This window comes from Natator depressus, chromosome 2, assembly GCF_965152275.1.
Source record: "Natator depressus isolate rNatDep1 chromosome 2, rNatDep2.hap1, whole genome shotgun sequence".
Lineage (NCBI taxonomy): Eukaryota > Metazoa > Chordata > Testudines > Cheloniidae > Natator > Natator depressus.
In genome coordinates, this window is record NC_134235.1 from 140,415,966 (window position 1) to 140,953,864 (window position 537,899).

The 537,899-nt window shown below is 43.9% G+C and overlaps 5 protein-coding genes and 1 long non-coding RNA gene across 13 annotated transcripts; 3 read left to right on the plus strand and 3 right to left on the minus strand.

Moving 5' to 3' along the window:
• Positions 1 to 126,028: 126,028 nt before the first annotated feature.
• Positions 126,029 to 228,188, minus strand: TENT4A (terminal nucleotidyltransferase 4A). 4 transcript variants are annotated; one of them, XM_074945067.1, is made up of 13 exons: positions 227,419 to 228,188; positions 209,010 to 209,133; positions 206,188 to 206,234; positions 204,965 to 205,085; positions 202,026 to 202,133; positions 175,784 to 175,912; positions 173,824 to 174,037; positions 167,427 to 167,553; positions 159,117 to 159,217; positions 158,364 to 158,533; positions 145,418 to 145,576; positions 138,516 to 138,680; positions 126,029 to 128,484 (listed from the first exon to the last, which is right to left on the minus strand). In XM_074945067.1, exons 1-13 carry the CDS (start codon positions 228,186 to 228,188, stop codon positions 128,302 to 128,304), a joined length of 2,418 nt encoding a protein of 805 aa, XP_074801168.1. In that variant the 3' UTR covers positions 126,029 to 128,301. The 4 variants fall into 4 exon arrangements, with proteins under 4 accessions (XP_074801168.1, XP_074801167.1, XP_074801169.1 ...); XM_074945066.1 differs by having other exon boundaries at positions 126,029 to 128,487; XM_074945068.1 differs by lacking the exon at positions 138,516 to 138,680 and having other exon boundaries at positions 126,029 to 128,487.
• A 329-nt stretch (positions 228,189 to 228,517) lies between these two features.
• LOC141982739 (uncharacterized) lies at positions 228,518 to 321,786 on the plus strand. The gene is made up of 4 exons (XM_074945073.1): positions 228,518 to 229,012; positions 229,880 to 230,024; positions 319,350 to 319,953; positions 320,543 to 321,786. Exons 1-4 carry the CDS (start codon positions 228,840 to 228,842, stop codon positions 320,692 to 320,694), a joined length of 1,074 nt encoding a protein of 357 aa, XP_074801174.1. The 5' UTR covers positions 228,518 to 228,839; the 3' UTR covers positions 320,695 to 321,786.
• Positions 321,045 to 383,297, minus strand: SRD5A1 (steroid 5 alpha-reductase 1). Of its 3 annotated transcripts, XR_012638206.1 has the most exons (7): positions 382,128 to 383,292; positions 364,128 to 364,294; positions 359,556 to 359,657; positions 353,376 to 353,526; positions 329,080 to 329,229; positions 323,866 to 324,049; positions 321,045 to 322,702 (listed from the first exon to the last, which is right to left on the minus strand). XR_012638206.1 is itself a non-coding variant. In XM_074945075.1 (6 exons), the coding sequence occupies exons 1-6, from the start codon at positions 382,439 to 382,441 to the stop codon at positions 329,163 to 329,165; spliced, it is 894 nt and encodes a 297-aa protein (XP_074801176.1). In that variant the 5' UTR covers positions 382,442 to 383,297; the 3' UTR covers positions 327,828 to 329,162. The 3 variants fall into 3 exon arrangements, 2 of the variants coding, with proteins under 2 accessions (XP_074801176.1, XP_074801175.1); XM_074945075.1 differs by lacking the exons at positions 321,045 to 322,702; positions 323,866 to 324,049 and adding an exon at positions 371,265 to 371,357 and having other exon boundaries at positions 327,828 to 329,229; positions 382,128 to 383,297; XM_074945074.1 differs by lacking the exons at positions 321,045 to 322,702; positions 323,866 to 324,049 and having other exon boundaries at positions 327,828 to 329,229.
• Positions 382,602 to 431,461, plus strand: NSUN2 (NOP2/Sun RNA methyltransferase 2). Of its 3 annotated transcripts, none has more exons than XM_074945072.1 (19): positions 382,602 to 382,623; positions 383,640 to 383,797; positions 384,464 to 384,568; positions 386,136 to 386,241; positions 389,473 to 389,544; positions 392,485 to 392,569; positions 393,196 to 393,388; positions 398,251 to 398,325; positions 400,149 to 400,279; positions 402,294 to 402,367; positions 408,319 to 408,449; positions 409,173 to 409,269; positions 412,580 to 412,755; positions 418,046 to 418,138; positions 418,639 to 418,774; positions 426,087 to 426,167; positions 427,481 to 427,619; positions 428,867 to 428,906; positions 430,956 to 431,461. In XM_074945072.1, the coding sequence occupies exons 2-19, from the start codon at positions 383,742 to 383,744 to the stop codon at positions 431,338 to 431,340; spliced, it is 2,175 nt and encodes a 724-aa protein (XP_074801173.1). In that variant the 5' UTR covers positions 382,602 to 382,623; positions 383,640 to 383,741; the 3' UTR covers positions 431,341 to 431,461. The 3 variants fall into 3 exon arrangements, with proteins under 3 accessions (XP_074801173.1, XP_074801171.1, XP_074801172.1); XM_074945070.1 differs by lacking the exon at positions 382,602 to 382,623 and adding an exon at positions 383,251 to 383,371; XM_074945071.1 differs by lacking the exon at positions 382,602 to 382,623 and adding an exon at positions 383,251 to 383,371 and having other exon boundaries at positions 386,136 to 386,223.
• Positions 431,462 to 489,448: 57,987 nt separating this feature from the next.
• LOC141981561 (uncharacterized) lies at positions 489,449 to 534,408 on the plus strand. Its single transcript, XM_074943202.1, has 2 exons — positions 489,449 to 489,941; positions 534,269 to 534,408. Exons 1-2 carry the CDS (start codon positions 489,449 to 489,451, stop codon positions 534,406 to 534,408), a joined length of 633 nt encoding a protein of 210 aa, XP_074799303.1.
• On the minus strand, positions 492,294 to 517,454 carry LOC141981562 (uncharacterized). The gene is made up of 4 exons (XR_012637828.1): positions 517,252 to 517,454; positions 498,862 to 499,057; positions 494,471 to 494,841; positions 492,294 to 493,050 (listed from the first exon to the last, which is right to left on the minus strand). It is a non-coding gene; the product is annotated as an uncharacterized LOC141981562 (long non-coding RNA).
• Positions 534,409 to 537,899: the final 3,491 nt, after the last annotated feature.

The following is a 537,899-nucleotide window of genomic DNA, read 5'->3' on the forward strand; positions in this document are numbered from 1 at the left end:
CCAGTATCCTGTCTTCTGACAATGGCCAGTGCCAGGTGTCCCAGGGGGAATGAACACAACAGGTAATCATCAAGTGGTCCATCCCCTCTCGCTCATTCCCAGCTTCTGGCAAACAGAGGCTAGGGACACCATTCCTGCCCATTCTGGCTAATCGCCATTGATGGACCTAACGTTCATGAATATGAAATGTTTGTTAGTATTTACCTAGACTTACTGTACATTATTCTATTAATTTATTATCATTGTTTTTCTTTCTATTTTGTTGTGATGGCTCGTGCCACTGTGATGATTCTTGGGGAACCCAGGGCTGTGAGTCATCTTGTTACCCTCTACCTCCAGTGTGAAGGGCTCTTGCTTGTATTTCACTGGATGTCAGCTCCCTAACACCACCAGCCTGTTAGCCACCCAAACATTCTCCTCTGGGCTATGCCAGCCTTTACTTTGCCTTGCAGGTTACAATAGGTACACCACAGTCCCTGAGTCCTTTTGAAGTGTTCCTCTGTAGTGTCCCTTTATTCACTGAGTACTCACAAATACCAAGTCTACTGTCCTTCAGGAACAGTATATATACACCAGCTTTTATGATTCATCTCAAGATCAGCACCTTGTTTAATATTGCAGAATTTTGATATATTTATAGTGAAAATAATTTATTATCAAAACTTAATAGTTAAGTGATAGAGTGTAATGAATGGTTACATATAAAACAAAATCATAACATCCTTTCTAGAGACTAAACTTAACCAACAGGTTAGCCTCCTGCCTAAAGAAGTTTTATCTCACCCAATGGCTTCTGCAGTTTTTAAACCAAGGTTGGCTGAGATCTTGTTTTCAAGAATATTAATGCACTGCCTATTTACTTCCTAGCAAAATTAAGGGGGTGTCTTCTGTGCATTCTACCAAACTTCATTGTCTGTACCTAGAGACAGTAAGACCAAAGTGGCTTGTTTTACCTGTGTGCGCCTCCCCTCTTGATATCATAGAAGATTAGGGTTGAAGAGGTCATCTAGTCCAATCCCCTGCTCAATGCAGGACCAACATACCATCTTTGTTCCATTGTGTGTAAATGGGCATCCATTGTGTGTTTACAATGCTTAATTTATATCTTCTCAGAGAGAAGTGAATAAACATCTCTTGTCTGACAGAACCTGTTTCTTCACCACTGTTAACTAATACCTTGATACAGACTTTAAGAACATGTTTTCAATATATATACATAGAATCTGTTCATACATTTCACAATTATATTTATAATGTGTGTGACCCTGGCTTTCATTTAAGACCCCACATGACATTTTTGGTGAACTAGAAGACATAAAATGATGGGGTCTAAATTAGCCATTATCACTCAAGAAAGATCTTGGAGTCACTGTGGATAATTCTCTGAAAACATCCACTCGATGTGCAGCGGCAGTTAAAAAGTCAACAGAATGCTGGGAATATTTAAAAGGGATAGAAAATAGGACAGAAAATATCATGTTGCCTCTATATAAATCCATGGTACTCCCACATTTTGAATACTCTGTGCAGATGTGGTTGCCCCATCTCAAAAAACATATATTGGAACTGGAAAAGGTTCAGAAAAGGACAACAAAAATTATTAGGGGTATGGAACACCTTCCGTATGAGGAGAGATTAATAAGACTGGGACTTTTCAGCTTGGAAAAGAGACTGCTAAGGGGAGATATGATTGAGGTCTATAAAATCATGACTGGTGTAGAGAAAGTAGATAAGTGTTTACTGCTTCTCATAACACAAGAACTAGGGGGTCACCAAATGAAATTAATAGGCAGCAGGTTTAAAACAAATAAAAGGAAGTATTTCTTCAAACAATGCAGTCAACCTGTGGAACTGCTTGACAGAGGATGTTGTGAAGGCAAAGAACATAATAGGGTTCAAAAAAGAACCAGATAAATTAATGGAGGATAGGTCCATCAATGGCTATTAGCCAGGATGGGCAGGAATGGTTTCGCTAGCCTCTGTTTGCCAGAAGCAGGGAATGAGCAACAGGGGATGGATCATTTGATGATTACATGTTCTGTTCATTCCCTCTGGGGCACCTGGCACTGGCCACTGTCGGAAGACAGGATACAGGGCTGGATGGACCTTTGGTCTGACCCAGTAGGGCCGTTTTTATGTTCTATTGATGGAAATATTATTGAAGGGATACAGTCAGGTACATAACTATCATGCTTCATTTTATCACCTTTCCTAGGCATTCTGTGAGTTTGGACTAATATTGGAGTCTATGTATAATCGGCACAGGAGTCAGCAAACAGAGCTGTAAACAGGGGAGTTTGAATGGGAGCTCTGTTGGAGGAGAAGGTATTTGTATTTGGTTTTGTATTTGTCGTAATTGTATGTGTAGAGGCTTGTAGGGGCTTTGTGCTGGGAGAGAAGGTGAGCCCTGATTAGGGGTCCTAAAAGGTAGCCAGCCAGTCAGGCAGCGGCACAGACAGCTGCAGCGGCACAGGAGCCAGCAAACAAAGCTGTAAACAGGGGAGTTTGTCTTGTGGTGCTTGTTTGGGGTTTGTTTTTGCTGTGGGTGGTGGTGTTTTGGTGTGGTTTGTGTTTCCCAGATTAACAGGATTTAGGTGGGAAGGTTACGACAGATAGAGAGACAGCGGTGGGAGTGACTCATGTAATGGAAGACACAATGAAGATGACTGGCTGTGGAAGCTGCGGTATGTACATGATCCTGGAGGGGATACCTGGTAAGAGTTTTGTCTGCATGAAATTCCGTCTGCTAGAGCTGATGGAGGAAAAGATCCGAGGCTTGGAGATGCAGGTGGAAAGTCTGAGTTTAGGAAGGGGTTTGAGCAGATTATAGAGCAAAGACATGAGGTATCTGAAGGGAAAAGCTCAGACTTGCAGATGGAAGCAGGGCTGGGGAATTGAGAGGAGACTGGGTGAGGAAAGTGGTCAGTGGAAGCATGTGACTAAAAGAATCAGGCAGAGGAAAAGATGGGCTAGTGAAGGAGAAATAGAGCTTAAGAACAGGTTTGCAGAGTTGGAAAATGAAGGGGCTCAGCAGGTGGTCACTGAAGGTGGAAGGGCAAGGAAGAAGAGAAGAGCGGCTACTCCTACAGGAAAAGGGGAAGAGTCAATGGAGACTACACCAAATGTGAGCCCCAGGAGGATACAGGATGGGTTGAAGAGGATTACAAGGGAGAATAGGAATGGAAAGAACTTGCAGCCAGAGCGAACAGGGGATAGACTGGAGAATAGCACCATCATCAGGAAAAGGCAGGTCTATGTGATCGGGGACTCTTTACTGAGAAGAATAGACAGGCCTGTAACCAGAGCTGATCCAGAGAATAGAAGGGTGTGCTGTCTTCCAGGTGCTAAGATACGGGATGTAGACCTGAGGTTGAAAATGATCCCAAAGGGAACAGGAAAGAATCCCCTAATTATCCTTCATGTGGGAACAAATGATACGGCTAGATTCTCACTGAAAAGTATTAAGGGAGACTATGCTAGGCTGGGGAAGACGCTTAAGGAAATTGAGGCTCAGGTAATCTTTAGTGGGATTCTGCCTCTTCCGAGAGAAGAGCAACAAAGGTGTGACAAGATTATGACCATCAACAGATGGCTTAGGCAGTGGTGCTATAAGGAGGGCTTTGGGATATATGGCCATTGGGAGGCATTCATGGACAGAGGACAGTTCTCTTGGGATGGACTTCATCTGAGTAGGGAAGGAAATAGACTTCTAGGATGGAGGCTGGCACAACTGATTAAGACAGCTTTAAACTAGGAATTTGGGGGAGATGGTTGGGAGATTCCAGGTAATCTCCACACCAGATTTTAGCATTGAGAGGGAAGAAAACGAAGTAAGAAAGGATACAGCCATGGGTAGGAGGAAGGGCAGTGTGGATACCAGTCTAATAGGTTATACTGGCTGCAGAATGACAGTGCCTAATAGGGTACAGAATGTGAGTGAGGCCAAACAGCAAAAATTAAGATGTTTGTACACCAATGCGAGGAGCCTAGATAACAAAATGGAGGAACTAGAGCAACTGGTGCAGGAAGTGAAACCAGGTATTATAGGGATAACGGAAACATGGTGGAGTAGTAGTCATGACTGGACTACAGGTATTGAAGGGTATGTGCTGTTTAGGAAAGACAGAAATAAAGGTAAAGGTGGTGGAGTAGCATTGTATATGAATGATGAGGTAGAATGTAAAGAAATAAGAAGCAATAGAATGGATAAGACACAGTCCATCTGGGTAAAAATTACATTGGGAAAGAAAACTATTAGAGCCTCCCCTGGGATAGTGCTTGGGGTGTGCTATAGACTGCGGGATCTAATCTGGATATGGATAGAGCCCTCTCTAATGTTTTTAATAAAGTAAATACTAATGGAAACTGTGTGATTATGGGAGACTTTAACTTCTCAGATATAGGCTGGAGGACGAGTGCTAGTAATAATAGGGTTCAGATTTTCCTAGATACGATAGCTGATGGATTCCTTCATCAAGTAGTTGCTGAACCGACTAGAGGGGATGCCATTTTAGATTTGGTTTTGGTGAGTAGTGAGGACCTCATAGAAGAAATGGTTGTTGGGGATAATCTTGGCTGATCATGAGCTAATTCAGTTCAAACTGAACGGAACAATTAACAAAATTCTGCAACTAGGGTTTTTGATTTCAGAAGGGCTGACTTTCAAAAATTAAGGAAATTAGTTGGGGAAGTGGATTGGACTGAAGAACTTATGGATCTAAAGGCAGAGGAGGCCTGAGATTACTTTAAATCAAAGCTGCAGAAGCTATCGGAAGCCTGCATCCCAAGAAAGGGGGGAAAATTCATAGGCAGGAGTTGTAGACCAAGCTGGATGAGCAAGCACCTCAAAGGTGATTAAGAAAAAACAGAAAGCACATAGGGAGCAGAAGATGGGAGGGATCAGCAAGGAAAGCTACCTTATTGAGGTTAGAACATGTAGGGATAAAGTGAGACAGGCTAAAAGCCAAGTAGAGTTGGACCTTGCAAAGGGAATTAAAACCAATAATAAAAGGTTCTATAGCCATATAAATAAGAAAACAAAGAAAGAAGTGGGACCGCTAAACACTGAGGATGGAGTAGAGGTCAACGATAATCTAGGCATAGCCCAATATCTAAACAAATACTTTGCCTCAGTCTTTAATAAGGCTAAAGAGGATCTTAGGGATAATGGTAGCATGACAAATGGGAATGAGGATATGGAGGTAGATATTACCATATCTGAGGTAGAAGCGAAACTCGAACAGCTTAATGGGACTAAATCGGGGGGGCCAGATAATCTTCATCCCAGAATATTAAAGGAATTGGCACCCGAAATTGCAAGCCCATTAGCAAAAAATTTTTAATGAATCTGTAAACTCGGGGGTTGTACTGTATGATTGGAGAATTACTAACATAGTCCCTATTTTTAAGAAACGGGGGGGGGGGGGAAAGTGATCTGGGTAACTACAGGCCTGTTAGTTTGACATCTGTAGCGTGCAAGGTCTTGGAAAAAATTTTGAAGGAAAAGGTAGTTAAGGACTTTGAAGTCAATGGTAAATGGGACAAAATACAACATGGTTTTACGAAAGTCAGATCGTGCCAAACCAACCTGATATCCTTCTTTGAGAAAGTAACAGATTTTTTAAGCAAAGGAAACACAGTGGATCTAATTTACCTAGATTTCAGTAAGGCGTTTGATACCGTGCCACATGGGGAATTATTAGTTAAATTGGAGAAGATGGGGATCAATATGAACATTGAAAGGTGGATAAGGAATTGGTTACAGGGGAGACTACGATGGGTCCTGCTGAAAGGTGAGCTGTCAGGCTGGAGGGAGGTTACCAGTGGAGTTCCTCAAGGATCATTTTTGGGACCAATCTTATTTAATCTTTTTATTACTCACCTCGGCACAAAGTGGGAGTGCGCTAATAAAGTTTGCGGATGATACAAAGCTGGGAGGTATTACCAATTTAGAGAAGGACTGGGATATCATACAGGAGGATCTGGATCACCTTGTAAACTGGAGTAATAGTAATAGGATGAAATTTAATAGTGAGAAGTGTAAGGTCATGCATTTAGGGATTAATAACAAGAATTTTAGTTATAAGCTGGGGACGCATCAATTAGAAGTAACGGAGGAGGAGAAGAACCTTGGAGTATTGGTTGATCATAGGATGACTATGAGATATGTGAGAGATTTTTTCACAGCCAATGTGATATGGCTGTGAAAAAAGCTAATGCGGTCTTGCGATGCATCAGGAGCGGCATTTCCAGAAGGGATAAGGAGGTTTTAGTACTGTTATACAAGGCACTGGTGAGACCTCACCTGGAATACTGTGTGCAGTTCTGGTCTCCCATGTTTAAGAAGGATGAATTCAAACTGGAACAGGTACAGAAAAGGGCTACTAGGATGATCCAAGGAATGGAAAACCTGTCTTATGAAAGAGTCCAGGAGCTTGGCTTGTTTAGCCTAACTAAAAGAAGGTTGAGGGGAGATATGATTGCTCTCTCTAAATATATCAGAGGGAGAGGAATTAAGCTCAGTACCAATGTGGACACAAGAACATATGGATATAAACTGGTCATTGGGAAGTTTAGACTTGAAATTAGACGAAGGTGTCTAACCATCAGAGGAGTGAAGTTTTGGAATAGCCTTCCAAGGGACGCAGTGGGGGCAAAAGACTTATCTGGCTTTAAGATTAAACTCGATATGTTTATGGAGGAGATGGTATGATGGGATAACATGGTTTTGGTAATTAAATATTCATGGTAAATAGGCCCAATGGCCTGTGATGGGATATTAGATGGGGTGGGATCTGAGTTTTCTGAATTTTCTGTAGTATCTGGCTGATGAATCTTGCCCATATGCTCAGGGTTTAGCTGATTGCCATATATGGGGTCGGGAAGGAATATTCCTCCAGGGCAGATTCATAGAATCATAGAATATCAGGGTTGGAAGGGACCTCAGGAGGTCATCTAGTCCAACCCCCTGCTCAAAGCAGGACCGATCTCCAGTTAAATCATCCCAGCCAGGGCTTTGTCAAGCCTGACCTTAAAAACTTCTAAGGAAGGAGATTCCACCACCTCCCTAGGTAATGCATTCCAGTGTTTTTTCCACCCTCCTAGTGGAAAGTTTTTCCTAATATCCAACCTAAACTTCCCCACTGCAACTTGAGACCATTACTCCTTGTCCTGTCATCCGCTACCACTGAGAATAGTCTAGATACATCCTCTTTGGATCCACCTTTCAGGTAGCTGAAAGCAGCTATCAAATCCCCCCTCATTCTTCTCTTCCGCAGACTAAACATCCCCGGTTCTCTCAGCCTCTCCTCGTAAGTCATGTGTTCCTGTCCCCTAATCATTTTTGTTGCCCTCCGCTGGACTCTTTCCAATTTTTCCACATCCTTCTTGTAGTGTGGGGCCCAAAACTGGACACAGTACTCCAGATGAGGCCTCACCAATGTCGAATAGAGAGGAACAATCATGTCCCTCGATCTGCTGGCAATGCCCCTACTTATACATCCCAAAATGCCATTAGCCGTCTTGGCAACAAGGGCACACTGACTCATATCCAGCTTCTCGTCCACTGTCACCCCTAGGTCCTTTTCTGCAGAACTGCTGCCAAGCCATTCGGTCCCTAGTCTGTAGCGGTGCATGGGATTCTTCCGTCCTAAGTGCAGGACTCTGCACTTGTCCTTGTTGAACCTCATCGGATTTCTTTTGGCCCAATCCTCTAATTTGTCTAGGTCCCTCTGTATCCTATCCCTACGCTCCAGCGTATCTACCTCTCCTCCTAGTTTAGTGTCATCTGCAAACTTGCTGAGGGTGCAATCCACACCATCCTCCAGATCATTAATGAAGATATTGACCAAAATCGGCCCCAGGACCAACCCTTGGGGCACTCCACTTGATACTGGCTGCCAACTAGACATGGAGCCATTGATCACTACCCGTTGAGCCCAACAATCTAGCCAACTTTCTACCCACCTTATAGTGCATTCATCCAGCCCATACTTCTTTAACTTGCTGACAAGAATACTGTGGGAGACAGTGTCAAAAGCTTTGCTAAAGTCAAGGAACAACACGTCCACTGCTTTCCCTTCATCCACAGAACCAGTTATCTCATCATGGAAGGCAATTAGATTAGTCAGGCATGACTTGCCCTTGGTGAATCCATGCTGACTGTTCCTGATCACTTTCCTCTCCTCTAAGTGCTTCAGAATTGATTCCTTGAGGACCTGCTCCAAGATTTTTCCAGGGACTGAGATGAGGCTGACTGGCCTGTAGTTCCCAGGATCCTCCTTCTTCCCCTTTTTAAAGATGGGCATTACATTAGCCTTTTTCCAGTCGTCCGGGACTTCCCCGGATCGCCATGAGTTTTCGAAGATAATGGACAATGGCTCCACAATCACATCTGCCAACTCCTTTAGCACTCTCGGATGCAACACATCCGGCCCCATGGACTTGTGCATGTCCAGCTTTTCTAAATAGTCCCGAACGACTTCTTTCTCCACAGAGGGCTGGTCACCTCCTCCCCATGCTGGAAGAGGCCCTGAAGGTTTTTCGCCTTCCTGTGTAGCATGGGGCACGGGTCACTTGCTGGAGGATTCTCTGCTCCTTGAATCTGCTCCACGATTTGAAGACTTCAATAGCTCAGACATAGGTGAGAGATTTTTCGCACGAGTGGTTGGGTGAAATTCTGTGGCCTGCGTGGTGCAGGAGGTCAGACTAGATGATCATAATGGTCCCTTCTGACCTTAGTATCTATGAATCTGTAATGTGTGGGAATAGTCAGTTTCCCATTTCCACAATGGACCTAGTTTGTTGCAGGATTGGTTTAGGAGTTGTCAGTCTTTGAATTTTAGTGTTACTTTAAAAACAGTTTTTTCTTTCTTTTTTTACACTTTAATATAAATGGACTGCAGCCATCTGTACAGAAAATCATATGGTACAATATTTAACTTTTTAGCTTAGTTTTTGTTGGCTGTTTGGGGATTTATGGGCAGCTCTTCACTTTTTTTTTCAATAGTCTTTCATTGTGTATTTCTCCTGGTTCTTTTTGCTACAGGACATGTACTGTTTTATTTCCTTGTCTGTTAATCTCTTTTACTTCATTTCAACAGTATTTAAATATTGCACATACTGATCATACTGTTTTTTACCAAGAACTCCTACTTGTATACTTGTGTATATGCCCTCAAAGTTTATGAAGACATGTCACTCCACTAAAACCAGGATAGTCCTTATAATAGGAGACAAACAAGGGATATGTGCAGCTTATATCTTCAGTTCTGAAGGAAGACTTATAGGTAAACACGGTGATGAATAATATGGATGGTCTGTGCATTTGGTTTAGGAATCTGAGGCAACAGCAAGTGAAAGAAGCCACTTTGTAAGCATCCATGGTTACGCTGAGTATCCTCTCAGCTTTCCCTTTTATGATTTGCCTTCTCCCCTTTTCATATCTTATACGTTGTACCTACTCCTCTATTGCCTTCAGAGCTTTCTGTTGTACAGCATTAATAAGGGGATGATGCAGAACAGACAGTGGCTCATGCTTGTGCACAATTTTTAGAAGAAACTCAGCTATTAGGTGCTTGATTATGTGCATTGAGATAATCAGGTCTTGTTCTTCAACCCCCAGAAAATTCTCCTGTCTATTCTCCAATTCTAACTGCAAACCTAATTAGATTATACACATTGTTGCTAAGATGTTTCGCACTTAGGCTATTTCTACACTACACAGCTTTTAGTGACAGGGCTGTGCTGCTAAAAGGCACACAGTGTAGCTGCTGTTAGCAGGAGAGAGCTCTCCTGTTGACCAAAAAATTCCACCTCCAATGAGCAGAGGACAGGCTCAGCTCTGGCAGCTTTTCACTGTTTACAGCCGTTTTGTGTAACGGAAGCAGCGCAAACCATTAAGGCCATACCAAAGAATCTGGCCCAAGCCCTGGTTTCCTAATGTATAGTGGGTGTGGTTGTGTGATTTATCTAGTGCTAATATACATTGCCTGAAACATGTTAATTAATCACCTGTACACTTCCACTCATGCTCACTGCACTACTCAAAGTCAAGTGAGAAATTGTTTCATTTCTAGTTCTCTCATGTCTCGTAGGACAAAAGAAACAGTCTTATGTTATGCCTGGTAAGGCAAAGTGGATCTGCTGTAAATTATCTCTGATTAATGTAATTTCTACTGCCTCCCTCAAGTGTTACTCTGGGTAGTATATAAAGGACAGAGGAGAAAGGAAAAGTGGTAAGCTTAATTACAAATCAATAATAACCTCTGCTTATTTCTGATATGAACACATTAGATTAGAACTTCTCTTCCATTTAAGCAGTAAAAAATGAGTTACTTTACATATTTCAGTAATTTGGGAAGAGATGGAGATAGCAAAACATGAACCACAGGGAAGAGCATTAATCTTCTCAACTGTTTTCAGATGAAACATCCCATAGAGTAATAGCCTCTTCATTGTTAGAACAGAATATTCTTAGGGAGGCTCCTTTATATTCAAATCAAGGTACTATTTTACTATTGGCCTCTAGGAGACTGTTGGTTCAGGGACAGACTTAAGTTGTCAAGGTTTGAGTTAAATGAGTTGGGTATATCAATTTATACAGAAGGCTGTGGGAATATGGGTACATCTTATCTGATCTCAATTCTTGCTTCACTGAACATGAGATGACAAGTGAAACTTAAGAACATAAGAACAGCCATACTGGGACAGACCAAAGGTCCATCTAGCCCAATATCAGTGTTCAATGCCAGGTTCCCCAGAAGGAATGAACAGAACAGATAATAAAGTGATACATCCCCTGTAGCCCATTCCCAGCTTCTGGCAAGCACAGGTTAGGGACACCATCCCTGCCCATCCTTGCTAATAGCCATTGATGGAGCTATCCTCCATGAATTTATCTAGTTCTTTTTTGAACCCTCTTATAGTCTTGGCCTTCACAACATCCTCTGGCAAGGAGTTCCACAGGTTGACTGTGTGTGGGGAAAAAATACTTCCTTTTGTTTGTTAATTTCATTTGGTGGCCCCTAGTTCTTGTGTTAAGAAGGAGTAAATAACACTTCCTTATTTACTTTCTCCATGCCAGTCATGATTTTATAGACCTCTATCATCTCCCCCTTAGTCATCTCTTTTCCAAGCTGAAAAGTCCCAGTCTTATTAATCTCTCCTCATATGGCATCCATTCCATACCCCTGATCATTTTTTGTTGCCCTTTTCAGAACCTTTTCCAACTCCAATATATCTTTGTTTGAGATGGGGCGACCATGTCTGCATGCAGTATTCAAGATGTGGGCTTACCATGGATTTATAACTTATAGAGTTTTGTCATCTTACTTCAGACAAGACCAAATTCTCATCTGATAAGAAACTTCCACTTTCAATCATTTTTTTTTCTCCCAAAATAAACTAAAAGTATCAGCTCATTCTTAATAGAGGAGCTTTAATACCAACTTTGCATAGTGCATATCTCAAAAGTCACTTTAAAAATCAGACCATAGTAACCAAACTGTCGCTTTTTCTTCAAATCATGCTTCGAAACCTCCCTCTTCCCTTTCACCTACAATTAACAATAAACCTTACTCACCTTTCCCTTCCCCGCATACATTTTTCCTTCCATTCTCCTCATTACTCTGCCCAAACCTTGCTCCTTTGAAATTTTAGTTCCTTTTATTTTTAATTTGCACCATCTTTTAAAGCATCTCATTTCTTTTTGCCTCCATGAGATTCATTATGCCTAGCTCTGCAAATCCCTATCTGCCTATATTCTATTTGACACTATAATAAATTCTGAGATGATTCATATGACCAGTGCTGTCTAAAAGCAAATTGCATTATAATCTAAACATTTCCTAGTGTATATGGATAGTTTAAAATGGTTGTAGTTTGTGTTAGTAAGGTTAATGAGAAGCAATGACACAGAATTACATTTGTATGATTTAGCGTACACAATTCTACATATATGGCATCAAATGCAAGATAGATCTCTGGTTTGGATCTTTGTCTTATGGTGATTCATGATTACAGTATCATTATAACTATGGTAAATTCTAGTGTCTTGCAAATGGTGCTTCTATTTAACCTGCATAGCACAGGTGCTTCCAAATGAGCACGGTGAATGGTAAACTTCTTTGGTAGACCAAATACATATACATGTACTTGTTACTGTTCAATATATTTCAATATCTTTAATATGTATGTTTTCTATTTTAAAAACCTTTACTTTTTTCAAAAAACTCTTTGTAGCTTTTTACTAATTGCTTTTCATTATAAAATATTTCAGACTTTCTAAAAGTGCAGAACCAGCAATAAAAGTCCTCAGTGATCTCTAGATTATAATTTAAAGCAATTTGCTGTTTTTGTTGCTTTGATCAAATTATTCTTTAGCATTCTTTTTTTAACTTGACTTTAAATTCAGTTCACTAGTCATTCAGGCAGCTGTCCTGCAGCTAAAGTTGTATTTAGCTGTTGCTTTAGAACTCAAAGAAAACAGCTCCCATATGGTTCAAACTGTGCCCTATGGTTCATAAACTGTACAAAGCGATAGTTTAGTTTCTCCTCTAAAACAGAACTCTCACAGAGAAAACAATTCTTGGAATCTTCTCTGAATGACCAGTATACAGATAATTAAATGTGTTGCAACAACTGAATATTTTTATTCTATTGTAATACCCTCTTTAAACAGAAAATTAAAATATGGAATGGAAAAAAGACAGTAGGACTTCAAGTTGTCTTTAAAATGCATTCTTGCTTCTTCCTTCCTCTTCTGGGCCTTGATCTTAAGTTAAAAATGCTAAAGAATAACTTGATCAAAGCAACAAAGACAGCAAATGCTTGATCTTATAAACAGTTATGCATGTGCTTCACTTTAAGTAGAGGAGTAGTCACAATGATCTCCTGCTCTGCTTAGGGCTTGTGGCAAAGCCATGATTTTGCCCTTCATCTGCATGTAGTCTGTTTAGACAGTAAACTCAAGGAAAGTGATCTTGTCTTACTATCTTTCAGTAAGGTTCCTACCACAATTTCAGTACCAGTCTGAAGCTGAAATTAATGGAGGTGGTACTTTTAATCAAACCTGCAGTATCACTGCAGATTGCCACTATATCTGAATTTACCAGTATGTAAATGTGAGGCAGCAGCAGTTCTGCCCTCTGTGGGTTTTTGCAAAGGACTGTCAAAGCAGAGCAGAGACTCCTGTGAGAATGTTGATAGATATGGCTATTAAAATCAAAATAATCATGTTTTCCTTTTACAAAACCAAGAAATAGTACACTCAGGCATGAAAGAAAGATATTCACATTTTTCTTGCATTACTTTTGAATATACAGCATGTTTCCTTTAACTTTTTGCAGCCAATAAAAAGGCACCACAAATAAAAATAAACTCAAACACAAATGCAAATACTTACTTTAATCCATGAGGGCATTTCATATTAGACCTACATATGGGATGTAAAAATACAAAAAAGAAATACATTCTACTGAATGGAGGATTCTAAATATGACCCAAGTCTAAGAGCGCTAAACTAGGATGTTTGTATAGCAACACTGAAATTCTATCCTTTACGCCAGTAAAAAGTTGGACTTATGAAAAAAGAAAATCATTAACTCTTTCTAAATAGGGGTTGGTTTGTACTGACCCATGTGGTTGTGTAACAACATGTCTAAAGCCAACAGAACATTTTTCTGAAGAATAATTGAAGAGAAATTCCATCTTTTTCAGAATATCATAACACCATAACTGGGTCAGACCAAAGGTCAATCTAGCCTAGTATCCTGTCTTCCCGTAATGGCCAATGCCCGGTGCCCAAGAGGGAATGAACAGAACAGATAATCATCAAGCTATCAGTCCATTGTCTCTCATTCCCAGCTTCTGGCAAACAGAGGTTAGGGACACCATCCCTGTCCATCCTGGCTAATAGCCATTGATGGACCTATCCTGCATGAACTTATCTAGTTCTTTTTTGAACTCTGTTATAGTCTTGGCCTTTGCAACATCCTTGGCAAGGAGTTCCTTAGGTTGGTTATGTGTTGTGTGGGGGAAAAAATACTTCCTCTTTTTCTTTTTTTAATTTTAAACCTGATGCCTATTAATGTCATTTGACCTCTCCTTCTTGTGTTATGAGAAGGAGTAAGTAATGCATCCTTATTTACTTTCTCCATACCAGTCATGATTTTAGAGACACTTTTTTCTAATGGTCTCTAAGGTGGAAGTCATTCCTGGTTTAGTTCAGATATCTGCAAACTTCTGTGTCTGCAAGGCTAGTTGAAAAAGTTTTAAAATGTTGTTCAAGATCAAATAGCTATTTCAATGCTTTTCATAGTGGATTCTCTGTTCCCGCACACACACATTCTTGGTGTTCAACATTATCTCTCCACCTTTTAGGCGGACTGCTGTACAGATCTACATCTCTTTATGTATGTTTCTGTTTGCTGAGGGATTAAACTTTGGCTGATGGACCACATTGCACTGACTAGTCATATGATACTGGTTCCCACTCCTTTTTTTCTATTAGCTAAATCACATTAACAGTACTTTCATTATATTTTCCATAAGCAACTGATACAATTGTGATATCATTGTCACAGGGATGTTATTTACAGGGAAGTCATCCATATGATCACCAATGTGATGAGAAGTATCCAACAGACACTCTATCATGTGGTCTGCACTATGAAAATGTTTTAGAAGCCATATTGTACAAAACTGGCAAACCATAAGAAATCTAAAATGGATTTCTACCATGGGACAAATGAATACAAGCCTTGTTTATAGGAACATAGGATTGGAAAGAATCTCCTAGATCATCAAGTCCAGTCCCCTTCTATCACAGGTAACCACATCATATAATCCCTTTCATAAATTTATGAAGTTCAATCTTAAAGTAATTAGTTTGTTTCCCCCATTACCCCATGTGATGGGGTGGACTAGGCCCAGAGGCCCCTTTCCCCAAAAGGAGCAGAAGAGAAGTCCCCCGGGCTGCCTAAAGTGGCTACAGAGGAAGCAGCCAATAAGAGAAGATGGAGGGAGCAGCCAATCAGAGACCAGCAGGCTCACATAAAAGGAGATGCAGGGCCAAGTCACTCAGGTGCTGGCTGGAGCTGGAGGAGTGAGTACAGTATTCCTGGCTGACTGAAGGAGCAGCAGGACCCTGGAGAAATCAGTTGTTGGCAGAGACCAGGGGAGCAAGAAAGAGCTCCTGGCTGGCTGCTGGAACTGAGCCCAAGACAGTTGCTGGCAGGGACAGGGGAAGCAAGAGGCAACTCCTGACTGGCTGCTGGGACTGAAAATAGAAGAACTGATGCCAGAAAGGGTGAAGAGTCTCCAAGGAGGAAGCCGTAAGTGCACAGAGCCATACCAGGGTCAAGTAACTATTTGAAGGCTAGTCTAAAAGGGGCTGTGGGACTGTTTAAAGGTTGAGCCTGGGGAGGGCTGCAGAGATACCAACAGAAGGGTACTAGGATAGGCCCCTGTTGGACTGTATACCCCAGAAGGGTTCTGTTTGTTTCACATACAGACTGTGTGTGTCACTGAAATCCCACCTGAGAGACAACCAACAGCAGTCACCACAGACTAAGAGGCGCACACATTCAACCAGTGGGTGCTTGCAAGAGGTGGGTGGCACCCCGTTACATTTGGTACTGAAGTGGGGTCTTCCAGATGACCTCTGATCGATAAGGGGCAATGGAGTAAGTGATCCACCTGTTTGTGGCAGCCCAACAGCAGCTAGCTGCAATGCAGCCGCAGCACCTCACCCAGGCTCTGCTGATGCAGCTGTTAGTGAGCCAACAAACAGCAGAAGGCCTAATTTGTGGGACAACATTGGGAACAAGATAATGTAGCAGGGGGCTAGCAGGAGTCCTGAAGCCCAGCCATGGAGATGTTGTGGGTGCAGAGAGTTGAGGCATTTAATAAGGGCTTGCCCTGGCAGGAACCAGGGAGGAAGGGCAAGATTTAACTGCTTTTGTGGTGAACTTGGCCACATAAAAAGGTTTTTTTCCCTTTAAAGAGCTGGTCTCACGGCAAGGGGAAAGGCAAGGGCCCCAAGGATAGACCAGATGAGAAGAGGATGCCAGGCACAAATCACTATGATGTATGGGTAGGTGCACCAGAGTTGACAGGGGAACCAGGTGAAGGTTACGCTGGGTAGCAAGACAGTAGACTATTGCAAGTGCCCTGAGAAATAAGCAGCCCCTGGCCAAAGCAAGGGCAGAGGTGGTATGTTTTGCCTGCAGCGCATTTGAGGAGATGTTGCCCTCTCAGAGAAAGGAGCGTCAATATGAGAAGACAAAGACCCTAGGTCTAGGGTAGCCTGGGACAGTCAAAAGAGACTGGGTGGGTTTCTTGGCCCTCATTCAGGAAAGATAAAGACAACGCTCAGGACCATGAGGGTCTGGGACCAACTAGGTAAGGAGGCAGAGGGGCTGGCAACCAGAGGAAGGGTAGCAAAAAGGGGCCAGATGCAGCCCCGAGCACAGAAGGATAATGTGGGGACCCAGACAGAATCCCAGGAATAACAAGATACAGTTGACAGCCAGACAGATTTTCAAGGCTGGCAGGTTACAGTGGGAACCCAAGCTAGACCTCCCAGTAAACAGGTTAACAAAGGGACTCAGAAAGGATCGTCTCAAGGGAAAGAGGTAGAGCAGGCCAGTTCTGAGTTCCCTCCTGAGTGAGTTCCACTGTGTGAAAGATGGGTGCCACCCCATTACACCCCAACAGAAGGCTTTTCCAGAATCTCACTCCTGCTTTGTTGTCTTTCCTCTTCAGAGAGAGGTAAGAAAAAATTAAGAGCTCAAAGAAGAGAGATATTGATTTTAACTGAAAAATTGCACTTTGGAGAAGGAGATTTCTAGTTTTATTGAGTTCCACAAAATTCCACTAAATGAAGCTGCAGCCTGGTATCAAGTTCCAACAAAAGCTTTCTGTTCTCAGAACAATATCTCATTTGGTAGTTTAACTTGTGGCATGACACTGACACCATCTGCTTGACACCAATAGCCTTCTGCAAATTAACCATTTCATGGATATCACATGCCCTCTTTGGTTTCACACACATTAGAGCTGTTTCACTGTTTCCAGAAATAATGGAAAAATCAAAATGACCACCAGATCCAAACTGTTTAAAATAGGAATTGTATTCCTTTTATTTCTTTTTCTCCCACTAATTTCCCACTTCATTTCCAAAAGCCCCCAATACAAAGACAAACAGCATGTTAGCCCATGTTACTCTGACACTGACAGCTGGATTCTTCATCAGGTGCTAATGAACAGAGGCTAGTTCTTATGGGATGATAACAGTAAGAAAAAAAGGCCGCCTCCTCCCAGAGACTCAGTGAATCTGCATTGGGAGCCAGCATCTTGGAACTGAGCCTCTGGATTCCAGATGTCAGTAACAAAGAGATGGCTTTGCCATTTCAGTTGACTTGGGAAATTGGTCATCTTTCCCACTAAAAGTTATTGCAAAATGTGCAGTGTTCTTAAAGGGGAGTTATCTTTTTACAATCAAAATTACACTAAGTATATTTCTAAAACTTTTGTGGAATTTGAACTCTCCCCTCTCACATTATCATGAAATATTAGATCTTATTCAGCTTTATTTCATAAAATCATTAAAAATTAGCTCTGAATGATTAATTTTCTGGTGTCTACCTCATACGTAATGAGCAATGAAATATCTCCTTTTTAATTTTCTCTGACAGACTACACTGAGCAAACAGAATTCTGGGATTAATTTAATTGATAGTTTCCAGGACAGCAGCACAATCTCCTCAAGGGCTAGGGAGATGATGAAATATGAGATTAATTTTCCATCTCTGTGGTGCTCCCAAGGACCTCCACATCCCCTTGTTTGAAGTGTGACACCTTCTGCAAACAAGTCTGTTTATACTGAAGTGATGTGAAAGCATGTTTTTTTTCCTCAATGAGTGTGGTTTCCTTTAGTAGAGAAAGGAACACTATTGCTTAAAGCAACTGTGAGTAATGAATACAAAAGTAATTGGTAAATCATAAGACAGCCATGTACATCTAGCTAAATATTGTTTGTACTTCATTAATCGTGCTACATTTGATAAATTAACCCCATGGCAATCAATTTGAGACTAAAAAAACAAATGCATCTAATGCTCAGTCATATTATGCTGTCATATTGTTTTATTCTGCTGTACCATGAAATTACTTTTCTCTGCAGTTTTTAAACACTTTTATAAGTTCAAGTTATTAAACATTTTTATATTCTTTTTGTATAAGAACAGAATAGATTGAGACTTATTTTGGCCTATGAAAGAGTGGGTGCTTAATTAACTACACTATATGCTTCATAAGGTTGGAGGAAGACAAGTGCTCCTAAAGGAAGCCTTTGATGGCATAGGGGAGGGTGGAGTTGAGTCAAAAGGTTTCCAATAGCATGAACAAATCTACTAGCTTTCTCTTTGTACGGTGAGGCCTCAACTTAAATATTGTGTTTTGGGCACCACACGTTAAGAAAAATTTAGACAAATTGGACACATTCTAGAGGAGAGCAATAAACATGATAAAAGGTCTAGAAACCATGATCTATGAGAGAGTTAAAATAACTGGGTATGTTTAGTCTTGAGAGGAAAAAAAAGTAAAGAGAACCTGATAACAGTTTTCAAGTATATATAAAGGCTGTTATAAAGAGAATGCTACTCAGTTGTTTTCCATGTCCGCTGAAGTTCAGACAAGAAGAAATCTGATTAATCTGCAGCAAAGGGGAGATAGGTTAAATATGTAGTAAAACTTTCTAACTACAAGCAGAGTTAAGTTCTGGCTCAGGTTATCCAGAGAAATTGTGGAATCCCTGTCACTGGAGGTTTTTAAGAACAAGCTAGACAAACAGCTGTCGGGGTGGTCAAGGTATATCTGGCCTGCCTCAGTGCAGGGGATAGATTAGATGACCACTCATGATCCCTTCCAGCTTTATACTAATCTCTTTTCATTTCATGGTACTGATACCATATGATACTGGGGTATTGCTGAATGATTATAAGAGAACCTGTACGGATTCATCTTTTCTAACCTCATTCCCTGGGCAAACAGAAGTATGAAAGAATCAAAGCTCAGTATTTTAAGGAAACCCTTGTCTCATTCCAAAATAAGCCAGAAGGACTGTACCATCATGGGGCAGCCTTGGATGTTCCCTATTGGTTCAAATTACATCACTTGGGCAAGCACTGCATAGACACCTTGTTACAGCAGCTGTGACATTCCTGATGATTTGGATATGAAAGAAAGATGGTGAAGTCTGCCAATGACACACAACAATTTACAATAGTAATGAATAATAAAACATACTAGAAGGATCAAAATCAAATGAAAGAGGACATCACAAAACTGGAGTAAAAGTTAAGAAAATATTGGTAACTTGAAGTGAACACATTTGTAAAAGCTCATTGCAATTTTAAATCCCCAAGCCTTAATAAGCCAAGAATTTCTAAGTAATGGCCAAATCTCTTAAAAAAAAAAAAAACACAAAACCTTTCTTTGGAAATATAGACATTCTCATTTCAGGTTAACAACTTGAACTCTGACTTGTCTCTCTCTGCCCTTTTCTCCCTTAGCCCAAACCCATCTCAGCTGATGTTCAGGTACCAGTTTAAATCAATGGAAGATAGAGTATGTCTCTGCCACAGCTGCTACAGTGGCACAGCTACGCTGATGTAGTGCCTTAGCATAGATACTTCCTACGTCAACAGAAAGGGGTTTTCCATCAACTTACTTAATCCACTTTTCTGAGAGGTGGTAGCTAGCTTGATGGAAGTATTCTTCTGTCAACCTAGCTGCATCTATAGTGACCTAACTATGGTGCTCAGGGTGTAAATGTTTACAGCCCTGAGCAGCATAGCTAGGTTGATCTAATTTTTAAGTGTAGACCAAGCCAGAATGGAGGGAAGTGCAATGTCCTCCCTTTTATTCCAAGAGGGCTCCACCTCCAGTGCTTCTACTGATCTCAGAAGCAGCAATATCACTGAGGAACAGAGTCAATCTCTGGTCAAAGCTGCTATTTGGTCATCTAAAAGCAATTTAATTGTGTGTGTGTGTGTGTGTGTGTGTGTTGGAAGCACTGTATACCTGTATCTATTTGTGCATGCTTTCAGGGGTGTGTTGAGAGAACTGTGTGAGTGCTTGTATGTATGTAAGGGAGAGGAATGTTGGAAGGAGTGGTTTTGTGCACTCACGCAAAGGTATCCACAAGCGCACAACTGTAGCGGAGAGGCTGTTGTCTGTTGTATAAGAGAGTTTGTGTGTGAGTGCAATCTGTGTGTCTCTCTGTTTCTGTATGTATGCATGCATGTAGGGCACAATTGTGTGTGTGTCTATGGTGGGGAAGAAGGCTGAAGGAAAGAGTTTGTGTCGGAATGGGTGTAGAGAAGGAGGATTATGTTTGTGTGTTTGGCAAGGGGAGAGCTGTGCTGGAACATGGATAGAGTTTCCAAATCTTCACAAATCACTAATGAATAGTTCCAAAGATAAATGTCCAGCCCTCCCAAACTAGTCTTGGGCAGTAGATTCTATCAAGATATGTAAACAAAATATATTTGAAGTTTCTAGGACAAGCAATTTTTGAGATCTGACATGACAATGCAGTGTTTAGAAAAATATTCAAAAAACAAATATTTATTTTTTTCTAAGTTTCCTAGCTCAGAAGGGGCTGCATCAGAATCACCGCTAAAGACATCACACGCAATATTTCACACAAACAGAATTTTTTTAAAGGAATTCAGAGGTGGAGGTGAGGCCAGGGGCAAAATGAGGAAAATAATCAAAAATTTGTTGCAAGCTTTACTGTAGAGATATTTATCACTCCCTAACACGTATGACATAGTTGGCGTGACAGAGACCTGGTAGGATAATATGCATGACTGGAATATTGGTAAAGAAGGGTACGGCTTGCTCAGGAAGAACAGGAAAGGTAAAAGACAGGAGGTGTTGCCTTGGTAAGGCTAAAAGTAAGTAAGGATAAAAGTGATTAAAAAACAAGGGTGATGTCATGGTAGGGGTCTACTACAAACCACCTAACCAGGAATAAGAGGTGGATGAGGATTTTTTTAAAAAAACGATTAACAAAATCATCCAAAGCACAGGATTTAGTGGTGATGGGGGACTTCAGCTATACAGACATCTATTAGGAAAACAACACAGCAGGGCACAGATTATCCAACAATTTTTTGGAGTGTATTGGAGACTATTTTTTATTTCAGAAGATGCAGAAAGCCACTGGGGAGAGGTTGTTCTAGATTTGATTTTGACAAATAGGGAGGAACTGGTTGAGAATCTGAAAGTAATCACGAAATGATAGACTTCATGATTCTAAGGAATGACAGATGGGAAAACAGCAGAATAAAGATAATGGATTTCAAGAAGACAGACTTTAGCAAACTCAGGGAGTTGATAGGTAAGATCCCTATCAACTCTGATTGGAAGTAAATCTGAGGGGGGAAACAGTTCAAAAGAGCTGGCGATTTTTCAGGGAGATATTGATGAAGGGCACAAGAGGAAAGTATCCCACTGTGTAGGGAAAATAGGATGTATGGCAAGAGACCACCCTGGCTTAATAAGGAGATATTCAATGATCTGAAACTCAAAAAAGAGTCCTACAAAAAGTGGAAACTAGGTCAATTTACAAAGGATGAATATAAACAAATAACACATATGTATGGATAAAATTAGAAAGACCAAGTCACAAAACAAGATTAAACTAGCTAGAGACATAAAGGGTAACAAGAAAGCATTCTACAAATACATTGGAAGCAAGAGGAAGACCAAGGACAGGGTAGGCACATTACTCAGTGGAGAACAAGAATAGAAAATGTGAAAATGGCAGAATTGCTAAGTTATTTTTTCTTTGTTTTCATCAGAAAGTTTAGCAGTGATTGGACATCTAACATAGCGAATGCCAGAGAAAAATGAGGTAGGAACCGAGGCTAAAATAGGAAAAGAACAATTTAAAAATTACTCAGACAGGTTAGATGTCTTTAAGTCACCAGGGCCTGATGAAATACATGCTAGAATACTCAAGGACGTGACTGAAGAGGTACTGAACCATTAGTGACTGTCTTCGAAAAGTCATGGAAGACAGAAGAGATTCCAGAAGACCGAAAAAGGACAAATATAGTGCCAATCTATAAAAAGGAAATAAGGGCAACCTAGGGAATTACAGACCAGTCTGCTTAATTATTTTCTCCATTATCTTTCTGGGTACTGAAGTTAAGCTGTCAGTTTGCAAACACCTAGAAGATAATAAGGTGATAAGTAACAGTCAGTATCGATTTGTCAAGAACATAGCACGTCAAACCAATCTAATAGCTTTCTTCGACAGAGTAACAAGCCTTGTGGGTATGGGGGAAGTGGTAGATGTGATATATCTTGACTTTAGTGAGGCTTTTGATACTGTCTTGTATGACCATCTCATAAACAAACTAGGAAAATAAACCTAGGTGGAGCTAATGTAAGGTGGATGCATAACTGGTTGGAAAACCATTCCCATAGAATAGCTATCAGTGATTCACAGACCAGCTAAAAGGGCATATCAAGTGAGGTCTCTCAGGGATTGGTCCTGAGTCCAGTTCTGTTCAATATGTTCATCAGTGATTTAGATAATGTCATAGAGAGTACATTTATAAAGTTTGCAGACAGTACCAATCTGGGAGGGGTTGCAAGTGCTTTGGAGTATAGAATTAAAATAGGAGTATAGGACAAACTGGAGAAATGGTCTGAAGGACATAGGATGAAATTCAATAAGGACAAATGGAAAGTACTCCACTTAGGAAGGAACAATCAGTTGCACACATACAAAATGGGAAATGACTGCCTGGGAATGGGAAATTACTGTTCTCAGTGGTACCACATGACAGAACAAGCAGTAATGGTCTCAAGTTGCAGTGCGGGAGGTTTAGGTTCGATATTAGGAAAAACTTTTTCAGTAGGAGGTGGTGAAGCATTAGAATGGGTTACCTAGGGAGGTGGTGGAATCTCCTTCCTTAGAGGTTTTTAAGGTCAGGCTTGACAAAGCCCTGGCTGGGATGATTTAGTTGAGGATTGGTCCTGCTTTGAGCAGGGTGTTGGACTAGATGACCTCCTGAGGCCCTTCCAACCCTGATATTCTATGATTAGGAAGGAGTCCTGCAGAAAGTGATCTGGTGGTCATAGTGGATCATAAACTAAATATGAGTCAACAGTGTAACACTGTTGCAAAAAAAAAAGCATGTATCATTCTGGGATGTATTAGCAGGAATGTTGTAAGAAAGACACGAGAAATAATTCTTCCACTCTGTGCTGATATGGCCTCAACTGCAGTATTGTGTCCAGTTCTGGGCACCACATTTCAGGAAAGACGTGGACAAATTGGAGAAAGTCCAGAGGAGAGCAACAAAATTTGTAAAGGTCTAGCAAACATGACTTACAAGGAAAGATTGAAAAAAATGGGTTTGTTTAGCCTGGAGAAGAGAAGACTGAGGGGAGATGGTAACAGTTTTCAAATACATAAAAAGTTGTTACAAGGAGGAGGGAGAAAAATTGTTCTTGTTAATCCCTTAGAATCATAGAATATTAGGATTGGAAGGGACCTCAGGAGGTCATCTTGTCCAACCCCCTGCTCAAATCAGGACCTAATCCCCAACTAAATCATCCCAGCAGGGCTTTGTCAAGCATGATGTTAAAAACCTCTAAGGAAGGAGATTTCACCACCTACCTAGGTAACCCATTCCAGTGCTTCACCACCCTCCAAGTGAAAAAGGTTTTCCTAATATCCAACCTTAATCTTCCCCACTGCAACTTGAGACCATTACTCCTTCTTCTGTCATCTGCTACCACTGAGAACAATCTAGATCCATCCTCTTTGGAACCCCCTTTCAGGTAGTTGAAAGCAGCTATCAAATCCCCACTCATTCTTCTCTTCTGAAGACTAAATAATCCTAGTTCCTTCAGCTTCTCCTCATAAATCATGTGCTCCAACCCCCTAATCATTTTTGTTGCCCTACGCTGGACTCTTTCCAATTTTTCCACATCCTTTTTGTACTGTGGAGCCCAAAACTGGACACAGCACTCCAGATGAGGCCTCCCCAATGCCGAATAGAGGGGAGTGATCACGTCCCTTGATCTGCTGGTAATGCTCCTACTTATAAAGCCCAAAATGCCATTAGCCTTTTTGGCAACAAGGGCACACTGTTGATTCGTATCCAGCTTCTCGTCCACTGTAACCCCTAGGTCCTTTTCTGCAGGACTGCTGCCTAGCCACTCGGTCCCTCGTCTGTAGCTGTGCATGGGATTCTTCCTTCCTAAGTGCAGGACTCTGCACTTGTCCTTGTTGAACCTCATCAGATTTCTTTTGGCCCAATCTTAGGATAGTACAAGGAGCAATGGGCATAAATTTCAGCAATGGTGGTTTAGGTTGGACATTAGGAAAAACTTGCTAACTGTCAGAGTGGTTAAACACTTGAATACATTGGCTAAGGAGGTTATGGAATCTCCATCATTGGAGGTTTTTAAGATCAGGTTAGACAATCACATGTCAGGAATAGTCTAGATAATACTTAGTCCTTCCATGAGTTCAGGGGACTAGACTAGAAGGCTTCTCATGGCCCCTTCCAGTCCTAAAATTCTATGATTCTATGTACACCCACCTATATGTGGCTGATTTACACCTGTTGTGGACTCCAGATCATTTCATTGAATACAACGTTTTCTTGTTTTCCTTCTCATGTTCTCTCAAAATAAATGAGTGAAACAATTTTATGTGTTTGAAAACTAAGTGGTTTCACCTTCTATACCATATTCATTATTATTTTCCCACACATCTTATGTAATAGTTCAAGTTTATGAACATATTTAAAAGTCCATGGTTAGAGGATCTGAAAATTTGTAACTGTTCTGGTGTGATCATCATCCTATAAACAGCCTTGGTTTAATGACTGAGCCTAGATACAATTCATGCCTTGAACATGAATGAGGGGAATTCATATTCAGGGATCATTCAACTACAGAAAATTCCACACAGATATCCCTAGGCAGTTTGTCAAAGAAAGAAAGAAGGAGTCATATAGCCTCAGCTCAAATTCTCACCTCAAGTAAAAACTGGTTACCTAGTGTAACTGCTGCTCTTCTTTTTTCTTCCTCCTGGGTCAAAAAATATATATATTTCCAAATGTGATGACCCAGGTGATGTGTGCAAGGAGGGTTGGTGAGTTGCAGCCTTTGATGGCAGAGCCCTTTGCATGCAATTTTCTAAAGACAAAATAACCCTGTGGCCGCACCCTAAGTTGTAAGGTCCATTATGGAGGCTGTAATGTCGCTAAACCTCTTTACAAACCTCAGGTAATAATTGGCCAGACAGATAAAGGATTGGTCCAGCCTCTTGGTCTATGAGGCAGGCCAGTTCTGAATGGCTTCTATTTTAAAAGGAACAGGGAGACAAACCCACTGCCCACCCTGTATCCTAAATAAGGTACCTCTCTGCCTCCCGTCTTCCATTTGGACAACTTGACAATGAGGGTAGCTTCTCCTAACCTCTGCAATATAATTCCCACACGGTTCAGGTGGTCTTGCCAGGAGTCACTAAAAATAGCTCAGTTGTCTACCTACACCCTGACAAAGGTCTGTAAACCCTGCAGCACCTCACTGACAAGTCTTTAAAAGGTAGCCCCCACATTAATTAATCCAAAAGGCATAAACCTTCAACTCATACAGGCCAGATTCCACTATGAAAGCTGATTTTTCCTGGGCATCAGCTTCTATAGGAATTTGCCAATATCTTCAAATCAAATCCAAAGAATTTAAGAATTCTGTATCCCCCAATAGATCCAGTAGGTCTTCTATCTGAGGTGTGGGGTAAGGATCAGGTGATGTCATTTACCCTTCTACAATTCATACAAAATCTCATGGTTTTATCCCTTTTAGGTACCATCATAACTGGAGGTGCCCAGGGGCTTTTTGATTTAGTAATCACCCCCCATACCTAGCTTGCCTTTCCACCTCATCCTGAATCTGCCTTTACATTTTCCCTTAGCACAGTATGCTCTGCTAGGGGCAGGGCATGGCCCTGTAGTTTCAATATCGTTACCTATTAAAACATCAGTGGGGAGTAGATTCCTAATGCCCACAACAATATGTCCTTTAAAATCCTCTCATTCAAGGTAGATCTTGACCAAAGATGCAGTTACAAAGAAGTCAGCCAAAGCTAATATATTTAAACTTTTACGATGACGTCTGTCTTCCTCCCTTACCAAACTTTCCTTGACCAAAGTGACTTGGGATGTGGTGTCCCTCTAGTCTTTACAATCTATGCCATTTACCTTGGCATTTTAAATATTTTTTTCACTACACTCCCAAGGCTAAGTCGTAGTATAGTTCACTATGATTTTCTCCTGCTCTGCTGCTGCCTCTGGAGCAATGGTAGTAGCATTCACTATGGTAGTAGGTGGGAGGGTGGATCATGGAGTTACCTTAATTTGGGGGCAATTAGTACTTGCCTTCCCTTTTGGTATGGGGCTTTAAATCCTGGGCTCCCTTGGTTCTTTGGTTGGTTTGTTTGTTTGATTGTTTTTTTTAATGAAAGTTGGGGTTAGGCTTATTTCCAGTCCCCTCTTCCCTCTTAATTTGGGTGACATGGAGATTTCCATTCCCCTGAGATTTGCACCACTCCATGGGCCCTTGATTCGACATATTTTTCATCAATTACTGCAGCCTCTCAAACTTTGGATTGTTGTTGGTTTTTGTCACAGATGGCTGCCTTTGCCTCATTTGTAAGTACTCATAACAACTGTTCCTGGGCCATCAGATCAAACAGTTTTCCCTAATCATCCTCAGCCCCTGTCCCTGTTATCCATTTTCTCATAAAATCACACATTTTATATTCAACATGAGTGACATTGCCAAATATTCTGAGGTTTCTCTACTTTAATCATTAGGTCTCAGGGATAATCTTAAGTCTTTCCATATGTTTTCTTTAAATTTCTTATACAGTTTAGCATCATCTTCCTCCTTATCATTAAAAGCTTGTCTGGCATTCCCAGTTAATCTGATTAAGATAATAGGAATCTGTTTATCTGCTGGGATATTGTGAATCCCACATAGTCTCTCAAAGTTGGACAGGTACTCTTCTATAGAGTCACTTTCTTTATAAATTGGGCAGACTTTTTCCCTCTCCCTTGTGTTGCAGGGGGTATACTTACTGGATAGGGAAGCTCCTTTAGTAGTTCCAGTCATTTGAGCTTCCATCTATCTGCTGCATGCCTTCTCCTTAGCTTCTTCGTTGGCTTTGACTGCTGCTATTTGCTTCATGTGTCTTTCACTGGCTTTCTCCTCATCTGCCTCGGCTGCTTCAGTCTCCCTGATCCACGGTTCTGCCATCAGTATCTGGTGCTCACATTCTTCTAGGCTCTCAGGTGATGCAATCAGTCCAGTTCCACTGTGGTTATCTCCTCTGAGGTGTCTGGTGCAGAAGGGTCCTCTCTCTACATTGGGTTCCACCTGGTCAGAACTTAGGAGCAAAGCTCTCAGCTCCTGAACTGGGGCTTTCTTTTTATAAGATATTCCCCACTGGAAACATAACTGCATGAGGTCTTTTCTCATAAGACCATCATGTGACTCTGGTGCACTCTTTGTGTCTACTCTTTAACCTTTAAAACTCTCTATATCAAGTTTAAACTTTAACAGCACTGGGGTTATGACCTATAAACCTTATTGACCTGCGTATGTGAATCTTGCTGAGACTACACCAGTATCGAGCTGTCCTGCAGTCACTCAAGAACATTAGCACCAACCACAGCGCAGACTGTTAAAAACCAGGACACAAACTCCAAATTGGTTGTGAGTTCTATACTTAGATTTCACTAACCAATTGTTAAGTGTAAACTCCTCAGGCATCAGAATAGCCTTATCATGGAGTCACATACAGTTCCCTTGGGTACTCTGATCTGTCTCACCACCCAAGTAAGTCTAGCTTTGTGATAGATGGTCCCTTACACCAAGAACCACAGCAATATTCAGGTTACTCCCCAGTTCCAAAGGACCCGTCACTTACCCCAGGTCAATTGCACCTTAGATCTCACACCAAAGACAGCCCTTGTGACCAATCCTATAATACACTGTCTAAAGATTTATTAATTAGGAAAAGGAAATAAAAGAGTTATTTTACAAGGTTAAGCAGGTACACAAATGAGTTCCAATCTTACATTTCAAAAAATAATAGAAGCTTCTCTAATAAGTATCTTTTAGACTAACATACGCTAAGCAACTGGGGATCCCTTGCTTTTGTCTCGAAATCTTGCCCCCCAGAGACCAAGCAGCATATAGATACAGTTTCTTCTTGTTAGGGCTTTTTATTCCCTTCCACTCATGTGCTCTGAGCAGGACTTGCATTACCCATCTTCATGTGTGTGGTGGGGAAGGGGAGGAGAGGGAGGAACAGCAGAACAACAGAGTGTTTTGTTCTCTTTAATGTTCCACAACAGTCCATCTGGTGTCAGTGGGCCTTCCGTGTTGTCCAGGACATAACACCTGCCATTGGAGACCAACACTTTACACTAGTTAATGTCTCTCCTGTCTAGTGATTTACAATGTCATAGAGGCTTACAATACAAATGTTTAAATATTACCTTGCATTAAATATTACCTTGCATTATGGGATACAGAAGCTATAAGTGAGATTAATGCATGCAACAATTCACATAAACAGGGAACTCTCAAGTAGAAGAATGAGATTATTTTTCCTCCATCGCTACTGAAATACTGTGTCCAGTTCTGGTGTCCACAGTTCAAAAAGGCTGTTGATAAATTGGAGAGGGTTCAGAAAAGAGCCACAAGAATGATTAAAAGATTGGTTTATAGTGAGAGACTCCAGGAATTCAATCTATTTAGATTATCAAAGAGAAAGTTATGGAGTGACTTGATCATAATCTATAAGTACCAATATAAAGAACAAATATTTGATAATGGACTCTTAAATCTAGCAGATAGGTATAATAAGATCCAATGGCTGGAAAATGAAGCTAAACAAATTCAGACTGGAAATGTGGTGCAAAGTTCTAACATGAGGATTATTTACTGTTGAACAATAATAGCAAGGGTTGTGGTAGATTCCTCATCACTGGTAATTTTTAAATCAAAGTTGGATATTTTTTTCTAAAAATTATGCTCTAGTTTAAACAAGAATTATTTTGGGGAAGTATTGTATTCTGCAGGAGGTCAAATAAAATCATCCAGATGTCCCTTCTGTCATTATAATCTATGAATCTATATATATACAAGCCTTTTTTTCATAGTATCCCAAGATCTACCAGGTACTTTTACATTATACTGTGCATATAAACCCCAGTCCTTTAGAGTTATGAGTAGTGTCTCAAGCTTTACTAGTTACTTCTAGTTGAAATGGTAGAGGTCTGGGCTGTGTATGTGAAGATTTTGGGTTCAAAATGTCTGATCATGTTAGGGATGTAAAATGTATGTCAGGTAGTTTGAGGATACTGGAATATTCAAAGTTATAATAGATAATGCTAACAACAATTTTGGGAGGGATATAAAATCTCCTGCTGCAGGATTTAAACCAATATCTAGTTGGCAGCCGGAATCAAGTGGAGTGCCCCAAGGGTTGGTCCTGGGGCCGGTTTTGTTCAATATCTTCATAAATGATCTGGAGGATGGTGTGGATTGCACTCTCAGCAAATTTGCAGATGATACTAAACTAGGAGGAGTGGTAGATACACTGGAGGGCAGGGATAGGATACAGAGGGACCTAGACAAATTGGAAGATTGGGCCAAAAGAAATCTGATGAGGTTCAACAAGGATAAGTGCAGAGTCCTGCACTTAGGACGGAAGAACCCAATGCACCACTGCAGACTAGGGACCGAATGGCTAGGCAGCAGTTCTGCGGAAAAGGACCTAGGGGTGACAGTGGACAAGAAGCTGGATATGAGTCAACAGTGTGCCCTTGTTGCCAAGAAGGCCAATGGCATTTTGGGATGTATAAGTAGGGGCATAGTCAGCAGATCGAGGGACGTGATCGTTCCTCTCTATTCGACATTGGTGAGGCCTTACCTGGAGTACTGTGTCCAGTTTTGGGCCCCACACTACAAGAAGGATGTGTAAAAATTGGAAAGAGTCCAGCGGAGGGCAACAAAAATGATTAGGGGACAGGAACACACGACTTACGAGGAGAGGCTGAGGGAACTGGGATTGTTTAGTCTGCAGAAGAGAAGAATGAGGGGGGATTTAATAGCTGCTTTCAACTACCTGAGAGGTGGTTCTAAAGAGGATGGTTCTAGACTATTCTCAGTGGTAGAAGAGGACAGGACAAGGAGTAATGGACTCAAGTTGCAGTGGGGGAGATTTAGGTTGGATATTAGGAAAAACTTTTTCACTAGGAGGGTGGTGAAACACTGGAATGCGTTACCTAGGGAGGTGGTAGAATCTCCTTTCTTAGAGGTTTTTAAGGTCAAGCTTGACAGAGCCCTGGCTGGGATGACTTAGTTGGGGATTGGTCCTTCTTTGAGCAGGGGGTTGGACTAGATGACCTCCTGAGGTCCCTTCCAACCCTGATATTCTGTGATTCTATGATTCTATGATCTAATTATAAGGTGCAAACATGGATCAGCTTCAAACTTCCACTTCTTAAGTGTAAACAGCTAAATGGGGATTTGGGTGTCTAATGAGCATTTAAGTACTGACACACTCCCGATGGGTTCCCAGGGTTGTGATGCACCTCACCACTACCCGCCCTGAGTATGAAGGAGTCTTGTCTGTGCTTGCTAGGATCAGCTCCCTGAAACCACCAGCCTCTGGCAATACAAGCACTTATTTCCGGCCAGACCTAGCTCTTTCTATACAGGTAGCAACAGGCACACACCAACAACCAAAATTTAAGTGTTCACCCACGGGTGATATGATGTTTTTTGTCTCTTACACATTTCTGTGTGCATTCATTCGAGAGTATGTGGGTGAAACAAGATAATCACTATACTCTCAAATGAACTCACACACAAAAATGTGGGTGAATACTTTTCACAAAGTGATCACTCTATATTTGACCACTCAGCCCTCATTCTCAAAGGAAACCCGCACAAAACTTTCAAAAGACAAGCCTGGGAGCTTAAATTCATAACTTTGCTAGACACAAACAGTCATGGACTGAATAGTGACACTGGATTTATAGCTTACTACAAGAATCTATAACCCACTACACATGTGTCTCGTCCCCCCATTTCCAGTTTTTTCCCTTATGACTGGAGAAGTTAACAGGCTGAGTCACCTGGAATTGTCCCTTGAAATTTAGTTGTGACACTCTGAGTACATTTCCCAGACCTGAAGAAAAGGTTTGTGAAAGCTTGACAGCTTGTCTCTATAACCAACAGAAGTTGGTCCAAGAAAAGATATTACCTTGCCCACTGTCTTGCTAAAAAGTTTATCTCATTGTGATACAGACTCTAAGGACATATTTGTATATACAGCTAACTCCTTTCATAGTATCTGTACATACATTTCATGATGATATTAGTAACTTGTGTGACCCCAGCTTTATTTGAGAGCTCACATGACATTCTTTGGTGAGCTAGAATGTACATACCAGCATCAGATTATTCCCCTAACCCCCTTGCCAGTTGGCATTAAGAGGATTGTGGGTCAAAAGTACCTATAAGAAGTACCTAAGTCCCTAACATTAATTTGAAATGTTGGCCCATTAGGGCTCCCCTGAACCCTCCAGAATCTAACTGATCCACACTAGAGAAGCCATAATTTGGCTCCTGGTCTCAGACATTAAAAAAATTCAGATCCAATTTTATTAACTCACAGGTAGTAAAAAGATCTACAGCCCAGACTTCAGAAAGCTGGCTCCCAAGCATGACCTCCACTGACGCTAACATACCTAAAAAGACAGGTTCAGTTATTCTTTTCCTAGAGCCCATTGTCTTTAAAAAGAAGACCCCAAATATTAAGATTCAGTAAATACAGTTACAGTATTAGACACAGATATCAGAGTAATGGGTGCGATATAAAAACCTGAACAAAATAGGATAACAGTGGACATATTTTGTTGAAAGGATTCTCTCCCATTCTCTGGTGTTTGAAACAAAAGTAGATAATCTGAAAGAGATGCAGATGCATTAAAGAAAGTCAGTTTGACAGTGCAGTTCAAATCACATTTTGTTCTCATAATAGTTGTTCAGAGGCAAATTTGTTTCTAACTTCCACTTTACAATCACAGTTGAGCTCTTTCTTCAAATATTGCAGTATATTGCATGCCATGGCATCAGATTGGCATATGCTGCTAAGAAACAGACAAAGCCAGACTTTAAATAGATCCTGAAGAATAAGTGAAGAGGGAACCAGCACACTATTATAAGCTCTGAGTAGAGATATTCTCCTCAGATAAGGAAATGCAGAAAACAATAAATCTTTCAGAGACTGGTCCTTTTGTTTTCTGAAAATATTCTAACAGGAAGATTTGCAGCCCTATCAAAAAGCCACAGAAGAGACCCTTCTTTCCTATCTTTCTCCCTCTCTTCCTCCCATCCCTGCCTTCCCCGGAGGCCATGGGGATTTTGAGAAGAAACTCTGTTATATTTTTGGTCCCATTTGAAGCAGAAGGTCCACTGTTATTGCAACAGAGCTTATGTTCTCCAGACCTGTTGTCAAGACAAGGCAAGGAAGGCATTCCTACAAATTAGTATTTGGGCTGGCAAAGTGTTTCCAAATAGGAGTAGGATATTCTCCTTCCCCATGAGGCAAAGTTAAGTGAAGTTATGTTGTGAGGTATATCTTAAAGCTACATTCTATAACATTATCTTTCTCCTATATTATACAAATAGTGACAACAGCAAAGCATATTCAGAGAGGTGCAACAAGTTCTGTTGCTGTTACCAAACAGACACCCTTGGCATATGGTACCTCAATGAGGAAGGTAGGTGCAGTTGCAAAGTCTGTTACTATCCCTATGCTACGCCCCAGGGACATCCTTCTGTGGATAAGGCAGGTGCTGTCCTAATTTCCACAATAAAAAGAGAAGTTTCATATGAAATCATGGGGGCAACAAGCCAGAATTCATAAATGAACTATCACATTGAAAACAGCTTGGCACTTGTATAAACTAGAGAGGAAAGAGCCATGACATTTGGATCCAGAATCATATTAGAATTCCAACTTGGAAGGAGCGGGGAGAGATTGTATGAGCCCATTACAGTGAAAGGCCTGAACCATGAAGTCAATTTCATATCCAGGTGTGAATTTCCCGAAGTTCGATTTCCGAAGATCAGATCCTGGGTCCAATTCAGGACTTTCAACCCCACTCTTACCAGGCTAACTCAAACCACATGAAACCATATTAGAAAACCAAATGTTCCCAATTTAAAAAAAATGCAAGCTGCTTTCCAAAGGGAAAATTCTTCAGGCTAGCATGGCATTTCTTCAAATTCTGAAGAAAACCCTTAATATATTATTTATTAATTATTATTATTATTATTATTATTATTGTTATTATTATGGTTGTGCTAGTGCCCCCCATTATAGCCCAGGGGCCCACTATGCTAAGGGCTGTACAAAATAGAGCTAATGTGTATATAAAATGAGTCAGGCACACAAATACATGAACTTCATAGGTAGAGGTGGTGTTCTGATAATAAACTGCACATCCATGGGATCAATGATATTATTCACCTCTGACAGCCTTCCTTCTCTCTGCCTTTTCACCTTCCCAAGAAATTATATTCTAACATCCCAAACCCAGAAGCAGGTTCAGGCAGACACCATTTTAAAAAATCAACCTGCTAGAAAAATGTTTCCTACTTTCTCCCCAAATATGGAATTTTTCCTCCAAAATTACACCAGCCTGGGGTCCAGGAGAGGTAAGATTCAGTTAAGGACTATAAGAGTTTTTCTGTACATAAAAATGTACTGACTTTAAAGTCCATTATCCTGAGTCTCTGCAGGGCCAGCATGTGGAATTTTCATGCAGGAATATTACACTAGTGGAAAGGGATAATCCCAACTTTTCAGTGAGACATACAGCACTTCCTCCTAGCCCGGGGAGTTCCTGAGATGACAGACTTTAAATTTGTGACATTGTTATATATAGAAAGGATATTTTAAGTCATTCATGGAGGTATTTATTACCTTCAGCATGCCCTGAACATTTGGACTTGGTAATGCAGCAAAAGACGTCTGTTTAAGAGGGGTTTTCGAGGACTGAGGTGTGCTGCCCACAACAATGAAGGGGCATAAAGGTGTTTTTGTGGCAGGCTCACTGGCTGAGTTCCTGCTGAATTATTATTTTAATGTTGCTGAGACTTAATTCGCGTGTTAAGGTACCTAGAGCCTTCGGTACACAGCTTTTTATTTATTTAAAATTGAAATAAATTAAATAAACAAACAAGCAAACACAAACTAAGTCATCTGGTTTTCCAGGAGAGTTGCAAAAATGATTCATTATATATCAATCTCTAAAACATTCGTGACAGAGAGGTTAAGTGACTAGCCCATGATCATACAGAAGGTCAATGGAAAAGCCATGAGTCCTAGCTGCTAGTGCAGCATCTGATCTACTAGAGCATAATGCAGAAAAGCTTCCCCCAAGCATCTCCCCTCTCCGAGTGAAGGGGAGAATAAAAGATGGGAGATCCCAGCCCGACCAACATCTCACTCACCTAGGGAGGAGAAGTAGGAAGACATCTCCTGTTTCAGGAACCCAATGAGCCAGATAAAAGAAAAGAGAGGAGAAGCCTGTGTATGTGGGTACAGGAGGCAGATTCTTACCCAGGAAGCCTGATTTAAGAGGAAAGGAGAAAATGAATAATTCACCATAGAGGGTAAAGTCCTTCATTCTGTACATATCTCTATACCTTCTTCCCCTAGAAACCATGTGTGACGTTATTGACATGAACTGGGACCATGTATATCATTGTTGCAACCACTGTTATATATTTGCAGCAAATACTATACAAAGGTTGCCGTGTGAGGTGTCTATGGGAAGGTTATGATTTGCTGGTTATAATTATGCTATCTGTACATGTGTATCATTTTTGTAGTTGAAGTTATGAATATTGGCTCTATACTTTCTGTATTACAAACTTAGGCTATGCTTCTGGGTGACACCCCAGACAAGTTGGTGTCAGCTCTGCCTAGCCCACTTGATGGTCCATTAAGGACCATCAGCTATACAACTGACCCATTGAGATAAAGCAGACACACCTTGTGACTCAGCAAGGTATGCAGGGACCTGCCTATGGACAGAACTCTAAGGTTTTTCTATGCCATGTGCTGGATAGCATGTCCTTGGGACAAAGAAAGCAAAGACCACATGGCAAGAGACTATAAAAGGCTGATGCCTCACCTCCATCTGGTCTTCAATTTTGTTTCTTGCTTCTGGAGGAACTTTGCTACAAACTGAAGCTCTGAACAAAGGACTGAATGACCCATCCCGGCTGTGGATGTACTCCAGAGACTTGATTTGTGCCTGCAGTTTATTCCATCACTGCTACAATCCTGAACCAAGAATTTTGCCATTACTGTATGTAATTGATTCCGTTTAACCAATTCTAGCTCTCATCTATATCTTTTTCCTTTTATGAATAAACCTTTAGATTTTAGATTCTAAAGGATTGGCAACAGCGTGATTTGTGGGTAAGATCTAATTTGTATATTGACCTGGGGCTTGGTCCTTTGGGATCAGAAGAACCTTTTTTCTTTTACTGGGGTATTGGTTTTCATAACCAAACATCCACATAACAAGTGGCACTGGTGGTGATACTGGGAAACTGGAGTGTCTAAGGGAATTGCTTGTGTGACTTATGGTTAGCCAGTGGGGTAAAACCAAAGTCTTTTCTGTCTGGCTGGTTTGGTTTGCTGTGGTGTGCAAAGGAACCTCAGCCTTGGGCTGTAACTGCCCAGCTTTAAGTGATTTGTCCTGAATTGGCACTCTCAGAAGTGTCCCACCAAAGACAGCGTTGTTACACCATGATCTGGAAATCAGGACTCCTGAGTTCTAATTCTGGCTGTTTTCATTGACCTTCTGTATGACCTTGGGTAAATTCCTCAACCTCTGTGTCTTTTTCCTCATCTGTAAATTCATATGCATATAGAAGCCACCTCATTTAAACTGAAGGTATCAGCCTTTCTGATGAATTTGGGAAGTGGAAGGCTTAAACTAGAGAAAACTTTTAGAGAAAAAGAATTTTCTAGTATATTAAAATAATAAGTCACAAAGTTTAATTACCTTTTTTTCAAAAGTTTTCAATGTATTTATAGGCAGATCTGCACCTAATTTCTCAGTGTAACTGCATCTTATGTAACTGTTGGCTATAATTTAATCTTTCCAACTGTCCTCCTGCTTGCTCTTAACTGGCAGATTTTAATTCAGATCCATAACCAACTGCAGCAGGCAGCCTCAAATCTTCCCAGCAGACTCTTCTGGAGGTTAGTTCTTTAGTGGGAGTTAATTGAATGACGTGATATTGAAATATTCAGAGCCCATTGAAGAATAGCTGTGGGAATAGTCTTCCTGCAGCCAAAAAGAGTAAACATGCATAGGCTAAGATGTCCAGAATGGTCAGTTGAAGGAGTGGCACTGCATTTTTAAAGGGAATGAAAATATACTGAATTTACGTTCAGCACAAAGAGTTAATAGAGCATTTTCGCATACAAAGATCTTAAGCCATTTTATAATCAGAAGGGAAAAAAAACCCACAGCCCTGGTCACATTACTAATCTGAACATCATGCTAGAGCAAAAAGTCTTATCCTTAGTCTTAGAAATAGTGAGACAAAGAGCTTCCCTCAGAGTCTGTAGCAGTGGTTCCCAACACTGAGCCATACCACAAGTAGACCAGTCACAAGGTCAGCATCTTGCCTTAGAAAATAAGAGAGTAGTTGAGTCAGCAGATCTTGAATATCTGGCTGAGATGTACAGTTTGGGAAGTTCAGAGGAGATGTGGGTACCCAGCCTGTGTATATAAAAAGTAGGGATTTAAAGTCAGTTTGGAGGCATACACAGAGGCTCCTAAAATCTGGGTGTGAACTGGCAGGTTCCCAGCTCAGCAGATAGTGAGCAGGTGCAAGGAATGAATGGAAGTTTTCACTTTCAGGTGTTGGCTGTCAGAGTCCTGTACATTTCTCCTTCAGTGTAAATATAGGTCACGTATTAGGAACACAGGGATTGCCCTACAGGATCAGACCAGTGATCTATCTAGTTTGGTGTTCTGACTCTGACATTAGCCTCTAATGGATGCTTCGGAGGAAGTTGCAAAAAAACCCATAATAGGTCATTGTGAAATAACCATAAAGGAAGATTCTTCATAAAGAATTTTCTGTAGTATTTGGCTGTGTATCTTGCCCATATGCTCAGGGTTTAGCTGATCGCCATATTTGGGGTCGGGAAGGAATTTTCCTCCAGAGCAGATTGGAAGAGGCCCTGGAGGTTTTTCGCCTTCCTCTGTAGCATGGGGCACTGGTCACTTGCTGGAGGATTCTCTGCTCCTTGAAGTCTTTAAACCCCAATTTGAGGACTTCAATAGCTCAGACATAGGTGAGAGGTTTTTTCACAGGAGTGGGTGGGTGAGATTCTGTGGCCTGCGTTGTGCAGGAGGTCGGACTAGATGATCATAATGGTCCCTTCTGACCTTAGTATCTATGAATCTATGAATCTATAACACAAGGTAGCAGTTAACACATGCCCAAAAGCACACAGGTTTATATCCCTTATAAGAACATAAGAACAGCCATACTGGGTCAGACCCATGGTCCATCTAGCTCAGTATTCTGTCATCTGACAGTGGACGGTACCAGATGCTTCAGAGAGAATGAACAGAACAGGGCAATTTCAGCTGATCCCCCTGTCATCCAATCCCAGCTTCTGGCAATTTCTATAGCATAAAAAAATGTACCATGTAACTGTATATATCGTCTTTCTGCATATAAAACCAGTTTCTGAATCAGAGATTATGAGGTATCATAAGTGAGAGTTCTTTTAAAATCATCATTTGAAAGAAGGAGATTTTGTTTTGTTTTGTGTTCCCACCCCCTACCCCCAACTTACTGATCCAATGTTCTTGTCCTTAGAACAAGGATAGAAGAGCAGCTAGCACCTATGAGCATGGCCGCAGGAAGCAATAAAAGTCTGATGTAGCTACCATGGGAGAGAGCACTATAACTTCAATCCGACTGTTTGAGAAATAAGACCAAACATTAAGAGGGATAGATAGTCCAATTAAGGCTTAGCTCCTTATGTCTTTGCCCATGAGTAAGTACTTTTATTTGTCTCTCACTGGACTCTCATCAGCAGCCAACTCATCAGTGAAGTGCCAATTTCCATAGCATTGCCTGGACATGAACTGCCCTTGGCTCCTAACATCTCTCAAGCTTTAATTTAAAATAAAATAAAATAAAATAACAAGGTGTCGTTACACCAAAACTGCTTGTAAATAAAGCAGATCACCTTTGATTTTAAGAACAAGTCATTCTGGGTTTTTTGCTGCTATTTATTTTATGTATATATTTACAACTAATCAGTAACAAATACATTAATAAATAAATGGCTCAGTACTATTTAAGGTCCTGATCCTGCAAAGACAAATATATCTGCTTAACTTTAGCACCATGAGTACTCAATTTGGAGTCTTATTGTTCATAGACCCAGTCTATGTAACCTTTTGTTCCTTGCACTAACACTCTCGTCTACCCTCCCATTTCCTCTGATTTCTTTTTTAAAAAGCCACTTGTTTCTTGTCTTTAATTAAATTGTAAACTCGTCAGGGCAGGGATTCTGCATAATGGTCTTGTCTGTAGCCTTTGGAAGCCATGGTAATATAAATGTTAAATTTAATAATGATGATAATGGTAATACTTTGAAGGGAATAAAGGCACAATATTTTTCTATAAATTGTTATTCACCTACATCACTAACATGGCACCAGGACAGACCCAAAGAAATGCTTGCAAATAAAGTTTGAACTTCCGTTCTTTATATAAAGAACTTCTGGGATGATTGTGCATCAAGTGTATGTACAAAAGAAGACTAAGTGCTTGTCTTCACTGGTTGCACTGGCTTAACTTAAATTGATTTAGTTAAACTGGTGCAAATGTAACACCAACAGGCCCAGTCATCGGTGGGTGGGATTGAACCTGGGACCTTAGTTCATGAGCCTCTACTGCATGAGCTAAAAGCCAATTGTCTGTTAGCTAAGGCTGTAGAGCAGAGTCATTTATCTCTCTCTCTAAGTGATCTTGGTGCCACTAGATGGGACAGAACACCATACCCAGAAGGTGTGTGGGTTACACAAACTCCTACAGGGACACTCTTGAATCAAGCTGAGCTTGGCTTATATAGATTTAGCACAAATCAGCAAGGCTAAGTCTTTGGTTTAAATTTAATTAAGGGTGTTCACACAGGATTTTGCACTAATTTAACACTTTGTATTAGTTTCCCAGACCTGAAAAAGACCTCTGTGTGGCTTGAAAGCTTGTCTCTCTCACCAACAGAAGTTGTTTCAATAAAAGATATCACCTCAGCCACCTCATCTCTCTAATATCCTGGGATTAACACGGCTCCAACACACCACGAATTTAAACTAATATCGCTGTAAAAATAGTTTTAGTTCATGTGGTGCAACTTGGTGTGCAGATCTTCAAAACACAAATTACATATATATCTCAATAATGAGAGAGAAGGATGGTCAGTGGGATGTAATCAGTTAGCACCATGTCTAAGAGGACATTCTGGCAGGCTCCAACCTGGGCAGTACTAATGTGGTCTTTGCCTCTAATGCATTCCCTAGGCTATGTTGCCAAGTGTTGTAGGCGGAAATGGAGTCACCGTTGTATCTAGGAAAAACTCTAAAGTGAATAAAGCCAACAGTCAATGCCACTGGCAAGGTGTGTATAAGGGGTGGAAGTATACTTTGGTATAACTGTGCATTCCAAAAAGTATGGCATGAATAGAGGTAGGCCATATCCAGATTTACTGGTTCCTTCTGGCCTTGGAATCTTTGTGATCATCTAGTCTGACGTCCTGTATAGCTCAGGCCATAGAACTTCCCCACAATAATTCCTAGAGCAGACCTCTTAGACGAACAGCCAGTCTTGATTTAAAAAATTATCAGTGATGGTGAAGCCACCACAACCCTTGGTAAGTTGTCCCAAAGGTTAATTACTCTCATGGTTAAAAATTTACACCTTATTTCCAGTCTGAATTTCTCTATCTTCAACTTCCTGTCATTGGATTGTGTTATACCTTTCTCTGCTAGCTTGAAAAACTAGTAATTAAACATTTGTTCCTCCTGTAGATACTTATTGATTATAATCAAGTCACCACTGAACCTTCTCTTTGTTGAGCTAAATAGACTCAGAAAACTCAATCTATAAGACATATTTTATAATCCTTTAATCATTCTCATGACTCTTCTTTGAATCCTCTCCAATTTATCAACATCTAGGGGACAAAGAAGTGCAAACTTCTGGTATGAAGGACCCTTTAGACATTCTGTGGCATCACCCTAAATGTGTATATTATAACTCTTGTGCCAAAGTTCTGTGCAGTGTGAAGTATTTAGGGCTTTTATTTAAAATTGTTTAATATATTGTTGTAAACCCAGGACAAACAGCTACAAAAGGGGGGTAGTAATTAGTCCCAGGGGTTTAAAAGGCTCCTTCCTATCCACTGAGGGGAGAGAACCATGGGGAAATAAGGTTCAGCTGGAAGATGGGTTGCTAGGGAACCAATTAGGTTCAGCTGACTCCAACTACTTGGGACCTTTTTAAACCCTCCCCTGGGTGGTAGGGGTAGGGAAGTTGCTAGTAGGCTGTTTGCAGTAAGACACCAAACCTTCCCAGTAGGGAAGCTGCACTTGCTCCCCAGAAGGGAAGGAAAATAAGCACAAGGGACTGACTGAGGAGAGGAGTAGCAGGACCCTGTGCTGCCTATAAGGATTTGCCTTGCCCCAAACCTGAGTCTCCAAGGCTAAAAGAGACTGAGCCTACTGAGGCGAACAAGGTATTTTGCCACAATATATTTTATAAATGCTCACTTCACGTAGTGTGGTATGCTGGGCACTGGCAATTCAGGAGGTTGAAGAGACCCAACGCTTAGGCTTATGCCTCAGAAATGTGCACCTGAAAAATCAGGCCCCAAATTTCTCTCTGCTGCACTCTGTTTTCCTTCTTACTGTCTCTCCTTTCAGCCATTATTTTTCTCTTCTCTGCTAAAGCACATGTACCAAAATTAAGTAGCTAGCTGGATGAATGTCTACTGTAACAAAGGGCAGTGATGTGTCTAGACTCAGTGCAACACTTCCTTACATGAAGGCTATGTCTACACTTGGAGCTAGGGGTGTGATTCCCAGCTCATCTAAACATACTCCATACCTGTTTGCTAGCAGACATTGAGAGAGCAACATTCCTTCCCCTTCAGTCCCCCGCTCCTTTACCAAAAGACATAAGACTTTAGGAACCTTGCCCTCGACCACAGCCCTTTTCCCTTCCTCATCCTTTGTAAACTGTGCATTGCCTGAGGCCTCTCCACTACCATGTGAGGATTACCTTTCTGCTCTACCTTCCTCTCCTTCTGCTGGAAAGGTGCTTTCTGTAGCATCTTGCACCTATCCTCTACCACCTTTGCCCATGTGCCACCACCCACCCCTAGAAAAGGAGCATCTTTGGCAAGTTCTTTCTACCTCCTCTAACTGCAACTGGGGAGGGGGCAGTGTATCATTGCAATATCACGTTTCCCCTTCCCCTTTTCATCTGTCTCTCAGGCATCGTATTTTGCCTACTACTTGCTTCTAGAGGCAGACTGCCATCCCCATTACTCTGCTTCTTTCTAATACAATCCTACCCACCCCTGTGTGCTCCCTTGGCACATATTTCCTCCCTGTGCCCCCAGTTCCCACATCATCCACATCTGGTGCAATGTGGACACACAACTACTAAGTGGCTCTGCTGCCTATAGCAGTAACTTTATGCCAGATGGCAAGAGACAACAAAGTAATCAGAAGCCTCACAGTTGTGGGGCTGCCCCATATAACTAACATACTCCCATTAGTCTGCTATCATAAAGGAGCTGGATAAGTACAGAATTTGGTAGTTGTACAAGAGTCAGGACAAAAACATTATGAATGTGTATTCCCCTGTCCGAATCCCCAGTCAACTCAGGACTTTTTCTCTGGGGACCAAAAGAATCATCCGTCTATTTAGCCAGTTCACAATCAACCAACAGAGCACTAGATGGTTACAAAACTTTATGCTCTGGGGATGAATCAGGGTTGTGTTTCAATAGTAGGCAGTGAATAAGACCAGGCCATACATTCAACAGTAAGGAGAAAGCAAAATATTGAATACCTGCTCATTAATTGCATACTGCCCATTCTGTGCACAGAATGAAGCAGGGGTTCTAAGGAAAAAATAGCATGTGATTAAAGAGTATGTCATAATGCGTATGCACAAGAGCACAATTTAATGGTTAAGGTAATCTTAATTCTGCCGTATCCTAACTTTTAAATGCTTGACTTTGAAAATTTAACAGTCTTTCAATGTAGTTTTTGTATGTGACATTTCATATACAGTTCTTTGGAAACATAATCCCTACCCCAACTCCACACACATGTCCCAGTAATCTGGCTAATTTATACTTTTTGTGGTGAGTGTTTTTCTATGTTTGCTTGTTTCTCTGTGACAGATCGGTAAACTCCATAATCTTCCTGCGATGGTGATCAATTGTGTCCATTTTTATTGCACAGATGCTTAGGACTTTCTTTGAGCAGAGTGAAAGCTTTATCAGGTATTGAAAAATCATTTTTCTACTCCCTATAAATATCAGACATTGTACTTTTGTCAGTGACAAGAGTACATGCACAAAAATAAAAGTAACTGAAATCATAGTAACAAAGATAATGTTAAAGATTAATAACAGGTCACTTTCAATCCTACACAAACTCCTTCATTGGATAAATCAAAACAGAAGAGATATCACAAATGGCTGTCTTATTTACAGTAAAATTACTAATATTTGCAGTGTACTTGTACTTTGAAAAATAACTGTAGTTTACATGGCAAAGGAGAGCTTTCCTAAGTGCTAGCCCAGTAAATTCAATATAGGAGGAATAGCTCAGTGGTTTGAGCATTGGCCTGTTAAACCCAGGGTTGTGAGTTCAATTTTTGAGGAGGCCATTTAGGGATCTGGGGCAAAAATCAGAGATTGGTCTTGCTTTGAGCAGGGGGTTGGACTAGATGACCTCCTGAAGTCCCTTCCAACTCTAAGATCAAACTGTTTTTTCTTCTTGCATCATCATCAGTTATAAAGATTCTGGAGATAGAATTTAGCTGATAATTTTGACCATAATACAGCACCCCTCTCACTTTGCTCCACTCTGAAAAGCTGGAAAGTGGAGCAATTTAGGGTTGAGCAGCTGCTGGGAAGGGAGAAAGGCTCAGCAGGAGCAAGATAGTGGCAGGATGATCAACAGGAGAAGGAGAAGGAAAACAACAATAGATGAAAAGAAGAAACAAACTGATTGCAGTATTGAAAGAAAAAACAGTTGGGAACATAAGTGGAGGGAAGCAGCCAGAGACAGGAAGGGGATCAGGGAGGGAAAAATGGAAGAAATAAATGAGAATAAAGGAGACAGAAAAAGGAGTAAATATCAGAAAACGGCAATCAGGAAAGAAAAGAGAGAAAAAATAGCAAAAGAAAAATTAGCGACAAAGGAGACAAATTGTGCTAGGAGAACAGGAAAGGACAATGTGAATAGAGAAAGGCAATGGGGAAGCACACAGCATGTATGAGGAGAAAGAATTAATTGGTAAAAGGGATATATGGATGTGTAAGCAGGGCCAGATTTACACCTTATGCAACCCTACGCACAGAAACTTCAGAGCCACCACCCCCACCCAACCCCTGCCGCCCCATGTGGCCCTGCCCAGATCCCTCCTCACCCCCCCACCCTGCATCCCCATGTGGCCCTGTGGCTCCCCAGCAGCCATGTGTGGCCCACTCTGTCTCCTGACTCGAAGAAGGCTGCTGTGACTTTTCACTTGAGGAAAAAATGCACCCGCCACACGCCTGTTAGCTGTTTGCCGACGCCCGCCAGACCAGTCAGCTCCGGCTGTTCTGGCACAACAGCAGCCTCTGGTGGGTGAAAGGCAGAACTGCAGCACATTTTCTGCAGAAAAAAAATTCTGCCTCCCTTGGACACGATTTCTGCTCATACTGCAAGCATCACCTAAAGGGAGGGGGCACGGCGTGAGACAAGTGGCATGTGGGGCATTTTCACAGGAGGCAGGACAGATCAGGAGGCTCCCTCTCTCCTGAGAACTCCAAGCAGTGTGGCCACCAGCAGCAGGGCAGAAAAATATCCCAAAATACCACAACTCACAACTGCCCAATTGAGCTAGAAAATCACATACTTGGCAACCCGCTACTGTGCCTAATTGGAAACCCAGCCCTGTGTGTAAGCGTGTGTGTATTTGTTTCCCCTTCTTCCAACATCCTTGTCCCATTCTGACACCAGTGTTGCCCTTCTCTTGAGTGATGGTAGGTGTCCAAGACCTTGTAGATTGGTTTCCCAGTCAGTGATACAGACTCTGAGTACATTCAAAGTATAACTTGCTTTATTTAGACATATACACCAGTCCTGAAACAGAGATGGTCAAACAACATGCAGGCAATCCCTTCTTTTTGGAAACTCAGACCCACATCAGTGCTCAGTTCCCAGAGATCAACTCTGCCATAAGAATTGACTCTAATCAGACCTTAATGAAGAAAGCAATTTCTTGGTTCTTCTCTTGCAGATTGCACAACTTCTTTTATCCCTTGTACACAGCAGGTTGCAAGACTTACTAACAGGTCAGGCTTCTGTGCCAGGTATGGACTGGCTACAGAGATGAAGTTCCTACCCAGATTGAACACTGATGTATTTCTATACATTCATAGAATATCAGGGTTGGAAGGGACCTCAGGAGGTCATCTCATCCAACCCCCTGCTCAAAGCAGGACCAATCCCCAACTAAATCATCCCAGCCAGGGCTTTGTCAAGCCTGACCTTAAAAACTTCTAAGGAAGGAGATTCCACCTCCTCCCTAGGTAACCCATTTCAGTGCTTCACCACCCTCCTAGTGGAAAAGTTTTTCCTAATATCCAACCTAAACGTCCCCCACTGCAACTTGAGACCATTACTCCTCGTTCTGTCACCTGTTACCACTGAGAACAGTCTAGATCCATTCTCTTTGGAACCCCCTTTCAGGTAGTTGAAAGCAGCTATCAAATCCCCCCTCATTCTTCTCTTCTGTAGACTAAACAATCCCAGTTCCCTCAGCCTCTTCTCATAAGTCATGTGCTCTAGCCCCCTAATCATTTTTGTTGCCCTCCGCTGGACTCTTTCCAATTTTTCCACATCCTTCTTGTAGTGTGGGGCCCAAAATTAGACACAGTACTCCAGATGAGGCCTCACCAATGCCAAATAGAGGGGAATGATCACATCCCTTGATCCGCTGGCAATGCTCCTCCTTATACAGCCTAAAATTCCGTTAGCCTTCTTGGCAACAAGGGCATACTGTTGACTCATATCCAGCTTCTCGTCCACTGTAACCCCTAGGTCCTTTTCTACAGAACTGCTGCCTAGCCACATGGTCCCTAATCTGTAGCAGTGCATGGGATTCTTCCATCCTAAGTGCAGGACTCTGCACTTGTCCTTGTTGAACCTCATCAGATTTCTTTTGGACCAATCCTCTAATTTGTCTAGGTTCCTCTGTATCCTATCCCTACCTTCCAGGGTATCTACCAATCCTTATCTTCCAGGGTATCTACCACTCCTTTCAGTTTAGTGCCATCTGCAAACTTGCTGAGAGTGCAATCCACGCCATCCTCCAGATCGTTAATGAAGATATTGAACAAAACCGGCCCCGGGACCAACCCATGAGGCACTCCTCTTGATACCGGCTGCCAACTAGACATGGAGCCATTGATCACTACCCGTTGAGCCCGATGATCTAGCCAGCTTTCTATCTACCTCATAGTCCATTCATCCAGCCCATACTTCTTTAACTTGCTTGCAAGAATACTGTGGGAGACTGTATGAAAAGCTTTCCTAAAGTAAAGGAATATTCCCCCCCAGTCAAGGATTATTCCCCCCCATTCTTTTGGCCCCATTCCTTTAATGCACTGTGAAAATGACTGAAGTATGTTACACATTGCACCACATCGTGGCTGAACAGTATAATATAATTTAGCATTTCATTACTTCTCCCCCTTGAAGTTTTACATTCCTACCATTTACAAAATTTACACTACCTTTAAAGTTCAATATGCATCAGTCTGTTACGTGTCTCTGAATCACATTGGTTTTCTAATTACACCTCAAAGTGTACCAATTTGGCCTTCATGGTCCATTAGTTGCAACTGTCCCTGGTCGGTTTGGAATCTTTTAGTCGTCTTGTTCTGCATCTGCCATCTGTAGAGTTTCCTCTGTTAATTGGTCATTCTGAGGAACAAACTGAAAATGTCTACAGTTTCTGTTGAATGTTCCAGTGTCAGGCTCAATCACATTTGATATGGACAATTAATACTTTTTCTTTAAAACAGCTGGAGTTGTCCATCCTTTTTCTCCAGCCAGTTTGAGACAAACAGAGTCACCAGGTTCTAGGCATAGAAGATCTTGAACTATTGTAGAATTGTTTGTAAATTATTTTTGCCTCTTAATCCAATCTGGCTACTCTCCAAGTCTGGCCACTTTGGAGAAAGGTTCTTTTCCAAAGTTGGAACAGTCATTCTCAGTTGTTTTCCCATCAGGAGATGTGCTGGACTATATCCAGTAGCTGCTAATGATGTTGATCTGTAGCTCAGAAGAGCTAGGAATGGATCTTTCTGCTGTAAGATTTTCAAGATTTCTGTACAGTTCTGTCAGCTTCTTCATTTGCTGGTGGATAATGTGGGCTGCTAGTAATATGATCAAAATTCTATTTTGTTCAAAATTATTTACATTCTGCTACAGTGAATTGTGGTCTGTTGTCTGCCACGACTTGTTCAGGAATACGGAAATGAGCAAAAGTGCACTTCAGTTTCTCAATAGCACTAGACATGTAATTTCTTTCAAGTACATTATTTCTATGTACCTAGAAAAATAGTCCACTATGACCAGGTAATGATGGCCTCTGACTTTGCATAAATCTGCATCTAGTCTCTTCCAAGGGCTGTGTGGGAGAGGTGTTTTTACACTATATAGTTCAATATTGGTTTTTGAAGTTATTTGTTCTGAATCTTGCTTCAAAAGTCCAATATCACCAACTTCTGCTAGTTCTTCCACCTTCCTTACTAGACCCATTATGGCTGCCATGCTGCACTGAGAAGGTTGTTGGTCTTTGATCACATGCACTCTGTATGCAAAGCTTTTATCTTTGTAAGTTGTTTCTGTGGTGAACTGGCCCATACAGTTCAGAATATCTCCACGGCTACTCAAGGCTGTGTCAGGTGATTTCAGCTCTGGCAGGGGATGAAGATGATTGTAAGTCCCCTCTGAGATGATGATCACTGCTCCTGAGTCAATTTTAAAGTCAATAGTCTTTCCATTAATATTTCATTTTCCAGGCAGGCTGCGTCATCACACATGGTAGATCTCAGGAACAATGGCTTTTGACTGTCTGTAGTACTCACTTCCCTGACTGAATGTCCATGTTTTGCTCATTTAATACATCTTGCACCTTTATGTGGTCACACATCTTGAGCTATGAAATTTTCTACATTTTGTGCATTTAGTCTGAAAAGTTGTGTAGTTACCCTGGGTCTCCCCCATAGCCTCAGGACTTTTACAGTAATGACTTTCAGCAATCATGCTGTGTCTGTTTACAACTTCTAAGATAGTTTCAGGTTTTTCAAGTTACTCCTGTCTTTTGTTCTGCTGTTTGGCTAGTCCAGACTGCTTTTCTATCTGTATAGCTGTAGATGGATTTAAGTGTGCCTTTAATTGTAATTGCTGTGAGAGATTTTTGTCTGTTAATCCAATAACCACACGGTCTCTGATATCTTCATGTTTTGCAGTTCCAAAATCGCTTTTCAGCCAATGCATGCAGAGTCCTTATAAAAGACTCAACATTTTCTCCTGCTTCCTGAATTCTCTGGTGAAAACGTGCTCTTTAATAATCCACATGTCTTGGTGGTATATAGTATGCCTCAAACAGAGCCAGAACCATTTCATAGTCATCTTTGTGACTATCTTCAGTAAAATCAAAGGATTTAAAAATATAATATTACAATTATGGAAACAGTTACCTATTAGTTGTTCTTGTTGTTGACAATTATATGGGGTCCATCACTGTGGTGGCGGCGACGGTGCTTTTATTATTTATATTAATATAGTGTCTAACAGCCCTCGTCATGCACCTGGAGACCACTATGCTGGGTGATGTACAAACACAGAACAAAAAGACAGTCTGTGAGTGTGACCCAGGACTGCTTGGTGCCAGCTGGCAGTGGGTACAAGGGTTGTACAGGGTTTTACAGGGATTGCTTGTGTCAGATGTATATATTAATTCACCAAAGGGTAGCACATGCGGTCTCTACTGAGAGCCAGTGTCCACTAGATATCATAATCCATTGCATAATGTATGTACAGAAAATATTTAAGGAGGTAAGTATCTATGCAAAAAATTATGTTCTTAGAGTCTTGAAAGTAAGGCAGGTCACCAGGAGGTGATTTGCCTCTGACAGGCTGCTTTTGGATAGAATGTAGCAGATGCTTATTTCCCAGTAAGATGGCTTGGTCATTCTGGAGGAACCAGTCCCTGTAGAGCATGTTCTGTCCACACACTGTCTACATATGACTGACCTGTTACCTTATTTTACATTCTAGGCTTATCTGATCAAGGAGAGTGCACAAGTGGGGACAAGCAGGGTCACAGCCCTCCCCTCCATCCCAATTGGCTGGGGCACAGAGCACTTCTGTCCCCAGGGAAGCAGAGTGGGCAGCAAGCTCCTCTGGCCAAGGAGCCACAGCAAGGGCAACAAGCTTCTCTGGCCCAGGGGCTGCAGTGGGAGCTGACAGCTCCTCCAGCCCAGGGCCACAGTGTGGGCATGGAACGTGCCCCTCCAAAAGCAGTGAAATTTGAATTCCTGAGCACACCTCTGATGCATTGTTATCTTGTCCATTGTGAATGGTTCCTTGGTGTTCCCTCTGACCTTAGCTAATAAAGACATTCTGTTTCCAGCCTGCTTACTCCTGTCCTGCAAGAAATGAGGCCTCATACGTGTCCAATTCCTTATATCAAGTCAGCCCTACATTCCACTGCTTTTGTTTTTCTTTTTTGTATTATCATTTGTTTCATTTACGTCATATTCCTGTCTTTCTGAGCTTTCTTTCTAAATTCACTACCCAGCAACACATTCCCAAAACCAAGGTAGTTGTAATCATTTGAACCACCATTAATACTAGGCTCAAATTATGAACAAGGAAGTGCAAGATCACCTCCTATAGTATAGCCTACCAGGGTATAATTCCACATTATAAGCTTGCTCTGTCTTTAAAGCATCCTTTGTAATTTTAACTTTGCTTTTATTACTTATAAAAAAAACTAGTACAAAATATAAAAATCTTTCCACAGAAAAGATCTTTTATCACCACAGGAAATTTAGATGTGAAACAGAACATAGTCCAATTATAATAACATTACCTGTGTCCAAACCAGAGGTTGTACTTTTCAGCCACTGCACAATACTTGCTATCACCAGCATAGGCAGCTTTTAGTTTACCAACATCCTAGTGTCTCAACGGTTCTCCGCAATTTGGAGACTGTTCCCCCAAAGTAAACCCACATGCCGACTACTCTTTCTCTAAAACATTACACCTGCACATGTAAGTGTCCCCCAGGTGCAAACAGCAGTAGAAGTCTGGGGCCTTGCATTGTCTTGGAACAGTATGTCATGCTGTCATGTCTCTTGTACCAAATGTTTAACTTTTTCTGTGGTGATAGAAGAAGGCAAGTTTTCTTGCTCCATATCACTTAAGGTTCCTTTTACTTTGCATAACATGTATCCTGCACATACTACACATGCTGTTGTTATTAGAATACATTGACTTAATTCCATATTTCGTTAAAAGCAATCACAACATTATGTATATTATATACAGTTAACAAAGCTTCATTCATGAGTCTGTGGTTTTTCCCATTCAATGGATGCAGTACTTCTGCTGTTATCGTCTGTTGAAATGCTTGGTCATATTCCCACAGTATCTCTATGTCAGCAACGTATCAATTTTAAAAGTCTAGTTCCTGTGCCAGTCCTACTAAGTTTCTTTCGGTGTAGTTGCCCCCTGCACTGGAAGTCTTACACCTTCTAAAGTATACTTTTTTGTTCAGAACACACTGATTCACGGTGGTGATTCAGGCCCTTGAATAATATAATATAATAAAATAGGCATTAATGGACAAATTCTAATCTGAGACATATGCATGGGTTTTTTACTACATTCAGTGGGAGTTTCATGCACACATCTTTGGCCCTATTTTAATAATCAGTTTATGAAACTCTGACTCTACCAATATCCAGCATAACCCCAGTCAGGGAAAAGTGACTTTACATCAAAACACCTGGGAGGTTTAGGTTGGATGTGGGAGGTTTAGGTTGGATGTTAGGAAAAACTTTTTCACTAGGAGGGTGGTGAAGCACTGGAATGGGTTACCTAGGGAGGTGGCAGAATCTCCTTCCTTACAGGTTTTTAAGGCCAGGCTTGACAAAGCCCTGGCTGGGATGATTTACTTGGGGATTGGTCCTGCTTTGAGCAGGGGGTTGGACTAGATGATGTCCAACCCTGATATTCTATGATTCTATGAACCAGAGGCTGGGACTCCATTAACTGCATTAAAAAATTGAAAAGCCCATTACATTAAAGAAAACGTCAATAAGTTTACTTATCATCCACACTTTGTGACTCGGGGCCTTCTCCTTTGTGCTTTAATCTACTCCATATTAGAGCTGCTCAGAAAATTGCCATCAGATTATTTTTCCCGGTGAAAAATGAATTAGAGGAGGGTGAGAAAAATCATTAAATGGTTACCAAATATTCTCCAATTTCTAATAATCCAGGAACAACTTACTTGAATCTTTGTACTGGAACAGGCCGATGGTCCATCTGGTCCAATATCCCATCTCTGACAGTAGCAAGTATCCAGATGCTTCAGAGGAAGGTGCAAGAAACACTCAACTAGGCAATTATGGGCTAAGTTGCCCATAGGGGAGGTCTCTTCCTAACCCCTTCTCTTAGAGGTTGGCTCATGTCCTGAGACCTGATGGTGTGTCCTGCCCAAGCTTTTGTTTAGATGCATTTTCACAATCTTATATAATGTTACTGTAGATTTCTTAATACCTATATATTCAATCCTTTTTTGGACTCTGCCTCAAGATATCATTGAAGTCAAGAACTTAAAGATTTTCACAGGCTAATTGTATATTGTGCATAAAAGTATTTCTAAGCCTCTGTATGGCTGGCCAGAAAAATTTAGTCAACGTAAAAAAAATCAAGACTTCCTTGCAAAGTTTTTGCCCTGTTTTTTGACAAGTTGTACCCAGAACAACCATGTATCTATTCCTATTACACTACAAAAATCACAGTAGTGCAGGAGAACAGAATATAGTAAATCCACACCACCTAAGAGTGTTCAAAGCACTGTGACAGGGTCACAAAGAAAGGAGATGGCCCAAAACAGGAAGCCAGGACTAATAGCTCAGACTTTTTCAGGTTCAAGTGTAGCAAAATGGAGTCCCCAGCCCTAAACAAGGTAATGTACAACTGCAGGTCAGTACCCAATTTCCTTCATTTTGTATTTTGGGAGGCATATATTTATCTGATCAATACTGTAGAGAAAAGCCTGCTCCTTCAGAGCTCATCCAGTAATTGCTGAACACTCCTGTCAGGTGAGTGACTACTGAAGTTGGGGAAGTTCAGGGAACTCAATACTTCACAGGAGTGCACAAGCCCCTTGCAGACTTTTGAAGAACTAATAGTAAGACAGAGGTGACTTTCTGCTTTAATTTCTCATGTAAAAAGTCCACATTCCCTTGCCTTCAGCTAGTATGAGTCAGAAAGGCATTCATGAATTGATAACCGTGATACCCCCAATCCTGTAGAGGCCTTGTCCTGTTGATAAGGGACAGATTATGCTTTTAGTTCGGAGTGAACCAAAGAAAATTATTTTGTTTGTAGGCTATGTAATTAAATCGAATAAATTTGAATCCCAAGCTTTATATTGCAGTGTTCCGTTTAAAAGATTGCTTCTGCATTTGCATGACAATGATTACATCTGCCCATTGTTCCACACCTGGAGTGAGAAGCAAACACAAAGGCCTGCTTGATGAGTTTTATTCAACAGTGCCCAACTCAATCCAAGTCATTTCTGTGTGACCCTTTCGGAGAGAAAATAAGTGGTTTTCAGCTTTTAGTTATAAAAATAACTTTTGCTAGCTGCACAGAATAAAAATCCAAACCAAAGTAGCTTGAACTATTTCCAGTAGATGATTTGACAAAATATACATTAGTTATTTCTGCTTAATTAGCATCCTGTGTTTGGACGTTTCATATTCTGGGACTTCCCATGGTGAACTATAATTTTTAGACTAAAGTATCATAGAGCTGACTAGCTGACAGCCTCAGCAGCAGCAGGATTTAAATTAGGAAGCTACACAGAACATCCCTGTGGTGACAATTGAGAGTGAACCACATTTGATCAAAATCTTATCTACTTTCAAATCTTGATATTTGTCAGAGTCACAGACATGAAGAACTGCGGCTCAGTGGGTTGTAAGACTGAGAGCACACTCAAGAGATCTGCCAGTGTTTTCTAACACAGTATGTTTTTAAATATTGACTTTGTCCCATTTGCTTTTGGATGTGGTCATGTTTCTCGTAGTGGGACATCAACAGTTAGTATAGAACAGGGGTTCTCAAACCAGGGGTTGGGACCCATCAGGGGGCTGTGAGTTTATTACATGGGGGGGGGTGCAAGCTGTCAGCCTCAACCCCAAGCCCTGCTTTGCATCCAGCATTTATAAATGGTATTAAATATATAAAGAAGTGTTTTTAATTTATAAGGGGGGTCGCACTCAGAAGCTTGCTATGTGAAAGGGGTCACCAATACAAAGGTTTGAGAACCACTGGCAAATGTGTCGCTCTGCCACAACTGGGTATGCAGTAACACATTCATCACACACTTCTTGTATATATTGTATATTTGGGAGCTAATAAAGAGGCCACTGAAGACTTCCATTGACTTTGGTGGCCTCTTGATAATGTCTCAGATGCTTGCACTAGCAACCTATTAATGCCAAAATTGAGTTGCCCTTTTGTTGTTAGAGTATAGCAACTTTAAAATACATTTCTTTCAAAAATCCTTTTAACAACCAGTGTGGTGAAGGTGATGGAAGGCTGTTATGTTCAAAACACTTTCCCTACACTTTTGAATACATGTTAATATTTATCACCATTTTTTATGGTTTGCTAGACTCTCTTCAGGTGTCTTATTCCTTCTCTGCCCAATGTGCCTGGCTGCTCTTTCAGCAGAGATTTGTGGCTTCTTGTTGTTATTTATTTTTTGTAATACAGTAGCGGCTAGTGGCTAGAGCTGCAGCCAAGATTCCATTCCAGTAGGCATTACACAAACACCTTGTCAAGGTTCCTTCCCCACTCTGAACTCTAGGGTACAGATGTGGGGACCTGCATGAAAGACCCCCTAAGCTTATTCTTACCAGCTTAGGTTAAAAACTTCCCCAAGGTACAAACTTTGCCTTGTCCTTGAACCCTATGCTGTCACCACCAAGCGTGTTAAACAAAGAACAGGGAAAGAGCCCACTTGTAGACGTCTTTCCCCCAAAATATCCCCCCAAGCCCTATACCCCCTTTCCTGGGGAAGGTTTGATAAAAATCCTCACCAATTTGTACAGGTGAACACAGACCCAAACCCTTGGATCTTAAGAACAATGAAAAAGCAAGCAGGATCTTAAAAGAAGAATTTTAATTAAAGAAAATGTAAAAGAATCACCTCTGTAAAATCAGGATGGTAAATACCTTACAGGGTAATCAGATTCAAAACATAGAGAATCCCTCTAGGCAAAACCTTAAGTTACAAAAAGACACAAAAACAGTAATATACATTCCATTCACCACAGATTATTTACCACCCATTTAAACAAAAGGAAATCTAATGCATTTCTAGCTAGATTACTTACTAACAAGTTCTAATACTCCATTCCTGTTCTGTTCCCGGCAAAAGCATCACACAGACAGACAGACTCTTTGTTCCCAACCCCCCCCCCCCCCAGCTTTGAAAGTATCTTGTCTCCTCATTGGTCATTTTGGTCAGGTGCCAATAAGGTTATCTTAGCTTCTTAGCCCTTTACAGGTGAAAGGGTTTTGTCTCTGGCCAGGAGGGATTTTTTAGTTCTGTATACAGAAAGGTGGTTACCCTTCCCTTTATATTTATGACACACCTAGTGAAAGACAGTCCTCATCCAAAGAGTTTACAGTCTAAATAGATAAAGGGTGGCAAGGGAAACACAGGCTTGGAGAGGCAAAATGACTTGCTCAAGATCTTACATCAAGTCATTGGCACAACCAGGAATACAACCCCACACTAAATAGTCACTTTCAAATAATTTTGGATTGGGAGTTTTTAAAAGTTTTGGGGTTCTTTTAATGGAGAATTGAAAATGCCTGGAGACCACAAACTGATACACAAGGCAGTCAGGCCACATGGGGGCCACTGCTTTTCTTTTGCATGGCTCCAATCAGGAGGTGAATGGGAAATAAGGACAATTAATGATGGCTGAAAATATGATCACCTATTTAAAAGATGCAAAAGGAAAAAGGAAAACACATGATGATCAGAATCATAGAAATTAATTACTAGATGAGTCACCTACTCTCTTTGTACCTTGGTTTTCACAGTTGTAAAACGAGTGTTGTAAAATCCAGATCCTCAGCTGGTGTAAATTGGTTTGGCTGCATCTTCTTCATATTGGGGATCTAGTACTAAATTTTTATATTGTGCTCATCTGCTATGGTCTCTAAGCACCACACAATATTTCTTTACAAACAACTTAATTTTCTCTGTCCCATACAGATTTTAAATATATTAATAACTTTAATTATCTATTTATTGTAGGAAATGTATGTCAAAGAGGTGAGTTGTGCAGTTTTTCTGACTGTGGTAAGATTTGCAGCCTTTAAGAATACCTACCTCTTAGATTTTTTGTGAGACTTATTAATGTTTGTAAAATGCCTTGAAAATGTAAAATACTAAATATTAATTACTGTATTTTAAAATAGCTGGTTTAAATCAATGGAGCTACATTGATTTCATTAATGCATGTTGCTTTACATCAGCTGAGGAACTTCCCCAATTTTGAATACTTCATAGAAAAGTAAATGATTATTAATTACAGCTAAGAGCAACAGAATTATTGTACTGCATCAGAAAATCAAGTTGATCTGTTTTTTCCTTCCATATGGAAACATACTGCATATTTTTATAATGAAGCTATAATAGTCACCTAGACTCCATTTCTCAAAGTTCATGTAGAAATAGGATCATTACTATTCCAAGCATGTGAAATCAGACATTTTGTGAAGAAAAATCTTTAGTCATAACCTTGATAAGCATATGAATTAATAAGTCTTTTAACAATTCAAATCCATGTTAATAATTTGACTCTGCACAGCAGTTTGCTATAGCACTTTCTCTCAGAATAGCTACTAATTTCCTACCATTCAGTGGGGAAAAAATCATGCCCACATTACCACACTGCACATAATAATAAACTGAAATGCTGGTACAAGGTTTCATTGAAAAAATCTTTATTTTTTGTAAACTTCAAACTGTATGATTGCCACCTAGTAAATACCATTGCACCAATTTTCAAAATGATGAGTGTATGGTATCATGTGTGCCCAGTGAATTATAGGCCTTCTTTCAGTTATGTGCTACAAAGAGTTCAGCAAAGGGTGTCCCACAAAAATGTTCCCACTTTTCTTTAGTAACCACTATAGACTAGATCCACAATGGAGACTTAGGCTCAGTGTTGTAGTACCTAATGTTTAGTGCCCTGCTGCCTAGTGGAATGCACAGCCCCAAGTATGGGGAGAGCTAGGCCTATAGGAATAGAAGCCAGAAACCTGAGCAGGAAGTCACCTAAGGTAGCCAGTAGAAAATGCCAAGAAGAGGGATGGGGCCTAAGACCTGTCCTACAAAGGGAGTTTGATAGATTCATAGATTCCAAGTCCAGAAGGGAACACTGTGATTACCTAGTCTGACCTCGTGTATAGGCCATACATTACCTAGTCTGACCTCGTGTACAGGCCATAGAAATCCCACACAATAATTCCTAGAGTGCAGCTTTAAGAAAAACATCCAATCTTGATTTTAAAGTGGTGAGTGATGGAGAATTCACCACAGCCCTTGGTAAATTGTTCCAATGGTTAATTACCTTCACTGTTAGAAGTTTTTCCTTATTTCTAGTTTGAATTTGCCTAGTTTCAACTTCTAGCCATTGAATCGTGTTATACCTTTATTCTCCTAGATTGAAGAGCCCACTATTAAATATTTGTTCCCCAGGTAGTTACTTATAGACTGTAATCAAATCACCCCTTAATCTAAATAAATTCATCTCTTTGACTCTATAGCTATAAGGTATGTGTTCCAATCCCTTCATCATTCTCATAGCTCTTCTCTGAACCCTCTTCAATTTATCTATATCCTTCTTGAATTGTGGACACCAGAAATGGACACAGTATTTCATTAGCAGTTGCACCAGTGCGAAATACAGATATAAAATAACCTATTTACTCCTATTCGAGATTCCCTTGTGTATGAATCCTAGGATTGCATTAGCTCTTTTGGCCACAGAGTTACACTGCGAGATCATGTTCAGCTGGTTATCCACCACAGACCTCAAATCTTTTTCAGAGTCACTGCTTCCCAGGATAGATTCCCCCATCCTGTAAGTACGGCCTACATTCTTTGTCCCAAGATATATACATTTATGCATATTGTTTGCTTAAGCCTCGCTTTCCAAATGATCCAGATCTTTCTAAATTTGTAACTTGTCCTATTGATTATTTACCACTCCCCCGATGTTTGTGTCATCTGCAAACTTCATCAGTGATGTTTTTGTGTTTTCTTCCAGGTCATTGATAAAAATGTTAAATAGCATAGAGACAAGAACCGTTCTCTATGGTACCCCACTGGAAATAGACCTGCTGTATGGTAATTTCCCATTTACAATTACATTTTGAGACCTATAAGTTAATCAGTTTTTAATCCCTTTAGAATGTGCCTTGTTTACTGTATATCATTCTAGTGTTTTAATCAAAATATTGTGCAGTGCAAAGTCAAACATCTTACAGAAGTCTAAGTATATTGCATGAAGACTTTTACCTTTATCAGCCAAATTTGTAATTTTATCAAAAAAAGATATCAAATTAGTCTGATAGGATTAATTTTCCATAAACCCATGTTGATTTGCACTAATTACATTACCCTCCTTTAGTTCACTATTAATCGAGTCTGCAATCAGCTGCTCCACTATCTTGCCTGGGATCAATGTCAGACTGTTAGCCTTATAATGACCTGGGTCATCTTGTTTACCTTTTTTTAAAATTGGCAGAACATTAGCTTTCTTCTAGTCTTCTGGAACTTCCCCAGTGCACCGAGACTTATTGGAAATCAACATTAATGGTCGAGTGAGCTCCTCAGCCAGCTCTTTTAAAATCTTGAATGCAAGTTATCAGGACCTGCTGGTTTTAAAATGTCTGACTTTAGTAGCTTCTGCTTTAACCAGAGCAACTAGTGGAATGGAAAGAGTGTTATCACAATATCATAAGACTGTATCATCTGTTTCTTACCTGAATACAGAACAGAAATATTTATTGAATACCATTTCTGTATTTTCTGAATTATTATTGATAATTCTACTATTTTCATCTAGTAATGGACCAATACCATTGTCAGGTTTCTTTTGGGTATCTGACAGGAAGTGACTCCCTCTGTTTGGAGTTCACGACTATAAAAACTCTCCTGGAGTTAAGCACCTAAGCCATAGAATCATAGAATCATAGAATATCAGGGTTGGAAGGGACCCCAGAAGGTCATCTAGTCCAACCCCCTGCTCGAAGCAGGACCAATTCCCAGTTAAATCATCCCAGCCAGGGCTTTGTCAAGCCTGACCTTAAAAACCTCTAAGGAAGGAGATTCTACCACCTCCCTAGGTAACGCATTCCAGTGTTTCACCACCCTCTTAGTGAAAAAGTTTTTCCTAATATCCAATCTAAACCTCCCCCATTGCAACTTGAGACCATTACTCCTCGTTCTGTCATCTGCTACCATTGAGAACAGTCTAGAGCCATCCTCTTTGGAACCCCCTTTCAGGTAGTTGAAAGCAGCTATCAAATCCCCCCTCATTCTTCTCTTCCGCAGACTAAACAATCCCAGTTCCCTCAGCCTCTCCTCATAAGTCATGTGTTCCAGACCCCTAGTCATTTTTGTTGCCCTTCGCTGGACTCTCTCCAATTTATCCACATCCTTCTTGTAGTGTGGGGCCCAAAACTGGACACAGTACTCCAGATGAGGCCTCACCAGTGTTGAATAGAGGGGAACGATCACGTCCCTCGATCTGCTCGCTATGCCCCTACTTATACATCCCAAAATGCCATTGGCCTTCTTGGCAACAAGGGCACACTGCTGACTCATATCCAGCTTCTCGTCCACTGTCACCCCTAGGTCTTTTTCCGCAGAACTGCTGCCTAGCCATTCGGTCCCTAGTCTGTAGCGGTGCATTGGATTCTTCTGTCCTAAGTGTAGGACCCTGCACTTATCCTTATTGAACCTCATCAGATTTCTTTTGGCCCAATCCTCCAATCTGTCTAGGTCCTTCTGTATCCTATCCCTCCCCTCTAGCGTATCTACCACTCCTCCCAGTTTAGTATCATCCGCAAATTTGCTGAGAGTGCAATCCACACCATCCTCCAGATCATTTATGAAGATATTGAACAAAACCGGCCCCAGGACTGACCCCTGGGGTACTCCACTTGACACCAGCTGCCAACTAGACATGGAGCCATTGATCACTACCCGTTGAGCCCGACAATCTAGCCAGCTTTCTACCCACCTTATAGTGCATTCATCCAGCCCATACTTCCTTAACTTGCTGACAAGAATACTGTGGGAGACCGTGTCAAAAGCTTTGCTAAAGTCAAGAAACAATACATCCACTGCTTTCCCTTCATCCACAGAACCAGTAATCTCATCATAAAAGGCGATTAGATTAGTCAGGCATGACCTTCCCTTGGTGAATCCATGCTGACTGTTCCTGATCACTTTCCTCTCATGTAAGTGCTTCATCTTTTTGTGAGATGGGCTTCCGCCTATGACCTGATATGAAGTTAGCTTATGGACCATGGGTTTGATTCTGCAAGATGCTGAACACGCTCGCCTGATTCAACAAAGCACTTAAGCACATATATAACTTTAAGCAAGTGAGTAGTTGCATGGACTTTAATGGGCTCAAGACCTGTCCATAAGGTTGAGCTATGTCTTAATACCTGTCATGAAGCTGATGTTTATGCATTTCTTCCACTTAATTCAATTATTCCTGCCAATATTTGGAACAAGTGACATTCATATATTTGTTCTGGTGGGATAACTTTTCACTTCCTAATAATTTCAGGGCTATGTAAAATTGGCTCATTGATGACAGATTTATGCAGTTTGTTGTGGCTGACAAGAAAAATATTAAATCCCATATTAATTCAGACCCCTCATAGGCACTGAACAGTATGCCAGGACAATTTCATTTGATATTTGCTATCTCTACTCATGAGCTATTGCTTATTGTAACTCTTAGCCTACACTCTATTATTTTCACTGTACTATGTAAAATAATGTAGAGGAAAAAAAAGGATTTTTAAATAAAATTAAAATTAACAACATTTTCATTTGAAAAATCATTGTGCCTGCATCAGTTCCAAAAATATCATTCCATACTCAGAGAGAGGAAAAAGGGACTCTGGCACAATATTTTACAGTTTCATAATTAGAGGCAAGATTGTACAACCAAGTTAGCAATTGCCATGAATAACAAGATTTGTTTTTTGATCAGATAAAGCACCCTTTGAACATTTCCTGGAGGATGAAAGTCATCCTTAATCTGAAATTTATTTTCCATCTGAGCCCTTTTAAGTAACTGTGTCAAGGAAGTACATCTTAAAAATGCTGCACAATAGAAAGCAGTTAGAAACTAATTCAGAGGTATGCTATGCAACACCTAATAGTCTTGAGAAGCCCTTGAACTGAGATTGTATTACTCTAAAATGTGATCATTGATGGAATGTGCCATCCGCAGTTCACTGCTGAAGTACTCAGAAATGTACAAAGTCCTCAGCCCTACCCACACAGTGTATGGTAATGACAAATGTAATGAAATCAAATATGGATAATGAAAATGTGCTTCAAAGGTTAATTGCCAAAAAAAGACTTTATCCCTTCAAATATAAAACAGCAACGAAAAATCACACACCCAAGAGTAAGAAAAGGCGATATAATATGAAATTCTCTGGCTTGATGGACAAATTCATGTTGCCCTCTGTTATCATCCTCCTTATCTTAAAAGAAAAATGCCTGGAGCATATTTTATGCTAGTTTTAGTTTATATAACAGGGATTTCATAAAAAGAATTCATAACATTACAAGCCTCTGTGCAAATAATCAAGTGATTATTAAAGTGTTATTAAAGTGTTCTAACTTATTAAAATGTTCTAACAATAAGGTCATTTTACAGCCAACTTCTCCATAAAAGCTAATAGACTATCCACAGGCTACCATTTTTTCTACTGTGAGGAAACCTTTGACTGGTTGGTTGGTTATTACTACTGCTATTAGTGCTTTTACTTGACTGTATTGTGCTTTCCTCAATTAATAGCATCTATGCATAGCATAACACATATATTCCCAGCACGTGTGTTCCCATATGGTCCCAGAAAAATTTAACCTGTTTAAATGAAATGTTTCTGTCTGGTTTGCCTTTCCCAGAGGAGTTTGGACAAGACATGGCAGCGAAAAGGGGAGTAGCCTTGGAGGAAACACAGGATAGATCACCCACAGCAAATGTGATAGCAATATGCAGGCATTTCTATCTGAGCAATACATTCTTGTAAAAGTGATTAAAAATAAAAATCTAACTTCTTTATAATGACAGGTTTCAGAGTAACGGCCGTGTTAGTCTGTATTCGCAAAAAGAAAAGGAGTACTTGTGGCACCTTAGAGACTAAACTGGTTAGTTAACCAATTTAGTCTCTAAGGTGCCACAAGTACTCCTTTTCTTTTTGCTTCTTTGTAATGTAAACAAGGAACAACATTCTCCCTAGTCAAGATCATAGGCAAAGATATTGAATGAACAAAAGTCAAATAAAACAAGGCCAGGCCTTTTAGATTGAAAATCAGGTATTCTGTATATTTCTTTCTATGCATGATAAAGAATGCGTAAAATGTAAAGAAGAACATTCTCCCTGATTATCTAGAAATTTTGATTTCACTGTAAACATTCCACTTTCAGGGACTGAAATTCTCTCCATAAAGCACATTACCCTCCTATTCTCAACCTCATTGATGAACCAAAATAACTTTACAGTCATTAAGGCCGATATGTTTTGTTCCCATGTTACTAACTGGAAATTGTTTTCAGATGAAAGGAGATAGGACAAAGCAAATAACCACAATAATCAGAAACTTTGAAAAGGAAAAACATGGTATCTATATCAAATAGTGAAAACAGTGTTACCTGCCAACATTTGGAAAATCTAAGGATATTTATTTTATTTGCTATTAAATATATAAAATCTTCACAACTAGCATATTTACAAAACTGGGATAGCCTTTAAATCCCAACAGAATACTTCAAACTAGGGTCACGTTGCAGGAGACTATAGTCTGAAAATGGTAAATATTCACTTTTAAAAGAGAAAACAATGAGGAGTCCTTGTGGCACCTTAGAGACTAACCGATTTATTTGGGCATAAGCTTTCGTGGGCTATAACCGACTTCATCAGATGCATGGAGTGAAAAATACAGTAGGCAAGTATAAATATATAGCACATGAAAAGATGGGAGTTGATTTACCAAGTAGGGGATCAATGCTAACAAAGCCAATTCAATCAGGGAGGATGTGGCCCATTCCCAACAGTTGACAGGAAGGTGTGAGTATCAACAGAGGGAAAATTACTTTTTGTAGTGACCCAGCCACTCCCAGTCTCTATTCAGGCCTAATTTGATGGTGTCAAGTTTGCAAATTAATTCCAGTTCTGCAATTTCTCGTTGAAGTCTGTTTAAAAAAAAAAAATTGTTGAAGAGCGGCCACTTTTAAGTCTGTTATTGAGTATCCAGGGAGGTTGAAGGGCTCTCCTCCTGGTTTTTGAACATTACAATTCTTGATGTCGGATTTGTGTCCATTTATTCTTTTGTGTAGAGAACGTCCAGTTTGGCCAATGTACATGGCAAAGGGGCATCGCTGGCACATAATGGCATATATCACATTGGTAAATGTGCAGGTGAACAAGCCCCTGATGGTGTGGCCGATGTGGTTAAGTCCTATGATGGTATCCCTTGAATAGATATGTGTTCAGAGTTGGCAATGGGGTTTGTTGGAGGGATTGGTTCCTGGGTTAGTGTATCTGTTGTGTGGTGTGTAGTTGGTGGTGAGTATTTGCTTCAGGTTGGGGGGCTGTCTGTAAGCGAGGACTGGCCTGTCTCCCAAGGTCTATGAGAGTGAGGGATCATCCTCCAGGATAAGTTGCCAAGAAGGCCAATGGCATTTTGGGATGTATAAGTAGGGGCATAGCGAGCAGATCGAGGGACGTGATCGTTCCCCTCTATTCGACATTGGTGAGGCCTCATCTGGAGTACTGTGTCCAGTTTTGGGCCCCACACTACAAGAAGGATGTGGATAAATTGGAGAGAGTCCAGCGAAGGGCAACAAAAATGACTAGGGGTCTGGAACACATGACTTATGAGGAGAGGCTGAGGGAACTGGGATTGTTTAGTCTGCGGAAGAGAAGAATGAGGGGGGATTTGATAGCTGCTTTCAACTACCTGAGAGGTGGTTCCAAAGAGGATGGTTCTAGACTATTCTCAGTGGTAGAAGATGACAAGACAAGGAGTAATGGTCTCAAGTTGCAGTGGGGGAGGTTTAGGTTGGATATTAGGAAAAACTTTTTCACTAAGAGGGTGGTGAAACACTGGAATGCGTTACCTAGGGAGGTGGTAGAATCTCCTTCCTTAGAAGTTTTTAAGGTCAGGCTTGACAAAGCCCTGGCTGGGATGATTTAATTGGGGATTGGTCCTGCTTTGAGCAGGGGGTTGGACTAGATGACCTCCTGAGGTCCCTTCCAACCCTGATATTCTATGATTCTATGATTCTAAGTTGTAGATCCTTGATGATGCGCTGGAGAGGTTTTAGTTGGGGGCTGTAAGTGATGGCTAGTGGTGTTCTGTTACTTTCTTTGCTGGGCCTGTCCTGTAGCAGGTGACTTCTTTAAAAAGAGATTCTTCCTTATTAGTAAATACAGTGTATGCCAGGAAAGACATTAAATTGTGACCAGAGAAATAGTAATACTTTGTATTGCCTACTTTCAAGGTTCTTTCCCCACTCTGAACTCTAGGGTACAGATGTGGGGACCTGCATGAAAGACCCCGTAAGCTTATTTCTACCAGCTTAGGTTAAAACTTCCCCAAGGCACAAAGTCTTTGCCCTTGGATTAGGTAAAACACTGCCACCACCAAGTGTTTTAGACAAAGAACAGGGAAAGGACCACTTCCTATTTCCCCAAAATATCCCCCCAAACCCTTACACCTCCTTTCCTGAGGAGGCTTGAGAATAAACAAGATGAGCACAAACCCCTTGGATTTTTAAGACCCAAAAAACCCAATCAGATTCTTAAAAATCAGAACTTTATTAGAAGAACACAAAAAAAGATAAAGGAACAACTCGGTAAGATCAGAATGGAAGATAATCTTACAGGCAGTCAGATTCAAAACATAGAGAATCCCTCTAGGCAAAACCTTAAGTTACAAAAAGACACAAAAACAGGAATACACATTTCCTCCAGCACAGAGAATTTACAAGCCAAAAAACAAAGAAAACCTAGCATTTTCTAGCTAGATTACTTACTAACTTTACAGGAGTTGGAAGACTTGCATCCTTGATCTGTTCCCGGCAAAGGTATCACATAGACAGACAGACAAAAGCCTTTTCCCCCCCTCCAGATTTGAAAGTATCTTGTCCCCTCATTGGTCATTTTGGGTCAGGTGCCAGCGAGGTTACCTTAGCTTCTTAACCCTTTACAGGTGAAAGGATTTTGCCTCTGGCCAGGAGGGATTTTATAGCACTGTATACAGAAAGGTGGTTACCCTTCCTTTTATATTTATGACACCTACTGTCAAAGATCTCTGCGTGTTTACAAAACTTTAATTGATCCTCACATCGTGGTGATAAAGTATTAACTAACTGATTGACAGATCACTATCCGAAGACACAGAGGGCGCAACTAGCTCCCAGTCACACAACATGGTAGCAGAGTCATAAATGCAGGAATCCTGATCCCAGCCCCATGTTCCATCCACCAGGCCATATACCTGCTCAGGATGTGCCTGAATCTTCAAGCTTTGTAAAGGTGAGAAAAGCACAAGATGCTGTAGGTAATGCTGATGGGAAAGCTGAAGGAGAGAGGTGCAAAACAATTCCTGAGTGAATAAACCAGTTTGTCCCTTTCCATTTCTCTTCCCCCGTTAGAATGCTGCATTCCTGACTTGGCTTCTGTGTCACCCTGTGACCAGGGGTATGAGAAGATGCATTGCGAATTCTGGAGAACAGACCTTGGGTGTCATTCCAGTTACTGAGTCATTCTGGCAAGTGCCAGACCAAATCTAAAATAATCTCCAATTAGTAGGTACATATAAATATATATATCCAGAGAGAAGTAGGGGTTAAAATATAGGTATACCAGATTACAGAAATTTGAAGGCAGGACAAATTTCAGATTAAAAAAATGGATCTCCCAACAATGGAGATGGGTCAAGCTCCAGTGAGTTAAATAGATTTTGCTACCAAAAAGAAATTAGCCAAATTCAGGAGATTATAACCCATATTTTGTATAGATGGCAAATTGCTGGGCTAATCTAAATTGAGCCATTGAGGTGGAGGAAATAGCTGCTGGGGAGTGAGGGGATGTGCAGGTGGCAGCTGGACTGACCTGCTGGAAGCTGTTTGGTAGGATAGCTTTTCACTTTCGTATATCTTTCTCAAATTACTTTGTCTAATTTGTATTATTGTATTGATTTCATTATAAAAATATTGTACCATAAACAGGCAGACACTAAAAAATTATAGCACACCTTATAGACATAAAGCAAAAGGCTTCCTGCTATGTTCTGTTAATCCATATGTTTTATTGGGAGGAACAGTTGACATATGGCCTGGAGAAGAGATGAAAGCAGGATCAGACTTGGGAACTTCCATTAAGATCTGGGATGTTGCTTTGGATAAGGAGTAACAGATGGTGAGCAGAATGGATGCCCCCTCTACTCCAGGGTAGTAAACTCCAACCTCTGGAATTGAGAGGCAGGAAATGCAAGAGTGAAGCAGCATTCTGCTCTCATGCCAATAAATAAAAAAAAAACCAATATAAAGTTTCTATATGCTTTTGGAATGAGTGTCCTCCGACTTACACCAGTGTAAACCAGATATCACTTCACTAAAGTCAACAGAGTTACATCAGCATAAAACTGGTGCAAGTGAGATCAGATACAGGATATTTATCTTTTGGCTCTTTTCTGCTACAGTAATGAAGAAAAAAGGTAAGTTTGTTTCAATCAAGAAATTAAAAGTTACAAAAGCGTGGCAGAGAACAATGTAGGTAAAGGGCTAATTCCAAAAACTTCCAAATAGAAGCAGCTGGAAGGCATCCTGATTTCTGAAAGGCAAAAAGAAAGAGAAGCCCAGTTCTGCCTCTTATGGACAAAAAGGAATAAACCTAGTTGTATTTCAAAGTGTTCCATGAATTGCCCACTAAATTACATTTGTATTTTCATTTTGTATTTCTTCCTGTAACACATTCCTCCAGATTACATTTTGATACTCAGCATTTATATAGTGCTTGACATTCTTGCCAGCAAGTTAAAGAAGTATGGATTGGATGAATGGATTATAAGGTGGATAGAAAGCTGGCTAGATCATCAGGCTCAACAGGTAGTGATCGATGTCTAGTTGGCAGCTGGTATCAAGCAGAGTGCCCCAGGGGTCAGTCTTGGGGCTGGTTTTATTCAACATCTTTATTAATGATCTGCATGATGGAATGAATTGCACCCTCAGCAAGTTTGCAGATGACACTAAGCTGGAGGGAGAGGCAGATACGCTGGAGGGTAGGGATAGGGTCCAGAGTGACCTAGACAAGTTAGAGGATTGGGCCAAAAGAAATCTGATGAGGTTCAACAAGGACAAGTGCAGAGTTCTGCACTTAGGAAGGAAGAATCCCATGCACTGCTACAGGCTGGGGACCAACTGGCTAAGCAGCAGTTCTTCAGAAAAGGACTTGGGGATTACTGTGAACAAGAAGCTGGATATGAGTCAGTAGTGTGCCCTTGTTGCTAAGAAGGCTAATGGCATATTGGGCTTCATTAGTAGGAGCATTGCCAGCAGATCAAGGGAAGTGATTATTCCCCTCTACTCGGCACTGGTGAGACATTGTGTCCAGTTTTGGCCCCCCCACTTCAGAAGGGATGTGGACAAATTGGGGAGAGTCCAGAGGAGGACAATGAAAATGATTAGGGGGCTGGGGCACATGACTTATGAGGAGAGGCTGAGGGAACTGGGGTTATTTAGTCTGCAGGAGAGAAGAGTGAGGGGAGATTTGATAGCAGCCTTCAACTACCTGAAGGGGGGTTCCAAAGAGGATGGAGCTCAGCTGTTCTCAGTGGTGGCAAATGACAGAACAAGAAGCAATGGTCTCAAGTTGCAGCGGGGGAGGTCTAGGTTGGATATTAGGAAACACTATTTCACTAGGAGGGTGGTGAAGCACTGGAATGGTTTACATAGGGAGCTGGTGGAATCTCCATCCTTAGCAGTTTTTAAGGCTCAGCTTGACAACGCCCTGGCTGGGATGATTTAGTTGGTGTTGGTCCTGCTTTGAGCAGGGGATTGGACTAGATGACCTCCTGAGGTCTCTTCCAACCCTAATCTTCTATGATTCAAGGAGTTCAGTGCACTTTACTAAAGATGGGAAGGTATCGTTATCCTAATTTTATAGACAGTGTTAGCTACATGTACATGATCATATCATGATTTATTGCCTGAAGTAGGACTAGAACTCTGCCCTTCTGATGTCTATGTCAGTACGTTTTAGCAACTGGCCTACATCCTCCAGTCTCACAAAATCTTCTCCACAGCGTCTATAGTTTAGTGGCAAGAGTGGCAAGTCGAACTACAAGCCCAAACTACAAATAAAGATTGTAACTATGAAATGTAGGTCAATAACTTTTTTAAAAAAAACCTAGGAGTAATATTAAAGATCTTATGTTCTTGGAACAAAAATGTTACAGATCATTTGCTGGATCCAAATGATAAACACTTATTGAAAGGAAGTTTGGGATAAATGAGCACCCTTTGGTCACTGCACCCTTTGGGAACTATAGCCAATGGGAGCTGTGGGGGCAGTGCCTGCGGGCGGGGCAGCACGCAGAGCCGCCTGTCCACATCTCCACATAGGAGCCACAGGGGGGACATGCCGCTACTTCTGGGAGCTGATTGAGGTAAGCGCCACCCAGAGCGTGCACCCTGGATCCCGTCCCGTGCCCCAGCCCTGATCCCCGTCCCACCCTCTGAACCCCTGGGTCTCAACCTGGAGTCCCCTCCTGCATCCCAAACCCCTCATCCCTGGCCCCACCCCAGAGCCCACACCCCCATGCAGAGCCCTCACCTCCCCGGTGCCCCAACCCTCTGCCCCATCCTGGAGCCCCCTCCCACCCTCTTAATCCCTCAATCCCAGCCCAGAGCACCCCCCTGCACCCCAAACCTCTCATCCCCATCCCCACCCCAGTCTGCACCCCCAGACAGAGCCCTCACTCCCCTGCACCTCAACACCCTGCCCCAGCCCAGAGCCTCCTCCTGTACCCCAAATCCCTCACGCCCAGACAGAGCCCTTACTCCCCGGCACCCCAACCACCTGCCTCAGCCTGGAGCCCCCTTCTGCACCCCAAACCTCTCATCCCTGGCTCCACCCCAGAGCCCACAACCCCAGACAGAGCCCTCACCCCCTTCCACAATCCAACCCACTGCCTCAGCCCAGAGTCCCCTCCTGCACCCTGAACTCCTCATTTCTGACCCCACCCCATGGCCCCAACTGGAGCCCGCACCCCCTCCAGCACCCAAGCCCCCTGAGCCAGCCAGGTAAAAATGAGTGAGTGAGAGGGAGCGTGAGCAACAGAGGGAGTGGGGGATGGAATGAGGAGGAAGGAATGAGTGGGGGGCGGGGCCTTCAAGAAGGGGTGAGGCAGGGCCTCAGAGGAGGGGCAGGTCAAGGGGCAGATCAAGGGTGTTTGGTTTTGTGCTAGTAGAAAGTTGGCAACCCTACTTGGGAACACCTCTCTAAGGTTATCTAGTTATCAAAAACAAAACTGGAAATTTCTGGACAACCACCATGTATCAGAATGAGCATCTAACATTTGGGGTGTTTATCTGCATGGAACCTTTTGAGGTTCATCCATCACTAGTTCAGCTAAATCCTGTTCTCTCTCTTGTGGAAGGGAAGAAATAGTACTTGCTTACAGGGAATATAAAGGACATTCTTAATTGAGGCTTCCACATATAGCCTTAAGCTCCTAAGATCCTGGGAACTACAGGCCAGTCAGCCTCACCTCAGTCCCTGGAAAAATCATGGAGCAGGTCCTCAAAGAATCAATCCTGAAGCACTTACATGAGAGGAAAGTGATCAGGAACAGTCAGCATGGATTCACCAAGGGAAGGTCATGCCTGACTAATCTAATCGCCTTTTATGATGAGATTACTGGTTCTGTGGATGAAGGGAAAGCAGTGGATGTATTGTTTCTTGACTTTAGCAAAGCTTTTGACACGGTCTCCCACAGTATTCTTGTCAGCAAGTTAAGGAAGTATGGGCTGGATGAATGCACTATAAGGTGGGTAGAAAGCTGGCTAGATTGTCAGGCTCAACGGGTAGTGATCAATGGCTCCATGTCTAGTTGGCAGCCGGTGTCAAGTGGAGTGCCCCAGGGGTCGGTCCTGGGGCCGGTTTTGTTCAATATCTTCATAAATGATCTGGAGGATGGTGTGGATTGCACTCTCAGCAAATTTGCGGATGATACTAAACTGGGAGGAGTGGTAGATACGCTGGAGGGGAGGGATAGGATACAGAAGGACCTAGACAAATTGGAGGATTGGGCCAAAAGAAATCTGATGAGGTTCAATAAGGATAAGTGCAGGGTCCTACACTTAGGATGGAAGAATCCAATGCACCGCTACAGACTAGGGACCGAATGGCTAGGCAGCAGTTCTGCGGAAAAAGACCTAGGGGTGACAGTGGACGAGAAGCTGGATATGAGTCAGCAGTGTGCCCTTGTTGCCAAGAAGGCCAATGGCATTTTGGGATGTATAAGTAGGGGCATAGCGAGCAGATCGAGGGACGTGATCGTTCCCCTCTATTCAACACTGGTGAGGCCTCATCTGGAGTACTGTGTCCAGTTTTGGGCCCCACACTACAAGAAGGATGTGGATAAATTGGAGAGAGTCCAGCGAAGGGCAACAAAAATGATTAGGGGTCTAGAGCACATGACTTATGAGGAGAGGCTGAGGGAGCTGGGATTGTTTAGTCTGCAGAAGAGAAGAATGAGGGGGGATTTGATAGCTGCTTTCAACTACCTGAAAGGGGGTTCCAAAGAGGATGGCTCTAGACTGTTCTCAATGGTAGCAGATGACAGAACGAGGAGTAATGGTCTCAAGTTGCAATGGGGGAGGTTTAGATTGGATATTAGGAAAAACTTTTTCACTAAGAGGGTGGTGAAACACTGGAATGCATTACCTAGGGAGGTGGTAGAATCTCCTTCCTTAGAGGTTTTTAAGGTCAGGCTTGACAAAGCCCTGGCTGGGATGATTTAACTGGGAATTGGTCCTGCTTCGAGCAGGGGGTTGGACTAGATGACCTTCTGGGGTCCCTTCCAACCCTGATATTCTATGATTCTATGATTCTAAGTGACTTACACATCCTAGCAAATCTCCCTGTGTCCTGGCCTGGACTGAGAGAAAGGATTGACTGCTGTCTACATGACCGCTTCCTACATTTTCCATTGATTCATGATAGGCCACCATTCCCCCCTTTAAAACGCCAGACCTGCCCATTCTTATTCTAGACTCTCAGTGGATAGATATATGCTAATTATTACTATTTATGTTACAGTAGTGCCTGGAGGCCCAAACCAGAGGTCAGAGTCCCATTGTGTACTTTACCTTTGTATTTATCCTGTAGAACATTAATATTTTAATAGTGAATTTAATAGAGCGGGATCATGCAAAATTGTTAGTACGTGGTTGCAAAAGCAGTGGACCCTAATGGTTGAGAGGCATTAAGGGCTGTTTTCAAGAGAGTCCTTTACATTCCAATGTTAGTGTATTATAATATTTTCTGCTGACAACATTCTCAAGTTTGGACAAAACAGCTATTTCTCATTAGCTAGCAAAGCTGTCAGTATCACACAGTACTTTTCACAAGGGTAACAAAAATAATCTTCACTGGATGCTAACATAATTATGAATCTGAGCACCTGAACTGCATTTATGTAGTTAATCGACTCAGGGATGCCCAAGAAGGAAGCAATATTTTGGTATCTGTAACTATAAAATGTTATGATTATCAGCATATTACGAATCAAAGGTAAGGCTTCACAGATGCCCCCTCAAAATGAAAAAAAATTGCTTCAGTCACTTCGCCATTAGAGTGGTTACTATAAATAAAATGTTCTCTACATATTCAAACATTAATTTAAGTTATAAAATGAAAGTACTTTGAAAGCTACCCCCTGCCTCAGAAAAGAATATTCAACATGCTTCACATGACCAACATGAATAGAAATGGGCATTTTGTATTTATTTTGTGGTAGGGATAAAACTCTGATGCAAGAGTGCCCCCTATCTACAGCAAGACAGCTCAGCAAGAGTAGAATTTCCTCTAGCAACTGATGTAGAAATGCTTTTAAAGCCAGTGCAGAGATAACTAAAAACAAACCAAGTAACAAACCACTCCAACTCAGGCAAATTAAAAATATTGCAATTAACAAAATTATCGTTATGTGCAATGTTCCATTTTTTAAATGCTGATTTTGTATGTAGAGGGGAAAGTTCCTTTGCAAATCCAACAATTGCCTAAATGGAGACTAAGCAGCAAAAGTAATTGTAAACTGTAAAAGTAGATTTCAGTCATCCCATCGTTACTCATAGATATTAAGGTCAGAAGGGACCATTATGATCATCTAGTCTGACCTCCTGCATAATGCAGGCCACAGAATCTCACCCACCCACTCCTGCAATAAACCTCTCACCTATGTCTGAGCTATTGAAGTCCTCAAATCATGGTTTAAAGACTTCAAGGTGCAGAGAATCCTCCAGCAAGTGACCTGTGCCCCATGCTACAGAGGAAGGCAAACCCCCCCCCCCAGGGCCTCTTCCAATCTGCCCTGGAGGAAAATTCCTTCCTGACCCCAAATATGGTGATCAGCTGAACCCTGAGCATGTGGGCAAGATTCACCAGCCAGATACCCAGGAAAGAATTCTCTGTAGCAACTCAGATCCCACCCCATCTAACATCCTACTTACTAACATCCTAACGTCCATCTTACTATAAGACTGTGGCATATTGTGCACTGACTATTGTAAACACAACAGAAGCAGAACATCCAGTAAAGCCCTTTTCCTTAAAAAAAACTACTTGAGACATATTAAATTAAAAGGCTAAAAGATATTTGAGATGTCACAATATTATGATGCACTTAGAATTGAGGTGAGATTTATATTTTAAGCATCCATTTACAGGAATTTACAGTGTATTGTAACTTTCCTAAAATTATTATTTTGGGGTAAAATTTCTCAGCGTTGTTTTTAGACTAGAAGTTAAAAGTTTGTTTGGGATTTTGTTTCTGAAGGTGATGTTTTTAGTGATTATTTAATTGTGAGCAGATGTGTGCCTCAAAAGTTTATGTAAAATTAATTTCACTGTTCTGGAGTTATCCAGCAGTGATAAACCAAACCTTACAACTGAAGAATCCAGTAAAGCCCTTTTCTTTAATAAAACATATATGAAACATATTAAACACTGGAAGCTCATGTTCAGGTGATTATCCTCGATGACTCCCAAATCTTTTTCAGAGTCACTGCTTCCCAAGACAGAGTCTCCCAACCTGAAAATATCATAGAATCATAGAAGATTAGGGTTGGAAGAGACCTCAGGAGGTCATCTAGTCCAACCCCCTGCTCAAAGCAGGAACACCACCAACTAAATCATCCCAGCCAGGGCTTTGTCAAGCTGGGCCTTAAAAACCGCTAAGGATGGAGATTCCACCAGCTCCCTATGTAAACCATTCCAGTGCTTCACCACCCTCCTAGTGAAATAGTGTTTCCTAATATCCAACCTAGACCTCCCCCACTGCAACTTGAGACCATTGCTTCTTGTTCTGTCATTTGCCACCACTGAGAACAGCTAAGCTCCATCCTCTTTGGAACTCCCCTTCAGGTAGTTAAAGGCTGCTATCAAACCCCCTTTACTCTTCTCTTCTGCAGACTAAACAAGCCCAGTTCCCTCAGCCTCTCTTCGTAAGTCATCTGTGCCAGCCCCTTGATCATTTTTGGTGCCCTTTGCTGGACTCTCTCCAATTTGTCCACAACCTTTCTCTGGGGGGGACCCAAAACTGGACACAATACTCCAGATGTGGTCTCACCAGTGCCGAATAGAGGGGAATAATCACTTCCCTCAATCTGCTGGCAATGCTCCTACTAATGCAGCCCAATATGCCATTGGCCTTCTTAGTAACAAGGGCACACTGCTGACTCATATGCTGACTGCTGACTCATATGCAGCGTCTCGTCCACTGTGATCCCCAAGTCCTTTTCTGAAGAACTGCTGCTTAGCCAGCCGGTCCCCAGCCTGTAGCGGTGCATGGGATTCTTCCTTCCTAAGTGCAGGACTCTGCACTTGTCCTTGTTGAACCTCATCAGATTTCTTTTGGCCCAATCCTCCAATTTGTCAAGATCACTCTGGACTCTATCCCTACTCTCCAACGTATCTACCTCTCCCTCCAGCTTAGTGTCGTCTGTGAACTTGCTGAGGTTCCCATCATGATGATCCCATCATCCAGATCATTAATAAAGATGTTGAACAAAACCAGCCCCAAGACTGACCCCTGGGGCACTATGCTTGATACCAGCTGCCAACTAGACATCAAGCTGTTGATCACTACCCGTTGAGCCCGACAATTTAGCCAGCTTTCTATCCACCTTATAGTCCATTCATCCAGTCCATACTTTTTTTAATTTGCTGGCAAGAATACTGTGGGAGGCCATATCAAAAGCTTTGCTAAAGTCAAGAATTATCACATCCACCACTTTCCCCATATTCACAGAGTCCATTATCTTGTCATAGAAGACAATCAGGTTGGTCAGGCATGACTTTCCCTTGGTGAATCCATGTTGACTGTTCCTGATCACCTTCCTCTCCTCCAAGTGCTTCAAAATGGATTCCTTGAGAACGTGCACCATGATTTTTCCAGGGACTGATGTGATGCTGACAGGTCTGTAGTTCCCTGGATTCTCCTTCCCTCTTTTAAAAATGGGCACTATATTTACCTTTTTCCAGTCATCCGGGACCTGTCCCGATTGCCACAAGTTTTCAAAAATAATGGCCAATGGGTCTGCAGTCACACCAGCCAATTCCCTCAGCATCCTCGGATGCATTAGATCTGGCCCCATGGACTTGTGCATGTCCAGTTTTTCTAAATAGTCCTTAACCTGTCCTTTCACCACTGAGGGCTCCCCATACTGTGTTGCCCAGGACAGCAGTGTGGGAGCTGACCTTGTCTGTGAAGACCGAAGCAAAAAAAGCATTGAGTACTTCAGCTTTTTCCACATCATCTGTCACTAGGTTGCCTCCCCCATTCATTAAGGGTCCCACACTTTCCCTGACCTTTCTCTTGTTACTAACATACCTGTTAGCAACAAGAAAAATATTAGCAATATGACCTACATTCTTTTTCTTAGATGTATATGTGATGCTGTATGAAAAGGAAAATGACCATTTATATCACTGTTGCTCAGCTGCACTAAATCAGAAACAAAATATGTCATTTCAGGTATCAATGGACAAGCTGTAATCTGCTAAGTATGATTATCCTGTTTATATGTATGTATCATCTTTGTATCTGAAGTTATCAATGTTTGCTAATTGGGCTTTGGATCAGGACTCCATACTATTAAAAAGTTTAAAAGTTTATATTCAGAGTTGTAAGGGTTAAAAAATTCTGACAATGGATGAAGCTCTGTCATATGCAGATTAAGCTTCTTTGAGCCACAAACAATTATGTAAAGAAAGAAAAATAACCCTTAAAAAGGGGATATCTCAGATCAGAAAATGAGAGATTTGCTCCTGGACTATGATCAAAGAGCAGAAGCCAATGAAGCTGTCAGAGTTCCTTCCCCACTCTGAACTCTAGGGTACAGATGTGGGGACCCGCATGAAAGACCCCCTAAGCTCATTTTTACCAGCTTAGGTTAAAAACTTTCCCAACGCACAAACTTTGCCTTGTCTTTGAACAGTATGCTGCCACCACCAAAGAACATAGAAAGAACCACTTGGAGTTTCCATTTCCCCAAAATATCCCCCCCAAGCCCTTACACCCCCTTTCCTGGGAAGGCTTGAGAATAAACAAGATGAACACAGACCAGCCTTGGATTTTTAACACCCAAAAAACCCGATCAGATTCTTAAAAAAACAGAACTTTATGAGAAGAACAAAAAAAGATAAGAGAACAACTCTGTAAGATCAGAATGGAAGATAATCTTGCAGGCCGTCAGATTCAAAACATAGAGAATCCCTCTAGGCAAAACCTTAAGTTACAAAAAGACACAAAAACAGGAATACACATTTCCTCCAGCACAGAGAATTTCACAAGCCAAAACAAAGAAAAACCTAATGCATTTTCTAGCTAGATTACTTACTAATTTTACAGGAGTTGGAGGGTTTGCATCCTTGATCTGTTCCTGACAAAGGTATCACACAGACAAACAGACAAAAGTGTTTTTCCCCCCTTCCAGATTTGGAAGTATCTTGTCCCCTCATTGGTCATTTTGGTTCAGGTGCCAGTCAGGTTACCCGAGCTTCTTAACCCTTTACAGATAAAAGGACTTTGCCTCTGGCCAGGAGGGATTTTATAGCACTGTATACAGAAAGGTGGTTACCCTTCCCTTTATATTTATGACAGAAGTGGATAGGATCCTGTTATAAATTATGGCAGATGAGAAGAGACTTCGCTATAAAGCAAAGGTGGTTCACATTTGGTTAACAGAGAAAAAAGCATTAGCTGAGATAGAAAAAGAAGCAGAGGAAAGCTGCTCAGGAAGAAGCTGCTCATCAGAGGGGAATGGAACTGCTGCAAGCTGAGAAAGAAGCCTATCAAAAGCAGGTGGAAGCTGCCACACACCAACTCCAAATATTGGGAGAGCAAAAGAGTCTGCCACAGCCGGGAATGCCATCTCCTCTCAACAATAGAGACTGAGATAGAATCTGCCGTATTTATAAAGAATCTGAAGATATGGGGGGAATTTTGTCTCTCTTTGAACATCTGCATGATATTCACAAGATTCCTGACAGCCAACAGATGCCTGTCCAATTAACCAAATTGACTGGAGAGGCCAGAGAGGTATTTAATGAGATGGGGATGGAGAAGGATTTTGTAAAAATTAAGGAAACTATATTGAAATGGCTTAGGGCCACTCCTGAGTCATAGATTGAAATTTAGAAATCTCAAAATGTCTAATGACTTTACTTGTGTAGTGTGTTCATAAACTGTTGGGTTATGTAAAAAGTGGGTTATGGGGGCAAAAGCTTATGATAACTTTGATAAGATGCTAGATTTGATTATGTTGGAGCAACTGCTAAAAATAGCTCCAGAAGATATCAAAGCTGCAATGTGTGATAGGGAACCAGATTCAGTTTTACAGGCTGCAGAAATAGCCGATAAATATGTGGAAAACAGGGCTCTTAGTAAGCATCCCCCAGTTTAAAAGGGATGAAGGGTTCAAGGGTAAGTCTAGCCCCAACTTTGTTAGAAAGTCTCAGGAAAACCCAGAGTATAAAAACTCTTATCCTAAGGCATAGGTGCCGGCTTCCTCATTTCCCCAGGAGTGCTCGACCTCTGCTCCACTCCAGGCCCCGCCCCCACCCCCCCTCCACCCTTAATGCCCATCCTGCCCCTCATCTTCCCGCCCCCTCCCCCAAGCATATGCCACCCTCATTCCTCCCCTGCCTGCTACTGTCTTTTCAAGAAATAAATGCAAGGAAGCAGATTTTTTTATATCAAAACAATTTTAATGTTGAATCTGTGCAGTTCTTATCAGCAAAGTGAAGGTACTAGTCTTTTCTATTAATTTTTCTTTGACAAAATCCCTGCACAAGCAGACTACTCCCTTCCACTTTCCCCTACATACAGTCACAAATACCTGTATTCTGTGAGGCTGCTTCAAACATCCTTTTCATTGAAACGAGAAGGGAAAACCATGTGTAATTAACATATTTGGTGATAATCATCCAATTTAGAGTGGATGCCTCACATCAGATATTGACTTGTTTTCAGCCAAGTTGAAGATTTATTGGCTTCATCTTGATTAGTATCAATGTCTTGGGACATCAGCTTTTGATGTTACCCTCAATAGAAGACAGTTTCTTCTGACTACAGTATTATGACCTAGAATTTGCAGGTACATTTTAATAAGCCTGAGATAAAGAAAAAAGTGCATCAACAATAAACTCTTCCTGCCTTATGTTTGCCTCTTTAAGATGTAAATGCTTCACAAATTAAATAAAAATGGAATTACAGCAAAGGAAACAGTGACACATAATTTTAATGGCTCGTCACAATAAATGTGTGTGTGATGCTTCCCAGATGTACCCTTGGCTGTGAGGCACCTCACTACCACCTATCCTTAGTGCAAGGAGGCCTTGTCTGTGCCTGTCAGGAGTCAGCTCCCTGACTCCGCCCACCATAGGCAATTCGAGCACTCTCCTCTAGGCCTATGCAGGACCTGCTGTCTCTCTGCAGGTTAGAGATAGGAGCACTCCAACCCCAGAGCCTAACAAGCATCTCCATGGAGTGTCCAGCCCTGATCTGCTGGACACTTGCAGTATTCACAGATCTGCAGCTTCCAAACTAGCAGTACACCTCAGCTTACTAATGCCACCTCAGATCACTACTCCGCTTAACTCACAGCAATTAGATATTACAGAGACACAGTAGGTGAGGTAATATCTTTTATGGGACCAAATTCTGTTGGTGAGAAAGACAAATATCCTAACATCTCTAATATCCTGAGATCAATATGGCTATAACAACACTGCATATAGCACTTAGATAAATGTTTATAATGAAATCAAGAGTAAGCTTATTTAGCAAAGCATAGGGTTTCAATTAATCACAAGAAGCACTGGAAATGAACAATTATACATAAAAAGTATAATGTGCATTCCAGAGCCTAGACTTAATTAACAGGATATTCTCATATCTAATAAACTATTGCTCAACAGTGCTTTGTAGCCAGGCTGGCTTTGACCCCTTTTTCAAAAGACAACCTATGCTTTCAGCTGTCTCCTCAGTGACCTACAAGACTAATCCTTTGATTTTAGGCATAAACAGGACACCATCCAACTAATTGGTTTTCCCTGTAGATTTTCTCTTGCCGTCTTTTGCAGACTTTCTGGTACATGGCTCAGTCTGCAAATAGTCCTTCTTTGTGAGAGAGACAGTACACAATACTACTGTGGCCAGACAGAGAAACTACCTGAAAGGAACACATCCTGAGGTACATCACCTCCTCATAACCTCTCTTAATCCCAAATTCATAAGAACATAATTATCAGTTTAGATCCACAACTCCTCAGTTACTATCTTTACCCTCATGTTCCAATGGCTATGATGACGAGGAGGCTACTGGCTCTTGGTAGAGATCTCACATGCCACCCTTCGGGAAACTATTATGGATATATCTGCCAGTTGGTACGAAGGGGCCAATAGGTCACAGTATGGTTAAGCCAACAGGAAATACTTCTAGGCACTACCAATTCTGAGCCAAAACTCATCTGAGTCAAAGAAGGAAGTTTTGTTTGCTGTCCATACAGAAAGATGAAAATGAGTCTGCATGAGAAGTACAATACCAGAGCATGGGTGATGATCCTCTATAGGTTTTCATTCAGATTCTCCCCCAGTCACCAGCCTTCCATCAGGCTGCCTCGACAAAAGAGCCATTGCTGCTGTCTCTCCAGAGGACGAAGATATGAGATTTTACTCCCAGCTTTTCATGATTTGGAAACAAATGAGGGGTTCCAGAACATTCTTGATATGCACCTCCTCAACAAGATCTGCAATGTCATGATTCTGTCTGAGAAAACCAGATCCATTCTCCTTTCTCTATTCCTAGGTGACTTTCTTTGTTCTGTGGATTTGAAAGATGCCTGTTTCTACTGTGTTATTTAAACAAGCTCCGTTTGTCACCCCAGAACATCAGGTTACATTAAAAGGGAAGTGACCTTCCAAACCCCACTTTTTACCCTGAAATGCCTTCCCAGATCCATAATCTTTCAGATCAAGGAAAAGCATGTCACTTCAGTGTCACATGGCCAGCTGGGCAGCATTTAGTTTATATTCACACTTAAAATCTTCACTAGGTGCTCCATGAAGACTTAAGAAGTCATTCTTTATTTTCCCCATGGTCTCAGTGTGAAACCTCTCTGTACTTTCATCAAATTATTCATTTTGTTCCATTAGTTCATAAGAACTAAGTGCCTTTGAGGGATGGTCACTAAAAGAACAAAGGACATTTGAACTCTGGCTGCAAACTCTGGGGTGACAGTATCTGAGAAAATGTGTTTACATCTCAAAGAGACAACTATAGATTAAATACAACTCACTTCGTAGTTTTTCCAAATGAATTTTATTGATCCAAACTCATCATTACAAAATTCAAATCAGGCCAATTATCCTGTAAAATCTGGAGTCTCCAGGACACTACATTGCTTTCAGGCACAGATAGAAACAGGAAGGACCTATGTGTCCCCAATGTGGGAGGCCCCTGCAAAGACAGGAAATAGCTGTGTGAGACAGGCCCAGATGATCCAAGCAAATGAACCCTGCTCAGTGCTGCAGAGGAAGGCAAAAAAAATAACAAAACCCCAATGATTCTGCATGACCTGCAGACCAATCTGACCTGGAGTGAAATTCCTTCCCAACCCCAAATCTGATGATCAGTTTAACCCTGAGCACATGAGCAAGAGTCATATTGCAAAGCACTTAGGACCACAGGATTTGCTGCACCACATCAGGCCTTTGTGCATCTAGTCTGCCCTTCTGTCTCCACCTGTGGCAAATATCTGATGTTTCCAAGGAAGGAGGGAAAATCCCATAATCCCCCTTATAATGATAGTAAGAACTTTGGAGTAGAAACCAAAGTTACCTATCATGTTGTATGAAGGGAATCATTATGTTGTGAGCCTAATCAACTGAAGCAGGTTGCTTGCACTTGGAGCCAGGCAGACAAGCCAGCAACATGCTTTTGTACAGTTCTCAACAAGAAGCTAAGTAGAGTGTTTACTGTTTCTTTAAAAAAGACTTCAATATCTTTTTGTATGTTATAATAGCAAGTTGGAAACAACTATTACACTCCTGGCCAGTTATGAATGGAGAAGGAGGAAGTCCTTCCAGTGCTCGTGATCAGCTGAAAGCCTGAAGCATTTCTTGTTATCTCACACACACAATACAGACACTAAATTGAGGCAGCAAATCAGACCTTTGTTTTCTTTGCAAGGACCGGAAGTGAGGGATGTGGGACGTTGGAGGGGAGGAATTAGAAATGAAATAGGGCCATGTTTCATCCTCTTTCCTCACTCTTAGTACCTTACTCTCCAAGCAGCCCCTTTTATTCCAGTGGCCCTTCTTGCAGAGTAAGGGATTCCTCAGCCTGAGGGAGGCTGACAGAATCTGACCCTGATGTAGCACCATAAATATACACACCACTTTACCAAGCACACAGATATGGTATGTCCCTGCCCCAAATTACTTTCAGACAAAGGGCTGGTTGGTGAAGCCCGCCCTCACCCAGCTGAGCACTGACTGAGTTAGTTCCACTGAAGTCAATGGGACTATATGTGTGAGTAACTGCTCCCCAACAGGAGTGAGGGGTTCACAGTCCAGCCCTAAACATGACACACACAAAATTCACTCTCCGCTGCTGGAGCAGGTGTGGGTGCAAGGCAGAGTGTGAACTTTCTCCAGAGGCTCCTGGGCTTTGCTGATGGTCTCTGATCTCTCTGGCTGTCACACTTGTAGCTCTCTCTCTCTCTCTTACCCTCTATGTATGGGTTTTAGTGCTTGTGAACTGTTAGACCTGTGGAAAGAAATTCCATTATTATAGCAACAATGGTAAACTGACCCTGACTGTACCTGTGCCTGCACCTCTCCCTGCAAAACCAGTTTACCTTGATATTACACTGGACCACCCTTTGATTTACCACAACCATCTAAAAATGCTGCCAAAGTCAAGACCAGGAATAATCTAATCAGCAAATTAGCTGGTTTGACGTAGGACACAGACACACAGACATATTTCACATCAGCCCTAGCACTGTTTTATTCCTCAGTGGAATACTGTGCCCATGTGGTGTCATTCACCTCACACTAAATTGGTTGACATCAAATTGAATTCGAGCATGCACACAGGGCCGGCCCACAACAATTTGGCACCTGAGGCAGGGAGCTCCCCATTCCCCCTTGCTTGGGCTAAAACTTTGAAAGGTCTCAATTCTGCCTTCTTCCTGTTCTAATCCTCTCATGGTCCTGCTCTGCTACCTACCGCAATAAAGGAGAACTAACAACTTAAAATGCCTTGTTCAAAAATTTTAAGTAACACTCAACTTTCAAATGCCTGAACAGCAAATGTAACTTTTCTTGTCTGCATAGTAAACACTGGCATTTTTATCTGTTTGAATAATCAAAGTGGTGCTTTCTGTGCCTTCTTGGTTGTAAAGATTTGAACTGCTTCCTGAAGGACCACAGTCTGGCCCAGCTCATGCTCTACTGAGATGGTTGTAAGGCCGACCAACCTTTCCTGTGTCATTGTGGAGCATAGATGTGTTTTTATTAACTTCAGCTTGGAGAAGAATGCACAGAGCAACAAAAGCATTTGGAAAGAGGATGGTCATCTTATTTGTGCACATATATTCCAGAACAGCCTTTGGAGTTGATCCTGTTGAAATGTATCTTGAAAGGGCTTTCAGTTCATCACCTAAATCACTCGCATCAATATCACGCATGTCATCATGTGTCAGCACTGTCTCTAGTGCCCTGCATTGCTGGTATAGGTCTTCTTCAGGTACAGTGAGGAGTTTTGGAATATCATACTACATCCCAAATATACTGCTGTGTTCCCTGAGCTGCATGAAACGTTCTTCAACTGACTGTATTGCACAATCTAGGACCTGGTTAAAGAATTCAACTTGGAATTGTTTGGGGATCTCTTATGGGATTATCCCATGCCTCGTAATCAAAATGTCTTCTTCTTCAGTGACTCGTGTATTCTTGAATGGGTGGGAAAATAGCTTCAGTGTGAAGTTCCTTTGCCAACTTCACTCTTCAGAACATTTTGAAATCCCTCATCTGACCGGTAAGACTGTAGGTCTGACTTTGCTTGGTCCAGTTGTTCCATTGCTCCAGATATATCAGGGTCAACACCTTGGAGTCTCTTGCTTACAACATTTATTTCAAACAGTACGTCATGCCCCAACACTAAGCCCCACAGAAATCTGAAGTTATGTATGTGTCTGGTGATTCCATTCCCCTCTGCCACTGTTCTCTCCATGAACAGTTCCTGTCATAGCACTATCCTCCATAATGGCAACTGTGGCATCATCTGTCTTCCCAATTTGGTGTGTGTTTGGCTTTATCACCTCCACTCGACTTTCCCATCGTGTGGCACTCTGTGGTTTCGGTGTCAGACAGGATGTTCCCAGATGTTGCTTCAAAATTTGCCATCAATGAGTTGATGCAAAGAAAAATACATAGCTGCTTTGAATTACATTAAAAAATTCAGCAGCCTCACTAGAAGCTGATGCTGCATCACTGACCACCAAGTTCAATGAATGAGAACTGCATGGGACAAAAAAAGCTCAAGGGTTTAACTCTCGGATCCATGTCTGCACTCCTCTGTTCTTTCCTCTCATGTTGGCACCATTATCGTAGCTCTGACCTCTCATGCCAGCTATTGCAATTCCGATATCTTCCAGCTTTTTAAGAAGCACATTTGTCATACCAGCTCCTGTAGTATCATCAATGTCAATACATTCTAGAAAATGCTCTCTGACCGTCACCATTGCAGGGACGTTTTCACTAGGTTCTGTTGTTGTTACAAAACACACCATTGAAGTCATTTGTTCCATATTGCTGATGTCAGGTGTGCAGTCCAGAATAACAGAGTCATATCTTGCTGACTTCAGATCTGCCACAATCTTCTGTTTGACTTTTGTTGCCAGTAACTGCATGATCTCATTTTGAATTGTTATTCCAAGATAGTGGTGTGTGGTGGTGACTCTTCTTAGGTGCTCCTAGAGTACAGCATCGAACTCAGCCATCAGCTCCACAATTTTAAGGAAGTTTCCATTGTTTGGCACATGCAGCTGATCTGAAGTGTCATGCAGTGCTAGGTTTTGGGTAGCAAGCATTCTCACAATGGCAATGAGCCTTTTCAGAACATTTTGCCAGTAAAGAGACTCTGATGCAAACTTCTCTTGATGCTGATCATCTATGGTGGCCTTTAACCTTAGTCTCATCTCAAGCTCTTTCCACCTATGGAATGCTCTCTGGTGATTTGCTGCCTTCTCACAGCATGCCAGATTTCTAGCCATATTTTTCCAGTCCTTTGTTCCTTTAGAACCCAATGTGGCTGGAACATTAGACTGAAAGAGTCTGCAACAAAAACAGTATGCAGCATTCTGGGGTTTTGAGTACATAAGCCATGGCCTCTCCACTTTGTCACCATTGGGATTTCACACCAGTAATGTGTGGGATGTAAACTTCTATTTTCACTGTCTTTGGGGAACATGAAGTTTTTCACTTGCTGTGGCCCATGCAGCACAAGGAAGTCCCACAGGCTACTGCTCAAGTGGGTCCACAGTCCTGGATCATTTAGACTTAAGGAACTAAACTCAGCAGCAGCTGTTTCTTGCGCCTCCACCACACTCTTCTCTGATCTACACTTTTCTTCAGGAATGTGCATGGTTACATCCATTTGAGATGGAGATATGGATGCTGCAGTAGCTGCCAGGTCACGTGCACTCTGACTAAATGGAAGATCAGGCATCTCCTCACCACTCACATCCTCACTGGGGCCGGAAGGCTCACCGTGAACATTTGTGTCTCTGTATCTCAGGAGAGCTCCTTCCTGCTTAGATAGAAAAGCTTCCTTTGCTTTCTTTCTTTTTCTGAATGCTGCCCCAGAGGAGCGTTTTCTTCTTTCACTCATGACTGCTGTTCTGTGCCAGCTATAGTGACTCTCAACAATCATTTGAAGGGGACAAATAAGCAGGCTGGTAGCAGGGCCTGAGTGAGGGAAGATATCAGTGTCTTAAGGGCCTAACTGGCTCCTACTACTTCAGTTGACTGCCTGTTCTCCTCAAGTGGGTTCAGAGAAGCAGCAGGAAACAGGAAGCTCACTGAGAAGCCGGTGTTAATCAGTCCAGGCTCCTGGGGGTGCATAGTTAGGTACATAAGAGGCTCCTCCTCCTCTGTCTCCCTGCAGGTCCTGCTGCTTCCTGTTATTCCCCCTCACCTTTTCTCCTGCCTGCCTGTTATGTTTCTTGTGCCCTCCTTCCTTGAGCACAGCACTCCACCATCTCTGTGCATCTAGAGCAGAGAGAATACATATGCACCAGCAGCAGACACAATTTTCTACACTCTGAGTCCTAGTGGTGCCCCCCCACAGTCTGGCACTGAGACGGCTGCCTCAGTTCGCCTCATGGTAAGGCCAGCCCTGCATGCACATCATCACAGCACCCTGTACCCCACTCCTATTCAATGGCTATTAGTTCTAAGCAACATAGGCCCTCCACACATTCATCGCAGAGAGTCTACAGCCAGAGAGGTAGAAAAGCTACATGCCAATCTCAGTCTCCCACTGCACACAGACATCTTCAATCACCCCAGAGCACATGCTTTTCCATGCTGCTGATGGGTTCTCTTCAATAATTGATGCATGCTCATTTTTATCACCTGAGTCAGATACCACCAGCAGAAGGTTGATTTTCTTTTCTGGTGGTTCGGGTGCTATAGTTTCCATACTGGAGTGTTACTCTTTTAAAAATTTTGAAAGCATGCTCCACACCTGATCCATGCTTTTTGTCCGTGGTCCACACCTCATCAATCTGCATTTGTAAGTTACACTTACACAATGAAGAGATTGCACTACAGTACTTGTATGAGGTGAATTGAAAAATACTATTTCTTTTATCATTTTTACAGTGCAAATATTTGTAATAAAAATAATGTGAGCACCATATACTTTGTATTCTGTGTTTTAATAGAAATCAATATATTTGAAAGTGTAGAAAAAAATCCAAAATATTTACTAAATTTCAATTGGTATTCTATTGTTTAACAGTGCTATTAAAACTGTGATTAATCACGATTTTTTTAGTTAATCGCATGAATTAACTGCGATTAATCGACAGCCCTATTCTTAAGGTAAATGTAATAAAAAGTAATACATACAATAAAGTGGGCCAATAACTTAGCAATTTTATCAGTTCTTATTAAACATTTTAAATAAAACAGTAACAACTGACATGCCTAATTAAATGTTTAATTTTTTTAACTTTTGTTTTCTAAAATGCATTTCCTTAATAACTTTAAGCTCTTATTGCCTTTTGTTACAATATAATATAATTTTGGTAACATTCATCTTTGATTGTAAGTTTTTCCTATATGTTTTGTCCTATGTTGTCGCATGTTATGGGACACGCCTAATTTTTGGTTTAATTTTGTTCCAACAAAAGCTAATTTTACACTCAATTATAAATCCTTTCTTAACATAAATGGTATCACACTATTTTCTTATGGTTCAGTCATAACAATCATAACACTAAATTTAATTTGTTTGCACAGTTCGAAAACATTTGTTATAAATATACGTACATATCTTTCTGCTTTAATAAGTAACACAAATGAAAATATTTTTTCCTTTGATTTAATAAAATACTTTTCGTTCAAAGGAAAAAACTTTATGGGAAAACCCTCAACATTAGTGCAAAGGTAATATTGATAAACTCGTAACTTTTTTTAGTTGTTTATAAACTTGGTTTTGCCTTTATCAAATGTTAAAATATAGTTATAAGTATGTTATAACCAAAATATTTAAAAACAACAATATATATTATGTCTGGTTATGTTACAAAAGTTTAAAGTTAACTGAACAAATCTAAATGGGTTTCTACCTTTGTCTCCAAGCACAAGTAAATTAACTCTAAAAAGCTTGGATAAAAATTCTGTTGCTAACTTTCTTGCTAAAACAGAGTACTCAGTGGGGGGGAGCAATACATCTTTTGAAAGAAGATTGTGAATGACTGTTTGAACAGTCAAGTGCTATATTTATTATGAAAAATAGTAACATGTTAAGGAAGTAAAAATAATGGCTACACAAAAACTGGAAAAGCATTTAAAATAGGTCTATTTATGCTAAAGAGTTGGGAAAAACAACAGCAAAAGCATATCTTGTGCTAAAGATGATTTGGCCCCATTACATTTTAAATACATTACGTTTTTAAATAAATGAAGTTCATCTGTGTATAAATTAGGGTTACTAAAAACAAGAGAAATTTAAAAAACAAAAATGTTTTATCATCATGTTAGCCAACTGTTTAAGTACACTGATGTCTTCTGGGATCTCCAGTCTGTGGGATGCACCTTTAACTTAGGGTACATCTACAGTATGAAATTATTTCGAAATTATTCTATTCGAATATTCGAAAGCTATTTTATACATTGTCTTCTGTGTCCCCACTAAAGAGCATGAATTCAGCGGAGTGCGTCCACAGTAACAAGGCTAGCATCGAATGTCGGAGTGGTGCACTGTGAGTAGCTATCCCACAGTTTCCGCCGCCCACTGGAATTCTGGGTTAAGCTCCCAGTGCATGATAGGGCAAAAAACATTCTCATGGGTGCTTCTGGGTGTGTGTCGTCAGAAAGCTACGGCAGACAATCTTTTCGTGCCTTTTTGGCGTGCAGACACCATACTGCTTTCAGCAGACGGTGCACCGCTGCTATCCTGCTACCATGAATCCACCTCTCATTTCCTCTCATCTTCCTATGTAATCTTTACTATCTACTCTCTCTCTCCTTCATCGAACGCTTATGCTGCCAACTCTGCTCGGCCATTGTGAACCGAGAAGCACAGCTTCCGCCGCCAGCTCTGCTCTCCTGCTATTGCCACACTTCCAAGCTTCTCCATGTTGTCTGTCCTGGGCTCCCACCTCCGTGAAAGCTACAGAAGACAACCATTTCCTGCTTTTGTTTGGCTACTGTGAACCAAACAGCACAGCTTCCGCTGCCACTCTGCTCTCCTACATTTCGCGCCCTTTTTCCAGGATTACTCACGCAGGCGCCATAGCCATGGAGCCTGCTCAGATCTCCGCTGCAGTTTTGACCATTGTAAATACCTTGCACTTTATCCAGCAGTATGTGCAGTACCTGCAAAACCAGGCAAGGACGCGACAACAGCCGATTATGATAGTCATGAGACATGGACACAGACGTTCCTAGAAGCACGGCATGCGGCAATTGGGAGATCATGGTGGTGTTGGGCCAGGTTCATGCCGTGGAACACCAATTCTGGCCCCAGGAGACAAGCACAGATTGATGGGACCACATAGTGTTGCAGGTATGGGATGATTCCCAGTGGCTGAGAAACTTTTGTATGCGTAGGGCCACTTTCATGGAACTTTGTGACTTGCTGTCCCCTGCCCTGAAGCGCAAAGACACCAAAATGAGAGCAGCCCTCACAGTTGAGAAGCGAGTGGCCATAGCCCTGTGGAAGCGTGCAACGCCCGACAGCTACGGGTCAGTCAGGAATCAGTTTGGAGTGGGCAAATCTACTGTGGGAGCTGCTGTGCTGCAAGTAGCCAACGCAATCATTCACCAGCTGCTATCAAGGGTAGTGACTTTGGGAAATGTGCAGACCATTGTGGATGGCTTTAATGCCCTGGGGTTCCCTAACTGCAGCAGGGCAATAGACAGAACGCATATCCCTATCTTGGCCCCGGAACACCGGGGTGGCCAGTACATAAACCGCAAGGGGTGCTTTTCCATAGTGCTGCAAGCACTGATGGATCAGAAGGGACGTTTCACCGACATCAGCGTGGGATGGTTGGGAAAGGTGCATGACGCTCGCATCTTCAGGAACTCTGGTCTGTTTGAACAGCTGCAGGAAGGAACTTACTTCCCAGACCAGAAAATTACCATTGGGGATGTTGAAATGCCTATAGTTATCCTTGGATACCCAGCCTACCCCTTAATGCCATGGCTCATGAAGCCGTACACAGGCACCTTGGACAGTAGTAAGGTGCAGTTCACCTACAGGCTGAGCAAGTGCAGAATGGTGGTAGAATGTGCTTTTGGACATTTGAAAGCGCGCTGGCAGAGTTTACTGATTCTGTTAGATCTCCGCACAACCAATATTCCAATTGTAATTGCTGCTTGTTGTGTGCTCCACAATATCTGTGAGAGAGTAAGAGGGAGATATTTATGGAGGGGTGGGAGGTTGAGGCAACTTGCCTGGCGGCCAGTTTCGCACAGCCAGACAACAGGGCCATTAGAAGAGTGCAACAGAGTGCGCTGCACATCAGAGAAACTTTGAAGGCCAGTTTCATGACTGACCAGGGTACGGTGTGAGAGTTGTGTTTGTTTCTCTTAAAGTTACCCGCCCCCTATATACATATATGAAAGGAAATAAAGTCACAATTGTCACAAAAACCATTCTTTATTATTTGTTGCACAACACATTGAGAAAAATCAGAAGCTAGACGGGGGAGGGGGGTATTATGTTAGGGGGTGGAGGAGGAGGGAAGGACAAGTCCAGACACCAAATCAAAATTTAGGATATGTCAGCTTTCTGCTGCTTGTGCAGTCCTCTGGGGTTGACTGTGTGGGTCCCCATAGCCTCTCCCCCCCCACCCCACCCCCGTGTTCTTGGGCGTCTGGGTGAGGAGGCTATGGAACTTGGGGAGGAGGGAGGGCGGTTATACAGGGGCTACAGCGGCAGTCTGTGGTCTTGCTGCCTTTCCCGCATTAGAGCCACCATACAGCAGAGCATGTCAGTTTGCTCCCCCATGAGCTTGACCATAGCATCCTGCCTGCTCTCATCACACACGTCTCTCCTCTCTTCGTATTCATGTAATGTTTTATGCGACCCCGCAATTGTTTGCCACCACACATTCAGCTGGGCCCTATCAGTGTGGGAGGACTACATGAGCTCAGCAAACATGTCGTCCCGAGTTCGTTTTTTCTGCCTTCTAATCTGGACCAGCCTCTGGCACGGAGTAGATAGGAGCCATGTTGAAACATTTGCACCTGCTGTGGGAGGAGAAAAAGGGAGGGTAGTATTTTAAAAGATACATTTTAGAGAACAAAGGGGACACTCTTTCTCAGTGAAACAGGCAATTCATAGTACACAGCACATGTTCTTTCTGTACAAGGTCTCTTTTTGCCTCTTATACTGAAGTGCCTGCCACTTTGGTGTGAGTAAGCCATCACATGCAGCCGGGCAACAGAATTCAGCTTGCAGGCAACGGCCAGGCAACAGAATTCAGCTTGCAGGTAGTCTGTGGGCTCTCTGGGATGATTGCTTCACACAACACCTTCCCCCACCACACATACCCCCCACAGGGCTCCGATGAGGCTCTGAGCAGGGATGAGCCCTTTAAACTAAATGCTAACAGCCCAGTGCAGCTGGGTTTCCCCCCACCCTGCACCACATGGCTCCAATCAAGCTCTCACTCACCAGAAGTGCCTTCTCCAGGGTCATGGTCTGGGAGCATGCTTTGGGAGTGGGGGGAGGCGATTGGCTCCAGCGTTAAGAATAGTTCCTGGCTAGGGAGGAAAACAGATTCCCCACTTGCCACCTGTGCACTGTCTTCCTCCTCCTCCTCCTCTTCGTCCTCCAAAAACTCATCCTCCTCACTCCATGCTACTCCCTCCTTGTAGGTGTCCACGGACAGTGGTGGGGTAGTGGTGGCGTCACCCCCCATAATTGCATGCAGCTCACAGTAGAAGCGGCCTGTATGAGGCTGTGACCCAGAGTGCCTGTATGCCTCCCTGGCTTTTTGATATGCTTGCCTGAGCTCCTTGATTTTTGTACGACACTGCTCTGTGTCCCTGGAGTAGCCTCTCTCCGTCATGGCCCTGGAGACTTTAGCGTACGTATTTGTGTTTCTTTTTTTTGGAATGTAGTTCTGCCATAACAGATTCGTCTCCCCAACATGCGATGAGATCCAGTACCTCCCGTTTGAACCATCCTGGAGCTTGTCTGCAAATCTGGGACTGCACGGTCGCCTGTGATGGTGGACTCTGCATGGTCACCTGTGATGGTGGACTGTTCTGATGGTCACCTGTGCTGATGGTGACCAAACAGGAAATTTAAAAGTTCCCCGGGGCTTTTACTGCCTACCTGGCTAGTGCATCGGAGTTCAGAGTGTTGACCAGAGCAGTCACAAGGGAGCATTCTGGGATAGTTCCCAGAGGCCAATATCATCGAACTGCAGCCGCAGTACCTGTAACCCAGAACTGCGATCTCGATTTTAGCACTACTCCACTTGCAGAGGTAGAGTACAGAAATTAGAGTAAAGAGCCCTTTAATACGAAAAAACTGGTTTGGTCATATGGACGGAATCAGTTTTCTTTCAAGGTAACTCGGCTAATTCCGACATAACCGGCTACTATAGACCAGGCCTTGGTGCATTCCACAGATGGGAGATACCAGAAGATATCAGTGCACAGTGACAAAATCACCAGGTGTCCAAATAAGAAAATCTATGTGCATTATAAAATGGACTGGTCAACTACACTTCAGTCTACCATATATAGACAACTGAATATGCAATCAACTATTACTGTTGAACCTCAGAGTTACAAACACCTCAGGAACGGAGGTTGTTCATAACTCTGAAATGTTCAGAATGCTGAACAAAATGTTACAGTTGTTCTTTCAAAAGTTTACAACTGAACATTGACTTAATACAGCTTTGAAACTTTACCATGCAGAAGAAAAATGCTGCTTTTCCTTTAGTTTATAGTAGTTTATGTTTAACACAGTATTGTACTGTATTTGCTTTTTTTTTTTTAGAGCTGTAGTGCCATTAAAAAAAGGAATAGCGTGATTAATCGTACTGTTAAACAATAATAGAATAATATATATTTAAATATTTTTGGATGTTTCTACGTTTTCAAATATATTGATTTCAATTACAAAACAGAATATATACAAAGTGTATAGTGCTCCCTTTATATTTATTTTTTTATTAGAATTATTTGCCCTGTGGGAAAAAAAAAGAAATGGTATTTTTCAAGTCACCTAATACTAGTACTGTAGTGCACTCTCTTTATCATGAAAGTTGAACTTACAACTGTAGAATTATGTTTAAAAAAAAGCCCTGCATTCAAAAATAAAACAATGTAAAATTTTAGAGCCTGCAAGTCCACTCAGTCTCCAGTAAATCGCTCAGACAAACAAGTTTGTTTATACTTGCAGGAGATAATGCTGCCCGCTTCTTGTTTACAACGTCATCTGAAAGTCAGAACAGGCATTCGCATTGCCAGCTACAACAGATATTTACGTGCCAGATGCGCTAAAGATTCATAAGTCCCTTCATGCTTCAACCACCGTTCTAGGGGACATGTGTCCATGCTGATGACACATGTTCATTTTCATTCTCTGAGTCAGATGCCACCAGCAGAAGGTTGATTTTCTTTTATGGTGGTTCAGGTTCTGTAGTTTCCACATTGGAGTGTTACTCTTTTAAAACTTCTGAAAACATGCTCTACACCTCATTCCTCTCAGATTTTGGAAGGCACTTCAGATTCTTAAACCTTGGGTTGAGTGCTGTAGCTATCTTTAGAAACCTCACATTGGTACCTTCTTTGAGTTCGAGAAATCTGCGGTGAAAGTGTTCTTGAAATAAACAGCATGTGCTAGATCATCATCTGACACTGCTATAACATGAAATATATGGCAGAATGAGGGTAAAACAGAGCAGGGGACATACAATTCTCCCCCAAGAAGTTCAGTCACAAATGTAATTAATGCATTATTTTTTTAACAAATGCCTTCAGCATGGAAGCATGTCCTGTGGAAGGGTTGCCGAAGCATGAAGGCGCATACGAATGTTTAGCATATCTAGCATGGAAATACCTTGCAATGCTGGCTACAAAAATGCCATGCAAATGCCTGTTCTCACTTTCTGGTGACATTGTAAATAAGAAGGGGGTAGCATTATCTCCTGTAAATGTAAACAAGCTTGTTTGTCTTAGCGATTGGCTGAACAATAAGTAGAACTGAGTGGACTTGTAGGCTCTGAAGTTTCACATTGTTTTGTTTTTGAGTGCAGCTACATAACAAAACAAAAAAATCTACATCTTCCAGTTCCACTTTCACAACAAAGAAATTGCATTACAGTACTTGTATAAGGTGAATTAAACAAAAGAAATTATATTTTTCATCATTTTTACGGTGCAGATATTTGTAATAAAAATAATATACACTGATTTCAATTACAGCACAGAATACAATATATATGAAAATATAGAAAAACATCCAACATATTTGATAAATTTCAATTGTTATTCTATTGTTTAACAGTGCGATTAAAACTGATCAATCACAATTAATTCTTTTAATCGCGATTAATTTTTTTGAGTTAATCGTGTGAGTTAACTGTGGTTAAATCAACAGCCCTACTTTTGGGTGTCCGGGGGAGAGGGGGGGAAGAGAGAGGATCTCTGCTGCTGCCAGATTGCATATTTCTGGTTCCAAATGAGGTGTGTGGTTGACTGGTCAGTTTGTAACTCTGGTTCATAAATCTGAGGTTTTACTGTATAAAGACCATTATCTGGGCCAGATCTAACTGTTATTTAAACTGTATATTATTAAGCAAAATGAGTTTATTCATTTACTTGAGGTTTTAAATCTCTCTTTGGAATATGGCTGAATTTGGTTATCATGTAAAGCAAATGTATCATTACTGTATACTTCGTTAATTAATATAATAGCATCTTATCAGGAATGTGCACAAAACTCTATGGCTAGTCAAAAGACCATTCCACAATCTGGTATCTCTCAAAATAGGAGACTCCAAAGTCTAGATGGAATTATTTGTTACATTTCAGGATTATTTGAACCTGGGAAGTATATTTAGAACAGGAGTAATATTAAAAATATATTTAAATTTAAAAAATTATTTTGAGCATCTCTAAAGCCAGAATTCATGGCATTTGTTACCTATCAGCTCTGTTTTTGGGGAACCAGGGCACAGTACCCAGCCTGTGTGATTCACAAAAGACCTCTGCCACACACACACACCCTCTGCTTGAACCAAATTCAATCAGAAGAAAGACTTACAAAAAGCAATGAAAAGGCGGTGGAAGACATACCTAAGCCCCTCCAGACAAGGGTGTCAGGATTAAGGAAACTCCCCTAGCCTCATTTGCATCAAAGATGGGACAGGGAGGCATCTCTATTAGCATACAGAATGGAGAACAGAGATCCCAAGGCAAGAACTGCAGTGAACTCTGGGACCAGAAAAGCAGGAAAGCAATGCATGATGGGTAATCTCTGCTCCAGTTGTTAATGAACTCACACCTACATTCACCCAGCTCAGTAGTTATCAGACCAACTCTAGTAATAAATCTTTTATTGGTATCCGAAATCCTGAAGCTACCTAAATGCATTGTGAGCTCCCTGAAAGGAACACCGCCCATAGCCAGGAATGATCAGTTCCTATTGTCTAGCCTGAACAAAACAACTTTGGTATACTCCCTTCAGCCATCAGTTTACCCATAAACAAATCTAGTGTTCTCCCTTGATCCACTGTTCTTTCCCTACAAAAACCCCTACTCGCGCTCAAGTGCTCTGATGCCTGGATCAAAAATCTGCATCAGTTCCATTTAAAAAGGGAGTACTAATAAATTTGTTAGTCTCTAAGGTGCCACAAGTACTCCTTTTCTTTTTGCGAATACAGACTAACACTATAGGCTACTACTCTGAAACCTACCAGTTCCATTGGGACTTCATCTTCTCCTGACTGATCGTGCTGGGGGATCTGCCTGTCTCCAGTACTACGGACCCTCAGCTACCACCACCACTTGGGACCCCTGATCGATTCAAGCTTCGCGGAGTGGTGAGAACCCAGCTATCTCTCTAGGTATAGCATTCTGACCCTGACTTGTGTGATCAGTTTTAGTTTTCTAAACCTGACTTTTATAATCAAATTTAAGTTAGATTTAATATTATAACTTTTGTTTGTTGGGCTTCCCTGGTATGGTTATTACCTGGCAATGAATAACTTTCATGATTAAACTGGTAGCTTCTCTCTCTTCTCCCTCTCCCTCTCCCTCCCCCTTCCCCCCCGTCCCCGTGTGGGTGTTTTTTGGCTTCCCCATTCACTCTGCAGCAACGCTCCTCACACCTAAGCTAAAGATCCCTGCAGTACCCAAAAATCTTGTGGGGTTTGCTCATCAAGTGGGTTACTACCAGAACAATTGTAATGTGAAAGTGGGGATAGGGATGTACTGAACCTGGGGCATATGAGGGCGGCAGCTTGGAGGTGCTGTTCAACCCAGCCTGCTGAGTCCAGGGACATAGAAGGGGTCAGCTTGGGAGTGCTGATTAACCCGCTCCTCTCAAACGCTCTCTGTTAATGTGTGTGTGCACATGTTCCTCTGATTCTGGGGCTGGAAAAACCAGCCCTGGGGAACCTAGGTCCTGCACGATAGCTCCATTGGGAGGGAACTTGCAGCAGGGAGAAGTAGAGCTCTGTATGAGAACATAAGTGACACAATCAGTACACTGATAGAAGTACAGAACTCCACCCGAGAAGAGTAACCTTAAAAAATGACCATACCCCAAAGCAATGGGCAAATCTGGTAACACATTGTGGACTAGCTACTAAAAATAGTATACGGTGTATAATATGCCTAACATTGCTAAACTGTTGAACCAAAAACAAGCAAAACTTAATAAACTAATCACAACAAATAATAAAAAGGTAAACGAAAATCAGGAAGATAAAGAAATTATTTGTGCTGCTTATAGGAGTTACATGTCAACTACCATAACCAGCTCTCTGGGGAAAAGGGAAAATTACTTAACTGTATAAGTGAGAAATAGTTAGCTAAATGGTATTGTCCTCCTTATATAATAGAAACAGTGGTAAATTGGTAATGTATTAAATTGTGTAGACAGATCCCCTTTGGTGCCATTTGTAATGTGTGGTCAGTGACACCACATCCTAAATCGAGGCACATGTTATTTATTCAAAACAATCATGCTCAATGTCTGGTTTCAGGTATACCAACATTGGATCCTGACACAATAATATTTGACAAATTAACACTGAGTGGACAGTAGCTATGTGAAAGGCAGCATCTGGCAAGGAACAACTGGACCTACTTCAATCACTGGTTCATCATGCAGCAATGCAAATCTGAAAAACACTGCATGAGGCTTCTTGTGCCAGGAATGTTTCTGACATCACAACTCCACTGTGTAGCCACAATGGCTTAAACAAATACAATGGGACAGAGAAGCTAGCAGCTCCTGTCTCCTGATGAATGAAGTGTACTAGATGTAACAACCAGCAGTAAGGGTGGCCTATAATGTGGATGGACTGTACTAGTGCCATCATATGCCAGCAATGCCCCTCTGCCATGTACATTGGCCAAACTGGACGGTCCCTACGCAAAAGAATAAATGGACACAAATCAGACAAATAATTGTAACATTCAAAAACCAGTAGGAGAACACTTCAATCTTCCTGGTCACTCAATAACAGACTTAAAAGTGGCCATCTTCAACAAAAAAACTTCAAAAACAGACTTCAATGAGAAACTGCAGAATTGGAATTAATTTCCAAACTGAACACCATCAAATTAGGCCTGAATAAAAACTAGGAGTGGATGGGTCACTACAAAACATAATTTTCCCTCTGCTAATACTCACACCTTCTTGTCAACTGTTGGAAATGGGAGACATCAACCTTCATTGCATTGGCCTCGTTAGCACTGACCCCTCACTTGGTAAGGCAACTCCCATCTTTTCATGTGCTGTGATATATATACTGCTTACTGTATTTTTCACTCCATGCATCTGATGAAGTGGGTTTAGCCTACGAAAGCTTATGCCCAAATACATTTGTTAGTCTCTAAGATGCCACAAGGACTCCTTGTTGTTTTTGCCGATACAGACTAACAAGGCAACCACTCTGAAACGTGTACTGGTGCAGTGACTGATTACAAGGAATTTATATATGGTGGCCTCACCTGTAATGTCACTACTCCAAATTTCTGTTTTATTCCTCATGTACTTTGTGCTGTGGGGCATGCTATAATAATGCCTAGCCCAGTTTTTCAAAATGAATCTATTATCCAAAGAGAGCCTCAATACCAGCTGTGACAGGGTCAGGCCAGATGGCTACAGGAGAGTGATCTTATTGGGATCCAGGAAGTGGGTGGGCAAAGCCCACCCACTGCTAAAGGATCCCCCCCCCGAGCCTAACAGGGGGGTCCACAGGACCTGGAAAACCAAATAATTACGGGGGACAACTAATGAACAACAGTGACAGGAGTGCGGTAAAAAGGGTCAAACGAAGGGAACCAGACAGGGACACCGAGCAGAGAACCCCGGACAGCGCCCACTGCTCCTCAAAGGCGTCAAGGAAGTCAGTGGACGCCTCCCAGAGGAACTCTGCCCGGAGGCGTGAACGGACCAAGGATCGGAAATATGCCCCACAGTCACAGGAGACTCCATCGGCCAACCTCCTCACTCTGGTTTTATAGATGGCCACTTTAGCCAGGGCCAGGAGGAAGCTGACCAGGAGGTCCGGTGACTTAGTGGGGCCACGGACAGGGAATGCATAGATAAGGAGGTGAGGGGAAAAGTGCAACCAAAATCTTAACAAAATATTCGTGAGGAGCCAGAATAGGGGCAGCAGCCTGGCGCACTCCAGATAGACGTGTGCCAGGGTTTCCCTCATGCTGCAAAAGGGGCAGGTGTCTGGGATGGGAGTGAACCACGCCAAGTACACACCCATGCTCACGGCTCCGTGAAGGAGCCGCCAACTGATATCCCCGGTGGGCCTCGGGACCAGGGTAGAATATAGGCTGCCCACCGGGGAGGTCCCGTCACTTTGTGTCGGGGCAGGACGTGAGGGTGAGGACATGAAGGGTGTGGAGCACGAGTCTGTATAGATGTTTCCTTGGCATAGTCTGGAAACAGACTGGCTGCAGCTCGTTTAGCCGGCTCACGGTGAAGGGGCAGGGGGGTCGGTCGGGTCCACGGGGCAGGGGGCCAATGAAAAGGTCAGGAGGGTCTGGGGTGGAGGGTGGGCGGGGTATGCCCTCCCTTAGGGACCAGTCGAGGTAAACCCAAGAAGCAGGCAGCAAAGCGGCCTTCACCTCCTGAAGTACGCGCAGGGGAGTTCAAGGTCTGGAGAGCCCCATACGCTGAGCGAGCGTCAGGGGATCCAGCCAGTCTCCCCGGTCGTAGTCCAGGAGGTCTCCGACTCTTGTCACTTCTGCCAGGACCAACCTCTGGTGCACCGAGGGGGACTCTGCCACCTGCACAAGGAGCTGGGGGTTGTGTAGCAGGGGCTCCGCAAGGAGATCTGCCCCCTTGGTGGCCGCCACGGACCTGGTCATTGAAAACAGTTTCCAGGTCCGGAGAAGGTCCTGGTAGAAGACCGGCAGCCCAGAGAGGTCTCGCAGAAGACCCCTCAGATGGAGATAAAGGAGCTGCTGGTCATATCTGAGCCCTCGGAAGCGGCGCAGGAAGGCATGCGCCAGTACACTCCACACCAGACTACCTGCACCATAAAGGAGCCTCTGCAGGGCCTGGAGGCAGAAGATATGGACCTGAGTATGCAGACACTTCAGGCCCTACCCTCTCTCCTCCAGGGGTAGATGGAGAACCCCTGCAGAGATCCAGTGCAGTCCTGACCAAAAGAACTCCAGAATCGATGTCCGGAGGTTGTCCAGGAAACCCAGGGCCGGGACCAGGGTGTTGAGCCAGTACCAGAGCATGGACAGGACTAGTTGATTAAGCACCAGTGCCCTCCCTCGAAGGAATAGACACCGGAGTAGTCCTGTCCATCTCCAGAGCTGCTCTACCACCCTGCCCTCTAAACCGTGCCAGTTCTCCGGCGGAGACGGATGCGTGGCAGAAAGGTAAACGCTGAGATAGAGCAGCAGACCCGTGCTCCACCGGATGGCCTGAAGCGCGGGTGGGAGGGAGCTCGCCTGCCACCAGTCCCAGACTACCAAGCCAGAGCTCTTCACCCAGTTGACCCGGGCGGAGGAGGCTGCCGAGTAAATGGCCTGGCAAGCCTCCACCCACGCCAAGTCGCCCAGGTCCTGGACCACGAGGAGCACATCATCAGCATACGCCAACAGGACCAGCCGCAGCTCTGGCTCCCGCAGCGCCAACCCCGTCAACCTCCTACAGAAGAGACAGAGGAAGGGCTCAATCGCCAGAGCATACAGCTGGCCCGAGATGGGTCACCCCTGCCATACTCCTCGCCCGAAGCTGACCGGTTCGGTCATGGTCCAGTTGAGCCTGACCAGATACTCTGCGGAGGCATACAGCACCTGGAGAAAACCCACAAACTGGGGTCCAAAGCCAAACGCTCACAGAGTGCTCAGGAGATACCCACGACCTACCCTATCAAACTCCTTCTGCTGATCCAGGGACAGGAGGGCGAATGACAGACCGTCCCTACACCCGAGTTCCAAGAGATCCCAGACCAGATATAGGTTATCAAAGATGCTGTGGCCCAGGATGGTGTAGGTCTGGTCTGGGTGGACCACGCCTGCCACCACAGACCCTAGCTGCAGAGAGATGGCTTTCGCTACGACCTTGTAGTCCATGCTGAGGAGTGAGATGGGACACCAATTTCGTAAATCGCGGAGGTCCCCCTTCTTTGGCAATAAGGTGAGCATGGCTCGCCTGCACGAAAGAGGGAGGACCCCGCTCTGCAAAGACTTGGCCCAGATGGTGACTAGATCTGGGCCGAGGACGTCCCAGAACACGCGATAGAACTCCACGGTCAGCCCGTCCATGCCCAGAGATTTATTGGTGGGCATGCGGCGAAAGGCTTCAGAGAACTCAGCCAGAGTGAGAGGCAGCTCTAGCCGGTCTCGGTCGCCCGTGCTGACCGTCAGAAGTTCGTCCCAGAGCACTCTGAAAGAGTTAGGATCGGTTGGATCAGGGGAGAAAAGGCCTGCGTAGAAGGCCCTGGCCCTCCCGCAAATCTCCGTCGGATCCTTGAAGGGGGTGCCGTCCTCTCCTAGGAGGCAGGTGACACGCTTCTTGGCCCCCCTCCTTTACTCCAAGGCATAGAAGAAGCGGGAGCCATGATCCATCTCCCGAAGGAGGAGGATGTGGGATCGAACAAAGGCACCCCGGGCCTGATGGTCCTTGAGGGCCCGGAGCTCCTCCCACTTCTCCCGGCACACCCCGCAGAGGGATGGATCCTCAGGGCTGACGGCCAGACGCCTCTCCAGCTCTAAGACCTCCCGTTCCAACTGCCCTATCACCACATCCCCCCCATCGGCTGGCGCCCCGGGTGTAGTCACGACAGAAGAGCTGGGAGCGCACCTTCCCCAGGTCCCACCACCACCGCGCCGAGGGAAAGGCATGCTGCTGCCCTCGCCAGGCCAGCCAGAACTCCTGGAAGGACGCCAGGAAGCCCACATCCTCCAACAAGCTGTTGTTAAAATGCCAATAGGCCAGCCCCGGCCTCTCTGCACAGAGAGAGGCCGTCACGGTGGCTAAGTGATGATCGGAGAATAGATGCTCAAGGAGTGGGCCTGTGAACAGTGGAAACATGATAAGTAGATGCAGTCCAACCAGGAGTGGTGCGACCGATGGGTCTCCACCCAGACAAAGGTGAACGTCGAGACGTCATCCGGGTGGTGGTCGCGCCAGACGTCCACTGCGGCCGGGCACTGCTTGGTCCCCAAGCAGTCCCGCTCCTCAAGGGTAGTATTAAAGTCCCCACCCATGACCAGGCACTCGTGAGGATCCAAGGTGCCAAGGAAGGTGGACGCCTGTTGATAGAATTGCAGCCTCTCCGGGCCCGATGTCGGGGCATAGACATTAACAAAGTTGACCACGAGCCCCTCCATATGGACCCAGAGGTGCAGCAGGCGGCCCGGCACAGCCTCAGCGACCCCCAGCACCTCGGGCCATAGGTTGGGGAGAACAGGGTCGCCACTCCAGCCGTACGAACTGTGAGATGGCTAAAGTTGACCCTGTCCCCCCAGTCCAGCCGCCAGCTGTCTTTGGCGGTCGGATCCGTATGGGTCTCCTGCAGGAAAATCACAGAGTACCCCCCCTCCCGAAGGAAGGGGAGCACCTAGGACCTGCGGAAACCCATCCTACAGCCCCAGGTGTTCAATGTTGCGATGGTGAGAGGTGCCATGAGGTAGGCTGGGGGGGATCCTCGCCGGCAGGGACGCTTGCGGCTCCTGACGGGCCACGCAACAGTCCGTGACCTACCCCGTAAGTGAGTAAGGAGTCACGGAAGATGCGGACCCGCCGGTAGGCCACGGCGCCTTGCTTCCCGGTCCTCTTACCCTCCCCCATGAGGGCCCTCACAGACCAGAGGATTTGATGAAAGTCTCCCCATCGCTGGAGAGCAAGCTGTACCTTGTTGCGGGAGCCACGGACGTCTTCTAAAAACTCCCGCAACTCCTCTCGCAGCGCATGGGGGGCCGGGGTTACGGTCTCCTGCTTATCCCGACAGGGCCCTTCATACAGCCCCGTGGCCCACCGAGACGGGAAGACAGGGTGTGGACACCCGACGGGGCGTCTGATGGGCTGGCACCACTAGGCCCGCCTCGAATCCTGGGGCAGTAGGGGGCGGCAGAGGGAGGATAAAAGCCCCTCATGGGTCAGGACAGGGAAACACAAAGGCCACTCCCTGGGGGTCATCTATTGGAAAAAGGAAGGAGACAGCCCCAGGGGCGACAATAACATCACAGGAGGTGGACGGGATGGGGCAGGGGCAGAGATGAGATTCTGGGCTTCAGAGGCCAAGCAGCAGCATGGTGGCACCTCCTGATCAGGCTCAAGGGTTGAGGGGATGGGGAGGGGGCTCTCAGCGATGCAGGGTGCAGGCTCTATGGTGGATTTGGCAGCCACGGCATCAGGAGGTGGACTATCTTCTGTAGGGCCCCTGCCCGGGAAGGAAGTCGATTGCTCCACACCAACGGGGGGTGCCCCTGGTGGCTCGGGTCCCGGCCGCGTGGCACTGGCTGTCGCCTGAACAGGCTCGGTGGCTGTCAGCGGGGTGCCTTCTGCGGCCGGGTTGATGGAGGAGTCCAGGGGCTCCTCGGAGGTGGGAGTGGAAGCAACGGTTAGGGGAAGGGAGCATGGGAAAAGGGGGGCTGGAGTGAGGTTGCCCAGATCGAGGCCCACTGGCATAGGGTCATCCTCCCCCTGGGTGACCGGGGTCAGACCCAGGGCCTCGATCTCCTCGTATATGGAGGGGAGATCGCTTTCTGCCACCACGGGGTTCTCCCCACTGGCACCCGATGCGACGGTCGCCTCGGGGCTTACAGAGGTTTTAGATGGTACCAGGGCAGAAGGGGCTCCCTCAGGGGTCTTGGAGGGGAGGGACTCCCACGGAGGGGAGATACTGCCTTCCGGTGCTGCCACATCTTCCCCAGCTGGCACCGGTGGATGGAATACACCCGTGGGCAAAGTGGAAGGCTCGGCATCGGTGCCCCCCTTCCTGGTCTTCCGGGGGGCCTCCGCATCGGATGGGAGGAGCGGAGCTCGAGCCTTTCGCTTGCCCCACTTCCCCTGGACTAGGGCCCAGCCCTCCATGGCATCATCCGGGGGCTGGCTAGCAGGGGTCATGTCAGGGGGCAGAGGCGATGGCTCAGGGACTTGGGGGGGTAACGGTAGGGCATGAGGGAGAGAGGATTCCCCCTGAGGCGGGCCTTCTCCCATACCCAGCGGTATCCCTGCCACACCCTCCTCCACAGGCCCTGCCAGATTCCAAGCAGCGGGGGCGGGGCTCTCCCGCTCTTCTGGGCCTGCCACTTGGGCCCAAGCGGGTCCAGTGGTGGACTGGGAAGAAGGAGGGGTGGCTTCGGGGGCCGGGCAGCCAGGGGCGACGGCGATGACGGGGCCGGTGCCCTGCTGGGGCTCGGGGGTCCCGGATGCCCTTTCTTGCCGGACCAAGGGGCAATCCCTCCGGACGTGCCCCATTGCCCGGCAGAGGTAGCACCGGGCCTCCCCCGTAGAGTAATGCACCCGGTAATGGGACCCATGGTAGGGGACCAAGAAGGACCCCTCGAGTGCCTCTCTGTCACACGCCAGCGGCAGCGGCAGTTGAAGCTGCACTTGCCGGCGGAATGAGAGGATGTGATGGAGGGCGGGGTCTTTGCAGTCCAATGGGAGAGGGATGATGGCAGAGATGGGTTTCCCCAGGGTGGAGAGGGCGGGTAACGGGGCGGCATTGGGAAAAAAGGGAGGGATGGAGGTCAGGACCAGGCGGACGCCGAGGTCCTCTAGTGGCTCCAGGGGGATGAACACCCCCCCCACTGCCAGGCCCTTTTCCACTGCCTCCTGGGCGGCGGCCTCCGATGCTAAGAAAAAGACAACCTTGCCATACATTTTGGAGGCCGCCACAATAGAATATCAGGGTTGTAAGGGACCACAGGAGGTCATCTAGTCCAACCCCCTGCTCAAAGCAGGACCAATCCTCAACTAAATCATCCCAGCCAAGGCTTTCTCAAGCCTGACCTTAAAAACTTCTAAAGAAGGAGATTCCACCACCTCCCTAGGTAACGCATTCCAGTGTTTCACCACCCTCCTAAAAAGTGAAAAAGTTTTTCCTAATATCCAACCTAAACCTCCCCCGCTGCAACTTGAGACCATTACTTCTTGTTCTGTCATCTGCTACCCCTGAGAACAGTCTAGATCCATCCTCTTTTGAACCCCCTTTCAGGTAGTTGAAAGCAGCTATCAAATCCCCCCTCATTCTTCTCTTCCGCAGACTAAACAATCCCACTTCCCTCAGCCTCTCCTCATAAGTCATGTGTTCCAGTCCCCTAATCATTTTTATTGCCCTCCACTGGACGCTTTCCAATTTTTCCACATCCTTCTTGTAGTGTGGGGCCCAAAACTGGACACAGTACTCCAGATGAGGCCTCACCAGTGTCGACTAAAGAGGAACGATCACGTCCCTCGATCTGCTGGCAATGCCCCTACATATACATCCCAAAATGCCATTGGCCTTCTTGGAAACAAGGGCACACTGTTGACTCATATCCAACTTCTCGTCCACTGTCACCCCTAGGTCCTTTTCTGCATAACTGCTGTCGAGCCATTCAGTCCCTAGTCTGTAGCGGTGCATTGGATTCTTCTGTCCTAAGAGCAGGACTCTGCATTTGTCCTTGTTGAACCTCATCAGATTTCTTTTGGCCCAATCCTCCAATCTGTCTACGTCCCTCTGTATCATATCCCTACCCTCCAGCGTATCTACTACTCCTCCCGGTTTAGTGTCATCTGCAGACTTGCTGAGGGTGCAATCCACACCATCCTCCAGATCCTTTATGAAGATATTGAACAAAACCGGCCCCAGGACCGACTCCTGGGGCACTCCACTTGATACCGGCTGCCAACTAGACATGGAGCCATTGATCACTACCCATTGTGCCCGACAATCTAGCCAGCTTTCTATCCACCTTATAGTCCATTCATCCAGCCCATACTACTTTATCTTGTTGGCAAGGATACTGTGGGAGACTGTGTCAAAAGCTTTGCTAAAGTCAAGGAACAACATGTCCACTGCTTTCCCTTCATCCACAGAGCCAGTTATCTCATCATAGAAGGCAATCAGGTTGGTCAGGCATGACTTGCCCTTGGTGAATCTGTGCTGACGGTTCCTGATCACTTTCCTGTCCTCTAAGTGCTTCAGAATTGATTCCTTGAGGACCTGCTCCATGATTTTTCCAGGGACTGAGGTGAGGCTGACTGGCCTGTAGTTCCCAGGATCTTCCTTCTTCCCTTTTTTAAAGATGGGCACTACATTAGCCTTTTTCCTGTCATCTGGGACCTCCCCCGATCGCCATGAGTTTTCAAAGATAATGGCCAATGGCTCTGCAATCACATCCGCCAACTCCTTTAGCACTCTCGGATGCAACGCATCCAGCCCCATGGACTTGTGCACATCCAGCTTTTCTAAATAGTCCCGAACCACTTCTTTCTCCACAGAGGGCTGGTCACCTCCTCCCCATGCTGTGCTGCCCAGTGCAGTAGTCTGGGAGCTGACCTTGTTTGTGAAGACAGAGGCAAAAAAAGCATTGAGTACATTAGCTTTTTCCACATCCTCTGTCACGAGGTTGCCTCCCTCATTCAGTAAGGGGCCCACACTTTCCTTGACTTTCTTCTTGTTGCTAACATACCTGAAGAAACCCTTCTTGTTATTCTTAACATCTCTTGCTAGCTGCAACTCCAGGTGTGATTTGGCCTTCCTGATTTCACTCCTGCAAGCCCGAGCAATATTTTTATACTCATCCATGGTCATTTGTCCAATCTTCCACTTCTTGTAAGCTTCTTTTTTGTATTTAAGAGCAGCAAGGATTTCACTGTTAAGCCAAGCTGGTCGCCTGCCATATTTACTATTCTTTCTACACATCAGGATGGTTTGTCCCTGTAACCTCAATAAGGATTCTTGAAAATACAGCCAGCTCTCCTGGACTCCTTTCCCCCTCATGTTATTCTCCCAGGGGATCTTGCCCATCAGTTCCCTGAGGGAATCAAAGTCTGCTTTTCTGAAGTCCAGGGTCCGTATTCTGCTGCTCTCCTTTCTTCCTTGTGTTAGGATCCTGAACTCGACCATTTCATGGTCACTGCCTCCCAGGTTCCCATCCACTTTTGCTTTCCCTACTAATTCTTCCCGGTTTGTGAGCAGCAGGTCAAGAAGAGCTCTGCCCCTAGTTGGTTCCTCCAGCACTTGCACCAGGAAATTGTCCCCTACATTTTCCAAAAACTTCCTGGATTGCCTGTGCATCGCTGTATTGCTCTCCCAGCAGATATCAGGGTGAATGAACTCTCCCATGAGAACCAGGGCCTGCGATCTAGTAACTTCTGCGAGTTGCCAGAAGAAAGCCTAGTCCACCTCATCCCCTGGTCCAGTGGTCTATAGTAGACTCCCACCACGACATCACCCTTGATACTCACACTTCTAAACTTAATCCAGAGACTCTCAGGTTTTTCTGCAGTTTCATACTTGAGCTCTGAGCAGTCATACTGCTCCGTTACATACAGTAAAAAGAAAAGGAGTACTTGTGGCACCTTAGAGACTAACCAATTTATTTGAGCATAAGCTTTCGTGAGCTACAGCTCACTTCATCGGATGCATACTGTGGAAAATACAGAAGATGTTTGTTTTTATACACACAAGTCATGAAAAAAATGGGTGTTTACCACTACAAAAGGTTTTCTCTCCCCCCACCCCACTCTCCTGCTGGTAATAGCTTATGTAAAGTGATCACTCTCCTTACAATGTGTATGATAATCAAGTTGGGCCATTTCCAGCACAAATCCAGGTTTTCTCCCCCCACACACACACACCCCCCAAACAAACCCACTTTTCTGTTGGTAATAGCTTATCTAAAGTGATCACTCTCCTTACAATGTGTATGATAATCAAGGTGGGCCATTTCCAGCACAAATCCAGGGTTTAACAAGAACGTCTGAGGAAGGGGGGGTGGTTAGGAAAACAAGGGGAAATAGCTTTACTTTGTATAATGACTCAACCACTCCCAGTCTCTATTCAAGCCTAAGTTAATTGTATCCAATTTGCAAATGAATTCCAATTCAGCAGTCTCTCGCTGGAGTTTGGATTTGAAGTTTTTCTGTTGTAATATCGCAACTTTCATGTCTGTAATCGCGTGACCAGAGAGATTGAAGTGTTCTCCGACTGGTTTATGAATGTTATAATTCTTAACATCTGATTTGTGTCCATTTATTCTTTTACGTAGAGACTGTCCACTTTGACCAATGTGCATGGCAGAGGGGTATTGCTGGCACATGATGGCATATATCACATTGGTAGATGTGCAGGTGAACGAGCCTCTGATAGTGTGGCTGATGTTATTAGGCCCTATGATGGTGTCCCCTGAATATATGGGCACAGTTGGCAACGAGCTTTGTTGCAAGGATAGGTTCCTGGGTTAGTGGTTCTGTTGTGTGGTATGTGGTTGCTGGTGAGTATTTGCTTCAGGTTGGAGGGCTGTATGTAGGCAAGGACTGGCCTGTTTCCCAAGATCTGTGAGAGTGTTGGGTCAACTCCCCCACCTTTTCTGTCCTTCCTGAACAGCTTATATCCATCCATGACAGTACTCCAGTCATGTGAGTTATCCCACCAAGTCTCTGTTATTCCAATCACATCATAATTCCTTGACTGTACCAGGACTTCCAGTTCTCCCTGCTTGTTTCCCAGACTTCGTGCATTTCTATATTGGCACTTGAGGTAACCTGCTGATCGCCCCTCTTTCTCAGTATGAGGCAGGAGCTCTCCCCTCTCACGCGCTCCTGCTCGTGCCTCCTCCCGGTATCCCACTTCCCCACTTACCTCAGGGCTTTGGTCTCCTTCCCCAGTGAACCTAGTTTAAAGCCCTCCTCACTAGGTTAGCCAGCCTGCTTGCAAAGATGCTCTTCCCTCTCTTCGTTAGGTGGAGCCCATCTCTGCCTAGCACTCCTTCTTGGAACGCCGTCCCAACACCTTTACTCTCCCTCATCTTCAAAAAACCAAAAACCACCCTTGATCCCACTTGCCTCTCTAATTATCACCCCTTCGCCCCTCTCTTTCATTTCTAAACTCATTGACTCTGCTGTCAACACTCACTTTCCGGAGTTCCTCTCCTTCAGTTTCATCCCTGGACCCTCTCCAATCTAGCTTCCACCCCTTGCATTCCAGTGAAAAATCTCTTGCCAAAGACTCTATTGATTCATTCCAGGCCAATACTCAAAACCAGAGCTTCATCCTCATTGACCTGTCAGCAAGCTTTTGACATAGTTTTTTATACTCGTCTTGAAGCCTTGCCCTTTGGATTCCATGACACTCTCCTCCCTCTCTAATCACTCCCACACTGTCTCCTTTTGAGAATCCTCCTCCTCCCTGCTCCAGTTTCTGTGGTGGTTCCCTTTCTTTTCTCCCTCTACACCTTATCTCTGGACAATCTCACCCACAAACACAAATGTAACTTCTGTCTCTAGGCGGCTGACTCACAGATCAACTTCCTTCTGTCCAAACTAAGATCTCAGCCTGCCTCTCTGATATCTCCTTGCGGATGTCCAGCTGTCATCTTCACATCAACATGACCAAATCAGAGCTCTTAATCGCCACCTCCTCTCTGTCACCAGGGACCTCTCAGACCTGTATAGTGGGCTTCACCTTCAACTCTGTCCTCGGTCTAGAGCCTCACATTTAAACTGCCCCTAAATGTTGCTGCATAACATCTCCAAAATGTGGCCTTTCCTCTCCATCCACACAGCTAAAACTCTTGCCCAGGTTCTCATCCCTTGTTTCAAATCCTGCAACATCCTTTTCACCGGCATTGGCAAATGCCGTCTTGCCCCATTTAGATCCATTTAAAACACTGCCACCCTGAAAATGTTCCTGGCTCAAGCAGATTGCTGGCTTTAATACCATCCCCCTCTCTTTGTATCCCTCCATTGACTACCCCTTCTCAGTTGCCTCAAATAGAAATGTAGTCACTTTCAAGACCCTTTGTGGCCTGTCCTCACCCTATCATCTCTCATACACTAGCAAGTTGTCAGCTCCCACTTCTGCTCTGCCAATAATGCTAGACTTCTTCCCCTACTCGTAAAAATTTCAAATAAGCTTTTGTGTTTTCTCCTTTGCTTTCCCATAAACCTCTGCAAAGCCACTTCATTGCCTTTTTTCAAATGGTCAAAAAAAACAATAATAATTAGGCTGCCCATGTGCTGAGTCCACTGCCTATCAAGCTGGCATCGTCGGTTTTATTATTTCCTTGTACTCTCCCATCAGTGTGTATCCACTGTCATCTCTTTTTTCTGTAAGCCCTTTGGGGCTGGGACTAGTTTTGTTCTGTATTTGTACAGGGCCTAGACTAATTGGATCCTCTCCATGACTAATCTTCCTGGGTGCTATCAGAAAACAACTAATAAATAGCTTCTAACCAAGGCATCCTCTGTGCATAAGCTCTAGCTATCTGGGTCAGTAGCTAGAAGCCCTAATACTTAAAGAAATACTGTGAAATACTCAAAGAAATACTTGATATTTTGCTTGGGTGGTAACAGGGAGCTTAAGGTTACTGTGTCCCAGTGTGAATCTTAGTAAAGGCTACATGTGCACAAGTGATGCATCAATTGGTGTCATCCTTCACACTGAAAAGAAGAAAGTGTCTGTTTCTTGCATGCTGGCTCTCTTGCGCTTAAGAATACAGAGTAAAACGTGGATTGGGTTAGGCTGAAGAAAAGGTTTGTAGGGGGCACACCCATAAGAACCATCCTCAACTATACATTCCTCTCTTGTTTCACTTCTAAACCTAATTGGCAGTAGCAGCTCATGAGCAATAAAACAGCATAATAATTAAGCAGGATAGAGTTCTCCCCAGCACCCTAGCTACCTCTTTCCTTGTTAACTCCTGCTTAAGGACTGAGGATTCTAGCCCTCTGTTGTGCAGGAACAAACCCTAAATATGTTTTGAGAAGCATCCTCGGGCACAAAACATGAGCAGCCATTCATTCTGCTCCCCCTTTGTCAGGATAGTGAAAGACCTAGAAAGATCTTCTATTGTATCTTTAGAGAACAAAGCCAGTTCATCAATATGTGAACATAAAACATGTCCTCCTTTAGAATTCCTTTGCAGAGCTGGGCACATTTTTTTGGACAAATAATTTGTGCTGAAAAATGGAGTTTCAATTGACCTAAAACTATTTGTGAATTTGATACAAGTTCACAAATTAATTTTTTTAAAATTGGAACAGTCACAAAATAGCAAGAGTAGGAGGTGTCTCCCTCATAACTGATAGCCCAGTGGTTAGCATACACTCCTGGGATGGGGTAGACCCAGGTTCAGACCCTCTAGCTGATCTGCAGAAGTGATTTGAATTTGGGTCTCCTACTCTTAGGTGAGTACCCTGACCACGGGGCGATGGGTTGCTCTAAGACAGGTCTCAATCTCTCTGGTTGAAGCTATTTGAGTATATATATAATGTCATTGGAGCAGGGGGACTGGAACCTGGGTCTCTTACACTTCAGCTGAAAAATAACTGGGCAATAGTCATTTTAGTTCCATCTCTAGCCCAGTGAATATACCCAGTGCAACAGGTTTAATAGAATTGAGACAATCCCCACACCAGTATACCCTATAGCCTGGTGGTTATGGCATTCTCCTGCAACATGGGAGACCAAGAACACATTATGTCCCCCAAAAAACCTGAATTTCATCAGGGGAAACAAGAACTTTCAGCCCCAACAGTTTTACTGCTTTTAATTTTGGCATTTCAGTCACTAAACTATTTACATGACCATACTTGAAAGTTTTCAAATATTTGACTAACTACAGCTTCTCAACATTTTAAAGTGATGAGAAGATAAAGCTTCTTACTAGGCCTACTAAGCAACAAGAAGCTTCGTGCTATCTGGCAGCCTAGTTGGTAAGGGAAACGGGTGGAATGATTGATGATTGGAATGGGACATGGCAATTGGTGGGAATCAATTGCCATTGGATGCTGGAGAGGGGAGCAGACAATGCTTTGAACTGTTAGCAAAGCTTGGATTGCTAGATTCTAGCTTTTGAAAGGTGAGACACCTGAACACATGATATTTTTCATTCTTCATGGTGTTATATTTACTAAGGGCTTGTCTACATGAACACTTAGTTTGTGGCAAGCTGGAGTGTTAATATACCCCGCACTAGCCTGCAATGAACAGTCCATCTGGACTCTGCTGATATGCATTAATGTGCTTTGGTCTAGTCTAGTCATCTTTGAATCTCTCATACCAGATTGCTGCATACTAAATGTTCATAGAGCTGAGTCTTAACTGGTTTTTCATTCTTGCTCTATTTAGTGAAAGTTTTTATTATGACTGCAAAGAGGTGTTTAGTGATTACTTAATGTCTCTTGAAAAAATTCGTAGGGAATTAGTAACTAAAAACTAACATTTCTAAAGTAAGATGTGTAGAGTTCATGATGACCTACTACTTAACCCATAATATTTACATGTCAAAATGTGCAAAAAGTTTTCTTCAGATTGTGATGGGTAACAGCTCATTTCATCTCAAATGTGAAGAGCATGACACAGTAGAAATTGTTTTCCTGGACAGGAGGAGATGAACAAAAAAACAAAACAAAAAAGCCCTTCCACTTCTCAGTTTAATATATCCTAATATTTCTGGATTTTTGCACTCTGAAGTTTTGTAAATGTAACTAAGGAATTTTCTAAATGAAATATAAAGCCAAAATAGCAAAATGACAAAGTCAGTGCGATTGCTCACACTACTGTCAGTATCCAAGAGGACCACAGGAGCAATAGACTAACAATATTTCAGTAGAACGGTGCACTAATCAGGCAAGACAATTGAGGAACTTGCTTGTGGTAGATACATTGTAATAAAGTGGTACTATTGTGTTAAAAGTCTATAGGCCAGGAACCTTGCTAAAACTGAAATCGGGAATCTTTTTACCAAACTTATGAAATAGTTACTGTTTATAAAAAAGTCAACCGTAGTTGAAGACAGAAGTGATGGAAAAAAAGTTTGCTAACCTTCCATAACTGTTCTTCGATATGTGTTCCTCGTGTCCATTCCATGTTAGGTGTGTGCGCTCACCACATGCACTGGTATTGGAAGTTTTTTCCCTCAGTGGTATTTGTAGGGGATCGGCTCTGGTGCCCTCTAGAATGGTACATATATGCGCTCATATAAGGGGTGCCGCTGCCCACACCAGTTCCTTCTTGCCAGAACTCCGACAGAGGGGAAGGAAGGCAGGCAGGTCATGGAATGGACTTGAACAACAATTATGGAAGGTTATTAACAGTCTTTTCTTCTTTGAGTGCTTGCTCGTGTTCATTCCATGTTAGGTGATTCCCAAGCAGTATCTGGAGCCGGGTAGGAGTTCATGGACATGTCAATTCCAACACAGCTCTGCCAAAGCCAGTCTCAGCTCTGGCCTTCTGGGTGATGGCTTAGTGGGTCATGAAGGTGTGTACTGACAACCATGTTGCAGCCCTGTAGATGTCCTGGATAGGGACTTGTGTTAGGAAGGCTTCTGTCAACACCTGAGCTCTAGTTAAATGGGCCATCACTATCGGTAGAGGTAAGACCTGCGTCAACTCATAGCAAGTACGGATGCAGGAAGCAATCCAAGATGAAAGCCTTTGAGAAGATATCCTGTCAGCCACCACGACGATCAGTTGAATTGATCTACAGAAGGACTTACTATGCTCTATGTAGAAAACCAGAGCCCGTGGGACATGTAGGGTGTGCAAAGCACCTCTCCTCATTGGACGCATGAGGCGTTGGGCAGAATACCAGGAGGAAAATGTCCTAGTTAATATGAAAAGACACCACCACCTTTGGCAGGAAAGCAGGATAGGGACGCAACTGAACTTTGTCCTTGTAGAACACTGTATATGGGGGTTCCGAAATAAGGTCTTAAATCTCGGAGACTCACCTTGCTGAAGTGATAGCCACAAGGAAAACAACTTTCCACAACAGATGGGAAAGAGAACAGGAGGCTAGAGGTTCAAAGGGAGGGCCAGTGAGCCTAGAGAAAAAATGGTTATTTACTTTGTCGTAACTGTTGTTCTTCAAGATGTGGTGTTCATGTCCATTCCACATCAGGTGTGCATGCGCTGTGTGCACGAGCATCGGAAACTTTTTCCATTAGCGACTCCTGGCAGGCCCACCGAGTGGCGCCACTGCGCCCCACATATATACCCCTGCTGGCCCAACCCCCTCCAGTTCCTTCTTGCTGGCAACTCCAGCAGAGGGGTAGGAGGGTGGGTGGTGGAATGGATGTGAACAACACATCTCGAAGAGCAACAGTTACAAGAAAATAAGTAACCGTTTTTTCTTCTTCGAATGCTTGTTCATGTCCATTCCACATTAGGTGAATTACAAGCTTACCTCTAGAGGAGGGTAAGAGTCACAGAACAACTGCTCGGAGGTCCACTCTGCCAACTGCCGCGTACTCTCTGGCCTGCTGGTTGACCACATAGTGGGTCATGAAGGTGTGCACCGAGGACCAGATGGCTGATCTGCAGATCTCCTGGATTGGGACCTGTGCCAGGAATGCCGTGGAAGTCGCCTGCGCCCTGGTCGAGTGGGCTGTGACCGCCGGGGCCGGAACACCTGCGAGCTCATAGCACTCCTGGATGCAGCTTGTAATCCAAGACGAAATCTGCTCTGCGGACACTGGGAGGCCTTCTAACCTCTCGGCCACAGACATAAACAGCTGCACGGATTTTCAAAAGGGCTTGGTGCGCTCCAAATAGAATGCCAGCACTCGACGCACATCCAAGATGTGCAAGCTGCCGTGACTCGGGTCCGTATGGGGTTTCAGGAAGAACACCGGCAGACAAATGTCCTGGCCACCTTAGGGAGGAACTTGGGGTGCAGCTGGAGCTGCACCTTGTCCTTGTGAAATACTGTGTATGGTGGCTCAGAGGTGAGGGCCCTCAGTTCGGACACCCTTCTGGCTGAGGTAATGGCAACCAGAAACGCCACCTTCCAGGAAAGGTGGAGGAGAGAACAGGTAGTGAGGGGCTCGAAAGGGGGTCCCATGAGTTTAGAAAGGACCAGGTTAAGGTTCCATGGAGGGACTGGGGGCGGGAGTATGGAAACACCCTCTCCAACCCTTTAAGGAACAGCCCCACTATTGGGTGGGAAAACACCGAGCCCCCTGAGAACCCCGGATGGAAGGCGGAGATGGCTGCCAGGTGCACTCCGAGTGAGAACGGGGCTAGCCCTTGCTGCTTGAGGTGCAGGAGGTTCTCCAGAATCGCCTGGCCCAGCTGCACCTGTCAGGGTTCACACCAACACGAGAACCTTTTCCACTTGGCCATATAGGCCGCCCTGGTAGAGGGCTTTCTACTGCCAAGCAGAATCTGCTGCACAGGAAGGGAGCATTGGCTCTCCTGGGCATTTAGCCACAAAGCCTCCACACTGTCAGGTGCAGTGACTGCAGGTCAGGGTGGAGAAGCCACCCACCATCCTGTGTAATGAGGTCCCGGTGTAGGGGCAGGACTACTGGGGTGTCCACCAACAGCTCTAGGAGTGATGTGTACCAGTGTTGGCAGGCCTAGGCTGGGGCGATGAGGATCACTGCCGCCCTGTCCCTGCGCACCTTGAGCAGGACCTTGTGCACCAAGGAGAGCGGGGGGAAGGCATACATCAAGCCCCCTCTCCACGGGATCGCAAATGCGTCCGTGAGTGAGCTAGGGCTGCAGCCCTGGAACAAGCAGAACCACGGGCACTTGGTGTTGGCCCTGGTGGCAAACAGATCTACCCGGGGAAACCCCCACCTGCGGAAGAGCGAAAGCAAGACGTCCATCCTGAGCGTCCACTCGTGCATGCGGTACGATCTGCTGAGGGAGTCTGCCAGCTCGTTCCGCACCCCCGGGAGATAGGACGCCTCAAGGTGAATCGCATGGGCTACGCAAAGGTCCCAGAGGAGGAGAGCCTCGTGACGGAGTGGCAAGGAATGGGCCCCTCCCTGCTTGTTTATATAAAACATGGCAGTAGGGTTGTCTGGAAGAACTGTCATGCTGTGACCACTCAGAGTGGCATGAAAGGTCTGGCAGGCGAGACAAACTGCCCTGAGCTCCTTCACGTTGATATGGAATGACCGTTCTGCCTCGGACCACAACCCCTGTGTCATGAGGTTCCCCAGGTGAGCCCCTCATCCGTGGTCTAACGCATCCGTCACCAGCGTCAGGTCTGGAAGTGGGGCAGCAAAGGGGATGCCTTCACAAACCACAGGCTGGGACTGCCACCACAGCAGGGAGTCTAGCACGTCCCTTGGGGCTGTCACTACCAAGTCCAGGGGGTCCCTGCCTAAGCGGTACACCTGAGTGAGCCACACCTGCAGAGTTCTGAGTGTCAGTCTGGCATGCCTGACTACGTGCATGCATGTTGCCATGTGGCCCAGCAGCTGCAGGCAGCACCTGGCCATTGTTGGAAAATGGCACAGAGAGGCCACTGCTTGTTGGATAGCCTGGAATCGGGATACCGGAAGGCTTGCCCTGGCCTGCACCGCATCCAGGACCGCCCCTATGAATTCCACTGTCTGTGTGGGTACGAGCGTGGACTTGGGGATGTTGACCAGGAGCCCCAGCTCGCGGAACAATCTCAGGGCCATGTGGTGGTGGCCCTGAGATTGTTCCACACCTCCGCCTCGGATCAGCCCACCAGGAACCAGTCATTGAGGTACGGGTACACCCGGATTCTCTGCCTCCATAAGAAGGCCGCCACCACCGCCATTCACTTCGTGAACAACCTTGGGGCCATGGCTAGACCAAACAGGAGAACTGCAAACTGATAATATTCTCGGCCCATGGTGAAGCGAAGGAATCGCCGATGTGCTGGGAAAATGGCGATATGAAAGTACGCGTCCTTTATGTCGAGGGCGGCATACCAGTCCCCTGGATCCAGGGAAGGGATGATGGTGCCCAGAGAGACCAAGTGGAACCGGGCCTTGACCAGGAATTTGTTGAGCCTGTGCAGGTCTAGGATTGGGCGAAGGCCCCCTTTGGCCTTGGGGATGAGGAAGTACCCGGAGTAGAACCCTTTTCCCCTTAGGCCGTGAGGCACTGCCTCTGCTGCCCCCACCCGTAGCAGTGAGCGGACTTCCTCCTCTAGGAGATGCTCGTGAGAGGGGTCCTTGAAGAGGGAAGGGGGGGGTGGAGGCAAACTGCAGCGAGTACCTGTTCCGCACCGTGCGTAAGACCCAACGGTACGACATAATGGTGGACCACGCACAGGAGAAACGGGACAGGTGGTTCAGGAAACAAAGGGATGGATCCAGTGACTGGTCTGGTATGCTGTCCCCAAGTGCATCTTCAAAAGCCTGACTTAGTGCCCGGATGGGGTTTGTGCTGGCCTTGGTTCTGGCCCGGCACATTATTGCTATTGTTGTTGCCCTGTCGCCTGTTATCCCTGCCTCACCTATGGTAAGGCTCATGCCTATGGCGAGGCTGGTACTGGCGTTGAGGGGGAGGCTGCAGCTTAAAGGGCTTCCTCTGGGTCGCTGGGGTGTGCACACCCAGCGACTTGAGCATAGCCCGCGAGTCTTTGAGGCTATGCAGCCTCATGTCTGTCTGATCTGAGAAGAGTGCGGACCCTTCGAAGGGGAGGTCCTGGAGCGTATTCTGGACCTCGGGGGGCAGGCCTGACTCCTGGAGCCACGCCAAGCACCTCATGACCACCCCGACACGATTGTTCTAGCTGCCGCATCTGCCGAATCCAAGGAGGCCTGGAGAGAGGTCTTGGCTACTGCCTTGCCCTCGTCCACCAGGGCCGTGAACTCCTGTTGGGAACCTTGCGGGAGGTTGTCCTTAAACTTCCCCACCGCTGCCCAGGAGTTGAAATTGTGCCTGTTGAGGATGGCCTGCTGGTTAGCAATCCTCAACTGAAGGCCCCCAGATGAGTACACCTTTCTACCAAAAAGGTCTAGGCGTTTTGCCTCCTTGGCCTGCGGGGCCGGGGCCTGCTGTCCATGGTGCTCCCTTTCGTTCACCGCCGAAACCACTAGGAAGCATGGACTCAGGTGGCAGAATAGGAACTCATAGCCCTTAGATGGGGCAAAGTATTTACGCTCCAATGGCTAAAGGAGTGGAGCGTTGGAGGCCGGGGTCTGCCATATAGTCTTATAGTTAGACTGAATAGTCTTAATGAGGGGGAGCGCTATTCTGGATGGCCCTTCGGGGCTCAAAATGTCCACCATGGGGTCCTCCTGCTCAACAGTCTCCTCAGCCTGCAACCCCAAATTTTGGGCAACTCTGAACAGCAGTTCCTGGTGGGCTCTATGGTCTATTGGCAAAGGGCCGGATACCTCTGTACCCGCCACCGCCTCATCGGGGGAAGAGAAGGAGGTTAGCTGCTGCTCGACCCCCTCTGGTTGGTCCTCCTGCTCCCCATCTCCCGTGGCAGGGGCCCCCGGCTCACACCGGGGCGGGAGTCCATGGGATAGCATCGGACTCGGTGCCGGACTCTCCAGTCTAAGCTGGAGAGATCCTGGAGGCCTGAATACTGTTGCCTCTGGCACTATCTGGCGTTGGTGCAGGGACCGGGACCGCTGCACCGAGTAACTTGCTCTGGATGGGGCCCCTTGGCGCTCCTGATAGGCCCAGAGGGTCCAGAAGGGCCAATGGCCAGGCAGCTCCCCTGAAGGTCCCTACTGTCCAGGCCCCGGTGCGGGTAGCTATAGCGGCCGGAGCTGGCGCCGGACTGTGGCCAAGCCGATCACGAAGGCTATGGCAGTGCCAATGATCTGCGCTGGCGGGAGAATGAGCGGCTCCTAGCTGAGTGGGACCAGGAGCGGTACCGGAACCCCCGGGACTGGGACCGGGATCAGCTTTCCCTGGACCGGGACCGTCTGCGGGAGACCTCTGGTGAGGGCAGTCTCAACTCCTCCTGGTGCCGGTCTCTGGGCAGTGCCAGAGAGGGGTGTGCCCTTCCTGGCGCTTACCCGCTGCTGGTGCCGCAACCTCCCTCTGGGCCGCTGGCAAGTGCGAGTCTGCGGAGTCGGAGCTCGAACGGGACCAACTCTGGGAGCGGTGCCGGGACGGTGTCTTCAAGCAGCACACCATTGCCGGCTTACCCATTGACGGCACCCAAGGCATGGGTGCCGGAGGGCTCTCCCCATACGGGAGGGGGCTTGCCGCCGACAGCTCAATGAGGTCCTTTGCGGCCTCAAATGTGCCAGGTGTAGAGGGCTGATCTGTTATGCCCTCAAGCCCATCGTCCGCACTGAGCTCACTTAGGTCTGGGCTCCGTGGGGCTCGTGCTGCCGGGACCGCCTGTGTCAGCACCGGTACCATGGCCTTCCCGCTCTTGTCGTTGCTCGGTGCCTTGGGAGGCGCCAGCCTCCTGTGTGGGGAACGACCACGCCTTCCCTTAGGCTGAGCCGGGGGCCGCACTGGGGAGGACGATTGGTGCCGGGGCCTCGCCTAGCGCTCCGGGGCCAACAGTTTACAGTGCTTCGCCAGTGCTGGGTCTCCCGACGGCTCCAGGGAACTACGCACCGAGGTAATCTGAGCTGGCATCGGACGCTCCGGGCCCGGCGGCTGCAATGCGGCCTCCATCAACTGTTGCTTTAGGTAAAAGTCTCTTTCTCTCGTTGTCCTTGGCTTGAACACCTTGCAAATCCTACACCTTTCAGTTTGATGTCCATCCCCCAGGCAACGTAGACACGAGTCGTGGGAGTCACTAACTGGCATAGGTTTGTGGCACAAGCCTTGAAGCTGTGGGCCTGCAGCATGCCCCGCGGCCCGGGGCCAGTGCTGGAGGCCTCCAAGGACTTAATCACTTAAGTGTTCACAATCTATATGTAAACAAACTGATAACAGCTACTCTAAGGCTAAGGGACTGATCTTCTACGAGAGAGAGAGAGAGAGAGGTTGTTCCAACGCTGCCACGGACGGTAAGAAGAAACTAGAGTGGGTCAGGCCGGTGGGGGTATATATGTAGGGCGCAGTGGCGCCACTCGGGGGGCCCGCCAGGAAGTGCTAAGGGAAAAAGTTTCCGACACTCGTGCACATGGCGCGCACACACCTAAAGTGGAATGGACGTGAACAAGCACTCAAAGAAGAAAACTAGGTTGAGGTCCAACTGGGGAACCAGATCCCAGACCAGTGGAAAAAGCCTTTCAAGGCCCTTAAGAAACCAGATAGTCATGTCATGCGAGAATGGCATTGTCTGATGGCAAACAGGTCCACTTGAGGAGTATCCCACCTCTTGAAGATCATTCTGACGACGTCCAAGTGAAGGGACTACTTGTGGTGAAAAAAGAATGACCTGCTGAGGCAATCTACCACCGTGTTTCGGATGCTGGGGAGATGTAGGGCTTCGATGTGTATGGCGTGCTGGACACTGAAGTCCCACAGTCAGAAGGCTTTTTGACAGAGGGCTGAGGACTGTGCTCCTCATCTGTTCAAATGAAACATGGAGGTTGTACAGTCCAACACCTGTACCACCTGATGGGATAGTTGCAGAAGGAACACTACGCAGGCCAAATGAATGGCCCTGTGCTCCCTGACGTTGATGTGCAGTGCCAGCTCTTTCTGGGACCACAGCCCCTGGGTCTTGAGTGATCAGAGCTGGGCTCCCCATCCCAGGTCAGACATGTGACATTAGAACCATTGTGGGTTTTGGGATCACAGAAGGTATTCCTTTGAGCATATTTACTGGGTTGGACCACCATTCCAGAGCGATAAGTACTTGCGGCAGAATTGTGAGGACTCTGTGCCTGGCTAGGGTATAGACCGACACCAGCCACATCTGTAGGGGCCTGAGATGTAGTCATGCATATTGAACTACATAAGTGCACACCGCCATATGCCCTAGCAGCCTGAAGTATACTCTGGCTGTGGTGACAGAATGGTGGGTGAGTTGGGCAATGAGACCTGCCATTGCTTTGAATCTGGGTCCTGGGAAAAAGGCCCTAGCTCAAGTAGAGTCCAGAACTGCCCCGATGAACTCTGCTGGGACCAACGTGGATTTTTGTTCGTTTATCAAAAAACCCAGTGCTTGACATGTAGTTTGCACCAACCGGATACTGCACGGGACTTGTGTCCACAAACGACTCGATGAGCCAAATGTCTAGGTCTAGTTAGATTTGAACACCCTGACACTTCAGGCAGGCTGCAACCACTGCCATGCATTTCATGAATACCCTTGGCGCTGTAGCCAAGCCGAATGGAAGCACTGCGAACTGGAAGTGGGTTTGTCCCACTACAAATGCAGGAACTGTGTGTGTCTATGGAAAATGGAAATATTAAAATATGCGTCCTTCTACTTGAGGACGGCATACCAGTATCCAGGGAAGGGATAATGGAGGCCTGGGAGACCATGCGGGACTTCAACTTCTTGAGATATTTGTTGAAGCCTCACAGATCCAATATGGGGTGCAGACCACTCTTGCTATTCGGTATCAAAGTACCGAGCGTAAAATCCTTTTCCCTTTAGATAGAATCATAGAACTGGAAGGAACCTCGAAAGGTCATCTTGTTCAGTCCCCTGCACTCAAGACAGGACTAAGTATGATCTGGAGCATCCCTTGCAGGTGTTTGTCCAACCGGCTCTTAAAAATCCCCAATGATGGAGATTCCACAACCTCTCTAAGCAATTTATTCCAGTGCTTAACCACTCTGACATTTAGGAAGTTTTTCCTAATGTCCAATCTAAACTGCCCTTGCTGCAACATAAGCCCATTGCTTCTTGTCCTATCATCAGAGGTTAAGAAGCACAATTTATCTTCCTCCTCCTTGCAACAACCTTTTATGTACTTAAACAGTTATGTCCCCTCTCAGTCTTCTCTTCTCCAGACTAAACAAACCCTTTTTTTTTTCAAATCTTTCTTCATAGGCCATGTTTTTTAGACCGCTAATCATTTTTGTTGCTCTTCTCTGGACTTTCTCCAATTTGTCCACATCTTTCCTGAAATATGGCACCCAGAACTGGACACAATACTTCAGCTGAGGCCTAATCAGCATGGAGTAGAGCAGAAGAATTACTTCTCATGCTGTCTTACAATACTCCTGCTAATACATCCCAGAATGTTTGCTTTTTTGCAAGTGTTACGCTGTTGACTCATATTTAGCTTGTGATCCACTATGATCCTCAGTTCCCTTTCCACAGTACTCCTTCATAGGCAGCCATTTCCCATTTTGAATGTGTGCAACTGATTGTTCCTTCCTAAGTGGAGTACTTTGTATTTGTCCTTATTTAATTTCATCCTATGTCCTTCAGGCCATTTCTCCAGTTTGTCCAGATCATTCAGAATTCTAATCCTGTCCTCCGAAGCACTTGAAACCCCTCCCAGCTTGGTATCGTCCGCAAACTTTATAAGTGTACTCTCTATGCCATTATCTAATGTATGGGGGACTTCCTGTATGGCCCCTACTCTCAGGAGGGCTTGCACCTGTTGGGTGAGAAGTTGCTTGTGAGAAGGGTCCCTGTAGAGCAGAAGTATGTAGAAAATGTAGGGATAAAGTGAGACAGGCTAAAAGCCAAGTAGAGTTGGACCTTGCAAAGGGAATTAAAACCAATAGTAAAGGCTTCTATAGCCATATAATTAAGAAGAAAACAAAGAAAGAAGTGGGACCGCTAAACACTGAGGATGGAGTGGAGGTTAAGGATAATCTAGGCATGGCCCAACATCTAAACAAATACTTTGCCTCAGTCTTTAATAAGGCTAATGAGGATCTTAGGGATAATGGTAGCATGACAAATGGGAATGAGGATATGGAGGTAGATATTACCATATCTGAGGTAGAAGCGAAACTCAAACAGCTTAATGGGACTAAATCGGGGGGGGGGGGGGAGTTAATCTTCATCCAAGAATATTAAAGGAATTGGCACATGAAATTGCAAGCCCATCAGCAAGAATTTTTAGTGAATCAGTGAACTCAGGGATTGTACCGTATGACTGGAGAATTGCTAACATAGTTCCTATTTTTAAGAAACGGAAAAAAAGTGATCCGGGTAACTACAGGCCTGTTAGTTTGACATCTGTATTATGCAAGGTCTTGGAAAAAATTTTGAAGGAGAAGGTAGTGAAGGACACCGAGGTCAATGGTAAATGGGATAAAATACAACATGGTTTTACAAAAGGTAGATCATGCCAAACCAACCTGATCTCCTTCTTTGAGAAAGTAACAGATTTTTTAGACAAAGGAAACGCAGTGGATCTAGTTTACCTAGATTTCAGTAAGGCGTTTGATACCATGCCACACGGGGAACTATTAGTTAAGTTGGAAAAGATGGGGATCAATATGAAAATTGAAAGGTGGATAAGGAACTGGTTAAAGGGGAGACTACAGGAGGTCATACTGAAAGGTGAACTGTCAGGCTGGAAGGAGGTTACCAGTGGAGTTCCTCAGGGATCGGTTTGGGGACCACTCTTATTTATTCTTTTTATTACTGACCTTGGCACAAAAAGTGGGAATGCACTAATAAAGTTTGCAGATGATACAAAGCTGGGAGGTATTGCCAATTTAGAGAAGGACTGGGATATCATACAGGAGGATCTGGATGACCTTGTAAACTGGAGTAATAGTAATAGGATGAAATTTAATAGTGAGAAGTGCAAGGTCATGCATTTAGGGATTAAAAACAAGAATTTTAGTTATAAACTGGGGACGCATCAATTAGAAGTAACAGAGGAGGAGAAGGACCTTGGAGTATTGGTTGACCACAGGATGACTATGAGCCACCAATGTGATATGGCTGTGAAAAAAGCTAATCAGGCAAGGTATTTTCAGTTGAGAAAAGGAGGTGTTAGTACCGTTATACAAGGCACTGGTGAGACCTCACCTGGAATACTGTGTGCAGTTCTGGTCCCCCATGTTTAAGAAGGATGAATTCAAACTGGAACAGGTACAGAGAAGGGCTACTAGGATGATCCGAGGAATGGAAAACCTGTCTTATGAAAGGAGAGTCCAGGAGCTTGGCTTGTTTAGCCTAACCAAAAGAAGGTTGAGGGGAGATAGGATTGCTCTCTATAAATATATCAGAGGGATAAATACCAGAGAGGGAGAGGAATTATTTAAGCTCAGTACCAATGTGGACACAAGAACAAATGGATATAAACTGGCCATTGGGAAGTTTAGACTTGAAATTAGATGAAGGTTTCTAACCATCAGAGGAGTAAAGTTCTGGAATAGCCTTCCAAGGGAAGCAGTGGGGGCAAAAGACTTATCTGGCTTCAAGATTAAACTCAGTAAGTTTATGGAAATGGTATGATGGGATAATATGATTTTGGCAATTAATTGATCTTTAAATATTCATGGTAAATAGGCCCGATGGCCTGTGATGGGATGTTAGATGGGGTGGGATCTGAGTTACTACAGAGAATTCTTTCCTGGGTATCTGGCTGGTGACTCTTGCCCACATGCTCAAGGTTCAGCTGATTGCCATATTTGGGGTTGGGAAGGAATTTTCCTCCAGGGCAGATTGGAAGAGGCCCTGGGGGTTTTTCACCTTCCTCTGTAGCATGGGGCACAGGTCACTTACTGGAGGATTCTCTGCACCTTGATGTCTTTAAACCATGATTTGAGGACTTCGGTAGCTCAGACTAGGTGATAGGTTTATTGCAGGAGTGGATGGGTGAGATTCTGTGGCCTGCATTGTGCATGAGGTCAGACTAGATGATCATAATGGTCCCTTCTGACCTTAATATCTATGAATCTAGGTAGGCAAACTACAGTCCGTGGGCCCCATCTGGCCCATGGGACCGTCCTGTCCAGCCCTTGAGCTCCCGACCGGGGAGGCTAGCCCCCGGCCCCTCCCCTACTGTCCCTCCTCCCCTGCAGCCTCAGCTTGCCTTGCCGACAGCGCTCTGGGTAGCACGGCTCTGTCCTGCTGCTCTGAGCGGCATGGTAAGAGGCAAGGGAGCGGGGGTGGGGCGGTTGGATAAGGGGCAGGGAGTCCCAGGGGGCAGTCAGGGGTGGTTGGATGGGGCAGAGGTTTGGGGGGACGCGGTCTGGGGATAGGGAACAGGGGATGTTGGATAGGCGTGGGAGTCACGGGGGGCCTGTTGGGGAGCAGTGGTGTGGATGGGGTCAGGGGGGTTTGGATAGGGGGTGGGGTCCTGGAGGAGGCAGTTAGGAGCGGGGTTTCCTGGGAAGGGGTGGTCAGGGGACAAGGAGTAGGGGGTGGTGTCCCATTAGGGGGCAGTCAGGGGACAAGGAGCGGGGGGGAGGGAGGTTTTTTTTTTTTTTTTTTGATAGGTTCGGAGTTCTGAGAGGGGCAGTCGGGGGCAGGGGGCAGGCTGTTTGGGGAGGCACAGCCTTCCCTACCCAGCCCTCCATATAGTTTGGGAACCCTGATGTGGCCCTCAGGCCAAAAAGTTTGCCCACCCCTGCTGTAGAGGGACAGGGAAGGCGGGGTTGGGGGGGGGGCATAGAAATAAACTGCAGGATATAGCGGCCCAAGTGGGGAGAAAAGCAAAAAGGCGGTTTGAAAACAAGAGGCGTGCAGGATCCTGGCTGCAGATTGGGAGGTCACCCTTTGGTGCGTCCTCAAAATGCCCAGTTGTTCCCAGGAGGGTAGTGAGAAGAGCCCAAGTGGGAAGCAGGGGCTGGTTGTTGGTCTTTATGGTGCTTATAGCCCTTGCCCTTCTTGTGGTAGGGCTTTGGTCACACATGACTGCTTGGTCTTTGAGGTTGCTGCAGCTTGACCCTCCTTCTAGCAGGCGCTGGTGTATAGAGACCCAAGGACTGTGAGTCCTTAAGCCCATGTAACCTTGTGTACGTTTGTTCTGCAAACAGGGCTGGGTCATCGAAGGGGAGGACCTGGATTGATTGTTGAGCCTCTGACAGCCAGAAAGTCAGCAGCCACAATGCTCGCCTCATTGACACGGCCGTAGCAATGGATCTGGTTGCTGAGTCTGCTGTGTTGGAGGCGGCCTGAAGGGAGGCCCTTGCCACGTTTGTCCTTTCATCTAAAACAGCCAGGAACTCTTGCCTGGAATCCTCCGTCAGCGAGTCCACGAACTTGCCCACAGACTGCCACACGTTGAAATCATACCTCTTGAGTAAGGCCTGATGGTTTGCCACTCAATAGTTGGAGGCTGTCAGATGAATAAATTGACAAATCAACTTTTTTGCTAAATAAATCTAGTCTCTTTCCATCTTTGTTTTTGGGAGTTGGGCTGGGTGGCCCCTGCCCATCCCTCTCGTTGGTCACAGAGGCCACTGAAGAGTTTGTGGCTGGGTGGGAATATAAATATTCAAACCCCTTCGCCAGAATGTAATACTTCCTCTCTGCCCACTTGGAAACAGGTGGGAGAGAGGACAGTGTCTGCCATAAGGCTTTCACCAGCTTTACTAATCCTTAGTGTACCGGGAGCGCCACTCTAGATGGGGCCACTGTGGCCAGAATGTCAAATAGCGTCAGAGGATTCTACCAACTCCAATCCTAGGTGTGCCGCCACCCACTTTAGCAGCTCCTGGTGTGCCTTAGCATCGTCCTGTGGCACTGTCTGGGACGGTCCCACTACTGCCTCATTAGGTGAGGACGACGAGGAGATGAGGGCAGGGGGAGGGTCTGGCTCAGCATCCCCCACATATGGGAGACCTCCACTGAGGCCGGAGGGTACTCTTGGGCACCTTGCTCAGACCCCTCCTCTGAGTCCGGAGCGGGGTGGGAGACTGTTGCCTGATGACCCTGACACTAAACACTGCATCTGGCTCTTCAATACCTGGGGGAACCCCCATGGGTTCCAAAAGTGCCATGAGGTAGGCCACTGGCCCTGGGGCCATGCTCTGCCTGGTGGCCCTGGAGGAGCCCCTCCAGATCTGGTTGGGTGTGACCGACCTGCGGGACCCACTATCTCCTCAGCCTCAGAGACCGAGGAGGAAAATTCCTGCCTTGAGGACCACTGTGGTGCCAATGTTACGTCCATATCCCCTCCACGCCTACCATCCCGGCGTCTGCGGCTTGGCTCGGCTGGGGCTCGGGGTCCTGGTGCTGCCTGTCCAGGGACTGGGGGTGGAGCTCAGCGGATCAGCGACAGTACACCAGCGATTGACACCTAGAGCTCTGGGAATGGTGCTGGAACTCTGGCAACTGAATGAGATGGCAGAGAACACTGCCTCGACCCTGGGGATCGGTGCTGTGAGTCCAGCAATCTACATCTTGGCATTAGGGACCGACCGGTCTCAAAGTCCTCAGGATCAGCACTGTCCCGGTGAACCCCATTGCCCCGAGGAGCGATGCCTGCATTGACAACCGGTGCTACGATTCTGGAGACTGGTGGTGTACTATGGCTTTGCGCTGACCATTGGGTGAGTGATGCCATGCCACAGGGGACCAGTGCTAAGAGTCCGGCGAACGGTGCTGGGAACTCTGGTTGGTATGGGCAGGTTGGAAGCGCATCCCTGGAGATCACTGCTTCGACATTGACCACCGCGGTTCGAGGGAGCAGTGCCGCACAGACGGAGAGCACTGCATGGGCCCCAGTGCCGGCTTCCCTCTGGAGATGACTACGTCTTGATGGTGCATCGGTGGATAGCCTAGCGATGCAGGTGCCTGGCTGGGCTCCAGAGACATGCTGCCCAGCATGGGCCTATGCTCCTCTTTGGACTTTCCTTTTCCAATATGGGATGTCAGGGAACGCCCTTTCCTGGTGTGGTTCCTCTGCTTCTTAGCAGGTACCAGGGACCAGGACCAGCATCAGGAGGGCAGTGCTGGCAGCGCACTTTGCACCAATGCTGCTGTGCTCCTTGCGTAGTCTGATCTCAGCGGCTCGGAGACTGGTGGGAGGGCCAACTCCATGAGGATCACTCTTAGTCTTATGTCCAGCTCCTTTTCTATTTCTTGGCTTTAAGCTCTTGCAGATGCGACACATATAGCTAACATGGGTTTCCCCCAAACACTTCAAGCAGCTTTGATGAGGGTTGCTGATCAGCATAGGCTTTTTGCAGCAATCACAATGCTTGAAGCCCAAGGATCGGGGCATGCCCCACCCCGGGCTAAATCTCTTAGGAGACTATCTACAGTACTATTAGAAAACTATTAAGAGAACAGAAAAGCAATGTCCAAGAAGAACTGACAACTTACTCAGAAAAGAGTGCATGGCAACAAACTGACATATGGCAGGAAGAATGAACTCGAACTGCCATCATAGCTATCACTGATGCTACCACCACAAGATGGGTTGATGAGATTTACTATTACATTGTTTTCCTGCTCTCAAAAAGCATTTTCATCTGAACAGGTGATGTGATAAACTACAGCAACACCATCTCCATTAGGTCAGTGGAATCTTAAGTAACACTTTAAATGAGAAACCAAAATACCTGCCATACTCCTTCCCTAGGTGTTTCATCCTTACCTTAAGCATGCAACCTCTCTGACATTTATTTTAGCCTGCCAGGACAACCCTACCCTTGCACCAGTTGTTGAGAGCAAAATGGCAAGCTAAAAAAAACCTATATGTTAGCAAGATATTTTTCCTTCAAAATAATTCTATGCAAATGAAGTGGGACAAAGAAAACAGAGCTGAAATTTAACTGAAGATTTACTGAACAGTTTGCCAAAGTTATAATATATGGTTGCTTTAATGAAAAACCATTGTCACTACAGACACTGAAATACAACTAAGTGTTCAATGCTGTAACACACCTGTGCTAGTACATTTCAGCACCTTTGAGCCAGATCTTCCCTTCCTACTGTTCTCAGAAGGTGTATGACTTTTAAGAGACATTTAAAAGACAATAGATGTATTGTTTTATAGGAGCATTTTGAAGCAGATGTTTGAAATAAAGGTTAAAATGTGGGGTTAAGAGTGAATTAAACCCTTCCATTAGATTTCTTGTGAATATCTATCTAGCTATACACACACACACACCCCAACAACAACTGGTCTCCAAAGTTTATTAAAAATCAAAGAATAGAAAATTTTACATAAAAATATGTCAATTTTAGCTTCCACATTGTTGTCCACACAAAAAAAATCTAAACATGATTTTTTTAAACCTGTAGCACATAACCACAGCAGTAGCCAGGCCAATTTATTTGGTACACCATGACTGACATGGAACATGATACCTGTTTCCTTTTAAATGAATTTTGCTTTAAAACGAACGCTAGTTAAGACACCAACTAAAGCCTCTGAAGTTTCCGTAATGTAGGTTTATGCTCAATATTGCTAGTGTGTAAAGATTAGTAGTACAGGCCTACGTATCAGCCCTTAAATATTGGTTAATGAATATGTTCACAATTTTTTAAAAATAATTTGTGGTAAATCTGGATCATTAAGTACTGCAGACAAATGTGCTACTCTACTTTGGAATGTTGCCCCCTCTCGTCTCAAGGAGATCTGTTTGCAACTGACAGATGTAGTAACAATATGGTTTAGTCCTGCTTCAAAGGCAAATTGCACTTTATAAAGCTTCATCATGTTAGACGCCTCATTTTTATCTTAACATTCAGATATCAGTTTTAAAATATTCCATTTCTATACATTTAGATGTCATGGTAATAGAATTTTTTCAGCTTTCTCCACTAACTAGACTTCAGATAACTAACCTGTAGTGTTCAGCAGGATTAAGAACCCTCATTTTAAAAATGGGAAGTCAGAGGGCACGTGAGATGCAACTAACCCCCAGGACAACTGTGGTGCTCTAAAAACTCAGGGTCAGGCAGGATGCATATTTCCTTGTCCAAAAAAGTTAACAAAGACAGTGGTTGTCATGGCAATACACACTTGCATAGTATACCTGTATGCATCTGTAAATTAAGTGCCAGCCACAGATTGTGTCCAACACTGGGCTGTGCTCTCCTCCAATACATTAAAAGATGCTTCTTGCAATGCTTAGAGCAGCTGAAGTACTTTATATATTTGCTCTTAACAGAACGAATGCATACTGCTATACAGATTCCTTAATGGAATCAACATATTTCCTTTCTCCACATTCTTCAAGCTGGGTACCTTTGTTTAATAATGATGTTCAGCCCCAACCATTAATGGGTTACACATTACTAAATCCAACAGAAGCATATAGTTCACAATTCTTAAATTTCATGTCAGGACTTAACCCCTTTTCAACCTCAAGAGGTTACATTTCTGGCACTTTAAATGCTGGATTTGTTGTCTATTACAAGGAATAAATTAAAACCCACTGGTCAGAGCAAGACAACTGATAGAGGCCAGACAATGAGCTAAAATGCATGGTCAAAACACTTTGGAGCTTAATACCTTCATAAAACCATATGCCAAATCAGCACTTTCATTGTGAATCAAGAAGCCTCAAACAGTACCAGAAATGATGTCATGTTCGCAACACTGCTCAGACAAACTGCCAAACTATGAACCCAACTTAGATAATACAACCTGGGAAAGGATCTGTAAATTAAACAAAAAAAAAACCCACCTCCTCCCTTTAGATACAACTTATGTGACAAAATGAAATTAAATTAAAAATTCTGAGTTATTGCACAAATTATACTTTTTCAATATTTACAGAGCAAAAAAGTTCTGAAATTTGAAATAAAAACAGGAGGGGCAGCAAAACTATTTTATCATCAATAAAAAAAATGTCAAGGACTGAAGCTCCTTTGCTCCTCAAACAAAAGAGCAAAACAAAATCCCCACAAAGGAACAGATGTAGCTACAGAAAAAACGCTACAGTATTTATAATGTCCTTGCAGTTCTAAGGCCAGAGCTGCTTCAGCACTGTATGAGTAATAATGGGAAGGCAAAAAAACAAAAAACAAAAACAAAAAACCCCTTCCACATTTAATAAGGCTTCACAAATAAGCACAACTACTTTAAGATGGACTTCACCACCACATGAAGAAACATGCAAAAAGTCAGTTGCAGATATTTGGCAACACCCACAAACTGATGTGCTGAATGCTGGTCTCCATTCCCTCGTCTAGTATCGTTCACTCAGCTTCAGTTTGTAAAATGGGGGAAGATCATCCTGGCATTAGCCATTATCTGCTGAGACTAATAGGCAAACTGTCTTTGTGTTTTTTTCTTCGCCAGATGTTACGATTATATTGGTGGTGTCCTCTGTTGCCAACTGGCTGCCTCACACCTCCACTGCTGACTGGACTGTAGCCATTCCCTTGGTTAGGATTATGAGCTCCTTTCATAGAGAATTTCATTCCACTGTGCTGCTAAAAATACAGAAGTGTTCAGTTTAGTACTATAGTCAGCTGAAACAAAGTGCATCAATTCTCTAACCAGCTTTACTTTCTCAATGTGCTACTCATTGTCAGAACATGTATCAAAACAAGTAACAATATCTTTCCACATTTGACTAAAATATACAAGAAACACCCCATTTGAGAAACTAGCTTGCACTACCACCGTTATGGAAGGGAGTGTATTCTGAAGTATACTCCTCAAATGTAAAGGTACTAGGTCAAAGGCAAGTGTCCTAAGCACCCTTTAGTTTTGCATTAAATATACAGTTCATCTAAATATATTGACTAGAGATGTGATTAATTTGTTTCACATTTAGTTAATTTTTTGTAGAGACTTAGTACGAATACAAGTAAATGTTAAATATAGGATCAGTTACTGCTGGTGAAATGTTTACTTTTTACTAGCAGTTACCACACTGGTATCTGAGATACCACACAAAGTCATTGTGCTTGGGATAGGTGTTAACTATGTTCTCAGATACCATGGCATGGTAACTGCTGGCAAAAGTTTTAATGGCAGCCAGTGTAAATCTGCTACCACCTCGGGTGACATGGGTATATTCTATTCACCTATAGTAAGTTGACAGTGAACAGGTGTCCACGTTAAGTGAGATATTGCTTGAATAAGGAGGCCCTGAAACAAAAAAAAAGGTATTACTTTTGATAATACCGTCAGTTCATCACAAGGCCTTGGAAATAAGTATGCTATGAAGCATGACCAGAGGCTCCTTTTCATGCAGACAAATAATTTTATAGTGCATTTAAATATCTTCAAAAGGAGGACACTATCAATCTAAGTTATCAAATCTATTCATTACCTTTTATCACCACCTATTTTAGTTTAAGAAAATCTTCACAACAGGCTTTCATAATTGCAGAGAATTTTAACTACCAGTATAAATCACCTGCATACATGTGTGTACAGGATCTACAAGACTTAGTCCATTACTTTCTTAGAATAATAAAGTTTCTTCAACTAATTGACGACACATTTCCACATCAGTCCGAAGTAACAGCAATTGTGTAAATCTTAGAAACGGTGTCTATTTGTACAACTAAGCCTGCATCAAGTTTATCTAGCTCATATTTTATTATTCAAACAACATATTAAAATAGATGAGAGGCCAACATGACTGCATCAAGTAGAGAAAGATGAAAAAAGTGAACTTAGAAACCTAAGAGGAAATTAACGAGCTGCAGTTTAAAATGAGCTGCAGGGTGGCAAGAAAGCAACTGTAGCAGGAAGTACAGAGCTCATTCCATCTCCTGTTGAGGTCAATAGTAAATGGGAAGACTCCTTCAATGAGTGCACGATAGGGCTCATTAATAATGCCAACAGAAAACACATTTTTATCTAAATTAACTCATTTGGAACTAGTGTAGGACTATGGTGCAGCACGTATATTCCTGCTTTTATCCAGAAGTAGTCATTCAGACCACCGGCCCAGGTGCTATGATAATACAAATAATAAGTCTGTGTGTCATGAAAAATTCAGGATATAAAAAAAGCGAGTCAACCTAATCAGGCACCTAGAAAGCTTTGTTCTTGGATTTGAGACTTGGTGCTTGATATTACCATATTAGTCTCAGCCTAAATTAGTCAAATTAAGCCTGAACTTGATAATACACCCATTATTATTTGCACAAGACATCCTGGCAATCCAGAGACTAGAAACGGTTACACTTTATTTAAAAAAAATCAGGAAAGACAGGGAGATGAGACGGAACTCCTGAAGCACCAACTCTGGAGAAGACTGGAGTGTCCAAATGTTTACCCAAATATACGATCACCAAAAGATCAAGCATTTGCCAAAAGTATTACTTCATCAATCTAAGGACTGTGGCTCAAACACTGAACATTACTAACGTACCATGTGGATTTTAGGTTTTTTTTTTTTTTTTTAAAAACAGACAACTTCTGAGACACTAAATTTTTAGTGGTTTGCTTTTGAAGCAAGAAGTCATGCTGTTCAGTGGTGTTCTCATTAGCAGAAAACTCAAAGTAATGTTTATTAGGAATTAAGCCAAGGCTCTTGGCTCCTACACAGTAAATTTTCTGTTCTAAACAAGTTTGTAAATAAATGAATCCGTTTCTTTTGTTAGTAAACTTGCCCTCTAGACAGAACCTCAAGAAGAGAGCAGAAAGTTCATCCTGGCTCTATAGGAAATACTTCTGGTAATGAAGCACCAAGACTTGAGGCTGAAGGAAAAACCCAAAGTATATACCATAAACATAGCAATTCTGTTAGCTGGAGAGTGGAAAAATCCTACAAAAAGTTAAGACGACAACTTCTAGCTGCACTTCTTGGCCTCACTTGTACAAAGTTTGCTGCATTTACATAATGAGCTATAGATGCAGACAGATTAAAAATAGCACTGTTTGGAGAGATCCAAGGCAGGCACAATTGTCCTTCTCACAGCATTTCCAAGATGTATATAACACACTAGAAATCTTATCATGGATAGATGCAAAGTTAATCTAGATTTTCTGTCATAAAGAGTGATTGTATTGGGCTCTTAATCACAAACAGCTTGCTGTCTTCAGTGAGCCTGAAGAGTAGCTCCTTACCCCTAAAAAGCAAGCCTCCTAGTGTCACAAGAGGGGCTGAAAAGTGATGGAAAACGTAAGACTCATGTGATTAGGTACTGGCTACAGAGTGACCAGAAGTCAGGAAGTAAGTCCCTTCTTTGTAGCTTGATAAAGACAAAATATCAATTTTATCTGTAATTTTGGCATCTTTAGATTCACTGCCCTGGACAGAAATATTAATTTATGTTCACTTATCTAGTCTAATTGAGTGGAAGCAGAGTTCCTCTTCTTTTAAATTAAAAGCCTGTTGGCAATATGCATGAACTGGCCACTCTCTTCCCCAGACTAATACAGCCAAAACTAAAGAGAAAACTAGAACACAGTTTGAGACATTATGATAGTGCGGCATTTTAACTTCAGGCTCCATCCCCTCTTGCCACAGCTGGAAGACAATCAAATCCCATGTTAAACCAAACTTAGTATTTCATATCCTGTATGCATACATATGTCTGTCTAGCACAGTAGATTCATATGGGAGTAATCAAAATTACAGGCAAACTGTTTGTTGTTCTCCCATGATAAACTCACTGCTCTGTACAGAAGTTCATACTCATGGGAAATAGTAAACAGTAACCACAGCACACTAATCATTTAGGGAAGGTAACAGTGAACATATATGGTCATTACAAACAAAACAAACACCATGCATCTGACAAAGTGGGTATTCACCCACGAAAGCTTATGCTCCAATACATCTGTTAGTCTATAAGGTGCCATAGGACTCTTTGCCGCAACAACAATGGCATTTATCACCAAGAAAGTTGCTATCCAGTTTCCACCAAAGAGAAACTGCAAATCGAGGAAGTGAATATAAGGCATGAATGAATGCATCAGGTCGGACTAAGGCCCGGTCTACAGTACGTGGTAATTTTGGAATTAGCCGAGTTACTTCAAAATAAAACGGATTCCGTCCACATAACCAAACCAGTTTTTTCGATTTAAAGGGCTCTTTACTCTGATTTCTGTATTCCACCTCGACAAGTGGAGTAGCTCTAAAATAAAGATCACAGTTCCGGATTACAGGTACTGTGGACGCAATTAGACGTAATTGGCCTCCGGGAGCTCTCCCAGAATACTCCTCTGTGACTGCTCTGGACAACACTCTCAAACAACCAACCAACCATGCACTAGCCAGGTAGGTAGTAAAAGCCCCGGGAACTTTTGAATTTCCTGTTTGGTCACCATCAGCACAGGCGACCATGCAGAGTCCACCATCACAGGCGACCACGCAGTCCCAGATTCGCAGATGAGCTCCAGCATGGTCCGAGCGGGAGGTACTGGATTTCATTGCATGTGGGACAGATGAATCTGTTATGGCAGAACTACGTTCCAAAAAAGAAACGCAAATACGTACGCTAAAGTCTCCAGGGCCATGACGGAAAGAGGCTACTCCAGAGACACAGAGCAGTGTCGTACAAAAATCAAAGAGCTCAGGCAAGCGTACCAAAAAGCCAGGGAGGCGGATGGGCTCTCTGGGTCACAGCCTCATACAGGCCGTTTCTACCATGAGCTGCATGCAATTATGGGGGATGACACCACCACTACCCCACCACTGTCCGTGAACACCTGCAATGGGGGAGTAGCACGGAGAGAGGATGATGAGTTTTTGGAGGAGGAGGACGATGACAGTGCACAGGTGGCAAGTGGGGAAGCTGTTTCCCGCCCTAGCCAGGAACTATGCTTAACATTGGAGCCAATAGCCTCCCCCCACTCCCAAGGCATACTCCCGGACCATGACCCGGGGGAAGGCACTTCTGGTGAGTGATAGCTTAATCGGAGGCATGCGGTGGGGGCAAACCCAGACGCACTGCGCTGTTCGTGTTTAGTTTAAAGGACTCATCCCTGCTCAGAGCCTCATCGGAGCCATGTGGTGGGTGTGTGTGTGTGTTTGGGGGGGGGGGAGGGACAGGAGGGTGTTGTGTGAAGTGATCATCCCAGAGAGCCCACGGGCCCTCCTTTTATATGGCAAACCCACCAGGCATTGCTTGCTATGGGAAAGGGGCTGGGCAGTTTGAAAGCACTGAAATGAATGTGGAAGAAGCAGAACCCCGCGTGCCCCTAGGGCTTACCATAGCTGCCTGCAAGCTGAATTCTGTTGCCTGGCTGCATGTGACGGCTTACTCACACCAAAGTGGCAGGCACTTCAGTATAAGAGGCAAAATGAGACCTTGTACAGAAAGAACATGTGCTGTGTACTACGAATTGCCTGTTTCACTGAGAAAGAGTGTCCCCTTTGTTCTCTAAAACGTATCTTTTAAAATACTACCCTCCCTTTTTCTCCTCCCGCAGCAGGTGCAAATGTTTCAACGCGGCTCCTATCTACTCTGTGCCAGAGGCTGGTCCAGATTAGAAGGCAGAAAAAATGAACTGGGGACGACATGTTTGCTGAGCTCATGTAGTCCTCCCACACTGATAGGGCCCAGCTGAATGTGTGGTGGCAAACAATTGCGGGGTCGCGTAAACCATTACATGAATACGAAGAGAGGAGAGACGTGTGTGATGAGAGCAGGCAGGATGCTATGGTCAAGCTCATGGGGGAGCAAACTGACATGCTCCGCTGTATGGTGGATCTAATGAGGGAAAAGCAGCAAGACCACAGACTGCCGCTGCAGCCCCTGTATAACCGCCCTCCCTCCTCCCCAAGTTCCATAGCCTCCTCACCCAGACGCCCAAGAACACGGGGGTGGGGTGGGGGGAGAGGCTACGGGGACGCACACAGTCAACCCCAGAGGATTGCACAAGCAGCAGAAAGCTGACATATCCTAAATTTTGATTTGGTTTCTGGACTTGTCCTTCCCTCCTCCTCCACCCCCTAACACAATACCCCCCCTCCCCCGTCTAGCTTCTGATTTTTCTCAATGTTTTGTGCAACAAATAATAAAGAACGGTTTTTGTGACAATTGTGACTTTATTTCCTTCCATATATGTATATAGGGGGCGGGTAACTTTAAGAGAAACAAACAACTCTCACACCGTACCCTGGTCAGTCATGAAACTGGCCTTCAAAGTTACTCTGATGTGCAGCGCACTCTGTTGCACTCTTCTAATGGCCCTGTTGTCTGGCTGTGCGAAACTGGCCGCCAGGCGAGTTGCCTCAACCTCCCACCCCGCCATAAATGTCTCCCCCTTACTTTCACAGATATTGTGGAGCACACAACAAGCAGCAATTACAATTGGAATATTGGTTGTGCGGAGATCTAACCAAGTCGGTAAACTGCGCCAGTGCGCTTTCAAACATCCAAAAGCACATTTTACCACCATTCTGCACTTGCTCAACCTATAGGTGAACTGCTCCTTACTACTGTCCAGGGTGCCTGCGTACGGCTTCATGAGTCATGGCATTAAGGGGTAGGCTGGGTCCCCGAGGATAACTATAGGCATTTCAGCATCCCCAATGGTAATTTTCTGGTCTGGGAAGTAAGTTCCTTCCTGCAGCTGTTCAAACAGACCAGACTTCCTGAAGATGCCAGCGTCATGCACCTTTCCCAACCATCCCACGTTGATGTCGGTGAAATGTCCCTTCTGATTCATCAGTGCTTGCAGCACTATGGAAAAGTACCCCTTGCAGTTTATGTACTGGCCACCCCGGTGTTCCGGGGCCAAGATAGGGATATGCGTTCTATTGCCCTGCCGCAGTTAGGGAACCCCAGGGCATTAAAGCCATCCACAATGGTCTGCACATTTCCCAAAGTCACTACCCTTGATAGCAGCTGGTGAATGATTGCATTGGCTACTTGCAGCACAGCAGCCCCCACAGTAGATTTGCCCACTCCAAACTGATTCCCGACTGATCGGTAGCTGTCGGGCGTTGCAAGCTTCCACAGGGCTATGGCCACTCGCTTCTCAACTGTGAGGGCTGCTCTCATTTTGGTGTCTTTGTGCTTCAGGGCAGGGGATAGCAAGTCACAAAGTTCCATGAAAGTGGCCCTACGCATATGAAAGTTTCTCAGCCACTGGGAATTATCCCATACCTGCAACACTACGCAGTCCCACCAATCTGTGCTTGTTTCCCGGGGCCAGAATCGGCATTCCACGGCATGAACCTGGCCCAACACCACCATCTGCACGCCAAAAAGGCTTCCGAAAATTCAAATAGAATAATTTCTAAATAATTTCGCACTGTAGACGTACCCTAAGATTATGACATATTACAGTGTTTTTCAAACTGGGGTCTGCAGACCCGCAGGAGTACACTCAGTTCCCTAACATGCAGGAGGTGCTGGGAAGGAGCGGGAGGAGTGGGGACAGGGTGCGCTCGGGGGAGGGAAAGGACAGGGGTGGGAAGAGTTGGGGTGGGGCCTTGGGGGAAGGGGTGGAATGGGGGCTTGGGGATCTGCGAAAAATTTAAAATCAAAGTGGGGGTCCTCGAGTTGCTGAAGTTTGAGAACTGCTGCCATATTAGACACTGGATGCCATATTAGACATTTTAGACACTGGATATTAGACACTACCATATTAGACACTGGATTAGACACTGCTGCCATTTAAGACACTGGATGCCCTTGAAACTCTGATATGTTTTTACATCTTTTCCCCTTCCCTTCTGTTCTCCATGTCAGCAAAATGTAAAAGCTACTATATTAGAGTATTTGGAAAGCACCTGTCTGAAGAGGGAGAAAGACTCAGAATTAGCGTTTAAAAAAATGACTTAGGGAATCCCAAACCAGAAGATTCACCTTGCATTTAACAAGGTCGCCTATCAATTCAGAGTCTTTTGTAGGTCAAAGTGAAACCCTGCATTCACATGAACAAGGTGGCTGAAGGACATTGTCCTGACAAGGTATAGGAAAGTAAAGGAAACTCTAAATACTGTATAGAGGCATTTCATCCCAGATGGATGAGTGGACTACGTTAGAAATCATATACATCTTGGAGGGCTCTGAGAGGTCTGTCTTTGCCCAACAACTTAATACCCTTGAAGAAAGAAACAGGAGTACTTCTTGACTGATGTTCACTTATTTATAAATATGAATTCTGAAGTACTGCATGCTTTTCCAACATCTTTAAGGAAAGGTATGGCCTCAACTCTCTTGGTCTTTTCAAAGGTGATGTTTTGTACAGTAGCCCACAAAACAGTCTTGACAAACATTTAACTTGTCTACACCATTTGAAGAGAACGTTTTTACATGTATTCAATCCTAACCCAGATTTTAGGCCCCAATTCAAACCTATCTTCTCTGGTATCTTTGTAGGACTTTTTTTTTTTTTTTTTTAAACTCTTGTTGGGAGAAGCCCAAGAAAGACTGATGGCAATGTCCACTAAAACCTGCCTTAAGAATGGAAGAGATTGGTAAAAGTAATTCTTCTCATCCGCTTCAGACTCTACTCTATTGAACTGTTCCAGAATCATTTTATTTTATTTGGTCAGTCCTGATTTTTACTGCCACAGTCTATCCTAGGAAAAAGCAGCAATATCACTGCTGGGCTGATGGTATGAGTAACTAGCACAATGAAGCACTGGCAAATGCCAGACAAGGCCAGAATAAATTATATGAAGAAATCAATCTGTAGTTGGTCTGCAATTATAAAAACAGTTCAATTCATTACTTCAGAATCAAGCTTAACGTATCAATTCCTCTCCCATTTTCCTTTCTTAGAGGAGGGCTCAATCAAAAGACATACTAGCAAAGTCCTTTCAAGTTTGTCTTTTCACATCATTGTATTTGGAAAGACTGAGGCAGGCCAGATGTGAATATGACAAAAATTAAGAGTTAGAGTTTTCTAATAGTCCTGCTTCCTTTCACGGTACTTTGAGTCTAAGATTTAGAAGGGACTTGTTGCTTTAAGGAAACCATGGAATCCTAGCTCACATCCAAGCACAGTCAGACAGACTCCTCCCATCTCCTCTCCTGACTAGATTAAAACTAGTCAGTGAGCTGTTGATTCAGGACAGAGCACAAGGAAGGGAAGTGTATCTTGCCCTGGGGAGAGAAGGGAAATGGGCAGGAGCTGGGAATATGAGTTCTAGTTGTCATTGTGGTGACAACTGAAGGATATTTCCTCCCCTGATCTGAACATGCTTGCAGGATTTTTGCTCTGATACATATTCCATCAGTGATCAGAAAGACAATGTTGGTTCAGAGGCCAGTCTGCTGCTGTCCCCAACTGCACTTCCAAACTGTTTTCCAGCGAAGTGGAAGAATTACTTGCAATAGAGGAATGACTGTGTTCCTGACAGTGAGGTAGCCCTATGTCAGGAATAAAGTTGCCTTACTAAATCCTTGGCATGACTCCAATCTACAAACAGCAAAGCAGGAGCAGTTATGCCCCTGGTTATAAGAGGAAGTGCACCAAAGTTTTTCCAAGAGGGGGTAAATGAGACGAAAGCTTTGGTGCCAAGAAAATCTGCCCCAAGAGCAGCTGTCTTCCATTCCAAGTGCGAAGTTTCTTTTGAGTACAGGAACAGTAAACCTTTGCTGCTGCTGGAGCTTATCTACTGACAAGAGCCGGGAATCTACCCTGGGGCTTCAGTGAAGACCCTCTCCTCTACAGATGGAGGCCAAGCTATACTGAGTGGGAGAAAACTGCTGGGGGGACCCCCAAAAAATAAAGGAGTCATTTTCCACAGGAAGTATCCTTTAAAAAAAGACTCATAGAACACGAGCAAACATCTGTAGAGACATTCCCAAGTTAGTCAGTCTATATAGCTCTGAGTATCTGCTATTAATAGTCCTTGGTCACAGGTGAAAAACTGTGAATGCAAATTATTGCAGGAAATCCTTCAGATCTCAACAGAATCCAGGTAACAAATGCCCTCAAACTTCTCAATAAAGAAAAAAAAAGGCACAAAAAGTAGTCTCAGGATTTTATTGTCTGAACTGTTTCCTTATAATTAAGGCCCAAGGAGAAATTACAGATGGTTTTGAGGGGATAGCCTCATGAATACCTGAATTACTGGAAGACACTGAGGTAACTATTTATAAAATTTACAATTGTTCTTTGCAGTCTTGCACAAAATACTCCAAGTATTTGGTAACTGAAAGATGAACTCTTGTACCCACATTTATATCACTAACTGCTCCTTTGGAAACTGGATTCAGATTTATATCCTCTGCTGGCAAGGTTAAGATGTTAAACTACCTTTATCAAAAAGAATGGTTAGGAAAAAGGCCGGTTGGATTGCAGTTTATGTATTAACCAGAATGGGCTACTAAAAATAACTCATTTTATTTTTTTTTTATAAATAATTTAGTTGATATGATCACAGGTCTTACTTTGCAGTATGGGTTATCAATTATATAGTCTAATTAAAAAGCAAAATACTTATTACATTCTTGTTAAAATATGAAGAATTGACCATTAGGAAAGCTGTTTACACAGGCTAGGACCAACACCAGATACAGCGGAGGATAGTTTAAGGAAAGAATGCATGGAATCAAATTAAAATTAAAGTAAAATAAAAACGTACCTTCTGATACAAGTGGGGGCTTGGCAGAGGATTGGGGGATGCAGAGGGAACAGCAGGAGAGGGCATGTGGTGAACAGCTTTCAGAGATGGTGCCCCTTCACTGTCAACCTGTCTGCAGGGAAGTGGAGGACCAGCGATGGTAGGTGGAGGGACAGTAAACCTTGTCTAAGTGAAAGAGGGGTGAAAAATACGTCAGTGAAGTGGCCAGAATACACTATACAGGAACTCAATACACAGATTCTATTTAAAAAAGTATGGCATACTATATGTAATTACCCAATACTACTACTAACTACATCTTGCATGTAAACAAACATCTTGCATTTAAACTACATCTTTGCATTTCTTGGCATTCATTCGCAATTTCCTTTAAGGTTTCCAGTGTCTAAAGCAGGGGTAGGCAACCTATAGCACGCGTGCCAAAGGCGGAATGCGAGCTGATTTTCAGGGACACTCACACTGCCTGGGTCCTGGCCATCGGTCCAAGGGGCTCTGCATTTTAATTTAATTTTAAATGAAGCTTCTTAAACATTTTAAAAACCTTATTTACTTTACATACAACAATAGTTTAGTTATATATTAAAGACTTATAGAAAGAGACCTTCTAAAAACATTAAAATGTATTACTGGCATGCGAAACCTTAAATTAGAGTGAATAAATGAAGACTCGGCACACCACTTCTGAAAGGTTGCCAACACCTGGTCTAAAGGGTTGTATGTTTCTATTTTTCAATTTGCAGAAGAGTGGACATTAGAGTTTCTGGACACATTACTAGTGAGCTTTATAACAGTCAAATTGACAGAAACAAACCTGAAAAGAGAGTTGTCCCTTTAGCTAAATACAAAACCAAAATACTCAAGCAGTCCTCCTCAAACTGAAACCAAAACAAGCCTTGCATCACACTCAGAAAATGGAGGTTACTCACCTTACACAGTAACTGTCTTTCTTCAAGATACATGTGAATCTCAAGCCCTTGATTGGAGATTTTACACTAGCAGTGTCCATTTGGCCTGTGCATGCACTCTATACAACCTCATGATGTGCACCGAAGCTACAGGTGGTTGCATGGGCAAATTGCCTTCAGATCCTTTATCTGAATATGCAACAAAAAGCAATTCAAAGCAGAAGGCAAGGAGGGCAGGTAGTGGAGCATCCACAGGCGGACACATCTTAAAGAATCACAGTTCCTGCACAAAAGGAGTAACCTCCTCTTCTTTGCAGCTTCCCAATGGGTGCTCTACGTCAAGTAGCTCCCAAGCAGTACCCCAACAGGGAGGAGGGAGCTTCGGAATCATGTCCAAGATTGAGTAAGCAGAACCAAGTGCTGCATAAGATCTGATAGCATGAACCAAGGTATAGTGCTTTAGAAAAAGTATGCACTATGGGCCACGTAGCAACTCTGCATCTCTTAGATATTGGAATGTTTTTGAACAAAGATGTGGAAGTGTGCTATTATCCTTTGGGAAGGTAAAACACTAGCTGCATTGTAGCAAGGAAATAATACACCCAGAGATCCCCCTCAAAAATCTCTGAATAAATTGTGGACCCATTGGATCTTTCTGTGATGGAGACAAGCAATCAGGCTTATTTCTGAAACTGTTGAGTTCTATCCAGATAAAAGGTCAACGCCTGTCTCACATCTAATTTATGAAAGGAGGTCTCATGCTGAGATTTATGTGGTTTAGGGAAAAATACCAGTAGATGAACAGACTGGTTAAGATGGAAATCTAACAACACTTTAGCTAGGAATTTTGGGTGAAGCCATAAGAAGACCTTGTCCTTGAAAAATACCATAAACAGGGAGTCTGCCATCAAGACACCAACCTTTCCAACCCTGTGGGCAGACATAATAGCTACTAGAAAGGCCATCTTCACAGATAAGTGAAGCAAGGAGCAGGTTGCCACAGGCTCAAATGGTAGTCCCATTTAAGTACAAGGTTGAAATCCCAAGTTGGAGTAAGATCCTCAACCTGGGGAAAAAGGTTCCCAAATTTAATTAATAAATCTAGATGACACAAGATAAGCAAATATAGAAAACCCCTCTAAAGGGGAATTAATTGCAGATATTGCTGCCAGATGAACCTTGATGAAATTCAGAGCTATCAGATAGCTCTGAATTTCATCAAGTTCAGCAGATAACCCAAGATATCCGAGAATGGAGACTGTTCAGGCACAAGGCAATGACAAATGACGACACCAGTGGTTGAACCTTTTCCATTTCTGAAGGTAAGCAATTAGAGCCGACTCCCTTCTACTGTTTAGTAATACCTGTTGTAAACCTGCCAAGCAGGCAGAATCTAATCCCATGAACCATCAAGGAGCCATGCTTGGAGGCAGAAGATCCCTAGGTTGCGGTGAGGCACACAATCTGCATCCTGGGAGAGGAGATGAGGGATGGTTGGAAGCTTGAATGCTGACTGAACACTCAGGTGAAACAGGTAAGGATACCAAGCTTGCCCCAGCCAGGTTGATACTACAAGGATAACCCTGGCCTTGCTCTGTCTGATCTTGTTCATCACTCTTACAGTTAGTGGTGTTGGAAGGAATACGTAGAACAGGCTCTTCATCTAAGGAAAGAAGAAAGCATCTCCCAAAGAGTGATGACCTATGCTTTCTGTTGATCAGAATAAGGGATATTTCTTGTTGCTGAATGTGGCAAATAGGTCCACCTCTGGAAGTCCTCACCTTTGGAGCATCCCGTGAAAAATTTGACAGTCCAAATCCTATTTGTTGTCCTGGGAGAAGCACCTGCTGAGCATATCAGATGAGACATTCTGGACTCCAGGAAGGTAAACAGCTGAGATCTGAATCTGATGGGCTATACGCCAGTCCCACAACTTCATAGCTTCACCACACAGGAAGGGGTATCTTGGTTCTCCCTGTTTGATGATATAAAACATGCAAGTCATATTGTCCGTCATGATCTTGATTGATTTGCCCCTGCTAAGTGACAGGAACTGAAGGCATGTGTTCCTGACTGCCCTGAATTCCAACAGGGTAACATGGAAACAGACTTCCTGAGGTGACCATATGCCCTGAGTTGTGAGGGTTTTTGAGGTGTGCGCCACACCCCAACAGTGACACATCCATTCTTACAGATATTTTTGGAACTAGATAGATGAAATCAACACCTGCACGCAGAGTTGATTTTTACACCAATCTAAGGAGCTCTTCATCAAAAAGGGAACTGTTCGTCCAAACTCTCTCTGGTTGAGAAACAGATCCTTCTGAACCAGTGGAGGTAGAGTGGTTGCATGCTTGGTCATGAAGATGTAAGCTGCCATATGAACCAGGAGCTGCAATCACTTCCTTACTGAAGTATGAGGGATTCCCTTTAATTGTCCCCCACCAGGTTCACTGAAGTTATGAATCTGTCTGTGGAAAGGAATGAAGGTCCTGGCTGCCAATTAATCCATTTATGCCCCCATTAATTGTATTCTCCGTACAAGGGACAGTGAAATCTGGTCTCCCCCCATTAAATCTGGTCTTTTGTGTGATTTTACCCTATACTATACAGATTTCACAGGGGACACCAACGTTTCTCAAATTGGGGGTCCTGACCCAAAAGGAAGGGGTGTGTGTGTGTGTGTGTGGGGGGGGGTTTGCAAGGTTATTTTAGGCAATTGCGATATTGCCACCTTTATTTCTGCGCTGCCTTAAGAGCTGGGTGGCTGGAGAGTGGTGGCTGTTGGCTGGTCGCCCAGCTCAGAAGGAGATGCCCTACCAGCAGCAGCACAGAAGTAAGGGTAACAATCCCATACCATGACATTCTTACTTCCGTGCTGCTGCTGGCGGTGGCGCTGTCTTCAGATCTGGGATCCCAGGCAGCAGGCACTGCTCTCCAGCTGCCCAGCTCTGAAGGCAGCGCCGCTGTCAGCAGCAGTGCAGAAGTAAGGGTAGCAGTATCGCAAACCCCCGCTACAAATCCTTTTTGGGTCAGGACCCCTACAATTACAACACTGAGACATTTCAGATTTAAATAGCTGAAAACATGAAATTTACAATTTCTTAAATCCTAGGACTGTGAAAGTAACAAAAATGGACTGTGAATTTGGTAGAGCCCTACTCATCTCACATGGAAGTGTCTCTGGAGTTGCGGAATTCCTGCGGTACTAAGCAGGTTGATACTAACTCAGCAGTTGAAGTGAATGGTACTACTGATCTGGAGTGCGTATGTGCCAGGTATGAAGGTATCTGGCACTTCAATTTTGCTGGTATTGACGGAGACAAGTGCAAGCAAAGGCACTGATAAGTCTGATTTAGATGTTGCCTTTCTAGAGGAGTGTATGTCCTAGGCTTTCCTGTCCTTCACAGACATCACTGGGGGTCTGCTGGAACTGTGCTTCTCTGAAATACTCTGGGATCTTTGCTGGTACCGGAAGAAGAGTCCTTCATCTCCATGGTAGCAAGTTGCCAGATCGAGGCCTCCAACATCATAGACTTGGAGGGAGATCAGGATCTTTTTGGAGGCGGTTCCTTGTGGTAGGAGACTGAGCTCTTCTTCTCTGGAGCCTTCTGAAGTCCTCCCCATCTTAAGGGAGACCTTTGCTGAGGTCGAAAGGGCACTGGATCAGCCAACAGCCAGATGTACTGACGGGTCTCCTAATCTAGCTGGTCAAAGTGAGCACTCCATCATCAGAAGCTTCAATTTGGTCTCCTGATTCTTCCATGCCCTAGATTTGAGAGCCAGGCAAAAAAAGTTACACTTTTGGGAGATATGGGCCCTCCCAAGCAACAGATACACAGTGTGTCCGCTGCTGACCAGGTTAGCCTTCTGAAAAAAGAGGCAGCATTTGAAAATTGGCAAGCCAGGCATGCCCAGCCAGGCCAAATAAGCTCCCTAGGAAAAAGGAAGAAGGAAAAATCCCAAACCTCTCACTACTAATTCTATACTAACAACCAACACTAACTAAAAACACTGAACTAATTACAGAACAACTGCAAAACATGCTAAGGGATGTACAAGGCTGACATGATAGAGCTCCACCTCAGGCGAAGGTGGTAGAGAAGGAACAGAGCGATTTGCCCTAACAGCCCTCTACACACTCGGTGTGCGGCACAAGGTTGTACAGAGCACATGCACGAACCGAACTGACACTGCTAATGGAAAGTCTCTGATCAAGGGCTAGAGAGGTGAATGCACACATGAAGTGGAGCGCCTACAGGGACACCACTCGAAGAATGTGATCTAATTACTGCCACGTGAGACCAAAAAGCAAAAGTCATTTAATTGAGAATGCCTTGACTCTGGAATGCCCAAGAGTTAAAGTCTAGGGACTGCCAGCAGAATCTTTCAAGAAACTGACAAAAACAGGCTCAAGAAAAGATGGTAGTTTGGCAGTTGTTCAATCTGGAACGTGTTTGAGAGAAACTGGATCACTGCATTTACTTTGGGAAATGTGCAGCTATGCACAACTCTCACATTTGAGCTATGAGGGCAATGATTCATTTCACAAAGATATCTACAGCGGTCTAATCTACAGAGTACTTTCTATAGACATCACTGCCAAGCAGGTGTACTCATTAGGTCACCCGCCATTTGAAGGAAATGGTTTCAGTGTAGTTACTACAGACTCGTTATGCTCCTTCATATCTCCAAGCGACCACAGTGATGTCAGCCCTGTCACCATGTCATTGCCACTGAAGAGCCATAAACATCACATAACATGTGGCATAACTGGGTGCACAAGTAGACTTGAAAGCATAACACATAGGCCATCTTCCCACCCGAGTCATACCAGACCAAGATATATCACACACCAGGGCCATGAAATACAAACCTGAACTGTCAAGATGAACCCAATTAATGTCCTCAACCCTGATAAAGTTATCCTCCGACCATAAAAATCCCACAGACAGCAGACCTCTCATCCCTGCTAGAGAGTCAAGAAACACTATCTGATGTGGCCCTGTAACTGGGACCAGGCTTCAGAGTCTAACAAAAACGAAGGGGAAAAAAACCACAAAAGCCCTTCTTCCCTGAAAAGATAACTACACAGCCAAATATACTACCCCTGAAGTTCACCACTCTGCAACAGTTTCAGATTCCTCTCTCTCAACCACTCAACCAGCTTTCAATACAACCCATAAAACTGTAAAATGTCAACTAGCCCATAACTGCAAGCATTAGAAGGGCAGTCTTCATTTCAGTTTATTAGCTCTTACTCCTTACTAGAGGGCACTGGGCTGAAGGGGAGACATAGTATGTTTTCACATATTGTGATCGTCTGCTTGTCAGTACAACACCTACAACATTTTTGGCATAGATTTAATACAAACAAGAAACAGATAAGGGTTCTACCCAGAATGTGTTTTACAAATAACCCTCTGAAGAAAGAACAGTTGACAAGCATACAACTTTGCAGTCATCTTCCAAAACTTAGTACAGAAAACATGAAGTTTTTGTAGTGACCCAAAATTCTCAGGAACACCACTCAAGTCCTGGATAGAACAACCCTCCAAGACTTATAGTTCTTAAGATAAGCCAAATACTAGTTTAGAAAGGTGGTATGGAGGAAGAATTGCAATTTTTAAAAATAGGAAGTTAATAAGCCTTGAAAATTTGGAGAGCTCACAGGTAATCCCAGATCTTGCAAAAAGCAATAAAAAGTTTGACATTTTCCATGTTAGTCTTATTCTTATGAGAGTCAAAGAGCATGTTGTAAGATGGGCCACAAGTATTGGGATGCATCTTAAAATAATTAATTTCTTTTCATTTTGCTGTTAGAAATGCACTTTTTTGTTAACAGCTTCAGCAAGCCCAACGACTCTTTTTATGAAATGCTTCTACAGTGTTCAGAGTTCTTTAAAATCAGACTAGTACAGCACAGTGCAAATGGCCTATACTTGTGGTTTGAATACTACCTCATTAAAAAAGTTACTCCAATTAGTTGGCTCATACCTGATTACTGGCGGCCATTATCAAGGTTCTCGTAGGTGCAGACTGAGGTTTACCACTTGGCATAGGCAATGCTGGTGGTAAACTGGCCATAAGCTGAGTCGGTGCTTGCAGATTGAACTGGTAAACATTAGGAGCTGTGCAAGGTGGCGTATCAGAATCCTTTTGGCAAAGAAAAAGGGGAAAAGAAAAGCAACTTTACAGAAAGTACAGTATACACAGACTATGCATCTGTAAATGCAATGATTCAATAACTGATAGTGTAAATACTGTAAGATCTGGGTTAAAGCCAGTGTGAAATTAAATACACACTGGCACTATATTTACTTTATGTAGCAGTTTTAAGAGTTAACTCTAAAAACCTGCATTGAGAAAAACAGTTTAACAATATCAGTGGTGATCTCAGATCAATTTCCTCTCAGCTCAGACTACAGCCATATGTGAAATTAAATTCTCCACTCTCCCAAGTTAAAAGTCAGGGGGACAAAGGTAGGAAAGAAGAAAACAAGGAGAGTAGCACTGGTAGATACACAGGGCCTGGAATTTTAATCGTTGGTATAGGATCAGAACTTTGAGCAGTTTGCTGGTAATTGAAGTTATTTGTACTTATCTGTACAGAGAAGTTACTCACTGGTAATTGTTATAGTCTTCTCCCATCCTACCCAGCAACAGCAAAGTTAGGGCTCCACCTACCAAGAAACAAGGAGACAGACGACCTGCCAGTCATGACTAAAATACAAGAACCAAATCATCCACTTCCTTTCTGGTTAAAGTTCTCTAATCTTATCTACTACTTTCCTTTGGAAGACAATGACACTGCACCAGGGGAAGAGAGAAGCATTAAGGTTGATAGAAAGGAATACTATGACAATTACCTGTCAGTAATTTGCTTTCCATATGCCCTCTTCTCCCATCATGACCAACATCAATTACAGACAAGTGGTGAGCCAGAGGCGGTGGTCTTACTACTATGGTGCTTGGAGCACTTAACTGCCAACAAAATAAGCAGACAAGCACAGTTCCACCTATTAATATCAGATGAAGATGTAAGGAGACAGCCAGGTAGCTGTCTCAAATATTAATGATTGATTCTTCTACTTTGAGTCCAAGAAACTGTCATGCATCTTACAGAAGATTTTAGTCATTTAGACATAAAAGACTATCTTTAATCCACTGATGTCTTGACAAATGTTAAAAAGAATGAACAGGTAGTTTTTCTAAAATTGTTAATGTAAGATGGTTTAATTCAGGGCTTACTTGACATCCAGGGGGAAAAAAATCTTCCTCCATTTCAAAAGAGAAAACAAATATAGGTGCATTAGATACACCAGACTAAGTGAACAAGGCAGTGGACTCCCTCTTAACATGGGTCACTATCCAGCTGTAAGCTCACATGGATGTTGTAAGAACTGAAAGGTTCCCAGACTGAAGAATCAGTCTTATAACCAGATGCTTCAGGAGTATAATGCTAACATTTTTCTTGGAGCGAGGAGATGATTAGCCAGAGACTCTTGGCTGACAGACATGCTTACTAAAGTGAAGACTGGTGTGTGATGATTTGCTAGGAGGCAAAAATTCCCCAGTAGTCTGTTTAAAAAGAATTCCCAACTGGAAAGTTATCAAGCGGGTCAGAGATGTATCTTCTCCAAATGATGAGAATTCCATAATCCAGATAGTGACGAATCCTCTCCTTTGATTTCTGCAGTAGAGAGGTCTGAATGACAATGCTGTCCACATAAGAATTAAGCAGTATGCTGATCCCCTTCTGACAGAGAATGGAACAAAGTTTACAGAACTAAGTCAAGCATATCCCAGGGCAATATAAAGTAGTGCCAATGAGCTGGGTGGACTGGGATATAAAACCAGACCTTCAAAACCCAATGTTGGGTGACATGGAAATAAAGATGAGAAGCCTATCAACATCCAGAACAAGAGTACAGTCATCTCTTTATGAGAATGTATTGAACAAAGCACTTATCTACAAGAATGGGCTGCCACAGAAAAAGGAGTGGAAAATAGAGACACTCCCCAAGCACCTCTGAGCAGTGGGAAGAAGTTACTGTTGCAGACTTCTGAAGGCACAGAAAACCGCTATATCTTCAGGTCTGTTTGCATCTTGTGGCAAAGTGGCAGAAGGAATTCACTCATTGAAGAAAGATCTTTGCATTCCACAGGGAGATAGTTTAGTGATAAGTCAGTGCACAGATGGCTATGTACCAGATCACAGACATGGTAATGGATACCTGCCATGCAACAAATGCAGTCTGAAATTCTCAGGCAGTTTCGAACATGCAACCTATGTGATGTAGCACTATAATCCTAACGGGTAAAACAGCTAGACTATATGGATGGGTAGATGAAATTTCACACTCCCCTCTCCCCCACAATGCAGAGCTTTGGTGTTGCGTTAGAGGCGGTGTGTGTGTGTTGGGGAGTGGGAGAATTTCAATGGACAATAAGTCCAAGCAAGGACCAGAAGCTACCATAAATCACACTAATTTAGGTAGGGAGGCAGAAGCAGCAGGGGCGAGGATGGATACTGTTGGACCTGCAGCCCTTAAAAGATATGCAGAGTTTGAACTCTGTGCTATTGCAGGTTCTAGCTGCAGTCAGTGCCAGATCATTCCAAAGGGAGGACCTGAAACAAAACTCCAGGGCAGTCAACCCATCAAGTAGGAATAGTGGTGGACAGAAATAGCAGCCTGTCTCAGGACTAGAACACTCCTTTGAAATCCTTTTGAAGTCAGACAACCTCTGAGGGATGAGAGAGAGCGAGCGCCAGTAGCAATGCAGGAATGTGTACTAAAAGGATATGTAGTTCCATGGCCAAAAGGGGAGTTTCCCAAATTTTGGCAGCTGTTTGGCTTACAGGAATCCAAAAAGACTGCCCCATTCTCCTGGGAGAGGCAAAAGAGACTGCAGACAACATACAGAAGAGAAGGAATATATGGAAACACAAAGCCACTACAGTAGGTCTTACTGGTGGCTAATGGTGGCCAAGACTGAAATCTATAGGCTCCAGAGGGGTCTAGCCAGATGAAGAGCTCTCAAGCTATCATAGCATGTTACATAGACAGAGAAACCAGACAATGCAGAAAGATGAGGCCAAGACTCTGGAACAGTACCTCATGAATGAGAGAAGACTGATTCTGAGCAGTCAGTTTAGAGCCCAACAGGGGTTGGGGGAAGGGGAAAATAAGTATTTCCCCTTTGGTATTTGCAGGAAGGCACAGACCAAGTGTTTCAAATTGGAGGAGAGATCAGTTCAGAGGCCATTCAGAATTATCCATGGGATTCTGGGACCTGCTCACATCACTTTCAAACTCTGTGCTGAAAATAGTTATTCCAAAGCTGTATGGAAATTGTTTTAAAAGACACTGGCAACTTAACTAGATACATGGGCTGAGATCTGTAAGTTTCCTGAAGCACTTAATCTGGGTAAGACAGACTGGAGGAGAGACTGGTTCCAGGAATGAAAGTTTGTCATCCCGTTTTCTTTGATCCTGACTTATCTCCCAAACCAACATATTTGGGATGTAATAAAAGAAAGATTAGTAGGCAGAGAGAGACCAGGAGGTAAAAAGTACCCAACCAACAAATCATCAGGCTTTAGTCATGACCACTGCTTAAAGCACCTTACTGCTCAGGATGCTTCTTCAAGGAATTAAAGTAAAGTCTGTAGCACTTTATTAGGGATTAGTGGATGACCATATAGTAGTTTAATAGATTTCCACTATGGTGTCCAGGCCCTTTCTGCTCAGAAGGCTGCAGTTAAGTTTGTTGAATGAGGTCTTATGCCATTTGGAATCAGTTTATCTGCAGCTGAAAAGGCTTGTGACACAGCACTTGACTCAGCGAGCTATGGAAGACTGGATATTTTCAAGCCCAGATACGCTGAACGGAAATAAAGATGTTTTAATAAAATATAGCTCTCTCATAAGGTATATTTTCACTGCTTCTCATATATAGCAAGTAACATAACAGTGTGGATGTTAATTTGAACAAAAACAAGAATATTCCACATTAAGTATAGAAGAAAGAGAATCTACCTTTCACAAAGGATTCTGAAGAAGAACTACCCTGTGCTCATGAAAGATGTAGTAGGGCTTAAGTCTTCTATTGTCTAAAAAGACTGTCTTCACCTTAAGATGCTAGAGTTACTCTTGAGATTCCCTTCTGGCCTTATTCTGAGATCTGGGTTCAATTCCCAGCTTTGTCAGACTTCCTGTGTGACCTTGGGCAAGTCACTTTGCTTAAGCTCCTCATCTGTAAAATGGGACTATACTAAAGCTCACATAGTTGTGAAGATAAACCCATTAGTGTCAGAAGCACTCAGACATTAGGATGAAGGGCAAGAACCTAGACTGGAAGCAGAAATTTTGGGAATTCTTGCTAAAACAACTGTGACCAGGAACCACATCCTTATGCAAAGGAAGTACAGGGAGTTAGTTGACCAATTTGAAGGGAAGAGTTCTCAAACTTGTAGCACTATAGGCAGATCCAAACCAACACACTACCCTACCAGAGGCTACCACCACATGACCTACAAGACACCTAAACAGGCCTGCACTTTTGACTCGGTTTAACAAAGGGACATAAAAAGTAGTTGTGACGTGTTGCAATCCCAAGATTAGGTGATTCAGTAAGAATCTATGCTAAGAATCTAGAAGAGCTGGAGCACCTGGCTTCTGATCAATGAGCTTTTTATCTTTAAGCAGAAGATGAGAAAAACCAAGCAGCAGAGAGACATGTGAGCCAAAGCATCTGTTCCTTGGGGAAAAAGAATCTCACTTTTGTGGATGCAAGAAAATCTGAGGTAGCCTAGCTCCCCAGGTATCTGCTAAAACAGTTAATCTTTCAAGGGCCGCTTCAAGTTTTCAGCTAAATGCAAGAAGAGTCTGGCCAAACAATGTCCCCATCCTTATATGATTGTGTTGACTATCAGCCCATGAGAAAAAAAACTCTATTGGTTCAATGTTTAAATTTCAACTTCTTGTGACCCCTTGGTGATTTATGTAAGACATGATCATATTGTGTGATTGAATTCCCTCTCAGTTGATCCTGAGTGCCAACCTGACTACTCATTTCTAACAGAAGCTGGTCCAATGAAAGATATTACCTCACCCACCTTGTCTCTGTACTCATCACTACGAAGTTGATGTGCTGGATCCTAGAGCACTGACTGCATTCCCTGGGTACTGTGTTACTTCAATTGTCTTCCTCAATCTGAAAGGCTGACATTTGTGGTCAGACTACTGGGAACTGGATTGTAGAGGGAGGATCCTATTGCATGGGCTGTCACCATCAGTTGAGGGATTGAAGCTCTGAATGGTATATTCCCTTTTGTTTTACAACTCCAGCTGGGAACAGGTTTCAGAGTAACAGCCGTGTTAGTCTGTATTCGCAAAAAGAAAAGGAGTACTTGTGGCACCTTAGAGACTAACCAATTTATTTGAGCATGAGCTTTCGTGAGCTACAGAACAGTTCTAGACATAAGCAAAATCCCTGAAGCTTTCATGTGCCATCTTGACTTGACACTAGACTAGTGTAAATAGCCTATGAGCTGCAGGTAAAGATATATGGATAATATTGTGTTGACACGTCAAATCAATGCCTAGATCTTGTCAAACCATTCCTGTGCCTGGAAGACTCTGGCTCTCAAACTTAAGTGGAGAAAAAACCTGAGGAACTCAGTCTAACACAACTTATGTTCCTGAAGCATGGAGAGGAGCCTTTTAAGTTGCTACTTGCAAATTTTTTCTTGCACATCATTTGCTGTGATGAATGCAGTGTAAAAACAAGTGTATATATATGAGTCCCTAAACCCTCAGTCAGTTTATTAAAAAATAACACATTTATGAACACTGGTAGTCCAGAAAGTATAAAACACTACTATTTAGTCTGAGTTTTTTTTGTTTGTTGGTGAACAGAAGTTGCCAGGGACTGGGCCTGACCAGAATAGATGGATAAAACTTCTGTCAGATGGTCTACTGCAATATTAGAGTAGTTTCAGCCTGAATTTCACCTTTTATCAACCAGTTCAGCCACTTATGACTAAGCACAGGGCCCTAAGCACCTATCATCTGGAGGGACAAGTTCTATTTTGCTCTTGGCTCAAGGAAGTGTGATCTCTGATTTTTATTACTCTTGCAGTTGGAGGAGAGATCATGGAGCTCCAGAATGTATTTATTCTTAAAATGTGGGATCACTTGTCCTTGTGTCTGGACAAAGGCAAACCCTTTGTTATAGTCATACTAACTACTTTGACTAGATGGAGGGCTGAACCCTTTCCATGACAGACTTCCCTCATGTTCCAGATCTTGCCTTTACGGAAAGAGTCCCTTATCTGTAACCAGGAACAAAAAAGGAGCATCTACCCTTAAAAAAGAGTAGGGAAGACAATCTGGCTTGTCTTATCTGATACGACTGTGTCAAACTTCTTCCAGACAGGCTCCCACCTGAATTCTGAGGCACATCGGATTTTCTGGAACTGGTGCCTGGCTACTGAGTTAGCTAACAGGTCTTGCAGCCAGCCTCAGGAGTCCTCCTTTGACTGGCAGAAAAAGGTTTTCAATTATATTAGTTTTTCAATTGTGTTAAAGCTCTTGATGTTTAAGATGTAGGCTAACATGATTTTTAAAAAAGCACACTTTTCTGCCTGGTGAGATGTGATCATGTAGTCCATAGATTTGTCCTCCACCAACACAGTAATTAGGAAAAAAGTTTGTCCTGGTTTTGGGAGTGTAGGCATTTTAGTTTTTTTTACTGGGACCTTGCAGCTGCACAAGTACACTGGCAGACCAAAGCAGCTTTAAAGTCCCTTCTCAGGTGCTTTTTGCATACAGCCTTCTGGGAAGGAATGCCCTCAACGGGAATTACCATGTCTCTGAAAGGGATACCACTACTGCAACCACCTTGGGTAGGACAAGAAAGTTATTTGACCTAGTACCCTATAAGACTTATGGGCTTGAGTAAGCCATCTTCTTTGGTGGGAGTGTCTCACCCTCCTGAGTAAATTCTTCAAAAGATAAATGAAGGGAGGATGGCAACTTTCGCTTCAATTTTGGATGATAGATATTTGCCTTTTGTGTTAGTCTGTTCAGCCATTCCCATCTTCTGCCAGGCTCTCAATGGCAATCATCCACTTCCTCTCCATGGTTTGAAACAGAGAAATAGTGTCTCCTGTTTCCTTGTCTCAGTATTATGATCCAAATTTGAATGGTTTAATTTTTTCAGTGTAGCCGCTAGAACTTGGTGAAATTTTTAGCTTTTGGAGATCTTTATTCCCTTGTCTTTCAAGGGGGGGGGCTGTCTTCAGCAGAAGACTAACTTACTATCTAAAATGTGCTTTTGGGTTTTAGCCAATAGCCTAGTGAAGGGGTCCTGAATCCCAGCATTCCTCATCTAATATTTGGAGAAAAAGTTAAGAAAAACACCTGTTAAGAACTTCAGAGGTCTTCCTGTTGAGAATGAGAGAAAGAAAGGATGCTTGAGTACTTGAAACATGATTAGAATACCCACTTAAGCCTGGAATGAGATGCTCGACCTTATCTTTAAAAGATAGACTAGACAAATAGTTTTGAACCCAATCCTGAGAAGTCTTCAAATTGTCACGGAAAACTCTGTTTGTTGAGTCCCAAAAGGTGAGGATAAATTACCATCTTGTGAAGTCTCGGATGGTGTAGAAGAATACAAAATCCCCAGGAAGCTATGCAGACCAAACCTGTTCCCCTCAATATTGTGGATTTTTGTGGTCAAGAAGTTATAGCAACACTCCCCACTTCCACAGTTCCTGAAAGGGACTCCTTGCAGGTGAACTGACCTTTAGCTTGCTTCATTTCCCAAAAGGACTAAGATCTGTAAATTTTGGTCACTTAAAAGGAACTGGAGATTTCATGTGTTGCTGCTCCAAAAAAAATCAGCTGTAAGAGCTAACACTGCAATGTATAAAACCAGGAGTGCTGAACTGCCAAGCTGCTTGTGCTGCCAGAGGAAAATAATCTGGTCTGAGGGTAAAAGGAGTATGGTCAAGCCCTTGAGTCCTGTGGACTAGACGGGACTGCCTGTTTTCAGGAAAAGGGTACAGCTCATGTGTGCACTTCAGGGAGAAGTCAGGATCCAGAAAAGAAGATATACTGGAGAAAATGGAATTTTCCTATTGATTCCCTGTAGGCCCTCTTTAGTGGCTGAATAGGTAGGAGGTCTCTGTACCAAAGGATTTTTCCTTGTTGCCATTCTCCATTCTTTCCCCATTGCCCACATTACCCTGTGAACTGGAATTTTTCCCTCCCTCCCTCTTCCCTTATTTACAGGAGTGATAAGTAGCCAGAGAGGCCAAGTGGGAGCTAATTGAGGCATAGGGCTGCACTTCATGCTACCAGCCCAGAAAGGGGGAAAAAAAAAAAAAAAAAAAAAAAAAAAATGGAAAGAAAGCAAGCACACTGGTGTTTATATGTTAATACTTGGTTATTACATAGCATTTTTCATATCAAGAGCTCAGAGTGCTTGATAGAGTAAGGTAAGTATTACAAGGCAGCAATGTGCAGTTTTGGGCAATTTACTTCACAAGAGTTCACTGACAAGCAGGAATAGAACCTTGGCGGCCTCACTCCTAGTTCAGTGCACTAGCCTCTGCATTGGATTTCTCCTTCAGATATGCTTTGAGGGATTATTTCTATGAGATATACAAGATCATCATGTCTCTTTCCTTCTTGGTAAGTGGAGCCATAACACTGTCTAATCACCACTGGAGCAAAGTGGGAAGGAGAGATACCCAAGAAAGCTTTTCTATCCACAGAAAGTTATGAGGTATGGATTTTATGAACATGTGCTATCATTAATGTTGTATGGTTTTCATTATAAATGCTTTTTAAAAAAATAAAAACAAAAACAACCACCCCCCGATTTTACAAAGCCTTCATATTTAGGACTGCAACTGGCCATTTTCTCTGCCTGGAAGTAAATTTCTGACAAATGGACAAGATTTTGGTCATTTTTTAAATTATGGGAAGGACCATTGTAAGAAAAAAGTACTTTGAAAAGTAGCAGGGCTGGAGCAAGAGTTGGGGACTGAAACTGGTCAGTCATTGAGGATTAGTGCCTTTACTTTGTTTTTCGGTGTTTTTTTGTTTTTTTTTTTGGGGGGGGGGGGGGGGGGGTTATTAAGAAGACTAAACTGAAAGCTTACTGAATATACCAAGTTGGCCATTACTAAGATTTTAAAAATATGCATAATACTCCTTTAATTTCACTGCACATTCTTCTGTCAGTTCTGAATGTGGGCTGTTAAGCTCATCTGCTGTTTTGTTGACATTCAACATATGTGAACAACCTTAATATTAGGAAAAGGAAAGATTTGCAGGCATGGAAAACAGTGCACCTCAATTTAAGGATTTCTGCAATTTGTTGCATTACACAATATTCTGTAAATATTATGCTTTAATTCAAGTAAGTTATGTTTCATTGTGAAGACAGAGCCCAGAACAAACCAACAGAAAATGAATAAAGATGCCATATTCCAATATCACAGCTGTACAACTGAACTCAATTTGTTAAGTTTACAACAGATGTTGCATGTATCACATTCTCCTTTTTCCATTCAAGTGTTAACTTCTCAGACTCTAAGGTCAGAAGGGACCATCGTGTTCATCTAGTATCACTCTCCTGCAAATTGCAGGCCACTGAACCTTACCCACTCCTGAAATAGATCCCTAACTTCTGGCTGAGTTAATGAAGTTCTCAGATCATGGTTTAAAGACTTCAAGTTACAGAGAATTCTCCTCTATTTTCTACCTCCTGAATGCAAGCTTAATATTGTTTTAATATAAATGTATTTAGGTGTACATTTAGTGCAGATGCTTGCCCACCCTGAAATGGATGGTGTCCTTCTCATGTGTCCTTGATACAGGGTGGAAATGAAGGTAGCTTTGGCATTCAGATTACCTCAAAGACACGAAGACTTCTTATAAATTAGTGAGCTCTTCACTGCAATGGTGTTGCAATAGCCCAGGATAATTCTGCTTGTTGATTAACATCCCCAGACGACAAGAGTGGTTCCCCCAACCCCTCTCCAAACCATGACTATTATTGAGTACTCAAGGTGGTTATTAGCTCAACTCCTATGGCCAGCCACATTCTTGATCTATAGTGATTGGGATGGGATTGAGGTGAGGCACTTGGATTTCTTCCATAGCCTGAAGTGGTCACTACTTTTTATTTTGAAGCTAGGTCACATCTGTGTCAGGGCAGTAAACCTATTGGAGAGTCTGCCCTCAGAGCACTCTAAAATTGCTATGGTTTAATCACCAACAGGGAGAGAGAGTTCTTTTGACAATCAATTATTTGGGTGGGCTTATAAAAAAACCCTTTTGTTCTCCATCCCCAGGAGCGCTCTTCTCAGGCTCAGTCATCACAGGTCATCTTGGATGACAAGTTAATCTGCAACCAAGGAAGCTGAAGGGAAGGTGGGTGGAGCCAGGGTAGCAGAACTGTTTGAATCTGATCACAGACTTGCAGATAAGGCCAGAGATGACTGATCATACAGGAGGTCAGACTACATAAGAGGCTACAGGACTTCCCCCAAGTTAATTCCTGTGCAAAACAGAGCATGTATTTTAGAAAAACATCCAATTTTGATTTGAAAATATCCAGTGATCAATTGTTTAAAAGTTCTTTAAAATTCCTGTGGTTTTTTGGAAGACAAGGAGAGATATTTTGCCTTTCACCACAGCTTCTGTCAGATCTTAAAACAGATATATCTCAGGTGAACAGCTTGGTTCATTGTCGATGCCCCTGCTCATTAGCAGATTACATTACCTCCTATTTTCAAGAAAATACCTATTATTTTGCAGAGAAAAAAACTGATTGGGTTCAACCAGACTGTCCATGAGAAGACGAAACAAATTCTTCATCGATTTTAGTTCCAGCCAGCAGTGCTCCACAGGGTTGAGGAAGTTTGGTGCTACCACCTGGATCCACAACTTTCCTGGCTGGTGAATTGCTTAGCCCATTTCTAGTGGAAACTGGCAGTACATCCAATAATGGCAGGCTGCCAACTTCTTAAGTACATCCTATGCTGCTGCGGAATTACCTGTTTACTTGTGAATCATGTTATTTGGGGTTTTTTAAGTCTCATGATCTTCTGAAGCCTTGTGAATTTTTGTTCTTATTTAAAAATGGGCTCTGACTTCAGTCTCACATTTAAAGTAATAGACTGCACTCAGGCAAGGTAAGGGAACAGTGAAATGTGGGAGGAAACTGCAGAGGCGAGGTGAGGAGTCGGAAACTGAGGGGAAGAAGTGACTATGAAGTCATAAGGCAAGAGAATGAGAGAAAGATAGGTATAGTCCCTTCCCCTAACCCAAAATGAAAGGAATATTCCAAGCGGCCAGAGTAGGGAGATACACGTTGTGTATAAATTTAAGGTTGAATTTTGAACCTGAAATGAACACAAATCTGGGATGGGCTATTTACACTTGAGATGAAAAAAATGAAAAACCATGTATTAACTTTTTGAAGTTTGATTTTTTGGCATCTGTTTCTGAATGCTTGCGGTTGGCACTACTGCTGAAGGGAGCCATCCATTTGATGACAACCTGACTAACTTGCTGTGTGCTTAATCTTTCCTGTGTGATTAAGATTGATGATTGTGACAAGACAGCTGTCTTAGATGCCTTAATTTCCTTGATCTGTGTTAATCTGGATAGGATACAGAAACTACTTTAGTCTCCTAACAACATATGAAGATCAAGTATCTGCTGATATGTAGATCAGTTGCCTTTTATACAGTTGGCGACAAGGTGATGTACCTCAAGGCAGAAGGATGGTGCTGCCCTTTGTGGCTCTTACCATCTCAGAATGCCTTCTAGAATTTCTGTTAGGCAATGGTGACAAGAAGATATAGTGAAGTTAGATGAACCTCTGAGAAGTGGGGTTTGTCTGCTAGGTGTTAATTTCTTTTGCAACTTGGGAGTCTCACTAAATTCCAAATTTGTTTTAGCAGCTTTTAGGGGTAGTCAGAACAGGTGCTTTTCATTTGCTTCTGGCCAGGAGGTTGAATCATCTCTCTAGCTACAGATCTACAATGGTTCATGGTTTTGACACTTCAAGACTAGATTACTGCAATGTGTTCTATTTAAGCACCACATCTTTAATCCATTCACAATCTGTACCTCGCCCAGAATGCTGCAGTAGGCTTGAGCGAAGTACCTCACTATGAGCATATTACAATGTTGCTTTATAAGCTATACTGTCCACCTGTGGGTTTTGGTGTGGAGTTTATAGGCACTGTTATTGACCTAAAGAGTCATAAAAGGATGAGGGGCTATCTAATGACAAACCATCTCTTTTCATGTCATACTGTTGCAGTTAAGTTCAGCAGCTGCACAAAATCTCCATATGAGAAGGTGCAGATAGCATGGCTATATTCATGAGGGCCCCTTGGCTTTGGAATTTACACCCCACCCCTTGGTCCAAAAATAGTAAGTTTATTCACTTTCATGGCATGCTGTGAGGCTCATCTCCTCATGTGGGGTTTTATGAGGAAGATTTTGCTTGATGGGCAACATCAGGAAGTGGTACTTTCCCCACACTTTTTTGCTTTACAGTTTACTGATGGATTTGGGGTTTTATATCTGCTGACGTTTTAAAGAAAACTGCAAAGAGTGCCTAGAGCTTCAGATAGTCTGTTTAATTCTAAGTTACAAAACGGGGGAAAACAGCTTGTTACTGACTACTAGTTTATGTTTTAGTAAGTTTGATGAAGACACAAGAACACAAATGAATATCAACTTCTTATGGCAGATTAGAATGATATATTGAAACTTTGCTTTAAAAAAATAAAGTAGTGCACTAAGTGCTGCCATTTTAGCTAATAGACCACTGTAGCTTTGTAGAGGAACTTTCTGGTAATTTAATCTATTAAGGAAGAAAAAAAACCCAAACAACTTACAATATCACTGCCAGAGAGTGATGATACAGAAGAGGCAGACGAACCAGAGGACAACTGTTGGGTACTAGTTAATGACAAAGCAAAGTGTTGGTTGAAGGGTGATTCAGAGCCTCTGTTCTGTTGTTCTGCACTGCATGGCATTATGTGCTCTCTTATTTTCATTCTATTGTCTGTTGATAAAAACAGGATCATCATTTAGAAACACATGAAACCCCATCACCTTGTAGTTTAGAAAAAAGTATCTCGCAAAGTTTCATTAACTAGCTAATGTTAAAAGTTTTCAACAGCAAGAGTCCCAGGCTACGTCTACGATGCCCTGTAGTTTGGACTACATGGGAGTGAATAACTGTGCGCACCAAAGTGCTATGGTAACTCCCATATGAAGACACTGAGGGAATGAACTAAAAGGTTCCTAGTTCGCATTACCACAGTCACCTTTAACAAAGGCTACAGTAATGAGAACTAGAAACCTTTTAGTTCATGCCTGCAGCATCCACACAGGGGAGTTTCAGTGCAGCACTGTGGTGCGCATGGCTATTCAAACCCCCATAGTCCAAATATACATAGCCACATACACAAGCTCTCCATCTTGAAATAAAATTCTGCAGTAAGGTCTCATGCACCTGAATTTACTGAATAGCCTAGTACAGAAAACATATTTACAATTGGATCAGTCTAAGAAAGTTCTTGTTCTGTGTTTCTTGGAAAGTATTTTAGTAATTTGAAGCTTCTGAGATCAACTCCTGTACTTACCAATATCAGGTGACAGACTACTTTTGCCTCCCCATGTCTTTTTAATCCATGCTCTGTAATCAATCACTTCCTGTGTCACTTTGATGATTCTACCTAATGTGCTAGAAACAAAGTTATACTTGTAGACCAAAAAAAAAAAAATCAGTGCGGAAACAAAGAGGTTAGATATTCAAAAACTCTATTCTACATGTACAACTACTCAAGTGAACTAGATTGATTTAAGATTTAAAGAAATAACCAGGGCATTATCTTCACTTCCATGACTTAGTTTGCTTACTATTCAGTTTAAGCACTGGAAATGCAGACTTGCTATTAAGTGAAATTTGTTGCACTTCCTAACTTTACTAGTGTTAGTGACACTATAGTTGAAATGGACTCTGTCAGAAGCACAAGTTTCAACCAAACTTGTCCATAGTAACACCTTTAATAATTAAAATAATTGTACTGGATAATAAGAGCACCTCAGAGGTTACAAGCATTCCCTAGGGAAACTACATAATCATGGCTTCCTTATATCCTTCATGGACTCTCCATTAGACTATAAGGAATTCATGGAGTAGAAACCTCAAAGTTAATACAGATCTTGGTCTCAGACTGGTTTTGACACTGAAAGACCCTCAATCTTTTGCTGTAGATTTAAAAAATGGGGGAATTAAAGGATATTAAATCCCTACAAAAAATGCACAATGTTCAGCATACAGTTGCTTGGAGACATCAGGAATAGAGGAAAAAATGGTACAAGTGGTGTGGGATTGCCTGGCTACTGAACTCCAAGAAGCAGAATTATATTTCTGGCAACTATACTATTTACATTTATTAGAACGAATCCTAAATCTCAGAGATTCAGACTGCAGAGATAACACGTACAAGCTTCTTTGATGACCATGGGGATACACCAGGACCAGGACTACTTAAAGACTGAGTCCAAGGAGGGCTAGACAGACACCACCAGAGGAGTACTGAGGCCCTTGTGGACTGTATATCCCCGAAGAGGCCTGTTCTGGTTCACATGCGGACAGTGAGAGAGACTCTTTTGGAGGGCTGAGTCCCTGAAAAAAACCACCTGAAAACTACTGAAAGGGGTCACCAGACCTGAAAGAATGCAGATACACTCAACCAGACAGGGCGCTCAGGAGAGGTGAGTGCCGACCCTGTTACATTTGGTACCAGCAGTGGGATTCTTCGGACCAACCCCTGATTAACAAGGGGCACGATCATGGAGGAGGTGATCTGCTTGTTGGTGCAGACCAACAGACAACAGATAGCTGCGATGCAACAGCAGCAAGAACAGCAGCAGTGCACCCAGACCCTGCTGATGCATCTGATCGAGCACCTGCAGAGGCAAAAGGAGGCCAAGTTTGCAACACAACAGCAATGGTGTGAGATCCACTCCAAGAAGCAGGAGTGGAAAGAGAGACTTCAGCCACGTCACATCTGGTAACTTAGTGGGTTTAGCAGGCGAGAGGCCTGAAGCCCAGCCACTGAAATGTTAGGGTGTGGACAGTTGAGGAATTTAAGAAGGGCTTGCCCTGGCAGGAACTGCAAGGTTTAACTGCTTTTATTGTGGAGAGTTGGGCCACATAAAAAGATTTTGCCCTTTAAAGGGCTGGGCTCAATGCAAGGGGAAAGGCAAGAACCCCAGTGACAGATCAGATGAAAAGGCGATGCTGGGTGCAAATCCCTATGAGTTAGCAGTAGGTGCTCCAGAACTGACAGGGGAACCAGGCAAGGGTGACTCTGGGCAGCAGGACAGTAGGGCTATTGCAAGGGCCCCAAGAAATACACACCTCAGGGCCAAAGCAAGGGAAAAGGCAGTGTGTTTTGCCTGCAGGATGGCAGGGCATTTAAAGAGATATTGCCCTCTTAGAGAAAGGAGGGGCAACAAGGGAAAAGAAGGATATCCAAGGTTGAGGCAAGACTGAGACAGTCAAAAGAGAGACTGGGTGGGTTTCTCAGCCCTCATGCAGGAGAGGCCAGATGGCAGCCTAGGACCAGAAGGGTTTGGAACCAACTAAGTAAGGAGGCAGAGGAGCTGAGAACCAGAGGAAGAATGGCAAAAGGGGTTCAGACGGAGCCTCAAGTACAGGATAACACAGGGACCCAGACAGATTCCCAGGAACAACAGGATACAGTTGGGACCCCAACAGATTGTCAAGGTCACCAGTTATGGTGGGAACCCAAGCTGGACCTCACAGTGAACAGGTTAGCATAGGGTCTCAGACAGGGTCGCCCCAAGGGAAAAAGGTAGAGCTGGCCAGTTCTACGAATTCCCTCCTAAGTGTTGACGAGCTAACCAAATGGCTGGAGTCAACAGGGAGTGAAATGGAGGATCTTAAGAGCCAAAGGGAGCACCTGGCCATGGATCTCCAGTTCGCTAAGGAGGAGGAAAAGCACCTGCTCCACTTGGTATACGACCTCGAGACAGCTCGGCACACAGGGATGGACAAGCTGTGGTGTGCAGAGACCCCGAAGTACAGGAGGCAAAGGTGAACTGAAAGGATTCTTAAATGCTCTCAGGTAAGAGAGACCTGGGAGAGTAGACCCTGACTAAAGGGGGCAAAAGGACACACAAAAACACTCTCTAGATAGAGAGGTCAGGAAGAGAGAAGACCCTGATAAAGTGGGGCAAGAGACTAGTAGAACTGCCACCCAAATCCTACTGGGGAGGGGAGGGGAGGGGTGAGATGGAGTGGACTAGACCAAAGGCTCCCTGCTGGAGGCCTCATGGTTCTGCCACACCCATCCCAGCAAAGGAGCAGTGGAGAAGTCCTCCAAGCAGCCTAGAGTGGTTGCAAGGAAGCAACCAACCAGAGGGGCTTCTGCAACAGCCAATCAGGGGCCAGGAGGGTCATATAAAAGGAGCAGCAGAACAGGGCAGCAGTTACTAGTTGCTGCTTGGAGCTGGAGAAGAAAGGACTGAGTGCCTGGCTGAAAGAGCAGCAGGACCACAGACAGCTAAATTGGGGCAAGGACTGGGGAAGTGAGAGGCTCCTGCCTGGCTGCTAGGACTGAGCCAAAGACAATTTGCTGGCAGGGGTTGGGGGAGCAATGAAGGAGCTCCTGGCAAGCTGCTGGGACTAAGCAGGGACAGAGCATGGGGAGGGCTGCAGGAAAATAGTGTCTCTGGGGAGGAAGCCCTAGGGATATGGCCCCAGGACTGTGACTGCTTAAAGACTGAGCCCAGGGAGGGCTAGAGACACCCCACCAGAGGGGTGCTGAGATAGGCCCTGGTGGACTGTATACCCTGGAAGAGGCCTGTTCTGGTTCTCATGCAGACAGTGTGAGAGAGACTCGGCTGGAAGGCTGAGACGCTGCAGGGGGGAAGCCACTTGAGAACCACCGAAAGGGGTCGTCACAACTGAAAGAACGCAGACACACCCAACCAGAGGAGTGCTCACAAGAGGTGGACTTATTATTACAGTAAGACTTCTATAGTAGGGGTCTGTGGGCCACAAGTTGAATTTCTAAAGGGGTCTGCACCATCATTTGAAATTTTGTAGTAGTCAGCAAATAAAGGTTGAAAAACCACTGTACTATACAATAGGCTTGTCCTCCCTACTTCACACCTGCCCTCTATCCTCATGCCTTTTTGTGGTAGCTTTTTCTCTTTAAGTTTAGAGAAGAGGGGGAAAAATACACCTGAGTAAACAATCTTACTAAGAAGATTCAGTTACCAGCAGCCCACAGTCACTTAGCCCTCTAATTTAGAAGACTAAATGGTATTTTAGAAAAACAGACTCAAAGCATGATCTACAGCAGAACCCAAAGACAAATCTTTCCTCTAGCACTGACTCCATGTGTTGCACTGGGCAAGTCTATTCCTAAGGCTGTGTCGATGAAGTGAGCTGTAGCTCACGAAAGCTTATGCTCAAATAAATTTGTTAGTCTCCAAGGTGCCACAAGTACTCCTTTTCTTTTTGTGGATACAGATTAACACAGCTGCTACTCAGAAACCTTCAAAATTATGTTAACCTAACATACATCAGCATACATCCCGTGCAGTTATAAAATTGTTGTGTGTGCAGACTTGGCTCCTTGTTTCTGTGATGCACGTCCTCACCAAGAGCGCTTGTATCAAGTGTATGGTCAGTGTGGCCATTGTGGGACTGCTCCTGAAAGCTAGTAACTGTCAATGTAAAAAACAGTGTATGCACTGATACCGCATAGATGTAGTTACATCAACTGTAACTCTACGCTGCTTGGGGAGGTGGTGTTACTAAAATGACAGAGGCATTTACATGGTGGGAGCCAAATTTAAGTGAAGACATTTCCACAGCTAGGTCAATGCAAGGCATCTTATGTCAACCTAACCACGCAGTGTAGAGTAGGTCTTAGTTTCCTCATCATTAAAATAGGGATCAGGCCTACATCAGGTGATCCATTAGTGTTTTTAAAGTGATTAGATGGAGTTTTAAAGTACTAAAATACTTTTAAATTTTGAAACATTTACATCACGGTGTGGTCATTGAAAAATGGAACCCTGTTTGTTTCCTTAAGTGTTTATGAAGGAATAGAATATAGTTTTTAAAACCCTACTATTTATGCCTAGACCCTGGTGTGTCACTTCCAACATTGAAACAATTGATGGATTAGATGTCATTATTGAGCAAGAGCTGTTCTTTAGTACTAATCTGTGGCAGCTCTGAAGATTTTTTCCAAAGGGAATAGAGCTTAGACTAGACCTTCAATACATCTCAAATAATGCTTCCAGAGAATTCAACATGTAAAGCTAAGCAAATAAAACAGATAGCAGCAAGTAACCTCAGAATGGATATAGGTTCGTGACAAATTAAGACAAGAGTAGGAAGTCCAATTTTCTATTGATCTAAATTTTCATGGTGGCCCGAAATAATGGGGGGAGGGTCAGACAATAGAGACAGATTCAAAAAGTAAATGCTGTATAACTCTTAAAACACAAACAGTCACGTCCAAACAGAAAAAATAAATAGCCTTAAATCAAACTCAAATAAGTTCAAGCAGCATTTTCTTTCTTTGCCTACGTGTAAATTTTGATCATCGATGGAAATATTTATCAGTTTGTGTATGGCGAAATCGACAGTTATCCAGATTTACATATAAATAAATCTAATCCTTCCAAGCTTAGATGTAATTAAACATTATGCTTGTATAACCCAAACTCTTAAAGCAACAAATAGCAGCCTATCTTGTAATGACTGGGGAAAGCCTAGGAACACCAGTGTTACTGGCATACAAATACAGGGGATGTTGGTTCTACTACCCATCCAGTTAACATAGAATAAACTGCAAGTCCTCACATCAGAGGAATGCTTTTGCAAGCCTCTATTACAATCTCCTCTCCTCAAATGGTCATCTTGAAGAATCTGTTCTCCTTCATAGCCTCTGTACTGAAGATCTTATCTCCCCCAAGACTGGTATATCCTCAGATGATGATTGCCCTTGGAGGGGGAGCAACTGAGTCTCAGCCATGCACAAAGGAATGTAATGTCCTTTTAACAAATGAGACCCTGAGGGCAGATATGACCACCAAAGATATTTCCTTATAGGTAACAAAGGAAACCATACCTAGTCATTTGAAAGGTAAAGTCAGTGTTTGAAAAACCAGGTTCACAGATCCTGTTCATGACGCCTTCTTTTAAAAAAGCAGAATACATGAAGATTCCTGCCTCCTGAAAAGATAGTGTTCCCACTGCTGGTAACTTTACTCAGGATGTTGTGACTAAGGTCTTTCTGGAATTTAAGAACTAGGGATAGGCTACCTAATGTGTGCAATTTTGAGGTCCACTCTCCTTGCATCAGACACTATCCAGACCTACTTGTATGTAGTAACAGAATTACTAACATTGAAGTGTCTATCAACCAAGGAATTACCTGCAGTATACTAAATTCACTCTTCTGCACTCAGTTCTACATGTAAGAATCATCCTGGGATATAAAACAAGACTGGACTCCACATTAGGTGACATAGAGCCACTTTTCATACACAAGCTATGGTAAAACCAACAAGTTGGCTAGGCATACCTTGTTTGGTATGTCAAAGCACAATAAATTTTTCGCTCCACCATGGCCCAGAGAAGAGAGGTGAAGGCATACCAAGATGTCCGACAATAAAAAACTTATTTATCTTATCCAAATATCTGAAGAGATCTAGTTGTCTGGTAGAGTCTGCCTACCTTCAGAATCTGGTCCAACTTTTGAGTCTCACTCCCAAGTCTGCTCAGACATAAAGCTTCCCTTCTATATAAATGGTTGACCATTTGTCCTTCAATATCGAACATAGGTAAGTAAGTTTAGTTCTCTGGTTGTTAATGTTGGCAAATTTTGCAAGCTTGCGTGTTAATCAAACTGGGACGATAATATGTGCAGGAGTATAGGGGACGGAGAGTGGCGTGAATTAAGAGAACTATTGAGGTAGATTTGGAAAGGGAAAGAGATAGAGCACATACCATAAACAGGGGGGAAGATAAGGCAAGAGAGTGAGGAACACACTAAAAACAATGCAGGAAAAGCCATACTGATACTCTGTCCTAGGAAAGAAAACTGGATGAAGCCTTAAGGAATGGAAGTTAGGATTCCAGGATAGGGAAACTGAGCTACCCCCTTGTTTTTAACAGATGATCTTATGGACTTGAGGCTTTAGAGTTTGGTCCCATAATCAAAGCCTTATAGGTCTTGTTTGAGTTTGGAGAGCCTTCATGTGCTTCCCAAATCCGAGACTTCTGCATTCAAAGAAGTTACCCCTTCCTCAGAAGTGTCAGTTCTTTGTTTAAGAGGGATGGGTTGTGTGATTTGTTCTCTCCAGCTAGGAGCTGAAAGGACCAAGAAATACAAAATGATATCTAAAGCTTCGTTGTCTAGCGTGCCTCTATCATGTATGCCTAAATGCACTGGCAAAGTAAGAGATTATCGGCAAGAGCTTGCAGCACAAGAACAGAACGCAACTCCCTACATGACCACACAAAGGCCTAACAAACCTCAAGGACCCCTCAACTGCTCCATCCCTTGCTACCGAAGCAGAGGGAGTGAGAGATTGTTGGATGCAGAGTCTTTGATAGCTAGTTCCCAGAATTACCTCGAAATGCAAAGGGGTTAACTTTGTATAGCTGTGTATGTACTACTCTTGTTACCTTCCCCTCCTTGACAGACTCTGCCTTAGTGATAAGGGGAAAGTCTAATCTGAGTACCAGCTGGGTCAGTCTAGCAGCAAGTGAGCAGGGAGGTCATGACTGCACATCAGATGACAGGAAAGAAAGCCTGGAGATCCACAGTCACCATGTTAAAAGCAAGTATTAGGCCACTTGCAATAGGCCCAGAAATGTGAAAGACTGAATCCACTTTGTGGTAGACAGCAGAGATGCTAAGACTTTCTGCTGAAAGCAAAACAGTAGAGGCATTTTGCCACGTCTAGCCTTTCAGAGCATACCAACACTGCAACCAAGAAGCTTAATTACATGAGGAAATTTTCCAGCATGATTCCACTTGTTATACAGGGGTAACTGCCCATATAGACACTTATTCCATAACTAGCGGTATAATTATACTCAATTATGCCAACAAGTTTCCCCATATAGATAAGCCTTAAGCAAGACTCTTCAGCAGAACTGCCTCCAATCTGGCCTAAGGGATTTAATTCAACACATTCACACATACAAGGTCCATCTGGAGTTGCAAATGCAGAGAGCTTAGACGACTCATCAGCACTTTGCTGTAAAATGCTATATAGGTTACATGCATTATAAATATCAAAGCTTAAAAATGAGTACATGTAAACTTACGGCCATTTGAAAATTATGTATAGAGCATGAATAGTGTTATCTTAGTGATTTATTAAAGCAATATTTAAAAACTGCGTAAACACTAGCCTGGCTTTGTTCAGGTGGTCTGTTTTAGCCATCACTCCTCATTCTTTGCATCTTATAGCTACACATGCACAAATATGCTACTGAACTAAAGAAAGCAGTGCATACTTTTGAGTAATATTTAAAATAGATTGCTTGAGGAAAAGAAGAGGATGTATCCAGAACAGAGACCAGCATATCTACTAGATTCCATCCATGCTGAGGAAAGGGAGATAAAGGAATAAAAGCTCCCACCAGATTTGTTAGGCAGTCTGCTACATTTCCCTAAACAGACACTTCAAGTCACATGCACCAAAACATGCATTCTTATAACACAAAGTTTAGTATGAATACATCTGTGCAAATTTCAATAGAATGGTAGTATACAACAAATAAATACCCCTTCTTATATTTGAGAAGATTTTAAGAAGTATTTTTAGATATTCCTATCTGATTACATAAACATATGCATATTTAAGAAGTGGACTATTACCTCTCAGAATCTCTATTTGGATATGATCTTGCAAGCGGCGATACTGCATGACTAAGAACAATGTAGGCATAATCAAAAACTTGTTTCACTTGCATGGCACCGTAAGAACTTCTGCCAACGTCATTTCCTGTAACAATGTGACAATTATCGATTAACACATTTTTAAACTAGTAACCAGAAAATCCTGTCAGCCTGAAAGCTCAATACCAAAGAAGCTTCACCACGGATGGTATGAGTTGATTATCCGAAGGATCTCATGCTGAAAATTTGTTCTTGCACACCAAAGTGTGCTAACAAAACTGCCAAACTGAATTAAGGCAGCCAGTCAGGTAACTGTCGTCTGGCACTTTACGAATGCCAGTTTTTAAGCATGGCAACGTAAAAAACTCAATCCCAATAAAGAGGATTAGAATAAAACCTGTAAAATAAATTTCAAGTAATCCCTGTTAAAAGTAGCTTCAACCTACCCTGCATTATTTGTATGGGGAAGGTATCTGAAATTTCTTAAAATAAGTTATACATTAATGTGAATAATAAAGCACACCAGAACACCCCCATGACTAATCTCTTCTCTTTTTGAATTAACAGTTTTAGTTAATTTGGAGTTCACTGCCTCTCCTGTTCTTACCTCATCTACACTAACCAGAAGACTCAATATGCTACAGAGATTGAAAAGCAAAACAAGGTTAGTAGTTGTCCATAAGTTAGATGGGGAACTGCCATCACCCGCCAACTGTCGTAGCAAGAAAACTCCAAACCAACACAACCTCAATTATTTGTGACCCAAGAAAGGAATGATATGCACTGTAATTAGAACCTTACAAAAAGGCAGGAAAGCCTGTAAACTAGTGTTGCAACTTCAGAGTTTGTTACTAGAAATTGCAATTCATGGACTAAATAATTCAGAACAAAAAAAATAAAAGGAGAATTTACTAATGCTACTTTAAGGGCAGTTGAGCTGAAGAGGTATAAAGCATCAGAAGGATGATTGATAACCACCTCTTTTCCAAACGTTTAAGAGCAAAACCTAGAACAATTCCTCCAGTTGCCCCTAGATAAGAGATGGGCAAACTACGGCCCGCGTGCCACATCCAGCCCTCGGGACCGTCATTCCTGGCCCCTGAGATCCCGGACGGGGAGGGTAGCCCCCCCTCGCAACCTCAGTTCGCCACGCTGCCAGTGCTCTGGGCCGCCGCTCCTGCTGGGCAGTGCGGCGGCGTGGCTGGCTCCAGCCAGGCGGCATGGCTGTGAGCTCCTGCTGCTCTGAGCGGCATAGTAAGGGTGGGGGTGGGGGGGGGGGTGGATAAGGGGCAGGGAGTCCCAGGGGGCAGGCAGGGAGCAGAGGTTTGGGGGGGGGTCGTCAGTCAGGGGACGGGGGGTTGGATAGGGGGTGGGGTCCAGGGGACAAGGAGCAGGGGGGGTTGGATGGGTGGAGGGTTCTGAGGGGGGGCGGGAAGTGGGAGGGGGCAGATAGGGGGCAGGGGCCAGGCTATTTGGGGAGGCACAGCCTTCCCTACTCAGCTCTCCATACAGTTTTGCAACTCCCATGTGGCCCTTGGGCCAAAAAAGTTTGCCCACCCCTGCCCTAGATCCAAGACCAGTCACTTTAAGAAGACAGTGGCATGAATCATGCCAAATCCTAGTTGGATGAAACACAATCTTAAAGTGAAGGTTAGTCACTTTTTAGAGTAGAACCTTATTTCTAGTCCACTGACTACGGTACTGTACAGTTAGTCTGTCTCAATTATCTTCTGAGGCCTGAAGCCTCAGAAACCAACTGTTTCCACTTCACTTATTACCAGTAAAAGTTTCTGCAGGCCAAATTAAGCCCCTAATTATGCTTGTGCAACCACATTGCCTTGATAGGTTTGAAAAGGTATAGCTGGCGTGAACTTAATTCTTAGTTTCATAAAATTTAAGGCCAGAAGGGGCTATTAGATTATCTAGTTGGATCATCCTATATATCACAGGACATTGCTTTTCACAGATACCCATATGTTAAGCCCAAAGACTTTAGACCTTCAGTACTCAGGAGACTTTGTGCCACAGGGAAAGAACAGGAAAGACCAAGACAGGTGCCACCAATACCAAAATGGCAATGCAGGGATTTGAATAGGTAAGATATGCCTACCTGGCAGAAGATACTTAACCAACTGTTCACATCCAGTAAGTGACTTGGGGGCAGGGGGGAGGTTTTGGTTTTGTGGAACATTGGGGCACTGAATACAGAGAGAGGTGGCTGTAAAGTTCTGACATCCTCTCTCTCTCAGTAGTAACGTTACCAATCTCCTGAGTGATATATTAGCTAGGGAAGCAGGAGATATTTAAACCAACCATGAATGGGGAGGGTGATAAGGCAATAATGGTACAAATGCCCAAATATGTAAGCCAGCCCCAATGCATCACGCATATGACAAATCCAAGCACTAGGAGACATATAAGGAACTTTTTAATTGTCTATATAAACTAGTGATAGCATCCTAGATAATAAATAAGAGGAACTGGAGATGCACATGTATGAGAGGATATAGGACATGGCTGATATTATTGAAATTTGATGGGATAGGTCACGACTGGAACATTAAAATCTATGGCTACAACTTGTTCCACAAGGATAGGATGGGAAAAAGGGAAGGAAGGTAGCACTCTATATGAAAGACACAGTTCCACAGTCAAACTATTCTGAGGTCCTGTGATTCTGAACTTCAATCCATAAGCATTAAAAAACTAGTAAAACTGAAGACAGGGGACCGATGGGCACCGGTTAGATTGCCAAACCTCAACTTGAGAACAGAACAAACTTCTCCCTAAACATCTAATGTGCAACTGGGGAAGCGGGTGTATCTGTGGGATATCTCATGCAGTCAGTAATAAATTAACTATTATTTTTAGAAACTCCAAGGAAGTTTTAACATAAATCCTGCACCCAACATAGGGTAACTCAATATGAGGCTTCATTCCGACTGAATGAAGTCTTAACTGTTTACCTACAAATTAGCTGTTCCCTAGGTACTGGTGAAAATGATCAGCATTTATTTACCTTGTGCAAACAGAATACAGCACTCACCAGTAATTATGTATATTATGAAGGACCAATTTTCCAAAGCCTGAACCAACTGTTGGCATACAGACAGGAAACAAGCTTACGGTGGGAAGTGTTAATGGAAACTCAGAATTGTTCAAAAAATATTCTACTGAATGCCCCAAAGCCATGATTTATAGATGAGGCCAAAAGGGACCATTCTGATAGTCAGGAATTAAGGAAATCCTCTGACCTGTGTTATCCTGGATATCAGATTAGACTAACTTCAACTTCCAGCCATAGGATCTTGTTATACCTTTGGCTGCTAGTCCAAATAGCCCTACCACCTGATTTTCGTTCTCCAGGTAGGTACTTAGACTAATAAAGTCACCCTTTAACCTTCTCTTTGTTAAACTAAATAGATTAAGCTGTTGGAGTCTTACTATAAGATGTGTGTTCCATTTCTTTAATCCTTTTTGTGACTCTTCTCTGAACCCTGTCCAATTTATCAACCCCCTTCTTGAATTGTGAATACCAGCACTGGACACTGTATTCTACTAGAGGAGTAGAGGTCACACAAGTGTCAAATACAGAGGTAATATAATCTCCCTACTCCTACCTGAGATTCCAATTTTATCCGTCCTAGTATCACATTCTTTCGGCCACAGCATTGCATTGCATGCCCATGTTCAGCTGATTATCCACCATGACCCCCAAGTTTTTTTTGTCCGTCCCCCCCGCAGCTTCCCTGGATAGAGTCCCCGCCCCCAATCCTGTAAATATGACCTACATTCTTCGTTCCTAGATGTAGGATTTCAAATTTGGTTGCAATGAACTGCGTATTGTTTGTTTGTGCCCAGTTTACCAAATTACCCAGATCACTCTGTATCAGTGACCTGTCCACTTCATTTACCTCTGCCCCAATCTTTGGGTCATCTGCAAACTAACAGTGATGATTTTATGTTGTCTTCCAGATCATTGATAAACAGTATTAAATAGTGTAGCGTCAAGAACTGATCCCTATGAAACCCTGACTAGAAATCCCCGACTTGACTATTCCTCATTTGCAGTTATATTTTATTTACTCACTTAATGTGCATGTTGATTTTGCATTCCAGTTTTTAAATAAAAAAGGTCATGAGGTACCAAGTCAATACTTTACAGATGTTTAAGTATATGACAACACTTTTACTTTATCAACAAAACTTGTAATCTCGTCAAAAAAGATCAAATTAGTTTGACAGGACCTATATTCCATAAACCCATATTGAGTAGCATTTATTATATTAACCTCCTTTAATTCTTTATTAATAGAGTCCCATATCAGTCATTCCATTATTTTGCTCAGGACCAATATCAGGTTGACAGGCCTATAATTACCCATGTCATCCTGTTTACCATTTTTAGATATTGGCACAAACTTTACTTTGTGTTCCAAGACTCATTAAAAGTCAACTTTAATGAACAAGAGACTCCTCTAACAGCTCTTTTAAAACTCTTGGATGCAACTCTTGGATGTGGAGCAGTTAGTTTTAAGATGTCTAACTTTTCTAGCTACTGTTTAACATTCTTCCAAGTTACTGTTCAAATAAAGTGTACCCTCAATATTGTCATATAAATATATCTCGCTTTTTCCCCAAATTGAATCATTCTGCCTTTTCTGCATTATTGACAATTCTACCATTTCCACTGAGTAACAGGACTGTTAAGATTCTTTTCAGTTCCTAAGATTATCCTCAGCTCTGTTGGCCAGAGATTTGTGTTCTTTTTGCTTCCCTTCTAACGTTCCTACAATTCGTAGCTACCAATTTATTTATTACTATCCATTTCCTTTTGCTTCAATTTGTTATATATGTTTAAATTTTTATAGCTGCATTCACTTCCCCTCCAACCCATGTTGGTTTTGGACTAGCATGGCCTTCTTTTGGCAGACTTGCTAGGCATTTAGTGAAATACTCTTGAACAGTTGCTAATAAATCATTCCTAATTGTACGTTTAAATCCTCTCACCTGGTTTGGCTCAATCATTTACCACTCTGTGAAACTGGCTCCTTTGTACATACATAACTGGTTTGGACTTTATTCTGTTTGCATAAAGAATGAATCATAGAATATCAGGGTTGGAAGGGACCTCAGGAGGTCATCTAGTCCAACCCCCTGCTCAAAGCAGGACCAATCCCGAACTAAATCATCCCAGCCAGGGCTTTGTCAAGCCTGATCTTAAAAACCTCAAAGGAAGGAGATTCCACCACCTCCCTAGGTAATCCATTCCAGTGCTTCACCACCCTCCTAGTGCAAACGTTTTTCCTAATATCCAACCTAAACTTCCTGCACTGCAACTTGAGACCATTACTCCTTGTTCTGTCATCTGCTACCACTGAGAACAGTCGAGATCCATCCTCTTTGGAACCCCCTTTCAGGTAGTTGAAAGCAGCTCTCAAATCCCCCCTCATTCTTCTCTTCTGCAGACTAAGTAATGTAGTGATCACATGTAATGAAGTCATGATCATTTGTACCTAAACTACCACTATTTAATTTTGTGATTAATTCCTATTTATCTGTCAAGCACGGTCTGATATAAAATTCCCCTACCCAAGTTGGATGCAAAATTTTCTGAGTTAGGAAACTGTCATCTTTAATATTTAGAAATTTCAAGGATGTTTAGCACTGGCAGCACAAGATCTCCAGCAGGTGTCACTCAGATTGAAGTCCCCCATAATCTTTTTTTCCTACATATTACAGATAGGGGCTTAAGGAACCAGTCATCATCTTCTCTAGTGTGATCTGGTGGTATGTAGCGTACTCCCAAAAAGACTTGTGCTTTTTTTAGGACATTCAGTCATTTTCTGATTTGTCAGTGACTCAGAAACAGGTAAACTGAATAGACAAATACAATAACCAAACAGATGAAGCTACAATTCAGGTAAAATTCATATACAGGTAAATATTCTAAATTGTAAACTCATTTCTTCACGTATACCAACATAATTCTGAATGTTACATATCATTTATAAATTTTTTCTTGTGTGCGCTTTTAGTCTTGCACTTTGTAAACTTAACTGAATACAAGGTATAGAAGCATGGAATCTCAGGTTGGAAGGGAGCTCAGGAGGTCATCTAGTCCAACCCCCGCTCAAAGCAGGGCCAATCCCCAATTTTTGCCCCAGATCCCTAAATTACCCCCTCAAAGATTGAACTCACAACCCTGGGTTTAGCAGGCCAATGCTCAAACCACTGAGCTATCCCCTCCCCCCATGGACATCTTAAAGCAACACAATGTAGTTCCTTCACATAACAAAGAACAACTTTGATCTTTTTATCATACTCTACATTTCTGATTTTAAAAAAAAGTATTTAAAAAGTTATGTAATCTTACCAGGGAGGAGAGGATCTTCTATGCACAACATGGATGGTCTATATCCATTGGTCATGGCTTTCATGATTTCTTCTTTGGCAATATAGGCACCTCCATTTTTTATTCTAATACCAGTTTTCAAGTAATTAAAATTTCTTCCATACAGTTCAAAAAATTCTACTAGAAGCATTCCAAGGTTTTCATCAGCTCTCCTGGCATCAATTCTTGGATGCAACTGTAAAGAAGAATGTCTGATACTTACTAAAAGAGTGAGGGTAGATGACAGGCATGTACTAGCAACTGACAAGCCATGTACTAACGGTAAGACATAAAACTGGTCCATTACAGCCACTTCATTAAAAAGCCCAGAATGAACCTAAAAGTTGAAATTCTATTACCTTTCCCAACTAAATTCTCCTAAGCTTTCCTTAAACTTCGCTTCACTAATGTAACCAACAGTGGGCAGGACTTGAATACTATATGGAACCTATAGGTACTTAACCGAATCTTTCTGCTTAGTCCAGTTTTCTAATCCAAAAGCAACAGAGAAGAATTGCCACTTAGATTTGATGCATAGTTAATGAAGGAATATTGGTTTAAGTTTTCATAAGGATTCTGCAGTGGTGGCAGTTTTCAGAAGGTGGACAGAAAATAGAACTCCGTGTTTCCCCTGCAAATGCTTATGCATTCTAGAGCAGATACGCAATGCTGGCCTCTCACCATCATCCCTATGTTTTACCACATGTACACACTTGAAGACACCTCACACAGCAGACAACTAGCCAATAACTAAACTTCAAAGCTACCCATAAAGAACGCCTATGCTGGAGCATATGCCTAGATCAGAGTGTGAGGCCCTGTTTTTAATCTGAGTTAACTGACTGCCAACTCACTGTAGTTAGTCTTTATAATAATCCAGAAACTCTGCAAACATTTACAAATGGGCCATATGGAAAAAGTATGTAATTAAAGACTATCATAGTGCATCCACACAAAGGGACTGAATTATGATTGTATTTCTCCTTAGCTTTGTTCTAGGAAACTGCTTAAACCATTTTAGCTGAAATTTGCAATGAGCCAGTCTGAGGGAAACCCCTAGAATGGAAAAGTTTCAGCCCAATCAAAGCTATAAGCAACTGAAAACTAGGTCTTATAATGGAAAGTTTTTGGCAACCAGACTCACCTATAATATACTGAACACAAGTTTCACACATAAAATTTACCTTTTTAACAAGGTATCAAAATTCTGTGTGTGCTCCATAAACATACATCTTTGTATGTCAGAAGTAGCCTTTATCACAACAGGCATTTGGGTGAGAGAAGAGCCAGGCCCAGCTGACTTGGTTCCAAGCCTACTCCCATTAGCACAGCAGGAGGTCTGCTGACAAGGGAAGCAAGAAAGCAAAGGATGCAGAGAAGATTCCAAAGGAATTCAGGGGCATGCAAGGACCCTCAGGGAAACCCCTCCATCAATCCTCGATCTGGTAACAGGGAGGAAGGAGTAACAAAGATCAGGGAGGAGTAGTCATGGAGAAATCAGTGAGGCTCTCTGACATTACCATAATTTGACTACAGTTTGTTTCCAGTGTTTCTAGTGAAATGACTACCATGTTGGGTGGCCTGCTGGCTTGCAGCCCAACCAGATAGGGGGTGGGACAGACGACTGGCAGCCTCTGCCAGAAGAAGGGACAGTTCTAGGCAGCAGGTTCGGCAAAAAGGACATGTAGAGAGGGCCATTATGCCATTCTCCACATTGATCATATCATATAACACATTTTCAGAGGCCTCTGCTGCTGTTCTCATCCATACTCTGAGCAGAGCTCTCAGAGCTACGAGAGGCAGCCTGCAGGGAATGGAGATCACAAAGCCTTAACAACAAAGGGAGAGCTGTGCGTCACTAAAAGCCAATTGAAAATTGGGGAATTCACTGCAGAGACAAAAATTTAAGAACAGCGTAACTAAAACAAAATAGAGAACTTACCTGCAGGAAACTAATTGCCATTAAAATTAGGCTGTAAGAGCTAATTCCACCAGTAAAAACTTCATTCAAATCCCTCTGAAGAAGGAACTGTTTTAATACTAAAATCAAGTAAGGCAGCAATGAATATTTCTGTAAATAAGAAAAATAGGTCTGTTATAATCTATTACAAATTCTATAAAGATTTTAAGATGCATTAACATGTCAAATTCTATCCTCAAAAGCATGACTATAGGACTTTTTAATCAGGCTATTTAAAAGTCTTTTTACTAGCCGTTTACCCAAAGGAACAGTTAACGCTTTATTTTATTCTATTCACATTTTATTTCTGTGTAAGTACGGTATTTAATTTGGCATATTGTATCTTCCTAACATAACAGAGAAAGCTACTTTTTTAAACTCCTTTATCAGCCAAGACATTATTATCCAAAGTGATCATCAAATTATATTGCAGGAGGGATATAAACAGCAGTAACTACTACAACAGCTGATTTAGTAATAGTTAGATGACAGCTAACGCTTTGCTGTATAGGTATAACTAATAATCCAAACCAGATCAAAAATATAAACATTTCACTAAAGTTGGTTAGTTATTATGCATCGTAACAAAGTTTTGAAGAAACAACGCATTAAAGTATACCAGCTTCACATTTATTTAAGCTCTCCAAGAAAACAGTTCAGTTCATGGAGTATAAAAGCTACTAAGGACTTGTGTTGACACCATACAAAGGAGGGCTATATTAAGGTAGGAGCGGCAAAGAATCCTGTGGCACCTTATAGACTAACAGATGTATTGGAGCATAAGCTTATGCTCCAATACATCTGTTAGTCTGTAAAATGCCACAGGACTCTTTGCCACCTTTACAGATCCAGACTAACATGGCTACCCTTCTGATACCATATTAAGGTAGAGACTTTAAAGCAGCATGCTAGCATACTGAAGGTGCACCACAGTGGGCACACTGCTGAATTCTTTAACAGACATAGGAAGAGTACCTAGCATGCAAAAAAGTTGCTTTTCAGCACGAAATAACTGACTTTCAGTCCTTACATATTTCATATGCAGAAGCTATTCACTTCTGTAAAAGCTAGGCTTTTTGAATGTCATTCATGGAAAGGTGGGAAATAAAGTATTAATGTTCAGAATGATGGTAATCTTTGCTGTGCAACATGCTTAATTTAGCTAATAGTTTCTTAAGCAGTGTATTATGTGGAGCCTTGCCTCACTTAAGACTAACTTCAGTGCGGCTCACTTCAATTCTGGGTGAAACACCCATCCCATTTATTTAAATGACAAACAAACAACAAAAATCCTGAGCTCTAGATTCTATCCTAGCACACCTTTTAAGTTCTTCAGAATTTTATCAAATTCATTTTGGGCTGACAGTTTCCAAGCTTGCTCTCAAGCTACAAGCAATTGCTAGTTTTGAATAGACAGCTCAGCTGTTTGAGTTTTGAATGTATGAAAAACCCTAATTTGGTTTTGGTAGTTTTAACTAGAGCTGGTTAGGAAATGTTTCCCCTTCTTGGGAAAAATTCGACAGAAATAAAAAATGGTTTTCTAGAAACTGTTCTACAAATTTGAAAGGCTTATCAAAAAACAAAAATTCATCAGAAACTGAACACATGAAAATTTATTTTGACAAAAAACTCAATTTTTGACTGAAACATTAAACCAAAAATGTCATCAAACTAACTTTTATCACAGAAATTTGCAATCAATTTTTTATATTAACCTAAAAACCTACAGGAGTTTGGAATACTGGGGCACTGAAGATTTAGAGACAAAACACTAAGGGTACGTCTAAATAGCCCATGGCAGCAAACCTCCCACCCTGGGGCAACAGACTCAGGCTACTGAAGGTCATCCTAGTGCTCTAGAAGTATCCGTGTGGACAACTCTTCCAAGGTTCAGCTCAGGCTCTGAAGCCTAAAGAGGTGGGTGTAAATCAGCACCCCTGATTAAGTCAGGGGACATCACAATTCAGATCATCAATAAAGAAAAAAGTGAAAGCCTGATATTGTTGATATTTCAAATCTTAAAGTTAAGGCACCTTCAAAGACAGTGTGACTTCAAACTGGATTGTGACAAGTTCTGGGTCAGAAATGTTTAACTTAAAAGCTACTGGGGTTTTCTACAAGTTCAGATTCTTGGGGAGGTTTTTTTTGGGGGGGGGGGCGGAGGGTCTGTTTATTTTTAAAGTTTTAATGAAAACTTAATCAAGCCAAATTCAAAGATATTATGTACTGCACTGTAAGTTACTGTAGATCATTAAGAAATTTTTATTTGCATAATTTGGCAAATATGTAGTACAAAGACCACATTTTAAGGCATCAGCAGAAGAGGTCACAAAGATTTAATAAACTGACACAAATTTGTCCTTCACCTTTCCAAATTACACTTCTGTACAGAACTGAGATAATGTCCATGTTTAAATTTTTCAAACATTGGAAATGAACAGTTTATTACAGTGTTTCCTCCAAACAAACTTGGCTAAGCACACACGAGTACTATATATGCAAAATTTCAACAAGTGAGACTTCTTGCTACACTTGTTACGCAACTATCTAAATGCCATTTTAAAACAGACCTTTTCAAACAAACAATTCTCCTTGCACAAGAACATAAGAATGGCCATACTGGGTCAGACCAAAGGTCCAGCTACCCAGTATCCAGTCTACCGACAGTGGCCAATACCAGGTGCTCCAGAGGGAATGAACAGAACAGATACTCATCAAGCGATCCATCCCATCATCCATTCCGAGCGTCTGACTAACGGAGGCTTGGGATACCATCCCTGCCTATCCTAGCTAATAGCCATTGATGGACAGAGCCTCCATTAACTCATCTAGTTCTTTTTTGAACCCTGTTATAGTCTTTGCCTTCACAACAAAAAGTTTTGCCTCTGGCAAAAAGTTCCACAGACTGACTGTGTGTTGTGTGAAAAAATACTTCCTTTTGTTTATTTTCAACCTGCTGCCTCTTAATTTCATTGGGCGACCCCTAGTTCTTGTGTTATGAGAAGGAGTAAATAACACGTCCTTATTTACTTTCTCCACATGAGTCATGATTTTATAGACCTCTATCATATCCCCCCTTAGTCATCTCTTTTCCAAGCTGAAAACTCCCAGTTTTAGTCTCTCCTCATACGGAAGCTGTTCAATATTCCTAATCATTTTTGTTGCCTTTTTCTGAATCTTTTCTGCACGCAGTATTCAAGATGTAGGCATATCATGGATTCATATATAGAGGCAATATGATATTCTCTTATTATCTATCCCTTTCTTAATGATCCCCAACATTCTGTTTGCTTTTTTGACTACCGCTGCACATTGAGTGGATGTTTTCAGAGAACTATCCAAAATTACTCTTTCTTGAGTGGTATGTGTATAGTTGGGATTATGTTTTCCAATGTGCATTACTTTGCATTTATCAAAATTGAAATTCATCTGCCATTTTATTTCCCAGTCACCCAGTTTTAAGAGATCCTTTTGTAGCTCTTCGCAATCTGCCTGTGACTTAACTATCTTGAGCAATTTTGTATCGTCTGCAAATTTTGCCACCTCACTGTTTGCCTCTTTTTCCAGACCATTTATGAATATATTGAATAAGACTGGGCCCCATACAGACCTGCGGGGGACACCACTATTTACCTCTCTCCATTCTGAAAATTGACCATTTATTCCTACCCTTTGTTTTCTATCTTTTAACCAGTTACCAATCCAGGAGAGGACCTTCCCTCTTATCCCATGACAGCTTATTTTGCTTAAGAGCCTTTGATGAGGGACCTTGTCAAAGGCTTTCTGAAAATCTAGAGTATACTATATCCACTGGATCCCCCTTGTCCACTTGCCTGTTGATCCCCTCAAAGAATTCTAGTAGATTTGGTGAGGCATGATTTCCCTCTACAAAAACTACGTTGACTCTTCCCCAACAAATTATGTTCATCTACGTGTCTGACAATTTTGTTGTTTACTATAGTTTCAACCAGTTTGCCTGATACTGAAGTCAGGCTTACTGGCCTGTAATTGCCAAGGTCACTTCTGGAGCCCTTTTTAAAAATTGGCGTTACATTACTTATCCCCCAGTCATTTGGTACAGAAGCTGATCAAAATGATAGGTTACAGACTACAGTTAGGTTTCAGAGTAACAGCCGTGTTAGTCTGTATTCGCAAAAAGAAAAGGAGTACTTGTGGCACCTTAGAGACTAACCAATTTATTTGAGCATAAGCTTTCGTGAGCTACAGCTCACTTCATCGGATGCATACTGTGGAAAATACAGAAGATGTTTTTATACACACAAACCATGAAAAAATGGATGTTTATCACTACAAAAGGTTTTCTCTCCCACCACCCTACTCTCCTGCTGGTAACAGCTTATCTAAAGTGATCACTCTCCTTACAATGCGTATGATAATCAAGTTGGGTCATTTCCAGCACAAATCCAGGTTTTCTCCCCACGCCCCCCACAAACCCACTCTCCTGTTGGTAACAGCTTATATAAAAGTGATCACTCTCCTTACAATGTGTATGATAATCAAGGTGGGCCATTTCCAGCACAAATCCAGGGTTTAACAAGAATGTCTGAGGAAGGGGGGAGGGGAGGTTAGGAAAACAAGGGGAAATAGGCTTGAATAGAGACTGGGAGCGGCTAAGTCATTATGCAAGATAACCTAAGTTAATTGTATCCAATTTGCAAATGAATTCCAATTCAGCAGTCTCTCGCTGGAGTCTGTTTTCGAAGTTTTTTTGTTGAAGGATAGTCACTTTGAGATCAGAAATCGAGTGACCAGAAAGACTGAAGTGTTCTCCGACTGGTTTTTGAATGTTATAATTTTTGACATCTGATTTGTGTCTGTCCATTTATTCTTTTACTTAGAGACCTGTCCAGTTTGACCAACGTATATGGCAGAGGGGCATTGCTGGCACGTGATGGCATATATCACATTGGTGGATGTGCAGGTGAACGAGCCTTTGATAGTGTGGCTGATGTTATTAGGCCCTGTGATGGTGTTCCCTGAATAGATATGTGGGCACAGTTGGCAACGGGCTTTGTTGCAAGGATAGGTTCCTGGTTTAGTGGTTCTGTTGTGTGGTATGTGGTTGCTGGTGAGTATTCGCTTCAGGTTGGGGGGCTGTCTGTAGGCAAGACAGCCCCCCAACCTTTTGTAGTGATAAACACCCATTTTTTCATGGTTTGTGTGTATAAAAACATCTTCTGTATTTTCCACAGTATGCATCCGATGAAGTGAGCTGTAGCTCACGAAAGCTTATGCTCGAATACATTGGTTAGTCTCTAAGGTGCCACAAGTACTCCTTTTCTTTTTGAGACTACAGTTAGTACTTCTGAAGGAATTCAGATGTGAAATTGCAGAATTCTTGGGTAAATACCATCTGGTCCTGGTGACTTATCATCATCATGAATTTGTTCCAAAACCTCGTCTGACACCTCAATCTGGGACAGTTCCTCAGATTTGTCACCTAAAAAGAATGGCACAGATTTGGGAATCTCCCTCATCCTCAGCCATGAAGACTGATGCAAAGAATTCATTTAGTTTCTCCGCAATAGCCTTATCCTTGAGGGCTCCTTTAGCATTTCGATTGTCCAGTGGCCCTGTTGGCTGTTTAGCAGCCTTCCTGCTTCTGGAGTACTTAAAAATTATTTGCTATTACTTTGAACAGCTAGTTGTTCTTCAAATTCTTTTTTGGCGTTCCTAATTATATTTTTACACTTCATTTGCCAGAGTTTATGCTCCTTTCTATTTTCCTCACTAGGATTTAACTTATATTTTTTTAAAAGGATGCCTTTTTGCCTCTCACTGCTTCTTTTACTTTGTTGTTTAGCCACAGTGGCACTTTTTCGGTTCTCTTATTATGTTTTATAATTTGGGGTATACGTTTCAGTTGAGCTTCATTATGGAGTCTTTAAAAAGTTTCCGTGCAGCTTGCAAGGATTTGACTTTTGGCACTGTAACTTTTAATTTCCAGTTAACTAACGTCTTCATTTTTGTGTAGTTCCCTTCTTGAAATTAAATGATACACAGTGTTGGGCTGCTGTGGTGTTTTTCCCGCCACAGGGCCTTTAATTTTAATTATATTATGGTCACTATTACCAAGTAGTCCAGCTATATTCACCTCTCGGACCAGATCCTGTGCTCCACTAAGGACTAAATCAAGAATTGCCTCTCTTCTTGTGGGTTCCAGGACTAGCTGCTCCAAGAAGCAGTCATTTAAGGTGTAAAGAAACTCTCTCTGCATCCCGTCCTGAGGTGACATGTACCCAGTCAATATGGGGAGAGCTGAAATCCCCTATTTTCTTATTTTTATAGCCTCTCTAATCTCCCTGAGCATTTCACAGTCACTATCACCATCCTGGTCAGGTGGTTGGTAGTATATCCCGACTGCTATATTCTTCTTATTAGAGCATGGAATTACCATCCATAGAGATTCTATGGTACAGTTTGGTTCAGTTAAGATTTTTACTTCATTTGATGCTACGCTTTCTTTCACATATAGCGCCAATCCCTAACCAGCATGACCTGTTCTGTTCTTCAGATATATTTTGTTCCCTGGTATTACTGTGTCCCATTGATTATCCTCATTCCACCAAGTTTCTGTGATCCCTATTATATCAATATCCTCATTTAATACAAGACACTCTAGAATTCACACATCTTATTAATTAGACTTCTCGCATTTATATATAAGCGCTTTAAAAACTTGTCACTTTTTAGCTGCGTGCCATTACATGATGTAATTGAATGGGACTTTTTTCATTTGACTGTTTCTCATCAGATCCTACCCGTATTTTATCATCTTCCATCCTCTCCTCCTTACTAAGGCATAGGGAAACTCCATTAATAGATCCTCCCTTAAGGGATGTCTCTGTCCAAACCATGTGCTCCTCTGCACCTGTCGGCTTTCCCCCAGCCCTTAAAATTAAGGTGGTCATAGAACAGTTTTTAAACTAAGTTCCAGCAATCTGGTTCCATTTTGGTTTACATGGAGCCCATCCTTCCTGTATAGGCTCCCCCTTTGCCAAAAGTTTCCCCAGTTCCTAATAAATCTAAACTCCTCCTCCCTACACCATCGTCTCATCCACACATTGAGACCCTGCTCTTCTTCCTGTAATGCCCCTGCGCATGGAACTGGAAGTATTTCAGAGAATGCTACCACAGAGGTCCTGGACTTCAATCTTTTACCTAGCAGCCTCTATTTGGCCTTCAGGACCCCTCTACAGGCTGGTAAAAGTCCCTAATAGATGCTAGGTGGACCCTGAGCTTAGAGATAATCCAGACCATTTTAGGGTAAAGCACACTCTAGGATATGTGGAAGAGTCACAGATTCTGGGGAGATTTGTTGGTCTAGGTTTCAGATTTGGTGCACGTCCCATTTCTGCACGTAAGGTACGTCCTTTGTTCGGTGAGAGGAGGTGCAGAATAGCTGGGAGAGAGATCAGCGCAAGCTGTGACAGGTAAGGGTACCAGGTCTGTCTTGGCCAAGTAGGAGCGATCAAAATTACACTAGCTCTGTCCCTTTTTATTTTCAGCAAGACCTTTGAAAGTAAGGGAAAGGGAGAGAAGGCGTAGAGAAGATCCGTGTACCAGAGGATTGGGGGAGCCTCACCTAGAGTGTTGTCCCATCTCCTCTCTAGAGCTGTAGCGTGGACGCTTCTTGTTCAGGCGAGCAGTGAACAGATCTGCAGACTGTGTCCTCCATCATCTGAATAGGTTGTGAGTACTGACAGGTGTATCTCCCACTTGCAGTTGTGAGAGAATTTCTGACTGAGACTGTCTACTTTTAAGTTGTGTGTACCTGAGACGTACACCGCAGACAGTGTAACATTGTGGGAGATGGCACCAATTCCATAATCTCATCACTTCTGCTTAAAGGGAGGGCAATCTGGCTCCCCCCTCTGACTGATGTAAACACAAGCAATGCGGTCTGTCAGGATCGTTGTATGTGATCCTGTGTCAGCAGGAGGAGAGGCGCAGGCATTCCTGACCGTTCTCAGCTCGAGGAGACAGATGTGGAGGAATATCTCCACAGGCAACCATTTGCCTTATGTCACGAGGATGTTTAGGTGCATGCCCCACCCTATGAGTGATGTGTCAGTGGTGAGGAGCGATGACTGATGTTTGCAAGAAGGGGATCCCTTTACAAACATTGGCTGGGTCCTTCCACCAGTTTAAGGAGTTTATCCTGATGGGTAGTGACAGATTTGTCCAACCTATCCTTGGTCAGTCTGTAAACTGAGCCAAACTACATCTGGAGGCATCACACGTGGAGCCTGGCATGAAGTAGCACCACCATGCCCACTGCCATATGTCCCAATAGTTGGAGGCAAAGCCTGGCTGGTACTTGTGGGCTGCTTTGAACGGTGTCTGAGTGTGACTAAGGATAGCAACCTGTGTTGAGGTAAGAGGGCTTTGGCTTATAATGCACTGAGGTTGGCCCCTATGAATTCCAGGCATTGCACTAGAGTGAGGGTTGACTTCTGGGCATTGACCTGTAGATCCAGTTCTGTAAACAAATGTATCATAGTATTGGTTACTTGGTGAGCCTCCCGGGCTCTGAGGAGAAAAATCATCCAAATATGGGTAAATCATTATCCCTTGAGAGAGTCAATGAGCAGCCACCACTGAGAGAACCTTGGAAAATACCCTGAGGGCTGATGTTAGCCTGAAGGGGAGCACTCTGCATTGGTATTGGTCATGTCCCAGAGTGAACCTGAGAAACAGTCTGAGCTGGTAGCAACAAGATGTGAAAATAGGCATCCTGGAGGTCAAGGGTGGAAAACCAGTCTCCCTGTTCCAGTGCTGCAATGATCATTGATAAGGTAACCATCTAGAATTTTGAGCCTTGACAAACTTGTTGAGAGCTCCAAGGTCTAGTATGGGTCTCCATCCTCCCTTCCTTTTAGGTATTAGGAAGTAACAAGAATAGAACCCCTTGCCTCATAGCTATTGAGGTACTGGTTTTATGGCTCCCAGCTTGAGGAGGCAATCCACCTTGTCTCATAGTAAAGTCTCATGAGAAAGACCCCTCAAAAGGGATTGGGAAGGGTGCTGTGCAGAGAGTAGGGAGGCAAAACTGAATGGAATACTGGGTTCGGACAATCTCTAGGACCCATTGGTCCAATGTTATGCATTCCCAGACACTGCGGAACACTGCCAAATCAGTGGCCAAATGGATGTGGTATGATGGTCGGCCGTGTCAGTCAGGGGGAGTGGTCTAATGACACCTTGACCTGCCCGACAAAAGTGGTGTTTAGACGTAGACAAAGATTGTGGGCAAGATGGTTTTCATTTAGGGAGTTTCCCTCTCTTTGTGGCTTGTAGTGGTGCTGAGGTTGGTACTGAGATCCATGTGATCTATTCTGGGGTTGGGGACTAGTCTTTGCCCTGGTGTATAAATACCCAGTGACACAGAGGGTAGCCCTAGAAACCTTCTGGTGTGAAGAGAGGTGTCAGTCTTCTCGAAGAGCTTCGTTCCCTCAAAGGGAAAGTCCTCAATCGCGGACTGCACCTTTTTCGGGAATCCTGACAAATGAAGCCATGATATTGTAGCATCACCACAGCCGTGGAGATGGACCTAGCAGCCATGCTGAGGGTAAATTGCAGCAATGTCTTCACTTTGAATGACTCACGATGTACTTCTGGCATCTTTTCAATCACGTCATTCAGCTTTGAGTCGTTTTATAGAATAGTATTTAGCCATGAGGGACTAGTAGTTGGCAATACAAACTTGCAGAGTGGCTGAGGAGTACGCTTTTCTGCTGAACAGATCAAGGTACTTCCAATCTCTGTTGTAGGAGAAATCCTTGACTGATATGGGCCGCAAAAGTTGACCGCTTCCACCATGATGGCGTTTAAGTGGCGGGTGGGAGAATAGAAATTCAGATTCTTTTGCAGGGACATAGTATTTTTTATCTACCCACTTGCAGGTCAGGGCCACTAATGCCGGGGTTTGCCACACGGTCTTTGCCAGGTCTAAAATGGCCTCATTAATCAGGAGGGTGATCTTTGAGGAGGTAGAAGAATGAAAGATATCAAGGAGTTGATGATGGGTATCCCCAAAGATGGTGGAGAATGGCGACTTCGTCTGGAGGAAGACAATATGGTCCTCGAAGTCACTCCCTCATTGGTACTGGCTTCCTGATCCTTTAAGTCTCAAGGCAGTCCCAAAGCCCTGGATGATGTGGCCAAGGGAGTGTGCCACCCCGCGGTGGCACCCATGGGTGGACATACCAGGATGGTGGTGGTTGGGCCATCTGCAGGTATATCCTTGGGCTCTGTTGGTAGTGCGCACCATATGAGTTTGGGAGGAGTACAGCAACACTACCTCTTCAAGCTCGCTGTCTGAACTCTCGCTAAAGAGAGGAGGGGCAGGGCATGGCAACAGGGATATTTCCTGTGTTTGGTAGTGGCTTGGGGCAGAGGTCTCTGTACCGAGAGGAGGGGACTCCAGTGCCTCTGGCATGCTGAGGTCTCTTGAATGGCAGAGTTCCACCTCTACCGATCGTCCCAGCATTGGTGGCGGTGCCAGGGGGACAGGAATCTGATACGTACCGGTCACTCTTGCGCCAGTTGAGCCACCGCTGGAGGTAATGATGCAGGCTTGCGTACTGGGAATGTCTTTTTAGAAAAGTGCTTACTCCTGTCCTTTGGCGCCGAACTTGGTGCCTATCAGGTTCATATGCACATCAGTGTTATCGGTTACTGTCAGTTTCTGTAAACCCTGGGTGCCGGACTGAGATGGCCTCAGTGCCGAAGATTCCAAGTGAGATTGTGATTGCTTGCAGCTATCTTGGGGCTCACTATGGGGGCTTCCCGCTCTCTTCTGAGAAGATTTGTGTGAGAGGGATCTGCAGCCTGCTTCTTCTACATCTAAGGATTGTGGGTTGAAGGCGGTGGGGAAGATTCACGTCTACCAGGCAACTGGAGTTGAAGAGCTGCCTCCATTAAGATAATCTTCTAGCAGAGCTCTCTGTCTTTGCGGGATCTTGGACGGAGCTGTGGGCAAAGACCACGCTTCTGTTGTATGCAGCCTTCCCCAAAGCAGCAAATGCACTGAGTGCTTATCCACAATCAGGATTGCCTTTTTACAATTGAGGCACTTCTTGAAGCCCAGGAACCGAGCATACCCCACTGGGGGAAAGGGTCCCTGATGGGGGGAGAAAAAGGCAGGAAGTTGTTTATTTTATCATTAAAAACAAAAAAAAAAGGCAGGGAGGGGGGCGGACTACAACTATAACTCGGAGGCTAACTATAGGTAAATAGATTAAGATGATACTCTTAGACTGCTAATGGTTCAGTCTCTAGCCAGGGTGGTTCAGAAGGAACTGAGGACAGTTTGGCACAGCACGAGGAGACAGCACATGTACAGGCCCAATGGACTCGGCTACCGAAGTTCTCCGATCAACAGTGCAGGGACGCAAGAGGTTACTTACTGTAACTGGAAGTTCTTTAAGATGTGTGGTCCCTATCTGGATTCCAAACATGAGTGCACATGCACGCCATGTGCCGGAGCCAGAACTGTTCACAGTAACGTCTGTTGACCCGCACACGTGTCGACTGTGTGGCACGTCCAAGGATCTAAGAAGCTGTCAATTTGCACAATGCTCCAACTCCCTCTCACCCAGAAGCAAGGGGAGCCCAGAGTAGAAGGGATGGAAGGTGGGACTGAAATCCAGATAGGGACCATACATCTCGAAGAATCTCCAGTTATAGTAAGTTCTTCTCCTTCAAGTGCTGGTCCCCATGTGGATTCCAAAAGGTGGGAGAGTAGCAGTGAGAAGGTGGGTGCAAGGGCTCACGAGAAGAGACAGTCTGTAGGACAGCATGAAAAACTGCCACATCCATTGCAGTGTCAGGGACGATAGCATAATGGGCAGAAAAGATACGGATGGAGGTCCAGGTGGCTGCCCTACAAATCTCATGCCATGGGACATCTGCGAGGAAGGCAGACATAGCAACATATGCCCACACTGAGTGGGTCGTGACGCCCCTGGGGGTAATGGGGGAGGACAGCGCCTAGCAATCGGCAAATCACTGCGTGATCCATTTAGAGCAGGGCAGTCAATAGGTGGATGCTGGGCCAAATCTGGACCACCAGATGCTTCTGAATGGACCCCAGAATCTTTCTATTTTATTCTCTGGTGTCTAGACCTTAGCTATACCTTGACCAAGAAATTTGGACCTGGACAAAGTATAATCGACTACCCCTATTTAGAGAATCACTGTGAAGAGAATGGCAGGTACACTGAAGATAAAAGGCTAGTGCCCGCCAAACATCAAGAGTGTGGAGCGCATGTTCGAGGGGGACATGCGGTTTGGAGTAGAAGGTCGGGAGGTGTACGCACTAATTAAGGTAGAATGACGAGACCACTTTGGGCAAAAATTTGGGATGGAGGCATAGGGAGACCTTGGCCTCGTGGAAGACAGTGAAAGGTGTATCTGCCATCGTTGCAGTCTGTTAAAGGCGTCTCATGGATGTGATGGCCACCAAAAAGATCACCTTCCTGGAAAGATGAGCAAGGGAGCAGGGGGCAGGTGGTTCAAAGAGTGGCTTGGTGAGGCTGCAAAGGGTGAGGTTAAGGTGCCAGGAAGGAGTAGGCTTCTGGACTGCAGGGAAAGCATTGAGAAAGCCACAAAGGAAGCAGGAACTAGTAGTGTGGGTGAAGATGGAAAACCCATCCAGAGGTGGAAGGAAGGCACTAAGCACGGCCAGGTGGATGTGGATGAGGCCTGATCTTCGGAGAGAGAGCAGGTAGTCGAGGATGACGGGACTGCAGGTGGTGTCAGCGGTGCTGCACCCAGATGGGAAAGCGGAGCCATTTGGCTCAGTAACACGTGAGTGGACGGGCACCAGCTATGGGTAAGGATGTCATGGATAGGGGAGGAGCATGCAATATCTATGCATGAGCCCCATCTAAATACCAGGCTGCGAGCTGGAGAGGGCCCAGATTGGGGTATCATAGCTAGGCGCTAGCTTGCGTAAGAAGATCCAGGAGACGGAGCAGAAAGCAAGCGGAGAGATGTAGGGGATCTGTGTACCAGTACCGGCGAAGCCAGGTGATGGCAATGAGGAGAAGAGTCATGTGGTCACCTGGGGAAGCAGGGAAATGGGCGGGCATACATAGCGGAGGTCGGTGGTCCAGGACAAGAGGCGAGAGTAGCCCTGGAAGCCCCAGCTTCTGGTTCTCCAGAGCGGCAAAAGAATTGCCAACACAGTGTGCCCCAGAGACAGAAGAGAATCCAGAGAATGGGATTGTGGAGTTCTCATTCGTGGTTGGCATGGAAGGAGCGAATAAGCATCTCCACCAGGGACTTGCTGATGCCTGGAAGGTGAACGGCATGTACTGTAATGTTGCGTTGGAGCCACCAGTTCCAAAGGAGGATGGCCTCTGTACAAAAAGAGGGATGGAGCACTGCTTTGTTTATGCAAATGACTGCCACCATGTTGTAGGACAGCAGCTGGACGTGGTAAGAGTGGAGAAAGGGTAGAAAACGTTGGCAGATAACATCCTGGAACTGCAGGCTGTCTGCCTTGATGGTCATCCCCGGACGACCAGAGGCTTTGAGCTGTGTGGCCGTCCAGATGAGCTCCCCAGCCGATGAGGGAGGCGCCCTTCGTGAGGCTGCTGTAAGACAGGTTGCATCACCAGGTGAGAGGGGCAAGGACAGTCGGGGGTGAAAAGAACCAGCTTGCTGACATGGTCTGACTGGGTTGTTAACAGAGCAGAGCCACAACTGAAGGCAGAGCACATGGAGGTGGGCATACAGCAAAACTGAGGTGCATGCTGTAATATGACCCAGAAAAGAAAGGCACCGATGCATGCGCGGGCAGCGGCGGAGCAATGAGTGTGGTGAGAGCAGTACGAAGGAAGACAGGTGCCGCGACAGAGTCCAGACAAGCTCCTATGAGAGTAAGGAGGCGGGTAGGGATGAGGACAGATTTGTCCTCATTGATCAGGATTCCTAGGGCATCGAGGAGGGAACGTAGGGTTTGAATGGTAGTCAGAAGGCCGGTTCAGGATGGTGCTAAAAGGAGCCAATCGTCCAGATAAGGAAACGAGTGACTCAGTCAGCACATGTATGCTGCCACGACAGCAAAGACCTTTGTGAACATGCAGGGGGCAGTACTGATCCCGAAGGGGAGGACCCAGAAGGAGAGTGGGAATGACCCACTGTGAATTGAAGGAACTTGCGACAAGTGGGATGGATGTTTATATGGATAGGCATCCTTCATATCGAGAGCCACAAACCAGGCTCCACGGAGGAGAGAATGAGGGGAAGGATGACCATCCAGAAATGGAATCTGCAGATAAATTTGTTCAAGATTTTGAGGTCCAGAATAGGGCGTAGATCATCCCCTCTTTGGTACAAGAAAATAGAAGCCCCGTCCCCAATAGCGGTGCAGTAGGAGTTCTATGGAGTCTTTCCGCAGGAGGGCATCCGCTTCCTCTCTGAAAAGGTGGCACTACAAGGGAGTGTCCAGGCAATGCTGGGGTAGGGTAGCGGGACAGAAAGGAGAAGTATTCAGTAATATAGTCTTGCTGGACAGTGTCCAACAGCAAGCAGTCGGTGGTACTCTGGCCCCAAATGCAAGTGAAGGGGGCAAGGTGATCCCCAAAAACCACCTGTACTAGGAGGGGTGGAGGAAGGTTCGCAGCTCTTGAGTAAGGAGTCAAAAGGGTTGCTTGGGAGGACAATGCGGGAAGATAGATGTGGAAGAAGTAGCTGTGGTGGAGGAGCGTGGCCGTTGTGAATATGGGCAATGGCGGGAAGAGTCAGGCAGGCGCTGGGGGTAATGCTGCACGTGGCATGGGTCTGAAGGACAACTGTTGTTGGTGGCAAGCTGTGGGCAGTGGGGGAGTTTAGTAGAGGCCCAGGGACTGGAGAGGGGCAAGAATCCTTGAAGAATGCATTTAATCCATTTTGTCACTGAACAGATTATTATTCTCGAAGGGAAGGTCCTCCAGGGTAGTTTGGACCTCCTTCGGAAAGTCGCTGAACTGGAGCCAGGAATCTCAGCTGATGACGACCCCAAATGCCAAGGAGCAGGAGGCGGTGTTGGCGGCATAAACCGCGGTCTAGAAAGACACTTTAGCTACCAGCATGCCCTCATCCACAAGATATTGGAAGTCCTGCTGTTTTTCCAGGGAAAGCCAGGCATGAAAGTCTGCCAGCTTAGAGTATGAAAGGAAGTCGTACTTCACCAGGATGGCCCGGTAGCTGGCAATACGAAATTTGAGGCTTAGCAGATTAGTAGACCTTGCAGCCCACAGGCCCAGCTTCTTCGCAGCCCGGTCAGGCAGCGTAGAGCAGAAATGTTATTGGCAGGAGCACTCGGTCACAGCTTGCAACACCAGCAAGTTGGGGGGAAAAGGGTTAAAGAGAAAGTCTGTGCCCTTAGAGAGGATGAAATAATGGTGCTCTGCCAGTTTTGGGATAGGGGAACAAGATGCTGGGCTAGGACGAATAGCTTGGGCTGGCTGCATGAGGGCACCATTAATAGGGAAGGCGGTACAGGAGAGTCCAGGGGGTTGCAGGATGTCCAGGAATTGGTTTTCTGGATCATGGACATCTTCGACAGGCAGGTTGAGGGCTGTAGCCATGTGTTAAAGCAAGTCCTGGTACTGCATGTAGTCGCTGGGAGGAGAGTGGGCAGGATAAGATACATCTTGAGTTTAGCAAAGCTTTTGATACGGTCTCCCACAGCATTCTTGCCAGCAAGTTAAAAAAGTATGGATTGGATGAATGGACTATAAGGTGGATAGAAAGCTGGCTAGATTGTCGGGCTCAACGGGTAGTGATCAACAGCTCGATGTCTAGTTGGCAGCCAGTATAAAGTGGAGTGCCCCAGGGGTCGGTCCTGGGACCGGTTTTCTTCAACATCTTTATTAATTATCTGGATGATGGGATTAATTGCACCCTCAGAAAATTCGCAGAAGACACTAAGATGGGGGGAGAGGTAAATATGCTGGAGGGTAGGCATAGGGTCCAGAGTGACCTAGACAAACTGGAGAATTGGGCCAAAAGAAATCTGATGAGGTTCAACAAGGACAAGTGCAGAGTCCTGCACTTATGAAGGAAGAATCCCATGCACCGCTACAGGCTGGGGTTCGACTGGCTAAGCAGCAGTTCTCCAGAAAAGGACCTGGGGATCACAGTGGACGAGAAGCTGCATATGAGTCAGCAGTGTGTCCTTGTTGCCAAGAAGGCTAATGGCATATTGGGCTGTATTAGTAGGAGCATTGCCAGCAGAGCAAGGGAAGTGATTATTCACCCCTATTCCAGGTATGGTCTGACCAGTGCTGAATACTGTGTCCAGTTTTGGTCCCCCCCACTGCAGAATGGATGTGGACAAATTGGAGAGAGCCCAACGAAGGGCAACGAAAAGGATTAGGGGGCTGGGGCACATGACTTACGAGGAGAGGCTGAGGGAACTGGGATTATTTAGTCTGCAGAAGAGAAGAGTGACGGGGCATTTAATAGCAGCCTTCAAGTACCTGAACGGGGGTACCAAAAAGAGGATGGAGCTAGGCTGTTCTCAGTGGTGGCAGATGACAGAATAAGAAGCAATGGTCTCAAGTTGCAGTGGAGGAGGTCGAGGTTAGATATTAGGAAACACTATTTCACTAGGAGGGTGGTGAAGCACTGGAATGGGTTACCTAGGGAGGTGGTGAATCTCCATCCTTAGAAGTTTTTAAGGCCTGGCTTGACAAACCCCTGACTGGGATGATTTAGTTGGTGTTCATCCTGTTTTGAGCAGGAGATTGGACTAGATAACCTCCTGAGGTCTCTTACAACCCTAATATTCTATGATTAGGGAGAAGGGAGCACTGGAAGTCCTGGCACAGTCAAGGAATTATGATGTGATTGGAATAACAGAGACTTGGTGGGATAACTCACATGACTAGAGTATTGTCATGGATGGATATAAACTGTTCAGGAAGGACAGGCAGGGCAGAAAAGGTGGGGGAGTTGCATTGTATGTAAGGGAGCAGTATAACTGCTCAGAGCTCCATTATGAAACTGCAGAAAAACCTGAGAGTCTCTGGATTAAGTTTAGAAGTGTGAGTATCAAGGGTGATGTCGTGGTGGGAGTCTACTATAGACCACCGGACCAGGGAGATGAGGTGGACGAGGCTTTCTTCCAGCAACTCGCAGAAGTTACTAGATCACAGGCCCTGGTTCTCACAGGAGACTTCAATCACCCTGATATCTGCTGGGAGAGCAATACAGCAGTGCACAGACAATCAAGGAAGTTTTTGGAAAGGGTAGGGGACAATTTCCTGGTGCAAGTGCTGGAGGAACCAACTAGGGGCAGAGCTCTTCTTGACCTGCTGCTCACAAACCAGGAAGAATTAGTGGGGGAAGCAAAAGTGGATGGGAACCTGGCAGGCAGTGACCATGAGATGGTCAAGTTCAGGATCCTGACACAGGGAAGAAAGGAGAGCAGCAGAATACGGACCCTGGACTTCAGAAAAAGCAGAATTTGACTCCCTCAGGGAACTGATGGGCAAGATACCCTGGGAGAATAACATGAGGGGGAAAGGAGTCCAGGAGAGCTGGCTGTATTTTAAAGAATCCTTATTGAGGTTACAGGGACAAACCATCCCGATGTGTAGAAAGAATAGTAAATATGGCAGGCGACCAGCTTGGCTTAACAGTGAAATCCTTACTGATCTTAAACACAAAAAAGAAGCTTACAAGAAGTGGAAGATTGGACAAATGACCAGGGAAGAATATAAAAATATTGCTCGGGCTTGCAGGAGTGAAATCAGGAAGGCCAAATCACACCTGGAGTTGCAGCTAGCAAGAGATGTTAAGAATAACAAGAAGGGTTTCTTCAGGTATGTTAGCAACAAGAAGAAAGTCAAGGAAAGTGTGGGACCCTTACTGAATGAGCGAGGCAACCTAGTGACAGAGGATGTGGAAAAAGCTTATGTACTCAATGCTTTTTTTGCCTCTGTCTTCACGAACAAGGTCAGCTCCCAGACGACTGCACTAGGCAGCACAGCATGGGGAGGAGGTGACCAGCCCTCTGTGGAGAAAGAAGTGGTTCGGGATTTTTTAGAAAAGCTGGACGAGCACAAGTCCATGGGGCCGGATGCGCTGCATCCAAGAGTGCTAAAGGAGTTGGCAGATGTGATTGCAGAGCCATTGGCCATTATCTTTGAAAACTCATGGCGATCGGGGGAGGTCCCAGATGACAGGAAAAAGGCTAATGTAGTGCCCATCTTTAAAAAAGGGAAGGAGGATGATCCTGGGAACTACAGGCCAGTCAGCCTCACCTCAGTCCCTGGAAAAATCATGGAGCAGGTCCTCAAGGAATCAATTCTGAAGCGCTTAGAGGAGAGGAAAGTGATCAGGAACAGTCAGCATGGATTCACCAAGGGAAAGTGCCTGACTAATCTAATTGCCTTCTATGACGAGATAACTGGCTCTGTGGATGAGGGGAAAGCGGTGGACGTGTTGTTCCTTGACTTTAGCAAAGCTTTTGGCCTCGGTCTCCCACAGTGTTCTTGCCAGCAAGTTAAAGAAGTATGGGCTGAATGAATGGACTATAAGGTGGATAGAAAGCTGGCTAGATTGTCGGGCTCAACAGGTAGTAATCAATGGCTCCATGTCTAGTTGGCAGCCGGTATCAAGTGGATTGCCCCAAGGGCCGGTCCTGGGGCTGGTTTTGTTCAATATCTTCATAATGATCTGGAGGATGGTGTGGATTGCACCCTCAGCAAGTTTGCAGATGACACTAAACTGGGAGGAGAGGTAGATATGCTGGAGGGTAGGGATAGGATACAGAGAGACGTAGACAAATTAGAGGATTGGGCCAAAAGAAATCTGATGAGGTTCAACAAGGACAAGTGCAGAGTCCTGCACTTAGGACAGAAGAATCCCATGCACCGCTACAGACTAGGGACCGAATAGCTCGGTAGCAGTTCTGCAGAAAAGGACCTAGGGGTTACAGTGGATGAGAAGCTGGATGTGAGTCAACAGTGTGCCCTTGTTGCCAGGAAGGCCAATGGCATTTTGGGATGTATAAGTAGGGGCGCATTGCCAGCAGATCGAGGGACGTGATCGTTCCCCTCTATTCGACATTGGTGAGGCCTCATCTGGAGTACTGTGTCCAGTTTTGGGACCCACACTACAAGAAGGATGTGGAAAAATTGGAAAGCGTCCAGCGGAGGGCAACAAAAATGATTAGGGGACTGGAACACATGACTTATGAGGAGAGGCTGAGGGAACTGGGATTGTTTAGTCTGCAGAAGAGAAGAATGAGGGGGGATTTGATAGCTGCTTTCAACTACCTGAAAGGGGGTTCCAAAGAGAATGGATCTAGACTGTTCTCAGTGGTAGCAGATGACAGAACAAGGAGCAATGGTCTCAAGTTGCAGTACGGGAGGTTTAGGTTGGATATTAGGAAAAACTTTTTCACTGGGAGGGTGGTGAAACACTGGAATGGGTTACCTAGGGAGGTGGTGGAATCTCTTTCCTTAGAAGATTTTAGGGTCAGGCTTGACAAAGCCCTGGCTGGGATGATTTAGTTGGGGATTGGTCCTGCTTTGAGCAGGGGGTTGGACTAGATGACCTCCTGAGGTTCCTTCCAACCCTGATATTCGGTGATCCTATGATTTTAAGCTCATCAGGGGACAGATGTGCCCATATGGATTGGAGGAGACGATGGCGCTGTTGGTACCACCGGTGCGAAAGGAGTGGGGATGGTCAGAGGTTCCGGCAGGGTGGGAAGAAGTGGTATGCGTTAGAGAAAGGCGACTATAAGGATGGAGCGATGGAGTGCAGGAATGGTAGGGGTCCCAAGTAACCCAGTAGGCACTGACAGAGCTCGCGGGTAGTGGAACCATGGATCAGCTGGCAGAGCATATATTGGAGGATACAGTTGGTGCTGGGGATTTGGGCTGTATGAGTACGCCAGCCTGAAGGTAGTGTCCGGTTTAGAGGACCACTCGGTGTCTGAAGACTGGTCAGGTAAGGGTGGGGCTGTCTGACCCGGTGGTACCATCAGTGCAGTGAAGGACGCACGGTCCAAGAGAAGCCAGGGTACATCTGAGGGCAACTGTGGAGAAAGGTGGAACTGAGTTAGATCAGGAGCGTCTCATCCTCGGAAGACAGCAGACGAAAGACACCTGAAGGACAGGGACATGGAGGTGCCCTAGCTTATGGCAGCATGAACTCAGCTGTGGGCCTCAGAGGGGAGAGATTGCCTGGCGTAGGCAGAGCTGTAAGTCCCAATGGTTCAGGCGGTGGATCAGTCACCAAGGCCAGCGGTGGCACCTGTGGGGCATAGTGCTTGGACTTGTGCTCCATGCGAGGCTTCTTTGGAGCAGGAGCATCTGGATCAATGCACAATTTCTCATCCAACTTGGCATGGCTCAAGAAGGCAACACTGTGCTTAAAGGTAGTCCCCATCAGGGAGCTGCCTTTTTGCCCATGAGCATGCTTCTCGTGCACACAGTTGGCTTTGGCTAGATGGGCCAGTGTCACCAGAGCTGGGCAGCAAAGGCCTGGGGAGGCACTTGACTGCCAGTACCGGGCGTCGCTGACAGATCCATGGTTGCAATATCCGATTGTGCACATGGGTGCAATTCCAATAAGGAATTTGCAGAGGTGAAGTTCTCTGACTTCCCAGGTATGTGGAGGGAACGAGCGACAGATGATCAGCAGGCGGAAATGTGATTCTCACCAAGACAGTAGATTCAGTGCTGGTGCTAATCACTCACAGAAATGGAGCATGGACAGGAAACACAATATTTAAAACCGGCTTACTGGGGCACAGTCCCTGAGCTGGGGAAAGATCCCCGGAAGGGAAAAGTCCAACAGAAACCTAAGAACTAAGGGGTACAACTAACAGACAACTAAGAACTATGGGGAAAACTATATACAACGAAAAGAGTAGTTCTCTTAACGAGGTAAGAGCACCAAGGGACAGTGGTTCCAACTCTGGCCATTCAGCGGGAAGAAGGAACTAGAGCGGTGCTGACCTGCACAGCCTCTTAAAGCCATGCGGGTCAACGGACATGTGACATTGCACCCCATAATGCTTTATAGAAATATAGAATATCAGGGTTGGAAGGGACCTCAGGAGATCATCTAGTGCAACCCCCTGCTCAAAGCAGGGCCAATCCCCAATTTTTGCCCCAGATCCTTAAATGGCCCCCTCAAGGATTGAGCTCACAACCCTGGGTTTAGCAGGCCAATGCTCAAACCCCTGAGCTATCTGTAAATGTAACATAACTGGAATGTTTTATGCTACATATGCCACGTAACGTATCTTTGCAAAAGTTAAGTTCTACTGAATGTATTCATCCTATTCGTATGCATGTATCATTTTTTATATCTGAAGTTATGAGCATTGGCTCTATGCTTGTATTTCAAGTGTTTGCTGTAGAAAGTATCTACGGCAGACTTGTTCAACATAGTGTGAAGGGGTTATTCAAGTAATTGGGAGTACGTGGCCAACAATGGACCTTGATACACGCCAATCCACATCTGAGCCTTCCTGGGAATGTTCGGGCTAACATGGCGTCAGCCTGTAAAGAACAGAGTCATGCATGGACATGTGACTTGCCCATGTGACTCCAAAACTCCATCTTGGAGCTGTAATTCTACAGAGGGGGAGAGAGGGGTTTCCACCCACAAGGAGGAGGCTATATAAGCCCCTGGGAAACCCCTCCATTTCGTCTTCAGCTGGCTCAAGAGATATCCTTTGGGGGTGGAGAGGCTGACTGAAAGAAACTGGAACAAAGGACACTAACTACAGGGGCGTGAGAGATTGCTGGACCCAGACTAGAAGGAGGCTAGTCTGTCAGAGAAGCTTATTGGAACATCTGAGGGTGAGATTTACCTGCATTTAGTTTCCCATGGCATTAGGCTTAGATTTGTGTGTTTTATTTTATTTTGTTTGGTAATTTACTTTGTTCTGTCTGTTATCACTTGGAACTACTTAAATCCTACTTTCTGCATTTAACACAATCATTTTTTCCTTATTAACCTAGAGTAAGTATGAATATCTGGGGGGGCAAACAGCTGCTCATATCTCTATCAGTGTTATAGAGGGCGAGCAATTTAAAAGTTTACCCTGTATAAGCTTTATACAGGTAAAACGGATTTATTTAGGGTTTGGACCCCATTGGGAGCTGGGTATCTGAATGCTGGAGACAGAAGCTCTTCTTAAGCTGTTTTCAGTTAAGCCTGCAACTTGTGGGGGACGTGGTTCAGACTTGGACCTCTGTTTGCAGCAGGAAAGCGTGTCTGGCTTAAACAAGGCAAGGTACTGAAGTCCCAAGCTGGCAGGGAAAACGGGCTCAGATGTAGTCTAGGCACATCAGATGGCAGTCCCAAAGGGGTTTCTGTGATCCAACCCGTCAGAGGACACTACTACGAACAGTTCCAGCTGTGGCGCACGGCACTCAAGCGTACCCATATTTGGAATCCACATAGGGAACAGCACTCAGAGACGCACACCTACAGTGGAGCACCCACAGGGACGCTACTTGAAGAAGAAAATATGGTTTGACAAGGAAGTACTTTCTTAACCTTCATTGGGAATGCTATTACAATAATATTCTAATATGTGATTTTAGAATCTAAGATATAATAGTCAAGTATTTTAGTGAGATTCAAGTTCTCTAATGTTTTTAAACAAAGTAAAAAAAAGACTGCAGATCAAAATGTGACCATGCAAATCTCTTCAGTGTACGTATTTTCCCTCTAGCTAACCTAATACCTCCCATCATTAACATTCAAGTTGGCACAGTCCCTTCAAATTACCAGTTTAAAAAAAAAAATCTGATTTCTGATAAGATGGTATAAAGTATTCACCTTTCGTTTTGAAAAGTTTGGGGTTTTTTTGTTCGTTTTTTTAAAGAAACAGTAGAGCAGAAAGTCTTTATGTTTAAGGGTTCTTCTGCAATAGAGACATTGACTACACATGAGCAAATAACTGACTAAACAAGAAGTGCTGTCAAAGCACAGCAAAACAGAATGGGAAAGATATTTCATTTTCTTTTTTAGTAGCCTTACATGTTACACGTAACCATAGGGGACACAAAACTTTCAGATAAGTATAATATTCAAGTTGGCTACTTTTTCACTGTGATAGAAGTCTTATTCTACTATACTGAAACTTTCTGATAAGATTAAGGTAGCTCTTAGCTCTTACAAGCCAATTAGGACATCTTATTTTAAAGGTTATAGCTGTGTAACAAGATTCTGCTATAGAGGAGCTGGCTTGATAGTCTTACATCAGGGTCTTGTGCTTCTATATTATATGAAGGATGAATGTTTGTGGACAGTCCTCTCAGCCCCTGGCAGTAAAAGAAGGTCCCCTCATGGATCAGTAAGTAGTTCAAAAATAGGAAACAAAGGGTCGGAATAAATGGTCATTTTTGTACTGGGACCTGTGCTGTTCAACACATTCATAACTGATCTGGAAAGAGGGGTAAACAGCAAGGTGGCAAAGTCTGCACACAATACAAAATTACTTAATATATTTAAATCCAAAGCAGACTGCAAAGAGTTACAAAGCAATCTCACAAAACTGGGCGACTGGTTAACAAAATGGCAGATGAAATTCAGTGTTGATAAGTGCAAAGTAATGCACATTACAAAACAATCTCAACTACCTATAAAAATGATGGGTTCTAATTAGCTCTGCCACTCAAAGATACCTTGGAGTCAATATGGATAATTCTCTGGAAATGTCTGCTCAACATGTAGCAATAATCAAAAAAGCTAACGCTAGGCATCATTAGGAAAGAGAAGACATAAAATATCATAATGCCACTATATAAATATGATGGTCTGAGCCTGTGCTAATGATTCATTCGCCTATTATCGGTACATCGTTGAAGATTCTTCTAGTATCTGTCAATACATAATCAATCTGATTCAGTGAGACTTCATCCCAGCTTTTCCATGTCCACTGCCTTTGTTCTTTTTGAAACATGTTCATTACATGGAGATGGTTTGCCTCTGCGAATGCAACCAGACATGCTCCGCGATCATTTCTTACTCCACTGTTCTGCCAGCAATGATATATGGAGCAAAAAGGTGGTCAACGACAAAAGGGGAGGAAGAAAAATTCATTGTCACCCAGAGAGCAATGGAAAGGCAAATGTGCAAGACATCGCTCCGTGATCAAACAACAAATGAGGAGATCAGAAGGCGTACAGAGGTGATCAATGAGATGGGTGGGTCATGTAGTCCACAGGCAAGGCAACAGGTGGACAACCCGCATCAGTGACTGGATCCCCAGAGACCACAAGCGACCGCTGGGCAGAACGAAAACAAGTTGGGCGGATCACATGGCAAAACTCTTTGGCCAAAAATGGAAAGAACATGCTCGCAACAAAATGGAATGATGTAGCATCGACTTGCGTTCGTGGAAGGATGGATGAGGACAAGGCGGATGATATAAATCCATGGTATGCCCACATTTTAAATACAGTGCACAGCTCTGGTCACCCCATCTCAAAAAAGATATATTAGAATGGGGAAAAGTACAGAGAAGGGTAACAAAAAGGATTAGGGGTATGGAGCAGTGTGCATACGAGGAGAGATTAAAAAGACTGGGACTGTTCATCTTAGACAAGAGATGATTAAGGATGGGGGCTATGACAGAGGTCTATAAAATCATGAATGGTATGGAGAAAGTGAATAGGGAAGTGTTATGTGAAGGGGTAAGTAACACAAGGTCACCCAATGACATTAATAGACAGCAGGTTGAAACTAACCTAAGGAAGTACTTCTTCACACAATGCACAATCAACCTGTGGAACTTGTTGCAGGGTAATGTTGTGAAGGCCAAAAGTAAAACTGGGTTCAAAAAATAATTAGATAAGTTCTTGGAGGAGAGGTCCATCAATGGCTATTAGCCATGATGGTCAGACATCTAAACCCATGCTCTGGATGTCCCTAAACCTCCAACTGCCAGAAGCTAGGACTGGACAACAGGGGATAAATCACTCAATAATTGCCCTGTTCTGTTCATTCTCTCTGAAGCATCTGGCACTGGTCACTGTTGGAAGATGGGATACTGGGCTAGATGGTCCATTGGTCTGACAGTGTTCCCTCTCATTTTTACCACCCGTGTGTGGACTGAATTTTGTTATATGCACTAATATGGAGGTGACGTGTGACACATCACCTTCATATCGATGCACATGACAAAATGCATGTGTGGGGTCGGGGGGGGTGCCAAGGGGTTCGGAGTGTGGGAGGGGGCTCAGGACTGGGGCAGAAGGTTGGAGTGCAGGGATGTGAGGGCTCCGACTAGGGGTCCAGGCTCTGGGGTGGGGCCATGGATAAAGGGTTCAGGGTTGGGGCAGAGGATTGGGGTGCAGGCTCCAGGGTGGGGGAGGGGATGAGGGGCTCAGGGCTGGGGCAGAGGGTTGGGGTGCAGGGGAGTGCTCCAGGGCTACAACAGGGAGAGAGGACTTCTCCCAGCTCTCTCCCCACAGCAGCACCTGGGCTGGAGCGGAGAAGTGCCTCTCCCTGCCGCGGCAGCTCCAGGGCTGGGGTGCGGGATAAGCGCCCTGGCCGGTCTGGGGAAGGAGCGCTCCGGCCTCAACAGGTCCAGGCCAGGGCTGAATTCGAGCCACCCCTCCCCCAGCCGCAGCAGGTCCAGGGCTGAGTAGGGACTGGGCGCCCCAGGCATAGCAAGTCCGGGCTGGGGCTCAGTTCAGGCCACCCTTTCCCCAGCTACAGCAGGTTGGGGGCTGGGGTAGGTCCCAGCAGGGGGAGTGGCACCTCTCCCCCGGCCGCGGCAGGTCCCGGCCGGGTGGGTTCACCGAGCGCCTGTTCAGAACTGAATAGGCTGCTGCGTAGCTGCAGAGCTTACAGGGAACTTAGGTCTGACAGTATGGATATTCTTATGTTCTTAACCACCTCTGGCAAATGCTTAGAACAACACAGCCAGAAAACTAAAGCAAACAGTTTCTAGTCCAATTTTATTAAGGCCCCTTCATAAAACTCATTGCCCTTTAAAAGTTTAACTGTTTCCACAGTTGATCTCCAATCTATAAAACACAAGACTGGTTAAAGTTAATGGAATTTAATGTTATTCTCTTCCAGGTAGAGACCCATAACATTTCCCTGTGTCTAAATATTTTAGATTTCTTAAGACACAAATTTACATGCCCTAGAGTAAAGTAAAGGACAAAACAGTATACTGATGTTTATTGATTAGTAGCATCAATTATGCAGTTTGTACCTTCATGTACTCCTTGATAAATCGAGCTGCCTTCACACCAGTTTCCACATTAAAACTTATGTCAACTTTCACTTCTGTCTCCTGGTCTGTAAGTTTTATTATTGGTACCTGCAAATATTTGTAGAAGAGAGACATTTTATACATCCCAAACACTAGGCTGAAGCTTTTCTATATTTGATTAGTCACACATTTCCTTAATTTACGACATTCAGACACAACAGGCCTAAACAGACACTATGTTACTGAACATCAGATGGATGTCTTCAAGGGGCTGATTGAGGGTATGAATGCAGCACATGTAAAAATTATCAAGACAGTTTTGATCTAGCTAGCTCAAGCAGAAACAGTGAAGCCCTGGCAGCACAGGCTGTACAACTCCACCTGGTTCAATGGGTACCCAGTGCTAACTCAAGACGTGGCAGCTTCACTACTATTGTGATTCAAACTGGCTATATTGAGTATGTCTACATCTCCTAGTCCCACCTCTGACTGCAGTGCAGACACACCCATAGAGAACTATTATCTTAAATTAAAGTGGACAATTACTTCTTGAAGTGACTGGATTAGAAGACCAATGAAATCCAGACTAACAAAACATTCCTATGCTAAAATGGATTTTTTTTTTTGCATGTACTCATTTTCAGTTAGAGGTTTATCATTTTCCAGTTTTCAATTATAACCTCATTAATCCACACTAATAGTGGAAGGAAGTAATTAAGGAAGGGCTCATGCAGATTAGAGTGGCTTCTAGACTACTAAATGCCAAGCAGTGGTGGAGCTTTAGCACCTCTAACCAGCAAAAGGAGTCCTAACAGTTTCCAAAGTGTTTCAAAGTACTAAGATAATATGCCACAACCTCAGTGGGCTACACTAGCTCTGCTATCACAGTACAGTAATAACACCTTTCTGCGCATTTGCTTTTGACACTGCCAACTCATTTATTTTCAGAGGGGATTTAGGAGTTCACATTTTATCCCCTGAAGAATTAATCTATACTTTTGTACAGCATTTCCCTACAGTCAGTCCAATCATGCAATTACATAATTTCCATCAGAAAGTCTCTCTGCATGCATGACACCCGATTCATCAGGGTTATAAGAACAGCGTGAGACACATGCCTTGTAAACGACTGGCTGCTAGAAATTATCATGCACTGAAATGCTAAACCATCACTATGGAACACCTGTCTATTCCATAGGTATTAGGAAGCCTTCTGAAAAATAAGTTGTTGATTTTAGTGTTTTCACCTGGAATTACAAGATTGCTAAGTGTCCTTGCTTAAGGCCACTCTGCAGTCCTGCATAAATAGCAAAGACACAACAACCACTGCTTCTAAAACTGAGTGGCCTCAAATCTGCTACACAGAATGTAAACAAATAGTATTAGACGTTTAGGTGTTTTCCAGTAAGTTTATATCTCCTGAAAGGCACTAGATACAGAAGCCCCGTAGACCAGAGATGGGCAAACTACGGCCCGCGGGCTGTGTCCGGCCCATCAGAACTTTTAATCTGGCCCTTGAGCTCTCTCCGGGAAGCAGAGTTGGGGGCTTTCACGCAGCTCCCGGAAGCAGTGGCATGTCCCCCTTCCGACTCCTATGCAGAGGCACGGCCAGGGGGTTCCGCATGGTACCCCCACCCCAAGCACCACCCCCGCAGCCAGGAACCACAGCCAATGGGAGCTGCAGGGGCAGCACCTGCAGACGTGGCAGCACGTAGAGCTACCTGGCCGCGCCTCCATGTAGGAGCCAGAGGGGGGACATGACCCACCTGACTCCCTGCTCTGATCCCCCTCCCACCCTCCAAACCCCTTGGTCCCAGCCCGGAGCACCCGCCTACCCCAAGCCCCTCATGCCCAGCCCCACCCCAGAGCCCACACCCCCAGCCAGAGCCCTCATACCTCCTCCCCCTGCACCCCAACCCTCAATTTCATGGCCTGCCATACACTTTCTATACTCGGATGTGGCCCGAGGGCCACAAAATTTGCCCACCCCTGTTGTAGACCATACCACTATCCACAAACAGGGAACATTTGAGAGGCAACAAGTTAAGTTTCTCAAATCAGTTCAAGAAATCACATCCCATGCCAGAATAACTGTACCAAAGATTTCATCTTAAGCTAAACTCACTCTTGTGAAAGCTTTCAAAACTTAGGCAAGCTGCCCACAATGAAGAACTAGTGTTTAGAGGTGTTTGCAGAGCCAAAAAGTTGGTCTGGTAAGAGATATTATCTCACCCTCTGTGTCTCTCTGGTTTGCAAGAGACAGCTAAAACCAAACTACATTGGAAAAGAAGTGAGCCTATGGTTATCCATCCCCAAGGCACTCTCTGAGTTGCTTACGACACTAAGTGCTACACAACCAATGTAGTAGTGCTAAAAAGGTTTAATCAGCACCTAGAACCATTATCACATTTCTCTTGGTCCAGTTTCCCCTCTGCCCACAAAGTCAAGCTTGTACAGTCTATAGGATCACAGTTCTCTGAATTCTAGAAGACTTTGCAGATTAGTTAGCCAAGTAGTTATGACCAGAGACAAGGTGGTTGCTGAAGTAAAAGAGCATTGTGCAATCAGTACGCAATGGTCCACCTTCAGAGACAGGGAGTTTAACAAGGGCAACATGATAGCAAGCCAAGCAGTAATTGAGGAAGTCCTTTAACAACTTTCAAGCACTGTAAATAAAATTCCTAAGAAGCTAGATCTCTGGAACAGTGGTTATGAATGTCATTAGCAGCTGGATTCTGTCAAACACATACTCTACAAAAGCGTTATCCAGAAAACAGGAAAACATGGGATAAATGAACACAGCAAGTCAATATGCAGGAAGCACCAAAATAGGTACATGTGCCATCTTTAACAAGTTTTTTCTTTATGTTGTATTTATGTCACCTTATCATCAAAGCAGTTTATTTTTAGAAATAGGAATTTTGTTTCTCATTACTCACCGTAGCTTTGTCAAGTACTTTAATGGAATATGGCTCAGCCACATTGTGTTTCCTTAGTGCTTGTTCCAGCAGTTGTAGAGGTGGGCGTTCCCATTTCCCAAAAACAACTAAATCAATATCACTATAGACAGGAAACAAAATATAACAATAAAGTCCACTGAAATGAGAGTGTCGTATTTCCCTGTAGATAAATGGCAACACTAACCTTCTGCACAATACTTTGAAAGAGCTCCCAAAAAGCTCAAATCTTTAAGTATGGTAGTTCTTCAATACTTTCAGCATACTGTAACTTAAGTGGATATAAGAATGGTCAATTAAGTCTATAAAAATAATTAAGTCAATTTCTCCAATGTTTTCCTACTGAAGCCTACTTGAAAACAAGAAACAATACAGTTCTATAAAAATGATATGGTTCATTACTGCTGCAGACTCAGGTTTAATTATGCTGTTAAGCAAGCAGTTTACAGAATTGTGGAGTCCAAAATGTTTTCAAGAACTAATGTGACTTTATAAAAAATAATATGAAATGAATATAAAAGGTTTTAAACAAACACTAGAAGCAGCAGCTTTGGAAGTATGCACGAGCCTGGAATATTGTAAATAAAGATACAAGTGCATTGTGCTAGTGACTTGAGTGAAACTAGCTAGACAATTTTAAACATTGAGTTGACTGAATTGCAAAAGATAAATGGCATAATTTGTACAAACTAAATTTCAGTTCTAAAAAGATTTATATATTGGTAAGAGGTAGGGAAATTAATTTTCAATGATTGTCTGTTTAATGATTAATGTTCGATGATTACCTCAGTTATTATATGGCTTAGACAGTAAATATTAGCTATCCCACCAAGTATGAAATATTTCACAATACTGCTCCACTTGTATGGGTAAGTGACATGAATTATCTCAAAGGATAACAAGTGTTATCCCAGAGTGCATCTAGGAGAAGCTTTTTCAATCAAGAGTCAGCAATCAGTGGAGGGTATGGATACTGGCACAAAGAATATTAAAATGTTTATGTACTTCCCAAAGTTCATGGTATGTTCAGTGGTTCTTTCCCTGGTTAGGTGGGACATTAGATACAAACTTTGAGTAATGTTTGTTACACTTTCACATTCTGGTTTGCAAATATTTGAAAATAAACCAATTCTCTTCTAGAGGTTTATCACCACTTTCATAAGACAGACCAAAAAGGTTATGTACCAAAGTAACTTGTTACTTACCTAGTTGGAAGGTAAAGCCCTGTACTAAAGCTGCCAAATATCTGAACCTGAAAGGAAAAGTTAAATACTAAAACACATCCTGCAATTATTAATATTAAAGCAAAATGCAGCCAAACAAGTCTTACTGTTAATAGGTCCAGAAAAACATGAGTTTACTTAAACTATTCCTTGAGACTCCATCTGACTAATGTAAACAAATGTTAACCCACCCCAGCTCAAGTTCTCTCAAGTTTAGATTAATACATCATAAAGGAAGAGGTGGTGTGGAGTTAGCCTCACTCTGTCCCCCACCCAACCCACTCAAGTGTTGAGAGAAGTTTGGAGTTTAATACAGTAAGTCTAAAAATGTTAATTTTGATATTATCTTTAGACTTAAAAGTAAGGAGACTTAACAGGAAAGCGTGGTCACTTCTGTTCAGGAAAACCATGCCTAGCACCATAAGCAGCAGAACAAAGACTAGTGCAACCAAGGCCATGCCTACTCTAGAAGCACTTTGTGGTATAGGTATACCAGTATACTACACCAGCAAAGCCCTCCTAGCGTGCTTACAGCTATACTGGCAAAGTTGTACTTTGTACCACTACAGTAAAGCCACCCATTACATGCAACGTAAGCTATACTTGTAAAAGTGTGGCTTTGCCAGTATTACTGTAAAAACAGTAGCAACTACTGCTATAACAGCTACATCAGACAGAGGTGACTTCTTCACGCCCCTGAGAAACACCATGCCAGCAGAAGTCTGTAGTGTAGACCTGCCCTAAGTTATTTATCACATTAACTCTCAACCCCACCTGGAGAGGTTTATGCTAATGAAGAACAATCCCTTCCTCTTAGAAAAGCATAATTGGAGAGTCAGAGGAAAACAGGTCTCAGGGATAGCTTTACTTTTAAATCAGTGATGCTAGAATCTGAAGACAGTAGTAATGAATTTTAAAGACAAAACAAGAGAAGAAGCCAGTCTTGGAATAGATATTTAAAATACCCTGAGCAAAGTAAATACACTAATTCTATAGCCAGTGAACTGTAGAAAGATTTCAAACATCCACATTATAGCTCCATATTTATTGGTTGAAATATGCAAGCCACCCCACTAGAATCTTGAGCAAGGCAAGACTAAATTAGGTGGACCACCGATCTGCTATGGCAATTCCTGGTGTTGAACTAATCAACTGGATATGTTACTGGTTATTCTTGGTAAATGGGGTTACTTCAAATGGGCTTTAAGTGAAACCAATGAAGAACATAGTATCCAAGACCTAACTTTCACCAGGATCTCTTTTGAAACTACTCTAAGGATCATATTTCTTCTGTGTAAAGCTAATTCAGGATGCTGCAGACATGCTGAAAACACAACCAATTTAAACAGACATTCAAAACAAGTTCTTGTCTAATAAGTAGTTGTGTCTAAGTTTTATGCATACACATGAGTATTAAGTAGGAAACACAATACATGAATGCTAACAGTTTAACAGAAACAAAATAAATCACCTATAATGTAAGACTGACTTATCAAATTCAATTGTTGTATGAAATGTAGTTGTATCTGTGTCAGTCCCAGGATATTAGAAACACAAGGTGTGTGGGTAATGTCTCACTCACCAACAGAAGTTGGTCCAATTAAAGATATTACCTTGCCCACCTTGTCATATCAAATTCAGAAGAGTCAACAGCGGTTAAATTTTATCCATCTGTTTAGAGGGATAATTAACTTAGACAAACAGTAGATGTGTAATACCATTTCTGAGACAAACTTCTCTCAAACATATGCCACTTAACTTTTCCTGCATTCCCTGCCATTACACTAATGTACTTTATATAAAAATGTCTCTCTGCTTCATATTTGGTCATTTCAGCGGACCATCACAGCTGCAAATAAATCTGATTAAAGGCTGCTTACTATAAGACTCATCGATAGTAGGCAAAAGTAACAGCAAAAGGAACCACAAAAAGTAAGAACAGTCTTCCAGAAAGGGCTTGTAAAAATGTTACTATTTAAGCTATGGAAAAGCAAAGGAAAGGGACCTAGAATTTTGTCCAAAACATGGCCTCAAGCAATTGAGCATCTCACCTTGCTGTTACTAATTTCCTTCTTTAGACCGCTTGGTAGAGGTTATACATTGTGATTTAGTTCCTCTGACCTCCTTTTCCCTCAATAATCCTTAAGCATATTTTAGTCATACTTTTGTATCCCATTTTCCCCACAGGATATTGATATCCTACTGCTCCCGTAATGTAGGAAGATCTGTATGGATCTTCAAGACATAGTGTATAAAAATTATCTGCCTATCAGTGCTTGGTTTTACATGTTTCTTTTATAGTTTACAATACCAATCCTGCAAAAATTAAAAAGTTCTAAAAAACAAATGTCCAACATTTAGTTAGTGTTGCTAAAGCAAGTCTACAATCTAATATCAGGAATTAAGTTCATATGTCGGTAACCAACTTAATCATAAGCTATTACTCAAGAAATGATACACACAAGAATTTCTTATTTGGATGTAATTTTGCTTTAGTCAGTTTGGCTATTGTTGAAGATTTAGAGAGCAAGATAACTACTAGGCTTCAGCAACCTGAAGCCTAGGTTTGAAATTCTTGTATTAAGCTTCTAACTCCTTGGATTGTGTCAATTAAGAGTAGCTTGTTGTGAGCGCCAGCAATGGTTATTACATTGTAATACAAGAGTTGTGACAAGTTCATCTTTAAAAAGTTAAATGGAGAGAGAACTCAAAAAAGGTTGCATTAGGAAGACAAAATGTAACTTAAATGAACTCTGTTCTACAGTGTACTAGTAAATTTGATTTGAAACTTGAAATATACTCACATCAGCTGTAGGCCAAAGATCTTTGATGACCGTCTCTATTCTTTTCACCACTTCTCTTCTCATCGTTGCTTCTTCAGGACGAGGGGACATGAAGTCATAAAAGTCAATTATTTCTTCATGGAGCCTAAAGGTGAGGGTGGGGAATAAAACAGTAGCATCAGCAATGACAGTGGTGACAGAACTTCTCTATCCAATGCAAATAAACAAAATAGTTTATACCCTAACACCACATACTTGTATGCATTTTTGTTTTTAAGTCAATTACCTTTCAACCAAAAATCATTTTTAGGAATTAAGTTTTATGATACTACTCTCCAAAAAAAGATCCCTTGTTTCAAAAATAGTTTATCTAAGTTGATGTGTATTTTATCATCTTAATTATGACACAATCTAGACACAGGGTATTGGTAACATAGTTTATATAGCCTCCATACATTCAGAACAGAAATATGTATAAGTTTAACAGAAGCAAGTTACAACAAATACTTTTGTTGGTAGACATTCCTATTTCTATCCCCGTTAGCTCACTAATTTAATCCTGATCAACTTTGGCTAGTTATTTATTTCAAAATAATGAGGGGGAAATGGCAAGATGCATAAAATCCTGGGTATTACACAATGGGGTTCTTAAATGGTGAGCTCCACAGAGTTTAAGCTAGTTTTAGTCTTACAGAGATTCTAATTTGTGCATGGGAAATGTAAATTTCTCCTGTACTTGCCTTGTAAATTCGGCTTCTCTAAAGGCATCTAGCAGGATTCTCACCAGGGTGGAAAAGATCAATTATTTACAAAAAAATTTTTTTTAAAAATCAGACTTTTATTTAAATATGATTTTTTTTTTTGCTGAAGAGCTTTTTGAGGAAAAAAGCCTATCTAAAGATAGTTTTAATTAACATACATTATAGCTCAAAGATATCTCATCATGGAATAGGGATTATAAATTCTAATTCTATACCATGAGACAATATATTCATATAATGTTTAAGAAAAGTTTTGTAAATGAGTTCCAAGAGTTCATGGATTAGGGACCCAATCTTGTAGGTTCCAGGGGCTACTGTATAGATTATTTAGGTTAATCTTTCTATCTACCCAATGGGATTTAGTGCTCAATCTAGAAGATACTATCGGGGTGCTTAGTTTTGCAGTTCTTGAACTGTGGATTTGTGTCGCCAGAGATAACATGCTTGTTAACAGCAAAAATGTTTTTAAATAAATAATAAATAATATATAGAGGAGAGAAATAACAGACCTCAACCCTATTGTCCCTCTGCAAATTTGAGTACACAGAGTCAATCCCTCTCTCTAGAAGTGCAAAGCTTCAAAAAGTTAAATAAATAGATGATTGTTGGGGGCGGAATAGATCTGGACACGGAGAAGAAGTCTGGAGATAAATGTGAGAAGGGAGAAACAGGCAGTAGAAACAAAAGTGAAACTGTTTGAGCAGCATATTCCAGAAGTCTTGAGGTCTTTCTGAGTGTAGCCTTCATTGATTTGAGATCTACCATACCAGTCTCTCACTAGAAGGGAAAACCTATAACGGCAGCAGGCCGTAAGAGAGACCCAGTTGGGAATATTTTAATGAAGTTCCTCTACCTGTGGGTTAGACAGGCATGAGAGCAAAATGAAAACAGTGCAACAAAGAAATGCAAGGCCTGGTTTCCCGAATGAAACAACATCATGAGAAGTGTTCCTTCTCAGGAGGAAGCTGTGTTGAAGATGATGAAAGGAACATGTCTGAACATGCAGGATCTTCAGGTTTGTAAACTTTTTATTTCATACTTCTTTCTTAATGACTGCCTGTCTTCCTTCTGGACTATTCTTGAATTCTCATGTTTGAGCAAAAAATATAGTTGGTACTCTCTCTATGGTACTATCATTTTAGATGCAGTTGTGATAAAAAAATAAATAGATGAAATAGGCAGATCTTCCTTTTATAATTTCACCTTTAAAGTAGTACTGAGTGTCAGTGAATGCAATGAACAATATTAAATGAGCAGTATGGTAATAATAATTAAATAACTGCACTGACTTATTTTATTTAGGAGAATCCATCCTCAACATACAGGATTCTGAAGACTATCCACCTTCAAGATCACTATCATTTTCTATAGTTTCAGAGTTATCAGCCAACGATAGTGTTTCAGTCACATCATGTATGTCACATAGCCACAGTATATCACCTGTGGCAAAAAGAAAAAAAAAAAATCTCCATCATTCGGAAACAACCATAGGTAAGTTTGTGATAAGAACCAGCAGATTACAAAAAGAGGTAATTGATGAAAAAATTGTCCAGTTTGTTTATGCAACAAACTCTCCTTTTTGTATGATTGAGAACCCACACTTCATTAACATGGTTCAGTCATTAAGACCAGGATACAGACCACCCAACAGAGCAGATGTCGCAGGCAAATTCCTGGATAAAGTGTATGAAAGAGAAATTGAGCAGTGTGAAAAAGGTCTAGAGGATAAAATTGTTAACCTGAGTCTTGATCGGTGGAGCAATGTCTACAACGATCCTGTTGTATGTGCTTGAGTGACAACAGAAGGAAATGTCTTCCTTACAGAAACAATTGATACACCAGGAAATGCACACACAGCTGAATACTTACAAGAAGTAGCAGTAAAAGCTATAACAAACTGTGAAAAAAAAATTCAAACGTCTAGTACACAGCTTGGTCACAGACAACGCTCCAAATGTATTCAAGATGAGAAGAAATTATTTAGAAGAGAGTCCCAAGCTAACAACATATGGTTGCAGTGCTCATTTGATGCATCTCCTAGCCAAAGACTTCAGTGTTCCAGAACTAAAGGCTAATGTTGAAATTGCAAAATACTTCGGTAATAACCACTTTGCAGCAGCTGCTCTGAAAAAAGTGGGAGGAACCAAGCTAACTCTCCCACAAGACGTGCAATGGAACTCAGTAGTGGACGGTTTTGAGCACTGTATCAAGAACTGGCCTAATCGGATGACAGTGTGAACAAAATCCTGAAAAATAGATGGCACTATCACAGCCAAATTTCTCAACATTGGGCTTAAGAGAAATGTTGAACACATGCTAAGTACACCCTGAAGCCTATTTCTGTAGCCTTGAACAAAATGCAGGGAAAAAGCTGTTTTATTGCTGACGCTGTTGAAATCTGGAAGGAACTGAGTGAGATGACAGAGTTAAATTACAAGCATTAAAAAAAATGAATAGGACAAGCACTACCCCCAGCTCACTTTCTTGCAAATATTCTCAATACTCGGTAGCAGGGTTAAACCTTAACTGCTGAAGAAGAGGAGTTGGCTATGACATGGACATCCAGCAATCATCCCTCCATAATGCCAACTATAATAAACTTCAGAGCTAAGGGTGAACCATTCAAGAAATGTGTTTGTTTGCTGATGATGTTTTAAAGAAAGTCACACCAGTGAACTGGTGGAAGTCACTTAAGCACTTGGATTCAGAGACTGTTGAAGTGATAATCTCACTTTTAACAGCAGTAGCTTCTTCTGCCGGTGTAAAAAGACTATTTTCTTCCTTTGGACTAATTCATTCCAAATTGAGAAATCGTTTGGGACCTGAAAAAGCAGGAAAGCTTGTTTTTCTTTTCCAGATTATGAACAAACAGGAAAATGAAGGTGAAGACGACTGAGTTAGCTGCAGAAGCCAGTATTTTAAGTTCCTCATGTTGACCTGGCTGACACAGTCTATTTAATTTTTGGTTTTTTTAAAAAAAATATTTTAACTATTTTAGTTAAACAATTTTAACAAAAACAAACCTGATTTTAAAAAACCTTAATCTTTAACTAAATTCAAAAATTTATATGCTTGTTTTGTTAAAATATTATATGTTTGCTGTTGAAGAAAAATAATCCAAAATACATAACATTGTTGTTTTAGTTAAATAAAACACTTTAAATGTCTGTCTGGTGACGTTCTCCTCCTAATACAGCATGGCAAAAAAATCCTCCAAATATTAATGATTAACCTGTTGAATTGGAGATAGTTCACCTCCCAATGACTTCATAAATATCTGCTTCAATTACCTTTGGTAAATGAAATAACCAATCATTCATTTTCTAATATAGCTGTAAAACTAATCTGAAAAGTTTTCAAAATAAATCACTTTAAAAATGTATAGTGTGTACCTTCTAAAAATGAAACCTACATCTATCTTCAAGTTGTGAAGAATATGTATTACGGTTATAACCAACAAGAATGTACTTTTATGTAGAAATCCATTATTAAATCGAGTCTTCCTGGCTAGTGATTTAAATCAAATCCACCCTGATAATTTAGCACGAGGTTAATACAAACACAAAATGGATAATATGCTTCCATTTAAGATCTTCCTATGTGTTTGTATACTATGCCTCATATAATGGGTCCCTGATTGCAGCTGTTAAGCTCTATTGCAATGCTTATGAAAAAAAGATCATGGCTCTACTGCAAGAAGAGGTGTACACCAATAATTCAACATAACCAAAAACTGAGCTCTTCATCTTACTGCACCCTCTACCACCACACCCTCCTTTCTCCATAACCAACTAGAACATGGCCTCAGTGACTAGGAAGATATTTCTTCACCCAGGTATTTTCTATGACTTTGCCCTCCCTAAACACTCATTCCAAACAAGCATTTTTCCTGACCACATACCTACAACTCCCCCATGGCCCCCTCGTGTCATGTTCTTGACTATTGCATCTTCTTTTACAGTCTTTACTATGACCACCAAGTTATTTCTCTCAAGTCTATTCAAAATGCTGCTGCTAAAATCTTCTTCCTGGTTCATAGCTCAGAGTGCATCAGTCCCCTCTCAGCCCCTACATGGGCTGCCCCTTCACTTCTGCAAATACAAGTTTGGCTAGGTAAGAATGACAGTAAAGAACCTAAGGAGTTACCACCAAATCAAATGCTATCTTTGCTCTACCAGTGTTCCCAGCCTTTCCTACATACTAATCAGTTTCCCCCTCAGACAGTGTGTGCTTTTTCCCGTACCACCTTTTCCCACACACCTGGGAAAAACTCAGACAAAATCTGTTCAGCCACTAACTCGGCACACCTCCTCCAAGTCCCTCTTTAAAATTCACCTCTGCCAAGGCACCTACAAAAAAACAAAAACAAAACTTACCTGCTGATCCTGACAAGGGATGTGGCTAGCTGTGACTGTCCCTTCTTTGCCTTCCTTCCTTTCCCTACTTCATCACTTACTAATTATCCCATTCTCATCGTGTTTCTACCCCCCAAATAATGCATAAGCCAACAAAATATATAACAAGGCTATACTAACTCTTCACCATATTCAACAACTCACACTATATCCCCATTTCCAACCCCGTTTGCCTTTAAGGGCTATGTCTACACTACCACTTATGTCAGCAAACCTTACCTTGCTCAGGGGTGTGAATATTCCACTCTCCCTGAGCAACATACGTTACACCAACATGAGCGCTAATGTGCACAGAGCTATGTCGGTGTGAGAGCTTCTCCCACTGACAGTTTCTACCACTCAAAAGGATGGTTTTGTGGACGGAAAAGCTACCGCATTGGCATAGAGAGTCTTCACCACATACACTGCAGAGGCACAGCTGTATCAGTACAGCTCACAACTGCAGCACTGCAAGTATAGACATGCCCCTAGAGTAGGGCCCAAAAGCATAGGGACTCTGTATAACACAACAGGACCTCACTCCTCATTGGTGTGTCAACATTATCATAACAATGAAGCCATCATGTTAATGAACTGTTGTCCATAGAGTTATTTCTGATTATTCACACTTGTGGAATACACACAACTGTGCTGTTGAGCTCCAGGAAAAGTGCCCTTTGGAGTTGAAGTACCCTCTTAAGGCACTGAATGTTCAGCAGATGTTAAACAGATCATGCAGACCCCAAACTTGAAATTCCTTCAACCAAACCCCAGAGTCCTATGAAAGCAAAATTGAGGCAGAGGGGAAGCTAAGGTAATATGAATATGCAAAAGAAACACCTCAAGAACCAGGGCTGCTGTTAAGTAGCTTCTCTTTAAAGTAGCCTCTACTAGTTACCTGCAAGTAAGAATATGCAAACAGTACAATTAGATCAAGGAGGAAATATCTCTTACTTAGGTGGCACAGAAGTTGGCACTATTGGCATGGCAAAGGAGAGTAGCAAAGTAATAGATGTGGGTTGATAAGTAGGGAAGGATAGAATTAGGCTGGATCTTCAAAGCAGGAACATAAAGCAAAGAAATGGATATGGTAAAAAAGAAGGAAATAGAGAATTTTAAACAGAGTGACATGGTTAAAGTAATCACGTAGGAAAATGATCTGGACCCAGATCCACGACAGGACTTAGGTGTTACTACACCTAACTTTTAGGTCACTTGCCACAAAATGGAATCTACATCCTGATTTAGGCACTCGGAATCCCTATGTAGTGCCTGGAGATAGGTGCCTAAGAATGGGATCCACAAAAGCCAGCGTGCTAAATGGGCAGTCACCTAAGACAGCCAATAGGAAAAGCCAAGGAGAAGGGTAAAGCCTAAGCTCCACCGCTCTATAGGGGGTTAAGTACCTAAATCCAAGCAGAAGGGAGGTGCCTACCTCTGCTTGGTATTCTTAGCCATGGAACCTCTCCTGGAGTTCAGCATCCAAGCCATTTTTTTTGCAATAAACGCAGGGGGGAAGGGAGGAGATGGTGCTAGCTTCTCTCAACTTTTAGCACAGTGCTCACCTGGCACGCAGGAAACCTGGATTCATTTTTCCCATTGATTACGTGGAGAAGGGATTTTACCTTGGTTTTCCAACTCATGGGAGCACCCAAACCACTGGGCTACTGGATATTCTTGCGTGGGTTTCTCGCTCTACTGCTGAAGCTGTTCCACACTGTATAATTAACTAAACATGCATTGGGCCAGAGAGAAATGACTATAGTCCAATGAGTTAGGGAACTCACCTGAGAGGTAGGACACCCAAGTTCAAATCCCTTCTCCACATCAGGCAGAGTGGGGAACAGTACCCAGGTATCCCACATCCTGAATACTCTAATCAATGGGCTAAAGCTTCCCGGGGAGCAACTCCCTACCTCCATCCACCACTACTATCATGGGGGGTTAGGCACGCTCTAACACTACCTACCATAATCAGGCCCTGCAGGCAAAATAAGCAGGGAGACCCTAGTGTGAGGATGCCCCTGGGGCTGAAGTGGAGACTGAGGTGGTTGCACATGTGCTCACTGGCAAGAACACAAGCATCTAGGGATTTTAGGCACTTCTAGGGTTGGGCGGCAGCTGAGCAAAGGTTTTTGGGATTTCACGAGCGCCTAAAGATTGGACACAGACATCTTAAATGGCAAGTAAGCACTTAAGTCCTTCTATGGATCTGGCCCCTTATCAATTGTGCCTCAAGCAAACTGGGGAGATGTCAGGGAAGCCAAGATGAGGTCAGAGTAATCAAAATAGGAAATTAAGGTCTGACACAAATTTCAACAGTATAAAAATGGAGAGAACGGTAGTCATCTTGGAAGTGGGAATGTGTGGGGAGAGGAAGGAACCTAATAACTCCTGGGTTACTAAACTAAGTGAGAGCAGAGATGGTATGTTCCAACACTGGCAGAACTGGGTTTAGAGAGAAGAGGTTTTGGGAAGAAGATTAAATAATAATAAATTAAAAAAGCCATAAGGTTTTAGCTTAATGTGTCATATGAGACAAGGTGGGTGAGATAATCTTTTATTTGGCCAACTTCAGCTGATGACAGATACAAGCTTTTGAGCTACACAGAGCTCTGAAGAAGCAACTGAAGAGCTCTGTGTAGCTCAAAAGCTTGTCTTACGCAAATAGAAGTTGGCCCAATAAAAGATTGCCTCACGCGCCTTGCCACATTAAAAGGTTGTCAAAGACAGACTGAAATGTGGGATTAATTGGAAGGAGATAAATTGAAGTGCAAAGATAGATTTGAGTGGTCAGACATGGACTTCTAGTCTAATTCAAATGACTAGAGCATAATGTAAATTTAGTTTCTGGAGGAATTAAGTAGTCAATTAAAGTCAGAGTTAGAGTTTAAAAGAACCTTAGTTCTTTGTTCGCTTAAATTTAAACTAAACACTTATATTTACTATTGGATTCTGTAAACAGCATTAAATCTTTAAAATCCACACCTACTAAAATCAGTTCACCATTCAGAAGACAGGGACTCTGAAAAGCAAATTGATTTATTCATTCAAGTTTACTCTTTCTTGCAGCAGATACCATCAAAGTCTGGCATTAAAATTATTAATAAGGAAACAATGAGCCAATTTGTTAACATGTTACAAGAGAATCGTTCTAACTGGGACATCTTGTGGAGAGCGTATCATCCTACTTTAACTTCTAGATAAAGCGAAAAGACCATTTTAAATCTCTACAGACACTTTAAAGATTAAATTCTGTGAACTGTCAACATATTTTATCTATTAATGCATTAGAATACAAGATCTTAAGATTCAACAGCTGTTTAAACAGTACATAACCCTTTGGCACTGGCCAAGTGTGTCCTATGAAGGTGAAGTTTTTGCGACTACTGTCCTGAGCATATCTTAATGGTATTAAAAGGCAGAATTGCCCTAGGGCACATCCCAATAAAGTGATTCTCAGTTAGGCATGTCTCTATTAAGTGGCATATATTGTATTGTTTCTCCGCAATTGTAGTAACGGCTGAAAGTAACAATGTCAAATATGAAGGCACATGGGAAACTGTGTAAAGAATTCTTCCGCTATTGCCATATGAGTCAGTTGAACATCTGGAATTAGAAAGATATGCTTCCATCCTTCTCCTCACCCCAACCCATCCTGACACACTCTGGACACCGAACCACTGCGGAAAAGGGAGAAGGCAAACATTGATCAACCTCAGGCAAAGGATATCAGTATCTTAAATCAGAAAGCTGTTTTTAAGTAGAAACGAATTAGTGAAGAAAAAAGTTGAACCTTGATCTAAAATGGATAGGAGACAACGCTCCATACTGGTTTGTTACATCAATTGCTTTTAATCCTATTAGAGCATATTGTACCAACTGCTTGGATGGGACTGCTTTAGTTAGGATGCGTAGGTTCCAGTCAGGTGGTGCAGAACTGATGCTCTTGGGCCTCCCGCCCAAAAGGGTCCTAGAGCCTGGGCTCTAGCCCCAGTCCAGAAGTCTACACAACAATGAAACTGCCCACAGCCTGAGCCCAGCAAGTCCAAGTCAGCTGGAAGGGGACAGCCATGGGTTTTTCTTTGTTGCGCAGACATATCCTGAAGAGCAACACATCCTTAGGAATGAAGTTAGGCCATAATCTGACAGCACTTAAGTATGTGCATAACATTCAGCACCTGAGTATCCCCACTGAAACTAATGCTTTGCCAGATTGGGGCCTTAGTGAATGACATGGCTAAGTATATGACACTGTATAGTCACTGGACTAGAATTGAAATTGTTACAGACAGTAGATCAGAAGGGCAATGGGAGTGGAGGCTCCAGCATGGCAATGGGGAGCCACTTGCAGCACAGAGGTGGAGGAGGGTGGGGATCACCCTGAAGCCCCCTTCCCCTCCCCCAGGACACAGGCTTGGCAGTGCGGCTGCACCCAACCCTGATACAGCACAAAGGCCGGGCCTACCCCAGAAACATCCCAGGGCCGTGCCCCTCCACATGGGGTGCACCACAATAGCAAAGACAGAATCTCCCACCCCTGCCCCCCACACTCCAATCCAGGTGTGCCACAAGTGTGGAGTAAGAAAGTTCTGTGGGGGGCAATCTGGGTGTGGGCAGGTCAGTGGGGGAGCAGGAATCTGGATATGCAGGGGTTTGTTCGAAGGTTCTGGGTGCAGAGGAATGGGACTATGCGGGGGGAGGGGAAGGAAGGAGGGTGTCCAGGTGAAGGTGGCTGGGGCTCAGAGGGAGGGTCTGGGTGCAAAATGTTGGAGCTTAGTGGGGTTGGGGCTCGAATGCAGGGGGTGGGGCTCAGTGAACAACTCCCCATACAGTGACCCCTCTCCCTGCAGCTGGGGATCAATGGGGGCAGGAAATGGGGGGGTGGAGCTTACTGCAGTCGGGGGAGGTTTCTGGGGGTGGGTCTGACACAGCCAGGACTAGCAGCTGGAGCCTGGCACACTTTAGGAGCTACCGGCCAGGGCACCTCTAGCACACCGCAATAGCGAGCCAAAGGGACAGTCTCTCACATGCACACCCAGCCAGTCCTGCCTCCCAAAGCAGTGATTTACATTTCCCCTGGCTGCTCCTGACACCAGAAGCAGACACATGCTTTGGACCACTGTCCAGGAGGGGCATGTGAATCATTTGTTCTGCGGGGATTGAGTAAAATAAGCAGGGAACATTAATTCTACACTTGTGCAGAATTCTCCCAGGCCTAATACTGGTTGAGAAAATTGTTAATAGGTTTGAGGGAAAGCATTGGTGGTTCTTGTCTATTCAGTAACTGCTTTCCATTTACTAAAGCAAAGCCTATAAAAGCAGACAGTAACTTAGTGCCTGTTTTAAACTACAAGCCAAAATATGTAGGCTTAGGCTTCAAAAGTGGTCCAAAGCAGCTTTTTCTCAGCTCCAAAATTGTAGCGTTTGTTTCTAGGCACCATGGTGATCCTTGTTTTCATGACTTCTAGGCTAGACTACCACCACAGCCTCTACCAGGGGCTTCAATTATCTACGTTTTATAAAGTTAAATAAAATGACTTGAAAACTAGTTGTAGATTGTTACCATTGCATTGTGCAAAAGCTGAGTTTCTCACATGCTTATGAAGGGCAGGACTCGGTGATTCTGAACTTAACTGGTTACCTTCAATGCACTAGACAGGTTTTCAAACTTTTTTTCTGGCGACCCAGTTCAAGAAAATTATTGATGCCCATGACCAAACGGAGCTGAGGATGAGGGGTTTGGGATGTGGGAGGGAGCTCTGGGCAGGGGCAGGGGGTCAGGGCTCTGGGTGGGGCTGAGGGGTTTGGGGTGCAGGAGGGGGCTCCAGGTTTGGGGGTACTCAGGCCTGGGGCAGTGGTGCAGGAGGGGGTCAGGACTCTGGGCTGGGGGTGCAGGCTCTGGGGTGGGGCCAGGGATGAGGGGGCTGGGGTGCAAGAAGGGGCTCCATGGGATTGGGGCACGGGGTTACCACCAGCAGCTCCCGGTCAGCAGTGCAGCCAGGGTGCAGAGGCAGGCTTCCTGCCTGTCCTGGCACCGCGAACTGCGCTGCATTCCAGAAACGGCCAGCAGGCCCAGATCCTAGGTGGAGGGGTGGAGACGTGCACGCAGCTCCACACAGCTCTTGCCCGCAGGCGCCAACATCTCCAGCTCCCCTAGAGCATGGAGCTGTTGTTCAGGGAGGGGACAGAGCATGGAGCCCCGTGGCCCCCTGCCTACAAGCTGGGCATGCCACTGTCTGCTTCCGGGTAGGGACTACTAGTTTTACTACTATTTTTTACTGCCCGGCTGCCAGGGTCCCTGGGTGCTGGGCAAGGCGACTCAGTGCCTTGCATTCCGTGACCCAGTACTGGGTTGCGACCCAAACCTTGAAAACCACTGCACTAGAGGCCTCATAATGCCTTAAACAGTAGGAGACTAACCTATGTAAGGAATCACCTTCCTCCTGTCAATAGTATTTGGACAATTTGATCATCCTCACAAAAGGTACCAAGGCAGAGTCTTCAGCTGAAGGCCTCATGACTCTGGAGTGTACTCGCAAGAAAAGGAATATTGGGACACCTTCTGCATGATGCTGAAGATTTTCTTTTTGAACTTGTATGTTTAAGGGGTAAGTAAATAGACTTTTAGGCCCTATCTTTTTAAAATTTTTTAACTTTTCTGATTAACTTAATTCCCTTAACTTAATTAACTTAACGCCTCTAGGCCTTGCCATGTAATATTTTAAGTTAAAGCTGAAACATCCAAGTTGTCTGACTAGAACACTGCAATCTGAGAAATGCAACTGAATATTTTTACAAGCTTTAGTTAGGCCAATTTACTGTAAACTTTATATGAGTTCTCTTTATACACAAGTTTGATAAATGGCACAAGTAAATCCTATTAAATGCAAACCAATGAAGTGTAAGAGTAGATGATTAAAATAGTAAAATAGAAAACCGGACACTTTCTCCATCACCAGAACTTCAATGTCATCAATAGAAGTTCTTACAATGTTACAAGTAAGTTTTCTGGAATTCTTACACTTAAATTCTGATCTTACTGGTTAACTAGCAATCCTTAAATGACCAATTACTATCATTATAAATAGGGCCCTACCAAATTCACAGTCCATTTTAGTCAATTTCACGGTCATAGGATTTTTAAAATGATAAATTTCATGATTTCAGCTATTTAAATCTGAAATTTCAGTGTTGTAACTGTAGGGGTCCTGACATAAAAAGGAGTTGTGGGGCGGTGGCAAAGTTATTGGGGGAAGAGAGGGGGAGAAAGGGGCGGATTTGCGGTACTGCTTCCCTTACTTCTGTGCTGCTGCCTTCAGAGATGAGAAGCTGGAGAGCGGTGGCTGCTGACTGAGGGCCCAGCTCTGGAGGCAGCAGCACAGAAGAAAAGGTGGCAATACCATGCCATGCCATCCTTACTTTGTGCATCAGCAGCAGCACAGAAGTAAGGGTGGCATAGCATGGTATTGCCACCTTTAATTCTGCACAGCTGCTAGCAGGGCGCCACCTTCAGATTTGGGAAACGCCCCCAATTTGAGAAATGCTGGTCTCCCCTGTGAAATCTGTATTGTATAGGGTAAAAACACACACAAAAAAAAAACCAGATTTCATGGGGGGAGACCAGATTTCACTGTCCGCGACACGTCTTTCGTGGCCGTGAATTTGGTAAGGCCCTAATTATAAACAGTTAAAAATAATAATGTAGTGGCATCTGAATTAATAGAACCTTACCTAATGAGCCTTTCATTCCAATAAGGAGTGGCAGACTACACTGAAAGGCTTTTTCTTCAAAAGAAAAAGGAGTACTTGTGGCACCTTAGAAACTAACCAATTTATTTGAGCATAAGCTTTCGTGAGTAACAGCTCACTTCATCGGATGCATACTGTGGAAAGTATAGAAGATCTTTTTATACAAATCCAGGTTTTCTCCCCACTCCCCCCCCACACACACACACAAACCCACTCTCCTGTTGGAGAAACCCTGGATTTGTGCTGGAAATGGCCCAACTTGATTATCATACACATTGTAAGGAGAGTGATCACTTTAGATAAGCTATTACCAGCAGGAGAGTGGGGTGGGGGGAGAGAAAACCTTTTGTAGTGGTAAACACCCATTTTTTCATGCTTTGTGTGTATAAAAAGATCTTCTCTACTTTCCACACTATGCATCCAATGAAGTGAGCTGTAGCTCATGAAAGCTTATGCTCAAATAAATTGGTTAGTCTCTAAGGTGCCACAAGTACTCCTTTTCTTTTTGCGAATACAGACTAACACGGCTGTTACTCTGAAACCTGGCTTTTTCTTGGGCAGTCTACTAGATCTTCTTCAGCCTGGTGAGAACATTATGCCTATCCTTATAAATGAAAGCATCAAATGTTAATTTTAAAAGAGCAACTATGAAATTGCAAGAATTGTTGCTAGGCATTTGCTACTTTTCAGTTACCAGTAATGAGATTATTCCAATTACAATACATGGACATAAATTCAAAATTTCAGAGCATGTTTAAGTTACTTTAGTTTTAGTGTTTACATTTCATTGTATTGTTTCATAAATTGAATATAGTTGTCTACTGCTTTTCACCAGACTTGTGGCTGCATCACTTGCAGTGATTCCATTCTCCATTTATGAAAACAAACATGAACTAGGCAGATTGGATGTTCAATATTTATATAGTAAAATGCTATTATTCTCAAAATAGGTCCAGTCTATCACTGCAATGCTTTAAAGAGATTAAAGGACAAATTGTACCTTCAGATACTTAGAATGCAACACACACTGAATTCAATAGCTTTGTCTACACAGCAAATGTTAGTAACTGTCTTACAGCCTCTGTCACCAATGGTGCAGCTGCACCGATCATGGCAACCGTGTAAACAACAATAGAGAAAGGGTTCAGGTATTTTTTTACTTGGGCAATATTTTTATTGTACTGGTAAAAATACTTGATTTCTGTCTGCACTAGACTTTAGAACCAGCCCTAATCCACTCTTGCTGTAAGACAAATACAGTAAAAGCTCTTTTATCCAGCACTTCAACCGGCAAGCTCTATAAACCAGCATTTCCGATCTGCACTAAAAGTCTGGTTTATAGTGCGGTTGGTGCGGGGCCGGCAGGGGGTTGGAGCGTGGGAGGGGCAGCACATCATGCTCTGGGAGGGAGCTTGGGGTAGAGGACTGGGGTGTGGGAGGGGCTCAGGGTGCTGGATGGGGGGGAGGGGCGCTCCAGCAGCTCCCCATACCAGCTGTTGCTGGCAGAGGCGCAGCCAGGAGGCTCTGCAGGCACGCTGCCTCCATCCCACCTCCCTGAGCACAGACTCTGCGGCTCCCAGCCCATTGGCTGAGAACCGCAGCCAATGGGAGCTGTGGGGGGCGATGCAGACAGAGGCAGCATGCCTGCTTGCAGAGCTGCCTAGCTGCGCCTCTGCCGGAGCAACAGGGACAGGGAGCCACCGAAGGTGAGCACTTCCCCCCACCCCCCGCCCATCTGGCACCCCGAGCCCCCTCCCAGAGCCCATGACACACTGTCCGTGACCCACATCCCCCCCACACACTCCAAACTCCTCCCTCTGAGTTAACCGGCATTTTTAATTTATCAGCACCCCCACTTGCCCCAGCATGCCAGTTTAAAAAAAAAAAAAAAAAAAGCTTTTACTGTAGTGGTTTCTCTATTTACAAGGAGAGTTGACCGCCTGTCAAAGAACTATTCCTAGTTAAAAAATTATGTTGATAGAAGTTAACAAGTTTTCATAGATATCCTATATTATATGAATATGACTGTTCAAATCTGTGGAATGCCTACTTACATGCACAGTATTCACAGTACTGGTAAGTCTGAAGAGACAGGCACAAAGGATGTTACAATATATCTCATCCATCCTTTCAAGAATCAGTGTCAACCTAACAAGGTTCTTCCAAAAAAACCACACACTCCCACCACAAGGAATAAAAGTGAATTACCCAGAAGAGAGGGAAAGAAGAGTATAAGGCAGTTAACACTAAGGCCTTGGCTACACTTACAGATGTACAGCGCTGTGAGTTAAACCCGCCTTCGCACAGCTGAATAGGGAAAGCGCTGCAGTCTGTCCACACTGACAGCTGACAGCGCACTGTTGTGGCCACATATGCAGCTGCATTGGGAGCGGCGCATTATGGGCAGCTATCCCAGCATTCAAGTGGCTGCAACGTGCTTTTCAAAGGAGGGGTGGAGTGTGACAGGGAGCGTGAGGGGAGAGAGACTGGGTTTTTGGGGTACTGTGTCAGCACACTGTCTTGTAAGTACAGACACCCCCCCCCCACACACACACACTCACTGAAAGCAAATGGCAGCTGTTTCTTTTTTTTGTCACAGACGAGATAAGCAGCCACTCCTGGAAACAGATATCCCCCCCCCCGCTTCAAGTGAACATTGGCTGTCGGCACTCCAAGGGAGCCCCCTGACTGCCTCTCACACATTCAAAGCAAACAGTAGCTGTGTTTGTTTTTTTGATAAGCAGCCCCTGAAAGGGAACTCTGAAACGGCACTTCCGCATCCGGAGTTCACAAAACAAGACAGGACACTTCAGTTAAAAGGATTATGGGGAGTTTCTGGAGGTCAATCAGTGCATAATAACGTTACTCCCCGTTTACACTGGAGCATCTCCACCAATGCGCAACAGCTGTTAATTCTCTCGGGAAGGTGGAGTACCAGGAGCACTCCAGCCAGGGAGTCAGAGCACTCTACCAGTGTGGACGGGAAGTAAGGTAGAGCGCTCTGGGAGGCTTTATTGCGGTATAACGTGCAAGTGTAGCTAAAGCCTGAGGGTATGTCTACAGTGCAAAAATTCTGCAAGTGTAAGTTTCACTGGTGTTAGGGAACCAGTGAAAGTAAAGCACTGGTTTGTGTACTCACTTAATTCCTCAAGCATCAGACTGTGTTTACATTAGCAGCACTTCCATCTGCTCTAGGGCAGCTATCCCATAGTGCAGCTCTCTCCATTTTGAGGATGGGTGTTGTGGAAAGTGGTGGTGGTGGTGGGGGGGGGGGGGGGCGGGAATCATCATGGGGCATCGTGGTCCTTGCACAGCCTCCTCTCCCGGAACACTGATCAGCTCCAGTAGCTCAGCATTGCTCCAAGCAGGGGACCCTATGCTCAGTGGAGCAGGCATTGTCAACTGGCCAGATAAGTGAGCACTTGCCGAAAAAACAGGAAGGGGAGTTTCAAAGTTCCCGGGGCTTTATCGAGGAAGGGGCGAATGTCTGTTTACCTGGCATCAGAGCACCAGAGCTACTGGCCAGAGTGGTCACCTAAGCACTATGGGATATCCTCCAGCGGCTAAAAGCTATGTAAACAGGAAGGACATGTCTTCACTTGCACAGGACCACAACTGCACACCTCTCGTGGAGGTGGTTTTCTTTTTGTGGTGAAACTTCGGCATTTGGCGAGTGTAGATGTTCCCACAGTTTTTCGCAAAAAAGGACCTTTTCCGCTTTAAACGGCAAGTGTAGACATGCCCGAAGACAGAAAACAGTTAAATGGTGAGACTGAGTAAAAAGAAATACTGAAATAGAAGCTAATTGCATTTTCAATGTGAAGAAAGTCTGAACTAAACCCAAAGCTCTAACACAGAACACAATTGAATACTTTCTGAAACACCCTTATCTGTTTTCAGTGCATGCAATGAATTTTTATTTTTCAAGTGTCAGTGTGGGTGGTACAGAGGAAGAACATGTTTTAGTAACATTGATAAACACCATTCAGTAGAAATCTGAAATTGGCCCAGAAAATTAAATAAGTGAAACTATTTCAGTTTAATTAAGTTGTATGGCTCTTCTCTAAAGTTACAAGAAATAACACTCCTAAGGTTCTCCTTTCACAATTTTTGACAAGCACTATAGCACTATGAGAACCTCCTACTTTGAGTCATAGTATCATCCGGTTAGAAGGAACCCTGAGCAATCTAGTCCAACCCCCTGTCAAGATGAATAATTTGTTGAGTCATAACACAACCAAGGAAATGTTATTCTTGCTGCTAGATTAATTTGATCTTGCTAACTTTACTAATGAGTAATCTTTTGTACCTCTAGAAATTGCATTCAGCCACCCCTTCCTTGTCTCTCATTGTATACTAACCACAATAAGAGACATTTATCTATTTTCTAAATCTTCTGTAAAAATGAATTGCATCTGTTACTTCTATCTACATTCAACAGCTCTGGATTTCATACATTCCAAAAGTAAGTTTATGAAAGACTATTCATTCCCTTTCTCCAAAGCTGGTGTGAAAAAAGTGTGTTCAATACTTTTTGTACAAATACATACATTTTTTTCTGATTGGAGAGAAGGAAAGCTGAGTAAATGAAGTGAAAGATTAATTTATGTGCATTGTATACTTTAATTCAACAGGTAACTGGGCTCAGTGCAAGGGTAACTAGGTGAAATTCTACAGCTAGTTATGCAGGAGCCCAGAAGATCGAATGGTCCCTTTCTTGCCTTAAAACCTATCAATGGCAATATCAACCTACTAAGAGAAATATCCATTATGGAGTAGTAGAGACTTCTCTAGCTAAAGTGTTTTCCTATTTTTGAAGGGGAAAAAAAAAAAAGAGAACTCCATTCAAACATTCATCAATTCAACCGTTCAAGCAATATAATGAATTATTTTATATAATCTACAATTGTTGTTCATAACCCAGAATGGCTTTTCAAATCATTCAGTACACTGCCGTTATTTCCTTACAATGCCCCTTTAATCCAAAACTGGGTTTGACATGACATTTCAATCTCAACCTTTCCCTTCATGGATTTGGAAAACGGGGCCCAGCTTCTACTGTGACAGTTCTTCTGGTTGGCTGCCAATATGCAGGTTGGCTGCCAATGCCCACTCTACAATATTCATGTCTATGGCCAAAGAAGGCCATACAAATTTAATTCTGCCTCCTCTCAGGGGCTGTCCTGCCAGCATGGAGCTCCCCAAATCCGTATAATCGCAATACAGGGCCCAAAGCAGTAATTTATGTAAATGCTTTTTATAAGAGGTTCATTTAATCCTCCTGCCCTTTTACTATTTTTACAGCCGGCTCGGAGCCCGCTCCAGACTAGTTTGTGCCTCCCACTCCTACCCCTGGCAGGAACCAACACTCTTCCCTCTTCCCCCCGAATTGGTTACAACAGGGGAAGAGGCCATTTCCTACAGTTTATGGCTACAAGAGGGAGAGCCCCGTTTCTCCACCACTCCAGGCTCTCCCCTCCTAGGGGGGGCTGCTGATTCCCTCCCCCGGATGGGGGTACTCACCCCTGTACCCCCGAGCTGTATTGCCTGGTTTTCCAGGGTGTGCCGGGTCTCTGCGGCGCTGTCTGTGGCGGCTGCCGAAGCGCCTGCTGGCGGGGACAGTTATTCAGCGCAGCCCCCCGACTGCCGGATAGCAGGTAATTCATCCCATACGTGCTAGCTTTATTCTCCCGTTTCCTGCGGCCCGGGTGATACTGATGCTGCTGCTGCTGCGGGGAGGCGGGCGGAGGTTGGTGCGGGCTGCTCGCCGCGGGCTGCGGAGGCTGGTGCGCGGGGCGCTGGCTACTCACTTTGCCCTCGTTGAAGTTAAAAAACTCCCCGGGTCCAGCCCCGCTACCGCGAGCCCCGGCCCGGCCGCACGAGGAGCCGCTGCTGCAGGAGCCCGAGGAGGAGAAGCCGGGGCTCTCGGTGCCCGATTCCACAGAGGAGCAAGAGGACGAGGAGGACACAGAGGGGGATTTCTGCAGCCGCCTCCCTCCCTCGCTGCTGCCCCCCGCGGAGCCGGCGGCGGGGACCAGCCCGGTCAGCAGGTCCGGGGGAGAGGGTGAGGGCGGCGGGGAGCAGCACAGGCCGCCGCCCCCGGGCGGCCCAAGCCTGGCGTGGCTGCAGGCGGTGGGCGGGGAGGCGACGGGGTCCAGGGCCGGGGAGTTGAGGCAGAGGTAGTGCGGGAAGCCACGGCCACCCGCGCCCTGCGAGGTCTCCCAGATCTGCATCCACAGCGCATTGGCGGGGCCTTTCTGCTCGGGCTGGATCCAGGCCACGCGGGGATCCATCCACCCCGCCCGCGCCCCCGGCCGGCCCCGCTCACCGCGGCTCCTCCGCCCGGCGCCGGGTCCGGAGCGGCGCTAGACACGCGCCGCGGGCAGCAGCATTGGCAGGGGACGGGAGGGAGGCTCGGCAGGGAGAGCCCGGCTCTGGCGCCCCGTGACCGGGAGAGGGGAGGCCGCGCGAAGTGGCCCGGCCCGGCTTTGCCTGAAGCGCGGCGGTCGCTGTCCTAATGTGGCGTCCCCTCGCCGGAGCCAGAACCAATAGTGCGCATGCGCAGCAGATTTTAAACCTTCACTGGATACGGCCGCCCTGGCAACCGACCATGCGCACTGGGAGCAGTGCTGCCTCGCTGAGGGAGGTGGCTCGGAACGTTCCTTCAGCATCTCCCCGCGCGCTCCCGGCGCGTGGAATTTTGGAACTGTTCAGAAAATCCGAGGGTCTTTGCCCCACTACGCTTGCGCACTGCCGCGTGGAACTTTATGTAGCTCCGGAGGGAGTCCGGCCTGTCGTGCTGCTGCTGCGGGGTTTCCTCTGCTCCAGCCATGGGCTTCCTTGACTCCCTGAGGGGCAGCGGCGTGGCGCGCGCCTGCACAGCCAGGCCCTCCGCAGTGTTGAGCAAGGGCAGGCCCTAGCAGCAGCCTCAGCGTGGCTGGTCCATGCGCCCTACTCACGAGAGCCTTTCTGCAGCATCTCTACCAAGCGCTCTGCCTAACAGCTCCACTGTAGCCGGAGCTGCCAGGCCGGGCTGTCGGCGTTATACTGCATTTCCCACACGCAAGGGCTGTTTTTCAGTCCGATCTGTTCAGTCACCTCCTGTGAGTAAAGGAAGGTGCATTGGCAATTTGGCTGGCATGTTGGAGAAAGCTCCCAGATTAACCCCACTCTGAGATTTGGATAAATAAGGGCGCACCCCCATCCCAGATAAAGCAGTTGCAAACATTCCTTTGGCTTTAAGGAAGCAGGATGGGTCCCTTTATTTGGTGAGATGCTTAAGTGGTGAGGGAGGGAGGCTGGAACTGTCTGGAACAACCAGTTCCAGCCAGTTCTTTGTCTCGAATTTACCAAACCATGTGCTTATTTAGGCTGAAGTTTTTCAGTGGCATAGTAGCTGTTTAAGCGTCTAATGGAGTGCAGCTATACAGAGTTACTACTTTAAGTCAAACAGCCTGTTAAGCTGCAGCCTGCAGTCAGGGGCGATGACCCTTCAGCACCAGCTCTTGGAGGCACTGAGCCTCCCACAGTCACAATGGCTGGTTTGTAGAGGTCTGCAGCAATTCTGAAAGGTAGGCTCAGTGTTCCCCCAGTCCTCAGGGAGTTCAGATGTACAAATCTCATAGGGGCAACATGTAAGTGTATTCATGGCCCTGTTACCCCAAAATCTCTGAGTAGAATAATAAGGAGGTGACATATACAACAGGTTCAACTCCTACCAGCATCTATCAACTGGGAGAATTAGAAATCTGTGTGCCTCCTGCCCGTGTTGCATTGAAATAAAGGATAGAGAGAATATAACCTTAAACAGAAAGAAGATTTATTAAAGGATAGATACAACTGGGGAAAGATTCACTGTCAGGAACACTACAAATACCCACAAATAGATTCCAGCAAGAGGGCATAAAGCCCAGACCCTTAAACTGTCCCTTGATTGAACTAATAAATGCCCAAAAAATAATTGCTGTGTCTCTTCTAGCTGCAGATGGAGGACACCGGCAACGGATGGTCCGTCTCAGGATCTCTGGAACATCGGAGGATCTGGCTCTCTACTGCCAAAGCAGGAGATCAACAGATCTGGGCTGATAGCAAAGTCTTCACTGGATCCTTTGGTGGATTACAGGAGTCAGGTAAGTATCAGAGTCCTTAACAAATGTTTGTAGCCAAAGTCTTGATCCGATGCCGCACAAAGAACCTGGACACGGCTGCCTCGATGGTAGACAGCACCTGCATCACCACTGACAGTCCCTTATATGCTCTCTGTGGCACATATTCCTGAGGCACACTCTGACAGGCACTGCTCCCAACCAGTTCCAGCCAGTTCTCAGTCCCTCAAGTTCTGGCGGGAAACAGAGCTTTGGCGGGAAAATGCCATGAAGAAGGGTACCAAGATGGAGTTCAAACCCTTCCTATCATATGCGCCATCTTGAATTTCTAAACTCCATTTTGAACTGTAGCAACATTCATAACAGAATATAATCATGTACCAAAAACACCTTACAGCCCCACACCAGCTTTTGCTAGCTGAGGTGGGAGAGAGGCAGGGCCAGAGCCCCCGGAAGAGACTGGTGCATTAGCCAGGAGCAGGTTCCTCCTGCATTGCACCATAGTAAGCATAAATGAGCCTTTCCTTTAAATCAGAAGTTGTAATTATGGTATCAGCCTAAATTTATATTTAAAACAATTTGTTGACCTAATGTCACTGTCCTTACTAATGCAGAACTTTTACGAACTTAAAGGGGCTAGCTAGACCATGGCTTATTCCATGGGGGATGGGGAAGCAATCTTTGCAGAGTGGTGACACACCCATGTGGGTGAGAGGAGCCTTGACATCATTCAGCCATATTGAAATTCTGGGAGGCAGGCAGGTGCAAGCCCACCCGTGTCTAAAGGCTCCTCCCCCAGCCTTGAGGAAGGAGCCACTGGACCTAGGACTAAACTGGTGATGGGGAACAACTAAGGAATAATAGGTTCAGGAGTGAGGGGTCATAGGTTCAAAACTAGGGATGCAAAGTGTTAACCCTGCAATGTTAACTATGTTGGTGAGGATGGTATAGGCCAGATATACCTTGCAGCTAATTAGCAGGATCTTGGACCTTTATCCAGTATCTATCACCTGAGGGTTAGAAGGGAAAGATAGTGTGCCTCCCTATCCCATGATGCAAATGGATAGAGGAGAGAGAAGAATAAAGTAAACAGATAACAGCTTTTATTTAAACAGGTAACTTAATAAGAAACAACAGTGAGATGTGGTTTGACAGTTTGAGTTTAAAACCCAGGCCCAACCAAATAGGTTCCCTGGCAATAAACAAGTAAACCTAAAATAAAAATACCCCAGATACTGCACCATTTCTAGGTGTTGATAGGCAGTAGATGACACCGTTGTCACTAAACTGAGAGGAGAGGTAGATACGCTGGAGGGTAGGGATAGGATACAGAGAAGATTAGGTTTGGAAGAGACCTCGGGAGGTCATCTAGTCCAACCCCCTGCTCAAAGCAGAACCAACGCCAACTAAATCATCCCAGCCAGGGCTTTGTCAAGCCGGGCCTTAAAAACCTCTAAGAATGGAGATTCCACCACCTCCCCAGGTAATCCATTCCAGTGCTTCACCACCCTCCTAGTGAAATAGTGTTTCCTAATATCCAACCTAGACCACCCCCACCGCAACTTGAGACTATTGCTTCTGGTTCTGTCATCTGCCACCACTGAGAACAGCTGAACTCCATCCTCTTTGGAACCCCTATTCAGGTAGTTGAAGGCTGCTATTAAGTCCCCCCTCACTCTTCTCTTCTGCAGACTAAACAAGCCCAGTTCCCTCAGCCTCTCCTCATAAGTCATGTGCCCCAACCCCCTCATCATTTTTGTTGCCCTCTGCTGGACACTCTCCAATTTGACCACATCCTTTCTGTAGTGGTGGGTCCAAAACTGGATGCAATAATCCAGATGTGGCCTTACCAGTGCCGAATAGAGGGGAATAATCACTTCCCTCAATCTGCCGGCAGTGCTCCTATTAACGCAGCCCAATGTGCCATTTGCCTTCTTGGCAACAAGGGCACACTGCTGACTCATATGCAGCTTCTCATCCACTGTGATCCCCAGGTCCTTTTCTGCAGAACTGCTGCTTAGCCAGTCGGTCCCCAGCCTGAATCTGATGGGATTCTTCCATCCTAAGTGCGGGACTCTGCACTTGTCCTTGTTGAACCTCATCAGATTTCTTTTGGCCCAATCCTCCAATTTGTCTAAGTCTCTCTGGACCCTATCCCTACCCTTCAGCATATCTACCTATCCCCCCAGTTTAGTGTCATCTGTGAACTTGCTGAGGGTGCAATCCATCCCATCATCCAGATCATTAATAAAGATGTTGAACAAAACCAGCCCCAGGACTGACCCTTGGGGCACTCTGCTTGATACTGGCTGCCAACTAGGTATCGAGCCATTGATCACTACCTGTTGAGTCCAACAATCTAGCCAGCTTTCTATCCACCTTATAGTCCATTCATCCAATCTGTACTTTTTTAACTTGCTTGTAAGAATACTGTGGGAGACCATACCAAAAGCCTTGCTAAAGTCAAGATATGTCATATCCACTGCTTTCACCATATCCACAGAGCCAGTTATCTCATCAGAGAAGGCAATCAGGTTGGTAAGGCATGACTTGCCCTTGGTGAATCCATGTTGACTGTTCCTGATCACCTTCCTCTCCTTCAAGTACTTCAAAATGGATTCCTTGAGGACCTGATTCATGATTTTTCCAGGGACTGAGTTGAGGCTGGCCGGTCTGTAGTTTCCCGGTTTCTCCTTCTTCCCTTTTTTAAGGATGGGCACTATATTTTCCTTTTTCCAATCGTCTGGGACCTCCACCAATTGCCACGAGTTTTCAGAGATAATGGCCAATGGGTCTACAATCACATCAGCCAACTCCCACAGCACCCTTGGATGCATTAGATCTGGACCCATGGACTTGTGCATGACCAGCTTTTCTAAATAGTTCTTAACCTGTTCTTTCACCACTGAGGGCTGCTCACCTCCTCCCCATACTGTATTGCCCAGGACAGCAGTATGGGAGCTGACCTTGTCTGTGAAGACCAAGGCAAAAAAAGCATTGAGTACTTCAGCTTTTTCCACATCATCTGTCACTAGGTTGCCTCCCCCATTCAGTAAGGGTCCCATACTTTCTCTGACCTTTTTCTTGTTGGTAACATACCTGTAGAAACCCTTCTTGTTACCCTTCACATCCCTTGCTAGCTGCAACTGCAGTTGTGTTTTGGCCTTCCTGATTATACCCCTGCATGCTCAAGCAATATTTTTATATTCTATAGTCATCTGTCCAAGTTTCCACTTCTTGTAAGCTTCCTTTCTGTGTTTAAGCTCACTGAAGATTTCACTGTTAAGCCAGGCTGGTCGCCTGCCATATTTGCTATTCTTTCTGCACATCGGGATGGTATGTTCCTGCGCCCCCAATAAGGCTTCTTTAAAATACAGCCAGTTTGTTAGTTCAACATGCTATGAGAGGTTGGACCCCCCTTTCAGGGTGCCACCTGATATGCTGGGGTCCCACTCAGCCCGCCCGTTCCACCAGCCTGGGCTCCCTCACCCTGTCCTGCTGTGCCAGGCACACAGACACAGGTAGGGACACACCCAGTTGTAGAATCACACAGAGTCTGCAATCAGCTCTGTGTGGGAAGTCTGAGCTCGGGGATTGCCCAGCACTCAAGTGCACACACCCTTTGGAGTGTAAACCCAAAATTATATTGTCTTGCAGTGTATAGAGACCTATACAGCATAACCTCATGAAGTTGGCTCCCTCCCTCATTGTGGAGGAAGATGTGCACAGCTTCCCCCCGACCCCCAGTTATGAATAGTACAAACTGGGTTTTAGAATAAACAAAAAAGCAAGTTTATTAACTACAAAAGGTATATTTTATGTGATTATAAGGGATAGCAAACAGATTAAAGCAGATTACTGAGCAAATAAAACAAACGTGCAAACTAGCCTTAATAATTTAAAGAAATTGGCTATAAATATTAATTTCTAACCCTAAATGTTGTTTTATGCAGGTTGCAGAGTTTCTTGAAGGTAAACTGCACTGCTTGCAGCTTAAATCTCCAGGTATTCCCTTCACAGGCTGACCTTTCTTGCCTTGGCTCAGCCCCTGCCCTCACCCCCCACCAGCTTAGTTCCTTTGTTTCTTCATGTGTTTTCAGCAGTCTTCCATCTTGACGGGGAGGCAGTGGAGAAGAGCCTAGATTAACTCACTCCCCAGCCTTAAATAGGATTTACATGTGGCGGGAATCCTTTGTTTCCTAGTTTTACCCTCACCCCCGTCCAGTGAAAAAATACCAGAAGTCCTAAATGATGTCCAGTACCAGGTGACATGATGACCTGACCCTGTTAAAGCAGTATCACAGGAAACTTCTCAGGAAGGAGGGAGATTAGCATCTTCAAAGTCCTACTGCCCTTCCTAATGGCCCATCCAGGCTGATTGCTTACTGTCTGGTGGGTGTGCAAGCACTTTTGTAAATGATAAATAGTCCATATTCCTAACTTCAGATAAATAATGCATGCATACAAATAGTATAATCACAGTCAGTCAATCACAACCTTTCCAATGACATCTCACATGACCAATCTTGCATAGATCATATCGTAATTATCCCATATTCATATCATAACAATATTTCTATGAAGAATATGGAGCTATCACATGTGAATATTTTTCTTTGGAGGGATTATTTTGTGGAGGTGTTCCCTTCTCTGAGAAGAGAACAAAGTGGATTTGGGGGAGGAGTTTGAAGAAGAGAATAGCTTGATGGGCTGCATTACAAGAGAGGAAATCTTGCATAGTCATTTACTTTGTTCACAGCAACCTATAGTTCTAGAAGGTTATGGGGAAGCGGAGAGATAATTTATATGAGCTTTCCTCGCTAAGGAGCTTAGCAATTCTGAGTCACCTACATTTTGGAGGGACAGGGAAACTAAGCATCAGGAAGTCGTATTTCCTGAAAACATCTGCTTCCCCTTCCACAACTTCAGCAGCTATAAAGGTCATAGTGAAATTGTAGCCTCATTGAATCCAAAGGCAAAACCCTCATTGACTTCAATAAGACAGCTGTACTCAGATTTCATTTCAGTAAGTGAAGAAATTCAGCTATAAAAGTTTACAGTCAATGTAATATTCAAGATTTTTATAGTCCTTTTTTCTACTCTGAATAATTTGTAGTTGTAGGCTTGATACAGTGATTTTCTTGTTGAAATATGTTTGGTCTGTTGTGTATTTATGTGCTAAGGTACATATACTGTTTTCTTTTGTGGGGGGAATGTAGGGGAACAGTATTGAATTATTTGTCTGAAGTAAAAATATATACAAAGATTCATACAGACTTTGCAAAAAACTAAAAAGGTAGGTCAATTTTTCCTTTGAAATTTGTTCCATTTACTCAGAGAGAGTTAATAATTCAGGAAACTCCTTATTAGATCCCATTTCTCTTTCCACGAGAGAGATAAGGTGAGTGAGGTAATATCTTTTATTGGTGAGAGAGAGAAGCTTTCAAGCCACACAGAGCTGTTCTTCGGGACACTAAAGTAATGAACTGACACTGGTTATGGCTTATTACAACAACCTGTAATCCACTAACCACCTCTTTTTGTCCTATGACTGCAGAGGGGTTAACAGGCCACTCTATCTTGAAAGGTCCCTTAGAATATGTACTACCTACTTATGATAAACAATCTGTTCCACCTTGCGTTTAGCTATGAGGCTCAGAGTACCTTTCCCAGACCTGAAGAAGAGTTCTGTGTATCAGACAAGCTTGTCTTTCTCACCAACAGCAGTTGGTCCAATAAAAAATATTACCTCACCCACTTTGTGTCTCTAATATCCTGTCATTGGCCACTGTGAGAAGACAGGATACTGGGCTAGATGGACTTTTAGTCTGAGCCAGTACGGCTATTCTTATGTTCTTATGACTGACATGGCTGCAACTACGCTGAAGACAAATATGGTCGGTGTTTAATGAGCAACTGGGGTTTACACCTGTGTATTCCCTTCCCTACTCAAAATTTATTTAATTTTATTACTTCAACACTAAATGGAATTCCGAGTCCTCCATCCCTCAGTCCTGAGGAGCTTTGCCTGCAGCTTGTCCATTTACTCAAGTTATCCTTTTAAAATAACTTTTATTCAAGGCTTTGCATACTTAATAGTGAGCTGAACCTACGTTTTGTTGCAAGCACCTTTGGTTTCTGCAGCATACAGAAGGTTCTGTGGGGGTTTCATTTAAATTAAGAAATCTATACTTATTAAATTAAATATTAAATACAGTTAATACTGTATTATTTATTTTGATAAAAGATTCAATTTATTTTATGCTGTCCACACATTTTTTTTTTAAACTCTGCAGATTTTTGGGTTGACACACAGCTGCTATATAGAAGCAGTTAGGATTGGAGCAACAATTAGAGGTTTTTACCTCTTGAGAAGTAATGTAGACAGTTTGGGATTGTGGGATAAACACATTAGCTGGATGTTCCTGTTACAATCATCAGAACTTATAGTTAGCAATGTTGACATTTAAATTGATATCTTCAGGTTTCCCCATTGAAGAGACTAGGACAAGTCACTCCTCTCAGAGGACCCTTCTGTGGCAAAGGGTCAATTCTGACCAATTTCTGTGACTCTGATTTTATTAAACAAAATAAATCACTAGTCCTAATCCACAGCTCTTCCTATAAACAGTCTTGAAAACATATTCTAAGCATAAAGAAATTGAAGTCACCGTAGTCAGATACTTTATAATATATAATCATACATATATACATACAATCATACAATCAAGACATATCTGGTCCGATGCAAATGCGGTGGGTGGGTAGGAATTTTCAAAGATACTTAAATGGCAATTGAAGCACCCAGCTCACATTGACTGGGAGCTGAACTGGTTTTTGTGCTTTTGAAGTCTCCCACAGAAATGGACTGGCAGGGATGGATGGATGCCCTCTGGTTCCACCTGCAGAAAGAACACAGTGGTTTATATCAGAGCTTGCACCTGCAAGTTAAGGAATATGAGGCTTTAAACCAGAATTATGAGCAACAGAAGCAAGCTTGAGATTGAGGCTATAATGTTTTTTGTTGCTGGTCATTTTGTGGCACTAGATAAGTCAGCTTGTTTCTCATTAGGACTACATCAGTTTCCAAAGCATTGATGATTCACGTGAACTATAACTACAAGGAGAATACTGTAAAAAACAAACATACACTGCTAACCTTACATTATATGTAAGAGTATACATTAAACTAACCTCACCCTAGCCAAACCACATATGGTAACAGAGAGTAACCCAGCCTCTACATAGCTAAACCACATGTAAAATCATGCTGTAAGACAGCTTTAGTAATCAAACTGTTAAACAATAATAGAATACCATTTATTTAAATATTTTTGAATGTTTTCTACATTTTAAAATATATTGATTTCAATTACAACACAGAACACAAAATGTACAGTGCTCACTTTATATTTATTTTTATTACATATATTTGCACTGTTAAAAACAAAATAAATTCTGTTTTTTAATTCATCTAATACAAGTATGGTAGTGCAATCTCTTTGTCATGAAAGTTGAACTTACAAGTGTAGAATTATGTACCAAAAAAACTGCACTCAAAAATAAAACAATTTAAACCTGTAGAGCCTACAAGTCCACTCGGTTGTACTTCTTGTTCAGCCAATCGCTGAGACAAACAAGTTTGTTTACATTTGCAGGAGATAATGCTGTCCATTTCTTGTTCACAATGTCACCTGAAAGTGAGAACAGGTGTTCGCATAGCACTATTGTAGCCAACGCCACAAGATATTTACATGCCAGATGCACTAAAGGTTCATATGTACCTTCATGCTTCAACCACCATTCCAGAGGACATGCATCCATGCTGATGACGGGTTCTGCTCGAGAACAATCCAAAGCAATGCAGACTGACGCATGTTCATTTTCATCATCTGAGTCAGATGCCACCAGCAGAAGATTGATTTTCTTTTTTGGTGGTTCAGGTTCTGTAATTTCCACATCGGAGTGTTGCTCTTTTAAGACTTCTGAAAGCATGCTCCTCACCTCATCCCTCTCAGATTTTGGAAGGCACATCAGATTCTTAAACCTTGGGTCGAGTGCTGTAGCTATCTTTAGAAATCTCACATTAGCACCTCCTTTGTATTTTGCCAAATCTGCAATGCAAGTGTTCTTAAAACGAACAACCTGCTGGGTCATCATCTGAGACGTCTATAATGTGAAATACATGGCAGAATGCAGGTAAAACAGAGCAGGAGACATGCTATTCTCCCCCCATGAGTTCAGGCAAAATTTAATCAATGCATTATTTTTTTATCTTGCATCATCAGCACGGAAGCATGTCCTCTGGAATGGTGTCCGAAGCATAAAGGGGCATATGAATGTTTAGCATATTTGGCATGTAAATATCTTGCAATGCCCGCTACAAAAGTTCCATGCGAACGCCTGTTCTAATTTCAGGTGACGTAAATAAGAAACAGTCAGCATTATCTCCTGGAAATGTAAACAAACTTGTTTCTCTTAGCGATTGGCTGAACAAGAAGTAGGACTGAGTGGACTTTTAGGCACTAAAGGTTTACAATGTTTTGTTTATGAGTGCAGTTATGTAACAAAAAACCCCTACATTTGCAAGTTGCCCTTTCATGATAAAGAGATTGCACTACAGTACTTGCATGAGATGAATTGAAAAATACTATTTCTTTTGTTTATCTTTTTTACAGTGCAAATATTTGCAATCAAAAATAATAATATAAAGTGAGCACTAGACACTTTGTATTCTGTGCTGTAATTGAAATCAATACATTTGAAAATGTAGAAAAAATCCAAAAGTATTTAATAAATTTCAGTTGGTATTCTGTTGTTTAACAGTGCAATTAAAACTGCGATTAATCGTGATTAATTTTTTTGAGTTAATTGTGTGAGTTACTTGCAATTAATCAACAGCCTTAATAAATATTAGACCCACTCAACTCTAATTCTAACATATTCTGACATCTTGTGGCAGGTCATTTAAGGGATGCTGCTTCGGTTTAAAATTTTAAAGTATGTTCTTACTTCGTTATACCAAATTTTGAATACAACAATTGAAACAACTGTAGAAAAATCTAGATTATTTTCTGTAATTTAGGTTACTTACTTGTTGCAATTCACCAAACTTTGAATAAATCATTTAACTTTTGGAAACATCTTAATAGAGCAATGCCCCATGAGTTTATACTGCACCTGCCTGTGGCTAGGAGACCATCTACACGTTTTTGGAAGGTGGCGGGTGCATTCCGCAGCCCGAAAGGGAGCATATTAAATTCATACAGCCCGACATGTGTGATGAAGGCTGACCTTTCCTTGGCGGATTCATCTAGCGGTACCTGCCAGTACCCCTTGGTTAAGTCCAAGATAGAGATGAACTGGGCCCTTCCCAGTTTTTCCAGTAGTTCATCTGTGCGTGGCATTGGATAGTTGTCTGGGCGAGTTACAGCATTTAGCTTACGGTAGTCCACACAAAAACGTATCTCCCCATCTGGTTTGGGAACTAGAACCACTGGAGATGCCCATGCACTGCCAGAGGGGCGGATTACACCCATCTGTAGCATATCCTGGATCTCCTGTTCTATAGCAGTTTTAGCTTGAGGAGACACCCGATAAGGTTGGGCTCTAATTGGATGAGCATTACCTGTGTCAATGGAGTGGTATGCCCGTTCAGTCAGTCCTGGGGTGGCTGAGAACGTCGGCTCGTAACTAGTGCACAGCTCCTTGATCTGCTGTCGCTGCGTACGCCCAAGGGTCATGGAGAGGTTCACCTCTTCCACACCACCAGCACTTTTCCCTTCGTAGTAGACACCTTCAGGCCACTCAGCATCATCTCCTCCCTGGGCTGTAAACTGACAAACCTTTAATTCTCTGGAATAGAAGGGCTTTAGAGAATTAATATGGTAAACCTTAGGCTTTCGGTTGGAGGTGGGGAATGCTATGAGATAATTAACAGCTCCCAGGCGCTCTTGGACCGTGAATGGCCCTTCCCACAAGGTTTCCATTGTATGGGCCTGGAGCGCCTTCAAGACCATGACCTGGTCTCCTACTTGGAAGGAACACTCTCTGGCATGTGTGCACAGTCTCTCAAAGGTGAGAAAATATTCAGCAATATCACTGGATTCATCATACTGTGGACATAGTCGCTCCCATTTGTGGATATCCAGTGATATTTGTGGATTTTTGGGGAAGGATTGTTAGGGTTATTTGGTATATTCTGCTGAGCCCTTGCCTTCTCTATCTCCAGGGTATGCTTCCTCTCTTTTTCCCTCTTCTCCATTTCTTTTTCTTTTGTCTCCATAGCTCTCCTGTGGGCAGCCTCTTGGGCAGCCTCCTCTGTCGTAGCCCTGGCTTTTTCTCTGTCCGTTTCTGCCTCCCTAGCAGCTTTTTCTTTGGCTGCTTCTGCCTCCCTAGCTGCTTTTTCTTTGGCCGCTTGTGCATCAATCTCCATCTATCTGAGTTCTACCTGTCTTTCATGTTCCTTCGGTCTTTCCTCAGCTTCAGATCTGGCTAATTCCAGTTTCTGTTGGACATTGCTTTCTGTCATCCTAGCCTCTCTATACTTAACCTAGCTGTACCCGAGAGTTAGAAAGAAAAAAAAAACCCTGCTTGTGAATTCCTAATTCGCTGTGCTGTAACCTGATACCTTTGCCTCTGATAGCTGTTCCCAGCCTATAGAAAAATCCTTTTGTTAAAAAACTAACACCTCTGCCTCCAGACAAAGAGACAGAAAACCCTCTAGCTGCTCTCAGTAAAAAAATAAAACCTCTTCAGGTCTGTGCTTTTGATTCAAAATGATCTCTGGTTCAAAATGATCCCAGCGCTCTGCCACTACATCAGGGTTCCCGCCCCACTCTGAACTGTAGGCAAAACCTTACGTTCAAAAAGACACAAAAACAGGAATACGCATTTCCTCTAGCACAGTGATTTCACAAGCCAAAACAAAGAAAACCTAATGCATTTTCTAGCTAGATTACTTACTAACTTTACAGGAGTTGGAGGGCTTGCATCCTTGATCTGTTCCCAGCAAAGGTATCACACAGACAGACAAGCCTTTTCCCCCCTCCAGATTTTAAAGTATCTTGTCCCCTCATTCGTCATTTTTGGTCATGTGCCAGCCAGGTTACCTGAGGTTCTTAACCCTTTGCCTCTGGCCAGGAGGGATTTTATAGCACTGTAGACGGAAAGGTGGTTACCCTTCCCTTTATATTTATGACACGGGCACACAATACTCAATAGCGGACAGTCTCAGTCGCAAGTTCCCACACTATCACAAATAGGAGATAAACCCAGCAGTACTTCACAACCTATTCAGATACTGGGTCACACCAACCACAGACCTGTTCACTACTTACCTGAACAAGAAATGTCCATGCTATTGCTCCAGAGCTGGGATTGGGCAACACTCCCTGGGCGATGATCTTCCCTGGGACAGGGGCTTTCTTTATGGCTTTCCTCTTGTTTCCCCTACTGTTGAAAGTCCTATTAAAAAGAGAAGGCGTACACATCATACTGATTGCTCCCACTTGGCCGAGACAGACTTGGTACCATTACCTGTCACAATTTGTGAGGTGCCCACTGATCTCTTTCCTATCCACTCGATAACTCCTCTCCCAGAATGAAGGATGCACTCTACATCCCAACCCAGGGATTCTCTGCCTCAAAGCTTGGCTCCTTCATGGTTCGAGTGCATAGAAAGCATGAAGGAGGTACAAGAGGTATTACTGCACTGTAGACAGTCCTCAACACATCATACTTACATACAAAAGTGGTCCAGGTTTCAGGTTTGGTGTAATTCTCAACAAATTTATCAGGTATCTGTGACTCTTCCAAAGATCCTAGACTAAGTCCTGATTTTTTAAGAGTCCGTACAGTCTCTCAGTTCACTCAGGGTCCACTAAATAGCTATAACAGCCTTCCACCAATCAGTAGAGGGATACTCAGTGCTATCACACCCAATCACAAAACGATTCTTAAGGGGTATAATAAACCTTTTTCCACAACCCTAACTTCCCATCCCTACATGGGACCTAACCTGGTGCTGAAAACCCTGACTAGACCTCCCTCTGAAACCATGGTGACTCTTACATACTTGTCAGTGAAAAGAGCCTTCCTGGTGGAGATCACTTCGGCCAGGAGAATAGGGGAAATAGCAGCTATGATGGCACATAACCCCTACACAGTATTCTTACAGGACAAAATCACACTCAGGCTACACTTGAAATTCACCCTCCTCTTTCACATGAACCAGCTGATACATCTTCTGACCTTGTATCCCAAGGCTCACCATGATAGCAGGTTTCAGAGTAGCAGCCGTGTTAGTCTGTATTCGCAAAAAGAAAAGGAGTACTTGTGGCATCTTAGATTTATTTGAGCATAAGCTTTCGTGAGCTACAGCTCACTTCATCGGATGCATTCAGTGGAAAATACAGTGAGGAGATTTATATACACACAGAACATGAAAAAATGGGTATTTATCATGCACACTGTAAGGAGAGTGATCACTTAAGATGAGCTATTACCAGCAGGAGAGAGTGGGGGGCGGGGGGGGTGGAGAAAACCCTTTGTGGTTATAATCAAGGTGGGCCATTTCCAGCAGTTAACCAGAACGCCTGAGGAAGTCAGATTCAAGACTCACAAAATTTGTCAGACCACTCTGTTTATTAGCAAAGCGCTTTGCCAATGCCCCCAGATATGTGAGCCTCCTGCAAAAGCTCAAGCTAACTTATTTAAACAGATAAGGGAAAGCCAATTTAACATAAGAGACAAAAAGAAGCAGAAACTGACAAATATACATATATACCTTATTTGCATACTAACATTTACCAATGTCCTAGCTCAGTAGGAGCTCTAAGTTAATTAGTTTGAGGACCCATTGTCTCACACTCCTTAATGTTTCTCTTCCTGACAACTATATTTCAACAAACCCTTCAAGCAGCATTTCTTTAATGAATTATAATTTCAATATAATTCATTCTACTTTCACAATCCCTCCTTTTGGTCAAGCTACGCAATGACCAACAATTACTGGGTTCCACATATCAATCGTTCTTTATTTCTTTGTTCCTCAGTGATATTTCAAATCATCAAATTAGCACTCTGGTTACAAAGGGTTTTCTCCCCTCCTCCCCCCACTCTCCTGTTGGTAATAGCTCATCCTTGTGATCCATCCCTCTGCAGAGAGCATCAGGGGAAGTGGGATGAGCTCTGGGCCCTTCATGACCATTGGGCCCAGGGTGCCCAATCCTTAAGGAGATGGATTGCAGGTTCTGCTTCTTCTATGCCATGAAGAAAAAGATGGGGTCCAAAAAGCACATCACCTACCAGAGGATGGCCCCGCTCTCTCACAGATCCAGTGGAGATACAGGGAAGAGCCAGGACCTTCTTTGACAGCCTCTTCTCCCTGGATCCAACCAACACCTGTGGGGCTCTGTGGGATGAACTCACTATGGTCCGTATGGGTGACGGGGACCAGCTAGACGAACCTTTCATTCTGGCCAAGTTCTTGGAAGACTTCCGTATGATGCCCACTAATAAATCTCCGGGCATCAATGGGCTGACCATGGAGTTCTACGGCATATTCTGGAACATCCTCAGCCTGTACCTTGCCATGTACAGGGCCGAGTCCATAGGGAGTTGTGCTGGTAGGCTGTGCTTGCTCTGCTGCCTAAGAAGGGGGACCTCTGTGACTAAGGAATTGGCACCCAGTCTTGCTTGTCAGCATGGACTACAATGTCATAGTGAAAGCCATCTCACAGCATCTGAGGTCTGTGCTGGTGGATGTCATCTACCCCATCCAGACCTACATCATCCCAGGTCAGACCATCTTTGATAACCTCTCTCCGGTCCAATACGTACTCCTTCTAGCATATAGGGATGGTCTGTTTCTCACCCTCCTCTCTCTGGACCAGAAGAAGGTGGTTTGACAGGATGGAGCATGGGTATCTCATGGGCACTCTGTGGGCTTTTGGTGTCAGGCCCTGTTCGTGGGCTTTCTCCAGGTTCTGTATGCCTCTGGTGTGTCTGGTCAAGCTCAACTGGGCCTTGAGCGAACTCGTCACTTTTGGTCGAGGGGTGTATTAGGGCTGTCTGCTGTCTGGCCAGCTCTGTACCATAACAAGGGAGCCCTTTCTCTATCTTTACTGTAAGAGGATGATGTGTTTGATGCTTTGAGAACTGGCTTGTGGGTGGTCCTGTTGGTGTATGCTGACAGCGTGCTCCTCATGGCCCAGGAGACCTGGTATGGGTGGAGGCTTGCCAAACTATCTGTTTGGTGGCCTCCTCCACCTGGGTCAACTGGTCAAAAGCTCTGGCCTGATGGTTGGGGTGGGTGACAGGTTAGCTCCCTCCCACCTGCACCAGGCCATCCAGTTGGGTACAGGTCCATTGCTCTATCTGGGCATCTACTTTTCTGCCACCAATCCTTCCTGGCTGGAGAACTGGAGTGATCTCGAGGCCAGGGTGGCTGACTAATTGTGAAGGAGGACAGGGATGCTCTGGTGCCTTTCCCAGCTGGTCCTGTCCATGCTCTGGTACCTATCCAACACCCTGAGCCCATCCCTGGAAACTCTGGCCAGTCTCCATAAGAAAATCCTGGAGTTTTTCTGGCCAGGAATGCACTGATTCTCTGTGGAGTTCCTGATCCTCCCCCTGAGTGGGAGGGTAAACAGGGCCTGATCGCATCCGCAGCCAGGTCCAAGCCTTCTGCCTTCAGGCCCTTCAGTGACTCCTTCACCCTGCAGGTAGTCTGGTGTTGAGTCTGGTGTTGAGTGTGCTGGTGCATGCCTTCCTCCACCAACTTCATGGGCTACAATATGACCAGCAGCTCTTTTATCACTACCTGAGAGGTCTCTCCTAAGCCACTAGTCTTCTACCAGGACCTCCTCAGGACCTGGAAGCTAGTCTCAGAGACCAGGTCTAGAGCAGCTGCTGAGGGGGAGGACCTCCTTGCAGAACCCCTGCTACACAACCCCCATCTACTTGTGCAGGTGGAAAAATAATCCCAGTGTGCTGGAGGTTGGTCAGGGCTGGTTCCACCAGAGTTGGAGACCTCCTGGACTATGGTCAGAGGGACTGGGTGGATCCCATGACACTTAGCCAGTGCATGGGACTGCCCACCTTGTACATCCCCCATTGTGTGCTCCAGGAGGGGAGGGCAACCTTGCCTCCTTCCTCTCTTGTTTTCCTCTAGAGGGTCCTGCATGAGGGTGTTCCCTACCCACTTCTTACCTGAGGCCTTCTGGAAACTTGTCGTCGGGTTGCTGCCCCTGGAGCCTCCCCAGCCGCCCTAACACAAAACCTAAGTTGACTGAATGTCATCCAGATGATCCACCTCTGAACTGCACCCAGGAAACATTTATACAAACTCATGCTTCATTCTATTCATTTCCTCACCTTTGTGTCCCACCCCAACACCAAGTGGCAGGACCTGCTGCAACCTGAGGAGGCAGAGGATCCCCAGTGGGACAGCCTGTACTCTGCTCTGGTCCCATGGCCTGCAGAGGACATCAGCTGGCAGCTCCTTCATGGAGCTATGAGCACGGGGATGTACCTGGGACAGTTCACAAACTCACCCGATACTTGTCCCTTTTGCAGTGAGAGGAAGACCTTGGTGCAGATTTACATAGAGTGCATCAGGTTGCAGCCTCTCTTCCAGCTTCTCCAGAATCTTTTACTGATGTTCTGGCTTCACTTTTCCCTGCAGCTCCTCATCCTGGCATACCCCATCATGGGCCCATCAAATCATGGGACCTCCTCGTCAACCTCCTCCTGGTGCTGGCCAAGATGGCCATCCATCACACCAGGAGGAGGAAGTTGGTTCTGTGACTGTGGGGTCTATTTCTGTTTTCTTGTCCAATCACTCCTGTGAGTAGAGCTCCTCTGGGCAGTGTCCAATCACTCCCTAGAAGCCTTTGAGGAGCGTTGGGTGCTGTTGGGGCCTCTCTGCTCAGTTTCTCCAGCTGATTACCTGATTTTTGCCCTGTGATCTTCGCTCACATCCCTGTTTTTTCATTTGTTGTCTGTCAGCTCCACTGTGGGAGGGACTTTAGCTATGGACAGGTTTAGGCCTGCTGTCTCCCAGAACTACAGTAGGTACCTGTTATTCACCTTGTGGACCAGTCACTAGAGCAAGAGAGAGGTACTTTGCCCGTGATTTTCACAGCTATTTGCTGACAGTAAAGGAATGTCAAGACTGAGATTCCTGGGTTGAATTCCAGATTCTCTAGGGGAATGTATTGTAGTCGTCATAGAACATTCTGCCTCTTTGCCCCTAGGCTGTTTCTGCCCACTCTCCTCCTAGCCCCACCCTGTCTCCTAGTCCAGCAACCTCTGTTTTCCCCCCTTCTTCTCTGCTTCCCCACCTTGTGGTTCCTACAAACCTCTGCCCATAGGTGCCAACTTCCCCTCTGCCCGGTGGGTGCTCAATCCCCCCGCCGTCCCTGGCCCTGCCCGCCTCTTCCCACCCCTGTACTGCCCTTGTTCCACCCCCATTCCACTCCTTTCCCAAAGTACCCGACCCACCCCGACTTTTCCCACCCCAGCCCTTCCTCCTTCCCCCAAGTGCCCACCCCTGCACCGCCTCTTCTCCGTCTCCTCTCCTGAGTGCACTGCATCCCTGCTTTTCCCCCTCCCTCCCAGAAAGTCCTAAGCACCTCCAAACAGCTGTTAGGCAGTGGCGGCGGGGCGGGAAGTGCTGGGAGGGAGGGATGGGGAGGAACGAGGACACGGCACGCTCAGGGTGGGAGAAGGAGGCAAGGAGTGGGGAGCTTGGCTGCTGGTGGGTTTGGAGCACCCTCTAATTTTTCCCCGGGGGTGCTCCAGCCCCGGAGCACCCACGGAGTCGGCACCTATGCCTCTGCCCCTACCAACACTAGTTTCTCACCTTGCTACATTCCATTATAGCTAATTCCTCCTCCTTCTCCTCTTTGCTGTCTGGGTGCCAGCAGGGAGAACATTGGGAACATAGAAAATATGGTCTCCTTACTCTCAGTTCCTGTACCTGGGCCACAGCAGCCATGGCTGCCAGCAGAGGCTATTGCAAGGGATGTCCTCCTCAGCCCCTGCAGCTCTAGGATGGTGTGACGTTCCCCTCTGGTGTTGTCTGGACCAGTGATCTGCTAGGCCACTCCAATCCTTGACTCTGGGAGCCAGCCTTACCCTGCTCTGCTGGGAGAACCCCCACTCCTGGGCTGTTCACGCACAGCCTCTGACATGTAAGCTGTTCCTAGCTACTTGCAAGCGAATGACACTAGCCAATATCTCTGGTCCCAGACACAACCCTAGGAACCTCTGTCTTGCAATGTCCAGTTATGCCTGCTGGACGCTGCAAGCTTATATAAGTTCATCAGTTTAACAAAGAAATTGATATGTACCTGGTTTGTTCTCCAAAGGGGAGTCTCTGACACACTGCAAACCAAATGCACTGCTTCAGGTAGAATAAACAAACAGATCTATTAACTATAAAGGTAGATATAAGTGATTATAAGTCAAAGCACAACAAGTCAGATTTGGTCAAATGAAATAAAAGCAAAACACATTCTAAACTGATCTTAACACTTTCAGTGCCCTTACAAACTTAGATTCTTCTCACCACAGGCTGGCTGGTTGCACTTCAGCCAGAATCTCCCCTTTGATCAGCCCTTCAGTTGCTTGGTGTGGTGTCTGTAGACGTAGGTGGAATAGAAAGGAAGAGCATGGCAAATATCTCTCCCTTTTATTATGTCCTTTCTTCCCTCTTGGCTTTGCCCCCCCCTTTCAGAGTCAGGTGAGCATTATCTCATTGCAGTTCCAAATTGACCAAAGGAAGGGGGATGACTCCTTCGAGAGTCTAACGGATTCTTTTGTTGCTGCCTAGGCCAGCATCTTTTGTTCCTGTGAGGCTGGGCTGGGTTTATCCCATACCTGCCCTGTCGAGGTGTGAACCGCCTCTCCGCCCTTGGAGAGTTTTTGTCTGGGCTTGCTTTAAGCCATGGGGATACATTTTTAGCCTCATAACACATGAAATTATAACCTTATTACAACATTACTGTAACAATTACGATAACATCACTATAACAACCATGCTCAGTGCATCATGAGCCTTCCGAAGACACCAAACATGACAAACTTTGTATTGGATATCACACCATCATTTTATAAAGATGAACATGGGTGTGTAGGGTGTTCCCCTGAGGTACAGAGCATCACAGATGCTGGTGTTCCTCAGTTGCTCTGAGAGCGTGGCACATACTCTGTTCAATCAGAAGATGGGAACTATGAAGGGCTGAAGCATGCTGTGTGTGCATAGAATCTTCGGGGGATTTAACAGGCAAATTCTAACAAGTCTCTACTGAGCATGAGTGAACAGAGATTTTTTTTCTTTGAAATTTACAGCTTAACCAAATTTGGCAGTTGTTCATATGAGCAGCTAAGGCATATCCCTGACACAGTGCAACCGTACTGCTAAATTTCAAGTCCCTGCTCCAAAGCACAGAAGTGCTAGAGCTTCTCTGTGAAATAATTAATGAATTTTTTTAACCTTGGCAAAACAGTATTTTCCCCAAGTCTTCTCCTTGGAAATGGGTGAACCATTTTACCTGAATTCAACAATAAACAAATAATAAATTCAATGGGAGACAAACACCCAGCATGGAGAATTTCAGCACAAAATAGTTACAGTTTGGCAAAATTATAAGCAACTGAAAATAGGGTCTTATAATGAAAAATGTTGGGCAACTGTAAATATAGGCAATAATATCAGCTGTATCTACAATTAATGTTTCTAGTTTTCTTTGACTATCCTCTTTCCCACTTTATTATTCTTATTCCTCTCCCTGCCTAGCTCCCTTTAATCACCTGAAAGGTCAGTGCTTTGTAGAGAAAAGATCCAGAAGACCTGCTTCCTTCCCCACTCCTCTCCACTCCTCCCTGCCCCTGCTATGTTTCTCCACTTTCACTTTGAAGCCTGATTGGCAGAGCTCCAGCCTTGGGTTGCAGCTTATTGAATCAGCAACCCCCAGGTCCAGGATTAGCTGCAGACAGGGGTGTTGGGACCGGGGGGCCATGCCCATCCACTTTTTAACATGGGTGCAGTTTGGGGGGCAGGGGGCCACATTGCCCCCTCAAACTGCAAGCCTCAGGCTAGCACAGAGTGGCGCCGACAGGGGCTGTGCTTCATGGTGGGGGAGCTAATTCCCAGTGGTGGGAATGAGGTGGGCCTTAGCTGCCCCTCACCATGAGGCCTGGCCCCTCTCCATGGCCCCACCTCTGCTCCCCCGCCCCCTTACCCCATGCCCTGGCCAGGTCAGAAGTTGGAGCTGGGCAGTGGTAAGAGCTGCCTAGGGAGCCCAGGCCACTGTAGGGAGCCCCAAACCTCCCACCTGTCCTGGGTGGTGCACCCCAAGGGGTGGGGACATGGGCCAGGGACTGCTCTCAAGCATTGGGAGACCTTTGGGATGCCAAGTCTCTCTCCCTCCCCCCCCAACTCCCCAACTTCTCTCCCCTCCCCTACCACCCATCTCCATTTATCCCCCTCCCTTTCCATAACCTCCCTTCCCTTGCTGAAGCCCCAAATCCCTCTCCCCCTATTTCCCAATTCCTTTGCCCCCTAATACTCATCCCTTCCCAGGAAGCAGTCACCCACCCAATTTCCCCACAAAGACTTGGATTACATTCTTCCCAAACTAAAATTGCCCCCCGTGACTCACAAATTGTAAAAATCACCAGCCAGTCAGGGTATGTTTACACTGCAATTAAACACCCAGGGCTGGCCCATGCCAGCTGACTCAGGACTTGAGCTGAGGGGCTGTTTAATTGTGGTATAGAAGTTCAGGCTTAGACTGGAGCCCAGGCTCTGGAGCCCACTGGCAATTAAACAGTCCCTTAGCCTGAGTCCCACAAGCCCATTTCAGCTGGCATGGGCCTGCCATGGGTGTTTAATTGTAGTATAGACATACCTTAAGTCCAAAATTCTTTTTGTGTTAGTGGGTGGTTATGATTACTTTATTCTTAGTTATGTTGATTGAAGGATGAGTTCAAAGGCATCAAGAGGTCTTGTGATTTATCCAGTCATTAGTACCTCTCAATTTAACAGTAGAAAGTAGCAGAAGGGAACCAGGTTTTTTGGAGAGGAGTGGGGGGATGGAATTCAGGAACCCCTGAGGGTTCTATCAATAATGCTATCTTGTGCCCCCATGAAGCACCGCAAATTTCAAAGCAATCTGAGTAACCATTTAAATTTTAGAGCACTTACAAAAGTCAAGCTTTAAAGCATATAAAATGTCTAGAAGGAAAACCTTTTAGCTGTTTAATTATGGCACATGCAAGCCATAAAATATACATTTTCATAAATACCATTCTCTTGGATTCCCCAAAGATTTAGTGAGTGCCATGCACTATCTTACATAAAACTTGACCAACTGAGACTATTTTTACCCACATCACATTTTTAGTTTGCTCTCCAGCTCTGTGCAAAAAACAAAAACAAAAAACACCTAGAAACTTTTGAAAAATGCCTTTTTTCATGACTTATATCTCCACAACCTCAAGCTCAGATGACCCCAAATTTACAAAGATCAACCTTTAAACAGAAGTTGTGATGCAACCTTATAGTGCAGCAATGCCACTATAATGATTCCTTAGAGGGGACTTTATACAACACTTACTTAGGAATCCATATTTTAAGAATACAAATTGGAGAGGAAAAGCACATTCATATTCACAACATGGTTTGTCATTATGCCAGTTCCCTTGTGAGTCCCAAGATGATACTTTGAGGCTCCCTTCAGTAGTCAGTGAAATATTTCTACAGGGAACACAGATTATAAGTTAAATATTTTCATTTATATGTATGATAGGAGAATCAACAATACACAATAGACTCTTGTGGCATAACTCCAAATAGAATTATGTCAAAGTAACCTTTTAATATAATTTCTCATTTTGCCTTTTTTCCTAAAAGAAGCCCAAGAAAACAGCCATCTCCAGTGATAAAATTTCTGAGAAGTCTAACTACAATATTTTTGATTCTATTTTTAAAAATTATTCCTCATAAAATGTTATAACCAATAAAATATTTGCAGAAATACATGAAGGCCATTAATTGAAAAGACAGCAGGAAAAAACTCTTCATTTATTTACATGTGTACTCCTTCCACTCAAAGACAGTAATACAGCATCTCTCACCCAAGGACACTGGGGTTTCATTTGCACAGCTGAGCCTAAATGTACACAGCTGAACGAGAATTATTGTATGAATGGAAATGTATTATTAACATCTGTGATAGGGTGTGTACCCGACACATGCAATGAAAGGGTTAACAGGAGCTTGAGCCCAATTAGGTCACTGGGTGGCATCTGTAGTGGTGGCAGGAGCTTGGTCTTCATAAAGGGAGGAGCACAGAGCATCGGGACAGAGACCAGGGAGAAAACTGGGAGTTTCCTCACTTGAATTAAAGGCAGAGAGAAGCCTGAGCTAGTGAGGCCCTCTGTCATGAGGAAACTGCAGGCAGTAATGCCCACAAAGCTGTGACGATAAAACTAAAGGTTGCATTTGGGATTGAAGTTTGAAGGGCTGCAGGGAGAGGAAGAAGAAATCTGCAGTCACTTTCTGGGAAGTAGAGTAGTAAAAAGTGGAGAGACCTGTGGGGAATAGACAGGCTCATGGAGGAAGCTTGGGGAGGGAAGATGCTTAGAACACACAGGATTAGGGCAGGGGTTCCCAAACTTGGGAATGGCGAACCGCGGCCACTGGGAGCTGCGAGCGGCCATACCTGCGGACGCTCAGGTAAACAAAGCATTTTGCGGCCCGCCAGGGGCTTACCCAGAACAAGCCGCGAACCAAGTTTTGGAACCTCTGGATTAGGATAAAATCCTGTGGCTGGCCCTGATACAAGGGTAGGAACTAAACCTCTGGGGAGAAGCCTGGGTAAGTGTTGCTTACTCTAAAGAGCCCAGGAAGGGGGAAAGGATGAAAGCCTGAAGAAAGGTTAATGGTAGGAAGGAATCCAGGGAGGCAGCAGCAAGGTGTTGAATGGAGCAGACCTTGGCTACTTGTTGTAGGATCCCTGCACTGGAACTCAGTGTAGCAGGTGGGCCTGTGTTTGCCCTATCAGCCATTACGAAAGTAGCATGAAGCTCCCTGGTGTAAAAGGATAAGGACAATTCAGAACCTGGACCAAAGGACATGATGACTGCTGGGGCCATAGTGTGGGGCCAGACTGCTGGGGAGTGTGTCAGGAGCCAGAGACCTGACACAATGTTTTGAAATTATTTGTTGGACTTTCTGTTATCCTGGAAGGAGTGGGACAAAACCTGACCTCGCTGGAGGGCCAACTCACACAAAGAGAGACTACCAGAGTGACCGTTGGAAGGGATTGCTAGACATGAAAGAGCCTATTATGCCATGCTTAGCCACAAGGGGGCATTCCATTGATGAGTCTACACTTCCACAACCTCTAATTCTTAAAGTGCATTCTAATCTAAACAGTGACTGTGAGAGTGATTTGTAGCAGGTCTATATGATATGCTAGTGAAACGGTGGTGACCTAGCTAGGCTAGGTTATATTAACTCTGAGGAAAGGCAAACCAAGACAAAAGGGAACACTTTAATTTTTTTGTACTTTATAAGAGAAAACCCCCAAATTGTACCAGGAGCATAAATGATATAGAACATTACCAAAGACTTACTGTTCATAATAATAAGGTATATGTTACCAACTCATTAACCTTTGTGAGCTTGTGCACGCTATGCAGTTAGTACCAAACGCGTTGTGATTAACAAGAACACAAGAGATTGCTCTACAATATTCTGTCATTTCAGAAGAATCAATATTTCCTGTCCCTGGCTGTAAGTCCAGCTCCACTCTTGCTGTCCTGTTCTTTGCTTCTCTTCAGCTTGAAGTGCTCCTTAGATTTGATGTTCCTGTGGCTGTACCTCTTCACCAAGTTTATTCACAAGTGTGGTTTCTTCATTTAGTGGGCCCTCCCTTGTCCATTAGGCACCTTTGAACTGTATTCTGTCAATAGATGTTCAGTCATTCTCTCTGTTCATAAACTTCAGGTCCATTGTGGATGGGCTTTTCATTTACCGCTTCTGTCCAGAGCTTTTTGATCAATCTCCCTTGTCACCTATTATATTTCCTTTCAGTTTTTGCCATTGATATTGGCTCTCTGGTAAGTCTGAAGATTTTATTTCCCTCTGCTTCTCTTTTCTAACAGTGTCTGCTCAAATGCTCAAGTCTATTTTTTTTCTGCTTGTCCTCTGAAACCTTTCCTGTTTTCCTTTTTTCCTCCTTCTCACTTCCCAGTCCCCTACTTTTATTCTTCTATTTTTCTTTTCTTTTATCACCTCCCCTCCTACCCAAGCTCCAATGTGACAGAATGCAACACTATATTCACATCCTACACACTCTTGTAGTAATCTAAAAGGTTGTAGAGGAGTTTTTAAAATAAGGGCTGGGAGAAAGCCGACAGGTGCAGAGGAGCACTTGGTTCAAACAGAGACATCCGTTGTGGAGAATCTAACAATGGGGATTCTCTATATCCTAGTAAGGAGGAGATAAAGTACAGGTAGGAACTGAAGAGAAAAATTCAAACGAGTCCCATTCAATTGCATAACATATAGTAGACAGCTAAAAAGTGACAAATTTTGTAATACTCATATAGAAATGCTAGAAGTCTAAATACTAAGATGGGTGAACTTGAGTGCCTGGTATTAAATGAGGATAGTTACATAATACGCATCATAGAAACTTGGTGGAACAATGATAATCAATGAGACATGGTAATACCAGGGTACAAAACATCTAGGAATGACAGAATAGGTCATGCTGGGGGTGAAGTGGCACTATATATGAAAGAAAGCATAGAATAAAATAGACTAAAATCATAAATGAATCAAGCTGTACCATAGAATCTCTACAGATAGAAATTCCATTCTTGAATAATAAGAATATAGCAGTAGGAATATACTATTGGCCACCTGACCAGGATGGTGATGGTGACCGTGAAATGCTCTGCGAGATAAGAGAGGCCATAAAAATAGACAACTCAGTAATAATGGGGGAATTAAACTATCCCCGTATTGAAATGGGTACATGTCACCTCAGGACAGGATGCAGAGAGAAAATTTCTAAACACCGTTAGTGACTGCATCTTGAAACAACTAGTCCTGGAACCCAAAAAGGGGAGGCAATTGTTGATTTAGTCATAAGTGGAGCATAGAATCTGGTCCAAGAGCTGAATATAGCTGAATCGCTTGGTAATTTAACATCCAGGGTTTGGCTTCTTTTAAGTACATCAGAAGCAGGAAGCCTGCCAAACAGTGGAGCCACTGGATGACTGAGGTGCTAAAGGAGCACTCAAGGAAGACAAAGCCATTGCAGAGGAGCTAAATGAATTCTTTGCATTGGTCTTTACTGCAGAGGATGTGAGGGAAATTTCCACACCTGAGCCATTCTTTTTAGGTAACAAATCTGAGGAACAGTCTCAGATTCAGGTGGCCATAGAGAAGGTTTTGGAACAAATCAAGAAATTAAACAGTAATATGTCACCAAGACCAGATGGTATTCACCCAAGAGTAATGAAGGAACTAAAAAATGAAATTGCAGAACTACTAATTGTAGTGTGTAACCTGTCACTTAAATCAGCTTCTGTACCAGAGGACTGGAGGATAGCTAATGTAATGACAATTTATTTTTTTTTAAAAAGGCTGCAGAGGTGATCCTGGCAATTACAGGCCAGTAAGCCTAAATTCAGTACCAGGCCAATTAGTTGAAACTATAGTAAAGAACAGAATTATCAAACATAGATGAAGATGATTTGTTGGGGAAGAGTCAACACTGCTTTTGTAAAGGAAAATCATGCCTTACCAATCTATTAGAATTCTTTGGGGGTGTCAACAAACGTGGATAAGGGTGATCCAGTGGTGTAGAGAACTTGGACTTAGAGAAAGTTTTTGACAAAGTCATAGAATCATAGGGGTAGAAGGGACTGCAAGGGTTATCCAGTCTAAATCCCTGCCAAGATGCAGGATTTGTTGTGTTTAAACCATCCAAGATAGAGGGCGATCCAGCCTCCTTTGGAAAATCTCCAGTGAAGGATCTTCCACAACCTCCCTAGGCAGTCTGTTCCATTGTCCTACTGTTCTTACAATAGGAAGTTTTTCCTGAGATTTAATCTAAATCTGCTATGCTGTATTTTGAACCTATTGCCTCTTGCTCTGCCTTCTGTGGGAAAAGAGAAAAACTTTTCTCTATCGTTTTTATGTTAGCCTGTCAAGTATCTGAAGACTGTTATTATATTCCCCCTTAATCTCTTAGAATATAAGAATATGAAAGAGGCCATACTGGGTCCAACCAAAGGTCCATCTAGCCCAGTATCCTGTCTTATAGAATCATAGAATCATAGAATATCAGGGTTGGAAGGGACCTCAGGAGGTCATCTAGTCCAACCCCCTGCTCAAAGCAGGTCCAATCCCCAATTAAATCATCCCAGCCAGGGCTTTGTCAAGCCTGACCTTAAAAACTTCTAAGGAAGGAGATTCCACCACCTCCCTAGGTAACGCATTCCAGTGTTTCACCACCCTCCTAGTGAAAAAGTTTTTCCTAATATCCAACCTAAACCTCCCCCACTGCAACTTGAAAACTGTCTTCTGACAGTGGCCAATGCCAGGTGCCCCAGAGGGAATGAACAGAACAGGTAATCAAGTGATCTATCCCCTGTAGCCCATCCCAGCTTCTGGGAAACAGAGGCTAGGGACACCATGCCTGACCATCCTGGCTAATAGGCATTGATGGACCTATCTTCCATTAACTTATCTAATTCTTTTTTGAACCCTGTTATAGTCTTGGCCTTCACAACATCCTCTAGCAAAAAGTTCCACAGACTGATTGTGTGTTCTGTGAAAACATACTTCCTTTTGTTTGTTTTAAACCTGCTGCCTATTAATTTCATTTGGTGACCCCTAGTTCTTGTGTTATGAGAAGGAGTAAATAACACTTCCTTATTTACTTTCTCCCATACCAGTCATGATTGTATAGACCTCCATCATATCCTACCTTAGTCTTCTCTTTTTCAAGCTGAAAAGTCCCAGTCTTATTCATCTCTCCTCATATGGCAGCTGTTCCATTTTTGTTGCCCTTTTCTGAACCTTTTCCAATTCCCATATATCTTTTTTGAGATGGGGTGACCACATCTGCATGCAGTATTCAAGATGTTGGCATATCATGGATTTATATAGAGGCAATATGATATTTTCTGTATTATTATCTATCCCTTTCTAAATGATTCCCAACATTCTGTTTGCTTTTTTGACTACCGCTGCACATTGAGTGGATGTTTTCAGAGAACTGTCCACAATGACTCCAAGATCTCTTTCTTGAGTGGTAACAGCTAATTTAGACCCCATCATTTTATATGTATAGTTGGGATTATGTTTTCTAATGTGCATTACTTTGCATTTATTAACATTGAATTTCATCTGCCATTTTTTTGCCCAGTCACCCAGTTTTGAGAGATTCTTTTATAGTTCTTCGCAGTCTGCTTTGGACTTAACTATCTTGAGTAGTTTTGTATCATGTGCAAATTTTGCCACCTCACTGTTTACCCCTTTTTCCAGATCGTTTATGAATATGTTGAATAAGATTGGTCCCAGTACAGATCCCTGAGGGGCACCACTATTTACCTCTCTCCATTCTGAAAACTGACCATTTATTCCTACCCTTCATTTCCTATCTTTTAACCAGTTACCAATCCATGAGAGGACCTTCCCTCTTATCCTGTTACAGCTTACTTTGCTTAAGAGCCTTTGGTGAGGGACCTTGTCATAAATATACACAGGGAAGCTGTACTGAATTGCCTTACCTGTAAGGGGTTAATCAGTTCAATTAACCTAGTTGGCACCTGACCAGAAGGACCAATGGAGAAAGAAGATACTTTCAAATCTGGGATGGGGGAAGGTTTTGTTTGTGCTCTCTTTGTTTGTTCCCTCTGGACAGAGAGAGAGGGTCCAGGCAGGAAAAACATCTCCTAGAAACATACCTGAAATGAGCATCTAAGATTACAGAAGTTGTAAGTAAGGCAAGGAAATGCATTAGATTATCGTTTGTTTTAGCTTGTGAATTTTTCCTATGCTACGAGTGAGTTTTGTTCCTGTTTTTTTTTTTTTTTTTGGTAACTTTGAAGCTGAGCCTAGAGGGGAATCCTCTATGTTTTAAATCTTTTTTATCACCCTGTAAAGTTGCCTTCCATCCTGATTTTACAGAGGTGCTTCTTTTACTTTTTTCTTTATAATAAAGTTCTTCTTTTCAGAACCTGATTGATTTTAGTGTCTTAAGATAAAGGGTCTGGTCTGTACTTATATTAAAGGCAATTGGTTGGTATGTTATTCTCAAGCCTCCCCAGGAAAGGGGGTAAAGGGGTTTGGAGGGATATTTTGAGAAATACGGACTCCAAGTGGTCCTTTTCCTGAATTTTTGTCTAAATCACTTGGTGGTGGCAGCAATACTGTCCAAGGACAAGGAAAGGATTTTTGCCCTGGGGAAGTTTTTAACCTAAGCTGGTAGAAATAAGCTTAGGGGGTCTTTCATGCAGGTCCCCAGATCTGTACCCTAGAGTTCAGAGTGGGGAGGGAACCCTGACAGACCTACTGAGAGTCTCTGGGTGAGGATAATGAGGGAAAAGAACAGTAATAATGTTATGGCTTTTTGTGGCTTATGGGTTTCTCTTCTCCGATTTATGCTGCGCCTGCCTTGTGTTTTAGGAAAGCCCACAAAAACAAACAAAAAAACAAACCAGTCATGAGACACAGACTGCATTTGGAACCACACAGGTGGGCACTACAGTACGGACCCATTTACACGCCGATGTCGGGAGTCAAGCCGTCACGATCACATGTTAACAGACTGCGGGTTAAGAGGTCCATGCTGAAAAAAGTATCTAAGATTCACTTAGAAAAAAACGCCATTATTTTCTGCTCTTTCTGGCTCACATTTTTTTTTCTTTCTTATGAAGTCTGTCATTCACCTCAGATAAAGCGCGTTCACGGCCGATTCATCAGCTGATCAGCTTTCTCCAGAAATCGATACCTGTGCTATGCCATGACGCTTTTTAAAACGATTTATAAACCCCTTGCTGGCTTGGAATGATTCATCCCCCATTAAATTTCCAAATTTTGTCGCTTGTGCTTGAAGAATTGGCCCACTTAGCAGCATTCCTTTCAGCCTTTCCTGAGCAAACCACATGCACATGGCTTTGTCTATTGTGGGTTTTGCTGAATAGCGCACACGTTTTCACTTAAGCCGTGCGGCGGAATCGATATTTTGTACAAAGCCATTCAGTTTAGATTAATTTTTTAGCCATCCTTGCAGAGTAGATTCGGCAATCCCAATATCTTTTGAAACTTTGGACTGGGTTTCTCTGCTATTTACTCAATCTATTGCAGCTAGCTTTTCTTCTACAGTATAGGAACACTGACACTTGCCCTCTGCCATTATATTAGGCCTACGGTTAAAATTTTCTAATGTCGTATATATATATTACTATATAACTACTGTATATTATACATCTCTCTAGCGTGACAATAACTAAGCGTGCGTGATGCGTCTTTACCAATATTGGTAAAGATGGACAACACGCTTCCGCTCCGCACTTCCTGTCGATTTCTATGTCAGTGAGTTAGTGAGCAAATCTGTAGCACTACACAGCAAGTTCCTGTACCGCATGTTAACAAGTCTCACTTTTTAAATAGGTAGCACTGGGAGGCATGGCGCTACTGTGTGTTAAGCAGATTCACGCGTAAATGGATCTCTACTGTACATCAAATTCTAAATTCTCAGGTGGCATTTTTCTTACTTTGCCTATCTCTAAATTTTGATTATTTATGGAAATATTTTTCATTGGTTTGTTTGTACCGTGAAATCAACATTTACTGACACTTACTGATAAAGTCAAGTCCTTCCAAGCCTACTTACAACGTTTTCTTTACCAGATGACATTTGTTTGGAAAATGATTGCAAGATGCATTCTATTGATACAAAGAAAAGGAGTACTAGTGGCACCTTAGAGACTAACCAATTTATTTGAGCATAAGCTTTCGTGAGCTACAGCTCACTTCATCGATGAAGTTATCCCTTATCAGTTTCCCAGGTTTATATGCTTATGTAACCAATACATACATTAAAGGAATGGTTTCCCAGTCTATCTAGAGTTCTATGGACATAGAGATGCCCAAGATTGTTAAATATATTCTAACACATCGAATTCTTGAGTATGGTTACTTATTGGTCAAGGACCATGTTCTGGGCCTTAGAATTCAACATGCTCTTTGTTAATATCCTAAAGATTCTAAACAAGGATGAAAAGGGTTAATATTTACTAAAGGATACTAACAAACTGATGTCATTGAAATATAATCTTATATCAAATTATGAAAGCTCTTCCTGTCTTCTTCTGCTGCTCCTCTCTATGTTGAGGGAGTAGGGTAAGGTTAGGCACCATGGGTGAAATCCTTTGGTCCCAGTAGGTTTGGGGCAGAAAAGTGGGCTGGAAGGTCCTTATATCAACCACTGCAGATATAGTAATTGCAGGCTCTTGTGGAGAGAGTAGATTAAATTAAATGATAACACATAATACCATCAAATGAACATACAGACAATTTTCAAAATGACAGTTCTCTACACCTAAACCACTAGATGTGTGTAGAGTTTTCCAGATGAAGTTTTGATTAGGAGTGTTTATGGGTGTTTTTAATCAATTATCTGTTTTGCAAATTCACACAAATATATATATACCAGTGACAGTGAGGGCAGAAACTGAGCAGATGGGAAACTAGCATTTTCAGAAGGGTTTGTGACAGTAGAGTAGTAGTGTTTCTCTAAGATTCTTATTAGAGCTGGCTGAATTTTTTTTAAATGACTTTTTTTTCCCTGAGAGCAAATGTGGTTTTCCAGGGGGAAATGTCAATTTCAATAAACTTTTTCAATCTTCCTGTTGAGTGAATCAAAACAATCTCAAATTTGAAATGTTGATTTCAGACAAGCACTTTATTCAAAGATGTTGAAATGTTCTGTTTCAAATTTCCATTTTGACATTTTCAGTTCAGTTTTTGTCTTGTGAAAATTTAAAACTTTTTGTTCTAATTTAGAATGGAAAGTAATTTTGAAATGTTGAATTTTACCATTAAATGAATTTTTTTTAGAAAAGGTCTACTTGTAATAAGTTGATGTTTAAGGTAAGGAAATCTGGAAGGGGCTGGGGACACTGCCACAGATGACACCCCATCTCCATATATGAGGAATGAGAACTATTCAGCAGTATTTGGGCCATGCCTGATAGAGCGAGAGGCTGGGAAAAAGTGGAGTAAAGGTAAGAGGTGGCTGTATACCTGCTGGAGATTCCTTGGCTGGCCAATTAGATTTGCTTTATGGCCCCTATGGCAACAAAGCAGCTCAAAAAGCTGTATCTTGAGCCATTATCTGGTCCTCCAGAACATACTTTAAAAGTAAATTATTATCAAATGTAAGGCCAAATTCTGCTTCAACTAAGTACCCGGCAACTCCCTTTGAATGCCTCTTATAAACATTGCTGTCTTCTCCCACAGTGACATCCCTGCAGAAACATCACTTTGATTTTAAAAAGCATGATATCATCAACTTATTATAACTCTAGCAGCAGTAAAGCTTCATCTCTTCAGGGTTAAGTTATAGATTGAGTTAGGAGAACATGGAAAAATCATTTGAGAACATTTGGGTAACTTCTAAATTACATTTTGTTTTGATCATTTGCATGCCTCCTTTGATTTCCTTTTAGTGAATATTCGTGTAGCCTTGGCTAGAACTGCAAACAAAGAGGGCAGCTAGCACAAATGCTCAAGTCTAATGGTGGGCACTTGTCAGCCTTCAGCCCACGTCCAAGCAAACAAGCTCCTATCAGTGGCCACCATCAGATAATTTGGTTTATCTGAATGGTTGCAGGAAGTGAACTTTGTCCCTGAGATTCAAATAATCACTAACTGAAATACATTGTGACAAAATGAAATTCATTTTGGGTAAAAATATTTTTCATAGATTATAAGGCCGGAAGTGACCATTGGCCCAGATCCTCAAAAGTATTTACTCAGAGGATCTCGCCCACTGTGATCATATGTCTTCATGAGTAAAACATGCCATGGCACTTCCCTGAATTAATTCCTGTTTGAACTAGAGCATATCTCTTAGAAAAACATCCATTCTTCACTTAAAGCTTGCCAATAATGAAGAATCTGGGTTAGATTTTCCAGGGACGAAACAGAAGTAATATTTTAGCTGATCAAGCACACAAAGTGACTTGCAAATATCAGATATTCGAAGGAATACTTGTAGCGAACAGTTTACAAGAAATCCATAAGCTAATTTTTGGAAAATATTTTCCAAATGTTATTTGCTGAATGCATGCAATTTGTAAACAATTTTTTTTAAAAAACCATAGTAAGTTTAGAGATAGTTTGTGAACAGAAATATACATTGTTTATTGCAAATTGTTAGCAGTGCACTAGATCCAGCATTTTGATGAGGATTGGAACCCTTGACTTGCTTGAAGAAAATTGATTTAGAAACCACAAAGATATGTGTTTACAAAATCAATACTGGGCCTGGCTAGTGACTAACTCATCATTCGGTTTTTAATTCAGATCCCCAATGCATATCTCTAGATATATGAAATCATAACATCAGCATGTGAGAGGTAGAATGCTCAGACCCCAATACCAAATGTCACAAATCTGGGGACACTGGAGACTGAAGCTGAGTTTACACCCCATTACATCCAGCTGGAGTCACTAATTAGCTATAAGGCTGCCAGCTCATGGGAGAGGCTGAGGGATAGCTACTAAGTTGTGGCCCAGGCTGAGCCCAGGTTGCCTCAAAGGGCTAGCCAGCCCACAACATGCAAATAACCATGATGGGTACCTAACAGACTTTGGGAATTGCTCTGACCCACATGTCATCATAAATTCATTAGCAGCTATCCCTCAGCCTCTCCCATGAGCTGGCAGTCTTGGAGCTAATTAGTGACTCCAGCTGAGTGTAATGGGGCCTATTTAGAAACTAACCCCATTTAGTCATGCTCTGTATCTGTCAATTGATTAATTGCCTTCTGCTCAGAAGAGATGGAGCTATGCCTTAAATAGAGCTGAGAACTTAGCAGAAGGGAGGAGACCCTTTGGTGAAGCCTGAGGAAGACAGGTTGAGAAACTTTTGGGGAGCTGAGTAGGCTCCTGGGGGAAGCCTGGAGCTAGGGCCTAAAATGGGAAGAGACTGGAAGGGCAGCTGAGGTGGGGCAGAATAGCTAGTAGTTATAAGAGAATCTTTGCAGCAGGGAGAACACTAAGGAAAACTGTTGGAATCCCTGGGGAAGGGAGGCAGCAGGGGAATCCTACTGGAGAAGAAACAGGAGATTTTGGTGGAGCCACACAGGCAGAAGGACCATTAGTTTGGGGTATTTGGTTGTGGACTTTATATTAGACCTTTTAATTAACCCTGAAGGGTACTGAACTGTATGTGACTTGGCCAGGGGGCTGAGCTGCAGAAGACCCTGGCAGAGAGGCCAGAGGATGCCTGGACCAGGGCTTATCCTTGAGAGTGAATGTGTGGTCAGCAGAGGAAGTGGCGGTGGCCAGCAAAGCTGTCTCTGGGCACAGAGAGGTAGCACAGAGGTAACAAGGTGTGCCTACATTGAAATAAAGTCACACCCTGAGGCCTTGCTGATATGTGTAAAATTACTCTTATCAACCTGGTTTTTCTTCAGGTTTTTTTAAGATTGGCTTAGAGGACAAATTTTTTATTGAAAGTGTAAATATCCTGCTTAATATTGTTTTTTGGATTGACTTGGCTGAATATTATTTTTTTTTCTATCCCACTGACAAAATTGATGGGAAAGGGTGATGATGATGCCAAGTAACTTCCTGTGCCTTTTAAAATTTGATGATAGAATTAGTGCATGTTGAAGATGGTGAGGTTTTATGTAGGCCCATCATGAATCTTTCTTAAATATATTGGCACCATGGCTTTATCTGAGTTATGATTTAATCCCTTTTTTTTTAATGGGGATCATTTTCTACTTTCCAGCAAACTAGACATTAATTTGAAATCCTCCTCCAGACTTCCCACAAACTAATTCAAAGACAGATCTGCAGGGCATGAAGATGGCTACAGTTTTTGGCCCTCAAGTTAGATGAATCTCTGTGCCTATGTGGAGCAACACTGAAGTTAATGAGGTCACCACAGGTGCAAGGTTCTGCCTACACTGAACAACTTGCAGGATCAAGGCTTAAGAGCCTTATAAAAAATATAGATGTTACCTTCTTGCCAGAGCCATTGGTGGGAATCCTATACTCTAAGTCGATCCTGTATGATTAATGGCTTTCAGAATGTTTTAAAACACAAGTATAGACAGGATTCAACACTCCTGAAAATGTGTTGGTGATCATGATTGACCCTGTGTGTTTTTTTTTTTTTAAAGTAGGGCTCCAGAAAAAGCCGAACAGAAGAGGAAGTCTTTTTTTCATGACAACATTAAATACAGAATGTTTAGTATCACTTGTTGTTTAATCTTTGCAATAAAAAAATGGTGAGGGCAAATGCTCAATGGGGTGAGTATAGTGAGGACTGCACTCAGACCTTTCCTTTCATGCAGAGCATCGACACGCCTAAAACAGACCACCCATCTGTAGTGTTTGACCAAATTCAGGGTGTTACCAGACCTTAAATGATATTGCAGCATAGTAACAGTAAGCAAACTATATATTTTAAAAAAAAAAAGCATAGCTTTATTATATCCTAGGGCCAGACTGGCAGAAGAGTTAGCATCTAAATTTTCTTGAGATCAGAGAGAAGATCAATAAGAGGGGTTGATTCAAGCTACAAAATGCCATGTAGAGTCCAAAATTCAGAGTCTGCATTTGCTTTGGTCTGGAGATTTAATTCAAGCCCATCTCTAATTAGCACCAAATCTATCTGGTAAAGTTGTTACAGTTCATATTGATAAAAATGAACACCACAGATTTGCTGTTCTTTGGTTCTTCAGTGTAAAGCAATCAAACCAGAGGATGAGGATCTAGTTGCAATGAAAATGTAATTGAAAAGTCTTGGAACAAAATGTTTATGCCTTGCTCTGTGGGCTCACAGTGAAGTCAGGATAAATATTACGATGTATGGAGGTCAAGCCTAAATACTCATTGGACTAGCATGTTGAGAGAGATACTCTAAAAGCATGGTTATTGGTGTGTCTAGCTCATAGAGTGTGAAAGAGTAACATAGGTAGGGTGGAGCTGGGTCATTACTATTTGTTAACTTATTCTAAACCATTATTGCTTTATCTTATTTTGCACATAAGATTGTTTGGTTTAATACACTTAGTGGTAGTTTAAATTATCCCCTTCTGCATTAGCCATTCACAACTGGGCAGACACAGCAGAAATATATGGGCTTGTCTACATGACCATTTAGTTCATGGCAAGCTGTAATTTTACCCCACATAACCCTGCTTCAAATTATCTGTCCATGTGGACCCTACTGATGTGCACTAACAGTTCCCAAATGAGCTTTCAAACAAGAGTAGATCAAAATGCAGTAAGAAGCTGTTTGTGCATGCTCATAGCCCACATTGCACAGCCCTTCAAAGGGCAGTATCTCTTGTACTAGCATTTGCTATTCTGCTCCTCATAAGACCCTAATTTACCATTACTCTGCACCTTCTGGAGTCACTTACACCAGTACAAAGTTGGTGTTAAACATTACTGTGATGGGGTGTATAGATCCCACACAGACAAGGAAGGTGCCAGAGGCGCTTGGGGCAGGGCTAGCCCCACCTCCTGGCCCTGTCAATCACCCATGATAGGAAGGAAACTATTAAAAAGGGAGGTAACTGTAGTCAGCTGGAGGGGAGGAGGAGGAGCAGGATTGCCTTTAACAGCAGACTGTAGGAGTGACTCCTGAAGCCATGGAGAGAATTCCTAGGCAGGAGAGCTTCATCCTGACCCTATGGAGAATGCAGTGAACTCCCAAAGTTTAGCCAGACAGACTAAACCTGACTTAGAAGCCCAGAAGGGAGATTTCTCAAAACCCACTCTGTAGGAACCTTGAAACCCTTGAAAGTCACAAACCCCAATGCGCTGCATTCCTTTTGATACCCCCTGATCAAGTACACCTGCTTGGGTAGAGCACCTCTGCATCCCCTCTTCTATCCACATACCTTACGTAGGCCAGATCTGAAAGTCCAGAATAAACTCCTTAGAGATTAGGATACTTTGAAGTATTATTGCTTTTTGGAAACACTTATTAGGAGGGAGAAGGTACACTACAGATGTGAAGAAAACAGCTTGTTGTGTATTTGCCATTGGGGTCAAACAACTTCTTCCAAATACATATTCATTCTCGGTTTCATGAGCAAGCGAGTTTCACCCTTGCAGTGTGACATTCCCTCATGCCAAAAAGCTTGCCTGAGCATCTTGATTGGATAATCTTTCACAATTAAAATTCTGGCCACACTTTTGCAGTCCTATGACCCAAACAGCCAATTCAATTTCTACTTAAGGTATTTTTCAAACTTACCAAGATTATTTTTTTCCTTCCAAGAGATTCGTTCTTAAAAACTTGTAAGAGTCATTCTCTCCTTGTTTTCAGTTATTCTAAACTGAGCAGACTTCCAGCAGCCTAAACAACTGAGTTAACCTCTGGTGTTTATGGAAGCTGTTCTTAGACATGCCATCATCAATCTCTTCTTGAGAAACACAAAATTAATGAAGGCATTAGGAAACAAGAAAACAAACACTTGATGTAGTAACTAACATTTATTCATTCCGCATTTATCTAAACAGAGATGTGATCTGAGATTGTAGAGTGCACTCTATTTTATTTCACTCAAGGACTGGAAAGTGAAAAATATATGTATTACACAGCTTCAGAGGTCAACAAAATGGGACAATACTTCTAACATTTCTTTTGAGACCAATAAAATGCCTAAATTTCTGGCAACATGCCTTCCATTTTAGTTTTGTACTAGTGTCTCATTCCAAGAGAAGAAGCAAATTGTTTCCAAAAAGGCCACCGCATGTAATGTTTACGCTTGTTTTTGTGTGTCACAGTTCATTTGACTGGCATTATAATAAATGTATTGACCCTTACTGTACACATATGTACACACTGTTATTCTTACCAACATACACAGACCATGAATGTTTCACCAACAAAAATCAACCTTTTTTATATTGGATGTTGGGATGGATCTCACTGATTGAGCAGAACGCTCTAGTAAAGCTTTTGTATAAAACACAGCTGTTGCATATGGGGGTTCAACCTAGTGTGAGGTTGTGTCATTGCTTGTTCTGTAGCCCTTAGTGCCTTAAAATCTACTGCTCCTGTAGCTCCCTCTCTGGATGCTCCTAGTCAGCATAAAGCATGCACTGAGTGTCTGTGTGTTGGGCAGCCCTGGTTCAGCAGTTTTTATTCCAACAGCCTGCTTGTTACACCACAGCCACACTCTGGTCTCCACCAGCATTGGTTAATCACTAACCAAATGACCCCAACACACTCCCAGTCCTGAATTTTCCCAAAACCATTGCCCTGAAATGTCTAGCCCTCTCCTGGAACATTCAAAAAAGAGTAATAAAGGTCCATTACTCCTTTAAAGAGAAAAAACACAGCAGCTTGTTGTTTTTACTGGAGTTAATCACTGCAAGTCAAACACAGCACTAGGCTGATTTAGAATAAAAGCAAAACAAGTTCATTTAATAATAAAGTGGTTTTAAGTGACTCCCCTTGAGTGTAGGGACTGGACTAGATGACCTGTCAAGGTGACTTCCAGTCCTATGATTCTATAAGGGGATAAAGTCAGAAATAGTTACAAACAAAAGTGAAAAATGCTTTTTACTGACCAAGACTTGAGAAAACTAATCTTGGTTCAAGGTAAGATTCTCACAACACCGCCTACCATCAAGATGGCTGACCAACCCCTTGGTCAGTATCTCTCACAAAGTCCAAGGTGCTCAGTTCCTTTGTCTTCTTAGGTAAAAGATAACAGGGTTCTTTGACCCGTTCTTTGACCCCTCTCTTTTATAGTACAGTGAACCTTTGAAATGTATTCTTCTGAAGGGTATCCTCAAATAAAGGAGCCAAGAGGTCTGGAAGATAAAGTTCAATGCTGGCTCCTTTCCTCCTAGTTGTTGCTACTATGCAAATTATCTCTTCCTGCTGCAACCTTTGATTCAAAGGAATAGCCCATTGACTTTGGGACACACCTGGTTGAGGTGCTGGCCTCTTTCCTTTGGAGAAAACCTGTTTATCGGACTCCTGCGGACATGCCTATGTCCTGGGTTCTACTAACTGCAGGTGAGACCTCCTCCTGGTCCCTCTGAGGATTAGTTCTGGCCAGTTGGTGCACCCTCCATGGGTGGTATCTCTCCCACCATCTTCTCATCCTGCAGCCCCTCTTGCTCCAGAAACTACAACCTCCTTTTCATGACTCAGTCCTCTGGCCAGGTCACAACATGGTTCCCCCTTATCGCAGGCAGGGGAATCAAATCATCCCAGGCAGTCCTCTGCCTGGTATTTGCCACATCCCCAGTGGCTCATAGGGGAACCCAGGCCCACTCTGTACTCCAGGTTCCAGCTCAGGGGCCCTCTGGTTAGCAGCCAAGGACTGCACTCCTAGTCCTTGCTGCTATTCCCCAGAGCCTTCTCCTAGCTTCCCCTCCTCTTTGGATCACTAGCCTCCAACTTCCTCCTCCCAGGGACCAACTGTAGAATACCTTTATCATCCCAACACTCCTCCCAGGGGTGACTGCCACCCACCTTTTTGTACCCCCTTATGTTGCCAGCTTCCTGGCTTATATAGGCCCCTACAGCTGAGGTGGTTTTCAATCAAGTCCCTGCTCCCTGGCTCCTCCTCCAGGTGCAGCCTGTTAAGTTATTGGCCCACCTGGCCATCTAACCCCTTCCAGTCCTATGTGTGGTGGATATCCCATGACAGCCTGATTTAAAAATCTTTTAGCCACAGACTTCAGGACATAAGTGAGTATTCATAATTTCACATATAGCATTATTTTATATATATATATATATATATATATATATATATATATATACTGATATTATTGACGAGTTTGTTATTTTCAAATTATACCTCACAAGGCATATTTTGTACAAAAATCATTGCAGTAATGTGTAGAGTGTGAATACAGGGGTGCCTAGGGTCACAATAGGATGAACAGATCCATGTGAATTTTAATGTTGAGTAGTTCAAGATGTGTAGACGTGATAAATATTGTTCCTTCTAGGAGCCATAAATCTATTGCAGATTTCATAGCCATTGCTGGCTTCCTGACTGACCTGCTACTAGTGCTGACACCAAGCGTTAAAAAGCGCTGCTTTTAGCAGCGCAGTAGGAAGTTGTTGCTTTTTCATATGCTTTGATTTCAACTTTTTTGTTTCTACATGAGAAATAGAAAATATTCAAGATAAGTAGCAAAAGTAACCTAGTTATTTAGTAGCTGCGTATTATGCTGTGTTGGAAATCCAGATTTTAACTTGTGATGCCTGCATAGGACAGTGGAGGCAGGGCATGGTGTAGACATGAAACAATCAGCTTTGAAGGTGACCTCTGATGGTGGGCTGAAGTTGTATGGTGACCAGGGTAGTATAAAAACCTAGATTAAGGAGGTTGAGATGGGGGAGAAAAGAAATGTTTTCCAAAGAGATCTGAAAATAGTTGACAAATTAATGAAGCAGAGAGAGATGGGGATAATTTCCAAAAGTAAAGGAGGTTAGAGGAAGAGGGTCTTGCACGAACAGTGGTTAGACTGTGTGAAGGAACAGAGAGGAGTTTAGAGCTAGATGAGCAGAGGGAAAGTGAGTTGGAAGAGATGAGATCTATGAGAACCAGCATTGCCATTTCAGATCTTTTTGGTGGGTAGGAGGGGGCAGTTGTCAGCACATATAATATTCTATGTGATTATATTATATCCTGCTAAGTCAGGGGAGCGGAATGTATAGACCTATGAAAAGTCTGGGAGGAGAGAGCAAATCAAAGTCTTTGGTGTGCAACTGACCCCCTCCCCCCATTAGCAAATGATGCCCTTGATGGGAACCATGGAGAGGGCAGTTTTTAATTGGATCCTAAATTTGTTTGTTTATTTCTAGCTTCATTAGAAAGTAGGATTAGCTAAGAAAACCGATGATTTTGAAACAAGAGTGTATTGATAAGCCTTGCTGTAATTATATAGTTTAGTTGTTAAAAGGAGGTGATCTTTGATTTTAAAAGCACGTTATTCTGTTTATCTGAAGGGAATAAAAACATCATTATCCACAGATGGGTTATCACCGAGGCCCTTAAAATTACATCGTGTGAAGACTCTTGGAGGTTCACTCATTACCTAATTGCTGTGTTTAAAAAAACAAAAACTAAGCAACCCAGGCCTTTCCTTCATAGCTGATGGTGAACTAGATACACAAAGAAAATATAGATCTAAATATAAAAACCAGGCTTTAAATATCCTCAGTAAGTGACAAACCATTGAAGGGGACTGTTTAAAATTGACTTTAAAAATATCTGAGTTAAAAGAACTGTAAGGTTTCATGGCTAAGCAGAAAATGCCTAAGTTGAAACTGCATAGGTGACTTTAATTCTGCCCCCTTATGCATATGCATTAGGATGCGGTCTTTAAGGAATGATCATACTATTATTTCTGCAGACCCCTACCTCATTCCAGGCACAAGATTGATAAGTTGCAATGTATGAAGAAGCTGTTCAATATTTATGTTTATCCTTTCTGTTCAGGAAGTGGACCTAGCTTCATTCATTGCACACCATCCAACCTTCACTCTGAATGAAAATCAGTAGTGACCTTTCGAGTTGGAGCATCACAGAAAGCCCTCTCATCCAACATCATTTAAGGGCTGAAGTGATAACCAATATTTGAAAAAACTATTATAGCTTTATTTCCTGAGTGATAAAATGTTTCCATAGTGAACACTGGGGCAATGGAATACTTCAGAAAAAACTCCTATGGCAAAGTCATGTTATCACACTTTTGTTCAGATAGCTAACTCTTGGATTCATGAAGTTCAGAATTGTGTTATCAGACAAATAGGACCTAGTCAGTAAAAGCACCATATGCTGTACTAATGATTGCCTTCAAATGATGGTTTACAGTATAGCTAATTAGAGGTTATATGCTGCAATCGTGCGTGTGTGTGTGAAGAATCTTTTGTACTGCAAGAAAGCTATGGTTGCTAAAAAACAGAGTACCTCTTTTTTTTTTCTTTCCCCCGTGGCCTGGTGCCTGTGGTGACTGACTAAAGAGAATTTTGAAAATCCTTCATTTTTTCTCATCCCTCAGAGTGGCTAGGATGGCAACAAAGATTTGTCAGCTTTAATCCATTTACAAAGAAACAGGAGTTGCTTAGGTAAGCTCTTGCACCTCTTGCAATATGAAGGGAAGTATATTTTAATATCAATACACTTCACTAGAAAAGAATGAGGATGATAATGATAAAATTGTACCAAAATATAATGTGTATTTTGTCCCAAAGAGAACTAAATCGGAGAGCATGACTTTAACTGCATTGGCTAAAGGACAAGGAGACATATGAAGTCTTTGCTACAAATCTGTATAAAGTAACTGATTCTTGTAAGTCTGAGGAGAGCAATTAGGATCATATCCAAGAGAGTCTTATGATCAGAATAAGATAGTAAGAGTCTATATGACAGATTACAAAAAAGAACTTTCTTTAAAGTTTCCCGGAATATACTCATAATCAGGAGCTGATAAAATGTGAAAATGCTGGGGGTGGTGAAATTGACACGGTCTTAAATGAAATTATGGCATCCCCAAAGTACTGAAGGATCAGTTACTGGATTCATGATGATCATCCAGGACTGATGAACAGTCAAGAATAAGCCAGATAATTGAATTAGTGACCAGCTATGTAGCCTATAGAGATGGTTCTTGCTTATGTTATATAGAAATGTGTTGGAGTAATAGTAATAGGATGAAATTTAATAGTGAGAAGTGTAAGGTCATGCATTTAGGGATTAATAACAAGAATTTTAGTTATAAGCTGGGGACGCATCAATTAGAAGTAACGGAGGAGGAGAAGGACCTTGGAGTATTGGTTGATCATAGGATGACTATGAGCCGCCAATGTGATATGGCCGTGAAAAAAGCTAATGCGGTCTTGGGATGCATCAGGAGAGGTATTTCCAGTAGGGATAAGGAGGTTTTAGTACCGTTATACAAGGCACTGGTGAGACCTCACCTGGAATACTGTGTGCAGTTCTGGTCTCCCATGTTTAACAAGGATGAATTCAAACTGGAACAGGTACAGAGAAGGGCTACTAGGATGATCCGAAGAATGGAAAACTTGTCTTACGAAAGGAGACTCAAGGAGCTTGGCTTGTTTAGCCATCTAAAAGAAGGTTGAGGGGAGATATGATTGCTCTCTATAAATATATCAGAGGGATAAATACCGGAGAGGGAGAGGAATTATTTAAGCTCAGTACCAATGTGGACACAAGAACAAATGGATATAAACTGGCCACCAGGAAGTTTAGACTTGAAATTAGATGAAGGTTTCTAACCATTAGAGGAGTGAAGTTTTGGAATAGCCTTCCAAGGGAAGCAGTAGGGGCAAAAGATCTATCTGGCTTTAAGATTAAACTCGATAAGTTTATGGAGGAGATGGTATGATGGGATAACATGGTTTTGGTAATTAAATATTCATGGTAAATAAGCCCAATGGCCTATGATGGGATGTTAGATGGGGTGGGATCCGAGTTACTATAGAGAATTCTTTCCTGGGTATCTGGCTGGTGAATCTTGCCCGTATGCTCAGGGTTTAGCTGATCGCCATATTTGGGGTCGGGAAGGAATTTTCCTCTAGGGCAGATTGGAAGAGGTCCTGGAGGTTTTTCACCTTCCTCTGTAGCATGAGGCACGGGTCACTTGCTGAAGGATTCTCTGCTCCTGGAAGTCTTTAAACCACGATCTGAGGACTTCAATAGCTCAGACATAGGTGAGAGGTTTTTTGCAGGAGTGGTGGGTGAAATTCTGTGGCCTGCGTTGTGCAGGAGGTCAGACTAGATGATCATAATGGTCCCTTCTGACCTAAATATCTATGAATCTATGAAATGTAAGTAGGCCCAAAATCTCTTTCCTAAAAATAGGTTTGACAAAAGTGAGGCCTGGTAAAATATGAGTAAAGTGAAGTAAGGCAATTAAGAAGCAAGTTGAAGATAAGGCAGATCATAACCCCGGTTCATGTTGTAAACATGTTTTGGTCTTAAATGGTTTTTACAAGTGTCTTAGATAAAATGTTAATGTTTTGGAAAATGCTATCTATACTGGTATGGAATTTACACTGATTTTAATTAGGATCAAATTTAATGTTGAATAGCCAATGAGAAAGTACAAAATATTTAATTATGGTAACAAGAATGTAGCTATGGTAAAAGGTGGATTTAATGTTAATTATTAAGGGGGTGTTGTTATAACCTTGATCACCTTTATCAGTCAGTCCTTCAGTCGTCATATGGATTGCGCTGATTACAACACATCTTTCATTCTTCTCTTATCCTGGCCTTCCTTCTCCATGTGTGGCCATGTTTTTTTCATGATCAAATTTTCCCATCTCTTTGGAGATTGGCCGAGTGGTTGTTTCAGTTCCTGTGGGTACCACTCGGTGACAGCTATAGTCCATCAATTGTCAGTGAGCCTGGCTATATGCCCAGCCCATCACATTTTACTGTACCTGCTTTAACAACAACATCCTGCACTCTACTCTGCTGTCTGATCACTTCATTGGGCACTCAGTCACATATTGAAATCCTCAGAGTTCTTCTTTCCATTGGCCTCTCCACAACATTCAGTTGTTACTCCTCTATCTTTGTCAGCACCCATGTTTCGCTACCATACAACATAGCCGCCAGCACTGTTAAGTTGAAGAGGTTGGCGTGTATTGCCTTGTTGATTTTTCCTTGGAGGACATCCTTGATAGACTTGCATGTGCGTCAGCCAGCTTTCTTTCTTCGCGGAAGTTCACCTTTCTGATGGTGGTGCATGTTAATTTCTTGGCCCAAATAGACGTATTGTTATAACTGAATATCAAAAGGATAGCACACTGACTTTAGATTGGTTTCAGAGTAGCAGCCGTGTAAGTCTGTATTCGCAAAAAGAAAAGGAGTACTTGTGGCACCTTAGAGACTAACCAATTTATTTGAGCATAAGCTTTCGTGAGCTGCAGCTCACTTCATCGGATGCATAAAGTGGAAAATACAGTGAGGAGATTTATATACACACAGACCATGAAAAAATACACATTGTAAGGCGAGTGATCACTTAAGATGAGCTACTACCAGCAGGAGAGTGGGGTGGGGGGAGAGAAAACCTTTTGAAGTGATAATCAAGGTGGGCCATTTCCAGCACATTTCCAGGAGTTAACAAGAACGTCTGAGGAACAGTGGGGGAGGAATAAACAAGGGGAAATAGTTTTACTTTGTATAATGACTCAACCACTCCCAGTCTCTATTCAAGCCTAAGTTAATTGTGTCCAATTTGCAAATTAATTCCAATTCATCAGTCTCTCATTGGAGTCTGTTTTCGAAGTTTTTTTGTTGAAGAATAGTCACTTTTAGATCAGAAATCGAGTGACCAGAGAGATTGAAGTGTTCTCCTACTGGTTTATGAATGTTATAATTCTTGACATCTGATTTGTGTCCATTTATTCTTTTATGTAGAGACTGTCCAGTTTGATCAATGTACATGGCAGAGGGGCATTGCTGGCACATGATGGCATATATCACATTGGTAGATGCGCAGGTGAATGAGCCTCTGATAGTGTGGCTGTTGTGATTAGGCCCTATGATGGTGTCCCCTGAATAGATATGTGGGCACAGTTGGCAACGAGCTTTGTTGCAAGGATAGGTTCCTGGGTTAGTGGTTCTGTTGTGTGGTGTGTGGTTGCTGGTGAGTATTTGCTTCAGGTTGGGGGGCTGTCTGTAGGCAAGGACTGGCCTGTCTCCCAAGATTTGTGAGAGTGATGGGTCATCCTTCAGGATAGGTTGTAGATCCTTGATGATTCATTGGAGAGGTTTTAGTTGGGGGCTGAAGGTGATGGCTAGTGGCGTTCTGTTATTTTCTTTGTTGGGCCTGTCCTGTAGTAGGTGAGTTCTGGGTACTCTTCTGGCTCTGTCAATCTGTTTCTTCACTTCCGCAGGTGGGTATTGTAGTTGTAAGAATGCTTGATAGAGATCTTGTAGGTGTTTGTCTCTGTCTGAGGGGTTGGAGCAAATGCGGTTGTATCGTAGAGCTTGGCTGTATACAATGGATCATGTGGTGTGGTCTGGATGAAAGCTGGAGGCATGTAGTTAGGAATAGCGGTCAGTAGGTTTCCGGTATAGGGTGGTGTTTATGTCACCATCGCTTATTAGCACTGTAGTGTCCAGGAAGTGGATCTCTTGTGTGGACTGGTCCAGGGTGAGGTTGATGGTGGGATGGAAATTGTTGAAATCATGGTGGAATTCCTCAAGGGCTTCTTTTCCATGGGTCCAGATGATGAAGATGTCATCAATATAGCGCAAGTAGAGTAGGGGCATTAGGGGACGAGAGCTGAGGAAGCGTTGTTCTAAGTCAGCCATAAAAATGTTGGCATACTGTGGGGCCATGCGGGTACCCATAGCAGTGCCGCTGATTTGAAGGTATACATTGTCCCCAAATGTAAAATAGTTATGGGTGAGGACAAAGTCACAAAGTTCAGCCACCAGGTTTGCCGTGACATTATCGGGGATAGTGTTCCTGACGGCTTGTAGTCCATCTTTGTGTGGAATGTTGGTGTAGAGGGCTTCTACATCCATAGTGGTCAGGATGGTGTTTTCAGGAAGATCACCGATGGATTGTAGTTTCCTCAGGAAGTCAGTGGTGTCTCGAAGATAGCTGGGAGTGCTGGTAACGTAGGGCCTGAGGAGGGAGTCTACATAGCCAGACAATCCTGCTGTCAGGGTGCCAATGCCTGAGATGATGGAGCGCCCAGGATTTCCAGGTTTATGGATCTTGGGTAGCAGATAGAATATCCCAGCTCGGGGTTCCAGGGGTGTGTCTGTGCGGATTTGTTCTTGTGCTTTTTCAGAGAGTTTCTTGAGCAAATGCTGTAGTTTCTTTATTTCCCCTTGTTTATTCCTCCCCCCCCCCCCCCCACTGTTCCTCAGACGTTCTTGTTAACTCCTGGAAATGTGGTGGAAAATGCCCACCTTGATTATCAATTCAAAAGGTTTTCTCTCCCCCCATCCCACTCTCCTGCTGGTAATAGCTCATCTTAAGTGATCACTCTCCTTACAATGTGTATTTTTTCATGGTCTGTGTGTATATAAATCTCCTCACTGTATTTTCCACTTTATGCATCCGATGAAGTGAGCTGCAGCTCACGAAAGCTTATGCTCAAATAAATTGGTTAGTCTCTAAGGTGCCACAAGTACTCCTTTTCTGTTGACTTTAGATTATGCATGCCCATCTACCATGAAGGTACCATTTGAGAAAGGATTATACCTGTTCTCCTCATGTAGTGAGCATCATTTCATCTTAGAATGTGAATAACAAGGCAACTCCAAAGCAGAGGGAAGGAGAGTGGGTAGTGGAGCACCCATAGTGGGACACACCTTGAAGAACCACAGTTACTGCATAAGGTGAGTAACTCATCTTCTTCTTCTTGTATCCCATGGATGCTTCACTCTAAGTGACTCTGCAGTAGTACCCCCGTAATGGAGAGGTTGCGCTTCAGAGACAAGTCTAAAATTGAGGATAAGACTGAAGCCAAATATGGCGTTGGAAACTAAGTCATGTGATACTTGGGGAGATAAAGGAAAAAAGAGACATGCCTCGGGGCCCTAATTCAGCCCTAGGTGTTTGCTACTTCCCACCACCCAACACAGATGTAATGAGGTCGAGTAGTGTCCGTATAAGATAAACAAGAACTACTGGTTATTCCTCAAAAAAGGTTTTTAATGATTTTCGACTATAAACGCAACACAGGCAAAATAAGAAAAGCAAAAGAAAAGACCAGCATTGAATAATAAATATAAATGGCAGGTTATACTGAAGACAAGCAGAAGTACATGTAAAGTTGTGGACCATTTGGGAGTTAATGACTAGCAACCCTACATATTCTGGTCCTGGCAGGTTATAAAAGAAGCCCTGAAGACAAGCATAAGTAAAGCTATTATCCACCAGTTACCTATCACTGGTTTTACACTACAGTATCGGTACTATTAAGATCAAATCAGCTTGAGCAACCAGACGTCTTTAGTCCATAATCTTACCCTGCATTTATCTGAAAATACATTACCCTTCAGTCGGCCGTTTTTTGCACTGGCCAGGTACAGACAGTCAAGAAGTGCACGTCCCTTCGGTTCAGGAGGGGTGGGTCAGGTTTTCCTTGTGACCGAAAACACACACTGGTTCTGTGCCTTAGTAATTTTTATCTGGTCTGATGGCCGTGTTTTAAAACAGACCAACCAATCAGAGTGGACCACATTGTTATTGTGGTTATTGTGGTTGCCTTAATCGTATAATTGCTGCATACTTATTTCCTTGTAGGCAATTATCAGTTAATCGTATAATTTAGGCCTATTTATCTTCTGTAGCCAATTGTGTCTTAAATGTGGGTTGGATAAGTACATGGGAGTCGCATAAAATGTTATCTGGTTGCAGCGCATCCTGACTACAAGTTTAAGCTTAATTTTGCAAGGCTTGCTTTTTGAAGCATCCGGAAGTTTGAGGCCGAACATTGATAATAGTTTTGTACAATTTAATCACAATACTCTATAATGTTGAGCAAATGTATGAGCAGATGTCCAAGTCATGACTCTGCATATTTCTGGGATCGGAACATTCTTGAGGAAGGCTATGGAAGTGAAAAGACATCTCGTGGAGTGATTTTGAACTCTAGAAGGAGGTTGAAGATTGTGAGCATGATAGCAAAGGTGATGCAGTCCAATATCCAACTAGAGAGTCTTTGATTAGAGATTGCAGATCCCTTGCATCTGTCTACAATGGAGAGGAATAGTCTGGGAGATTTTCTAAAAGGTTTTATCCTGTCCTATCCAAAAAGAAGACCAGTGCTCTCTTGACTGAGTGTCTATAATGCCACCTCCCTTCTGTCCCTGTGTGGTTTGGGAAAGAAAGCAGGGAAGAGAATAAGCTGATTTATGTGGAAGTCTAAAGATATTTTTGGTAGGAATTTGGGATCATAATGCAACTTTGTCTTTGAAAAAGATTGTATAGGACGGTACAACCTTAGAGCTCTTATCTCTTCTACTCTCCAAGCAGAGGTATGAATGTAGTTTTCATAGAGGTGTAGAAGAGAGTAGTGGCCAGGGGTTTGAAGGGAGGCCTTGTAAGGAACTTGAGGACAAGGTTGAGGTCCCATGCCAATGTAGGACATCTGCTTTGTGGGAAGAGGTTACCCATATCCTTGAGAAACCTTCTTGTTGTAGAATGAGCAAAAACAGAATAACCATCTATCTTATGATGGAAGACAGTGATGGCTGCAAGAGGCACTTTTATGGAGCTTAGAGCTAATCCTGGTATTTTTAGTTCTAGGATGTAATCTAGCACAAGCAGTACTGGAGAGGATGGTAGCATTAATGTGTCTTGAGTCACACCAGAATTGGAATTTCTTCCACTTCTGAATATACGTGTGACGAGAAGTTTGTTTCCTGCTATGCAACACCAACTCTTGTACATCTTCAGAGCAGGTATTTTCTAAACTTTGGAACCATTGAGGAGCCATGCCTTAAATCAAAGAACCAGTAGATTAGGGTGACAGATCTGGTCAGTGTCCTGAGAGAGAAAATGAGGAGCAGGCTGGAGAGTGATTGGCAGTTAAATCACTAGTGGAGCAATGTTCCCTCCAATTTTTTCCATCCATGGTGCAGAATTAATTTTGTTGTGTGTACTGAGGTGATATGTGGATGTGCACCACCAGTAGAAACAAAAAACTTAGATATAATATATATATATATATATATATATATATATATATATATATATATATATTAAAAAGTTTCCATAGGGATAATTACTCCAGCCAGGACAAGTTAGGCATTTTAGAATTCATTACTCAAAGAATTAAATTTAAGTGTAAGAGAGAAATAAAAATTATGAAATGCATAGACCAGTCAAAACACTAAAATAACACACTTTGAAAGAATAAAATTACAGAGAATATATGTGCATTGCAGGAAGTACCAAGTAACAACAATAATGCAAGTGTGTGTTGGGAGGTGAGTGTGAAAGACTCTTTCTCTCTCTCTGTGTGTGAGAGAGAGACAGACAGACAGACACACACACACAGTGTGTGTACTGGCTGCTGGGGAAGTTTCTGAGAGACTGTGCGCTGTCTATTTAAGGCATTCACTCACCACCACCTGGGGAAGGTTTGTTCAGACCTCAGACCGCAGCAGCTCTCTCCTACTCCAAGTCCTGAGCCCTGTCCCCTCTCCCCTGCTCTGTGAAGATGGGGTGCAGGGGTGGGGGAAGGGGGACACCCTGATATCACTATCTCCCATGCTCTGCACAGCCAGCAGAAGGGTCCCAGAAGCAGCTGCAGGAGCAACGTGGCTGAAAAGCAACGGGGGAAGGGGCACCTGACCACACACTGCCAGATGTGTTCAGCTCCACTAATCAAGTGCACAGCACTTGAATCACTCCTGGGTGGCTGCCTAACCGTACAGCTTAGAGGGAACACAGTAGTGGAGTCAGGTAAGGAATAACGGAAACCATGTCTGTTTTGGCCACATGGGAGCTAAAAGAATAACCTGGCTCCTTATTTTCCATATTGACTCTGGCCATTAAGCTATACAAAGCCCTGCAAAGGGCAGCCTATTGGCTCTGGCCACTTGTCCACACAGCCCTGCAAGGAAAGGCAGCCATATTGACTCTGGCCACTAGGCCATAGAGCCTTGAGGCAAAGGGCGGTCAGGTAGGCTCAGCCACAGAGCTATAATGCTCCTTCCCCATGCCAAAGGGGAGATGGGGTGCACTTGCCCTGCAACAGGGACCATTTGCCTTGAGTAGTGTGGGTGTCCAGATGGGCTTCCTATCCAAAGAGGGGAGCATCTGTTGCCAATTTTAATGTTGGGGATGGTTGAGTGAAGGGTAGACATTGCCCAGACATTGTGGGGCTCTTACTACCATTAGAAGAAGTTTTTGCCTGTTGAGGGCATTGATAGAAGTTTGTTTAAGCCTGTCTGCTTGGTACATACACCGTTCTGAGCCACTTTTGAAAGCAGCACATGTGGAGTCTCATGAGACTAATTAAAACGGTGCCTGCCACCATGTGTCCCAGTAGTTGAAGACAGTTGTTGGTGAAGGTCTGAGGACTGGCCTGGACTGTCAAGATTAAGTTGGCTAAGTGTTGAAAACTCTGTGAGGGGAGGAAGGCTTTGGCCTCTACTGCATCTAAGTAGGCCCTTATGAATTCCAGATGTTGTACTGGAGTTAAAGTAGCCTTTTGGACACTTAGTTGTAGTCCCATATGTAGGAATAGATCAATAGTATTTTGTGTAGCTCTCAAGGCCTTGTTGAAGGAATGTGCTTTGAACAGGCAATCATCTTGATATGGGAATATCCTAATTCCTTGTTTGCAAAGGTGTGCTGCTACCACAGAAATGACCTTTAAGAGCACTCTGGATGCAGATGATAGACTGAATGAGAGCACCTTGTAGTGAAAGTGGTCTTGACCCAGAATGAATCTTAGAAACCTCCTTGTTAGAGGACTTTCCCTTCACCCTCTTCCCTGGTTCTTGTCATGCAGACAGAAAGCAGAAGACCAGAAGTCCAAAGTGCAGGCAATGCAATGTTTATTAGAGTTAATTCCAAGCAAGTATAGTTATAGCTCTACATGCTGGTAAAGTCCTGTTTTCCCGTGTTCCATTCACAGCTCTGACACCACAGAGCCTTGCCTGTGTCCCCATTGCCTCCTCTCCCCATTCCCATTTCCTCCTTCTTAGCAGGCCCATATATACCTGCAATGCACGCCCACAGTCCCACCCCTTAAAAATTATGGTTATGTTCTGCTTTGGAGGGTCATGAGTCTAGGGTCTTCATCCCACCTCTTTTGTACCCCATGGGAGGGGTAAGGAGTGAGGTTGTGTTCTGGTGAAGGCCAGGCATTTATTTGGCCTTTTAGTGTTTCTTATGCCTCCCTGCTTCCCCCATTTCCCCTCCTAACTGGTTGCTTGACCTTAGCTTGAGAAAGGAGCCAGGCAGCGTTTCAGTATATCATAGAATCATAGAATATCAGGGTTGGAAGGGACCTCAGGAGGTCATCTATTCCAACCCCCTGCTCAAAGCAGGACCAATCCCCAACTAAATCATCCCAGCCCGGGCTTTGTCAAGCCTGACCTTAAAAACCTCAAAGATAGGTGTCAGGGTTCCCTCCCCACTCTGAATTCTAGGATACAGATGTGGGGACCAGCATGAAAGACCCCGTAAGCTTATTTCTACCAGCTTAGGTTAAAACTTCCCCAAGGCACAAATTCTTTGCCCTTGGAGGGTATGCTGCCACCACCAAGTGATTTATCAAAGAATCAGGGAAAGGACCACTTGGAGTTCCTATTCCCCCAAAATATCCCCCCAAGCCATTACACCCCCTTTCCTGGCGAGGCTTGAGAATAATAGAATAATTCCTAATATCCTAACCAATTGGTTACAAAGTGATCACAGACCCAAACCTGGGGTCTTAGGACAATAGAGAAATCAGTCAGGTTCTTAAAAGAAGGATTTTATTTTTTTTTTAAAATAAAAATCACCTCTGTAAAATCAGGATGGAAAATAACTTTACAGGGTAACAAAAGATTCAAAAACACAGCAGAACTTCCTCTAGGCTTAGTTTCAAAGTTACAAAAAACAGGAATAAACCTTCCTCCAGCAAAGGAAAAATTCACAAGCAGAACAAAAGATAATCTAAAACGCCTTGTCTGGCTTTTACTTACAATTTTTGTAATAAGAGTGACTTTTAGGATGGTTTATAGGAGAAGGAGTTTTCTGACCTGATGCTTCTCTGCTTCCCAAGAGGACACACAAAACAAAGCCTCTCATCCCCACCCCCGAAGATTTGAAAGTATCTTCTTTCCCCATTGGTCCTGTTGGTCAGGTGGCAACCAGGTTATTGGAGCTTCTTAACCCCTTACAGGTAAGGAGGAATTCTAGGCTACCCTTCGCTGTATGGTTATGACAGAAGGAGATTCCACCACTTCCTAGGTAAAACATTCCAGTGCTTCACCACCCTCCTAGTGAAAAATTTTTTCCTAATATTCAACCTAAACCCACTGCAACTTGAGACCACTACTCCTTGTTCTGTCATCTGCTACCACTGAAAACAGTCTAGATCCATCCTCTTTGGAACCCCTTTTCAGGCAGTTGAAAGCAGCTATCAAATCCCCCCTCATTCTTCTCTTCTGCAGACTAAACAATCCCAGTTCCCTCAGCCTCTCCTCATAAGTCATGTCTTCCAGCCCCCTAATCATCTTTGTTGCCCTCTGCTGGACGCTTTCCAATTTTTCCACATCCTTCTTGTAGTGTGGGTCCCAAAACTGGACATAGTACTCCAGATGAGGCCTCACCAATGTCGAATAGAGGGGAACGATCACGTCCCTCAATCTGCTGGCAATGCCCCTACTTATACAGCCCCAAATGCCGATAGCCTTCTTGGCAACAAGGGCACACTGTTGACTCATATATTACCCTATCACCATACCCTGTGTGATAACTGAAATGGGGGAGCTCCCTTATGGCCACTTAGCCAGCCAATTAGCTGTAAAATCCCTCTTGATGTCTGTTCTCTGCTTACTTTACCTTGCTTTACTCGAGGTGCCAGAGTGGGGATTAGGCCTTGACACCCTGTAACACTTTAGTTCCATCTCTTATCTCTTTTCACCCCATCTGCTTGTGGGCAGATGTAACCCAGTGTCTTTGTCCTTTGTTTACATATATTAGTATAAGATATAAGAGTATCAAAAGGTCAAACCCAAAATTCTATCTCAGGCTGACAAATAGGCTTATATGCTAACACTCCTGTGGGATGTGTGGATTGTGATGTGAAAGTAAGCATCTTGTAGGTCAAGGGCCAAGAACCATTCCCCCTGGTTTAAATATATGATTATTGCTGCCAAAGTAACCATCTTGAAGCATTGTATCTTTACCAGTCTATTGAATGACCTTAGATACAGAATGGTTCTCCAACCACCGTTCCTTTTATATATCAAGAAGTATTTGGAATAGAAGCCCTTCCCTCTGTGTTTAGTGGGAACTGGTTCTATAGCACCTAGGTTCAGAAGATGGTTTGTTTCTTGATGTAAAAAGTGCTCATGGGAAGGGTCTCTGAAGTGGGATGGGAGGAGAGGTCAAGTAGATTGCTTATCCTGTGAAGATGATCTCCAATACCCACTTGTTTGTTGTTCTATGCTCCCAGTTTTGAAGAAAAAGAATAAGGCGGTTGCCAAAGGGATGGAGATGTTTGGATTGTTGCAGCAAATAAATGTGGGGGTGGTAACACATGAAAATTGGTGTTTAGATGTAGATAGCTGTGATGTTGATGATTGTGAGGTAGCTGGTCTCCGCTTTTGTAGTCTTTTTCTTTGGGGTTCATAATGCCTTTGGGCAGGAGGAACTTGAGCAGGCCAGCATCAGGAACAGTCAACATGGATTCACCAAGGGCAAGTCATGCCTGACCAACCTGATTCCCTTCTCTGATGAGATAACTGGCTCTGTGGATATGGGTAAAGTGGTGGATGTGATATACCTTGACTTTAGCAAAGCTTTTGATATGGTCTCCCACAGTATTCTTGCCAACAAGTGAAAAAAAAATGGATTGAATGAATGGACTATAAAATGGATAGAAATCTAGCTAGATCATCAGGCTCAACGGGTAGTAATCAACAACTAGATGTCTAGTTGGCAGCCGGTATCAAGCGGAGTTCCCCAGGGGTCATTCCTGGGGCCGGTTTTCTTCAACAACTTTATTAATGATCTGGATGATGGGATGGATTGCACCTTCAGCAAGTTTGCAGATGACACTAAGTTGGGGGGAGAGGTAGATATGCTGCAGGGTAGGGATAGGTTACAAAGGGACCTAGACAAATTGGAGGATTGGGCCAAAAGAAATCTGGTGAGGTTCAACAAGGACAAGTGCAGACTCCTGCACTTAGGAAGGAAGAATCCCATGCACTGCTACAGGCTGGGGACCACCTGGCTAAGCGAGAGTTCTGCAGAAAAGGAACTGGGGATTATAGTAGACAAGAAGCTGGATATGAGTCAGCAGCATGCCCTTATTGTCAAGAAGGCTAATGGCATATTGGTCTGCATTAGGAGGAGCATTGCCAGCAGATCGAGGGAAGTGATTATTCCCCTCTATTCGGCACTGGTGAGGATACACCTGGAGTACTGCGTCCAGTTTTGATCCCCTCACTACAAAAAGAATGTGGACAAATTGGAGAGAGTTCAGCAGAAAGCAACAAAAATGATTAGGGGGCTGGAGCACATGACTTATGAGGAGAGGCTGAGGGAGCTGGAGTCATTTAGTCTGCAGAAGAGAAGAGTGAGGGGGGATTTGTTAGCAGCTTTCAAATACCTGAAGGGGGGTTCCAAAGAGGATGGAGCTTGACTGTTCTCAGTGGTGGCAGATGACAGAACACGGAGCAATGGTCTCAAGTGGCAGTGGGGGAGGTCTAGGATGGATATTAGGAAAAACTTTTTCACTAGGAGGGTGGTGAAGCACCGGAATGGGTTACCTAGGGAGGTGGTAAAACCTTTAAGGATGGAGATTTCAAGACCCAGCTGGACAAAACCCTGGCTGGGATGATTTAGTTGGGGCTGGTCCTGCTTTGAGCAGGGGGTTGTCCTGAGGTCTCGTCCAACCCTAATCTTCTATGATTCTATGATCTCTGTGCTCTGGGATTTACTATATCTCCTTTTTTGTGTAGGTGTGTAAATTCGCAGGGAATGCAATGTGGCTCTAGAGTCTTTTAGTGTGTGGAGGGATTCATCAATTTTTTCTGTAAACAACTTGGATCCTTTGAATGGAAGTTCTTCCACGGTAGTCTTAATCTCTCTCGGAAAGCCAGAAAGGTGAAGCCAGGAAGTTCTGCACATGACCACTGCTGTTGAGATGGAGCAAGCATCTGTGTCAGTGGAGTCTAGAAAGGCCTGCAACAATGTCTTTGTGAGAAGCTGACCTGCAGAAATGACCGCCTGAAACTGTTCCTTTTGATCAGCTGGAAGATGTTCAATGAAGGTGTTTCATTTAGAAAAATTAATTATATGATTGTGTTTTGCCATAAATGCTTGGTAATTAGTGATCCTAAATTGTAGGGTTACCGATGAATATGATTTTTGTCCAAATAAATACAGTCGTTTCTAGCCCTTATCATAGGGTGTTGATTTTAGCGTGGTGCTCTCTGCCACATAGCATTGACAACAAGGGAATTTGTGGATGGGTGGGAAAATAAAACATCCAGGTCCTTAGAGGGAACATAATAATTTTTGTCTGGTCTTTTGAATGTATGGCTGATGTCTGCCATAGAGTTTTTGCTGTGTCCAGCAAGGTCTCGTTGATAGGGAGTGCAATGCGAGTCAATGATGGTGTATGTAGGATGTCGAGCAGCTTGTGTTCCTTCACCTCTTCAGCTGGAATTTGTAGAAAATCTACTACTCTTAATGAGATCTTGAAACTGTTTGAAGTCATCTGCCAAGGTTGGTGGAGAAGATATAATGGCTTCATCAGGAGAGGATGAAGGTAGTTGTTTGAGTAATCTTTGTCTAGCCTCACTTCCTGTTCCTCAAACATCTCCTCTTGTGGATCATGAGGTCTGATAGAGAAGCTGAAGGAGATTGTCTTCCCCTATCCCAATGAGCGACACTGGGGGCCCTTGAGAATTGGTGCCTGTAGGCCACCCAGAGGTCCCACTATGGCCACTGAGTGGCATGTGTGGGGGCATCCAAGGGTGTCTGTACCAACTGGGTTTCTCTCGTGGTGGTAAATTGGTTCTTTAGAGGTTACTGGTTGGCTCGCTCCTTGGTATTAGAATGGAGAACCTTCCACAGAGACTGAATATAAATTGTCATCATCATCCCCATTATAGCTGCTTGACAGAGGTGGAGCCATCATGTATGCTGAGTGAGACTCTCTTGGTACTATATGTATGTCAAGGGACTGAGATGTGGCAGGTACTGAGATTGTGTTGGTGCCAAGTAAGGGCGAGTCAAGTGTCTCTCAGACTATTAAGTCTTTGGAGACTTTGGAGTCAGGGAACAGATGGCCAGGATCCCCTGGGGGACTAACATGAAGGGGAAGGGAGTCCAGGAGAGCTGGCTGTATTTCAAGGAATCCCTGTTGAGGTTACAGCTGCTTGACAGAGGTGGAGCCATCATGTATGCTGAGTGAGACTCTCTTGGTACTATATGTATGTCAAGGGACTGAGATGTGGCAGGTACTGAGATTGTGTTGGTGCCAAGTAAGGGCGAGTCAAGTGTCTCTCAGACTATTAAGTCTTTGGAGACTTTGGAGTCAGGGAACAGATGGCCAGGATCCCCTGGGGGACTAACATGAAGGGGAAGGGAGTCCAGGAGAGCTGGCTGTATTTCAAGGAATCCCTGTTGAGGTTACAGGGACAAACCATCCCGATGAGTCGAAAGAATAGTAAACATGGCAAGCGACCAGCTTGGCTTAATGGCGAAATCCTAGCGGATCTTAAACATAAAAAAGAAGCTTACAAGAAGTGGAAGGTTGGACATATGACCAGGGAAGAGTATAAAAATATTGCTCGGGCATGTAGGAAAGATATCAGGAGGGCCAAATCGCACCTGGAGCTGCAGCTAGCAAGAGATGTCAAGAGTAACAAGAAGGGTTTCTTCAGGTATGTTGGCAACAAGAAGAAAGCCAAGGAAAGTGTGGGCCCCTTACTGAATGAGGGAGGCAACCTAGTGACAGAGGATGTGGAAAAAGCTAATGTACTCAATGCTTTTTTTGCCTCTGTTTTCACTAACAAGGTCAGCTCCCAGACTGCTGCGCTGGGCATCACAGAATGGGGAAGAGATGGCCAGCCCTCTGTGGAGATAGAGGTGGTTAGGGACTATTTAGAAAAGCTGGACGTGCACAAGTCCATGGGGCCGGACGAGTTACATCCGAGAGTGCTGAAGGAATTGGCGGCTGTGATTGCAGAGCCCTTGGCCATTATCTTTGAAAACTCGTGGCGAACGGGGGAAGTCCCGGATGACTGGAAAAAGGCTAATGTAGTGCCAATCTTTAAAAAAGGGAAGAAGGAGGATCCTGGGAACTACAGGCCAGTCAGCCTCACCTCAGTCCCTGGAAAAATCATGGAGCAGGTCCTCAAAGAATCAATCCTGAAGCACTTACATGAGAGGAAAGTGATCAGGAACAGTCAGCATGGATTCACCAAGGGAAGGTCATGCCTGACTAATCTAATCGCCTTTTATGATGAGATTACTGGTTCTGTGGATGAAGGGAAAGCAGTGGATGTATTGTTTCTTGACTTTAGCAAAGCTTTTGACACGGTCTCCCACAGTATTCTTGTCAGCAAGTTAAGGAAGTATGGGCTAGATGAATGCACTATAAGGTGGGTAGAAAGCTGGCTAGATTGTCGGGCTCAACGGGTAGTGATCAATGGCTCCATGTCTAGTTGGCAGCCGGTGTCAAGTGGAGTGCCCCAGGGGTCGGTCCTGGGGCCGGTTTTGTTCAATATCTTCATAAATGATCTGGAGGATGGTGTGGATTGCACTCTCAGCAAATTTGCAGATGATACTAAACTGGGAGGAGTGGTAGATACGCTGGAGGGGAGGGATAGGATACAGAAGGACCTAGACAAATTGGAGGTTTGGGCCAAAAGAAATCTGATGAGGTTCAATAAGGATAAGTGCAGGGTCCTGCACTTAGGATGGAAGAATCCAATGCACCGCTACAGACTAGGGACCGAATGGCTAGGCAGCAGTTCTGCGGAAAAGGACCTAGGGGTGACAGTGGACGAGAAGCTGGATATGAGTCAACAGTGTGCCCTTGTTGCCAAGAAGGCCAATGGCATTTTGGGATGTATAAGTAGGGGCATAGCGAGCAGATCGAGGGACGTGATCGTTCCCCTCTATTCGACACTGGTGAGGCCTCATCTGGAGTACTGTGTCCAGTTTTGGGCCCCACACTACAAGAAGGATGTGGATAAATTGGAGAGAGTCCAGCGAAGGGCAACAAAAATGATTAGGGGTCTAGAGCACATGACTTATGAAGAGAGGCTGAGGGAGCTGGGATTGTTTAGTCTGCAGAAGAGAAGAATGAGGGGGGATTTGATAGCTGCTTTCAACTACCTGAAAGGGGGTTCCAAAGAGGATGGCTCTAGACTGTTCTCAATGGTAGCAGATGACAGAACGAGGAGTAATGGTCTCAAGTTGCAATGGGGGAGGTTTAGATTGGATATTAGGAAAAACTTTTTCACTAAGAGGGTGGTGAAACACTGGAATGCGTTACCTAGGGAGGTGGTAGAATCTCCTTCCTTAGAGGTTTTTAAGGTCAGGCTTGACAAAGCCCTGGCTGGGATGATTTAACGGGGAATTGGTCCTGCTTCGAGCAGGGGGCTGGACTAGATGACCTTCTGGGGTCCCTTCCAACCCTGATATTCTATGATTCTATGACCCTTGTTCGTAAAGTAGGTCTTAACCACTTCCTACCTTTCTATTACTGGAAAGCTACTACAGCACATAGCTGTTATAATCATTTCTGCTCCGGGGCAGGACAATTTGTTCACCTGGAACCAATTACCTACAAATCACTTGCTTCACCTGGGTCACATCTTTAAAGGAAATTGCCATAGACTGAATTTGTCAGACAACTTTTCCTGGCATGTATTATACATTTACTAATCCTAATGAAATTCAAATGGACCATTAGCTCATCCACTACCTTGGCTGCCCAGACTTCTTGCTCAAATTCCAGAGATCACTTTCTGTATTTGAGACCAATTAGGTGGTTCAGTTTTGGATCCCTTATTCCCTAGAATTTTGTAACATGTCACATATAATGTTGATGTAAACAGAGTCTGAATAAGCTTTCCCCTGACATCTAGTGGCGAGCTGTGGAAAAAGACTTCAGGAGCTGATCTCGTTTGCATGGGCACACCCACCCTGCCTAGGTGCTCAGCATGATGAGCTGGGATGATTTAGTTGGAGATTGGTCCTGCTTTCAGCAGGGGGTTGGACTAGATGACCTCCTGAAGTCCCTTCCAACCCTGAAATTCGATGATTCTATGATGGGATTGCTTGCCCAAATGGTCACTTTTAGCTTGTGTGGGATCCCCAGTCTCCTGGTTATTGGGGCAGGAGTAATAAAGGGTTGTAATCCTTGTTGTATGAATCAAGGGCAGCAGAACTGTACTTGGCATTTCCCGATTGAAGGACCCACCCTCAACTAAACAGCACTCGCTAGGCAGGGGGCCTAGATTCCAAAGCCCAGTGAGTTGAGAGAGGAAGGGGAAGTGGGTGCCTTTTGCCCCAGATGCTATTTGACCCTTTCTCTCTCCACTGTGTAACAACAGAGCTAATTTAGACTCAATTGAGAGTCTTGTTATGTACTGCAGAGCTGAAATCACTGATACCTAGTTTAAGTATTAGACCTGCTTTGGGATAGTGTCTCTGATGCAAGAGACTTTCCAGTGTACACCAGCAGTGAGGCTCCTCCACTAACAGCTGAAATCACTAAGAGTTATGTTAAGTGGGCGGCCCTGAAGACATCTTGGCCCAGGCAGCTGGTGGAGAGTGCCAGAGGAGAGCCCATCAGAGAGTGGTGGTGAATGACAGCTTGAGCAGCAGAGTGAGTAAGGTGCCTCCTAACCGCCTGCCCCCGCTCCATCCAGGGTGGGAGGCGAACTCTGCAGATGCACCTCTAAACTCAGGGTCTGCACTGTCCAAGGGCAGCAGTTGTGAGTGGGGTGCAGAGAAGGGATGGGCATGTTGTCAATGTTCCTTCCCCACTCTGAACTCTAGGGTACAGATGTGGGGACCTGCATGAAAACCTCCTAAGCTTACTTTTACCAGCTTAGGTTAAAACTTCCCCAAGGTACAAACTATTTTACCCGTGGACTTCCACTGCAACCACCAAACTTTATCTGGGTTCCTGAAAAAACGTAGTTTGGACACGTCTTTCCCCCCAAAATCCTCCCAACCCTTGCACCCCACTTCCTGGGGAAGGTTTGGTAAAAATCCTCACCAATTTGCATAGGTGACCACAGACCCAAACCCTTGGATCTTAAGAACAATGAAAAAGCATTCAGTTTTCTTACAAGAAGACTTTTAATATAAGTAGAAAAGAATCACGACTGTAAAATCAGGATGGTAGATACCTTACAGGGTAATTAGATTCAAAACATAGAGAATCCCTCTAGGCAAAACCTTAAGTTACAAAAAAGACACACAGACAGGAATATTCATTCTATTCAGCACAGCTATTTTCTCAGCCATTTAAAGAAATCATAATCTAATACATACCTAGCTAGATTACTTACTAAGTTCTAAGACTCCATTCCTGTTCTGTCTCCGGCAAAAGCATCACACAGACCCTTTGTTTTTCTCCCTCCTCCCAGCTTTTGAAAGTATCTTGTCTCCTCATTGGTCATTTTGGTCAGGTGTCAGCGAGGTTACCTTTAGCTTCTTAACCCTTTACAGGTGAGAGGATTTTTCCTCTGGCCAGGAGGGATTTTAAAGGGTTTACCCTTCCCTTTATATTTATGACACACGTTAAAGGGAATTTTGGGTTGCTGGATTTAAGAACATGAGGGGAAAAGGACACTGCCCAACTTACTTGGTGGTGGGTCTTTTGTTCCTGGTTTATGTTTATAAACCCTGTTTGCAGTGTTTCCCCCAAATTAATGCCGATTATTTCCCTCTTTTTATGAAAAGTTTTGTGCTACAATCAGACTCTGTTCTTGCAAGAGGGGAAGGCACCCTCTTAAAGGCGCCCAGAGGGTGGTGTGTAATTGTCCCAGGTCACTGGGTGTGCGCTTGAGCTGGTTTGTGTTGTATTGTTGAAAAGGAACCCCTAGATGCTGAACCCAGCCCTTGTTGCTGCCAACTCTGACTGGCCAGAAGGGTTACATTATGTTTGAGCCAGTACCCACTACTTATTTCCTGTACTCTTTTTTCAAATTGGGTGAGAGCCTTTCACTAGACATTTGTGACATTCTGTCCTGGCCTACCTTATATTTATAACAATCCTATTTATGCTATTTTTTTTCACAGTACCAATATTTAACTGAACTGCTTTCCCTTAGTTTTTGCATTATTGGCTTTTTTAATAAAGTGAATTTCACTTTTTGTAATAAAAAAATGTCATGGATGAGATTAGAATCCCCTCTTGCATTCTACATATTAGACACAGAACTGTACTTTCAGAAAGCTGATCGCCACAAGTCCATCTTCCTCAATAGTGGCTGCTTCCTCTTCTTGGTGCACTGCTGCCAGGAACGTGTGTCTTTGCAGGTCTTTTGCCAGTGCAGGTGGCGTTTCCTCTTTCCCACTCTTTCTAGCACTGGGCTCTGCCCTGGCCAGCTCACATTGATGGCTGGCTCCAAACTGCACATTAAGTACTTGTACCAGATCTGAATAACTGAGTCTCTTTTTGAGGATAAGTTTTGCAGCACCATCAGAGCTGGGCCACTCAAGCTGGCTGCTAGAAATCCCCCTTTCTGTTCACCTTCTCAACCATTTATTTGGGCTATGATTTTGAACTGAGCCAAATAAGTGTCCCGGGGAGTTTCCCACTGAAAGACTGTAGGGTTTTGCATTATTTGAGCGGGGAGAGATTGACGTCTCACCTCTGGGCCTTGGGGTGGAAGTTTACAAATCAGGTAGAAAAGTTTGTAAATGTCTGGTCTTAACCAAGTCCTCTGACTGGCCCAATTCCACATCCAGGCAGCTGACCACTGTGGTTTCTGATTCTGATTTCCTTCTCTAGGTGATTTCTCAGCTCTTTAAGTCCCTGTTGCAACTCATCTCTGTTAGCAAGTTCCAGTTTACCTAAGGCCTTCCTGACCTCCTCTCTTTCATAGAAAACCTTCTGATCTCATGGATCCATCTTGCCATTCCAGGCTGAGATCTTCGTAGCTGGGCTTCCCAATCTGTCCAGATACTTTGTAGTTGCTGCTCCAACAGAGATTTTTCTTCGATTAGTGTGCCTGTAAGTGCTCTACTCTAGGTGTATCCACGTCCTTGCATCTCAGATTGAGATTTTTAGGTAGCAGTGTCCGTTTGGCCCGCACATGCGCTCTTCTCATCTCATGCCCTGCCTCAGGGCTATATAGCGCTGCACAAGCTAGCAGCTTTCAGTTCCTTCTCAACCGCCTTTGGCCTGAGATGGAGCCTCAGCAGGATCCAATTTGAGAATTCCTCATCTATATCTTGCTTTCTGTTCTTGATTAATAATGTTAGCTCATAGAGTTTCCATTAGTTAGTTGTAATACGCCTCCCTTCTTTTTCATTTTCCCCCTAAAAAACAAACAAACAAATAAATAAATAAATACATTTTCCTTTATTTTTTTTTGTTAGAATAGCCAACTACCTGTCCTTAGTTAGTTTGTTGTCTCTTCCCTCTGGGGAAGTGACTCGTGGAGCGGGTATGCCCAGCTCTCCTGGGTTTAAGTGTTGCCTTTCCTACTGAAACAACAAGGAGTCCGGTAGCACCTTAAAGACTAACAGATTTATTTGGGCATAAGATTTCGTGGGTAAAAAACCCACTTCTTCAGATGCATGAAGTGAAAATTACAGATGCAGGAATGTTTTTGTGGATACAGACTAACACGGCTACCCCCTGATACTTTCCTACTGAGAAGCAATTCCAGTCAGCGATGGATATTCTTGCTGCATTCACTGCCTCAGAGAGTCACATGTGCCTCAAAAGTGCATTTTCTGGATGAAACTAAAATTGAGAGCTAGGAAGAACCATGTACTAAACCCTAAGACTTCTAATGACGGAAATTTCACTCAGACCAGCCCCAGGACAAGCCCCCTTCCCCTGTTACAGCAGTCCCCAACAAGGCTGATTCCATCAATGTCCTCAGCTCAACATTCTCCAGCAGGTTCGAGAAAATGTTTGGATTCCTCTAAAAAAAGTTGGGGGCGGGGGGGCCTACAAGTCTCCTGAGTAGAGAATCTACCGTAAATAGACAATCCCTGAGAAGGTTCATTACCTTGGTACCATCCAACCTATGATTGGATACCCATGAAGCTGCAGGCTTCTCAGGTACTGGTACCTCTAGTAAACCTAAAGACCTTGAGGGCACAGGCTCACGGAGATTGGTACCATCGGGGGAAAGGAGCAGTACGGAGCAAAGCAGCTTTTCTAAGACAGCACTGACGGAATCCTCTAAGGCCTTGGTACAGAGTACTTTGGGCCTGCAGAAGATCAAAATGTCACCTCCTGGCCATCCATCAGGGTGCAGAAGACTCCTGGTACTGTCAGTTTCCATCTACATCACATGCTCCCACTCAGCTTGCCTCAACAATACCAACTGCTATTCTGGTACTGCAGAAATTTCATTTCATAGAATCATAGAATATCAGGGTTGGAAGGGACCCCAGAAGGTCATCTAGTCCAACCCCCTGCTCGAAGCAGGACCAATTCCCAGTTAAATCATCCCAGCCAGGGCTTTGTCAAGCCTGACCTTAAAAACCTCTAAGGAAGGAGATTCTACCACCTCCCTAGGTAACGCATTCCAGTGTTTCACCACCCTCTTAGTGAAAAAGTTTTTCCTAATATCCAATCTAAACCTCCCCCATTGCAACTTGAGACCATTACTCCTCGTTCTGTCATCTGCTACCATTGAGAACAGTCTAGAGCCATCCTCTTTGGAACCCCCTTTCAGGTAGTTGAAAGCAGCTATCAAATCCCCCCTCATTCTTCTCTTCTGCAGACTAAACAATCCCAGCTCCCTCAGCCTCTCTTCATAAGTCATGTGCTCTAGACCCCTAATCATTTTTGTTGCCCTTCGCTGGACTCTCTCCAATTTATCCACATCCTTCTTGTAGTGTGGGGCCCAAAACTGGACACAGTACTCCAGATGAGGCCTCACCAGTGTCGAATAGAGGGGAACGATCACGTCCCTCGATCTGCTCGCTATGCCCCTACTTATACATCCCAAAATGCCATTGGCCTTCTTGGCAACAAGGGCACACTGTTGACTCATATCCAGCTTCTCGTCCACTGTCACCCCTAGGTCCTTTTCCGCAGAACTGCTGCCTAGCCATTCGGTCCCTAGTCTGTAGCGGTGCATTGGATTCTTCCATCCTAAGTGCAGGACCCTGCACTTATCCTTATTGAACCTCATCAGATTTCTTTTGGCCCAATCCTCCAATTTGTCTAGGTCCTTCTGTATCCTATCCCTCCCCTCCAGCGTATCTACCACTCCTCCCAGTTTAGTATCATCTGCAAATTTGCTGAGAGTGCAATCCACACCATCCTCCAGATCATTTATGAAGATATTGAACAAAACCGGCCCCAGGACCGACCCCTGGGGCACTCCACTTGACACCAGCTGCCAACTAGACATGGAGCCATTGATCACTACCCGTTGAGCCCGACAATCTAGCCAGCTTTCTACCCACCTTATAGTGCATTCATCTAGCCCATACTTCCTTAACTTGCTGACAAGAATACTGTGGGAGACCGTGTCAAAAGCTTTGCTAAAGTCAAGAAACAATACATCCACTGCTTTCCCTTCATCCACAGAACCAGTAATCTCATCATAAAAGGCGATTAGATTAGTCAGGCATGACCTTCCCTTGGTGAATCCATGCTGACTGTTCCTGATCACTTTCCTCTCATGTAAGTGCTTCAGGATTGATTCTTTGAGGACCTGCTCCATGATTTTTCCAGGGACTGAGGTGAGGCTGACTGGCCTGTAGTTCCCAGGATCCTCCTTCTTCCCTTTTTTAAAGATTGGCACTACATTAGCCTTTTTCCAGTCATCCGGGACTTCCCCCGTTCGCCACGAGTTTTCAAAGATAATGGCCAAGGGCTCTGCAATCACAGCCGCCAATTCCTTCAGCACTCTCGGATGTAACTCGTCCGGCCCCATGGACTTGTGCACGTCCAGCTTTTCTAAATAGTCCCTAACCACCTCTATCTCCACAGAGGGCTGGCCATCTCTTCCCCATTCTGTGATGCCCAGCGCAGCAGTCTGGGAGCTGACCTTGTTAGTGAAAACAGAGGCAAAAAAAGCATTGAGTACATTAGCTTTTTCCACATCCTCTGTCACTAGGTTGCCTCCCTCATTCAGTAAGGGGCCCACACTTTCCTTGGCTTTCTTCTTGTTGCCAACATACCTGAAGAAACCCTTCTTGTTACTCTTGACATCTCTTGCTAGCTGCAGCTCCAGGTGCGATTTGGCCCTCCTGATATCTTTCCTACATGCCCGAGCAATATTTTTATACTCTTCCCTGGTCATATGTCCAACCTTCCACTTCTTGTAAGCTTCTTTTTTATGTTTAAGATCCGCTAGGATTTCACCATTAAGCCAAGCTGGTCGCTTGCCATGTTTACTATTCTTTCGACTCATCGGGATGGTTTGTCCCTGTAACCTCAACAGGGATTCCTTGAAATACAGCCAGCTCTCCTGGACTCCCTTCCCCTTCATGTTAGTCCCCCAGGGGATCCTGGCCATCTGTTCCCTGAGGGAGTCGAAGTCTGCTTTCCTGAAGTCCAGGGTCCGTATCCTGCTGCTTACCTTTCTTCCCTGCGTCAGGATCCTGAACTCAACCAACTCATGGTCACTGCCTCCCAGATTCCCATCCACTTTTGCTTCCCCCACTAATTCTACCCGGTTTGTGAGCAGCAGGTCTAGTTGCTAGAGACCTTGTAGGTCTGAAGCAGGAAATTTTTAACCTAAGCTGGTAGAAATAAGCTTTTTATTTGCTGTTTATAATGTATATTTGCTGAATTTAATGTAAAATAAGTAAAATAATTCAGTCTTTAACCAGTCATGGGGCCTTACCCATAATTCTTGTTAAGAAAAAAATGGCAGCAGCAGATTCTGTGTGGATCATATAAAACTAAATGAAGTCACTTTAAAGCAGGGGTCTCAAACATGCTGCCTGCCATAGGTGCTGACAGCCAAGCTGTCCTCCCCCTCCCAAGCGCGCCACATCCCGCTCTTCCGCCTACCTCCCAGCACTTCCCACCACCAAACAGCTGTTTGGCGGCGATTAGGACTTTCCAGGAGGGAGGGGGAGAAGCAGGGATGTGGCGTGCTTAAGGGTGGAGGTGAAGAAGAGGCAGGGCCAGGGCGGGGATTTGGGGAATAGGGACAGGGAGGGGGCGGAGTTGGGGCAGGGACTTTGGGGAAGGGGTTGGAATGGGGGTGAGGAAGGGGTGGGAAGAGGTGGGGCAGGGGCTGGGCCTCATGGAGGGATGGAGTGGGGGCAGGGCTGGGGTCAGAGGAGGGGCTTTAAATGAAGTAATTCTAAAAGTAAATGCGTGTTTTGTCATTTGAGTGAGGTGCATTATTGAGTGTTTATATTTTATTAAAACCCCTCTTTGCATCAGTTGTTAAAAAGTTAATACATTGACTTTTAATAGCATACTATATTACTCTTCATTTTTTTCATTTTTCACTATACTTTTGTATTGTTGTATGAAAAGTTTTCAGTGATGTGGCCCTCGGGCCAATGTACTTGTCCTCATGTGGCCCTTGTGGTGATTTGAGTTTGAGATCCCTGCTTTAAGGGATTCTTATCCATCACCATGAGTAGATGATACCAGAGATTCATAGATATTTAGGTCAGAAGGGACCATTATGATTATCTAGTCTGACCTCCTGCACAACGCATGCCACAGAATTTCACCCACCACTCCTGCAGAAAACCTCACACCTATATCTGTGCTATTGAAGTCCTCAAATCATAGTTTAAAGACTTCAAGGAGCAGAGAATCCTCCAGCAAGTGACCCATGCCCCATGCTACAGAGGAAGGTGAAAAACCTCCAGGGCCTCTTCCAATCTGCCCTGGAGGAAAATTCCTTTCCGACCCCAAATATGGCGATCAGCTAAACCCTGAGCATATGGGCAAGATTCATCAGCCAGATACTACAGAAAATTATTTCCTGAGTAACTTGGATCCCACCCCATCTAATATCCCATCACAGACAATTGGGCCTATTTACCATGAATATTTAATTACCAAAACCATGTTATCCCATCATACCATCTCCTCCATAAACTTACTGAGTTTAATCTTAAAGCCAGATAGATCTTTTGCCCCCACTGCTTCCCTTGGAAGGCTATTCCAAAACTTCGCTCCTCTGATGGTTAGAAACCTTCGTCTAATTTCTAGTCTAAATTTCCTGGTGGCCAGTTTATATCCATTTGTTCTTGTGTCCACATTGGTACTGAGCTTAAATAATTCCTCTCCCTCTCCAGTATTTATCCCTCTGATATATTTATAGAGAGCAATCATATCTCCCCTCAACCTTCTTTTAGTTAGGCTAAACAAGCCAAGCTCCTTGAGTCTCCTTTCATAAGACAAGTTTTCCATTCTTCGGATCATCCTAGTAGCCCTTCTCTGTACCTGTTCCAGTTTGAATTCATCCTTCTTAAACATGGGGGACCAGAACTGCACACAGTATTCCAGGTGAGGTCTCACCAGGGCCTTGTATAACGGTACTAAAATCTCCTTATCCCTACTGGAAATACCTCTCCTGATGCATCCCAAGACCGCATTAGCTTTTTTCACGGCCATATCACATTGGCAGCTCACAGTCATCCTATGATCAACCAATACTCCAAGGTCCTTCTCCTCCGTTATTTCTAATTGATGCGTCCCTAGCTTATAACTAAAATTCTTGTTATTAATCCCTAAATGCATGACCTTGCACTTCTCACTATTAAATTTCATCCTATTACTCCAGTTTACAAGGTCATCCAGATATTGTAGTAGGTTCAGTCTGGTTTTCCATACTTGAGCTTAGTGGGTATTGGCAAATGCAAGTAGATCCACATGAGAGAGAAGGCTGCTTTCAGAGCAGGACAAAAGCCTGTGGCAATTTAACATGTTTATTTTTGGCCTGTGTAAATCACAAGCCATGTCTGAAAGGCTAAAGGAGAGTATTTTATTGCATTCCACCCTCAGCCTATTTATTATACCTAGAAGATATCTTGGTGAATGCTAAACCTTTGAACAGGAAGGGTACATTTACAAATGGTTTGTGATAAATTTCAGGATGCCAGTCTGAAATTGAACCAAAAGAAATGGGAGTTCTTTCAAAAAGAGGTAATTTACTTTGAATCAGAGAGGGGGACATTTCCACTCAAAATAAGAAAAGAAAAAGGCTGTACAAAACTGGCTGACTCCCCACACTCAGATGTGTAGAGTTTGGTAGGGCCCTGTTCCTATTACAGAAGGCTCATTTGTGGGTTTGCCAATATTGCAAAACCATTGAATAGGTTGGGTGAGAAAAGGAAACCATTTCAGCAGTTGAAAGAGTGATTTAGAATTTTCAGTGCAAAGAGGCTTTTGTGACTTTCTTGGCCTACCCATCTGTCAGGGTTCCCTCCTAACTCTGAACTCTGGGGTTCAAATGTGGGGAGTGCATGAAAGACCCCCTTAGCTTATTTCTACCAGCTTAGATTAAAAACTTCCCCAAGGCACAAATCCTTTCCTTGTCCTTGGACGGCATTGCTTCCACCACCAAGTGATTTAGACAAAGATTCAGGAAAAGACCACTTGGAGTCCCTATTTCTCCAAAATATTCCCCCAAACCCCTTCACTCCCTTTCCTGGGGAGGCTTGAGAATAATATACTAACCAATAGGTTAACAAAGTGAGCACAGACCAAACCCTTTGGTTTTTAGAACACTAAAAACCAATCAGGTTCTTAAAAGAAGAACTTTATAATAAAGAAAAAAGTAAAAGAATCACACCTGCAAAATCAGGATGGAAGGTAACTTTACAGGGTAATAAAAGATTTAAAACACAGAGGATTCCTCTCTAGTCTCAACTTTAAAGTTACAAAAACAGGAATAAACCTCCCTTTTAGCATAAGGAAAATTCACAAGCTAAATCAAAAGATAATCTAACATAGTGATCAATGGCTCCATGGCTCCATGTCTAGTTGGCAGCTGGTATCAAGTGGAGTGCCCCAAGCGTCGGTCCTCGGGCCGGTTTTGTTCAATATCTTCATAAATGATCTGGAGGATGGAGTGGATTGCACCCTCAGCAAGTTTGCAGATGACACTAAACTGGGAGGAGAGGTAGATACGCTGGAGGGTAGGGATAGGATACAGAGGGCCCTAGACAAGTTAGAGGATTGGGCCCAAAGAAATCTGATTAGGTTCAACAAGGACAAGTGCAGAGTCCTGTACTTAGGACGGAAGAATCCCATGCACCGCTACAGACTAGGGACCGAATGGCTCGGCAGCAGTTCTGCAGAAAAGGACTTGGGGGTTACAGTGGACGAGAAGCTGGATATGAGTCAACAGTGTGCCGTTGTTGCCAAGAAGGCCAATGGCATTTTGGGATGTATACGTAGGGGCATTGCCAGCAGATCGAGGGATGTGATCGTTCCCCTCTATTCGACATTGGTGAGGCATCATCTGGAGTACTGTGTCCAGTTTTGGGCCCCACACTATAAGAAGGATGTGGAAAAATTGGAAAGAGTCCAGCAGAGGGCAACAAAAATGATTAGGGGACTGGAACACATGACTTATGAGGAGAGGCTGAGGGAACTGGAATTGTTTAGTCTGCAGAAGAGAAGAATGAGGGGGGATTTGATAGCTGCTTTCAGCTACCTGAAAGGGGGTTCCAAAGAGGATGGATCTAGACTGTTCTCAGTGGTAGCAGATGACAGGACAAGGAGTAATGGTCTCAAGTTGCAGTGGGGGAGGTTTAGGTTGGATATTAGAAAAAAGTTTTTCACTAGGAGGGTGGTGAAACACTGGAATGCGTTACCTAGGGAGGTGGTGGAATCTCCTTCCTTAGATATTTTTAAGGTCAGGGTTGACAAAGCCCTGGCTGGGATGATTTAGTTGGGGATTGGTCCTGCTTTGAGCAGGGGGTTGGACTAGATGACCTCCAGAGGTCCCTTCCAACCCTGATATTCTATGATTCTATGATTTCCTTGCTATTACTTACAATTTATGTAATTTTAGATGTATCATTTCAGGATCTTTTTAGGAGCTGGTTTACCTGCTTGGTCTCTCGCTCTGTTCTGAGAGGGAACCAACAAAGAGAGCACAAACAACGCCCCTCCCCCCGATTTGAAAGTATTTTCTTTTCCCATTGGTCCTTCTGGTCAGGTGCCAACTAGGTTAATTGAACTGATTAACCCCTTACAGGTAAAATGATTCTGTACCTCTGTCTGTACTTCTGGCCAGAAGGTATTTTATGTTACTGCATACATAAAGGTTGTTACCCTTCCCTTTATATTTATGACACCATGTTTCAAAACTCTAGTCCTATTGGACACATATTGGTCCTTATCATTTTAGGACATTATTGACACAAGAACAAAGGACTTGAGAGAGTGGTGGCTTATTTCAGAAAAAATGTAAGTTCTCCAGAGAAATCATTGCATCATCCAAAAGGAACTCCTGGCAATGGTTAAATATATAGAACATTTTCACAGGAGGAAGACTGTGGACATGCATCCCTGGCATGACTCTTTGTCCAATTCCTAAGGATTCTTCAATCTAAACTGCAGTGCTATGGTTTCACAGTATCAGCCAGTGGCTATTCAGGAGCTTGTTCTTTCAACAAAACCAATGTGATGGAGTCTATTGGGGCTTTTCTGCCACCTGCTGGAGGCATTGGCACCCTGATGCCAACCTACTCAAGTTGAGCTACCAATAAGACTTTAGTCCTCCAGAGGCCTAGAAGGGCCAGGAGGAGACCCTGACCACTTGGGACCTAGCAGGCCAGTTAAGAAGGCATGCTTGCTTCTTCTCAAGGGCAGTGCTGTGTGAGACTGGGACAGAGAAGGAGCACCTGAGTGCTAACCTGGAACCCCAGAGTCAGGTCAGGGCCTTGTCTTCAAGTGCTGCAACCAAGCCCTTGCCTTTCAGGATTTGTTTGTTTATTTAAAAGTGCAGGCAGCCACATTCTGATCTTCTCTTTATTTAACTGTTTAGAGACTGATGCTGAATTTACAGCACAGGCCACCCAGTTCCAAGCAGACAGCTGTAACTTTTTGGACTAAGGCAGGGCATGGCTGCAGTACAACATCTGGCTCCCCTGGAGGTGCTATGGAGCAGGCCCTCCTATGACAATCACATTTACCTTTCCAGCATTCAGATTATTACAGAGAGGAGATAGCTGCAACCTGTTTCCATTGTAAAGCCCAATTCTAGTTCCTCTAACTTTGGCATAGAAAATTGGAGTGGCTTAAGAGTTGCATAATTTACACTAAAGACAAGAGAGTATTTCTGAAAGCTTCATGTAGTTCAAAGTATTGTTGAAATACAGATCATTAAAAATTACATTGATTTTAAATGTTGATTGCTTCTCCCTCTTGCTCAAAAGGGGCTTATTACCTCTTCAAACTTTCCACCTAGTTAAGTTGTCTTTAAAACCTGTGCTCTGGCTATCGGTGATCAAAATAGATTGTAATTGAGCAAAGTTATAAATGATTGTTGTTGTGTATAGTTATGGGCACAATTCCTACTCCTAGTGACTTCAGGTAATGTGTGTTAAGGGCTGGTTGTAGTTTAGAGATTAAGGTTATTTCTACAACTAACAAAGATCTTACTTTAGCTCAAGCAGGTAAAGTGTGGTGTGTGGCATTAAAGAGCCAGGTGCTAGTCCCAGCTCTTCAGGTGTGTGCTGTTTTAGTACTGGAAGCATAGTCTTTCCTTATTTAATGTTCAAGCCACTAATCCTGTTCCAATAAGACTGATTTTGAACCCCCAAATAAAACAAAACAAAACAACCCTGCCTTCAGATTAGAATTAAGTATCACTGACAACTAGAACACTTTCTAATAAATTGACTAAGTGCATAGGGCTGGCATTTTCAGTGGGATTTATGTACCTGCCTTACTTAGGCTTCGTTGAAAATCCCAGTTTAGGACGTTAACATGGCTCCTTGTTGTAATAGTTGCAACATGTCTGCCTCGACCTACCAACTGAAATCACATTATTCCAGAAAATCTGGATAGATGGATTTAAAATAATAATAATGATCAGTTTGTGCAAGAGGCAGTTTTCAATAATAAAATGCTTATGAAAATGCCGTTATTGGAGAATTAGATGTGATTTGCTGTCAAAGCTCATGGGTGGGGAGAGAACAAAAAAAAATAGGACTACTTTTGAAAAGTAAAAGGAGACTCCAGGATTCAGTAAAATTATTGTTCCTGCTTTGTCTATTAAAAATACCCTCTTGACCAGGGGTGGCCAACCTGTGGCTCTGGAGCCACATGCGGCTCTTCAGAAGTTAATATGCGGCTCCATGTATACGCACCGACTCCAGGATTGGAGTGACAGGTGCCAACTTTCCAATGTGCCGGGGGCTGCTCACTACTCAACCTCTGGCTCTGCCACAGGCCCTGCCCCCGCTCCACCCCTTCCCGCCCCCCCCTCAGCCTGCTGTGCCCTCGCTCCTCCCCCCTCCTACCCAGAGCCTCCTGCATGCCACGAAACAGCTCATCGGGAGGAGTGGGGAGGGAGGGGGAGACGCTGATCGGTGGGGCTATCGGTGGGTGGGAGGCACTGGGAGCGGGGGAGGGAAGCTGATGGGGGGGCTGCTGACGTATTACTGTGGCTCTTTGGCAATGTACATTGGTAAATTCTGACTCCTTTTCAGGTTTAGGGTGGCCACCCCTGCTCTGGGCCTTGGGGGAATAGGTCTATTTCTAAACGGGATAAGGTACAAAGGAATAAAGAACGAAGTGACCAGGTAAGCCCTCCAACTTAAATAAGGAAGATCTGGGAGGTTTTATACAGTGAGGATTTACAATAGAAAAGCACTGGACATAACATACAGATTTCTAATGTCTTTATTAATCCCATTTTGATACAGTATAACAAATACTACATTGTCTTGACATTCACATTCATTCACATCCCGTAACATTTAGTTTCCATAACACTTTTCTTTTTCTCTAGGCTTTAGAAGAGAAGGAATGCATAAGCTTCCAGAGCAGCACAGGCACATAAGGTGCCTGCTGGTATATGTAAACCAAGAATTCCATGATGTAAAGAAAACTGGCTCCAGTTTCACAAAGGGTGAAATTTACCTGCAAGGGGCTAGCACAATGTCTATGCACCAAACTAAGTCTCTCTTAAACTATGCTGCACAGAATAGGATGGAGGCAGTTGTATTACCTTAAACTGTGTTGAACTAGAAGCTCAGCTTTAGAAGTAGAGGAAGAAACCTTTATTTCAATGGTTGCCTTTCACACAATCTTAAGGGTAATAAGCAGAAGGTAGCCTTCTGCTTGCCCCGCTTCCCCTGTACTAGGGCCCAGCCCTCCATGGCATCATCTGGGGGCTAGATAGCAAGGGTCGGGTCGGGGGCAGGGGCGATGGCTCGGGGACTTGGGGAGGTAACGGTGGGGCAGCACGAGGGAGGGAGGATTCCCCCTGGGGCAGGCCCTCTCCTATGCCCGGTGGTATTCCCGCTGCACCCTCCTCCACAGGCCCCGCCAGATGGCAGACAGCGGGGGCGGGGCTCTCCCGCTCATCTGGGCATACTGGAGGAGGTGCCCCTTGGGCTCGAGTGGGTGCAGTGGTGGGCTGGGAAAGAGGAGGGGCGGCGCCGGGCAGCCAGGGGCACTGGTGATGACGCGGTCAGCACCCTGCCGAGGCTCGGGGGTCCCGGACGCTCCTCCATGCTGGGCCAAGGGGCAGTCCCTTCGGACGTGCCTCATCACCCAGCAGAGGTAGCACCGGGCCTCCCCCATTGAATAATGCACCTGGTAGCAGGTCCCCTGGTAGAGGACGAGGAAGGACCCCTCAAGCACCTCTCCGTAACACGTGCTGCCGGCAGCAGTTGAAGCTGCACCTGCCGGCGGAACGAGAGGATGTGATGGAGGGTGGGGTCTTTGCAGCCCAGTGGGAGAGGGCTGATAATGGAGATGGGTTTCCCCAGGGTAAAGAGGGCGGGTAACGGCAGCATTGGGAAGGAAGGGAGGGACAGAGGTCAGGACTATTTGGACGCCCAGGTCCTGTAGCGGCTCCAGGGGGACGAACATGCCCCCCCACCGCCAGGCTCTTCTCCACCGCCTCCTGGGAGGCGGCCTCCGATGCGAGGAAGAAGACAACTTTTCCGTACATTTTGGAGGCCGCCATGATGGCCGTGGGCCCCACCACCCTCGCCAACACCCGCCGTGCTTCCTGGTCCAGGTGGGGAAGGGGCCCCGGCTGCTATAGATGGTAGCAGAGGCGGTGGTCGGAGGAGATGACGTAGCGGCAGGCGGGGGGGGGGCTGCCGCCACCTGGGCGTCTCCCCTGGAGATCGGGGGAGGGGCACCCGCAGAGCTGGTGGAGGGAGCAGTGGGGAGGGACACCGCAGCCGGTGGCGGGGCCATGGCAGTGGGGGCAGTCCCTGCCATCGAGGGCCTGGTCTTTTTGGCATGGCCCTTCCTTTTCTTCTTGCCCTGGCCCTTCCCGCCACCTGGGAGGGTTCCCCCAGAATCTGAGGGGGCAAAGGACGTGGCAGCAGCGGAGGGCACCAAAGGTCCATCCAGCTGAGTATCCTGTCTACCAACAGTGGGCAATGACAGGTGGCCCAGCGGGATTGAACCTAACGGGTAATGATCTAGTGATCTGTCTCCTGCCATCCATCTCCACCCTCCGGCAAACAGAGGCTAAGGATACCATTCCTTACCCATCCTGGCTAATAGCCATTAATGGACTTAACCTCCATGAATTTATCCAGTTCTCTTTTAAACTCTTGTTATAAGTCTTAGCCTTCACAACCTTCTCAGGCAAGGAGTTCCACAGGTTGACTGTGCACTGTGTGAAGAACATTCTTTTGTTTTAAACCTGCTGCCCATTAATTTCATTTGGTGGCCTCTAGTTCTTATATTATGGGAACAAGTAAATAACTTTTCCTTATTCATTTTCTCCATACCACTCATGATTTTATATACCTCTATGATATCCCCCTTAGTCTCCTCTTTTACAAGCTGAAAAGTCCTAACCTCTTTAATCTCTCTTCATATGGGATCTGTTCCAAACCCCTAATCATTTTAGTTGCCCTTCTCTGAACCTTTTCTAATCCCAGTATATCTTTTCTGAGATGAGGAGACCACATCTGTATGCAGTATTCAAGATGTGGGCGTACCATGAATTTATATAAGGGCACTAAGATATTCTCCGTCTTATTTTCTATCCCTTTTTTAATGATTCCTAACATCCTGTTTGCTTTTTTGACTGCCGCTGCATGCTGCATGGACGTCTTCAGAGAACTATCCACAATGACTCCAAGATCTCTTTCCTGATTAGTTGTAGCTAAATTAGCCCCCATCATATTGTATGTATAGTTGCAGTTATTTTTTCCAATGTTCATTTCTTTACATTTATCCACATTAAATGTCATTTGCCATTTTGTTGCCCAATCACTTAGTTTTGTGAGATCTTTTTGAAGTTCTTCACAGTCTGCTTTGGTCTTAACTATCTTGAGCAGTTTAGTATCATCTGCAAATGTTGCCATCTCACTGTTTACCCCTTTCTCCAGATCATTTATGAATAAGTTGAGTAGGATTGGTCCTAGGACTGACCCTGGGGAACACCACTAGTTACCCCTCTGCATTCTGAAAATTTACCATTTATTCCTACCCTTTGTTCCCTGTCTTTTAACCAGTTCTCAATCCATGAAAGGATCTTCCCTCTTATTCCATGACAACTTAATTTACGTAAGAGCCTTTGGTGAGGGACCTTGTCAAAGGCTTTCTGGAAATCTAAGTACACTATGTCTACTGGATCCCCCTTGTCCACATGTTTGTTGATCCCTTCAAAGAACTCTAATAGATTAGTAAAACATAATCTCCCTTTACAGAAACCATGTTGACTTTTGCCCAACAATTTATGTTCTTCTATGTGTCTGACAATTTTATTCTTTACTATTGTTTCAACTAATTTGCCTGGTACTGATGTTAGACTTACAGGTCTGTAATTGCCGGGATCACCTCTAGAGCCCTTTTTAAATATTGGCGTTACATTAGCTATCCTCCAGTCATTGCGTACAGAAGCTGATTTAAAGGACAGGTTACAAAACATAGTTAATAGTGCCTCAATTTCACATTTGAGTTTTCAGAACTCTTGGGTGAATGCCATCTGGTCGGTCCCGGTGACTTGTTACTGTTAAGTTTATCAATTAATTCCAAAACCTCCTCTAGTGACACTTCAATCTGTGACATTTCCTCAGATTTGTCACCTACAAAAGATGGCTCAGGTTTGGGAATCTCCCTAACATCTTCAGCTGTGAAGACTGAAGCAAAGAATTCATTTAGTTTCTCCGCAATGATTTTGTCGTTTTTAAGTGCTCCTTTTGTATCTCGATCGTTTAGGGGCCCCACTGGTTGTTTAGCAGGCTTCCTGCTTCTGATGTACTTAGACGTTTTGTTATTACCTTTTGAGTTTTTGGCTAGCTGTTCTTCAAACTCCTTTTTGGCTTTTCTTATTACATTTTTACACTTAATTTGGCAGTGTTTATGCTCCTTTGTATTTACCTCACTAGGATCCGACTTGCACTTTTTAGAAGATGCCTTTTTATCTCTCACTGCTTCTTTTACATGGTTGTTAAGCCACAGTGGCTCTTTGTTAGTTCTTTTACTGTAGTTTCTGAATTTGGGGTATACATTTAAGTTGGGCCTCTATTATGGTGTCTTTGAAAAGTGTCTGTGCAGCTTCCAGTGATTTCACTCTAGTCACTGTACCTTTTATTTTCTGTTTAACTAACCTCCTCTTGTTTGCATAGTTCCCCTTTCCGAAATTAAATGCCACAGTGTTGGGCTGTTGAGGTGTTCTTCCCACTACAGGAATGTTAAATGTTATGATATTATGGTCCCTATTTCCAAGCGGTCCTGTTATAGTTACCTCTTGGACCAGATCCTGCGCTCCACTCAGGACTGGATCGAGAGTTGCCTCTCCCCTTGTGGGTTCCTGTAACAGCTGCTCCAAGAAGCAGTCATTTAAAGTATTGAGAAATTTTGTCTCTGCATTTCGTCCTGAGGTGACATATATCCAGTCAATATGGGGAAAATCGAAATCCCCCACTATTCTTGAGTTCTTTATTTTTGTAGCCTCTCTAATCTCCCTTAGCATTTCATCGTCACTATCACTGTCCTAGTCAGGTGGTCGATAATAGATCCCTACTGAAATACACTAGCCGATATTTGTGGTCCCAGACACAACCCTAGGAACCTCCCTCTTGCAGTGTCCAGTTATGCCCGCTGGACACTTCAAGCTTATATGAGTTTGTCAATTTAACAAAGAAATTGATATGTACCAGGCTTGTTATCCCAAGGGGAGTCTCAGACACACTTCAAACCAAACGCACTCCTTCAGGTAGAATAAACAAATGTATTAACTACAAAGATAGATTTTTAAGTGATAGGCAGAAAGTCAGAGTGGTTGCCAAAATAAAATAAAATATAAGCACGCAGTCTAAACTCTCAACCCTATTAGACTGGGCAACATCTAGATTAAGCAGCTTTTCTCACCCCACTGGATACTGCAGTCCTTAATATACAGGTTTGACCCAGGTTTAAGGAACAATCTCCTCTGTTGGAGTCTGGTCTTCTTTTATATGTCTTAGTTGCTTGCGCTAAAGGTGGGGGCAGGAGAAGGGCCCAGAATGTGTCCACTCTGTCTGTTTTATAGCCTCAGTCCATGTGCTTGGGGAGCACAAGGCCAGGCATGTCTGGGGGCATTGCTGAGTCTCTCCAAGGAAGGTTGAGCAATTCCCCTGGTGTGGCCTCATGCAGGTGAATCATTGTCCAGCAAGGGAGCTACAATGCAATGGTTGTTGATGGGTTGTTTGACACCCCACCTGGGCTTGGTTACTTTCCTTGCTGCCGCCTCTGGGGAGCTAATATCTGGCTGATTCCCCAACTTACAGCATGTTTTAGTGACCATCGTACAACATAATTCTCCTAACTTCATAGGCATTAATGATACACATATATGGATAGAGAAATGACTTTCAGCGGATCAAAAAGGAGTACTTGTGGCACCTTAGAGACTAACCAATTTATCTGAGCATAAGCTTTCGTGAGCTACAGCTCACTTCATCGGATGCTCACGAAAGCTTACGCTCAAATAAATTGGTTAGTCTATAAGGTGCCACAAGTACTCCTTTTCTTTTTGCGAATACAGACTAACACGGCTGCTACTCTGAAACCTTTCAGCAGATCATAACCTTTCCCCTGATACCTTACAGCGGTGGGCAAACTATGGTCTGCGGGCCAGATCCGGCCCCTCAGGACTTTGGATCTGGACTGCGGGATTGCCACCCCTGTGACGCCTTGGGTGCCGCACCACTCCTGGAAGCAGCCAGCACCACGTCCCTGTGGCCCTTGGAGCGATGGCAGAGGGCTCCATGCGCTGCCCTCATCTGTGGGTTCCACGCCTGAAGCTCCCATTGCCTGCGGTTCCCCGTTCCTGACCAATGGGAGCTGCGGAGGACAGTGCCTGCAGGCGAGGGCAGTGCACAGAACCCTTTGCCCATCCCCCAGGGGCTGCAGGGATGTGGTGCTGGCCGCTTCTGGGAGTGGCCCGGGGCCAGGACAGGCAGGGAGCCTGCCTTAGTGATGCGGCACTGCTGCCACCCCGGAGCCGCTCCAGGTAAGCATTGCTGGGCCAGAGCCCACACCCCAGCCCCCTGCCGCACCCCTCCTGTTCCGCAACCCCCTGCCCTGAGCCCCCTCCTGCACTCCACACCCCTCCTTCACCCCAACCCCTTGCCCTGAGACCCTTCCTGCCCCTCCCACACCCTTCACTCCCTGCCCCGGCCCTGAATGCAATTTGCCCACCCAGATGTGGCCCTCGGGCCAAAAAGTTTGCCCACCCCTCTTACAAGGCATGCTTAATATGTAAGATCACGATTATATGAAAATGAGGAATATGGGGGTTACTGTACGCTCCCTCAAGGTATAGAATGTCATGCCCAGTCCCAGACTTTCCCCCAGAAATGTGTATCATATACTGCCCAGCACCCTCCTGCACAATACAAGTTCCTATAAAATCAGGCATTAATTAATAGAAAATGATATGCACAAATATTGTTATCTCAAAGGCAGTTTCCCAAACACTTCAATCCAAACACACATTGGTTTAAATAACACAACGAAATAAACTTACTAACTACAGAAAGATATATTTTAAGTGACTACAACTAACGAGGCATATAAATCAGAATAGATTACAAGGAAACAAAAGATAAAATGCAACTAACACCTAACTTAACAAGCTAAGTGATTACAAACCAAAGGTCTCACCGCGTATTTCAGCAGTCTTATTGGCTGAACCTGTTTCATTCAGGATCTCTCCCCCCCCCACCCCCACCCCCGCCCCGGCAAGTCCAATGCTACTTCCTTTGTTCTCTGGGGGTTGATGGCAAAGGAGAAATTATTTGGGGCATTGCCCTCTCCTCATATAGCCCTTTCTCCTGTGTAAGAATCCTTTCCAGATGATGGTCAGAAAACAGAAAATCTGTGGGCAGGAACCTTACGTTGCTTTGTCAAAACAGATATTTTACCCATACCCTCTCTTTTGCTGAAGAGTGGCCACTTAATCAGATGGTGGTCCATTTGATCTTGTTGACACCTAGCTGAGATGTTGACTAGCCTTTCCTCTCTGGGGAACTTGTTTGTGACTGTCCAACAGAACATGTTGGAAAGCCTCTTGGTAATATTATACAGTGGAATCTTGTATCTTTTCATACAGTGTTGCCACACATTTTACAAGGACAATAGTGATCAGCAAATCATGAATTTACACAGTACGCTTTGTATAAAATGTAACCGTCTCGTAAAATGGATGAACATAGGGGTACAGACTGTCAAACCCAAGTGTAGTTTCAGGAAGACTATAGATATATTGTCTGGTTTAAATAAATGCTAACACAACTTTAAATAAACCAAACTTTAACTTTAGTTAAAAACTTAGGGTGAGGATGCAGGGTTACCTTATCCTTACAGAATACTGTAAAAGGAGGATCTGCCTGTATCTCACAGACACCATCCTGGTCTATGTAATGGCTATGAGGAAAGCAATCTTTTGACTTAACGGAATCCAAGAGAAAGTAGCCAAGGGCTCAAATGGTGGGCTCATAAGCACCACATAGACAATAGTTGAAGTCTTAAAGTGGCACCAAATTCTTAATATGTGGGAAAGCTTGAGAAAGCTAACAACTACGACTGTCAAACAATTAAAAAAAAAAATTGCAATTAATCATGAGATTAAAAAAAGTCACAATTAATCACAGTTTTAATTGCACTGTTAAACAATAATAGAATACCAGTTTAAATGTATTCTAAATATTTTTGGATGTTTTTCTACATTTTCAGATATACTGATTTCAATTACCACAAAGTGTACAGTGTTCACTTTATATATGCACTGTAAAAAAAGAAAAAAAATTGTATTTTTCAATTCACTTCCTACAAGTACTGTAGTGCAATCTCTTTATTATGAAAGTGCAACTTACAAACTTAGATTTTTTTTTTACATAACTGTACTCAAAAACAAAACAATGTAAAACAGTGGTCCCCAAACTTTTCATGGTCATGCTCCCCCTTACCTCTGTCCGTACCCCCTCCCCCAGGAGCTGGGGCTGAGAGCAGGGCCGCAGACAGGTGTAAGGGGGCCGAGGATGGGGCTGCAGATGGGGATGGGGCTGAGACTAGGTGTGGAGCCGGGGTTGAGGGTGGGGCTGCACCTGGGGGCAGAGGCTGGAGGTGGGGCCAGGAGCAGAAGCAGCAGCCAGGCCGCAGTCAGGGGCCAAGGCTGGGGGCAGGAGCTAGGGGTGGGGCTGGGTGGCGCTCTTTCCCTAACACAATGGGAGCTGGCCTGGGTCCCACCGCTTCTTGTTCAGCCAAAGAAGGTACCAATATGAGATTTTGAAGATAGCTATAGCACTCGATCCAAGGTTTAAGAATCTGAAGTGCCCTCCAAAATCTCAGAGGGACGAGGTGTGGAACTTGCTGTCAGAAGTCTTAAAAGACGAACACTCTGATGCGGAAACTACAGAAACCGATTCACCAAAGAAGACTGTTACCTACCTCTCTTAACTATTGTTCTTCGAGAAGTGTTGTTCACATCCATTCCAATTAGGTGCATGCATCGTCATCGGAAACTTTTTCCCTTAGCAGCTCCTGTTGGGACGGCAGGGGAGCCCCCTAGAGTGGTGCCCTCATAGTGGTGTATATATTACCCTGCCAGCTCGACCCCCCCATTCAGTTCCTTCTTGATGTTGACTCTGACAGAGGGGAAAAGGGGTGGATATTGTAATGAACGTGAACAACACATCTCGAAGAACAACAGTTATGAAAGGTAGGTAACCGTCTTTTCTTCTTCAAGTGATTGTTCACATCCATTCCAATTAGGTGACTTCCAAGCTTACCATTGGAGGAGGGTAGGAGTCATGGAACGATTGATTGAAGAACAGCTCTGCTGACTGGCGCATCTTCTCTGGCCTGTTGGTTAACAGCATAGTGGGCTGTAAACGTGTGCACTGAAGACCAGGTGGCTGCTTTACAGATCTCCTGGATAGGGACCTGAGCCAGAAAGACTGTTGAAGATGCCCATGGTCTGGTTGAATGGGCCGTAATTGCTGGGGCTGGGATCTTGGCCAACTCATAGCACATGCAAATGCAGTCCGCGATCCAGGACGATATGCGTTGCACAGAGACAGGAAGACCCTTCATTCTGTCAGCTATGGTGATGAACAATTGGGTCGACTTGTGGAAAGGTTTCATGCACTCTATGTAGAACGCCAAGGCTCTCCGAACATCCAGTGTGTGTAGGTTGCGGCGTCTTGGGCTCGTGTGGGGTTTTGTAAGCAAATGTCCTGACCCATGTGGAATTGGGAGACCACCTTGGGGAGAAATTTAGGGTGTGGTCAAAGATGCACCTTGTCCTTATGAAACACCGTGTAACGTGGTTCAGAGGTGAGGGCTCTCAGCTTGGACACCCTCCTTGCCAATGTAATGGCCACCAGGAACGTCACCTTCCAAGAAAGGTAGAGGAGGGAACAAGTGGCCAGGGGCTCAAATGGTGGGCTCATGAGTTTGGAGAGGACCAGGTTCAGGTTCCAGGCTGGGACCGGTGGGCGAGAATACGGGAACATCCTCTTCAGACTTTAGAGGAATTGCACCACAGTGGGATTAGAAAATACCGAGCGCCCAGACTCCCCTGGATGGGAAGCTGAAATGGCTGCCAGGTGTACTCTGATGGAGGAAGGGGATAGACCCTGATGCTTAAGGTGTAGGAGGTAGTCTAAAATAACTGGGATGGTAGCCTGGAGCAGTTGAAGGCGCTTGGGTTCACACCAATATGAAAACCTTTTCCATTTCACCAGATAGGTAGCCCTAGTGGAAGGTTTCCTACTGCCAAGGAGAATGTCTCACCGACTGAGAGCACTGGCTTTCCATGGGATTTAGCCACGGAGTTTCCATGCCATGAGATGCAGAGATTCAGGTTCGGGTGAAGGAAGTGCCCGTGGTCCAGCGTGATCAGATCTGGGTGGAGGGACAGGGCAATCGGGGCGTCTAGTGACAGCTCCAGTAGGGTTGTATACCAATGCTGTCGGGGCCAAGACAGGGCGATCATGATTACCTTCGCCCTGTCTCTGCGAATTTTGAGGAGGACCCGTGGACAAGCGGGATAGGAGAGAAGGCATACTTCAGACCCTCGCCCCATGGTATTAAGAACTGTCATAAATATAAAGGGAAGGGTAAACCCCTTTAAAATCCCTCCTGGCCAGAGGAAATCTCCTCTCACCTGTAAAGGGTTAAGAAGCTAAAGGTAACCTCGCTGGCACCTGACCAAAATGACCAATGAGGAGACAAGATACTTTCAAAAGCTGGGAGGAGGGAGAGAAACAAAGGGTCTGTGTGTCTGTCTATATTCTGTCTTTGCCGGGGATAGACCAGGAATGGAGTCTTAGAACTTTTAGTAAGTAATCTAGCTAGGTACGTGTTAGATTATGATTTCTTTAAATGGCTGAGAAAAGAATTGTGCTGAATAGAATAACTATTTCTGTCTGTGTATCTTTTTTGTAACTTAAGGTTTTGCCTAGAGGGGTTCTCTATGTTTTGAATCTAATTACCCTGTAAGGTATCTACCATCCTGATTTTACAGGGGGGATTTCTTATTTCTAATTACTTCTATTTTTATTAAAAGTCTTCTTGTAAGAAAACTGAATGCTTTTTCATTGTTCTCAGATCCAAGGGTTTGGGTCTGTGGTCACCTATGCAAATTGGTGAGGCTTTTTATCCAACATTTCCCAGGAAAGGGGGGGTGCAAGTGTTGGGAGGATTGTTCATTGTTCTTAGGACCCAAGGGTCTGGGTCTGTAGTCACCTAGGCAAATTGGTGAGGCTTTTTACCAAACCTTGTCCAGAAAGTGGAGTGCAAGGTTTTGGGAAGTATTTGGGGGGGAAAGACGTGTCCAAACAGCTCTTCCCCAGTAACCAGTATTTGTTTGGTGGTGGTAGCGGCCAATCCAAGGACAAAGGGTGGAATATTTTGTACCTTGGGGAAGTTTTGACCTAAGCTTTGAAAGATAAGCTTAGGAGGTTTTTCATGCAGGTCCCCACATCTGTACCCTAGAGTTCAGAGTGGGGGAGGAACCTTGACAAGAACGCATCGGCAATTGAGCCCAGACTGCGGTTTTGGAATGAGCAGAACTGAGGGCACTTCTGTGGCTCTTGGTGGCGAAGAGGTCTACTTGGGGATAACCCCACTTCTGGAAGACTGACTGTACGATGTCTGATCTGATTGTGGTATCTATCTGATCGTGCATGTGGTATGACCTGCTGAGGCGCTTTGCAAACTCATTCCACACTCCTGGAATGTAGGATGCTTCGAGCTGAATGGATCGGGCTATACAGAAGTCCCAGAGAAGAAGAGCCTTGCGGCAGAGAGGTGAGGAACGGGCTCCACCTTGTTTGTTTTATATAGAACATGGCAGTGGTGTTGTCTGTCAGGACTGTCACGCTGTGACCTTGCAATGTGGAGTGAAAGGTTTGGCAGGCCAGACGAACCGCCCTGAGCTCCTTCAGGTTGATATGGAGAGGTATCTCGTCCCTTGACCACAAGCCTTGTGTCCTCAGATCCCCTAAGTGTGCGCCCCAGCCCAGATCTGACACGTCTGTTACTAATGTCAGAGAAGATTGGGGCTTTGGGTGGGTGTAAGAGAAGATTTGGGTACATTGAGGAGGAGCCCAAGTCTGCAAAATGTGTCCATGACCATCATGCCGTGAGACTGGACCTCGTCCTTGGAATGACCTGTGAGAAGCCAGTCATCGAGGTACGAGTACACTCGAACCTGCCTTTTCTGCAGGAAGGCTGCCATCACCGACATGCATTTTGTAAACACTCGGGGGGGCTGTGGACAGGCCAAACAGGAGAACCGTGAACTGGTAGTGATGTTGGTTTATGACAAACCAGAGGAAGCGTTGGTGTGCCAGATGAAGAGCGATATGAAAGTACGCGTCATTCATGTCGAGGGCAGCGTACCAATCCCACGGATCCAAAGATGTAATAACAGTGCTTAGGGAGACCATGCGGAACCAGAGCTTGACCATAAATTTGTTGAGTCTGTGAAGGTCTCAAAAGGGTCAAAAACTTCCCTTTGCCTTGGGGATTAGAAAGTAACAGGAGTAAAACCCCTTTCCCCTTAGGTGCGGTGGAGGAGGTTCCACAGTAGCTATCTGGAGGAGCGAATGAACCTCCTGCATAAGGAGTTGCTCGTGAGAGGGGTCGCTGAAGAGGGATGGGGAAGGTGGGTGAGAGGGAGGGAAGGAGGAGAACTGGGGAGAGTATCCCACCTGTATCGTGTGTAGGACCCAGCGGTCCGATGTTATATGGGACCACACACGGTAGAAGTGGGATAGTCAGTTTAAAAACCGTGGGGATGGATCTGGGAACTGGGTTGGTACACTGTCCTCAGGCGTGCCTTCAAAACCCTTGCTTGTTTCCGGGTTGGGGTTTATTCTGGCCCTTGTTAGGTGTGTTGTTTTGTCTACGCCTGTTATTTCTGCCCCGCCTTCAATATGGCTGCTGCCTGGGTCAGGGTTGATACTGCCTCTGCTGTAGAGGCTGAGGCCTGAAGGGCTTTCTCTGGGTTGCTGGCATATGTATCCCTAGCAACTTCAGGGTGGCCCTAGAATCCTTAAGGCCATGCAGCCTGGAGTCTTTTTGCTCCAAGAAAAGGCCCGAACCCTCGAAAGGAAGGTCTTGGAGCGTATTCTGGACCTCTGGAGGGAGGCCCGATGCCTGGAGTCACGCTGAGTGTCACATGACTACCCCCGAGGAAATGGTTCTGACTGCAGAGTCTGCTGAATCGAGGGGAGGCTTGTAATGAAATCTTAGCCACTGTCTTCCCTTCCTCGATTAAAGTCGCAAACTCAGAGTGAGTCCTGGGGCAGGCGATCCTTAAACTTGGACACTTAAACTCAGCCGTCCAAGAGTTGAAATTATGTCTATTAAGGATTGCCTGCTGCTTGGCTATGCATAACTGGAGGCCTCCGGAGGAGTAGACCTTCCTACCAAAGAGGTCCAAACGCTTGGCTTCCTTGGCCTTTGGGGCCGAGGCTTGTTGGCTCTGTTGTTCCTTTTCGTTGACCGCTGAAATGACTAGGGAGTCAGCCTCGGAGCCAGAGGATGCCAACAGAGAGGATCAGGGCGGTGCCTAACCTTGAGCAGTGGCAGCGTGCCAGGGAGCCGGGGAGCGGTGCCTGACTGACCGAGAACGCGAATGGTACCAGAAGTCTCGGGACTGGGATCGGTGTCTCGCACTCGGTGCCGGTGAGGTTATCGGTGCCGTACTCCGGTGCCGGGCGACCAATGGCTGGTTTGCCTCCAGTGCTGTAACCTCACACTGGGTCATGGGGAATAGTAGCTACAACACTGCCATGGAATTATAGGGACCTCAAGAGGTCATATAGTGCAGTCCCCTGCACTCAAGGCTGGACTAAGTATTATCTAAACCATCCCTGACAGGTGTTTGTTTAACCTGCTCTTAAAACATCTCCATGATGGAGATTCCATAAGCTCCCTAGGCAATTTATTCCAGTGCTTGACCATGCTGACAGTTACCAAGTTTTTCCTAATGTCCAACCTAAACTGTCCTTGCTGCAATTTAAGCCCATTGCTTCTTGTACTATCCTTGGAGGTGACTGAGAACAATTTTTCTCCCTCCTCCTTGTAACAACCTTTTATATACTTTAAAACTGTTACCATCTCCCCTCAGTCTTCTTTCTCCAGACTAAATAAACCCATCTTTTTCCATTTTCCCTCATAGGTCATGTTTTCTAGACCTGTAATCATTTTTGTTGCTCTTCTCTGGACTTCCTCCAATTTGTCCACAGCTTTCCTAAAATGTGGCACCCAGAATTGGACACAATACTCCAGCTGAGGCCTAATCAGTGTGGAGCAGAGCAGAATTACTTTTCATGTCTTGCTTACAACACTCCTACTAATACATCCTAGAATTATATTTGCTTTGTTTGCAACAGTGTTACACTGTTGACTCATATTTAGCTTGTGATCCACTATGATCCCCAGATCCCTTTCTGCAGTACTCTTTCCTAGGCAGTCATTTCCTATTTTGTATGTGTATAACTGATTGTTCCTTCCTAAGTGGAGTACTTTGCATTTGTCCTTATTGAATTTCTTCCTATTTACTTCAGACTATTTCTTCAGTTTGTCCAGATTATTTTGAATTTTAATCCTATACTCCAAAGCACTTGCAACCCCTCCCAGCTTGGTATTGTCAACAAACTTTATAGGTGTACTCTCTATGCCATTATCTAAATAATGGATATTGAATAGAACTAGACCCAGAACTGATCCCTGTGGGTCCCCACTTGATATGCCCATCCAGCTTGACTGTGAACCACTGATAACTATTCTCTGGGAATGGTTGTTTGTCTTAGCGATTGGCTGAACAAGAAATAGGACTGAGTGGACTTGTACGCTTTAAAGTTTTACATTATTTTGTTTTTCAGTGCAGTTATGAAATTTTTTTACATACATTGCCCTTTCACAATAAAGAGATTTCACTACAGTACTTGTATGAAGTGAACTTAAAAAAATTAATTTAGTTTGTCTTCTTCACAGTGCAAATATTTGTAATAAAAATAATAGTTATCACTGCACACTTAGTATTCTGTGCTGTAATTGAAATAAATATATTTGAAAATCTAGAAAAACATCCAAATATATATAATACATTTAAATTGGCATTCCATTATTAACCATGCAATTAAAACTAAACTATTATTTTAATCTAGTTAATTTGTTTTGCATTAATCACTTGTGTTAACTGCAATTAATTGACAGCCATGCTAGCAACCAGGGGGTTGGAAGATACCAATCTACTATCCATCCCCTCATAGAAGGGAGTGATTGCTGCCAAGTGAATCTTTAGAAAACTCACTGAAAGGCCTGATGACTTGAAATGTAAAAGGTACTCTAAAATGTCCTGGATTCTTGCTTTAAACAGGTTGTATCCCCCAGGCAATGGACCAAGCAGAGAACCTTTTCTAGTTGGCCAGTAAGCAGACATAATTGATTGGTTCCTACTGTTGGACAGAATCTCTTGAACCACCAGGGAATATTCCCACTCTTTATCTAGACACTCAACAGCCATTCTGAGAGGTGGAGACTGATGGGTCTGGATGTAGCATTCGATTGCGTTCCTGTGATAGAAGGTCTGGGCGGAGAGAGAGAGAGAGAGCGAAAGAAGAGGTTGAACTAAGAGAGACAGGAGATTCAAAAAACAATACTCCCTTGGCCAGACCAGGGCCACCAGGATTAATCTGGTGTAGTCTTCCTTCAATTTGTGGACGATCTGCAGAATGAGAGGGATCAGGGAAAGGTGTGCACTAAATCCCCAGTCCTCTTCTATGTGAAGGCATCAGTGAGGAAGCCTGGACTATGGAAAGCCTGAGAACAAAACTGATGACACTCCTGTTTTCTTTTGTAGCAAACAGGTTGACTGAAGATCCCATATGTGAAAGGTGGGCCTCATTACACTGTCAGATCAATGGGATTTTTCCATTCCTTTCTCCTTTCATTTAATCAGTGAGTGGAACAGCTATGAAAAACAAGTAAAAAAGGTTTTCCCTATAGCAGGTTCAATTGTTGTAGCGCTAGAATTAGATGACCTTTTCTGGGGCTTCTGTCTCCCTTAGATGAAACATACTGTGTCTGGGAGGACAGAAAGGTTGTCTGTGACGGTGATCAGAATATTGCTGTGGGGGCTTATACTGATCCTTCTTAGAGGTTGGAGGATAAATTCTCAGAGAGCTGTTTGTGAATCTTTAAAAGAGTGAAACACCTCATCTCTCTAGTTTGAAAATAAAAACTGTCCATTAAAAGATAGATCATCTATAGATTATTGGATATCTGATGCTATTCTAGAATTAAATAACCATGGTGCACTCCTTATGATGATTGCAGAGGCCATTGCTCTAGAGGTCTCATTAACTGCCATGACAACTAAGGAGTTTGGTTCAAATAGAAAAACTCAAACTCTGGGAAGGGACACTGTACTTTTTTTCCATTTGCTTCGCTGTTAGGGCTAGCGATGCCAGTGTGTGCCTGTAGTGGGGTGGTTACTTGCTATGGCCCTGAAAGGGCTGAGGCCAGCCCTGGGAGAGGGCTGGGGCTGTAGGAAAAGCCCAGACTGATTAAGGGAGCAGCTGCAGCTGTGGCCAGCTCAATCAGGCCCAGCTGGCTCCTATAAGAGGCCGTGAGCCAGAAGCCCACTCACTCTCCCTCTGCCTGTAGAGGGAGAAGGGCCTGGCTGCAAGGTGCCGAGCAGGACACCCAGATTGGAGCAGGGCTGGGGAAGGGCCAGAGGCACTGTTCCCTCTAAGCTGTGTGTGCGCACGCAAATCCTAAACCCCGTGCACACGGCGAAACACTGTGTGCACAAAAATTTGCACAGAAGCACAAAAATTTGCACAGAAGAATTTTTTGCGCACACAGCCTGTCAAAATTTAGAGGGAACACTGGCCAGAGAAGCTGGGAGCTCCAGCCTGGAAAGCCTCAGGCTGCAGGCCTGACTACAGGCCGAATAGGTGCAGGGTTGCATAGGGGCAGTGCATGGGTAGGTGGAGGCAGCAAGTCCAAAACCCCCTTGCCTCTGATGAGTGGTGTATACATTGCAGTCTGTTCCCAATACAAGGAGCTAAGAGGGGACTGGCAGTAGCCCAGACTGAAGCGAGGTGGGGTTAGAATGTGTGGGTTCCCCTGGGTGGGGAGACCCAGAACCTGAGAGTGTGGGGGTACTTCTGGGGGGGGCAGCACCCCAGAGAAAGGGGCACCAGGTCCTGGGAGGGTCACGGGGGGCCGGCGGTAAGGCGGATCACCAGCCTGCAGGGGCGCTCCGGTGGCTGGACGAGCTAATTCCTGACGACTACCAGCTGGAGGGGTGAGCTTGAACCTTTACAGTGCCACATAGATTTGGCCAGCTGTAATAGGGCATCATTAAGAGGGAAGGCAACCCTTCTGGGGCTGAAGTCTGGCCATCAATTTGTACCAGCTCAGCTTGAATACTCAGAGTTGCAACCATTCTCCTGAGCAATTCCTGGTAGGACATGAACTGAAACTGAAGAAGCTGAAGTCAGGACCACTGAATAGTACAAGGATGGTGATGACTGGGCTGCTGGAGCTTGTTAGGATATAGATACTGAGGCCTGTCTGTAAAGGCCTATACTCTAAGAATTTAGGTGTATTCTTATCATTTAGCTAGTTATAGAGGTATAAAAGAAAGAATCAAAATCACTATCTGCTAGTGTAAGGGTCTTCTCTTAGCCCTGGTCTACACTAGGACTTTAGGTCGAATTTAGCAGCGTTAAATCGATGTAAACCTGCACCCGTCCACACGATGAAGCCCTTTAGTTCGACTTAAAGGGGTCTTAAAATCGATTTCCATACTCCACCCCTGACAAGTGGATTAGCACTTAAATCGGCCTTGCCGGGTCGAATTTGGGGTACTGTGGACACAATTAGATGGTATTGGCCTCCGGGAGCTATCCCAGAGTGCTCCGTTGTGACCGCTCTGGACAGCACTCTCAACTCAGATGCACTGGCCAGGTAGACAGGAAAAGAACTGCAAACTTTTGAATCTCATTTCCTGTTTGGCCAGCGTGGCAAGCTGCAGGTGACCATGCAGAGCTCATCAGCAGAGATGACCATGATGGAGTCCCAGAATCGCAAAAGAGCTCCAGCATGGGCTGAACGGGAGGTACGGGATCTGATCGCTGTATGGGGAGAGGAATCCGTGCTATCAGAACTCCGTTCCAGTTTTCAAAACGCCAAAACCTTTGTCAAAATCTCCCAGGGCATGAAGGACAGAGGCCATAACAGGGATCCGAAGCAGTGCCGCATGAAATTTAAGGAGCTGAGGCAAGCCTACCAGAAAACCAGAGGGGCGAACAGCCGCTCCGGATCAGAGCCCAAAACATGCCGCTTCTATGATGAGCTGCATGCCATTTTAGGGGGTTCAGCCACCACTACCCCAGCCGTGTTGTTTGACTCCTTCAATGGAGATGGAGGCAACACGGAAGCAGGTTTTGGGGATGAACAAGATGATGATGATGATGAGGTTGTAGATAGCTCACAGCAAGCAAGCGGAGAAACCGGTTTTCCCGACAGCCAGGAACAGTTTCTCACCCTGGACCTGGAGCCAGTACCCCCCGAATCCACCCAAGGCTGCCTCCTGGACCCGGCAGGCGGAGAAGGGACTTCCGGTGAGTGTACCTTTTAAAATACTATACATGGTTTAAAAGCAAGCATGTGAAAGGATTACTTTGCCCTGGCATTCGCGGCTCTCCTGGATGTACTCCCAAAGCCTTTGCAAAAGGTTTCTGGGGAGGGCAGCCTTATTCCATCCACCATGGTAGGACACTTTACCACTCCAGGCCAGTAACACGTACTCGGGAATCATTGTACAACAAAGCATTGCAGTGTATGTTTGCTGGCGTTCAAACAACATCCGTTCTTTACCTCTCTGTGTTATCCTCAAGAGAGTGAGATATCATTCATGGTCTCCTGGTTGAAATAGGGTGCTTTTCTTCAGGGGATATTCAGAGGAGCCCGTTCCTGCTGAGCTGTTTGCCTGCGGCTGAACAGAAATGTTCCCCGCTGTTAGCCACTGGGAGGGGGGAGGGTTGAGGGGGTAGCCACGCGGTGGGGGGAGGCAAAATGCGACCTTGGAACGAAAGCACATGTGCTATGTATGTAATGTTAACAGCAAGGTTTACCCTGAAAGACTGTAGCCACTGTTTTATAAAATGTGTCTTTTTAAATACCGCTGTCCCTTTTTTTTTCCTCCACCAGCTGCATGTGTTTCAATGATCACGGGATCTTCTCCTTCCCAGAGGTTAGTGAAGATTAGAAAGAAAAAAAACGCACTCGTGATGAAATGTTCTCTGAGCTCATGCTGTCCTCCCACACTGACAGAGCACAGACGAATGCGTGGAGGCAAATAATGTCAGAGTGCAGGAAAGCACAAAATAACCGGGAGGAGAGGTGGCGGGCTGAAGAGAGTAAGTGGCGGGCTGAAGACAGGGCTGAAGCTCAAATGTGGCGGCAGTGTGATGAGAGGAGGCAGGATTCAATGCTGAGGCTGCTGGAGGACCAAACCAGTATGCTCCAGTGTATGGTTGAGCTGCAGCAAAGGCAGCTGGAGCACAGACTGCCGCTACAGCCCCTGTGTAACCAACCGCCCTCCTCCCCAAGTTCCATAGCCTCCACACCCAGACGCCCAAGAACGCGGTGGGGGGGCCACTGGCCAACCAGCCACTCCATCACAGAGGATTGCCCCCAAAAAAGAAGGCTGGCATTCAATAAGTTTTAAAGTTGTAAACTTTTAAAGTGCTGTGTGGCATTTTCCTTCCCTCCTCCACCACCCCTCCTGGGCTACCTTGGTAGTCATCCCCCTATTTGTGTGATGAATGAATAAAGAATGCATGAATGTGAAGCAACAATGACTTTATTGCCTCTGCAAGCAATGAATAAAGGGAGGAGGGGAGGGTGGTTAGCTTGCAGGGAAGTAGAGTGAACCAAGGTGCAGGGGGTTTCATCAAGGAGAAACAAAGAGAACTTTCACACCGTAGCCTGGCCAGTCATGAAACTGGTTTTCAAAGCTTCTCTGATGCGTGCCGCGCCCTCCTGTGCTCTTTTAACCGCCCTGGTGTCTGGCTGCGCGTAACCAGCAGCCAGGCGATTTGCCTCAACCTCCCACCCCGCCATAAACGTCTCCCCCTTACTCTCACAGATATTGTGGAGCACACAGCAAGCAGTAATAACAGTGGGAATACTGGTTTCGCTGAAATCTAACTGAGTCAGTAAACTGCACAAACATCCAAATGCACATTCTACCACCATTCTGCACTTGCTCAGCCTGTAGTTGAACAGCTCCTGACTACTGTCCAGGCTGCCTGTGTACGGCTTCATGAGCCATGGCATTAAGGGGTAGGCTGGGTCCCCAAGGATACATATAGGCATTTCAACGTCCCCAACAGTTATTTTCTGGTCTGGGAATAAAGTCCCTTCCTGCAGCTTTTGAAACAGACCAGAGTTCCTGAAGATGTGAGCTTCATGTACCTTTCCCAGCCATCCCACGTTGATGTTCGTGAAACGTCCCTTGTGATCCACCAGGGCTTGCAGCACTATTCAAAAGTACCCCTTGCGGTTTATGTACTCGCCAGCTTGGTGCTCCGGTGCCAAGAGAGGGATATGGGTTCCGTCTATGGCCCCACCACAGTTAGGGAATCCCATTGCAGCAAAGCCATCCACTATGACCTGCACATTTCCCAGGGTCACTACCCTTGATATCAGCAGATTTTTGATTGTGTGGGCTACTTGCATCACAGCAGCCCCCACAGTAGATTTGCCCACTCCAAATTGATTCCCAACTGACCGGTAGCTGTCTGGCGTTGCAAGCTTCCACAGGGCTATCGCCACTCGCTTCTCAACTGTGAGGGCTGCTCTCATCTTGGTATTCATGCGATTCAGGGCAGGGGAAAGCAAGTCACAAAGTTCCATGAAAGTGCCCTTACACATGCGAAAGTTTTGCAGCCACTGGGAATCGTCCCAGACCTGCAACACTATGCGGTCCCACCAGTCTGCGCTTGTTTCCCGAGCCCAGAATCGGCGTTCCACAGCATGAACCTGCCCCATTAGCACCATGATGCATGCATTTGCAGGGCCCGTGCTTTCAGAGAAATCTGTGTCCATGTCCTGATCACTCACGTGACCACGCTGACGTCGCCTCCTCGCCCGGTATCGCTCTGTCAGGTTCTGGTGCTGCATATACTGCTGGATAATGCGTGTGGTGTTTAATGTGCTCCTAATTGCCAAAGTGAGCTGAGCGGCCTCCATGCTTGCCTTGGTATGGCGTCCGCACAGAAAAAAGTCGCGGAACGATTGTCTGCCGTTGCTCTGATGGAGGGAGGGGCGACTGACGACGCGGCTTACAGGGTTGGCTTCAGGGAGCTAAAATCAACAAAGGGGGTGGCTTTACATCAAGGAGTATTTCAGGCAGGACTTCACGGAGGGTTCCAATAAGAAATGGTGCACCTAAGTAATTGTTCTTATTGGAACAAGCAGGTTGGTCTGGCCTCTGATTGATACATGGCTAGATTTACCTCGCTGTACCTTCTCTGTGAGTGACTGCAGTGTGACCTAGAGGAATGAGTCCCCTAGACGGGGGAAGGGGGGGGAAGCAATGAGTACAAAACAAATCTGGTCTATTTCTTGTTTTGATCCACTCCATCTATCTTTTACATCTTTGGCTGGCAGCAGACGGTGCAGAAGGACTGCATGCCATCCACATCTCATGGCTGCTCGGCAGAAGATGGTGCAATACGACTGCTAGCCATCCTCATCTCTTGCCTGCCCGGCAGAAGATGGTGCAATATAACTGCTATCCGTCCTCATCTCTTGCCTGCCCGGCAGAAGATGGTGCAGTACGACTGCTAGCAATCCGTATTGCCTGCCTGCTCACCATAAGACGGTTCAATAGGACTGACTGCAGGACTAAAGAGAATGACCTGGTCAAGTCACTCCAGATTTAGTCCCTGCGCCCATGTCTGCCCAGGCGCTCCCAGCCGACGCGGCCAGGAGCACCTCGGACATGACGATGACGGCTACCAGTCATATTGCACCGTCTGCTGCCAGAAGGCAATGGGTTGCTGCTACTGTGTAGCAATGCAGTACCGCGTCTGCCAGAACCCAGGAGACATAGGGTGACGGTTACCTGAGCGGGCTCCATGCTTGCCGTGGTATGGCGTCTGCACAGGTAACTCAGGAAAAAAGGCGCGAAACGATTGTCTGCCCTTGCTTTCACGGAGGGAGGGAGGGAACGGGGGCCTGACGATATGTACCCAGAACCACCCGCGACAATGTTTTAGCCCCATCAGGCATTGGGATCTCAACCCAGAATTCCAATGGGCAGCAGAGACTGCGGGAACTGTGGGATAGCTACCCACAGTGCAACACTCCGGAAGTCGACGCTTGCCTCGGTACTGTGGAAGCACTCCGCCGAGTTAATGCACTTAGAGCATTTTCTGTGGGGACACACACACTCGAATATATAAAACCGATTTCTAAAAAACCGACTTCTATAAATTCGACCTTATTCCGTAGTGTAGACATACCCTTACTGTGACAGTCTGAGGCCCTGTTGTTAGGCTAAGGCCTTTGGCTAAGCAGCAGAGGCAGCCATAAGCTGGGAAGCGACCGGTCACATCCTCACATTCCAAAGTATTCACGCTGAAATAAGGCAATCTGGGGCTGTTAGAAAGGTGATCTGATCTATCACCTCCCGAGAAAGAGAAGAGCCTAGAGGATGTAAAAGGAAGTTTAGTTTGATAAGTGAGTTCTTACCGAACAGAAAACTATCAATAGACACAGCTGGGAAACCCTTATGTCTTTATAGATGTAGTTGTGAAATCCTCACTTCTGTATTGTTTTGTCATTGTAGTTCCCACTTTGCCATTGTTTATTTACATGGTCTCTGTTTGGTTCTGTGATTGTTTCTGTCTGCTGTATAATTAATTTTGCTGGGTGTAAACTAATTAATGTGGTGGGATATAATTGGTTAAATAATCATGTTACAATATGTTAGGATTGGTTAGTTAAATTTCAGTAAAATGATAGGTTGAGGTATAACTAAGGAGAACTCAAGTTTTACTATATAGTCTGCAGTCAATCAGGAAGTAAAGGGGGGGGGAATGGGGATGGGGAATTGGAATCATGTTTTGCTAAGGGGGGGAATGGGAACAGGGACACAGGTAAGGCTCTGTGGTGTCAGAGCTGGGAAAGGGGACACTAAGTAAGGAAACTGGAATCGTGCTTGCTGGAAGTTCACCTCAATAAACATCGAATTGTTTGCACCTTTGGACTTCGGGTATTGTTGGTCTCTGTTCATGCGAGAAGGACCAGGGAAGTAAGTGGGTGAAGGAAGAAGCCCCCTAACAGAACTGAAGGTACTTTATGAGGTACATGCTGGTTCTCAGGGAAACTGTTAGCCACAGAGAATAACCCAGAAGAAATGTAATCCTGAGCTTCCACAATAGGCTGGACTGTGGCTTGGGCCATCTCCAGATAAGGGGATCTTACATCTAACTTATGTGGCAATCTGGCAGAGAGGTATCCCAGGGGGCCACTACAACACAAGGCACACCTAATAGGCCAATGTTTCACAGGCCAGGCAGGTCTGTCCCTACTACAGGAATGGCTCTGCTCTTGGTATCAACACTTACTTCCTGCGTGTTTGGATGATGTATGTGATCTCTTTAGCTGAGGTGGGGCAGGAAAAGAGCTGGGGGACTCTGACCCAGAGTGAGAAGAGCTGTTTGAATAATCAATAGGGATGGGTGGTGGGGGTCACCCAACCTGGTGGCATCACTGGAAAACCTGAGTTGTTCACTCTCCAATATGGAAAAGTTAACATTGGTAATGTGGTTGGCATTGTATTTGGTCCTGAGAGGAAACTGCAGGAGGTAGATGGTCTTATAATTGGGTCCAGTACAAAAGATAGGCCCTTTTTTGGTGTTGAGGGGTCAGGATTTGGTCCCCAATCAGAGGAAGTTACCAGTACCGAGAACTCTGGTAGCAAGGTTGATGTTGTAGGTGGTGCCAAGGGCAGGGGGTGTCTTGGTATTGACCTAGCCTGCATAAGCACCATTTGCAGAACCTGTCTCTTCATCAGTACCTGAACTGAAGGCAATCTCTATCCCAGAGATGAAGAGCATAGAGTTTGGGGTACCATCCCTGCACTGACATCCGAAGGTAGTGGGCATAATGGTACAGATAGACAAAGGAAGCCTGACGATGCTGGAGTTTCCACAGGTACTGGACTCGATGGCCACCCTGTAGATCAGAGGTGGGCAAACTACGGCCCGCGGGACACATCTGGCCCGCGGGCCCATCCTGCCCGGCCCCTGAGGCTCATCCCTGGCCCCTCCCCTGCTGTCACCCCTCCCCCCATAGCCTCAGCACACCATGCCGCTGGCACAACACTCTGGGTGGCCGGGCAGCGCAGTTGCAGAGCTGCCGCCAGCCACCAGTGCTACGGGCGGTGCGGCTGTAGCGCCGCCAGCCACTGGTGCTCCAGGCAGCATGGTAAGGGGGCAGGGGGGATTGGATAGAGGGCAGGGGAGTTGGGGATGGGGTGGTCAGGGGTGTGGATAGGGGTCAGAGTGGGGAACAGGGGGGTTGTATGGGGCAGGTGTCCTGGGGGCACAGTCAGGAAGGAGAGGAGGGGATGGATGGGGTGGCAGGAGGCAGTCAGGGGCAGGGGTTCTGGGGGTGGTCAGGGGACAGGGAGAAGGGGTGGTTGGATGGGGTAGGGGTCCAGGGGGGCAAGTCAGGAATGAGACGGGGGGGTTGCAAGGGGAGTCAGGGGTGGGGTAGGAGAACTGGGGAGGGGGGCATCAGGGGACGGGGGGGTTGGATGGGGCAGGAGTTCCGAGGGCAAGAAGCAGGGGTGGGGGTGGGAGTTAGATAGGAGACACAGGCTCCCCTAACCAGCCCTCCATACAATTCTGGAAGCCCAATGTGGCCCTCAGGCCAAAAAGTTTGCCAGCCCCTGCTGTAGACTGTTCCAGAGTCAACAGTACAGCACCAGGATCCTCCCGTCTCGGTACTGGGGAGACAACAGTTGGCACCTCTAGGTACCAGAGTTTTGCTGACAGTGATCCCCTGCTCTAGATGAAAAGGAGGATTAATCCTTCCTTGATTTCTGGTAGCGTCAGTCCATTTTATGCATCCTCATTTGAGGGACATGCAGGAATGATGAACAATCCCTTTCCAGCCTCTATGACTGATCAGACTGTTGGGACTGGCCCCAACTCCTGCAGAGGTAGAGGATCCTCCTGAAAACAATGTCTAGAGAGAGTTAATTGAGCGGTTGGAAGGAGGAGCCCAGTGCTGAGGCAGTCTCACAGCCTGTTCTAGCAGGTGTTGCTTTAAAAGATGGTCTCTTGCAATCTGTTCCTTATAGGAACAACAGCTATTGCACTTTGCCTTTATGTGCCCCTTGCCAAGGAACACCAAGAAGCGCATGTGTGGGTTAGTGTTAGGAACAGAGACCTCACATGACCGGCAATGCTTGAAGTCCACTGAATGGTGCATAACATTCAGGGCCACACACCAAAAACTAAATATACAACTAAATACACTAATAAACTAAAAAAACAACACAGAGTTCTTGTGGCACCTTAGAGACTAACAAATTTATTTGGGCATAAGCTTTCGTGGGCTAGAACCCACTTCATACACCACATCTGATGAAGTGGGTTCTAGCCCATGAAAGCTTATGCCCAAATAAATTTGTTAGTTTCTAAGGTGCCACAAGGACTCCTCATTGTTTTTGCTGATACAGACTAACACGGCTACCACACTGAAACTAATTAACTCGAACTATTGGTGATAACTGCAAGTAACTATTTACACTACTGGAGACTGAGTCACAAACTGTGATGCAGAAGGGAAATTGAATTGGAGCTCCCTCTGTTGGATTCTCCTCACAAGTTACAGGTGGTAGGAAGGAACTGAGTGGAGTCAGGGTGCTGGCACCCTTATGTAGCCTCAGGAAGGGCCATGAGAAGGTACAGCTGTGGCAAAAAAGTCTCCAGCTTGCAGTGTGCAAGACGCCAACACACCAGTGTGGAATACACATCTGCACACACTCTAAGAAGAACCAGTGGTATCATACTTTCTGATCACTTTGCACTCCCAGTTAAATACACAGAAGTCATATGAGGCATTGGTGGTGGTAGCGGCCAATCCAAGGACAAAGGGTGGAATATTTTGTACCTTGGGGAAGTTTTGACCTAAGCTGGTAAAGATAAGCTTAGGAGGTTTTTCATGCAGGTCCCCACATCTGTACCCTAGCGTTCAGAGTGGGGAAGGAACCTTGACAGCTTTGTTTGTCTTCAAAGCAGCACTTAAGATCTAAAAAGTGTCCAGGCATACTGAGAATATTTAAAAGGTAACCTCCCAAGGAAACAAAAACAACCCTCCTCCCCTACCTCACCCAAAAAAGAGAAACTGGGCTTGTGTCTTTCCTTAGGATTTAAATAAAGGAAAACAAAATTGTTAAAACACTTTCTGCTTGTTTTTTACATTAAAGATTCAGGACTTATTCCTACTTCTCCAGTTACCATAGTCTTTTACAGTAGATATCACAAGAGAAAGGAGACTGAAAGCTGAGCAATTGGGAAGAGAAGGGATTTTTAAATCACTATTTAAAACTCCATTTACTTTTAGTCTCTATTTAAAACCCAGCAATTAAGTCTCTGTTTAAGATTCAACAGCCCCACTCTTTCAGTTAAGGTACTGGAACTCTCATGAGTGTTTACTGTGAGCTCACAGAAGTCCTTTCGCAAATCTAGGAAAGGAGAACAGACTTGACATTATTAAGGTAAAAACAAGTATTCAAAAATCCAGTTCTCTTTGGAAAACAGATGTCATCCATGCACTTATCACAAAGAAGTAAAAACATTTTTGAAAAATTCTCTATAGTTCTCTTAGGAGGTGAAGTTTGTTATTTTAGGCAAGCCAGAAAACAGTGCTACCTAAAACTGCTAAAAGTGTCAAAGACCCTAAACCAGAAATAGATACGAAATGGAAACTGCAAAAGTCATTAGAAGACTAGTAAGCAATTAAGGCAAATCATTTACCAGTAACACTAACATTCTTGTATGAAAAATAAAAAGTGGAACAAAGAGTACAACGGAAAAAATAAGGAAAGCAGAACATGTCATGGAAGTGGGTGAGAAGACAGCCCCTGAAAAGTACCTGAGAGAGTTATCAATCTGGAGGAAGACATAAATCTTAACCCATTATTTGCCAAAGTTACTGCTACTGTCATAAGTAGTGCATGTAGTGTTAACAGTGTTCTATTGTATGTGCCTGCACAGATGTGTGGGGCTGAGGGTACCTCTCACCACTACTCCTTGCTCAGTGGCTAGGTATAATACTGAGTACAAAGACTACATTTAGTGACACTGCTAGCACTAGATTATCCATGGGGGGTAAGGCAAGTCAATCCAGTGTGTGTGTGGGGGTAGATAGTGCACAAGCACCCACTGCTATGGTGCAATATATGAAATCTTGGAGGTATTGTGCCTGGCTGAGGCAGAAACAGCAACAGGTAGAGGCAGGATAAGAAGCAGTACAGGCACCACTGAAGTTCCAATGATGAAGATATGATCTTACTAAGGCATTTATTACACTGTGCTCCAGATAGGAACAGGATGGCTGATTCTTCTGTCACTATGACCTTATCCATCAGTTGTATTTTATATGTTAGGAAACGAATATAAGTGGCACTGAAAATGTTCAAAGAAAACCTTTAGGCTAACTTGTTGGGAGTTGTTTGTGAACTGAATATTTTCAGAAGAGCAGCCACCATCATTCAAAGTCAGCCAACTCCATGACGCACACCTCAGAACACAAATGGAATCACAATCTTCCTGGACTTTGGGTAGTCTTCAAATTTCTCAAGATACCATCTGAAAAAACAAAGCACTTGAACTAGTATTCATCTTCAAAATACTACAAAAGAGATTAAATTATTGTAGGAAATGGACAGAGAAACATTTATAGTAATATAAGTAGATTAATCTACAAAGGAACATCACCAAGCCTCACTTCATGTGCAGAACTCCTATTTTAAAATTATCACACCCATCCTCATGAGATCAGAGTGCTGACTATAAAAATGAATTAAAACCTATTGTTGCCAACAATGGTGAAATCAAATTAATGAGAGTGGTGTGTGTGGAGCCAGTGTTGGACTAGACTGATGACTGATATCTTTCTAATATGGGAAATGTAAGAAAGAGTGACTCCACAGCAGACCCCAGAATTTGGCCTGATCATTAGAAAGAAATATGTTTCTCAGGTACCCTACTGAGCCTGTGTTGACTGAAATTGCCTGTCAGTTTTACAAGGTCAGTGTTAATTTTAGAAACACATTCAGAGACAAAGAGTTTGTTCTAAAAGTAACAAGATAACAGCTGACCTTTATGGCTGGTACAACTTTGTTTTCCTGAACTCTGGAGTAAGATTTGTGAAATCTCCCCACTCTTGCATGCTTATCTTGTTCGTTTCCTTTTTGATATAACAAGTGGGATGAATAGACTTATTGAAGTCTGCCATGTCCCACTGATTTTAGAGCAGTTATGTTAAAGGATGGGTAGGTGATAAAATACAGATGTGACAGGATATACATTGGAGTGTGAGTATAGTTGTATGTAGGATTGAATGAGGAATGAAAGATTAAAGGTTCAGGTGCCAGCCTTAAAATAAGACCGTTTGGCTGAAGAATGCAGTGGACGAGATAGCCCAATAACCCTGAGGGCATACTTGCCCCAAGGATAGGAGGGCCAAAGAACTGAACAACAAGATAACAACATACCATCATTTTGTCATTGCTGTGCCATCTGTGTGATTATCACTTCAAACATGAGAACAGCATGATGAAGCAAACCCTACATACCACACAACAAAAACACTAACCCAGGAACCAAATCCTGCAACAAACCCCGGTGCCAACTATGTCTGCATATCTATTCAAGGGACACCATCATAGGACCTAACCACATCAGCCACACCATCAAGGGCTCATTCACCTGCACATCTAACCAACGTGATATGTGCCAACAATGCCCCTCTGCCATGTACATTGGCCAAACCGGACAGTCTCTACGCCAGGGGTCGGCAACCTATGGAACACGTGCCAAAGGTGGCATATGAGCCAATTTTTAATGGCATGCTGCTGCCTCCCGGGTCCCAGCCACCGGCCCTGCTCAGCCCGCTGTTGAACCCAGGCCAGCAGCGGGCTGAGCGGGGCCGGCTGCCGGGAATCCGGCAGGCAGCAGCGTGCCATTAAAAATCCTGCCCGCCCTGGCCCACTCTTCTCCACCCCCCCGCGGGGGCAGAGTGAAGAAGTCTGGTCCTGCTGGCTGCTGCTGCAGGGCAGGCAAGCTCCCCCCTCCCCCGCTGTGCTGGATTCCTGCCTCTCCTCTCCCTCCCTGCCGCCGATCAGCTGATGGCCCTTGCCGGGGAGGGGGAGAAGTGGAGCCGCAGTGCGCTCGCTGCTCCGGGGAGGAGGCGGAGAAGAGGTGGGGACGGGGCCTTGGGGAAGCGGGGTGGAATCATGGCATATCCCCTCCAGCCCCCTGCCATGAGCCACTCTGGGCAGGGGGCTGGGAGCACCCCCAAGACCCTAGCCCACACCCCCAGCCCTCTGCCCTGACCCCTGCACCCCCCTCACCCACACCCAGCCCTCTGCCCTGACCATTGCACCCCCCACACACTCCAGCCGCCTGCCCTGACCCCTGAACCCCCCATAACCCCAGCCCTGACTCCAGCACCCCCCACACATACCCCCAGCCCTCTGCCCTGACTCCTGCACCCTCCTCACACACCCCCAACCCCCACGCCCTGACTCTTGCACCCCCCACATTCCCACCTGCACCCCTTGCACCAAATGGGAGCTGCCGAGGTAAGCACTCCACACCCAAACCTCCTGCCCCAACCCTGAGCCCCCTCCCTCATTCTAGCTCCTGGCCAGACTCTACACGCCAACCCCCAGCCTGCTCCTTCACCCCCAGCCCTGTGCTCAGTGCACTGCCACCCTCAGCTCAGTACAGAAAGAGAGGAAGAGAATGGGCTAGAACCAGGGAGAAGGTAGGTACCCACTTTATGTGGGCAGGGCCGGGATCCCAGACCAGCAGCGGGCTGAGCGGGGCCGGCAGCCAGGACCCTGGCTGGCAGGAGCTGGCGGACAGAACCCCAAACCGGCAGTGGGCTGAGTGGCAGTGGGCTGAGCCAATCAGCCCACTGCTGGTCTGGGGTCCCGGCCGCCGGCCCCGCTCAGTCTGCTGCCAGTCTGGGGTTCTGGCTGCCGGCCCCTTGCCAGCCAGGGTCGCGGCTGCAGGCCCTGCTCAGCCTGCTGCTGGCCTAGGTGAACGGAACCACAGGCTGGCAGCGGGCCGGCGGCATAAGATCAGCATTTTAATTTAATTTTAAATGAAGCTTCTTAAACATGTTGAAAACCTTGTTTACTTTACATACGACAATAGTTTAGTTATATAATGTATAGACTTAGAGAGAGAGACCTTCTAAAAATGTTAAAATGCAATACTGGCACGCGAAACCTTAAATTAAAGTGAATAAATGAAGACTCGGCACACCACTTCTGAAAAGTTGCCAACCCCTGCTCTACACAAAAGAATAAATGGACACAAATCTGACATCAGGAATTATAATATTCAAAAACCAGTAGGAGAATACTTCAGTCTCCCTGGTCACTCAATATCAGACATAAAAGTGGTAGTTCTTCAACAAAAAAACTTCAAAAACAGACTCCAACAAGAAACTGCAGAACTGGAACTAATTTGCAAACTGGACGCCATCAAATTAGGCCTGAATAGAGACTGGGAGTGCATGGGTCACTACAGAAACTAAATCAATTTGTTAGTCTCTAACGTGCCACAAGTACTCCTTGTTGTTTTAAAAAAAATCTAATTTCCCCTTGCTAAATACTCACACCTTCCTGTCAACTGTCTGAAATGGGCCAACTTGTTTACACTGGCCTCATTAACACAACAAAAGTGACTTCCACTCCTTCTTGTCAACTGGTTGAGAATTGCCTACTTCCAACTTAAACTGAATTGTCTCGTTAGCACTGACCCCCCCCCCCCCCCCCCCCACTTGGTAAGGCAACTCCCATCTTTTCATATGCTGTGTATTTATACCTCCCTACTGTATGTTCCACTCCATGCATCTAATTAACTGGGTTTTAGCCCACAAAAGCTTATGCCCAAATAAATTTGTTAGTCTCTAAGGTACCACAAGGACTCCTCATTGTTTTTACTGATACAGACTAACATGGCTACCACTCGGAAACCTGTCACCTATAAACTTGTATGAGGATAAATCCCTATAAAAACAGACCCTGAGGACTTTGGGTCTGATTCTTCAAACCAACCTCCAAGAGCATCGGATGCGCATCCGACAAGGCCCTGCTCCACCCTCGTGTCCAGGCCACTTGGCCAGTGACTTGGCACAAGCAACTCCTAGGCTGGTAACTATAACAACCTTGCAGAACTTGTGGGTGTATGTGTGTGTGTGAGTGAATGAGATGTTATAGCTATAATTGATTGCTTACTCTGATTCTTTCTGTATTCACAATAAACACGGTGTATTGTCTTATCCCCTGTAATAAGATCCTGCTGGTTTTTATTTTCTTGTTGTAACATTTTGGTGGAGAACTGCGAAAGGGGGAATACTGGCATATGTCCTGGTTATTGTGAAAACTGATGTGCACACCACCAGCTCTACTGAGCTCGGCATTTCTAAGTTGGTTAACCAGCCTTCTGGCCTCCAGGAGGCAGAGGTGAAATATACAGACCTCGTATTATTAAGCTACGATCTCAGAATTTAGGCAGTGTCACTCGCTGATCTGTCAGGGATGACGAGGGCTCAGAAGCCAGGCTCTGTCACTCGCTGAACTGTTAGGTGTGACAGGATTTTAGAATCCAGGCTGTCACTCGCTGAACTGTCAGGTGTGATGGGAAAGTTTGAAGAAGCTTTTAAAAATGTTCAAGAAAAGGCAGGGTAAGCTCTCGCCTGAAGGGGAAATAGAACTGGAGGTAGCCCCAACCTCACCTTTTGTTAAGGAAATCACTCCTTTTAAACAAATCCTTCAAAAATTTGGGCACAGTCCTTGGACTGAACAAGCCCTAGCTGATGTCTGCACTATTTCGGACCTAGAGGGTAGATTGGCTCAGTATATCCACATATACAAACCTTCTAGTGCTGCCAAAAGAGATGCAGCAGCGATTTGGTTGTTGTAGGAGGCACGTAATGATTCTTCCTTCCGGTTGGCTTCATGTAAAGAGGAAAAGGCATCTTTATAGGAAAAGCTAAACCAAACAAAAAAGGGAGCAGACAATTGGAAGGTGCTGGCTACAAATACACAGAGTCAGCTGGAAAAATAGTGAAAGAGGCACTCCAGGAATGCAGAGAGAGAGAGAGATATTCCTGGCAGACCAAACTGAAGCCTCTGAGAAAATTGAGAAAGAGAATCATGTGCTCCAAGGCATGGTAAAGAAATTAACCTTGGAGCAGGGCAGAACACCTGCAAAACATTGTCATTGTGATTCACTAATTAAAGAGTCTAAGACAAGCTGGGCTTTGCCATTCGGCAGGTGGCAGCCATTAGAGCGGGTGAAGAGGGAGAAGGTCGCATGTGCAGCACCCCCAACTATGAAGAAAGCACCTCAAGGGGTGATTATGATAGGGAGTGGACTGGGGCTGACTGGGAAAACACTTCCCTCTAGGAGCCCAACCCAGTTGCAGTCGTAACTTGAATCTCCACCACTGTCCCCCAGACAAATGGGGGGACTACCACTGTCATGACAGCCCCTATGTCTACTGCCGATCTGCAAGCAGTAGGAAAAGCTTTGGGATCCCTCACACGAGAGAATTATTCCATGGGGGTTGCAAAATCATTACAGGTCTCCTTAAGAGAACACCTGTCGATAGAAGAAGTCAAGAGGCTGATGCTGACTTGCGCCAACTCCAGCATTTTTGGGAATTGTGGAGTGGGCCACTGGGACCATTGTAGCCTCAGTAATACACATTTGCAGTACTGGGACAATTACTGGGACGGTGGCAGATGGTAGCAGCTGCTCTGAATGCTGCCCAGGAGCCCAATGAAGAGCCTGAAATGTATTTAACTCATCAGGGGTTGCTACAGGCAGTAGTGGGGCAGGTTCAAGCAGGTCCACATCAGACGGTGGACACCCTGCCATACTCAGTTGACTCCCTTAGGGATTGTGCTGCTTCTATGCTACCTGAATACTCTGCTAGGTTTGGTACATGGGCAATGGGAGAGCCCGGAAACCTTGTTTTGAGGGACAAAGTCCAACAGATCAGGATCAAATGGGCCCAAAAAGGGATCGGGCCCCTTACATTGCAGCCTTGGAGCCGGTCACGTATGGAGAAAAACAATCAAGTGAGTCCGGTAAGCCCGACTATGACATGCGCCGGTTGGCATGGAAACTCTTGATGCAGTTGAGAGGAAGTAGAGAGAAATTAGATAGGGCCCCTACCCAGGATATCGTAAAAGAGGTTTTCAGGTTACAGATGCAGCAGAGGAACGTAGCCGTTGTAGCTGCCCTAAGCGCACCTCCCCGGATCTGCCCCCACCCCCACCTATAGAAGTAGATTACTTTTAGAGGGGCCCACTGGATGTAGAATCTCCACCTAATGTAAGAGCACAACAGTGGAGATTCATAGGAAAACTGACCTGGAATCCAGGAGGAAGACCACATATATACGTCCAGCAGGGTAACCAAAGCTCCTACATTGGCCCTAATTGACACTGGAGCAGCAGTGTCCCTTGTTAAAGCAACCCCTCGAGCCAGCACTAAGGGAAAAACTGTTGTCCCACAATCTTTTCAAGGGAAGTCCAGTACCGGGCAGGAATGGATACAAATCCCATTCTCGGTACAAGGTTTTCCCTTCTCGATACAATGCTACAATATGACTGGAGATTTGATTCAGACTAAGTATATGACCAATGATGTGATTTTGGGTATGGACTGGTTATTTAAAAATATTATAATTGATCTACCCTGAAGTGCCCTATTGGCCGACGGAGGACCATGGCAATATTGTAACTAGGAGGAAAGAAAGACCCATCGCAGCGCTCACTGCAGAGCAGATGGAAGAGTGACGTTTGAAGTTCCCTACCGTCTGGACCCCCCCAAAAAACAGACTGTGGTAAAATTAATGCTTGTGTTAAAACTGTAGGTGAACTGGTGCTGCCACAAAAGCAATACCGGTACCCCAAGGAAGCTGAAGCACAGCTGGTCCATATCATCGAGGATCTGGAAAAACAGGGGGTTGTCAGAAAAACAAATTCCCCTTTCAACTCACCTGTGTGACCGGTCATGAAAGCAGACAGACAGTCATAGCGCTTGACTACTGATTATAGGAGAATCAACAAGGGAAGCATGCCCATGGCCCCTATTTTGTCAAATATGACACAACTCATACAGAGGGTTCAAGCCAGACCCAGGTACTTTTCGGTCATTGATCTAGGTAACTATTTCTTTGCCATACCCCTACATCTGGACTCGCAGGACCAGTTTGCCTTCACCATAAAGGACCAACAGTTTACGTTCCAGCATTTACCACAAGGATTCCAGGACTCCCCAGCTATCACACACAGACATGTGGGGGATATGCTGGATCGACTAAAACTGCAGGCTCGACCATTTGTGTTCTCCTGTGTGGACGGCATTCTGGTTTTGGGGGAAACTGAGGCACAGGTACAAAAGCTCACCGAAGATGTCCTTGCCCTGATCCAAGAGACCAGATTCAAGGTAAGCCTGGAGAAGGAACAGCTTGTGCAACCCCAGGTTGTTTATTTGGGAATGGTAATTGGCCAAGAAGGAAGGCAGGTGGACCAAAGAAAAGTAAGGGCCCTACTTGAGATGCCAACTCCCACTGACATGCACTCCCTAAGAGTCTTGTTTGGAGGATTCAATTTCTTGCGGTCTCAAATTTACAACTATGCTGAAATTACACTCCCTTTATGGAAGCTGCTAAAGAAAAAGGCACATTGGGAGTGGGGCCCAGAGCAAGATGCTGCTTTTTAAGCACACCAAAACGGAAGGCTCTGACCGCCCCTGCCCTGCGTTTCTCCGATGAATCCAAGTTGTTTGTCATCCAGCTAGCAGCCAATAAAGTGGCCATGGCAGCAACACTGTTACAAGAGAATGAAGCACATAAGCTGTTTCCAGTGGCATACGAGTCTAAGAAGTTGAAGGGAGCAAAGTTAAATTTTGACCCCTGTGAGCGAGAATGCCTGGCAGCTGTGTGGGCGGTGCAGTCCTTTGAGCCGCTTACCGGCAGCACACCGATTATGATCTAGAATACCCACACTCCTTTAAAATACATCTTGTCTGGAAAACTAATGGGAGGCAACGTGTCTAATACCAGAATGGCACAATGGACTCTGACCCTAGTAAATAGGGGAGTCACTGCTGAGACTGTGTCTAAGCCTGACCTGATGACACATACTCTCACTGAGAAAGGAATCAAGCACAAATGTCCGAAGATTACATTGGAGAAAAGAAATGCTCGAGTACAGGCACCCCCAGTTAAAGAATTGAACACAGTGGGCCAGAAAAAACACATCTGGTTCACAGACAGCAGCTCAGTGGCAATACAGGGTAAGAAAAGGATTAGATACGCTACCATAAATTTAGAAGAAAAAGTGATCAAAGGATAGCTGGATCACGGCTCAGCACAACATATCAAACTGCATGCTGTGTATCAAGTTTTAAAGCAGTATGAGAATTCCCCTAGAACTGTGTACATTTATGCTGACAGTAATTACTGTGTGAGTGGGGCACAACACTGAATGTTTGACTGGCAAAGGAATGATTGGAAATCTGCAGATGGAAAAGAGAGAGCATATGTCAAGGAGTGAAAATGGATTTACAATTGGGTTACCACCCACCCTGATCAATTAAAAATCAGACATGTAAAAGCTCACCGAAGGGCTCCAAAATGGAGACCATTTGGAATAACCGTGCTGATGCAATAGCCAGAGACTACGAAGTAGTGTTGGTAACCAGAAGACAGGAACAGAAGGCTAAGGAATCTGTCCGTATCCCCGGGAAAACTGAAAGACAAGAGTTAGTGAACATAGCTCACCGGTTTATGCATGAAGGAATAGAGGGGACACTGAGAAGGTTAAAGCAAGTAGAAGAATGAAAGTGCATGAGAGCTGATGTGGAGACATGGGTCAAAAATTGTGTACAATGTGCCAGGGACAGAGCCCAACCCCCACACCTGCCTCAGATGCTCCAGCAGTGGCGACTGGGACCATGGCATAGGATCCAAATCAATTTAATTAATAGTTGCCTAGACGCAAGAAAGGATTCCGGTATTTCCTGGTAATCACAGATTCATTTTCAGGATGGGTTGAAGCCTTCCCCACGAGGAACAATAGTGCTCGGACGGCTGCCAAAAAGTTGTTTTCAGAAGTGGTATGCCGGTATGGAACGCCCGAGGTCATCGTCTCCAGTAACGGAGGGTCATTTGCTGGGGAGGTATTCACCTCTATGCTCAGTGCTCTGGGAATTACCCACAAATTCCATGTACCCTACAGGCCTCAATCCTCTGGCCAAATGGAAAGGATGAATTGCACTGTTAAGGAGGCATTGAAAAAAGTTGTAGATAACACTGGCAGAGACTGGTCTGAGAAGCTGCCGCTTATTCTGGCTGCCATTCGTAGCAGTAATAGGCTGAGAACTAAAATCCAGCCATACCAAATTCTCTTTGGGCAAGCTATGAGATTGGTCATTGACCCAGAACAAGCTGTGGAACCAACAGGAGACAACCCAGCTGGGACTCACGAGCATTGGCAGTGGCTGAAGCAGCTGCAGGAGGATAAAACCACCCTACAATACAGGGTAAATCAAGCTATTGAGCTGATGAACAAGAGAATGGACCAGCAAAAAGCTGGAGATTCTCAGCTATGGGAAGCAGGAGATCAGGTGATGTATTTGAAATTGGGCAAAAGGGATCACACACTGGAGTCAAAATGGACGGGTCCCTACTCCATAGTTGATCGCCTCAGCCCTCTCATTTATCGTATTGATAAGGATGGTAAATTGAAATGGATTCACATTTCACAAATTAAATTGTTTGCTTGAATTAATACTGTCACAATTATGCTTTTAAGCACAATGCCCCGATGCTGACTCGATACCAGGATCTGTGGACGTGGTGTGTTTTTATTGTTATTTTAACAGGACTACTGGGCATTGGATTGTGCTGCTGTTACTCTCCCTGCTGTGGGTGCATGTTCTCCAGCCAGTCTGGACTGCATATTCGTTTCTTCAGGAGAACAGTGAAAAATAACACCGAAGAAGAGCCAAAGAACGCCCCAGCCAGCCTGGGGAATGAAACCACAGTTGGTGCGATGGTCCCTGATTTGGATTAATTTGCTCATTTGTGCAGTCACAGCAGAGGAAACCCATGAGCAGTGGTACAACAACACCCATGTTCCAGAACCCCTGGGAGAAGGTTGAACGATCCTAGCTGTTACACTAATAGGAAATAGCTCAAGATCAGAAAACACCCCATGGATCCCTGCTCATGACCTGGACATCCAGATCAGGTGACTTGAATGTAAGTGCAATGTGAGTACTGTGTTTACCAATAACCACACTTATTATTTGCCACAGCCAGAAAAGTCCTAGCTTACTGTGGGCACTGATCCGACCAAGTTTTCCGTCAATCTTGGTATTGAGTGGCAGGAACTCATCAATTACTTACTAAAAGGTAAAGAAGTAACACAGTTCTTAGAACAGACAAAAGGCAATACAGGAAACTGAACTATCAATATTATACATGCAAACGGGGATATGCTACGAATTGCCAATGCACAAAGACAGATAACGGCTTATTGCTATGACATATTCTCTGGTTGGTCCCCAACAACTACTGGTGTAGTCTCTGTACTGTTATACCCGGGACTAATTATTTTGGTTTTGAGTTGTATTTGTTTAATTGGAATGTGTGGAATGTGCTGGTGGATAAAAAGAATGTATGCAAAGCTAGACCTACAGGCCCAAATTGCCTCCCAGTAGTTTCTATTAAACAGATTAAAAAGAAAGTGACACTGGCAATTAATAGTCTTAGTGTCAAGAGGGGGATTATGTTGGACTAGATTGATGACTGATATCTTTCTAATATGGGAAATGTAAGAAAGAGTGACTCCACAGCAGACCCCAGAATTTGGCCTGATCATTAGAAAGAAATATGTTTCTCAGGTACCCTACTGAGCCTGTGTTGACTGAAATTGCCTGTCAGTTTTACAAGGTCAGTGTTAATTGCAGAGACAAAGCGTTTGTTCTAAAAGTAACAAGATAACAGCTGACCTTTATGGCTGGTACAACTTTGTTTTCCTGAACTCTGGAGTAAGATTTGTGAAATCTCCCCACTCTTGCATGCTTATCTTGATCGTTTCCTTTTTGATATAACAAGTGGGATGAATAGACTTATTGAAGTCTGCCATGTCCCACTGATTTTAGAGCGGTTATGTTAAAGGATGGGTAGGTGATAAAATACAGATGTGACAGGATATACATTGGAGTGTGAGTATAGTTGTACGTAGGATTGAATGAGGAATGAAAGATTAAAGGTTCAGGTGCCAGCCTTAAAATAAGACCGTTTGGCTGAAGAATGCAGTGGACGAGATAGCCCGACAACCCTGAGGGCATACTTGCCCCAAGGACAGGAGGGCTGAAGAACAAGATAACAACATACCATCATTTTGTCATTGCTGTGCCATCTACGTGATTATCACTTCAAACATGAGAACAGCATGATGAAGCAAACCCTACACACCACACAACAAAAACACTAACCCAGGAACCAAATCCTGCAACAAACCCCCGTGCCAACTATGTCTGCATATCTATTCAAGGGACACCATCATAGGACCTAACCACATCAGCCACACCATCAGGGGCTCATTCACCTGCACATCTAACCAACGTGATATATGCCATCATGTGCCAGCAATGCCCCTCTGCCATGTACATTGGCCAAACCGGACAGTCTCTACGCAAAAGAATAAATGGACACAAATTTGACATCAGGAATTATAACATTCAAAAACCAGTAGGAGAACAGTTCAATCTCCCTGGTCACTCAGTAACAGACTTAAAAGTGGCAGTTCTTCAACAAAAAAACTTCAAAAACAGTCTCCATCGAGAAACTGCAGAACTGGAACTAATTTGCAAACTGGACACCATCAAATTAGGCCTGAATAGAGACTGGGAGTGCATGGGTCACCTCAGAAACTAAATCAATTTGTTAGTCTCTAACGTGCCACAAGGACTCCTCATTGTTTTTGCTGATACAGACTAACATGGCTACCACTCGGAAACCTGTCACCTATAAACTTGTATGAGGATAAATCCCTATAAAAACAGACCCTGAGGACTTTGGGTCTGATTCTTCAAACCAACCTCCAAGAGCATCGGATGCGCATCCGACAAGGCCCTGCTCCACCCTCGTGTCCAGGCCACTTGGCCAGTGACTTGGCACAAGCAACTCCTAGGCTGGTAACTATAACAGCCTTGCAGAACTTGTGGGTGTATGTGTGTGTGTGTGAGTGAATGAGATGTTATAGCTATAATTGATTGCTTACTCTGATTCTTTCTGTATTCACAATAAACACGGTGTATTGCCTTATCCCCTTTAATAAGATCCTGCTGGTTTTTATTTTCTTGGTATAACACGAGGGCAAGTGGGTGGCCCAACATCATACAAAGTAGATAATGTACCACAGAAAGTGCACAGATTCCATTACAAGATGGATACATTGGGATGATGAAAGTGAAGTGGGTGGATTTTAGAGCAGCTGCAAGAAACGGCATGAGGAAGGACTGACAGGTTGGAACAATAGTACCTTCCTCTAGGTAAGGATCTATATCAACTCTCATCAGAATTTAGATATACCAATTCAGACTGCTGGTGAGAAAGAAAACAAATCATGAGGCTTAATCATCTCCAAACCTGGAAAAAGACCCAGGCTTATTTTGGTAGTATTGTAAAAGATTTGTCAGCTTTCAAGCTACTACACCCTCAAAAGGGACGCCATCAACTTCAAAACAACACCATTTTAAAAAATGAGTTAAGTGTTTTGAGGTACTACACCTGTTCCTGGGTTCTTGTTTTACAAACGTATTTTCCTGTTTTAAAAATATTTTTCTGCCCTTTCTTGCTGTGTGAATTGGGATCTGACTCTCACATCCTGGTGAAATGGGATCTGACTTGTGTTCATATTACCAGATCCAATGGCAGGATCAGGGTCTAAGTAACTATTAAGGGGAAACATTAAAACTGACTACACAGAAAAGACTGTCAAGTGCACAAAATAAATCATCTGGCATAATTTTTCTCTACTCTTTCATTTAGGGTTTTTTTCCCACACACATCCCCTCCTGCTTGTCTTCTATGATACGCTTTTTTTCCTCCTCCTCGACCTTTTCTACCTTTCAACAGGCTCCCTGTGCAAAAAGTTTGCACAAGGGAACTGGCAAGGATTATTCAGTTTTCTTCTTCTTTGAAGGAGTTGGCAAAAGCTTGATGTAGGAGGAAACTGGAAAAATCCTAGGCAATTTGCCTTGGCAAACTATTTATACCTGATTGTGTTTATACTGAGCTTTAGGAACTCTAGCCACAATTGATCTCACATCACTGCAGCTCAACAGTGCTAGCACCTTGTGGAAGTGCTCGTGTAGAGCAATGGTAGCAGGGAGGATTTGATTTAAATCAAATTGACTCAATTTGGATTTCTACATAAAAATGCATTCTTGTTGGTTGTTATAACCTTAATACATATTCTTCACAACTCAGAGATAGATGAAGGTTTCATTTTTAGAAAGTACACACTATGCATTTTAAAAGTGATTTATTTTGAAAACTTTTCAGATTAGTTTTACCACTATATCAGAAAATGAATGATTGTTTGGTTATTTCATTTACCAAAGGTAACTGAAGCTGATATTTATGAAGTCATTGGGAGGTGAACTATCTCCAATTCAACAGGTTAATCATTAATATTTGGAGGATTTTCTTGCTGTGCTGTATTAGGAGGAGAACATCACCAGACAGACATTTAAATTGTTTTATTTAACTAAAACAACGTTATGTATTCTGTTCTTCAATAGCAAACATATAATATTTTAACAAAACAAACATATGAAGTTTTGAATTTAGTTAAACATTCAAGTTTTTTAAAATCAGGTTTGTTTTTGTTAAAATTGTTTTAAACTAAATTATTTTTATCTACCCTGAGTGGTAGAGATTTATCACTATGTCCTAAATCTGGAAGAATTGCCTACAGTTTTAAGGAGTCTACTACAAAAGGAGTAGGTTTAATCAGTTTAATTCTGCAGTTGTTATTATCAGCCTCCAGCTACTTAGTCTAGTCCAATCGCTCCATGCCACGTATCAGGGTGGATAAAAATCAATTTAAAAAAAAATCAAGAAAATCAGATTTTTTTTTATTTAAATCAGATTTTTTTGATAAAACGCTTTTTGAGGAAAAAAACTTATCTAAAGATAGTTTTAATTACAATACATTATAGCTCAAAGATATCTCATCATGGAATAGAGATTATAAATTCTAATTCTATAGTATGAGACCACATATTCACGTAATGTTAAAGAAAAGTTTTGTAAATCAGTTCCAATAGTTCATGGATTAGGGACCCAATCTTATGGGGTTTCAGGGGCTTCTGTTTAGATTATTTAGGCTAATCTTTCTATCCATCCAATGGGACTTAGCGCTCAGTCTAGAAGATACCATCAGAGGTGCTTAGTTTTGCAGTTCTCAAACTGGATTTGTGTCGCCAGAGATAACATACTTTTTAACAGCAAAAATGTTTTAAAATAAATAAATAAATACATAATATACAGAGGTGAGAAATAACAGACCTCAATCCTATTGTCCCTCTGCAAATTTGTGTACACAGAGTCAATCCCTTACCTCTCTCTAAAAGTGCAAAGTTTCAAAAAGTTCGATGAATAGAAGATTGTTGAGGGAATAGATCTGGACACAGAGAAGAAGTCTGGAGATAAATGCGAGAAGGGAGGAACAAGTAGTAGAAACAATAGTGAAACTGAGCAGCATATTGCAGAAGTCTTGAGGTCTTTCTGAGTGTAGCCTTCATTGATTTAAGATCTACCATACCAGTCTCACTAGAAGGGAAAACCTATAGTGGCAGCAGGCCGTAAAAGAGACTCAGTTGGGAATATTTTAATGAAGTTCCTCTACCTGTGGGTAAGACAGGCATCTGTGCACAATGCGAAGAGTACAACAAAGAAATGCAAGGCTATTTAAAAATAGCCAGAGCCTCGCGAACCAGCTGAGCGGCAGCGAACCAGCTGAGCAGCGGGGACAGCAGAGCAGCTCACAGCAGGAGTTTGCCTGGGAGTTCGCCTGGAGTGAGCCCAGTGAGGCTTACATCTTGCAAACGTCTCTGAGGAAACTCATAGTAGGTAGGTGATATGGAAGGGGGGGGTTCAGCTGTTGTGACCTGCACTGGATGTGCCATGTTTGTCTTTCTTCCACAGGACAGAAGCGGCTTTGTCTGTACAAAGTGCAAGCTGGTCTCCATATTGGAAGAGAAGATTGAAGGTCTGGAGCAACAGATAACGACCCTGCGTTGTATACGAGAAACTGAGGATTTTCTGGACAAAACTCAGGATAGGCTTCTAGGGGCACAAAGCTCTAAAGATATAGAGCAGGTTGCACAGAGGAGCCAGGAGGCCAGTGAAGAAGCTTGGCAACATGTGACCTCCAGAAGAGGTAAGCGGAATGTCCGGGTTCCAGTAACACAGACACAGGTAACTAACCGCTTTCATGTTCTCTCCACAGGTACCATTGCGGAGAGTGGCCCAGATGATATGTCTGGGGGGAGAAAGCAGAAGAAGACTCCGCTGGTTGGAAGGCATGAGATGCGATGTCCTAAGGTTGGGGGTTCCACGACCACCACTCCCAAGAGGAGAAGGCGGGTGGTGGTGGTCGGGGACTCTCTCCTCCGGGGGACTGAGTCATCTATCTGCCGCCCTGACCGGGAAAACTGAGAAGTCTGCTGCTTGCCAGGGGCTAAGATTCGCGATGTGACGGAGAGACTGCCGAGACTCATCAAGCCCTCGGATCGCTACCCCTTCCTGCTTCTCCACGTGGGCACCAATGATACTGCCAAGAATGACCTTGAGCGGATCACTGCGGACTACGTGGCTCTGGGAAGAAGGATAAAGGAGTTGGAGGCGCAAGTGGTGTTCTCGTCCATCCTCCCCGTGGAAGGAAAAGGCCTGGGTAGGGACCGTCGAATCGTGGAAGTCAACGAATGGCTACGCAGGTGGTGTCGGAGAGAAGGCTTTGGATTCTTTGACCATGGGATGGTGTTCCATGAAGGAGGAGTGCTGGGCAGAGACGGGCTCCATCTTACGAAGAGAGGGAAGAGCATCTTTGCCAGCAGGCTGGCTAACCTAGTGAGGAGGGCTTTAAACTAGGTTCACCGGGGGAAGGAGACCAAAGCCCTGAGGTAAGTGGGAAAGCGGGATACCGGGAGGAAGCACAGGCAGGAATGTCTGTGAGGGGAGGGCTCCTGCCTCATACTGGGAATGAGGGGCGATCAACAGGTTATCTCAAGTGCTTATATACAAATGCACAAAGCCTTGGAAACAAGCAGGGAGAACTGGAGGTCCTGGTGATGTCAAGGAACTATGACGTGACTGGAATAACAGAGACTTGGTGGGATAACTCACATGACTGGAGTACAGTCATGGATGGTTATAAACTGTTCAGGAAGGACAGGCAGGGCAGAAAAGGTGGGGGAGTAGCACTGTATGTAATGGAGCAGTATGACTGCTCAGAGCTCCGGTACGAAACTGTGGAAAAACCTGAATGTCTCTGGATTAAGTTTAGAAGTGTGTGCAACAAGAGTGATGTAGTGGTGGGAGTCTGCTATACACCACCGGACCAGGGGGATGAGGTGGATGAGGCTTTCTTCTGGCAACTCACGGAAGCTACTAGATCGCATGCCCTGATTCTCATGGGTGACTTTAATTTTCCTGATATCTGCTGGGAGAGCAATACAGCGGTGCATAGACAATCCAGGAAGTTTTTGGAAAGCGTAGGGGACAATTTCCTGGCGCAAGTGCTAGGGGAGCCAACTAGGGGGGGCGCTTTTCTTGACCTGCTGCTCACAAACCGGGTAGAATTAGTGGGGGAAGCAAAAGTGGATGGGAATCTGGGAGGCAGTGACCATGAGTTGGTTGAGTTCAGGATCCTGACGCAGGGAAGAAAGGTAAGCAGCAGGATACGGACCCTGGACTTCAGGAAAGCAGACTTCGACTCCCTCAGGGAACAGATGGCCAGGATCCCCTGGGGGACTAACATGAAGGGGAAGGGAGTCCAGGAGAGCTGGCTGTATTTCAAGGAATCCCTGTTGAGGTTACAGGGACAAACCATCCCGATGAGTCGAAAGAATAGTAAACATGGCAGGTGACCAGCTTGGCTTAATGGTGAAATCCTAGCGGATCTTAAACATAAAAAAGAAGCTTACAAGAAGTGGAAGGTTGGACATATGACCAGAGAAGAGTATAAAAATATTGCTCGGGCATGTAGGAAAGATATCAGGAGGGCCAAATCGCACCTGGAGCTGCAGCTAGCAAGAGATGTCAAGAGTAACAAGAAGGGTTTCTTCAGGTATGTTGGCAACAAGAAGAAAGCCAAGGAAAGTGTGGGCCCCTTACTGAATGAGGGAGGCAACCTAGTGACAGAGGATGTGGAAAAAGCTAATGTACTCAATGCTTTTTTTGCCTCTGTTTTCACTAACAAGGTCAGCTCCCAGACTGCTGCGCTGGGCATCACAAAATGGGGAAGAGATGGCCAGCCCTCTGTGGAGATAGAGGTGGTTAGGGACTATTTAGAAAAGCTGGACGTGCACAAGTCCATGGGGCCGGACGAGTTGCATCCGAGAGTGCTGAAGGAATTGGCGGCTGTGATTGCAGAGCCCTTGGCCATTATCTTTGAAAACTCGTGGCGAACGGGGGAAGTCCCGGATGACTGGAAAAAGGCTAATGTAGTGCCAATCTTTAAAAAAGGGAAGAAGGAGGATCCTGGGAACTACAGACCAGTCAGCCTCACCTCAGTCCCTGGAAAAATCATGGAACAGGTCCTCAAAGAATCAATCCTGAAGCACTTACATGAGAGGAAAGTGATCAGGAACAGTCAGCATGGATTCACCAAGGGAAGGTCATGCCTGACTAATCTAATCGCCTTTTATGATGAGATTACTGGTTCTGTGGATGAAGGGAAAGCAGTGGATGTATTGTTTCTTGACTTTAGCAAAGCTTTTGACACGGTCTCCCACAGTATTCTTGTCAGCAAGTTAAGGAAGTATGGGCTGGATGAATGCACTATAAGGTGGGTAGAAAGCTGGCTAGATTGTCGGGCTCAACGGGTAGTGATCAATGGCTCCATGTCTAGTTGGCAGCCGGTGTCAAGTGGAGTGCCCCAGGGGTCGGTCCTGGGGCCGGTTTTGTTCAATATCTTCATAAATGATCTGGAGGATGGTGTGGATTGCACTCTCAGCAAATTTGCAGATGATACTAAACTGGGAGGAGTGGTAGATACGCTGGAGGGGAGGGATAGGATACAGAAGGACCTAGACAAATTGGAGGATTGGGCCAAAAGAAATCTGATGAGGGTCAATAAGGATAAGTGCAGGGTCCTACACTTAGGATGGAAGAATCCAATGCACCGCTACAGACTAGGGACCGAATGGCTAGGCAGCAGTTCTGCGGAAAAGGACCTAGGGGTGACAGTGGACGAGAAGCTGGATATGAGTCAGCAGTGTGCCCTTGTTGCCAAGAAGGCCAATGGCATTTTGGGATGTATAAGTAGGGGCATAGCGAGCAGATCGAGGGACGTGATCGTTCCCCTCTATTCGACACTGGTGAGGCCTCATCTGGAGTACTGTGTCCAGTTTTGGGCCCCACACTACAAGAAGGATGTGGATAAATTGGAGAGAGTCCAGCGAAGGGCAACAAAAATGATTAGGGGTCTAGAGCACATGACTTATGAGGAGAGGCTGAGGGAGCTGGGATTGTTTAGTCTGCAGAAGAGAAGAATGAGGGGGGATTTGATAGCTGCTTTCAACTACCTGAAAGGGGGTTCCAAAGAGGATGGCTCTAGACTGTTCTCAATGGTAGCAGATGACAGAACGAGGAGTAATGGTCTCAAGTTGCAATGGGGGAGGTTTAGATTGGATATTAGGAAAAACTTTTTCACTAAGAGGGTGGTGAAACACTGGAATGCGTTACCTAGGGAGGTGGTAGAATCTCCTTCCTTAGAGGTTTTTAAGGTCAGGCTTGACAAAGCCCTGGCTGGGATGATTTAACTGGGAATTGGTCCTGCTTCGAGCAGGGGGTTGGACTAGATGACCTTCTGGGGTCCCTTCCAACCCTGATATTCTATGATTCTATGATTCTATGATTTCCCGAATGAAACAACAACATGAGAAGTGTTCCTTCTCAGAAGGAAGCTGCATTGAAGATGATGAAAGGAACATGTCTGAACATGCAGGATCTTCAGGTTGGTAAACTTTTTATTTCATGCTTCTTTCTTAAAGACTGCCTGTCTTCCTTCTGGACTATTCTTGAATTCTCATGTTTGAGCAAAAAATATAGTTGTTACTCTATGGTACTATCATTTTAGATGCAGTTGTGATAAAAAAAATAAATAGCTGAAATAGGCAGATCTTCCTTTTACAATCTCACTTTTAAAGTAGTACTGAGTGTCAGTAAATGCAATGAGTAATACTAAATGAGCAGTAAGATAATAATAGTTAAATAACTGCATTGACTTATTTTGTTTAATCAGAGAATCATAGAATATCAGGGTTGGAAGGGACCTCAGGAGGTAATCTAGTCCAACCCCCTGCAGACCACCCAACAGAGCAGATGTCACAGGCAAATTGCTGGATAAAGTGTATGAAAGAGAAACTGAGCAGTGTGGAAAAGGTCTAGAGAGTGAAATTGTTAACCTGAGTCTTGATGGGTGGAGCAATGTCCAAAATGATCCTGTTGTATGTGCTTGTGTGACAACAGAAGAAGGGAATGTCTTCCTTACAAAACCAATTGATACACCAGGAAATGCACACACAGCAGAATACTAACAAGAAGTAGCAGTAAAAGCTATAACAAACTGTGTTAAAAAATTTCAAATGTCTAGTATGCAGCTTGGTCACAGACAACGCTGCAAATGTATTCAAGATGAGAAGAAATTATTTAGAAGAGAGTCCCAAGCTAATAACATATGGTTGCAGTGCTCATTTGATGCATCTCCTAGCCAAAGACTTCAGTGTTCCAGAAATAAAGGCTAATGTTGTTGAAATTGCAAAATACTTCGGTAATAACCACTTTACAGCAGCTTCTCTGAAAAAAGTGGGAGGAACCAAGCTAACTCTCCCACAAGAAGTGCAATGGAACTCAGTAGTGGACAGTTTTGAGCACTATATCAAGAATTGGCCCAATCTGATGACAGTTTGTGAACAAAATCGTGAAAAAATAGATGGTACTGTCACAGACAAAGTTCTCAATATTGGGCTTAAGAGAAACGTTGAACACATGCTGATTACCCTGAAGCCTATTGCTGTAGCCTTGAACAAAATGCAGGGAAATAGCTGTTTTATTACCGACGCTGTTGAAATTTGGAAGGAACTGAGTGAGATCTTAAAAAGAGAAATATGCAATGACAGAGTTAAATTACAAACATTAAAAAAACGAATGGGACAAGCACTATGTCCAGCTCATTTTCTTCCAAATATTCTCAATACTCGGTACCAGGGTCAAACCTTAATGGATGAAGAGAAGGAGTTGGCTATGACATGGACATCCAGCAATCATCCCTCCATAATGCTGACTATAATAAACTTCAGAGCTAAAGGTGAACCATTCAAGAAATATATGTTTGCTGATGATGTTTTAAAGAAAGTCACACCAGTGAACTTGTGGAAGTCACTTAAGCACTTGGATTCAGAGACTTTTGAAGTGATAATCTCACTTTTAACAGCAGTAGCTTCTTCTGCTGGTGTAGAAAGAATATTTTCTTCCTTTGGACTAATTCATTCCAAATTGAGAAATTGGGACCTGAAAAAGCAGGAAAGCTTGTTTTTCTTTTCCAGATTATGAACAAACAGGAAAATGAAGGTGAAGACGACTGAGTTAGCTGCAGAAGCCAGTATTTTAAGTTGCTCATGTTGACCTGGCTGACCTATTCAATTTATTTTTTTTTTAAATATTTCATTTAACTCTTTTAGTTAAAATCAATTTTAACAAAAACAAACCTGATTTTAAAAACCTTGAATGTTTAACTAAATTCAAAAATTCATATGCATTTTTTATTAAAATATTATATGTTTGCTGTTGAAGAACATAATCCAGAATACATAGCATTGTTGTTTTAGTTAAATAAAACAATTTAAATGTCTGTCTGGTGATGTTCTCCTCCTAATACAGCACAGCAAGAAAATCCTCCAAATATTAATGATTAACCTGTTGAATTGGAGATAGTTCACCTCCCAATGACTTCATAAATATCTGCTTCAATTACCTTTGGTAAATGAAATAACCAAACAATCATTCATTTTCTAATATAGCTGTAAAACTAATCTGAAAAGTTTTCAAAATAAATCACTTTAAAAATGTATAGTGTGTACCTTTTAAAAATGAAACCCACATCTATCTCTGAGTGGGTTTTAACAACCAACAAGGTTATAAGGTTATTAAGGTTATAACAACCAACAAGAATGCATTTGTATGTAGAAATCCATGATTAAATTGAGTCTTCCTAACTAATGATTTAAATCAAATCCACCCTGCCATGTATACACCTTATTTCAGATCCTTTCCTCCTCCTTGGTACTCAATTTTTGAGAGAAATGAGAAGCGAGTTCAAAATAATCAAATATTTTAAATAAGACACAGTGCTCAAACTGATTTAGATTACCATTTTTTAAATACTTAAGTGACTTTCCCCAATAAATGCTTACATTCAAACTCTGTGCTTGTCTTTATAGACCTAGCACAGACAAGAGCTGAATATGAACATATATTATTCAAAACTAATCAGTCTTATGATTCACACAGCAGACATTTTATTAAATGCCATGTATTGTTAGATTATTAAATGTCTTATTTTTATAGCTTGTTTGATATATACAGGTGATTTTGATAGATTACATACAGCCTTCAGATTGATTGCTGAAAGTTTTTGTATGCATTTTGTCCTATAGGAAGAAGCTGGAGTTCAAGGGGCAGAGGACTGGAGTGGTTATTTGTACAAACTACCTAATGTGTCATTCACTTTATAGGGTGCTTTAAGCAATCACTTAACATTCCTTAGAAGTGACAATTAACATACTCGGTTAAGAAAGGAAAAAATGAAACTGGCTATGCTATCGTTAGGTTAGGAGCTTTTTATAATTATTCTTTACAAATCTTTCAGACCTTATGTAATTTCTTAAGAGGGAGGGAAGATCTGAAGCCACCCCTTTGATCCATACCCCACTCCTAATGAATCAGCTTTATAACTAGATATAGTGTTTAACTCTTCATAAATGGTGGTGGTTTACATGATCATGTTCTAAATATGGCCCCAAACCTACACATGCACAGTCCCATTGAGTTCAATAGGAATAGCTACATTCATAAAGTTACTGTAAAGTTTTTGCATGATCAGGACTTGTATCATGATACACTATCTCTTGGTCAGCAACTAGAGAGCATCTTGATTATTTGTATTACCATAGCACTAAGGAGTCCCAGGCATGGAGCCAGACCCCAATGTGAGGTGCTATACAAAAACAGAACAAAAAGATTGATGTAATCTCTTTGTGGCAGGCACTAATATAATACAAGACACAACAGATGGATATAGAGAGATTGAGAGGGGATGTTAGGATATAGATATTCAGGCCTGTCTGTAAAGGCCTATACTCTAAGAATTTAGGTGTATTCTTATCACTTGGCTAGTTATAGAGGTACAAAAGAGAATCAAAATCACTGTCTGCCGGTGTAAGGGCCTTTTCTTACTGTGACAGTCTGAGGCCCTGTTCTTAGGCTAAGGCCTTTGGCTAAGTAACAGAGGCAGCCATAAGTTGGGAAGCGAACGTTCACATCCTCACATTCCAAACTAGTCACATTGAAATAAGGTGCTATTGGGCTGTTAGGAATACAATCCTGTCCTGATAGTGCCTATCACCTCCAGAGAAAGGGAAGTGCCTAGAAAATGTAAAAGGAAACTTAGTCTGATAGCATCCTGTCTGGCAAGAACTCACTTATCAATAGCTGGGATGTGAAATCCTCACTTCTGTATTGTTTTGTCATTATAGTTCCCACTTTGCTATTGTTTGTCTGTATAATCTCTGTCTGGTTCTGTGATTGTTTCTGTCTGCTGTATAATTAATTTTGCTGGGTGTAAACTAATTAAGGTGGTGGGATATAATTGGGTACATAATCATGTTACAATATGTTAGGATTGGTTAGTTAAATTTCAGGAACATGATTGGTTAAGGTATAGCAAAGCAGAAGTCAAGTTTTATTATATAGTCTGCAGTCAATCAGGAAGTAGGGGGGTGGGGGTGGGCATACGGGTGGGGGAAATGGGAACAGGGAATGGGGCTGGGGAAATTGGAATCATGTTTCGCTAAGGGCAGGAACGGGAACAGGGACACAGGTGTAAGGCTCTGTGGTGTCAGAGCTGGGAAGGAGGATACTAAGGAAGGAAACTGGAATCATGCTTGCTGGAAGTTCACCCCAATAAACATCGAATTGTTCGCATCTTTGGACTTCGGGTATTGTTGCTCTCTGTTCATGCGAGAAGGACCAGGGAAGTGAGTGGGTGAAGGAATAAGCCCCCTAACAGGGGAGTACAAGGAAATCAGTGGAACAGTTTTGGTCACCATGATGGGCTGCAATTTCAGTACCCCAGTAGTCTAACTGTTGTCATGTTGTGGGGCTGCCAGGGAACTGGTTATGGCGCCCCGATTTTCAGGGTAGATCTGTACTGATACTGTGAATGCCCCAGCTACGCTCCTCTCCATGTCCCCTGTGTCATAACTGAGTGTGGAGAGGCTGGATGCATCAGCTAAGGAGTTCTCAACTGAGCGGATCTGGCTGCTTTCTGGCCCTCTTGTACTCTGCAGGCAACATAAAGGGTCCAAAACACAACTATGAAGCCAATCCTCTGTTTTTTTAAAAGCCCAGTATTAACTGAATTACTTTAGGGGGTTAATATAGATATTTCTCTGGAGTATTTTCCATCCCAAGTATTCCAATATTAATTGCTAGCGCATCCATTTTACCAAGGCTAGTGATAGTCTCCATCACTGACAATTTTTAAAACCAAGACTGGACGTTTTTCTAAAAGCTATGCTCTAGGAATTATTTTGGGAAGTTATACGGCCTGTGTTATACAGGAGGTCAGAACAGATGATCACAATGGTCCCATTTCGCCTTGGAATCTATGAAAATTAGAATTGTTTTTATTGTTTCAGCTGAGTGAAATGTAAGTAGTAAGCAAGCAACAATTACTTGCAAGTAAATTTGATTTTAAACATTCCTTTAGGTTTCAGAAAAGTGTTTTTAGTAACAAAGGCAATGAAAGGAACATTGGGCAGGGTCCTCCTCTAATGACTTAATTCAACTGAGTTATGCCAACTTATACCTGCTCAGGAAATGGCCCTTATTTTTTTTAACATGCTATTCTCTCTCTCTGCCATTTCTTAAAAAGCCCCATAAGATTAGGGTAAATTATTTTATTTTAAAATGTTTTAAGTAATCCAAATGTAAAGTTATCAAAAGAAAAAAAATACTTCAGAGTCAACATTTTTGTATGGCTACATATAAAACCCTCTTATATCTTTATGTTCTAGAAATATTTTTACACCCTAGAATTTGTGACTCAATAGCAGATAATTTAGAGGAAAAGTGAAGAAGAGGAGATTGAAATTTTTAAATTTTGAAAACTTACTGATGATGATGGTGTGCCCTGGAACCTAGGATGAAAAGTGTGCATATGGCAAAAGCAGCACTTTCAAAGGTGCAGCTGGCAAGAGCAAATCCAAACCATTCAAGAATCTCTCCAAAAAAGTTGGCTCCAGTTACATATTCAAACAATCCTCCTAAAGAACACAACACATTATTATTATTCGATGCAAGGAAAGTTGCAATGGCACCTGTAACAGTAGTAATAGTTGAATCAGGAAGGGCTGGCTAGATTTCCTTTATTAACCCCATTTGTGGTGAAAGAATTACTTCTTTGCAAGGTTTCTACTATGAATGAGTTTCTTTTGTGCTAAGCAGTTCTGAAATCTCAACTTTCAGACAATTTTCGTAAATTACTTAAGTATGGGCAAAATAAGTTAACTGATTTCAGTAGGCTTTGTGCCTACATACATCGCTATTTTACACTGAAAAAAGCTGACTGTTCCATCTACAAAGAAGTCTTTTTGTATTGTAGAAAATTCTAAAATGGTTGAATTATTCATATTTGTGTGTGCTGTAGGGGCCCAGTCTTGCTCAGTTAGTGAGACTACTCCCAGTAGTAATAAGAGCAGGAAATGGCCCTAATTTTTCCCTCTAAGGTTAACAAGCATATCTACATTCATAATGGTGCAACACATAATACAGAGTATTCTAGACATCAATTATGTTGGTACAGTAGGCTCTTATGACTCTTATGACATATATTTCTGAAAGTAGGAATATAGATATATAAGACTGATAAATGACTTCAAAACACCTGTAATAATTTACCATGTCAGTTTGCAAGCAACCAGACAAAATATATTATAAGTGACGAGCAGGACAAGCTATTCCATTGCTATCTTAATAGCTATAAAGACTATACAAAGCTTCGTTGATTATATAAAAGTCATAAATTCTACTACAAAACACAGTTTTCATAGAATCATAGAATATCAGGGTTGGAAGGGACCTCAGGAGGTCATCTAGTCCAATCCCCTGCTCAAAGCAGGACCAATCCCCAACTAAATCATCCCAGCCAGGGCTTCGTCAAGCATGACCTTAAAAATATCTAAGGAAGGAGATTCCACCACCTCCCTAGGTAACGCATTCCAGTGTTTCACCACCCTCCTAGTGAAAAACTTTTTCCTAATATCCAACCTAAACCTCCCCCACTGCAACTTGAGACCATTACTCCTTGTTCTGTCATCAGCTAACACTGAGAACAGTCTAGATCCATCCTCTTTGGAACCCCCTTTCAGGTAGTTGAAAGCAGCTATCAAATCCCCCCTCATTCTTCTCTTCCACATACTAAACAATCCCAGTTTCCTCAGCCTCTCCGCATAAGTCATGTGTTCCAGTCCCCTAATCATTTTTGTTGCCCTCCGCTGGACTCTTTCCAATTTTTCCACATCCTTCTTGTAGTGTGGGGCCCAAAACTGGACACAGTACTCCAGATGAGGCCTCACCAATGTCGAATAGAGGGGAACGATCACGTCCCTCGATCTGCTGGCAATGCCCCTACCTATACATCCCAAAATGCCATTGGCCTTCTTGGCAACAAGGGCACACTGTTGACTCATATCCAGCTTCTCGTCCACAGTAACCCCTAGGTCCTTTTCTGCAGAACTGCTGCCGAGCCATTCGGTCCCTAGTCTGCAGTGGTGCATGGGATTCTTCCATCGTAAGTGCAGGACTCTGCACTTGTCCTTGTTGAACCTCATCAGATTTCTTTTGGCCCAATACTCTAATTTGTCTAGGGCCCTCTGTATCCTATCCCTACCCTCCAGCGTATCTACCTCTTCTCCCAGTTTAGTGTCATCTGCAAACTTGCTGAGGGTGCAATCCACACCATCCTCCAGATCATTTATGAAGATATTGAACAAAATTGGCCCCACGACCGACGCTTGGGCACTCCACTTGATACCATCTGCCAACTAGACATGGAGCCATTGATCAGTACCCATTGAACCCGGCAGTCTAGCGAACTTTCTATCCACCTTATAGTGCATTCATCCAGCCCGTACTTCTTTAACTTGCTGGCAAGAATACTGTGGGAGACCGTGTCAAAAGCTTTGCTAAAGTCAAGGAATAACACGTCCACCGCTTTCCTCTCATCCACAGAGCCAGTTATCTCGTCATAGAAGGCAATTAGATTAGTCAGGCATGACTTGCCCTTGGTGAATCCATGCTGACTGTTCCTGATCACTTTCCTCTCCTCTGGGTGCTTCAGAATTGATTCCTTGAGGACCTGCTCCGTGATTTTTCCAGGGACTGAGATGAGGCTGACTGACCTGTAGTTCCCAGGATCCTCCTCCTTCCCTTTTTTAAAGATGGGCACTACATTAGCCTTTTTCCAGTCGTCTGGGACTTCCCCCGATCGCCATGAGTTTTCAAAGATAATGGCCAATGGCTCTGCAATCACATCCGCCAACTCCTTTAGCACTCTCGGATGCAGCGCATCCGGCCCCATGGACTTGTGCACGTCCAGCTTTTCTAAATAGTCCCGAACCACTTCATTCTCCACAGAGGGCTGGTCACCTCCTTCCCATGCTGTGCTGCCCAGTGCAGTAGTCTGGGAGCTGACCTTGTTCGTGAAGACAGAGGCAAAAAAAGCATTGAGTACATTAGCTTTTTCCACATCCTCTGTCACTAGGTTGCCTCGCTCATTCAGTAAGGGGCCCACACTTTCCTTGACTTTCTTCTTGTTGCTAACATACCTGAAGAAACCTTGTTACTGTTCTTGTTACTCTTAACATCTTTTGCTAGCTGCAACTCCAAAACTTCCTGATTTCACTCCTGTATGCCCGAGCAATATTTTTATACTCTTCCCTGGTCATTTGTCCAATCTTCCACTTCTTGTAACCTTCTTTTTTGTGTTTAAGATCAGCAAGGATTTCACTATTAAGCCAAGCTGGTCGCCTGCCATATTTACTATTCTTTCTACACATCAGGATGGTTTGTCCCTGCAACCTCAATGAGGATTCTTTAAAATACGGCTAGCTCTCCTGGACTCCCTTCCCCTTCATGTTATTCTCCCAGGGGATCCTGCCCATCAGTTCCCTGAGGGAGGCAAAGTCTGCTTTTCTGAAGTCTAGAGTCCGTATTCTGCTGTTCTCCTTTCTTCCCTGTGTCAGGATCCTGAACTTGACCATCTCATAGTCACTGCCTCCCAGGTTCCCATCCACTTTAGCTTCCCCTACTAATTCTTCCCGATTTGTGAGCAGCAGGTCAAGAGGAGCTCTGCCCCTAGTTGGTTCCTCCAGCACTTGCACCAGGAAATTGTCCCCTACACTTTCCAAAAACTTCCTGGATTGTCTGTGCACTGCTGTATTGCTCTCCCAGCAGATATCAGGATGATTGAAGTCTCCCATGAGACTTCCTTTTACTATTCTTGCAGCTGTGTAATAGCAGTGTTAGTAATGTATTCTGCAGGAATTATTTCACAATGGGAAATAATTTTTTCCCCAGCTGACAGTGACTTTCATGTAAGAAGGCCTTAACAGAGTGGACTGTCCCACTGAGAGCCAGGACGCTTGGGGCCAGCCAGCCCTATTTAGTTATCAGACCCAGCTGGTATGGAATCAGGTCGGGTGTTTGGTTTCTGTGATTAGCCCTTAAGTAGAGAGAGGGGCTCCTGGGTCCTGGCCGCTTGTTACTATTTATGGTTGCTGGTGAGTATTTGCTTCAGGTTGGGGGGCTGTCTGTAAGCGAGGCCTGGCCTGTCTCCCAAGATCTGTGAGAGTGATGGGCTGTCCTTCAGGATAGGTTGTAGATCCATGATGAGGATCCTGTAACCACACACCACACAACAAAAACACTAACCCAGGAACCTATCCTTGCAACAAAGCTCGTTGCCAACTGTGTCCACATATCTATTCAGGGGACACCATCATAGGGCCTAATGACATCAGCCACACTATCAGAGGCTCGTTCACCTGCACATCTACCAATGTGATATATGCCATCATGTGCCAGCAATGCCCTTCTGCCATGTACATTGGCCAAACCGGACAGTCTTTATGTAAAAGAATAAATGGACACAAATCAGACGTCAAGAATTATAACATTCAAAAACCAGTCAGAGAACACTTCAATCTCTCTAGTACAGACCTAAAAGTGGCAATATTACAACAAAAAGACTTCAAAAACAGACTCCAATGAGAGACTGCTGAATTGGAATTAATTTGCAAACTGGACACCATTAAATTAGGCTTGAATAAAGACTGGGAGTGGATGTGTCATTACACAAAGTAAAACTATTTCCCCATGTTTATTTTTTCCCCCCTACTGTTCCTCACAGGTTCTTGTCAACTGCTGGAAATGGCCCACCATGATTATCACTACAAAAGGTTTTTTGTTTGTTTTTTTCCTCTCCTGCTGGTAATAGCTCACCTTACCTGATCACTCTCGTTACAGTGTGTATGGTAACACCCATTGTTTCATGTTCTCTGTGTATATAAAATCCCCATACTGTATTTTCCACTGCATGCATCTGATGAAGTGAGCTGTAGCTCACGAAAGCTTATGCTCAAATAAATTTGTTAGTCTCTAAGGTACCACAAGTACTCCTTTTCTTTTTACAATGTATAGTCATTCAAAAAAAAAAGTAGCAAAATGTGTATGGTTTCCAGCGTTTTTGCATGTACAATTCACCTAACAGTACACCTTTATTCACATGCAGACGTCATTCTCTCATGAATTCTCTCATGTTGCTAGTACCTACGCTTGAAAATGTGGCACAAAGCCTACTAGAAATCCTCAACAAATGCCTGTAAAGCAGTGGCCAATCTGGTCACAGAGCCCCACAAGTATACATTCAATTAACTGCTTCCAAGTTTTGAAATATGTGAGAGCCAGAATTTATGAGAACTCAAAAGCGTGATATTTCTATTTATAAATGATAGCCTTTTTGAATAGTACCATACTGTTTTCAAAGGGTCATTTAGTTAGATTAATACAATGTTTAAAATCTGTATCCTAGTGGGATACCTTAGAAATTAAGTTAGTGCCAAACTCTCCACAATTTTACACTTCTGAATGACAGTTTAGTCCTAAGTATTTTACCCACTTAAACCACAGAATTCGTTTGCTTAAAGTTTGGTTAAAAAAACAACACCTCACTAGGAAACAGGAATAAAAGAATCTCAGGAGAATAGTCAACTCTACTGTTTTAACTCTGGCCCCTATTGAAAGAGACAAGGTATTAAAGAGTCCCAAATTGTATTTCACAGCTGTGTGAGCCTAAAGTCAACTCTTCACTACTGGGAATTAGAAGTAAAATATTCTCGCACTTTTATTCTCGCACTTTTATTCATTTAGAAGAGCACTGACTCAGATAGTTCCATTGTCGTCAGTAAGAGTACTCAAATGAGCAAATGCTATTCAATTTAAGGGAGGCAAAAATCAGGGACAAAATTTTAAAACTGTTTTCTTTAAGTAATAAAAATGAAACAGGTATCAGAAAAGTACAGTGGATGCCAAGCACAGTACTTACTTTTGACATGAAAATTTCTTACATCACATTTTGGTTTAAAGTTGTTGATTTTATTTAGGTAAATACATTTTTAAAAACAGCATCCTTCTACCTGTGCAGCAATTAACCTCTCACTTCTTTTGCAAAACTTTATACGTTGATCGTTTCGTAGCAAGCCTGCAATCAAGTCCTGTGTGGGTACTTTATTCACAATTGTCAATGTTAGAGGGTAATCTCAAAATTCAAATAAGAAGAATGATTGCCAAGGAAAGATTGCAAAATGATTGCAAAAGATGGTTGCAAAATTCAGTGGAAAGGCTTGTTAATTCTCAGAAGAGTGAATAAACACATTAACAATAACTGTGAGAAAGCAGTGCAGAAGTGGGGTATCTCAAAAAACTGCAGAGCAACAAATATTAACAGACCTTGGGTCATCACTAGGTCACTAGACTCTACAAAAGCAGCCTTTTGCTCTGAGGCAGTTACACAGAGATAGGCAGGGTTTTTGCGGTGTAGTCAGATCGTTTCCCTTCATTTAGAGTAATAAAGCCAATTTCTTGTTTCAGGAAATACGCTTGAAAATCCTCTTGCCATTGGTTTCCTGATCTTGATATTTGTTATGTCCCTGAGCAATTTATGTCCTTTAAATACAATAGAACCAAGTTCTGAGACATTCCTTTGCAATTTTAAATTCCTTAACTTTTTACTCACCTCTTGGTATTTTGTAGCCTGTTTCCCCTGGTTTTCTCAGATTTCTGAGAATGTGATCAGAATAGATATTAATTGCCATGCCACTCAGCCACCCTGCAAAACCTAAAGAAAAAGAGTCAAAGTAATAATATTAAAATACTGGACTGAAAACACCTGTTTTAATAGAACAAACTATGGTTTATACAAACAAATAACCCTACGTTTATATAAAAAAACATAAGCAGTAGTGTACCTCTAACTCTACATGAACCTGTAAATCCATCAAGCAGTTCTGGTGACACTGTAAAGTATGGCCCCAATCCTACAAAGAACCAATTGCAAGATTGGGAGCTATGAAAACAAGGACAGAAGGCTTTATTCTTACCACTACCCCGGATTTAAATTATACTTTTAATATATGCATATGTTCTCACACCCATATTGATAAACTGAACTGCTCAAATAAACTAACATTCAAAAAGATGTTAAAGAAATTAATCCACATTGATCACTGTCTAAAAAGCATGCTTTAACCTTCTCTTTCACTGGATGTGTTCCTGAATTTTCCACAGCAGATTCATCATTTTAGTTGTTACACAGGAGTAAGCACTGCAAATCCTGTTGCAGGCCCAGCACAGAAGTGTACATCCATGAGGCCCCTAATTCTGAAAATATTTATGCACTTCTAATTTTGTGCATGTGAATAGCCCGATTGTCTGCATCAGGTTGTCTCTCAGTATTTTCCAGATACAGCTTGTACCTTGTTAATATTAGACATTCCCATTTTTCCTACATTTCCTTGACTTCAATGAGATCTCTCATATGAGTAAACTTAAGCATGTGCAGGTTTGCAGAATCAGGGCCTAAAACAGGAACACCTACTTCTAAAAATTCTGCTACAGAGACTGAGTGCTGAGACTGCTGTCCAGCTTGGATGGCAAGCTTTTGAGTAAACTGCAAAGGCTCCATGAGCCCATATGGAGGCAGAGTTCTCTAGATGAGTAGGTCTGTCAGCCCAGCTGAGAGCAGATCAGAGATGAGGAGACTTTTCATATTAACTTTCTGCAACAGTGGAAAATAAAGAATATTAAATATTCCAGATTCACCCGCTGCTACCTGTTCCTACAAACCTCCTCCTTTTGGTTGCAGTATTAAGCCAAGAAATTGAATGCAAATGCTGACCTTCTTTCCAAATGGTGTGTGTGTGTGTGTATATATATATGAGTGTGTGGTAAGTGGAAACTAAGGGCTGGTCTCCACTATGGGGAGATCAATGGTGCTGCAATAGATTTAATGGGTCTAGAGAAGCCCCGCTAAATCAATGGCAGAGCTCTCTCCAGTGGACCCCGGTACTCCAGCTCTCAAAAAAGAGTAAGGGTAGGGTGGCCATATTTTCCTATGCTGAATATGGGACACCTGGTAAAATTACTTGTATTCAAGTGAGTTCAATGTCAATCAATTGTACAAACATTCAAATTAACATCAAGTTGACTGAGCCCCGTTAAAAAGAAATACCTCATAGTTGGATTCTTTTTATTTACCTTATCTTTAAGGCTTTAGAATTCACACGGGGAGGAGTGACACCCCCCCAACCCCCGCACACAGACACACAAGGAGGGGTGACATACACACACTTCCGTATACCTCTCTCACACGGGAGGGTGACCGACTGACCCCACCCTCCCTGCCTGATGCTCTCCGCCCTCCGTGCCTGGCTCATTCACACAAGAAATGACTTAGGCCCCTCAGGCACCTAACTCCAGGTGGCAGGTTCCCTTTCATGGATTGCTAAACAGAGATAGATGCCTATCTCAGAGGACATAGTTTAGCACAAATCCCTATCATCAGCATCTCTCATTGGCTAGTTTGGGCGGCTCCCCACCTACTGTATTGTTTTTGTGGATCATGCTGTAAGGCACCTTTCCCTCCCCCACTCCCCATTCATTGTATAGTGAGCCTAGGCACTTAATTCAGATTTTGTGGATCATAGTGGTGTTCCTGTGATTTCCTAGGCACCTAAAAGTTTGATGCCATGATACTGAGCATGGCAACAACTAAGTACCTGTGTGGATCCAGGCCTTTATTGGAGTCCTTACATGGCACTCTTTGGTGGATTAGTAGATAGATGCCTTACCCAAGAGATCTCTGTAATCCTTTTGTACCACTGTGCCTCTCTCAGTTTGCATCAAGATGTCCTTGAGTCACATCCCCGTCTCCACCTCAGGGGGCGAAGGGATAAGAACAGGGATCTGCCACCTCTGTTAGTTAGTACTCTAATCACTAGACTATAGGATATTCTGATGTGGAGTTCCCTCAGTCTCTCTTGTTGAAGCTGTTCCACTGTAGATAAATACTTGTAAAAAGAAATTGGGCCAGACAAAGAGAGTGAAAGCACACAAGCCTGAGAATGACTAGATTGACTGGTGTTAAAGCACTCACCTGGGAGGTGGAAGACCCAGGATCTAGTCCCCTGGCTCCAATGACTCCCTGCAGCCCAGACATAGGTGCTTATCTTTATGAGAGTGGCAGGGCTTAACACATATCCCTTGCTTTTGGCAGCTCCCATTGGCTAGCTTAGGTGAGGCACTGCCTAGAATGCTGACTTTTGTGAATCCCATTGTGAGGCACCTATCTCTCCTTATTCATTGTATAGGAAGGCTAGGTGCCTAACCTAGGCTTTGTAAATCCCAATGATTTTCTACGTGCCTCAAAGTTAGGCACGGTAGTGCTCAGTGTCATTACACTTATGTTTCTTTGTGACTCTAGCCCAGCAGACAATTTCCAAAAGAGAGTTTTTCATAAGAACATAAGAACGGCCATACTGAGTCAGACCAAAGGTCCATCTAGCCCAGTATCCTGTCTTCCGACAGTGGCCAATGCCAGGTGCCCCAGAGGGAATGAACAGAACAGGTAATCATCACGTGATTGATCCCGTTGCCCAGTCCCAGCTTCTGGCAAACAGAGGCTAGGGACACCATCCCTGTCCATCCTGGCTAACAGCCATGGATGGACCTATCCTCCATGAACTTTTCTATCTACTAACGTATCTTTTTTGAACCCTGTTACAGGCTTGGCCTTCACAACATCCTCTGGCAAGGAGTTTCACAGGTTGACTGCTTTGTGTGAAAAAATACTTCCTTTTTTTTTAAAACCTGCTGCCTATTAATTTCATTTGGTGACAGCTAGTTCTTGTTTTATGAGGAGTAAACAACACTTCCTTATTTACTTTCTCCACACCAGTCATGATTGTATAGACCTCTATCATATCCCCCCTTAGTTGTCTCTTTTTCAAGCTGAAAAGTCCCAGTCTTATTAATCACTCCTCATATGGTACACCTAATCATTTTTGTTGCCCTTTTCTGAACCTTTTCCACTTCCAATATATCTTTTTGAGATGGGGCGACCACATCTGCATGCAGTATTCAAGATGTGGGTGTACCATGGATTTATATAGAGGCAATATGATATTTTCTGTCTTATTATCTGTCCTTTTCTTAATGATTCCCAACATTCTATTTGCTTTTTTGACTGCCGCTGCACATTGAGTGGATGGTTTCAGAGAACTATCCACAATGACTCCGAGATCTCTTTCTTGACTGGTAACAGCTAATTTAGACCCCATAATTTTATATGTATAGTTGGGATTATGTTTTCTAATGTGCATTACTTTGCATTTATCAACATTGAATTTCATCTGCCATTTTGTTGCCCAGTCACCCAGTTCTGAGAGATTGTTTTGTAGCTCTCCGCAATCTGCCTGGGACTTAACTAACTTGAGCAATTTTGTATCATCAAATTTTGCCACATCACTGTTTACCTCTTTTTCCAGATCATTTATGAATATATTGAATAGGACTGGGCCCCGTATAGACCCCTGGGAGACACCACTATTTACCTCTCTCCATTCTGAAAACTGACTATTTGTTCCTATCCTTTGTTGCCTATCTTTTAACCTCTTTTAACCAGTTTTCAATCCATGAGAGGACCTTCCCTCTTATCCCATGACAGTTTACTGAGCCTCCATTTACGCTTACATTGAGACTTGTAATTTAGCCAGCCTTTAATCCTTTTAATGTATTCCATGTTCATTTTCTTGTAGCTTCTTAATTAAAATGCCATGTGGAACCAAGTCAACTGCAGTACAGAAGTCTAAGGATATTACATCAACACTATTACCTTTATCAAACAAACTTGTAATCTCATCAAAAAAGGGTATCAAATTAGTCAGTTTTCCATAATCCCATGTTGACTGACATTAATTTTATTGATTTCCTTTAATGCTATATTAATCCAGACCCATTTCAGCCATTCCATTTTTTTGCCCAAGACCAATGTCAGGCTGATAGATATACAGTTGCTCAGATGGCACATCAGAAAAGGGAATCAAAACTCAAAGATGGAAGTAAGGAAAGAAAAATAAAGATTAAATGACTTCCATTGTATCAAAATAAGCAGGTCTAACAAACAAAAAGTCTAGACCACTGGATTCCCATGTATGAGAACTATAATTTTATGTTCATTTTTTTATAAAGATTTATGATAATCAATTTTGCTTTTGGTTCTCATAAAACAGCATGCTTTTATTCACCTCACCTACAATGAAACAAGGACCTTTCAGCCAACCAGAAGGATATTCTGCATAATTACTTAAGCTCCGGCCTTGCAAGTATCCATTATAGACACAGAATATGAGTGCTAGTGCAAAAACAATGAATGGTGTTGGTTTTCCTCCACGAATCAAGACAGGAAAGATGAGTGCCCTAGAACAAATAGAAAAAGAAACATTTTAAATTACCTAGTTACTATTATCACAATACATAACAGTAGGTAGGAACTGTATTTTAAGGGCCCAAATCTGCAATCCTTATGCTTGGAAAACTCTTAGTTTTGCCTATGATCCCAATTCAACAAAGTGCCAAAGCATGTGCAGAACCATAAACATGTGAATATTCTGATTTACTATGTTTGGACTGCATGATCAGGTCCCAAGAGGCAAGTTTAGTCTTTACCAAATAATCTTATTTTAGTAAGGTCTTTACTGAAGATAAACAAATATTAAAATTCAATATATTTTAGTTTTATGGTAAATTTGTTATATTGAGTAAAGCACCTTGGATAGCTCCTTGCTTGGAAAAGGACAACATGCAGCTGGTGTGTAATGCAGCACATAATTTGAGCCTTATTTTGTCCAAAGCCTTCATCATGGCGCTACCAAGCATTTCCTTTAAGGCAAACATGACCTCATAATTCCTGTGTAAAACCTGCTGAAACTAAGCATAGGGGGAAGCAACCTGAGGAAGGCTGATGCTTTTAACCCTAAGGGACCCCAACAGGTTACCTCTGAAAAGCTGATCTAGCAAATGTATCTTCCAATTCCGTTTTGCTTTTGTCACTGTCTTCTCATAAAGTACTAAGTACTCACCCTCTGAAAAATCAATTCCATTTAAGGTCTCTAACTGAGCTCCCCCCCGCAAATGCACACAACATCATCAGTCATTTGAAAGCGACTACTTGGCCTCAATCTCTAGCAGGTTTCATAGGAATTAATTAAGGATGTGGCAAATCCCCAACTGGCATTCATCTGTGAAAATGTGGAAAATTCTTCAGATAACATTCCAGAAAAAAACATGGAATATCATTTGATGTCTTCATGATGTGCCATGTTCATTCAGCCAAGTTCTGATCACAGAAATATTAACTTTATTATTCAAATGATATAGTCATAGTATTTAGGAGTAAATCAAATTAAAACAACATCATGTAAAAGCTGAATATGCTTTAACAGTGCTGCAGTTATCCAGTAGTAACAAATCTTTGAAGTGGATAAAATGACCATCAAAATACATCTTTCCTCCCTTCTTCCCCCCCGAGTGGAATACACATGTGCAACCACATCTTGAAGAACAACACTTACAGTATAGGTATGCAACCATTTTTTTCCACATTGCCACATGACATGTGGTTGTTACAGCTGTTTAAACATTTTTTCCTAGAAGAGTTCTGGCATGATTTCCCTAATCACTCATATGGGGAAGTGTGGCAGTCTATAGCAACATGGTTGTACAATGGTTGTACAATGGTTATATATTGTACAACATGGTTATACTTGAAGAAAACAAAACCTGCCCACAATGATAATTTAACAAGATTCTGATAAGGTATGTTTAAACAAAGTAGTAGGTAGACTTCTGATTTCTAGGTGCAATGTCTATACTGGCAAAAGTCTGACCTGTAATTCACTGCCAATGCAAATTCACCTGTGGTACCAACAGTGGAAGTGGTACTGCAGATTCAAGCTTTTTTACCATCTTGTCATAGATTTTTTTTGGCAAAAGTTTCCCACCATTGCTAACATCACTGATACTAGCAATGGCAGGAACATTAGCACAGATAAATCTGCAGCCACCTGTGGTTTTTACCACTCTGCTCAGAGGAGTCTTAAACAATGTAACAGTTGTCATGGCAATCTTGTCTATGCCAACAGCCCCAATGTTGCTACCACTAGTAAAGCTGCATATGGCATTCCCCTGAGACCTCTTCCACTAGGTTACCCAAGAACTTAGTTCGACTACAGTCTTGTCACTCAGATTCCTTTATTTAGCATACATCAAAGCTATGCTAAATTGATCAGACTCAAGCTTATGGGGTGGGACATAGGGTGTGCCTCACATTCAAAGTTACATAACAAACCTCTTTCTTTATATACATTTACACATTACATTGCACTTACTACACATTGCGTCACACATTTTGGGATTGGCTTGATCACTTTGTAGAAACCAGTCCCTGTACAGCATGCACTGACCATGCACGTACTCTTTACCTCATTTTACAATTCAGGCTTATTTTCTCCATTATCTTGTCCATTGTGCATAGTCCCTGGGTGTTCAACCTTATCTTAACTAGTACAGACATGCTGTTTCTAGCCCGCTGATTCATTTACCTCCCTTAACCTGTTTCCCCAGAAATAAGGCCTGACCCGTGTCCAATTACTCATGTCAAGCCAAGCCTATACTGCATTGGGAAACTTTTGCAAATTCCTTAGCACAGGCAAGGTTTGAGAGTAAGATTATATGACATGATTGAGACAGGTCTGCAGTACAGTTTCTACTATTGCCACTATGAGCTGTTAATTACAGGTCTGCTGTTTCTTAATGTAGGTAAATCAAAATGGTTTTGGCCCTGCCTATTCTTTAATCACAACATTGAAACACTTCCTGACTGCATACCTATTTCTGAAGATGATGGAAGTTTTCAGTGGGTGCAGCTGAATAAAGTTTAGTGGCAAGTGTGAGCAAACAAAATGTTTAGCACCATTTCAGAAATTAAGCCCTGGTCTATATTACGAGTTTAGGTTGAATTTAGCAGGGTTAGATCGATTTAACCCTGCACCCGTCCACACAATGAAGCCATTTTTGTTGACTTAATGGGCTCTTAAAATCGATTTCTGTACTCCTCCCCGACAAGGAGATTAGCGTTGAAATCGACATCATCGGGTCCAATTTGGGTTAGTGTGGATGCAATTCGACAGTATTGGCCTCCGGGAGCAATCCCACAGTACTCCATTGTGACCGCTTTGGACAGAACTCTCAACTTGGATGCACTGGCCAGCTACACAGGAAAAGCCCCGCAAACTTTTGAATTTCATTTCCTGTTTGGCCACCATGGCGTGACCACACAGAGCTCATCAGCAGAGATGACCATGGAGTCCCAGAATCAAAAGAGCTCCAGCGTGGACTGAACGGGAGGTACTACATCTGATCGCTGTATGGGGAGACGAATCCGTGCTATCAGAACTCTGCTCCAAAAGACAAAATGCCAAAATATTTGAAAAAATCACCAAGGACATGAAGGACAGAGGCTATCACAGGGACCCACAGCAGTGCCGCGTGAAACGTAAGGAGCTCAGGCAAGCCTACCAAAAAACCCAAGAGGCAAACACCCACTCAGGGTCAGAGCCCCAGACAAGCCGCTTCTATGATGAGCTGCATGCAATTCTAGGGGGTGCCCCTACAACTACCGTACACCTGTACGTGGACTCCTGCAATGGAGTCTCACGCAACAGGGATGAGGATTTTGGGGACGAGGAAGATGATGAAGAGGGGGAGGTTGAAGATAGCACACACCAGGCAAGCGGAGAAGCCGTTCTCCCCGGCAGCCAGGAACTGTTTATCACCCTGGAGCCAATACCCTCCCAACCCTCCCAAGGTGGGCTCCCGGACCTTGAAGGCAGAGAAGTCACCTATGGTGAGTATACCTTTGTAAATATAATACATGGTTTAAAAGCAAGCGTGTTTAATGATTAATTTGCTCTGAAGACTTGGGATGCATTCGCGGCCAGTACAGCTGCTGGAAAAGTCTGTTAACGTGTCTGGGGATGAGGCAGAAATCCTCCAGGGACATCTCCATGAAGCTCTCCTGGATGTACTCCCAAAGCCTTTGCAAAAGGTTTCTGGGGAGGGCAGCCTTAGTGCGTCCTCCATGGTAGGACACTTTACCACGGCAGGCCAGTAGCACGTAGTCTGGAATCATTGCATAACAAAGCATGGCAACGTGTGGTCCCGGTGTTTGCTGGCATTCAAGCAACATCCATTCATTATCTCTCTGTGTTATCCTCAGGAGTGTGATATCATTCATGGTCAACTGGTTGAAATAGGAGAATTTTATTAAGGGAACATTCAGAGGTGGCCATTCCTGCTGGGCTGTTTGCCTGTGGCTGAAAAGAAATCATCCCCGCTGTTAGCTACGCAGTGGGGGGAGGGGTGAAGCGATTATCCCAGAGAATTGGGTGTGTGTCTGGGGGGGATTAGTTGGGTTTGTGCTGCACATTAACCTGAAAACATCAGCCCCTCCTTTTAAATGGCCAATGTGTCTTTTTCAATTTTAATCTCCCCCCCGCAGCTGCAAATGTTTCAACGCTGCCACTAGGATCTCCATCCCAGAGGTTAGCGCAGATACGAAGGCAAAAAAAATGCACTCATGATGAAATGTTCTCTGAGCTCATGCAGTCCACCCAAACTGAAAGAGCCCAGCAGAATGAATGGAGGCAGACAATGGTAGAGTCCAGAAAAGCACAAAATGAACGTGAGGACAGGAGGGACACGTGAGAGGACAGATGGCTGGAGCAACAGGAGAGGTGCCGGGATCAAGAGGAAAGGTGGCAACAGCATGATGAAAGTGTTGCCGGCACCCAGTGCCCAGAGGCAAAACAACAGCAGGGGTTCGTTACCCGGTGTGCTTCACTCAATAATCACAATGGGGTGGAGAAGCAGAAAAGTTTATTTGCAGCTGCAAACAAGGTACAGGGAGAATAGAATCTCAAATCCTGCACATCAGAGCAGGTCATTACATACACTTTTATATTCCTTAATGCTACTGCACTACACATTAGCCAATCAAAACTTTGCACAAATACTCTACCTTCCTTATATGGGTTACAACAATGTTTATTTCCTGCAACCTCTAACAAGCATTCCTAGCAACTTAAACAACCAGCACATTCTGTCTGGCCTTGTAGTTGTCTCTCCTATTATCTTTAACTTGGCGTCAGCAAACCTTACACTATGAGGCATTATCTGCGGCTGCAATATTGTTTTAAGAGCAAAAGAGCTTACTCAAACCAGCCAGGCCTGAATTCTATTAAGGGGGGTTGAGAAGAAGCCCTTAGGCCTTCAGCAGGGAGACCTCCTCAACCCTTATGGCCTTCCATCCCCTCGACTTAACTAGTGGCCATGCCCTGGGGTCTCCAACAAAAGGAAGCAGGATACAATGCTGAGGCTACTGGAGGATCAAACTGATATGCTCCAGTGTATGGTTGAGGTGCAGGAAAGGCACAGAGCGCCACTGCAGCCCCTATGTAACCAACCTCCCTCCTCCCCAAGTTCCATAGCCTCCTCACCCAGATGTCCAAGAACGTGGGGGAGCACTTGCATACAGAATGGAGAACTGCACTGAACTCTGGGACCAGAAAAGCAGGGAAGCACTGCATCATGAGAGATTGTCACATGTTAATGAACCTATGCCCGCACACCCCCAGCTCAGCAGTTATCAGACCAATTCTAGTAATGAATCTTTGATTGATACCCAAAATACTGAAGCAAGCTAATTGTATTGTGAGCTCCCTGGAAGGAACATCATCCATATTCAAGAATGATCAGCTCCTATTGTCTAGCCTAAAGAAAACCCTTGAGTCACCAGTTTACCCATAAACAAATCTAGTGTTCTCCCTTGAACCATTGTATTCTCCCTACAAAACCCCCTACTCACACTCAGTAAGTGTTCTGATGCTTGGATCGAAACTATGCATCAGTTCCACCGGGACTCCATCTTCTCCTGACTAATCATGCTGGGGGCTCTGCCAGTCTCCAGAACTCAGGACCCTGAGCTACTACCATCACCTGGGAACCCCAACCAGCTCAAGCTTCATGGAAGTGGTGAGATCCCCCTCTTTTTCTCTCTCTGTTTTCCTTTCTACCTCAGCTATTAACCTTTAACAATGTAACTACTACATTGGTTTAGGCTCTCCTTGTGTAGTTATCACTATTATCCAATAAATAACTTTTATGGTTAAGCTGGTTGCTTCCCTCTCTCTCTAAACTTCACTCTTTTGTGTTTTTAGGTTCCCCATTTACTCTGCAGTAACGCTTCTCTTACCTAAGCTAAAGATCCCTGTAGAGCCCAAAAATACTGTGGGGTTTGCTCATCAAGGGGGTACTACCAGCATAACTGTGACGTGAAAGAGGGGATAGGGATGTGCTAAAACTGTGACATACGAGGGTGGCAGCTTGAAAGCGCTGCTAGATCCAGACTACTGAGTCCAGGGGCATACGAGGGTGGCAGCTTGAAAGTGCTGCTAGACCCAGTCCGCTGAGTACAGGGGCATATAAGGGTGGCAGCCTGGAAGTGCTGTTCAACCCAGCCTGCTCAGGCTTACTCTGTTCCGGTGTGGTACTTGTGGCACGTAAGGGTGGCAGCTTGAAAGTGCTGCTTGGCCCAGCCTATTGAGCCCAGGTACATATAAGGGGTCTGCTGGAAAGTGCTGACTGACCTGGTCCACCCAGACTTGCTCTGTTAATATGTGGGCGTGCGCCTTCGTTCATCTGGTTCTGGGGCTGAAAGAACCCAGCCCTGGGGAACCTAGGTCCTGCAGGATAGCTCCATTGAGAGGAGACTTACAGAAGGAAGGAGCAGAGCTCCACATGAAAACACAAGTGACACAAGCAGTACATTAATAGAATTACAGAAACAACCCCCAGAAGAGTAACCCTAATAAATGAGCGTACCCCAAAGTAACGGGCAAATCTGGTAACATTAAATACCAATTACCACCACCCACAAAAGGCTTCGTGGGAAAGGACATAGCTATGAGAGCCTACGCTGCCCTGCAATGTTATGTGTAAGTCCAGCTATCATTTTGGAAGCTGAATGAAGGGGTGAAGTGAAAGTGATAGGGAGATGCAATGTGTGGGAGGAGTTTGGGGAGGGCATGGAAAGCCATTCTGTATCAGCTGCGGTGGGGAAGCGGCAAGCATGCATGTGTTCAGCCTGGAGCATTATTAGGGACTACAATATCTCTGTTTGTGCCTCCATCACTTTAATCATCTACTCCTGGTCCTTTACAATTCACTCCTCACTCTCCTTTCTGTCCCGTCTTTCTATTTTAAATTTTTCCTTGAGGGTCTCTCTCCACTTCCTTGATTCTTCCCCCATGGCCTCTGAAGATTGGAGCACCTCTCTGAAATGTCCTCCTTGCTCTGCCTTGGTTGCTTCTTTATCTGGAATGTACACAAGCCAGTGTATAAGGGGTTGCCCTGAAGGCCACATCTGCAGAAGCACAAGAAACAATACACAGAAGCATGATTGTTAGTTCATGCACAGAATTGAATCAATACACCTCTTTTAACATACAAATCACTTTCTCACTGTCCCCTCACAAGCACATATCTCGGCGAATGCCCTGAACACGGTGAGTGTGGCCTGGGTGGGGGTTGGACGTTCAAGATGGGACTAAGGGTCTAGGTGTTTTTTTAAGGGGATCAGTGCAGTCGACTAGGGACAATATTGTAAATTCTGCCAACATTTTCCATGTGGGGGAGGGGGAGGGGCGGTCATTGTAGCTGATATCACACCCTGAACATAAGCAAGGATGCTATTTCTTGCATGTGTGTGGCTTCAGACCCAGCCTGTATGCTGCTCACCTGTGTGCTGCTTTGTTCCCTACACAAATTATTGCTGAGTGGCACGGGAAAGTTTCCTACAATGGTGGGAAGGAACAAAGCAGCTCTGCCATGGAACCTCTGGCAGAGAATTGGCAAGTACATCCAGGAAAGTTTCCTAGAGATCTCTTTGGAGGATTCCTGAAATCATAGTGTGCATTAACACATGGTTTCACCACGCTGCTTAGTTGTACAGGGGAATGTGGAGCACACTCGAATGTGGAGCACACTCAAACAGAAGTAGTCCTGGATATTTCCATCCCTTCACCTACTTCTAGAATACACAGAGCAAAGGAGAGCTCTATCTCATATAACCGAGCAGCATCAACTCAAGAAGATCACTTACCAAGGCTCTCCTCTCCTGCATTATGCGTGTCAGAGACAGACTGCTGGGACTGGCTAGACCCCTTTGGTGTGGAAAACAGTTCCTGACTTGCTGCGCCACCAGACAACCCTGCTGTGTACTCCACATCATCCTCCAAATTGACCTCCTCATCCATGACTTTGTCCTTGGTGTTAAGTCCACTGCCTCCAGCCCCACCGAAGTATCCACAGGGCTTGTGGCAGTGGAGGCTGGGTTGCTGCCAAGGATGGCATCCAGCTCCTTGTAGAAGCAGCAGGTCTTCAGTGCAGGAACAGAGTGGTGGTTTGCCTCCCTTGCCTTCTGGTACGCCTGTCTCAGCTCCTTTATCTTCGTATGGCACTGCTGCATGTCCTGTTTGTAGCCCTTTTCCAACAAGCCATGAGAAATTGCCTGTAGGCATCGAAGTTCCTGTGGCTGGAGTGGAGCTGGGACTGTGCAGCCTCCTCTCCCCACATACTCAGCAGATCCAGCACAGCTTTGGTGTGCTCCAAGCGGAAGCTGCATGGAGTCACCATAGTCAGCTGGGAAGATGCGATGTCCACACCAAGCAAACAAAGTGGAATTTCAAAAATTCCCAGTGCTTTCAAGGGGGAGGGGCAGATGCCTGTGTGCCTTAGTGCAGCGCAGCTGAGTTCAAACTGCTGACTCAGAGTGGTCAGGATGGGCATTGTGGGACACCTCCTGAAGGCCATTTACAGTGACATAACCAAGCGTGGGGTCTACACTCACACTCTGTCAATATGAATTTTCCACAAAAAGCTCTATACCTCTCATCGAGGTGGTTTTATTCTGGTGGCAAAGCAGGAGAGTTTTGTCCGCAGAAGGAGCATTGCCATTTGTACACCTCCCGTGTTTCGTCAACAAAACTGCGTAGCGTAGACCAGGCCTGAGACTGTTAAGTCTTTCTTGAACTGTTGTAGCACATAAAGAACTTTTTATCCTTTTTAAATGTGAAAAAAGACCTTTCACCACTGCACTTTGAGACTGGTAGCGTCAGGTAAATGCGTTGTGCAATAAAGACATTTGGAAATGCTGTTTGCAAATTATGCATGTTGATTATCAGCATTTGCAGTGGTGTAGGCAGAGCTTGTGATAACAGCTTGGAGGCAAACTGCTTTATAAGCATCCGATGAAGTGAGCTGTAGCTCACAAAAGCTTATGCTCAAATAAATTTGTTAGTCTCTAAGGTGCCACAAGTACTCCTTTTCTTTTTGCGAATACAGACTAACACGGCTACTACTCTGAAACCTGCTTTATAAGTGAGCACCATTGTACCCATTCTTCAAATATCTCTTTATTGAGGTCCTCTGAATAGAATTCAATTAAACTTCTGAGAGGCTAAAAACAGTACTGTCAAAGTCACCTTTTAAAAAACAAACGGCTGTTTATTTTTGAATATGCACGAATTCTTCCGTTGAGATGGCTGACAAGTGAGTCAGCTAAAATTATTCAGCTTTAGGAGGCGTTAGGGGATGCCGTCTTTCCCAGGAGCTGTGTTTTTGTTTTTGAAAGTCTGGCCATCACTTCCTTGGGCGTAAAGTCAGTTTCCAGGACACCTGCTTCGTCGACACGGGGCAGGGGGCGGAGGCACTCTGGGCACTGCGCATCATTCTGGGCTATGCAGTTGAATACATCCTTAAAGTAGCTGTAGAGATGCTCAGATGGGTTCGTGCAGTAGGGCGAGGGCCCATCTAGGATCTCCCTCATGGCTTTTGAGCGGTTTGCCCGGTACAGCTTTTGGATCCCTGAAGCCGCTGCTGGATCGTAGCGGCGTCTGGTGTCTCTACTTCTGGCTCCCCTGGTGGTGGTGTTGAGGTTTGGAGCAGACGTTCTGTGGGCAGGCGGGGCGTTCTCCTGGTTCAAACTTCTCCTGGGAGCGGTTTCCGCAGACAGTTCTTGGGTGAGCCGGTCTACGAGGAGGTCGAAGTCGTCAAAGGAAGCTGTCGCTTGTAGCTCCTCGGTCCAGGCAGTCTGCCACGGAGTGGCAGCCCTCACCATTAGCTGCTGGCCCTCATGGTCCTCGACCCCGTCTGGTGCAGGCTCAAAGCCTGCACTATCAGCCTGCCGTCTATCTTGTGGGTACTACTCCAAAATGTTGTCATAAATGCTATCTCCAACCAATCCATGGTTTCAACACATGAGTTTGCCTCTGCTTGTGTGTCACTCTTCTGCAGGGTCTGCACCAAGAGCCTGAAGCACAGATTTGTAGCTTTTGTAGTTGAATGATAAAACTGCAAAGTGCATCTGTTAGAGCTGATCACCTTGTGTCACTGAGGCACCTTGGGAAAAGTTCTCTCTTACTGGCCACAGATGGCTCCTCATTCAGAGAATCTCACAAGAGGCCCCAGCAATAAGTTGATCCTGTGAAAACATATGCAGTTTTTGGACAAATTGAAAAACTGATTGCATGAATGCATGATTCTGCAGCAGCAACACCACATAGGTCATGCATTGGATGTAGACTCGGGTATACGCACTCGGGTCATACATTGGATGTACACTGCTTTCTCATTAACTGCAATTACCTGAACTTGCACACCAGAAAAAGTGCTAGACATGTTACTAGCATTATCATATGTTTGACCTCTGCTGTCCTTTACATAGATATTTAGTTCATCACTTAGGGTTTCCTTGATAACAATAAATGAACAAACAAAATTCAAGAAGTGTTCCACAGGTGTACAGTTATTCAGCACGTAGCTCACAGTAAACGTCAGTTTATCAGTATGGTGTGGAATCAACGCTGAAGGTAAAGTACTTAGCCAGTTTTAGCTCATCCACAATATCGTGCTTTACCTTGTCAGCCATGAATTTGATGAACTCTTCACAGATTGTTGAGGATAGATTTGATGTTGTGCCACGACCAGCATTCCCATACTTGTTGATGTGGCAGATCAGGAAAGGGTCGTATTCTGCTAAGAACTCTAAGCAGCCAAGGAAATTGTCATTATTAAGACTCCCAAAGGTTTCATTAGTCCTTCTCAGTGCCAGACCTCATGTTGTCAAAAATTTTATTGCTGATACGACTCACTTCAACACTTGTGTCCAGTAATTTCCTTCTTTAATACATCCATCTGCTATATGTTTATCAAGGTTTGAGTCTTTGATAAACGCATTATGTAAGTGTGAGAGCTGGTTAGTGCTCAGTAGAACTTTCATCGTCACCAAGTCTGCCAATTTGATTCCATGAATCAAATCCTCTCTTGGCTAGTGCAGATGTATTATTCACAGAAAACAATTTGCACACAAAACAGAAGACACAGCCAGTCAATGGTGTGCATATGAGCCAGGGCCTTTCAATTGTTGCATCATTCGGGGACACCTGATTGAAGACTGTATCACAGAGTTTCCTAAAATAAAAAACATTTTAATATTAATGCACACTCGCCAACATTTATAATGAATATAGTCACACTTGTGAGGACATTAAGAGAGTAAGCAACCTACAATGTACATTTTTATAATTAGAGACAACAAAAAGTAGTTTATTTCAATTGTCTCACAAAAGCAATAGTAAGTCAACCCCTGCTGGAAAAAGTTGATCTCATAAAATAACTCAAGTATTAAAAAAAGCATAAAAAAAGTTAATTACCATGTTTTGTTCTTATGTTGCCTTGATGATATTGCATATTTTCCATTGCGATTTTGGCAGAAATCAGGGCCCGTGTCTACGCAGTACTGCTGAGTGAAAGCATCAACAGTCCACAGGGTAGCATTGGAAGAAGGTAATCACACTGGTATGTTTTGCAGCAGCAGGTTATCACTGTTTTTTTATTTGGCGAAAGGATTTCACCTGAAGAAACAGCATGTTCTTCACAGCCATCATCAATGTAGGCTGGACCCACTGCCATAATAGTATAATTTATTACACACTCACCAGTACCAGTAGTATTAATATCATCACCAGGAGTCTCTATACTGTTATTAATTAAATAACTGTTTACGCGACACAGATTTGCATTCTGATCTTCAACTTCTGCTTTATGGCTCCATTTTTGAGTGACACAAATGGTTTTTCATCATTATTTTCTTTATCATTTGGACTTGTTCATTTGTTCTCCTAGATTTATAGTCTCCTGCTCTGCTCCTCACCCATGCCTGCAGTATACCTCAGTGCGTACATACGCACCTACGCTGCTGACAGCATGACACCATGTTCCTTACCGTAAATGACTGCAGTGCAGAAACAAAATGAAAGGGCTGGGCTGGCAGGGAGCTGTGGATTGGGAGTGAGGGGCACCGGCAGAGTGTGGGGGGGAATTCAGGGCTGGGGTAGCAGGAAGCTGCAGGGCAGCACTAGCGGCAGCGTGGCGGGTGTGGGGGATGAAGAGACCAGAGCTGGGCTACTAGGGGTCCTGCCTGGGTTGGTCTCTGAAATAAAGCAGGGGCCAGGGCAAACACAGCAGAGGAGGAGGCAAATCAGTCCCCTGAGCGAGGTAGGGGCCAGAAACAAGAGCACAGCAGGGTGGGGGAGGGTCTATCCCCAGACTGAGGCAGGGGCTGGGGGTAAAGACAGTAGAGTGTGGGAGAGGGCAGATAGGATCCCTCCCAGGGCCGCACGGAGTTGGATCCAGCTCTGACAAAGATGTAGGTACCTTGGGAGACAGTTCTCTCTCTCCAGCTGAGCTGCAGCTCCTCCAGGCAGCAGCAACTGCTCTGATTGCGGTTACTGCTATAACCGAACTTTTAGTGTCTGGTCAGGCCAGGTCTGTGGACACCTGGCAACAGAGGCACTGGAACAAGGGAGGGGGGGAGGGGAGGAATCACAGGGCCATGGCCCCATCACTTTTAAAAGTGGGAGGGCTAGGCCGCAAGGATGAATGACAGGTGTGACGGTTGGATCACAGAAACTCCCTTGGGGCTGCCAACTGATGTGCCAAGACTACTTCTGTCCCTGCTTTCCCTAGCAGCTTGGGACTCCTGTCTTGTTGAGCCAGACACACCAGTCTGCTCCAACACAGACCCAGGGTCTGAACCATGTGCCCCAAAGCTGCAGGCTTAAACAGAAAGCATCTTTAACACTCAGATGTATAACTCCCAATGGGGTCCAAACCCCAAATAAATCCGTTTTACCTTGTATAAAGCTTATACAGGGTAAACTCATAAATTGTTCGCCTTCTATAACACTGATAGAAAGATATGCACAGCTATCTGTCCCCCTCCCAGGTATTAATACACACTTTGGGTTAATAAGTAAATAGTGATTTTATTAAAAACAGAAAGTAGGATTTAAGTGGTTCCAAGTAGTAACAGACAGAACAAAGTGAATTACCAAGCAGGTAGCCTTGGGGGTGGAGAGGCTCTCTCTTTAGCCAGCTGAAGACCAAATGGTCTCTTGTGGGTGGAGACCCCTTCCTCTCTCCTATGCAAAGTCCAGCTCCAAGATGGAGTTTTGGACTCACCTAGGTAAGTCATATGTCCATGCATGACTCAGTTTTTACAGGCAGCAGCCATTGCTCACATGCTACCTTGAACATCCTCATGTAGACTTCTTATGTGGATTGGAGCCTTCCAAGATCCACTGTCCCTTAAGTGCTTCTTGACTGGGCACTTAATTTGTACATTCCTTTCTCAAGAAGCTGACCAAATGCTTTACAAAGGCTACTTAAAAATCAAGCAAGTACACAGCCAATATTCATAACTTCGAATACAAAAATGATACATGCATACAAATAGGATTAATAGATTCAGTAGATCACAACCTTTACATCTCCTCACTGTATTTTCCACTGAATGCATCCGATGAAGTGAGCTGTAGGTCACGAAAGCTTATGCTCAAATAAATTGGTTAGTCTCTAAGATGCCACAAGTACTCCTTTTCTTTTTGCGAATACAGACTAACACGGCTGTTGCTCTGAAATCTGATAACTAGCTGTGTAGACAGCGTTTTGAACTTGTCTGCCATACTGGGTTGACACTGGTGCCTGTGGTACCAGGACCACACTCCAAAGGGGCCCCGTGGCCCCCCTACTTGTGCTTCACCCCGAGGCCCCCACCCACTCAGCCTCTTTCCCCTGAGACCCTGCTGGCTGCTCACTCCTCTCTGACCCAACCTGCTGGCCACTCGCTCCTCTCTGCTCCTTTGCCTCTCTCTACACCCACTGCTCACTCTCTTTCGCCCCCTCTTGTGATGTTGCCCTCCGATAAGGCTTTATGGAAATATGCTTATGAATATGATATAACTAGAATATGTTTAATGCTACATATGCCATGTAACATATCTCTGTAAAGGTTTCAGAGTAGCATCCGTGTTAGTCTGTATTCGCAAAAAGAAAAGGAGTACTTGTGGCACCTTAGAGACTAACCAATTTATTTGAGCATAAGCTTTCGTGAGCTACAGCTCACTTCATCGGATGCATACTGTGGAACGTATAGAAGATCTTTTTATACACACAAAGCATGAAAAAATGGGTGTTTACCACTACAAAAGGTTTTCTCTCCCCCCACCCCACTCTCCTGCTGGTAATAGCTTATCTAAAGTGATCACTCTCCTTACAATGTGTATGATAATCAAGGTGGGCCATTTCCAGCACAAATCCAGGGTTTAACAAGAACGTCTGGGGGGAGTGAGAGGTTAGGAAAAAACAAGAGGAAATAGGTTACCTTGCATAATAACTTAGCCACTCCCAGTCTCTATTCAAGCCTAAGTTAATTGTATCCAATTTGCAAATGAATTCCAATTCAACAGTCTCTCGCTGGAGTCTGGTCTTGAAGGCTTTTTGTTGTAATATCGCAACTTTCATGTCTGTAATCGCGTGACCAGAGAGATTGAAGTGTTCTCTGACTCGTTTATGAATGTTATAATTCTTGACATCTGATTTGTGTCCATTTATTCTTTTACGTAGAGACTGTCCAGTTTGACCAATGTACACGGCAGAGGGGCATTGCTGGCACATGATGGCATATATCACATTGGTGGATGTGCAGGTGAATGAGCCTCTGATAGTGTGGCTGATGTTATTAGGCCCTGTGATGGTGTCCCCTGAATAGATATGTGGGCACAGCTGGCAACGGGCTTTGTTGCAAGGATAGGTTCCTGGGTTAGTGGTTCTGTTGTGTGGTATGTGGTTGCTGGTGAGTATTTGCTTCAGGTTGGGGGGCTGTCTGTAGGCAAGGACTGGCCTGTCTCCCAAGATTTGTGAGAGTGTTGGGTCATCCTTCAGGATAGGTTGTAGATCCTTAATAATGCGTTGGAGGGGTTTTAGTTGGGGGCTGAAGGTGACGGCTAGTGGCGTTCTGTTATTTTCTTTGTTAGGCCTGTTCTGTAAGGTGACTGTAGGTGACTTCTGGGAACTCTTCTGGCTCTATCAATCTGTTTCTTCACTTCCGCAGGTGGGTATTGTAGTTCTAAGAATGCTTGATAGAGATCTTGTAGGTGTTTGTCTCTGTCTGAGGGGTTGGAGCAAATGTGGTTGTATCGCAGAGCTTGGCTGTAGACAATGGATCGTGTGGTGTGGCCAGGGTGAAAGCTGGAGGCATGTAGATAGGAATAGCAGTCAGTAGGTTTCCGGTATAGGGTGGTGTTTATGTGACCATCGTTTATTAGCACTGTAGTGTCCAGGAAGTGGATCTCGTGTGGACTGGACCAGGCTGAGGTTGGTGGTCGGATGGAAATTGTTGAAATCATGGTGGAATTCCTCAAGGGCTTCTTTTCCATGGGTCCAGATGATGAAGATGTCATCAATGTAGTGCAAGTAGAGTAGGGGCGTTAGGGGACGAGAGCTGAGGAAGCGTTGTTCTAAGTCAGCCATAAAAATGTTGGCATACTGTGGGGCCATGCGGGTACCCATAGCAGTGCCGCTGATTTGAAGGTATACATTGTCCCCAAATGTAAAATAGTTATGGGTAAGGACAAAGTCACAAAGTTCAGCCACCAGCTTAGCCGTGACATTATCGGGGATAGTGTTCTTGACGGCTTGTAGTCCATCTTTGTGTGGAATGTTGGTGTAGAGGGCCTTCTACATCCATAGTGGACAGGATGGTGTTATCAGGAAGATCACCGATGGATTGTAGTTTCCTCAGGAAGTCAGTGGTGTCTCGAAGGTAGCTGGGAGTGCTGGTAGCATAGAGCCTGAGGAGGGAGTCTACATAGCCAGACAATCCCCCCCCCATGTTCTTGTTAAACCCTGGATTTGTGCTGGAAATGGCCCACCTTGATTGTCATGCACATTGTAAGGAGAGTGATCACTTTAGATAAGCTATTACTAGCAGGAGAGTGAGGTGGGGGGAGAGAAAACCTTTTGTAGTGGTAAACACCCATTTTTTCATGCTTTGTGTGTATAAAAAGATCTTCTATACTTTCCACAGTATGCATCCGATGAAGTGAGCTGTAGCTCACGAAAGCTTATGCTCAAATAAATTGGTTAGTCTCTAAGGTGCCACAAGTACTCCTTTTCTTACAGCTAGTTATAGAGCAACAGCATGAGTCCCCACTACCTTGAGTCTAGCAAGCTGCTGCCACCGGGCCGTGTGGCTGGACTCTCACTTGAACTGTGTCCACACTGCAAAACACATGAGCTCTGAGCTACATCAGAGGAGGATTTGAGCTCTGACCCACCACCTCCAGCAGGGTCCATAGGCCCAAATTCAACTAGTTTCTGTGTGGACAGAAGGGGAGTTTGGACTCGAGCCTGAGTTTGCGTGGACATACCCTGATACACCAGTGAGCCCAGCCCCGCGGGAGCCCATGTGTGCAAGATGTAGAGGTAGGGTAATTACTCATGCATTCCCAGAATCCTGACATTTCAGTACCCTGCTCCAGGATCCTCACACCCCATCTCAGCATGACCCTGTCCCCACATGACCAGCATTACCTCACACACAGGACATCACCTCAACCTACTGTCCTTACCCTCAGCCCCTGCCATTTTGAAGCACATGCCACTCCAACCCCTCTGGCATGACCAGGCAAAAAGTTAGGATGAGGTAGAGTGACCAGATCGCAAATGTGAAAAATCGCAATGGGGATAAGGGGTAATAGGTGCCTTTTATTAGGAAAAACCCTGAATACTGGGCCTGTCCTTATAAAATCAGGACGTGTGGTCACCATAGGGCAGTGGTTTTCAAACTGTGGGTCGCAACCGAGTACTGGGTCACGGAATGAAAGGCACTGTGTCGCGGCGGCTCTTGTCAGCACTGCCAACCGGGACGTTAAAAGTCCTGACGGTGGTGCTCTCCGACTAAGGCAGGGTAGTCCCTACCTGTTCGGACACTGCGCTGCGCCCCAGAAGCGGCCTCGAGCAGGTCCGGCTCCTAGGCAGGAGGTGAGTGGGGGAAGACAGATATGGGGCTCTGTGTGCTGCCCTTGCCCTGAATACCAGCTCCGCACTCCCATTGGCCAGTTCCTTGCCAATTGGAGCTGGTGGGGGGGGGACGAAGCCTGCGGGACAGAGCCATGAGGAGCCGGACCTCCTGCTGGATGCTTCCAGGGCGCAGCATGGTCTGTGGTGCCAGGACAGGCAGGAAGCCTGCCTTTGCACCCGGCGCTGCGCCGCTGACCAGGAGCCACCTGAAGTAAACCCATGCCTCAATCCCCTGCCCCAGTTCTGAGCCCCCTCCCCCCCCAAGCCCCTTCCTCCACTCCAACCTCCTCATCCCCAGCCCAGAGCCCTGACCCCCTCCCACACCCTGAACCCAACCCACAGCCCTCACCTCCACACCCCAAACCTCTGCCCCTCCCACACCCCAAACCCCTCATCCCCAGCTCCCTTGGGTCACAGGCATCAGCAATTTTCTTCAATTGAGTCACCAGAAAAAGTTTGAAAACCACTGCCCTGGGGTGAAGTCACAGGGGCAAGGGGCTCTTCAAGATTACGTCACACCCTTCCACACCAATACCTGGCAAATCTTGTGCCTTTTCGTCTCAGAGCCAGACCTGGACAAACCCCCAGGCTAGGCTGAGCCTCCCGGCGGAAGCTCGGGCGCCCAGCAGCGCCCTGCACGCTGGGATTTCCCCGCGGGGGCTGCGCAGCGCGGGCGGCCGCAGGGACACGCCGCGTGGAGCCGCACGCGTACCTGTGCGCGTAGTGCACGATGAACAGCGCCAGCAGTATCCGGTTCGGCCACTCGGAGAGGCGGGCCGCGCCGCTGAAGAGGCTCAGCCCCAGCGGGACCAGCAGCGACGGCAGCTCCTGCAGTGTCCAAGCCAGGCGGGCGGGCACTGGGTAGCCGAAGCGGCCAGTGGAGTAGCGCCCGTACGGCATCCGCAGGAAGCACAGCAGCAGCGCGGAGAACGCCCCAATGCCCACCAGCCCGGAGGACAGGATTTCCAGCAGCCGCCGCTCATCCGTCCTCGACTGCCACTGCCACAACCCGCCCGCCGCTTCCATGGCCACGTGCGCTCAGTCCCCACCGGCCGGTGCCGCAGCGCCGCGCGCGGGGAGCAACGGCGGGGTTTGGCCACGCGGCACCAATGAGACCACTGGGTGCAAAAGGCGCTGGCCCCTCGCCGGCATGGGCACGGCGGGACACTAGCGGGACAGGCAGCAGGCCAGCCAATCTGCACGACGGGGTAGGGACAGCTGCGCTGAGCTAGAGCCCCGCCTGCCTACCTACCCACCTACCCTCGCCCTGAGCCCGCCCACACAGATGTCACAATCGGAGAGGTGATATTTGGGGTGCGGCCTTGGGTGGGTTCTCTTATAGCTTTTCATCGGCATACGACGGCACGAGTCAGGTACCCAATCTCTGCAAACATCGACTGGAGAAGTTGTGCTATCAATCGTTTAGATTAGCTAATACAAATTTGAGACATCGGGCCGAGTTCCTACCCTTATTTCCTAATGTGGGCGACACACAGGCGCCTAAAGACGGCATGCTCATGGGCTAGTCCAAAAAGATAAAACAATGAATCCCCACAAGTGACACAGAGATGTCCTCCCCGCCGGCCAGACCCCGGTTCATTAAAACAACGGCGCTTCCCGCTGCTGGCTGGCTAGCTCAACGAAGGAGACTATTAGCACACTTGAGTTTATGCTGCATGCGAATCCGCGGGCAGCCCTTTGGGGGGCTTTCCATGCAGTGCCGTCAGCCCGCAAGGATTCTGCGCACGCGCAAAAACTCGGCCACGGCATGCGCCACGTGACAACATTGGGTGACGGCTGGCCTTCCGCTGCGGGACAATTGCTCTGTGGCGCGGGGTAGCAGCCGGTTTCGTGCGGCGCGCGGGCGCGATGGGCCGCAGGCAGCGCAACCGCCAAAGGCAGCAGCAGCGCCGCGAGCGGGGCGGCGGCGGGGACGGGCAGGGCCGGGAGCAGGTGGTAAGCAGCTGCCGGGCGGGCTGGGCTGGAGCAGACTCACTGACGCCGCGGAGGCTCCGCGGGCCGAGCGCCTGTGTCCCCCGCCCGCATAGGTTGCTCGGGCCCGGGGCGCGCTAAGGGTCCCTGACTCTTAGTCAGATCCTCGCGCGCGAGACCCCCCCCCCCGCCGGGAGCTCCCTGTTGCCAACCCGGGAGCCGCGCCCATGGGGCGCTCTGCTCCCCTGCCTCGCGCCGCGTCTGACCCGCGGACCGCCGCCGCCTCTTGCAGGGCTGGGAAGGCGGCTACCCCGAAATCGTCAAGGAGAACGCGCTGTTCGAGCGCTACTACCGGGAGCTGCGAATCGTGCCCGAGGGCGAATGGGAGCCTTTCATGGCGGCGCTGAGGGAGCCGCTCCCCGCCACCCTGCGCATCACTGGCTACAAGAGGTGAGCGCGGCCCGGGGGCGGGGCGTAGGAAGCGCTCAGCAAAAGGCCGTTGCTGCCGAGAGGGGGGGGAGCCGAACACGCCCGCTGGGGACGCCGGTGACGCGATACACGGAAGCGGCGTCAGCCCCTGGGGTTCGGCAGCCCCCCCTGCTCTTACGCCTGCCGGGCGGTGTGTCTTTCTTCTGGCCTAATCTGTAACTGCTTTCATCTGTAGGGTAGAGATGGCAAAGGTGGCGAAAAGGTGCCCCACGTGAGAGGGGTTTATTGTGCTCTGTAATTAATTCTTCATTCGTCGTCTTCCTGTTTTTACATGCCCTGACCAGTGCCCCCAGCAACAGGCGCAGCAGCACAGAATTGCACTAGTGCACATAGCACTTCACCCAACAGGAGCAGCAGAGTGAAACTGGTGTCAGTTTCTCTGTGTTGCTGGAGCTGCTGGGTAGATGGTGTATGCAGGACCATCAACAAAAGTGTGATCTTGCTTCTTAAAGTGGGAAGGACAAAATCTAGGTGGTAGAAGGTAACCATCAAACAGAAATGGGAGAGAATTGATGATGGTGCCCTCAGCCCCAGGTGGAAGTGTTGTAATCAGAACAGTTTTGTTTCATTGCACTCTTCGAATCAATCAACTGTTTTTTAATCAAAAACATTTTGTTCTTTCTTTAGCCATGCAAAAGAAATTCTGCACTGCTTGAAGAACAAGTATTTCAAGGAGTTGCAGGACCTGGTAGTTGATGGGCAAAAAATTCAAGTGCCACAACCACTAAAGTGGTAAGAAAACTAAGACACTTTGTAAACTCAGAATATGTTGTTTCAAGAGTTTAGTTTGCTCTATTCCTTTGCTACCTTATCTAATAATTAACGTATATACTATTAGTAGTGGAATTCATTGAGCTTAAAGTTGAACCCTGGATTTGGCTAGTTGTTCTTGAAAGATACCCACTGGCTAATCAAATCTTATTGCTTATAACTAATGACCCCTTTTAGCATTAAACATAATTTTTATACATATTCTAACTTTCTTGGTGCTACTAAAAATGGATTTAGGGTGCTCAATAGTACTGTTTTTGGCAGATATTTCTCTATCGCATTTTAATACCCAAAATGAAGTTTCTTATAGAATTAATTTTTTTTTAATCATATATATTTTTTAGTAAAAGGAAAATGCCACATAGTTATTTGAAAAGTTTGTATCCATTGTAGTTACCAGTGACCACCTAAGATTATTATAACTGAACGGAAAAAGATCTGGGGGAGGGGAGAATCTCTATTTTTCAGTTCATTTTTCAGAATCAGTCTTAATTTGTCTGATTGCAGAGCTAAGTTAACCAGAGCTAAGTTCCCTCTAGGCTGTGCAGCCGTGCAGCAGCCTATTAACCACTGTGCAGGTGCTCAGGGCTGTGGCGGGAAAAGATGCTTCTCCCCCGGCCCCAACCCAGGCTGGCCTGGACCTGCTGCAGACAGGGAAGAGGCGCCTATTTCGTGGCCCCGGCCCCAGAGCTTCCACGGCTCTCTCCCTGCCGTAGCCCTGGGCAGCCCGCACCCCAAACCCCTTATCCCTGGCCCCACTCCAGAGCCCGCACCCCCCTGCACTCCAACCCTCTACCCCATCCCTGAGCCCCTCCCACTCCTACCGTCAACCCCACCCCCGCCACATGAATTTTTTCTCCATATTGTTGCACATAACAAAATTCATTCTGCACATGTGTGTGAAAAATTAGAGGGAACGCTGTTGTGGCTGTACTTCGCTGTACGCTGACCGCTTGCCACAGCACAACAAAGTATAGTCCAGTGGAAGTTTTTGGGGCAGTGGTTTGTGTGATCTTTCTGATAGTCTGCTATGAATCACAGCTATATCCGTTGTGATGCTGCTTTAGTGTAAAGGTTAATAATAGCCTCACAAAGTGTATCCAGTACTGACATAGGTAGGAGCAGGATTTGTAGTTTGATAATGTCCTGTTCTGTTGAGTTTACACATTTTCTTACTTTTCTTTCTTATGTTCTTATGAGATCAGATGGTCCCATGACAGATTTTGGCCCGGGTATCTGTGGTGTGGATTCAGCTAAGCTGTTACAATGAAAGAGTCATAGTGAGAGTTGTTACAGAATTGTTTAAAGCCTGGAATCTTAAAAGTCTAATATTTCTCTTACTTGACCATTTTACATATTTTAGTTTTGTACTGTGTTCTGCACTCTTCAGACAACTTGTATGTAAATAATTTAGACAATCTGTAAATTGTCTAAAGAAAAGTGGCTGTATATTTTCATTTAGAACGATTTTTGAAGTTGCATTAGTTTCTGGTGAGTTTGCACTGGGTGTCTCTCTTTGTTTATTCAGGTATCCAGAAGAGCTAGCATGGCACACTAACTTGAGCAGAAAAATCTTGCGGAAGTCACCACAACTGGAAAAGTTTCATCAGTTTCTGGTTAGCGAGACAGAATGTGTAAGGCTTTTTTTTTTTTTTTTTTTTTTTTTTTTTTTTTTAAATAAAATGTAACAAACAAACAAATGAATTGTGTCCAAAGCTGAATTTTCTTTTTAGAACCAGAACACTTTTTTTATTGGGAAGTGAAGGCTTGTCTACGTATTACTGACAAAGTGCTCTGTAGGGCGTGATTTGTAAAGCCCTAACGTGCTCAACTCTTAACTGCTTCATGTGGGAAGTCCTAATGCACTCTGAACAGGTCCCTAGTTCACGTTAATGCCAGCAAGATCTACGTGGGACAGTTAATATGAACTAGGTACTTTTTAGATTGTGCCAGCAGGGTTTATGTGGGGCAGTTAGAACGGCACATGTTAGCATGCTTACAAATCACCCGTGTGGTGTACTTTGCTACACTGAGTAGACAATCCATGATAGTGATCACTTAGTCTATAATTATGGCTTCTGTTTTTGTGGATTTATTAATTTGGTGATTTGGGTTTGTTTGTTAGCAATTTTTGTGTTTTATGTAGCTGTTCATATCAGAGTTGTGGGAGGAGGTTTTCTCTTTGTGTATGCTTTAATGAGTAATGTGTATTATATACATTACTCACTGTAGAAGTATATACTGTGATGAGTAGTCTCTTTGTAATGTTTCCTAGTGCACTTCGTGTAGTACTGTTTCAGACAAAACTGTTAAAATGCTTTAGGGAGCCTTTTATACACACCAACAGGTTTACACGGCCTAATTAATGTGCAACACGTTAGTGTGCCTTAGAAATCACACCCCTGTAGTCCACAATACTGCTCTGTATAGACAAGCTTTCAGGTACAAGTAACCGTTTCTCCCAGTGCTTTTCCAGTGTTTGTTGGATAAACACTGCTATCTTTATTATTATTATTTATTATTTATTTTGTATTTGGGGTGTTTTATCAGTGTTCAAAAGTCCTGTCTATGATTTCTGGAGAGGTGGGTTAAGGTCACAATAGGTCTCATGAAAATCTATTTGATCTCATCCTAGTCCATTTTGGACAGTGTTTAATATCACAGGACCAGAACAGAGCAACAATAACAAAAAGATTGGCCTAAATTTTAAAAAGCGACTAGTGGATTTTGAGTACCTCTAATTTTGAATTGCCCAACTTGACGTGCCTTAAAGGTGCTTTAATGTCATCCCCCCCCCCGCCCTTTCCCAGAAGGGAGATGCAGTGCTGAGCATTTCAGGTGGTTCAAGGTAAGTATCTGAAAATGCATGAACCCAAAATCACTAGTTACCGTTTGAAAACATAGGCCTTTGGCTGTCTCTGTTAGAGAGGCTTTTGTTGAGAATAATAGAACATAGGTTTCAGGATTCAAATTCATTAACAGAGAAAGGTGGGGAAGCTTGTACAATGCTTATCTGAACTATGCTTGACTGGAGACACTTGCTGTAGTTGCTTGCTCTTGAGTACTAAATACATCCCTAATCTTAAGGGAAAGAAGAGACGTTCGAATAGGATAAACTAATGTTGTTGTTTGTTTGACTCATATTTGTCAGTTTTGTGTGAGCTTGATATTTAAATTTGTAATGAAATTTAGAATGCATGAGTGCAATGTCAGAATTATTCTTATTATTTATGTTACCATAGTGCCTAGAAGCCTTAATCATGGAACAGCACATTATTGTGAATGGATATGAGCAGGGCAAGACTGTATTTAAGACCAGAGAAAAAGATGTTTGTAGTAATTGAGGTGTGAGATAAGCACTTGACTGAGAGATTTAGCTGTGTGGATGGATTGGAAAGGCCACATTTTAGGGATGTTGTGGAGAAAGAATTTGCAAGGTTTAGACAGCCTAGATGAGAGGGCCTAGAGAAAGATCTGTAACTACGATGATGCCCTGATTATAGGCCTGAGTGACAGGCAACATGGTGGCATTGAAGAGAGGTTTTGGGGGGGAAATTAAGACATCTGCGTTAGCTATGTTTTGCTTGAGCTGACTGGTAGGCATCTGTCAGGGTTCCCTCCCCACCCTGAACTCTGGGGTACAGATGTGGGGACCCACATTGAAAGACCCCCTAAGATTATATTCCACCAGTTTAGGTTAAAAACTTTCCCAAGGCACAAATTCCTTTCCTTATCCTTGGACGGTATTGCTGCCACCACCAAGTAATTTAAACAAACATTCAAGGAGGGGCCACTTGGAACCCTATCTCCCCCTCCCCACCCCCAATATCTCCTCCCAAGCCCCTCCAGATTTGAAAGTATCTTCTTTCCCCATTGCTCCTTCTGGTCAGGTGCCAACTAGGTTATTTGAGCTTCTTAACCCCTTACAGGTAAAGGAGGGATTTTATGCTACCTGTAGCTGTATGTTTATGACAGCATCCATGAGGGAGAGGTCAGAGAGACATGTTGAGATTTTTAGTTCGGACAGAAGGACTTAGGTCTGGAGGAGGGGAGAAAGATTGGTGAATCATTGGCAAAGAGATGGTAATCGAATTTATGATTGTAGCTAAGATTACCCAGAGAAAAGGGGCAAGAGAAGGGCAGACCAAGGGCAGAGCCCTGTGGAATCCCCTCAGAAAGCTGGAATGGGAGATGAGGATCCTCCAAAGAACATGTTGAAGAAGCAATTAGAAGCCAAAAGAGGACACGATTTCAAGACGAGTGTAATTGGTGGTGTCAAAGTTGGCTGACTTCAAAGAGGATGAGGATGGATTACTGGTTCCGAGTTTTGGCTAAAAAGAGATTATTAGGAATTTTGGCAAGAGGAGTTTCAGTGGAGCTCAAGGGGCAGCAGCCAGATTGGAGAAGGTCTAGGATGGAATGGAAGGAGAGGAGCTCCATCCAGGGATTGTGGACTGTAGATTATAGTTCTGGAAATTTAGTAGGAAGGGAGATGAGACAGTAGTTGGATAGACAAGTGGGGTGAAGAGTGGGTTTTTTAAGATGGGAGAGACTGAGGCATGTTTATATTGTGAGAAGGAGTCGGAGGAAAAGAGTAAGGAAGCGGAGGAGTAAGTGTGATAGAGATCAGAAGATGGGATGGGCTCATTGGAGCAAGTGGCATGGTTAAAGGAGGAGAGCAAAGGAGGAACTTTCTGCATCTGTGACGGAAGAAGGAAAAAGTTGTGGAGGGGGGGGAAGTTGCATGGTGTTTTGTAATGCTGACTTTTTCAGTGCACATTCAGCACTATTAATGTTTTATTGTGAAGTAAATCACATTTGTATCAGGTCTAATGGATGCTGCACATATGTTAATTTTATTTCAGGGAAACATTAGTCGTCAAGAAGCTGTCAGTATGATCCCTCCTCTGCTGCTTAATGTTAATCCTCATCATAAGGTAATCTTCAAAGTAATGTGAGAATTGGAAGTATTACAGGAAAAATAAGAAAATTACAAACCCCATAGCATTTGTGTTGATGCTTTATTTGTTAGAACAGACCATGTGTTCTGCATACAGAGATTAGCAATGACTCTAGGCTCCAGTTTGTGTATACTGAAAAATAAGAACAGATTTTTTTTAACTCTGTATGCTTAAGTTTTTGAATCAATTCATTGCCTCCATCCTTCAAAAAATATTTTATCTTCAAAATTCAACTGTATTCATGTATTTTCCCCCCTTCCTTTTCTGTGGCTTTCTCTGTTTATAATATTATAGTCACCTTTTTTAAGCTCTCCACTGTGGCTCATTTTTTTCATTTTGAGCAAGAGCTATTTAGGACCATTGTTTTGTTTTGTTTGGAGTGCTATCAACACCACAAGATGTGTGACTCAACCCAGGGGTTTTGGTGGTTATATTTCAAGATGCCAATTAACTCAAAGTAGTTGACATGTTTGTAAAGCGTGATCTAGGCACTTCCCATAGGTTTGTCCATGGAGGGAACAAAGCGTTGGAATAAATGGTCAGTTTTCAGAATGGAGAGGAGTAAATAGTGGTGTCCCCCCAGGGGTCTGTACTGGGACTAGTGCTGTTCAACATATTCATAAAAGATCTGGAAAAAGGGGTAAATAGCCAGCTGGCAAAATTTGCGGATGATACAAAACTACTCAAGATAGTTAGGTCCGAAGCAGATTGAGAAGAGTTACAAAGGGATCTCACAAAACTGGGTGACTGGACAACAAAATGGCAGATGAAATTAATGCAAAGCAATGCACATTGGAAAACATAATGCCAACTATACATATAAAATGATGGAGTCTAAATTAGCTGTTACCACTCAAGAAAGAGATCTTGGAGTAATTGTGGATAGTTCTCTGAAAACATGCATTCAGAGTACAGTGGCAGTCAAAAAAGCTAAGAGACTGTTGGGAATCCTTAAGAAAGGGATAAATAATAAGACAGGAAATATCATATTTAAGGCTACATTTTAGTCATGGGTATTTTTAGTAAAAGTCATGGACAGGTTGTGGGCAGCAAACAAAAATTCATGGCCTGTGACCTGTCCATGATTTGTACTATATACCCCTCACTAAATCTTGTGTGCTTTCGGGGGGTAGGGTGGCCCAGGACCACCACCGCTTCTGGGGGCGGGGTGGGGCTTGGCGGGGCTGGCAGGCTCCCTGCCTGGCTCCGCGTGGCTCCCCAGAAATGGCATCATGTCCCTCGGCTCTTAGGGCCAGGAACCATGGCCAATGGGAGCAGCACCTGTAGGCGGAGGCTGCGCATGGAGCCACCTGGCCTCGCCTTTACCTAGGAGTTGAGGGAGGGACATGTCGCTGCTTCCGGGGAGCCTCCCGAGGCAAGCGCCGCCTGGAGCCCTAACCCCCTCCCACACCCCAACCCCCTGCCCCAGTCCTGAGCACCCTCCCACACCCAAACTCCTGCTGCTGCTGGGGGGAGGGAGGGCGTGGTGGCCTGAGACTGCCCCCACAGTGGCTCCCAGGCCAGTCGCATTGGCCGCAGCAGAATCTGTGACTTCATGACAGATTCACAACCTTAATCATATTGCATCTATATAAATCCATGGTACGCTCACATCTTGAATACTGTGTGCAGATGTGGTCGCCCCATCTCAAAAAAGATATATTAGAATTGGAAAAGCTTCAGAAAAGGGCAACAAAAATGATTAGGGCTATGGAAAAGCTTCCATATCAGGAAAGATTAATTAGACTTGGACTTTTTAGCTTGATAAAGAGATGGCTAAGGGTGGATGTGATAGAGGTCAATAAAATCATAGCTGGTGTGTAGAAAGTGAATAAGGAAGTGTTGTTTACTCCTCATTACACAAGAACAAGGGGGTTGGGTTTAAAACAAACATAAGGAAGTATTTCTTCACACAATTCACAGTCAACCTGTGGAACTCTTTGCCTGGGATGTTGTGAAGGCTAAGACTAACAGGGTTCAAAAAAGAACTAGATAAGTTTGTGGAGGTTAGGTCCATCAATGGCTATTAGCCAGGCTGGGCAGGGATGCAAAAGCATGCTCTGAGGTGTCCGTAGCCTCTGTTTGTCAGAAGCTGGGAATTGGCAACAGGGGAAGATCACTGATGATTACCTGTTCATTCTCTCTGAAGCACCTAGCATTGTCCACTGTTGGAAGACAGGATACTGGACTAGATGGACCATTGGTCTGACCCAGTTCTTATATGAATATTTGTAGTTTACTGTAAATTGTCCCCTAAGGTAAACCACAAACTCCTGGAGAGTGTCCAGACTGGCCTTTACAAATGTGTTAATTTTCAGTTCACCAAAGATAATTAATATGAAGTAAAAAACTGTAGTTTAAAGGTACCCTTAATGTGTATGAATAGTTCTCATTAACTCTAATGATAGTTGCTCAAGTGCATGGAGACTGAACTAGAACGCCTGTCTCAGGCTTTGTCTACACTAGAGAGCAGCTCAGCTCTCTACAGCTGCGCTGCTGTAAGATCTCTTATGTAGTTTTTCTATGACAACAGGCGAGAGCTCTCCCATCAACATAATTAAACCACCCTCAACAAGCAGCAGTATCTGTTAGCAGGAGAGCTTCCACTGTCCACATTGGTGTTATGTCGGTGTACCTTATGTTGCCCAGGGGTGTATTTTTTTCACACCACTGAGCGAAATAAGTTTTGCCAACAGAAGTGATAGGGTAGATACAGCCTTAGCTGATGGATATATGCTCAGAACAAGGGTAACTCATCTGAGAAATAGCTAGAATGAACTCTTTTGTGTCATACTTTTGAACTTTCTGTTTTATGCTTAAAAGAAATCTTTGCAAGATATCACAGTTTAAAATCAAAACTGCTGAACATGTTTGAGAAATCTTGAAATGTTTTACTTTTAAACTTTTTATTGGTAGATTCTAGATATGTGTGCTGCACCGGGGTCTAAGACTGCGCAGCTCATTGAAATGTTGCATGCAGACATGAATGTTCCTTTTCCAGGTAAGTCTGAGAGTTGAAGTAACATTAAATGTGATTGGAGCTTAATTTGTCCATGTAATTAAGCAAGTGTGAATTCAACAGACTGTATCTTGGAAATTTTTGTTCTGGTGCTCTCCTTAGATATTACATTAGGTTGTGTTAGTTCTTCATTATAAGAACCATCTGTTTACAGACACTTTTTTCTTTAACTTTAGAATTCTTTTTACTTTCTATAAAATTGCTGCAAAAATACCATGTGTTGTGTTCAGCAGAGCAACTTTGTCCTTTTCGGGCATCAGTGCATATCATCTCTGCGATTAAGCTCTGCTAACTCTGGGATGAGATGCGGAAGAACTGTATTTTGTTGCAGTTGCATAGTGTCAAGATTGATCACTTCTAATTTAAACAGAGCACTCCATGTTCCAAATGTTTGAAACGAGGCTTAAAAATTAGGACTATAAAATGCTCATCTCCAAACAATTTATGCAATATGAAGGGAAAACTATATTTTAAAAATATAATTATTGAATAGTAAAGCCACGATTTGGCTTCTGTGATATATATTTTTGCAGAATATGAGCTGGCTAATATATGAATGCAAAACGCAGATGCTTCCTGTTAACCTGTAAATTTTATTTTGTTCCCAGAGGGGTTTGTAATTGCTAATGATGTTGACAATAAGCGCTGCTATTTGCTGGTTCATCAGGCTAAGAGGCTAAACAGTCCTTGCATCATGGTGGTAAATCATGATGCTTCCAGCATCCCTACTCTACAAATAGACAATAATGGAAGAAAAGAGGTCCTCTTCTATGATAGGATTTTATGTGATGTCCCCTGCAGGTATATTGCATTTACTTCTTAATACACATATTAAATGTGCTACTTTTAATGTAATCTTTTTTGTTATTAATTTGTCCTGCTGTCTTTCTGCGAAGAAAGGCAGGGTTCGCTGTGATTTCCAAAACAAGCTGTTTCTCCTTTCACATCAGATTAAATAAAGAATTTTAGTTTAAAATAAGTGATCTTTTTGCCTCACTCCAGCCTATCCTTAGCTTCCATTAGCCAATGAGCTAAGTTTGTCTTCTAAACCTTTATATCAGGAATGGGAGGGTATATATGGAGCATATATATGCGATATAACACCTTTTAGTTTTTGTTTAACTCCAGAACTGCAGGAATTAATGGAAACAAAATTCATATTAAAAGCAAATACAATCTTATACACTAATACTGTATCTAAAATGAGATAGCCAGTCTAAATACCTATGGGAGAGCTAGCACTACTAAATCCTGCACTAATCTTAATTTCTTTCATTTGAAACAAGTTGTACAAGCATAGTTGTTTTTATTTCTTTCAGGGCTTAAAAGTGCAGTTCTGTTCTGAAAAGCGACTCTCTCAAAAAATGGCGTTGTAGGATTCCTAGTTATTGTCTGTCTCAATCACTTCCATATCAAATCTACCTAATTTACAAGTAAAACCTCTTCACCCCCATCCCCGTTACCCCCAACTGTTTGGAAATTTAGCTTGGAATCTGAAAGTCAGAATTCTTCCTAGTTCATGCATCACCAAGAAAAAAGAAAGTTAAGGGAAACGTAAATGGAATTCAAAGGGATGCAGTCAGGAAAAATACATAAATTATTTTCCCTCTATTGCTATCACCTCTGCCTACTAAAAGGAATTTTTTTTAATAATTCAGCATAGTTGCCCTTGTTTACTTTTTGCACTTCTTGGATAATGAAAATCAGTAAAGTCATTTTCATTTGTTTATGATCACTAATTTCAGGTTCCTAGTGCTGCAGTGTTTCTTTCAAATACTGCAAGGGTATGTTTTTAAGACTCTCTGAAAAAATCTGGAAACATTTTTATTTTTTGTAGATTTTCTAAAAGCTTGCTTTTTTAAACAAAATGTAAATTTTTGCACAAATGTAAGTTAATATGCATTTAAGTATTCTGTTGGTAATGCATGAGCCAGAGTAGAATCCAGATAATTCTTTCAGAGCTGGGCTTGTGCACGTCCAGCTATTTAGAAAAGCTGGACGTGCACAAGTCCATGGGGCCGGACGAGTTGCATCCGAGAGTGCTGAAGGAATTGGCGGCTGTGATTGCAGAGCCCTTGGCCATTATCTTTGAAAACTCGTGGCGAACGGGGGAAGTCCCGGATGACTGGAAAAAGGCTAATGTAGTGCCAATCTTTAAAAAAGGGAAGAAGGAGGATCCTGGGAACTACAGGCCAGTCAGCCTCACCTCAGTCCCTGGAAAAATCATGGAGCAGGTCCTCAAAGAATCAATCCTGAAGCACTTACATGAGAGGAAAGTGATCACGAACAGTCAGCATGGGTTCGCCAAGGGAAGGTCATGCCTGACTAATCTAATCGCCTTTTATGATGAGATTACTGGTTCTGTGGATGAAGGGAAAGCAGTGGATGTATTGTTTCTTGACTTTAGCAAAGCTTTTGACACGGTCTCCCACAGTATTCTTGTCAGCAAGTTAAGGAAGTATGGGCTGGATGAATGCACTATAAGGTGGGTAGAAAGCTGGCTAGATTGTCGGGCTCAACGGGTAGTGATCAATGGCTCCATGTCTAGTTGGCAGCCGGTGTCAAGTGGTGTGCCCCAGGGGTCGGTCCTGGGGCCGGTTTTGTTCAATATCTTCATAAATGATCTGGAGGATGGTGTGGATTGCACTCTCAGCAAATTTGCAGATGATACTAAACTGGGAGGAGTGGTAGATACGCTGGAGGGGAGGGATAGGATACAGAAGGACCTAGACAAATTGGAGGATTGGGCCAAAAGAAATCTGATGAGGTTCAATAAGGATAAGTGCAGGGTCCTGCACTTAGGATGGAAGAATCCAATGCACCGCTACAGACTAGGGACCGAATGGCTAGGCAGCAGTTCTGCGGAAAAGGACCTAGGGGTGACAGTGGACGAGAAGCTGGATATGAGTCAACAGTGTGCCCTTGTTGCCAAGAAGGCCAATGGCATTTTGGGATGTATAAGTAGGGGCATAGCGAGCAGATCGAGGGACATGATCGTTCCCCTCTATTCGACACTGGTGAGGCCTCATCTGGAGTACTGTGTCCAGTTTTGGGCCCCACACTACAAGAAGGATGTGGATAAATTGGAGAGAGTCCAGCGAAGGGCAACAAAAATGATTAGGGGTCTAGAGCACATGACTTATGAAGAGAGGCTGAGGGAGCTGGGATTGTTTAGTCTGCAGAAGAGAAGAATGAGGGGGGATTTGATAGCTGCTTTCAACTACCTGAAAGGGGGTTCCAAAGAGGATGGCTCTAGACTGTTCTCAATGGTAGCAGATGACAGAACGAGGAGTAATGGTCTCAAGTTGCAATGGGGGAGGTTTAGATTGGATATTAGGAAAAACTTTTTCACTAAGAGGGTGGTGAAACACTGGAATGCGTTACCTAGGGAGGTGGTAGAATCTCCTTCCTTAGAGGTTTTTAAGGTCAGGCTTGACAAAGCCCTGGCTGGGATGATTTAACTGGGAATTGGTCCTGCTTCGAGCAGGGGGTTGGACTAGATGACCTTCTGGGGTCCCTTCCAACCCTGATATTCTATGATTCTATGGTGCTTGAAGAGTACATTGGATTTAAAAGTAAAAATTAGTTTAATGAGTAATGTGAACAGATATGACTCTGAATACCCTGAGATAGAAGGTGCCGTTTGAGACAAATGAGTGGCTTCAAGCCCCACCACATTCAGCACTGTGTGAGAGAGGGGTATAGAAAAAAAGTCTGGCCTGCTGAACAGGACCTCAGTGCAGTTCTTTAACCAATTAGTGTCAGTGGCTAACTGGCCATAGCTTAGAGCCGTCCTGTGTAGCGCTGACTCTAATTGACTGCTTGGGAAGGAGAAAAGTTGCAGGAGCAGCTTCAATTTAAAGCTCTCCTCATCTAAAAATGAACTTGAAAAAAATCAATCTGTCACTACAAAAGCAGCTTTTTATGTGCCCTTATCCTGTATCATATTTTAATGAACATTCACATTTTTATGATTGTGCATTTTTAAATTTTTTTTTTTTAGTCTGGAAAGAAGTCCTTTAGTATGAATAGCCGCATCTTAAAGCAACTTGTGTACTTTGGTTCTATTGTAAAAAGCTGGGGCAGGAGGGGAGGCAGGGCGGTGTAGACCCCATATGTAGTGGCCTAGATGTTTCTATTGAGAATATCAACAAAAATAACAGATGAGATGTTGTTTCTTATTGTGTGGATTATTGTCCACTGTAACTGGGATGGAGACTACTATTTTCACATCACCATCTGCTGTATGATTTGTTCTCACTTTTGGTTACAAGGAATCTACCATGACTCTTGATAAACTGTTCCAGTGGTGAATTACCCTCACTGTGAAAAATGTGCACCTTATTTCCAGTGCAGTGTTTGACATTACCGGCTTCCTGAACCATCCAACCAGCCATTTTGTATGAGTAAACCAAGTCACTTTCATATACTTACTTTACTTTCTCTTTAACTTTTAACTTCATTATTCATCTTCAAAATGGAATTCTTTTAGTGAAGAGAGTATTTGTCGTGAAGAAGCATTTGTCAGAAATTTACTTGAGCCCAGTGATATAGCAATATGAAGTTCCAACTGTTGTAAATGATGTCACATTTTTGTTAAATCTCAATGCATAGTCTGAAATAAGTTAATTTAAGCAAAAATATTAACTAACTCTTTGAAAACCTCTCATGTTTTATATTAAAATGAGGAGTGAAATCCTAGCATCATTGAAGTCAATGGGAGTTTTTTAATTTATTACTTGGGGCTGGGATTTTATATGTTAGGTCTGTGAAATTAACTTCAGTGGGTGCATTACAAGGTTTTGTTGCCTATTGGACTTTCTTGATTGATTCATCTCTTGATTGATTCTCAGCTGGTAAAACTAGTCTGGTGCTGGAAATCCACTCAGAGTAGAGATGGGTTGCATAGTTTCTGAGACTTTGGAGCTAAATAGTTGGATTAAGATGGAAGATCCAGTTTGCCCTAACTTAGAGGTAGGAGTCTGAGCTCTGCTCTTGGGTCTGGTAGCTTACAAGGAATGTGTTGAAGTGAGTAACTGGGGTAAGATAACTAGCAGCATATGAATCAAATTAGATAGTAAATTTTTCAGTTCAGGATTGGTATTCCTACATGTGTTCAGTGCCTAGCAAAAATGGGGTTGTAATACTGACTGGGCACTATTGCAATAATAGTGAAGAAAGTACTTGTTTAGTGATGTATTTTTTTTATTTTGCTTTATCATGTTTTGATTATTAACTTTGAAAACTTAATTTGTTTTTAAAGAAATGATTTTTTTGCCTGTAAATAGTTGTTCCACAATTTTCTTATCTTGTGACTGCCTTTAATCCCTAAAGAAATAATTAGAAAAGGGGGAAATCTATGTCTAACTTGATTGCTGTTCCAGTTTTTAGTGGGAATTCCGGGTAATAACTGAGACAGATTATTGTTCCGTTGTCTCACAGTTGGCTAATATTAGAGTCTGAGACAAGATCTGCTCGGGGTTTAGCATCCTCTTAAGATGAATCCCCTGTGGTTAGTATCAAAATGGATTGTCGCCTCATGGGTTAAACCACCATTTTTGTATTTACTTATTTTTCAGCATAGAGTTAAATGTAGATCATAAAAAATCTTTTATTTTATATATAAAATATATAAACTTATAACATATAAACTTCTATTGCAGTGGAGATGGAACCATGAGAAAAAACATAGATGTATGGAAAAAATGGACAACACAAAATAGCTTACAGCTACATGGGTAAAAGTGCATATTCTAATTCCTGTATATGTTTGCAGAAAATGTCATCAGTGTAACAGTTTTACAAATAGAAATTATGAAGTGTTGCCACCTTTCACTTCCCCAACAAACTGCTAATTTCCTCGTACTTTCTTCTGAGAAGGGGATAATCGCCCAAATGTGGGATCAGTCTACATTAAAGATAGGGTAGCATCCCTATTGTTTTTGGTTTTTATGAAAACCAAAATAACTGGAGCCCTTCCAAATTCACAGCCATGAAAAACACATAGTGAACTGTGAAATCTGATCTCCCCTGTGATATCTATTATAGGGGAGGGGCAGGGCTGGGGGTGCCCCAGCGGGGGATTCCTACTGTGCACTGGACTCCAGCTGCTAGTCCCGGTGGGGCTAGGCAGGGATGGGACTTCCTCTTCCCCTGCAGGGGCCACTCTGGGGCTCGATCAAATCCCCAGGAACTTCCCCCGGCTGCAGGAAACTCCATGGTTGTGCTGGGCTCTGAAGGCAGCATCCCTGCCAGCAGCAACACAGAAGTAAGGGTGGCAATCATGCGACTCCCCACCCCCATCCACGCACATGCAATAGCTTTGCAACACCCTACACTCCCCTTTTGGGTCATGACCCCCACATTTACAATGCCATGAAATTTCAGATGTAAACATCTGAAACTGAAATTGACTTTTAAAAATCTTATGACTGAAATTGACCAAAATGAATTGGTAGGGCCCCACAAATAATGCAAAGGCAGGGAATCCATTGGAAGTGAGTTGTTAGCAGTGGGGGGCACAGTAATGGCAGTGAGCCAACTAATTGGATAGGAGGCGAATGGCAGGAGCTGCAGGGAAGATCGTGCAAGCCTAAAATGGCAGTGTACACTTTGTATACCTAAAGTCTAATGTAAAATAAAATATGAATATTGTTGAAATCCCTGTATTGTTATGTCTGATAAATATGAATAAAAGATTGGTCCTGACCTTGTTTTACAAATAAACAGCTTGGGTTCTTGGCTATTGTAATGCATCAAACATGGCTGTTAATTTAACACTGTAGTTTGGTGGTAGAGGGTTTATGTGAATTCTGGAATTAAGCATATCTTTGTAAATTTTTTTTTTTTTTAAAGAAAAATGAGATTTCTAAAATCTTATTTTAAAACCTAAAATTATTTAATTTTACTAACCTCTCAATTTAGATATGGTTTGATATGTAAATATTGTACTAACTTTCTGTTGTACAGATTTATATATGCTGCTTTTCAACACTACAAATTATTGCAATCCATAGAAATTTTTTTGTAAGGTTTTTGGGAAATAGCTTAATTGACTAAGTTCTTTAAAATTTAACAGTGTTTTGTATACCTAAGAAAGCGTATTTGAAACAGTAGTATTCTAGTAGTTGAAATAAATTAGTTTACGGGGTTTATTTTAGGGGCAGAGTTGTATTGTGGATGCACATCCCCGTCCAGGATATTGTATTGTGTGATATGTGTCTTTCTGGTACAACACTAACTGTTGTGCTGGCCATGCTTCTCATTCTGTTGATTTTAATGCTAGTATTCCTGGGCCAGAGAGGGATAGTGGCCAAGATAGGTTGCCTGCATTCAGATACTATGGTAATGGACACATTCAATAGAGGCGTGAGGAAATTAAGCTCTGTGTTTAAATGTTGTGTGTCCTGTTTTAATGCCTAATTTAATATAGCTAGAATGTCTGTAATGAAGTTTTCCCTGAGGTTTCAAGTAAGCGTCACCTGTAACAGGGTGCTTTGTACAAGGGATAATGGGAGTCTTGCTGGTCCCTGAATGGTTTAGACAAACACTTTTCTTTTAGATTGCAGTTAAGGATTGCAACCCGTGGTGTAGAACAACTGGCAGAAGGAGGTAGGATGGTCTATTCTACATGTTCATTGAATCCTGTTGAAAATGAAGCTGTGATTGCATCCCTGCTGGAAAAAAGTGAAGGTGAGAAAATGGGATATCTTGGCTGAATATTTACTGAACAATACATTAAAATCTTACTGATTCACAGTAATGGGAGATATGCAGATTAGAATGCCAGGGATGAGTGCAGTATAGATGAGAAACTCCCAGTGTGTGAATGGGAGGGAAGCTGCCTTATTTTCTCCTCTTACATCAACAGTTGTAATAAAAGTTCTCTAGACCAAATAAGGTCTCCTGCGACATCCTATCGGCACCAATAGCGTAGCTGGGGGCGCCCTGCTCCCCCACCGAGCAGAAGTGGCGCCGTTTTAATTCTTTGGTGCCTTTTAAATTTTAACTCACCCGGCGGCACTCCGGGTCTTCAGCAGCACTTTGGCGTCGGGTCCTTCACTCGCTCTGGTCTTCGGCGGTATTGTGGTGGCAGGGGGGTCCTTCAGCACCGAAGACTGGAGCGAGTGAAGGACCCGACGCCGAAGGGCTGCTGAAGACCCGGAGCGCCACCGGGTGAGTACTAGCGGGTGGCGCCTTTTTTTTTAATCTCCGCTCCCCCTGTTTTTTCCACCTGGCTACGCCACTGATCAGCACTGGTAGATTTTATAGCTGTAATGTTGGATCTTAAACAGTTCTGTAAATGATGTACCAAAGACTCATTTAGACTCAGCTGTGTTGCCTTGGTAGCATCAACAGGAGTAAAAAGTAGTTAAACCTTTATTTTTGTCACTGTAGCAAGCAAATATGGAGCACAACTGTTGAGTAAGAATGTGCCATTTTATGGGGGGAGGATCAGATGCAGCAGTATTTGGTAGTAAGTAGCCTAGGCCTGTTTGAGGGATGTTACCAAATATCAGGGAATGACACTAGCTCATGAGCAACTGTGTTCTAGTGCCTTCTGCCTGGGGACTGAGAGTTATGAGGCCTGGATTCTATTCTTGAGTCTGCTAACATCCTTTGTGTCCTTGACTAAATCATTTAACATCTTTTGGTTTTTATCCCACATCAGTTTCATGCCATCTGTAAGGTATTTCTAGACTTTCACATGAAGTTTTTTATAAACTATATTATTATCCACACTAGACCCACCCCAAGCAGACATTTCTTTTCTGACTGAATCAGCAAACTGCACACTTACAAATTATTTCCAGTGGTTTTGAATGTCTGTTTTACTGAAGCTCAAATCAAGGAGTTTTACTGTACATGGAGTCCTTCTAATATTTGTGACTAACTTCCAGTTGAGACAGCTTTGAAAAATGACATCTCATGCCAATTTGGTGGGTTTACAATTATGTTTTTCTATTTTAAGATTTTCACCTTTTTATTATTGGGTGGAATACCTGTGCAAATAAGAGATGTGACCGCTTGGTTGACAAAGGGGAGTGAACTGACAAAATACTATAAAATGCATAAAGCAAGTAAACTGAAAATCAGTAAAGAAAAAGACCTTTCTCTGTTCTTTCATTTATAGCAATCCTGAGTTACAGCAATTTAATAATAATAAAAAAAACAGTAGTGTGTGGCTTTTTTTTTTTTAATGGGTGATGATTCAAGTACACTTAAAGGAATCATAGAAAATGTACTTTTGTTCATGTTCAGAGCGTCTTGAAGCATTTTACCAAGTAATGAGTTAAATACTGGAAATAGTGTTTTGCTGAGGGACTGTTAGATTGAAAGTCTGATGCCTCATAACCTATCAGGGTTGGAAATGGGCATTTTATCGAATTATAAAGTCATTTTCGACAGCCAGTGTTGTGTAGCATTGTCTTTTTATCCTTTACTTTTATCTGTTGTCAAACTTCTTTAAAGTTCTTACTGGATTTTTAAAAATCTGTTCATAATGATGTGTAATTTCATATCTTCTTTGTTACTTTGAAGTACAAAATGTATTTCAAAATAAATCTCTCTATCTTACCCAACATGGTGTATAATTTTATAGAAAATCATGTTTTGAAAGGTTACATAGAAGTACACCTCTAAACAATTTCCCTGAAGTTTATATTTTCAAAAATACTTACTTGCTTTTGCGTATTTGGCTTTCTAGGTGCCTTAGAACTTGCTGATGTCTTTTCTGAGTTGCCAGGCTTGAAGTGGATGCGAGGGATTACACAATGGAAGGTACTCAGAAGATATTTCTGTAAAGATATATACCATAGTCCCAGTCTTGATGCATGCTTTGTTATCTGCACAATTTAGGGCTCTCAGCCCCCACCCTCTCTTTTTGGGTATTTAGGAAGTAAGGGACCCAACTTTACCCCTCCAGGTGTAAAGGTGGGCTCCCGGCTCTACTCCTCCTTGGACTCAGGGCTAACACCCATCCCCAGTGGACTCAGGGCTCTGCAGGGCCTTTTAGCAGTGAAAGAGTCTTACACAGTAATATCCTTAATCTCTATTTATTAACAATTACCAAAACAGAATACACACACTAAGCATACAGTGCTCACCACACCCAATAAAGCAGATGAACTTTTCTTGATTGCCAGTCAAGATTAGATCGTCCGGGGCTCTAAGGGGCTCTAGTTTCTGCATGGTGTGGTCAGCAGATTGTTGAGGTCTGACAGCTCTGATCTTGGGCTGTGTCCTGGAGTTAGGTTCCAAAGAACTTCCCTTTCGACCCCAGTGTATATAGTTAAAACTACCTAGCTATACCTTAACCAATAATTTTAAACTACAGTACTACAAAACAGTGTTTTTCACCAATCCTAGCCCATGATGAAACAATTCTTTAACTAATCCTAGCACATTACAAAATAATTCTTGAACCAATTAGACCCCACCACCTTAGTTATTCAACAGACAGAAACAATTAAAGAATCGGACAGAGACCATACAGATAAACAGTAGAGAAGTAGAGACCATAAAGGCCAAACAATAGAGAAGTATAGATTTCACAATCACAGCTGTTGATAAGTGGTTCCTTGCCAAACAGAATATCAAACAAAGTTTTCTTTGAACATCTTATACTCTGTTTCTTTATCTGGAGATGGTGAGTACTATTAGGAAAGGAGTGCCTGCCTAACAGCCTGGTATTACATTGTTTGATGCAATTTAGATGGAACGGGAGAATGTGACTCTGCGTCTTAGCTCATGTCTGCTGTTTCTCACTCTTGCTGCGGCTTTTACTGCAGAAAAAGGCCTCAGACCTTACAGCTTTGGGTAACTCAAAGAGCTCTAAAATTGAGGTATTAGCCTAAGCTAATAAAACTGGAAGAAGTTAAATGATATCAATAAATATGACACCAAGGTTTTTAATCCTCCCCAGCTAGAGTACACTCTACACATTTTTGAGGCTCCACTAATACAGTCTCCCGGGGGGGGAAAAAATCACTGTCATGTTTCTTAATTTACTTCACCATTTCAGGCAGTTCTATCTCCCATTTTGTTGATAATGCTGTCAGATCCACTTTAAGTTGTCTCTTACCTTTAGGCATGAAAAGTTATTATCTGTCAAAAGAGGAAGCCACTTGGCTTCTTTCCCATCCTTTTTTCTCCAGCCAGTTATCCATCCCTGAGGCTCTGTAGCTGAGCTGGATGCTTGGGAAAAAGGGTCAAGAAGTGGACAGGTCCTTCAGACTTATTGAAATACAGGGAGTCCTCGATTTTCGACTTATGACATTTCTGAATTGACACCATGATTCGACTTCGAATTTACGACGCTCGGTCCTGCAATGGAGTGGATTGCGGTTTCGATGTTTCGACTTACAACGCAATTTTCAGGAACCAATTGTATCATAAGTCCGAGGATTGCCTGTATTCTTTCAGCAGAAACCAACCTGAGAAGGTTGCTTTAAGTTTCCTACCCCTTCTGACACTGAAGGCTGAACCTTAAAATGTGTATCCATGTTGTAAATGCAAAATGGGTAATGGCATATGCAATTTGGAATCTTGTGTTTTGCATTTACAATTTAAGTACACACTTTTCGAAGCTTCACCATGAAATAGAATCTGTCTGCAGAATCATTAGCAAAATAGACCTGCCTGCAAGTAGAGGTGAAGCTAAAAGAAAGGAAAACAGAGGTAACTTAGGATGCCAAATTTATAAAACAAATCTTGCTTCAGAGGATCCTGGCAGATTAAATGTATTTACGGATAGAATGGTGGTTGGGGAGCGTGATTCCAGTTGTTTTAGGCTGCATCTCCAGCTTGACCATAAATGGAAAGGGGTTCAAGTAGCATCCATAGTTGTACGCAAATAGCAAAGCACAAAGTGAAAAGATTTTGCTTTCCCTTGACTGGGATTCATACTTTGCTTTTTAAATAAGCAAAAAGATAGGGTTTACACACACACTGCTTCAGTCAGACACAAAATATCCAAAAAGAATGTTAACTGATGTACTGCATTCCTGTGAATGTTTATGCTAAAAGTTGATCTCGGGATAGAAATCTTCTCCATAACATTAAGATGTATATTCAAAATAATGCACAAACACTATGCAGAGAAATACTGGCAGATTTACTTGTCTTGAACCCATGTCATCTACTTGAGAATGTACGTTAAGCCTTATTTTAGTGCATTTGTGGATGGTGAAAACAGCAGTAAAGATTAAGTGCAAGACTCATTTTAAATTCCTGGTTTTCACTGCACATAATTTTCTCAAATAAATCTTTATCACTGAAACTTTTAATGCTCAGGTCTCTCCGAAGGTGTAACTAGCTTCCTTTTAAAACTACAATCTTTATGGCAGCTTTTTAAGTTAGCTGATCATTATGTAGGGGGAGGAAAACATATCTTATTCAAAGATGCCCATTACAATTCCAACACACCAATATGGATGGAACTCTCTCAGGTCAAAATTGTGAGGTTCAGGAGAGGTCACCTTATGCTTTTTCTGCTGAGGTGTGTAGGCTTTCCTTGGTATTTCCATGGCTGTTTCCTTTCTGACTGTATGTCAGAACATCCTGCTGAAGGAGACCTGCTAATGTCCATGGGATGTGGACCAGAGAATGAGAAACTGTTGTGATGTATGTCTTCATAGATTTTAAGACTGGAATGGGCCAATAGATCAATCCAGTGTGACTACCTGTATAACACTTACCGTAGAATTTCACCAAATTACCCCAGCATTGAGTCCAGTAATTTGTATAAAGTACATCTTCAAGAAAAGCAGGTTTTAAACAAGGCTGATTAAAAAATGGCTGAATTTTAGAAGTTCATGTGCTAGTCTTGACAATTCGTAAAGTATAAGTGACTGAAATTTAGTACAAAACCCCTTCATTATTGAATTGTATGTGATGACAGAGTAACATAAAACTGTAAGTATTGTGTGAGCAGTTGTGGTTTCATGCTATTGTTTCATTGGAGTTCCACAACTATGTAGTTTTGATATTATCCAAATGTGAAAGTATGCAGTTAATTCAGCAGAATAGAGCTACTCCTTTTTTGTCTTAAATAGGATGACCTGATGTCCCGATTTTTATAGGGACAGTCCTGATTTTTGTTTTGTTTTGTTTTTTTTATATAGGCTCCTATTGCCCCCCACCCCCTGTCCTGATTTTTCACATTTGTTGTCTGGTCACCCTTCTTAAACATATATTAATGTGATAAGAAAGATTAAATTAATCGTACAAGTCAGGAAAATGTTACCATTCTTACAGAAATGTTGACTTGATATCCTTGCCCATATGTAATGATTGTTTGTTTTTTCTTGGTAAATGTATCCCGTACAAATATACTCAGACTAATATTGCCAAGTTAAGGTTCCTACAGGAATTTTGAATTTCCCGCCTTTTTTGGTGTGGTTAGTTTTTCAGCCTGCATTATTTCTTTGTTCCATCTGTATTTGTTAACAAGTAAATTAACCTCAAATTTTATTCCTAAATGGACAACTGGCACTAGTAATCTTGATACAGCAGATTTTAGTTGTTACACAGGGTTGCCAACTTTCTAATTCCAGAAAACCGAACACCACTGCCCCGTCTCTGCTCACTCCATTCCCCCCTCCCTCTGTCACTTGATCTTCCCCATCCTCTCTTGCTCATTTTCACTGCAAGGCCCAAACAGGCATATTTATTGTTTTGACCGATGTATTCAGGTTTTATTTGTTACATGACGCTAGAGCTGGCAGCCAAATAGTCAAAAAGGGTAATTTTTTAAAAAAATGAAATTTCACAAAGGTTTTCATGATTCTTTCCCTCCCCTCTTTCCATTTTTCGTAACTAGCTCTGTTTTTTGTTCACTAAAGTTATTTTAATTTTATGTATGGAATTAGGACCACATATTATCACAGCTACAATGGATCCATTAAAGACCCACTCCTGAAGTCCAAATACAAATCCATAGAGCACAACCACAGAAATGCACACCTGTCCAGATACGTATATAAATAAATCTGTAGAAACTGATACCCACATCTACATGCAGATACACACTTGTGTTCATGTGTACACATCTAGCATGCACTAACACATGTACTTCCACATTATTTAATATTACAATTGTTGTTTAGTGCCTAGAGACCCCAACTAAGATCAGGGCTCCAGGGTGGTAGGTGCTGGACATACACATAAAAAGAGAGAATCTGCAACAAAGAGTTTATAGAGTAACTAGACAAAGGTGGGGAGAAACATATGATATATTGGCTCTTCTGCAATTACTAGTCAACAACAACTAGTCAACAACAAGGATTGGTCCTGCTTTGATTAGGGGGTTGGACTAGATGACCTCCTGAGGTCCCTTCCAACTCTGATATTCTATGATTCTGTGATTAACTTTTTAAGAAATAATACTTCTTTTTTTTTAAGAGTTCCCTTCTCTTTTAAAAACTTGGTATGAAATGAATACACATTTTATGTCATCAATTTTTTTTGCACAAGCCAGCAAAAGGAATAAAAGTCAGAGTTAGGCTGCAAATTTTATTCACACAGATATATACACATGTGGCAATACACACAGCCCCCTATACAAAGACTCACAGTCTCTTACACACATACAGTGCATGTGTATTAATAAGACACACACTTGCCTACACAGAGACACTTTTCCATACACTTTTCCAGGGGCTGCCTAAATCACCCAACCGGGAAGGGAGGAGGGTGGGCTGGAGGGGAAAAGATGGGGGTGGGGTGTGGGTGGAGGAGAGAGGATGGGGAGGGAAAGAGGCTAAGGATGAGGGCAGGGTAGGGGTAAGAGGGGGCAGTAAAGGAGAGAGGAGGAGGTGTGTTGGGGGTATGTGGGGTGGATGGCAATGCAGGGGGAGGCAGAAGGTTATGGGTGCATGAGGATGTGGGGGGCACAGGGGTGTATAGGGACATAATGGGAGTGGAGCAGTGTATGGACGTGAATGGGATACAAGGCTGTGGGGGGTGAAGGACATGGAGGTGGCAGCTCTGGGAGGTGGAGAGGATGGGTGGGAGAGCGCTGTATGGGATACAGGGCTGGGATGGGTAGGTGTGCGGGGGCCGGACAAGACGGGACGGGGAGGGATGCTATGAGGGAGGCAGAGGTTGGGATGCAATGACGGGGTGATGGGGGTGCAGGGGAGTTGGGACAGGGAGGGATGCAGTGGTGGGGAATGGGGGTGCAGCCAGATTCCCAGCACCCAGAGACAGGGATACACATACTCCTGGGTGCCAGCAATGGGGAGACAGAGAGACTTATTGCGGTTCGCCACAGGCCCCGCACTGCAGCTCAAGCCCAGCCACACAAGGCATCCGAGGAGAAGAGGGCCAGGCAGCAGCGGGAGAGGTGCATGCCACGCGACCCCTCAACATCTGCATGCTGAGCGCTCATGAGTTGCGCTTGCGCTAGCTCCTCCCCTGCCATGACCCAGCCAATAGGAGCTGCAGGCAGGGAAGCACGTGGACCTAAGGCTAGGAGCTGGACATGCCGGCTGCTTCCCAACCCAGGAGCAGCACGGCGCGGAGGCTAGCAGGGAGTCTGCCAGCCCCGCTATGCCTTGTGGCGGCACCACCAACCGAACAGTCAGTGGCCCAGTCAATGGTGCTGACTGGAGCCACCAGGATCCTTTTTTGACCGGGTGTTCCGGTCCAAAACTGGACACCTGGTCACTGTATTGTTATGTGATGCAAAATTGCAGGCTGAAATGACATTGTCCCATTTTCCCATGCAGGTAATGCTAAAAGATGGACAGTGGTTTGAAGCCTGGAAGGACGTGCCTTCTAACAGGCAGACCCAAATTCGGCCCACCATGTTCCCAATAAAAGATGAAGAAAAACTAAAAGCAATGAACCTGGAGCGTTGGTACGTTTTCCCAGAGTGATTTAAAGTGATACGGAATTTTGAGGTTTAGCTTTTATGGTGATGGGAAGACACTTTGCAGTAACTGGCAGTTCAGTTTTAGGAATGAATTGTGAGCTAACGCTAAACTTTTTAGTGTCTAGGATGGGGTTCGTTATAAGCATTGGTAAGTGGATACTATGATTAGAACCCTAAAAATACATATGGCAGTGAGAAATAATTATAGGTTGATTTCAAGGAAGATTGTACTACTTGATGACAACATAAGGACAAATTCTGGCTTCATTTACAGTCTGACAGAATTGCTACAAGTGTGTAAATGGCATGAAAAGTGCTATGTAACAGCTAGGTATTATTGTTAGATCTCTTGATTAAAATAGTAGTGCAGTTAAACAACCAGTTGTGTGCAAATTGGAAAGACTTTCACAGTGAATAATCGTAAAAAAAAAAAATCAAACATTTAAAATTCTCATTTTATCAATGCTAAAGTTTAGTCAAATATAAAACTAAGGCTATTTTACAACTGATGCAATTCACTATAGGAAGCTAGAGTATTTCATTTAGACTCTGTTTGTAACTTGATGATTTCATCTTCCTAATTTTAACAGATACATAATTTTCACTAAAGTAAATGTGAGCATGTTTCTTTCATAAAATATTTCATAAAGTATTTCATAAAATCCCAATTGCTGGTATTGACCATGAAGTTCTTTTTTCCCTCTCCAGCATTAGAATATTGCCACATCACCAGAACACTGGAGGTTTCTTTGTGGCTGTATTAATAAAAAAATCTCCAATGCCATGGAATAAACGCCAATCTAAGGTAATGTTCCTTTTTAAAGAGCAGTGATGACAGCATATATTGTGTTTTGGAAGCTTTCATAAACTATTTAGAGTATTACTGGGAAAACCACAGTTAGCCAAAGTAGTTGTCTTTAAAAATCCGTGAAGTATTTTTTAAACAGTGCAGAAGTTCAATTTTTTTTATTTTATGGAAACGTAAAGTATGGATTTATATAAAATATTAACTTTTTCTAGTTGCATATTACTCATGTGGTGGCTCTTCCAGTGTGAAACTTATTTGCAAAAACATTCCATGAAAACTCCAGAACTTGATTCAATGCTAGAATGACGTTTTCAAGTATTTAAAAATACTTTTCATACTGATAAACACTCTGCTTTACAGGATTATTGTAATGTTTATGTCTGAATTTCTTTTGTCTACTATTGTTAGAAGTAATACCTAAGATTGCAATAACTGAAAGGAATTAAAATTATTTTTCTCTGTTTTGTCAGTTTATTTTGTGTAGTCAGTCAGCTAGCTTGTCAATTCTCTTTTGTTTGTGTGGGCCTTTCACACAGCAAGAAGGTAAAGGAAAACATTTAGAGGTGGTCAAACTACAGCCTGTGGGCCACATCTGGCCCGCGGGACCCTGCTACCCGGCCCCGAGCTCCTGGCCCAGGAGGCTCGCCCCCAGCCCCTTCCCCCGCTGTTCCTCCTCCGCCGCAGCCTCAGCTCACTGCGCTGCCGGCGCAATGCTCTGGGCGGCGGGGCTGCAAGCTCCTGGGGCAGCGCAGCTGCAGAGCCTGGCCTGATGTGGTGCTCTGAGCTGCGCGGTGGCATGGCTGGCTCTAGCTGCGCAGCTGGGCTGTAACACCGCCAGCCACCGGTGCTCCAGGCAGCGCGGTAAGGGGGCAGGGAGCCGGTAAGGGGGGCGGGGGTTGGATAGAGAGCAGGGGAGTTCGGAGGGGTGGTTGGGGCCGGGAGTGTGGATAGGGGTGGGGCAGTCAGAGGGCAGGGAACAGGGGGGTTGAATGGGGGCAGGAGTCCCGGGGGGGCAGTCAGGAATGAGAGGAGGGGTTGGGTGGGGTGGTAGGGGGCAGTCAGGGGCGGGGACTCTGGGGATGGTCAGGGAGTGGTGGATGGGGCAGGAGTCCCGGGGGGCCATCAGGGAACAGGGTGGGTTGGATGGGGTAGGAGTCCCGGGGGGGCCATCGGGGGCAAGAAGCCGGGGGGGATGGATCGGGGTTGGAGGCTGTGCCACGCTTGGCTGTTTGGGGGGAGACAGCCTCCCTTAACCGGCCCTCCGTACAATTTTGGAAACCTGATGTGACCCTCAGGCCAAAAAGTTTGCCTGCCCCTGATTTAGAAGAAGGTTTTCAAAAGCACTTAAGGCAGGGATTCTCAAACTGCGGGTCAGGACCCCTCAGGAGGTTGCAAGGTTATTCCATGGGGGGTTGCGAGCTGTCAGCCTCCACTCCAAACCCTGCTTTGCCTCCAGCATTTATAATGGTGTTAAATATATTTAAGTGTTTTTAATTTATAAGGGGGGTCACACTCAGAGGCTTGCTGTGTGAAAGGAGTCACCAGTACAAAAGTTTGAGAACCACTGACCTAAGGTATTTAGGGTCCCATAGTCTGTAAATCCCTTTTACAAGTAGGAAAATGGGATTGTGAAACCACAGTAAAAAAGAAAGGCAGATAGAGTACTGAAAGAGAACTTTTTTTTAAACAAGATTTCAAGTTGGTGTCCCTTTAACTTAAAACATTGCGTCTCTTTAGAGGAGAATATTCCTCATGGGAATCACTTGGACCAATGAGGTGAAGTGACTTGCCCAGCAGGCCAGTGGCAAAGCTAGAAATAGTTTCAGTCCAGTGGTTTCTCCACTATGCCGCTATGTGATTCCTCAGTGTTCAGTCCCCCCTTCTGTACATGTTGTTTCAATGGAATGGAGATAATGGTCGTACTTGGAAATGTTTGCAATGTGTAGTTGCTGACAGGGCTGGTGAGAGAAATTTCATCTATGGTCAAAACCTAGACAGTTTTATTATATTGTTGTTTTATAATTTTCAATGTGTGAGAGAAGACAGGTGTGTCTTCCTCTCTCATTCTGCCTTCCATCTCATCATTCCCCGCAACACATACCCCCTCCCCCATCAAAATGTCCAGCACCCCTTCCGATCCCATCCCATTAAGCTATTAGTTGGCACTGTAGAAACCATTAACATGTAAAAAGTTGCTCCTTGCTGTCTCATACCCTATGCTGCTGCATGCACATATCACAGGCCGAGCAGCAGCAGTTTCAAGGGCTACACACGACCTTGGTTATATAGTCTGAGCTGGCCCCTCACTCCTACTACCAGTCTCCAGCTGTGACTTCTCTGCCTGTTTCAGCCAGGCTTTTCCAGCCATCATGCTCCACCTGCACCCAGCCTGCCCCTTCTCCAAACTGTACCACTTCCCCACAGCTTGACCAGCCTTCACACCCCACACAGGGAGTATCTTAACTATTCATTTTCTGGATTTCATGTCTTTAAATTTGTTACCTTCATTCCCACTCTCCAGATCCCCCAACACCATGAGAAAGTAGAGGGGCTCAGCCCCCTGCTGAGGGGTAGGGCTTCCCTATATCCTAGCATGCACACCAATGGGGAGAATTGAGGACTGACATCCCTACCTCCCAGTTTCTGCTATTCCTGATATTTTCCAACCACTCCTGTGTTCTCCCTTTCCACTTTCCTTAATTTCTACCCCTTCCACTTTACCAGAGGTCCCCTCCCCCCATTCCTCTTCCCATCCTTTAATGGAGACCCAAACCCTTCTTCCCCTATTACCACCTACTCTTGCACCCTTAGTTGCCTCTCCTCTCCCAATAAGCATTCTTGGGGGGAGGGGAAAATTTCCGGGGAAAATTTCCAGAAAAAGTTTCAGTGCGTTATGTACTCAGATTACGTTTCTCAAAACAGACACACACCCAGATAACTTGACAAATGTCCCAGAATTTGAGCCACTATTAGTATCTCTCACCTCCAAGATGCATGCCAGATATCAAGGCAATCTGAACAACTGTGTAGATTTTAGAGGACTTAGAAAAGTTGAGGTCTAAATGGAAAGCTGGTCTTAACCTTAACTATAGCAGAGTTCTCGCTCAGCTATAATGGGGTGTATAGAGACCAAATACACTACATGTAACTTTGAATGGATGGTAACTTGACCTTTGGGGAGCTACTTTATCCATGATATATACAATTAACTTTTATGTAAATGTTAGTGAGAGCTGAGCATATGTTCATTTTAGGGATAATGTAGGCATTTTGTTGTATCTAACTTTTTCTTCATAATCTGGAACAGCTTCAGCGCAAGTTATCACAGAGAACAGGAGATGTTTCAGTGAGTGCAGCTGCTACAGAAGATGGCTCTGTAGAAATTGTTGAAGAACCACCAGCTGCTGAGGATGAAGAGACTAAGGAAACTCAACACTTGCTGAATGTAGAGAGTGAGCAAAGCAAGAAAGATGGAGTATGTGGGTAAGAGACTACATTTAAGCATCTGTCCTGTCCTTGTTTCCTGAGTGTCTAACAGAAGAGTTCCATGGTCTGTGGAGAACTTCAGTTCTGTTCAGTTCTTAAATTGTATGTCTAATTTTAAAAAGTGGACCTAATAGAATACACATTGCACTTTCCATAACATGATCATTTGCTTTAATTTTGCCCTTTTCCTTGCCCTGTCCTTAGATTGGTGCTAAAGTCATTTAAAGAGCTTACAAACACATTGCTGTACAAGACTCAGTGGAGGATGCAGTTCCAGTCTTGATTATCTTACTGTGTGAATACTCAAAGAACTGGTCTAAACAACTGGGCAGCCCAGAGGGAAGGGTGCTGGCTTAGAATGCCTTTTTAATAGTGGAATGATGGTGGCTTTTTGCAGCTATGGCTTGGTATTTGTGAGCTTTTTAAGAAATGAGTTTAAAAGAGGAACTTTAATGAAGAGAGTAGGTCTGTGGTACACTGGGATAGGAATGGAGTTCTTCGAGTAATTACTCATGTCTATTCCACAATAGGTGTGCGTGCTCACCACGTGCGCTGGTGCCGGAAGCTTTTCCCCTAGCAGTACCCATGGGGGGAGTGCCCCAGCGACCCCTGGAGTGGTGCCTCCATGCATGGTATAAGGGGAGCTGCGCGCTCCCCCCACCCTCAGTTCCTTCTTGCTGCCAGTAAAGGTGCGTCGGACCTACTCTGCTCCAGCTTTGCTGTAGCTCATCCGCAGAACTGCTTGTTCGTTCAGTGTTAGTATCTGTAGTTAGTTAGCGGTTTAGTTAGTTTAGTTAGTTAGAGCGCCCAGGCCGGGGCATGCCCCACGCCCTGGGTTTTAAGTTGTGCGACACTTGTAGGCGATCTGTGCCAAGGAGTGACCCACCCTCAGACTGTCTCAGCTGTTTGGGAGAAACCCATATCAGCGATCTTTGCAAAATTTGCAAGTTGTTTAAGCCCTGGACCAAGAGAGAAAGGGACATTAGGCTCCGGGCTATTCTGATGGGGTCGGCGCTGACCCCAACTCCGGCGTGCCGCTCCACTCCGAGTTGGCACCGGGCACCACGGTGTCGGTGCACTGCGACCTTCTGGCGCCATCGACCAGTCGGCACCGCTCCCCATCCATGGGGCACGCCAAGAAGACTAGAAAGACGCCTTCTTCGCAGCTTTCAGAGTAACAGCCGTGTTAGTCTGTATTCGCAAAAAGAAAAGGAGTACTTGTGGCACCTCAGAGACTAACCAATTTATTTGAGCATGAGCTTTCGTGAGCTACAGCTCACTTCATCGGATGCATACTGTGGAAACTGCAGAAGACATTATATACACAGAGACCATAAAACAATACCTCCTCCCACCCCACTCTCCTGCTGGTAATAGCTTATCTAAAGTTTAGATAAGCTATTACCAGCAGGAGAGTGGGGTGGGAGGAGGTATTGTTTTATGGTCTCTGTGTATATAATGTCTTCTGCAGTTTCCACAGTATGCATCCGATGAAGTGAGCTGTAGCTCACGAAAGCTCATGCTCAAATAAATTGGTTAGTCTCTGAGGTGCCACAAGTACTCCTTTTCTTCTTCGCAGCGGCACCAAAGTAGACCAAGGACAGAGGCTAGACCCATGTCGGGCAGTCCTTGATCCCCACCGGCCTCTAGGCCTCCGACTCAAGTCGAGCAGAGTAGCCCAGCCCATTCGGAGCAGGCCTCCCTGGATGTCCAGATGCCCTCCACGCCAGAGACCCTGCAGGCGGCCCGGGACGTTATGTCCATGTCAGTACCAGGAGCACCACCTATGTCGGCTCCGTACTCCAGAGGCAAGCCACCGCTGGGATCTCCGCAGTCGGTCCCAGCTTGGTACCGGTCTCTGTCGAGGGTACTTTCCCTACGCCATTCGCCACCCAGCAACCGTTCAGGGCAAAGTCCACATGCAGTGGCACTGAGGGGGGGCTTGTTCGGTGGCCAGAACCTCCCTCCCTCTCCATCAGCCTCCCTCTCCAGACCTCCTAGGAAGGAGTCAATGGGATGTACATCCTCGGCACCGTGCCCGGAGACTGACCAGGTGGTGGACCCTCTGGTGCCGGCAGACACCCAGAGTACCGCACCAGCCTCCTCGCCCTCCCTGGATGAGGTGATTATGGCCCCGACCGCCTCCGTCCTGCAGGAGGATTTTAGGGCTCACCAAGAACTCTTAAGAAGGGTGGCAACAAGCCTCCAGCGCCAGGCAGAGGAGATGAAGGAGCCCTCGGACTCCCTGTTCAATGTGCTGTCCTCTTCGGCACCGGGCAGGGTAGCCTTGCCTCTCCATGAAGGGGTGGCAAAAATTTCAAATGCCCTGTGGCAAACACCGGCCTCGTTGGCCCCCATCTCCAAGAGGGCGGAACGCAAGTACTTCGTACCCACCAAGGGACACGAGTACTTATACACCCACCCGGCGCCCAACTCCCTGGTGGTTGAGTCGGTCAACCACAGGGCCAGCCAAACCCTACCCCAAAAAATAAAGATTCACAGAGGCTGGACTCTTTTGGAAGAAAAATTTATTCATCCTCGAGTTTTCAGGTACGAGTGGCAAACCACCAGGCTCTCCTGGGCCGGTATGAGTTCAATCTGTGGAGCTCTCTGCCCAAGTTCGAGGACTCGCTCCAGGAGTGCGATAGGAAGGAGTTCAAAGCGCTGGTGAAGGAGGGTACAGTGGCTGCCAGGGCGACCCTGCAGGCAGCTTTGGATGAGGCGGACACGGCCGCACAATCCATGGCCCCCACAGTGTCCATGAGAAGGGCATCGTGGCTCCTGCTCTCTGGGCTGTCCTGCAAGGCGCAGACCTCCATGCAGGATCTCCCATTTGACGGCAAAGCTCTGTTTGCAGAACAAATGGATACAAGGCTGCATGGCATGAAAGACTCCCGCACGACCCTCCAGACTCTGGGACTCTACGTTCCGCCTCCGGCTAAATCTAAATTCAAGCCGCAGCAGACTCCCACTCAGGCCACTCACCCGAAATACGAGGCTGCCTATAAGAAGTTGCGGGACTACAAGAGGCACCCTCAGAGGCAGTCTCAGCCTGCCCCCCAACCTGGGCCCTCCAAGGGCAAGCAGGCGGGGAAAAGGCGGTTTTGACAGGACGCTTCGGGGCACCCTGCTGGTTCTCATCAGGGATCCACCCTCTATAAAGCTTCCCTTCTCCAATCGGTTGTGTGCTTTCCTCCCGGAGTGGTCGCAGCTGACCTTGGACCGATGGGTCCTCAACACCATCTCCCCAGGCTGCACCTTCCAATTTACTTCCTCCCCGCCCAACCATCCCCCGCTCCCATCCCTCCTGGGAGACCCCTCGCACGCAGCTCTGCTCAAGCAGAAGGTGGGGCGGTTCCTGGGCCTAGGAGCAGTAGAAGTAGTGCCCAGGGAGTTCAAAGGCAAGGTGTTCTACTCCTGCTATTTCCTTATCCCGAAGGCCAGAGGGGGACTCAGGCCCATCCTGGACCTGTGAGGTCTGAACCAATACATGGTGAAGCTCAAGTTCCGCATGGTGTCCCTGGCCTCCATTATCCCCTTCCTGGATCCCGGGGACTGGTACACTGCCCTCGACCTGTAGGACACGTACTTCCACGTTCATATATTTGAGGGGCACAGACACTTCCTCCATTTTGTGGAGGGGCAGAATCACTACCAATTTACAGTACTCCTGTTTGGCCTGTCCACTGCCTCCAGGGTGTTTACAAAATGTATGTCGGTAGTAGCGGCCTACCTCAGGTGACGGGGTTCCAGATCTTTCCCTATTTGGACGATTGACTTATCAAGTGCAGCTCCGGGTCGCAGATGAGGGATCATGTGATGCTTCTGTCCACGTGCACTTCTTTGGGCATGTTGGTAAACAACACTAAGCCCACATTAGTCCCATTTCAATGCATAGAGTTTATTCGGGCACTCCTGGACACCTTTTCGGCCAGAGCCTCCCTCCCACCGGACTGGTTTGAGACCCTGAAGGGGCTAATCGACACAGTCACAAGGTTCCCGGTGACAACAGCCAGAACGTGCCTCCAGCTCTTGGGGCACGTGTCGGCGTGCACGTACGTGATCCATCACGCCAGACTCAGGATGAGGCCCCTCCAGCTCTGGTTGGCCTCGGAGTTCTCCCAGGCCAGGGACAGGATGGACAAAGTCCTCACTGTACCTCACTCGGTGATCGACTCCCTACGGTGGTGCTCCGCCCCAAGCAACATGCTCCAAGGGGTCTCGTTCAGGGACAGGGTCCCGTCGTTGGAACTGGCGTCCAATGCGTTAGATCTGGGTTGGGGGGTCCACGTGGGGAATGTTCAGACCCAAGGTCTGTGGTCGGCTCAGGATCTGACGCTTCACACAAATGTCAGGGAGCTCAGGGTGGTACGGCTGGCGTGCGTGGCCTTCCACTCGCACCTGGAGGGCAGGGTGGTCAGGGTCTTCGTGGACAACACGGCCTCGATGTTCTATATCAGCAGGCAAGATGGGGCCTGATCCTCTGCCCTCTGCTGCGAAGGCCTCATGTTGTGGGATTTCTGTATAACCTTTTTCAGGCATAGAAGGCACCATGGAAGAAAGCATAAAAGAGTGAGGAGGAGAAAAGGGTTTCAGTAGCGAAGAGATGAGACTGATTATAGATAAGTAAAAAATGAGAGCACCCAACTCTGTATTGTCTATATTAAGGTATCTGTGTTTTATGGAATCATAGATTTTGTTTATACCTTCAAAAACATTTTATGGATATTTTAAACCCTTCATTTCAATGTGCCAGCTGTGCAAGCAAAGGTTTACATCACATCTAACACACTTCAATGCTTGATTTTCACTCACACTACATCAGCCTCCTATCTGCACTAACTGCTTCTTACATCAATCTCCTATCATAGCAGTATGGAAACAGTTGCCTCTTCTGGCTCCTCCAGAGTCCATTATTTCTCCCTTCCCTACTTAGGAGGGCAGTACTACTTTCAAGAGTTGAGCTGTTGCCGTTCCTGACCCTCTTCTCTTTACCTTATCTCCCACCTGCCTTTCCATTTGTGTCTGAGAAAACTTCTCAGCGTGCTTCACAATTGCTCCCTCAATAAGCCTCTGCTCATCTTCCAGCTGCCATATATTTCCTTTCTGCCATCTCCATCTATGAGTTTTCAGTGGTTAAAATTGTAGAATAGTATGGAATGCTAGGTAAAGTATGGGAAAATGTCAATGCCTGGTTTTGTACGTTTGTTACTATTTGCAGAACAAGCATTGACTAATGAGTAAATCTGCAGTGTTTAACTAAGTATTTACATGAATTTGCTTCTAGACCACCACCATCTAAGAAAATGAAGCTGTTTGGATTTAAAGAAGATCCGTTTGTGTTCCTCTCTGAAGATGATCCATTGTTTCCACCCATCCAGTAAGGAGAAATTCTGTCCTTTTATTCTGTAATAAAGGTTTCAAAGTAATTCAAGATCAGTTTCACAGGAGACTAGATCTAGTTGTAGTTCTTGGGGGTGGGGGGGCGGAAATCTGGATTATTGCTCATACATACAGCAAGTTTCCTTAATTTTAAGATGAGGTGAACATACTCAAAACTATAACTCTTCCTTTTAAATGGAAATAGCCAAGTAGGAATGAAAATTGAGTTAAACTCCGAAATATATTCGGAATGTAGGCAAGGCATTCAGCATGGAAATTTTCAACTGAACTTTATTTTTAAAATGTATTTTCTCTCTGTGAGTTTTCTAAAATGCTTTGATTCTATGAAGCGCCTGGATTAACCTCATGTATTCTGAAGCCAAGCCATCTATTAAGTGGCTGATTTGAGAGGGTGTTGTGGGGAATAGGCCAGTCAATAAATTGTCATTTACTCAATCTTGAACGTGGGCAAACAAAACATAAATATTATGACCACAGGAAGTTTTATGCATTGGATCCTTCATTCCCCAAGATGAATTTACTAACTCGAACTCAAGAAGGAAAGAAGAGGCAGCTGTACATGGTTTCTAAGGAGCTAAGGAATGTATTGCTGAACAACAGTGAGAGAATGAAGGTATGACACTTATTTTTAGATTTTTAGCATGGGGCCCACAGGCATTCAGTGTGTGGATACTTGTTTGTCTGTCCCTCCAGAACCTAATGTCTGTCTACAGAAGCTATCTGCTGCTGGGACCTTCACTTAGTCTGAATGGGTGTGTTTTGTTTCCTCTTACCTTATTGTCAAGGAAGTGACTGTCTGAATTTTTGGTACACAGTCTCTTCCAAGACTGGAAGGAATAGTACTTTTACAAGATGGGGGAAGGGAATTCTTTAAAATGGAGATGGTGCCACCCTGCATAATGAAAATAAAATAAGTGGAGAGGACCGTACAATAGAATTTGTATAGATACATTTTATTCTTATGACCTGGGATTTGTAACAGTGGAGTAGAGCTGGTTGGGAACTTCTCAAACAAAACTTTTTTTGTTGGAAAAATATTGATTCTTTGAAGCCAAAACTACTACTGTGAGTGCTTGTCTATATGTGTTCCACCTCAGGTACACATGTGCTCTATGTGACGAAGATTGGAACACTTTGATCAGCAGTGTTTGTTGTTCACACCTGCTCCCTGCAAAGCCTAAACCCCTTCTCCCTTGAGGTTTAGGGTTGCCAACCCTCCCAGTTTCACCAGGAGTCTCCCGGATCGGGCTCTATCTCCCGGAGGCTACTGAAGCCAAATGGGGAAATTTTAGGCCTCTGAAAGTCCGGCTGGACTAAGACAGGCTCCCTGCACGCCCTGGTCCTGCACCACTCCCGGAAGTGGCCAGCATGTCCCTGTGGCCCTTGAGGGGGGCAGAGGATCTCTGCGCGTTGCCCCCACCCCGAGCACCAACTCCACAGCTCCCATTGGCCAGGAACTGCAGCCAGTGGGAGCTCCGGGGGTGGTGCCTGTAGGCATGGTCAGCGCGCAGAGTCCCCAGCCTTCCCCTCCTCCTCCTCCTCCTCCTCCTCCCCCCCCCCTCCCCCAACTGCTGCCACAGGGACATGCTGGTCTCTTCAAGGAGTGGCGTGGGGCCAGGGTAGGCAGGGAGCCTGTCTTAGCTCCGTTGCTCCACCTGGCCGAAGCGCACACCCCTCACTCCCTCCGCACCCCAACCCCCAGCTCTGAGCCCCCTCCTGGAGCCCGCATCCCAGCACATAGCCCCCTCCAGCACCCAAACTCCCTCCCAGAGCTTTCATGCCCTCCTGCGCCCCAACCCCCTGCCTCAGGCTCAGCCTGGAGCCCCCTCCCACACTCTGAACCCCTTGGCCCCAGTCCAGAGCCTGTACCCCAACCCCCTGCCCAGTGAAAGTGAGGGAGGGTCGGGGAGAGGGAGGAGGGATGAAGTGAGTAGGGCGGGGCCTTGGGGAAGGGGCGGGGCAAAGGTGTTTGTGTTTTGTGATTAGACAGTTGGCAACCCTACTTGAGGGGATAAAAGAGGGCCGAGCAACCAACCAACCCTCATTTCCTTTCACTGTCCTTGACTGTTAGTCAGAACCAGTTGATAGTGTCCCATCTTGTCCACTCATATTAGTTTACCTGTAAATAGTTAGTTATTGGTAGTTAGGGTATATTGTAATTGATCTGATAGGTTTTTAGTTTGTTTGGGGTTTTTTGTTTTGTTTTTTCCCAGTAGGGAAATTTCCTCATGTCTGCTCAAAACTCCCCAGGTTTTAAATTGTGTTTGTCATGTGAGGCTGCTGTGCCCCTTAATGACAGTGCTCTAATTGTCTTTACTGCCTGGCTAATGGACTTGTTAGGATTGTAAGTCCCTTATGAAAAGGTCTGCTAAATTCAAAGAAAACAAGCTAAAACTTCCTCTGATAGAAAAATCAATGTAGCCTTGTTCAGTCCCTGAAGGGAGATAGGATCTTCCCAGTCTGGAACAATTGTCAGCTACAAGTGTTCCTGCCATGGCCTGAGCCTCAGAGGGTCACTATTACCTAAGCCTCTTCTGATTGTGAGGATGCCTCACCTTCATCAAGGTTGCCGTGATATGAGCCATATAAAGTGGGGATGCAGACTAGCATTAAACGCAAACTAAAGTAAGTTAAGCCAGTTCCCTCTGCCTGATCTCCAACCCCCAGTCACATTTTTTTCATCTATGTGGTCAAAGATCTTGAGCTTCTTGGCCTCTGTAGTCCTATCAACACATCACCGGGCACTCTTCAACATCTGCTTCCAGAGACAGGTCGCCTTTGCCTCAGAATCTGTCTGTGTTTCAGTAACAGCAGTTGTGTCAGCAGTTTGGGGTCTCTGCTTTTTAGCTCCCTTGGCTTTTTAGTAAGGATTTTACTTAGCATAATGCTATTGATATTATCCTCACATACACATCCCCTTCATTACCAGATAAAGCTGATTCATCACCTTCAGCTTTACCAGGATTATAAATCAAACTTTGGTAAATGGCAGTGATACTTGGAATGCCAATTCAGACTGTCTAAGATAAGGGATATAAATTATTGGACATTATATGTATGTCCTAATCTGAGGGGTTTGCTTTGCCCATAAACAAGATTGTTTTAGAACTGTCACAGTTACAATGGTAGACACCAGCATCACTACCTGCAACTTGTAGAAAGGTGAAAAAATGACATTGGGTTCCTCCAGCTGAGTTTGAATATTTCCCATTTTTGGTGCTGGAAATAATTCAAAAAAGTTAGTCTATCCAGTAGCCACAACCTCCTTCCTTGTCCCTCTCCTGGGAGGGGTCCCTGAAGAGTCTACTTTAGCAAGGGGTTCAGTTGCTTCTGACTCTAGGGCCTGTCAAGGAAGTCCCCTGTTCAGCATTGGGCGAAAGGCTTCTGTGCCCAATATCTTCCGATTCCCAAGAAATCGGGAGGCACGTGTTTGAGATTAGACTTGAGAAATCTAAAATCCTTTATGCATCAATTCAAGTTTCAGATGGTAGCCCTCTCTTCCTTTCTGCCCATCCTGGAACCTCCTGGTTGGTTTGCAGCTCTTGATTCACCTAACACATTGGACATACCTGTGTTTTGTAGTGGGCAGTATGCATTACTAATGCAGGGGGCTGCCTTTTGGCTTGCTGATGGCCACAGGGACTTCATGAAGTGCCTGGCTGTAGTTGTAGTGCATTTAAGTTGAAGGAATATCTTGGTTTACCTGTATATCAATGAATGGTTAGTTCAGGTTTCTTCTCCTTGATAGCATTTAGTACATGAGAATAAACAAGGGCCTGTCTCTCCTGACTATCTAAAAGAATAGAATTTATTAGGGCACTCATAGATTGCACAGTTGCAAAGGTGTTTCTATCTCAGACCAGGTTCAACAACATGTTGGAACTGATCTATCGGCTACAGAACAACCCTCAGACAGAACATGCCTTTTTGCCTGTTGGGTCATATGGTCTCATGCACTCTGGTAAGTCCATTTGTAAGGCTGAGTCTTCAGGAGTGGCTAAAACCCCTTTATTGGCTCAGAGTATGGATGTGAAGCTTCCCTCAGTTGGTGGAAGGATCAGCAACAAGTTTGCAAGGGCATTCCTTTCTCCCCATCACTTCTTGCAAGTTGATTGTCACAGATGCATTTTTAGAGTTATTTTAGAGATCTCTCAGTTCAGGATCAATGGTCTCATTGCATTACCTGACATCCTATTAACATTCTGGATCTCCGGTCAATACAGCTTGCATGCAGATTCTTTCTCTCTCACGTTCTATATCAACATACTGAAATTTGATTGACAATACTGCAACAGTGTTTCACGTGAATAAGTAGGGCAGAGCCAGGGAAGCAGTCCTTTTATGGAACTTATGTATTACTTGGCATAACTTTACAATATCTGCTGTTCATCTGGCATCTCTTCACAATTTATTGGTAGACTGTCTAAGCAGGAATTTTTTGATCAACCGCAAAAGGACTGTAAAGGACTCTGTCGTTAAGTCTGTATTTGGTCAATGGGGCATACCTCAAATAGATTTATTCCCACCAACCACAAGAAATGCATGTCTTTCTGCTCAAAGTGGGAACAGAACCTGAGTTCTTTAGAGGATGTGTTTCTGATTCCATGGACTCAGGGTCGTCTTTATGCTTACCCCTGTTCCCTTAATTCCTTGTGTTGAGGAAAATCAAACAAAATGGAGCCCTGGTTATTCTGGTAGCTCCAGTGTGGCACAGACAGCACTGGTTTGCAGAACTCAGCAAACAGTTGCTTCCTCTTCCTCTGTGTGCTGACTTGGTCAGCCAGAACAATAGGGCCACTTTTCACTGACTTGTGGCATCGTTGAGCTCTCTGCATGAAAAGAATCTGGCTGACAGATTTGGAGAAAACTTGTTCTGTTGATGTTCAAAAGGTATTGATTGAAAGTAGGAAAACTTCTATGAGTATTTACACAGCAAAATGGAAACGTTTTTCTATTTGGTTGACACAAAGCAATCTTTCTCCAATGGAAATGATGACTGTTGATAATCTTGATTACCTTTTTATCTTTTAAAAAGTTGAAGTTTTCAGTTAGTTCTTTGCATGTCCATTAGGCTGCTATTTTAGCTTATCCTTCAGTTCAGGATTATCCTGTGTTTTCTTCTCATCTTTCAGTGAAAATATTTTTGGAAGAAGTTGTTAGAATTTTTCAGTTGTGTGGCAGCTTTCTCCTTCATGGGATCTTAAGGCTGTTCTTACAGGGCTCATGGGTCATCCTTTTGAACCACTGAGCTCCAGTACCTTGCTGCATTTGTCCATGAAGACAACTTTCCTTATGACCATTACATCAGCACGGTGGGTGAGCAAGTTGCAAGCACTTATGGCAGGGCTGCCATACACAATTTTCCCCAAAGACAAGTTGATTCCCAGACTGCAACCTAAATTTTCCTAAGGTGCAGTTTGATCGATTTTAAATGACAATCTGTACGTTTATCACTGTTCTTTCCCAAAACCATACTTTCAGTTGGATATTACAGAATCATTTAGGACATCCCTTAGGCTGTTTGTTTCTATTGCTGGTAAGGGTCCTTCTGTTTCGAATACTGTGTGACCAACATGGCTACAACAACTAAGGGTCAGGCAGTTTCAACCCAAAGAATTTCTAGATGGGTTTTGGGTTGTACAGAGTTACAAGATGGCCAGTTTACAGCTCCCTGGGAACGTTAGGGCACATTCAATCAGGGCACAGGCAGCCTCTGCAGCCTCATTTAGAGGTGTTCCTATAGTTGATATTTGTAGGGCTTCTACCAGGAGTGATTTACGTACCTTCACAAAACATTCCTCTATTGTGGAAGTATCATGTGCACATTCTCAATTTGGCAGAGCTGTATTAAAATTCCTATTTTAATGTACCCTCCACCTTTTAAGATTATACTGCTTGACAGTCACCAGACATGGAACACACATAGAAAAGCATGCAAAGAGGAAAGGAAGTTACTTGTTCAGTAACTGGAGTGCTTTGAGGTGTGTTGTCTTTGTGTTCCACAAAACATTCTCCTTTCCCAGCTTCTGCTGAGTCTAATACGTTGGAGTGGGTAGTGGTAAAGGAACAGAGGGTCAGTTTGTTTTTCCACCCTGCTTTATATACTCAAAGTGGTGAAGGTCTTGAGGCTGTGCAAGGAGTGGGGACACTGCAGGCTAAAGTGTTATGATCTCCAGTGCATGGAGTGCTTGCTCAGCAGATGTGGAACACACATAGATGACACATCTCGAAGAACTCCAGTTATTGAACAAGTAAATAACTTCCCTTTTTTGTGGAAATGTAGTGGCTACTCTCAGAATAGTTATTAGGGTCTGATTCACATCAGGGACTTGAATCTGAGTCTCCCACATGCTGAGTGAGAGCCTGGATCATTGCCTCTTGGCTATTCTGGGGTGTGGCTTTTTTCATTAAAAATATTAAAAGTTTTGTTCACATCAGAGCAGAAATGTTAAAACCTCAAATTTTTCTGTGAAGTGGAGTTCTTATTTTCCGGACGGACCTATAGTGGAAATACATTACAGCCCTCTGGATCATGTGTGAAAGTGTTCAGATTCCATAGCCTCCGAAATAAAGGAATGTATATGGCCTTCATCAGAGAAGTATCTGGGCATCTCACAAACATTAAAGGCTTATCCTTGCAGCACACCTGTGAGATAGGGAAATAGTCTCATTGTACAGGTGGGAACCGAAAGATTCATGGCAAGTTTTTTTTTTTTTTTTTTTTAATGGGTTACACTGCTAAGCATGGGTGCTTAAAATAGATTTAGGATCTTAACATTAAATGTGTACGTGTGTGTGCATTTTTTATTATATATAAAATTATATATAATTTTCTAATATATATAAATAAAATAAAAATACACGCGCACACACATATACATATATGGAAAAGTCACTTAAAACCAAGATTAAAAACGCATACGTGTGAGTGTGTGTATATATGTGTGTGTGTGTATATATATAGAAGGGGTTACCTCAGGTCAATTAGGGACACCTGAATCCAATTACGGGCTGCCTGAGGCCTTTAAAAACCCCTCCTCTAGGCAGAAGGAGGAGGGGGCGGGAGAAGAGAGAGAAGCTACTGTCAGGCTAATGGCAGCTGGGAAACAAGCTTTTCCAGGCTGAGAGGCTGTGCTCCTTCCCATAGGGGAACAGCCAAACCTGAGTGCCTGCTAGGGGAAGGACTGGCACCTCAGGGCAAGCAACAGGATGACACTGTGCCCCAGTGAGGAGGCAAGGAAAGGTATTCCCTTTTGTTTTGGGGTTTAAGAGACTGTTCCCTTTTTCTTTGATGAAGGATCACCCATTAGGCCAACCATGGGGCCTACCCTGGAAACACCGCTAAAGGAGCACAGAAGTGGGGGAGGCAAACTCTGCCCAGAGTGGGACTTATTTACCCCAGGCCCACCATTGCCAGAGAGGGAAGTGCTAAGTCTGGCAAAACGAAGGAGGTGCCTTGCCACAGTATATATGTTTTTAATCTTGGCCTTAAGTGACTTTTCCAAGGTCACACAGGAAGTCCTAAACAGAGCTGGGAACTCAACCCATTTCGTAGAAGCATTTCAGTGCCTTAATTGCAAGACCACCTCTTCTCCCCATAGGAATAAGTGATCAATTTTCAACAAGGAAGTGGTTAACAAGAGGATGCCCCAAGATGTATAACTGTATCTTCAGAGTTGGGAACTTTTATTCATCCTTTTCTTCCAAAGCACTATAACTTGAACAGCACTAATAATGTAAGCTGGTCTAAATTTTGATTCTGACTTTTGAGTTTAATTTAATCTCCAGCAGAAATGAAGACCTCTGTATGGCAGAGTTACTCTTCCCTGTGACTGCTAGTTAAGCAGTTTCAAGATGAGTTATGTAACTCTTAACCTTGGTTTTCCTTAAAAATTTTATTGATACTTTTTTACTTTGACTGACAGGTTATTAACACTGGGATAAAAGTCTGGTCTCGCAACAGTGATGGTGAACAGTTTGGCTGTGCCTTCAGACTAGCACAAGAGGTAATTGCAAAGCACTTTGCTTTCATATCATGGGATTTCTGTTCATATTTCCCATAGTGCCTGCTGTATCGTCAATATGAATGTTGCACATTATGAAATGCAGCCTCCAAACTTAGCGTTTTAAACTTCATTAAACAAATGGATTGCGTTCTGATGTTACTGTTCATTCAGCGCTTTTCTTTAATTTGATCTTTTATCAGAAAGCAGTGTGAGCATGGCTGGTATGGTATACAGATGAGAGTGCCAAACTCAGGACAGACTGATAAAAATAGGACAAACACACCCCAAACTGGTGGTTATTCTAACATTAATTTCACCAAACCAGCAACAGAATGAGCTTCTGTAGCACCACACTGGTTAACAAGAAGCTAACAACCCAGTCCCCTTAGGCAACCAGCCCATATCACCACCCAGACACCTGGGCTTTGATGGGAGATTACTGAAAACCAGATTCATCACATATGAAGTTCTTCTTCCTATCCCAAAGGATTGGCCACTTCCCCAATTATATATACTTAGACCTTACCCAGATATCACACTGAAGCTAATCCCTTTAGTCTAAAAGTTTTATTATTTTAAAAAAAAAGAGAGAGAGAGAGTTGTTAAATGGTCAAAGGAATCCTATACATTACAAGTGATTATAGAGATCAGGTTCATAGCGGAGATGATAATTCTGGTGGCTTGCAAAAGTTGTTTTCTGGATCACACCCAAAAGCTTCAGGGTCATTCAGTCCTTTGTTCAAAGCTTCCATAGAAAGTTACAGTTCAGAGGAATGAAGCAGGAATGAAGATGATGCAGTGATGTCATAGCTGCAATTTATAGTTCACAACATAGGTACATGGAAATTTATTAGCAGAAATGGAGTCCAGAGTCACATGCCTTTACTACATCTCCTTATGTGCTCTGTTGAATCATAGGGCATCAGTGGCTCCAGGCTGTCAGGCATCCTGGAGAAGAACTGCAGGGCGAGTTAAGTCCCGTCAGTGGCCTGTTACCTCATGGATGGGCCATAGTGCAGAGATGGTCAGTGCTGATGCAAATTTGTCTGGGGGTGTCACCTAGGAACACAAAGCACAAGTTTGAGATACAAATATATAGCAGATATTCATAACTTCAGATACAAAGATGACACATGCAAATAAACAGGATTATCAGATTTAGCAAATCATAACTTTTCTAATGATACTTTAGATGACTTGCATAAGATTTATTGCAGTTATGTAATTATAATGTGATAAATAGCTACCCATCTTTTATATGGCATCACAAGCAGAGACTGCATTTTAAAACTAATTGTTTTTTTTACCACCAGGGAATATATACACTGTACCCATTCGTTAATGCAAGGATTATAAACATGTGCATAGAAGATGTTAAAGTGCTGTTAACTCAAGAGAATCCATTCTTAAGTAAATTTACCAGTGAAACACACAAACGGGTCAAAGACTTGGGTAAGCTTTCTTTTTTTATTATGGCAATATAGAGCACTATTTTGCATCTGTAAAGCTTTCAAACTCTTTGCAGTGAGTTATCCATTCAAATGAATGGAAAATCCAACATCCAATTACTTTAATATATTAGTCTTCGCCATGACTTCTAGCCATCTATAGTGCAACAGTTAATATAGACATTCTAATGTTGCTGGAGACAAGAGCCTTTCCAGAGGCTGTGGCTCCATCTGGCCCCAACCCTGGAATCTTAGTAGACTAAGGTCTGTAAATCCTGCAGGACCCAGAGAGCCTGGACTCTTGCAAAGAACATGACCTTCATGGAACCAGAAGAGTCACCAGGTCTGGGATTCCCACAAAGCATAAATTCAGCAAGAACTTCTGACTAGCCACATTTCTTAACTCTGCCTATTTTTGTTCCTGAATGTACTTTAGTTGAAGCTGTTCCTAATCCCTGCAGGTGTCTTTATTCATTGTATGTTTTAAGGATGGCATTGGCCATCTCTAGATTAAATATACTAATATTTTATCTAAACAGGTAGGAAAAGACAACCACTCTGAACTTTTTTTCCTCTCCCTATTATGTGAAGAACCCTTACAAACAGGTCACTGACTATACAGGAGAAACAGAAAAATGACTATAAGCATAGTTCTGTCAAATGTACACAGTAAAGCAAAAGAAAATTTCTTTTTGTTTAAACTCTTTCAGCTATAGTAGTCTTAAGTATTACTTGTAAAAATTCAGACAGAAGTTTGATTTTAGTTCTTTCATGCTAGGGTTTTATATAATCTTACGTCCATACTCATCACAATGGTATCTGCATGCCTGATGCTGTCCCTTTAAGATAAAATGTAGAGACAAAAGTATTCTTCCAAAACTCTAACCTAGTCTTTTGGCCAACACTCTGTGACTTCTGATTTATTTTTGGATATTACGTATGGAACCTGTAACAGATTTGTAGAGAGACATTTTTATTATTCTAGAATTCAGGCATGTCTTTGTTCCTATAAGGGTGTTGTTTGGTTTGGGTTTTTTTTGTTTGTTTTTTTTTTCTTGGGGCGGGGGAGGGCAGGCTTTTCTGTGTGTAGATTTTTCCATCTATAAATATGAAACAGGAATAAAAATCTGAACTGTTTTCTGATCCAGTTTATTGTATTGCTAAACATAGTGATAAGGCTGTTATAACATTTTGGAATCACAAGTATTTTTTATGTTTCCAAGTAAATTTTATCTAATCTTTCTTTTCTAGCTATGGGGAGCATTGTCCTGAAGTATGAACCAGATCCCAGGTAAATAGATGCTTTACTAATACATATTTTTTTCACTTATCCCCCCTCAGAAAATGTGTAAGATAAATACATGTGAATATAGAAACAAGCACGTAACTCATTACAGTGGGTCTTTATCTTGAATTTCAGTGTCAGTTTAAAGCATTTGAACATCTTTTGAAATGAAAATATTTGCTGTGAATTAATTGTCACTGTATTTGCTGATTAGAAAAATAGGCTTCAGTTAGTTTAGTGGTTATGCCTAGCAACAGCCAAGTGGTATTTCACTCCATCATAGGCCGTGCTGGAGCATGAAAATTATTCATAAATGTGGCATTAGCACTTCTTACATTTTTAAAAAAAAAAAAAAGGCTAATGTTGATTCTCCTTAAATTTGGTCAAGAAATGTTTTTTTTTAAAATCATCTTTCAGTCATGGATGTTACGGCCCCTATTTTTGTTTGGTCCTGAACTTGTCCTTCAGCGTTGCAGGTGCAGCTTGGTGCTTCTAATTTACATGCCAAAGTGATTTGTAAATGTGATTGGGCGGTTAGAATTCTAAATGGGTGCAGTTGTGCAGGCCATTTTTGTAAACTTGCTTTTCTAAAAAGTTATGGCAGATTAGAGGTTAAGCAGGCTTTGCACTTCACCTTCACTATTGTCAGAGCTCTGAATGTAAATGCAAGGCTTGAAATACTTATTAACTCAAAGACTAAGCCAACTAGCCTCGAGTAGATGAAGAAGAATGTGAATGGAAGCCCACCAGTAAGGTCGAGCAATACCAGGCAGGGGAGACATATCCAACACACAGTCTCTATTCCTCCTTACGGTCTTGGGGTTTTTTGGCTTCTCCTTCCCCATTAACAACTCCAATACTTACCTCTGTTGCTGCTAATAGCTTTGCGGAGCACAGCTCTACAGTGAAATTGACGTGGTTCTTTACCAGTTTCACTGCTGCCTGCAGAGTTTGGAATAGAAAAAGTGAAAATGACTATTGTCTTGTCTGTCTTTACTTCATAAAACGTAGAGCAGTAGCAGAAGCATTGGAGTTGTCAGTTGACTCAGGAAGGTAACAGCTTACATTTAGTTCACATTGAGAAAATTACCTTTGAAACTGTAAGGACCAGACAGTTTTATTTTAAAGGAAAGCTTAAATGATGCAGACATGGATGGCTTAGTAGGAAAACATTGTTTGTCAATGGCAAGTTGGATGAGTATATTTTTTTTCAAACTTCTATATATCTGGTTGAATTTTGATCAATGGATTCTCTCAGTCTTTTCCATATATGGAAAGAATCCTGGGATTTAAAAGTTCTTCCCTTCCTCGCTACTGTGTAAGGAAACGGAAAAGTATGTTGGAAAAATTGGAAAAGGTGCAGAAAATAGCCACAAAAAATTATTCAAGGGCTGAAGAAAATGCATTGCAGAATTCAATCTGTTTCGGTTATCAGAAAGAAGATTGAGAGGTCACTTGATTGCAGTGCGTAAGCACCTTCGTGGGGAGAGAATACTGGGTACTCAGGGCTTTTAAACCTAGGGGAGAAGGATGTAACAAGAACCAGTTTTTGGAAGCTGAAGCCAGACAAATGGAAATTAGAAATAAAGCTTTTTTTTTTTTTTTTTTTTTTTTTTTTTTTTAACAATGAAGGTGATATTCCTTGGTAGTTTGTTCCAATGGTTAGTGAGAGATTCTCCAACTCCATGCTTTAGGTTCAGTACAGGATAATTAGGTGAAATGTAATTGCCTGTGAAAAATAGGAGAATAGACTGATCAAATAGTGCCTTTTGGCCTTAAACTCTGTGAATATATGAAATATGAGTTTATATAGTTACTGCTCTACTTGCCTGTATGTTCCTCTCCCAATCTGTAATATTGACTTGTCCTTATCAGTGTTTAAACAGTGCTGGATTAGGTATTGCATTAAAAGTAAAGTTGCTGTTAGAGATACATAATACTGTTGTCTTGCTCTATTGAAATCATGTGTATAGCTATTAAATTAAAATATTTCTGTAGAAATGAATTCTCAAGATTAATTTACTCAATCTTTACCAAACACTAATTTTTTAATAGCAAACCTGATACTCTTCAGTGCCCTATTGTTCTGTGTGGCTGGCATGGAAAGACCTCACTTCGTGCCTTTGTGCCCAAGAATGAGAGACTTCATTACCTGAGGATGATGGGAGTTGAAGTGTTTAAAGCAAAGAGGAAAGAGGAGGATTTTGAAAGTAAAACAGAGGAAGGAGATCAGGACAACACAAAGCACATGGAGGAAGAGATGGATATAGAACACAATGAATTAGCCACAAAAATGGAGGCAGAAGTGGACGAAGAACCTATTCATGAGCTTATGGAAAGCAGTGTTACAGAACCAGAGAATAAAATGGAAAATGTCCAGCCTTCCAGTGAAAATGCTGAAAATAGAGACATTGCTGACCTTAGTGGTGTGAAAGCTTGAGTTTTCACTGTCTGTCATTTTGGCATTACTTTCATGATATGTAATCTAGACTTTTGTCTTCAGTATGTAAATACACTTTTAAAACTGTTTCAGTTTCTTGGGGGAAGTTGAAATGTTGGCACAAGGTATTCTTTTTACAGAAGTTCCTGTGTTATTTTTTAAATAAAAAAAAATCTTTCCCTAAGAGTCTGTCTTGTTCTTCCCATTTAACTCCATTTCATTGATAATGTGGTATGTCTGTTGCCATCGATGGACTATGCACCAGTAAATTCCAACACCTGGTGTGTAGAGATTGATTTTCAAATATGAATTGTTTATTTAATTTGTAAATCCTGTCTGAGTCTGTCTTGATAGGATCATTTTTGAAAGAAGATCAATAGGTTTTCATGCAAAAAGCATGAGGTTTTCAGAGAAACATAATTACAAGAGAAGTAATTTTCCTCTGTAGTAAATGATGCTAAATAGTTTATTGTAAAAGTATAAAACATATTGGGCCAATGTACCATAGTACAGTTACCAGAAAAATTACTCTTGTTACTGAGTATATTCAAAGTTGTAAACAAGAGACAACCCCCCTGAATAGGAAATACAGAACATATATATTTTTACATTGAGTGATCAGTATGTGCAAAAGTCCTAGATGGAAAGGCAGTTTCCCAAGTTTGAGAGCCAGTAAATGTCTATGTAACATTTCCAGCTCTTGTTGGGTGAGCGTACAGTAGCAATGTCCAGGAACACTATTGGTCATAGGTTTCAGAGTGGTAGCCGTGTTAGTCTGTATCAGCAAAAACAACAAGGAGTCCTTGTGGCACCTTAGAGACTAACAAATTTATTCGGGCATAAGCTTTCGTGGGCTAGAACCCACTTCTGGGAAACTGCAGCCATCTCTTCCTGATGCCCACCATGCTTTTGTAATCCATGCCTCTGTCACTTCAAGACTAGACTGCTGCATTACACTCTACCTGGGCACTATACCTTAAGTGTGCCTGGAAAAAAGCTGCCACAGAAGGCAACCCGAGGTAAGCAGGGCTTCCTAGCAGGAGCACATGACACCAGTGTTCCATAATCTGTATCGGTTGCCCTACGAGTAATTATGGGTAGAATTTAAAGTGTTGGGTTTGATACACAAAGTACTAAATGGCTCAGAGCCACTTTCACCAATTCAGTAATACCCCACAGCTATGACTTTCTGATCCGTAATCTCAACAACATCAGACAAATGGTCTCTATTTCAGTTTTGTATAATTTCATAAAGAAGAATGTCCTATCTTCTGACGTGTTAAAGAAAAGAAAAAACAAAGCGGGTGAGGTAATGCCTTTTATTGGACCAAATTCTGTTGGTGAGACAGACAAGCTTTTGAACTACGCAGAGCTGCTCTTCAGGTCTGGGAAAGGTACTCAAGTACGGTTTTTTTGTTCATTTTTTTAATAGTCTCATGTAGTAAACTTTTCAATTAAGAATCTATGAAAAAAGGTTAAGAAAACTATTCTTCAAACTCATATTTCATTTGTTAAAGAGGAGTCCATTTTGGAAATGAAAAGCCTGCTAAATATATTTTAAATTTAGGATTCTTTCCTCTATTGTTTGATCAAATCAACTTGAAATTAACTATGCTACTTTTGGGCAGCTTTATAAACTGAAAAATGACTTGGCAGAGCTTTCCCTTGAGAGAGAGGTTTGTATGCCAACAAGTTCCAAATAAATTCCTGACTCTCTCTAATTCTTTCTTTTAGGGTGACTTGGATTTCATGCTGTTTTAATATTGGCATCCAGTCAGTTCATATTTGCTTGTCTGCATTTGAGAATTAAGCATTTGCTTTAAGTGGAAGACGAGTGAAATATTTGTAGTATTTTTGAACCTTAAGGTCTCATGTACAAGGCCTGCAATGCCCTCTCCCCGTAATATAGTAACTCTTATCCAATCAGTACTGTTGATCAAAGCTGTTAGAACATAGTGTAAAAATTCACCCACTCAAATTCTCATTTGTGTTTATGGATTTTTATTTTAATGATGCCTGCCATTATGTTGCTCTCTAAGGAAAAGCCACCCATGAGCAGGTTGCATGAGCTGTTAGGATTGACTGACTTTAAGTCAACAAGTTCACATCGGCATCAGTTTATTTAAATACTTCCAAATAGTATTTTTTTCCTGTTTACATCAATAAAAGGTTTATTGGTGTGGTTCTAAAGATAATGTAAACCAAAGAATACTTTTAATATCTACCATTGTTTGGCACTTGGAGTTTCCTCTTGCTAAATGCTAATGCAAAATTCATTCTAATTTTTTTATACGGGTAGCAGGGGGTGGGTGGGGCAAGTAGCAAGGGGAAGGGTGCGGGGGGGGGCAAACTGCTGCAGCGGGCAAAGCAGAAGGTGGGGAGGTCCACTGTCCAAAAGCAGCAGAGGGCCAGTCCAAAGGGGAGGGAAAAGGCATATGTGCTTCTGCACTCAGTCTGTGCTGGCTGCTGCAATAGTCCCAGATGGTGGAGGAGGGTGCAGCAAACAGCGCTGAGTCCAGGAGTGAGGAGTGGAGGCAGATGGTAGGCGAAGGTGGTGGAGGGGACAGTGTGTTGGTTGGGGGAGTGGGGGGCAGATGGATCAGGGGAGGGCTCCTCCACCCCCGCAGCAACAGTAATTAACACTACCACAAGAGCAAAGGTGGAAAACAGTTACTCAGTTCTGCAGTAGTGTTAAGGAAAAGTTAGCACATGTGACTCCATTTTGGTTTGGGGCCCACCATTGTCTAAAAGCAAGCACATCATGCACCAAGAGGAGTGTTCCTTAGATACTACATTCCTGTGAAAATCCTCCCCCTTGTCTCCAGCCTGCCTTGACTCCCGGTATCTGTTCTTTGTCTGTCCCTAACTCCCTATCTCCTGGCCTTTGATGTGAGGCCTCCCATCCTGATAATAAAAGTTACTAATGCATTGCTTTAGGACCATGCTGTGTAATTAACATACTAGTTTAGCATGAAGAATGCACCAAGCAGGATAGGTGGTAGATAAGAAAAGGGTTTGTTTATTGGCTAAGGTTTCCAATGCACAAGGGCAACATGCTTTGCTAAAAAGCATATAACCTTTGTACAATCTATATTCGGGGTCCCCTCCTGGCTAGCAGGGGGGCACCATGCTTGAGCATAATAAACTTGGTGTTTTTTGGGAACTCTGCAGTTGTGGACTTTGTTCATGTGCCTCAGGCTAGATTCGAACTGTGCGTGTCCTATCAGGTATAATTCGCAGCATTTGTGTGCGTGACCTATCAAATATAATTCGTAATAGTAGTTGGTCCAGACTTTTCAGTGACAAGGGGCTAAAATTACTATTTCATTTTCCAGAAAATCTGTCAATCAAGGATTATTAATAAACTGTGGTGCTGCTTCTGACTCTTGCTTCACCCCACGTATGCAGTGACAGAGATGATGATCTTGTCCTGACTCAACTTAATACTTGCAAAGAATGGATAATTCACACAGAATGTCTGGCCCAGAGCAGTGGGTGAATCAGTCCTGTCTTCCCAGGCTATCTCCTTTCCATACCTGCCATCTATTAATTTTCCCACTCACTGTTTTCTATAAGATTTTTGTGGGAGAGAGTGGAATAATCATGTTCCATCAATACTGGTGGTATTGCATCTCTTAATTTACCTTGGTTGAGTTTCTAAGATAGCCACTCTTACTGGCCTGTATAGAAATACTTGTTCAAAATGGCATCTCCATTATGCTCCACACATTTTCCAGACATGGAATCTTTTATTTTTCCTGAAATGTATTCTGCAATAACATGTTACATAGCCTAAAGTTCAAATGGTTGAGATATGTTTGTCAACTTTTTGTATTGAGCATTGGCTTCATGTATCACACAGCAGAAAAGAAGACTAAAGAGGACGTCAGAATAGAACATTGACCTAGTTATTAGAAGACAAGAGTTCTATTCCCAGCTCTGCCACTAACTTGCTAAGTGACCTTGGGTAAATCACTGCCCCTCTCTGTGCCTCTGTTTCCTCATTTCTACGAGGAATATACCACCACTCTTTTTGTAAAGCACTTTGAGATCTATGGATGAGGAGCAATGCATGAACTAAATATTTCTTACTGTGAGACCAAATACAAAGTATCTTCAGTGACATTTTCAACAGTTTAAGAGACTTCAAAATACAAGCCTCATTGATTTTCAGTGTCATTTGTTTTCCCAAGTCACTAAGCTCCTCATCCATAGATCTCAAAGTGCTTTACAAAAAGAGAGTGGTGGTATATTCCTCGTAGAAATGAGGAAACAGAGGCACAGAGAGGGGCAGTGATTTACCCAAGGTCACTTAGCAAGTTAGTGGCGGAGCTGGGAATAGAACTCTTGTCTTCTAATAACTAGGTCAATGTTCTATAAGAAAGAAGACTTAGACAAGCTGGACAAGTTAAATGGCTAGCCATGTATTTATTATTTATCTGTATTATCACAGTGCTTAGGAGCCCTAGCCATGAACCAGGACTCCATTGTGCAAGCCACTGTATAGTCACAAAAGGACAGTCCATGTTGCAAAGAGCAGCTTACCATCTAAGTAAGTTTGGCCAAGTCTGTCTTGTAGTCTTATAATTGTTACAGAGCTTTAGCATCATCTGAGGTTTGTAACAATTGCATAGTGATGTTCAATAGTGTAATGTAACCAATTTGTAAGCTTGATTTTTTTGTCCAGAGCACAATGTACTCAGTATAAGCATACATCTACTACCAATAGATGACATTTAATTAAAAAAGTGGTCTCCATGTTAAATCCTTGTTCTCATAAAAACAGTTGGTGTATATGGTTAATCATAATGTACAATGTAATCCAATGTATGAAAATACAAAAGATGGTGGAGTTGTTAGCATTGACTTAAAAGTACCTTAAAAGGTATGTAAAGTAGTGCCATTCATTGCTGCATTTACACAAGTTGCAAATGGATACCTGCAAAATCCCACTACACATGTGAGATATCTTCTGCATCTCACACTGCCAAACATTTGTTTCCAAAATGAGGTGGTTACCTCTTCCCCCTCCCCCAAAGAAATAGATCCACTCTAATGTTGCAGTTATCAAAGGATCCCACTGCTTAAGTGCTGAGAAACACTGGGCACAGCAGGCGGCAGCACAAAGTTATAAGCAAATGGCATGTTCTGCATTTATTTCTGGGTATTCTAGGTGTTTGGGCCTGTTTAGGTTCAAGTTAATTTAAAATGCCTATGTTAATCTTTGGTACCAAGACTGTAATTAGATTATGGTTAAATCATGCAGTGTTTTTAAAGAAAATTTCTGAAGATTATTTCTGCTTGGTGAATTTTGATGGCACAGTTAAGCCTATTTTTGGGAAAGGCTACAGATTGCAAATCTACAGTTCTATGTCCATTTCTTTTATTAATGTATCCACTTCTGCTGTAAATAGAAGAAAATAAAAATCCACATCCAAGTTCAGTGTACTTTTTCCTTCAAATTACATTTAAGGTGACCATATGTAGTCTATCTAATTTAGTCGCCCATAATTGTTTTATAAATCATTTGTTTGTGTTCACAACATTTGTCACCTGTGGTGTAATACAGAATGTAAATATTGAGTTTTTCTTCTAAATAGTACAATAGAACAGAGCTAATTGATCTACATGTACCACTCATATTGCAAGATCCGTAATTATTACTTAAACATCAAATGTTTATTGGATAGGATAAATGTACAGGAATTGGTAAATCTGACAAATAAAAGAAGATAGGATATAACAGCTGAGCTGACTATGCAGTGTATTGTTTTTGGATATAATGTAGTTATTCAAATACTGATTCCTGCCTTTATTTCACTGTGGGGTACGCATGTGCTGCATGCGCCTCAGAGTGGAGAATTCTAGCAAGTAATATCTTTTGGTCCACACCTGCTCCCTTGCTTTTCTCATGCTCTGTGTCAAGGACATAAGGAACCACCGATTACAAAGAGTCCATTTACACTGACTCTGGTGGCACAGGTGCCGACTTCCAAAGTGTCAGGGGGTGATCAACCCCCAGCTCTGCCCCAGGCCCTGCCTCTACTCTACCCCTTCCCCCAAGGCCCCACCCCCACCCAGCCTTTCCTGCCCTGCTCCACCCCTGCCCCGCCTCTTCCCATCCAATTCCGCCCCCTCCCCATAGCGTGCTATGTCCTCGCGCCTCCTGCCTGCATGCCGGAGAACAGCTGATTGCGATGGGGGGGAGGTGCTTATGGGGCCTGCCAGTGAGTACTCTGCACCACCATTTTTTCCCTGGGGGTGCTCTAGCCCCGGAGCACCCACGGAGTCAGTGCCTATGTCCGGTAGTGTGACACAACAAAACACAGACTACTAAGGATTCGGGGTCCTATACCGCTCCAGAGGATATCTTCATCCTCCAGGACCTGCAATCTCTCCTGTTGTTGGGACCTGTATGCACCAGGTTGATTCTAGCACCAGGAGGAACCCCATCTCACATTCTATCCACTAGCTGTAGCTTCCCAACATTGGTACTGTCAGTGCTACCAACGGGACCAGACCAGACCTTCTCATCAGGAGAATCTGATATACTGGTGGAACCATACTCCCCTCCACCATAACCTATTTTTGACCCTTCATATTGGCCTTACAGGGATCCATAGGATACCTACGTGTGGCATCAAGCAACATGCAATCCAATAAGGATCACACTTAACCCTCTAACAGGTCAACCAGATCCTCTTGAGCCTATGGAGCAGGAGGAAGACAAATCGGATCCACCTGTTCAGAGAGATTTCCTCCTCTTCACCGAAAAAGATGGTTGCCCCATCCTTGCCATCTCCTCTGGATGACAGACAGTTCCAAGAACTACTTTGGAGAGTAGAAGAAGAGCTCTAAATCCACTTAGAAGAGGTCCAGGACTCTCGGCACAAACTCCTGGACATCCTATAGCCTATGGGATCTAGCCGAATAGCACTCTCAGTCAACGAGGCTACCCTTGAACCAGCAAGAACTGTATGGCACACGCCAGCTTCCTGTGTCCCTACTCCTAAGAAGGCAGAAAAGCAGTAGTTTGTCCCTGTTGAGGGAGAGGAGTTCTTGTTCTCTCACTCTGCCCCAAATGCCCTTGTCATCCAAGCTGCCATGGAAAGGTCCAGCCAACAGTACCCAAGGACCACCTCTGTGTATAAGAAATCAAGCATTTAAATGTCATGGGGAGAAATGTATTTACTTCTGCCTGCCTCCAATTTAGAATTTCCAGCCAGCAGGCCTTCCTGGCAAAATGAGTTTTGAATTATTCTAAGTTCTTGGACTTTAAAGACAAGTTATCCCCTGAATAATAAGGTTCAATTTCAAGCCCCTATTGATGAGGGCAGATTAATGACAAGAGCCTTGTTACAGGCTGCAGTCAACACTTCTGATACTGCTTCAAGATCCATGGTGACTGCTATAGTGATGCACTGGGAATCTTGGCTTTTCAGTTTTCCCAGGGAGATATAGAACACCATAGAGTACTTTGCCCTTTTAAGTCAATTTTTTCAACCAGACATGTCTTTGCATTCACTAAAAGCCTCCAGGGCAACACTACTCCCTGTGTTTATATTCACCAGCCCAGATGTGATCTACTCTCAATAACTGATGAGGAGGTGTCAATACCAAGAGAGGGAAAATTGCTTTTGTAGTGAGCCAGCCACTCCCAGTCCCTATTCAAGCCCAGATTAATGGTGGTAAATTTGCAAATGAATTGTAGCTCTGCAGTTTCTCTTTGAAGTCTGTTTTTGAAGTTTTTTTGTTGAAGTATGCCTCCTTTTAAATCTGTTTTATAGACTGTCCAGGGCGATTGAAGTGTTCTCCTACTGGCTTTTGTATGTTAACATTCCTGATGTCTGATTTGTGTCCACTTAATCTTTTACGTAGAGAGTGTCCAGTTTGGCCAATGTACATGGCAGAGGAGCATTGCTGGCACATGATGGCATATATCACATTAGTAGATGTGCAAGTGAATGAGCCCCTGATGGTGTGGCTCATGTGGTTGGGTCCTCTGATGGTGTCGCTAGAGTAGATATGGGACAGAATAGGCAACAGGGTTTGTCACAAAGATTGATCCTGGGTTAGTGTTTCTGTGGTGTGGTGTGTAGTTGCTGGTGAGTATTTGCTTCAGATTGGGGGAGCGAGGACTGTAAGCGAGGACTGGCCTGTCTCCCAAGGTCTGTGCGAGTGAGGGATCGTTTTCCAGGTTAGGTTGTGGATCGTTGATGATGTGCTGGAGAGGTTTTGGCTGGGGGCTGTATGTGATTGCCAGTGGCTGTTATTTTCCTTGTTGGACAAGGTGTAGGTGTTGAGACAAACACCCACAAGATCTTTATCAAGCATTCTTAAAACTACAATACTCACCTGGGGAAGTGAGGAAACAGATTGACAGAGCAAGACAGGTACCCAGAAGTTACCTACTACAGGACCGTTAAAATGCCAGTAGTGATCCTGGAGGACCCAGCCTACCCCTTGCTCCCTTAGCTCATGAAGCCATACACTGGCCATCCTGACAGTACCAAGGAAAGATTCAACTACTGGCTCAGCAGGTGCAGAATGACAGATGAATGTGCATTTGATAGGTTTAAGAGACACTGGTAGTGTTCATCCACATGACTGGATCTCAGTGAGGAAAATATGCCAATGACTATGGCTGCCTGTTGTGTCCTGCATAACATCTGTGAGGCATAGGAGGAAAAGTTGCCCTCAGGGTGAAGCCTAAAGGTGGAACATCTGTCTGCTGACTTTGAACACCCAAACACAAAGGCCATTAAAAGAGCTCAGTGTGGAGCTATGTGGCTGAGGGAGGCTTTGAAAGAGCATTTGAAGAGTCAGCAGTGATGGGTAGTGGACTGTGCTCTATCTGCCCCTGTAGTTTTGGGGGCTGTTTTAAGAATTGTGTAGTGCTTGGTGTGTATATTTATGAATATAACCCTGTTAATGCAGTTATTAATTAAGCAGTGCTTACCATACATTTATAATCATTCCTGTTTTGCACTGAACCTATGAGTTCTGTGGTCCTGAACAATTACAAGTATTAGTGCTTTGATTAGCTCTCTCAGACCAGTGTAAGTAAAGCTTTTGTTTGGGAGGGGTAGTAAGGTGCCCTATGATGCCACGTAGAATGTTGGGGTGTGTAGGAAGGTGCTGAAATGGAGTTCTCCAGTGACTGCAAAGGGAAACAAGTCCTGAATGTGGGCTCTGCAGGTCAATGTGCATCTGCAGCATTTGTGTTTTTCTGCCTGAGCATACCCATTATATCTTGCTGTATCTCCCTCTCCTGTCCCTGGGCCTTTCTCCTGTCCACTCTTTCCTTCATGCTGTCTGCCATATCCACCCTCCAGACCCTCTGTTCACAAACTGATGGTACACAGACTTGTAGAATCTCACCAAACATGTCCTCCCTAGTCTGTCTGTCTGTCTGTCTGTCTTCTCATCATGAATATCAGGCATTCCACAGGTGTGGAAGGAGTGCCCCTCAAGGCCTGAACGGCAGCAGCTACAGATAAAAGAGACAGATGTATCACTGTATTTACAGCACAATGGAAAGTGAAAAGTAAGTTTCAGAACTCACTTCCCTTATTTCTATAAACGTTTTAAATAAGACATGCTTATTGACACTTCAGCTATGGAGTGCCTCTGCACTGCACCACGCTCCAGCCATGGTGAGTATGGCCCATCAGGACTAGGTGGTGGTGGGCAAAGTAAAGAGGGAATTGTTTGATTGCATGAAACAATAATGTTTTGGCCCCTTTTTCTACGACTATGAGTACAGGGCAGTAGCACGGAATACTGGAACTATTTTCCACAAGTTGTGGTGATTTTAGCTGATCATAGAATCACAGAATATCAGGGTTGGAAGGGACCTCAGGAGGTCATCTAGTCCAACCTCCTGCTCAAAGCAGGACCAATCCCCAATTAAATCATCCCAGCCAGGGCTTTGTCAAGCCTGACCTTAAAAACTTCTAAGGAAGGAGATTCCACCACTCCTAAGGGTAACAAAGGCACAGACAACACCACAGCTGCTGCTTGCATCCTGAAGGTGCCTGGGCCCAGATGGCACTAGCCAGTTTACTGTAAGGTGCCCGCCGAAGTCATTGCAGAGTGGTATGGGAGTGTCTGACTGTGGAAGGAAAAAAGGCTGCCATCCCTAGAAACCTTGAGGAGAGAATTGTAGAATGCCTTCATGAAAGTTTCATTGGGATCTCTCAGAAGGATACAAGGTTAATCCCCATGTACATAAACTGCTCATGAACCCTTCTGCCCTCCCCACCTAACCCTACATGGGAATGAAAAGCAGTTAACTCTACCTTTGTTTGTTGTACCTCTCCATACTCTAAAACAATGAAAAGTTGATACCTGACTTTTGCTAACTTGGAGTTGGGCTGGGTGCTATCTTTACATTTAAACATTGTAAGGAAAAAGGCATGCACACACTTAGCCAAGGTTCCTTCTCTTGGATTGGTCTCATCCATGCTCAGCTGCCATGACTAGCTAGACTGCATTGGAGTCTCGAAAAGATCCTGCCTATTGGCATAGCTGGACTCTCCTGCTGTGTCTTCCCCCTTCTCTTCACTGTTCACAGAAGGGATATTTGTCTTGGGCTCCTTGAAAGTATCCATGGTAGTCTATGGGATGCTGGTGAGGTCTCCACCAATGATGGCATGCATCTTGTTGTAAAAGTAGCAGGACTGAGAGTTGGGGCCAGCTTGATTGTTGGCGGCTGTGACCTTGTGGGATGCCTGCCGTAGTTCCCTCACTTTCACATGATGCAGCTACTGATCTTATCGTATCCTTTCGCCTGCCTCCACTGTGGAATCTGTTCATACACATCCATGTTTCTAGGACTGGTCTGTAGCTGTAAATGCACAGCGCTTTCTCCCCACAGGTCCAGGAGATCCAATGCTTCCTGTCTGCTCCAGGCAGTAGTGCATCTAATTTGGGGAACCAGCATGTTGGGCAGTTTCACCCAACAAAGGAGAGAGGCTAGGTGTGTTCACCAAGCTGGGTAATGAGGAAAGGACATTTCAAAAATACACTAGGGCTTTAAATGGGGGAAGGGGAAGGGATGGCTTCCAGTTTGTGTAACCCCTGTATGCTGGAGTTCACAACTGTGACCAGAATGGATGATTTAGTTGGTCTTGCTTTGAGCAGGGGGTTGGACTAGATGACCTCCTGAGGTCCCTTCCAATCCTGAGATTCTATGACTCTTGTGCGTTGTGGGACAGCTGCTGAGTGACTGTTAGGGACACCATATGTTAGGCAGTGTCTACACTTACACTGCATTGACATCAGTGGGTCAACCATGGCTCAACACCTTTTGGGGAGATGGTGTTATTGCATCATCATAACAGGGTGCCTGTGTTGGCCGGAGACAAATTTGTGTGCGCACATGTAGGTTGACCTAACTTCGTAGTTTAGACCAGGTCTGAGACAGGTGAGTGGACTGTCCACCATCTCCGACAGAAGCATGGAGCCTGCACAGCTCTGCACTATTGTCAAGCACAGGGCACACAATCCTGCAGTATTTGCAAAGCCATAAAAAGAACCGAATGAGTAAGGAACATGATGATTCCTTGGAAGACAGATTGCTGTGGTGCACAGCAAGAACCAATTCAAAGATGGTGGTGGTATTCATAGAGCAGCTGCAGACAGTTCAATGAGTGAAATCAGGAAGGCCAAATCACACCTGGAGTTACAGCTAGCAAAAGATGTTAAGAGTAACGAGAAGGGTTTCTTCAGGTATGTTAGCAACAAGAAGAAAGTCAAGGAAACTGTGGGCCCCTTACTGAATGAGCGAGGCAACCTAGTGACAGAGGATGTGGAAAAAGCTAATGTACTCAATGCTTTTTTTGCCTCTGTCTTCACGAACAAGGTCAGCTCCCAGACTGCTGCACTGGGCAGCACAGTATGGGGAGGAGGTGACCAGCCCTCTGTGGAGAAAGAAGTGGTTCGGGACTATTTAGAAAAGCTGGACATGCACAAGTCCATGGGGCCGGATGCGCTGCATCCGAGAGTGCTAAAGGAGTTGGCGGATGTGATTGCAGAGCCATTGGCCATTATCTTTGAAAACTCATGGCGATCGGGGGAAGTCCTGGATAACTGGAAAAAGGCTAATGTAGTGCCCATCTTTAAGAAAGGGAAGAGGGAGGATCCTGGGAACTACAGGTCAGTCAGCCTCACCTCAGTCCCTGGAAAAATCATGGAGCAGGTCCTCAAGGAATCAATTCTCAAGCTCTTAGAGGAGAGGAAAGTGATCAGGAACAGTCAGCATGGATTCGCCAAGGGCAAGTCATGCCAGACTAATCTAATTGCCTTCTATGATGAGATAACTGGCTCTGTGGATGAGGGGAAAGCGGTGGACGTGTTGTTCCTTGACTTTAGCAAAGCTTTTGACATGGTCTCCCACAGTATTCTTGTCAGCAAGTTAAAGAAGTATGGGCTGGATGGATGCACTACAAGGTGAGTAGAAAGTTGGCTAGATTGTAGGGCTCAACGGGTAGTGATCAATGGCTCCATGTCTAGTTGGCAGCCGGTATCTAGAGGAGTGCCCCAAGGGTCGGTCCTGGGGCTGGTTTTGTTCAATATCTTCATTAATGATCTGGAGGATGATGTGGATTGCACCCTCAGCAAGTTTGCAGATGACACTAAACTGGGAGGAGAGGTAGATGCACTGGAGGGTAGGGATAGGATACAGAGGGACGTAGACAAATTAGAGGATTGGGCCAAAAGAAATCTGATGAGGTTCAACAAGGACAAGTGCAGAGTCCTGCACTTAGGACGGAAGAATCCCATGCACCGCTACAGACTAGGGACTGAATGGCTCGGCAGCAGTTCTGCAGAAAAGGACCTAGGGGGTACAGTGGACGAGAAGCTGGATATGAGTCAACAGTGTGCCCTTGTTGCCAAGAAGGCCAATGGAATTTTGGGATGTATATGTAGGGACATTGCCAGCAGACCGGGGGACGTGATCATTCCCTTCTATTCGACACTGGTGAGGCCTCATCTGGAGTACTGTGTCCAGTTTTGGGCCCCACACTACAAGAAGGATGTGGAAAAATTGGAAAGAGTCCAGCGGACGGCAAGAAAAGTGATTAGGGGACTGGAAAACATGACTTATGAGGAGAGGCTGAGGGAACTGGGGATGTTTAGTCTACGGAAGAGAAGAATGAGGGGGGATTTGATAGCTGCTTTCAACTACCTGAATGGGGGTTCCAAAGAGGATAGATCTAGACTGTTCTCAGTGGTAGCTGATGACAGAAGAAGGACTAATGGTCTCAAGTTGCAGTGGGGGAGGTTTAGGTTGGATATTAGGAAAAAGTTTTTCACTAGGAGGGTGGTGAAACACTGGAATGCGTTACCTAGGGAGGTGGTGGAATCTCCTTCCTTAGAAGTTTTTAAGGTCAGGTTTGACAAAGCTGTGGCTGGGATGATTTAGTTGGGGATTGGTCCTGCTTTGAGCAGGGGGTTGGACTAGATGATATTCTATGATTCTATGATACTTCTGGGCCTGAGAAACAGGCACTGACTGATGGGATTGGTTTGTAATGCAGTCTTGGGATCATGAGCAGTTGCTGAAGAACTTCAGATGCACAAGCCCACATTCCTTGATCTGTGCGCTGAGCTAGTCCCAGCCCTTCAGTGTAGGGACACCAAAAAGAGAGATGCAGTGGCTGTGGAAAAGCAAGTGATGACTGCACTATGGAAACTTGCAACACCATATTTCTACCAATCAGTCACAAATCAATTTGGAGTTGGGGAAATCCACCATGGGGGTGTGTGACATTGCACTCCATATGATTTTATGAAAATATGCTAATGAGTGTGAATATAATGTCACTGGAATACACTTCATGCAAAAGGTCTCTTGTAAATTATCATTACAAAGCTTATAATCTACTGAGTGTGGTTATCCTATTTGTATAAATGTATCATTCTTGTATCTGAAACTAGAAATATGAAATATAACTCTGAGGTCCTATTGTAATTATGCAAATGATGGTTTGGAATCTTGATGGCTCCTATCAACTAGGACAATTGGTTGTAAATGGTTCTGTTTACTTGCAAGCCTTCCTGTGAGTCAGACCAGGAAGAACAAAGGCTGGGGTCTCACAGGACATGTGACCATGTCACCTGGTACTGGAATCCATCTTAAACCTAAAAGAAAAGGAGTACATGTGGCACCTTAGAGACTAACCAATTTATTTGAGCATAAGCTTTCGTGAGCTACAGCTCACTTCATCGGATGCATACTGTGGAAAGTACAGAAGATCTTTTTATACACACAAAGCATGAAAAAATGGGTGTTTACCACTACAAAAGGTTTTCTCTCCCCCCACCCCACTCTCCTGCTGGTAATAGCTTATCTAAAGTGATCACTCTCCTTACAATGTGTATGATAATCAAGTTGGGCCATTTCCAGCACAAGTCCAGGTTTTCTCCCCCCCCCCCCCCACACAAACCCACTCTCCTGTTGGTAATAGCTTATCTAAAGTGATCACTCTCCATACAATGTGTATGATAATCAAGGTGGGCCATTTCCAGCACAAATCCAGGGTTTAACAAGAACGTCTGGGGGGGGGGGGGTTAAGAAAAAACAAGGGGAAATAGGTTACCTTGCATAATGACTTAGCCACTCCCAGTCTCTATTCAAGCCTAAGTTAATTGTATCCAATTTGCAAATGAATTCCAATTCAACAGTCTCTCGCTGGGGTCTGGTCTTGAAGGCTTTTTGTTGTAATATCGCAACTTTCATGTCTGTAATCGCGTGACCAGAGTAATTGAAGTGTTCTCTGACTGGTTTATGAATGTTATAATTCTTGACATCTGATTTGTGTCCATTTATTCTTTTACGTAGAGACTGTCCAGTTTCACCAATGTACGTGGCAGAGGGGCATTGCTGGCACATGATGGCATATACCAACAAACACCAACAGGAGAGTGGGTTTGTGTGTGTGGGGTGGGGGGGAGAGAAAACCTGGATTTGTGCTGGAAATGGCCCAACTTGATTATCATACACATTGTAAGGAGAGTGATCACTTTAGATAAGCTATTACCAGCAGGAGAGTGGGGTGGGGGGAGAGAAAACCTTTTGTAGTGGTAAACACCCATTTTTTCATGCTTTGTGTGTATAAAAAGATCTTCTGTACTTTCCACAGTATGCATCCGATGAAGTGAGCTGTAGCTCATGAAAGCTTATGCTCAAATAAATTGGTTAGTCTCTAAGGTGCCACAAGTACTCCTTTTCTTTTTGCGAATACAGACTAACACGGCTGTTACTCTGAAACCATCTTAAACCTGGTGCTTTTCAGTTTAGAAGGAGGGGTGGGGACCCAGAGAGACAAAAGATTCTCACCTTGTGCCAAACCTATATAAGGGGGTGGAACAGAACAAAGGAGGTTCCAGTCATGAGAAATCCCCTATTACCACCTGAGCTTGAGCTAACAAGAACTGTACCAAGGAAAGGATTGGGCCCAGACTAGGAAGGAGTCCAGCCTATGAAAGAAGCTTATTGGAACATCTCTGAGGGTGAGGTTTTATCTGGAATCAGTTTCTTAATGTATTAGGCTTAGACTTGCATGTTTTGTTTTATTTTGCTTGGTAATTTACTTTGTTCTGTCTGTTATTACTTGACACCAGATAAATCCTACTTTTTATTCTTAATAAACTCACTTTTGTTTATTATTAAACCCAGAGTAAGTGATTAATACCTGGGGGAGCAAACAGCTATGCAGATATCTCTATCAGTGTTATAACTCAATTTATGAGTTTACCCTGTAAACTTTATACAGAGTAAAATGGATTTATTTGGGGTTTGGATCCCATTGGGAACTGGGTGTCTGGGTGCTGGAGACAGGTGACCTGCTGAATGGTTTTCAGTTAAAGTCTGCAGCTTTGGGGGCGTGGACCAGACCTGGGTCTGTGTTGCAGCAGGCTAGCATGTCTGGCTCAACAAGGCAGGGTTCTGGAAGTCCGAAGCTGCTAGGGAAAACAGGCTCAGCACATCAGGTAACAGTCCCAAGGGGGTCTCTGTGACCGAACCCGTCACAGTATTTTTTGCCATGCTCAGGCAATGTTCCAGTTTTTTTGTCTTTTCAAGGCCCTTCCACCTCCATGGAGCAAACACACGGCACCAGGAGCCTGGAGTTGCAGACCACTCTAATGCAGGAGAAGAGAAAGTCAATGCAAGCTGATGGGAGAACTTCTTGATAAAATGAATTGGGAAATCCAGGTCCACAAGGCCCAACTCAAGTACCAAAAGGATAAGAATGCTCGCAGAACAGAAAGAGAGAGACAGGCAGCACAGTGTGAGGAGAGATTGGCAGATAGATTCACAGAGCATGCCTGTGGGTTGTGGGACAAAGACAGAGCACATGCTATGCAGGACTGTGACTCAGAGCTTAATGCAGTTTACATTAGTAGGCTGAATTCCTTGTAAAAGAGGCAGGAAGATGGGGAGTTCCAGAGGTGCCATTAGCATCCTTGACTTTGCAGTAGTCTAGCTTCAGCCACTTGAGCTGGTCTCTGCATTGTTCTGCTGTCCATTCAATCCCCCCCCCCCCCCGCTCTCACCAGCTGCTCAAATATAGATGTGATCATTTCTCATGCTCTTGCTAAAGTCAAATGTCTTGCTCACTTTGCACCAGAATCTGAATCTGTTCCTCTGGCCAGCTACCAGTGCACTTTGTTCAGGAATTCATCTTACTGCTAGTCACAGCTAATACATATTGCAATAGCCTGTGTCGGTTCCTGTTGAGCAGGCTGCTTGGAAATGAAGTGTTAAATGCCAAGCAGCTGTATTTGAACCAGGAGGTTGCTTCCAATTCCTGGGAAGTGAGTTGCAAGTTTTGGAATTGCAGGGCTGTGAAGCATAGCCCTCAGGAATCGTGGGATGGTGTTAGTAAACTCTTCAGACCCAAGTCTCGTGGTTTGGACTTGAGCTGTGTCCAAACTGCAAAATGCCTGGGGCCCACCCCTCTTAGCATGGTTTACAGGTCCAAGTCAAGAGAGTGTTCCTAGCCGAATCAGACTAATTTGTGGTGATGGAAGAGAAGGTTGGCCCTGAACCTGAGTCTGGGCTTAGTGTGTTGTGTAGACTACCCCAAGGTACGAGGACTTCCTCAGCCAGCACTAGGGAGATACTGAATAAGGCTCTGATTCACCATGATGTCTAACTTTAAGCATTTAATCCCTCTGAAGTCAATAGGAGTACTGACATGCTTAAAGTTAGGTACTTGCTTGATTACATAGTTCCACACAAATGTCGCAAGGGCTAAAAAATGGTTCTGTGCTGCTTACATTCTCTTTGTTCAACTGCTTCTCTCCTTCCTCCTGGGAGGTGGGGTGATCAGTGAAAATGTGAAATTGCTGCCTCCATCCTTTGGCTTCTTGGAGAGGGGAGAGAAGATGCTCTTTTACACTGACAGTCTATACTATTATGGTCACCACTTTTACAAGACTATGACAAACTTTGTACAAAGTATGCCTTGTGAGGGATCATTTGAAAAGTCATTATCTGCTAGTGTATCTTCGTTGCAGAAAAACTGGTTTGTGGGTGTTACCCAGAATTACAGCGTATTTCAGTGACAATCATACAGTAGAATCTTATAACTTTGTATATAGTGTTGCCACACATATTTTAACAGGATAATGATACATCATGAGTGGCTGGTCAGAGTGCTCATGTATTTAGCTGGTAGTGAATTTGCATGCTGAAGGCTGTGTGCGCAGGGCAGAACTGGAAATTCTGACAGCAAAGCAGTGTGAAAGGCACCCCCTGCTAGAGATTAAGGGGACACAGGTGTTCAACAGGCCAGATTGTACTCTGGGTAATGTCATACACACACATCCCTCCAGCCTTCCCAAAAGTAGAGGATCCCAATGTCATCCTCTCTGAAGGCTAAAGGTATTTGAGAGGGAGGGTTACTTCTGCCAGATTGAGTACTCCATGATGCCATGGTTCTGTGTGGGCTATTCATAGAGGTGCAGGATTACTCTGTTTTTTGTCGGATTTTCCCCATACCATAAAATTTATGGGAATAATAAAAACAGAGTTGTTTGGGCTGAAATTAGCAATGAGGCAGAGGGCGGGAAGGCCAAAACTCAGGCCAGTTTCTTGGTTTTCTCTCAGGACAGCAGAGTTGAACAGAGCGATACAGCCCCCTGCCTCCTTATTGAAATTGGCAGGTACAAAGGACACATGAGGGGGGCTATTTCTTTAATTGCTATTGATTCTGTTTTACCATTTAAATATAGTGTTTGAACTTGTTGGCTGATACCTTGTTTTTCTTTCGTTGTAACACCATTTTGCCCATTTAAACCAGCTTTGTAACTGTTCCCCTGAAACCATTACAGAAATGAAATAGCACTGCCGGTGCCCCATTTTATTTTTATACTTTATTCTGATTAGAATCCGTCGCTACCTGTACCTTCTGGGGGCACCAGAATGAGATTTTGCCAGGAGCAGGTGTTTGCTCTCTGTAGATGCTGTCCAGATGCTCAGAGATGTTATCTGACATTGTGACTTCCTGCTTCAGTTGATATAGATAATATTTACAGAGTGGGCTCGTTCAAAGGTAATAGTGACTAGAAATGTCTTCTGTGAGAGGAAGAAATACAATCACATACATTATAACCTGAAAGATGGCGGTTGGATTCTGTAATGGAAATACAGAGTCCCCAGCTAGTAAGTTGATTCTCTGTAACTTGAAGTCTTCAAATCATGATGTGAAGTGCACAAGATGGGAGAGAGCACAAAAAACCCCACGAGGCCCCAGCCACAAGTAGGGACCAGACCAGTCGCAATCTCGGTACTCACCTGAGTACAGTGACATTGCAGGGCTTGTGTTGCTAGCAGCACACCATTCCAAATGGGGAGGTAGGGTCATGACCCTGCAGCCCCAGGAGCTGCCAGGAGAGCTGACTTGCTCCAGAAATGAACGTGTGCTGCTCTCCTTTATGCAATAACATTCCCATTTGCCTCTGCATGTTACAGCACTCCAGAAGCCATTGTGCAGTGCCTGAACGAGGTCATAGCCAGAGCCTTAATGGTGCTGTGTGCCCCTAATGTTTATCAAGAGCTTTGAAGATGAAAAAGCATTGTCATTGGTTGGAAGTAGCTATTATGACCACTCCCCCTGAATAATTTATAACTCAAGGTCTTAGGAGTGGAGTATGGGAGGGAGCCCAAGTTACATGTAGCCCTGTTTTCAATATACATTATTTTCTTCTGGTTGTTAGCGCTCAGGTCCCAAACATCCAAGTCAGAGTATCTGCTTCAAAGGTAACAATTTTAATTGCTACAAAGTTTGTTTTTGGATCTGCACTTTAATTGGTGGATTAATAAAAGCAGTGTTCCTTCTTTCTGCTGTCTTCCCCCATTCTCCTCTATATTTTCTAAACAGACAGCATTTCCTGTCCTGTCCTGTGTTATAATATAGAGGATAATGAACACTGCTCAGAGCAGCTGAGTTCCGCAAAATTCACTGAGAGCTTTTGTTCCTGTAGGATCTATAGATTTTTATCACTGCAAAAGTCATTCTGCTGGAGCATATGTAATTACATAAAAATGGACATAAAAGCTTTGGAAGTTAATTATTGAATTATCTCTGAAATTGAATGTACATGGCAGAGAATGGTGATTGTCGACCTGCATCAAGAAGAGCCTCATTAAATCAATCCCAAGAGTCAGTAAAGAGCTTGAGCTGCCTGCCCTTTGCTAGGAGAGAGGGGGAAAAAGTCAGCATCCTTCATGTACCACATGGGCTTATGTGCAATCAGAAATTGTAGGTATGTTGCCCTATGTAAAGCCATTTCACCCAAAGCAGAAGTATATTTCACTCTCCAGTATTTCCTGGGGAGGGGTTCACATTTGAGACATTATCATTTCTCTCTTTAGAACATTACAGTTTAATGTTGTGAGCTTTAAGCTTGACTAGGTTTGAATGACTCTTTGAGTTTAACAGGAAGAAAGTGCCCTGTACTCTTTCCAGCTAAAATTCGTAGGTTCAGTTCAAATAATTTTTAACTTGTTCTACCTTAACTATGAATTTTTCTTTGTAGTACAGACAATCCTTGGAAGACTATCCTTTTCAGTTCAGCAACAAAATTATAGGAGCCTCTTATGTGTAATACACAAGGCTATTCATGCCTAAGTCCTAAAGGAAGCTTGGAAACCATTTAACCAAAAAGTGACACTATCTGCTTTGTGTTCTTAGATTTTATTCACTGTTATGAAAGGTTCATATTGAGAACACTAAAAGGGATTAGTTATAAAACTGGAGAATTTCTAAATGATTTCCAGCATTTCTTGGCTTATCAAATTGAAAGGGAAAAAATGTTTTCCTACAGACCCCATGGTATCTTTTCCCATAAATATATTTTCTGTGTATTTAAAAGTGGCCTTACTGACTTGTGTATACATTTCCTTTAAGGCTGCAGTATTGTACTCAAGCTCTGTTCACAACCTCAGAATAGCTGTTTTTTCTGCTAAAATGATTAGTGATTGGTAGTTAACCAGAGTAACATTAAACCTGTCAGGTTTCACTCCCCACTCTAGGGTAAGGATGCGGGGACCCGCATGAAAGACCGCCTGTCATAAACATAAAGGGAAGGGTAACCACCTTTCTCTATACAGTGCTATAAAATCCCTCCTGGCCAGAGGCAACATCCTGTTACCTGTGAAGGGTTAAGAAGCTCAGCTAATCTGGCTGGCACCTGACCCAAAGGACCAAAAAGGGGACAAGATACTTTCAAATCTTGGGGGAAGGAAGGCTTTTGTTTGTGCTCTTTGTTTACGTGTTTGTTCTCTCTAGGGACTGAGAGAGGCCAGACAGAAATCCATCTTCTCCAACCCATCCTAATCCAAGTCTCCAATATTCCAACCAGTATAGGTAAGCCAGGCAAGGCGGATTAGTTTATCTTTTGTTTTATGTGAATTTTCCCTGTGTTAAGAGAGAGGTTTATTCCTGTTTTCTGTAACTTTAAGGTTTTGCCCAAAGGGGGATCCTCTGTGTTTTGAATCTGAATACCCTGTAAAGTATTTTCCATCCTGATTTTACGGAGATGATTTTTACATTTCTTTTTTTTTTTAAATAAAATCCTTCTTTTAAGAACCTGACTGATTTTTCCATTGTTCCAAGATCCAGGGGTTTGGGTCCTTGATGATTTTGTAACAAATTGGTTAGGATATTATTCTCAAGCCTCCCCAGGAAAGGGAGTGTGTAGGGGTTGGGGGGATATTTTGGGGGAATAGGAACTCCAAGTGGTCCTTTCCCTGTTCTTTGTTTAAAACACTTGGTGGTGGCAGCATATTGTCCAAGGACAAGGCAAAGTTTGTACCTTGGGGAAGTTTTTAACCTAAGCTGGTAAGAATAAGCTTAGGGGGTCTTTCATGAGGGTCCCCACATCTGTACCCTAGAGTTCAGAGTGGGAAAGGAATCCGGACACCCCCTAAGCTTATTTCTACCAGCTTAGGTTAAAACTTCCCAAAGGCACAAATTATTTGCCCTTGCAGGGTATGCTGCCACCACCAAGTGATTTAACAAAGAATCAGGGAAAGGACCACTTGGAGTTCCTATTCCCCAAAATAGCTCCCCAAGCCCTTACAGCCCCTTTCCTGGGGAGGCTTGAGAATAATATCCTAACCAATTGGTTACAAAGTGATCACAGACCCAAACCCCTGGGTCTTAGGACAATAAAGAAATCAGCCAGGTTCTTAAAAGAAGGATTTTATTTAAAAAAAAGTAAAAATCACCTCTGTAAAATCAGGATGGAAAATAACTTTACAGGGTAACAAAAGATTCAAAAACATGGCAGAACTTCCTCTAGGTGTAGTTTCAAAGTTATAAAAAACAGGAATAAACCTCCCTCCAGCAAAGGAAAAATTCACAAGCAGAACAAAAAAAGCAGTCAGCATGGATTCACCAAGGGCAAGTCATGCCTGACTAATCTAATTGCCTTCTATGATGAGATAACTGGTTCTGTGGATGAAGGGAAAGCAGTGGACGTGTTATTCCTTGACTTTAGCAAAGCTTTTGACACGGTCTCCCACAGTATTCTTGCCAGCAAGTTAAGGAAGTATGGGCTGGATGGATGTACTACAAGGTGAGTAGAAAGTTGGCTAGATTGTAGGGCTCAACGGGTAGTGATCAATGGCTCCATGTCTAGTTGGCAGCCAGTATCTAGAGGAGTGCCCCAAGGGTCGGTCCTGGGGCTGGTTTTGTTCAATATCTTCATTAATGATCTGGAGGATGATGTGGATTGCACCCTCAGCAAGTTTGCAGATGACACTAAACTGGGAGGAGAGGTAGATACACTGGAGGGTAGGGATAGGATACAGAGGGACCTAGACAAATTGGAGGATTGGGCCAAAAGAAATCCGATGAGGTTCAACAAGGACAAGTGCAGAGTCCTGCACTTAGGACGGAAGAATCCAGTGCACCGCTACAGACTAGGGACCGAATGGCTCGGCAGCAGTTCTGCAGAGAAGGACCTAGGGGTTACAGTGGACGAGAAGCTGGATATGAGTCAACAGTGTGCCGTTGTTGCCAAGAAGGCCAATGGCATTTTGGGATGTATAGATAGGGGCATTGCCAGCAGACCGGGGGACGTGATCGTTCCCCTCTATTCGACACTGGTGAGGCCTCATCTGGAGTACTGTGTCCAGTTTTGGGTCCCACACTACAAGAAGGATGTGGAGAAATTGGAGAGAGTCCAGCGAAGGACAACAAAAATGATTAGGGGACTGGAACACATGACTTATGAGGAGAGGCTGAGGGAACTGGGATTGTTTAGTCTGCAGAAGAGAAGAATGAAGGGGGATTTGATAGCTGCTTTTAACTACCTGAAAGGTGGATCCAAAGAGGATGGATCTAGACTATTCTCAGTGATAGCAGATGACAGGACAAGGAGTAATGGTCTCAAGTTGCAGTGGGGGAGATTTAGGTTGGATATTAGGAAAAACTTTTTCACTAGGAGGGTGGTGAAACACTGGAATGCGTTACCTAGGGAGGTGGTGGAATCCCCTTTCTTAGAAGTTTTTAAGGTCAGGCTTGAGAAAGCCTTGGCTGGGATGATTTAGTTGGGGATTGGTCCTGCTCTGGGCAGGGGATTGGACTAGATGACCTACAGAGGTCCCTTCCAACTCTGATATTCTATGATTCTAAGAAGAGGGCCTCAGTCTGTCACAGTGAGAGAAGGCCCTTACACAAGCAAACAGTGATTCTGATTCTTTCTTTTATACCTCTATAACCAGCTAAATGATAAACATATACCTACATTCTTAAAGCCTACGCCTTTACAGACAGGTCTGAATATCTATATCCTAACAGAGGTAAGAAGGGAAATGGCTGGCTTGATTAACCTATCCTCTCTCCTTGGCTGAACTCAGTGGCACAGAACTGTTGTATGTCTTGTACTGTCAGGGCCCTTAGTACTTTGCTTCCCTGGACTTCTGTGGTTGTTTGAACCAGACTGCGTGAGCTTTGGAAGAATCCAACTACTTTTACTTTGTCTGGGTGAGGTAGTTTGTAGTCAACTTGCTGCAGAGTGTTACTGTCTAGATATCTGGTAGTGTGTCTTACAAGAAAGTAGCTCTATGCCCACTCCAAGCACTGCCCCTACCAGCTCCAGCCCTTGGGAATTCCCAGTAAACACTCTTCCATTTCTATTAACTAAAAGAGGATTCTTTACTAGGTCTGGCAGGAAAGACAGTATGCAAATACCCTAGGACACAAGTCTTAGGGAGCAGTTACAAAAAGAAAGGCAGAGGATTTCCATATCCCCATGGGAGGAAGGCCAAAAGTGTACAAGTTTCAGGATTTCTGGGGTCTAGTATACAAGCTGACTATTTATATCCAGCCACGTCAGACAGAGTCAGTGAATGAGTCTTGGTCTCAGAGTCCTGAGCTTGGTTGCCCATCTGGTGCTCTGGATGGTGCCTAGTGGTCATGTTGAGGGTCTTCCCATGTGGTTTCCCTGTGCCTTGTTACACCGTTGGTTTATGTCTTTTGCTGGGTGTGTGACTTCTGCTCATGTAGGTGATAGATGGACTGCATGATGCTCCCCACTCCCCCCTGTGGTACCTATATGAGGCTCTTCTCATACCTTGTTCTCTGCTTCCCCTTATCTTCTGTTAGTCTAGCTCCTAAACCATTGGCCAGCCTGCTCTATCCCCCAGCACTAACTCTTCTGCAGCAGCTGCTCCTCAATAGCTCCTTTGGGCACCTTGTATCTCTGCCTTTCCTGCTCCCAGCTCTTCCAGACTTGATTTGTGGCTGCCCAACTCTAATGCAACTTTCTCTCCACAGCCAGGTCTAAGGCTGCTATGCACACACTTCACCTTCCATCTACCAGGTCCAGTTGCTGATCCTGTCTGTGCCCTCACTTCCTTATCCACTACTGGCTGGATGCTGATCTAAGTCACTCCCCTTCCTAAGAATTGGATGTGTTACCCAGTAAAGATTCAGCAGGCTTGCTACACTAGTTTCTCATCTGAAAAGGTTGCTACTCTGTATCCACAGTTAAACCAGAAGGGGATCCAATGAGCTGCCCTGTACAGTCATCCTCTGAGCTCATAACTCACTCTCAGCATCACCACTTGCCTTGCTTGGGTGCAGAAATGGCATGTGGTCAGATTGTTCAACCAGCTGCTGTGTGTGTCTCATTGGCATGACTTGCTCCAATCCTTGCTCCAAACTGACCAGTAATGGCTTCTTCTATGTGCTCTCCTACTGTGTGCCACATGGTGATCCTAAAGCCTAAGATATCTCCCACTCTGGGGACCTCTCTGATTGTGGAAGACCATGCTTTCCTTTGGCCTTAGCTTTCTGATCCAAAACTCTTGTTCCAAGTGTAACGCAGGCCAGACATGCACGGCTGCATCTTTGGCTTCTGCTAGAACAGGGGTGGCCAACCTGAGCCTGAGAAGGAGCCAGAATTTACCAGTGTACATTGCCAAAGAGTCACAGTAATATGTCAGCAGCCCCCCATCGGCTCCCCAGCTCCCAGTGCCTCCCGCCTGCTGGCAGCCCCCACCAATCAGCACCTACTCCTCCCTCCCCCTGCCCACCACAATCAGCTGTTTCATGTGCACAGGAGGCTATGGGGGGAGGGGAAGGAGCAAGGTCATGCAAGGCTTAGGGGAAGGGGCAGGGGCTTAGGAGAAGGGGTGGAGTGGGGGCCGGGCTTGGGGCAGAACAGGGGGTTGAGCAGTGAGCATCCCCCAGCACATATAGCTCCAGCCCCGGAATCAGTGCCTAGGTAAGGAGCTGCATACTAACCACTGAAGAGCTGCATGCGGTTCCAGAGCCACAGGTTGGTCACCCCTGTGCTAGAAAGTTCATTCATCCATCCTTTTTTCACCGTCTCAGCAGGATTCATTTCCTGGGATTTTCTTATGGCTTCCACTGGCTTGTCTCTTACTTAAACATCTCCTCCCACCCCAGTGCTAGTGTCCTCATGTTTCAAGGCCATCACCCAGTATCTGAAGCAATTCTTTCCTATGTGCACTCTGATTCTTTATCCTTCTTCCCATCCTTGTCACTGTGATAGCTCTGTTGGCCATTCTATGGCCTATCTTTCCATGTGAGAGTGTATCTATTATTTCCTGCTCCATATTCACAGCCTTGTCCCAATGTCCTACCAGAGCCTGTGACGTTCATGGCTGCTGGGCCCTTCCTGCCTCCAGCCACATCAGACTCCCCAGTCTCTCGCAGTAGAGCTGGTCAGGAATATTTTGATATCATGTGTTTTCATCAAAAATATTGATTTGTCGAACCTGAACTATATCTGTTGTATCCTTGGGGGCAGCAAGTTTAGGAAGAAATCACTTGAGACACAGAGATCTGAGAGCCATGAAAGCAGATGTTAATTTTCACACACTGAACTACCCAAACCAGCCAAAACTGGCTGGGCTATCCCCTAATAATCTAACTCAGTTGCCATAGCAACAACAAGGTGCTATTACCACAACAACCAAATACACAACATACTCCTCCCCCCTTAATAAGAACATCCCCTAAATAAAACAAACACTAAACTAGAGAAGGAGGGTAGACTGCCTCCATTCCCGGCTAAACCCAGGGGATTATTTTGCCCCATAACCGTGGGTTCGCCCTAGCTAAAGATCCAGCCATTGAGGGGGTCTTCTGTCTCTAGGTGGATTACAGTGAACTTCTGGTGTTGTTGCACCTGAAAGTACCTTGGGCGCTGGCCTGACAATGGGCTCAGGGTTCGTAGCATGAATGGGTGAGGAGGTGGCATCAGCTTGTTCTGGGTAAGGGGGTATCTCAGCCGCCGGCAGTAATGGAGGAGAACAGTCAGGAACAGGGGATTCTTGACTCGGTGTCTCGCCAGAAGGGGTGAAGTCAGACAACTCAACTGAAGATGTGTCCTGACGATTGGCATGACCTGGCAACAGCTGATCTACATGTCGCTGCCAGGTGAGATTCTTTGCAGTCTGGACTGTGTAGGAAACAGGTCCTGTTTGAGTGATGATCATGGCAGGGACCCATTTAGCTCCAGAAGTATAATTCTGAGCCAAAACTGGCTGTCCTGAGCTAAAGGTTCGGTCTTTTGCTCTGGGTGCATGTCTGATGACTTGATATTGCTGCTGACGTTGCACAATTTGTCTGGGTTCAGAAGGTTTCAGCAGATCAAAGCAAGTGCACAGCTGTCGTCCCATCATTAGAAAGGCTGGGGATGCCTTGGTTGTAGCATGAGATGTGTTTCTGTAGGAAAGTAAGAAGGTATCCAGATGCTTTTGAATGGAGTGTTGTCCCTTTGCTGATTTCAAAGCTTGTTTCATTGTCTGCACAAATCTTTCAGCTAATCCATTGGTTTGATGGATGATATGGTGCTGAAGTGATGTGGTGTATCCCATTTGCCTTAGTAAAATTTTGAAACTCCCGAGAGATGAACTGCCATCTGTTGTCGCTCACAAGTTGTTCTGGCAGACTGAAATGACGGAAGAGTCCCCGTAGTTTTTGGATAGTATTCTCTGCAGTAGTGGACTGCATTATAGAGACTTCTGGCCATTTAGAAAGGGCATCTACCACCACCAAGAACATGCTTCCTTCAAGGGGGCCAGCGAAGTCAACATGAACACGTTGCCAAAGGTTTTCAGGCCAGTCCCATGGGTGTAGGGGCGCCTACTGGGGTACATTCCTGACACCCTGACATGACATACAAGCTCTTGCCTTCTCTTCAATAGCACTGTCCAATCCAGGCCACCAAAAATAGCTTAGTGCAATTTCTTTCATGCGCACTATTCCACAGTGACCAGAATGCAGCTGTTCTAACATCTGTGATCTCATTGGTGGTGGCATAATGACACGTCTCCCTCACAACAAACAACCAGATTGGATTGATAATTCTGTCCTCCTGGACATGTAGGTAACAAGGTTGGGTGAGACCGGACAGGTTTGTCGAGATTTCCCATGCATCACCAGGTCCATAACTTGGGACAATACTGGGTCAACGCGAGTTGCCTTCTTTATCTGAATAGCAGTGATGGGTGTATTCTCTATGTGTTCAAAGTAGAAGATTTCCTTTTGGGCAGTATCTTCATGTTTGATTGGCAAAGGCAACCGTGAGAGACCATCTGCATTGCCATGCAGAGTGGATTTCTGATATTTGATTTCATATGTGTGCGCTGAAAGTAACAATGCCCAGTGTTGCATATGACTAGCAGCTAATGGGGAAATGCCTGCATAGGGTCCAAAAATTGACATCAGAGGTCGATGGTCTGTAAGAAGAGTAAACTTCCACCCAAACAGGTACTGATGAAACTTCCGAATTCCAAAAACGATTCCCAATGCCTTGTGTTCGATTTGGGCATAGTTAGTTTCTGCTTTGCTTAGAGTGCGTGAAGCAAAAGCAATAAGTCTCTCTTCTCCCGAAGGCATAATGTGTGACACGGCTGCTCCCACTCCATAAGGGGAGGCATTGCAGGTCAATTGTAGGGGTAAGGATGGATCAAAGTGTGTTAGAACTTCAGAATTTAGCAATGCATCCTTGGCTTTGTTAAATGCAACATTACAGGCTTCAGTCCACTTCCAGGTCTTATTCTGCCCAAGGAGTTCGTGAAGTGGTTTTAGCAGTGTGGCTAACTGTGAGATGAACTTTCCATAATAGTTCAATAGTCCTAGAAACGAGCGCAGCTGGCTAACATTTCGAGGCGGTGGAGCCTTCACAATAGCCTTAACTTTTTCAGGGGCCTTCTGAAGACCCTCAGCATCAATGATGTGTCCCAAATATTCAACAGAGGGCTGGAAGAATTCATATGTGTGTTTGCGGACTCGTAGGCCATATTCTTCCAGTCTTTGTAGGGTAGCCTCTAAATTCTTTAAGTGATCCTCTTCATTCCTTCCAGTGACCAGGATGTCGTCCAGATAGCACTGAACTCCTGGCAAGCCACACAAGATCTGGTCCATAGCCCTCTGGAACAGGGGAGGAGCAGACGTTATTCTGAAGGGTAGGGACAGTATCGATAAAGCCCCTTATGAGTCACAATAGTCAACAGCTCTTGGAACTTTTCATCAACGTGCATCTGTAAATGCGCTTGACTCAGATCAATCTTACTGAACTTTTGTCCCCCAGCCAGACCCGTGAAGAGGTCATCGATGCGGGGAAGCAGGTATTGCTCTGCACACAACACAGTGTTGACAGTGACTTTAAAATCACTGCAAATCCGGAGGGAGCCATCTTTCTTCACTGTTGGAATGATAGGAGTGGCTACGATTGCTATGGCTACTAGGCTTTATTCTATCCTCTTCATTATCCCTGCTTCTATGAGCGCCCTGGTTCTTGGTGATATTAGTGCCTCTGCACTATTCTGACTGCCAGTGTTCAATTTAACCCATCTGAAAAGAAGTGTCATTTTTTCTAATGAAATATTTTTAAAAATGGTCCAGCTGTTGAAGATCCAAGGGAGGCAGTGTCTGCTTTCAGCAGCAGCAGAGCACATAGTTGAGAAGCTCTGTCTTAGTCAATAGATGTCAGTGTATCATCAGTAGAAATTATTCTAGGATTGGCTTTCACCAACTGAAAAAAAAATGTAAGTGGCTAGTCCTTCGACCACATTAAAGAAGCAGCATACTGACAGGTTATTTTTCAGGCTCTGCAATAATCAGATTGGTTTGCTGTTGGAGGCAGAATTGCTTGTACTCTATAGCACAGTAAAGAGATTATTCATCTGTCACTAAAACGTAGATACAAATTCCAAGGTGGAATTTAAAAGCTGTGCTACACAAACACTAGTTTAGGGGAGAAAAAATAAACTTTTCTGCTGCAAGAGGAATGGAGGTAAGCAGAACGCAATTCCTCACAATGGAAGCTGGCTCAAAACATCAAATTAAACCTCCCACATAAGCAAAAAGTGCTGTAAGATCTTTAATGTCCATGATTTGTCAGAGTTTTGTTTTACATCGTCTCTGAAAAAATACTCCTCTACATGTAACAGTGGTGTCCTTATAACCAGGTCAAGGCATTTCCAGGAGGAAAGATTTAAAAGTTTGAGCGCACACTACCGCTTCCCTTAACTCTTGTATGTTCCTAGGAGGTCTCATATCCAAGCCTGACCCTGCTTTAATTGGCAAGAGCTGAGCCCTTGCCAGCCCAATGTGTGGTATATTTGCAGGCTGGGGAATAACACCCTTCCCCATTAATGAATATTTCCATGCTCAATACTGAACCAGAGATTAGCACACCTTATCTGTTAATACATCTGCTGAATACCAGTTCAAGTCAGTGCTTTCATCTGAGGTGCAATCTGGTAGCAATACGCCATTTATGAGTAAATCTGTTCAGGGAAGAGCATTATGGCTAGACTTTTGGGAAGGTTTCAATGGGCTGTATTGTATCCTTTAACAATACAATAAACATAGATTTTTTATTGCCATATAAATTTTGCATGAATGATAAGCTCAAGAGTTATAAACAGCATTTAACACAGTACTTTTCAGTGTCCTGTAATAACAGACAGACTATAGGAAGAACATATACAAGATCAGTAACTCTAGCTTTATTTAGCAAGACAATTTCTGTGACAGGGAAAGGTCATATCACAGTCTTTGATTTATTTCTTTTCATAGTAACAATGTCTATTTATAAATGATGATTAAATGAAAGCACATTATGGAACAGAAGCTGGAAAACTGACCCCAGGCTATAACTGTACAGTAGTGTAATATTTGCTCTGGGTGAAATAAAGTTTTGGGGATACTTGATGAGTCATTTGTTATAGCTGTAATTTGATTTTTAAATAAGGATGATTAGTGTTCCGCAGCTGAGAAAATCATGCTGTCCTGTTCTCCTTCCCCCCACTATTCTCTGCTTCAGTATGGAAGATGAATAGTGCAGCTAGGCTCCTCAAAACAAATTGTAGAAAGCAATTATCAGCAAATTCCACTTCTTAATAGATAGCCTTGCTGCTTTGTGGGATGGGGTTGTTTGCATAACATGATACTTAGCCTCCCCACTAAAAAGAGACAATGCAGCATCTAGACAGAGGTGTTTGTTTGGCTAAGGCTATGTCTACACTAATGAAGTCCATGCAACTTATGCCGATGATCGTAAACCACTAAAATTACATCACTTGTGCATGTTCACACAACACTCCTTGTGTCAGCAGAGCAAGTCCATAATTGGTGCTCTAGCACTGAAAGAGATCAGTGCACTGTGGGTAGAAACTCGCCATCTTCTGCAGCTAGAAGTTGTGGGAATGGATCACTGTACATCATGGTTGTGGGCTCACCATCACATGATGCAGTTTTTTCTGTCCCATCATTTCATGGCCTTCCAGTTACATTTTGTGCTTTTTTTCAGCAGCCCATGCAAACTGTGTGCCCACCATCTCTGCCTGAAAGCATGGATCCTGCATTACTGTCCAGTCTTGTGATAATTATTATGAACACAACATGGCAGATCATGCAGTATTTCATGAACTACAAGTCCGAACAGGAATCCCTGATGCTTGCCCTGCTATGTGCCAGGGAAAAAAACAATTCCAGATTACTTTTGGCATTCATGGAGCAGCTGCACATGGTGGATCATTGCTACTGGGCTTGGGAAACAAGTACTGAATGATGGGATAACATCATTATGCAGGTATGGGATGACAAGCAGTGGCTGCAAAACTTCTGGTTGTGCAAAGTCATATTCCTGGAACTGTGTACGGTGCTCGCCCTTGCCCTCCGGCACAAGGACACCAAAATGAGATCTGCCCTTGAAGAAGAGCGTGATGATAGCTGTGTGGAAGCTGGCAACTCAGACTGCTACCGGTCAGTCACAAATCTGTTTGGAGTTGGGAAGTCGACAACTGGGGCTGCATTCATGCAAGTATCCTCAGCCATTAATCACCTCCTGCTGAGAACGATTGTGACTCTGAGAAATGTGCATGAAATAGCGGTTGGCTTTGCTGCAATGGGATTCCCTAACTGCAGCGGGGCTATAAATGGCATGCATATTCCAGTTTTGGCCCTGGACCATTTTCTGATGGAGTACATCAGTAGAAAGGGGTACTTCTCCATGATATTGCAGGTGCTTTTGAATCACTGGGGTAATTTCACTGATATCAGTGTGGGGTGGTTCGGGAAGGTGCATGACGGATGCATCTTCAGAAATACTGACCTGTATAGAAAGCTGCAAACAGAGACTTTCTTTCTAGACCAGAAGATTCCAGTGCGGGATGTTGAAATGCCCACTGTGATACAGGGAAACCCAGCCTACCCCTTAATCCCTTGGCTCATGAAGCCTTATACGGGAAACCTTGACAGCAGCAAGAAGTGCTTCAACAGTCTCAGCAGGTGCAGAATGACCATTGAATGTGCGTTTGGAAGATTAAGGGCTTGCTGGCACTGCTTTTATGGCAGGTTAGACCCCAGTAAAGAAAACATTCCCATGGACATAGCAGCCTGCTGTGCTCTGCATAACATTTGTGAAGCTTGGGGGGGGGAAAAGTTTCCCCAGTGGTGAAGCACTGAGGCAGATCGACTGGTGGCTGATTATGAGCAGCCAGATACCAGGGCTATTAGAGGGGCTCAACAGGGCTATTCGAATCAGGGAGGCTTTGAAGCAGCATTTTGACAATGAGCCCCAGTTATGTGTCTTTCTGGAATGAATTCAGCCAGGCTTTGTTTACTTGCCCCCTGGAATGACCCTTGTAATGATTGCTTCCTGAGTGTGATTTGTAGTCTGCAAATGTGCCAATTGCTACTGTGTATGATGAATTCCAGCAGCAACCTCTGTGTGTAGGAGAAGCATAAAGATTATTTTTCTTTCTATGAGTACATTTTTATTAAAGAGCAATAACCAATACACAGAATTTGATGTCTTACAAGGGACATGACACTGAGGAGCACTCTCTTAATGGACGCTCTCATAGCTGTGTGTAAGTACAGCTGTAATGAGGGAACCTATCCAAAGGGGTGGAGTGAAAGGGGTACTGTGATGGGCCGAGAACACACAAGGACTGAGGGGAGTGGGGGGGGAGTTTGGGGAGGGCATAGCATGCAGTTCTGTATGGGCTGCATGTGTTCTGACTGCACTGCAATCAGGGACTTCAGCATCTCTGTTTGGTCCTCCATCAGTTTTATCATTTGCTCCTGGCCCATTAAAATATTTTTCTGGCCTTGCTTCTATTTTCAGTTTTTTGTAATTGTCTCTCTCCATGCCCTGTGATCATTATCTGCAGCATCAGACGATTGGAGCAGCTCCCTAAACATGTCCTCCTTACTCCTCCTGGGTCGCTTCCTTATCTGACAGGAGGATCCGATGCATCCGATGAAGTGAGCTGTAGCTCACGAAAGCTTATGCTCAAATAAATTTGTTAGTCTCTAAGGTGCCACAAGTACTCCTTTTCTTTTTGTGAATACAGACTAACACGGCTGCTACTCTGAAACTTATCTGACAGGAACACTCAGCCAGTGTATAGGGAGTTCCCCTCCAGGGTACATCTGCAGAAGCACAAGAAACAATAAACAGAGCACAGAAGCAGTATTGTGAGTAAAGTCACAGTATCAAATCATAATAGTTAAATACACCTCTTTCTCACTCTCCCTTGGCAAGCACACAGCTTGGCGAGCTCCCTAAACATGGTGAGGTCAGCCCTGGGGGTTGTGGAGGCAAAGGGTCTAGGTGTATTTTTAAGGGAATAACTGCACGTGCCTAGGGACACTATTGTATATTTTGCCACCATTTTCCACAGGCAGGGGTGATTGAAGCTGATATCTCACTCCTGAGGGTAAACGAGGATGCAAGGATGCATCTTCCACATGCGTTCAGTTTCAGACTGGGTCCCTATGCTGCTCACCTGTGTTCTGTTTTGGTCCCTGCACAAGTCATTGCCCATTGACATGGCAAAGTTTCCTGCAGTGTGGGAAAAACAAAGCAGCTCTGTGCCAAGTAACCTTCATCACAGGATTGGTGAGTACCTCCAGGAAAGTTTCCTAGAGATCTCTCTGGAGGATTCCTGTGAAATCTCACTGTGCATTAACAAAATTTTCCACAGGGCTCCCACTGTGTAGCTGCATACGGGAATGGGAAGCAGATACAAAAACTGCTAGTCATGTACATTTCTATCCTTTACCCATTTCTAATATATAATGAAACAAAGAACAGCTCTACCTCATGTATCTAAGCAGTATCAAATCAAAATGAGTACTTACAAGAGCTCACCTCTCCTGCATCATTCATGCCAGAGCCAGAGTGCTGGGACTGTCTTGAGCCCTCTGGGATCAAGATAGGGTGACCAGATATCCCGATTTTATAGGGACAGTCCTGATATTTGGGGTTTTTTCTTATATAGAAGCCTATTACCCCCTACCCCCATCACGATTTTTCACACTTGCTATCTGGTCACCCTAGATCAAGAAGAGGTCCTGGATCACCTGATGGTCTGCAACCAGGCACACAGGCATCTGACCCTTCCACTTTAAAGGACTGGGTATTTTTCAAAATTCTCTTCCGTGTGCTCGAAGTGGAGAGCTCACATGGCATCTTCCCAGCTGATCATGGCAGTTCCACATAGCAAACACTCTCCTGCTTGGAGCACACCAGAGTTGCTGGATCTTCTGGGTCTGTGGGGAGAGGTGGCTGTGCAGTCCCAGCTCCCCTCCAGCTTTAGGAACTTTGATACCTATGGTCAGATTTCTCATGGCATGTTGGAGAAGGGCGATAGATCGGCCACATATTAGTGCCATGCGAAGATCAAGGAGTTGAGGCAGGCATACCAGAAGGCAATGGAGGCAAACCATCACTCTGGTGCTGTGCCAAAGACCTGCCTCTTCTACAAGGAGCTGGATGCCATCCTCAGCGGTGACCCCACCTCCACTGCGAAGAGTCCCGTGGATACTTTGCGGGGGCTGGAGACAGTGGCCAGCAGAATCAACCCCTAAGATGAAGTGGTGGACAAGGAAGTGCAGTTGGAGGATGAGGTAGGAATTTGAACCACTGACTAGAGCAGTAAGGATGGGCATTGTGAGACATCTCCTGGAGGTCATTGTGGTAATATAAGCAAGTGCAATGTCTGCACTGACACTGTGTCAATCTAACTTTCTCGCAAAAAGCTCTATGCCTCTTGTTGAGGCAGTTTAATTTTGTTGGAGTAGCAGGAGAGTTAAATTGGTGGGCAGAGCATTGTAGTGTGAACATCTCCATTGTTTTGTCGATGAAAGCTGACTTATGTTGACAAAACGGTGTCATGTAGACCAGGCCTAACCGAATTGTTCACTGCAAGTGCCTGAGTAATTAGGAGACTTCATTTCCATTTTCCTAAAGCTTTCTGGAAGTCTCCTGAACATTCAGAAATAGAGCTTATTGGCAAGACAGTTAGGGAGAAGCTGGTTTCCAGGATAGTCTGCTTCTAACAAAAATCAATTACGGCAAAAGATAAGAATGTAAGAACATAAAAACAGCCATACTAGATCAGACCAAAGGTCCATCTAGTCCAGTATCCTGTCTTCTGACAGTGGCCAATGCCAGGTGCCCTGGAGGGAATGAACAGAACATGTAATCATCAAGTGATCCATTCCCTGTCTCCCTTTCCCAGCTTCTGGAAAACAGAGGCTATGGACACCATCCCTGTCCATCCTGGCTAATAGCCATTGATGGACCTATCCTCTAAGAACTTATGTAGTTCTTTTTAGAACCCTGTTATTATCTTGACCTTCATAACATCCTCTGACAAAGAGTTCCACAGGTTGACTGTGTTGTGTGAAGAAATACTTTCTTTTGTTTGTTTTAAATCTGCTGCCTATTAATTTCATTTGGTGACCCCTAGTTCTTGTGTTATGGGAAGGAGTAAATGACATTTCCTTATTTACTTTCTCCACACCAGCCATGATTTTATAGACCTCTATCATATCCCCCCTTAGTCATCTTTTTTCCAAGCTGAAAAGTCCCAGTCTTATTAATCTCTCCTCATCTGGCAGCTGTTCCATACCCTTAATAATTTTTGTTGCCCTTTTCTGAACCTTTTCCAATTCCAATGTATATTTTTGAGATGGGGCCACCAGATCTGCATGTGGAATTCAAGATGTGAGCATACCATGGATTTATATAGAGACAAGATGATATTTTCTGTATTATTATCTATCCCTTTCTTGGTGATTCCCAACGTTCTGTTCACTTTTTTGACTGCCACTGCACATTGTGTGGATGTTTTCACAGAACTATCCACAGTGACTCCAAGATCTCTTTCTTGAGTGGTAACAGCTAACTTAGACCCCATAATTTTCTATGTATAGTTGGGATTATGTTTTCCAATGTGCATTACTTTGCATTTATCAACATTAAATTTCATCTGCTATTTTGTTGCCCAGGTACCCAGTTTTGAGAGATCCTTATGTAGCTCTTCGCAGTCTGCTTGGGACTTAACTTTCTTGAATAGTTTTGTATCATCTGCAAATTTTGCCACCTCACTGTTTACCCCTTTTTCCAGATCATTGATGAATATGTTGAATAGGACTGGTCCCAGTTCAGGCCTCTGGGGGACACCACTATTTACCTCTCTCCATTCTGAAAATTGACCATTTGTTCCTATCCTTTGTTTCCTATCTTTTAACCAGTTACTGATCCATGAGAGGACCTTCCCTCTTATCCCATGACAGCTTACTTTGCTTAAGAGCCCTTAGTGAGGGACCATGTCAAATGCTTTTTGAAAATCTAAGTACACTATATCCACTGGATCCCCCTTGTCCAGATGCTTGTTGACCCCCTCAAAGAATTCTAGTAGATTGGTGAGGCATGATTTCCCTTTACAAAAACTATTTGTATTTGACTCTTCCCCAACAAATTATGTTTATCTATGTCTCTGACAATTCTTTTCTCTACTATAGTTTCAACCACTTTGCCCAGTACTGAAGTCAGGCTTACCGGCCCGTAACTGCCGAGATCACCTCTGGAGCCCTTTTTAAAAATTGTCATCACCTTAGCTATCCTCCAGTCATTTGGTACAGAAGCTGATTTAAATGATAGGTTTCAGACTATAGTTAGTGATTTTGCAATTTCACATTTGAGTTCCTTCAGAACTCTTGTGTGAATACCATAAAATTGATACATGGTGGATCATGAATTTTCAGTCATGTATATGTTGACTTTAAATCTTTAAATCATGTAGACTGGGCTCAGAAATAGCCAACACATGGTAGTAAGTTATACTGGCGCAAGTCTGAAGATATTAGCTTCTTCTACAGAATCTCACTTTTTTTTAAAAAAAATGAAAGCTAGTCTCTAGCTGGTATGCTTGTGAATAAAACCAAAAAAATGCAAACCAAATGTAACCAACACAGGGATATCTGAGAGTCTGCAGAGAGCCAGGAACAATAGCACTGAGAGGTGTGAACTGCCCCATTAATCTTGGGAGGTGTGAGCTCAGATGCCCAGTGACTATGATTTAAATATCAACATTATGAACTATTTCATTCCTCATGCAGGAAGAGAGAGAGAGGGTCACAGAGTTGCATTGTGAGCAGACTGCTCATTGACTGTGAGCAGAATCTCATTCTGGCAACTCACATGGTCTGGAGCATATTTTGTGCACAGAGCTTGGTGGTGGTACTCTTTATCTCTCCCCAGACCCCCTCTAACTAATCCCTGTAGCTATGAGTGAGATTCTGGGGGAAGGTACTTCTAACTTCTATAGCACTTTTCATCTGAGGATCTCAAAGCATTGTAAAAATAATAGAATCATAGAAAAGCAGGACCGATCCCCAATTTAAATCATCCCAGCCAGGGCTTTGTCAAGCCTGAACTTAAAAACTTCTAAGGAAGGAGATTCCATCACCTCCCTAGGTAACGCATTCCAGTGTTTCACCACCCTCCTAGTGAAAAAGTTTTTCCTAATATCTAACCTAAATCTCCCCCACTGCAACTTGAAACCATTAGTCCTTCTTCTGTCATCTGCTACCACTGAGAACAGTCTAGAGCCATCCTCTTTGGAACCCCCTTTCAGGTAGTTGAAAGCAGCTATCAAATCCCACCTCATTCTTCTCTTCCGTAGACTAAACATCCCCAGTTCCCTCAGCCTCTCCTCATAAGTCATGTGTTCCAGTCCCCTAATCATTTTTGTTGCCCTTCACTGGACTCTCTCCAATTTCTCCACATCCTTCTTGTAGTGTGGGGCCCAAAACTGGATACAGTACTCCAGATGAGGCCTCACCAATGTCGAATAGAGGGGAATGATCACGTCCCTTGATCTGCTGGCAATGCCCTACTTATACATCCCAAAATGCCATTGGCCTTCTTGGCAACAAGGACACACTGTTGACTCATATCCAGCTTCTCGTCCACTGTAACCCCTAGGTCCTTTTCTGCAGAACTGCTGCCGAGCCATTCGGTCCCTAATCTGTAGTCGTACATTGGATTCTTCCGTCCTAAGTGCAGGACTCTGCACTTGTCCTTGTTGAACCTCAGCAGAATTCTTTGGGCCCAATCCTCCAATTTGTCTAGGTCCCTCTGTATCCTATCCCTACCCTCCAGCGTATCTACCTCTCCTCCCAGTTTAGTGTCATCTGCAAACTTGCTGAAGGTGCAATCCACACCATCCTCCAGATCATTTAGGAAGATATTGAACAAAACTGGCCCCAGGACTGACCCTTGGGGCACTCCACTTGATACCGGCTGCCAACTAGACATGGAGCCATTGATCACTACCCATTGAGCCCGACAATCTAGCCAGCTTTCTATCCACCTTACAGTCAATTCGTCCAGCCCATACTTCCTTAACTTGCTGGCAAGAATACTGTGGGAGACCGTGTCAAAAGCTTTGCTAAAGTCAAGGAACAACACGTCCACTGCTTTCCCTTCATCCACAGAACCAGTTATCTCGTCATAGAAGGCAATTAGATTAGTCTGGCATGACTTGCCCTTGGTGAATCCATGCTGACTGTTCCTGATCACTTTCCTCTCCTCTAAGCGCTTCAGAACTGATTCCTTGAGGACCTGCTCCATGATTTTCCAGGGACTCAGGTGACGCTGACTGGCCTGTAGTTCCCAGGATCCTCCTTCTTCCCTTTTCTAAAGATGGGCACGACATTAGCCTTTTTTCCAGTCGTCCAGGACTTCCCCCGCTCGCCATGAGTTTCCAAAGATAATGGCCAATGGCTCTGCAATCACATCCGCCAACTCCTTTAGCACTCTTGGATACAACGCATCCGGCCCCATGGACTTGTGCTTGTCCAGCTTTTCTAAATAGTCCTGAACCACTTCTTTCTCCACAGAGGGCTGGTCACCTCCTCCCCATGCTGTGCTGCCCAGTGCAGTAGTCTGGGAGCTGACCTTGTTCATGAAGACAGAGGCAAAAAAAGCATTGAGTACATTCGCTTTTTCCACATCCTCTGTCATTAGGTTGCCTCCCTCATTCAGTAAGGGGCCCACACTTTCCTTGACTTTCTTCTTGTTGCTAACATACCTGAAGAAACCCTTCTTGTTACTCTTAACATCTCTTGCTAGCTGCAACTCCAGGTGTAATTTGGCCTTCCTGATTTCACTCCTGCATACCCGAGCAATATTTTTATACTCATCCCTGGTCATTTGTCCAATCTTCCACTTCTTGGAAGCTTCTTTTTTGTATTTAAGATCAGCAAGGATTTCACTATTAAGCCAAGCTGGTTGCCTGCCATATTTACTATTCTTTCTACACATCGGGATGGTTTGTCCCTGTAACCTCAACAAGGATTCTTTAAAATACAGCCAACTCTCCTGGACTCCTTTCCCCCTCATGTTGTTCTCCCAGGAGATCTTGCTCATGAGTTCCCTGAGGGAGTCAAAGTCTGCTTTTCTGAAGTCCAGGGTCCGTATTCTGCTGCTTTCCTTTCTTCCTTGTGTCAGGATCCTGAACTCAACCATCTCATGGTCACTGCCTCCCAGGTTCTTATCCACTTTTGCTTCCCCTACTAATTCTTCCCGGTTTGTGAGCAGCAGGTCAAAAAGAGCTCTGCCCCTAGTTGGTTCCTCCAGCACTTGCACCAGGAAATTGTCCTCTACATTTTCCAAAAACTTCCTGGATTGTCTGTGCACCGCTGTATTGTATTGTAATAGCTGAATATCACAATGCCTCTGGGAAGTGCAATACAACAATTGTTTAGCAACACTATGCAACTATACAAGAAGTGAAGAGAAATACTATAACAAATTGAGTCTGCAAATTTAGATCCATAGATTCCCTACTTTGACTCAGGCAGAGAGAATATTTGAATCCACACCTCCTACCTCCCAGATGAGTGCCTTCAGGGAGGTTAGCCCCTGGTACTGCCCCTTCCACCTGAGACCCTGACCCTCCCCTGCTCTTCTGCCCCTCCCCTGCAGAAGCTCTGAGCCCCCCATCACGGATGAAGGAGCCCCCAGCCCAGCCAGCCAGAGTCCCGGCCTGCTGCTAGGCCGGAGTCCCAGCTCACCGGTGACCCTAGCCACGTTGAGTCCTGGACTGCTGTCTGGCTGGCCCTAGCCCCAGCCCCAGCCCCAGCACTCAAATGCTTTGGGAGAGGGGCTGAGCAAGAGCAGGAAGATAAGTGAGCAGCCTGGGCTGGGGCTATGAGGGAAGAGCAGGAACCAGGAGGGGGCCTCAGGTTGGATTGTGGGTGTGACCACACCTGGCTGTTTGTGGAGACTTAGCCTCCCCTGGCCTATGATACCTGCTGTCCCTGGCCTCAATCAGCAGGCAATAGAGTTGTTCGCTCACACACCCTGGCCCAATGGATATTTAGTATTTATATGTAACTCCCTCCTCTCTTCCTTCCTGGGTTACCCAGGAGCAGGCAGAACTCACCTGTATGCCAGGATACCTGATATTGTTGACAGTAAAGGAGATCCTGAGTGTCCCTATGGTGATGTTGGCTAGGTGTGAATCCTCTATCCACCCCTCTGCCACAGTCCTTTTACTTATAAGGAAATGAATCTCCAGCTGGTTGGGACCTGTATACACACACTGGCCTGCCATGCAACCTCCAGGAATAAACCTGAGCTAAAGCATAACTTATAAACTCTGTACAACCAATATACTCTTAGATTAGAGATAACACATCTTTACTTAGCCCCTCAGAAATATATAACATAACAGACTGAGATTAATTAACATGTCACAACCACTTCATGTAGGGAGCACTTCAAAAATCAATAAATGCAGTATACAGTAGTAAATAAAATTTAATCAACTTATATTTACCCCACCACCAATTCCCACACCGCTGAGTTTCTCTTAATTTCAGAGTTCTAGATGCTTTTGTGGGGAAGCCTGAAGATCATGAAGCCAGGGACAGCATCCTGTTCATCAGCAATGAACAGCGATTCTAACTTGGGAACATTCCAAGCTGTCCAAGCCCTCTGAAGAAGGGAGTTGTTATAACTGGAGATCAGTAATCTCGGATCCTGGTAAGACAGTGTCATAAATATAAAGGGAAATCTTTAAAATCTCTCCTGGCCAGAGGAAAAATTCTTTCACCTGTAAAGGGTTAAGAAGCTAGGATAACCTCGCTGGCACCTGACCAAAATGACCAATGAGGAGACAAGATACTTTCAAAAGCTGGGAGGAGGGAGAACATCAAAGTGTCTGACTCTGTCTGCGTGATGCTTTTGCTGGGGACAGAACAGGAATGGAGTCTTAGAATTTAGTAAGTAATCTAGCTAGATATGCGTTAGATTATGATTTCTTTAAATGGCTGAGAAAATTAAGCTGAGCTGAATAGAATGAGTATTCCTGTCAGTGTGCCTTTTTTGTAACTTAAGGTTTTTGCCTAGAGGGATGCTCTATGTTTTGAATCTAATTACCCTGTAAGGTATTTACCATCCTGATTTTACAGAGGTGATTCTTTTGTACCTTTTACTTCTATTAAAAGTCTTCTTGTAAGAAAACTGAATGTTTTTTCATTGTTCTTAAGATCCAAGGGTTTGGGTCTGTGGTCACCTATGCAAATTGGTGAGGTTTTTTTTTACCAAACTTTCCCCAGGAAGTGGGGTGCAAGGTTTTGGTGAGGATTTTGGAGGGAAAGACGTTTCCAAACAATGCTTTCCCAGTAACCCCAAGAAACGTTTGGTGGTGGCAGTGGAAGTCCAAGGGCAAAGTGTAAAATAGTTTGTACCTTGGGGAAGTTTTAACCTAAGCTGGTAAAAGTAAGCTTGGGGGGTTTTCATGCAGGTCCCCACATCTGTACCCTAGAGTTTAGAGTGGGGAAGGAACCTTGACAGACAGTAAAACCACTTCTTCTCTTCTTAAATTCAGGGAGACTCTTTAAAGTCTCTATGCTATCCCCATTCTCCTGGAAGCACTTTCTCTAACAAAAAAGGTGTTTCTGACACTGTTTTCACTGCCTGTCAACTTCAGGCAGCTGTGGTCACAGCCACAATCTCTGCCCTGGCTCCAACGAAGCCCAGCAATAGCCTCCTTGGTGCCCCAGTTGGTCAAAACCCGAGCAGTTTCTCAGCAGCAGCATCTGGCTTTCTGGCAACAGCTTAGCAGCAGTGTCTGTCTTGGACAGGCTCCACAAAGCAATCTCCTGTCCCCTGCCCAGGGGACCAGTAACACAGTTTCATTTCCCGAGTCAGAACAGAGGACTGCAGAAGCTGGCTGATATCCCGTTTGCACAGAACTTAGACAAGACTCTCAGCCACTCAATATCTAGGGAGGCCACTCATCTGGTTTATGCCGGATGGTACTCTTTTTGGCTGGTTTGCCAGTCCAATACTGGGACAAAACTAGACCTGGTTTTGTCCAGTATCAGATGGGGAATGTCATTTTGAAGAGTGCACTGCTTTGCCTCTACTGGTGTGACCTCACACCAGCATGGGTGGGGTCATGCAGGCAGGGTCAGGGTCACACAGGTAGTGTAGGGCCTATGCCGTTCCTGGAAGTGCCAGAATGTCCAGTATTCTTGGAATGCATGAGTGGAAACCTTATCAACAGCTACTCCATTTTCTTTTTTTAAGTCGTCTCCCCCCCCAAATGGAGCCCACCACATACCGCCTCTGCATCCAAAATGAGGCTTCCCTCACCCTCCATACATGGAAGTTTCTCTTTTCCACAAGGCATCCTGTGAGTTTTAGTCTCCAAGGCTGTACTGCAACATACAGGATCTTCCTGATTGGAAAACCCTGAATTAAGTGCTGGGGACCCTCTAACATGGGGTATCTACATATACCAAGTGGATCAGGCTTCTACAGGAGAAATTGAGAGCAGACTAGTCTATAATTTAGTGGTTAGGATGTTTGGGGTGGTGGGGAGGAGAGATCTGAGTTCAAACCAGGGTCTCCCACAGCCCAGATAAGTGACCTAACCTCTGGGGCAAAAGTAATGAGGGGGAAAGTTTTCTGAATTTTTCCAATTTGATGACAAATTCCAAATATTTTTGGAACTGAATCTAATATTTGTTCTATTTTTTTGGTTTGCTAGCTGAACCAAAAAATCATTTATTCACCCAGCTCTACTCACGACTAAAGATAATCTCTTCAGAGCAGGTTGAAATTTATTGGCAGTGGGGTGGAAAACAGTGTGGGGAAGACCGCGCTGCTGTTGCCATGTTACAGGTCTTCTGTGAGTAACAAGAAGGATTTGGTCTCCAAGGCTGTTAAGCTATCATCTATTATTAGCATTAAATTCACTTTAAAATAAATTCCCTTCTGTAATCCCAATATCCATTAGCAAACCCTAGGCAGTCTTCACATGAAGTGTGTTGAGATAGGGCATAAGAGGGAAATTAAAAATAAGACACTACTGAGGACTTAATTCCTAAAACAGCAGTTATTGATAGCACCACAACTGAGTCAGACCCTACATTGGTCTGTTATCTGAACGTCGGCTTGAACAATAGAGAGTTGAGGACATCCTGATTGTTTCATCAGCACAAAACCATGGGAGAGCAGCTCCTGAATAACCCAACACAATATCAATATTTTCTCTCTAATGCAAAATCATATTTTTAACCTGCAACAGCAGCATTAGAGCCCCTCATCAGCCTGGACTCCCAGATTCTGCATTTCCCTGGGCTCCCAGCTTCCTGGGAACCCTGGCTGATTGCCTGGTAGGCTGCCAAGGCTCTCAGGCTCCATGTCACCTGGCTGCCCATGTAGTGGGCTAGCTGCCTCCCAGGCTATCAAGGTCGGGAGCTAGTGAGTGGGTCAGAAATATTTGAAAAATTCTGTTTTGGGTCTTTCAAAATGGATTTTTTTTCAAACATTTCTGTTCTGTAGGAAATGTTGCATTTCTGACTCTTGTAAAAAATGCAGGACGGATTACCATTGGTGATATTGAAATACCAGTCATGATCCTGGCCCTTACTCCCCTGGCTCATGAAGCTGTACACTGGCCACCTCAACAGAATCAAGTAAAGACTCAACTATGGCTCAGCCTGTGTAGAATGGCTGTTAAAATTGCTTTTGGTAGATTTAAGGGACACTGGTGATGTTTACTCACTAGATTGGGATCTCTGTGAGAAAAAATAATCCCAATGGTTATAGCTGCCTGTTGCGTCTTGCATAATATTTGTGATGCAGAGGAGGAAAAGCTACTGCCAGGGTGGAAGGGCTGTCTGCTGACTTTGAACAGCCAGACACAAGGCCTATTACAAGAGCCCATCGTAGAGCTATGTGATTGAAGGAGGCTTTGAAACTGTATTCTAATGGTCAACCACAGTAGTGTTCTGTACTGGGATGTTCTCTGGGCGTGGAGCTTTGGGTGCTTCTAAGAACTGTGTAGTGTTGGTTGTAAATTGATAAATATGACTGGGTGTTTTCCTGAAGTCATAAGTTCGGTGGTGCTTGGTGTGCCTTTACAAGTATTGTTTGCTTTGACAACCACTATGTAGTCTGAAATGTTTGCTGTGAACTAATAAAGATGATTTGTTTCTCCAAAAATAAAACTTGTACTGGGTGAAAAAAAACCCACAGTGCAGAAAATCAATGTGCAAAATAGCTCCACAGGCAATGTTATACACATTTTTAACATAATTTAATTTAAAGTTAAAAAGTTAGAAAGTAGAAAATTCAGTCCATTTCAGTATAAATGCAGTCCATTGTGATACACATACACCAACAGTGCTTCTCACAAGTCAATGTATATGAAGCTGTGGTTTTCCTTGCTGTCTCCCGGCATGGAGTAGCAGGTGTAATGAAAGATGTGCCCTGTGATGCCACATGGTGTGTTGTAGGGTGTGTGTAGCAGCAATCATGGAGTTTTCCAAGGACTGAAAAGGGTGGAGTGTCTAGGATTTTGGACCAGTATACCTCCAGCATTTGGGTTTTCTGTCTGAGAAGACCCATCATGTCCTGCTTCATTTCTTGCTCCTTGTCTTCCTGGGACTGGTAGGCCTTTTTCTTGTCCTCTCTGTCTTTCTCCATGCTGTCGGTCATATTGACTCTTCAAGCCAACTGTTCATGGTCTGATGCAGCAGTGGCTTGCCGGATCTCACTGAACATCTCCTCCCTAATCCTCTTCTTTCTCCTCCTCATGAAGGTCAGGCATTCTGTGAGTATGTGTGTGGGGGGGGTGGGGTGCGGCACCCCCGCAAGGCCACCACGTCAGAAGCTCCTGATAAAAACAGACAGATGTACCATTGGATTTACAGTCACAAGGAAAAGATAAGTTTCAAAACTTCCTTCCCTTATTCCAATCAACACTTTTAGTAAGAAATGCTTATTCACACCTCAGCTTTGGAGTGCTTCAGCAGAGCACCACTCTCTGGCCCCAGCTATGGTGAGTCTGGCCTGCCAGGGGCAAGTTGGAAGTGGGGTGGATTTTCTATTGCATGAAGCTACACAATTTTAATCCCAACTCCACAGGATTATGGCACTGAATATTGACATTATATTCCACAAGTGGTGGTGATAACTGATAGGTGATAGCTGGTGGTGGTTTTAGCTGATATCTCACTCCTGAAGGTCACAAAGGCACAATTGTTACAGGTGTGTCCCAAGGTCTTCTGAGCCCATATGCTACTAGCCTGCTTACAGCAATGGTGCCAGCAAAACTCATTGCAGAGAGGCATGGGAAAGTGTCCTACTGCAGTTGAAGAACTAAGGCTGCCACTCCTAGAAACCTTCAGAGAGGACTGCAGAGTACCTCCATGAAAGTTTCATCAAGATCTTTCAGGAGGATAAAAGGGAATAAAGGAGGATAAAATCCTATGCACATAAACAAAGCCCTCTGTCTGCCCTGCCACCAGTCCCAACCCACCAGGGGAATGAACAGCAGATAATTCTGTTTTCTGTTTGTGGTCCTCAATCTCGTCTCATACATATAAAACAATGAAAAGTCAAAACCTTTGTCTTGTTAACTTGGAGATGGGCTGGGTATCATCTTTAAATGTAAAAAACATAAGAAAAAATGCACCCACTCACTTACCCAGGTTCCCTTCCCCTTCATCAGGCTCATCCGCGCTTCTCTGGCAGGGCTGGCTAGACTGTACCAGAGTCTCAAATGTTGACTGAAGTCCCCTGCCATGTCTCTCCCCTCATCTTCCTTGCTGTCCATGGCAGAGATATCTGTTTCAGCATGCAATTTGTTGTAGAACAGCAGAACTGTAGATCTATTATTGCACTCCCTGGCCTTGTGGTATCCCTGGTGAAGTTCCTTCACTTTCATGCGGCACTCTGTCATTCTCCTTTGCCTGAATCAACCATATAATCTGATTGTAAATATCCACTTTTCTATAGGTGGTCCATAGCTGTGTTTGTACAGCATCTTCTCCCCACCGGCCCAGGAGATCTAGTACTTCCTGTCTACTCCAGGAAGGAGTATGTCTAGTGTGTGGAGCTGGCACGGTCAATTGGGCAGTTGCACACAACAGATGTGAGCTGCTAAGTGTGCTTCCCAAGGTAGGCAATCAGGAAATGCATTTCAAAAACATGCAAGAGTGTTTAAAGGTTAGGAAGGGTGGCTTCCAGTCTCTGTGACCCGTGGGTTTAAAATTATTAGCACCATCATTGTCACAGGGAATGGGGCATTGTGGGACAGCTGCCAGAGCACTGCTAGGGTCAATATAAATCAAGCAATGTCTACCCTTACACTCTATCCACCTCAGTAGGTCGACCAGGGCTCTACTCCATTCGGGTAAGTGATTTTACTGTGTCGCTGTAATAGAGTTTTTATGTCCACCAGAGACAAAACTGAATGTAAACATATGCACAAATAGATCAATGCCAGGTTACTTACATTCATCTAACTTAGTAGTGTAGATCAGGCCATGGATTTAAGTTTTATCCTCTATGTTGTCTCTGCACACATGCAAGACACCTTAGGCCTGATCTACACTTAAAAGTTAAGTTGACATACTTACGGAGTTCAGAGGTGCGAAAACATCCATATCATGAGCGCTAACACTATATCAGCCTCTGTTATAGATGCAGCTAGGTTGATGGAAGAATGCTTCCGTTGACCTAGCTACTGTTGCTCAGGAAGGTGGAGTTCCTACAGTGATGAAAAACCCCTTTCTATCACTTTAGGAAATGTCCACACTATAGCACTACAACAGCATATCCATGGTTCTGAAGCTGTGCCTCTCTTGCACCCATAATGTAGACATGGCCTTAGTCAAAAGGGTCCAGAGACATCTAGAAGAGGGAAGTGGTAATTACTAGACATGCTCAGGAACTGTTTCCAAAGTTACAGAGAGAGTTTCCATTAAAGGCAAGTTATCTTGCAAGTTCCACACATTTACCATCTGAGAGCACCTCACAATATATTTCAGAAACAGTACCTAGTAACTTCACATACAATGATAGCACATACAATCCAACAGGATATTATTGTTCAACAAATCAAGACTTACAAAATGATATCTCACAAGGCATACTTTGTACACAACACATAATCATAATCACAGTGGTGAATATGGAGGTTCCAGGGTGCTACTTTGAGGTACAGAATATCACACCCCCCTCATCTCTTTTGGAAGACTGTCCCCCCCACCCCCCGCTGCCTCACCCCCTTCAGCTAACATTGATATGCCATGTGATAATCCTCTTCCATTCATCTTCTTTCATGAGGCTGATTCTGCTCCTTTTTTCTGCCCTCCCTCTCCCCTTACTGGATGAGTGGCCTCCCATGCCTTTGGCACATTAGATGTCCTGTTACAGAATTGTGTAACACGCACGTCTTTCTATTTTTGGGGGTGAAATTGTTATGGTGGATAAAGTTGTGAATTTCCATACTTTGATATGTTTTGGTTTCTTTTAAATTTAATGTTAAGTCTGACTTTCCTGGCTTTCTTACGGCTGCTTGTTTTAATAACTACAATGTTTGGGTAAGATTTTTTTGTTGTTGTTAAATGTTAAAAGATACTGTCAACTTTAATTTCTTTTTTATTTTTCAAATCATCTAGATTTCAAATAGTTTAAGGTGCTGCACCTCCCCCTGAATCCTCCTATCAAGCTTGCATGGCTTACAACTACATTTACCTATTTTATTCTTTTAAACTTCTCTATTGCTGTGTGAAAGAACCACACAAACTCAGGAAACTGATTAACTTGCTATACCCGGGAAACAGTGAAACTAGATTTGTGCAAAGTACTGTAAAGTCCACAAAGTAAAAAAAAAAATGGAGATTTTTTTTCTGTAATCTTTGTTCTGGTGATTTTAGGTTTTCTCCACTGTTTGTTTAAAAGGTTTATTTTAAAAAGCCCATTTCACGCTGTAGGATTATCATACACATTGTGAAGAGAGTGGTCACTTTGGATGGGCTATTACCAGCAGGAGAGTGAGTTTGTGTGGGGGGGGGGCGGAGGGTGAGAGAACCTGGATTTGTGCTGGAAATGGCCCAACTTGATGATCACTTTAGATAAGCTATTACCAGCAGGAGAGTGGGGTGGGAGGAGGTATTGTTTCATGGTCTCTGTGTGTATATAATGTCTTCTGCAGCTTCCACAGTATGCATCCGATGAAGTGAGCTGTAGCTCATGAAAGCTCATGCTCAAATAAATTGGTTAGTGTCTAAGGTGCCACAAGTACTCCTTTTCTTTTTGCGAATACAGACTAACATGGCTGTTACTCTGAAAGCTGTACTTCAGGTTACTGTTATTTATATAAAAAAGAAAAGGAGTACTTGTGGCACCTTAGAGACTAACCGATTTATTTGAGCATAAGCTTTCGTGAGCTACAGCTCCGACGAAGTGAGCTGTAGCTGATGAAAGCTTATGCTCAGATAAATTTGTTAGTCTCTAAGGTGCCACAAGTACTCCTTTTCTTTTTGCGGATACAGACTAACACGGCTGCTACTCTGAAACCTGTTGTTTATATAACTCTGTAGTCAGTTGCCACTGGTTAGAACCTGAGAAAGTATGAAATGGTTGAAGAAGTCACTATTTATGTTAAGTAAGCTGAATTATTTTGTTCAGAACCATAGAAAACTGCTGTCTGATGAACGATATGGGTAATTAGACATCTTTCTGAATCTGTTAACATTAGAAAGATGGTTCCAATCAGAGTAACTCAATTAAAACTACATTTTCTAAAGAGAACAGTTCAAAGGTGAAATCTATTTCCTTGTGGAAATTAGAATCACTGCTTGGGGGTGGAAAATGGGAAAAGGAACAACAGTATGACAGTCAGGTTGCAAATTAATGCCACTCCAAGTGCCAATTTATTTTCTTTCTTGCCATAATTTTGAATGATGCTGTGTAAATGTCTGTCTAATAATGACTGACATTTACATAGTACTTTTCGAACAAAGATGCCAAACTGCAAATCTGTCAGACTGAGTTACAAACTCGCTTTATAAATATGTGTATATGCTTAGCTGACATGAAAGTTAAAAGTATATATCACTATGTTAAAGGAAAACAAGCAATTTAAAAAAATCACTCTTCAGGATATTTTTCAGCATTATTTTACTGTTATCACATGTAGCACCTTATAGGCAAGGCAGACTGCACAGACCTGTGTACTGCACAGTTACAACGGATGTTACTATTATTGTGATAGCTCCAGCAACACTACATAACAATTTGGGGAAGGAAAAGGGTGACCTTCATGCCTTGATTTTACTGAATTTAATAAAATTGTCCAAATACTAATATGGACACCTTTTGTCATTATTTTAGAAGATATTTTACACAACTCCTGTTTACTTCTGGTCACCAAAGATCTTGTGTCACTTTGGTTTTATTTTCAGCTCTGTTACTAACTCAGTGTGGGGCTTTGGGCAAACATAACCTCTCTTTCCCTAAACTTCCTTATCTAGCCCTTACTTATATAATACTTTTTGTCTGAGGCTCTCAGAGCAATTTACAAAAGAGTTAAGCATTACTATAGGTTACACAATAGAAAGAACTCTGGTTTCCTGGCCAAATTCCTATGTGGGTAATTATTAACTAGTCTATATATAGCACTTCTCATCAGATGATTTTGAAGTGTTTTATTAATGAAGGTAAATAGCTCCATTTTTCCAATGGGGAAACTGGGACACAGAAGTAGAGTGATTTTTCCAGGGTTACAGAGCAGGTCATGGACAGAACCAGGAATAGAATCCAGTCTCATGACTTCCAGTCTGGTGTCCTATCCAGTGGAGCATTTTGCCTTCCAGAATTATATAAGAAGATAAGAGCTACCATACTGGGTCAGACCATAGTCCATCTTGTCCAGTATCCTTTCTTTGAATAGTCCATATTGGAGCTTCAGGGGGAGTGTACAGATCCAGGCAATTATGGAATGATCCTCTGCTGTTTTCCACTTCAAGCTTCTGGTAGTCAGAGATTTTGGGTTGCCCGAGCATGGGGTTATGTCTCTGACCATATTGGCTTCTAGCCATTGATGGACCTATCCTCCATTAACTTATCCAGTTCTTTTTTGAACCCATTTATACTTTTGGCCTTCAAAACATTCCATGGCAATGAGTTCCACAGGTTTGCTGTGGATTGTGTGAAAAAGTACTTCCTCTTGTTTATATTATTTATTTCATCAGGTGACCCCTGATTTTTGTATTTTGAGAAAGAGTAAATAACATTTCTCTATTCACTTTTTCCACACCATTCATGATTTTATAGACCTCTGTCGTATGCCCCATTCTTAGTCATCTCTTGTCTAAGATGAACAGTCCTAATTTTTTTAGTCTCTTCTCTTATGGAAGCCATTTATCTTCTTTGTTGCCTTTCTCTGTTCCACAATATCCTTTCTGAGATAGGGCGACTAGAACTGGACAACAGTATTCAAGGTGTGGACACACCATGAATTTGTATACTGGCATTATGATATATTCTGTCTTATTTTTTATCCTAATAGTTTTTAACTTACTGTTAGCCTTTTCAACCATGGCTGCGCATTGAGCAGGAGTTTTCAGAGCACTATCCATGGTGCCTCCAAGATCTTTGTTGGATGATAACAGCTAATCTAGACCCCATCATTATATATGTGTAGTTGGGATTATTTTTGTGCAATTACATTTCTGTTTGTGTAAATTCTCCCTTTTCCTTTCACTGGGTGAGATCTGTCTAACTAGATACTTCTAAAGTTCCCATCACTATAGTATCTGAGCCTCTCATAAAAATATATTTATTCTTTCAACTCCTCTCTACAGTAGGTAGTTTTTATCCTCCTCCTCATTTTGTAGGCAGGGAGCTGAGACACAGAAAAATTAAGTGCCTTCCCCAAGGTCACAGAAGAAGTCTGTGGCAAATGCAGCAACTGAACCCCAATCTCGTTAGCCCCAATTCAGTTCTTTAAACACAAGTTCTTTAAACACGAATTGTTATGTAATGCTGCTGGAGCATCCCAATGGTTGTCACATCAGCCATAGCTGCAGTTTTGTGGTCTACAAAGTACCCCTAAGATATAAAAGGTCGTCATCCTTCAAATGCTTACACACACACACACACACACACACACACATAACTTTACACACAAGGAATCACATTGATTTCAATGGGCTTACTCACATGTGCCAAGTGTTTGCAGAATTGGGGCCATAACTCTGTCAAGCACTTCCGGGCTTGAGAAAGGACTATATAAATCAACAGTTAAAAAAAAGTCAAGATACTAGTTATAGATGTATCAAGAAAATGTGTTGAATAACAGTTAATAAATATTGTTATTATTCATATTGAATATAGATTGGAAGCTCTTTGAGGCAGGGGCTTGTGTAATATGGGGCACACCAATGCAAATAACAATTATTACTAGTATTTGAATATAAACATAAGTTATTTATTTACAAAGAACTATTTATGTTCCAGAACTATTACAAGCTCAGCAATGGACCACAGCAAGAGAAGGCCACTGCAGTTGGAGACCGATCACATTTCTAGATTTCATGAATGCAAAAATCATATGTGAAATATGGGCCATGCAGGAGTGTCTCAAGTGTTTTATGCTTTTTCTCTGTATGGCTGCAGCAGTTAACTGCACTGTGTTGACATACTAAGAAGGCTAAGGTAAACTCACATTGAATTGCATTGACAAAGCCAAGCCTAGAGCATATGGCAATTGCTTCTGAGTTTGTATCTTTTTCAACACCATGGACAGTGTGAAAAGTTTGACTTGTTATCTGAACCCTCCTGAAATCAGCACGGATTCAGGTCCTAGCAACACCCACAAACATCACTCCCTGACCATTTGCAAATTGGGGCTGATGCTGTTGCACAGCCCTTACTCCATCTTCCTTACCCATGGATATTCCACCAGTCTCCAGCCTTACTTCTAATGTCTTCCCTGCATGTCTGAGTGTGTGACAAGAATGGAATCCTGACTTCTTTCTCCTACTCTTTGCTACTGCTGAGTGTCTCCTCATAACAGTCTCCAAGGAAGCAGCTTGTTGTTTTTCGCCCAGCATCATGGGAGTTATCAGGTAAAAGTGAGCAAGATCACCCTGACCTCATCTCCCCCTCTCACACTGTTAATGTAGAAGCTGGGAAACATCTCTATGCCTGCTGCACCAGCTTCAGCACTAATAAGGCAAAAACACAGATGTCCTGGGCACTCACTAGAATGCCTCATAATCTATGCACATGGTTGCTAGGTTACCCTAGAATTATGGGGAATTTGTGGTCAATCTGACTGTAGTGGCAGGAGATGTGTTTGTCAGCGCTTGCTGATGGATGGGGAGGGAGTCAAACTGCTTTCCATCCCCCAGCTGAGATCCTTATTGGATTTAGAGCAGAGATCTGTGCTTACACAGCAGGCCTCCTGAATCTGCAAGTGGGAAGTGTGGCCAACTGAAGACTCTGGGAAAGAGAGCACCTGAAAGCAGGTTGTGGGTCAAGCCACTTTCTTTCCCCTGCTCAAAAAAGACAACACAGGCTGGTAAAGGGAGAGTTGTCGGAGGAAAAGGATTTTTGTAAGGTTTGGATTCCTGAGAACCTGAACCTGCAGGGTGGGTTCATTGCCTACCCCAGGGCATGAACTCTGCAGGATCCATCCCTCTGTCCACTCACACACTATGACCCTTGCAGCTTTGCCAACACCTCCAAGAGCACAGATGCTAGCCCTGAAAGGGGTTGAAGGTCATCATAGAATTCCGTTCCTTCTGGTATCCTCTGGTACCTTGCAGCAAGCCAGCAAGTTAACCTATATTGCCCTGTATTCAATCCACTAACAGGTGGCTTCTAGAAAGCCAGAATAGTACAGTCTGTATAATGTTTGAGGTAGGGCCCTAGCAATAACAAACAGCTTTCCCATTAGATCTGTCTATTTATTATAGCTCATAGGCAGCTGATCCCACTGAGGATTACCAAAAGAAACTACACCATCTGCTCAAGAAACTCCCTGAAAAAGCACAGGAACAGATCTGTGCAGACACATGCCTAGAATCCCGACCAGGGGTATTCTATTTGCTACCCAAGATCCATAAACCTGGAAATCCTCTCAGGCATCATCTCAGGCATTGGCACCCTAACAGTAGGATTATCTGGCTATGTGGACTCTCTCCTCAGGCCCTACACTACCAGCACTCCCAGCTATCTTCGAGACACCACTGACTTCCTGAGGAAACTACAATCTATCGGTGTTCTTCCTGAAAACACCATCCTAGCCACTATGGATGTAGAAGTCTTCTACACCAACATTCCACACAAAGATGGACTACAAGCCGCCAGGAACAGTATCCCCAATAATGTCATGGCAAACCTGGTGGCTGAACTTTGTGACTTTGTCCTCACCCACAACTATTTCACATTTGGGGACAATATATACCTTCAAGTCAACGGCACTGCTATGGGTAACCGCATGGCCGCACAGTATGCCAACATTTTTATGGCTGACTTAGAACAACACTTCTCAGCTCTCGTCCCCTAACGCCCCTACTCTACTTGCGCTACATTGATGACATCTTCATCATCTGGACCCATGGAAAAGAAGCCCTTGAGGAATTCCACCATGATTTCAACAATTTCCATCCCACCATCAACCTAAGCCTAGACCAATCCAAACAAGAGGTCCATATCCTGGACACTACTGTGCTAATAAGTTATGGTCACATAAACACCACCCTATACCAGAAACCTACTGACCGCTATACTTACCTACATGCCTCCAGCATCCATCCAGGACACACCACATGATCCATTGTCTACAGCCAAGCTCTAAGATACAACCACATTTGCTCCAATCCCTCAGACAGAGAAAAACACCTACAAGATCTCTATAAAGTATTCTTAAAACTACAATACCCACCTGCTGAAGTGAAGAAACAGATTGACAGAGCCAGAAGAGTACCCAGAAATCACCTACTCCAGGACAGGCCCAACAAAGAAAATAACAGAACGCCACAAGCTGTCACCTTCAGCCCCCATCTTAAACCTCTCCAGCGCATCATCAAAGATCTACAACCTATCCAAAGATCTACAACCCATCACTCTCACAGATCTTGGGAGACAGGCCAGTCCTTGCTTACAGACAGCCCCCAACCTGAAGCAACCACACACCACACAACAAAAACACTGACCCAGGAACCTATCCTTGCAACAAAGCCCATTGCAAACTCTATCCACATATCTATTCAAGTGACACCATCATAGGACCTAATCACATTAGCCACACCATCAGGGGCTCATTCACCTGCACATCTACCAATGTGATATATGCCATCATGTGCCAGCAATGCCCCTCTGCCATGTACATTGGCCAAACCGGACAGTCTCTACGCAAAAGAATAAATGGACACAAATCTGACATCAGGAATCATAACATTCAAAAACCAGTAGGAGAACACTTCAACCTCTCTGACCACTCAGTAACAGATTTAAAGGTGGCAATTTTGCAACAGAAAAGCTTCAAAAACAGACTCCAATGAGAAACTGCTGAGCTTGAATTAATATGCAAACTAGATACCATTAACTTGGGTTTGAATAGAGACTGGGAGTGGCTGGGTCATTACACATATTGAATCTATTTCCCCATGTTAAGTATCCTCACATCTTCTTGTCAACTGTCTAAATGAGCCATCTTGAGCTATCACTACAAAAGTTTTTTTCTCCTGCTGATAATAGCTCATCTTAATTAATTAGCCTCTTACTCCACCTTTTCATGTTCTCTGTATGTATGTATATATATATATATATATATATATATATATATATATCTTCTTACTATATATTCCATTCTATGCATCCAATGAAGTGGGCTCTAGTCCACAAAAACGTATGCTCAAATAAATTTGTTAGTTTCTAAGGTGCCACAAGTACTCCTGTTCTTTTCTATAAGCAAAAGATGTTTTTGTGTGTGAGAACAATGCACTAGGATCACCTCTGAGGCACAGTCAGCAAGGACTTTTCTGCCTACTTGTGCCTTTATACATCCTCTAGCTAACTTAGAGATCTAACAGTTGCATTTAGCAATCGGGGACAGCAGGTGGGTTTATGACACTCTCTGGAAGACTATAAATGACTGGATCATCTATATGTAGATAGTTTGTATATGCTTTAATATTGCGACTGATTTTCATTTAATATAATCCAAGTAAAATTAAATGCAATTCACTAAACTAAATTAGAAACAGTTTTCATACTAATTTAACTATGTCATAACATTTATGTGTAGAAACTAGTAAAATGGAATTATTGATAAAAATGTCTTAGGTGCCAGTCAAAAATCCAGATGTGACATGCCTTTCATTTCACAGAGATGTGTGCTGTGCAACATGAAATGCTGCATTACAAACTGCATAGTCTTGTTGTACATATGAATAAAGTATACAATATTGCTGAGACATGTAAAATTTGTGATTGCACCAATTATGCATAGGATATGAGAAATGATAGCAAATATTACACATATTGCATTCTTCTGTGTTGGGTAAGTGGTTTGGAGCCTACAGTTTCAGCTGTAAATGTTATATTGCTTCAATAGGGCCATCCTGAGTCAGTTTACTGGTGTGTTAGGGCCAGTATATTTTTATGTGTACTAGACAATAGATTAATGGATACATGGATTCCAAGGCCAGAAGGGACAATAAGATCATTTAGTCTGACCTCCTGTATAACACAGGCCATAGAATTGCCCCAAAATAATTCCTAGAGTATAGCTTTTAGAAAAACATCCCATCTTGATTTAATAATTCTCAGCAATGTAGAATCCACTACGACCCTTGGTAAATTGTATCAATAGCCAATTATCCTCATTGTTAAAAATTTACACCTTATTTCCAGTCTGAATTTGTCTAGCTTCAACTTCTAGCCATTGTCTCATGTTGTACCTTTCTCTGCTAGGTTGAAGAGCCCATTATTAAATATTTGTTCCTCATGTAGATACTTATAGACTGAAAGCAAAGCACCCGTAACCTTCTCTTTGTTAAGACAATTAGATCAGGCTCCTTGAATCTACCACTATAAGGCATATTTTCAAATCCTTTAATCATTCCCATGACTCTTCTCTGAACCCTCTGCAATTTCTCAACATCCTTCTTGAATTGTGGACCACTGAACAGGATACAGTATTCCAGCAGCAGTTGCACCAATGCCAAATACAGATGTAAAATAACCTGTCTACTCTTACTCAAGATTCCCCTGTTATGCATTAACCCCTTTGGCTGCAGTGTTGCACTGGGTGCTCAAATTCAGCTGGTTATCCACCACACATCCCAAATATTTTTCAGAGTCACTGCTTCCCAGGATAGAGTCCCCCATCCTGGAAGCATGGCCTACAGTCTTTGTTCCTAGAAGTATACACTTACATTTTGCCATATTAAAATGCATATTGTTCACTTGTGCCCAGTTTACTATGAGATCCAGATTGCTCTGTATCAGTGACCTGTCCTCTTCATAATTTACCACTTCCCCAATTTTTGTGTCACCTGCAAACGTCATCAGTGATGATTTTGTGTTTTCTTCCAGGTCACTGATAAAAATGTAAAATAGCATAGGGCCAAGAACTGATCCCTGTAGGACCCCACTACAAACACACCTGTTTGATGATGATTCCCCATTTACAAGTGCATTTTGAGGTCTATCAGTTTCCAGCTTTTAATTCATTTAATATGTGTCAAGTTAATTTTATATCATTCTATTTTTGTAATCAAGATGTCATGCAGTACCAAGTCAAATGCCTTACAGAAGTCTACTACATCTTTATTAACCAAAGTTGTAATCTCATAAAAAAGATAGCTTGACAAGATCTATTTCCCATAAACCTTTGTTGATTGCCATTAATTACATTATCTTCCTTTAATTCTTTATTAATTGACTCCCGTGTCATGGGGTGGAGGATGCCCTTCATGTTGAGTGGGGCTAACCCCATTGGCCCAGTGTGGGGTTGGTACACCCCATCACACAGCTGTCTGGGCTCCCTGTGGGATCAGGTAATTGCAACAAGGAGGGCTGAGGACCCCTGGTGGGGCCAAGCAAACAATCAATCTGCAGTCCCCGGGCAGGGGAGAGCAAACAAACAGTCTATGGCCCCTGAGCCTCCTGGATGGGGCAGGCAATAGTAATTGGAGTTCTGACCTTCTGGGCAGGGCAGAACAATCAGTTTGTCTGTAGTCCCCAGGCAGGGCAGAGCAAACAAACAGTAGTCACACCTAGTGGCAAGTGGGGGTGGGTAAGGGAACCCGGGTCCACCCAACTCCACTGGGTTCTTGCCTAGGAAGCCAAAAAATTCCCCATAAGGGTTTAAGCATCAGCTTCTACTACATTCCCTGGGTCACTTCCTACCACAAGGTGCATCTCGGGCATCTCCTTGGCTGGCAGCAGCTCAGCATCTCAGTCAGTCTCCGTGGTGGGTTGGTTGACTACAGTGTCATCTGGATCCACGGTTCCCACTGCTTGGAGAGTCACAGGTGCCTCTGCGGGCGCCTGTAGCACACATCCTTCCTCCTCCTCAGCCAGACCAGACTAAGCTCTGGTCTACACTACAAGTTTAGGTTGGATTTAGCAGTGTTAGATCGCTTTAGCCCTTTACCCATCCACACTACAAAACCATTTTTTCCGACTGAAAGGGCTCTTAAAACTGGTTTCTATACGCCTCCCGGACGAGTGGATTAGCACTGAAATCGACCTTGCTGGAGTAGTGTGGACGCAATTTGATGGTATTGGCCTCTGGGAGCTATCCCAGAGTGCTCCATTGTGACCGCTCTGGACAGCACTCTCAACTCAGATGCACTGGCCAGGTAGACAGGAAAAGCCCCGCGAACTTTTGAATTTCATTTCCTGTTTGGCCAGTGTGGCAAGCTGATCAGCACAGGTGACCATGCAGAGCTCATCAGCAGAGGTGACCATGCAGTCCCAGAATCGCAAAAGAGCTCCAGCATGGACTGAATGGGAGGTACTTGGACTAAGTGCCAAAATATTTGAAAAAATCTCCAAGGGCATGAAGGACAGAGGCTATAAAAGGGACCCACAGCAGTGCCGCGTGAAACTTAAGGAGCTCAGGCAAGCCTACCAAGGAACCAGAGAAGCAAATGGCCGCTCCGGGTCAGAGCCCCAGACATGCCACTTCTATGATGAGATGCATACCATTCTAGGGGGTGCCCCTATAACTACCCCAGCCCTGTGCGTGGACTCCATTAATGGACTCTCACGCAACAGGGATGCGGATTTTGGGGACAAGGAAGATGATGATGAGGAGGAGGTTGAAGCACAGCAAGCAAGCGGAGAAACCGTTTTCCCTGACAGCCAGGAACTGTTTTTCACCCTGGATCTAGGACCATCCCAACCCACTGAAGGCGGGATTCCGGACCTAGAAGGTGGAGAAGGGACCTCTGGTGAGCGTACCTTTGTAAATATAATACACGGTTTAAAAGCAAGCATGTTTAATGATTAATTTGCCCTGAAGACTTGGGATGCATTCGCGGCCAGTACAGCTACTGGAAAAGTCTGTTAACGTGTATGGGGATGGAGCAGAAATCCTCCAGGGACATGTCAATGAAGCTCTCCTGGATGTACTCCCAAAGCTTTTGCAAAAGGTTTCTGGGAGGGCAGCCTTATTGCGTCCTCCATGGTAGGACACTTTACCATGGCAGGCCAGCAGCACGTAGTCTGGAATCATTGCATAACAAAGCATGGCAGCATATGGTCCCAGTGTTTGCTGGCATTCAAGCAACATCCATTCTTTATCTCTCTGTGTTATCCTCAGGAGAGTGATATCATTCATGGTCACCTGGTTGAAATAGGGGAATTTTATTAAGGGGACATTCAGAGGTGGCCATTCCTGCTGCGCTGTTTGCCTGTGGCTGAACAGAAATCATCCCCGCTGTTAGCTACGCAGCGTGGGGAGGGGTGAAGCGATCATCCGAGATAATTGGGTGTGTGTGTGTGTGTGGGGGTGGTTAGTTGGGTTTGTGCTGCATGTTAACCCGAAAACTGCAGCCCCTCCTTTTAAATGGCCAACCCATTTTAAAGGGCCAACCCAATGGGTGTGTGGTATGTGAAATGAGGGCACTGCTGTTTGAAACCATTCCCACATGTTAGGAAGGTTAAAGAAGCCAAAAGACTGTGGCTTACCATGTCCACCTGCAAGCCAAATTCTGTTGCCCGCCAGCCCTGTATGTGTGATCTCTCACACCATACTGGCAGGCCCTCAATATAAGAGGCAAAATGCGACCTTGTAAAGAAAGCACACATGCTATGTAATGTTAACAGCTTGGTTCACTGTGAAAGAGTCTACCCATTGTTCTCTAAAATGTCTCTTTTTAAAGACTAATCTCCCTTTTTTCCTCCCACAGCTGCAAATGTTTCATTGCTCCATGTATCATCTCCGTCCCACAGGCTATCAAAGAATAGAAGCCGAAAAAAAATGTACTCGCGATGAAATGTTCTCTGAGCTCATGCAGGCCTCCCATGTTGAAAGAGCTCAGCACAATGCATGGAAGGAGACAATGTCAGAGTCCAGGAAAGCACAAAATGAACACGGGGACAGGAGGTACAAGCGAGAGGACAGGAGGTACAAGCGAGAGGACAGGAGGGACGAGCGAGTGGAGAGATGGCATCAGCATGATGAGAGGAGGCAGGATTCAATGCTGAGGCTACTGGAGGATTAAACTGATATGCTCCGGCATATGGTTGAGGTGCAGGAAAGGCAGCAGGACCACAGACCACCACTGCAGCCCCTGTGCAACCAACCACCCTCCTCCCCAAGTTCCATCACCTCCTCACCCAGGTGACCAAGAATGCAGTGGGGGGGCCTTCGGGCACCCAACCACTGCACCCGAAGGACTGTCCAAGCAACAGAAAGCTGGCATTCAATAAGTTTTGAAGTGAAGTGTGGCCTTGTCCTTCCCTCCTCCCCTCCACCACCACCCCATCTGGTGCTTCCCTCCTCCCCCACCCCTCCCGGGCTACCTTGGCAGTTATCCCCCCATTTGTGTGATGAATTAATAAAGAATGCATGAATTTGAAACAACAATGACTTTATTGCCTCTGCAAGTGGTGATCGAAGTGGGGGGGCGGGGGTTGGCTTACAGGGAAGTAGAGTGAACCAAGGGGGCGGGTTTTCATCAAGGAGAAACAAACAGAACTTTCACAGTGTAGCCTAGCCAGTCATGAAACTGGTTTTCAAAGCTTCTCTGATGCGCAGCGCACCCTGCTGTGCACTTCTAACCCCCCTGGTGTCTGGCTGCGCGTAATCAGCAGCCAGGCAATTTGCCTCAACCTCCCACCCTGCCATAAACATCTCCCCCTTACTCTCACAGATATTGTGGAACACACTGCAAGCAGTAATAATGATGGGAATAGTGGTTTCGCTGAGGTCTAACTGAGTCAGTAAACTGCACCAGCGCACTTTTAAACGTCCAAATGTACATTTTACCACCATTCTGCACTTGCTTAGCCTATAGTTGAACAGCTCCTGACTACTGTGCAGGGTGCCTCTGTATGGCTTCATGAGCCATGGCATTAAGGGGCAGGCTGGGTCCCCAAGCATAACTATGGGCATTTCAACATCCCCAACGGTTATTTTCTAGTCTGGAAAGTAAGTCCCTTGCTGCAGCTGTTCATACAGACCAGAGCTCCTAAAGATACCTTTCCCAGCCACCCCACACTGATGTTGGTGAAACGTCCCTTGTGATCCGCCAGTGCTTGCAGCACCATTGAAAAGTACCCCTTTCGGTTTATGTACTGGCTGCCAAGGTGGTCCAGTCCCAAGATAGGGATATGCATTCCGTCTATCGCCCCACCACAGTTAGGGAATTCCTTTGCAGCAAAGCCATCCACTATGACCTGCACATTTCCCAGAGTCACTACCCTTGGTAGGAGCAGCTCAGTGATCGCGTTGGCTACTTGGATCACATCAGCCCCCACGGTAGATTTGCCCACTCCAAATTGATTCATGACTGACCGGTAGCTGTCTGGTGTTGCAAGCTTCCAGAGGGCTATCGCCACTCACTTGTGAACTGTGAGGGCTGCTCTCATCTTGGTATTCTTGCACTTCAGGGCAGGGGAAAGCAAGTCAAAAAGTTCCATGAAAGTGCCCTTACACATGCGAAAGTTTCGCAACCACTGGGAATCGTCCCAGACCTGCAACTCTATGTGGTCCCACCAGTCTGTGCTTGTTTCCCAGGTCCAGAATCGGTGTTCCATGGCATGAGCCTGCCCCATTGCCACCAGGATGGCCAAATTGCCGGGGCCCGTACTTTGAGAGAAGTCTGTGTCCATGTCCTCATCATTCTCCTCAGTGCACTGCTGTCGCCTACTTGCCTGCTTTTGCAGGTTCTGGTTCTGGTTCTGCATGTACTGCTGGATAATGTGCATGGTGTTTAGAGTGGTCACAACTGCTGCGGTGATCTGAGCGGGCTCCATGTTTCCCATGGTATGGCGTGAGCAGGAGAGCATAGTGGTAGCAGAAGCGGCAGGTGGATGACAATGCCAACAGGAATATGGCACCTGCATGGAAAAAGGCACGAAACCATTGTCAGCTGTTGCTTTCACAGAGGGAGGGGGAACAAGGGGTGGCTGGCAGCACACGATGCAGTATGACTGCTAGCTGTCGTCGGCTGGGTGCTCGCCAGCAGACAATGCAGTACAACTGCTAACTGTCATTGTCTCCTGGGTGCTCGCGGTGCTGCTGGCTGGGAAAGCAGCCTGAGGCAGAATGGTCCCCTCAAGGATTGAACTCACAACCCTGGGTTTAGCAGGCCAATGCTCAAACCACTGAGCTATCCCTCTGCCAATATTACAGGCAGGACTGAATCTCCATTAGACAAAACTGAAAGAAGACAATGAGCCATTTATGTCCAGGCGCCCCTGACAGACCTCACCGAGGCCGGCCAAGAGCACCCAGGAGACAATGAGGACAGCTACCAGTTGTAATGCACCATCTGCTGCCACAAGACAATGAGCTGCTGCTGTGTAGCAATGCAGTCCTGCGTCTGCCAGCACCCAGGAGACGTACAGTGATGGTGAGCTGAGTGGGCTCCATGCTTGCCGTGGTATGGCATCTGCATGGGTAACCCAGGAAAAAAGGCGCAAAACAATTGTCTGCCATTGCTTTCACAGAGGGAAGGAGGGAGGGAGGGGGAGCCTGACAACATATACCAAGAACCACCCATGACCCATCAGGCATTGGGATCTCAACTCAGAATTTCAATGGGCGGCGGAGACTGCGGGAACTGTGGGATAGCTACCCACAGTGCAACGCTCCGGAAGTCAACGCTAGCCTCGGTACTGTGGACACACTCTGCTGACTTAATGGTGTTAATGGTCTTAAGTGGAGACACACACAATCGACTGTATAAAACCACTTTCTAAAATATCGACCTCTATAAATTTGACCTAATTTCATAGTGTTGACATACCCTAAGCTAGGTTGCCTCCCTTTATCTGTCCTTTCCATTTGGAGCATGAACAGCAGGGGAAGGGGGTGGTCTCTTGGGCCCATGATTGGTCCTGCTCCATTGGCCCAGTATGGGGTTGGTACACGCCGTCACATGCCTTATCAGCTATTCCATTATCTTGCTCAGGATCTATGTCAGACTGACAGGACTATAATTACCTGGCTCATCCCATTTACCCTTTTTAAATATTGGCACAACATTACTTTTCTTTGGAATCCCCCCCAGTGCTCCAAGACTTATTGAAAATCAACATCAGTGGTCCAGTGAGTTCCTTAGTCAGCTCTTTAAAAACTCACAGATACAAGTTATCCAGACCTGCTGATTTAAAACTTTAGTAGCTGCTGTTTAACATCCTTCTGCCTTTTCTGCATAATATCCTGTCTTCATACTAAAGCACATTTTGGGGAGAAGAAAGAAAGAAAGAAAGAAAGAAAGAAAAAGTACTTGTGCTTCCTCCAGCCCACACTCACACTTCGCTCTGGGGGTATTTGAGAGGCATCTGGGCCTGAAGGATCTCGGTGGGACTCCGGGATGATGAGTTGTAGTCGGCTGGTGCTCTTGGGGCAGTTGGCCTTCACATGCCCCAGCTCATTACATTTAAAGCATCACCCAGCTGACTGTGGGCTGGGGCAAGGTGGGTGGTTGGAGAGTGGGATGAGAGGGCATCTAGGGTCTCCCTGGCTGTGTGGAGGGCTCCTCCTTGCAAGGTGTGGCTTTGGGCTGACCCCGATGGTAGGGTGTCATCTCGGGTTGCCCCTTCTGGTATCTGCTCCAACTGCTACTAGCTTTCTCCTTCTTCTTCTCTGCCACCTCCACCCATTTGGTTCCGATCTCTCCAGACCTGACCAGGAAAAAACAGCCAAATGCAGTTCAGGGGACTGAGAAGTGTTAGAAAGCCTTTAACCAGCTGATGGCAGCCCTTACGTCTGACCCTGTACTAAGGACCCCAGACTTCGACCAACCATTTGTCGTAATCACAGATTCATCCGAGTGTGGTGTAGGAGCAGTTTTAATGCAGGAAGGACCAAATCAACAATTCCATCCTGTTGTGTTTCTCAGCAAAAAACTTTCTGAGAGGGAAAGCCACTGGTCATTCGCAGAAAAAGAACGCTACTCCATTGTGTATGCTCTGGAGAAGCTATGTCCATACATTTGGGGACAGCGGTTCCACCTGCAGACTGACCATGCTGCACTGAACTGGCTTCACACAGTCAAAGAGGCTAACAAAAACTTCTTCGGTGGAGTTTAGTTCTTCAGGACTTTGATTTTGAAATGCAACACATTTCAGGAGCCTCTAACAAAGTGGCTGATGCTCTTTCCAGGAAAGATTTCCCAGAATTAGCCGGGTGAAAATGTCCCTGTATTCTAAGTCATTGTAGTCCTTAAAATATGAAAAATACTGTTTAGTTCTTCATGTAATTAGTAGTAAAATTAGAGGTGCAAGTATCTTATTAACTCTGTTTTCCTAAACCGCCAGGAAGAAATCCCAGCCAATGTGGACCCAACCTGAACCAGGCTGGCCAGCACTGTCTGTGATTTGGGGGTCATGCGATCAATGAGATGGGGAAAGCTCCCTTTTGTGGACACTCAGCCAGCCAGTTGGCTATGGAATCCCTCTTGGTGATAGTTCTCTACTTCTTTACCTGTAAAGGGTTAACAAGCCCACAGGTAAAAGGAAAGGAGTGGGCACCTGACCAAGAGAACCAATGGGAGGGCTAGAACTTTTTAAAATTGGGAAAAAACTTTCCTTTGTCCCTGTGTTTTGGTTCTCTGTGAAAGAGGGGAACAGGGAGCAGTTATGCTGTGAGAAGCAGATCATATCTAGAATTAATTTTAACAACCCCTAATATGTAAGTAGATCAGGAATGTTTAGAAAGACGCGATTAGATTTATTTCTGTTTATTTCTTATAGCTAGTGGACTCATCTGTGTTAACCCCAAATGCTTTTTGTTTTGCTTGTAACCTTTAAGCTGGACCTCAAGAAGGTTATTCTTGATGTTTAAATTTTGTAAGTGGGTTTTTTAAATCTGGCAAAAGCCTAAGTTCCAGATATATTTTCTTTCTTTTTGTTTTTAATAAAATTTACCTTTTTAAGAACAGGACTGGATTTTTGGTGTCCTAAGAGGTTTGTGCATGTTGTTTAATTAGCTGGTGGCAACAGCTGATTTCCTTTGTTTTTCTTTCTCAGCTCTTCCCTGGAGGGCTTGAGGGTACCCCGCAGGAAGGAATTCCCAAGTGCGCCATTCTGCTTTCAAAGGGTTTTTTTGCTTTTGGGTGGTGGCAGCATCTACCCATCCAAGGTCAGAGAGAAGCTGTGACCTTGGAAGTTTAATAACAGCCTGGAGTGGCCAGTATTAATTTTTAAAATCCTTGCGGGCCCCCACCTTTTGCACTCAAAGTGCCAGAGTGGGGAATCAACCTTGTCACTTATATTATGAGTAGGAGTCTTCTTAATCTCTCCTCATATGGCAGCCCTTCCATACCCCTAATCATTTTTATTGCCCTTTTCTGTACCTTTTCCAATTCCAATATATCTTTTTTGAGATGGGGCAACTACATCTGCATGCAGTTTTCAAGATGTCAGTGTAACATGGATTTATATAGAGGCAATATGATATTGCCTGTGAATGTTTTGTTTCTGTTACAGTACACAGAAAAGAAAAAAAAATTCTAGTGTGAAATTTTTTATTTTCGGAGGTTTTTGCTTTTTGTGTGTTTTTCCCCAAACAAGTACATAACTGATTCTCCAGTTGTGGGAGGTAGATAAACAAGATCTGGAAAAGTAATTTTATTGAAAACTTGTGATCCAACTTGATTAGCGATTCAAATTGACTATATTTTATTTTTTGGGCTTTTTTCTGGGAAGTAATGTCTAAATAGTGAGAGAGAAGCTGGTCTAGTGATCAGCACCCCAGGTTTGAAAGCCAGAAACTCTTTGAGTTCTAATCCCACTGCTCTCACACACTCACTCCTACCTCTTACGTAGCAGCAGCCCTTATTAGTTGCAAGAAAAGCTTTTTCCTCCTTGTTTCCAGCTGCTTTGACTGGCTTACAGGCTCTTAGAAAGCTGCTGGAAACAAGTCAGATCCTGTGACCAACCAGCTCAGGGGAAAGCCCCTCATCCCCCAGAAGTGACCAGAAACCACAATTCGGGCGCTACTGCTATGGCATATGAAAAATGAAGAGTGCTAAATAAATGTGAAGAATTACCTTGAAACGTGTCTTAAGCAAAAAATTATGGGAAGGTTGATGCTTAATGTGGGGGGCAGAGGGACTCCTAGTAAAGGTGGCTTTTAGTAAATATAATATTTAGTTGGGGCATCTCTGAAGACAGGCGGTCGGATAATAGAAAAGTAATCTCTAGTACAAAGAAAACCATATATTTTATTCATATTTCAAAATCAGATTCAGTGGAGAGTGTGATGTGATTGAAATAATTTCTATTTAAGGATCATTTTACTGTAAGGAATATTCTATTTATGCTATGTCTGAGTTAAATCACAACATAACTGGGAAAACATCTTTTGTTAAAAAAAATATGAAACAGCATTTCCAGAAATTCTCTTTTACTTCTAAAAAAGCTGTTGAAGTGATTTAAACTCAAAGGTAGTGAAGCCCACTGGCAAACTTGAACAAGTTTTTGGCACCTGCCAAGAAAAAATGTACATCAATTCCATCTTTATTACCTAAAATCTGTAGTAAATTGAGCCAATAGACAGCAGTCTTTTTGACCTCAGGAGTAATTGAATAGTTTTCTAAGAATAATCATGCTTTATTAGTTGTCTTGGTCAGAAAGCAAAGCAGCAGACCTTGTCTAGAGGGGGCAGTAATGCAGAACAGGCTTGTGACTTAGACAATCCAAACTTGTTGAAGGGGTGTAGGCAGTTCCCTGACAAGTTAATGATATTGTGGAACCAAAGTCATCTTAGCCACAGCGGTGTGGTTAGCCTATTACAGTGTCTGAAAGTCTGAAATCTTGGTCTCTGTGGTCTGAGAGCTAAGGAAAGTTTATACTTTCTGTCCTTTGCTCTCAGATGACAGAGACTAAGATTTTAGGCCTTCAGTCCCTGTAGTAGGCTAATAGCACCCCTGACTTGGGGGACTGAGGTTCAAGTTCCTGCTGTAGAGCAAGGACTTGAACCTGGATCTTCCACATCCTGAACTATTCTGGGCTTCCGACCTTGAGAACTCTTCCTGATAGAAACTTTGCTCAAAACCAGCAACACTTTTGTTAAACATTTTAGTTTAAATGAAAAAGGGCCATTTTCTGATGGTAAAAAGTTTGCTCAAACAATTTCAACCACCTCTGCTTGAAAGCAGCACAATGTACCCTTTAACAGTGTGTTTTATACACCCACTACCTCTCGTCTGGCTCAGCTCCGTGAGCCAGTGCAAAAAGAAAGTGGGACTCTGTCTTGTTGGGGTTTCTGGAAACACCACTGGCACTGGACACTTCCAATCCTTGCATTCAGGAAGCTAGGCATTGAGACAGCTAGGAGATGGTGCTTGCCATAATTCACTGCAGCTGCAACTGTATTCCCCTTAATGGCCCAGCAAGGACACCCACTCTTGGGGTTTCAGTTTCCCAGGGGTTGCCTCTCTTGAGTGGAGATACATATCCCTCTCCCTTCTGATGGGTATTTCCAGGCTGCTCTCTTCCCTGCCTTCCCAATGTATTTCCAAGCATAGACAGGTTGCCCAAGGACACCTGCTTGCTTTCTCTTCAGGGATGTTTAACAGGTGTTATAAGGTACCACACAGCTCTTTCTAAACAAGCCTACTTTAGTCTTAAAGTAAAAAGCATTACGGAGACAACATATTAAAACAATGACAGAACCTGCATCTGTGCTAGTAAGCTTACCAGAGTTAGCCTCAACTCTAACATGGATTCTGGCAGGAGCAGTCCTTCAACCTGCTACCCAAGAGGAGTCCTTGTGGTAACAAGTTCATCACAGTTTCCGCTCAGAACAAGCATCCAGTCTCATGAAGTTTAAGTAGGCCACGTCCTCCCAGTCTTTCCATAAGGATTATGGCCCCCTGTGGACCAGAGGTCCTGTCTGTTGGAAGAAGGCACTGAATCAGCTTAAAACCAGGCTAGTTATCCCAAAACCCTTTCTTTGGATAGTTTGTCCCTGGGGAATCCCATTTGAACTAGTATAGCCATATCTCTCCAGGAGGGTGGCTTTCAATGTGCTGATAATGGAGGAATTACATTAACATCCCCCCTCCCTACTATAGAAGGTACCTACAGTAACACAGTTGCATTTTAATACAATGTACCCCACAGGTATCAACCCTAATTTGATAAGGTTTAACTTAATTCTATAAAGTTTATCTTATTTTCATAAGGTTTGTTCAGGGTATTACAGGATAGTGTCCATCTACCATAGCGCTGTTGACTTTTGATGTAAGGAGACGTAAGGCTGGTGTTCTGCTGACCCTTTAGCCCATGTTGTCTCACCAGCTGTCTCAGCAATTCCACACAGAGGTTGCGTAATATGAAGGAGAGTTCTGAGCCTTGTGGGCCTCTGCAAGTGAGGTCACTGGAGGTGGAGGAATAGTTTTCCATAATGACCCTTTGGATTCATACTGAGAGGCACCTCCCTTTACCCCTGTAACCTCTTGGAGGCAGGACAGGAATAGTCTGCGACTAACGGTATCTACTGGCACAGAGAGGTCAAGTAGGATGAGTATGAATATACTTCCTTTGTCCACAGCCAGGAGGAGGTCAGCCACCAGAATGAGGGCTGTCTCTGTACCATTCACTGACATGAACCCTGTCTGACAGGGATCTACAAATCTGGCAGTTGACAGGTGGTAAAGGAGGCAGGTGTTTGCTGGTATCTCTATTAGCTTGCTTCCAACAGGCAGATTAGACACTGAGGGATAGTCTGTGAGTCTCTAGTGATGAATGATGGTTTCTTTAGTTCTGGTTGCACTATTGTATGTTTTAGAGTGGTGGTAAAACTCCCTCTTCAAAGAAGGTGTCAACAGAATCTGTTAGTAGGAGTCCCAGGTGTTATCTACTCTCTTTTATACAAAAAGGGATGTGTCAGTCACAGGCCCTTACTACTGTCAAAACTTCCATGACCTCATGAGTGAATGACCCTAACTCTTAGAGGGGATTGTGATTCCGATCATGCACTTGGCTTGTTCTGGATGGCCCATGAGAGTATTCCAGATGATCTCTGTGAAAATAATACATATCTGCACATATATCATATTGCTGATATTGGTCCTTCAATATTTGACTAATTAAAACAAAAAAAACTTTTCAATTCACCTTTAGTTTTCTTTATAGAATGATGAGTATGTTGTGGAACAAAAAAGATCATTTTAGGTGACATTGATGCTTCCTGGGCTGGGGAAGAGGAAGATAAAGACAAAGCATGGAAATGTATGTGTAATATTAACACCAGTACTGTCAAAGGAAGAATAACCTTTTCTGTATATCATACTGAGGATGAAGCTACGGTGCACCCTACACCTAAAATACCACTTGAATGTTCAGGGAAATTCACTTAACAGCTCGTTCAAATCCCTCATCTAATAACTAGCTCATTTAAAGCTTTACTTGTGGGAACTGTAGCAAGCTTTGAGAAAGACATACTTTATTAGAAGTTAGTATTATATAAATGCTCCAAGAAGCTAGAGTGAAATGAAACATCTAAACACTGTACTGTGAAGGCCATGCTATCTGCCCTTGCAAGAAACAATAATAAAAAATTATTAATAATAATGAATTAATAATTGTTTGGACTTACTGAGGAGCCTTGCCTTTAGAATTCATTCCCTTTGGCAGAGCATAAGACTAGCACACTTCAGAGCATGGAGCATGGCATTTGTTTGTTTTAGCTTTTGTTTGTTTTTTTCCTGGAAAAATCACACCATAGTTGCTATCATCTCTGATGCCAACAGCAGTGGTTCTTCAGTGCTACTCACTGTGTGTAACTGTTTTCCTAGTTTAGTAATAAGGGCATAGGTGACCTAGGGACAGGTGTTCTATACATTACTGAAATAATAATAATAATAATAATAATAATTAATAATTAATAAAATACCATTAGCACCTTCCCTCCATTGGTCTCGAAGCACTTCACAGCTGTGCTGTTGTCCCTTGTTTACCTGAGCAGCTAGCAAAGTTTGGGGTCCTGTGAGTGTTCCAGTTGGAAAAAGGGGTAAACAGTGAGGTGGCAAAATTTGCAGATGACACAAAACTATTCAAGATGGTTAAGTCCCAAGCAGACTGCAAAGAGCTACAAAAGGATCTCTCAAAACTGGGTGACTAGCAACAAACTGGCAGATGAAATTCAATGTTGATAAATGCAAAGTAATGCACACTGGAAAACACAATCCCAGCTATACATAGAAAATTATGGGGTCTAAGTTAGCTGTTACGACTCAAGAAAGAGATTGTGGATAGTTTTCTGAAAACATCCACTTAATGTTCAGTGGCAGTCAAAAAAGTGAACAGAATGTTGGGAATCATTAAGGAAAGGCTAGATAATAAGATGGAAAACATCATATTGCCTCTATATAAATCCATGGTACACCCATATCTTGAATACTGTGTGCAGATGTGGTCGCCTAATGTCAAAAAAGATATATTGGAATTGGAAAAGGTTCAGAAAAGGGCAACAAAAATGATTAAGGGTATGGAACAACTTCCATATGAGGAGTGATTAATAAGACTGGGACTTCTCAGCTTCGAAAAGAGAAGACTAAGGTGGGATATGATAGAGGTCTATACAGTCATGACTGGTGTGGAGAAAGTAAATAAGAAGTGTTATTTACTCATCATAACACAAGAACTGGGGTCACCAAATGAAATTAATAGGCAGCAGATTTAAAACAAAAAAAGGTAGTATTTTTTCACACAACGCACAGTTCAGTCTGTGGAACTCTTTGCCAGAGGATGTAGTGAAGGCCAAGACTATAACAGGATTCAAAAAAGAACTAGATAAGTTCATGGAGGATAGGCCCATCAATTGCTATTAGCCAGGATGGGCAGGAATGGTGTCCCTAGCCTCTGTTTGCCAGAAGCTGGGAATTGGTGATGGGGGATGGATCACTTGATGATTACCTGTTCTGCTCATTCCCTCTGGGGCACCTGGTATTAGCCACTGTCGGAAGACAGGATACTGGGCTAGATGGACCTTTGGTCTGACCTAGTATGGCTGGTCTTATGTTCTTATGTATAAACTGATGATAGTTTTGTTCATTTACTCAGACTGTACAAAGTCCTGTATCTCTGAATGCAAAAGGACTAAAGTAGCAGGAAACAGCTGCCTTTATTCACTGCTGCAACAGCACTCTCTTCAGCCTGCTCTCAGACCCAAAAACTTCTTCCTGGGTTTATTCCAGGATCAGACACTGTACTTCCAGTGGTTCCCTCAAGCTCTCTCTCTCTCATTCTCTTAGTCTTTTCCAGTTTTTTGTGTCTGTTTGTTCTATTCCACCCACACCCACACATCTCCCCCCATGCATCCACCTAAAACAATACTCAGCAAAAGCTCCTGGGCAGGTTCACACACTCTTTTTGTTTGAGCTGGGAGCTTATGCTTACAGTTATATTACTTGAAGGGTGACTTCATAGTGTCACATTCCAGAATGCCACCCAGACTACTGAGGGGCTGTGTCACCACCTGCCCTATAGCCTTGGGTGCCTCAAAATGCTTTGCTGCTGTACCTTCCAAACTGCCCCCCTCAAAACAGCCCTGAGTGTCTGTGTGTAGCTGCAGCCTTCCAGCCACACATCAGTTACAATCTAGCTTCCATCATCCTTGGTTACTACTTGCAGGGTGACCCCAACACACTTCCAGTCCCGGATTTCCCCCAAAATGAGGGTTATGCACTGTCTAGCCCTCTCTTGGACAGTCCAGATATTATAGATTCATTGCTCTTGTAAGGGGTCGATATCTAACAGTTTGCTTTTTAACTGGAATTACCCAAACAGTTCAGTTTAAACACAAGTCTAGATTAACTTTAATTAAAAAATAAAACTAGTTTATTTTAATGACAAAGAAAGAGATTTTAAGTGAGTAGAAGTACAAGGTATGAAAGTCAGAAATGGTTACATGAGAAATAAAGATAAAATGCTTTCTAGTAGCTAAAACTTAACAAACTGGACTTAGTTCAAGGTAAAATCCTTACCACATGTTCCCAGCAACAGAGCTGATCAAATTCTCTGGCCAGGATTCCCAATCCCAAAGTCAAAGGGTTGGTTCATTTGCCATCTTAGGTGACAGAGAGAGAGAAAAATAGGCAAAGAAAAAAGATAACACTGGGATGTTTCTACCCCTCCTGCTCTACCACTAAGTCCCTTTTAGAGTGGTAGCCGTGTTAGTCTGTATCAGCAAAAAAAACCGAGGAGTACTTGTGGCACCTTAGAGACTAACAAATTTATTTGGGCATAAGCTTTCGTGGGCTAAAACCCACTTCATTGGATGCATGCAGTGGAAGATACAGTAGGAAGATATATATACACAGAGAACATGAAAAAATGGGTGTTGCCATACCAACTGTAACGAGACCAATTAATTAAGGTGGGCTATTATCAGCAGGAGAAAAAAAAACTTTTGTAGTGATAATCAGGATGGCCCATTTCAAACAGTTGACAAGAAGGTATGAATAACAATAGGGGTAAAATTAGCAAGGGAAAATAGTTTTTACTTTGTGTAATGACCCATCCACTCCCAGTCTTTATTCAAGCCTAATTTAATGGTGTTCAGTTTGCAAATTAATTCCAATTCTGCAGTTTCTCGTTGGAGTCTGTTTTTGAAGTTTTTTTGTTGGAGAATTGTGACATTTAGGTCTGTAATCGAGTGACCAGAGAGGTTGAAGTGTTCTCCAGCTGGTTTTTGAATGTTATAATTCTTGACATCTGATTTGTGTCCATTTATTCTTTTGCCTAGAGATTGTCCGGTTTGGCCAATGTACATGGCAGAGGGGCATTGTTGGCACATGACGGCATATATCACATTGGTAGATGTGAATGAGCCTCTTATGGTGTGGCTGATGTGATTAGGTCCTGTGATGGTGTCACTTGAATAGATATGTGGATAGAGTTTGCAATGGGCTTTGTTGCAAGGATAGGTTCCTGGGTTAGTGTTTTTGTTGTGTGGTGTGTGGTTGCTTCAGGTTGGGGGCTGTCTGTAAGCAAGGACTGGCCTGTCTCCCAAGATCTGTGAGAGTAATGGGTCATCCTTCAGGATAGGTTGTAGATCCTTGATGATGCGCTGGAGAGGTTTAAGTTGGGGGCTGAAGGTGACAACTAGTGGCCTTCTGTTACTTTCGTTGTGGGGCCTGTCCTGGAGTAGGTGACTTCTGGGTATTCTTCTGGCTCTGTCAATCTGTTTCTTCACTTCAGCAGGTGGGTACTGTAGTTTTAAGAACTCTTGATAGAGATCTTGTAGGTGTTTGTCTCTGTCTGAGGGATTGGAGCAAATGCAGTTGTATCTTAGAGCTTGGCTGTAGACGATGGATCGTGTAATGTGGTCTTGATGAAAGCTGGAGGCATGTAGGTAAGTATAGTGGTCAGTAGGTTTCTGGTATAGGGTGGTGTTTATGTGGCCATCGCTTATTAGCACTGTAGTGTCCAGAAAGTGGATCTCTTATGTGGACTGGTCCAGGCTTAGGTTGATAGTGGGGTGGAAATTGTAAAATCATGGTGGAATTCCTCAAGGGCTTCTTTTCCATGGGTCCAGATGATGAAGATGTTATCAGTGTAACACAAGTAGAGTAGGGGCATTAGGGGATGAGAGCTGAGGAAGCGTTGTTCTAAGTCAGCCATAAAAATGTTGGCATACTGTGGGGCCATGCGGGTACCCACAGCAGCGCTGCTGACTTGAAGGTATATATTGTCCCCAAATGTGAAATAGTTGTGGGTGAGGACAAAGTTCAGCCACCAGGTTTGCCATGACATTGTTGGGGATACTGTTCCTGACGGCTTGAGGAGAGAGTCTACATAGCCAGACAATCCTTCTGTCAGTGTGCCAATGCCTGAGATGATGGGGCATCCAGGATTTCCAGGTTTATGGATCTTGGGTAGCAGATAGAATACCCCTGGTCGTGGTTCTAGGGGTGTGTCTGTGCAGATTTGTTCCTGTGCTTTTTCAGGGAGTTTCTTGAGCAAATGCTGTAGTTTCTTTTGGTAACCCTCAGTGGGATCAGAGGGTAATGGCCTGTAAAATGTGGTGTTAGAGAGCTGCATAGGCATTGGCACCCTGACAGCAGGATTGTCTGGCTATGTAGATTCTCTCCTCAGGCCCTACGCTACCAGCACTCCCAGCTATCTTCAAGACACCACTGACCTCCTGAGGAAACTACAATCCATTGGTGATCTTCCAGAAAATACCCTCATGGCCACTATGGATGTAGAAGCCCTCTACGCCAACATTCCACACAAAGATGGACTACAAGCCATCAGGAACAGTATCCCCGACAATGTCACTGCAAACCTGGTGGCTGACCTTTGTGACTTTGTCCTCACCCACAACTATTTCACATTTGGGGATAATGTATACCTTCAAATCAGTGGCACTAAATTTATTAGTCTCTAAGGTGCCACAAGTACTCCTCTTTTTTTTTTTCACTAAGTCCCTTAAGACTGATCATGACAGGTGCCTGTTGGGATGACAAATGTACATCCTGTCATGTGGTATTGTTTACATGTTCCATGCATTATGTCCTCCCAAATATTAGCACTGATAACATTGAAGCCAGTGGCAAACCTCCCATTTACTTTAACTGGAGCAAGTTTGAGTCCATACTCTGCCAACATAAAAGGTTATAGCTCAAGTGAGCACATGGGTACCAAGGTGGTTTGCTGCCTTCTCAAGTATTCCTTTATTGGTTAGCTGAGGAAACATCGCCACTACACCTGCCTCTGTCCTTGGCTTTTTTCCTTTTTTGCAGTAGAAACTTTGATCGGGTGGTTGGTTTCATTTTCTTTCCTGCTCCATCCTTTATTTTTACCATCTGTTCATTCCCTTTGCCATACTGTATCATTTTAATACCTACACGATCTCTTTTCCCTGCCAAGGCTGCCTTGGTGCCTGCTGTATTCGTCACCTGGGTAACAGTTTGATATAGACCAAAAGGCAGTGAGCTGAATTTGAACTTTGCCTTCTTCTCTCCTTCCCCCTCTTTTCTGCAATACACATCTTTGAGTTTTGCTCACTGAAAGTAATGAATGACAAAAATGCACTAAGCATTAGGCAAAAGGTTGATTTGTCAAATTTTTCACCAAAAAAGTAAACAAGGAACTTACATCACAGGTTTTTTGTTGTGGTTGTTGGTTGGTTGGTTATTTTAGGGGTGGGGGAGGTTAGGTGAGGAGGGTTTGCTCTGGTTTTACATTACTCTTGTAGCTCATTTTCTGATGTGATAAAGAAATATGTATCTGCTAAATTAAACATCTTGGGCTAAATTCTGCTTAGTTACACCAGTGTGACCACAAACTAACTTCGGTGACTTTTCTGGAACCACACAGGTTGAACTGAGAGCAGAATTTAGCTCAGGACCTAACTGAGATCCTTGGAAAAACACACTGGATTAGATTTGGGCAACTGAAGCTACAGAGGATAAAATGGGGGCTGGGTGGGACTCCTTCCAGTTGAGTATTGGCTTCACAGACACCATTGTAGGGTAGACCATACTATTCCAATTCCACATCTGTGTGGCTGCAGAACTAGGATTGTACTTGGACAGAGGAGGGCATTAGAGAGAATGAAAGCACTTGTTTATAGGAAGGGAACAGTTAGATCAAACCAGTTAGATGTCATGGTAAGAGTTTCACATGTATAGATGCAGTTGTTACCCGGGGTTCCCTAAACCCAAAGTTCTCGGTAACATTACTCTCTGCGAGGCTGTATCAGGAAATAAACCAAGGGAAATGTAGCACCTCTGTCTGCTATATGGCTGACACAAACAAATCAAAATCAAGTGCTGTTACTTAAAGCCTTCACTTTATTAGTCTCCAGCACTGTCACCAGAATGTCTTTACTCAAAATCTCTGCTTTTTTTAGTCTCAAGTACATACAAACACAATAGGTCATAGAGCTCCTCAGCAAGACAACTGGCAAAGGTTCTTGCAACAAACACCAATTCCAGTTCCTGAGCTGATAGTTAACTGTCTCCTTGGTTTCTAGCAAGATCAAGAATCTGTAGCCTGTATCCAAAGTGGTATGGTATTGGTGTGCAGCCTTCACAGCAGACACAGCTCTTGATCCTATATTGTTTAGCCAAGGAGTCCACAGGGCAGTCTCCCACTCCCCTTCTAGCTGTCTCTGGGCCCTTCTAACTAAGCTGCCCTGCTCTGCATTCTGCACCTGTGCAAAGTCACAGAAGATTCAAAATCCATGTCCCCTCCCCGCTGCTTCTCCCCTTTTCTTTGGACTTTAAAAATAATAATAATAAATCAAATGCTGCAATATAAACGTGGTTACACAGGCATTGATCCCTCTGTGGCCTCCTGAGCCAAAGGGGATTTACATGGCACAATTCAACCTCTAATTGCCTCTTTTGCCAGTTCCCCATAGTAGTTTGTCAGTTTCACAATGGGCAGTGGTCAGTACAGATGGCATGAACAGCATTGTCAACCCTCAGCACTCAAAATGTCTGAGTCAAACCCCACACAATCACAAGACTGGCTTAAGAACTATGAGGTTTTAAAATTAGTCAATGCTGGGGTCATTTTACTTGCCGTCTGGTCTGTGAGCCTTTCGGGGTTATATTTTCAAGCTTTCCTTCCTAACCATGAGGGCTAGAAATTTACTTTTTTTGTAAGTGAAACTTAGAGTCACAGATGAACAGATGACAGATGAACTTAGGTTTTTTTGGAATGCAATAGGGACATCACTCCCAGAGCTAGTGCTTTGAGACAACCACCAAATATTAGAAGACTAGTGGTAAAATCAAAGAGTTGGCAAGAATGCGCAGGAAAATAGCCTTGAAAGTAGCAGGTTTCAGCAGAGGTTTTTTAAATTTTGTTTTTGTTTTTTTTCTAGAAAATGTCAGTCCAGTCCATTTTTTCCCAGACAACACCAAAACCTGTGAATCTCAGGATGCAATGTACAATGTGTGCAATGAGAAATCACATACTGCTCCTCAAAGAGAGGAACAAGAACAAATGGATATAAACTGGCCATCAGGAAGTTTAGACTTGAAATTAGACAAAGGTTTCTAACCATCAGAGGAGTGAAGTTTTAGAACAGCCTTTCAAGGGAAGCAGTAGGGGCAAAAGACGTATCTGGCTTCAAGACTAAGCTTGATAAGTTTATGGAAGGGATGATATGATGGGATAGCCTAATTTTGGCAATTAATTGATCTTCAACTATAAACAGTAGATATGCCCAATGGCCTGTGATGGGATGTTAGATGGGGTGGGATCTGAGTTACTACAGAGAATTCTTTCCTGGGCGTCTGGCTGGTGAATCTTGCCCACACGCTCAGGGTTTAGCTGATCGCCATATTTGGGGTCAGGAAGGAATTTTCCTCCAGGGCAGATTGGCAGAGGCCCTGGGGTTTTTTTGCCTTCCTCTGCAGCGTGGGGCACGGGTCACTTGTTGGAGGATTCTCTGCACCTTCAAGTCTTTACACCACAATTTGAAGACTTCAATAGGTCAGACATAGGTTAGAGGTTTGTTACAGGAGTGGGTGGGTGGGACTCTGTGGCCTGCATTGTGCAGGAGGTCAGACTAGACAATCATAATGGTCCCTTCTGACCTTAAAGTCTATGATTCTATGATTCTATGAAATACCTTTGTTGGCAAACACAGTAAAATGGATCCTTGTACCTTATGTTCTTCTTATACACTGTGCTCTCTATCTAGCTTAGTTTTCTTAGGGAGAATGAATGTACCATTGGCTTGGTGAGATTGAAGTGAAAATTGCCTGTAAATAGTGATATTTGCCATGTGGCTTGCTGGAGGTTCGGCCTTGAGACTTTTGGCCAGACTGTGACTTGCATTCGTACAGATGTGCAAGGGGGTATGACACACAGAGACTTTCTCCTTCCCCTCTGTACTCCTCCACAGGGACCAGCCATATATGCAGTCTCGGTGCTCTTCTAAACACAGGGAATGCTGGTATGTGAGCCACATAAAAGGGTCAGGAAGGGTTGCAGAGGGGCAGTAGCCATGACTGAGCATCTCCTTTGACCAGCAAACAATGCTAGCCAGCCACAGAAGGGAGTGCACGATGCACCATCCCAGGCATAGCACAAGTGTGTGTCCGCATGATCTTGGAGACAATATACCTTGAAGAGGTGACGGAGCAAACTGATAATTTCAAAACAGTAAGTCACCAGGCCCAGCTGGAATCTCCCAGGAGCTCTGAAGGAGCTTACAGATGAAGTGACTGAACTGCCAACAAAAATGCATACTCTCATTAAAACAGCCACTGTTCCAGAGGATTGGAGGTAGGTTGAAATGTCGTTGTCATGTCTGGTTTCAGAGTAACAGCCGTGTTAGTCTGTATTCGCAAAAAGAAAAGGAGTACTTGTGGCACCTTAGAGACTAACCAATTTATTTGAGCATGAGCTTTCGTGAGCTACAGCTCACTTCATCCGATGAAGTGAGCTGTAGCTCACGAAAGCTCATGCTCAAATAAATTGGTTAGTCTCTAAGGTGCCACAAGTACTCATTTTCTTGTTGTCATGTCTGTTATTTCTAAAACACTTTATCTTTTCTTCTTCCGATGCCTGGTGGTTTCTTTGCTGTGCACTGATATCTTCTGGTGTCTCAGGTCTGTGGGATGCAGTCTTAAACAGCTTAAGTTGGCTAACATTTGTTAGTTCTTAACATTTCTCTTGCTTTTACAAATCTGAATTTATAGACAGATGAACTTAGTTTTTTTTAGAATGCAATAGGGACCAAGTCATTTATAACACAAGCCATGTTTTGGTACAGCATATGACAGAAGAATGACCAGGTTTTTTACTTTTTAATTTTTTCCCCTTAATTAAAATAAATTTTTGCTTTTTGTTCTACTTTTTCCAATTCTTTTGCACAAATATGCATGTTTTAGATGTTTTTGAATAAAGATGTTCATTTTTAGTTCCTTAACATGTGCATTACTAGTTTTCCATACTATAGTATACCTGTTTGCTAAATCATAGAATCATAGGACTGGAAGGGGCCTAATTTTTTCAATCTTCCCTTGTAGGTCATGTTTTCTAGACCTTTAATCATTTTGTTGCTTTTCTCTGGACTTTCTCCAATGTGTCCATATCTTTCCTGAAATGGCACCCAGAACTGAACACAATACTTCAGTGGAGGGTTAATCCACGTGGAGTAGAGTGGAAGCATTACACTCCTGCAAATACATCCCAGAATAATATTTGGTTTTTTTGCAACAGTGTTACACTGTTGACTCATATTTAATTTGTGATCCATTATGACCCCCAGATCCCCTTCCGCAGGACTCCTTCCTAGGCAGTCATTTCCCATTTTCTATGTGTGCAACTGATAGTTCTTTCCTAAGTGGACTATTTTACATGTGTCCTTATTGAATTGCATCCTATTTACTTCAGACCATTTCTCCAGTTTATCCAGATCATTTTGAATTTTAATCTTATCCTCCAAAGCACTTTCAACCTCTTCCAGCTTGGGATTGTCTGTAAACTTTATAAGTGTACTCTCTATGCCATTATCTAAATAATTGATGAAGATATTGAACAGAACCAGACCCAGAACTGATTCCTGTGGAACCCCACTTGATATGCCTTTCCAACTTGACTGTGAACCCACTGATAACTATTCTCTGGGAAAGGTTTTCCAACCAGTTATGCACCCACCTTATAGTAGCACTATCAAGGTTGTATTTCCATTGATGCTCACAATCTTCCATCAGAAGATGTATTGCCATCCCCTGCTGAGTACTCTGTTTTAGCAAGAGAGTTAGCAACAGAATTTTCACCCAAGCTTTTTAGTGTTAATTTGCTTGCGATTTGGAGACAGAGGTAGAAACCTTTTTGAAACTTGCTTGGTTAGCTTTAACATTTTGCATCACATATATTGTTATATTTTTAAAATTTTTAGCTATAATATACCTATAACTATAGTTTAATATTTAATAGAGGTACATAGAAGTTTATAAAAAACTTTAAAAAAAAGTTAGGATTTTATCAATTTTGCCTTTACATTAATGTTGAAGTATTTCCCCTACCATTCTTTTCTTTGAACAAAAAGCCTTTGATTAATTAAAAACATATATATTTTTTGTTCGCAAGTGAATTATTTTTGAGACATATATATATATATATATATATATAATGGAGGCCTTTATGAACTTTGCAAAAACCTTTGAATTGCTGTTATGATGGTTATGACCCAACCATAAGATTAAATTAGTGTGGTACTGCTAATGTTAGTATATAACACACACACATATAAGTATAAAATTGACTTGCAACAGAATAAAAAGCAAAAAATAGTCATGTAACACACATACAACAACACAGGACAACATACATGACATACAGGACAAACTTACAAGTAAAAATGAATGGTTCCAACATTGTATTTATAATTCTACAAGATAAGGAATTAAGAGTTTAAAGTTATTAAAGCAATGAATTTTGTAAAACAAAAAAAAGTAAACAAAAGAATTAAACATTTAATTAAGTTATTTGTTACCTTTCTATTTAAAAGTTTTAGTAAGAATTGCTAAAAATTCCTACTATTTTCCCACTCTATCATTTTAATTTAGTTAATTTAAGGCAGTTTCCATTACTCTACATTACTTTTACCTTAAGAATACTAGTACATAAAAATAAGAAAAAACAATGTTTGGTATATTAGATAGTGACAAGGATTAAAAGCAAAGATAGTATTTCTGTTTCTTGGCAACCATATCTTCAAGAAAGTTACAAGTTTCTTTAGCTGTTTCATGCCTGAATGGTTAAAATATTTAATTTTACAGGACTTATTTAAAGTAAAGTTTTGACCTTAAGCATTTTGAAGATTTGTTTTTTCAGTTTCTCTGTCTCTGTCTGTGATGGGGTTTCTGTAATAACTATAACTTTTAACTATTAAAACTGAGGGAGGGCAGAAGCAAGGAGAAAACAATGTAAGCAGGGAGGGGGGCATGAGCCAAGAGAAATTAACTAACTCTATGAGGGCTTTTCAAAGTACAGGAAGCAGCAGCAAGTCCAGCAAACTGAGCTAAGTGAGTAATGCAAGAGAAACAAAAGGTTATACTATTGGCTCTGGGAAGAGAGAGGGGTTCAATGGATTAGAGCAGGTAGCTGGGAGTCAGGACCTCTGTTTTTCCTGCTCCCACAAAATCTGAATTTGTTCCCCAAGTGCCTGTTGCTTTTGTAGGCACTTCAAATTGTTAACAAGTGTACTTGCTGCAGTTAGCTATTTTTGAGCAACTCCATACATGATTTTAAGATTTTTAGTCTGTATTTGCAAGCCTAATTTTTCTACCCTTTGCTGACTGCATCTTGCCTGCCAATCTCCTACTTTTCCTTAAATTTCTTGTAAACTGTAAGATGGGTAATATAGTTTCTTCTACCTTCCAACTGATGTTTTCATTTCCTATTTGATCTTGTGCTAGTTTTAAGTTCTTTATCAGCTCTCTTATGTTATTGTTCAATGCTAAACAAGTGAGACAATGCATTATATGATTTTGCTCCTTATCTAGCCCCTTTTTACTTTTCCCCTCTATTTCCAGTTTAAACAAGGTCCATACATGACCATGAGGCTCAAGATTATTTACAATATTGAGCCTGAACAACAGACATAACTCATTACAAATTGTACAAAAAAGGTGTCCAATGTCTCCCGTTTCTCCCTTTCGTTTGCCATAGCTGTAAGTTTCATATTTGAGAGAGAATTATTTTCCTCTCTCTTTATTCAGTACCTGGCATTTAGTCAAGAAATGCACGTTAATCCTTATTTATACTTAAAATGTGGCTTTTTGCCCAGGAATTCCTGAAGTATTGGTGTTTCACCTAAAGTACTTTATCATGCATGATTTACAAAACTGATTACTTTTAAAAGGTGGTACCCACTGCAGCAGAGCTTATAAAAATCCCCACCATCCAGGTCTGGCCTAGCTTGCTGCATGAGTGTACATGAGATTAATAAACACTAGCATCTCATTGTTTACTGACTGTTATCCCACTCCCAGCAATTAGGTCACGAACCTGCGCTGCTTGGTTTGACTTATGTTTTGGATAGATGGGTCCTGATTGGCTCGCCAATTTGATTGGAGGGTAAAAAATGTTTTACCTATGTTTAAAAGGTCCTTAAATGTGATCTGGGGGCTTACAGGCCAGTAAGCCTTACATCTGTATCAGGAAAAATGGTAGAAAAGATAATTAAAAACAGAGTAACAAAGCACCTGGATGATCATGATATGATAGGGTCTAAGCAGCATGAATTCTGCAGAGGAAAATTGTGTCACATGTGTCTCTGATTCTTTGAAGGTGTCATTAAAACGGTGGATAAAAGTGAACCAGCTGACATAACTTTATACTTTCAAAAGGCCTTTAACAAGATCCCTCGCTACTGAGAAGCTACATAGTCCTAAGTGAGAAACATAGTATTGTCATGGATAAAAAACTGATTAGGAGGCAGAAATGGCAAAAGGTTAACAACAGGGTTCCTCAATGTTCTGTACTAGAATCATAGATATGTAGGTTTGGAAGGGACCTCAAGAGATCCTCTAGTCCACCCCGCTGCTCTGAGGAAGGATTAAGTATGCCTAGATCATCCCGCGTTGGACCTATTTGTTTAATATAATTAATAATGTTCTGGAAAGGAGTAGGGATAAGTCATGAGGTACCAAAATTTGCAGATGATACTAAGTTATTTAGGTTAGACCAGAAAAAACTGAAGAACTTCATAGAGACCTAAAAGACCTTCACCTTCACCCTAAGAGACCTTCACCTAAAGCTAGGTGAATGGGCAACACAATGGCAGACAAAGGTTGATAAACGCAAATAATGCACATTGGAGGGGAAAAAGTAAATACTCATACAACTTACAGGATTGTAAACTACCTATATCTTCTCAGGAAAGGGACCTGGGAATCTTGTAGGAGGTTCAACAAAGACCTCTGCTTAATATGCAACTGCAGTCAAAAAAGATAACAATATGTTAGAGTTCATAAGGAATTGGATGGGGAATAATATGGAAAATACTATATTGACATATAAATCAATGCTGCAGCCTCATCTAGAATATTGTGTTCAGTACTGATCACCTCATCTCAGAAAAGATATTGTTTAACTGGAGGGGGTTCAGAGCAGAGCAATGACACTGACTGAGTGCATGAAAAAACCTCTTATGAAAAGAGTGTAAAACTGGGATTGTTTATTGCAAAAAGGGGAGAAATAAGAGGAGGATGATAAAAGTGCATAAAATAATGAATGGTTTAGAGGAGGTTGATTGGGAACTTCTGTTCTCCCTGTCATAACTCAAGAACACGGGGACAGTCAATGAAATTAAAACCTCCCACACTGCAACTTGAGACCATTACTCCTCATTCTGTCATCTGCTCCCACTGAGAACAATCTAGATCCATCCTCCTTGGAGCCCCCTTTCAGGTAGTTGAAAGCAGCTATGAAATTCCCCCTCATTCTTCTCTTCCGCAGACTAAACAATCCCAGTTTCCTCAGCTTCTCCTCATAAATCATGTGTTCCAGTCCCCTAATCACTTTTGTTGCCCTCCGCTGGATGCTTTCCAATTTTTCCACATCCTTCTTGTAGTGTGGGGCCCAAAACTGGACACAGTACTCCAGATGAGGCCTCACCAATGTCAAATAGAGGGGAATGATCACATCCCTCAATCTGCTTGCAATGCCCCTACTTATACATCCCAAAATGCCATTGGCCTTCCTGGCAACAAGGGTACACTGTTGACTCATATCCAGATTCTCATCCACTGTCACCCCTAGGTCCTTTTCTGCAGAACTGCTGCCGAGCCATTTGGTCCCTAGTCTGTAGCAGTGCATGGGATTCTTCCGTCCTACGTGCAGGACTCTGCACTTGTTCTTGTTGAACCTCATCAGATTTCTTTTGGCCCAATCCTCTCATTTGTCTAGGGCCCTCTGTATCCTATCCCTACCCTCCAGTGTATCTACCTCTCCTCCCAGTTTAGTGTCATCTGCAAACTTGCTGAGGGTGCAATCCACACCATCCTCCAGATCATTAATGAAGATATTGAACAAAACCGGCCCCAGGACCGACCCTTGGGGCACTCCTCTAGATACCGGCTACCAACTAGACATGGAGCCATTGATCACCACCCGTTGAGCTTGACAATCTAGCCAACTTTCTATCCACCTTATAGTCCATTCATCCAGCCCATACTTCTTTAACTTGCGGGCAAGAATACTGTGGGAGACTGTATCAAAAGCTTTGCTAAAGTCAAGGAATAACAAGCATAGTAGTAGTTTGAACCCACTGCATCTTGCTCTGCCCTCTCTGGCAAGAGAAACATTTTTCTGCATCTTTTTTCATGGCAGCCTTTCAAGTATTTGAAGACCACTATCATGCCCCCCTTCCCCTCCTCAGTTTCCTCTTTTCCAAACTAAACATACCCAGTTCCTTCAGCCTTTGCTCATATGGCTTGCTTTCCATCTCTTTGATCTTCTTTGTCTGTCACCTTTGTCTCGCCTTTGTCTCTCGCCTTTGTCTCTCGCCTTCTAGTTTCTCTACATCCTTTCTATATACCAGTGACCAAAATTGGACACAGTACTCCAGCTGAGGCCTAACCAGCACTGAGTAGTGCAGTACTATCACTTCCTGTGACTTGCAAACTATGCCTCTGTTAGTGCAACCCAAAATTGACTTTGCTTTTTATTTTTTGCATCCCCTGTCTTGTCCTCCCCTAGTGTGTTTATCAATCATGTGTTGTCTCCTGTCTCAAACTTAGATTATAAGATCTTTGAGGCACAAAATTCTTTTTGTTATGTGTGTGTGTACAGTGCCTAGCACAAAGGGGTCATGATCCCTGAGTGGAGCCCCTCCACTGTAATGAAAATAAATAAATTAAATAAATAAATAATATAAGCTGGAAAACAAAACAAAACAACCCCAAAACCCCTAAACCCAGATTCATCAAGCTTCATACATTACAACTACAATACCTGATTTTTTAAATTTAAATCTGATGTTTTAATTTAAACTGGATTTTTTAAAAATTTAAATTAAAGACAGGGTTGTTTTTTTAAAAAAATAAACCAATTTAAAATAATATTTGAAATTGTAAAACCTATTTTAAGCTCTAAATTTCCTATAATGTAGTAAAATCATTTAAATTAAATTAAATAATATTAGTATATATTTGCTGCCAAGTTTTAAAGAAATTGAAACCACTGAATTGGTGGAAGTCACAGGCTAAGCACCTGGAACCAGAGTTTGTTGAAATGCTAAACTAGCTTTTGATAGCAGTAGCCTCTTCCATAGGTGCAGAGAGAATCTTTTCATTTCAGTTTATTCAACTGGTTCAGTTCAATGATTAATTCATTCAAAGATATAAGAAACCAACTGGGAGCTGAAAAAGCAGGAAAGCTTGTCTTCATCTTCCAGGGTATGAATAAAAATGAGGTCTGAGAGGATGAGAGCTACTAGTTCTAAAATCTTGAAGGAGATGGTGGCCAGAAATAATAATTTTAATTCACTAACTTCAGATAATGCTTAGTTTAATAATCTGTTAGTTTTAGATACAAAACATGGTTTGATAAACTTTGTTTCTTATGTATTCAGCACATTTAAGGTAGTTTTATTTAACTAATAAAAAACTATTTAAAAATGTTTGTGTGCATTGAATTGAATTTTAGTTTCAATCTAAACAGAACGTGACCCAAATCAAAAGTAAAAATTAAACGTAATCTAGTAAATAAGTGCATCATTCACCATTATCTAACATAATAACATAAAAAACAAAGAATCTGAATAAATGTAAGATAAACTATATAATTGCTTAAATAAATGTATATAGATATAGTGTATCCTCCTGACTAACAAAAATAAACATCAAATTTAGTGTAAGTGCTATATTTAATTGCAAATTAACATGTTTTAATGGTTACCAATGACCAACAATCAACCTTTCTTTAGGACAATAACTAAAAAGTACAAATGCAAAATAAGATTAAAATTCATTATTTCAATCCAGGTTTTCTGTTTGCTGGTTTAAATCATAATTAAAATGGGTGATTTAAATTATTATTAAAATGGGTGATTTAAATTACTTTGATTTAAACCAGTCCACCCTGATTGCAACTACTAACCTGAGCTGAATCAGTCACATGCATAAGTGTTTGCAGCATTGGGCCTCAGTTTGTAAATTCTTGCAGGCAGGGAACCATGACTTATACACGGTTATGGTACTGTATGGATAACAGTAATGAAACTCCCATTGTAACTGTTCAAAGAGCAGGAGAAAATGTTTGCTGCAGCTCTAACATATGTCGTTGCTCAGAAAATGGGTGACAAGGAGTCTGTTCTTCCCTGCTGTAAAAGAATAGAAAAATTATTGTTACTAGGAGATAAACACTAAGTAAATCTACCCCTGCAGCTATTTTAAAATCATTATATCCTGTGGTTTATTTGAAGTCTGTTTGCAATTAAGTATATCTTGATGCTTTCACGTTTTACTGCAGCTCACTTAACTATGCAATTATATTCAATGACATGTCTCCCCTTTCATATTTTAATCCTTAGATTCCACACATTTTTCTTGAATAATAACAAAAATGAGTTGTACAAAATGAAAAGCATGTTCACACATCACCACCATTTACAATAACATAGCTAGGAAATACTAGGGAGAATATGGATTCCTGCAGGCATGTTGAACAAGACAATTATAATTTTGGACATTTGCCAAAATAGTGACTAATCTATAAATATCTTACATAAGTCTAGAGTGTGCCAATATCTTACATTCTGGTAAGTGCAGCTCACCGTAAGTGGTAGTAAACAAACACACATATTAAAAATGGCCTTTATGTATATAACAGCACTCTTGAGCATAACTGTTTAACCAAGACAGATTTTTTCAAAAGAACCTACATCCCACTGCGATTCAATGGGACTTGAGCTTTTAAATTACTTAAGAACTTTTGAAAGTCAATAGGCTTCTAAGTCACTTAGATGCTTTTGAAAATTTTAGCCTGACTAAGGCATATTCATGGAGACTATGGATGAAATCCTGACCCCGGTGAAATCAATAACAAAACTTAAATTGTCTTCAATGGGGCTAGGATTTCACTGAATAAATGTAAACCTTTCAATTAATTCCTTGAGTTTCTAGATGGGATTTTCAAAAGTGCACCAGCATTAGCCTAACTCCCATTAAAGGCTTTTGAAAATCTCACCCTCTCTCAGAAAGTCTGTTCAATTAACAGAGGTCTTGTCTACACTGGCAAGTTTTTTCAATGAAACTAATGTTGCCAAGGAAAAATTGACAAAAACAAAGTTGCCAAGGCGTGTCTACATTTTCTCCCTGTCGAAGGATTGTGTCCACATTCAGGGCACCTTTGTTGATGGCAAGAGCAATGGACTGTGGCTGGTGACACCATCCATCGCTAGGTGTTGTGGGAATGCAGAAACGGAATGTGGCACATCTTGGGATGTGTAAAATGTACTGTCATACACCACTTTGTGTCCCACCCCTCCAAAGGTCTCAGGCTTCCTTTTGTGCCGTTTTTCCAAGGGTCATTCTTTTGTAGTGCGCGCCAGCATCTGCAGTGAGAGAGGATGGATCCTGCACTTTTTTCCTATGCGCTGTTAGTTGTCATGAGGACATCACGCATGGCAGCACAGTTACTCGCAGAGTTATTCACAAAGTTAGCAGAGGATGAATCGCAGGCACTCGAGTGTGATATGAACAGCAGCAACTTATCAGTGCTTTTGGCATTCACAGAGCAGCTGCATACAGTAGACTGTCACTTTTGGGCTAGGGAAACAGGACTGATTGGTGAGATCGCATTGTCATGCAGGTGTGGGATGACGACCCAGGGGTACAGCACTTTAGGATGCGTAAAACAACCTTCATGGAACTATGTGCTGGAACTAAGCTGTCCCCAGGCCTGTGGCGCAAGGACAACAGATTAAGAGCTGCCCTTTCAGTAGAGAAGCATGTTGCAATCACTGTGTGCAGAAGCTGGTGAATCCAGACTGCTACCGGTCAGTTGCTAATCAATTTGGAGTAGGAAAGTCCACTGTTGGGGCTGTATTACTCCAAGTGTGCAGGGCAATAAATTGCATCCTGCTGCGAAGAACCGTGACTCTGGGAAACGTGCATGAAATAATGGATAGCTTTGCAGAGATGGGTTTCCCTAACTGTGGCGGGGCGATTGATGGCACACACATTCCAATTTTAGCACCAGACCACCTTGCCTTTGAATACATCAATAGGAAGGGATACTTCTTCATGGTGTTGCAGACGCTTGTGGATCACCGGGGTTATTTCACAGACATCAGTGCAGGCTGGTCTGGAAAGGTGCATGACTCACGCATCTTCAGAAACAGTGGCCTGTACAGAAAGCTGCAGGTGGGGACTTTCTTTCCAGACCACAAGTTCACAGTGGGGGATGCGGAAATTCCCATAGTAATCCTGGGAGACCCGGCTTACCCCTTACAGCCCTGGCTCATGAAACCTTACACAGGGCACCTGGACAGCAGCAAGGAGTGTTTTAACAACAGGCTGAGCAGGTGCCGCATGGTAGTTGAATATGCCTTGGCCATTTGAAAGGTTGCTGGAGGTGTCTCAATGGCAGGCTAGACCTTACTGAGGATAATATTCCCGTGGTCATAGCCGCGTGCTGCACTTTGCATAATCTGTGTGAATCTAAGGGTGAAATGTTTGCTCAGGTGTGGAGCACTGAGGCAGAGCGCTTGGCTGCACAGTTTGAACAGCCAGATGCTAGGGCTGTCAGAGGAGCCCAGAGGGCTGCTATTAACATCAGAGAGGGTTTGAGGAACCACTTTGACAATGAGGGGCAGTAACACACGTGTGCTTTGGAATTGCTTCCCTGTTGCATCCATGTACAATTTTGGGGCCCAAGATCCAAGCAACACAATGGTTTAGAAGCCTGTTCCTGGGCGTGAATTGATTGCTATATGCTTTTGTAGAACACAGAATAAAAACTGTACCATTAAATACCTTATCCTTTATTGTTAAAAAGGGTATAACCTCACAACTGTGTGTAGCCCCAGCTATCATTATTCCAGCTGCGATTGGGGGTGGAATGATGGGGAAACTCACGAGTGCTGTGGAGTGAAAAACAATGTGTGGGCATAGAGGGGGAGTAGGGTTGGCAAAGAATAGTGTATCTGCTGCAGTGGTGCTTGAACTCGGATCTGCTCAGTCTGCAGCTGTATCAAAGACTTGAGCATCTCTGTCTGATCCTCCATAACTTTTATCATCCGCTCTGTCGCTTGCCTAGCAAAAGCAGCATTCTCTTTTCTGTCCTGCCTTTCGGCTTCCCAGCACTCTTTCCGTTCCCTGGTCTGTCTCTCATTGCACAATAGAACCTCACGGAACACGTTGTCTTTGCTGAGCCTAGGTTTTTTTCTTATCTGCTGCAACCGGTCCGCGGGGGTGCGTGATGTGTTGTTCAAGGTCTGTGCTGAACAGAAGAGGGATTGTTGCATTCCAGCAAACAATTGAAACATTTTAGTAAAAAGGGCATTTTGCTAGTAGAAATCACTTTTTTTCTGAGACTCTAGGCAGCCACACAGCTCTGCGAGCACCCCGATCATAGCGAGTTTCGGGAGTGGGGGGAAGGTGGTTGTGCATATGGACAAAAAGGTCATGGCTTGTAGGTCAGCTTTGCAGGGAACTTATTCTAAAATTATCCCATACTTTTTCACAGGTGGCCAACCTGCTGGCTGACATCTCGCTGCTGTGGGCGACCAGAGAAACCAGGGCTCAGCTGCTGAATGCTTGCGTCTTTCACCCCGGTCTATAAGCAGCTCAGCTATGTGCCACTTTGGTCTCAGCTCCAGCAATTGCTTAATGGCATGGTACAGTTTCCTACAATGGGGGAACTAACAAGGCTGCAATCCTTTGGAATCTGTGTCAGAGGATTAACAAGTACCTGTCTGAAACTTTCCAGAGCCTCTCTCTGGAGGATTCCCTGCAGGTCTCGATGTCCATCAACACCCTGCTTGGTCATGCAGATTAGCTACACAGGGCAAAGTCCAGCTCACAGAAAACACTACTTGCCTCCCACTTTTCGATTCCCTACACAAGCCACAGAAATTTACCCAGAGTGTCATCTACTTCCTGCTCCCCTTTGAGGACTTCTGGAGTGGAGAAAAGTTCCTGGCTGAATTTACTGCTGCACATTAAAGGACAAAGGAGTAATATTAAGTTGATTTCTATACATTTGAGTTATTGATATGCTTAAAATTACAAAATTATCTTAAATCACTTTGAAGAAAGTGTCTTGAAGGAAGAATATTTCTTGATGTCTATTCTATTAATAGATAGCATGGCATGTTCAAGTTGTGGTTTGTGGCCCAGAAATGGTCCATAGGGGCACTTCTTGGTGGTTTCCAGGGAGTTGCTGGTTACAGTGGCCCTATCAAGCAGAGTTTAAGGATGTTTTTAACTATGAACACAAGGAAGTCAATGACATTGCTCAAATGCATATAGTTAAGCACTCGCTGAAGTACTTTGCTGGACTGGGGCCATGATGCAGCGTCCTCTCTTTATTTCCAGCTGCTATATTGATGCCTAAAAACAGATTCAATACTTTCTTAATATTACTTTTCCATGGAAGCATGCAGAGGCTTTTGCTGTGGTTGCTAGAGGGATGTTATCTAATGGTGAATGGGAAGGGAAGTGTTCCTTCCAATCCCAAATGAGGGGGGATGTGTTTACAAGACAATCATTCTATTAATATGGGGTTCACACTATGAAAAAGTGTAAAAAAGTTGGAATACTACTGTAAGTAAAGTAATTTAAACATGAAAACACGAAATATCTAGCGCACAGATATCTTTACATCACTCTTTTTACTTTCATTTTATCTAGTGAGATTGAATAAAATATGTTATATACCATGAAATTGTACATGAAACACTGGCCTCATTCACAGAGAATCATAAATTATATGAAAACACAAAGAAAGGAGTGGAATTCTTTAGCATGATACAAGGGGTACAACTAGGAATAGGTGTTGAAATGAGGAAAGTGAAAATGTTGGTTGAGTATCAGGAAAAATCTCCAGGCAAGGAGGAGTCTAGTAGCCTATGCGACTGTACTACCTGGCATGCTCTTCTTGAAACTGGATGGTTATCTAAGCTGATATCCATACACAAATTAGCTCTGGTCTTTCAGCACAAGTATCAGTGGAAAAAGCCATTGACAGCTCATCTCCTGAGGCAGCCATGTCACAGAGAAGGAAGCAGAAAAGTACCGCAAAGAGGTTGGCACTGTCTGGGACTATAAACTCTGCAGTGGAATGGCCCTTGGAATGGAATTATGTCTCTGCTGATGAATGAACTCTGTCCTTCTCAATCTGTGAACAGTAACCTAACAGTAATGGAGGAGATGAGCCAACTGTACAAAATCCAATTCACAAATGCAAAAGATTTTGCATTAAAAAATGAATGTCACTGTGACAGGTTTCCTCCCCCTCCCGCCCCATTCTGGGCTGCCACCTGATGTACTGGGATACCACTGAGCCCACCTATTCACCAGCCCTGGCTCCCTTACACTGTCCTGTATACACACACAGGTAGGGGCACACAGCTGCAGAAAGACACAGACATTGAAATCAGCTCTGCATGGGAAGACTCAGGAAGGGAATTGCCCAGCACTCAAGTGCACAAACCCTCTGGGGTGCAAACCCAAAATTTTATTGTCTTGAGCTGCACAGAGAACTGTACAGCGAAAGCCCATGAAATTCGCCCCCTCCCTCAGTGTGGAGGAAGATATGCACAGCTTCCACAAACTGGTTTTAGAGAAATCAAAAAAGAATTTATTAACTACACAAGATAGATTTTAAGTGATTTTAAAGGACTGCAAACAGATCAAAGCAGATTACTAAGCAAACATGCAAACTAAGCTTAATACACTAAAGAATCTAGTTACAAGTAGTAATTTCTCACCCTAAATATTGTTTTAGGCATTTCTTTCACAGGCCAGACACCTTTTCCAGCCTGAGCTCAGATCTCCCCCCGGCCCTTTTGTCTTTGTTTCTTAGATGTTTACAGCAGTTGTCCTGGGTCAGGATTCAGTGCAGAATGAACCCTGATTAAGTCACTCCCAGCCCTTAAATAGGTTTTAAATATGGTGGGAACCCTTTGTTTTCCAATGTGGTTCCCGACCCCCAGAAGAAAAATATTGGCATTCTATCATGGAGTCCAGTACCAGGTGATATGATCACATGACGCTGCAGTGTCAAAGCAGCCAGGAGTCAAAGGCTGTTTGTAGCATCTCAGGAAACTTTTTAGGAAGGTGGGAAATTAGCATCTTCAAGGATCTATTGTTCTCCCTAATGGCCCATCTGGACTGATTGCATTCTATCTGGTGGGCACTCCCCAGGTGTAAACCCACTTGTAATTGATACATAGTCAATATCGCTAACTTTAGAAACAAAAATGATACATGCATAAAAATAGGATAATCATATTAATTAAAACATAACCTTTCCAGTGATATCTCACATGCCTTCTGTCATAAATATAAAGGGAAGGGTAAGCCCCTTTAAAATCCTTCCTGGCCAGAGGAAAAGATCCTCTCACCTGTAAAGGGTTAAGAAGCTAAAGGTAACCTCGCTGGCACCTGACCAAAATGACCAATGAGGAGACAAGATACTTTCAAAAGCTGGGAGGAGGGAGAAAAACAAAGGGTCTGTGTCTGTCTGTATGATGCTTTGGCCGGGGACAGAACAGGAATGGAGTCTTAGAATTTAGTAAGTAATCTAGCTAGGTATGTGTTAGATTATGATTTCTTTAAATGGCTGAAAAAATAGCTGTGCTGAATAGAATGAATATTCCTGTCTGTGTGTCTTTTTTGTAACTTAAGGGTTTGCCTAGAGGGATTCTCTATGTTTTGAATCTAATTACCCTGGAAGGTATTTACCATCCTGATTTTACAGAGGTGATTTTTTTTCTTCTATTAAAAGTCTTCTTGTAAGGAAATCAAATGCTTTTTTATTGTTCTAAGATCCAAGGGTTTGGGTCTGTGGTCACCTATGCAAATTGGTGAGGGCTTTTACCAAACCTTCCTCAGGAAGTGGGGTGCAAGGGTTGGGAGGATTTTGGGGGGAAGGACGTTTCCAAACTACGTTTTCTCAGGAACCCAGATAAAGTTTGGTGGTGGCAGTGGAAGTCCAAGGGCAAAGGGTAAAAATAGTTTGTACCTTGGGGAAGTTTTAACCTAAGCTGGTAAAAGTAAGCTTAGGAGGTTTTCATGCAGGTCCCCACATCTGTACCCTAGAGTTCAGAGTGGGGAAGGAACCTTGACATGGTGGCAGAGCGGTGGGATTAACTTGAAATCATTTTGAGATCAATTTGAGATTTTTTGAACCAGAAAAACAGATTTTAAAAAGGAAATATTTTTTTTTCCTTTGGGGCGGCTGGAAAGGAGGTCCAACTGAAAGCAGCTAGTTTTTTCTCTGCTTTGGGGCCAGAGCAGAGACAAAAGGGGATTATCTTTGTGAATTGCAGGTTTTCTTTGCCTGGAGGCAGAGTAGTTAATCTCCTGCAGGGAAATTCACGGTCTTCACAAACCTGAGGTTTTTTTCCCCTAAAAGTAAATAGCGGGGTGTTCTACCCATTTGCCTGGAGACAAAAGTGGTAGGGTTTGGGGGTTTTTTTGGATTTTGATTTTTTTTTACAAAGAGCACAGATTTGAAAAGGAAATTTTTTTCCTTTGGGCTGCTGGAAAGCAGGTTTCCAAGTAGCTGGAGGTTTTTTGCTTTGATTTGGGGCCAGAGCAGAGACAAAGGGAATTGTCTTTTTCTGTAGGCTGACAATCACTATCAGAGAATAGGTATCCTATTCCAGCACAACAAAATTTTACAAGCCAAGTTTTGTTTGTTTTATTTCTAACCCTTGGGTGTAAAGTTAGTTAAAAACAGAGAGGTTAGGATGACAGACTCCACTGCTCAACAAAAGCTGGAATTAGCCAGATTTGAGGCTGCTGAAAAACAAAAGGAACACGAAAGACAGATAGAACTCATGCGGATGGAGAAGGAGGTACAGAAGGCTGCCCACAGGAGGGAGATGGAGGCAAGGGACAAAGAGATGGAGGCAAGGACAGAGAAATGAAGGCAAAGAAATGGAGGCAAAGGACAAAGAAATGGAGGCAGCGAAAGAGGCAGAACAACACCAAGCGGCTGCTCACAGGAGAGCTATGGAAGCAAGGGACAAAGAACTGGAGGCAAGGTCCAAAGAACTGGAGGAGAAGGAAAAAGAGAGGAAGCATGTGGAGGAGATGGAGAAGATAAAGGCTCAGCAGAATATACCAACAAACCCTAGCAATCCTTCTCCAGGTACCACTTCCCATCCCAGAAAGTTCCCCACCTACAAGGCAGGTGAGGATACTGAGGCCTTCTTAGAAAACTTTGAAAGGGCCTGCCTTGGGTACAGGATCTCTACCGACCAATACATGGTAGAGCTGAGGCCGCAGCTCAGTGGACCCTTAGCTGAGGTGGCGGCTGAAATGCCTAAAGAACACATGAACAAGTATGAACTGTTTAAATCCAAGGCGAGAGTCAGAACGGGGATAACACCTGAGCATTCTCGTCAGAGGTTCAGATCCCTAAGGTGGAAACCAGACGTGTCATTTACCCAAAATGCCTACCACATTGTGAAACATTGGGATGCCTGGATATCAGGAGCAAGTGTTGAATCTCCAGAAGAGTTGCCCTTCCTCATGCAAATGGAACAGTTCTTAGAGGGTGTTAATGAGGAAATAGAAAGATACATCCTAGATGGGAAGCCCAAAACTGTAATCGAGGCAGGAGAGATTGGAGCCAGATGGGTGGAGGTGGCAGAGAAGAAGAAAACTGGTCGCAGTTGGAGCGGAGACCAGAAGGGACAACCCCAGACCACACCCTATTACCGGGGGCCGCCCAGGGCCCCACCTACCTCCCAAAGAACCCTCCAGACACCTTATCGTCCCACCACCCTGTTCTCCAGCAACCTGCCTTGCCCCAGTGACCTGTCAGCTGGACAATGTTTTAAATATAACGAACTGGGGCATGTAAAGGCCAACTGCCCCAAGAACCCCAACAGATTACAGTTCATTGCACCGGAATCACACCAGAGGTCCGCAGGCCCAGATACCCTTGGAGCGGAGGGAAACTGTGAGTGTGGGCGGGAAGAAGGTCACCGCGTGGAGGGACACCGGAGCACAAGTGTCAGCTATCCATGCTTCCTTAGTGGACCCCAATTTAATCAACCCAGAGATCCAAGTGACGATTCGACCCTTCAAGTCCAACTCTTTCAATTTGCCTACAGCCAAGTTGCCTGTCCAGTACCAGGACAGGAACGTGGACTTTTGCAGTCTATGATGATTATCCCATCCCCATGCTGTTGGGGGAAGACTTGGCCAATCATGTGAAGCCAGCTAAGAGGGTGGGAGTGGTCACCTGCAGCCAGGCTAAACAAGCCGTGAGGCCTAGCTCTGTTCCGGAAACTTCTATCAGGACCCGGTCAGAGGTGATGGACCCGGACCCCAGGCCAATGTCTGCAGCAGCAGTAGTGGATCCAGTCCCAGAGACCCAGATGGAACCAGTCCCAGAACTTGAACCAGCGGAACAACCAGCACCAGACCCATTGCCAGCACTGAATCCAGTACTTGTAACCTCAACACCAGAGGGCCCCACGAACCTGAACCGGCAGCAGCCCATAACCCTACACAAGAGGCTCAGCCGGAACCTGAACCCCAACATAGTGTCCCAGCGGAGAGCAGTTCACAGTCAACGGAAACAGCCCGATCCCCTACATCGCTTCCAGAGGGACCAAGCCTAGGTCCACAATCCAATGAGGAACTGATGTCTCCAGCATCAAGGAAACAGTTCCAGATCAAACAGGAAGCAGATGAAAGCCTCCAGAGAGCTTGGACAGTGGCACGGAGCAACCCACCACCTCTCAACTCTTCTAATCGATCCAGATTTGTTGTAGAAAAAGGACTTTTATACAAGGAAACTCTTTCTGGTGGACACCAGGAAGACTGGCATCCTCAGAGACAGTTCGTAGTTCCAACTAAATACCGGGCCAAGCTCTTGAGCTTAGCCCACGATCATCCTAGTGGCCATGCTGGGGTGAACAGGACCAAAGACTGTTTGGGGGGGTCATTCCACTGGGAGGGAATGGGCAAGGATGTTCCTACCTATGTCCGGTCTTGTGAAGTATGCCAAAGAGTGGGAAAACCCCAAGACCAGGTCAAAGCCCCTCTCCAGCCACTCCCAATCACTGAAGTTCCATTTCAGCGAGTAGCTGTGGATATTCTGGGTCCTTTTCCAAAAAAGACACCCAGAGGAAAGCAGTACATACTGACTTTCATGGATTTTGCCACCCGATGGCCGGAAGCAGTAGCTCTAAGCAACACCAGGGCTAAAAGTGTGTGCCAGGCACTAGCAGACATTTTTGCCAGGGTAGGTTGGCCCTCCGACATCCTCACAGATGCAGGGACTAATTTCCTGGCAGGAACTATGGAAAATCTTTGGGAAGCTCATGGGGTAAATCACTTGGTTGCCACTCCTTACCACCATCAAAGAAATGGCATGGTGGAGAAGTTTAATGGAACTTTGGGGGCCATGATATGTCAATTCGTAAATGAGCACTCCAATGATTGGGACCTAGTGTTGCAGCAGTTGCTCTTTGCCTACAGAGCTGTACCACACCCCAGTTTAGGGTTTTCACCATTTGAACTTGTATATGGCCATGAGGTTAAGGGGCCATTACAGTTGGTGAAGCAGCAATGGGAGGGATTTACACCTTCTCCAGGAACTAACATTCTGGACTTTGTAACCAACCTACAAAACACCCTCCGAACCTCTTTAGCCCTTGCTAAAGAAAACTTACAGGATGCTCAAAAAGAGCAAAAAGCCTGGTATGATAAACATGCCAGAGAGCGTTCCTTCAAAGTAGGGGACCAGGTCATGGTCTTAAAGGCGCTCCGGGCCCATAAAATGGAAGCATCGTGGGAAGGGCCATTAACGGTCCAGGAGCGCCTGGGAGCTGTTAATTATCTCATAGCATCCCCCAGCTCCAACCGAAAGCCTAAGGTGTACCATATTAATTCTCTAAAGCCCTTTTATTCCAGAGAATTAAAGGTTTGTCAGTTTACAGCCCAAGGAGGAGACGATGCTGAGTGGCCTAAAGGTGTCTACTAGGAAGGGGAAAGTGCTGGTGGTGTGGAAGAGGTGAACCTCTCCATGACCCTTGGGCGTATGCAGCGACAGCAGATCAAGGAGCTGTGCACTAGCTACGCGCCGACGTTCTCAGCCACCCCAGGATTGACTGAATGGGCATACCACTCCATTGACACAGGTAATGCTCACCCAATTAAAGTCCAACCTTACTGGGTGTCTCCTCAAGCTAAAACTTTGCTATAGACCAGGAGATCCAGGATATGTTACAGATGGGTGTAATCTGCCCCTCTGGAAGTGCATAGACATCTCCAGTGGTTCTAGTTCCCAAACCGGATGGGGAGATACGTTTTTGCATGGACTACCGTAAGCTAAATGCTGTAACTCGCTCAGACAACTATCCAATGCCATGCACAGATGAACTATTAGAGAAACTGGGACGGGCCCAGTTCATCTCTACCTTGGACTTAACCAAGGGGTACTGGCAGGTACCACTAGATGAATCTGCCAAGGAAAGGTCAGCCTTCACCACACATCTCGGGCTGTATGAATTTAATGTACTCCCTTTCGGGCTGCGAAATGCACCCGCCACCTTCCAAAGACTTGTAGATGGTCTCCTAGCAGGATTAGGAGAATATCCAGTCGCCTACCTTGACGATGTGGCCATATTTTCGGATTCCTGGGCAGAACACCTGGAACATCTACAAAAAGTCCTTGAGAGCATAAGGGAGGCAGGACTAACTGTTAAGGCTAAGAAGTGTCAAATAGGCCTAAACAGAGTGACTTACCTTGGACACCAGGTGGGTCAAGGAACTATCAGCCCCCTACAGGCCAAAGTGGATACTATCCAAAAGTGGCCTGTCCCAAAGTCAAAGAAACAGGTTCAATCCTTCTTAGGCTTGGCCAGTTAATACAGACGATTTGTACCGCAATACAGCCAAATCGCCGCCCCACTGACAGACCTAACCAAAAAGAAACAGCCAAATGCTATTCAGTGGACCGAAGAGTGTCAGAAGGCCTTTAACCAGCTTAAAGCGACACTCATGTCTGACCCTGTACTAAGGGCCCCAGACTTTGACAAACCGTTCCTAGTAACCACAGATGCGTCCGAGTGTGGTGTGGGAGCAGTTTTAGTGCAGAAAGGACCGGATCAAGAATTCCACCCTGTAGTGTTTCTCAGCAAAAAACTGTCTGAGAGGGAAAGCAACTGGTCAGTCAGTGAGAAAGAATGTTATGCCATTGTCTACGCCCTGGAAAAGCTACGCCCATATGTTTGGGGACGGCGTTTCCACCTGCAAACCAACCATGCTGCACTACAGTGGCTTCATACTGCCACGGGAAATAATAAGAAACTTATTCGGTGGAGTTTAGCTCTCCAAGATTTTGATTTTGACATCCAACACATCTCAGGAGCTTCTAACAAAGTGGCTGATGCACTCTCCCGTGAAAGTTTCCCAGAATCAACTGGTTAAAATCGTCCTTGAGATGTGGAAAATATTGTTTGTCTTTATGTACTTGGCAGTATATTTAGAGGTGCATGTGTCTTATTAACTGTTTTTTCCTAGAGCTCCAGGAAGAAATCCCAGCCAGTGTTTCACCCTAGCTGAGATTTGGGGGGCGTGTCATAAATATAAAGGGAAGGGTAAACCCCTTTAAAATCCCTCCTGGCCAGAGGAAAAAATCCTTCCACCTGTAAAGGGTTAAGAAGCTAAAGGTAACGTCGCTGGCACCTGACCAAAATGACCAATGAGGAGACAAGATACTTTCAAAAGCTGGGAGGAGGGAGAAAAACAAAGGGTCTGTGTCTGTCTGTGTGATGCTTTGGCCGGGGACAGAACAGGAATGGAGTCTTAGAACTTTTAATAAGTAATCTAGCTAGGTATGTGTTAGATTATGATTTCTTTAAATGGCTGAGAAAATAGCTGTGCTGAATAGAATGAATATTTCTGTCTGTGTGTCTTTTTTGTAACTTAAGGTTTTGCCTAGAGGGATTCTCTATGTTTTGAATCTAATTACCCTGTAAGGCATTCACCATCCTGATTTTACAGAGGTGATTCTTTTTTACTCCTATTAAAAGTTTTCTTGTAAGGAAACTGAATGCTTTTTCATTGTTCTAAGATCCAAGGGTTTGGGTCTGTGGTGACCTATGCAAATTGGTGAGGATTTTTACCAAACCTTCCTCAGGAAGTGGGGTCCAAGGGTTGGGAGGATTTTTGGGGGAAAGACGTGTCCAAACTACGTTTTCTCAGGAACCCAGATAAAGTTTGGTGGTGGCAGTGGAAATCCAAGGGCAGAGAGTAAAAAATAGTTTGTATCTTGGGGTAGTTTTAACCTAAGCTGGTAAAAGTAAGCTTAGGAGGTTTTCATGCAGGTCCCCACATCTGTACCCTAGAGTTTAGAGTGGGGAAGGAACCTTGACACCTTCTCTTGCACAAAATATATTATAGTTATGCTATAATTATATTATAATAATATTTCTATGAAGAATATGGGGCGTAGTGTCTCACCTTCCCCCTGAGATTACTGTCATAGAGTTAGTCACTGGCTAACGCAAAGGCAGTGTGACTAAAATTCTTCTTAGGTCTTGGGTATCCAACTGGTCAGTGTTATAAAAAATTGGAGTATTATTCCTAGGTTTTTTTTTTTTAAAAAAAGGGGTTATTTTTCCAGGTTGCCTGAAAGCATTCTAGCGTGCAGCATTATTAACATCATGTAGATATCAATATATTTTAGCGTGTAGGTGTCTTGGCATTTAGCCACCAATGCCATCAGGCAGTGTGCCTCAGTTTCCCCTTCTACACAGCAGCCTCAGTTTGTTATGCTTTCTCTGCTGTGCCAAGCTGCAAGCCTGTTAACTGGTGCTAGCTGAGAAGTAGTATTCTTATAGGACTTCCTTGTTACCACTCCTAGCATGTTCAAAAAGTTTCTTCCAAAAATCATAGAATCATAGAAGATTAGGGTTGGAAGAGACTTCAGGAGGTCATCTAGTCCAATCCCCTGCTCAAAGCAGGACCAACACCAACTAAATCATCCCAGCCAGGGCTTTGCCAAGCCAGGCATTAAAAAACTCTAAGGATGGAGATTCCACCACCTCCCTAGGTGCAGGTTACACATTTTTAAAGGATTTACTATCAGTACCAAATTCTTTGTCATGACCAATAAGCTGTATAGTATGAGGTTCAACAGTACCAGCAACTTCATGACAGGGAGGCGTTTCCAAATATACCATGCCTTCTGTACACAGTCTGGTTTGTTCAGTAGTCATTGTATTTCTCAACCCCTTCTTGAACCACAGTAAGTATTCTGATACTGGTCTTTTTTCCCCTTTAGTAAAGGTTCTCAATTCATATCTGTCTTTGGGGCTTTGGCAAGGAAAGGGTGTAAGGAGACCTTGCATGTTACTGGCCAGCCTCCGGTGGAGCTGCATTCCATCTCCAGGGTTATGACCATTTGAAAAATCCATCCCCCCGCCCCACTTTGTAATTCTCACTCTTAGAGTTGGAATCTTCTCCGCCCCCTTTTCTCAGCTCTTGCCTAACTTCTGGGAGGAGTTTACCTGCCCGGGAGAGTGCATCCTCCTCCCCTTTCTCAGGTGGGTCATTAGCATTTTCACTGACATCGAAGTTGTTAGACTCTCATCCTGCCTTAAAGAGACAGAGTTTTGAAAAGTACAACATTTAGCAAAAATGGGACCTGGATTGGGGTACCCTCTGTCACCCCCTCTCTGTTCCCAAGAGATCAGTTGTATGACTGTTCCCCTCCTGGAGGTCAGTTACAGATTTCCCCCTTAAAACCTGAGCCACAGGTGGGGTGCCTGGAAGCACAGATGCCAATCCAGAAAATTTCTCCTAAACAGACCCTCCCATGTAATCAGTGAGGAGACATTCCTTTATTCCCCTACATCTCTTCTTAACTTCCTTCTCTGGGCCCCCCACTAAGGCACACACCTCTGTGCTCTTTAGAGTGGGATCTATCCCCTGTTCAGCTGTGGGCTCACAGCTAACAGCCAGAACAATCCCTTCACTGTAAGCACTGCACCCTCCTCCCTCTTTGAATTGGGTTTGCCCTCACCCACCACAGGTCTCTAGGATTCCATCACCCTCCTCTGGGCTGCCCCCCTAGGACACATCTGCCTATGCATTCTAGAGTGAGGTCTGTCCCTTTCTTGGCTGCAATCTGCTGGCAGCCCACAACCTGGACAGTCTTCCCACAGACAGGCAAAACATTCCCTTTCCCCGAGGAAAAGCTGCATTTAGCCACCAGGCAGTAGGAGCTAGTCTCAACCAAACCCACCCCTGGTAGCAGACAGTTTTCCACTGCTGCAGAGGAATTAAAGAGACACTCTCCCATTCCCCCAGTGGTTCCTGAGACTTCACTCTTTCCCTCTGGGGCTGCAGCACAAGATTCCTCCTTGCTGCTGACAGACCCCTGGACAGCCTGAGCCGCATTGAAAAATTTGTTTCCGAATAATATTTGGGTTGTGTTATGGGGAACAGTAGCAACTGTTAATTCATCTTGCAAATCCTCAGTGTCCATATGCACTTTAGCCAAAGGCACAAGGATTTTGTGACCTCCTACTAACAAAAGCTCTGCCATCTGTCGTGGCAATATGTCTTTCTCCTGAACAACGTGTCTCCAGAGCACTGAAATTTCTGCCACTGTATCCCTCCACCCAGGGAGTTCTTTGCCATTAACTCTGATTGTCTTTATGTGCTTTCTTCCTGGCTGTGCAGTGGCTACCTTTACAAACCCTGTATGATAAGTGGCAATTGCCTGAGGTGCCTCTGTGCTCTGGGTAGCAGCATTCCTACGAGTTGCTTGCTGCCTGTTCCCACTCAGCACAGGGCGTTTACTCTTCAGGTGCTCAATGGAATGACAATGATAGCAACTTCTGGGCTCTTCTGTTTTTACAGGAGATTTGGGATGAGGGCTAGAGGAATGAACCTGGGAAAGTGAGCGTCCCGCCTCCCATCCACCATCTTTCTTCCCAGGGGTAAAACAGAAACTCTGCTTCCCACCAAACTTAAACTCCTCTGACTGTGATTTATTTCTAATGGATGCTTGAGACTGCTCAAATTCATCCGCCAAAATAGCAAGTTCAACAGTTTTCACTTTTTTGTCCCATAGACACTGTTTCACATCAGCACTACACATATTCAATAAATGTTCCTGAGCAACAACATTTCTTCAAAGTTTGTAATACCCTTTCCATTTACCCACTTATCCAGTAAATCTCTCATTAGGTTTACATATGCCACATTACTCATTCCAGCCCCTCTCTTAAGGCTTCTAATTCACATCCGATGAAGTGAGCTGTAGCTCACAAAAGCTTATGCTCAAATAAATTGGTTAGTCTCTAAGGTGCCACAAGTACTCCTTTTCTTTTTTTGTGAATTTTCACTCAATATGTTTCAGGTGTATTCTGAAACTGTTTTAAAACTATTTCCTTCAATTTATAATACTCGGAAGCATCAGCCATTGGCATCTTATTGAATATATCCAGAGCTGTCCCAGACAACTTTGCAACCAAAGTGGTCATCTTTTGATCCTCAGGAATCTCATGGTGCACACACAGCCTCTCAAAGGTGATGAAATATTCAGCAATGTCCCCTGTCTCGCTGTATGCAGGACACAACTGCTCCCGTTTGTGGATTTTTGGAATAGAGTGCTTTTCTTAAGGGGACATGCAGAGGTGCCCATTCTTGCTGGGCTGTTTGCCTGCGGCTGAACAGAAATGTTCCCCGCTGTTAGCCAGGGGTGGGGGGGTGGGGGGGTGAGGGGCTAGCCAAGTGGTGGGAGGAGGCAAAATGTGACCTTGGAATGAAAGCACATGTGCTGTGTATGTAATGTTAACAGCAAGGTTTACTGTGAAAGAGTGTAGCCATTGTTCTAGAAAATGTGTCTTTTTAAATACCACTGCCTCTTTTTTTTTCTCCACCAGCTGCATGTGTTTCAAGGATCACAGGATCTTCTCCTTTCCAGAGGCTAGTGAAGATTAGAAGGCAAAAAAAATGCACTCGTGATGAAATGTTCTCTGAGCTCATGGTGTCCTCCCACACTGACATAGCACAGACGAATGTGTGGAGGCAGACAATGTCAGAGTGAAGGAAAGCACAATATGACCGGGAGGAGAGGTGGCAGGCTGAAGAGAGTAAGTGGCAGGCTGAAGAGAGGGCTGAAGCTCAAATGTGGTTGGCAGCGTGATGAGAGGAGGCAGGATTCAATGCTGAGGCTGCTGGAGGATCAAGCCAATATGCTCCAGCATATGGTTGAGCTGCAGGAAAGGCAGCAGGAGCACAGACCGCCGCTACAGCCCCTGTGTAACCAACCGCGCTCCTCCCCAAGTTCCATAGACTCCTCACCCAGATGCCCAAGAACGCAGTGGGGGGGCCTCCGGCCACCCGGCCACTCCACCCCAGAGGATTGCCCAAGCAACAGAAGGCTTGCATTCAATAAGTTTTAAACTTTTAAACTTTTAAAGTGCTGTGTGGCCTTGTCCTTCCCTCCTCCACCACCCCTCCTGGTGCTTCTCTCCTCCACTACCCCTCCTGGGCTACCTTGGTAGTTATCCCCCTATTTGTGTGATGAATGAATAAAGAATGCATGAATGTGAAGCAACAATGACTTTATTGCCTCTGCAAGCGGTGATCGAAGCGAGGAGAGGAGGGGGGTTAGCTTACAAGGAAGTAGAGTGAACCAAGGGGCAGTGGGTTTCATCATGGAGAAACAAACAGAACTTTCACACCATAGCCTGTCCAGTCATGAAACTGGTTTTCAAAGCTTCTCTGATGCGCAGTGCGCCCTGCTGTGCTCTTCTAACCGCCCTGGTGTCTGGCTGCATGTAATCAGCAGCCAGGCGATTTGCCTCAACCTCCCACCCCACCATAAACGTCTCCCCCTTACTCTCACAGATATTATGGAGTGCACAGCAAGCAGTAATAACAGTGGGAATATTGGTTTCGCTGAGGTCTAACCGAGTCAGTAAACTGCACCAGTGCGCTTTTAAACATCCAAATGCACATTCTACCACCATTCTGCACTTGCTCAGCCTGTAGTTGAACAGCTCCTGACTACTGTCCAGGCTGCCTGTGTATGGCTTCATGAGCCATGGCATTAAGGGGTAGGCTGGGTCCCCAAGGATAACTATAGGCATTTCAATGTCCCCAACGGTTATTTTCTGGTCTGGGAATAAAGTCCCTTCTTGCAGCTTTTGAAACAGACCAGAGTTCCTGAAGATGCGAGCGTCATGTACCTTTCCCGGCCATCCCACGTTGATGTTGATGAAACGTCCCTTGTGATCCACCAGAGCTTGCAGCACTATTGAAAATTACCCCTTGCGGTTTATGTACTCGCCGGCTTGGTGCTCCGGTGCCAAGATAGGGATATGGGTTCCATCTATGGCCCCACCACAGTTAGGGAATCCCATTGCAGCAAAGCCATCTACTATGACCTGCACATTTCCCAGGGTCACTACCCTTGATAGCAAGAGATCTTTGATTGCATTGGCTACTTGCATCACAGCAGCCCCCACAGTAGATTTGCCCACTCCAAATTGATTCCCGACTGACTGATAGCTGTCTGGCTTAGCAAGCTTCCACAGGGCTATTGCCACTCTCTTCTCAACTGTGAGGGCTGCTCTCATCTTGGTATTCTTGTGCCTCAGGGCAGGAGAACACAAACCACAAAGTTCCATGAAAGTGCCCTTACGCATGCAAAAGTTTCGCAACCACTGGGAATCGTCCCAGACCTGCAACACTATGCGGTCCCACCAGTCTGTGCTTGTTTCCCGAGCCCAGAATCGGCGTTCCACCGCATGAACCTGCCCCATTAGTACCATGATGCCCATATTGCCAGGGCTCCTGCTTTGAGAGAAGTCTGTGTCCATGTCCTCATCACTCACGTTACCGCACTGACATCGCCTACTCTCCCGGTATCGCTTTGCCAGGTTCCGGTGCTGCATATACTGCTGGATAATGCGCGTGGTGTTTAATGTGCTCCTAATTGCCAAAGTGATCTGAGCGGGCTCCATGGTTGCCGCGGTATGGCGTCTGCACAGAAAAAAGGTGCGGAACGATTGTCTGCCGTTGCCCTGACGGAGGGAGGGGTGACTGATGACATGGCTTACAGGGTTTGCTTACAGGGAATTAAAATCAACAAAGGGGGTGGCTTTGCGAGAAACTGAATGGCCCCCTCAAGGATAGAACTCAAAACCTCAAGGATAGAACTCAAAACTGGGTTTAGCAGGCCATTGATTTCACAGAGGGAAGGAGGCAGGGAGGAGAAAATGAATACAAAACAAATCTGGTCTATTTCTTGTTTTGAGCCACTTCATCTATCTTTATACATCTTGCTGGCAGCAGACTGTGCAGTACAACCGCTAGCCGTCATCATCTCCTGGGTGCTTGGCAGAAGACGGTGCAGTATGACTCCTAGCCATCATCTTCTGCTGGCTGGAGGTTAAAAGACAGTGCACTGCCGGTAGGACTGAATCGCCACGAGACGAAACTTAAAAGGGAAATGACCTGGCTGAGTCACTCCCATGTTTGCCCAGGCGCCCGATTAAAAGAGCACCCAGGACTACGTCGATGATGGCTACCAGTCATACTGCACTGTCTGCCGCCAAAAGGCAATTAACTGCTGCTGTGTAGCAATGCAGTACCACGTCTGCCAGCACCCAGGAGACATACGGTGACGGTTAGCTGAGCGGGCTGCATGCTTGCCGTGGTATGGCGTCTGCACAGGTAACTCAAGAAAAAAGGCGCAAAACGATTGTCTGCCCTTGCTTTCACGGAGGGAGGGAGGGAACGGGGGCCTGACGATATGTACCCAAACCACCCGCAACAATGTTTTAGCCCCATCAGGCACTGGGATTTCTACCCAGAATTCAGATGGGCGGCGGAGACTGCAGGAACTGTGGGATAGCCACCCAGAGTGCAACGCTCCGGAAGTCGACGGTTGCCTCGGTACTGTGGACACACTCCGCCGATTACATGCACTTAGAGCACTTGTGTGGGGACACACACAATCATCTGTATAAAACCACTTTCTACAAAACCGACTTCTATAAATTCGACCTAATTTCGTAGTGTAGACATACTAGAGAACATGAAACAATGGGTGTTACCATACACACTGTAACGAGAGTGATCACTTAAGGTGAGCTATTACTAGCAGGAGAGCGGGGGGTGGGGGGAACCTTTTGTAGTGATACTCAAGGTGGGCCATTTCCAGCAGTTGACAAGAAGTCTGAGGAACAGTGAGGGGTGGGTTGGGGAATAAACATGGGGAAATAGTTTTACTTTGTGTAATGACCCATCCACTCCCAGTCGCTATTCAAGCCTAAGTTAATTGTATTCAGTTTGCAAATTAATTCCAATTTAGCAGTCTCTTGTTGGAGTCTGTTTCTGAAGTTTTTTTGTTGAAGAATTGCAACTTTTAGGTCTGTAATCGAGTGACCAAAGAGATTGAAGTGTTCTCCGACTGGTTTTTGAATGTTATAATTCTTGACGTCTGATTTGTGTCCATTTATTCTTTTACATAGAGACTGTCCAGTTTGACCAATGGACATGGCAGAGGGGCATTGCTGGCACATGATG

Coding starts and splice junctions, on each gene's coding strand:
- TENT4A (XM_074945066.1), bottom strand. CDS start 228,188: ATGGATCCCCGCGTGGCCTGGATCCAGCCCGAGCAGAAAGGCCCCGCC. Junction 206,235..209,009: donor ATCTTTGGCCTACAGCTGAT/GTGAGTATATTT, acceptor TTTTCCTTTCAG/GTTCAGATATTTGGCAGCTT. Junction 145,577..158,363: donor CACTCTCTGGCAGTGATATT/GTAAGTTGTTTG, acceptor CTTTGCCAAAAG/GATTCTGATACGCCACCTTG.
- LOC141982739 (XM_074945073.1), top strand. CDS start 228,840: ATGCGCCCTACTCACGAGAGCCTTTCTGCAGCATCTCTACCAAGCGCT. Junction 229,013..229,879: donor CCTCCTGTGAGTAAAGGAAG/GTGCATTGGCAA, acceptor TTCTAGCTGCAG/ATGGAGGACACCGGCAACGG. Junction 319,954..320,542: donor AGGCGGAGAAGGGACTTCCG/GTGAGTGTACCT, acceptor TTCCTCCACCAG/CTGCATGTGTTTCAATGATC.
- SRD5A1 (XM_074945075.1), bottom strand. CDS start 382,441: ATGGAAGCGGCGGGCGGGTTGTGGCAGTGGCAGTCGAGGACGGATGAG. Junction 364,295..371,264: donor AAGGAGGACATTTCAGAGAG/GTGCTCCAATCT, acceptor TATTTGTTCTAG/GGCACTCATCTTTCCTGTCT. Junction 359,658..364,127: donor AGGTCCTTGTTTCATTGTAG/GTGAGGTGAATA, acceptor CTTTTTCTTTAG/GTTTTGCAGGGTGGCTGAGT.
- NSUN2 (XM_074945070.1), top strand. CDS start 383,285: ATGGGCCGCAGGCAGCGCAACCGCCAAAGGCAGCAGCAGCGCCGCGAG. Junction 392,570..393,195: donor CATGAATGTTCCTTTTCCAG/GTAAGTCTGAGA, acceptor TTTTGTTCCCAG/AGGGGTTTGTAATTGCTAAT. Junction 418,139..418,638: donor CCATTGTTTCCACCCATCCA/GTAAGGAGAAAT, acceptor TTATGACCACAG/GAAGTTTTATGCATTGGATC.
- LOC141981561 (XM_074943202.1), top strand. CDS start 489,449: ATGCAGTCCCAGAATCGCAAAAGAGCTCCAGCATGGACTGAATGGGAG. Junction 489,942..534,268: donor AGAAGGGACCTCTGGTGAGC/GTACCTTTGTAA, acceptor CAAGGATCACAG/GATCTTCTCCTTTCCAGAGG.